This window comes from Nuphar pumila, chromosome 5 (genome assembly GCF_984573655.1).
Source record: "Nuphar pumila chromosome 5, dmNupPumi1.hap1.1, whole genome shotgun sequence".
NCBI lineage: Eukaryota > Viridiplantae > Streptophyta > Magnoliopsida > Nymphaeales > Nymphaeaceae > Nuphar > Nuphar pumila.
The window spans coordinates 88,649,137-89,225,852 of record NC_143253.1 but is presented as its reverse complement, the minus strand read 5'-3'; positions in this window follow the sequence as shown (position 1 = coordinate 89,225,852).

Genomic DNA, 576,716 nt, shown 5'->3' with positions numbered 1-576,716 from the left:
ATTCATATATATAACATATGCATGTATATATACGTATGTATAAGCATATATATCATTTCTCCTATCTTCCCATAATTCATATCTTGGTATATGAACATTTTTTTTAGATATCCATGTGATATATGTCATTTTTCTTCTATTTTCATGTTAATCCAGTTGTTTGCAGGGAACATGAGGAGAATATCATCACTTGAAATTTGTATTTTCAAATTTAAACCTTGTAATAAGTTAGGCCTTAATGAGAATTTATATTTATAGTTTTAGATAGAATGAATGAGCATTGTAAATATCATAAATTACTTGTTCTTCATGCATTTTTCCTTTATTTCTCAAATTCTCACAATGGTGAAACACGAATGGCACGTGCACCATTTCGTAAGAGGTAAATTAATCCTAAGTTGATGATTTACATCAACAGCCACAGTCGGGATGTAAACACGACTTAGGATTTTATCTTTTACGAAATAACACTGGATTCACACTGAATCCGTTTCCAAATTTCATCGTATTTTCCTTAAATATTTTCTCTTTTTATCAGAATTTAACTTAAAATTAACTCAAAATATATACCAATGGCCATAGTCAGGGTATATTGAGAGTTCGTTTTATTTTAAATTCTATAAAAGCACCAAATGTATTCTATTCTTCTCTTGAATTTAAATATAGATTATTATGTAATACATTCAATGACCATAGTCAAGCATGTATTATATCTTCAATCTTATTTTAAATTCATTTAAAGAATGAAATAGCTTTTAAAAATCCAATTCAAAATTTTTTTTATTCATTCATCATTTAGGATAGAATTGCATCATATTTCCGAAATCTCCTCTTCAAAAACTCCAAGTAATGTAAATATTTTCCTCAAATCTATCTTCAATCCTTATCAAATCCAACTCATTCTTTCAATTTTCAAAATTATATTTTTTTTTTCAAATCTCAAAGTTCAATCTAACTTTGATTTCAAATTCATTTCATATTCAAATTCAAATCAGATTTCAAAGTTCAATTTGACTTTGAAATTCCAAATTCATTTATATTCAAAACTCCAAATCAAATCCAAAGTTCAATTTAACTTTGAGATTCTCTTCATCTTCTAAATTTCAAATTCAAACTTCAAATCCAAAGTCTAATTTGACATTGAAATTCATTTGTATATTTCAAGATTCAATTCCTAAATTTCATTTTCGAAATTCAATTCAAAATTGAAAATATGGATTCATCTTCTAAATTCCAGATTCAAGCTTCAAAGTCCAAATTTTGACTTTGAAATTCATTTGCATATTCAAAATTCAAATTCTCAAATCAAGTTTGGAAATTCCAAATCCAAAATCAGATCAACTTGGATCCAGTCTTCTAAATACAATTCTACTTTTGGATCTTAGACTTCAGATCCAAATCTATCTTAGGATCCAGAGTCCAACTCTACATTTGGATCTCAGACTTCAGATCCAAAAATTTCCTTTAGGATCCTGAATCCAATTTTACTTTGGATCTCAGACTTCAGATCCAATTCCATTTCAGGATCCAGAACTCAATTCTACATTGGATCTCAGACCTTAGATCCAAAAATTTTCCTTTAGGATCCAGAATCCAATTTTACTTTGGATCTAAGACTTCAGATCCAATTCCATTTCAGGATCCAGAACTCAATTCTACATTGGATCTCAGACCTTAGATCCAAAAAAAAAAAAATCCTTTAGGATCCAGAATACAATTCTACTTTTGGATCTCAGACTTCAGATCCAAATCCATCTTAGGGTCCAGAGTCCAATTCAACTTTGGATCTCAGACTTCAGATCCAATTTCACTTTGGATCTCAGACTTCAGATCCAAATCCATCTTAAGATCCAGAGCCCAATTTTACATCAGATATCAGATCCCAGATCTTAAATCCATTTTAAGATCCAATTCCATTTTCTTTTGGATCTTAGACTTCAGATCCAAATCCATTCTAGGATCCAGAACCCAATTCTACATTTGGATCTCAGACTTCAGATCCACTCCATTTTAAGATCTAGAACCCGAGTCCATCTTGGATTCTAAACCTCGGATCTCATTCTGTTTAGGATCCTTGATCCAATTCCAATTCTAGATTTCGATTCCATTTTCGGATCTAATCTGAATCTCTTAAATCCATTTCTATTCTTAAATACCATTTGATTTTCTCAGTCCATTCCAATTTCAAACTTCAAAATCTAAATTTAATTCCATCTCAGGCATTCATTCTTCTTCATTTTCTTTCATTTCAAAACTTCAAATCATTCTTTTTCAAAATCAAGATTTATTCTTCCAATCCTGATTTACTTTAAAGACTTAGAACTTCTCTGATCTATCTCAAGTTCTAAAGTTAAATTCAAACATTTCTTCACTCCCTTACCAAATTCATCTCAGAACACTTGGAAATTTTCAAAACATCTTTTCAAAAGAAGCATACATCTTTGCATAGCACAAGCATGATTCTTTGTGCATTTAGAGTTAGAATAAATTCTTAGATAATATTTAGGCAAAGCAAAAGGCATAGATTCGATCCTTGGTTCGATTACCTTTGGTAAAGGCGCCAGGAACGGTCGAACCTCGTACCGACGAGCGAATCCCGTCTCTCCTTTTTCCCGCAATATTTTCAAAACGGAGGCGAGTTAAATTTCTAAATATTTTTCAAATCAAGGTCAAGTGAGACCGCGCAAAAGAGTTCCTCTTCTCTCTTCCTTTCTTTCTTTTCTCTTTCTTTTTCTGCCTTTTATTTTTCTCCCTTCAAAAAGGAGGAAAATGGAGGTTAGAAAGGGGAAAGAGGAGGAAGAGAGAGAAGCCACAAGAGAATAGGAAAATTTTTGCGATGATCACAGTTTTTGGCGACCGTGATGGGACTTCATCTTCGTCCGGTTGGATCTATGCCTTTGCTTTGCTTTAATATCATCTAAGTGTTTATTCTACATATGTCAGCTTTATTTTCCATGCAAACTTTAGGAGCCTAGACTCTCTCCTTACGCTGACATCATTGCATATAGGATCTAAGTATGGTTTGGTAGGACCATATTGAGGAGATTATTCCATGTTCACATTAGACTTAGGTCTTAAATACAACTCTCCTTAATTTTAGGGATTGAATGCAAAACAATGTATGCAAGTGTATGCTTCTGTTCATTTAAATTCTATCTCTTTAGGACTTGCATTAGAGCCTTCTGATTTTATTGCATGTTGATCATATTTTGAAAACATCCCTACCTATATTGTCCCGGTCTTCACGTTGCTGGGCTGTCTCACTGAACCATAGTTCGGGAGAGAGCCTCACAACTATACCACTTATTTGGGTTCGCGCCCCCCTACCACGTACCTAAGGGCCATAGTCCGAGGTATATCGGTAGGTGCTCAAGGATGTTGGGAAGCCCTTATCTTAGAACTGGAGAAATATCTTATATGCCACGTACTTCGAGCTTCGATGTTGGAATCAGATGATCTGAACCATAGAGTTAGGATTAGGGTCCTACAAGCTATTTCAAATATTGCATTTTAGAGTCAGCCTTTAGGGAGTACTGTGTGTGCATCTGTGTTTATGCAGCTATAACTGTGTAATATTTTCCTTATATCCTCCTATATATATCAAACCTTTTTTTCAAAACCCTGGGTACACTATTCAAAATTTCCCTCTATTTTCAAAAACCCCAGGTGCATATCTTCCCTTTACCTATATTCTTTTCTCTTTTGTATGACAAAACTTTTCTTAAAAACCCTGGAAAATCTTTTTCTAGTCCCTTGTTGTAAACACCCCAAATTTTCACCCTCATCCAGTGTTTGTCCATTTCATATGTAATTGCATATCACTGCATACATTTTTGCATATCATTTCATCGTATTGCATGTCATTACATCTCATTTTCGAGATCCAGCACTCCTGTTTTCAAAACATTCAATCCAGATTTGAGTTTTAAAACTTTTCTTTCAAAAACAATTTTAAAACCTAGGTTTTTATTCAACATTCTATCATTTTCCAACCTCCGAGACCTTATATTTTGAAATACTTTCTTAGAAAACGATTTGGATTCATTTCAAACTCAATTTCAATTGATTTTAATTCTCAGATGATGCCCATTTAGGTGGTGTCGCTTCTGGATTCCTACACTTATCAAAAATCTCAAAAACCTTAGAGTTCTAATTGGATCAAGACTCTTTTTCCAAAGTCCAGTCGGATCAGAACTCTACTTTTTACTACCTTTTCTACCTGTTTCGGAGAGAACCTTTCAAAATCTTCTGTTTTGGCCAAAATTTCAGAGTCCTAGTTGGATCAGGACTCTTCTTCAAGAGTCCAGCCGGATCAGGACTCTTCTTCACAGTTTCAATTGGATTGGGACTCTAATCTTTTACAGCTATTTTATTCGTTTTCTATCAAATCTTTTAAAATCTTTCAAAATAAGTCAGAAACTTAGAGTTTCAGTTAAAACAGGACTCTAGTCAGAGAGTCCTAGTTGGATCAGGATTCTGATCCTGATTTCAATTTTGAGAAAATCTTTCAGAAATCTTTCAATCTACCAAAACTATTACACTTTTATCAAAGAATTTCAAAATTCTGAGGTTTTATCTCAGAGTCTTGATCAAATCAAGACTCTACCCCAGAGTCCTGATCGAAGTAAGACTCTATCCAAAATTGATTTTCTCACTTCATTTTCACTAGTTTTCAAAAAGCTTTGCTTAAATTTCATCATTTGCCTACCAGAAAAACCAAAATTTATAGAGTTCTGATCGAATTAGGACTCTTTCTTTGAGTCCTAATCGTATCAGGACTCTGAACCAAAATTCGATTTTATCATGTTTTTAACTGTTTTTCAAAATTCTTTCATTTGTTTTTCAGAAAATACCAAAAATCTAGACTTTCAGTCCGATCAGGACTCTGTCCCAGAGTCCTAGTCCAATCAGGAGTCTGTTTTGAAGACCGCTTCTGCAAATTCCACCAAACAACGGGGCACAATATTGAACATTGTTTCGTCTTTAAGAATATCGTCCAAGATTATATCGACAAGAATTTCTTTGTTAAGGGTGAGAAAGAATACCAGTCGATTGTCTTTGCCAAGTCTCAGCAGAAATCAAGCACTCGGCAAGAGGTACAACATGATGATCGAAATCAGGACCGCAAGATGGCCCCTTTGGATCAAATATTTGAAAGTTTTTTGGAATACATGCTCGCGAAAGATACAGTAAGATCTCCAAAGGCTCACTTCACTATTTCTGCCAATGATAGCAAAAGCAATAAAAAGAATCATGATCATTATTCAGAGGGATCCAAGGGCCAAAAAGGAAAGTTCTCCAACAATGATAAGCCTCTTCAATCTAGTCCTCAGCATAAAGAGAAAGATCAAGAAAAGCCAAAGCACAAGGATTGAAGTACGGATCGAAAGTTCACCCCTTTGGACCAGACACTAGAGAGTGTTTTGGAATACATGCTCGCGAAAGATATGATCCGTTTACCTAAAGCAGCTGATCCCGCAACAAACATGGGCAAATTCAATGAAAGATTATGGAAATTTCATCGGGCAGTAGGGCATGACACTGAGAATTGTTTCGTTCTGAAAAATATCATTCAAGATTGCATCGACAAGAATATCCTTATTGAAGATGAGGAAAATACCAGTCAACCATCTTGAGCAAGTTTTCTAAAAATTGACAATGTCGAGACTATGTCACTTTCATCATTTTGTCATTTTGAAGGGACAATGTAGTCCCAGTTCTTCTATTAATTTGTTATTTCCTTCTTCAATGCATTAATAAATTTGTCAATCTTTCTTATGGCCTGGCGTCATCTTTTATATTCCTCATTTGCAAATGTTTAAATGTCTTCTTATAAGGGGTAACCTTTTTCAAAGTGCCTCTCTGATCAACCAAGAAGCTCATTGTCAGTTTTTACCTCGTTATCCTCAGAGAATTCTCATCAAATATCAACTACTTATCCTTTCATCCAAACTCTCACTCCCCAGTTATACTGGGGCATTATTTTGAAAATTGGCTTCAAAACTTTCTGTATGCAGGCAAGATCAAACAAATCTCTCATTTTGCACACATGTGCACCCATCTACATTCATTTGCATTTGCATGCATTCATTCGCATTCATCTGTATTCATCTACATCAATTTGCATTGAACTCCCCATTCAGGATAAGGGATAAATCCTGAGGCCCCGACAGTCGCCCAAGTTGTCGTAAGGGTGAAGACTGAAAATTTTCCATCAAAATCCATTAGTAATTCTTCAGAATCCAGTGTTTGTGCTGGTAAACTTTCAAAACCCAGTACTCGTACTGGTAATCATTTAAAACCCAGTACTCGTACTGGTAATCATTTAAAACCCAGTGCTCGTACTGGTAACCATTTAAAATCCAGTGCTCGTACTGGTAATCTTTCAAAATCCAGTGCTCATACTGGTACTCTTCCAAAATCTGATGCTCATGCTTGTTAAACTAGTCCCAAATGTCAACTTTATACTTATCAACTTTTCTTTCCTTTAAATGTCTTGAATTGGTCTAAAAGAGTCGAGTTCCGATTCGAATCTTCTTCCAAATCCAATTTAGAATTGGTCTTGAAAATCCAAGTTCCGACTTGAATTTTCTTACAAATCCAATTTGTACAATTTTCTTTCCTCTACATTTTAGAATTGGTCTAGAAGAGTCGAGTTCCGATTAAAATCTTCTCCCAAATCCAATTCAGAATTGGTCTAGAAAATCCAAGTTCCGACTTGAATTTTCTTACAAATCCAATTCGTATAATTTTCTTTCCTCTAGATTCTAGAATTGGTCTAGAAGAGTCGAGTTCCGATTCGAATCTTCTTCCAAATCCAATTCAGAATTGGTCTAGAAAATCCAAGTTCCGACTTGAATTTTCTTAAAAATCCAATTCGTATAATTTTCTTTCCTCTAGATTCTAGAATTGGTCTAGAAGAGTCGAGTTCCGATTCGAATCTTCTTCCAAATCCAATTCAGAATTGGTCTATAAAATCCAAGTTCCGACTTGAATTTTCTTACAAATCCAATTCGTATAATTTTCTTTCCTCTAGATTCTAGAATTGGTCTAGAAGAGTCGAGTTCCAATTCGAATCTTCTTACAAATCAAATTCAGAATTGGTCTATAAAATCCAAGTTCCGACTTGAATTTTCTTACAAATCCAATTCGTATAATTTTTTTTCCTCTAGATTCTAGAATTGGTCTAGTAGTGTCGAGTTCCGATTCGAATCTTCTTCCAAATCCAATTCAGAATTGGTCTAGAAAATCCAAGTTCCGACTTGAATTTTCTTACAAATCCAATTAGTATAATTTTCTTTCCTCTAGATTCTAGAATTGGTCTAGAAGAGTCGAGTTCCGATTCGAATCTTCTTCCAAATCCAATTCAGAATTGGTCTAAAAAAATCAAAGTTCCGACTTGAATTTTCTTACAAATCCAATTCGTACAATTTTCTTTCCTCTACATTTTAGAATTGGTCTAGAAGAGTCGAGTTCCGATTCGAATCTTCTTCCAAATCCAATTCAGAATTGGTCTAAAAAAATCAAAGTTCCGACTTGAATTTTCTTACAAATCCAATTCGTACAATTTTCTTTCCTCTACATTTTAGAATTGGTCTAGAAGAGTCGAGTTCCGATTCAAATCTTCTCCAAAATCCAATTCAGAATTGGTCTAGAAAATCCAAGTTCTGACTTGAATTTTCTTACAAATCCAATTCGTATAATTTTCTTTCCTCTAGATTCTAGAATTGGTCTAGAAGAGTCGAGTTCCGATTCGAATCTTCTCCAAATCAAATTCATAATTGGTCTAGAAAATCCAAGTTCCGACTTGAATTTTCGTACAAATCCAATTCGTATAATTTTCTTTCCTCTAGATTCTAGAATTGGTCTAGAAGAGTCGAGTTCCGATTCGAATCTTCTTCCAAATCCAATTCAGAATTGGTCTAGAAAATCCAAGTTTCGACTTGAATTTTCTTACAAATCCAATTCGTATAATTTTCTTTCCTCTAGATTCTAGAATTGGTCTAGAAGAGTCGAGTTCTGATTCGAATCTTCTTCCAAATCCAATTCAGAATTGGTCTAGAAAAATCAAAGTTCCGACTTGAATTTTCTTACAAATCCAATTCGTATAATTTTCTTTCCTCTAGATTATAGAATTGGTCTAGAAGAGTCGAGTTCCGATTCTAATCTTCTTCCAAATCCTATTCAGAATTGGTCAAGAAAATTAGAGTTCTGACTCGAATTTTCTTTCAAATCCAATTCGCTTAGCTTTCCTTTACAAGTTTGAACTTCTACTCAAACTATCCTGCGAGTTGGTCTAGAAGATCCGAGTTTCGACTCGAATTGTCTTTCAAAATCCAATTCATCTAGTTTTCCTTGAAGAATTGAATTCTGATTCGAATCTTCCCTCAAAAACCCAGTTTAGCACCTGGTCCATTCAAAGCTCACAAGTTGGAATCATTCCTTCTTAAGCTATGATCCTTAGGTTGAATTCCTATGGAATTGATAGTTCGTAGGTCGAACCCCTGCGGAACCAATGTCATTCTTAGGCTGAATCCCTATTGAACCCATGTCGTTCCCAGTGAACCAATGCCGTTCTCAATTGAACCAATGTCGTTCTTAGGCTGAATCCCTATAGAACCCATGTCATTCTCAGTAAACCAATTCACAATTTCGACCTTCGGGTCAATCAATTTCCAATTTTCAATTATCAATTTCCAAATTTCCAATTTCCAATTATCAATTTCCAATTTCCAATTTCCAATTTCCAATTTCCAATTTCAAATATCAAATTTCAAAATTCTAATTTCCAAAATTTGACCCTTTTGAGTCACCCAATACCCAATTTCAATTATTTTCTCTTGTGAGAGACCCTTTTTATTGGGAGAGTTCGAGGGAGCTCGCTCTTTTCGCATGCTATCCATTTCGTTCACTTAGCCCCTTTTCAGGGAGAGTTTGAAGGGACTCGTGTCTTTGTGAACCGTTTGCAAAACAAAATTCCAAATTTCACACAAGGAACCCTTTTTATAGGGAGAGACTCGACGGAGACTTGCTTTCCTTGTGGCCCCATAATTTCAGACTAGGCCATTTCAACATGAAGGACCCTCTTTTCAAGAAGAGTGTGATGAACTCGTTCCTTCATGACCAATTTACCAACCTCACCAATTCCGGCCCCCTTTCCATAAGAGAAGCCTAATGTTAGGAAGTTTTGACGAAAGCTTAATTTCTCTTAGAAAGTTCGTTTTGCAAACACCTCCTCTTCAGGAAAGAGAGGAGTAATTCCCAATTCTAATTTCTGAATCTTCTCCTTTGGGGAAAGGAGAAGAGAATTTTTGTCATGGATGTGTTGCGTTGTGCTTCAAATGCTTGCTTTCACAAAAGGATTTCAAGAAAATTTTGCCAATTTGTCATTAAATATTTGTTGATTTCAAAAATCTTTATTGCACAAAATTATTACTTAAGAATACCTCCACTATTACTTCCGAAAGGGCAATGCTTTCACGAAAAAGGATTCAAAATTCAAAATCTTTTTATTGGCCAACCAAAAGGATGAAGAATAAATCCACGATATGGCCAGCAAAGAGAATTCAATGTTGTTGCAAAGCCATGAGTGATTGATATTGATCGCAGTCAATGGCACATTTTTAAAGACCTTTCTTGAAAAATAAAGCAGTCGAAATATCCTGGGTGATACAGAAAAATCCACTCAATTTTCATATCTCCTCAATCACCTAAGCTGCAATTAAATATCTGCAAAAGGGATCTCTCAATTGTCGTCAAGATGAAGGCGAATTAAGCGAGTCGACCCCCGGGGCCAAAGAAGATTTGGATCATCTCCAAGATGACGGAGTTTGTGACGGATCCTTCCAAGGAAAGTTCAGATCACCGTCGAGATGAAGGCGAGTGTGATGAGCCTACCGACAAACCCTAAAAGATATTTGATTCCAGCTATCATCAAGAGATTCCCAACCAATGAGCCAATAACTATCAAGATAATCCCTGAGAGAAAAGAAGGATCAGAACATCTCTGAGATAAAGGAGTTTGTGACATACTCTTCCCAAGAAAAAAAGAGAGAAAAGTCAGGACATCTCCAAAATGAAGGATGATGTAATTCCCAAAAAATCCAAGAGAGCTCGAATCTGCTAAAAAGAGAGTGCAGAAAGATCATCATGAGAAAAGAATCCCAGGATATCAGACTTCCAAATCTATCAAGAATCTTCTTTAATTTTGTGAAATTCTTTTATCAATATTCTTTCACCAATAGCTCTCGCAATATCAAGAATACTTTTTTTTCCGTCCATATCAAGGAAATTGATAGCTTCCTTGAAAGAAAGTCAATCGCAAGCAATTTGAATTCGAATCTTGATTCTACGGAGTTAAGCTCAGTCGGAGGTAATACTTCAGGTAGAAAAGAGGGAATACTTTCAAAACAATGTGCATCATTTTCAATTATTTTGAATCAACAACAATTTTCAACATTCTGACAATATTTTCTAGTTATCCTGTCATGAAGCGAGAGCTTGAGGTTCATCTTTAGCGCATTCTGACACCATCCCTTTTTAGGACTTGATAACGGGAGTTTTCAAGATTCCTTCCCTTCTTTGGTATAATCTGAGCGCCTGGTTTCTCAGATTCGCACACTTCTCTGTGTCCCCACTGTCCCACCATAGACAGTCCAATTTCGGCTTGAGGTTAAGCCACCAATTTCAGCAAAAGGCAATTTCAAAAGTTAATTAGTCTCAGCAATGAGGCGCCCAAAATCAATCCCTTTTCAAACTTTAGGGACCCCAATTTCCTTCCTTTTGCAAAACCCCTATCAGATTCATTGTGCGGAAATCCGAAGATTCCATCATGATCTCTTCTTTCGAGGATTCCGTCCATTTTGTGCCCAATCAGGTTAAGGGTATAAACCTGGGCCTCCTTTGATGAGGTATTCCATTTTCTGCCCAATCAGGTTAAGGGTGTAAACCTGGGCCTCCTTTGATGAGGTATTCCATTTTCTGCCCGATCAAGTTAAGGGTACAAACCTGAGCCTCCTTTGATGAGGTATTTCATTTTCTGCCCGATCACGTTAAGGGTATAAACCTGAGCCTCCCTTGATGAGGTATTCCATTTTCTGCCCGATCAGGTTAAGGGTACAAACCTGAGCCTCCTTTGATGAGGTATTTCATTTTCTGCCCGATCAGGTTAAGGGTACAAACCTGAGCCTCCTTTGATGAGGTATTCCATTTTCCAACCAATCAGGTCAAGGGTACAAACCTGAGCCTCCTTTGATGAGGTATTCCGTTTTCTTCCCAATCAGGTCAAGGGTCAAAACCTGAGCTTCGTTCCATACGAGGTATTTCTCGTCCCATCCAGGTTAAGGGCAAAACTTGAATCTCATTTCTTTTTGAAATAAAATTTTCTCCTTATTCTCTATTTCATACCTACCACCAGCCTTTGAATTAATTCTTTCATACCTAGTCAGATTTATCTAACTGGGGCATTTTATGGTTCAAATTTGGTATGTTTTCTTTGCCACTAAGCTCGGCTCTATACCGGCTTAGTAGCAAAGAGGGGCATCTGTAAACACCCCAAATTTTCACCCTCATCTAGTGTTTGTCCATTTCATATGTAATTGCATATCACTGCATACATTTTTGCATATCATTTCATCGTATTGCATGTCATTACATGTCATTACATCTCATTTTCGAGATCCAATACTCCTGTTTTTAAAACATTCAATCCAGATTTGAGTTTTAAAACTTTTCTTCCAAAAACAATTTTAAAACCTGGGTTTTTATTCAACATTCTGTCATTTTCCAACCCCCGGGACCTTATATTTTGAAATACTTTCTTAGAAAACGATCTGGATTCATTTCAAACTCAATTTCAGTTGATTTTAATTCTCAGATGAGGCCCATTTAGGAGGTGTCGCTTTTGGATTCCTTCACTTATCAAAAATCTCAAAAACCTTAGAGTCCTAATTGGATCAGGACTCTTTTTCCAGAGTCCAGTCGGATCAGAACTCTACTTTTTACTACCTTTTCTACCTGTTTCGGAGAGAACCTTTCAAAATCTTCTGTTTTGGCCAAAATTTAAGAGTCCTAGTTGGATCAGGACTCTTCTTCAGAGTTTCAATTGGATTGGGACTCTAATCTTTTACAACTATTTTATTCATTTTCAATCAAATCTTTTAAAATCTTTCAAAATAAGTCAAAAACTCAGAGTTTCAGTTAAAACAGGACTCTGTTCAGAGAGTCCTAGTTGGATCAGGACTCTGATCCTGATTTCAATTTTGAGAAAATCTTTCAGAAATCTTTCAATCTACCAAAACTATTACACTTTTATCAAAGAATTTCAAAATTCTGAGGTTTTATCTCAGAGTCTTGATCAAATCAAGACTCTACCCTAGAGTCCTGATCGAAGTAGGACTCTATCCAAAATTGATTTTCTCACTTCATTTTCACTAGTTTTCAAAAAGCTTTGCTTAAATTTCATCATTTGCCTACCAGAAAAACAAAAATTTTTAGAGTTCTGATCGAATTAGGACTCTTTCTTAGAGTCCTAATCGTATCAGGACTCTGAACCAAAATTCGATTTTATCGTGTTTTTAACTGTTTTTCAAAATTCTTTCATTTGTTTTTCAGAAAATACCAAAAATCTAGAGTTTCAGTCCGATCAGGACTCTGTCTCAGAGTCCTAGTCCAGTCAGGAGTCTGTTTTGAAGTTTGTTTTTATTCCATTTTTTTTTATTATTCCATTTGTTTTCAAAAATTAGGTCATTTTGTAGAGTCCAGTTAATCGAGGACTCTAATTTAGAGTTCTGATCGAGTTAGGAGTCTAACTCTGTCTGTATTTTCTGACTTGTTTCACCATTTTCGATGAAATCTTTTCAAAAATTTCGTTATTTGGCTTTTAAAAACCAAAATCACAGAGTCCTAAGAGTTCAGGACTCTAATTCGGAGTTCCAGTTCGCTTGAGACCCTATTTTCAAAGATCTTGAATTTCAAATAATGATTTTAACCCCTTTTCAAAGCCATTTTCAGTGTTTATTTCAAAATTCTTCAAAACTCGATGTGGGCCCACTTAGTTGGCACCATATTCAGAGGAGTTCTGACTCGGTTAGAACCCTATGCCATTTCAAAAATTCTAATTTTAAGTTTACTTTTGAAAATCTTTTGAAAACTTCTTCAATTTCAAGTTCTAAAATCGCTTTTTGAAAAACTCAAGTAGGGCCCACTCGGGGTGGCACCATATTCGAGTAAGTCAGGGCTATACTAGGGTTAGTCAGTGTCTTAGTTAGTGTTAGGGGTTTAGAAGAGTTAATATCATTTTGAAAACCCATTTTGAAGTTTAGTTTTTAAAACTAGTGTTTTTAAAGGTTTTTAAAAAAACCAAATGTGGAAGATGCCAAGTGGCATCACATTTGGACTTTCTAGGGTTTAATTAGGGGTTAATTAGGGATTAATTAGAGTCCCACCTAGGCTACAATTCTCCAAAAAATCGTTGCCCCCTTTATTGGTTTTATTAGAAAGAGCTCTAAAAAAATAAAACTCCTTAATTAACCCTAATTAAGGAGGTTTTGAAAACCTATAAATAGGGGACTTCAAGAAGTCAAAAGGGGCTCTTTTTCTCTCAAATTTTCGTGGCTTCTCTCTCCTCTCCAGCACCTCTACCTTCCTCCATTGCAGCTGCAGCCCCAAGGTGAGTTTATTTAATATTATTTTATTAGGTTTTTATGATTTTTCAATAGATTTCACCATGTAAACTCTTGTGTTCATGGATTTAACCATGGATTTCATAAAAGAACCCCAAAATCGACCCAAGAAGATGATCTAACTCAGTTTTAGGGTGATTTCAAGGATTCTAATCCATTAGAATCGATGAGAGGTACGTTTTTCATGTTCTTAACCGACGAAACGTGAGATTTACCCGTTAAATGGGTTAATTCCATGATTTCAAAGGTGAAAGCAAATTCCAGCCATGGATTCCCTGTATTTTATTTATTTATTTGTTTATTCATGTTTATTACACATTTTTCAGCATAGAAATAATTTTTATTTTACTGTTTTATGGTTTATTTTATTGTTTTTCATTAGTTAATGCATATTTTCTCAAGTTTCTTAGATTTCTGTGTGTTTTTTAGTTTAGAACAGAAAAGAGCATGCTGTTTTGGATTGAAATATGTGCTGTTAATTTCTGATTTTTTTATATGTGATGCATGCATATGTGATTGATCTACTGTAAGAAAATCAGAGATTTTGGACTTCAGAAACTCTATCAGAAAAATCAGACATTAAGTCGAGTGTTTAAAACTTTATAGTCGTTGTTAAAATCAAGAGGGTAACTTGTTGTGATGATATTTTTCTCATCCTATATCCCATTTTAGATATTTAAAGTGCTATGGATTCACATTAATTAGGTCTGTCTACTGTGAAATTTTCAGAATTTTTTATCACTTTGTAGTATTTTTCCTCTGTCAGAGACTTTGATTTTCAATTTAAAACTCGTTAGGGTTTACCAAAACCCTAATCAGACTTGTGTTGTTTATAAATCCCAAACCACAGATCCGATTCATGATCTGTAAAAAGTGAGTATTGTTATTTTTCTGTCAACGATTCACTATAAAAATATCAGATATTTTGAATAAGTGCTTCTATTTATTCTGGAATTTTCGATTGAAAGTATCAGTTAGGACCAAAGTTAAAATCAATATATTCAAGTCCAGATTGTCGGATGGGTATCTCCCTGGTTTTAAAAGATTTTTCATATCTGTAAAAAAGAAAAGTTCTGTTTTCCTGTCTATTTAGTCTCTGTAAAATTTCATAGATTTTCATGGAGGTTTGACCCCTGGTTCCGGTCTTGGACTGAGACTAGTTGGTGAACTAGGTCAAAAATAGCATATTTTTAGGGTTTGATGCTATTTTTGGATTAATTTAATGCCAAAAAAAATATTTTTATAATTCTAATTTGATATTAGGGTTATCACAAGTGCAGGTACCAATTTTGATGATTTTTAGAATCTGTTTGATGCTGGAATGGTTTGAATTGCAAAACAGGGAACCCGAAGAATTCCAAAACACTGCAAAAATCACAAAATTTGTGATATTCTTGGATTTTCGTGCATAAGCATATATTTTTAGGGTTTAATCATATTCATAATCATATTAGGATGCTTTAGGTTTAATTTGATGCTCATTTGATTTCATTTAGTACATAAAACCTAAGTTTTACCAAAATATTTTCTAAAAACCCTGATTTCAAGGCCATAGTCTTGCTATCGGGGGCAATTTGGTCATTTGACCTCAATTTCGAAATCCCTAACCCTAATTTTCATATTTGTAATCATGTCACATCATATTTGGTTTGATTTATTCTCATTTGTATTTCAAAACTTGCATTTTACCAAATATATTTCTAAAAACCCTAATTTCAAGGCCATAGTCTTGTTATTAGGGGTATTTTGGTCATTTTGACCCCTATTTCGAAATTTCATATCTTAGCTTTCTTATTTATTCAATCTTATTTCATATTTTATCAATTTTGATTTAAGGGAATCATGGCAAAAAGGCTTATATCTAGCAAAATCCAGTAATTTCTAGATATTACTGGATAAACCTAGAAAAGCCAACATATCATCACTAACAAAGTTTTCTAGTTTTGCAGGTACATTGAAGACTTTATTTTTCATGTATTTAAATTTCAATAGTGATGTAAACTAAATTAAACTTTGGAATAAGAATTTAGATTTCCTGCTTAGCTTAGGCAGCATTGCATATAGTTTATTTTTTTCAAATAATGTTAATGTGTGATGGATGATGATTCATGCATATTCAAACTCGCTATGGTCTACACGAATGGCACATACACTAGCTTTTATGAAGTTTATAAACTTGGTGGAATTTGTATTTATGGCCATAGTCAGAATACGAATGATACCTAGATTTATGATCTTCACATTAGCCACATTCAGCCTACACTCTTAGGCTAATTTCAAAATGCACTGCATTTCTCAAAAATACAAAGAGTTTTTCCCAATTCCTCAAAATCATATTCATTCATTTCATGAATTTAACAATTCCAATTCCAATTCAAATTCCAAGTCAAAGGAATCAAATTCTTCAAAATTTTCTAAATCTTATTCAAAAATCGATTTTCTCAAAATATGGATTTTCCAATGATATTTCAAGTATTTCCCAAGTTCCAAATTTGATTTTCCAAGTTATATATTCAATTTCAAAGTTTGAATTCAAAAAAATCAAGTTTTCCAAAGTTATTTCACATTTCTCAAAATCGATTTTCACAAAACCTCTAGATTCTTCAGAAATCGATTTTCACTTTCTCAAATACAGTATCTCAACCTTGATTCATGATTTTCAAAGAGTTTATTTTTCAATTATTTTCAATATTCAAAGCAAACATCATGTTTTCAAATATGCATTTTCAGAAAATTCATAGCACATGCTTGATTCTATGTGCATTTAGAAATTAAAATATGGTTTAGACAAGTTGAATAGAGCAGAGTATAAGATTGATCCTTGGTTCGATTACCACTGTTAAAGGTGGCAGGAACGGTCGAACCTCGTACCGACAGGCGAGTCCCATTCTTCGGAATTATCCTGCATTTTAAAAACGGAGGCGAGTTATTTTCAAAATCTCTTTCAAAGGTCAGTTTGACTCGCAAAAGTTAAAAATTTTGCGATGATAACAGGTTTGGCGACCGTGATGGGACCTGTCTTTGCCTGATCAATCTAATGCTCTACTTAGTTCAAATTGTCAAAATCGATTTCCATGGAATGTCAGCTTTTATTTCATGATATCATGTGAACCTAGGAGCCTAGACTTGAACCTAGCTGACATGGATTGCATATAGACTAAGTATGGTTTGGTAGGACCATATTGAGGAGAATTATTCATGCTCACATAGACTTAGGTCTAATACAACCCTCCTCAATCTAGGTTTGATTGAAAACAATGTTTGTTTCTTCAAATATTTCAAAATCTCTATCTCTTTAGGACTTAGAGCCTTCTGATTTGATTGCATGTGATCATATTTTCAAAAACCACCCCACCTATATTGTCCCGGTCTTCACGTTGCTGGGCTCTCTTCCAGAACCATAGTTTGGGACAGAGCCTCACAACTGGGCCACCTATTTAGGTGAAACCCCCCCTGCCACGTACCAAGGGCCATAGTCTAACGTATATCGGCAGGTGCTCAAGTATGTTGGAAAACTTAAACCTAGAACCGGAGAAATTGATTTTATGCCACGTACATCGAGCCTTGGCTTGAGTATATAGGCATAACTGGATTGGATACAGTTGATCTGAACCTTAGAGTTAGGATTAAGATCCTACAACCATTTCAAAATTTGTGCATCTAGAGTCAGCTTTTAGGGAATGTTGTATGTGCATACTTGTTTGTGCAAGATGTAATTGAATAGTCATTTCCTTTTTATTTTCCATATTTTCCCAATTTTCTAAAATACTGGACGATTTTCTCAAAATTCCCCAATCTATGTCCATGTACTGTCCCTGTTTTAAACCTTGGATGATTTTCCAAATACTTCATTTTCCATTTATTTCTTCATATTTCATCAAACCCTGGATGATTTTGCAAATTTCCCTTAATTTTCTTCAAAACTCCAGGTGATTTCCCATCTTTCCTGTCTTCTGGATATCGAATTTCCTGCTTTATTTTTATCCTGCCTGCATTTTCCTCAAATTTCCTGTATTTTCCCAAGTCTTATTCCAATTTTCCATGTTTTCCAGTCTGATGGCATCCAGTCAGCTTGATTCAGTCTTCCCTGAGGGTCACATCTCCTACGAGGTGCGACAAAGTCTTCCCGAGCATCGAGTCCTCAGCACCGGATCCTTCTTTCCCCGGTGGTACTATTTATGGTTCAAGAATTTCTCTCGTATGTTTTCGGACCACTTGGACAATTGTGGGTTAGAACTGGCGTCCGCAGTGGGAAAGCAGACAGTCAACGACAATTTGATCCATGCACTAGCAGAACGGTGGAATCCGAGCACTTCTACCTTCTGGTTCCCATGGGGAGAGATGACAGTACTGATAGATGAATTTTCAAAGATTATGGGATTGCCCGAGCCAGTCGGTCAACCTGGAGATCCACTGGAGAAACAATTTTTGATTAAGGGTCTGGACCCTAAAGATGCTTTAGCTCGCATGACAGGGCGCAAGTCTTGGCCATTGATCGAAGAAGATGGAAACGAATATGTGGACCTGCTCGAAATCTACAGACAATATGGGGCATTTATGGAAGTCAGTTCGTTGTCTCGAACAACTCGAGAAAGAATTCAGCATGCGATGGTTCTGTGCACGGTGGGATTAGCTTTCTTTCCCGACGGACGGAATTATATGGATATCAGAATAGTTCAGCTTTTAAGGAGGTGGGGAAGTCGACAGACCAGCCGCCTCTCGATTGCCATGGCCCCACTCGCCTTTCTGTACCAAGGGTTGACTCGTTTCGCACTCGGAGAGTCGATCCTAGTCGAAGGGTGCACCTATGCCTTACAGTCTTGGTTCCTCCGGCATGTGCCCGTCCAAGCCAGTTAATTCAGATACAATGGAAAAAAGCTTTTGCCAGTTGCGCGATACCGGTTCTTGATCGACAACCTTCAGGAGGAAGAAGTCGTATGGGATTACTTTGATCATCAGGAAGCGCCTCCAACATATACCTACGCTTATGGCAAACGGTTCAAGCTACTTGGCCCGTTCTTCTGCGCATACTATCATCCAGAGCGGTGCGTCAGGCAGTTCTCTCAGAGGCAGAAGCGCGTAGAGATTCGTCCACTAGCAGGGGTCTGCCAGAATTCGACCTCGCATCAGATCAATGGTCCGGAGCATACCATTCTGCCAGACATGGCTGGGATTCCTTTGTTAATCTTACAATTTTTTCTGGCCCTTGTGTGTCTTCTGATTATCCAGAGTGGTAGAAAATTGTCTGTCCCCCTCCCCTCTGTCAAGTGTATTATTAAAATCATATTTTCAATAAAGTTCCTTTATTCTTCATTTCACTTTGGTTTGACGACCTCGCCTAGGTAACAAGGCATATTCTCAGTTGTTTATTTTGCAAAGAATAGCAGCGCAATTGTCGTAAACTCCAGCGACGACTCAATCCCTAGTAATGGGATATTATTTCAATTGTCTACCAAAATTCTTAACAAATATTTTCCTCTAACCAAATTTCCTTCAAAAGCCTAATCATCAGTTCTACCTTGCAGAGAGCATCAGCAACATTCAGGAGAACATTTGTGATACTTGATGGTTTATACAAGATCCGGAAAGAAAACCTCATCAATCGAAGGTGTGGCATACTCGATCGCTTCAGAAGAGGAAATGGACTGACCTCGATCAGCTAGAAGTTAGGGTCAGCAAGCAAAGGATGATGTTGATCCCCAGATATATGCTATGTTCAAAGAGATGATGACCAAAATGTCGACAGAACAAGCTGAAGCTAGTACAGAAAAGATCCAGGTCAAGCAGAGGGCAAAAGGCCGGTCAGCCAAGAAAGTTTTAAAACTATCCAAGAAACATATCCAACACGAGGATACATCTGATGAATCAGAATCAGCAGTTGGCACTGATGAAGAGTATGAAGTCTGGCAAGCACTTAAAAGATCCTCTCATAGACAAGGGACAACCTATAAATTGAAAGATCAAGCAATGGATGATCCAGTCCAAATACAGCTAAAGGAAATGGCCAAGATGATTAAAGATTTGCAAGCTCATGACAAGGGAAAGAAGGTCTTCAGGAACAAAGATTTCCATGATGGCATCACCTCCGTCAGGAATAATCAAGATTCAGAAAAGAAGACAAAACACATCTTCATCGTTGATGTCAATCGCAGTGATGGCAAAAATAACAAAGGCAATCATACAAGTCAGAAAGAGAAATCTTTAAAGCAGAGTGAAAAATTGAGTTAATAGAAAGAGAAGAAAAAGCATGACGGTTGGCGTTACGATCGCGAATTCACTCCTCTAGATCAGCCCCTCGAAGAGGTCCTTGAATACATGCTGAGCAAAAGAATGGTTAAGCTTCCAAGAATTGCTAATCCTCTGGTCACCCTAGGGAAATGGAAAGACCGCTTCTGCAAATTCCACCAAACAACGGGGCACGATATTGAACATTGTTTCGTCTTTAAGAATATCGTCCAAGATTATATCGACAAGAATTTCTTTGTTAAGGGTGAGAAAGAATACCAGTCGATTGTCTTTGCCAAGTCTCAGCAGAAATCAAGCACTCGGCAAGAGGTACAACATGATGATCGAAATCAGGACCGCAAGATGGCCCCTTTGGATCAAATATTTGAAAGTTTTTTGGAATACATGCTCGCGAAAGATACAGTAAGTTCTCCAAAGGCTCACTTCACTATTTATGCCAATGATAGCAAAAGCAATAAAAAGAATCATGATCATTATTCAGAGGGATCCAAGGGCCAAAAAGGAAAGTTCTCCAACAATGATAAGCCTCTTTAATCTAGTCCTCAGCATAAAGAGAAAGATCAAGAAAAGCCAAAGCGCAAGGATTGGAGTACGGATCAAAAGTTCACCCCTTTGGACCAGACACTAGAGAGTGTTTTGGAATACATGCTCGCGAAAGATATGATCCGTTTACCTAAAGCAGCTGATCCCGCAACAATCATGGGCAAATTCAAAGAAAGATTTTGCAAATTTCATTAGGCAGTAGGGCATGACACTGAGAATTGTTTCGTTCTGAAAAATATCATTCAAGATTGCATCGACAAGAATATCCTTATTGAAGATGAGGAAAATACCAGTCGACCATCCTGAGTAAGTTTTCTAAAAATTGACAATGTCGAGACTATGTCACTTTCATCATTTTGTCATTTTGAAGGGACAATGTAGTCCCAGTTCTTCTATCAATTTGTTATTTCCTTCTTCAATGCATTAATAAATTTGTCAATCTTTCTTATGGCCTGGCGTCATCTTTTATATTCCTCATTTGCAAATGTTTAAATGTCTTCTTATAAGGGGTAACCTTTTTCAAAGTGCCTCTCTGATCAACCAAGAAGCTCATTGTCAGTTTTTACCTCGTTATCCTCAGAGAATTCTCATCAAATATCAACTACTTATCCTTTCATCCAAACTCTCACTCCCCAGTTATACTGGGGCATTATTTTGAAAATTGGCTTCAAAACTTTCTGTATGCAGGCAGGATCAAACAAATCTCTCATTTTGCACACGTGCACCCATCTACATTCATTTGCATTTGCATGCATTCATTCGCATTCATCTGTATTCATCTACATCAATTTGCATTGAACTCCCCATTCAGGATACGGGATAAATCCTGAGGCCCCGACAGTCGCCCAAGTTGTCGTAAGGGTGAAGACTGAAAATTTTCCATCAAAATCCATTAGTAATTCTTCAGAATCCAGTGTTCGTGCTGGTAAACTTTCAAAACCCAGTACTCGTACTGGTAATCATTTAAAACCCAGTGCTCGTACTGGTAACCATTTAAAATCCAGTGCTCGTACTGGTAATCTTTCAAAATCCAGTGCTCATACTGGTACTCTTCCAAAATCTGATGCTCGTGCTAGTTGAACTAGTGCCAAATGTCATCTTTATACTTATCAACTTTTCTTTCCTTTAAATGTCTTGAATTGGTCTACAAGAGTTGAGTTCTGATTCGAATCTTCTTCTAAATCCAATTCAGAATTGGTCTAGAAAATCCAAGTTCCGACTTGAATTTTCTTACAAATCCAATTCGTATAATTTTCTTTCCTCTAGATTCTAGAATTGGTCTAGAAGAGTCGAGTTCCGATTCGAATCTTCTTCCAAATCCAATTCAGAATTGGTCTAGAAAATCCAAGTTCCGACTTGAATTTTTTTACAAATCCAATTCGTATAGTTTTATTTCCTCTAGATTCTAGAATTGGTCTAGAAGAGTCGAGTTCCGATTCGAATCTGCTTCCAAATCCAATTCAGAATTGGTCTAGAAAAATCAAAGTTCCGACTTGAATTTTCTTATAAATCCAATTCGTATAATTTTCTTTCCTCTAGATTATAGAATTGGTCTAGAAGAGTCGAGTTCCGATTCGAATCTTCTTCCAAATCCAATTCAGAATTGGTCTAGAAAATCAGAGTTCCGACTCGAATTTTCTTTCAAATCCAATTCGCTTAGCTTTCCTTTACAAGTTTGAACTTCTACTCAAACTATCCTGCGAGTTGGTCTAGAAGATCCGAGTTTCGACTCGAATTGTCTTTCAAAATCCAATTCATCTAGTTTTCCTTGAAGAATTGAATTCTGATTCGAATCTTCCCTCAAAAACCCAGTTTAGCACCTGGTCCATTCAAAGCTCACAAGTTGGAATCATTCCTTCTTAAGCTATGATCCTTAGGTTGAATTCCTATGGAATTGATAGTTCGTAGGTCGAACCCCTGCGGAACCAATGTCGTTCTTAGGCTGAATCCCTATTGAACCCATGTCATTCCTAGTGAACCAATGCCGTTCTCAATTGAACCAATGTCGTTCTTAGGCTGAATCCCTATAGAACCCATGTCATTCTCAGTAAACCAATTCACAATTTTGTCCTTCGGGTCAATCAATTTCCAATTTTCAATTTTCATTTATCAATTTCCAAATTTCCAATTTCCAATTTCCAATTATCAATTTCCAATTTCCAATTTCCAATTTTCAATTTCCAATTTCCAATTTCCAATTTCCAATTTCCAATTTCCAATTTCCAATTTCCAATTTCAAATATCAAATTTCAAAATTTGACCCTTTTGAGTCACCCAATACCCAATTTCAATTATTTTCTCTTACGAGAGACCCTTTTTATAGGGAGAGTTCGAGGGAGCTCGCTCTTTTCGCATGCTATCCAATTCGTTCACTTAGCCCCTTTTCAGGGAGAGTTTGAAGGGACTCGTGTCTTTGTGAACCGTTTGCAAAACAAAATTCCAAATTTCACATAAGGAACCCTTTTTATAGGGAGAGACTCGACGGAGACTTGCTTTCCTTGTGGCCCCATAATTTCAGACTAGGCCATTTCATCATGAAGGACCCTCTTTTCAGGGAGAGTGTGATGAACTCGTTCCTTCATGACCAATTTACCAACCTCACCAATTCCGGCCCCCTTTCCATAAGAGAAGCCTAATGTTAGGAAGTTTTGACGAAAGCTTAATTTCTCTTAGAAAGTTCGTTTTGCAAACACCTCCTCTTCAGGGAAGAGAGGAGTAATTCCCAATTCTAATTTCTGAATCTTCTCCTTTGGGGAAAGGAGAAGAGAATTTTTGTCATGGATGTGTTGCGTTGTGCTTCAAATGCTCGCTTTTACAAAAGGATTTCAAGAAAATTTTGCCAATTTGTCATTAAATATTTGTTGATTTCAAAAATCTTTATTGCACAAAATTATTACTTCAGAATACCTCAACTATTACTTCCGAAAGGGCAATGCTTTCACGAAAAAGGATTCAAAGTTCAAAATCTTTTTATTGGCCAACCAAAAGGATGAAGAATAAATCCACGATATGGCCAGCAAAGAGAATTCAATGTTATTGCAAAGCCATGAGTGATTGATATTGATCGCAGTCAATGGCACATTTTTAAAGACCTTTCTTGAAAAATAAAGCAGTCGAAATATCCTGGGTGATACAGAAAAGCCACTCAATTTTCATATCTCCTCAATCACCTAAGCTGCAATTAAATATCTGCAAAAGGGATCTCTCAATTGTCATCAAGATGAAGGCGAATTAAGCGAGTCGACCCCCGGGGCGAAAGAAGATTTGGATCATCTCCAAGATGACGGAGTTTGTGACGGATCCTTCCAGGAAAAGTTCAGATCACCGTCGAGATGAAGGCGAGTGTGATGAGCCTACCGACAAACCCTAAAAGATATTTGATTCCAGCTATCATCAAGAGATTCTCAACCAATGAGCCAATAACTATCAAGATAATCCCTGAGAGAAAAGAAGGATCGGAACATCTCTGAGATGAAGGAGTTTGTGACGTACCCTTCCCAAGAAAAAAAAAGAGAAAAGTCAGGACATCTCCCAAATGAAGGATGATGTAATTCCCAAAAAATCCAAGAGAGCTCGAATCTGCTAAAAAGAGAGTGCAGAAAGATCATCATGAGAAAAGAATCCCAGGATATCAGACTTTCAAATCTATCAAGAATCTTCTTTAATTTTGTGAAATTCTTTTATCAATATTCTTTCACCAATAGCTCTCGCAATATCAAGAATACTTTCTTTTCCGTCCATATCAAGGAAATTGATAGCTTCCTTGAAAGAAAGTCAATCGCAAGCAATTTGAATTCGAATCTTGATTCTACGGAGTTAAGCTCAGTCGGAGGTAATACTTCAGGTAGAAAAGAGGGAATACTTTCAAAACAATGTGCATCATTTTCAATTATTTTGAATCAACAATAATTTTCAACATTCCGACAATATTTTCTAGTTATCCTGACATGAAGCGAGAGCTTGAGGTTCATCTTTGGCGCATTCTGACACCATCCCTTTTTAGGACTTGATAACAGGAGTTTTCAAGATTCCTTCCCTTCTTCGGTATAATCTGAGCGCCTGGGTTCTCAGATTCGCACACTTCTCTGTGTCCCCACTGTCCCACCATAGACAGTCCAATTTCGGCTTGAGGTTAAGCCACCAATTTCAGCAAAAGGCAATTTCAAAAGTTAATTAGTCTCAGCAATGAGGCGCCCAAAATCAATCCCTTTTCAAACTTTAGGGACTCCAATTTCCTTTCTTTTGCAAAACCCTTATCAGATTCATTGTGCGGAAATCCGAAGGTTCCATCATGATCTCTTCTTTCGAGGATTCCGTCCATTTTGTGCCCAATCAGGTTAAGGGTATAAACCTGGGCCTCCTTTGATGAGGTATTCCATTTTCTGCCCAATCAGGTTAAGGGTGTAAACCTGGGCCTCCTTTGATGAGGTATTCCATTTTCTGCCCGATCAAGTTAAGGGTACAAACCTGCGCCTCCTTTGATGAGGTATTTCATTTTGTGCCCGATCAGGTTAAGGGTATAAACCTGAGCCTCCCTTGATGAGGTATTTCATTTTCTGCCCGATCATGTTAAGGGTACAAACCTGAGCCTCCTTTGATGAGGTATTCCATTTTCTGCCCGATCAGGTTAAGGGTACAAACCTGAGCCTCCTTTGATGAGGTATTCCATTTTCCACCCAATCAGGTCAAGGGTACAAACCTGAGCCTCCTTTGATGAGGTATTCCATTTTCTTCCCAATCAGGTCAAGGGTCAAAACCTGAGCTTCGTTCCATACGAGGTATTTCTCGTCCCATCCAGGTTAAGGGCAAAACCTGAATCTCATTTCTTTTTGAAATAAAATTTTCTCCTTATTCTCTATTTCATATCTACCACCAGTCTTTGAATTAATTCTTTCATACCCAGTCAGATTTATCTAACTGGGGCATTTTATGGTTCAAATTTGGTATGTTTTCTTTGCCACTAAGCTCGGCTCTATACCGGCTTAGTAGCAAAGAGGGGCATCTGTAAACACCCCAAATTTTTACCCTCATCCAGTGTTTGTCCATTTCATATGTAATTGCATATCACTGCGTACATTTTTTCATATCATTTCATCGTATTACATGTCATTACATCTCATTTTCGAGATCCAGCACTCCTGTTTTCAAAACATTCAATCCAAATTTGAGTTTTAAAACTTTTCTTTCAAAAACAATTTTAAAACCTGAGTTTTTATTCAATATTCTGTCATTTTCCAACCCCCGGGACCTTATATTTTGAAATACTTTCTTAGAAAACGATCTGGATTCATTTCAAACTCAATTTCAATTGATTTTAATTCTCAGATGAGGCCCATTTAGGTGGTGTCGCTTTTGGATTCCTTCACTTATCAAAAATCTCAAAAACCTTAGAGTCCTGATTGGATCAGGACTCTTTTTCTAGAGTCCAGTCGGATCAGAACTCTACTTTTTACTACCTTTTCTACCTGTTTCGGAGAGAACCTTTCAAAATCTTTTGTTTTGGCCAAAATTTCAGAGTCCTAGTTGGATCAGGACTCTTCTTCAAGAGTCCAGTCGGATCAGGACTCTTCTTCAGAGTTTCAATTGGATTGGGACTCTAATCTTTTACAGCTATTTTATTCATTTTCAATCAAATCTTTTAAAATCTTTCAAAATAAGTCAAAAACTCAAAGTTTCAGTTAAAACAGGACTCTGTTCAAAGAGTCCTAGTTGGATTAGGACTCTGATCCTGATTTCAATTTTGAGAAAATCTTTCAGAAATCTTTCAATCTACCAAAACTATTACACTTTTATCAAAGAATTTCAAAATTCTGAGGTTTTATCTCAGAGTCTTGATCAAATCAAGACTCTACCCCAGAGTCCTGATCGAAGTAGGACTCTATCCAAAATTGATTTTTTCACTTCATTTTCACTAGTTTTCAAAAAGCTTTGCTTAAATTTCATCATTTTCCTACCAGAAAAACCAAAATTCTTAGAGTTCTGATCGAATTAGGACTCTTTCTTAAAGTCCTAATTGTATCAGGACTCTGAACCAAAATTCGATTTTATCGTGTTTTTAACTGTTTTTCAAAATTCTTTCATTTGTTTTTCAGAAAATACCAAAAATCTAGAGTTTCAGTCCGATCAGGACTCTGTCCTAGAGTCCTAGTCCAGTCAGGAGTCTTTTTTGGAGTTTTTTTTTATTCTATTTTTTTTTATTATTCCATTTGTTTTAAAAAATTAGGTCATTTTATACATACCAGTTAATCCAGGACTCTAATTTAGAGTTCTGATCGAGTTAGGAGTCTAACTCTGACTGTATTTTCTGCCTTGTTTCACCATTTTCGATGAAATCTTTTCAAAATTTTCTTTATTTGGCTTTTAAAAACCAAAATCACAGAGTCCTAAGAGTTCAGGACTCTAATTCGGAGTTCCAGTTCGCTTGAGACCCTATTTTCAAAGATCTTGAATTTCAAATACTGATTTTAACCCCTTTTCAAAGCCATTTTCAGTGTTTATTTCAAAATTCTTCAAAACTCGATGTGGGCCCACTCAGTTGGCACCATATCTAGAGGAATTCTGACTCGGTTAGAACCCTATGCCATTTCAAAAATTCTAATTTTAAGTTTACTTTTGAAAATCTTTTGAAAACTCCTTCAATTTCAAGTTCTAAAATCGCTTTTTGAAAAACTCAAGTAGGGCCCACTCGGGGTGGCGCCATATTCAAGTAAGTCAGGGATAGACTAGGGTTAGTCAGTGTCTTAGTTAGTGTTAGGGGTTTAGAAGAGTTAATATCATTTTGAAAACCCATTTTGAAGTTTAGTTTTTAAAACCAGTGTTTTTAAACGTTTTTAAAAAAACCAAATGTGGAAGATGCCAAGTGGCATCACATTTGGACTTTCTAGGGTTTAATTAGGGGTTAATTAGGGATTAATTAGAGTCCCACCTAGGCTATAATTCTCCAAAAAATCGTTGCCCCCTTTATTGGATTTATTAGAAAGAGCTCTAAAAAAATAAAACTCCTTAATTAACCCTAATTAAGGAGGTTTTGAAAACCTATAAATAGGGGACTTCAAGAGGTCAAAAGGGGCTCTTTCTCTCTCAAATTTTCGTGGCTTCTCTCTCCTCTCCAGCACCTCTACCTTCCTCCATTGCAGCTGCAGCCCCAAGGTGAGTTTATTTAATATTATTTTATTAGTTTTTTATGATTTTTCAATAGATTTCACCATGTAAACTCTTGTGTTCATGGATTTAACCATGGATTTCATCAAAGAACCCCAAAATCGACCCAAGAAGATGATCTAACTCAGTTTTAGGGTGATTTCAAGGATTCTAATTCATTAGAATCGATGAGAGGTACGTTTTTCATGTTCTTAACCGACGAAACGTGAGATTTACCCGTTAAATGGGTTAATTCCATGATTTCAAAGGTGAAAGCAAATTCCAGCCATGGATTCCCTGTATTTTATTTATTTATTTATTTATTCATGTTTATTACACATTTTCCAGCATAGAAATAATTTTTATTTTACTGTTTTATGGTTTATTTTATTGTTTTTCATTAGTTAATGCATATTTTCTCAAGTTTCTTAGATTTCTGTGTGTTTTTTAGTTTAGAACAGAAAAGTGCATGCTGTTTCAGATTGAAATATGTGCTGTTAATTTCTGATTTTTTTATATGTGATGCATGCATATGTGATTGATCTACTGTAAAAAAATCAGAGATTTTGGACTTTAGGAACTCTGTCAGAAAAATCAGACATCAAGTCGGGTGTTTAAAACTTTAAAATCGTTGTTAAAATCAAGAGGGTAAATTGTTGTGATGATATTTTTCTCATCCTATATCCGATTTTAGATATGTAAAGTGGTATGGATTCACATTAATTAGGTGTGTCTACTGTGAAAGTTTCAGAATTTGTTATCACTATTTAGTATTTTTCCTCTGTCAGAGACTTTGATTTTCAATTTAAAACTCGTTAGGGTTTTCCAAAACCCTAATCAGACTTGTGTTGTTTATAAATCCCAAGCCAATTCGTTAGGGTTTTCCAAAACCCTAATCAGACTTGTGTTGTTTATAAACCCTAATCAGACTTTGGGAAATTGAAATCCTAGGAATTTTCGTACAAATCCAATTCGTATAATTTTCTTTCCTCTAGATTCTAGAATTGGTCTAGAAGAGTCGAGTTCCGATTCGAATCTTCTTCCAAATCCAATTCAGAATTGGTCTAGAAAATCCAAGTTTCGACTTGAATTTTCTTACAAATCCAATTCGTATAATTTTCTTTCCTCTAGATTCTAGAATTGGTCTAGAAGAGTCGAGTTCTGATTCGAATCTTCTTCCAAATCCAATTCAGAATTGGTCTAGAAAAATCAAAGTTCCGACTTGAATTTTCTTACAAATCCAATTCGTATAATTTTCTTTCCTCTAGATTATAGAATTGGTCTAGAAGAGTCGAGTTCCGATTCTAATCTTCTTCCAAATCCTATTCAGAATTGGTCAAGAAAATTAGAGTTCCGACTCGAATTTTCTTTCAAATCCAATTCGCTTAGCTTTCCTTTACAAGTTTGAACTTCTACTCAAACTATCCTGCGAGTTGGTCTAGAAGATCCGAGTTTCGACTCGAATTGTCTTTCAAAATCCAATTCATCTAGTTTTCCTTGAAGAATTGAATTCTGATTCGAATCTTCCCTCAAAAACCCAGTTTAGCACCTGGTCCATTCAAAGCTCACAAGTTGGAATCATTCCTTCTTAAGCTATGATCCTTAGGTTGAATTCCTATGGAATTGATAGTTCGTAGGTCGAACCCCTGCGGAACCAATGTCGTTCTTAGGCTGAATCCCTATTGAACCCATGTCGTTCCCAGTGAACCAATGCCGTTCTCAATTGAACCAATGTCGTTCTTAGGCTGAATCCCTATCGAACCCATGTCATTCTCAGTAAACCAATTCACAATTTCGACCTTCGGGTCAATCAATTTCCAATTTTCAATTATCAATTTCCAAATTTCCAATTTCCAATTATCAATTTCCAATTTCCAATTTCCAATTTCCAGTTTCCAATTTCCAATTTCCAATTTCAAATATCAAATTTCAAAATTCTAATTTCCAAAATTTGACCCTTTTGAGTCACCCAATACCCAATTTCAATTATTTTCTCTTGTGAGAGACCCTTTTTATTGGGAGAGTTCGAGGGAGCTCGCTCTTTTCGCATGCTATCCATTTCGTTCACTTAGCCCCTTTTCAGGGAGAGTTTGAAGGGACTCGTGTCTTTGTGAACCGTTTGCAAAACAAAATTCCAAATTTCACACAAGGAACCCTTTTTATAGGGAGAGACTCGACGGAGACTTGCTTTCCTTGTGGCCCCATAATTTCAGACTAGGCCATTTCAACATGAAGGACCCTCTTTTCAAGAAGAGTGTGAAGAACTCGTTCCTTCATGACCAATTTACCAACCTCACCAATTCCGGCCCCCTTTCCATAAGAGAAGCCTAATGTTAGGAAGTTTTGACGAAAGCTTAATTTCTCTTAGAAAGTTCGTTTTGCAAACACCTCCTCTTCAGGAAAGAGAGGAGTAATTCCCAATTCTAATTTCTGAATCTTCTCCTTTGGGGAAAGGAGAAGAGAATTTTTGTCATGGATGTGTTGCGTTGTGCTTCAAATGCTTGCTTTCACAAAAGGATTTCAAGAAAATTTTGCCAATTTGTCATTAAATATTTGTTGATTTCAAAAATCTTTATTGCACAAAATTATTACTTAAGAATACCTCCACTATTACTTCCGAAAGGGCAATGCTTTCACGAAAAAGGATTCAAAATTCAAAATCTTTTTATTGGCCAACCAAAAGGATGAAGAATAAATCCACGATATGGCCAGCAAAGAGAATTCAATGTTGTTGCAAAGCCATGAGTGATTGATATTGATCGCAGTCAATGGCACATTTTTAAAGACCTTTCTTGAAAAATAAAGTAGTCGAAATATCCTGGGTGATACAGAAAAATCCACTCAATTTTCATATCTCCTCAATCACCTAAGCTGCAATTAAATATCTGCAAAAGGGATCTCTCAATTGTCGTCAAGATGAAGGCGAATTAAGCGAGTCGACCCCCGGGGCCAAAGAAGATTTGGATCATCTCCAAGATGACGGAGTTTGTGACGGATCCTTCCAAGGAAAGTTCAGATCACCGTCGAGATGAAGGCGAGTGTGATGAGCCTACCGACAAACCCTAAAAGATATTTGATTCCAGCTATCATCAAGAGATTCCCAACCAATGAGCCAATAACTATCAAGATAATCCCTGAGAGAAAAGAAGGATCAGAACATCTCTGAGATAAAGGAGTTTGTGACATACTCTTCCCAAGAAAAAAAGAGAGAAAAGTCAGGACATCTCCAAAATGAAGGATGATGTAATTCCCAAAAAATCCAAGAGAGCTCGAATCTGCTAAAAAGAGAGTGCAGAAAGATCATCATGAGAAAAGAATCCCAGGATATCAGACTTCCAAATCTATCAAGAATCTTCTTTAATTTTGTGAAATTCTTTTATCAATATTCTTTCACCAATAGCTCTCGCAATATCAAGAATACTTTTTTTTCCGTCCATATCAAGGAAATTGATAGCTTCCTTGAAAGAAAGTCAATCGCAAGCAATTTGAATTCGAATCTTGATTCTACGGAGTTAAGCTCAGTCGGAGGTAATACTTCAGGTAGAAAAGAGGGAATACTTTCAAAACAATGTGCATCATTTTCAATTATTTTGAATCAACAACAATTTTTAACATTCTGACAATATTTTCTAGTTATCCTGTCATGAAGCGAGAGCTTGAGGTTCATCTTTAGCGCATTCTGACACCATCCCTTTTTAGGACTTGATAACGGGAGTTTTCAAGATTCCTTCCCTTCTTCGGTATAATCTGAGCGCCTGGGTTCTCAGATTCGCACACTTCTCTGTGTCCCCACTGTCCCACCATAGACAGTCCAATTTCGGCTTGAGGTTAAGCCACCAATTTCAGCAAAAGGCAATTTCAAAAGTTAATTAGTCTCAGCAATGAGGCACCCAAAATCAATCCCTTTTCAAAATTTAGGGACCCCAATTTCCTTCCTTTTGCAAAACCCCTATCAGATTCATTGTGCGGAAATCCGAAGATTCCATCATGATCTCTTCTTTCGAGGATTCCGTCCATTTTGTGCCCAATCAGGTTAAGGGTATAAACCTGGGCCTCCTTTGATGAGGTATTCCATTTTCTGCCCAATCAGGTTAAGGGTGTAAACCTGGGCCTCCTTTGATGAGGTATTCCATTTTCTGCCCGATCAAGTTAAGGGTACAAACCTGAGCCTCCTTTGATGAGGTATTTCATTTTCTGCCCGATCACGTTAAGGGTATAAACCTGAGCCTCCCTTGATGAGGTATTCCATTTTCTGCCCGATCAGGTTAAGGGTACAAACCTGAGCCTCCTTTGATGAGGTATTTCATTTTCTGCCCGATCAGGTTAAGGGTACAAACCTGAGCCTCTTTTGATGAGGTATTCCATTTTCCACCCAATCAGGTCAAGGGTACAAACCTGAGCCTCCTTTGATGAGGTATTCCATTTTCTTCCCAATCAGGTCAAGGGTCAAAACCTGAGCTTCGTTCCATACGAGGTATTTCTCGTCCCATCCAGGTTAAGGGCAAAACCTGAATCTCATTTCTTTTTGAAATAAAATTTTCTCCTTATTCTCTATTTCATACCTACCACCAGCCTTTGAATTAATTCTTTCATACCTAGTCAGATTTATCTAACTGGGGCATTTTATGGTTCAAATTTGGTATGTTTTCTTTGCCACTAAGCTCGGCTCTATACCGGCTTAGTAGCAAAGAGGGGCATCTGTAAACACCCCAAATTTTCACCCTCATCTAGTGTTTGTCCATTTCATATGTAATTGCATATCACTGCATACATTTTTGCATATCATTTCATCGTATTGCATGTCATTACATGTCATTACATCTCATTTTCGAGATCCAACACTTCTGTTTTTAAAACATTCAATCCAGATTTGAGTTTTAAAACTTTTCTTCCAAAAACAATTTTAAAACCTGGGTTTTTATTCAACATTCTGTCATTTTCCAACCCCCGGGACCTTATATTTTGAAATACTTTCTTAGAAAACGATCTGGATTCATTTCAAACTCAATTTCAGTTGATTTTAATTCTCAGATGAGGCCCATTTAGGAGGTGTCGCTTTTGGATTCCTTCACTTATCAAAAATCTCAAAAACCTTAGAGTCCTAATTGGATCAGGACTCTTTTTCCAGAGTCCAGTCGGATCAGAACTCTACTTTTTACTACCTTTTCTACCTGTTTCGGAGAGAACCTTTCAAAATCTTCTGTTTTGGCCAAAATTTAAGAGTCCTAGTTGGATCAGGACTCTTCTTCAGAGTTTCAATTGGATTGGGACTCTAATCTTTTACAACTATTTTATTCATTTTCAATCAAATCTTTTAAAATCTTTCAAAATAAGTCAAAAACTCAGAGTTTCAGTTAAAACAGGACTCTGTTCAGAGAGTCCTAGTTGGATCAGGACTCTGATCCTGATTTCAATTTTGAGAAAATCTTTCAGAAATCTTTCAATCTACCAAAACTATTACACTTTTATCAAAGAATTTCAAAATTCTGAGGTTTTATCTCAGAGTCTTGATCAAATCAAGACTCTACCCTAGAGTCCTGATCGAAGTAGGACTCTATCCAAAATTGATTTTCTCACTTCATTTTCACTAGTTTTCAAAAAGCTTTGCTTAAATTTCATCATTTGCCTACCAGAAAAACAAAAATTTTTAGAGTTCTGATCGAATTAGGACTCTTTCTTAGAGTCCTAATCGTATCAGGACTCTGAACCAAAATTCGATTTTATCGTGTTTTTAACTGTTTTTCAAAATTCTTTCATTTGTTTTTCAGAAAATACCAAAAATCTAGAGTTTCAGTCCGATCAGGACTCTGTCCCAGAGTCCTAGTCCAGTCAAGAGTCTGTTTTGAAGTTTGTTTTTATTCCATTTTTTTTTATTATTCCATTTGTTTTCAAAAATTAGGTCATTTTGTAGAGTCCAGTTAATCGAGGACTCTAATTTAGAGTTCTGATCGAGTTAGGAGTCTAACTCTGACTGTATTTTCTGACTTGTTTCACCATTTTCGATGAAATCTTTTCAAAAATTTCGTTATTTGGCTTTTAAAAACCAAAATCACAGAGTCCTAAGAGTTCAGGACTCTAATTCGGAGTTCCAGTTCGCTTGAGACCCTATTTTCAAAGATCTTGAATTTCAAATAATGATTTTAACCCCTTTTCAAAGCCATTTTCAGTGTTTATTTCAAAATTCTTCAAAACTCGATGTGGGCCCACTTAGTTGGCACCATATTTAGAGGAGTTCTGACTCGGTTAGAACCCTATGCCATTTCAAAAATTCTAATTTTAAGTTTACTTTTGAAAATCTTTTGAAAACTTCTTCAATTTCAAGTTCTAAAATCGCTTTTTGAAAAACTCAAGTAGGGCCCACTCGGGGTGGCGCCATATTCGAGTAAGTCAGGGCTATACTAGGGTTAGTCAGTGTCTTAGTTAGTGTTAGGGGTTTAGAATAGTTAATATCATTTTGAAAACCCATTTTGAAGTTTAGTTTTTAAAACTAGTGTTTTTAAAGGTTTTTAAAAAAACCAAATGTGGAAGATGCCAAGTGGCATCACATTTGGACTTTCTAGGGTTTAATTAGGGGTTAATTAGGGATTAATTAGAGTCCCACCTAGGCTACAATTCTCCAAAAAATCGTTGCCCCCTTTATTGGTTTTATTAGAAAGAGCTCTAAAAAAATAAAACTCCTTAATTAACCCTAATTAAGGAGGTTTTGAAAACCTATAAATAGGGGACTTCAAGAAGTCAAAAGGGGCTCTTTTTCTCTCAAATTTTCGTGGCTTCTCTCTCCTCTCCAGCACCTCTACCTTCCTCCATTGCAGCTGCAGCCCCAAGGTGAGTTTATTTAATATTATTTTATTAGGTTTTTATGATTTTTCAATAGATTTCACCATGTAAACTCTTGTGTTCATGGATTTAACCATGGATTTCATAAAAGAACCCCAAAATCGACCCAAGAAGATGATCTAACTCAGTTTTAGGGTGATTTCAAGGATTCTAATCCATTAGAATCGATGAGAGGTACGTTTTTCATGTTCTTAACCGACGAAACGTGAGATTTACCCGTTAAATGGGTTAATTCCATGATTTCAAAGGTGAAAGCAAATTCCAGCCATGGATTCCCTGTATTTTATTTATTTATTTGTTTATTCATGTTTATTACACGTTTTTCAGCATAGAAATAATTTTTATTTTACTGTTTTATGGTTTATTTTATTGTTTTTCATTAGTTAATGCATATTTTCTCAAGTTTCTTAGATTTCTGTGTGTTTTTTAGTTTAGAACAGAAAAGAGCATGTTGTTTTGGATTGAAATATGTGCTGTTAATTTCTGATTTTTTTATATGTGATGCATGCATATGTGATTGATCTACTGTAAGAAAATCAGAGATTTTGGACTTCAGAAACTCTATCAGAAAAATCAGACATTAAGTCGAGTGTTTAAAACTTTATAGTCGTTGTTAAAATCAAGAGGGTAACTTGTTGTGATGATATTTTTCTCATCCTATATCCCATTTTAGATATTTAAAGTGCTATGGATTCACATTAATTAGGTCTGTCTACTGTGAAATTTTCAGAATTTTTTATCACTTTGTAGTATTTTTCCTCTGTCAGAGACTTTGATTTTCAATTTAAAACTCGTTAGGGTTTACCAAAACCCTAATCAGACTTGTGTTGTTTATAAATCCCAAACCACAGATCCGATTCATGATCTGTAAAAAGTGAGTATTGTTATTTTTCTGTCAATGATTCACTATGAAAATATCAGATATTTTGAATAAGTGCTTCTATTTATTCTGGAATTTTCGATTGAAAGTATCAGTTAGGACCAAAGTTAAAATCAATATATTCAAGTCCAGATTGTCGGATGGGTATCTCCCTGGTTTTAAAAGATTTTTCATATCTGTAAAAAAGAAAAGTTCTGTTTTTCTGTCTATTTAGTCTCTGTAAAATTTCATAGATTTTCATGGAGGTTTGACCCCTGGTTCTGGTCTTGGACTGAGACTGGTTGGTGAACTAGGTCAAAAATAGCATATTTTTAGGGTTTGATGCTATTTTTGGATTAATTTAATGCCAAAAAAAATATTTTTATAATTCTAATTTGATATTAGGGTTATCACAAGTGCAGGTACCAATTTTGATGATTTTTAGAATCCGTTTGATGCTGTAATGGTTTGAATTGCAAAACAGGGAACCCGAAGAATTCCAAAACACTGCAAAAATCACAAAATTTGTGATATTCTTGGATTTTCGTGCATAAGCATATATTTTTAGGGTTTAATCATATTCATAATCATATTAGGATGCTTTAGGTTTAATTTGATGCTCATTTGATTTCATTTAGTACATAAAACCTAAGTTTTACCAAAATATTTTCTAAAAACCCTGATTTCAAGGCCATAGTCTTGCTATCGGGGGCAATTTGGTCATTTGACCTCAATTTCGAAATCCCTAACCCTAATTTTCATATTTGTAATCATGTCACATCATATTTGGTTTGATTTATTCTCATTTGTATTTCAAAACTTGCATTTTACCAAATATATTTCTAAAAACCCTAATTTCAAGGCCATAGTCTTGTTATTAGGGGTATTTTGGTCATTTTGACCCCTATTTCGAAATTTCATATCTTAGCTTTCTTATTTATTCAATCTTATTTCATATTTTATCAATTTTGATTTAAGGGAATCATGGCAAAAAGGCTTATATCTAGCAAAATCCAGTAATTTCTAGATATTACTGGATAAACCTAGAAAAGCCAACATATCATCACTAACAAAGTTTTCTAGTTTTGCAGGTACATTGAAGACTTTATTTTTCATGTATTTAAATTTCAATAGTGATGTAAACTAAATTAAACTTTGGAATAAGAATTTAGATTTCCTGCTTAGCTTAGGCAGCATTGCATATAGTTTATTTTTTTCAAATAATGTTAATGTGTGATGGATGATGATTCATGCATATTCAAACTCGCTATGGTCTACACGAATGGCACATACACTAGCTTTTATGAAGTTTATAAACTTGGTGGAATTTGTATTTATGGCCATAGTCAGAATACGAATGATACCTAGATTTATGATCTTCACATTAGCCACATTCAGCCTACACTCTTAGGCTAATTTCAAAATGCACTGCATTTCTCAAAAATACAAAGAGTTTTTCCCAATTCCTCAAAATCATATTCATTCATTTCATGAATTTAACAATTCCAATTCCAATTCAAATTCCAAGTCAAAGGAATCAAATTCTTCAAAATTTTCTAAATCTTATTCAAAAATCGATTTTCTCAAAATATGGATTTTCCAATGATATTTCAAGTATTTCCCAAGTTCCAAATTTGATTTTCCAAGTTATATATTCAATTTCAAAGTTTGAATTCAAAAAAATCAAGTTTTCCAAAGTTATTTCACATTTCTCAAAATCGATTTTCACAAAACCTCTAGATTCTTCAGAAATCGATTTTCACTTTCTCAAATACAGTATCTCAACCTTGATTCATGATTTTCAAAGAGTTTATTTTTCAATTATTTTCAATATTCAAAGCAAACATCATGTTTTCAAATATGCATTTTCAGAAAATTCATAGCACATGCCTGATTCTATGTGCATTTAGAAATTAAAATATGGTTTAGACAAGTTGAATAGAGCAGAGTATAAGATTGATCCTTGGTTCGATTACCACTGTTAAAGGTGGCAGGAACGGTCGAACCTCGTACTGACAGGCGAGTCCCATTCTTCGGAATTATCTTGCATTTTAAAAACGGAGGCGAGTTATTTTCAAAATCTCTTTCAAAGGTCAGTTTGACTCGCAAAAGTTAAAAATTTTGCGATGATAACAGGTTTGGCGACCGTGATGGGACCTGTCTTTGCCTGATCAATCTAATGCTCTACTTAGTTCAAATTGTCAAAATCGATTTCCATGGAATGTCAGCTTTTATTTCATGATATCATGTGAACCTAGGAGCCTAGACTTGAACCTAGCTGACATGGATTGCATATAGACTAAGTATGGTTTGGTAGGACCATATTGAGGAGAATTATTCATGCTCACATAGACTTAGGTCTAATACAACCCTCCTCAATCTAGGTTTGATTGAAAACAATGTTTGTTTCTTCAAATATTTCAAAATCTCTATCTCTTTAGGACTTAGAGCCTTCTGATTTGATTGCATGTGATCATATTTTCAAAAACCACCCCACCTATATTGTCCCGGTCTTCACGTTGCTGGGCTCTCTTCCAGAACCATAGTTTGGGACAGAGCCTCACAACTGGGCCACCTATTTAGGTGAAACCCCCCCTGCCACGTACCAAGGGCCATAGTCTAACGTATATCGGCAGGTGCTCAAGTATGTTGGAAAACTTAAACCTAGAACCGGAGAAATTGATTTTATGCCACGTACATCGAGCCTTGGCTTGAGTATATAGGCATATCTGGATTGGATACAGTTGATCTGAACCTTAGAGTTAGGATTAAGATCCTATAACCATTTCAAAATTTGTGCATCTAGAGTCAGCTTTTAGGGAATGTTGTATGTGCATACTTGTTTGTGCAAGATGTAATTGAATAGTCATTTCCTTTTTATTTTCCATATTTTCCCAATTTTCTAAAATACTGGACGATTTTCTAAAAATTCCCCAATCTATGTCCATGTACTGTCCCTGTTTTAAACCTTGGATGATTTTCCAAATACTTCATTTTCCATTTATTTCTTCATATTTCATCAAACCCTGGATGATTTTCCAAATTTCCCTTAATTTCCTTCAAAACTCCAGGTGATTTCCCATCTTTCCTGTCTTCTGGATATCGAATTTCCTGCTTTATTTTTATCCTGCCTGCATTTTCCTCAAATTTCCTGTATTTTCCCAAGTCTTATTCCAATTTTCCATGTTTTCCAGTCTGATGGCATCCAGTCAGCTTGATTCAGTCTTCCCTGAGGGTCACATCTCCTACGAGGTGCGACAAAGTCTTCCCGAGCATCGAGTCCTCAGCACCGGATCCTTCTTTCCCCGGTGGTACTATTTATGGTTCAAGAATTTCTCTCATATGTTTCCGGACCACTTGGACGATTGTGGGTTAGAACTGGCGTCCGCAGTGGGAAAGCAGACAGTCAACGACAATTTGATCCATGCACTAGCAGAACGGTGGAATCCGAGCACTTCTACCTTCTGGTTCCCATGGGGAGAGATGACAGTACTGATAGATGAATTTTCAAAGATTATGGGATTGCCCGAGCCAGTCGGTCAACCTGGAGATCCACTGGAGAAACAATTTTTGATTAAGGGTCTGGACCCTAAAGATGCTTTAGCTCGCATGACAGGGCGCAAGTCTTGGCCATTGATCGAAGAAGATGGAAACGAATATGTGGACCTGCTCGAAATCTACAGACAATATGGGGCATTTATGGAAGTCAGTTCGTTGTCTCGAACAACTCGAGAAAGAATTCAGTATGCGATGGTTCTGTGCACGGTGGGATTAGCTTTCTTTCCCGACGGACGGAATTATATGGATATCAGAATAGTTCAGCTTTTAAGGAGGTGGGGAAGTCGACAGACCAGCCGCCTCTCGATTGCCATGGCCCCACTCGCCTTTCTGTACCAAGGGTTGAATCGTTTCGCACTCGGAGAGTCGATCCTAGTCGAAGGGTGCACCTATGCCTTACAGTCTTGGTTCCTCCGGCATGTGCCCGTCCAAGCCAGTTAATTCAGATACAATGGAAAAAAGCTTTTGCCAGTTGCGCGATACCGGTTCTTGATCGACAACCTTCAGGAGGAAGAAGTCGTATGGGATTACTTTGATCGTCAGGAAGCGCCTCCCACATATACCTACGCTTATGGCAAACGGTTCAAGCTACTTGGCCCGTTCTTCTGCGCATACTATCATCCAGAGCGGTGCGTCAGGCAGTTCTCTCAGAGGCAGAAGCGCGTAGAGATTCGTCCACTAGCAGGGGTCTGCCAGAATTCGACCTCGCATCAGATCAATGGTCCGGAGCATACCATTCTGCCAGACATGGCTGGGATTCCTTTGTTAATCTTACAATTTTTTCTGGCCCTTGTGTGTCTTCTGATTATCCAGAGTGGTAGAAAATTGTCTGTCCCCCTCCCCTCTGTCAAGTGTATTATTAAAATCATATTTTCAATAAAGTTCCTTTATTCTTCATTTCACTTTGGTTTGACGACCTCGCCTAGGTAACAAGGCATATTCTCAGTTGTTTATTTTGCAAAGAATAGCAGCGCAATTGTCGTAAACTCCAGCGACGACTCAATCCCTAGTAATGGGATATTATTTCAATTGTCTACCAAAATTCTTAACAAATATTTTCCTCTAACCAAATTTCCTTCAAAAGCCTAATCATCAGTTCTACCTTGCAGAGAGCATCAGCAACATTCAGGAGAACATTTGTGATACTTGATGGTTTATACAAGATCCGGAAAGAAAACCTCATCAATCGAAGGTGTGGCATACTCGATCGCTTCAGAAGAGGAAATGGACTGACCTCGATCAGCTAGAAGTCAGGGTCAGCAAGCAAAGGATGATGTTGATCCCCAGATATATGCTATGTTCAAAGAGATGATGACCAAAATGTCGACAGAACAAGCTGAAGCTAGTACAGAAAAGATCCAGGTCAAGCAGAGGGCAAAAGGCCGGTCAGCCAAGAAAGTTTTAAAACTATCCAAGAAACATATCCAACACGAGGATACATCTGATGAATCAGAATCAGCAGTTGGCACTGATGAAGAGTATGAAGTCTGGCAAGCACTTAAAAGATCCTCTCATAGACAAGGGACAACCTATAAATTGAAAGATCAAGCAATGGATGATCCAGTCCAAATACAGCTAAAGGAAATGGCCAAGATGATTAAAGATTTGCAAGCTCATGACAAGGGAAAGAAGGTCTTCAGGAACAAAGATTTCCATGATGGCATCACCTCCGTCAGGAATAATCAAGATTCAGAAAAGAAGACAAAACACATCTTCATCGTTGATGTCAATCGCAGTGATGGCAAAAATAACAAAGGCAATCATACAAGTCAGAAAGAGAAATCTTTAAAGCAGAGTGAAAAATTGAGTTAATAGAAAGAGAAGAAAAAGCATGACGGTTGGCGTTACGATCGCGAATTCACTCCTCTAGATCAGCCCCTCGAAGAGGTCCTTGAATACATGCTGAGCAAAAGAATGGTTAAGCTTCCAAGAATTGCTAATCCTCTGGTCGCCCTAGGGAAATGGAAAGACCGCTTCTGCAAATTCCACCAAACAACGGGGCACGATATTGAACATTGTTTCGTCTTTAAGAATATCGTCCAAGATTATATCGACAAGAATTTCTTTGTTAAGGGTGAGAAAGAATACCAGTCGATTGTCTTTGCCAAGTCTCAGCAGAAATCAAGCACTCGGCAAGAGGTACAACATGATGATCGAAATCAGGACCGCAAGATGGCCCCTTTGGATCAAATATTTGAAAGTTTTTTGGAATACATGCTCGCGAAAGATACAGTAAGTTCTCCAAAGGCTCACTTCACTATTTATGCCAATGATAGCAAAAGCAATAAAAAGAATCATGATCATTATTCAGAGGGATCCAAGGGCCAAAAAGGAAAGTTCTCCAACAATGATAAGCCTCTTTAATCTAGTCCTCAGCATAAAGAGAAAGATCAAGAAAAGCCAAAGCGCAAGGATTGGAGTACGGATCAAAAGTTCACCCCTTTGGACCAGACACTAGAGAGTGTTTTGGAATACATGCTCGCGAAAGATATGATCCGTTTACCTAAAGCAGCTGATCCCGCAACAATCATGGGCAAATTCAAAGAAAGATTTTGCAAATTTCATTAGGCAGTAGGGCATGACACTGAGAATTGTTTCGTTCTGAAAAATATCATTCAAGATTGCATCGACAAGAATATCCTTATTGAAGATGAGGAAAATACCAGTCGACCATCCTGAGTAAGTTTTCTAAAAATTGACAATGTCGAGACTATGTCACTTTCATCATTTTGTCATTTTGAAGGGACAATGTAGTCCCAGTTCTTCTATCAATTTGTTATTTCCTTCTTCAATGCATTAATAAATTTGTCAATCTTTCTTATGGCCTGGCGTCATCTTTTATATTCCTCATTTGCAAATGTTTAAATGTCTTCTTATAAGGGGTAACCTTTTTCAAAGTGCCTCTCTGATCAACCAAGAAGCTCATTGTCAGTTTTTACCTCGTTATCCTCAGAGAATTCTCATCAAATATCAACTACTTATCCTTTCATCCAAACTCTCACTCCCCAGTTATACTGGGGCATTATTTTGAAAATTGGCTTCAAAACTTTCTGTATGCAGGCAGGATCAAACAAATCTCTCATTTTGCACACGTGCACCCATCTACATTCATTTGCATTTGCATGCATTCATTCGCATTCATCTGTATTCATCTACATCAATTTGCATTGAACTCCCCATTCAGGATAAGGGATAAATCCTGAGGCCCCGACAGTCGCCCAAGTTGTCGTAAGGGTGAAGACTGAAAATTTTCCATCAAAATCCATTAGTAATTCTTCAGAATCCAGTGTTCGTGCTGGTAAACTTTCAAAACCCAGTACTCGTACTGGTAATCATTTAAAACCCAGTGCTCGTACTGGTAACCATTTAAAATCCAGTGCTCGTACTGGTAATCTTTCAAAATCCAGTGCTCATACTGGTACTCTTCCAAAATCTGATGCTCGTGCTAGTTGAACTAGTCCCAAATGTCATCTTTATACTTATCAACTTTTCTTTCCTTTAAATGTCTTGAATTGGTCTACAAGAGTTGAGTTCTGATTCGAATCTTCTTCTAAATCCAATTCAGAATTGGTCTAGAAAATCCAAGTTCCGACTTGAATTTTCTTACAAATCCAATTCGTATAATTTTCTTTCCTCTAGATTCTAGAATTGGTCTAGAAGAGTCGAGTTCCGATTCGAATCTTCTTCCAAATCCAATTCAGAATTGGTCTAGAAAATCCAAGTTCCGACTTGAATTTTTTTACAAATCCAATTCGTATATTTTTATTTCCTCTAGATTCTAGAATTGGTCTAGAAGAGTCGAGTTCCGATTCGAATCTGCTTCCAAATCCAATTCAGAATTGGTCTACAAAAATCAAAGTTCCGACTTGAATTTTCTTATAAATCCAATTCGTATAATTTTCTTTCCTCTAGATTATAGAATTGGTCTAGAAGAGTCGAGTTCCGATTCGAATCTTCTTCCAAATCCAATTCAGAATTGGTCTAGAAAATCAGAGTTCCGACTCGAATTTTCTTTCAAATCCAATTCGCTTAGCTTTCCTTTACAAGTTTGAACTTCTACTCAAACTATCCTGCGAGTTGGTCTAGAAGATCCGAGTTCCGACTCGAATTTTCTTTCAAAATCCAATTCATCTAGTTTTCCTTGAAGAATTGAATTCTGATTCGAATCTTCCCTCAAAAACCCAGTTTAGCACCTGGTCTATTCAAGGCTCACAAGTTGGAATCATTCCTTCTTAAGCTATGATCCTTAGGTTGAATTCCTATGGAATTGATAGTTCGTAGGTCGAACCCCTGCGGAACCAATGTCGTTCTTAGGCTGAATCCCTATTGAACCCATGTCATTCCTAGTGAACCAATGCCGTTCTCAATTGAACCAATGTCGTTCTTAGGCTGAATCCCTATAGAACCCATGTCATTCTCAGTAAACCAATTCACAATTTCGACCTTCGGGTCAATCAATTTCCAATTTTCAATTTTCATTTATCAATTTCCAAATTTCCAATTTCCAATTTCCAATTATCAATTTCCAATTTCCAATTTTCAATTTCCAATTTCCAATTTCCAATTTCCAATTTCCAATTTCCAATTTCAAATATCAAATTTTAAAATTCTAATTTCCAAAATTTGACCCTTTTGAGTCACCCAATACCCAATTTCAATTATTTTCTCTTACGAGAGACCCTTTTTATAGGGAGAGTTCGAGGGAGCTCGCACTTTTCGCATGCTATCCAATTCGTTCACTTAGCCCCTTTTCAGGGAGAGTTTGAAGGGACTCGTGTCTTTGTGAACCGTTTGCAAAACAAAATTCCAAATTTCACATAAGGAACCCTTTTTATAGGGAGAGACTCGACGGAGACTTGCTTTCCTTGTGGCCCCATAATTTCAGACTAGGCCATTTCATCATGAAGGACCCTCTTTTCAGGGAGAGTGTGATGAACTCGTTCCTTCATGACCAATTTACCAACCTCACCAATTCCGGCCCCCTTTCCATAAGAGAAGCCTAATGTTAGGAAGTTTTGACGAAAGCTTAATTTCTCTTAGAAAGTTCGTTTTGCAAACACCTCCTCTTCAGGGAAGAGAGGAGTAATTCCCAATTCTAATTTCTGAATCTTCTCCTTTGGGGAAAGGAGAAGAGAATTTTTGTCATGGATGTGTTGCGTTGTGCTTCAAATGCTCGCTTTTACAAAAGGATTTCAAGAAAATTTTGCCAATTTGTCATTAAATATTTGTTGATTTCAAAAATCTTTATTGCACAAAATTATTACTTCAGAATACCTCCACTATTACTTCCGAAAGGGCAATGCTTTCACGAAAAAGGATTCAATGTTCAAAATCTTTTTATTGGCCAACCAAAAGGATGAAGAATAAATCCACGATATGGCCAGCAAAGAGAATTCAATGTTATTGCAAAGCCATGAGTGATTGATATTGATCGCAGTCAATGGCACATTTTTAAAGACCTTTCTTGAAAAATAAAGCAGTCGAAATATCCTGGGTGATACAGAAAAATCCACTCAATTTTCATATCTCCTCAATCACCTAAGCTGCAATTAAATATCTGCAAAAGGGATCTCTCAATTGTCATCAAGATGAAGGCGAATTAAGCGAGTCGACCCCCGGGGCGAAAGAAGATTTGGATCATCTCAAAGATGACGGAGTTTGTGACGGATCCTTCCAGGAAAAGTTCAGATCACCGTCGAGATGAAGGCGAGTGTGATGAGCCTACCGACAAACCCTAAAAGATATTTGATTCCAGCTATCATCAAGAGATTCTCAACCAATGAGCCAATAACTATCAAGATAATCCCTGAGAGAAAAGAAGGATCGGAACATCTCTGAGATGAAGGAGTTTGTGACGTACCCTTCCCAAGAAAAAAAGAGAGAAAAGTCAGGACATCTCCCAAATGAAGGATGATGTAATTCCCAAAAAATCCAAGAGAGCTCGAATCTGCTAAAAAGAGAGTGCAGAAAGATCATCATGAGAAAAGAATCCCAGGATATCAGACTTTCAAATCTATCAAGAATCTTCTTTAATTTTGTGAAATTCTTTTATCAATATTCTTTCACCAATAGCTCTCGCAATATCAAGAATACTTTCTTTTCCGTCCATATCAAGGAAATTGATAGCTTCCTTGAAAGAAAGTCAATCGCAAGCAATTTGAATTCGAATCTTGATTCTACGGAGTTAAGCTCAGTCGGAGGTAATACTTCAGGTAGAAAAGAGGGAATACTTTCAAAACAATGTGCATCATTTTCAATTATTTTGAATCAACAATAATTTTCAACATTCCGACAATATTTTCTAGTTATCCTGACATGAAGCGAGAGCTTGAGGTTCATCTTTGGCGCATTCTGACACCATCCCTTTTTAGGACTTGATAACGGGAGTTTTCAAGATTCCTTCCCTTCTTCGGTATAATCTGAGCGCTTGGGTTCTCAGATTCGCACACTTCTCTGTGTCCCCACTGTCCCACCATAGACAGTCCAATTTCGGCTTGAGGTTAAGCCACCAATTTCAGCAAAAGGCAATTTCAAAAGTTAATTAGTCTCAGCAATGAGGCGCCCAAAATCAATCCCTTTTCAAACTTTAGGGACTCCAATTTCCTTTCTTTTGCAAAACCCTTATCAGATTCATTGTGCGGAAATCCGAAGGTTCCATCATGATCTCTTCTTTCGAGGATTCCGTCCATTTTGTGCCCAATCAGGTTAAGGGTATAAACCTGGGCCTCCTTTGATGAGGTATTCCATTTTCTGCCCAATCAGGTTAAGGGTGTAAACCTGGGCCTCCTTTGATGAGGTATTCCATTTTCTGCCCGATCAAGTTAAGGGTACAAACCTGCGCCTCCTTTGATGAGGTATTTCATTTTGTGCCCGATCAGGTTAAGGGTATAAACCTGAGCCTCCCTTGATGAGGTATTTCATTTTCTGCCCGATCATGTTAAGGGTACAAACCTGAGCCTCCTTTGATGATGTATTCCATTTTCTGCCTGATCAGGTTAAGGGTACAAACCTGAGCCTCCTTTGATGAGGTATTCCATTTTCCACCCAATCAGGTCAAGGGTACAAACCTGAGCCTCCTTTGATGAGGTATTCCATTTTCTTCCCAATCAGGTCAAGGGTCAAAACCTGAGCTTCGTTCCATACGAGTTATTTCTCGTCCCATCCAGGTTAAGGGCAAAACTTGAATCTCATTTCTTTTTGAAATAAAATTTTCTCCTTATTCTCTATTTCATATCTACCACCAGTCTTTGAATTAATTCTTTCATACCCAGTCAGATTTATCTAACTGGGGCATTTTATGGTTCAAATTTGGTATGTTTTCTTTGCCACTAAGCTCGGCTCTATACCGGCTTAGTAGCAAAGAGGGGCATCTGTAAACACCCCAAATTTTCACCCTCATCCAGTGTTTGTCCATTTCATATGTAATTGCATATCACTGCGTACATTTTTTCATATCATTTCATCGTATTGCATGTCATTACATCTCATTTTCGAGATCCAGCACTCCTGTTTTCAAAACATTCAATCCAAATTTGAGTTTTAAAACTTTTCTTTCAAAAACAATTTTAAAACCTGAGTTTTTATTCAACATTCTGTCATTTTCCAACCCCCGGGACCTTATATTTTGAAATACTTTCTTAGAAAACGATCTGGATTCATTTCAAACTCAATTTCAATTGATTTTAATTCTCAGATGAGGCCCATTTAGTTGGTGTCGCTTTTGGATTCCTTCACTTATCAAAAATCTCAAAAACCTTAGAGTCCTGATTGGATCAGGACTCTTTTTCTAGAGTCCAGTCGGATCAGAACTCTACTTTTTACTACCTTTTCTACCTGTTTCGGAGAGAACCTTTCAAAATCTTTTGTTTTGGCCAAAATTTCAGAGTCCTAGTTGGATCAGGACTCTTCTTCAAAAGTCCAGTCGGATCAGGACTCTTCTTCAAAGTTTCAATTGGATTGGGACTCTAATCTTTTACAGCTATTTTATTCATTTTCAATCAAATCTTTTAAAATCTTTCAAAAGAAGTCAAAAACTCAAAGTTTCAGTTAAAACAGGACTCTGTTCAAAGAGTCCTAGTTGGATTAGGACTCTGATCCTGATTTCAATTTTGAGAAAATCTTTCAGAAATCTTTCAATCTACCAAAACTATTACACTTTTATCAAAGAATTTCAAAATTCTGAGGTTTTATCTCAGAGTCTTGATCAAATCAAGACTCTACCCCAGAGTCCTAATCGAAGTAGGACTCTATCCAAAATTGATTTTTTCACTTCATTTTCACTAGTTTTCAAAAAGCTTTGCTTAAATTTCATCATTTGCCTACCAGAAAAACCAAAATTCTTAGAGTTCTGATCGAATTAGGACTCTTTCTTAGAGTCCTAATTGTATCAGGACTCTGAACCAAAATTCGATTTTATCGTGTTTTTAACTGTTTTTCAAAATTCTTTCATTTGTTTTTCAGAAAATACCAAAAATCTAGAGTTTCAGTCCGATCAGGACTCTGTCCTAGAGTCCTAGTCCAGTCAGGAGTCTGTTTTGGAGTTTTTTTTTATTCTATTTTTTTTTATTATTCCATTTGTTTTAAAAAATTAGGTCATTTTATACAGTCCAGTTAATCCAGGACTCTAATTTAGAGTTCTGATCGAGTTAGGAGTCTAACTCTGACTGTATTTTCTGCCTTGTTTCACCATTTTCGATGAAATCTTTTCAAAAATTTCTTTATTTGGCTTTTAAAAACCAAAATCACAGAGTCCTAAGAGTTCAGGACTCTAATTCGGAGTTCCAGTTCGCTTGAGACCCTATTTTCAAAGATCTTGAATTTCAAATACTGATTTTAACCCCTTTTCAAAGCCATTTTCAGTGTTTATTTCAAAATTCTTCAAAACTCGATGTGGGCCCACTCAGTTGGCACCATATCCAGAGGAATTCTGACTCGGTTAGAACCCTATGCCATTTCAAAAATTCTAATTTTAAGTTTACTTTTGAAAATCTTTTGAAAACTCCTTCAATTTCAAGTTCTAAAATCGCTTTTTGAAAATCTCAAGTAGGGCCCACTCGGGGTGGCGCCATATTCAAGTAAGTCAGGGATAGACTAGGGTTAGTCAGTGTCTTAGTTAGTGTTAGGGGTTTAGAAGAGTTAATATCATTTTGAAAACCCATTTTGAAGTTTAGTTTTTAAAACTAGTGTTTTTAAACGTTTTTAAAAAAACCAAATGTGGAAGATGCCAAGTGGCATCACATTTGGACTTTCTAGGGTTTAATTAGGGGTTCATTAGGGATTAATTAGAGTCCCACCTAGGCTATAATTCTCCAAAAAATCGTTGCCCCCTTTATTGGATTTATTAGAAAGAGCTCTAAAAAAATAAAACTCCTTAATTAACCCTAATTAAGGAGGTTTTTAAAACCTATAAATAGGGGACTTCAAGAGGTCAAAAGGGGCTCTTTCTCTCTCAAATTTTCGTGGCTTCTCTCTCCTCTCCAGCACCTCTACCTTCCTCTATTGCAGCTGCAGCCCCAAGGTGAGTTTATTTAATATTATTTTATTAGTTTTTTATGATTTTTCAATAGATTTCACCATGTAAACTCTTGTGTTCATGGATTTAACCATGGATTTCATCAAAGAACCCCAAAATCGACCCAAGAAGATGATCTAACTCAGTTTTAGGGTGATTTCAAGGATTCTAATTCATTAGAATCGATGAGAGGTACGTTTTTCATGTTCTTAACCGACGAAACGTGAGATTTACCCGTTAAATGGGTTAATTCCATGATTTCAAAGGTGAAAGCAAATTCCAGCCATGGATTCCCTGTATTTTATTTATTTATTTATTTATTCATGTTTATTACACGTTTTCCAGCATAGAAATAATTTTTATTTTACTGTTTTATGGTTTATTTTATTGTTTTTCATTAGTTAATGCATATTTTCTCAAGTTTCTTAGATTTCTGTGTGTTTTTTAGTTTAGAACAGAAAAGTGCATGCTGTTTCAGATTGAAATATGTGCTGTTAATTTCTGATTTTTTTATATGTGATGCATGCATATGTGATTGATCTACTGTAAAAAAATCAGAGATTTTGGACTTTAGGAACTCTGTTAGAAAAATCAGACATCAAGTCGGGTGTTTAAAACTTTAAAATCGTTGTTAAAATCAAGAGGGTAACTTGTTGTGATGATATTTTTCTCATCCTATATCCGATTTTAGATATGTAAAGTGCTATGGATTCACATTAATTAGGTGTGTCTACTGTGAAAGTTTCAGAATTTGTTATCACTATTTAGTATTTTTTCTCTGTCAGAGACTTTGATTTTCAATTTAAAACTCGTTAGGGTTTTCCAAAACCCTAATCAGACTTGTGTTGTTTATAAATCCCAAGCCAATTCGTTAGGGTTTTCCAAAACCCTAATCAGACTTGTGTTGTTTATAAACCCTAATCAGACTTTGGGAAATTTAAATCCTAGGAATTTTCGTACAAATCCAATTCGTATAATTTTCTTTCCTCTAGATTCTAGAATTGGTCTAGAAGAGTCGAGTTCCGATTCGAATCTTCTTCCAAATCCAATTCAGAATTGGTCTAGAAAATCCAAGTTTCGACTTGAATTTTCTTACAAATCCAATTCGTATAATTTTCTTTCCTCTAGATTCTAGAATTGGTCTAGAAGAGTCGAGTTCTGATTCGAATCTTCTTCCAAATCCAATTCAGAATTGGTCTAGAAAAATCAAAGTTCCGACTTGAATTTTCTTACAAATCCAATTCGTATAATTTTCTTTCCTCTAGATTATAGAATTGGTCTAGAAGAGTCGAGTTCCGATTCTAATCTTCTTCCAAATCCTATTCAGAATTGGTCAAGAAAATTAGAGTTCCGACTCGAATTTTCTTTCAAATCCAATTCGCTTAGCTTTCCTTTACAAGTTTGAACTTCTACTCAAACTATCCTGCGAGTTGGTCTAGAAGATCCGAGTTTCGACTCGAATTGTCTTTCAAAATCCAATTCATCTAGTTTTCCTTGAAGAATTGAATTCTGATTCGAATCTTCCCTCAAAAACCCAGTTTAGCACCTGGTCCATTCAAAGCTCACAAGTTGGAATCATTCCTTCTTAAGCTATGATCCTTAGGTTGAATTCCTATGGAATTGATAGTTCGTAGGTCGAACCCCTGCGGAACCAATGTCGTTCTTAGGCTGAATCCCTATTGAACCCATGTCGTTCCCAGTGAACCAATGCCGTTCTCAATTGAACCAATGTCGTTCTTAGGCTGAATCCCTATCGAACCCATGTCATTCTCAGTAAACCAATTCACAATTTCGACCTTCGGGTCAATCAATTTCCAATTTTCAATTATCAATTTCCAAATTTCCAATTTCCAATTATCAATTTCCAATTTCCAATTTCCAATTTCCAATTTCAAATATCAAATTTCAAAATTCTAATTTCCAAAATTTGACCCTTTTGAGTCACCCAATACCCAATTTCAATTATTTTCTCTTGTGAGAGACCCTTTTTATTGGGAGAGTTCGAGGGAGCTCGCTCTTTTCGCATGCTATCCATTTCGTTCACTTAGCCCCTTTTTAGGGAGAGTTTGAAGGGACTCGTGTCTTTGTGAACCGTTTGCAAAACAAAATTCCAAATTTCACACAAGGAACCCTTTTTATAGGGAGAGACTCGACGGAGACTTGCTTTCCTTGTGGCCCCATAATTTCAGACTAGGCCATTTCAACATGAAGGACCCTCTTTTCAAGAAGAGTGTGATGAACTCGTTCCTTCATGACCAATTTACCAACCTCACCAATTCCGGCCCCCTTTCCATAAGAGAAGCCTAATGTTAGGAAGTTTTGACGAAAGCTTAATTTCTCTTAGAAAGTTCGTTTTGCAAACACCTCTTCAGGAAAGAGAGGAGTAATTCCCAATTCTAATTTCTGAATCTTCTCCTTTGGGGAAAGGAGAAGAGAATTTTTGTCATGGATGTGTTGCGTTGTGCTTCAAATGCTTGCTTTCACAAAAGGATTTCAAGAAAATTTTGCCAATTTGTCATTAAATATTTGTTGATTTCAAAAATCTTTATTGCACAAAATTATTACTTAAGAATACCTCCACTATTACTTCCGAAAGGGCAATGCTTTCACGAAAAAGGATTCAAAATTCAAAATCTTTTTATTGGCCAACCAAAAGGATGAAGAATAAATCCACGATATGGCCAGCAAAGAGAATTCAATGTTGTTGCAAAGCCATGAGTGATTGATATTGATCGCAGTCAATGGCACATTTTTAAAGACCTTTCTTGAAAAATAAAGCAGTCGAAATATCCTGGGTGATACAGAAAAATCCACTCAATTTTCATATCTCCTCAATCACCTAAGCTGCAATTAAATATCTGCAAAAGGGATCTCTCAATTGTCGTCAAGATGAAGGCGAATTAAGCGAGTCGACCCCCGGGGCCAAAGAAGATTTGGATCATCTCCAAGATGACGGAGTTTGTGACGGATCCTTCCAAGGAAAGTTCAGATCACCGTCGAGATGAAGGCGAGTGTGATGAGCCTACCGACAAACCCTAAAAGATATTTGATTCCAGCTATCATCAAGAGATTCCCAACCAATGAGCCAATAACTATCAAGATAATCCCTGAGAGAAAAGAAGGATCAGAACATCTCTGAGATAAAGGAGTTTGTGACATACTCTTCCCAAGAAAAAAAGAGAGAAAAGTCAGGACATCTCCAAAATGAAGGATGATGTAATTCCCAAAAAATCCAAGAGAGCTCGAATCTGCTAAAAAGAGAGTGCAGAAAGATCATCATGAGAAAAGAATCCCAGGATATCAGACTTCCAAATCTATCAAGAATCTTCTTTAATTTTGTGAAATTCTTTTATCAATATTCTTTCACCAATAGCTCTCGCAATATCAAGAATACTTTTTTTTCCGTCCATATCAAGGAAATTGATAGCTTCCTTGAAAGAAAGTCAATCGCAAGCAATTTGAATTCGAATCTTGATTCTACGGAGTTAAGCTCAGTCGGAGGTAATACTTCAGGTAGAAAAGAGGGAATACTTTCAAAACAATGTGCATCATTTTCAATTATTTTGAATCAACAACAATTTTCAACATTCTGACAATATTTTCTAGTTATCCTGTCATGAAGTGAGAGCTTGAGGTTCATCTTTAGCGCATTCTGACACCATCCCTTTTTAGGACTTGATAACGGGAGTTTTCAAGATTCCTTCCCTTCTTCGGTATAATCTGAGCGCCTGGGTTCTCAGATTCGCACACTTCTCTGTGTCCCCACTGTCCCACCATAGACAGTCCAATTTCGGCTTGAGGTTAAGCCACCAATTTCAGCAAAAGGCAATTTCAAAAGTTAATTAGTCTCAGCAATGAGGCGCCCAAAATCAATCCCTTTTCAAACTTTAGGGACCCCAATTTCCTTCCTTTTGCAAAACCCCTATCAGATTCATTGTGCGGAAATCCGAAGATTCCATCATGATCTCTTCTTTCGAGGATTCCGTCCATTTTGTGCCCAATCAGGTTAAGGGTATAAACCTGGGCCTCCTTTGATGAGGTATTCCATTTTCTGCCCAATCAGGTTAAGGGTGTAAACCTGGGCCTCCTTTGATGAGGTATTCTATTTTCTGCCCGATCAAGTTAAAGGTACAAACCTGAGCCTCCTTTGATGAGGTATTTCATTTTCTGCCCGATCACGTTAAGGGTATAAACCTGAGCCTCCCTTGATGAGGTATTCCATTTTCTGCCCGATCAGGTTAAGGGTACAAACCTGAGCCTCCTTTGATGAGGTATTTCATTTTCTGCCCGATCAGGTTAAGGGTACAAACCTGAGCCTCCTTTGATGAGGTATTCCATTTTCCACCCAATCAGGTCAAGGGTACAAACCTGAGCCTCCTTTGATGAGGTATTCCATTTTCTTCCCAATCAGGTCAAGGGTCAAAACCTGAGCTTCGTTCCATACGAGGTATTTCTCGTCCCATCCAGGTTAAGGGCAAAACCTGAATCTCATTTCTTTTTGAAATAAAATTTTCTCCTTATTCTCTATTTCATACCTACCACCAGCCTTTGAATTAATTCTTTCATACCTAGTCAGATTTATCTAACTGGGGCATTTTATGGTTCAAATTTGGTATGTTTTCTTTGCCACTAAGCTCGGCTCTATACCGGCTTAGTAGCAAAGAGGGGCATCTGTAAACACCCCAAATTTTCACCCTCATCTAGTGTTTGTCCATTTCATATGTAATTGCATATCACTGCATACATTTTTGCATATCATTTCATCGTATTGCATGTCATTACATGTCATTACATCTCATTTTCGAGATCCAACACTCCTGTTTTTAAAACATTCAATCCAGATTTGAGTTTTAAAACTTTTCTTCCAAAAACAATTTTAAAACCTGGGTTTTTATTCAACATTCTGTCATTTTCCAACCCCCGGGACCTTATATTTTGAAATACTTTCTTAGAAAACGATCTGGATTCATTTCAAACTCAATTTCAGTTGATTTTAATTCTCAGATGAGGCCCATTTAGGAGGTGTCGCTTTTGGATTCCTTCACTTATCAAAAATCTCAAAAACCTTAGAGTCCTAATTGGATCAGGACTCTTTTTCCAGAGTCCAGTCGTATCAGAACTCTACTTTTTACTACCTTTTCTACCTGTTTCGGAGAGAACCTTTCAAAATCTTCTGTTTTGGCCAAAATTTAAGAGTCCTAGTTGGATCAGGACTCTTCTTCAGAGTTTCAATTGGATTGGGACTCTAATCTTTTACAACTATTTTATTCATTTTCAATCAAATCTTTTAAAATCTTTCAAAATAAGTCAAAAACTCAGAGTTTCAGTTAAAACAGGACTCTGTTCAGAGAGTCCTAGTTGGATCAGGACTCTGATCCTGATTTCAATTTTGAGAAAATCTTTCAGAAATCTTTCAATCTACCAAAACTATTACACTTTTATCAAAGAATTTCAAAATTCTGAGGTTTTATCTCAGAGTCTTGATCAAATCAAGACTCTACCCTAGAGTCCTGATCGAAGTAGGACTCTATCCAAAATTGATTTTCTCACTTCATTTTCACTAGTTTTCAAAAAGCTTTGCTTAAATTTCATCATTTGCCTACCAGAAAAACAAAAATTTTTAGAGTTCTGATCGAATTAGGACTCTTTCTTAGAGTCCTAATCGTATCAGGACTCTGAACCAAAATTCGATTTTATCGTGTTTTTAACTGTTTTTCAAAATTCTTTCATTTGTTTTTCAGAAAATACCAAAAATCTAGAGTTTCAGTCCGATCAGGACTCTGTCCCAGAGTCCTAGTCCAGTCAGGAGTCTGTTTTGAAGTTTGTTTTTATTCCATTTTTTTTTATTATTCCATTTGTTTTCAAAAATTAGGTCATTTTGTAGAGTCCAGTTAATCGAGGACTCTAATTTAGAGTTCTGATCGAGTTAGGAGTCTAACTCTGACTGTATTTTCTGACTTGTTTCACCATTTTCGATGAAATCTTTTCAAAAATTTCGTTATTTGGCTTTTAAAAACCAAAATCACAGAGTCCTAAGAGTTCAGGACTCTAATTCGGAGTTCCAGTTCGCTTGAGACCCTATTTTCAAAGATCTTGAATTTCAAATAATGATTTTAACCCCTTTTCAAAGCCATTTTCAATGTTTATTTCAAAATTCTTCAAAACTCGATGTGGGCCCACTTAGTTGGCACCATATTCAGAGGAGTTCTGACTCGGTTAGAACCCTATGCCATTTCAAAAATTCTAATTTTAAGTTTACTTTTGAAAATCTTTTGAAAACTTCTTCAATTTCAAGTTCTAAAATCGCTTTTTGAAAAACTCAAGTAGGGCCCACTCGGGGTGGCGCCATATTCGAGTAAGTCAGGGCTATACTAGGGTTAGTCAGTGTCTTAGTTAGTGTTAGGGGTTTAGAAGAGTTAATATCATTTTGAAAACCCATTTTGAAGTTTAGTTTTTAAAACTAGTGTTTTTAAAGGTTTTTAAAAAAACCAAATGTGGAAGATGCCAAGTGGCATCACATTTGGACTTTCTAGGGTTTAATTAGGGGTTAATTTGGGATTAATTAGAGTCCCACCTAGGCTACAATTCTCCAAAAAATCGTTGCCCCCTTTATTGGTTTTATTAGAAAGAGCTCTAAAAAAATAAAACTCCTTAATTAACCCTAATTAAGGAGGTTTTGAAAACCTATAAATAGGGGACTTCAAGAAGTCAAAAGGGGCTCTTTTTCTCTCAAATTTTCGTGGCTTCTCTCTCCTCTCCAGCACCTCTACCTTCCTCCATTGCAGCTGCAGCCCCAAGGTGAGTTTATTTAATATTATTTTATTAGGTTTTTATGATTTTTCAATAGATTTCACCATGTAAACTCTTGTGTTCATGGATTTAACCATGGATTTCATAAAAGAACCCCAAAATCGACCCAAGAAGATGATCTAACTCAGTTTTAGGGTGATTTCAAGGATTCTAATCCATTAGAATCGATGAGAGGTACGTTTTTCATGTTCTTAACCGACGAAACGTGAGATTTACCCGTTAAATGGGTTAATTCCATGATTTCAAAGGTGAAAGCAAATTCCAGCCATGGATTCCCTGTATTTTATTTATTTATTTGTTTATTCATGTTTATTACACGTTTTTCAGCATAGAAATAATTTTTATTTTACTGTTTTATGGTTTATTTTATTGTTTTTCATTAGTTAATGCATATTTTCTCAAGTTTCTTAGATTTCTGTGTGTTTTTTAGTTTAGAACAGAAAAGAGCATGTTGTTTTGGATTGAAATATGTGCTGTTAATTTCTGATTTTTTTATATGTGATGCATGCATATGTGATTGATCTACTGTAAGAAAATCAGAGATTTTGGACTTCAGAAACTCTATCAGAAAAATCAGACATTAAGTCGAGTGTTTAAAACTTTATAGTCGTTGTTAAAATCAAGAGGGTAACTTGTTGTGATGATATTTTTCTCATCCTATATCCCATTTTAGATATTTAAAATGCTATGGATTCACATTAATTAGGTCTGTCTACTGTGAAATTTTCAGAATTTTTTATCACTTTGTAGTATTTTTCCTCTGTCAGAGACTTTGATTTTCAATTTAAAACTCGTTAGGGTTTACCAAAACCCTAATCAGACTTGTGTTGTTTATAAATCCCAAACCACAGATCCGATTCATGATCTGTAAAAAGTGAGTATTGTTATTTTTCTGTCAACGATTCACTATGAAAATATCAGATATTTTGAATAAGTGCTTCTATTTATTCTGGAATTTTCGATTGAAAGTATCAGTTAGGACCAAAGTTAAAATCAATATATTCAAGTCCAGATTGTCGGATGGGTATCTCCCTGGTTTTAAAAGATTTTTCATATCTGTAAAAAGGAAAAGTTCTGTTTTTCTGTCTATTTAGTCTCTGTAAAATTTCATAGATTTTCATGGAGGTTTGACCCCTGGTTTCGGTCTTGGACTGAGACTGGTTGGTGAACTAGGTCAAAAATAGCATATTTTTAGGGTTTGATGCTATTTTTGGATTAATTTAATGCCAAAAAAAATATTTTTATAATTCTAATTTGATATTAGGGTTATCACAAGTGCAGGTACCAATTTTGATGATTTTTAGAATCCGTTTGATGCTGGAATGGTTTGAATTGCAAAACAGGGAACCCGAAGAATTCCAAAACACTGCAAAAATCACAAAATTTGTGATATTCTTGGATTTTCGTGCATAAGCATATATTTTTAGGGTTTAATCATATTCATAATCATATTAGGATGCTTTAGGTTTAATTTGATGCTCATTTGATTTCATTTAGTACATAAAACCTAAGTTTTACCAAAATATTTTCTAAAAACCCTGATTTCAAGGCCATAGTCTTGCTATCGGGGGCAATTTGGTCATTTGACCTCAATTTCGAAATCCCTAACCCTAATTTTCATATTTGTAATCATGTCACATCATATTTGGTTTGATTTATTCTCATTTGTATTTCAAAACTTGCATTTTACCAAATATATTTCTAAAAACCCTAATTTCAAGGCCATAGTCTTGTTATTAGGGGTATTTTGGTCATTTTGACCCCTATTTCGAAATTTCATATCTTAGCTTTCTTATTTATTCAATCTTATTTCATATTTTATCAATTTTGATTTAAGGGAATCATGGCAAAAAGGCTTATATCTAGCAAAATCCAGTAATTTCTAGATATTACTGGATAAACCTAGAAAAGCCAACATATCATCACTAACAAAGTTTTCTAGTTTTGCAGGTACATTGAAGACTTTATTTTTCATGTATTTAAATTTCAATAGTGATGTAAACTAAATTAAACTTTGGAATAAGAATTTAGATTTCCTGCTTAGCTTAGGCAGCATTGCATATAGTTTATTTTTTTCAAATAATGTTAATGTGTGATGGATGATGATTCATGCATATTCAAACTCGCTATGGTCTACACGAATGGCACATACACTAGCTTTTATGAAGTTTATAAACTTGGTGGAATTTGTATTTATGGCCATAGTCAGAATACGAATGATACCTAGATTTATGATCTTCACATTAGCCACATTCAGCCTACACTCTTAGGCTAATTTCAAAATGCACTGCATTTCTCAAAAATACAAAGAGTTTTTCCCAATTCCTCAAAATCATATTCATTCATTTCATGAATTTAACAATTCCAATTCCAATTCAAATTCCAAGTCAAAGGAATCAAATTCTTCAAAATTTTCTAAATCTTATTCAAAAATCGATTTTCTCAAAATATGGATTTTCCAATGATATTTCAAGTATTTCCCAAGTTCCAAATTTGATTTTCCAAGTTATATATTCAATTTCAAAGTTTGAATTCAAAAAAATCAAGTTTTCCAAAGTTATTTCACATTTCTCAAAATCGATTTTCACAAAACCTCTAGATTCTTCAGAAATCGATTTTCACTTTCTCAAATACAGTATCTCAACCTTGATTCATGATTTTCAAAGAGTTTATTTTTCAATTATTTTCAATATTCAAAGCAAACATCATGTTTTCAAATATGCATTTTCAGAAAATTCATAGCACATGCCTGATTCTATGTGCATTTAGAAATTAAAATATGGTTTAGACAAGTTGAATAGAGCAGAGTATAAGATTGATCCTTGGTTCGATTACCACTGTTAAAGGTGGCAGGAACGGTCGAACCTCGTACCGACAGGCGAGTCCCATTCTTCGGAATTATCCTGCATTTTAAAAACGGAGGCGAGTTATTTTCAAAATCTCTTTCAAAGGTCAGTTTGACTCGCAAAAGTTAAAAATTTTGCGATGATAACAGGTTTGGCGACCGTGATGGGACCTGTCTTTGCCTGATCAATCTAATGCTCTACTTAGTTCAAATTGTCAAAATCGATTTCCATGGAATGTCAGCTTTTATTTCATGATATCATGTGAACCTAGGAGCCTAGACTTGAACCTAGCTGACATGGATTGCATATAGACTAAGTATGGTTTGGTAGGACCATATTGAGGAGAATTATTCATGCTCACATAGACTTAGGTCTAATACAACCCTCCTCAATCTAGGTTTGATTGAAAACAATGTTTGTTTCTTCAAATATTTCAAAATCTCTATCTCTTTAGGACTTAGAGCCTTCTGATTTGATTGCATGTGATCATATTTTCAAAAACCACCCCACCTATATTGTCCCGGTCTTCACGTTGCTGGGCTCTCTTCCAGAACCATAGTTTGGGACAGAGCCTCACAACTGGGCCACCTATTTAGGTGAAACCCCCCTGCCACGTACCAAGGGCCATAGTCTAACGTATATCGGCAGGTGCTCAAGTATGTTGGAAAACTTAAACCTAGAACCGGAGAAATTGATTTTATGCCACGTACATCGAGCCTTGGCTTGAGTATATAGGCATAACTGGATTGGATACAGTTGATCTGAACCTTAGAGTTAGGATTAAGATCCTACAACCATTTCAAAATTTGTGCATCTAGAGTCAGCTTTTAGGGAATGTTGTATGTGCATACTTGTTTGTGCAAGATGTAATTGAATAGTCATTTCCTTTTTATTTTCCATATTTTCCCAATTTTCTAAAATACTGGACGATTTTCTAAAAATTCCCCAATCTATGTCCATGTACTGTCCCTGTTTTAAACCTTGGATGATTTTCCAAATACTTCATTTTCCATTTATTTCTTCATATTTCATCAAACCCTGGATGATTTTCCAAATTTCCCTTAATTTCCTTCAAAACTCCAGGTGATTTCCCATCTTTCCTGTCTTCTGGATATCGAATTTCCTGCTTTATTTTTATCCTGCCTGCATTTTCCTCAAATTTCCTGTATTTTCCCAAGTCTTATTCCAATTTTCCATGTTTTCCAGTCTGATGGCATCCAGTCAGCTTGATTCAGTCTTCCCTGAGGGTCACATCTCCTACGAGGTGCGACAAAGTCTTCCCGAGCATCGAGTCCTCAGCACCGGATCCTTCTTTCCCCGGTGGTACTATTTATGGTTCAAGAATTTCTCTCGTATGTTTCCGGACCACTTGGACGATTGTGGGTTAGAACTGGCGTCCGCAGTGGGAAAGCAGACAGTCAACGACAATTTGATCCATGCACTAGCAGAACGGTGGAATCCGAGCACTTCTACCTTCTGGTTCCCATGGGGAGAGATGACAGTACTGATAGATGAATTTTCAAAGATTATGGGATTGCCCGAGCCAGTCGGTCAACCTGGAGATCCACTGGAGAAACAATTTTTGATTAAGGGTCTGGACCCTAAAGATGCTTTAGCTCGCATGACAGGGCGCAAGTCTTGGCCATTGATCGAAGAAGATGGAAACGAATATGTGGACCTGCTCGAAATCTACAGACAATATGGGGCATTTATGGAAGTCAGTTCGTTGTCTCGAACAACTCGAGAAAGAATTCAGCATGCGATGGTTCTGTGCACGGTGGGATTAGCTTTCTTTCCCGACGGACGGAATTATATGGATATCAGAATAGTTCAGCTTTTAAGGAGGTGGGGAAGTCGACAGACCAGCCGCCTCTCGATTGCCATGGCCCCACTCGCCTTTCTGTACCAAGGGTTGACTCGTTTCGCACTCGGAGAGTCGATCCTAGTCGAAGGGTGCACCTATGCCTTACAGTCTTGGTTCCTCCGGCATGTGCCCGTCCAAGCCAGTTAATTCAGATACAATGGAAAAAAGCTTTTGCCAGTTGCGCGATACCGGTTCTTGATCGACAACCTTCAGGAGGAAGAAGTCGTATGGGATTACTTTGATCGTCAGGAAGCGCCTCCCACATATACCTACGCTTATGGCAAACGGTTCAAGCTACTTGGCCCGTTCTTCTGCGCATACTATCATCCAGAGCGGTGCGTCAGGCAGTTCTCTCAGAGGCAGAAGCGCGTAGAGATTCGTCCACTAGCAGGGGTCTGCCAGAATTCGACCTCGCATCAGATCAATGGTCTGGAGCATACCATTCTGCCAGACATGGCTGGGATTCCTTTGTTAATCTTACAATTTTTTCTGGCCCTTGTGTGTCTTCTGATTATCCAGAGTGGTAGAAAATTGTCTGTCCCCCTCCCCTCTGTCAAGTGTATTATTAAAATCATATTTTCAATAAAGTTCCTTTATTCTTCATTTCACTTTGGTTTGACGACCTCGCCTAGGTAACAAGGCATATTCTCAGTTGTTTATTTTGCAAAGAATAGCAGCGCAATTGTCGTAAACTCCAGCGACGACTCAATCCCTAGTAATGGGATATTATTTCAATTGTCTACCAAAATTCTTAACAAATATTTTCCTCTAACCAAATTTCCTTCAAAAGCCTAATCATCAGTTCTACCTTGCAGAGAGCATCAGCAACATTCAGGAGAACATTTGTGATACTTGATGGTTTATACAAGATCCGGAAAGAAAACCTCATCAATCGAAGGTGTGGCATACTCGATCGCTTCAGAAGAGGAAATGGACTGACCTCGATCAGCTAGAAGTCAGGGTCAGCAAGCAAAGGATGATGTTGATCCCCAGATATATGCTATGTTCAAAGAGATGATGACCAAAATGTCGACAGAACAAGCTGAAGCTAGTACAGAAAAGATCCAGGTCAAGCAGAGGGCAAAAGGCCGGTCAGCCAAGAAAGTTTTAAAACTATCCAAGAAACATATCCAACACGAGGATACATCTGATGAATCAGAATCAGCAGTTGGCACTGATGAAGAGTATGAAGTCTGGCAAGCACTTAAAAGATCCTCTCATAGACAAGGGACAACCTATAAATTGAAAGATCAAGCAATGGATGATCCAGTCCAAATACAGCTAAAGGAAATGGCCAAGATGATTAAAGATTTGCAAGCTCATGACAAGGGAAAGAAGGTCTTCAGGAACAAAGATTTCCATGATGGCATCACCTCCGTCAGGAATAATCAAGATTCAGAAAAGAAGACAAAACACATCTTCATCGTTGATGTCAATCGCAGTGATGGCAAAAATAACAAAGGCAATCATACAAGTCAGAAAGAGAAATCTTTAAAGCAGAGTGAAAAATTGAGTTAATAGAAAGAGAAGAAAAAGCATGACGGTTGGGGTTACGATCGCGAATTCACTCCTCTAGATCAGCCCCTCGAAGAGGTCCTTGAATACATGCTGAGCAAAAGAATGGTTAAGCTTCCAAGAATTGCTAATCCTCTGGTCGCCCTAGGGAAATGAAAAGACCGCTTCTGCAAATTCCACCAAACAACGGGGCACGATATTGAACATTGTTTCGTCTTTAAGAATATCGTCCAAGATTATATCGACAAGAATTTCTTTGTTAAGGGTGAGAAAGAATACCAGTCGATTGTCTTTGCCAAGTCTCAGCAGAAATCAAGCACTCGGCAAGAGGTACAACATGATGATCGAAATCAGGACCGCAAGATGGCCCCTTTGGATCAAATATTTGAAAGTTTTTTGGAATACATGCTCGCGAAAGATACAGTAAGTTCTCCAAAGGCTCACTTCACTATTTCTGCCAATGATAGCAAAAGCAATAAAAAGAATCATGATCATTATTCAGAGGGATCCAAGGGCCAAAAAGGAAAGTTCTCCAACAATGATAAGCCTCTTTAATCTAGTCCTCAGCATAAAGAGAAAGATCAAGAAAAGCCAAAGCGCAAGGATTGGAGTACGGATCAAAAGTTCACCCCTTTGGACCAGACACTAGAGAGTGTTTTGGAATACATGCTCGCGAAAGATATGATCCGTTTACCTAAAGCAGCTGATCCCGCAACAATCATGGGCAAATTCAAAGAAAGATTTTGCAAATTTCATTAGGCAGTAGGGCATGACACTGAGAATTGTTTCGTTCTGAAAAATATCATTCAAGATTGCATCGACAAGAATATCCTTATTGAAGATGAGGAAAATACCAGTCGACCATCCTGAGTAAGTTTTCTAAAAATTGACAATGTCGAGACTATGTCACTTTCATCATTTTGTCATTTTGAAGGGACAATGTAGTCCCAGTTCTTCTATCAATTTGTTATTTCCTTCTTCAATGCATTAATAAATTTGTCAATCTTTCTTATGGCCTGGCGTCATCTTTTATATTCCTCATTTGCAAATGTTTAAATGTCTTCTTATAAGGGGTAACCTTTTTCAAAGTGCCTCTCTGATCAACCAAGAAGCTCATTGTCAGTTTTTACCTCGTTATCCTCAGAGAATTCTCATCAAATATCAACTACTTATCCTTTCATCCAAACTCTCACTCCCCAGTTATACTGGGGCATTATTTTGAAAATTGGCTTCAAAACTTTCTGTATGCAGGCAGGATCAAACAAATCTCTCATTTTGCACACGTGCACCCATCTACATTCATTTGCATTTGCATGCATTCATTCGCATTCATCTGTATTCATCTACATCAATTTGCATTGAACTCCCCATTCAGGATAAGGGATAAATCCTGAGGCCCCGACAGTCGCCCAAGTTGTCGTAAGGGTGAAGACTGAAAATTTTCCATCAAAATCCATTAGTAATTCTTCAGAATCCAGTGTTCGTGCTGGTAAACTTTCAAAACCCAGTACTCGTACTGGTAATCATTTAAAACCCAGTGCTCGTACTGGTAACCATTTAAAATCCAGTGCTCGTACTGGTAATCTTTCAAAATCCAGTGCTCATACTGGTACTCTTCCAAAATCTGATGCTCGTGCTAGTTGAACTAGTCCCAAATGTCATCTTTATACTTATCAACTTTTCTTTCCTTTAAATGTCTTGAATTGGTCTACAAGAGTTGAGTTCTGATTCGAATCTTCTTCTAAATCCAATTCAGAATTGGTCTAGAAAATCCAAGTTCCGACTTGAATTTTCTTACAAATCCAATTCGTATAATTTTCTTTCCTCTAGATTCTAGAATTGGTCTAGAAGAGTCGAGTTCCGATTCGAATCTTCTTCCAAATCCAATTCAGAATTGGTCTAGAAAATCCAAGTTCCGACTTGAATTTTTTTACAAATCCAATTCGTATATTTTTATTTCCTCTAGATTCTAGAATTGGTCTAGAAGAGTCGAGTTCCGATTCGAATCTGCTTCCAAATCAAATTCAGAATTGGTCTAGAAAAATCAAAGTTCCGACTTGAATTTTCTTATAAATCCAATTCGTATAATTTTCTTTCCTCTAGATTATAGAATTGGTCTAGAAGAGTCGAGTTCCGATTCGAATCTTCTTCCAAATCCAATTCAGAATTGGTCTAGAAAATCAGAGTTCCGACTCGAATTTTCTTTCAAATCCAATTCGCTTAGCTTTCCTTTACAAGTTTGAACTTCTACTCAAACTATCCTGCGAGTTGGTCTAGAAGATCCGAGTTCCGACTCGAATTTTCTTTCAAAATCCAATTCATCTAGTTTTCCTTGAAGAATTGAATTCTGATTCGAATCTTCCCTCAAAAACCCAGTTTAGCACCTGGTCTATTCAAGGCTCACAAGTTGGAATCATTCCTTCTTAAGCTATGATCCTTAGGTTGAATTCCTATGGAATTGATAGTTCGTAGGTCGAACCCCTGCGGAACCAATGTCGTTCTTAGGCTGAATCCCTATTGAACCCATGTCATTCCTAGTGAACCAATGCCGTTCTCAATTGAACCAATGTCGTTCTTAGGCTGAATCCCTATAGAACCCATGTCATTCTCAGTAAACCAATTCACAATTTCGACCTTCGGGTCAATCAATTTCCAATTTTCAATTTTCATTTATCAATTTCCAAATTTCCAATTTCCAATTTCCAATTATCAATTTCCAATTTCCAATTTTCAATTTCCAATTTCCAATTTCCAATTTCCAATTTCCAATTTCCAATTTCCAATTTCAAATATCAAATTTTAAAATTCTAATTTCCAAAATTTGACCCTTTTGAGTCACCCAATACCCAATTTCAATTATTTTCTCTTACGAGAGACCCTTTTTATAGGGAGAGTTCGAGGGAGCTCGCTCTTTTCGCATGCTATCCAATTCGTTCACTTAGCCCCTTTTCAGGGAGAGTTTGAAGGGACTCGTGTCTTTGTGAACCGTTTGCAAAACAAAATTCCAAATTTCACATAAGGAACCCTTTTTATAGGGAGAGACTCGACGGAGACTTGCTTTCCTTGTGGCCCCATAATTTCAGACTAGGCCATTTCATCATGAAGGACCCTCTTTTCAGGGAGAGTGTGATGAACTCGTTCCTTCATGACCAATTTACCAACCTCACCAATTTCGGCCCCCTTTCCATAAGAGAAGCCTAATGTTAGGAAGTTTTGACGAAAGCTTAATTTCTCTTAGAAAGTTCGTTTTGCAAACACCTCCTCTTCAGGGAAGAGAGGAGTAATTCCCAATTCTAATTTCTGAATCTTCTCCTTTGGGGAAAGGAGAAGAGAATTTTTGTCATGGATGTGTTGCGTTGTGCTTCAAATGCTCGCTTTTACAAAAGGATTTCAAGAAAATTTTGCCAATTTGTCATTAAATATTTGTTGATTTCAAAAATCTTTATTGCACAAAATTATTACTTCAGAATACCTCCACTATTACTTCCGAAAGGGCAATGCTTTCACGAAAAAGGATTCAAAGTTCAAAATCTTTTTATTGGCCAACCAAAAGGATGAAGAATAAATCCACGATATGGCCAGCAAAGAGAATTCAATGTTATTGCAAAGCCATGAGTGATTGATATTGATCGCAGTCAATGGCACATTTTTAAAGACCTTTCTTGAAAAATAAAGCAGTCGAAATATCCTGGGTGATACAGAAAAATCCACTCAATTTTCATATCTCCTCAATCACCTAAGCTGCAAATAAATATCTGCAAAAGGGATCTCTCAATTGTCATCAAGATGAAGGCGAATTAAGCGAGTCGACCCCCGGGGCGAAAGAAGATTTGGATCATCTCCAAGATGACGGAGTTTGTGACGGATCCTTCCAGGAAAAGTTCAGATCACCGTCGAGATGAAGGCGAGTGTGATGAGCCTACCGACAAACCCTAAAAGATATTTGATTCCAGCTATCATCAAGAGATTCTCAACCAATGAGCCAATAACTATCAAGATAATCCCTGAGAGAAAAGAAGGATCGGAACATCTCTGAGATGAAGGAGTTTGTGACGTACCCTTCCCAAGAAAAAAATAGAGAAAAGTCAGGACATCTCCCAAATGAAGGATGATGTAATTCCCAAAAAATCCAAGAGAGCTCGAATCTGCTAAAAAGAGAGTGCAGAAAGATCATCATGAGAAAAGAATCCCAGGATATCAGACTTTCAAATCTATCAAGAATCTTCTTTAATTTTGTGAAATTCATTTATCAATATTCTTTCACCAATAGCTCTCGCAATATCAAGAATACTTTCTTTTCCGTCCATATCAAGGAAATTGATAGCTTCCTTGAAAGAAAGTCAATCGCAAGCAATTTGAATTCGAATCTTGATTCTACGGAGTTAAGCTCAGTCGGAGGTAATACTTCAGGTAGAAAAGAGGGAATACTTTCAAAACAATGTGCATCATTTTCAATTATTTTGAATCAACAATAATTTTCAACATTCCGACAATATTTTCTAGTTATCCTGACATGAAGCGAGAGCTTGAGGTTCATCTTTGGCGCATTCTGACACCATCCCTTTTTAGGACTTGATAACGGGAGTTTTCAAGATTCCTTCCCTTCTTCGGTATAATCTGAGCGCCTGGGTTCTCAGATTCGCACACTTCTCTGTGTCCCCACTGTCCCACCATAGACAGTCCAATTTCGGCTTGAGGTTAAGCCACCAATTTCAGCAAAAGGCAATTTCAAAAGTTAATTAGTCTCAGCAATGAGGCGCCCAAAATCAATCCCTTTTCAAACTTTAGGGACTCCAATTTCCTTTCTTTTGCAAAACCCTTATCAGATTCATTGTGCGGAAATCCGAAGGTTCCATCATGATCTCTTCTTTCGAGGATTCCGTCCATTTTGTGCCCAATCAGGTTAAGGGTATAAACCTGGGCCTCCTTTGATGAGGTATTCCATTTTCTGCCCAATCAGGTTAAGGGTGTAAACCTGGGCCTCCTTTGATGAGGTATTCCATTTTCTGCCCGATCAAGTTAAGGGTACAAACCTGCGCCTCCTTTGATGAGGTATTTCATTTTGTGCCCGATCAGGTTAAGGGTATAAACCTGAGCCCCCCTTGATGAGTTATTTCATTTTCTGCCCGATCATGTTAAGGGTACAAACCTGAGCCTCCTTTGATGAGGTATTCCATTTTCTGCCCGATCAGGTTAAGGGTACAAACCTGAGCCTCCTTTGATGAGGTATTCCATTTTCCACCCAATCAGGTCAAGGGTACAAACCTGAGCCTCCTTTGATGAGGTATTCCATTTTCTTCCCAATCAGGTCAAGGGTCAAAACCTGAGCTTCGTTCCATACGAGGTATTTCTCGTCCCATCCAGGTTAAGGGCAAAACCTGAATCTCATTTCTTTTTGAAATAAAATTTTCTCCTTATTCTCTATTTCATATCTACCACCAGTCTTTGAATTAATTCTTTCATACCCAGTCAGATTTATCTAACTGGGGCATTTTATGGTTCAAATTTGGTATGTTTTCTTTGCCACTAAGCTCGGCTCTATACCGGCTTAGTAGCAAAGAGGGGCATCTGTAAACACCCCAAATTTTCACCCTCATCCAGTGTTTGTCCATTTCATATGTAATTGCATATCACTGCGTACATTTTTTTATATCATTTCATCGTATTGCATGTCATTACATCTCATTTTTGAGATCCAGCACACCTGTTTTCAAAACATTCAATCCAAATTTGAGTTTTAAAACTTTTCTTTCAAAAACAATTTTAAAACCTGAGTTTTTATTCAACATTCTGTCATTTTCCAACCCCCGGGACCTTATATTTTGAAATACTTTCTTAGAAAACGATCTGGATTCATTTCAAACTCAATTTCAATTGATTTTAATTCTCAGATGAGGCCCATTTAGGTGGTGTCGCTTTTGGATTCCTTCACTTATCAAAAATCTCAAAAATCTTAGAGTCCTGATTGGATCAGGACTCTTTTTCTAGAGTCCAGTCGGATCAGAACTCTACTTTTTACTACCTTTTCTACCTGTTTCGGAGAGAACCTTTCAAAATCTTTTGTTTTGGCCAAAATTTCAGAGTCCTAGTTGGATCAGGACTCTTCTTCAAGAGTCCAGTCGGATCAGGACTCTTCTTCAAAGTTTCAATTGGATTGGGACTCTAATCTTTTACAGCTATTTTATTCATTTTCAATCAAATCTTTTAAAATCTTTCAAAATAAGTCAAAAACTCAAAGTTTCAGTTAAAACAGGACTCTGTTCAAAGAGTCCTAGTTGGATTAGGACTCTGATCCTGATTTCAATTTTGAGAAAATCTTTCAGAAATCTTTCAATCTACCAAAACTATTACACTTTTATCAAAGAATTTCAAAATTCTGAGGTTTTATCTCAGAGTCTTGATCAAATCAAGACTCTACCCCAGAGTCCTGATCGAAGTAGGACTCTATCCAAAATTGATTTTTTCACTTCATTTTCACTAGTTTTCAAAAAGCTTTGCTTAAATTTCATCATTTGCCTACCAGAAAAACCAAAATTCTTAGAGTTCTGATCGAATTAGGACTCTTTCTTAGAGTCCTAATTGTATCAGGACTCTGAACCAAAATTCGATTTTATCGTGTTTTTAACTGTTTTTCAAAATTCTTTCATTTGTTTTTCAGAAAATACCAAAAATCTAGAGTTTCAGTCCGATCAGGACTCTGTCCTAGAGTCCTAGTCCAGTCAGGAGTCTGTTTTGGAGTTTTTTTTATTCTATTTTTTTTTATTATTCCATTTGTTTTAAAAAATTAGGTCATTTTATACAGTCTAGTTAATCCAGGACTCTAATTTAGAGTTCTGATCGAGTTAGGAGTCTAACTCTGACTGTATTTTCTGCCTTGTTTCACCATTTTCGATGAAATCTTTTCAAAAAATTCTTTATTTGGCTTTTAAAAACCAAAATCACAGAGTCCTAAGAGTTCAGGACTCTAATTCGGAGTTCCAGTTCGCTTGAGACCCTATTTTCAAAGATCTTGAATTTCAAATACTGATTTTAACCCCTTTTCAAAGCCATTTTCAGTGTTTATTTCAAAATTCTTCAAAACTCGATGTGGGCCCACTCAGTTGGCACCATATCCAGAGGAATTCTGACTCGGTTAGAACCCTATGCCATTTCAAAAATTCTAATTTTAAGTTTACTTTTGAAAATCTTTTGAAAACTCCTTCAATTTCAAGTTCTAAAATCGCTTTTTGAAAAACTCAAGTAGGGCCCACTCGGGGTGGCGCCATATTCAAGTAAGTCAGGGATAGACTAGGGTTAGTCAGTGTCTTAGTTAGTGTTAGGGGTTTAGAAGAGTTAATATCATTTTGAAAACCCATTTTGAAGTTTAGTTTTTAAAACCAGTGTTTTTAAACGTTTTTAAAAAAACCAAATGTGGAAGATGCCAAGTGGCATCACATTTGGACTTTCTAGGGTTTAATTAGGGGTTAATTAGGGATTAATTAGAGTCCCACCTAGGCTATAATTCTCCAAAAAATCGTTGCCCCCTTTATTGGATTTATTAGAAAGAGCTCTAAAAAAATAAAACTCCTTAATTAACCCTAATTAAGGAGGTTTTGAAAACCTATAAATAGGGGACTTCAAGAGGTCAAAAGGGGCTCTTTCTCTCTCAAATTTTCGTGGCTTCTCTCTCCTCTCCAGCACCTCTACCTTCCTCCATTGCAGCTGCAGCCCCAAGGTGAGTTTATTTAATATTATTTTATTAGTTTTTTATGATTTTTCAATAGATTTCACCATGTAAACTCTTGTGTTCATGGATTTAACCATGGATTTCATAAAAGAACCCCAAAATCGACCCAAGAAGATGATCTAACTCAGTTTTAGGGTGATTTCAAGGATTCTAATCCATTAGAATCGATGAGAGGTACGTTTTTCATGTTCTTAACCGACGAAACGTGAGATTTACCCGTTAAATGGGTTAATTCCATGATTTCAAAGGTGAAAGCAAATTCCAGCCATGGATTCCCTGTATTTTATTTATTTATTTGTTTATTCATGTTTATTACACGTTTTTCAGCATAGAAATAATTTTTATTTTACTGTTTTATGGTTTATTTTATTGTTTTTCATTAGTTAATGCATATTTTCTCAAGTTTCTTAGATTTCTGTGTGTTTTTTAGTTTAGAACAGAAAAGTGCATGCTGTTTCAGATTGAAATATGTGCTGTTAATTTCTGATTTTTTTATATGTGATGCATGCATATGTGATTGATCTACTGTAAAAAAATCAGAGATTTTGGACTTTAGGAACTCTGTCAGAAAAATCAGACATCAAGTCGGGTGTTTAAAACTTTAAAATCGTTGTTAAAATCAAGAGGGTAACTTGTTGTGATGATATTTTTCTCATCCTATATCCGATTTTAGATATGTAAAGTGCTATGGATTCACATTAATTAGGTGTGTCTACTGTGAAAGTTTCAGAATTTGTTATCACTATTTAGTATTTTTTCTCTGTCAGAGACTTTGATTTTCAATTTAAAACTCGTTAGGGTTTTCCAAAACCCTAATCAGACTTGTGTTGTTTATAAATCCCAAGCCACAAATCTGATTCAAGGCCATAGTCTTGTTATTAGGGGTATTTTGGTCATTTTGACCCTAATTTCGAAATTTCATATCTTAGCTTCCTTATTTATTCAATATTTTTCATATTTTATCAATTTTGATTTAAGGGAATCATGGCAAAAAGGCTTATATCTAGCAAAATCCAGTAATTTCTAGATATTACTAGATAAACCTAGAAAAGCCAACATATCATCACTAACAAAGTTTTCTAGTTTTGCAGGTACATTGTGAAAGTGCACTAGGATCGAGGCAACGAGCACTAGAGGGGGGGTGAATAGTGCTTTTAAAACTTTCTGCGGAATATTGAAGGATTTTGCAAATCTCAAAGCAAACACACAAAGAACACAAGATTTTATCCTGGTTCGGTCAAACCCGACCTACATCTAGTCCCCAAGCAAAACCCGCTTGAGATTTTCCACTATCAACCTTGTAAACTACAAGATCACACAGACCATAACCGGTCCCACTTTCAGTAACAATCCCACTGAAAGCAAACAACTCCTTTACACCAAGGAGTCCTTTTTACACAAAAGAAATAAGAACTTACAATACAACCTATGAGCCTTCCTTTTGAATGCAAATGAGATGCAATTGGCTTTTGAGGTTGTTGAAACACTCTACTCACGAATTCACTATCTCTCAAAGTGATTTGAGTGAAAAACTGAAGTGAAAATATCACGTGAGTGAGAAAACAAATACTTGAATTAATAGGAGTGAAAAGCAAGATTCAAATCGATTGAATTTGTTGTGTTTGAGTGTAAAATGCACTCATTTATAGTTAAAAGATTTCATACGTTGAGAGTATGAAAGGGTGTCAAAACTGTTCATTTCGAATGATCAAAACGTTTGAAAAATGAAAAGACACGCCTTTTTGAAGTTTCAGGAAAACGGCAAAATTAGTCGACTGAAACATCAGTTAGTCAACTAATAGTTAGTTATTAGTAGACTGATAGTTATCATCGGTCGACTGATCTGTTAATCGAGCCGTTTGAAAATCTGAATTTTTGAAACTTAGTCGACTTGAGAAAAGTTAGTCGACTGATAATATCATCAGTAGACTGAAAAAACTTTTAGTCGACTGCTGCTAAAATCTTATGAAAAACAAACATTCTGTTCGGTCGACTGATAAAAAGCATTAGTCGACTGCTGCTAAATTTTCAGAAAACACATATTCTGTTCAATCGACTGATAAAACCATTAGTCGACTGCTGCTAATTTTCCAGAAAACAGACATTCTGTCCAGTCGACTGATAAAACCTTCGGTCGACTAATTTGACAAGAATAACTTTTTAGAAAATGTGGCGCGAAAGGATTAGTCGACTGATAAGTCTATTGGTCGACTAATAAACATGAAAATTTAAGAAAAGAGTTTTCTAAAAAGATTTTCAAAAGAGTTTCTTTTAGAAAAGTTTTTCTAAAGACTTTTAAGGTGAAATGCAACCTAATTATGCAACCTAAGTAAGGCTCTTACAAGAATCTAAGACTTTTAATGAATTAAACATTTGCACACTAGTCTTCAAGGATTCTTCACTGAATTATTCAATTTCTTCATAGCCTTAGCTGAAATGCAGTTGATTCTACTTGCTCATCATCAAAACCTTGTACTTGAAGTATCATGTATGGCTTCATTGTCGTAACAATCTCCCCCTTTTTGATGATGACAAACTTAATCAAAGATGAAGCATTTAGATGCATAGATGGAGATTTTACTCCCCCTATCAATATGCTGCAAAACATTAAAAGTTAGCACATTTAAAGCACATATATCACATATAGATTGGTTTGCATTTCCATTCATCATTTCTTCATGCATTTAGAAATACATTCATTCAAAGCTTTCTTTTTCTCTTAATTTTGCATTTCTCATGCAAGATCTCCTGTAATGTAATTGCTATCATCTTTTTCTCAAGATCTCCTTGCAATTTCAAAGTAATGCTATCTTTATCTTTTTCTCCCCCTTTGTCAGAATCAAAAAAAGTAAGGGCAAAAATAGCATAAGCAGAAATAGAGATAAGTTTAAAATATTACAACCCATAAAGTATGTTTTTCAAAGATCAAAGATCAGAAAAGAGAGTTTAGCAAATCCTTAATGGCAGTTACATCCTTCTGAATTGAAGCAAGTTGTTGAGTCACATCTTCACGAAAGGTGTGTTGATGCAGCTCCAACGCTTCCAGTCTCTGCATAACTTCATCATGGTCTTGATTTGTCGAAAAATTCTTTCTTTTTACATGAGATGAAGGTGTCGCAGAAGGTGAAGGTTCAGAAATGGATGGTTCATTAGGATCAGATGGTTCAGTTTGATCAATATTTAAGGGAGGCAGATATTTAATTTTCATTCTTTTAAAAATTGTTTGATCAAACAACTCTTTTTGCTCAATGTACTTTTCATTTGTTAAAGGAACTTTAAAATGTCTAAAAATACGGGTTAAAAGACAACCATAAGGAAGAAATGGTTTTTGTTTCCACAAGTTTGTAAAATACACATTGGCCCAGTTGACAGAAATATTTCCAAATAAAACATAAAGAGCCGTAGATAGATCTGTGGAATAATAATCAAAAGAACCAGTTTTGGGTAGAACATTGTGGGCAAGGATTCGTCCAGCAATGCGTGCACGAGTTTGAAGATTAGTATTTTTGAAAGGAGGGCAGTGAGGTGCTTCTGGAAGAAGAATTTGTTCAAAAACTCTTTCATCATTCAATTCAATAGTGTTGAAAAGAGTGTCTGAAGGTGAAATTTCAAGAATTTCTCCAAGCAATTTCGAATCAAACTCGATTTCAACATCACGAACAAGAGAAGACAAAACTCCAGTTTCATGATTCATTTGTAAATTTGTGTAAAACAAGTGAATGAGAAAAGGATAGTGAAGGGTATCTGCACAAGCATAAAAAAGATGTGAAATACCAGGAAATAATTCTCTTATTTTGTAACGAGAAAACAAGTGAAATAGAACATTTTGGCCTGGTAAAATAGGTAGTGCAGAAATTGATCCAAAAGTGTCATAGAGAAGAGGGTTGCGAAGTAATCTTAGTGAAAAACCATGTCTTGAAGTAGGTGTAGGAGGAGGAGAACCTAAACCTTTTGCAGATGCAGACTTCGTGCGAGGCATGGTTACCAAAATGTCGGCTTCCAAATAACGTCCGGCAAGGGAAAAAAAACTTTCCGGCGTTCAAAAACAAAGGACGATGCGGTGGCTGACGATGAGGAGAGGTCGGCCAAAAGGGGATTCCGGCAATGCACTGTCACGGCAAGAGAGTTCCGGCGTGTTTTTGAAGATGCGCCAGTCACTACTGTTATCGTCGCGAAATTTTTCCCCCGTCTTCCCTTCCTTGCGGAAGAGAGAGAGAGAAAATGCTTCTGCGCTTCAAACTTGACCGGATTTTGGAAATTGCTTTTGAAATACTCGCCTCCATTTTTTAAAATTGTGAGAAAATCCATGGGATGGGGCTCGACCTGTCGGTACGAGGTTCGACCGTTCATGCCGCCTTTAACAGGGGTAATCGAACCAAGGACCAAAACTATGCTTGACTTAGTTAAATCATCAAAATCGTGTTCTATCCTAGATGCACAAAGAATTCAGGCATGTGCTATGAGATTTTGGAAAATGCAAGTTAGAAAACATGATGTATGCTTAGAAAACATTTGGAGTTGGAAAGAATCTCTCAGGAAAAGGGGTCAATTTCTCAGGAAACTCAGATAAAAAGGGTTTTTGAAAACATGAGAAAGCTTATAAAGATGTGACAAAATCAGGAATAGTTGAAAATCCTGGGAAAATGGAAGTGATTCTTGAAAAAAAGGTGAACCTTTGAAAAGGGAAATACTTCTTAGGAAAACTTGGACTTTGAGAGTTTTCTTAGGAAAATAATGGAAAATTTATAGGAAAACTCATTGGGGAAGGAAATTCAAAACTTGGGAAATTGAAATCCTAGGAATTTTTACCCTTGAAATACTTGGAAATCGATTTTGATCTTGGAGAAAGATTGGAAAACTCTTTTGAATCTCTTAAGAAAATATCATTTTCCAGGGAAAACTGTGGAAAAACTTGTCTTTGGAAAACCGATTTTGAAAAATCCTTAGAGTTTCTTGAGAAATCGATTTCTTGAGAATGAAGTTTTCTTGAGAAAATCTTGAGAAAATCAATGATTTCATGATGCAAATGACATGAGTGAATGAATGCACTTTGAAAAGATTTTCTAAGAGATTTGTTGAAAAAATATGCATTAAGTCAAGATAAATCCTTCACATATTCTGACTGTGGCCATGAATATGTTCAGAATTTAGTTGATTCGATACACATGATTTTGAAAACTTTGGAAATATGATGTGCATTTTAAGATAGCCTAAGAGTGTAGGCTCAATGTGACTAGTAGAAAGATGACGGATCTGGGTCTCGTCCATATTCCGACTAGGGCCGTAAATATGGATCCCACCGAGTCCATCAACTCCGTAAGAGTTGGTGCACGTGCCATTCGTGAACATCCATAGTGCTTTTGAAATAAAATGCATGAATCATATAAGCAGGGTATTGCATAATTCAAACTATATGATATGCATCCTAGTCTAAGCATAAATTAACTCTCTTATTCCAAAATTTACATTGTTACATCATTAAATAAAGGAAATAAAAGAAATTTGCAGACTTCAGCTCCTTCTTTTGATTGTTCCTGCCAAACTTGAAATAGGGTTAGCTCAGATATGTGGGTTTTTCCAAGATTTTCCAATAATATTATGAAATTATTGGATTTAATTGGATCTAAACCCTATTCTCATGCTTCCTTGATATTTGAAATGATGTAAATGCAGGAAATTCAGTAGAAAACAGTTTGAAATTCGGAATTGGGGTCAAAATGACCAAAATACCCTTAAAATTAAAGTTACACCTTTAAAATCAAGGTTTTTGAAGGAAAACTTGATAAAACTGAGATTTCGAAATTCAAATTGAATCAAATGATGATGAAATGCAGTAAGAGACATGATGACATACTGATAAACACACTAAGGCTGTAAAATCAGAATTTGGCATTTTGCAATTTATCCAAAATAACGAATTTCGCTTGTTTTCACTTGGATCTGGGTCCTGCGGGACCCTGTTTTGGTATTATGGCTAATCCGAACCTCAAATGGATTCCAAATTGCACCAAATTCGGTATGAAGCATCTACTGACTCTGATAAACAACCTAAAATGCTAAAAATCACAAAATGATATGATTTAAATGCTAAAATTCGAAGAAAGTCCTAAAATGGTGGATTTTGCCTATTTATCCAAACCAAATGCAATGCCTAATATGATAATGCAAGATTTACACCATGGAAACTTCTGATATTTTGCAGACTGCTAAAAGACCCAAAATGGAACATTTTTGGTTTTTACATCCTTGGGATTTGAGCCATGGTGAGTTCGGCAACAGGGATTTAGTTCTGACAGAGGTAAAAATCATCCCAATCTGATGTAAAATGCCAAAAAAATATAAAAAAGCCATGGAAATTTATGAAATTAATCAAAGTTATGCATGACACCTACATGAACAACTTGCTTGTTTATGACTTCAGCTTTTTATCAACGGAAACACAGATAACAATATAACTATTTCTGCCTAAACTAACAGAACAGACAAATGTAGCAAAACAAGGGACTGACAAAAAAAATCCGAAGCAGGTAGCAACACTATTCTAAAAATCACAGGCTTTTAGATGAAAACAGAGGACACCTCGGACATAACTTTCACTTTTTACAGTTTTGGATTTGGAGCAACACACAAAGAGAAACCATAGCCCTAAGTCGATCCAAAATCTCAGAGGCCCAAATTAGGCTCTGACATGTGTCCCGAACTCTCGGATTTTGTCAGACATTAAAAAAAATCAGAAAAATATTAAAAAATCTTATTAAAAACTAGACATTCTCCCGAGTTCAGAACATTTTTCGGATCAAAAATCGGATCTTCCATGATGGATATCTCGAGTTTACAAGTCGGCAAATGATTTTCAAAACGCATCCCGGGTAACAAAACCCGACTTGTCATTTTGAATGTTTACCGCAGTAAACAAATTCAAATGCCTCCGAATTTTTGGCACAATTTCAGGGACACCTCAGAGCGCATTCCGTGATGTTTTTGGGATTTTTAATAAAAAATAAATGCATGAAATGACGTGTGGACTGACTGACAAAAACAGAGACCTACTGAAAATGAGCAGAGTTGAAATAAATGCTAAACTAATCCTAATTAATTCATGAAATATGCTAAATGAATGAAATAAAATGCAAATTAAACCTAGCTAAATGCATGAAGGTTAAAATCATCAAGGAAGCATAATTAAACATTTTATATATGTCGTTTTATGAGAATAGCTCAATCCATCTCTCGGATGAGCTCTTTCTTCAAACGACTCCCGAATCGAATTATGGAATCAAATCAAGGGAAAAAGAAGTGCACCTTGCTTCGTTACGCAGCGTAGAAGCTCTTGAGAGGGGCGGCTATCATGAGCTTACTTCGTCCTTCGCTCCGCGCTTCGGCTGGTTCACCAAAGTTGACCTATGCTTGAATCAAATTGGCCACTGCACGAACTTTACTCCACCTTCTCCAATGAGCCAAAGGGGGCACGATTTCCAAAGTTCAAAATCTGATTTTAGGGAGGCTAGGTCGGATTTTCAAGTTCACAAAAATGGTCTCCAAAGATGCTCTCTTCTCCTGGGCGTGGAGCCTTGTTTTTATAAATTTTTTGAAGAAACTTGAAATTCAAACAGGCTCAATCTGAGCCCTCCATGTGGCGCCATCTCAGGGGGTGCTATCTGGGGGTTTGAAATTCGAATTTGGCTTTTGCAGGGAGCCCTCAGGTGGTGCCACCTCATGAGGCTATTTTGATTTTTGAGAAAAATAAAAAAAATGGAAATTTTGTGGGTGAGACACCTCAGCAGGGGAATTTGGAATTTTTCAAAAGCTTGCTTGATTTTCTCTGCAGGAAACTCCCAGATGGCGCCACCTCAGAGGGTTCTCTCTTGGAATTTGAAATTCAAACTCACCTTTTGTAGGGAGTCCTCAGGTGGTGCCACCTCATGGTGGGCTACCTTTATTAAAAATAAAATAAAAATAAAAAAAATGGAGCCAAGTGGAATCCTGGAATGGCGCCACCTCAAAAGGAGTTCTGAGGTGTAAAGTTGGAACAGTAGGGGCATGCCATGTGGCGCCACCTCTGGGGAGTTCAAATGTTTGAAATTTTGCTTTTTTTCTGCAGGAAATGAGAGGCTGACATGTGGCAGACAAGTGTCAGTTGTCTGGAGAGGCCTTCTCAAATGGCGCCACCTCAGGGGGAAGTTTGAAATTCAAATGGAGGTTGGCCCTGGAGGAATGGAGAGTGGACATGTGGCAGACAAGTGTCAGTTGTCTGGAGAGGCCTTCTCAAATGGCGCCACCTCAGGGGGAAGTTTGAAATTCAAATGGAGGTTGGCCCTGGAGGAATGGAGAGTGGACATGTGGCGCCACCTCAGGGTGGCTCCTACAATGCCATGTGGCAAGAGGGAGGAAAAGGAGGGAAAGGACATGTGGCGCCACCTCAGGCTATCTGGAAAAATCAGAGCTCAGGATTTTCGCCACCTAGTGCCTTGTTTGAATTTTGAATGGTTTGCTTTTTCTGAAGAAGGCCAGGAGTGACATGTGTCCCCTACTTTTCTGAGAACAGTAGGGAGAAGACATGTGTCCTCTACTTTTTCTGAAGGAGTGAGAAGGAGATATGTGTCACCTGCTTTTTCTGAAAGAAGCAGAGAATGACACGTGGCAGAGGGGAGAGAAGGAGGGCCAAGCCATGTGGCGCCATCTCAGACAACCTGAAAAAGGTAGAAGTTCAGGATCTGCGCCACCTATGAGGAGATTTGAATGTTTAAATTCTAGCTTTTCTGAAGAGAGCAGGAAATGACACATGGCATTTGCTTTTTCTGAGGAAGTGAGAGCTTGACATGTGTCCTCTGCAGGAGACACACTCCAGATGGCGCCACCTCAGAGGAGACAAGCTTACTTTTTCTGGAGGAATCTAGGAGTGACACGTGTCTCCTACTTTTCTGAGAAAAGTAGGGAGAGACATGTGTCAGGCTACTTTTCTAGGAGTAAGAGGTTGACACGTGTCCCCTGTAGGAGACACACTTCAAGTGGGGCCACCTCAGAGGAGACAAGCTCCACTTTTCTAGACAGGACAACCTATGACACTTGGCATCTCCTGGTAATCTTGGAATGACACATGACGCAGGATGGATAGTGTGACACATGGCAGATAAATGGGATGACATGTGGCGGCTTCTGAAGGTAGCCCCACACTGACATGTGGCAGAAGAGGGAAGGTGACATGTGGCACCAACTCTAGGTGAACCCTATGCTGACACATGCCATGTAAATGGGAGGAGAGAGAAAGGACAAGTGGCACCAATCCAGGGGACAAGGCTCCTATATTTTTGGGTTTTTTAAAATTCAAATTTTTCAAAAGAAAAGCTTGTGTGACACCACCTCAGTGTGGGTCCCACATTGCTTCTTTATTGAAATAAGGATAAAACCACAACTTCTTTTTGGAATTTTCATAAAATCTGGACTAATGGGCAAAACAGGAATTTTGGAAAGAGTTGGCCCTTGTAGGGTGATTTTGTAAAAGAAAGATATTTGAAATTGTCAAAAAGGGCAAAATCTGAGGTGAAGTGACTGAAATCCACATTAAAAACTATCCAGATCGTCTTCTTGAGGAAATATTTTGAAATTCAGACTCCTAGGGGTAAAATGGGAAGAATTGATAATTTTGAAGACCCAGGGTTTTGAAATCAATTTTGAAAAGAGTTGAAATTCTAATCTGGATTGAAAATTTTGAAATCAAGAGTTCTGGACCTCGAAATGACATGCTGTGCAGTGCAATGATTTGAAATGCTCATGCAATGATATGCAATGTCATGTCTTATGAAATGCAATCTTGAACCAAGACTTGGAGCTGTCTGTCTCCTGTCAGGAATAAATTTTTGAACATCTGAGTTAAAATTAGAGAAATTTTGAGAGTTTCAAATGAAATTTGGACTTTTGCAAGTTCTGAGCTCAGAAAATGACCATTTTGCCCACTAGCGATCTTAGAGGTTGAATGATGATGCTTAGTGAAAATATCAGGGGGATGAGTGAAAATTTGGGGTGTTTACAACTACAAGAGGATTCCGGCGTTTGAAGATCACGGCCACAAGATTCCGGCATCTCCCTGTTACGGTAAGAAAATCCTGGCGATGATGGAGTCGAACGGCACTCCGAGGGTTTTTCGGAAGAGAGAGAGAGAGGCAAAAGAGAAAGAGGGGTTTTTGGTTTAAAGGGTTTCGTTGTTTTTTTTTTTAAAAAAAAAATGAAAAAGTACGAAGTGAAACGAAGCCTCTTTTTAAAAAAAAAAACGGATTTTAAAACAAATCCAAGGGGTGTCGGGTCCCTTCACTTAAATTTTTTTTTTTTAAAACTTAGTCGACTAAAACTTTATCGATCGACTTAAAAAAAGTGTGACTTATTCTAAAAAATATCATCAGTCGACTAGAAATATATCGTTGACTAATATGATGCGATACATTCCAAAATATAAAAACACCAGTTGACTAGAATTTTATCGGTCGACTAATATAGTGCGATTTTGAGATTTTGTTCAAAAATCAACATTTTTTAAAATCAAAAAATGAGCAAATACCTAGTTCTCTCCTAATTATCATAAAATCTTCATTTTTAAGAGGTTTAGTGAAGATATCGACATGTTGTTCTTTAGTGGAAATAAAATTTAACGAAATATCTCCTTTTAACACTTGATCTCTTAAAAAATTATGTCTAACTTCAATATGCTTAGTTCTTGAGTGCTGAATAGGATTTTTCGAAAGATTTATAGCACTAGTGTTATCACAATAAATAGTTGTTGTGGAGTAATTCAAACCAAAATCTTTTAAGGTCTGTTTCATCCAAAGTACTTGTGAACATGCTAAACTAGCCGCTATATATTATGCTTCAGTTGTTGAGAGTGATACTGAATTTTGCTTTTTACTAAACCAAGAGACTAAGAAATTTCCTAAGAAATGACAAGTTCCACTAGTACTCTTTCGATCAGATTTACTTCCTGCAAAATCTGCATCACTATATGAAACTAAATCAAAGGAAAATGATTTTGGGTAAAACAAACCGAAATCTGAAGTATCTTTCAAATAACGAAGAATTTGTTTTACTGCAGTTAAATGAGATTCCTTTGGATTAGCTTGAAATCTTGCACACATACAAACACTAAACATAATATCAGGTCGACTAGCAGTTAAGTATAATAGAGATCCGATCATACCTCTGTAGAGCTTAGTATCTACACTTTTACCATTTTCATCTTTATCAAGAGAAGTAGTTGTACTCATAGGATTCCTTCTTGATTTCGATGAGTCCATCCCAAATCTCTTGAGAAGTTCTTTTGTATACTTAGCCTGATTGATGAAGATTCCTTCTTCAGTTTGCTTTATTTGAAGTCCAAGAAACTAGTTTAATTCGCCCATCAAGCTCATTTCAAACTCTTCCTGCATAGCTTTAGCAAATTCTTTACAAAGAGAATCATTAGTAGAACCAAATATTATGTCATCAACATAAATTTGCACAATAAGAATATCTGAATTAAAATGTTTAATAAATAAAGTGGAGTCTACCCGACCAATGGAAAAACCAGATTGTTCTAGAAAATTTCGTAGTCTTTCATACCACGCTCTTGGTGCTTGTTTGAGTCCATATAGAGCTCTTTTCAATTTGTAGACCTTTTCTGGATATTTCTCATTTTCAAAGCCTAGGGGTTGCTCTACATAAACTTCTTCATTGATGTGTCCATTTAAGAATGCACTCTTAACATCAATTTGATATAACTTGAAGTTCATATAACTAGCAAAAGCAAGCATCATACGAATTGACTCTAATCGAGCCACTGGTGCATAGGTTTCATCAAAATCTATACCTTCTTCTTGATTATAGCCTTGTGCCACTAGCCTTGCTTTGTTACGAATGACTTCACCATTTTCATCCAGCTTATTTTGGAAGACCCATCTTGTTCCAATTACTGGATGATCCTTTGGTCTATCAACTAGATCCCAAACACCATTCCTAGTAAATTGGTTAAGTTCTTCAGACATGGCTAAAAGCCAAAATTCATCATCACATGCCTCATTGATATTCTTTGGTTCTAATTTAGATATGAAAGAAACATTCGCAATATATTTTTCTAACTGCCTTCGAGTTTGGACACCACTCTTTATTTCACCAATAACTTGTTCATGTGGATGATTAGGAACTTCTTTCCAAACCGGTTGAAGAGAAATATTTTCTTGAGAAGTACTCTCTATCAAGGGTTCTTCTTGAAGTATTGCTTCTTCTTCTTCGCTTAGAGGAATAACCTGCTCACAATTCTCATCAAATGCAACATGTAAAGATTCTTCAATACAAGATGTTCTTTTATTGAAAATACGATATGCTTTACTTCTAGAAGAATATCCAAGAAATATTGATTCATCTGATTTTGAATCAAACTTATCAAGATTATCTTTGGTATTTAACAAGAAACATTTACTACCAAAAATTTTGAAATATGAGATCTTTGGTATACGATCATAATACAATTCAAAACATGTTTTATGTAAAATTGGTCGAATAAGAACACGATTTAAGACATAACATGCTGTATTAATTGCTTCAGCCCAAAAATATTTTGGTAAATTTTTATCTTGAAGCATAGTTCTAGCACATTCTTGCAAAGTTCTATCCTTTCTTTCAACAACTCCATTTTGTGGAGCCGCTCTAGGAAAAACAAAGTTGTGAGAGATACCATGTAAATCACAAAACTTTAGAAAAGATTCATTTTCAAATTCACCACCATGATCACTACGAATTTTAATAATAGATGTAGATTTTTCATTTGTAATTCTTCTACAAAGTTTAGAAAATTCTGAAAAAGCATCATTTTTGTTTTTTAGAAAAATCACCCATGTAAACCGAGAATAATCATCTACTATAACAAAAGCATACTTGCTACCATTCAAACTTTGAATTCTAGATGGTCCAAATAGATCTAAATGTAAAAGTTCAAGAGGACGTTTTGTTGAAACTATATCTTTAGCTTTAAAAGAACTCTTGATTTGTTTACCCCTTTGACAAGCATCACATAAGTGATCCTTTTTATATGGTATTCTAGGTAGGCCTCTTACAAGATCATTCTTGGATAATTTTGAAATAATTTTAAAATTAACATGTCCAAGTCTCTTGTGCCATAACCATTGAATTTCATTTGAAACAATAAGACATTTTTCATTAAAAGAGGGTAATTCATCTAGATATAGTTCATACACATTGTTTCTTCTTTTACCTTTAAAAATGATCTTTTTAGATTGAAAATCAGAAATTAAGCATAAATTATTTTCAAAAGAAACATGAAAACCTTTATCACATAATTGACTAATAGATATTAAATTATGCTTTAAACCATCCACTAAAAGAATATTTTCTATCAAGGGAAATTTTGGATTACCAATATTACCAATACCTATCACTTTTCCCTTGTTATTGTCACCAAAGGTGACGGTTCCTCCATCCTTATTTTGGAGGGTGGAAAATAACTCCGGCCTTCCAGTCATATGTTTGGAACAGCCGCTGTCCAATATCCATTTGCTTCTTATGTTGTGTACCTACAACAAAATCAGAAGACAGAGCATTTGACCCCTTTTTATTTTCGGGTCTATGAGAGTTAGTCTTAGGAACCCATATCCATTTGGATTTTGGTTTCCTTTGATAATAAATATTCTTTCTATAAAAGGATTTAGAATAAACATTTCTAGAATAATCATTTCTAGATGCATTTCTATTAGAACTAGAAAGTTTAGTTTTATGAACAAAAGGTTGAGAATAATGTCTTTGATTTTTCACCACAAGGTTTGGTCTATTTTGAGTATCAAAGAAGCTATATCCCAATCCGGTTTTATTAACCAAGCATCTTTGAGAACCAAGAAGTTTTTCTAGATTCTCTTGACCATTTGAGAAATTGGTCACTATAGAAAGAAGATCTTTTGACTTTTCTTTAAGACTAAATATTTCATTTTGTAAGAGATTGGTTCTAACTCCAATTTCTTTTATCTCAAGTGCTTGGCAAGAATTTTCCTTCTTGAGATCTTCTATTTCTTGAAGTAACACTTTATTTTGAGAGTCAAGAGTTAAATTTTCAGTTTTTAACTCTTTATTTTTAGAACTAAGACTCTTAAATTTAGCATATAAATCATTAAATGCTTCAAATAACTCATCATAGTCAAATTGACTTACAGAATCTTCTTGTGCTACAAAACACATGTTGGCGACTTCTTCATTTGATTCTTCATCGAAAGAGGAGTCACTATCATCCCAATATGCTTGAAATGCCTTTTTCTTCTTGAATTGGTCCTTGGGCTTGAATTTGAGAAGAGGACAATCTTTCTTGATATGTCCTGCCTTTTTGCAGTTAAAGCACTTTACTTCATTGGGAATGGAAGAATCTGCTTTCTTTGCCTTTCTTTGAAATCTTCCCTTTTTGATGAATCTTCTGAATTGCCTTGTGATGAGGGCAATATCTTCATCTTCATCTTCTTCAGAATCTTCTGAGTCAGAAGTAGCCTTAAAAGCAAGAGATTTCTTTTTAGGCTCTTCTTCTTGTCTGTCTTGAAGTTGGACCTCATATGCCATTAGGTTACCAACTAAGTCTTCAAGAGTGAGAGTATTGAGATCATTTGCTTCTTCAATAGCAGTGGTTTTTCTCTCCCATTCAGGAGTTAAACACCTTAGAATTTTTCTGACTAAATCCACTTGTGAATATTCTTTTCCAAGGGATTTCAAAGTGTTAGTTATATTGGTCATTCTAGTTACCATGTCCGATATAGATTCATTTTGCTTCATTTTGAACAATTCAAATTTATGAACTAAAGAAGCAATTTTAGATTCCTTTACCTTTGACGTACCTTCATGTGTTACGAGAAGAGTATGCCAGATTTCATTAGCTGTAGAGCATTGAGAGATGCGATTGAACTCTACCTTATCAACGCCACAATATAAGGCATTCATTGCCTTGGCATTAAGTGAAGCAGTCTTCTTTTCATCATCGGTCCATCGGCTGAAATCAGTTGATGGAGTTTGGTACTTTTCTGAAACAACTCTCCAGATATCAAGATCCATGAATTGCAGGAATATTGTCATTCTTACTTTTCAGTATCCATAGTTTGTTCCATCGATGAGAGGAGGACGAACAGAGGAGCTTCCTTCTTTGTGCTGAGATGTTGTAGTTGCCATGCTAGATGATGGTCAAATCAAAGTAATAGCAAATCTGTGCTCTGATACCAAATGAAAGTGCACTAGGATCGAGGCAACAAGCACTAGAGGGGGGTGAATAGTGCTTTTAAAACTTTCTACGGAATATTGAAGGATTTTGCAAATCTCAAAGCAAACACACAAAGAACACAAGATGTTATCCTGGTTCAGTCAAACCCGACCTACATCCAGTCCCCAAGCAAAACCCGCTTGAGATTTTCCACTATCAACCTTGTAAACTACTAGATCACACAGACCATAACCGGTCCTACTTTCAGTAACAATCCCACTGAAAGCAAACAACTCCTTTACACCAAGGAGTCCTTCTTTTTACACAAAAGAAATAAGAACTTACAATACAACCTATGAGCCTTCCTTTTGAATGCAAATGAGATGCAATTGGCTTTTGAGGTTGTTGAAACACTCTACTCACGAATTCACTATCTCTCAAAGTGATTTGAGTGAAAAACTGAAGTGAAAATATCACGTGAGTGAGAAAACAAATACTTGAATGAATAGGAGTGAAAAGCAAGATTCAAATCGATTGAATTTGTTGTGTTTGAGTGTAAAATGCACTCATATTTATAGTTAAAAGATTTCATACGTTGAGAATATGAAAGGGTGTCAAAACGGTCCATTTCGAACGATCAAAACGTTTGAAAAATGAAAAGACACTCCTTTTTTAAGTTTCAGGAAAACGGCAAAATTAGTCGACTGAAACATCAGTTAGTCAACTAATAGTTAGTTATTAGTAGACTGACAGTTATCGTCGGTCGACTGATCTGTTAATCGAGCCGTTTGAAAATCTGAATTTTTGAAACTTAGTCGACTTGAGAAAAGTTAGTCGACTGATAATATCATCAGTAGACTAAAAAACCTTTTAGTCGACTGCTGCTAAAATCTTTTGAAAAACAAACATTCAGTTCAGTCGACTGATAAAAAGCATTAGTCGACTGCTGCTAAATTTTCAGAAAACACATGTTCTGTTCAGTCGACTGATAAAACCATTAGTCGACTGCTGCTAATTTTCCAGAAAACAGACATTCTGTCCAGTCGACTGATAAAACCTTCGGTCGACTAATTTGACAAGAATAACTTTTTAGAAAATATGGCGCGAAAGGATTAGTCTACTGATAAGTCTATTGGTCGACTAATAAACATGAAAATTTAAGAAAAGAGTTTTCTAAAAAGATTTTCAAAAGAGTTTCTTTTAGAAAAGTTTTTCTAAAGACTTTTAAGGTGAAATGCAACCTAATTATGCAACCTAAGTAAGGCTCTTACAAGAATCTAAGACTTTTAATGAATTAAACATTTGCACACTAGTCTTCAAGGATTCTTCACTGAATTATTCAATTTCTTCATAGCCTTAGCTGAAATGCAGTTGATTCTACTTGCTCATCATCAAAACCTTGTACTTGAAGTATCATGTATGGCTTCATTGTCGTAACACATTAAAGACTTTATTTTTCATGTATTTAAATTTCAATAGTGATGTAAACTAAATTAAACTTTGGAATAAGAATTTACATTTCTTGCTTAGCTTAGGCAGCATTGCATATAGTTTATTTTTTTTAAATAATGTTAATGTGTGATGGATGATGATTCATGCATATTCAAACTCGCTATGGTCTACACGAATGGCACATACACTAGATTTTATGAAGTTTATAAACTTGGTGGAATTTATATTTATGGCCATAGTCAGAATACGAATGATACCTAGATTTATGATCTTCACATTAGCCACATTCAGCCTACACTCTTAGGCTAATTTCAAAATGCACTGCATTTCTCAAAAATACAAAGAGTTTTTCCCAATTCCTCAAAATCATATTCATTCATTTCATGAATTTTCCAATTCCAATTCCAATTCAAATTCCAAGTTAAAGGAATCAAATTCTTCCTAATTTTCTAAATGTTATTCAAAAATCGATTTTCTCAAAATATGGATTTGCCAATAATATTTCAAGTATTTCCCAAGTTCCAAATTTGATTTTCCAAGTTATATATTCAATTTCAAAGTTTGAATTCAAAGAAATCAAGTTTTCCAAAGTTATTTCACATTTCTCAAAATCGATTTTCACAAAACCTCTAGATTCTTGAGAAATTGATTTTCACTTTCTCAAATACAGTATCTCAACCTTGATTCATGATTTTCAAAGAGTTTATTTTTCAATTATTTTCAATATTCAAAGCAAACATCATGTTTTCAAATATGCATTTTCAGAAAATTCATAGCACATGCCTGATTCTATGTGCATTTAGAAATTAGAATATGGTTTAGACAAGTTGAATAGAGCAGAGTATAAGATTGATCCTTGGTTCGATTACCTCTGTTAAAGGTGGCAGGAACGGTCGAACCTCGTACCGATAGGCGAGTCCTATTCTTCGGAATTATCCCGCATTTTAAAAACGGAGGCGAGTTATTTTCAAAATCTCTTTCAAAGGTCAGTTTGACTCGCAAAAGTTAGAATTTTTGTGATGATAACACTTGTTCTTTCCAAAAAATTTCCAGGATTTATGTATGTCTTCTTCTTTCATCAAAAGTCTATTTGTAAGTCCTGCATTCTATCTGACTCTTTCCCTCTCTTGCCTCAGTATCATTCTGATGGCATCCAAATCTCCCAATGCTATCTTTCCCAGGGATCATGTCTTCTATCAAATAAGGGATGGAACCCCAGATCATCGAGTCATCCAGTCTCGTACCTTCTTCCCTCGGTGGTACTATTCCTGGTTCGCCACCTTCTCGCGTATGTTCCCAGACCACTTGGATGATTGTGGATTGGAAATGGCATCGGCAGTTGGCAAACGAATCATCAACAGCAGTCGGATTTAAGCTATGGCAGAACGGTGGAATCCGCGTACTTGCATATTCTGGTTTCCATGGGGAGAGATGACTTTGCTAATGGATGAGTTTAGTAACATCATGGGGTTGCCAGAGCCAGCTGGTCAGCCAGACGACCCAGTCGAGCAGCAATTTTTGATCAATGTCAAAGGGATAGATGTTCGAGAAGCATTGGCCAGAGCTACAGGGAGCAGATCCTGGCTTCTCACGGAGATTAACGGAACTCAGTTCATCGATCTTCGAACTCTATCGCAAGTATGAAGCCTATGAAGAAGGCGATACCTTGTCTCGAGCAGCGAAAGAAAGAATTCAGCATGCCATGGTCCTATGCACAGTGGGACTGGCGTTCTTTCAGGATGGTCAGAATTTCATCGATGTCAGAGTTGCCCAACTCTTTCGAAGATGGGGAAGCAAGTAGACGCGTCAGCTTTCGGTGTCCATGGCAGCTCTAGCTTTTATCTACAGAGGCTTAGCTCGTTTTGCCCTCGGAGAAACCATTTTGGTGGAAGGATGCACGTATGCCTTGCAGTCATGGTTCCTGCGACATGTGCCGTCAAATGCCAGTTCTTTCAGATTCAGCAATAAGAAGCCAAAGTCAGTCATTCAGTGCCGAGCTTTGATCGAGAAATTGCATCAGGAGGAGATCGTTTGGGACTTCTTCGACAGAAGAGAGACTGTTCCTCGATACATCTATGCTCGTGACAAAGCGCTACAAATTGCTCGGCCCTTTCTTCTGTGTCGACTATCAGCCAGAGAGATGTCTCTGACAGTTTTCGCAGCGGCAGATTCGTGTCAACACCCGCTTCCCGATGGGCCGCATGCCAGAGTTCGATCTACGGTCAGATCAGTGGTCTGGAGCATACCACGTCGCCAAATACACTTGGGACTCTTTCATTCCTTTGTCTATATTTCCTAGTCCTAATGTATCATCAGAGTATCGAGAATGGTGACAAACTGTCTGCCCACCTTCTCTTTGTATTTAAATTTTGTCATCAATGAAAATGCAAACTTTTGTTCTGATAAAGAGCTTTTTATGGCCAAATTTTATTTTTGTGACGATCCTCAGGACAACCTCATTCCCAGTGATGAGACTTTTCTCTTATATTCTTCTTTGATTATCTCTCATCATGATGGACGACCTCGCCTAGGTCATAAGGCGCATTTTCGTTGCCGTAAAATTGTGACATAATTATTGCAAAATTTGTAATGACCTAATCCCTGGTAATGGGATAACTTGTTTAAATCGTCTATCAATTCCTTCTTTCATGTCTTTTTCTCAAAAGATCGCATTTTCAAAAATTCCTCCAGACTCTAACCGTTCTTCTACTTCTACAGAAATCATCTGGCATTATTGAAAATGGTGCAAACCATAGCTGGAAAAGAGACTGCTCCTCAGCACAGCGACAGTAAAGTCGAGGCAGTCAGCTCTCCTAAGTCAGTCAGAGGGCAGAATCGAAATCAGGCTGATGATATAGACCCCGCGATGTATAACCTGTTCAAAAGGATGATGACCAAGATAATGTCAGAGCAGGCAGAAGCCAGTCAGAAGGAGGTTGCTCCGAAAAGCAAGCCAAAGAAGAAGGCTGTGAAAAGGCCAATCAGAATCATCAAGAAGAAAGTCTAGCCCGACACCACTTCTGAAGAAACAGAGTCAGTAGAAGAGGAATCAGAAGAGGAAGAGCAGTTTGTTTATCATCAGAATCCTCCGCCGCAGTTTGTAAAGACCGCTGCAGAGCCCAAATCAATCAACAAGCCCATCCCGGTTAATGACCCGATGCAAGAGCAGATGAAAGAAATGAATCGGGCTATCAAGGATATTCAGGCCAAAAGCAAGGGCAAGCAGACCTACTCCGGTGAAGATTTTTACCATGGCCTGGACGGGGATGACAATCTGGAAAACCTCCTTGGCAAGTTCCTTAAATTTGAGGGAACAAGCAACCCTAAGTCTCATTTGGCCACTTTCTATGCCGAATGCGGTCGTTTCAGGAAAGATAACCAGGCATTATTCATTTGCTTTCCGCATAGTCTAGAAGGGGTAGCAGCCAGGTGGTATGCATACCACATTAATCCTATCGAACTACAAGAGTTCGATAAAGTCGTAAATTTGTTCATTGAGCGCTTTATGTTCAATGTTGAAGCGTCACCAACCCTCAATCATCTGTACAATTTAAAACAGATGGAGAATGAAAAAACCAGTGAATTCATCTACAGGTGGAGAAGCACTTGTAACAGAATGAAGATTCCCATCCCAGAGGAGCACGCCCTACAGATTATTCTGAATAATTTTGCCCAGCCTCTGAGGAACCTCATTTCAAATTCGCCCGCCAAATCATTCATCAAGCTAATTGAGAGAGCGGAATGACTAGAGACCGGCCTGAACAATGGCCTATACGAAGGATATCCTTTTGTCAGAGGGAATCCTGATCAGAAGAAAAAGGCGCATGTCGCCTATGCTACAGAATTCTCAGGTCAAGGCAGTGGCAGCTCCAACAACAAGAAGAGCAAGAAAAATCGTAACAAGAACTCAGGCCACTCCAAGGTCGAAAGGACAAACTCTGCAGCCCAGATGGAGAAGTTCGTCAAACCACAGCCTGTTCAGTCAGTACCTCAGCAAGAAGCAAAACAGTCAGAAAAGCCAAAACACGAGGGTTGGACTTATGACCGAGAATTCACAGCTCTGGAACAATCCCGTGAAGTCATCTTAGAATATATGATGTCTAAGGGAATGATTAAACTCCTCAAAGTGGCGGATCCCCCGGTCACTATGGGAAAATGGACGGATAAATTCTGCAAGTTTCACCGGGCTGTCGGACATGACACAGAACACTGTTTTGTCCTTAAAAACATCATCCAGGACTGCATTGACAAGAACCTGTTAATCGAGTATGAAGAAGAATAATCGAAAATCCTGTCCAAACCATTTCCCAAACATTCAGCTTCAGTCATCACAGAACAAACATTTTCTCTGCAAGGTAGCATCCGACCATGTTCTAGTCAAAACATTCAGGATCAGCATCAGGTACTGGTCCTTTGTCAAGCGCAGTCTTCCGCCAAGAGGGTGGATATCACTGCATTTTCCAGCAAACAGGAATCAACAAAAACAACGGCAGAAATTGCCAAAATAGTCCCCAGAGTCCCAAAGCGCTTTATCAAGGCAGCTTCAAAGAAAGAGGAGGCTTCAGGGTCAGTTCAGAAATCGATTATTGCTTTATCCAACATTTCTATCCTGGATCTGACCCACGCTTCACCTGAGCATCAGCAAGTGTTAGAAGATCTGCTCAGAAAAATTAAAGTCAAGCCCAGCACAACACCGCAGGATATGGCCCAGGTCGTCAACCAAGCAATGACGAATGCACCGATTACATTCTCGGATGAGGATTTGCCAAAACCTCATTCCTTTCACAACAACGCACTTTACATAGTGGTGCAAACCAGGGGCATGACAGTCCCCCATGTGCTCATCGATGGAGGCAGCAGCCTCAATATCTGTCCTAAGATGACGGCCAAGGCTTTGGGACAGAAGGAAGAAGAATATACACCAGATCCCATAACAATCTACGGATTCGACAACCACGGGCAGACGGCCAAAGGGAAGATATTCCTCAAAATTTTCATCAATTATTCGATGCACACCATGCTCTTCCACGTAGTCAATGTGCCACCTACGTACAACCTGTTGCTTGGACGCACTTGGATTCACAATGCCAATGTTGTTCCATCAACCTTGCATCAATGTATCAAGTGGTCGAAGGGAGGCATGATCACCACGGTCCTAGGAGAGGATCCAAAAGAGCGACTCTAGCAGCCGATGATTCCCCGTCCTACTTTCATGGCCGACATCCCGAGCATCAGGGAAGTCGATGAAATCAATTTAAGTGAAAGCTTGGACATGTTAAAGCTGAAAGAAATCCAGCCGACAGAAAATGTGACAGCAGTAATCCAGTGGCAGGGACCTCGCTTCTTCAAATTGGGTGGGCGCCTTGATTGCACTTCCCTTAAAGATCACCCTCTTTTCCCTCAATTCTCAAAAGCTAAGAGAGGATTTGATCTTCTGATGAAGCACGGTTATCAGCCCTTCAGGGGCCTGGGCAAGAATGAAGACGGCATTCTGGAACCAATCGTCCCCGCTCAGCATATCGAAGGTACATATTTGGGTTTCACAGGTCAATGATCCGGCAAAAAGACCGTTTTCATCAAAGAAGCACAATGAAGACAATGCCAGTGTTTTCTGCTTTTTCTTTCCCGTTTGAGTCATCTTGTAAGGGGCAAAAGATCCGCCCCAGTTTTCTTTCTTTTCTTCCGTCGTCTGTAAATATCAGAATTACTTAAATCAATGAAATTTTGATTCCTATTTCTCATCTTGGTGTGCACAAATTCTTGCTTATATCTCTTTTCCATAATTGTCATTCTTTGTTTTCTTACAAAAGGCTATTTCCAAAAACCTTTTATCCTTTTCTTAAAAACCTTCCTTGCGCTAACAGGATTGTCGGGATCATGGCTCCTAAGTCGCTCAAGAAGCTCATCATCAATACCAATTTTTATCAAAATAAATCCAAACCGGCCAGAATCTGCAAGGCAAAAGCAGGGGCAGAAGTCAGCAAAGCGACAAAGCAGATTAAAGAGTTGGCAGAATTCGACTCGACAATTCAAGATTTGCCAGTATTCAGAAGCAGGATGAACTATCACCATTGGTTTAAGACCCAATAGAGGATGTCAACATCGGTTCAGAAGATGACCCAAAAATCCTCAAGATTGGTTCCAGCTTGAGTTCGAATGAGAAGGAAAGGCTCGTCCACTTCCTCAAGCAGCATCAGGAAGTCTTCGCTTGGACTTATGAGGATATGCCAGGCTTAGACTCCAAGTTAGTCGAGTATCGCCTTATGTTGAAGCCAGATTGCAAACCAATCAAGCAGAAATTGAGAAAGATGGATCCTCGAGTGGCACCACAAGTTAAAGAAGGACTTAAAGAATTATTAAAAGCAGGATTTATTCGGACCATTGAATATCCAGACTGGTTGGCGAACATTGTGGCAGTTCCAAAAAAGAATGGCAAAGTCCGGATTTGCATTGACTTTAGAGATCTGAACAAAGCCACCCCAAAAGATGATTATCCACTCCCCAACATCGATCTTCTTATCGATCGCACGGCAGGCCATGCCATGTTCTCCTTTATGGATGGATACTCAGGCTATAATCAGATCAAATTGGTCGCTCGGGACCAATCCAAAACTTCTTTTACCATGCCTTGGGGTACATTTTGCTATACGGTCATGCCATTCGGGCTCTAGAATGCTGGGGCAACCTATCAGAGAGCAATGGCAGTTATCTTTCATGACCATATGCACAAGAATATGGATGCCTATGTGGATGATATTTTGGTCAAGTTCAAAGAAAGAGAAGATCACCTTGATGCTCTCAGCCAAGTCTTTGAAAGACTTATTCTCTACAAATTAAGACTCAATCCACAGAAATGCGTCTTCGGAGTGGAGTCAGGCAAGTTGCTTGGCTACATGATCAGTAAGAAAGGCATAGAAGTAGATCCTGCCAAAGCAAAGGCAATCATTGATATGCCACCTCCCACTAATCTTAAAGAACTGCGAAATCTTCAGGGTCACATTCAGTCTATTCGACGTTTTATCTCAAATTTGGCCATGAGGTGCGAACCCTTCAATCACTTGCTGAGAAAAGAAGTAAAGTTTGAGTGGGGACCAGAATGTCAACTCTCATTTGAGCGCATCAAGCAGTATCTTCTCAATCCACCAGTCCTGAAGCCACCAGAACTGGGAAAGCCGCTTCTCTTATATATCTTCGTCAACCATAATGCTTGCGGAAGATTTCTTGCACAGTACGAGGAAGGCAGTCGAATAGAGCATGCCATCTACTACATCAGTAAGACTTTCATTGATTATGAGAAGAGATACTCTCAGATGGAAAGGACATGTCTACCCTTAGTGTGGATGTGTCAGAAGCTGAGACATTATCTAATGGCCTCAGAGATCAAAATTATGTCGAGACTTAACCCTCTCAAGTATATCCTTGAGCAACCTTTCCTTACTGGACGGATTGCAAAATGGCAAGTCCTCCTGATGCAATATGATTTGGAATATGTTTATCAGAAGTTAGTCAAAGGTCAATCCATCGCAGATCAGTTGGCAGATTTCCCGTTGACAGAAGAGATCAAAGCCGAAGATGATTTTTCTGATGACCGCATCTGTAGTGTTCAGGAATCCCCAGTTTGGACTCTATTCTTTGACGAAGCTAGAAACATGTCCGGTATAGGGATTGGGATTTTGCTAATCACTCCTGAAAAGGAGATGCTCCCTTATTCTATTAAACGCAACTTCCAATGTACTCATAATATGGCCGAATATGAAACTCTAATACAAGGCCTCAAGATTTTGCAAGACTTTGGTGTCAAGAGAGTTCACGCCTTCGGTGACTCGTTGCTTGTTGTCAGTCAAGTTAATGCTGAATGGCAAGTCAAGGATTCAAAGTTAATCCCTTATCAAAAGATTGCCTTAGCTCTCATAGGCAACTTTGAAGAATTTCAGCTTAATCATGTCCAGAGGAATTACAATCACATAGCTGATGGCCTAGCTTGTTTAGGCTCTATTCTGTCTTTTAAAGACAGTGAATCCTGTCGTTCATTCGAAAGTGGCAGACTTGATCAACCTGCCTACGTTCCAGCTGAACAAGTGAACCAAGCCACTCAGAAAGAAAAGCCTTGGTACCAAGATATCAAAAGCTTTATTGAAACTGGCAAATTCCCAGCAGAATTGCCAAGAAAGGAGCAACACGCGGTTCAGCGCATGTCAGCCCGATATTTTATCCTTGCCAATATTCTCTACCGTCGTGGGTTCAGTTCTGAGTACGCCAGATGCTTAGATAAAGATGAAGCCATGGCAATTATCTGAGAGGCACACGAAGGAATTTATGGTGGTCACGTCGGCTACCAAACACTCGTCAAGCAAATTATTCGGGCGGGATATTATTGGAAAACCATGCAGCATGATTGCCATCAATTTGTAAGGAAGTGCGTCAAGTGTCAAATGCACGCACCTTCCATTCATGCGTCAGCCGCATACTTGCAATCCGTGGTCTCTCCTTGTCCCTTTTCAATGTGGGCCTTCGACGTAGTTGGTCCAATCACTCCTTCAGCTTCTAATGGCCACCGATATTTCCTCGCGGCTACAGAATACTTCACCAAATGGGTCGAAGTCATAACCCTGCGAACAGTAGAAGGCCGACATGTGGTCTAGTTTATCCCTAAGAATCTTCTTTGCCGTTTTGGCGTCCCACATGATATTGTATCAGACAATGGCAGCCATTTCAAGAATGAGAAGATGAAGACTTTCTGCTCAAAGTCCAGGATTCATCACCACTTCTCATCTCCTTATTATCCTCAAGGAAATGGCCAGGCAGAAGCCACCAACAAAATTTTGATCTGCATTCTGGAAAGGACAGTGAAAACAGGCTGCGATTGGCACGAGAAGATGCACGATGCACTTTGGGCATACCGAACCACCATTCGGACTCCAACCAATGCCACTCCTTCAGAGCTCGTCTATGGGACCGAGGTGGTGTTACCTCTCCACGTTCAGAAGCCTGCACTCAAGTTTGCATCGCTCATCGAGCTCTCGCTTGATCAGTATCAGCAGCAGAGGTTGGTACAACTGGATCTATTAGATGAGAAAAGGCTCAAGGCAGCGGAACACGCTCAGGCCTATCGTCAGAGGATAACTCGGCACTACGCCAAATCAGTTATTGAGAGAAGATTCCGAGTCAATGATCTTGTGCTCAGATCAACAGCTCATCTCAAGCATTGGCCGAATGGCAAGTGGTCACCCAATTGGGAAGGCCCTTATGTGGTTAAAGAGGCGCTGCCCCGCAATTCCTATCGTTTGATCAACGCAGATGGAGTGGAGCTGCCAGATCCTATTAATGCTTTACATTTGAAAAGATTTTATACTTGAATTGTTCATCATGGCCTTTTGTACTCTTCAAAAGTCTTTCAATAAAGCAAGAATCTTCTATTAAATTCTCCCATCCTTCCCCCTGATACTGGGGCATTTTATTTTTGATCTATATTTATCTTCCTTCATCATAATACAGGCAGGATCAGACAAATCCTTTCCTAAAAATCTTACCAACTCTTTGCTAACGTTGGTTATCTTTATTAAATTGTGTTCATTTCATTCTTTTTATCTAATCAAATTTTATCAGTTTATTGTCAACTTTATCAATTTGTCAAGTTTCATTAAGGTTTATCAAATTTTATTCCTTTATCTTTAAAAAAACCCTTCAGGTTAAGGGATAAGCCTGATGCCTCTTTCCCATGGGGTACTCTTTTATTTATTTTTCCCCCTCAGGTTAAGGGAAAAAACTGACCCTCGTTGCCCGAGGTGTTCCCATTCAGGGTAAGGGATAATCTTGATACCCCTCATAGGAGCATCGCTGCTACCCGTGAGAATTTTTTTTCAAAATAAATTTTCAAAATAAATTTTCAATAAATCTCTTTAAATTCTTCTCCATTTTTTTTTTATTCTTCTTCAAGTTAAGGGATAAGTTTGAATTATTTCCCATAAATTCTTTAATTCACCTCCAGTTTTGTTCTATGTTCCCTTAGGATGGGGGAAAATCCTGAAGCCATCATAAATAAATTCAGATCTTAGGCCACCTTGGTTCAAGGATCTCGAAGGAATCTTTTTCATCGTCGAAATCTATTCATGCTTTTGTCAATCCTTCAAATTCCGACTCCTGGGTTGGAATCATTTCCTTCCCATCTGAGTTCTGACTCAAGATTTCATTTTTCCATTTTTGTTTTTCTCTTTCTTAAAAAAACTGGGTTCCGACTCGGATTTTCTTTTTTTTCTTAATTTTGAAGTCTTAAGTTCCGACTTGAACTTCCTTTTGAATTCAATGCTCGTGTTGGACAAATCATTGTTTTGAGAATTCGAGTTTCCAAACTCAATTCTCATTTCATTTTCTTATATTTAAAAACCGGGTTCCGAATCGGATTTTCCTTTTTGTATATTCTTACTTTTGAAGTCTCAAGTTCCGACTTGAACTACCTTTTGAATCCAATGCTCGTGTTGGACAAATCATTGTTTTGAGAATTCGAGTTTCCAAACTCAATTCTCATTTCATTTTCTTATATTTAAAATCCGGGTTCCGACTCGGATTTTCCTTTTTGTATATTCTTATTTTTGAAGTCTCAAGTTCCGACTTGAACTTCCTTTTGAATCCAATGCTCGTGTTGGACAAATCGTTGTTTTGAAAATTCTAGTTTTCAAACTCGATTCTCACTCATTTCTTGTGTTTGGAAAAAAACCGAGTCCCGACTTGGATTTTTCGCTTTTGTATATCCTTATTTTCTCTTGAATTTCCCCCTGTCGATCTAATACTCGTATTTTGGATCGGAGTTCTTCTTGAATTTCCCCTTCAGGGTAAGAAATAACCCTGAAACACCGGCAACCATTCTCGCTTAATTCTCGAATATCTTCGAATGTCGGTCTCATTTTTCAATCCTCCTTTTGAAAAACCCAGTGCTTGTACTGGTGTGCATTTTCAAAAACCTAACGCTCATACGGGGGCATTTCTTTGAAATCCAATGCTTGTGCTGGTACACCTAGCGCTCGTGCTAGTTGTTTGGCTGACTGATCAGTTAGCCCTCCAGGTTCAGTCTTTGTACTAACCAATCATCATTACTCAAGCTCTAAATTCTCAATTTTGACCTTCGGGTCATCATTTTATCAAAAAATCAATCATTTTTCTCTTGCAAAGGACCCTCTTCAGGGAGAGTTCGAGGGAGCTCGTTCTTTTCGCATGCAACCATCTTTCGTTCGCAAGAACCCTTTTTACAGGGAGAGTTTGAAGGGACTCGTTTTCTTCGCGAACAGTTTGCAAAACAACAACCAACTTTACACAAAAGAACCCTTTTTCTAGGGAGAGCTTCGACGGAAGCTCGTTTCTTTTTGTGGCCCCCATTTTTCTCATCTTTGGCCAACCCCTTCACAGAGGACCCTCTTCTAGGGAAAGTGTGATGGACTCGTTCCTCTGTGATACTTTCTCAACTTTGTTTTTTTTCGGCCGCCTTTCCATGAGAGAAGCCTAGAGATAGGGAGTTTTGACGAAAACTTAATTTCTCTTCGAAAGTTCCGTTTTGCAAACACCTCCTCTTTGAGAAAGAGAGGAGTATTTTCAACCTCCCATTTAGGTAAGGGCTTAAGCCTGAGTCTCTCTTTTTGGGGAAAAAGAGAGGAGAATCTTGTCACAGACGTGTCAATTCGATATCAAGCGATCTCTTTCATCAAGGATTTTAAGAATATTTTGCCAATTTGTTATCAAGTCATTGTTGATCTCAAAATTTTCATCATATAAAGAACTACCTCAAACTACCTTTAGTATTATTTCCAAAAGAGCGAGACTCTTGCAAAATAAGAACTAGATTCAAGTTTTTCCTGTTGGTCAACCAAGATGATGAAGGAAAATCTTCGATATGACCAGTAAAGGAAAATTCAATGATGTTGAAAAGCCATAAGTGAACTGATATTGATCATAGCTATGACACATTCTTAAAGATCATTCTTCTAACAGTAAGACAGTGGAAATATTCTGGGCAGTAAGAAAAAGACTTACCCAATCCATATATTCTCAGTCGCCTAAGCTGCAATCAAATATCTGCAAAAGGGATCTCTCAATTGTCGTCAAGATGAAGGCGAATTAAGCGAGTAGACCTCCGGGGCCAAAGAAGATTTGAAACATCTCCAAGATGACGGAGTTTGTGACGGATCCTTCCAGGGAAAGTTCGGATCACCGTCAAGATGAAGGCGGATGCGATGAACCTACCGACAAACCCTAAAAGATATTTGATTTCTGCTATCATTTAGAGATTTCAACTCAAGAACCATCGATGTCATAATTCCTGAAAAAGAAAATGAAGGATCGGAACATCTCCAAGATGAAGGAGTTTGTGACGTACCCTTCCCCGAAAAAGAGAGAAAAGTCAGGATATCTTCAAAATGAAGGATGATGTAAAAACCCAAGAAAGCTCCATGACTCAAGAAAGTGCAAAAAGATCATCATGAGAAATGCCCAAGATATCAAATTGCCTGAAACTGCCAGGAATCATCTTTATCTATGTGAAATTCTTCTATCAATATCTTTCCATTCAATTGCTTTTATGAAGCTAAGAATATTTCCTCTCTTTTCATATCAAGGAAATTGATATCTTCCTTGAAGAAACTCAACAACAACAAATTTGAATTCTGATTCTTGATTCTACAAGAGTTAGCCTAATTGGAGTTAATACTCTAGATAGAAAGAGGTGATGTTTTCACATATAAGCGCAATTCAATCATTCTGAATCCACTACAATTTTTGGCATCTTATTGGCAATATTTTCTCGCTATCCCAACATGAAGTGTGAACTTGATGATCGTTTTGACGTATCCTGACATCATCCCTCCTTAGGACTGAAAAGTCCTTTCCTTCAGCCTGATCTGAGCGCTCTCAGATCTGCACACTTCCCTGTGCTCCCCACTGTCCCGCCATAGACAGTACCCGCTCAGGATAAGGGTTAAACCTGAACTTTTTGCAAAAGGTCTGTTATTGTCAAAAGCTATTTTAAGTCTTAGCAATGAGGCACCCAAAAACAACCCCTTTTCAAGCTTTAGGGACCCCCATTTTCATCCTTTTGCAAAAACCCCTCTCGGACTTGTTGTGCAAAGTCTAGAGGTCCCATCACAGTTTTCCTCCTCTTCGAGGATCCTGCATCCATTCAGGCTAAAGATTAAACCTGTTACCTCGCTCCTCGAGGTATCACCCAAACCTCCTGCGAGAGGTCGTCTGTTTTTAGAAAGCTGATTTAGTCTCAGCAATGAGACGCCCCAGATCATCCCCTTTTCAAGCTTTAGGGAATCTCTTATTTTTCTCTTCTCGCAAACTCCTTCTGGATTTGTTCATCCAAATTCCGAAGGTCCGATCATGGTCTCTTCATCCGAGGATTCTGTATGGTCGTCCCTTTCAGGTTAAGGGTTAAGCCTGAACCTCGTTTTGTGAGGTATCTTCTGTTCAGGTTAGGGTTAACCCTGAGTCCCGTTTTGACTAGATATCCTTTCTAGTCCCATCACGGTTTCTTCATCCAAAGATTCTGTATCATCCCCCACTCAGGTGAAGGATTAAATCCTAAATCTTCTTCTGATGATATATCCCTTCCTGTCCCATCATGGCGTTCTCGTTCGAGGGTTCTGTATGGTCACCCCTTTCAGGATAAGGATGAAACCTGAACCTCGCTCCATGAGGTACCTTCCTTTCAGGTTTGGGTTAAACCTGAGCCTTGTTTCGACGAGGTAATCTTCCTCGTCCCATCATGGTTCTCCCCACAAAGGAATCCATGCTCTTTGTACATCCATCCAGGAAAGGATCATGCTTAAGTTTCATCTCGCGAGGCATTTCTCTCAAAAATGTCCCATCGGGGTCTGCTAATATTCCTTTCCCCATCCAAATTATCTTGATCTATCTTCGTCCCATCCAGATTAAGGGTTAAAACCTGAGTCATTCTAAAAGGTTGATCATGTCTCACTCATAATACTTGATCAAAATTCTTATCTTTCACCACCTTGGGATCTTTTACCCAAAGTCCCATCGCGATTTCCTCATTTATATCATTCAGTCATATCATTGTCGAGAATTTCATCCCCACACAACAGTTCAGGATAAGGTTTTAAGCCTGAAAAGCCATGTTTTTGAAATAATTCTTCCACACCCAGCTCAGATCGGCTGACTGGGGCATTTTTCAAAATTTGGAGTGTTGTCTTTGCCACTAAGCTCGGCTTTCAACAGGCTTAGTAGCAAAGAGAGGCATCTGTGAACACCCCAAATTTTTCAAAATATTATAAATATCCCCTTTTTGACCTTTGCACCCATTTTCTAGGTAATTGAGTCACTTTTAAATCTAAATTCCATTTTATTTCTCAAAATTTTGTTGAAATTAAATTCATTTTACATATCTGACTCAATTTCGGATCTGGATCCAGATAAAAATCTAAATCTGATCTTCGTTATCCAGTTTTTAAATCAAATTCCCAAAATTTCCAAAATAACTTTTTGAAAAGCTCAAACAGTTCGTCAGGTATCCGTTTGGATTCATCGAGTTGTGTTTCTCAATTCGAGGTTTAAATCTCGAATATTTTCTCAAAACTTGGGTCCAAACCCATTTTCTGAAGAAATTTTCCCAAGATAGCCTTGAAAACCCTCTTTTGTAAATATTTCTCAAAAAAATACAAAAAATATATATATACAAAAAAAAAGTAGTTTTAAATCTTTGATTTTAGAGTTTTATTCTAAAAATACAAAAAATTATAGAAAATGTCAAGAAAAGGATAAAAAAAATAATAAAAAAATATAGAAAAAGAAGAACACAAAAAATTAACCTTTTGAAAGCACCTCGTTGAAAATCATTTTTTTGCGAAAGCACCATTTTTGCAAAGTTTGTTAGGGAGCCCCCTCTGTGTAAAAAACTTGAAAAATAAGGGACACCTTTTGAATTTTTTTTTAGGGTTTCGGTGAAGACTCTTGGAGAAAGAAGGTTACGAAGGCGCCTCCCCCCCATCCAGAACCTTCCTCCTTCCATTCTCTCGGGCCTTCCCCTCTCCTCAGCCGACCCTTGATTGCCAGCCTCCACGAGCTCCTCCATGGCCCTCTTTCTCTCCTCCTTCGTCCATCACGAAAAAATCTCCATTCTCATTGGCCTCAGCCCTCCATCACCAACGGTTTCAAACCCTCTCACAATCTCAAACCTCTTTTTGCCACCAAAACCCTTAACCGTAGGCAGCTACCCTTCGGAAGCCTCCATGGCTACAAACAGCATCGCACACCCCCATGTGCATTCCTCTATCGCCAGAACCTTCTTTCACATTCTTCATCCGTCCATCCACCTTGGTCCAAACTCTCAAAACCCTTGATGGCCAACGATCTGGCATGCTTCTTTTCTCCACCTTCGATTGCCAACGACGCACAACCTTCTCACCTCAGCCATCGATCTTCAACTGAAGGATGCTCCTTCTCGAACCTTCGTTTTCCTCTATAAGAGGAGTGACGCAAAGGAAGAAAAGGGGAGGAGGGATTTATCAGCGTCTCCTTGTGTCATTTAACAATCCATTACGCCACCTCTTGGATTACTGGTTTGCATCCTCTGCCCTCCCTCGGATTTCCTCTGGTTGGACGAAGAAGATCAAGCTCTCAGTGGTCGCTATAGTGCCTGCAAGCGTAAAAGAAGACATATACCTATTATAATACGACTGAAGGAGCATTGTCTATCTCCTGACCGGATTTCTACAGCACCCTGGTGAATACCCTTTTCCCCTTTGTTTTCTCTAAACTTCCCTTGGGATGTCTCCTGTTTTAGTCTGCACAAACGCACCACGGATGGAACGGGGTCGCCTATAGCCATCTTGAACCCATCCCCGTGCAATAACCATTGATATTTCTAATTCCTACATATCTCTCCTCGACAATTTACTTTTGCATCTCCCTTGTTTGGTTGTTCTTCATAGGCGTTTGCATAATTTACCATTTCTTTTGTTTGTTGTTTTATTTTATTTTCTTATCTCCTGTTTTGGTTTAATCGCATCATCAACATCACCATAGGCAATCTTCATCAGATCGATTGTCCATTTTGTTGATCTGTACATCCGTCGAATTCGTCGGTATACCTTAGCTTAGCGGCGACAGCGATCCTGAATATCATTTCGACGTGGGCAGCATTCCCTTTGTAATTAATTTTTTTTTTCTCTTTTTTTTATCCGTCCGTGCTTTAGCTAGGTTCTTCTTTTATTTATCATTCATAATGAAGCTCTATGCTTGGTCATGGCAAGAGCTACAAAACCTCATCTCTTGAGTTTCAGTATATTTGTTTATGCTTTGCTGTAACATAAACACAGGTCCTGAATCTCATTATAACATGTTATAAATTAAACTTTCAACTCATCTCAGCGTATGTGTAGGCTATGAGATAGCATAAATATGTACTTTCCCCTTGCAGATCCTGTACTTGCTTTTGATCTAGCATGTGTATGTGTTCTCCCTTGAGCCTCATTGCTATATATACATTCTCTCACATCCAATTTACGGTACCTGCCATCCCTTTTCGTTTCTTCATCACCCGATATTATTTGGATTTAATTAGTTTCACAAATTGCCATATGTCTGATTTATGTTTCTTATTTGATTTGGTTTACGTTCTTTGTTTTGTTACATTGTCTTTCATTCATTTTTTTTTTATTAGCAGCATCATCAGTTGATTCTTTTCAATTCATTTGTGTGTCTTTAAATACTTTCTGCATTAATCAGGTTCAACATGACACTGAGACTGACATCATCTTGTTTAGATCATATTTATGTGAATACAACATCCCCTGTAGTCGCATTGTCGCACAAGCCTAAATCCTCCTTCTAATATTCATATGCATAGGTGGTTCAATGATCTTCGGTATGTTCATTATCATATCCATCTCCAAATTGTGTCGTGAGTCTTGTTTTAGCATCCCATATCTATCAAGTTATATTTTAAGTTGTGCTTCATCTCTTTAGTTTGCTATGGAAAATGTAGCATCATCTCATCTAATTCGATCTCTCGTTAACCCTCCACATTTTCATTCATAATCCTACATTCAAATATAAGCTTACCTGTATTCATGCTATAATATTTTGTAAAAGTTCCATATCGATGGGAGTGCACTCTTCACGTTGAACTAAAAAGGATCCACATCAGGTGCCATTTCTGAATGATCCCATTGCTATCAGAACTCATAGTTATGCTTTGTATGTATTCGTAGATCCCACATACAATATCGTCAGGCCAGTTTTTTTTTTTTTTTTCCTTTTCGGGTATGGTGTCTCCATTGATTCTTGGGGTAAATCATATTCACCACAAAGGGGATCTTTGCAAGATGCTGAGTACCATCCAAGATACATGTATCGTGCTTTATTGTCTCATTTTGAAAAGTTGTTAATCAAGTTTGTTGCTGCAGAGGCCATCGGTAGCTCTCCTTTCGTTTCACTGAATTGCATACACCCATCTGCCAGCACCACTCTTCATCTCACTACTGTGTGGCACCAAGTAACAATCTGAGATACAGGTATTGCTGTTTCATTGCCTCATTTGAGATTTTTTTATTTATTTATCAAGTTGTTGCTGTAAATGCCACTGTTAGCTCTTTTATTTTAATATTAGTATAGCGTGTTCTGTCTCCTTCTCTACACATATAGAAGAATTTTTTTTTAGCCTGCTTGCTAATTCGCCTTGCGGCACTAGATGCCCCTTTTTTTCAGTTAGCTTGATGGTTTTAATTCGTTATTGCAATATCATCCTAGCATCCACTTACCCCACGCCCTGTGCATAGCTAGGGTATGTTAGCTGCAATATCAATTCCATATCCACTTCACGCAGTAAATGTATTTCTTCCACCAGCACAATATCCATTGATGTTTCAGCACTCGCTGTTCTTTTCCATCACATTCACAATAACTACCATCCACGCCTTTCGCCTATCCCCATAGCAGTTTGCATTTTCCTACCTATGACACTATTCACCATCACTACCCACCTTACAGTCTCCTGCACTATATACCCTTATCACACTATCCTATAGCACTCCACCCACTATACAGCCTCTAGACAACAACCTATACCACATCCTCATACTGCTCCATGAATGCTTAGCTAGCAAAATTGGCAAGGAATAAGGTGATTGCGATCTGTGGTGATGAGAGGATAAAGCAGCGTATGTATTCTTATTGCTGCTTGGACTGTGCTCAGATATATGATGTTGTGAGATACATGATACAATGCATAAAAAAAAAATAAAAGATGAACTGGACAATAGAAATACAATCCAAGAATACCTTTGTCCCAATTGTAAGTGAAGGTATTTGGTTTTGGATGCACTACTGTAAGACCCACAATTTTTTAGAAAATATCTGAATAAAATTCATGAGGCATTTACTGGTAAAAATAACATTTTTTCTCAAAATGCGAAACGAATCAATTCCTGCGAGCCAGTTATACTTAGGATATTCGTCGATTCGCGAATATATGCTCAAACACTCTGGAAGCCATAACTTCCTATCTGAACGAAATCAAAGGATTCTTGCGAGCCAACTTTCTTAGTTACGTCAATACGAAGGGAATGGCGTACTCAGAATTTTTCGGAAAAAAATCACCGAAAACCCAAAATTCTTGCGGGACCCACGGAAATATTGGTGGGACCGACAGAAATGTTTCTCAGAAAATGTTCTAGAATATTCTAGCACCTTCCAGCTCCTTCCAGCACCTTCCATGGAAGGGATTCTAAAAAAAGACCAAGGGTAAAGAGGGGATTCTGAAACTTGTGGCCCAAGTTTCAGAACCTATAAATAGAGGAGCCCCCCTCTCTTTAAAAATCGCCAACCCCTCTCTCTCTCCTCCTTTTCCAAACCTCCCCTACCTAGCCTAGCCCACCTGACCTGGTCTGAGCCTGCCTGACTTAGCCTGAGCCTGCTTGACCTGGTCTGAGCCTCCCTGACCTGGTCCTAACCCACCGAACCTAGGTCTGAACCTACTTGACCTAAGTCTGAACCCAGTTGACTTGACTTGAACCTGGTTTGGTTCAAACTCAAAGTCCAAGTCATTTTTCGTCCGAAGTTCGAAGTTGATCCTTTTTCGAAGTCGAGCCTCGTTCGAAGCGTTTGAAGCAATCGGAGTCGTTTCTTCCTCAAATTGAAGTAAGTTCGCTTCATTAAACCATCTCTCTCAAGTATTTGATTGTTTGTATATAGCATATACTTTCTGAAGTAGTATCTTGCTTTAGTTCTTGGTTGATCCCTCTAGGACGCTTCGGTGTTCACGCGCTCGCCTCGTAACTATCGTCGGATATATATGTTCGAATGCGCAGTATATGCGTTCTTCAAAAATGGTATCTCGCCCTAGTTCTTGGTTGAGCCCTCTAGGACACTTCGGTGTTCACTCACTCGCCTCGTAACTATCGTTGGATACAGATCTAGGTGTATATCTGCTGATTCTGCCGACGCGTCTTATATCGCACAGGCTATGTAATTTACCTTTGTCGTCGCGTCGTATGATGCCAAGGCTCCCTGTTTTCTGCACTTCTGATTACTGCACTTCCGATTATGCATTTACTTACGCCGTCGCGTCGAACGATGCCAAGGCTCCTGTTTTCTGCAATGTATTTACTTACGCCGTCGCGTCGAACGATGCCAAGACTTCTGTTTTGTTATATATGTAGAATATTTCGTTCAGTTACACACCCTGAACAATAGTATATGCATTTCTTTATGCCGCCGTTGTATAAAGCACAGGCTTCTGCTTATACTACATATATAGCGCATAAATGAGCGTTCAAATGGAGATCAAACTCCAAATTGCCATTGCGATTCCCTGACCGCTCCTCGTTCAAGATTCTACTTGACGAATGAAGCCCCTATGGGAAAGGCTTCACTTTTTGGCAAAATGCTCTTTACGTAAAGACTAAGTCAATTACGTATGGCCTGGCTATGGCCCAGGGTTCCTGCAACCTTGATGGATGCAAAGTACGCACAACGGTGCGCATCCATTTCTCGAATTAAGCGTGGCGATTTCCTACCAAAGAGGGGAGATGTCGCTGAAATGGATAAAAGAAACGCACGCTTTTCTCCGTAAAAGAGAGGAAGTGCTGCTGAAATTTCTGAAGAAGCTAAGAATAGCTCAGAAAGAACGTAGCAGGATACTCTGACATATAGCAGACTGCTACCCGGTTCATGTATTGCCTTCTACAAACGTAGAAGGGTTCGTCGCACCGCTGCCGATAGAGCAGGGGAGGTGCTGACAAAATGGTTGGCAGAAGAGCTGCCGGAACCAGTTGAATGACATAATGATGTCCGTTGATGGAACGATGCCAGATCGGCTCGTATCCTTGTGCCTACAAGGGCACCTTGCACGTAAGGGCCGCTGAGCCGGAGTAGAGGTTGCGCCTTGGCTAGGTTTGTACTCGTCGCGTAAAAATACGCCGAGTAGCCGATCTATTTAGATCGAGTCATATGCATGCTCATTCAGAACGGTTACGTAACCAGACTCGTAAGGGCCGAAGAGCCAGAGTGTGTTGTTTCCACCCAAAGAGGTGTAATACCCAAAATTTTTAATGATTTATAAATTCTGAAGAAAATTCAAGTTTTAATTTTTATTTATTCTGAATGTGAATTATAGTGGTTAGTATTGTTCAAAGTAAAGATCTGAATATATATTTAAAATCCTGATAAAATTTTGTTGAGGCTTGTTCAAAAATCAGAATTCAGGGACATTCTAGTCATTAATCAAATTGTCAAAGGGTAGCTTAGTAATTTGCCAATTCAGTGGCATTTTTCGGTAAAATACCCAACTATATAAGGTCAAAATAGTAATCTTTCTTTTAGGATATTTTCAGGGAATTAATAAAATTGTTAGGGACGAAAATGGTAATTTACCATTTTCAATGGCAGGCTATGTAATTTATTGAACTACAGAAGGACACTCAAGTAATTCTAAATCTCCTATGGCATTTCTGAAAGATGGAATTGAGCCAAGGTTAACTTGGGTATTAAAAAGTAGCAAATTGAATAAAATATATTAATTTATAATATTTTAATCTCAGACCATGGTTTTAGAAAAACCACTGGCCCAAAACCATGGACAGGCCATGGTTTTCCAAAACCATGGGAGGACAAGTGTCACTCCTCAGTGAGGAGGTGACACTAAGCCTCTCTCTCTCTTTGACACTTGTCAGAAGAATGACAAGTGTCATTCAAAAATTAATTTTTTAATTACTTTGGTGACAAATGTCACCAAAGTGGGCCCCACAAGGGGGGGGCGACCTCCCTTCTCTCTCCTATAAATACCCCTCACCCCCTCTCTCTCTACTCAAGTTCAAAACCCTCCCTTCTCTCTCTAAGCTCTCTCTCTCCTACTTTCTCTCTCTACCTTTGATTTTCTCTCTCTAACTTTTAAACCAAAACCTCCGTAGAATCTCAGATTTTTTCTGAGAAACCTCTTCTAGCCCTTTTCCTCTTTCTTTTAGCAAAGTCCGTTCTTCTGCAAGAAGCTCCGTTAGATCAGAAACAGCCTCAGAAGCACTACCTGCAGGAGTTCTGCTAAACTTAGCAGAAAAGTCAGATTTGGATAGCGGAAGCGCTGCTCAAATCAACTAAACAAGGTTAGTATTCAAGAACCATCTTCTGAATTCAAATTCTCCTTCTAAACCCCAATTCTACTTTGTGTGGATTTAAATTTTGACAATTTTGTCAAAATTTAATCCAACCCAGCCTCTACGCAAGGGAAGTTCTGTTCAAATTTTTCTAAATATTTTTAAGTATTCCAAACTACTTTAGCAGTAGTTCTGGCAAAATTTTATAAAAGACTTTTGAAAAATTAAGTTTTTATAGCAGGAGTTCTGTCAAAATGATTTAAAGATTTTTGAAAAAAGTAGAATTAGTATAGCAGTAATTCTGACCAAATTTTTAAATAATTTCTAAAGATTAATTATTTTAATCAGAATTTTGGCAAAAGCTTTTCAGATAGTTTAGAAATTTTTAGTAGAAGATATATCAAAATTTTTATAATTATTTCAGAAAAAAATTGATTTTTATAAAAGAAATTTTGTTAAAATTTTTCAAAAATCCTTTTAAATATTTAAATCAAAATTTTTGAAAAACCTTTATAAAAATATTTGTGACGCAAAGTCATGTTCGAATTCTTACAACTCGAATTCAAGTTCAAACCTTTTTTCGAACATTTGAGTTATTACAGAGGAAACTCTGTGAAAATTCTTATAAAAGTTTTAAAGTCAATTACAAATAAATTTTTTTAGATTTTTAATAATTTCTTCAAAAGATACTTCTTTAAATCATAGGGCAAATACTACTCAAAATTTGATATAAAAATATTAACTAATATAATGAATTCTATCAGATTAAATCAAAGCACGGGCGCTTTATCCTATCGAAATCCAAGTAAGTTATTCTATCAAAATCTTATAATTTTATATTAGACATGCTTTTGATTCATGTTTTTGATTCATGCATGATTATCTAAATTTGATTTATGATCAAATGCATATTTCAATATCTGCATATTTCAATTTCAAATCTTATGATTTTAAATCGAATACTATGGTTAAGACATTGATGATATTGATAAATAGAAGAATTTTGTATAGCATGTTGATTTTTGAAAGATTTTATTGCTGCATGAGTCATGTCTACACAAACTTAATTCTCGCCTTCACAGGCGAATGCTCGTTGTGATAGAGCAAAATTCTGGATGGGTTGGATACATATGAACCGTGTTTATTTGAAAGGAATGATTTGGCTATTGAGCCTAGTTTTTGAAAAGATGAAAAGTCCTATAAAAGAATCCTTCAAGCCCATCTAGGTTTAGCCTACCCTGGAAGGGGTAGTGGTACAACCAGGAGTGACATTGTGAAGATGATAATTGTTGGGAGCGATAGATTCCCTGGACCTCCTGTCACTCGGGTTGAGGAGGTCGAGACAACGGGTCTCAAGGCTGCCGCATGCCAGTGGATGCATCCAACTCTCCTTGTTTGCTCGCCATTGCTGAGAATCTTCCCGGTCGTTGACCGCTCGCATGGGAGCCCGTTTCACTCAGGTATCCGGGTAATCCACAATAGAATAATATACCCCCGGAATACTTAGTTTGAGATCGGAGTACTCTCCACCGTACCAGGAGGGCGTTAATATCGAAACAATGACCTCTTTCTTTCACAGAATTTGATCTGAGATTATGCATTATTTTAAATTGTTTTTAATTGCCTTATTTTGCATAATTGTTCTTGAATAAATGCATTTTGATTTGTAAATTATTGAAATCATGCTTAATATTTGAATTGTATGGTTTTGATTAATGACTTACTTGGCTATCATAAGTCTAACCCTGTTTTATGGGGATTTCAGGTTCAAATATGGAATAGGAAATCTTACAATGGATGTTGGACAAGTGTGGCATCGAAGAATCCAGATTCCCAAGATCCTGAGATTAATTTAGGATTTATTTTAAATTTAATCCTAAATGTTTTCATTTTTTAACCTTATGAAAAGACTATGTATATAATGTTGATATAAATTATTGTTGTTTTTGTTGTTAATTGGAATGTGACGTGCCTGAGGTTTAGGAAACCGAAAATCAAAAATTATTTCCGCTGTTTAAAAAAAAAAAAAAAAAATCTGCATTTTTAAAGGTTTTAAAACCCCGGGGCGTTACAGTTGGTATCAGAGCAGAGTTTTGGGAAATCTGGTTCGAGATCCACCTTGTTCATACATTACACTGTAAGTATGTACTTTAGATTTTTATTTTATTATTATTGTTAAATCATTATTCTTCTTATAGATGACTCCTCAAGATCTGGTCAATATCATTAAAGAACTTGTCAAGGATGTTCAAAAGCTAGAAGAATCACAGACAGTACAAAAACGGCTGGTGGATAATTTAGAAAATCAAGTTCTAAGTCTTACAAAAGAAAAAGAAAACTTAGAAAAATGTCATAGGTGTTTACAGACCCATTTATCACAACCTTGCCCACTGGAATTGGAAGAATGTTTATTTTGTGGAGAAGTTGGGCATATAGAAAAAGAATGCCAAGTGAAGACGGGTTGCATTAAAAGACAGCAAGCCGCTAAAAACCTACCAGATCAACAATCCCGTGTGGATATTCTTGCTCCTCCTCCTCCAATGGAACCTATTGTCATTTCATCCGACTCAACCATAATACCTGCTCCTGCACCCACTTTAACTCCTTTGGACTTTGTATTTTCACTCCAACCTCCTGATCCTATATATACCCCAAGGGAACCTACGGATGACCTTAGCTTATATTTAGGAAATCCAGATAAACAAGTTTATAATATAGATCCAAATATTGCAGGGCCTTCTTATCCACTAGAGCGGATTTGAAACAAGAGGAATTATTTGGGAAAATTCCTCAAGCTTCCATAGGATATCTTTTGTTTACTTTTGTTAAATATGTAAATTCTTGTAAATATGGGTTTTGATGTATATATATGTTCATATGAATAAATGTTCTTTCTACTTTAATCTAAGTCTGATCATTATTTATCAAGGATGCCTCGTCAAACATCAAAGAAGCAACCCAAGGAGCAGAATGGTCAACAAGAATTCATTATGGAAACATTAAATAATTTGGCAGCTGTTATAAGAGATCAGAATCAGAATAGGCAAGACTCAGCTACATCTTCAAAATCCTATCAAAACCATAATGAAGTATCTTATGAGAAGTTTCTCAAATTAGATCCACCTATATTTTCAGGAAAGATGGATCCAGAAGCTGCAGAGGTTTGGATCCGAGAAATAGAAAAGATTTTTCGTGTTCTGACCGTACCTGAAGATCGTAAGGTGAACTATGCAGCATACAGATTAAAAGGAGATGCAGAAAGATGGTGGGCATCCACCTTAGAAATTAAATTTAGCAATGGATCTGTTACTTGGGAGCAATTTGTTGAAGTTTTCTATGCTGCATATTTCCCCAAGCATTAAAGAAGCCGTAAAATGAGGGAATTCCTTGAATTACTACAAGGAGGACTCTCTTTATCTGAATACATTACTAAATTCAGAAATTTAGAGAAGTATTGCCCAAATGTCTATAATACGGAAGACGAGAGGGCAATGAAATTTACTAGAGGATTGAAACCAGTTCTACGAACCAAAGTCCTCACTAGTAGGCCAGAAACTTTAGACAAGGCGGTGGAAATAGCTACATTGATACAAGAAGATTGGGAAGAAATACAGAAGAATCAATCTGGCAGAACGGTTTCTCAATTCAGAGGCCAAAGGAGTTGGCCTAAAAGAAATTTTGAAGGAAGAAGGTTCATCCCTCCAGCAAAGAGGCCACGACAGCAGTTTCAAGTCAATCAACCACAATTACCAGCTACACAACTACCAGCTAGATCGTGTCAGAATTGCTATCGATCCCATCCAGGACAACCCTGCCCCCGAACAACTGGTGGTTGTTTATATTGTGGTAAGTCTGGCCATTTCATTAAAGACTGCTATAAAAAGGAAATGGATGATCATGCTCGAGGCCTTATTAGACCTCGCCCTCAGCAACAACCCCAGTATCCGTACCAGCAACAACAACAACAGCAACAACAACAACAACGACCGCAGAATAAAAAAGTACCAGGTCGCGTTTATACCGCCAATGTTGATCAACTACCTAAGGGTGACCTGATTCAAGGTACTTTATCTATAGCTGGACATGCTGCTTTTACTCTATTTGATTGCGGTTCAACTCATTCTTTTATTTCCAAGAAATTTACTACTTTACTTAATATGCCTATCAAGTCTTTGAACTGTGCTCTGGAAGTGGTCAACCCAGTAGGATGTAAATCTTTTTGTGGGTTATACTTGCCGAATCTAGAAGTATATATTGAAGGACAGAATTTACCTGCTGACCCAATTCTATTAGACATGTCAGATTTTGATATTATATTGGGTATGGATTGGCTACATCAACATCATGCAAGAATATTTTGTCAGGAAGGAAAAATTACTTTTTCTCAACCAGGTATTCCTAAGGTAGAATTTAGATTATCCAATTCTACTCCTAAAAATCGAGTTATTTCTTCTTTAAAGGCCCAGAAATATTTGAGGAATGGATGTACAGCCTTTCTAGTCAGCATTACTCTTGCCAGACCAGCAGAAATTTCTCTTGAAAGTCTGGATATTGTTCATGAATTTTCAGATGTTTTTCCTGATGAATTACCAGGACTTCCTCCACATAGAGAGATAGAATTCGGTATTGAGTTAATGCCAGGAACTGCACCAATTTCTAAAGCTCCTTATAGGATGGCTCCAGCAGAACTCACAGAATTAAAAAAACAATTATTGGAATTAATGGAGCTGGGATTTATTAGACCAAGTATGTCTCCCTGGGGTGCACCAGTATTATTTGTAAAGAAGAAAGATGGGTCATTAAGATTATGTATAGATTACAGACTTCTTAATCAAGTTACCATAAAGAATAAATATCCGTTGCCACGAATTGAAGATTTATTTGATCAATTACAGAAGGCTAAGGTATTTTCAAAGATTGATCTTAGATCTGGATATCATCAACTTAGAATCAAGGAAGAAGACATTTCTAAGACAGCCTTTCGGACAAGGTATGGACATTATGAATTCACTGTCATGCCTTTTGGACTTACAAATGCACCAGCAGCCTTTATGGATCTTATGAACCGTGTGTTCAGACCGTTTGTAGATACATTTGTGATTATTTTTATTGATGATATTTTAATTTATTCTGAAAATAAGGAACAACACCAGGAACATTTAAGGATTATTTTGGATACTTTGAGGAAAAATCAGTTATATGCCAAATTTTCTAAGTGCGAATTTTGGCTGGAAAAAGTTATGTTTTTGGGTCATGTAATTTCAAAAGATGGAATCTCAGTAGATCCTGCTAAAGTGGAAGCAGTATTAGAATGGAAACAACCTAAGAATATTACAGATATTCGAAGTTTTCTTGGACTTGCTGGATACTACCGAAGATTTATTCAAGATTTTTCCCGTATAGCATCACCACTGACTAGACTTCTGAAGAAGGGTGTTAAATTTGATTGGGACATTAAATGTGAAGAAAGTTTCCAAATTTTGAAAGAAAAGCTCACTACATCTCCAGTGCTTACTTTACCCTCGGGACATGGTGGATTTGAGGTATATGCAGATGCTTCTGGTACTGGTCTAGGTTGTGTATTGATGCAACACGGAAAAGTTATTGCTTATGCATCAAGACAGTTGAAAAATCATGAGAAGAATTATCCAACCCATGACTTAGAACTTGCGGCAGTTGTTTTTGCACTAAAGATCTGGAGACATTATTTATATGGAGAACAATTTGAAGTATTCAGTGATCACAAGAGCCTCAAATATTTGTTCTCGCAGAAAGAATTGAATATGAGACAGCGACGTTGGCTAGAATTTATTAAAGACTATGAGTTCACACTTTCTTATCATCCTGGAAAGGCGAATATTGTAGCTGATGCTCTTAGTCGCAAAACTAGAGACACTTTGGCAAGTCTCATAGACAAAGAATGGAAACTTATTGAAGATTTCATTAATTGGAAACCCTTTGCAACTAATACAGGAAGGATTTTATTATCAAACTTAATTGTTCGACCAGAAATCCTCATCCGAATTATTTCTGAACAAAGTAAGGATTCTCAACATGAAGAATTTTTAGCTCGAGCCCAACAGGAAGATGATGTTTCTTTTCGACTTAAAGAAGATGGGAGTATTTTGATGAATGCTCGAATATGGGTACCAAATAACCCTGAATTGAGAAATGAAATCCTTGAAGAAGCCCATAAAAGCAAGTATACTATCCACCCAGGAAGTACAAAGATGTTCAAAGATTTGCAAAGAAAGTACTGGTGGACTGGTATGAAGAGAGATGTGGCAAATTATGTTTCAAAGTGTTTGATTTGCCAACAAGTTAAGGCAGAACATCAGAAGCCAGGTGGAATGATGCAACAAATTGAAATTCCACAATGGAAATGGGAAGAAATTACTATGGATTTCATAGTGGGTTTACCAAAAACTCGAAAACAGCACGATGCAATTTGGGTTATTATTGACCGATTAACTAAATCAGCTCACTTTCTACCTATTCGTATAAGTCAATCTTTGGAAAGTTTGGCAGATTTATACATTCAAGAGATTGTAAGACTACATGGAATACCATTTTCAATTATCTCTGATCGTGATCCCAGGTTTACTTCTCGATTCTGGAACCAACTTCAGCAGGCTTTGGGAACAAAGTTAAAGTTCAGTTCTGCATTTCATCCCCAAACTGATGGACAATCAGAGCGTACTATTCAAACTCTGGAAGATATGTTACGCGCCTGTATGCTACAATGGAAAGGAGATTGGGATATTCATATTATGCTAGCTGAATTCGCTTATAATAATAGTTATCATACCAGTATTGGAATGGCGCCATACGAAGCTTTATATGGAAGACCTTGTCGATCGCCACTCTATTGGAATGAAATTGGTGAACGAAAGTTAGAGTCACCAATGATACTACAACATTATACTCAGCAAGTAAATTTGATCCGAGACAGACTACGCGCTGCCCAGAGCCGACAAAAAGGATATGCTGATCAAAGACGGAAAGAACTCGCTTTTAAAGTTGATGATATGGTCTTCGTCAAAGTATCTCCAACCAAAAGTGTGTTCAGATTTGGAAAGAAGGGAAAGTTAAGTCCGAGATTTGTAGGACCTTTTAAGATTCTAGAACGAATCGGTGAAACTGCTTATAGAATCGAATTGCCTCCTCAGTATGCACAGATTCATAATGTATTTCATGTTTCAATGCTGCGAAAATATGTTTATGATCCATCTCATATTATCCAACATCAAGATATAGCAATTCGAGAAGACATGACTGTTGAGGAAAAGCCTATAGAAATTATGGATAGAAGAGATCAAATTTTGAGAACAAAGATTATTCCTCTGGTTAAAGTCAGATGGCAGCATCACGGAATTGAAGAATGTACTTGGGAACCTGAAAATAGCATCAGAGAGAAGTATCCAAAATTGTTTGTTTCAATTGTACATAAATTTCGAGGACGAAATTTTTCTTTTAGGGGGGTAGAATGTAATACCCAAAATTTTTAATGATTTATAAATTCTGAAGAAAATTCAAGTTTTAATTTTTATTTATTCTGAATGTGAATTATAGTGGTTAGTATTGTTCAAAGTAAAGATCTGAATATATATTTAAAATCCTGATAAAATTTTGTTGAGGCTTGTTCAAAAATCAGAATTCAGGGACATTCTAGTCATTAATCAAATTGTCAAAGGGTAGCTTAGTAATTTGCCAATTCAGTGGCATTTTTCGGTAAAATACCCAACTATATAAGGTCAAAATAGTAATCTTTCTTTTAGGATATTTTCAGGGAATTAATAAAATTGTTAGGGACGAAAATGGTAATTTACCATTTTCAATGGCAGGCTATGTAATTTATTGAACTACAGAAGGACACTCAAGTAATTCTAAATCTCCTATGGCATTTCTGAAAGATGGAATTGAGCCAAGGTTAACTTGGGTATTAAAAGTAGCAAATTGAATAAAATATATTAATTTATAATATTTTAATCTCAGACCATGGTTTTAGAAAAACCACTGGCCCAAAACCATGGACAGGCCATGGTTTTCCAAAACCATGGGAGGACAAGTGTCACTCCTCAGTGAGGAGGTGACACTAAGCCTCTCTCTCTCTTTGACACTTGTCAGAAGAATGACAAGTGTCATTCAAAAATTAATTTTTTAATTACTTTGGTGACAAATGTCACCAAAGTGGGCCCCACAAGGGGGGGGGCGACCTCCCTTCTCTCTCCTATAAATACCCCTCACCCCCTCTCTCTCTACTCAAGTTCAAAACCCTCCCTTCTCTCTCTAAGCTCTCTCTCTCCTACTTTCTCTCTCTACCTTTGATTTTCTCTCTCTAACTTTTAAACCAAAACCTCCGTAGAATCTCAGATTTTTTCTGAGAAACCTCTTCTAGCCCTTTTCCTCTTTCTTTTAGCAAAGTCCGTTCTTCTGCAAGAAGCTCCGTTAGATCAGAAACAGCCTCAGAAGCACTACCTGCAGGAGTTCTGCTAAACTTAGCAGAAAAGTCAGATTTGGATAGCGGAAGCGCTGCTCAAATCAACTAAACAAGGTTAGTATTCAAGAACCATCTTCTGAATTCAAATTCTCCTTCTAAACCCCAATTCTACTTTGTGTGGATTTAAATTTTGACAATTTTGTCAAAATTTAATCCAACCCAGCCTCTACGCAAGGGAAGTTCTGTTCAAATTTTTCTAAATATTTTTAAGTATTCCAAACTACTTTAGCAGTAGTTCTGGCAAAATTTTATAAAAGACTTTTGAAAAATTAAGTTTTTATAGCAGGAGTTCTGTCAAAATGATTTAAAGATTTTTGAAAAAAGTAGAATTAGTATAGCAGTAATTCTGACCAAATTTTTAAATAATTTCTAAAGATTAATTATTTTAATCAGAATTTTGGCAAAAGCTTTTCAGATAGTTTAGAAATTTTTAGTAGAAGATATATCAAAATTTTTATAATTATTTCAGAAAAAAATTGATTTTTATAAAAGAAATTTTGTTAAAATTTTTCAAAAATCCTTTTAAATATTTAAATCAAAATTTTTGAAAAACCTTTATAAAAATATTTGTGACGCAAAGTCATGTTCGAATTCTTACAACTCGAATTCAAGTTCAAACCTTTTTTCGAACATTTGAGTTATTACAGAGGAAACTCTGTGAAAATTCTTATAAAAGTTTTAAAGTCAATTACAAATAAATTTTTTTAGATTTTTAATAATTTCTTCAAAAGATACTTCTTTAAATCATAGGGCAAATACTACTCAAAATTTGATATAAAAATATTAACTAATATAATGAATTCTATCAGATTAAATCAAAGCACGGGCGCTTTATCCTATCGAAATCCAAGTAAGTTATTCTATCAAAATCTTATAATTTTATATTAGACATGCTTTTGATTCATGTTTTTGATTCATGCATGATTATCTAAATTTGATTTATGATCAAATGCATATTTCAATATCTGCATATTTCAATTTCAAATCTTATGATTTTAAATCGAATACTATGGTTAAGACATTGATGATATTGATAAATAGAAGAATTTTGTATAGCATGTTGATTTTTGAAAGATTTTATTGCTGCATGAGTCATGTCTACACAAACTTAATTCTCGCCTTCACAGGCGAATGCTCGTTGTGATAGAGCAAAATTCTGGATGGGCTGGATACATATGAACCGTGTTTATTTGAAAGGAATGATTTGGCTATTGAGCCTAGTTTTTGAAAAGATGAAAAGTCCTATAAAAGAATCCTTCAAGCCCATCTAGGTTTAGCCTACCCTGGAAGGGGTAGTGGTACAACCAGGAGTGACATTGTGAAGATGATAATTGTTGGGAGCGATAGATTCCCTGGACCTCCTGTCACTCGGGTTGAGGAGGTCGAGACAACGGGTCTCAAGGCTGCCGCATGCCAGTGGATGCATCCAACTCTCCTTGTTTGCTCGCCATTGCTGAGAATCTTCCCGGTCGTTGACCGCTCGCATGGGAGCCCGTTTCACTCAGGTATCCGGGTAATCCACAATAGAATAATATACCCCCGGAATACTTAGTTTGAGATCGGAGTACTCTCCACCGTACCAGGAGGGCGTTAATATCGAAACAATGACCTCTTTCTTTCACAGAATTTGATCTGAGATTATGCATTATTTTAAATTGTTTTTAATTGCCTTATTTTGCATAATTGTTCTTGAATAAATGCATTTTGATTTGTAAATTATTGAAATCATGCTTAATATTTGAATTGTATGGTTTTGATTAATGACTTACTTGGCTATCATAAGTCTAACCCTGTTTTATGGGGATTTCAGGTTCAAATATGGAATAGGAAATCTTACAATGGATGTTGGACAAGTGTGGCATCGAAGAATCCAGATTCCCAAGATCCTGAGATTAATTTAGGATTTATTTTAAATTTAATCCTAAATGTTTTCATTTTTGAACCTTGTGAAAAGACTATGTATATAATGTTGATATAAATTATTGTTGTTTTTGTTGTTAATTGGAATGTGACGTGCCTGAGGTTTAGGAAACCGAAAATCAAAAATTATTTCCGCTGTTTAAAAAAAAAAAAAAAAAAAAAATCTGCATTTTTAAAGGTTTTAAAACCCCGGGGCGTTACAAGAGGTGTGATGCTCGCAGTGGCCGAAGTGCCAAGAGCGGTGTTCTGCATGCATATGAATAAGACTTAAGGTCGCACATACCCCGCGGTTGAAAATCGTGTTAGGGGTACCCCCTCAGTAATGACTGTGTTGGGGCAGACTGAATGGGGTCGGGTACATACTCCCGTAGTGCTGAAAGCACGGGCTGCCTAAATGGCATGCAGATTCTGTCCAAGTAATTGTAAGACTGGCAGACCCCTTCAGGAATTATGCTCACTGTGGAATGACAGTGATGGTACAGCCTTGAGTGACATGTATGTTACTTTGGACCTGATAGAGTCCACTATGGCCTCAGTCACTCATGGGTTTTGGGGTCGTGGTTATCCTTAAGATCTAAGGATTGAACCCAACTACTGCAAGTAGAGGATGCATCCGAATATGGGCCTAGTAGGATTCTCTCAGTTGAAACACACTGCCCTACTATGGATAGGGTCAACAGGCCTCTGGGGTATCTAAAATACATAGAATAATCAACCCTCAGAACGTCGCGTTGATGCTCGGACAATAGCTCTACCTGCGTACCAAAGGCGGGAGCGGTTAATTATCGAAACAATGCATTAGTTCTAGGTACAGCGATGCTTTGAATGTATGAGTGGATGACGTGTTGAGTCAGTCCTGCATAACCTTTGTGAAGGTGTCATGTTCGGTATACTACTGGACCGACTGGGCAAAGACCCGTGTTGTATCCGCACGACTAAGCGAAGCTCGAGGAGTTGTCCTTAGATGCGTGGGATACGGATGTGCCAAGTATGAAGACTTGAGCTAAACATCACTTTGAGACCCGAAAGAGGTCATGGCTAAGTCGTGGAGACTTAAGCGGTTATTCAAATCACAGCCCTGAAGAGGCTTGCTCTAAGTCATGAAGACTTGAGCGGATGTTCAACTCATAGCCCTAAGGAGGCTCCTGCTATATACGCTAAGTCTTGGAGGCTTGAGCGTGGTTATTGCGCATTGCGACCTTGAGTGGTCATTATTGTACTTGAGTTGAATGGTTACATGATTGCATGCTTACCAGACCATCAGTGGTTCTGACCCCGTTTAATGGGGATTTCAGGTGTTGGACCTGCGTGGCGATATGTGGAGCAAGGCGGCATCGAGTTCCAGGGTTTCTCTAGACAGATTTTGTACTGCTTCCTTTTATTGAACCTATACTGCTTTTCTAAGCAGTAGTGATGTAATAAACATGTGGTTTTGGATAAAATGGAACACTTTGGTGGTCAATGAGTTGCTTGGCCACATACCTGCAACGTGCTTGGAGTTTTCTAAAACCGACGACTCATTATCGTCTTATTCCGCTGCGAAAAGCTTTTCTAAGTTCCGCTGCAAAGAAAAAAAAAAAAGAAATTCATGAAAATTTTAACTTAGCTTTGTTTTGGAAATCCGGGGCGTTACAGAATTGGTATCAGAGCAAGAGTCTGAGAAACCTGGTTCGAGATCCGTCTTGTCCACCATATCGCACTGTAAGTATATTTTGTACTTCTTGTTCTGATCTGGGTGCATCTTTGTATAGATGGATACTCACGACTCCCGAGGATACTGCTATCGTTGCGGGATCATGCACGATGAGTGGGTATGCCCATATGAAGTCCAAGACTGCCAGTATTGTGGCGAAGAAGGGCATTTCGCCAACGAATGCCAAATGAAACATACCATCGATATGGGTCGGCGGGGATCGCTTGGTCTTAGGGATGAAACCACGCGTGTTAGTAGGCCACATTACTCCAGTAGAGGGAGTAGCCGTACTCCAGCAACTTCTGATGAACTACCGTCTCTGGTAGGATTTGACTTGAACTTCCTTGAGGGATTTGGTCAATCGCAAGGCTATCAATAGGCATCATGTACGCCTAGCTTGCACAGTTGGGAGGAGGGATACAACAACTCCTTCTATAATCCCATCATGATTTTAGATTCCTCGAATCAAAGTACTATTATATGGGGGAACAGAGCGGCTTCACCAACGCCGAGTCTGAATGGCCAGGAAGAGGGATACAACCCCTATCATCCCGTTATGGTATCGGATTCCCCGAGCCATGATGCCACTGAATGGGCAAGTGGACCGGCATCACTGATCTACCCACAAGAGTCGCTTGAGAGCGCGGAAGTCCCGCCCAAGCCAAAACTAGTAGTGCCTGCATCAAGGCAATGTGGAAGTAAACGATACTTCGGGTTCTTTGGGTCAAGAAAGAAATCCAGTTCCTAGAAGAGACTGGTCGTATTTTGGAGTCAATAGACTCATGTACATAGTTTCTCAACGCCTAAAAGTCTGCCAGTGCAGCATGACATTTTGTCTAAGGCGATGCTTGTGTAAATGTGATGTATATTAAGTAAATGAAACTTTGCTTCGATATATACATTGAGAAACTAAAAACAAGTGCTTGTGTGTGCATAGATAAATGGCTCCTACGACGAGGAGAACCATGCCAAGCGAGGAGTCTCATACGCAAGGATTCCTGTTGGAAACACTCAACAACCTGGTTACAGCCATCCGTGAAACGAGGCCAGAACCAGTCGCACCACGAAACGAGCACCTGGGAGGAGTGACTTATGAGAAGTTCCTCAAGCTTGATCCGCCAGTTTTCATTGGCAGAGCCGATCCGGAGCTCACAGAGAGTTGGATCGAAGAGACAGAACGTGCCTTCTCGGTACTGGGAGTACCAGAAGAGAAAAAGACCAACTTTGGCACGTATCGGTTAAAAGACAATGCACGGAAGTGGTAGGATACCACTAAACTTATCCAGTTCTCACAAGTCGAAGTCATTCCTTGGACTGACTTTTGGAGGGCTTTTATGGATAACTACTTTTCATTGCATTCCAGAAACAAGAAAAAGTTGGAGTTTCTGGAGTTGGAATAGGGCGGTATTAGTCTAATGAACTACACCACCAAATTTCAGAATCTAGAGCGCTACTGCTCTCAATTGTTCGAAACAGACCAAGAAAGGGCCGACAAATATGTGAATGGTCTGCGCGAAGGGCTGCGATCTCGAGTGATAACAAGCATGCCTTCGACTTTTCAGGCTGCAGTAGTAGCAGCTTTAAAAATCCAAGAGGATTGGGCACGATCTAAAGTGATTATAGCAAAGAAGGGTTGCGATCTCGAGTGATAACAAGCATGCCTTCGACTTTTCAGGCTGCAGTAGTAGCAGCTTCAAAAATCCAAGAGGATTGGGCACGATCTAAAGTGATTATAGCAAAGAAGCCCATAGCGAATGGTGGGAATCGTAAAAGGACGTTCCCAAGTGGCCAGGGTTCACGACAACCCTTTCAAAAGAATAAGTTCCAAGGAGGGAACAACACTCAACAAGTCGTGAGGCCAAGGCTGAACACAACTCCGAATGGTCAGCAGTCCAACTTCGGCTGCCCAAGGTGTCGTGTGAACCACCCCGGAAAGCCATGTCCTCGTGACATGGGTGGTTGCTTATATTGTGGCAAGATGGGCCACTTTATAAGAGATTGCGCCAAGAAGGCTGCAGATGAACAGAGGAGTAATGCCGGATCTGCCGGATCCTCTCGACCAGCACCACAGCGTTCACAGTTCCAACGACCGCCCCCTAGGATCGAACAAAGGCCTGCTGCGGGTCGTGTATATGCTGTAACGACTGAACAAGTCGAAAATGGTGACCTGATTGAAGGCACCGTACCTGTTAATGGACATGCAACTTACGTCTTGTTTGATTGTGGTGCTACTCATACGTTTATCTCTGACGATTTCACCGAACAACTCCACACCTCGGTGCAACCGATTGATAAAATGATCGAAGTGTATAACCCATTGGGTTCACGCACCAAATGTATCCGGTGTGTGAAAAATTTGGATATTGAGATAGCAGGGCAACACTTGCCTACTGACGCCATCCTGATCGATATGATACAGTACGATGTCATTCTGGGAATGAATTGGTTGGCTCAGAATAATGCCAAGATTCTGTGCCGCGAGGGCAAAGTGATTCTATCTCGACCCGGATTGCCTAAGATGGAATACCGGTTATCCAAACCAGTTCCACAGAAAAAGCTCATATCAGCACTTAAGGTACAAAAATACCTTAGGAAGGGTTGTGTGGCCTTCCTGTTGAGTTTCTCGGTGGAAAAATCTAACGACCAACCCCTTGAGAGTTTGAAAGTGGTGTGGGAGTTTCCCGATGTGTTTCCTGAAGAATTGCCAGGACTTCCGCCACTTTGTGAGGTTGAATTTGGAATTCAATCCTTACCTGGAATAGTGCCGATATCCAAAGCCTCGTATCGTATGGAACCAGCTGAACTCAGTGAGTTGAAGTGTCAGTTGGAGGAACTGATGGAACAAGGGTTCATCCGACCAAGTATGTCACCATGGGGAGCCCCGGTGCTGTTTGTAAAGAAGAAGGATGGATCCCTTCGGTTATGCATCGATTATCGGATGCTTAACCAGGCAACTATTAAAAATAAGTACCCGTTGCCTCGAATTGAGGACTTATTCGATCAGCTCAGAACAGCGAGGGTGTTCTCCAAGATCGACCTCAGGTCTGGGTACCATCAGCTCAGAGTAAAGGAAGAGGATATACCCAAGACGGCCTTCAGAACGAGATACAGCCATTATGAGTTCGTAGTAATGCCCTTCGGACTTACTAATGCGCCTGCTGCCTTTATGGATCTAATGAACCGGATATTCAGACCATATTTGGATAGCTTTGTCATCGTCTTTATTGATGACATCCTCGTATATTCTGAGAACAAGGAACACCACATGGAGCACTTAAAAATCGTCTTGAAAACCCTTCAAGATAACCAACTCTATGCTAAGTTTTCAAAATATGAATTCTGGCTAGATAAAGTGATGTTCCTTGGTCATGTGATCTCAAAAGATGGAATCGCAGTGGATCCTGCGAAGGTGGAAGCTGTGATGGACTGGAAGCAGCCAGAAAATATCACTGAGGTCCGTAGCTTCCTTGGACTTGCCGGATATTATCGGAAGTTCATACAAGACTTCTCCCAAATCGCCATATCGATGACAAAATTACTTAAAAAGGGAGTCAAGTTTGAATGGACTGACCAGTGTAAGGAGTGCTTTGAGGTTCTCAAACAGAGGCTTACCACTGCCCCTGTCCTTACCTTACCTTCTGGTCAGGGAGGCTTCGTTGCTTATACCGATGCCTCGGGAACAGGTCTGGGTTGTGTGTTGATGCAGCATGGAAAAGTAATCGCTTATGCGTCACGACAGTTGAGAGTCCATGAGAAAAATTATCCAACCCACGATCTTGAGCTTGCCGCGGTGGTGTTCGCACTTAAAATTTGGCGACACTACCTATATGGAGAGAAATCTGAGGTCATGTTGGACCATAAGAGCCTAAAATACCTCTTTTCTCAAAAAGAACTTAATATGCGGCAACAGCGATGGCTGGAATACCTCAAAGACTATGAATTCATGCTTTTCTATCACCCTGGAAAGGCGAATGTTGTAGCAGATGCCCTTAGTCGCAAGACTGTTGGCACTCTGGCCAGCCTAACCGGACAATGGAAGTTGATGGAGGATTTCGTCAGTTGGAAGCCATTTCTGGCCGACCCAGGAAAGATTCGATTGTCATGTTTGACGATCCACATTGAGTTCCTCGATCGCATCGTAGCCGAACAGTTCAAGGATCCCTAGTACTTGGAATTGAAAGCTCGTGCTGAAAAAGATGACACTTTCTTCCATTTGAAAGAAGATGGAGGAATATGGATGGAAGAAAGGATTTGGGTTCCAAATAACCCTGAGCTAAGACAGGAAGTACTCCAGGAGGCCCATAGTAGCAAATATACTATCCACCCTGGGGGTACGAAGATGTTCCGAGATTTACAGAGAAAGTACTGGTGGAGGGGTATGAAGCGTGATGTGGCTACGTTTGTCTCGAAGTGTTTGATCTGTCAGCAAGTTAAGATCGAACATCAACGCCCTGGTGGAAAGATGCAACGGATCGAGATTTCGGAATGGAAATGGGAAGGAATTACGATGGATTTCATCGTTGGATTGCCTCGATCCAAGAGACAACACGATTCGATATGGGTGATCATGGACAGACTCACCAAGTCTGCTCACTTTCTGCCAATCAACACTCGATACTCAACTGAATGATTGGCAGAGATCTACCTTCGGGAAATCGTTAGACTCCATGGAGTGCCGATTTCGATCATATCTGATCGTGACCCGAAGTTCACTTCTCACTTTTGGGAGCAGCTTCAGAGAGCCCTTGGGACGAAACTCAAGTTCAGTACAGCATTCCATCCCCAAACAGATGGACAATCAGAACGAACCATACAGACTCTTAAAGATATGCTAAGAGCCTGTATGCTGGAATGGAAAGGTGATTGAGATTCCCAACTAGCGTTGGCTGAATTTGCTTATAATAATAGCCACCACGCTAGCATTGGGATGGCACCATATGAAGCCTTGTACGGGCGACCCTGTCGATCACCAATCCATTGGGGTGAAGTGGGTGAGCGAACCTTGGACTCGCCCATTGTGTTGCAGCATTATATTGAGCAAGTCCACATGATCAGAAAGAAGCTACTGACTGCTCAGAGTCGACAGAAGAGCTACGTCGATCAGCGGCGTAGGGAACTCACTTTTGCGGTTGGAGATAAGGTTTTTATCAAGGTCTCCCCAACCAAGAGTGTGTTTCGTTTTGGAAAGAAGGGGAAGCTCAGCCCCAGATTCGTTGGTCCCTTCGAATTTTTGAGCCGAATCGGAGAGACTGCCTACCGAGTAGCATTGCCACCACAATACGCGCAAATACATGTTGTATTTCACATATCAATGCTTCGTAAATACGTTCATGATCCTTCTCACGTCATTCAACATGAAGATATTGACATTCGAGAAGATATGACGGTAGAAGAAAGGCCAGTGGAGATCATAGACCGACGGGAGCAAGTGCTAAGAACGAAGGTCATTCCACTTGTTAAAGTGAGGTGGCAGCATCATGGAGAAGAGGATTGCACTTGGGAGCTCGAATCGGATATGCGGGATAAATATCCTGAACTCTTCACCTTGTACTCTTAACTGAATTTTGCGGACGAAATTCCTTTAAGGGGGTAATGAAGTAAGACCCACAATTTTTCAGAAAATATCTGAATAAAATTCATGAGGCATTTACTGGTAAAAATAGCATTTTTTCTCAAAATGCGAAACAAATCAATTCCTGCGAGCCAGTTATACTTAGGATATTCGTCGATTCACGAATATATGCTCAAACACTCTGGAAGCCATAACTTCCTATCTGAACGAAATCAAAGGATTCCTGCGAGCCAACTTTCTTAGTTACGTCAATACGAAGGGAATGGCGTACTCAGAATTTTTCGGAAAAAAATCATCGAAAACCCGAGATTCTTGCGGGACCCACAGAAATATTGGTGGGACACATAGAAATGTTTCTCAGAAAATGTTCTAGAATATTCTAGAATATTCTAGCACCTTCCAGCATCTTCCAGGACCTTCCAGCTCCTTCCAGCACCTTCCATGGAAGGGATTCTCAGAAAAGCCCAAGGGTAAAGAGGGGATTCTGAAACTTGGGGCTCAAGTTTCAGAACCTATAAATAGAGGAGCCCCCCTCTCTTTAAAAATCGCCAACCCCTCTCTCTCTCCTCCTTTTCCAAACCTCCCCTACCTAGCCTAGCCCACCTGACCTGGTCTGAGCCTGCCTGACTTAGCCTGAGCCTGCTTGACCTGGTCTGAGCCTGCCTGACCTGGTCCTAACCCACCCGACCTAGGTCTGAACCTACTTGACCTAAGTCTGAACCCAGTTGACTTGACTTGAACCTGGTTTGGTTCAAAGTCAAAGTCCAAGTCCTTTTTTGTCAGAAGTTCGAAGTTGATCCTTTTTCGAAGTCGAGCCTCGTTCGAAGCGTTTGAAGCAATCAGAGTCGTTTCTTCCTCAAATTGAAGTAAGTTCACTTCATTAAACCATCTCTCTCAAGTATTTGATTGTTTGTATATAGCATATACTTTCTGAAGTAGTATCTTGCTTTAGTTCTTGGTTGAGCCCTCTAGGACGCTTCGGTGTTCGCCGCTCGCCTCGTAACTATCGTCGGATATATATGTTCGAATGCGCAGTATATGCGTTCTTCAAAAATGGTATATCGCCCTAGTTCTTGGTTGAGCCCTCTAGGACACTTCGGTGTTCACTCACTCGCCTCGTAACTATCGTTGGATACAGATCTAGATGTATATCTGTTGATTCTGCCGACGCGTCTTATATCGCATAGGCTATGTAATTTACCTTTGCCATCGCGTCGTATGATGCCAAGGTTCCCTGTTTTCTGCACTTCCGATTATGCATTTACTTACGCCGTCGCGTCGAACGATTCCAAGGCTCCTGCTTTCTGCAATGTATTTACTTACGCCGTCGCGTCGAACGTTGCCAAGGCTTCTGTTTTGTTATATATGTAGAATATTTCGTTCAGTTACACACCCTGAACAATAGTATATGCATTTCTTTACGCCACCGCTGTATAAAGCACAGGCTTCTGCTTGTACTACATATATAGCGCATAAATGAGCGTTCAAATGGAGATCAAACTCCAAATCGCCAATGTGATTCCCTGACCGCTTCTCGTTCAAGATTCTGCTTGACGAATGAAGCCCCTATTCTAAAGGCTTCACTTTTTGGCAAAATGCTCTTTACGTAAAGACTAAGTCAATTACGTATGGCCTGGCTATGGCCCAGGGTTCCTGCAACCTTGATGGATGCAAAGTACGCACAACGGTGCGTATCCATTTCTTGAATTAAGCGTGGCGATTTCCTACCAAAGAGGGGAGATGCCGCTGAAATGGATAAAAGAAACACACGCTTTTCTCCGTAAAAGAGAGGAAGTGCTGCTGAAATTTCTGAAGAAGCTAAGAATAGCTCAGAAAGAACGTAGCAGGATACTCTGACATATAGCAGAGTGCTACCCGGTTCATGTATTGCCTTCTACAAACATAGAAGGGTTCGTCGCACCGCTGCCGATAGAGCAGGGGAGGTGCTGACAAAATGGTTGGCAGAAGAGCTGCCAGAACCAGTTGAACGACATAATGATGTGCGTTGATGGAACGATGCCAGATCAGCTCGTATCCTTGTGCCTACAAGGGCACCTTGCTCGTAAGGGCCGCTGAGTCGGAGTAGAGGCTGCGCCTTGGCTAGGTTTGTACTCGTCGCGTAAAAATACGCCGAGTAGCCGATCTATTTAGATCGAGTCATATGCATGCTTATTGAGAACGGTTACGCAACCAGACTCGTAAGGGTCGAAGAGCCAGAGTGTGTTGTTTCCACCCAAAGAGGTGTGATGCTCGCGGTGGCCGAAGTGCCAAGAGCGGTGTTCTGCATGCATATGAATAAGACTTAAGGTCGCACATACCCCGCGGTTGAAAATCGTGTTAGGGATACCCCCTCAGTAATGACTGTGTTGGGGCAGACTGAATAGGGTCGGGTACATACTCCCGTAGTGCTGAAAGCACGGGCTGCCTAAATAGCATGCAGATTCTGTCCAAGTAATTGTAAGACTGGCAGACCCCTTCAGGAATTATGCTCACTGTGGAATGACAGTGATGGTACATCCTTGAGTGACATGTATTTTACTTTGGACCTGATAGAGTCCACGATGGCCTCAGTCACTCATGGGTTTTGGGTTCGTGGTTATCCTTAAGATCTAAGGATTGAACCCAACTACTGCAAGTAGAGGATGCATCCGAATATGGGCCTAGTAGGATTCTCTCAGTTGAAACACACTGCCCTACTATGGATAGGGTCAACAGGCCAATGGGGTATCTAAAATACATAGAATAATCAACCCCCAGAACGTCGCGTTGATGCTCGGACAATAGCTCTACCTGCGTACCAAAGGCGGGAGCGGTTAATTATCAAAACAATGCATTAGTTCTAGGTACAACGATGCTTTGAATGTATGAGTGGATGACGTGTTGAATCAGTCCTGCATAACCTTTGTGAAGGTGTCATGTTCGGTATACTACTGGACCGACTGGGCAAAGACCCGTGTTGTATCCGCACGACTAAGCGAAGCTCGAGGAGTTGTCCTTAGATGCGTGGGATACGGATGTGCCAAGTATGAAGACTTGAGCTAAACATCACTTTGAGACCCGAAAGAGGTCATGGCTAAGTCGTGGAGACTTAAGCGGTTATTCAAATCACAGCCCTGAAGAGGCTTGCTCTAAGTCATGAAGACTTGAGCGGATGTTCAACTCATAGCCCTGAGGAGGCTCCTGCTATATACGCTAAGTCTTGGAGGCTTGAGCGTCGTTATTGCGCATTGCGACCCTGAGTGGTCATTATTGTACTTGAGTTGAATGGTTACATGATTGCATGCTTACCAGACCATCAGTGGTTCTGACCCCGTTTAATGGGGATTTCAGGTGTTGGACCTGCGTGGCGATATGTGGAGCAAGGCGGCATCGAGTTCCAGGGTTTCTCTAGACAGATTTTGTACTGCTTCCTTTTATTGAACCTATACTGCTTTTCTAAGCAGTAGTGTTGTAATAAACATGTGGTTTTGGATAAAATGGAACACTTTGGTGGTCAATGAGTTGCTTGGCCACATACCTGCAACGTGCTCAGAGTTTTCTAAAACCGACGACTCATTATCGTCTTATTCCGCTGCTAAAAGCTTTTCTAAGTTCTGCTGCAAGGAAGAAAAAAAAAAGAAATTCATGAAAATTTTAACTTATCTTTGTTTTGGAAATCCAGGGCGTTACAACTACTATTACTAAACCCAAGTGATGAATACTTTTACTGTGGAAATTGCAATGACAAACTTGTTGCTGAAAACTAAGGATATGCTTCAAAAGATTGAAGTGCAGCTAAAAGCCGTTGATGGATCAATGGGGAAGGGTGAAAGAATTGCCAGCTTCTTATTTTGGTAGCCTCCAAGAACAGGAAGCTCACGTAATTGCAGCCAGACCTGTCAACGATTGATTCTATTGCTAGTGATTCCTCTGGGTCTCCTCAACCATATGTGCATGATGAAATACAAGTACCATTTGTTGGCAAAACAAGTATGACAGTCCCCCTCTCAGGCATAGAAGTCAAGGAAGAAGATTCCAAGTCTGTAGATGCTGTCACAGGAATGAAGACTTTACCCCCTCCCTAGATGATCATGCAAGGAAGGCATCTCACAAAAGCATAACATGATTTGGTTAAGTAGGAAAGAAAGATGAATGGTTTATCAGGATCAAATGACCCATCTGAAGATAAAGAGCCTGGACATTATGGAAAGTACGCTGTACAGAATTTATAGGAAGCATATCTCAAAGCCTACTACAGTGCACTTCTTGAAGAAACAACAAAGGGCAGCAACAACAAATAGTGCCACTGCACCTAGCACTGTGAGTACTATGTCTGAGCCATTATCTGCTGCAACATTAGCTCCTTTGCTACCTACCCCCAATATTGTAGCTCCACATTCCCTTACCTCTTCATCCCAGCCCTACTCCACTTGAGTCCACCAATCACCTGCATACCCTGCCATGTGAATATAACTACAATTACCTCCTGATAGCTATGTTGTCTGGACAGTTGTGGCTATATTCCTGCACAACACCCTGTAGCATTGGTGTTTAGTGTTTGCAGTACACCCGATGCTCATAGCAGCACCCACTATGTGCAATGCATCACTGCTGCCATACGACCTCCCTGTTATCATAACAACAGATTAATGCCCATTCAATGTTATAAAAGACACTTCATCATTTGACCCACTGTTTGGCACCCAGTCACGGTATGTCTGTCAGTTGCATTATAGCCATCAGCCGTGTTCATCCCACACCCATGGCACTCACCCTCACAACATCTCTTCTCACCTGTATATCAAATCCAACATATTTAACTACACTCATTACTGGTTACTTGTGCACAACATACATGCATTTCATTACCATCCATTCCACATCAATATTATACTTATATCTATATATATATAAGTATATACATATATATATATGTATGTATAAGTATATATATATGTATATTAGTATATCTACGTACCTACATACGTATATATGCACATTAATAGGCTATCCCTTCCATACCTTAGATCATCTATGTTGTTTTATTGAATATTAAGCACAAAGTGTGTATATGAGTGTCCCATTACTTGCATTTCTGAAATCAATATGATATGTACAAATTTTCTCTCATGCCATATATATCTATATATATATATATATATATATTCATATATATAACATATGCATGTATATATACGTATGTATAAGCATATATATCATTTCTCCTATCTTCCCATCATTCATATCTTGGTATATGAACATTTTTTTAAGATATCCATGTGATATATGTCATTTTTCTTCTATTTTCATGTTAATCCAGTTGTTTGCAGGGAACATGAGGAGAATATCATCACTTGAAATTTGTATTTTCAAATTTAAACCTTGTAATAAGTTAGGCTTTAATGAGAATTTATATTTCTAGTTTTAGATAGAATGAATGAGCATTGTAAATATCATGAATTACTTGTTCTTCATGCATTTTTCCTTTATTTCTCAAATTCTCACAATGGTGAAACACGAATGGCACGTGCACCATTTCGTAAGAGGTAAATTAATCCTAAGTTGATGATTTACATCAAGGGCCATAGTCGGGATGTAAACAAGACTTAGGATTTTATCTTTTAAGAAATAACACTGGATCCACACTGAATCCGTTTCCAAATTTCATCATATTTTCCTTAAATATTTTCTCCTTTTATCAGAATTTAACTTAAAATTAACTCAAAATATATACCAACGGCCATAGTCAGGGTATATTGAGAGTTTGTTTTATTTTAAATTCTATAAAAGTACCAAATGTATTTTATTCTTCTCTTGAATTTAAATATAGATTATTATGTAATACATTCAATGACCATAGTCAAGGATGTATTATATCTTCAATCTTATTTTAAATTCATTTAAATAATGAAATAACTTTTAAAAATCCAATTCAAATTTTTTTTTATTCATTTATCATTTAGGATAGAATTGCATCATATTTCCGAAATCTCCTCTTCAAAAACTCCAAGTAATGTAAATATTTTCCTCAAATCTATCCTCAATCCTTATCAAATCCAACTCATTCTTTCAATTTTCAAAATTCTATTTTTTTTTCAAATCTCAAAGTTCAATCTAACTTTGATTTCAAATTCATTTCATATTCAAATTCAAATCAGATTTTAAAGTTTAATTTGACTTTGAAATTCCAAATTCATTTATATTCAAAACTCCAAATCAAATCCAAAGTTTAATTTAACTTTGAGATTCTCTTCATCTTCTAAATTTCAAATTCAAACTTCAAATCCAAAGTCTAACTTTACTTTTAAATTCATTTGTATATTTCAAGATTCAATTCCTAAATTTCATTTTCTAAATTCAATTCAAAATTGGAAATATGGATTCATCTTCTAAATTCTAGATTCAAGCTTCAAAGTCCAAATTTTGACTTTGAAATTCGTTTGCATATTCAAAATTCAAATTCTCAAATCAAGTTTGGAAATTCCAAATCCAAAATCATATCAACTTGGATCTAGTCTTCTAAATACAATTCTACTTTTGGATCTCAGACTTCAGATCCAAATCTATCTTAGGATCCAGAGTCCAACTCTACATTTGGATCTCAGACTTCAAATCCAAAAATTTCCTTTAGGATCCATTATCCAATTTTACTTTGGATCTCAGACTTCAGATCCAATTCCATTTCAGGATCCAGAACTCAATTCTACATTGGATCTCAGACCTTAGATCCAAAAAATTTCCTTTAGGATCGAGAATCCAATTTTACTTTGGATCTCAGACTTCAGATCCAATTCCATTTCAGGATCCAGAACTCAATTCTACATTGGATCTCAGACCTTAGATCCAAAAAAAAAAAAATTTCCTTTAGGATCCAGAATACAATTCTACTTCTGGATCTCAGACTTCAGATCCAAATCCATCTTAGGGTCCAGAGTCCAATTCAACTTTGGATCTCAGACTTCAGATCCAATTTTACTTTGGATCTCAGACTTCAGATCCAAATCCATCTTAGGATCCAGAGCCCAATTTTACATCGGATCTCAGATCCCAGATCTTAAATCCATTTTAAGATCCAATTCCATTTTCTTTTGGATCTTAGACTTCAAATCCAAATCCATTCTAGGATCCAGAACCCAATTCTACATTTGGATCTCAGACTTCAGATCCACTCCATTTTAAGATCTAGAACCCGAGTCCATCTTGGATTCTAAACCTCGGATCTCATTCTGTTTAGGATCCGGAATCCAATTCCAATTCCATTTTCGGATCTAATCTGAATCTCTTAAATCCATTTCTATTCTTAAATACCATTTGATTTTCTTAGTCCATTCCAATTTCAAACTTCAAAATCTAAATTCAATTTCATCTCAGGTATTCATTCTTCTTCATTTCCTTTCATTTCAAAACTTCAAATCATTCTTTTTCAAAATCAAGATTTATTCTTCCAATCCTGATTTACTTTAAAGACTTAGAACTTCTCTGATCTATCTCAAGTTCTAAAGTTAAATTCAAACATTTCTTCACTCCCTTACCAAATTCATCTCAGAACACTTGGAAATTTTCAAAACATCTTTTCAAAAGAAGCATACATCTTTGCATAGCACAAGCATGATTCTTTGTGCATTTAGAGTTAGAATAAATTCTTAGATAATATTTAGGCAAAACAAAAGGCATAGATTCGATCCTTGGTTCGATTACCTCTGGTAAAGGCGCCAGTAACGGTCGAACCTCGTACCGACGAGCGAATCCCGTCTCTCCATTTTCCCGCAATATTTTCAAAACTGAGGCGAGTTAAATTTTTAAATATTTTTCAAATCAAGGTCAAGTGAGACCGCGCAAAAGAGTTCCTCTTCTCTCTTCCTTTCTTTCTGCCTTTTATTTTTCTCCCTTTAAAAAGGAGGAAAATGGAGGTTAGAAAGGGGAAAGAGGAGGAAGAGAGAGAAGCCACAAGAGAATAGGAAAAATTTTGCGATGATCACACAGTCCCATTGTGTTGGGACTGGGTTTAGCCGAAAACCCAAAAAGAAAGAATGCACAAAAAAAGAACAAGAAAAGAGAATGAAAAGGAGGCTGACGGGTTGGGTGTAAGCTGGGCGAGCCCAGCTCGGTCCAGCACACCCCTATGATGAGGATGCCATGAAAATAATCAGCAAACAAAAGAAACCATGGCATAACAGCATTATCATGGAAAATGAACAACTAACATGTATAGGAGAAACAAGAACAAAGACGCCAAAGTAGGAATAAAAAAGGAAATCTATTTCCAATGCATGCAGTACAAAAGCTTATGAAAACAATGAAAATTCAATAATGAAAACTGCTTTTCTAACTAATCCGTCACTTGGGCTTGCATGCATTGATGCAATGCGCCGATGGCTTCATGTAAATTCGTAATCGACAAGATGGTGAGTCTTCACCTTAACTTGTTGGAGAAGATGAAGGATGATGCAGCAACTCTCCACGCCCAGGTGGTTCCCATGGTTCGGAGGGAGGAAACAAGAGGAGAAGATGGAGGTTTTGAGAGAGAGAAGAGAGAGAGAGTAAGTTAAGAAAAATCGCCCATTAGAGAGGGACCCGTTTTTTTTTTAGTTTTATAGAATGTGCTTTAGGGATGGACGACTGGGGTTGTTCCTTCCAAGATGAAGGGCGCAGCAGCTCCATGCCCCCCAACAACCAATGCATATAGAGCTTTCCAAAAGATTTTAGAAAACTTTCTAGAATGCCACTATTAAAAGCCTTTAGAACTTTAAACAAATACAATGGGGCGCCCTTGGTTGCCACCCAACTACACCTATTGATTTTGAGGGTTTGAATCTTTTTAAAAACCTTTCAAATTTGCCATGGGGCGCCAGCCCCATGGCTCTTTTTGAAATGACTCCCCTCATGATGGAGCTTAGGCTTCATCATGAGGTTTCTTGAAAAGATGAGTGGCCAATGAAAGCCTTCTTTTAAATACCATGCAAAAGTATTTCAAAATCGCCATCTGTGAACACCCCAAAATTTTCAAAATCTTTTAAATATTCCCCTTTTTTACCCTAAATTCATCTTTGAGCAAATGAGTCATTTTAAATCTAAATTCCCGTTCATTTCTCAGACCTTACTGAAATTAACTTCAGTTTATATGTTTAAATTGATTTTGGATCTGGATCCATTGTCCAGATCCAAATCTGAGTCTCCTTCCTCAAATTTTAAATTAAAATTATAGAAAATACCAAAAATAGCCTTTAAAGAGCCCGAACAGTCCATTCGACATCCGTTCGGATCCCTCACATTGTATTTCTGGATTCGAGTATCAATACTCGGACATTTTCTCAAAACTCGGGTCTGAACCCTCTTTTTTGAAGAATTTTTTTTCCAAAATGGTCTGAAATTCTCAGGAAAATACTTTTGTAAATATTCTTTGTAGAAAAATACAAAAAAAAATAGGGTTTAGTCTTTGTTTCTCAGATTTTCATTCCAAAAATACAAAAAAATAAAAATACTCAGAAAAGAACAAAAAATAAATCAAAAATAAATGAAGAAAATTGCAAAATGGTTTTTAGAAACCCGTTTTAGAGAAATTTTTTTAAAGAAGCCTTTCCGTGGAAAAAAACTTATTTTCGTTTAAAAGTCGAGTTAGGGTTTTTGAAAACCCCAACTCTCGCCATCTTCCTTCCTTCACCTCAGCCGCCTCTCTCTCTCTCCTCCATGGCCCGACCTTCCTTCTCCAAAACCCTTCGATCCCTCATCCCCGCAGGGGAACCACTGATCTTCAACTTCCCCGTCGCCTCTCTCAGTCGCCGCCCATCTTCAACAAACCCACCGAAATCCCCCTCCTTCGTTCATCTCCAAGCGACGGCTTCTCAAACCTTCCTCTCCCTCCTTCAAAAGGGGATTCAAGAAACCCTAAAAATCCACCGCTTCTTCACCCCCGCACCCACTTCTTCACGCAGCATTCGTCTTCTACCCCTCCACATTCGGACCTGTCTTCAGCCCACCATTACCCCGTTCTCCTTCATGTATCCACCGCCTTCTCCCTCTCTCACTCTGGAACCTCCAAGGAAAAACCCCATGACCATCCTCGACCCTCAATCGCCAACAACCTCCAGCTTCTAACCATCCTTGGCTTTCCATCGCCGGCGGATTGGAGATTCCAGAATCTCCCCCCCCCCCCCCTCTCTATAAAGGGGATGCAAAGGGCAGGGAAAAAGGGGGATCAGTGACTCGCACCACGCTGCTTTTGATCATCGCTCATCAAACTGAGACATCCTTTGCCAGAAGACGATCTCCACCATCGGCCAAGCCCACCGAACATCGTTCAATCAATCCTCAATCTCATCTCTCGGCGCCTCTTCAGCCTCTGGATTCCTGAACAGTCTCACTATCGTACCCAGCATCCTCCCGTCCGTAGGGTGTTCAGCTGCTCGAGGGAGTCTGATCATTGGTGTTTATCATTTTCCGGTAAGTGACTACTACCTGGAATTCCAGTCAGCGATATATTAGTTGAAGCATGGTCTACTAAGATTTGAAATCGTTTACCAAGTTTTCAAGGTATTGTCTGCTAAAATTGGAGATGGTTCTGACCTATCAGAATGTCAGTGGACCTGCAAATCAAATGGATATTCGTATCATCTGAATGTAGATATAGAATATCTGAACGTCGCTTGGATTCTAAAATATCACCATTATTTTGGGATAAATGCCCCTCTCACTGATAGTCATATTATCAAATTAGTCTGATGCCTAAATGATGGGATTTTAAGTTTTTGATCAGATGTTATCCTTTTATCCGCCAAGTAGTCACAGCTGATAGACCTTCCAAGTGCTAAATTGAACATCATACTTTGCTTGTTTAAAGATGGTAAATGAGTTAGTATGGTCTGTGTTAATAGGTTGAATAGTAAACATGAAGTATAGAAGGTATTAGTGATCTAGTGCCAATATTAACTAAACAGTCCATGCTTAGTAGCCATGTCGATATGCATCAATAGTTAAACATGAGCAAGTGTGAATCTTTATTGGCAGTCAATATCACTGTGCTGTCAGCCTTGTTAGTCTTCTGTGTGGGTAATAGAAATCATGGATATTAATGATGCTTGTAGAACCAATGAATAGCAGCATGTCGGATTTGTATCGATTGAGCTCCCCTTGAATTGGAGGTCGAATCGGATTCCATCCATTGATCGATAGTACCCTGCTGACTTGTTGGTATTTAGGATTTAATATCCCTTTGATGTTGCCCAATAGTCTGGTGTCCTTTAAGAATCTGGCTATGAATTCCAAAATAACTAGATACCACCACCGTTTGAGGCCCAAAACTATTCAATATAAAGTGTTATCCCAGTGACAAATAGTATCATCATAGAATAGTCTTCATTTTATGATAACAATATTGCCACCATTTCTAACAAAATATCTGGCCACCTATGTATCTGTACAATCACCATTTTTTTTGTTGCTGCTATTCCAACCATTGTCACATTGTATCCCTGTTAGCTGCACTGTTGCATATCACTACTGTCATACGTTGCTTATAGCAGCATCTCTTACCCATCATATTTGCAGTTTCCAACTTCCCGCTTCCAGTCAATACCATCCCCTGCATATTAATGTTATCACTGTAGTTGCATAGCCAGCATCTCTTTCACTGTTCATCATCCTTCAGCCCACAGATGCCCTCCCTCACTTAGCCTAAACTGACCTCCTTCTACTTATCAGCCATATACTTGTCCTATTTACTGCAAATGCAACTGTACCAGCACTCACTCTCTCTCCCTATATATATAAATATACCTATATATATGTATATATATGGGTACATATGTGTATATATATGTATATACTTATATACGTATATGTGTTGTCTTCATATGTACATCTTTATGCATGGTTACACAGATTCACCCTTATATGTATATACTTAGTCCCACGCATCTCACCTGCACTCTTCCTTTAGATATATGAGTATTCACCATCTTGTATAAGAAGTGTTGTTTTCTTTCCATATGTATTTTTTTTTATGCTAACTCAGTTTTGCAGGAAATATGTGGATAAATTCATCATTGGGGGCTGTAAACTTGATTTTATGTATTGAAATAGTTAGATCTTAAATGAGAATTTATGTTTCATGTTTTAGATAGAATGGATGAGCATTATAAACATCATGAATTGCCTGTTTTCATGTATCTTTTCCTTTATTTCTCAAATGCTCACAAATGGTGAAACACGAATGGCACGTGCACCATTTCGTAAGAGGTAATTAATCTTAAGTTGACGATTTACATCAATGACCATAGTCAGGATATAAACAAAACTTAGGATATTTATCTTTTATAAAATAACATTGGATCCACACTGGATCCTCTTCAATAATCATCATATTTTTAAATATTTCCTTCTTTTATTAGAGTTTAACTTAAAATCAACTCAAAATATATACCAATGGCCATAGTCAGGGTATATTGAGAGTTAATTTCATTTTAAACTCTATAAAAGCACCAAAATGTGTTTCATTCTTCACCTGAATTTAAATATAGATTATTATATAATACATTCAATGACCATAGTCAAGAATGTATTATATCTTCAATCTTGTTTTGATTCATTTAAAGAATGGAATAGCTTTTCAATTCCAATTTCAAATTCTTTAAATTCATTCATCATTTAGGATAGGACTGCATCATATTTTCAAAATTCCTTTTTCAAAAACTCCAAGTGATGTAAATATCTTCTTCAATCAATCTTCAATTCTTGTAAAAAAATCAATTCATCTATTCACTTTCAATTCTATTTCACTTTCAATCTCAAAAGTTCAATTTAACTTTGAGATGTATATTCAAAAATTTCAATTCAAATCAGATTTCAAAGTTCAATTTGACTTTGAAATTCCAAATTCAATTTACATTCAAAACTCCAAATCAAATCCAAAGTTCAATTTAACTTTGAAAATCATCTGTATATTCAAGATTCAATTTCTAAAATTCCTTTTCCCAAATTCAAATCAGACTTAGAAATTCTTGATTCATCTTCTAGATTTAACTCCAAATCCATTTTTGGATCCAGGATTCAACACTCATATTGGATCTCAGACTTCAGATCCAATTCCTTTTTAGGATCCAAACACCAATTTCACCTTGGATCTTAGACTTCAGATCCAAATCCATCTTAGGATCCAGAACCCAATTCTACATTTGGATCTCAGACTTCAGATCCACTCCATTTTTAGGATCCAGAACCCAAGTCCATCTTGCATTTCAAATCTCGGATCCCATTCTGTTTAAGATCCGGAATCCAATTCCAATTCTAGATTCTAATTCCATTTTCGGATCCAATCTGAATCTCTTAAATCCCTTTCTATTCTTAAATATCATTTTGAGTTTCCCAGGTTCATTCTAAGAGTCAAATTCAATATCACTTCCAAGAAATTTCATCTTCTCCTATATCCATGATTAAATTCAAAATCCATTTCTGACTTTGAAACTTCATTTCCTTTCATTTCAAAGCTTCAAATCATTCTTTCTCAAAATCAAGATTTATTCCTCCAACTCTAAATTACTTCAAAGACTTAGAACTTCTCTGATCTATCTCAAGTTCTAAGTTAAATTCAATTATTTATAAATCATTTCTTCATTCTATTATCAAGTCTATCTCAGAAAAACTTGGGGATTTTCAAAAACATCTTTCAAAAGAAAATACATCCTTGCATGGCACAAGTATGATTCTTTGTGCATTTAGATCTTTAGGATAAATTCTTAGATTATATTTAGGCAAAGCAAAAAGGCATAGATTCGATCCTTGGTTCGATTACCCCTGGTAAAGGCGCCAGAAACGGTCGAACCTCGTACCGACGAGCGAATTCCGTCTCTCCATTTTTTTCCCGCAAATTTTCAAAACGGAGGCGAGTTAAATTTTTAAATATTTTCAAATCAAGGTCAAGTGAGACCGCGCAAAAGAGTTCCTCTTCTCTTTTTCTTTCTTTCTTTTCTCTTCTCTCTTCTTTTTCTGTCTTTTATTCTTCTCCCTTCAAAAAGGAGGAAAATAGAGGCTGGAAAAGGAAAAGAGGGGGAAGAGAGAGAAACCACCAGAGAGGAAAAATTTTGCGATGATCACAGTTTTGGCGACCGTGATGGGACCTCGTCTTCGTCCGGTTGAATCCATGCCTTTGCTTTGCTTTTATATAATCTAAATCTTTATTCTAACATATGTCAGCTACATTTCCATGCAAACCTTAGGAGCCTAGACTCTGTCCTAAGCTGACATTATTTTCATATAGGATCTAAGTAGGGTTTGGTAGGACCATATTGAGGAGATTATCCATGTTCACATTAGACTTATGTCTTAAATACAACTCTCCTCAATTTTTAGGGATTGAATGCAAAACAATGTATGCAAGTGTATGCTTCTTTTCATTTAAATCTATCTCTTTAGGACTTGCATTAGAGCCTTCTGATTTTATTGCATGTTGATCATATTTTGAAAACATCCCTACCTATATTGTCCTGGTCTTCACGTTGCTGGGCTGTCTCACTGAACCATTGTTCGGGAGAGAGCCTCACAACTGGACCACTTATTTGGGCTCGCGCCCCCCTACCACGTACCTAAGGGCCATAGTCCGAGGTATATCGGTAGGTGCTCAAGGATGTTGGGAAGCCATTACCTTAGAACCAGAGAAATATCTTATATGCCACGTACTTCGAGCTTCGGCTTGAGTATATCGGCATACCTTGATTGGAAACAGATGATATAAATCTTAGAGTTAGGATTAAGGTCCTACTTGCCATTTCAAATATTGCATATAGAGTCAGCTTTAGGGAGTGTTGTTTGTACATCTTTTTCTTGTATATCTGTGATTGTATGATATTTTATATCTTCCATACATTCTTCAAAACCCTAGGTATATATTATTCAAAATTTTCTCTTTTTAAACCCAGGTGTATCTTCCCTTTATTCTTCTGATTTCTTCAAATTCTTTGATCCTGCCTGCAATTCTTCAAATTTTTCTTTAAATATCCTCTTTCAAATTCTTTTGTGATAAAATAAATTTTTGTCATGATATGTCCCTTTCAAAATTAAATATTTGTTTATCCTTTTTAGAAAAACAATGTAGTTGTCACAAATTTTTGGATGACAACCCAATCCCTCGTAATGGGATATTTTCATTATCAGACTTTGATTTCCTCCAAAAAAAATTTTAAATATCCCATTCTTACCTTCAGAGAGGACATTGACATTTCGTCATGGTTCGGACAAGGACTAGAAAGGAAACAGTGCCACAGCAAAGTGACAGTGAAGGAGAGGAAATGGACTCCATAAGGTCATCCAAGCAGCACGACCAAGAAGCAGAAAGCAATGTTGATTCAGCTACATATAAATTGTTTCAGAAAGTGATGGCCAAAATGATGTCTAAACAGGCTGAGGAAAACCCTGAGAAAATATCTTCTAAAAGCAAAGCCAAGGGAAAAAGGCAGCAAGAAGCAAGTTCAGTATGACAGCACTTCAGAGTCAGCAGAGGAGGACTAAGAGGAAGAGCAGCCGACATATTTACACAATCCCTTGTATCGGCCCAAGAAAGTCAATAAGGGGCACGAGTCAGCAAGCAAAGCCAAAGGTCAGATCCCAGCAGAAAATCTGATGCAGGAGAAAATGAGAGAAATGACTCGTGCAATCAAAGACTTACAAACCCAGGACAAAGGCAAAAAGGTCTACACCGGTGCAGATTTTTATGACGGCCTAGAAGGAGATGATAACTGGGAAGATCTTCCTCGTAAATTCATAAAGTTTGATGGGACCGGCAACCCCAAGGCTCATCTGGCTACATTTTTCGCCGAGTGCAACCAATTCAGGAAGAACAATAGAGCCTTATTCCTATGCTTTCCACGCAGTCTGGAGGGAATTGCAGCAAGATGGTATGCCGACCACATCAACCCGATTGAACTGCGAGAATTCGACAAAGTCATCAACTTGTTCATTGAAAGGTTTCTCTTCAATACTGAGGCTCTGCCTACCCTCAACAATCTTTTCAACCTAAAGCAAAATGACAATGAGAAGGCAAAAGATTTCATTCATAGATGGAGATCCACCTGCAACAGGATGAAGGATCCGATATCAGAGGGGCATGCACTCTCAATAATTTTGAACAATTTCTCTCAACCTCTGAAGGGTCTGATCTCTACTTCTCCGTCTAAATCTTTCATCAAGTTAATAGAGCGAGTCGAATGGCTTGAAATGGGATTAGAGAATGGAACCTATCAGGGCATCACCTTGGCAGGAGGCAGTCAGGATGTGAAAAAGAAAACCAACTTTACCTTCTCTACCAGTTCCTCCAACAACAATGGCAAAAACAAAAGAGGTGGCAGAAAGAACCACACTGGCGGGTCAGGCAGAGATGACTGCTCCAGTCAAAAGAGTGGGATCAACAGGCAGAATGGCAGCCCTCTTTCGAGCATCCAGTTAGAATCAAAGCCTCAAGGAAAACCAAAGCACGATGGTTGGGGATATGACCGTGAGTTTACACCCTTAGAGCAAACACTTGAGGAAGTTCTTGAGTATATGACAACAAAAGAGATGGTTAAACTTCCCAAGGTAGCAGATCCGCCTGTGACTATGGGAAGGTTCAAGGATCAGTTCTGCAAATTCCATCGAGCGATGGGGCATGACATCGAGCACTGCTTTGTTTTCAAAAACATCGTCCAAGACTGCATTGACAAAAAGCTGCTGGTGGAAGATTAAGAAGAAGAGTAGCCACCCGTCCTGGCCTAACTTTTTGAACCATGTCAATATTTTTCTGCTTTCTCTCTTTTCCAGTCACCTAATAGGGGCAACTCAGTCCCAGTCTTTTGTGACCTTTGGTCAACAAACTTGTAAATATTTCAGTCGTTGTTATCAATATTTCCTATCAATGAAATGTCAGTTTCCTTCATATCCGTGGATATCAAATACTTCTATTCTTCGCCACGATGGGGCATGTATTTTATTTCTCCTATTCTTTTTAAATAAGGGACAATCCCAAAACATCATCATGAGAGAAATGATATTACTTATGAGGATTTTCAAAATCAGAAAAATCTTGAGAATTTCTGCAAAATCTTTGCCTTGTTCACCAAAAAATTCAATACTTTGGCCCAAATCTTCTTCAAAATAAACTATCATATTAATTTTTCTCAAAATGAGTTTTTAAATCATTATCTTCAAAATTAACCCTCATGATGATCTCTCATGATGATTCCTTTTTAAAGGGATCAGATCTCGCACTGATCATTTTTACAGTGGACTTTCTTCCCAAAAATGTTGTCTCACTTATCTTTTAAATAAAACATTTTTCTTTCCAGATCCCATATGCAGACAGGATCAGAAAAACTCCTTTTTCTCTTAAATCTTATAAATTTTCCGTTAAATTGATATTTATATCAATTTCATTCATTTTATTCATATTTTTATCAAGTTTATATCAATTTTATCAAGTTTTTATCAAGTTTATCGATATTTCCTCAATTCCATTAAAATTTTATCAAATCTCTACCCTTTCAGGTTAAGGGATAAACCTGATGCCTCTTTCCCATGAGGTATTTCCTTTTATTCTTTTCCCCCTCAGGTTAAGGGATAAACCTGACCCTCGTTGTCCGAGGTGTTCCCATTCAGGATAAGGGAAAATCCTGAGACCCCTCGCAGGAGCAATAATGCTACCTACGAGAATTCTTTTGTAAATACAAGTTTCGTCAACCTTTATTGATTTTCTAAATTTATATCAATTTCTCTTCACTTTCTTAAATTCTATTCTTTTCCCATTCAGGATAAGGGATAATCCTGAGATCACTCATAGGGGCAACCATGCTACCTATGAGAATTCTTTTTACAAAAATAAATCAATTTCCTCAAATGTTCTACATTTTTTTCAAAGTTCTATATCCTTCCATCCTCTCAAAGTTTATTCTTTCTATATTCCCCGTTCAGAATAAAGGGTTTAAATCCTGAAAATTGGACCGCATATTTGGTCCATCTAAATCATAGATCATAAATTCTAAATCTTGTCATATCCCTTCTAAATTCAAGTTTCAAGTTATCTCGTCACAAAAATATTCTTTTCCCTTTCAGGTTAAGAGATAAAACATGAATCATTCTTTTCTTAAATTTTCATCAAATGTATATTCTATTTCCCCTTCAGGATAAGGGATAATCCTGAAACCCCTCGTAGGAGCAATAACGCTACCTATGAGGATTCTTTTGTAAATACAAGTTTTATCAATCTTTATTGATTTTCTAGATTTATATCAATTTCCCTTCACTAAATTTGTCTTTCCCATTCAGGATAAGAGATAATCCTGAGACCTCTCGTAGGGGCAATAATGTTACCTATGAGAATGCTTTTTGCAAATACAAGTCTCATCAAATTAATTTTCTAAAATTATTTTCTTAAATTCTATTCTCTCCCCTTTCAGGTTAAGGGATAAAACGTGAACCTTGACATTCGAGGTATTCTTTCTTAGGATAAGGGATAATCCTGAGATCGCTCATAGGAGCAACAAATGCTGCTTGTGAGAATTCTTTTACAAAGTAAATAAATTTCCTCAAAATTTTCTCCAGTTGTTTATCAATATTTCATCAAATTTTTATTTTTCCTTCTATCTGTTTAAATTTTATTCTTTTTCCCGTTCAGGACAAGGGGTTAATCCTGAAAATTGGACCGCATACAGCCAAATGTGCTGATCCATCTAAATCCTAAATCATAAATCATAAATCTTATCATATCTCTTCTAAATTCAAGTCTCAAGTATATCCTCAAAAATCTCCCTATTCCCTTTCAGGTTAAGGGATAAACCTGAATCACTGTCTATTATATCCTAAATTCTCATCAAATGTCTATCAATTCATCAAACGTCTGTCATTATCAAGCCCTCGGGTTACCATTTTACCATTTTCAAGCCTTCGGGTCACAATTTCATCAAATCTTTTTCTCATTTCCAAACCTTCGGGTTACAATCTCATCAAAGTCTATCACTATCAAGCCTTCGGGTTACAATTTCATCAATGTATATCCTTGTCAAGCCTTCGGGTTACAAATTCATCAATGTATATCAAGTTTCAAAGCCTTCGGGTTACAATTTCATCAAATATCCATCATTCTCAAACCTTCGGGTCACAACTCTATCAATGCCAATCATTCTTCCAAAAAATCCTGCTTTCGAGCTGGTCGGTCAAACAAATACTGCTTTCGAGCTGGTCGGGCAAACAAATCCTGCTTTCGAGCTGGTCGGGCAAACAAATCCTGCTTTCGAGCTGATCGGGCAAACAAATCCTGCTTTCGAGCTGGTCGGTCAAACAAATCCTGCTTTCGAGCTGGTCGGGCAAACAAATCCTGCTTTCGAGCTGGTCGGTCAATAAAATCCTGCTTTCGAGCTGGTCGGTCAATCAAATCCTGCTTTCGAGCTGGTCGAGCAAACAAATCCTGCTTTCGAGCTGGTCGGTCAAACAAATCCTGCTTTCGAGCTGGTCGGGCAAACAAATCCTGCTTTCGAGCTGGTTGGGCAATCAAATCCTACTTTCGAGCTGGTACTTCCAAAAAATCCCGCTTTCGAGCTGGTCGGTCAAACAAATCCTGCTTTCGAGCTGGTCGGTCAAACAAATCCTGCTTTCGAGCTGGTCGGGCAATCAAATCCTGCTTTCGAGCTGGTACTTCCAAAAAATCTTGCTTTCGAGCTGGTCAGGCAATCAAATCCTGCTTTCGAGCTGGTACTTCCAAAAAATCCTGCTTTCAAGCTGGTCGGTCAAACAAATCCTGCTTTCGAGCTGGTCGGTCAAACAAATTCTGCTTTTGAGCTGGTTGGGCAATCAAAATCCTGCTTTCGAGTTGGTCGGTCAAACAAATCCTGCTTTTGAGATGGTACTTCCATCAAAATCCTGCTTTCGAGCTGGTCGGTCAATCAAATCCTGCTTTCGAGCTGGTCGGGCAATAAAATCCTACTTTCGAGGTGGTCGATCAAAAACAAAATTCTAAATATTCCTTCCCAAGTTTCAACTTAAGGTCGCATCAAAATTTATATTGAGTGATTATTTCACAGAGGATGCTCGAAAACCTTGCCAATTTTCTAAAAATATGTGTTGATTCCAATATTCTGACTACACCAAAAGAATCACTTCTGATTACCTCTAGTATTTCTTTCCAAAAGGGTGAAACCTTTTGTGGAAAAGAGGTAAAATTCAAATCTTTTTCCTGTTGATCAACCAAAAGGATGAAAGAAATATCCTTGGAATGATTAGTGAAATAAATATTCAATGATGATAAAAAGTTAGAAACGAATTGATATTGATCATGGCTATGGCGCATGTTTAAAGATGATTTTCTGGCAATCAAACAGTGGAAATATCCTGAGCTACAAAAAAACCCACTTAATCCATATCTTCTCATTTTAAAGTTGCAATCAAATATCTGCAAAAAGGGATCTCTCAATTGTCGTCAAGATGAAGGCGAATTAAGCGAGTAGACCCCCGGGGCCAAAGAAGATTTGGATCATCTACCGAGATGAAGGAGTTTGTGAAGGATCCTTCTAGGGAAAGTTCAGATCACCGTCGAGATGAAGGCAAGTGTGATAGACCTACCGACAAACCCTAAATGATATTTGATTTCTGCTATCATCTAAAAAGACCTTTGAGCCAATATCGTCATATATAATCCCTGAGAAAATGAAGGATCGGAGCATCTCCGAGATGAAGGAGTTTGTGACGTACCCTTCCCTGAAAAAGAGAGAAAAGTCAGGAACATCCAAAATGAAGGATGATGTAAAAGCCCGAAAAGCCCAATGACTCAAAAAGAGTGCAAGAAGATCATCATGGAAAAACACCTAGATATCAAACTGCCTAAATTGCCAGAAGTCATATTTTCTTATGCATAAATTCTTTTATCAATATCTCTTCACTACTGACTTTTATGAAATTGAGAATATTTCTTCTCTTCTCATATCAGGAAAATGGATAACTTCCTTGAAGAAAATCATCAGCGCTAAAAAACTTTGAATTTGACTCTTAAAAACCAAGGAGTTAACCTCGTTGGAGGAAATACTCTAGGTAAAAAGAGGGAATATCTTCTGCACACATGTGCACATTTTCGAGCGTTGAAGTCAACTATAAATTTATCTTATTGGCAAAATTTTCTAGATATTCTAAGAATGAAATAAATATTCAATATCCATTTTGGTGCAACCTAACGTTGTTTTCCAAAAGAGTTACCCCACTTAGATGAAGTATCTCTCCTGTCCCATCACGGTTTTGAGAAATTTCGTATGGTCGTTCCCACTCAGGTTAAGGGTCAAAACCTGTATTTTCTGCAAGAGGTCATTAAATTCAAAAGCTGATTTAGTCTCAGCAATGAGACATCCAAAATTATCCCTGTTTCAAGCTTTAGGGAACCCCACTTCCATCCTCCTTTCGCAAACCCCTTTCGGATTTGTTCGTCCAAACTCTGAAGGTCCCATCATGGCCTCTTCACTCAAGGAGTCCGTATGGTCGTCCCCTTCAGGTTAAGGGTTAAGCCTGAATCTCGTGCATCGAGGTACCTTCCTTTTCCAGATTTGGGTTAAACCTGAGTCTCGTTTCAACGAGGTGTTTTCCTCCTGTCCCGTCATGGTTCTTCCCATCGAGGAATCCGTGCTTTGTATATTCATCTAGGATAGGATCCTACTTGCGCTTCATCTCACGAGGCATTTTCCAAAATGTCCCATCAGGGTCCTCACATATTCCTTTCTTCATTCAGGTTATCTTGAGATATCTTCGTCCCATCCAGGTTAAGCTTAGGCTAAACCTGAGTCATTCCACAAGATTGATCTTGTCTCACCCATAAGACGTGATCAAAAATCTTATCTTCCATCATTTCGGGATCTTTGCCCAAAGACCCATCACGATTTCCTCATTTCTGTCATTTAGTCATGTCATTTTCGAGGATTTCGTCTCCCCCAAGCCATTCAAGGATAAAAGTTTTAAAACCTGAAGAACCATGCCTTTCAAATAAATTCTTCCACACCCAGTTCAGATCTGCTGACTAGGTCATTTTTAAAATTTGGAGTGTTTTCTTTGCCACTAAGCTCGGATTTCAACCGGCTTAGTAGCAAAGAGGGGCATCTGTGAACACCCCAAATTTTTCAAAATCTTTTAAATATTCTCCTTTTTGACCCTAAATTCATCTTTGAGCAAATGAGTCATTTTAAATCTAAATTCCCGTTCATTTCTCAGGCCTTACTGAAATTAACTTCAGTTTATATGTTTAAATTGATTTCGGATCTGGATCCATTGTCCAGATCCAAATCTGAGTCTCCTTCCTCAAATTTTAAATTAAAATTATAGAAAATACCAAAAATAGCTTTTAAATAGCCCGGACAGTCCATTCGACATCCGTTCGGATCCCTCACATTGTATTTCTCGATTCGAGTATCAATACTCAAACATTTTCTCTAAACTCGGGTCTGAACCCTCTTTTTTGAAGAAATTTTTTTCCGAAATGGTCTGAAATTCTCAGGAAAATACTTTTGTAAATATTCTTTGTAGAAAAATACAAAAAAAATTAGGGTTTAGTCTTTGTTTCTCAGATTTTCATTCCAAAAATAAAAAAAAATAAAAATACTCAGAAAAAAAAAATCAAAAATAAATGAAGAAAATTGCAAAATGGTTTTTAGAAACCCGTTTTAGAGAAAACTTTTTAAAGAAGCCTTTCCGTGGAAAAAAACTTATTTTCGTTTAAAAGTCGAGTTAGGGTTTTTGAAAACCCCAACTCTCGCCATCTTCCTTCCTTCACCTCAGCCGCCTCTCTCTCTCTCCTCCATGGCCCGACCTTCCTTCTCCAAAACCCTTCGATCCCTCATCCCCGCAGGGGAACCACTGATCTTCAACTTCCCCATCGCCTCTCTCAGTCGCCGCCCATCTTCAACAAACCCACCGAAATCCCCCTCCTTCGTTCATCTCCAACGGACGGCTTCTCAAACCTTCCTCTCCCTCCTTCAAAAGGGGATTCAAGAAACACTAAAAATCCACCGCTTCTTCACCCCCGCACCCTCTTCTTCATGCAGCATTCGTCTTCTACCCCTCCACATTCGGACCCGTCTTCAGCCCACCATTACCCCGTTCTCCTTCATGTATCCACCGCCTTCTCCCTCTCTCACTTTGGAACCTCCAAGGAAAAACCCCATGACCATCCTCGACCCTCAATTGCCAACAACCTCCAGCTTCTAACCATCCTTGGCTTTCCATCGCCGGCGGATTGGAGATTCCAGAACCTTCCCCCCCCCCCCCCTCTCTATAAAGGGGATGCAAAGGGGAGGGAAAAAGGGGGATCGGTGACTCGCATGTTCTCCACACTGCTTTTGATCATCGCTCATCAAACCGAGACATCCTTTGCCAGAAGACGATCTCCACCATCGGCCAAGCCCACCGAACATCGTTCAATCAATCCTCAATCTCATCTCTCGGTGCCTCTTTAGCCTCTGGATTCCTGAACAGTCTCACTATCGTACCCAACATCCTCCCATCCGTAGGCTGTTCAGCTGCTCGAGGGAGTCTGATCATCGGTGTTTATCATTTTTCGGTAAGTGACTACTACCTGGAATTCTAGTCAGCGATATATTAGTTGAAGCATGGTCTACTAAGATTTGAAATCGTTTACCAAGTTTTCAAGGTATTGTCTGCTAAAATTGGAGATGGTTCTGACCTATCAGAATGTCAGTGGACCTGCAAATCAAATGGATATTCGTATCATCTGAATGTAGATATAGAATATCTGAACGTCACTTGGATTCTAACATATCACCATTGTTTTGGGATAAATGCCCCTCTCACTGATAGTCATATTATCAAATTAATCTGATGCCTAAATGATGGGATTTTAAGTTTTTGATCAGATGTAATCCTTTTATCCGCCAAGTAGTCACAGCTGATAGACCTTCCAAGTGCTAAATTGAACAACATACTTTGCTTGTTTAAAGATGGTAAATGAGTTAGTATGGTCTGTGTTAATAGGTTGAATAGTAAACATGAAGTATAGAAGGTATTAGTGATCTAGTGCCAATATTAACTAAACAGTCCAAACAGTCCATGCTTAGTAGTCATGTCGATATGTATCAATAGTTAAACATCAGCAAGTGTGAATCTTTATTAGCAGTCAATATCACTGTGCTGTCAGCCTTGTTAGTCTTCTGTGTGGGTAATAGAAATCATGGATATTAATGATGCTTGTAGAACCAATGAATAGCAGCATGTCGGATTTGTATCGATTGAGTTCCCCTTGAATTGGAGGGATCGAACCTGTGAATCTTTGCTTTACTGGATCTAGTCAGATTTTCTCTACATGTCCAGGCATGAACCAACAAGCCATGATTTCCCGAATCGGATTCCATCCATTGATCGATAGTACCCTGCTGACTTGTTGGTATTTAGGATCTAATATCCCTTTGATATTGCCCAATAGTCTGGTGTCCTTTAAGAATCTGGCTATGAATTCCAAAATAACTAGATACCACCACCGTTTGAGGCCCAAAACTATTCAATATAAAGTGTTATCCCAGTGACAAATAGTATCATCATAGAATAGTCTTCATTTTATGATAACAATATTGCCACTATTTCTAACAAAATATCTGGCCACCTATGTATCTGTACAATCACCATTTTTTTTGTTGCTGCTATTCCAACCATTGTCACATTGTATCTTTGTTAGCTGCACTGTTGCATATCACTACTATCATACGTTGCTTATAGCAGCATCTCTTACCCATCATATTTGTAGTTTCCAACTTCCCGCTTCCAATCAATACCATCCCCTGCATATTAATGTTATCACTGTAGTTGCATAGCCAGCATCTCTTTCACTGTTCATCATCCTTCAGCCCACGGATGCACTCCCTCACTTAGCCTAAACCGACCTCCCTCTACTTATCAGCCATATACTTGTCCTATTTCCTGCAAATGCAACTGTACCAGCACTCACTCACTCTCCCTATATATATAAATATACCTATATATATGTATATATATGGGTACATATGTGTATAGATATATGTATATACTTATATACGTATATGTGTTGTCTTCATATGTACATCTTTATGCATGGTTACACAGATTCACCCTTATATGTATATACTTAGTCCCACGCATCTCACATGCACTCTTCCTTTAGATATATGAGTATTCACCATCCTGTATAGGAAGTGTTGTTTTCCTTCCATATGTATTTTTTTTATGCTAACTCGGTTTTTCAGGAAATATGTGGATAAATTCATTATTGGGGGTTGTAAACTTGATTTTATGTATTGAAATAGTTAGATCTTAAATGAGCATTTACGTTTCATGTTTTAGATAGAATGGATGAGCATTATAAACATCATGAATTGCCTGTTTTCATGTATCTTTTCCTTTATTTCTCAAATGCTCACAAATGGTGAAACACGAATGGCACGTGCACCATTTCGTAAGAGGTAATTAATCTTAAGTTGACGATTTACATCAATGGCCATAGTCAGAATGTAAATAAAACTTAGGATTTTTATCTTTTATAAAATAACATTGGATCCACACTAGATCCTCTTCAAAAATCATCATATTTTTAAATATTTCCTTCTTTTATTAGAGTTTAACTTAAAATCAACTCAAAATATATACCAATGGCCATAGTCAGGGTATATTGAGAGTTAATTTCATTTTAAACTCTATAAAAGCACAAAAATGTGTTTCATTCTTCACCTGAATTTAAATATAGATTATTATATAATATATTCAATGACCATAGTCAAGAATGTATTGTATCTTCAATCTTGTTTTGATTCATTTAAAGAATGGAATAGCTTTTCAAATCCAATTTCAAATTCTTTAAATTCATTCATCATTTAGGATAGGACTGCATCATATTTTCAAAATTCCTTTTTCAAAAACTCCAAGTGATGTAAATATCTTCTTCAATCAATCTTCAATTCTTGTAAAAAAATCAATTCATCTGTTCACTTTCAATTTTATTTCACTTTCAATCTCAAAAGTTCAATTTAACTTTGAGATGTATATTCAAAAATTTCAATTCAAATCAGATTTCAAAGTTCAATTTGACTTTGAAATTCCAAATTCAATTTACATTCAAAACTCCAAATCAAATCCAAAGTTCAATTTAACTTCGAAAATCATCTGTATATTCAAGATTCAATTTCTAAAATTCCTTTTCCCAAATTCAAATCAGACTTAAAAATTCTTGATTCATCTTCTAGATTTAACTCCAAATCCATTTTTGGATCCAGGATTCAACACTCATATTGGATCTCAGACTTCAGATCCAATTCCTCTTTAGGATCCAAACACCAATTTCACCTTGGATCTTAGACTTCAGATCCAAATCCATCTTAGGATCCAGAACCCAATTCTACATTTGGATCTTAGACTTCAGATCCACTCCATATTTAGGATCCAGAACCCAAGTCCATCTTGCATTTCAAATCTCGGATCCCATTCTGTTTAAGATCCGGAATCCAATTCCAATTCTAGATTCTAATTCCATTTTCGGATCCAATCTGAATCTCTTAAATCCATTTCTATTCTTAAATATCATTTTGAGTTTCCCAGGTTCATTCTATGATTCAAATTCAATATCACTTCCAAGAAATTTCATCTTCTCCTATATCCATGATTAAATTCAAAATCCATTTCTGACTTTGAAACTTCATTTCCTTTCATTTCAAAGCTTCAAATCATTCTTTCTCAAAATCAAGATTTATTCCTCCAACTCTAAATTACTTCAAAGACTTAGAACTTCTCTGATCTATCTCAAGTTCTAAGTTAAATTCAATTATTTATAAATCATTTCTTCATTCTATTATCAAGTCTATCTCAGAAAAACTTGGGGATTTTCAAAAACATCTTTCAAAAGAAAATACATCCTTGCATGGCACAAGTATGATTCTTTGTGCATTTAGATCTTTAGGATAAATTCTTAGATTATATTTAGGCAAAGCAAAAAGGCATAGATTCGATCCTTGGTTTGATTACCCCTGGTAAAGGCGCCAGGAACGGTCGAACCTCGTACCGACGAGCAAATCTCGTCTCTCCATTTTTTTCCCGCAAATTTTCAAAACGGAGGCGAGTTAAATTTCTAAATATTTTCAAATCAAGGTCAAGTGAGACCGCGCAAAAGAGTTCCTCTTCTCTTTTTCTTTCTTTCTTTTCTCTTCTCTCTTCTTTTTCTGTCTTTTATTCTTCTCCCTTCAAAAAGGAGGAAAATAGAGGCTGGAAAAGGAAAAGAGGGGGAAGAGAGAGAAACCACCAGAGAGAAAAAATTCTGCGATGATCACACCATCCAGCTGGTCAATCCTTGATCAGCTGGTCAACTATGGACATGGATGTCCACTATAGGGTCGTCCAAGGGTTTTGGATCCACTAGATGCTCCGGATCCAAGTCCCAAAACCGCATGTTATGTATATCATAAAAAAACGCCTATTTAATGTATTAAAATAATAATTTAATTTCAACAATTTATTTTGTTCTCTTTATGACCTTAGTTATCGTAGAATGGTCAATGCCTCTTAAGGAAATTACCTCCCATTTGCTCGAATTAAGTGTTTTAAAATTCGGGTCCAATAGTAGATCAAAACTCAAAATTCACATGCACTGACGAGGTTTCTTCGTCATTCAGATCCCAAATTCGGGGTGTATCACTACAACCCTATTTCAAACTTACCCTAAAAGTTTCGAAAATTAATTTGCCCTAGATTTTTCGAAATCGCTCTTTTTACATAAAATTATGCAATTTTACCCGATTCTCAAATTAAGCAAATCATCAGAAATTGCCAAAACATAAAAAATCATCGATTCCTATATAATTACACCACATACTTCAAAATTAGAGTCGTAGATCTTACATCCTCCCCTCCTTAAAAGGAATTCGTCCTCGAAATCTCCCTTAGGAGGTTACAAAAAGTTCTGCATAAGTCTCTCTCATGCTTGCTTCTGGTTCCCATGTGCATTCTTCAATGACATGGTGCTGCCATCGTACCTTAACTAACAAAATAATCTTGGTATGCAAAACTTGATCTTGTTGATCAACAATCTTGATAAGCCTTTCTAATAAAGTCAGATCTTCCTGTACGTCCACATCTTCATAATGAATGACATGAGATGGGTCAGGAATGTATTTCCTGAGCATCGACACGTGAAAAACATTGTGGATGTGGGCATACTGGAGAGGCAATTCGACACGATATGCCACCTCGCCAATCCGCGTCATGATCTCGAATGGTCCAACGTACCTCAGACTCAACTTCCCTTTTTTCCCAAAACGAAATACGCTCTTAGTCGGTGAAACTCTGACAAAAACCATCTCTCCAATATCAAAAGACAATTTGTGACGTCTCTTATTGGCATAACTCTTCTGTCTATCTTGCGCTGCCTTTAAACATTCACGAATTTTTTGCACCTGCTGCGTGTAGTGCTGAAGAACAATAGGCGATTCGCTCGATCTATCGCTGATGTCATCCCAATAAGATGGCGACCGACAAGGTCTACCATACAATGCTTCATACGGGGACATCCCGATACTAGCGTGGTAAGTATTGTTATACGTGAACTCTACCAAACATAGGTGTGAATCCCATTCACCCTTCCAATCAAGCATACAAGCTCGCAACATATCTTCCAACGTTTGAATCGTTCGCTCGGACTATCCATCCGTCTGAGGATGAAAGGCTGTACTAAACTTCAACTTCGTCCCCAAAGCAGATTGCAACTGACCCCACAGTCATGAAGTGAATCTGGGATCACGATCAGAAATAATAGACCTCGGTACACCGTGAAGTCGAACGATCTCTCTAATGTACAAGTCAGCTAGGCTCTCAAGAGACTGACTGACCTTGATTGGCAAGAAATGGGCAGACTTGGTGAGTCTGTCCATGACTACCCATATCGCATCGTGTTTACGCCTAGACAGTGGCAATCCTACCACAAAATCCATCGTAACATTCTCCCATTTCCATTGAGGAATCTCAATCCTCTGCAAGGTACCACCGGGACGCTGATGTTCCGCTTTAACTTGCTGACACGTCAGGCATCTCGCAACATAAGCCGCTATCTCGCGCTTCATACCACTCCACCAATACTTCCGTTGTAAGTCCTTGAACATCTTTGTTCCTCCGGGATGAATCGTATATCTTGACATATGAGCTTCGTCAAGAATTTCTCTCTTCAGCTCAGGGTTGTTCGGAACCCAACGGCGATCTCTCATACGAACGCTGCCATCTCTAGACACTCTGAAAGAAGAATCTGCTCACTCGGCCAAGGCTAGAAACTTGCCATACTTGTCGTCAAGCTTCTAGCTTCTACGATCTTTGGCAAAAACTCAGATTGAATGGTTAGACCAGACAATCTGATCGAACCACCACCAATAGGAAAAGGTTTCCAAGCAACAAAATTTTCGATAAGCTTCTGGCTCCACACAAGACTAGTTAGAACGCCACTCGCTTTGCGGCTAAGCGCATCTGCCACAACGTTCGCCTTACTAGGATGATAAGACAACGTGAAATTGTAGTCCTTGATGAACTCAAGTCATCGTCGCTGCCTCATATTCAACTCATTCTGAGAGAACAGATACTTGAGGCTCTTGTGGTCCGAAAAGACCTCAAATGATTCCCCATATAGGTAATGTCGCCATGATTTCAAAGCAAACACGACTGCTGCCAACTCTAAATCGTGTGTCAGATAGTTTCGCTCGTGAGTCTTCAACTGTCTAGAAGCATAGGCAATTACTCGGCCATGCTGCATAAGCACGCAACCTAAACTGGTACCAGAGGCGTCTATGTAAACCACAAAGCCACCTCTGCCAGAGGGTAAAGCCAATACCAGCGAGGTTGTCAACTTCATCTTCAGGATCTGGAAACTGTTCTCACAGGCACTGTTCCACACGAACTTAATACCTTTACGCAACAACTTCGTCAAAGGTAAAGCAATCCTCGAGAAGCCTTGGATAAAACATCGATAATAACTGGCCAGTCCAAGAAAACTATGAATCTCAGACACATTCCGGGGTTGCTTCCAACCCAAAATTGCTTCAACTTTTGCTATATCAACGGATACTTCGTCCTTCGATATCACATGGCCAAGAAACATGATGTGCTCGAGCCAAAACTCACACTTAGAGAATTTGGCGAACAACTGATGCTCGCGAAGAGTACTCAACACAATTCGTAGATGCTCTCGATGCTGCTCTGGACTCTCCGAATAGACCAAGATGTCGTCGATAAATACTATCACGAACGAGTCCATATATGGACGAAAAATCTGGTTCATCAAATCCATGAATGCTGCTGGAGCATTCGTGAGGCAAAAAGGCATCACCAAGAACTCATACAACCCATATCTCGTCCGGAAAGCTGACTTCGCAATATCATCCTCTCGGATACGAAGTTGATGGTAACTCGATCTGAGATCGATCTTCGAGAAGACCTTTGCCTTCTGCAAGTGATCGAAAAGATCTTCGATCCTCAGCAACAGATACTTGTTCTTAATTGTCGCTTGGTTGAGCATTCGATAATCGATGCATAACCTCAGGGATCCATCCTTCTTCCGTATAAACAGTACTGGTGCTCCCCAAGGTGAAGCACTAGGCCGAATAAAACCCTGATCAAGGAGTTCTTCCAACTGACGCTTCAACTCTTCAAGTTCCGCTGGAGCCATACAATATGGTGCCTTGAAAATCGGTGTCGTTTCAGGCATCAATTCGATACAGAACTCGATCTCTCGCCTCGGAGGTAACCCAGGTAGCTCCTCCGGAAATACATCAGAAAAATCTCGGACCACGTCCAAGTCATCGATCAAAACCAACTCGTGTTCAACTGGGGCAATACTGACTAAGAATGCAGTACCCCTGTTTCGCAGATACTTCTGAGCCTTGAAAGAAGAAATCATGTGGCTATCGCGCAAAGGTCGAGGAAGCATGATCTCCAAAACAGGACGATCTGGCTGAGAAAGAACGATTTTGCCTTCCCGACAAAAGACTTGAGCATGGTACTCAAAAAGCCAATCCATGCCCAAAATCATGTCGTACTCTGTCATGTCTAACAGGATAACGTCAGGTGACAGGTTTTGCCCTGCCACTGACACTGCGATGTTTGGCATATACAAGTCACAAAAAGACTGCTCTCCAGTCGGAGTGCAAACCTCCAACAGAAAAATCAAAGGCTCAACTGACAAAGGCATGGTACGAGCAAATCTAGCTGCTATAAACGAATGAGTAGCTCCACAATCAAACAAAGTAAATGCTTCATGACCGGCTACTGAGATCGTACCTTGAACCAACTCCGCCTTGGTCACCTGCTCGACTGTTGCCGCGTATGCTCTACCGGCAATGACCTTCTGGTTTGTTGTCTTTGGTGGATATGACTGCTGCTGCTTGTGTGTCACTGGCTGTTGTTGCGGCGCCGGCTAGGAAGTACTTGGCGTATTCCTGCGCTGGTCGTCTGCTTGCTTCTTCCTACAATCCTTGATGTAATGACCCATCTTCCTGCAATATAAGCATCCGCCTGTGTCCCGTGGGCAAGGTCGCCTTGGATGATCTGTAGTATATTTCGGGCAACTGGCCATGGTAAGCTGCTTCTGCTGCGGTTGCTGGCGTTGTTGGTGCTGGGGTCTATGGTTCTAATACTAATTCTGGCGGGTGTTGCTGTTGTTGTTGTTTCGCTACTTCTTCAACTGGGGATGAAACCTCCTTCCATCCTGATTCCTTTGGAAATGTCTCTTCCTTGGCCAACTCCTTTGGCCAAGATTCTGCTGCTGCTGACGCGATGCGGGAGTCTTTTGCGATTTTGTCTAGTCATGTTCAAGCAAGGAGGTCGTCTCTAAAGCCTCATTGACCATCATAGGTGCACGTGTGTACACCTTTGTCCTTAAGACTGGCTTCAGACCTCGAGCAAATTTAAGAGCTCGCTCCTTTTCTGTCGTATATAAGTGCGAACAAAACCTCTCCAAGGTTCGAAAACGCGTGACATAATCAAAGAGAGAAGAACTACCCTGTTGGAGGTCAAAAAACTCCTGCATTTTCCGGCTCCTCTCGTGAGTTGGAAAATAGGCTGCGTAGAACGTTTCCACAAATTGCTCCCAATCAATTGGCTGGTTGTCAAACTTTATCTCCCAGGTGGTCCCCACCACCTTTCCGCATCCTTCTTGAGACAATATGTCCCAAAATCTACTTTCCGATCATCACCAACTTGTAACACCCGGAAGATACGCTCTATTTCTCTGATCTAATCCTCGGCTGCTTCTGGCGACGACTTCCCATCAAACGAGGGAGGGTTCAAGCTCATAAACTGCTTATATGGGACTGTTGTAACAGGAATCTGGGCAGGTGTTCCCTATCCCTAGGTGGCCTGCTGGAGGTGCTCGCCCATGTTTCTCATGGTCTCTGCTTGTCGTCCTACAACCTCTGTAAGGTTGTTCAGAGTCTTCATCAGGTCGTCACATCTGGCGCACCACGCCATCTAAATACGCAACAATCTATACATAAGCAACCAACGACTACACGGAGATAGGAAAATTTCTATTTCATTAATAAAGAAAACTGAAACATTACATAAGCACCCTTCATCAAGATAGGGTTAAACAAGCACTGCCAACGATTTAAGCATGACAAAAGCAAAAACGAAACACAGACTCAGTGTTTCCAACATCTAAGCATCACAATTTTACGACTTGCTAGTGTAGAAGTCTCTGTAGTCATTCCGACTACCATAGCGCCTCGGCCTAACACGTGGAAGAGAAACAACATTCCTCAGCGGCGTGTCAGAGATCTCCTAGACTTTCTTCAGAATCGGCAACACGTACTCCGAAGAAACAACATAGGGGTAGGACTTGGGAGAATATTCGGGAGAATCGATCGCTCCTCGCCTTTCTCCCTCCTGGCTATCCACTTTCAGAACCAAAGGTCTACAGACCGAAGAAACATCCTCGATGTCTTCCGCATTGCTCTTCCAGAGCTCATCCCTCTGCTTTGTCTGGCATTCCTCTTTGACATGCCCACGAAGACTACAGTAGAGGCACTCAGCCAACTCACAGGGACAGATCTGTCCCGCGGGATCTTCCAAACACCTTGCACATGGAGGTGCCAACATGTGCACATTACGTGCCAAATGTCGCACAACTCCACTTAGGGTCTCTTCGCCACGAGTCAGGTTTTAAAGAGCCTCCAAAATCTTGTCGTAGGTCGGGTTTGTCGACATCTATTACATACACAGAACCACAAACACAAACCATCTAAAAAAAATGGGAAATGAAGGAAATAATGAAGTTAAACTTATACTTACAGTGTGATGGATGATGCACGATGAAGCTCTGACCACACACTAAACATCGCTCTGATAATAAACACTGTGGAAAAAAGCTAATTTTTTTTTTTTAAGTTTAAGCAGGAAATCATTGGAAAGCAAGCGTGGGAAAACAACAAAGCCGCAAGTCTGGGCGGCCGCCACAGATAAGGAACAGTGTAACCAGACAGAGTAACTACGAAGTAAAGAGGGGAAACACCCCAATAGTCTTAAAGAGTTTACAGATAATAAGTACAAAAGGTAAAAAATAGGGAATATATCCCTTCAACAACAAAAAACCCAAAAACCACCAGGTACAAGAACTGCAGGTCAAGTGTGTGGGTCCTCTGAACCTCCACCGTGTATCATCGCATCCGCACTATACTTGTTCGTCACCTACATCCCCATAAAACGGGGTCAATCCTCTTGCGAGGTGGTGAAGAAACAACCACAAGCAAATGTATATATATATATATATCACGTACACAGGAAAGCATAAAATAAGCTGACAAGTGTAAGTGTCTGTGTCAGGTAGGTGTAAAGTGACAAGTACTAGCCAAACAGCTATAGTAACAGGAAAAATAAGTAGCTAAAGCAACGAACTGAAACGTAAGTGAACTGAGCAGCAAGTAACCAAAGTAACACTGAAGCGACTGTAGCAACTCAAGTAAGTCTACAACACAAGTAAAGCAACATCTACTGTAAGTCAGCTGTTTGGTTAGTTCTTAAGTTCTTTTGCTTACTCATTCGGGTACGCGAAGGAAACCTCACATTCTCTGAAACATGCACCCGACGTCTGTTATTTACATTCTAGTGTGGTAACCGGGGAAGCTACAGACCGAGTCAACCTTATGCGAGCAGCACATGGCTCTGAGAAAAGACTCGCATAGGCAATGATTGCAATCCATACTACTGCAGTAGTGAGGCCCTAAGAAGGTAACCTCGACCTCCCTGACTCTGAGTGACTGGAGGCCAAAGGAACGCTACAGCTTCTGTCAAAACACGTGTCATAGTAATGACAAATCACTCAGGGTTGTACCATCCACCCTCTCCCAAGGTGAACCATTTTGTGAATGTGGCGAAGCAGGTTTATCTTTCTTAAGGCTCAAGTTCAATCATACCTCACAACGAGGAATCTGCCTCGTGGTCTCCGTAGGGTACGCAAAATGAGGACTTGGCCTGCCCATCCACGTGCTCAGCCTCACACAGCCAACGGAGCACACTGCTCGTGAAAACAGTCAAATCACCATATTATTTCATTTTATGTTTAGGGTATAACACACAAGAGTCCACTCCACACAAAGGCCACTGCCCGAAGACTCCAACTGAGCCCACAATGAATCATTTCAACATTCATACCCTATGGTGTTCAATTTCTATCTTTTTATCACATAAGGTAAGTGCACCTGATGCGCTCACCAATGCCTCAAGCAATGTATCTCCTTAGGGTACGTGCTACTCACAACCGTGTCAGAATGTGCCAAGTGCAAAGTGTAAAAGTAAAACAAGTTCTATCTTTTGCACAAATATAAACATAGAGGCATTGCAAGATATTAAACTGCACTATATTAAGTATTGCATTATCAACATTTTCATACTCAAGGGTCGAAATTGAATTTAACCCATCATTCTGTCTAATGGGAATAACATTGGTTTTTTCCAAGGTGAATCGTTGCTCTTGTACGGAAGATGCAACTGCGACTCAAAGGACCATTACACGTGGTTTAACACACTTACATATTTATGGTGAAATCGGAGATATTTCCTTCTTATGGGAACAACATTAGCTATATCCACGGTATGGGGAGCCGCGCCTGCAGTCCCGAAACAAACCGTTTGTCAAAATGAACGTAGGACAACACTAAACGATTCAAAATGTAACATCATCAAGAGGAAATGCTTGGGCGGGACACAAGTGTGTCGCATGTCCATTTGGTCATGCTGAAACAGTCATCATGTATTCTAGTATCCCGGTGTGTACAAACCTATACCTATGTACATATGTACATATATACATTCACACTCAAGTATGTATAGATAACCTATATATATATATATATATATATATATATATATATATATATATATATATATATATATATATATATATATATATATATATATATATATATCGAACTCGATAAAACCCAAGGCATGTAAAGTTTTGCCAAAACCCTAACCGAATGCACGGAGGGTGCGGGGCAAAGCAATTACTAGTTGAACCAAATGTGGTTCAGCTTGAAGTAGCCACGGACTGGTTTTGATAGGAAGGCATTGACGGCCATCATGGTGGCTCTACGAGGCTACAAGGGTGCCAAAGTGGAGGCCACACGCTTGCTGCCCAAAAACCCAAACCAACAGATGGTCTGGTCCCACGGACCAGACTGTCATACAACCTAACCTAATCTGATCAATCTTGTAGATCATTCCAAAATCATTACAGGAAATCGGTTGTGACTAATCCAAGCCCCGACAAGGGTCAACCGAATGTCTCATGAAAAGGTGCACTCTCTGCAGTGTCAAAGTATCGGGTCCCTAGGACCAAACAACAACTACAACGGATTAGGGTCTGAACCGATTGGGTTCCAACCCGAACCTAAGGTGGTTCAGCCAAAAAGGGGTTCTCGTGAGTGTCCAACATCAGTTGGCTGACACCCGGCTCCAACTAGGTAGAGCCGTGGCTGGCACTAAGTGCTAGCCGGCCTGCCAAGGAGTCCAGGTCTGAACCATGGTTCAGACCAGCACTCACTGGTGCTAACCAGGTAATAAGAGAGGCACACCACCCACGGTGTGCATGCCCAGCTCCAGCCAAGTGGAAACTGGCTGGGCTAGGTTCGCCCAACTCGGGTCAACCGGCTATGGGGCAGGTCTAGACCCTCGTTTCAGATCCGCACCCTGACCCATGCCATCTAGCACTATGCGTAGCACGGACATGTAAGGAAATGCAACTAACTGTATAATATAATTATTACTATATATTATTTATTATTAATATATATATATATATTTTTTGAAAACTACTGCTACTGGGCGCGAGGGCCACCGCACAGCACCTGCTCCATTCTTAGAGCGAAATGGAGAGAAAAGAAAAATGGGGGTTTGGTCCACTAGACCAGACAGAGTCACGCTTGCCAACGTGAACCAGAGCACAAGGGCTCGGTTCACAGCAGCTAAGAGGGTGTGCTGGGGATGCCTAAGGCCGGCCCAGCTGCTCTAGTCCGAGTCTCAAAAGGGAAAACCAAAAACGAAAAAAAAATAAGAACAACATCATAACTAAAAGAAATACCAGAGGTTAACACCTTAACCATCGACAGCCTGTGCTTTGCACGTCTCAAAGAAAGTGGTCACATAGTGACCGAGGCTCAAGGGCTAGGCTGCAACACCAGTCCCATTGTGCTGGGACTGGGTTTAGCCGAAAACCCAAAAAGAAAGAATGCACAAAAAAAAGAACAAGAAAAGAGAAGGAAAAGGGGGCTGGCAGGTTGGGTGTAAGCTGGGCGAGCCCAGGTCGGTCCAGCACACCCTTATGATGAGGATGCCATGAAAATTATCAGCAAACAAAAGAAACCATTACATAACAGCATTATCATGGAAAATGAACAACTAACATGTATAGGAGAAACAAGAACAAAGACGCCAATGTAGGAATAAAAAAGGAAATCTATTTCCAAGGCATGCAGTACAAAAGCTTATGAAAACAATGAAAATTCAATAATCAAAACTGCTTTTCTAACTAATCTGTCACTTGGGCTTGCATGCATTGATGCAAGGCGCCAATGGCTTCATGTAAATCCGTAATCGACAAGAAGGTGAGTCTTCACCTTAACTTCTTGGAGAAGATGAAGGATGATGCAGCAACTCTCCACGCCCAGGTGGTTCCCATGGTTTGGAGGGAGGAAACAAGAGGAGAAGAAGGAGGTTTTGAGAGGGAGAAGAGAGAGAGAGAGAGTAAGTTAAGAAAAATCGCCCATTAGAGAGGGACCCATTTTTTTTTGAGTTTTATAGAATGTGCTTTAGGGATGGACAGCTGGGGTTGTTCCTTCTAAGATGGAGGGCTGGGGAGCTCCACGCCCCCAACAACCAATGCATGTAGAGCTTTCCAAAAGATTTTAGAAAACTTTCTAGAATGCCACTATTAAAAGCCTTTAGAACTTTAAACAATTACAATGGGGCGCCCATGGTTGCCACCCAACTCCACCTATCGATTTTGAGGGTTTGAATCTTTTTAAAAACCTTTCAAATTTGCCATGGGGCGCCAGCCCCATGGCTCTTTTTGAAATGACGCCCCTCATGTTAGAGCCTAGGCTTCATCATGAGGTTTCTTGAAAAGATGAGTGGCCAATGAAGGCCTTCTTTTAAATACCATGCAAAAGTATTTCAAAATCGCCATCCAGCTGGTCAATCCTTGATCAGCTGGTCAACTATGGACATGGATGTCCACTATAGGGTCGTCCAAGGGTTTTGGATCCACTAGATGTTGCGGATCCAAGTCCCAAAACCGCATGTTATGTATATCATAAAGAAACGCCTATTTAGTGCATTAAAATAATAATTTAATTTCAACAATTTATTTTGTTCTCTTTATGACCTTAATTATCGTAGAATGGTCAATGCCTCTTAAGGAAATTACCTCCCATTTGCTCGAATTAAGCGTTTTAAGATTCAGGTCCAATCGTAGATCAAAACTCGAAATTCACATGCACTGACGAGGTTCCTTTGTCATTCAGATCCCAAATTTGGGGTGTATCACTACAATCCTATTCCAAACTTATCGTAAAAGTTTCGGAAATTAATTTGCCCTAGATTTCCCAAAATTGCTCTTTTTACATAAAATTACGCAATTTTACCCGATTTTCAAATTAAGCAAATCATCAGAAATTGCCAAAACATAAAAATTCATCGATTCCCATATAATTACACCACATACATCAAAATTAGAGTCGTGGATCTTACAATGCATATATGTCATGAAACAAAAAAAAAACTCTAATTCATGATGGATATTGATCCCACCGTTCAAAGCAGATCTAATTATATGGTAAACCAAAGGAAGGGCTCCAGACATCATGGTAGGAACTTCGCAGGATGCTAATGTTCAGCCTTTCCTCCTCTTGGCTTGAGTTTGGCTTAATTGTAGGACACCAGATCAGTATACAGGATATCAATACATAATGAATTCTGGGGTGCCATACACCATTGATAAGGCAAAAGCACTATAGAAGTTCACATTACCAATACTCTTCTGGAATCAGCCAGAGGATTGACCTTCTGAAAGCTATTGCAGCAGTGTTCAACTGTAAGAAAACAAAATGAAGGTGAAGCTGTTCGATGAATGCCATGCACTAATCTCCTTGATAACCATCACTCCTCGTATGGTGTCTTATATACATCTTAGGCCGATTCGACCCATGACATTCCCACCTTATTATTGATATTACCTCACAACTCACATAAAGTAAAGTATATGTCCGGTTACCTTCAAGATAACAACCCAAATTACAGGTAACTAACAATATATGTAATGAAGACAGCATGAACCATGGATCAAAAGAGAATAGTGAAATCGATGTATCACAAATGATTAAACGAAACATAATGAGAGAATAGTAAAAAAAAAGAAGAAAACACAGGTTGATTATCAGACTGACATAAGAAAATTAACAGGAAAAATATATGAAGATCGAACCACATATGGGGACCCAGGAACTGGGTGGCAAAGAAAATCAAATGCAAGGTGCCTTTATACAATGAGCCTTCTATTACAATCAGATTTGAACTCCCTTTGCAGAGTATCGAGTTGATACAGGGGTTCTTGTGGCAGATCTTTCCATGAATCACACTTGATTCATGGTGAGATCTAGGTGTGTCGTGTGACGCATTTACAGGAAATGCAAGGACACAAAATGAAAGAAAAAAAAGAATAAAGAAAACTTATATGGCTCGTCAGATAATGAAACACAGGATAAAAGAGACTTTACAGAATCAGAGCATGGTGCATGGGTCTTGTTATGCATGAAATTAATGAAAACAAAGAATGTATATGCATGAATCAAGAGGATTTATGGGAAGGGAAAACTCAAAATGAAAGGAAAATAATATATGCCATAATCCATATGAAAATACATCAGATCTGAATGATAAAGAAAATAACTAAATCATAAAATTGGAAGAGAATGTTGGAACGTAGCTTGTTCCCTTTGATTTCGCACATTGGTGGTCTGAGGTTCGCTATGAGCAACGCAGTACCACGAGAAGTGCTCTCGATGGGGTAATGAACAGGGAAAAAAAATTGTAAATATCAGAAATCAGTAAGTAAAGGGACTTACCGTGACCTAAGGTTCAGGATCGACTAGACTCCGAGTTGTTACTGCAACCTCTATTCTCCTCAGTCGACTACGCAGAAGTGGAAGAAGATAGTGGAAAGGAAGAAGAAAAAGGGAGCCATGGAAGGTTGGTTTGCGTTGATAGATTAAAAGAGAACTCGATGCCGTGGGGTGGAGAATGGATGCTTCCTCGATCATGGATGGAGGCCTTCCTCTTAAAGAAACAGTGGAGGGTTCGAGAATGGGCAGGTGGTTGAAGATGGAAGGTGGAAATGAGGGGAGGTTGTTTGAGGATCGACGATGGTGGGGAGAGAAGGGATGCGCGGGAAGGAGTCCGTTGTGGATTTTTTTCTTTTTCAAAAGAAGGGTCCCTTTTAAGAAAGTTTTTTATAAAATGGTTTTCAAAATGAGGTTTTAGCAAACTTCAATTTTAAAAGCTTAAACTCATTTGTTTTTCTCGTAATTTTTCTAATTTATTTGGTTTTTGTGTTATTTTTCATTTTTTTGCATTTTTAGAATAAAATCTTAAAGTTGTATGAGAAAACAAAGATTAAAAACTATTTTTTTTGTATTTTTGCAAAATATTTACAAAAGGGAGTTTTTCTGAGAACTCAAGGTGATTTTTGGGAAAAATTCTTCAGAAAATGGGTTTATATCCGAATTTTTAGGAAACATTTGAGGTTTACAACCTCAAACTGAGAAATATAGGGCTGTGGATCCAAGAGGATGTCGGATGAACTGCCCGAGCCATTCAAAACCATTTTTGGTATTTTTGTAATCTTAATTTGGAAATCGGATAACGAGGCTCAGATTTGGGTTTAAAACACTAGGTTCGGCTCCGAAATCGAGTTTGAATGGAATTCAATCCAGAAAATCTGAAGAATAACTGAATTTTAGTTTTGATTTTCTCAGAAGATGGAGTCAGGGGCAAAAAGGTCATTTTTACCAAACTTTGGAAAATTTGGGGTGTTCATAGATGCCCCTTTTTGCTACTAAGTCGGTTGAAAGTCGAGCTTAGTGGCAAAGATAACACTCCAAATTTTGAAAATGCCCCAGTCAGCAGATCTGAAGTGGGTGTGGAAGAATTATTTTGAAAAATATGTCTCTTCAGGCTTAAAACCTTATCCTGAATGGTTTTTGGGAGACGAAATCCTAAAAAATGACATGACTGAATAATAGAGGATGAGGAAATCATGATGGGACTTTTGGGCGAAGATCCCAAAATGATGAAAGATAAGAATTTTGATCAAGACTCATGGGTGAGACCAGATCAACCTTTTGGAATGAGTCATGTTTAGCCCTTAGTTTGGATGGGACGAAGATATATCAAGATAATTGGGATGGGGAAAGATTTATATGTGAACCTCAATGAGACATTTTTGAGAGAAATGCCTCATGAGATGGAACTCAAGTATGATCCTTTCCTGGGTGGATATACAGAGCATGAACTCCTTCGTGAGAGAAAGCCATGATGGGAATGGGAGGATTACCTCGTCCCAACGAGGCTCAGGTTTAACCCAAACCTAAACGGACAGGTACCTCTTGGGACGAGGTTCAGGCTTCACCCTTATCCTGAAAGGGACGACCATACAGAATCCTCGAACGAGGAAGCCGTGATGGGACAATGAGATGCATCGCCAAAGTGAGATTCAGGTTTAACCCTTGACCTGAGTGGGGAAATCGTACGAATACCTCGAATGAAGAAACCGTGGCGGAACTAGAAAGGATATCCAGTCAAAATGAGACTCAGATTTAACCATAACCTGAATGGAAGGATACCTTGCGGAGCGGGGTTCAGGTTTAACCCTTAACCTGAAAGGGATGACCATACGGACTCCTCGGATGAAGATACTATGATGGGACCTTTAGAGTTTGGACGAACAAATTCGAAAGGGGTTGCGAGAAGAGAAAAACAAGGAATTCCCTAAAGCTTGAAAAGGGGATGATCTGGGGTGTCTCATTACTGAGACTAAATCAGCTTTCTAAAAGCAGACGACCTCTCGCAGAAGGTTTAGGTGATACCTCGAAGAGTGAGGTAACAAGTTTAATCCTTAGCCTAAATGAATATAGAATCCTCAAAGAGCGGGGAAACTATGATGGAACCTCTAGACTTTGCACAACAAGTCCAAGAGGGGTTTGCAAAAGGATGAAAATGGGGGTCCTTAAAGCTTGAAAAGGGGTTGTTCTTGGGTGCCTCATTGCTGAGACTGAAAATAGCTTTTGACAATAACAAACCTTTTGCAGAAAGTTCACATTTAGCCCTTATCCTGAGAGGGAACTGTCTATAGCGGGACAGTGGGGAACACAGAGAAGTGTGCAAATCTGAGAGCTCTCAGATCAGACGGAAGGAAAGGACTTTTCAGTCCTAAGGAGGGATGACGGTAGGATACGTCAAAACGATCATCAAGTTCACACTTCATGTTGGGATAACTAGAAAATATTGCCAATGAGATGTCAAAATTTGTAGTTGATTCAGAGTGATTGAATTGTGCATATATGTCAAAATATCACCTCTTTCTATCTAGAGTATTAACTCCAATGGGGCTAACTCTTGTAGAATCAAGAATCTCATTCAAAATTTGTTGTTGTTGGTGATTCTTCAAGGAAGATATCAATTTACTGGATATGAAAAAAGAGGAAACATTTTTAGCTTCATAAAAGCAATTGAGTGAAAAATATATTGATGAAAGAATTTCATATAGAAAAACATGATTCCTGGCAGTTTCGGGCAGTTTGATATCCTGGGGATTTCTCATTATGATCTTGTACACTCTTTTGAGTCATGGAGCTTTCTTGGGCTTTTACATCATCCTTCATTTTGGAGATGTCCTAACTTTTCTCTCTTTTTCGGAGAAGGGTACGTCAAAAACTCCTTCATCCTTGAGATGCTCTGATCCTTCTGTTTCTTTCTCAGGAATTAGGCTTCATGATATTGGCTCATTGGTAAAAAAAAAAGTCTCTGAATGATAGCAGAAATCAAATATCTTTTAGCGTTTGTTGGGAGGCTCATCGCAGTCGCCTTCATCTTGACGATGCTCAAAACGTTCCCTAGAAGGATCCATCACAAACTCTTTCATCTCGGAGATGATCCAGATCTTCTTTGGCCCCGAGGGTCTAGCTCGCCTATTTGTCTTCATCTTGACGACAATTGAGAGATCCCTTTTGCGAATATTTGATTGCAGCTTTAAATGACTGAGGATATATGGATTGGGTAGGTTCTTTTTTACTACCCAGGATATTTCCACTGTTTTACTGCCAAAAGGACGATCTTTTAAGAATGTGACATAGCTATGATCAATATCAATTCGCTCATGGCTTTTCAACATCATTGAATTTTTCCTTTTCCGATCATATCGACGATTTTTCTTCATCCTCTTGGTGGACCAACAGAAAAAGCTTGAATTCAGTTCTTATTTCTTAAAAGTCTTGCTCTTTTGAAAATAATACTAAAGGTAGTTTGAGGTAATTCTTTTATGTGATTAAAAACTTTGAGATCAACAATGACTTTTGATAGCAAATTGGCAAAGTATTCTAGAAATCCTTGATGAAAGAAATCGCTTGATATCGAATCGACACGTCCGTAACAAAATTCTTCTCTCTTTTTCCCCAAAAAGAGAGACTCAGGCTTAGCCCTTACCTGAGTGGAAAGTTGGAAATACTCCTCTCTTCCCCAAAAAGGAGGTGTTTGCAAAATGGAACTTTCTAAGAGAAATTAAATTTTTGTCAAAACTCCCTATCTCTAGGCTTCTCTTATGGAAAGGTGGCCGAAAAACAAAGTTGAGAAAGTATCACAGAGGAACGAGTCCATCACACTCTCCCTAGAAGAGGGTCCTCTGTGAATGGGTTGGCCAAAGATGAGAAAAATGGGGGCCACAAAAGAAACGAGCTTCCGTCAAAGCTCTCCCTGGAAAAAGGGTTCTCTTGTGTAAAGTTGGTTGTTGTTTTGCAAACTGTTCACAAAGAAAACGAGCCCCTTCAAACTCTCCCTGAAAGTGGGTTCTTGCAAACAAAAGATGGTTGTATGCGAAAGGAACGAGCTTTCTCAAACTCTCTCTGAAGAGGGTCCTTCGCAAGAGAAGAAGATTTGAATTTTTGACAAAATGATAACCCGAAGGTTGAAATTGAGAATTTAGAGCTTGAATTGATGATTGGTTAGTACAAAGACTGAATCGGGAGGGTTAACTGATCAGTCAGCCAAACACTAGCACGAGCGCTAGATGTACCAGCATGAGCACTGGATTTGGAAATGTACCAGCACGAGCACTGGGTTTTGAAAAACACACCAGCACGAGTACTGGATTTCAAAAAATGCCCCAGTACAAGCGCTGAATTTCAAAAATGCACAACAGTACGAGCACTGGGTTTTGAAAAGTGCATACCAGCATGAGCAGTGGTTTTTCAAAAAATGCACCAGTACGAGCACCAGTTTTTCAATGGAGAATCTGAGGAAGAGACCGACATTTGAAGATACTTGAGAATTAAGCGAGAATGATTGTCGGCATTTCAGGATTATCCCTTATCCTGAAGGAGAAGTTCAGGTTTGTCTTTTAACCTGAAAGAGAAAGGCAAGGAGAATTTTGGTCCAATACGAGCATTGGATCAACAGGGGAAATTCGAGTCGGAACTCGAGAAAATAAGAATATACAAAAAGCAAAAATCTGAGTCGGAACCTGGTTTTTCAAAATAAAAGAATGAGTGAGAATCGAGTTTGAGAACTCGCATTCTCGATGCAGCAACTGGTTCTAATACGAGCATTGGATCCAGAAGGAAGTCTCAGTCGGAACCCGGAACTTCAGAAATAAGAATATACAAAAGGGAAAATCCGAGTCGGAACCCGGTTTTTTAAAATAAAAGAATGAATTAGAATCGAGTTTGAGAACTCAAATTCTTGACGTGGCGATTGGTTCCAATACGAGTATTGGATCCAAAAGGAAGTTCGAGTCGGAACCCGAAACTTTAGAAATAAAAATATACAAAAGGAAAGATCCGAGTCGGAACCCGATTTTTTTTAAAAATAAAAGAATGAATGAGAATCGAGTTTTGGAAACTCCAATTCTTGACGCAATGATTGATTCCAACATGAGCGTTGGATCCAAAAGGAAGTCCGAGTCGGAACTCGAAGCTTCAGAAATAAGCATAAAAGAGGAAAACCCGAGTCGGAACTTGGATCTTTTTAAAATAAAGAATAAAATAAAAGCAAAACCTGAGTCGGAACTCAGACGAGAAGGAAATAACTCCTACCCAAGAGTCGGTTTTTAGAAGGATTGACAAAAAGCATGAATAGATTCTGACGATGAGGATAAGAAATTTATTCAAGGTCCTCGACCCAAGATGGCCTAAGATCTGAATTTTATCTAGGACAGTTTTCAGGATTATCCTTGATGCTGAAGAGAATTTGACAAAATCAGAAAAGATTGAGAAGGATCGACAAAGGATAATAAATTGAGAAAAGAGAATAATTAATGAAATGGACAAAAAAAATGAAAAAGGATTGATAGAAATAGACAGAATTTTGAGAAAAGTTGATAAAAAGATTTTAGGGCTATCCCTTGTCTTGAAAGGAAACAAAGGGCCTCGCGGGACGAGACTCAGGTTTTATCCCTTAACCTGAAAGGGGAATACCTCATTGAAACGAGGCATCAGGTTTATCCCTTAACCTGAAGGGGTTTAACGAATAAGAAAATACCTCATTGAAAAGAGGCATCAGGTTTATCCATTAACCTGAAGGGATTTAACGAATAAGAAAATACCTCATTGAAAAGAGGCATCAGGTTTATCCCATAACCTGAAAGGGTTTAACGAATAAGAAAATACCTCATTGAAAAGAGGCATCAGGTTTATCCCTTAACCTGAAAGGGTTTAAAAACAAAGGAATAAATTTTTTAATAAAATTGATAAAACTTGACAAAATTGATAAAATTGACAATAAATTGATAAAATTGACAATAAATTGATAAAAATTTGATTAGATTTGAAAATGAAATGAATGCAATTTAATAAAGATAACAAGATTAACAGAAAAATTGATAAGATTTTTAGAAAAAGATTTGTCTGATCCTGCCTACATATGATGAAGGAAGTATAGATCAAAAATAAAAATGCCCCAGTATCACGGAGAAGAATGTGAGAATTCAATAGAAGATTATTGCTTTATTGAAAAAGACTTTTGAAGAGTACAAAAGGCTAGGATGAACAATTCAAGTGTAAAATCTCTTCAAATGCAGAGCATTGATAGGATCTGGCAGTTCCACCCCATTTGCGTTGATCAGACAATAGGAATTGCGAGGCAGTGCTTCCTTAACCACATAAGGGCCTTCCCAATTGGGTGACCACTTGCCCTGTGGCCGGTGCTTGAGATGAGCTGTTGATATGAGCACAAGATCATTGACTCGAAATCTTCTCTCAATGACTGATTTGGCGTAGTGTTGAGCTATCCTCAGATGATAGACTTGAGCATGTTCTGTTGCGTTGAGCCTCTTTTCATCTAACAGATCAAGTTGTACCAACCTCTGCTGCTGATATTGATCAAGCGGAGTTCAATGAGTGACGCGAAATTGAGTGCGGGCTTCTGAATGTGGAGAGGTAATACTACCTCGGTTCCATAAACAAGCTCTGAAGGCGTAGCGTTGGTTGGGGTCCGAATGGTGGTTTGGTATGCCCAGAGCGCATCATGCATCTTCTCATGCCAAACACGACCTGTTTCCACAGTTCTTTCCAGAATGCGGATCAAAATCTTGTTGGTGGCCTCTGCCTGGCCATTTCCTTGAGGATAGTAAGGAGCTGAGAAATGATGATGAATTCTGATCTTCGAGCAGAGGGTTTTCATCCTCTCATTCTTGAAGTGGCTGCCATTGTCTGACATAATATCATGTGGGATGCTGAAGCAGCAAAGAAGATTTTTATGGATAAAAGAAACCACATGTCAGCCTTCTACTATTCGCAAAGTTACAACTTCGACCCATTTGGTGAAGTATTCTGTAGCTGCGAGGAAATATCGGTGGCCATTAGAAGCTGAATGAGTGATTGGACCCACTACGTCGAAGGCCCACATCGAAAAAGGCCAGGGAAAAACCACAGATTGCAAGTATGCGGCTGGCATATGAATGGAAGGTGCGTGTATTTGGCACTTGATGTACTTCCTTACAAAATGATGACAATCCCGCTGCATGGTTTTCCAATAATACCCTGCTTGGATAATCTGCTTGACGAGTGTTTGGTAGCCGACGTGACCACCACAAATTCCTTCGTGTGCCTCTTGGACAACTTCCATGGCTTCATCCTTATCTAAGCATCTGGCATACTCAGAACTGAACCCACGGTGATAAAGAGTATTGGCAAGGATGAAATAACGGGCTGACATGCGCTGAATCGCGTGTTGCTCCCTTCTTGGCATTTCCGATGGAAATTCACCAGTTTCGATGAAATTTTTGATGTCTTGAAACCAAGGCTTCTCCTTCTAAGTGGCTTGATTTACTTGCTCAGCTAAAATGTAGGCAGGTTGATCAAGTATGTTGATCTCGAAGGAACGACATGATTTACTTTCTTTGAAAGACAAAATGGAACCCATACAGGCTAGGCCATCCGCTATGTGGTTGTATTCCCTCTTGACATGATTGAACTGGAATTCTTCAAAATTGCCTATGAGAGCTAAGGCAATTTTTTGTTAAGGAATCAACTTTGAATCTTTCACTTGCCATTCAGCATTGATTTGGCTAACAACAAGCAATGAGTCGCCAAAGGCACTCTCTTGACATTGAAATCTTGCAAAATTTTGAGGCCTTGTATCAAAGCTTCATACTCAGCCATGTTGTGAGTACACTGAAAGTTGAGTTTAAGGGAATAAGGGATCATCTCCTTTTCGGGAGTGATTAATAAGATCCCAAGCCCTATACCAGACATGTTTCTGGCTCCATCAAAGAATAGAGTCCAAACTGGGGACTCCTGAATACTGCAGATGAGGTCATCGGGAAAATCATCTTTTGCTTTGACCTCTTCTGTCAATGGGAAATCTGTCAACTGATCTGCGATGGACTGACCCTTGACTAACTTCTGAGATACATATTCCAAATCGTATTGCATTAGGAGAACTTGACATTTTGCAATTCGTCCAGTAAGGAAAGGCTGCTCAAGGATGTACTTGAGAGGATTAAGCCTTGACAGAATTTTGATTTCTAAGGCCAATAGATAATGCCTCAACTTCTGACACATCCATACCAAGGCTAGACACGTCTTTTCCATCTGAGAGTATATTTTCTCATAATCGATGAAGGTCTTGCTTATGTAGTAGATGGCATGCTCTATCCGGTTGCCTTTCTCGTACTGCGCGAGAAATCCGCCACAAGCATTCTGATTGACGGAAATATATAAGAGAAGTGGCTTTCCAAGTTCTGTTGGCTTCAGAATTGGTGGATTGAGGAGATATTGCTTGATGTGCTCGAACGAGAGCTGACATTCTGGTCTCTGTTATCGTCGCGAAATTTTTCCCCCGCCTTCCCTTCCTTGCGGAAGAGAAAAAGAGAGAAATGCTTTCGCGATTCAAACTTTGACCGGATTTTGGAAATTGTTTTGAAATACTCGCCTCCGTTTTGAAAATTGCGGGAAAATCCATGGGATGGGGCTCGACCTGTCGGTACGAGGTTCGACCGTTCCTGCCGCCTTTAACAGGGGTAATCGAACCAAGGACCAAAACTATGCTTGACTTAGTTAAATCATCAAAGTTATGTTCTATCCTAGATGCACAGAGAATTCAGGCATGTGCTATGAGATTTTGGAAAATGCAAGTTGGAAACATGATGTATGCTTGAGAAAACTTTGGAGTTGAAAACATTTCTCAAGAAAGAGGTCAATTTCTCAGGAAACTCTGATGAAAAGACTTGAAATCTCGAGAAAGTTTATAAAGGGAAAATCATGAATGATTGGAAGTCCTGAGAAATGTAAGTAGTTCTTAGGAAAAGTGTGAACATTTGAGAAGGGAAACACTTCTTAGGAAAACTTGGACTTTGAGAGTTTTCTTAGGAAAATGATGGAAATTCATTGGAAATCCCTTGTAGAAAAGGAAAATTAAAACTTGGGAAGTTGAAAACCTGAGAATCTTAACCCTGAAATACTTGGAAATCGATTTTGACTTGGAGAAAGATTGGAAAATTCTTTTGAAGCTCTTAAGAAAATAACATTTTCCAGGGAAAACTGTGGAAAAACTTGTCTTTGGAAAACCGATTTTGAAAAATCCTTAGAATTTCTTGAGAAATCGATTTCTTGAGAATGAAGTTTTCTTGAGAAAATCTTGAGAAAATCAATGATTTTATGATGCAAATGACATAAGTGAATGAATGCACTTTGAAAAGATTTTCTAAGAGATTTATTGGAAAAATATGCATTAAGTCAAGATAAATCCTTCACATATCCTGACTGTGGCCATGAATATGTTCAGAATTTAGTTGATTTGATGCACATGATTTTGAAAACTTTGGAAATATGATGTGCATTTTAAGATAGCCTAAGAGTGTAGGCTCAATGTGACTAGTAGAAAGATGAGGGATCTGGGTCTCGTCCATATTCCGACTAGGGCCGTAAATATGGATTCCACCGAGTTCATCAACTCCCTAAGAGTTGGTGCACGTGCCATTCGTGAACATTCATAGTGCTTTTGAAATAATAATGCATGAATCATATAAGCAGGATATTTGCATAAATTCAAACTATATGATATGCATCCTAGTCTAAGCAGGAAATTAACTCTCTTATTCCAAAATTTACATTATTACATCACTAAATAAAGGAAATAAAAGAAATTTTCAGACTTCAGCTCCTTCTTTGGAATGTCCCTGCCAAACTTGAAATAAAGTTAGCTCAAATATGTGGGTTTTTCCAAGATTTTCCAATAATATTATGAAATTATTGGATTTAATTGGATATAAACCCTATTCTCATGCTTCCTTGATGTTTTGAAATGATGTAAATGCAGAGAATTCAGTGGAAAACAGTTTGAAATTCGGAATTGGTGGTCAAAATGACCAAAATACCCCTAATTATAAAGTTATACCTTTAAAATCAGGGTTTTTTTGAAGGAAAACTTGGTAAAATTGAGATTTTGAAGTTCAAATTGAATCAAATGATGATGAAATGCAGTAAGAGATATGATGACATGCTGCTAGACACATTAAGACTGTAAAATCAGAATTTGGTATTTTGCAATTTATCAAAAATAATGATTTTCGCTTGTTTTTCGCTTGGATCCGGGTCCTGCGGGACCCTGTTTTGGTATTATGGCTAATCCGAACCTCAAATGGATTCCAAATTGCACCAAATTCGGTATGAAGCATCTACTTACTCTGATAAACAGCCTAGAACGCTAAAAATCACGAAATGATATGATTTAAATGCTACAATTCAAAGAAAGTCTTAAAATGGTGGATTTTGCCTATGGATCCGAACCAAATGCAATGCTTAACATGATAATGCAAGATTTACACCATGAAAACTTCTGATATTTTGCAGACTGCTAAAAGACCCTAAATGGAACATTTTTGGTTTTTACAGCCTCGGGATTTGAGCCATGGTGAGTTCAATAACAGGGATTTAGTTCTGACAGAGGTAAAAATCACCCTAATCTGATGTAAAATGCCAAACAAATATAAAACAGCCATGGAAATTTATTAAAATAATCATAGCTATGCACGACACCTACATGAACAACTTTCATATTTATGACTTCGGCATTTGATCAACAGAAACACAGAGAAAAATATAACTATTCATGCCTAAACTAACAGAACAGACAAATATAGCAAAACAGAAGACTGACAAAAAAAATCCGAAGCAGGTATCAACACTATTCTAAAAATCACAGGCTTTTAGATGAAAATAGAGGACATCTCTAACACAATTTTCACTTTTTATAGTTTTGGATTTGGAGCAACACACAAAGAGAAACCATAGCCCTAAGTCGATCCAAGATCTTAGAGGCATAAATCAGGCTCTGACACGTGTCCCGAACTCTCGGATTTTTGTCAGACATTAAAAAAATCATATTAAAAACTAGACATTTTCCCGAATTCATCACATTTTTCGGATCGAAAATCGGATCTCCCATGAGGGATATCTCGATTTTAAACGTCGGCAAATGATTTTCAAAACGCATCCCGGGTAAAAAAAACCCGACTTGCCATTTTGAATGTTTACCGCAGTAAACAAATTCAAATGCCTCCGAATTTTTGGCAAAATTTCAGGGACACCTTAGGGCACATTACGTGATGTTTTTGGGATTTTTAATAAAACATAAATGCATGAAATGACGTGTGGACTGACTGACAAAAACAGAGACCTACTAAAAATAAGCAGAATTGAAATAAATGCTAAATTAATCCTAATTAATTCATAAAACGTGCTAAATTAATGAAATAAAATGCAAATTAAATCTAGCTAAATGCATGAATGTTAAAAATCATCAAAGAAGCATAATTGAGTATTTTTATATATGTCGTTTTATGAGAATAGCTCCATCCATCTCTCGGATGAGCTCTTTCTTCAAACGACTCCCGAATCGAATTATGGAATCAAATCAAGGGGAAAAGAGGTGCACCTTGCTTCGTTACGCAGCGTAGAAGCTCTTGAAAGAGACGGCTATCACGAGCTTCGTTCGTCCTTCACTTCGGGCTTCGAATGATCCACCAAGTTTGAAAGCGCAAGCACGGAAGAAACCGAAAGGGGGAGAAACAACCGGAAAACCCTGGGCGGTCACTACAGGTGCAAAACAACATTTAAATGAAACAACTTTTATTAAATTCATTTTAATCTTTACAGATTATACATATCAATCCCATATACAAAACCAAATCGCCAGGATCCAACAGGCGAGGTTCAGAAGTGTGGGTTCAGAGTCCACTGCAGCACACCGAGCTCCATCGCACGCCTAAGTAAACCTGTATCCCCATAAAACGGGGCCAGTACTCTTTCGAGCTGGTGAGACAAACCAACTCATATTATACCATATGTGGAACAATCGAAAACAAGTTATTTATACAAGACATAGTATGATTATCTACCATGATTGAGCAATGACAACATGAACAAGTATAAGGCAGTGATAACTACACATGGAGCAATATTGACAATTACTGGCGATAACATGGCATGCATCAAGGAACATAATTTAACAATGTATTATCATTTATAACAATGTATGCATCACAGAACATAAAGTACTATTGTATCAATATGAAAGACTGTAACTAGCATGAGTCAGTGCAAGTAGGCAAAACATGAGTGATTATCTACGACTACTCATGTCACAGTTCATATCGAATAGTAAGGTATGCATCACAGAACATAAAGTACTAACAATAGGCTGTGCTTATTCAAGTAAATGTGACATCGTGAACTGTTCACCCGTATCAGTGCATGTATGTGTAATGTATCATAAGCACGAGAACTAGCTAAATGATGATAACAAACGTTACTCATCAAGATGAGACAGTTAGAAGCATTTGTCACGTAAGGTGTGACACACAAGCAGTGCCAAGGTTCACAACCCATACATTGCAACCATAAGCGAGCTCATCTCGCTAACCATTCGCCAAGGATTTCAAGGTCGCGTAAGTCATGCACCACTGCAATATTGTAAACACCCCAAATTTTCACTCACCTCCCCGACATTTCCACCAAACATCATCATCCAACCTTTGAAATTGCCGAAGGGAAAAATGGTCATTTTTTTATCCCGAACCTTACAAAAGTATAAATCGCATCTGCAACTCTCAAAATCTCTCTATTTTAGCTCATATGTTCAAATTTCTACTCTTGACAGGAGGCGGGAATCTCCAAAGCCCGGTTCAGGAGTACATTTTATAAGACATGTCATTGCATAGCATTGCATGAACATTTCATATCACTGCACTGCACAACATGTCATTTCGAGGTCCAGAACTCTCAATTTCAAAATTTTCAATCCAGATTTGAATTTCAACTATTTTTAAAAATCAATTTCAAAACCCTGGGCCTTCAAAATTATCAATTCTTCCCATTTTACCCCCAGGACTCTGAATTTCAAAATATTTTACCAGGAAAACAATTTGGATAATTTTCAATAAATTTCATCTCAGATTTTGCCCTTTTTTCAAACAATTTCAAATATATTCCTTTTACAAAATCGCCCTATAGGGGCCAACTCTTTTCAAAATTTCTGTTTTGCCAATTAGTCTAGATTTTATGAAAATTCCAAAAAAAGGATTTACTGTCTTGTCCTTATTTCAATAAAGAAGCAATGTGAGACCCACACTGAGGTGGTGTCACATGGGCTTTTCTTTTGAAAAACCTGAATTTTGAAAAACCCAAAAATATAGGAGCCTTGTCCCTGGATTGGCGCCACTTGTCTTTTCTCTCTCCTCCCATTTATCTGCCAAGTGTCAGCGTGGGGTTCACCTAGGGGTGGCGCCACATGTCACCTTCTCTCTCCTGCCATCCTTTGACACATGTCAGTGTGGGGCCACCTTAAGAAGCCGCCACATGTCATTAGACATCCTCTTCATTCCATGCCACGTGTCAGTATCCACCATCTTCACCCTATGCCATGTGTCATTCCAAAGTCACCATGAAACGCCAAGTGTCATGTGTTGTCCTGTTTATAAAAAGTAAAGTTTGTCTCCACTGAGGTGGCGCCAATTGAAGTGTGTCTCCCACAGAGGACACGTGTCAATCTCTGCTTCTTTCAGAAAAAGTAGGATGCCACATGTCTCCCCCTACTTTTCTCAGAAAAGTAGGTGACACGTGTCATTTCTAGCTTCCTTCAGAAAAAGTAGAGGACACATGTCACTCCTGACCTTCTTCAGAAAAAGCTATTATTCAAACAAGGTCTAGGTGGCGCAAATCCTGAATTTTGCCTTTTCCATCTGGTCTATGAGGGCGCCATGTGTCCCTTTCCCTCCTTTTCCTCCCTCCTGTCACATGGCACTGTAGGAGCCACCCTGAGGTGGCGCCACATGGCCACCCCCCCTTCTTCCAGAGCAGAACCTCATTTGAATTTCAAATATCTTCCCTGAGGTGGCACCATCTGAAGAACCTTCCCCAGCAAGTTGACACTTGTCAGGTATGGAACCATCCTGGACTGCCACATGTCCAGATCTCCTTTCATCAGAAAGGGTAGAGTTCAGACTCCTAAAAAATGGTGCCACATGGCATGCTCCTACTGCTTCCAACTTTAAACCTCAAACTCCCTTTTGAGGTGGCGCCATTCCAGAACCCCACTTGGCTTCATTTTTTGTATTTATTTTATTTCTTTTATAAAAGTAGCCCCTTGAGGTGGCGCCATAGGAGAACCTTCAGAAAAGTAGAAGCATGAATTTCAAACCCCAGATAACACCCTCTGAGGTGGCAAAATTTGGGAGCCTCCTGCAGAGAAAATCAAGCTACCATTTTGAAAATTTTCAAACTCCTCTGCTGAGGTGTCTCACCCACAAAATTCCCATTTTTATTTTCTCAAAAAAATCAAAATTGCATGCCCTGAGATGGTGCCACATGGAGAGCCCAGATTGAGCCTGTTTGAAATTCAAAATTTTCAAAAAAGGGCTACAAGTACAAGGACTCACGTCTAGCTTAGAGAGTCCATTTTTTTTTAAACTTTGAACTTCAACCTAGATCCCCTTCAGAACTCAACAGTATTTCTCTGAATTCACGCCCCCCTTGGGCTCAGTGGAGAAGGTGCAGTGAAGCACCGACCTTGCTCGTGTCGTGGCCAATTTGATCTAAGCGTTGGTCGATTTTCATGAACCATCTGAAGCCCGGATCGAAGGACGAAAGAAGTCGGTGGTAGCCATCCATTTCGAGAGTTTCAAAGCTGCATAAAACGCAAGGTGCACCTCCTTTCCTCTTGATTTCATAATATCATGATTTGATTCATGTTGTCGCTTGAAGAAAGAGCTCATCTGAGGGATGGATTGAGCTATTCTCTTAAAACGACATATATCAACAAAATATAATTATGCTTCCTTGATGATTTCTAGCATTCATGCATTTAGTTAAATTTAATTTATATTTTATTTCGTTAATATAGCATGTTTTATAAGTTAATCAGGTTTAATTCAGTGTTTATTTTCATTCTGCTCAGTTTCAGTAATTCTCTATTTTTGTCAGTCAGTCCACACGTCATTTCATGCATTTATTTTTCCTTAAAAATGCTAGAAAAATCATGGTATGCGCCCTTAGGTGTCCCTAACAATCCGCAGAAAATTTGAAAGGAATTGAATTTGTTTACTGCAGTAAACATTCAAAATGGTAAGTCGGGTTTCGTTACCCGGGATGCATTTTAAAAACTTACTTCCGAATTGTAAAATCGAGATCTCTCTCATGTGAGATCCGATTTTCGATCCGAAAGATGTTCTGAACTCAGGGTGATGTCTAGTTTTTAACCGGATTTTATCCGAGTTTTTCTGATTTTTTTGATATCTGAAAAAAATCCAAGAGTTCGGGACACGTGTCAGAGCTTGATTTGAGCCTCTGAGACCTTGGATCGAATTAAGTCGATGGATTCTCCCTAGGTAATGCTTTAAATCCGAATCTGTAAAAAATGAATGTCAGGTTCGTGATGTCCTCTGTTGAATCTAAAAGCTTATAATTTTTAGAACAGTTTTAATATCTGTTTCGGAATTTTCTTGGCAGTCTTCTGTTTTGTGATATTCATATGTTCTGTTGCTTTAGGCATGAAAAGTTGTATTTTTATCTATGTTTATGTTGATCAAATGCCGAGGTCATAAACATTAAAGTTGTCCCTGTAGGTGTAGTGAGTTACTCAGTTAAATATTAGAAATTTTCATGGTTGTTTTCTATTTTCTTAGCATTTTATATTAGATTAGGTCGATTTTACCTCCGTCAGAACCAAATTCTCGTTACCGAACTCACCGTAGTTCAAATCCTGAGGCTGTAAAAACCAAAAATGTTCAATTTCAGGTCCTTTAGCAGTCTGTAAAATATCAGATGTTTTTATGGTGTAATTTTTGCATCATCATATTAAGTATTGCATTTGGTTCGGGTCCGTAGGCGAAATTCATCCATTTTAGGATTTTCTTTAAATTCTAGTATTTAAACCAGGTCATTTCGTGAGTTTTAGAATTCTAGGCTATTTATCAGAATAGGTAGATGCTCCATACCGAATTTGACAGCATTTGGAATTCATTTGAGGCTCGGTTTAGCCATATCATCAAAATAGGGCCCCGCGGGACCCTCATCCAAGCGAAAATCAAGCGAAATTCGTTATTTTTTATGAATAGTAGCATGTCAAAATTCTGATTTTATAGTTTTAATGTGTTTAGCAGCATGTCATCATGTTCCATATTGCACTTCATCATCATTTGTTTCAATTCAAATTTCAAAATCTCAATTTTACCGAGTTTTCCTTCAAAAAAACCTTGATTTTAAATGTATAACCTCAATATTAGGGGTATTTTGGTCATTTTGACCATAATTTCGAATTTCAAACTATTTTTTACCAAATTTCTTGCATTTACATCATTTCAAATATCAAGGAAGCATGAAAATAGGGTTTATATCCAATTAAGTCCAATAATTTCATAATATTATTGGAAATCTTGGAAAAACCCACATATTTGAGCTAACCCCATTTCAAGCTTGGCAGGGACATTCAAAGGATGGAGTTGAAGTCTGCAATTTCCTTTTATTTCATTGATTTAGTGATGTAATAATGTAATTTTTGGAATAAGAGATTTAATTTTCTGCTTAGACTAGGATGTATATCATATAGTTTAAATTCCTGCAATATCCTGTTTATGTGATTCATGCATTTTATTTCAAAAGCACTATGGATGTACACAAATGGCACATGCACCAACTCTTAGAGAGTTGATGAACTCGGTGGAGTCCATATTTACGGCCCTAGTCGGAATATGGATGAGACCCAGATCCATCATCTTTCTACTAGTCACACTGAGCCTACACTCTTAGGCTATCTTAAAATGCACATCATATTTCCAATTTTGCAAAACATTGTGCATTAAATCAACTAAACTCTGAACATGTTCATGGCCACAGTCAGAATATGTGAAGGATTTATTTTGACTTAATACACATTTTCTAACAAATTTCTTAGAAAATCTTTCAAAGTGCATTCATTCACTCATATCATTTGCATCATTAAATCATTGGTTTTCTCATGATTTTCTTAAGAAAATTTCATTCTCAAAAAATCGATTTCTCAAGAAACTCTGAGAATTTTTCAAAATCGGTTTTCCCAAGGCAAGTTTTCACAGTTTTCCATGGAAATCAGTTTCTCAAGAAACTTCTAAAATTTCTGAAGTTGGATTTCCAAAATCAAAGTTTTCCCTCGATTTTCCCTGGAAAATGTTATTTTCTTAAGATTTTCAAAAAGAGTTTTCCAATTAAAAATCGATTTCCAAGTGTTTCAAGGCTAAGATTCTCAGGATTTCAGTTTCTCGAGTTTCAATTCTCCCTCTCCAAAGAATTTTCCCATGAATTTCAATCATTTTCCAAAGAAAGTTTTCAAAACTTGAAGCTTTTTCTGACAAGCATTTTCCCTTCAAATGTTTACCCTTTTCTCAAGAATTCTTTCCATTTTCTCAGGATTTTCATCCATTCATGATTTTCCCACATCTTTATGAACTTTCTCGTGATTTCAAAACCCCTTTCATCTGAGTTTCCTGAGAAATTGACTTTTCCTTAGAAATATCTTTCAACTCCAAATGTTTTCTGAGCATAGATCATGTTTTTCCAGCTTACATTTTCCAAAATCTCATAGCACATGCCTGAATTCTCTGTGCATTTAGGATAGAACACAATTTCGATGATTTAACTATGTCAAGCACAATTTTGGTCCTTGGTTTGATTACCCCTGTTAAAGGCGGCAGGAACGGTCGAACCTCGTACCGACAGGTCGAGCCCCATCCCATGGATTTTCCCGCAATTTTCAAAACGGAGGCGAGTATTTCAAAACAAATTTCCAAAATCCGGTCAAGTTTGAATCGCGAAAGTGTTTCCCTCTCTCTTCCGCAAGGAAGGGAAGACGGGAAAATTTTTGCGACGATAACAAATATCCATAGGCTAAATCGCACGAGTCTCGCACAACTGCAATATCCATAGACTAAATTGCATATGTCTCGCACGACTGCAATATCCATAGTGCACTTCAAGGCATAGCAAGCACGATTATGCCCACGTTCCTTAGGTGACAAACATCCAAGATTCACTAACATGAGTTAGCGATTGCATTCATTATGCATGCCAGCTATGTACTAAAGTGTGCACCAACTACGCTAAGTAGCATCATCATGATAAAATACATTGATCCACACACATACATCGCATAAGTCAAAACACTTAGTGCACTCGTTGGGATATTGAATCCCGCTCCAAACACAATTGCAGCCCTTTTTGGCTGCAGCTCGGAGGTCTGCTAACAAGACTAAAAGTACAATGACAAGAATGAAAATTTACATATAAAGTTTGCCTTGGTTGACGAGCACAATCCATTTGCGATACGACAAGTCAAATCCATCACGTTGTTGGGGTATTGGACCCCGTGCCGTGAAGACATACATGCAGCCGCCTGAGCTGCAGTCTGAGTGCTAATGAGGCAAAACTACCCTAAACACCGTATAGGTGCTGCTGCCATGCGAGTCCAAAAAGGCTCACTGGTCTGGACAACGGTCCAGACCCCAAACAACTGGACCATGGGGTCCGAAACAAATGGCATCAAGTTTGGAATTTGGTCCAGACTTGCTCCAACTCAAGGGTCCATGAGAAACGCCCTGATCCAAGTTGGGTTCAGGTGCAGCGGGCCAAGCACAAGTAAGGAACAGACTTGTGCCTGCGCCAAAGGGGCCAAAAAGCCCACGACAAGTCTGGTCCAGATTTGGTTCAGGTGCAGCGGCTAAGACTTGGGCCTGCTGCAGGCCCCGAGTTCACGCAAGAAGATCAAAGGCATGGTCTGGACAGAGGCGTCCAGACCTGCCATGGGTGCAAGATGCACCAAAATCGAGGTGGTGCAGGGCGCTACAGCCTACACCAGCCAAGAAAAGCCAGCGCCTAAGGCGTCAGCGCTGGGCTCATGGCGCCACCGCACCCAGGACACCCGAGTGGCCTGAGCTCAAACGAAGCTAGTCTGAGCCTATGCTCAGACCCTGGAAAAAAACTAGCATCAAGTCTAAACCCTCTCGGTTCAGACTAGCAAACCGCGAGAATGAGAGGGAAGAATGGAGGGTCTGGGCTAAGGAGAGTCAACTGAAATGCACATAGCGTCCAGAAAATTCTGGACGCCCAATCTGAAAGGGAGAAGGGGTAACAAGGAGGGGCTCAGCCTGACCTACCCCAGTCTAGCAGCATCCAAACCCCAAGGGGCTGACCCAGCTGGGTATGGCATGCTGGTCAAAGAGGGGTCGGTCATAAGGCTTCCCAGCCAACCATATACATCTTGGTAGAACACCCTGGTTGACACAAAATAATCTGACAAACAAGCTGAGAAACAGGAAAAACCGAGGTGCATGCAATGGAAACATCAAGGTATAATGCATGCAAGTAGTTATGTAAAATCCACGTTTCGAAATGAACCTACTCTTACCTTACACAGCAAAAATGCATGTAAACATGGTGAGTCGAAAGCTATAATCAAAATACATACAAGCTAGCTCAAGGGAAAATCGACAAAATGGAAAACCCACAAAGCTCTCAAGTGAAAACCCCTGACTATGCGGAAAACCAATGCATTAAGATATGCTTAATCGAATAACTACTCTCTTGCATGTATATAATAGAAACCCACAAAATGCAAGAACATATCAACTCATTCATTCGAGATCCACCATTGGAATAGAGAGGAAGGTGTCTCACCTTCGCGGCTTTACAATGGAGAGGAAGGAGATGAAGGTGCTGCCACGGTTTGGAGTCTCCCCACAAAACACACACACACGTCTAGGGGAAGAAGAAGGGGAGAAGAGCAAGGGAGGAGAGAGAGAAGGTTTCAAGAAAATCGCCCAAAGGGTTTTTTTCTCTCTCTTATTTGAAACCTTAAATATGTAGGGTTAAAAGAACGAATGACTAGGATTAATCCAGCCTAGATGGACAGCTGGGGTGCTCCACGCCCCCCATGGCCAGCCCATGCCCAATGCATGTTATGCATTTGAAGTTTCTAAAATGGTTTGCAAATATGCCATTGAAGACGGTTTCAAAAGGGCTTTAAAACTTGTAAAATTTACTTGGGCTGCCACTCAACCCAACCAATCAGATTTAGCTATTTGAAACACTTGGAAACAATTACAAAAACACCATGGGGAACCAACCCCATGGTCCCCTTTATTGGAAAATGCCTTTCATGATGAGCTTCAAGGCTCATCATGAGTTTCAAAAGAAGAAAAGGGCCAATCGTGGCCTATATTTCAAAATTCACGAAATTCTTTACAAAAGTACCACCCAGCTGGTCAAACCTTGACCAGCTGGTCAACCATAGACAAAATTGTCCCCCTAGAGGGGCGCACATAGGGTTTGGGTCCTCTAGTTGACCCGGATCCAAGATCAAAAATCGCCAATCCAATATATTTCAAAACAACACTTAATTAATGCATTAAAACGCTAAATAAATCTCACTAAATCTTTTAGTGCTGTATATAACCTCAATTACTATGAAATGCATGGAGCCTTATAAGGAAATTCTCATCCAATTGCGAGAATTAAGCATATCATGATTCAGGTCCAAACTTGGGTCAATACTCGTAATTCACATGCACTGACGATGTTTTTACGTCGTATAAGTCCCAAATTTGGGGACAAACCTTAAAAATATAATATAATTTAACCCTTAAATTCTTAGAGGCTAATTCATCCAGAATTAGACACTTCTTACTTGCACCATATATTTACGCGATTTTCAGGTCGCGCATACAAGGCAGAAATACAAAGCATAGTCAAATCTCATTAAATCACGTGATACACCTCACAAGTACACACAAGCATGCATTCCTACTTAATTCAAACAATAAAGCACTCAGAAATTCTGCGGGTCTTACATGTCTCCACAGTTCTTTCTAGAATGCGGATCAAAATCTTGTTGGTGGCCTCTGCCTGGCCATTCTCTTGGGGATAATAAGGAGCTGAGAAGTGATGATGAATCTTGAACTTCGAGCAGAAGGTCTTCATCCTCTCATTCTTGAAGTGACTGTCATTGTCTGACACAATATCATGCGGGACGCCGAAGCGGCAAAGAAGATTCTTATGAATGAAAGAAACCGCGTGCCGGCCTTCCACTGTTTGCAGAGTTACAACTTCGACCCATTTGGTGAAGTATCCTGTAGCTGCGAGGAAATACCTGTGGCCATTAGAAGCCGAAGGGGTGATTGGACCCACCACGTCGAAGGCTGTGAACACCCCAAAATTTTCAAAATGTTGTAAATATTCCCTCTTTGCCCCTGACCCTATTTTCTGAGAAATTGAGTGAGTTTAAAATCTAAATTCTAGTTATTTCTCAGAATTTATTGAAATTAAGTTCATTTTTTTACTAGGGATTGAGTCGTCGTTGGGATTACGACAATTGCATTGTCATTCCTTTGCAAAGAAAATAAACAACTGAAAATTATGCCTTGTTACCTAGGCGAGGTCGTTAAACCAAGAATTAAAGAATTTGCAAGTTTTTTTTTATTGAAAGGAAAACATGATTGTATTAATAATAAACTTGGGAAAGAGGAGGCAGACAAACAATTTGCCACCACTCTTTATAACTAGCAGAGACACGAGGACCGGGAAAAAGTGGAAGAGTAACAAAAGAGTCCCTGCCATATCTGGCAGAATGGTATGTTCTGGACCACTGTGCTGATGTAAGGTCGAACTTTGGCACGATTCCTGATAGCAGTCGCATCTCTATGTGCTTCTGTCTCTGAGAAAACTGTCGAACACACCGCTCCGAATGATAATAAGCACAGAAAAATGGACCAAGCAACTTGAATCTCTTGCCATATGCATAGGTGTATCTGGGAGGCGATAATTCTCGATCAAAATAGTCCCATACCACTTCTTTTTCCTGCAGATAATCGATCATGAATCGGTACCACGCAACTGGAAAAAGTTCCTTGCCGTTGTATCTGAACGAACTAGCTCTGGTCGGCACATGCTGAAGGAACCAAGACTGAAGAGCATAGGTACATCCCTCCACTAGGATGGACTCTCCAAGTGTGAAGCGGGTCAGTCCACTGTATAGAAAAGCAAGCGCGACCATGGCTATCGAAAGACGGCTGGTCTGTCGACTTCCCCATCTCCTCAGAAGCTGAACTATTCTGACATCCACATAGTTCTGTCTGTCTAGAAAGAAAGCAAGTCCCACAGTGCACAAAACCATCGCATGCTGAATTCTCTCTCGAGCTGTTCTGGACAGCGAGCTGACTTCTGCGAATTCTCCATACTGTCGGTAGATCTCGATCAGGCTCAAGTACTCATTCCTGTTTTCTTCAATCAGTGGCCAAGACTTGCATCTTGTCATGCGAGCTACAATATCTTTGGGGTCCAGACCCTTGACATTGATCAGAAACTTCTGCTCTAACGGATCTCCAGGCTGACCGGCTGGCTCAGGCAGTCCCATGATCTCTGAAAACTCATCCATCAGTAGTGTCATCTCGCCCCACGAAAACCAGAACGTGCAGGTACGCGGATTCCATCGCTCTGCCAGCGCATGGATCAAATTGTCGTTGACTGTCAACTTTCCCACTGCAGATGCCAGTTCCAACCCGCAATCACTCAAGTGGTTCGGAAACATACGAGAGAAGTTTTTGAACCAGACATAGTACCACCGGGGGAAGAAGGGTCCGGTGCTGAGAGCTCGATGCTCAGGAAGACTTTGTCGCACCTTGTAGGAGATGTGACGCTCAGGAAAAATGGAGTCGAGCTTACAGGATTCCATTGGACTGAAAGATAGGAAAAATGGAATTTAGACATTGGAAAAATACAAGAATTTTGAAAATTGCAGGCAGGATAAAAAGCTAGAAATTCGAAGTCCAGAGGAATGAAAGAATGGATAATAAACTGGAGTTTTGAAGAAAAGGTGGATAATTTGAAAAAATCGTCCAGGGTTTTTGAGAAAAAGGAGATATTTCATAAAAGATGAAAAATAAGGTATTTTGGAAAATTGTTCGGTATTTTGGAAAAATTGGTAAAAATATGAAAAAATAAGGTGAAAATGAATATCATATATTCAATTACAAACAATTATGCACATACAGTAATCCCTAAGAAGCCAACTCTAAATGCATTGATTTTGAAAGAGCTTTAGGACCCTAATCCTGACTCTAGGCTCAGATCAACTGTGTCCAATCATGCTATACCGATATACTCGAGCCGAGGCTCGATGTACGTGGCATAAAACTCATCTCCGGGTCTAGGCTTGTGTTTTCCCAACATCCTCGAGCGTCTGCCGATATACGTTGGACTATGGCTCTTGGTACGTGGGAGGGGGGCGTTAGCCCAAATAAGTGGCCCAGTTTTGAGGCTTTGTCCCGAACTATGGTTCTGAAAGAGAGCCTAGCAACGTGAAGACCGGGTAGACATAGGTGGGGTGGTTTTTGAAATATGATCACATGCGAGCAAACAGAGGGCTTTAAATCCTAAAGAGATAGAATTTAGATTTTTTTTTGAAGAAGCAAACATTGTTTTCATACAAGCCCTAGATTGAGGAGTGTTGTATTTCAGACGTAAGTCTATGTGAGCATGCATAATTCTCCTCAATATGGTCCTACCAAACCATGCCTAGTCTACATGCAATCCATGTCAGTTGGGTTCAAGTCTAGGCTCCTAGGTTCACATGATATCAGAAATTAAAGCTGACATTCCATAGAACATAATTTTGATAATTGAGCTAAGTTAAAGCATATAATTGATCAGGCGAAGACAGGTCCCATCACGGTCGCCAAACCTGTTATCATCGCAAAATTTTTCCCCTCTCTTGCGAGAGAGAAACAAATTTCGCGAGTCAAACTCGACCAAAGTTTTGAAAATGCTTTTTGAAAATTAACTTGCCTCCGTTTTGGAAATTTGCGGGAAAATTCCGTGGAATGGGATCAGCCTGTCGGTACGAGGTTCAACCGTTCCTGGCGCCTTTACCAGGGGTAATTGAACCAAGGACCAATTATGTGCTTTAACTCGACTCAAATAACTAAATTATGCTCTATTTTTCCTAGAATGCACAAAGAATCAGGCTTGTGTTATGAAATTTTGAAAATAATGCAAGTTTGAGAAAATATGATGTTTGCTTTGGAAAATTGAAATATGCTTGAAAATTGATTGGAAAAGTATTTGAAAATTGAATTCTTGAGAAAATCATTGAATTTCATTGGAAATCAGAAATTTGCATTGGAAAGTGATTTCTCAAGAAAATTTGAACTTTAGAAAATTGATTTTGAAATTTAGAATTGCTTTTATGAGGAAATGGATTTGAAAATTCTGAGAAAATCAGGAAGTTCATTGGAAACGAGATTTCTGAAAGGGAAAATGAATTCTCAGGAAAACGGGAGTTCTGAAAAAATGGATTTATGAAAACTTGGGATTTTGAAATTTGAGAATGTTAAAACATAGGAAAATCTTGATTTGAACTTGGGAAATACTTTGAAATCTCATTTGAAAATTTAGAATTCTGGGAAAATCTAATCCTGAGAAAGACTTGGTAAATCCTTGAGAAAAATGATTTTTTCTGAAATTGAAATTGGAAAATGAATTTGAAAATAATGCAATTTGAATGATATGAGGGAATGAATATGAATTTGAAAAGGGAATTTCATTGAGGAATTGGGAAATCCTTTTAAAACTTTGAGAAATGCAGTGCATTTTGAAGTTAGCCTAAGAGTGTAGGCTGAATGTGGCTGATATAAAGATCATAAATCTTGGTTTTCTTTGTATTTTGACTATGGTCATAAATACGGATCCCACCGAGTTTATAAACTCCATAAATGCTTGTGCACGTGCCATTCGTGTAAACCATAGTGGATTTGAAATAAATGCACATGGAATTTTGTGTAAACCCAGTTCTACTTTGGATCTCAGATTTCAGATTCAAAAAATTCATTCTAGGATCCAGATTCCAATTCTACTTTGGATCTCAGATTTCATATCCAAAGTCCATTTTAGGATCCAGAACCCAATTCTACCTTGGATCTCAGACTTCAGATCCAAATTTCATCTTGGATTCCAAATCTTGGATTCCAAATCTTGGATCCAATTCCATTTAAAATTTCAGAATCCAATTTCATCTTGGATCTCAGACTTCAGATCCAATTCCATCTAGGATATAGTGTCCAATTCCATTTTAAATTCAGAATTCAACTTTATCATTTGGATCTCAAATCTCAAATCAAATTCTCATTCAGGATTCTAAATCCAGAATTCAATTTTTGATCTCAATTTAAAATCCAGACTTTGGATTCAAAATTCCATCTTGAAATCCAACTTTCAAATCAATACCATTTCTCAATTCTATTTAGATTTTCCACATTTCATTTTGATTTCAAACCTTAAAGTTAGAATTCAATTCCATTTCATTTATATTTTAATTCAAAGTCCATTTATGACTTTGAAATTTCCTTTCTTCTCCTTTTTATCTCAAATTTCAAAAATCATCTCTTTTTAATATACAGATTCATTCTTCCCAAACTTTGACTATTTCCAAAAACTTAGAACTTTAAAACTTAAATACGGATCCCACCGAGATATTGGAATTTTGCAGAAATTAAACTATATGCAATGCAGCCCTATTCTAAGTAGAAAAGTAACTCTTATTCCAAATATTACATTGATTTTTACATTGAATTGAAATAAAAGAAATAAAAGCTAAATCTTCTTCTTGAATGTTCCTGCAAAACTAGAAAACAAGGTTAGCACAAAAATGTAGGTTTTTTATGAATTTATCCGAAAATATGGAAAATTATCAGATATTATTCACATATGAACCCAAAATCATACCCCCTTTGATATAAACATGATAAATAATGAATAAATTTCGAAAATAAACTTGAAAATTCGAAATTGGGGTCAGAATGACCAAAATACCCCTGATGACCTTGAAATCAGGGTTTTCTGAAAGAATTTTTGTAAATTTTGGAATTTTGAAAATCAAATGAAAAAAATCAAACATAATATGATAAAATATGATAACATGCATGAAATTTTGGAGAATTAGAAATTGAAATTTCAAAATTTAGGTCAAAATGACCAAAATACCCCCGATAACAAGACTATGGCCTTGAAACCAGGGTTTTCTGAAATAAATTTTTCAAAAATGAAAAGTGTGAAATGCAAATGACATTGAAATTAACCCTAATATAATTATATATGCTCATGTATATGATAAAAACCTTAAAATGACGAAAATATCATAAAATATCAAATTTAACGTGATTTTCGTCTGATTTTCGCTTCTGAACTTAAAGATAAACTAACACATGGAGCAAATTAACTTGAAATTAAGCCAAATTTGGAATGGACACATAAAATGTCCATAAAAACAGAATGAAGCTCGAAAATTTAATTTTTTTGTATTTTTAAATATGGAAATTCAAGTAAAAACCTTAAATTTTGTGATTTTTGCCTAAAATGTTGATTCTAAAGGGGATTTAGGATATCAAACTTCCATAAAATTTTTCCAAATTTTATGGAGTGACATAGGACAGTAAGAAAAGGATTTTTTTCCTTTTACACTGTCGGGTTTTGACCTATGGTCGGAGCTGTGCCACTCCGGCAAGTCGGATCAGAATCCGGCGACTCTAGTAAATGAAGAAAACAGACAGGTTTCGGTAAAAAATGTGGGAAACATAATAAACTGTTGGGAAAAAGTCTAAAATTGTGGGAAAATGTCTCTGACAAACAGATAAAAATTTTGTCTTTTTACATAACTGGGATTCGGGTTACAGTTTGGAAAAGGTAACGCTGTTATCAGAGACCTAAATCTCTAGAATTTCGGGATATTGAAATCTGTCAGACAGAAAATAAAATTTTGGGAAAAATAATGAAACAGTTTCAAAATTTCCAAAATTTTGGAAAATGACAGGAAAACATGTTAGGAATAACGTTTATGTTAAAAGTTTTTGCAAACGAGCTACAGATTGGGCGCACTTGATGCACTAGGGTCTGTCTATACCCTGATGAAGGAAAATCAAGATTTTTCCAAAGAGCTGGGAAATTCGATTTTTTACAGAGGTTAAAACTAACTGGAAAAACCTCAAAATTTCCAGATCATCAGTAGATTCGATTATGAATCCACTTTGATTTTTGGAGAGCAATCCGGATCTCCCACAAGAGTGGTACCGGATGTTCTTGTCTGCTAAAGCGCAAACTGGGAGTTCAAAAAGACAGAAAACCAGATTTAGGGTTTGATTTTTAAAATGAAGTTTCAAAACCCGAATCAATCTGAGTTTTTTATGAGAAATCAGAAACAGATGCACGTTCTTAACATGAAATTATAAGAATTTTACAATGCGAATCAGTACATGAAATAAAGACCGGACTGAACACCTGAATAAAAATGCTATAACTAATATGCAAGTACTAATAAAACTAAGTAAAATACCTATAAAATGGTAAAACTGATTAAATAAAATACCTAAAACGTGTGATTTATATGAAAACCATGCTTAAAATAAAGAAGATCAAGGAGATACGAAGTTGGTTGATGTTGGCTATTGACGAGAAGGACCCAATCCATTCATCAGATGGATCACCTCTCTTACAACCTTGAATATGGTAAATCAAGATTCCACAACCATGAGATATTCCTTTTGATCATATAAATCCAATTTCAAAACTGGCTTTGCAATAGAATCATAAAAAATTTACGAAGGTAAGGGATTTTACCTTGGGAAGTGTCTTTGCTTGGATCGACTAAAGGAAAAGACGGTAGGTGTGGCTGCACCAAGGTTGAAGATGATGGTGATGAAGGTGGGTGCTAGGAAGCTGAAGCTGAAGATGATGGTGATGCTGCTACACTTGGAAGGACTGGAGATGGCTGAACCGTCTAGGAGGAGTGGCTGGAGGAAGGAGGTCCGGCTGGTGAAGGTGGTGATCCAAGGTTGGAGGTGAAGGCTGGACCCGGTGGAAGGTGGTTGGAACTTGAGATGGCTGAACCTGTTGGCCCAAGAGGGCTGGGCATATGGTGCCTTCGTTGGAGATGATTTCCACCAAGAGAGGGGTTGTAGCTGTAGTTGATGGCTGCAGCTGGAGGAAAAGGATGGGCAGCTGCTGAGAGAGAACAAGAGACTTGGGAAAAGGGAGAGTTAATGTGGGATAGAGAGAGAGAGAGGGGCGTGTGATCCTCCCAAAAATGGCAAGCCGTGTGTTATTTTCTAATGTGGGAGAGAGAGAGAGAGGGGCGTGAGATCCTCCCAAAAAATCCAAATCTTTCCCTAAGTTTTGGGTGGTTAATGAAAAGGGAGCCAAAGGGTTTACGTGAAGATGGATGGACCAAAAAGGGAAGAAAGAAAAGGAGGGAAGAAGAAAGGAAAGAAAGAAGAAGAAGAAAAGGAAGAAAAAGAAAAAGAAAAGGAAAGAAAGGAAGAAGAAGAAGGAAAGAAAAGGGGAGAAAGAAAAGGAAAGAAAAGATGGGCTGGAGATTTTGGCGACCACCTTGTGGGTCCCACCTCCAAAAAAATGCAAAATAAAAATAAAAATAAAAATAAAACAAACAAATAAAAAAATTGAAGAGAGATACATTTTTTTAATAAAAGGAAATGTAAATGAATGGGCCATCTCAGAGCGGATCAAAATTCCACTTCTGAAATTCATTTTGACGATTAGAGGGGTAAAATAGTCTTTTCAGAAAATTTCCAGACGAAACGAGCTATTTTTGGCAGTTTTTAAAACAAGCTCGGATTTTGAAGTTCAATACCCCGTTGCGAAGCAAATCTAGTGTAGAATTTAAAAAATTGATTTTGAAAGAAATCCAGATTGTTTTTCTCGAGAAAATACTTCCAAATTTATTTCTAGACGAAACGGGCTATTTTTGGCAGTTTTTGAAACGAGCTCAGATTTTGAAGTTCAATACCCCGTTGCGAAGCAAATCCAGTGTAGAATTCAAAATTTTGAGTTTGAAATAAATCCAGATTATTTTTCTTGAGAAAATATTTCCAAATTTAGACTCCCGGCGGTAAAAATGTCAATTTTGAAAACCCGGGGTTTGAAATTGATTTCTGAAAACTTTTAAAACTCAATCTGGATTGAAATTTATAAAACTGGAGTTCTGGACTTCAAAAATGGAATGAAATGTGATGAAATGTTATGAAATGCTGAGAAATGATATGAAATGATGAGAAATGACATGCGAAATGCAGACCCTAAATGAAGAATTTTGGATGTTAGACCCCGATTGACACTTGTACCAGTTCAAAAACTGTTAAAATTGACAAAATTTGCAAAAATGGTTGAAGAAATGATTTTCGAGCTCTGCCAAGCTAGAGTGACACTATAAATTAGGGTTTGAGCTGGATTAACCTGAAATAAACTGGATTGAGCTGGGTTTTAGAGCTTTAGAACTCAAATGAACTGACTAGGCACTTACTCAACCGACCTTTCCGACTAAATTTTCAAGAAAAGATGTCATTTTTAGAGAAATGGTACGGAATGGTCACTGGAGTGAAGTGAATTAGGGATCTGAGCTGGCTTTGAGCTAGAACATAGGTCAGTAATACTGACATGAACTAAAATTGAAGCTTGAACACTAGCTCAATTGGCTGAACTCAGCTCAATTGCAGCTGAAAGAGCTGAAATGGACTAAAATGGGCTCCTGGACACTTGAAAATGGTTTTAAAATGGAACTGGAGTGCTTGAACTCCTGGTGAGCTCAAGTTAGACTCTGAGGAATATGACTGACTGTGAATGACTGACTCAGAGACAATTGGCTTGGATTTGAGCAAAAAATGAGCTCATTTTTGAAGAAATGATCCCATTTTGGTAGGAATTATCAGAAATGAAACTGGTCTGTTCATTGTGAGCTCAGATGAGCTTGAAATGTCTGATATTTTAAATGTTCTGATCTAACCAATGAGATTGATTGACTCCGACTGACTGAGGTCTGGGATGACCTACGGGTAAAATGGTAATTTTCTTAATGAAAGTTGGTAAAATGCTGATTTTCTGAAACTGACTTGGGGTTTGACTCCTACACTGACCTAATATGGTTGGCACTGCACGAGGAGGGTTGTTTGAGAATGGATGAGGAAAATTTGGGGTGTTTACAGATGTCCCTCTTTGCTACTAAGCCGGCTTGAAGACGAGCTTAGTGGCAAAGAAAAACACATCAAATTTGGGCTATAAAAATGCCCCAGTTAGAAGGATCTGACTGGATATGAATAAATTAATCCATGGTGAAAATGGTAGATATGAAATGGAGAATGAAGAAGAAAGAATTTACTTCAAAAGAAGTGAGATTCAAGTTTTGCCCTTAACCTGGATGGGACGGGAAATACTTCGTGTAGAAACGAAGCTCAGGTTTAACCCTTAACCTGACCGGGAAATGAAATACCTCATCAAAATGAGGCTCAGGTTTAACCCTTAACCTGATTGGGCGGAAAATGAAATGGATTCCTCGAAGGAAGAAACCATGATGGAACCTTCGGATTTCCGCACAATGAATCTGATAGGGGTTTTGCAAAAGGATGAAATTGGGGTCCCTAAAGCTTGAAAAGGGGTTTGATTTTGGGTGCCTCATTGCTGAGACTAAATCCCTTTTGAAATTGATGACCTTTTGCGAGAAAATGATTGGTGGCTTAACCTCAAGCCAAAATTGGACTGTCTATGGTGGGACAGTGTGCGAATCTGAGAGCCCATGCGCTAGGATTATACCAACAGAAGGGAAGGAACCTTGAAAACTCTCGTTATCAAGTCCTTAAAAGGGATAACAACTGATGTCAGGATGCGTCAAAGATGAACCTCAAGCTCTCGCTTCACGCCAGGATGACTAGAAAATATTGACAAAATGTTGAAAATTGTTGTTGATTCAAAATAATTGAAAATGATGCACATTGTTTTGAAAATATTCCCTCTTTTCTACCTGAAGTATTACCTTCGACTGAGCTTAACTCCGTCGAATTAAGATTCGAATTTAAATTGCTTGCGATTGACTTTCTTTCAAGGAAGCTATCAATTTCCTTGATATGAACAAAAAAGAGAGTATTCTTGATATTATGAAAGCAATTGGTGAAAGAATATTGATAGTAGAATTTCACAAATTTTAAAGAAGATCCTTTGGCAGATTCGTCAGTCTGATATCCTGGGATTCTTTTCTTATGATGATCTTTCTGCCCACTTTTTTTTTTGGCAGAATTGGAGCTCTCTGGGGTTTTTGGGGATTTTATTACATCATCCTTCATTTTGGAGATGTCCTGACTTTTCTCTCTTTTTTTTTTTGGAAGGGTACGTCACAAACTCCTTCATCTTGGAGATGTTCCGATCCTTCTGTTTCTCTCGGGGATTATATCGACGGTTATTGGCTTATTGATTGAAAATCTCTTGATGATAGCGGAAATTAAATATCTTTTAGGGTTTGTCGGGAGGCTCATCGCAATCGCCTTCATCTTGACGGTGCTCTGAACTTTCTTTGGAAGGATCCGTCACAAACTCCGTCATCTTGGAGATGATTTAAATCTTCTTTGGCCTCGGGGTCCTACTCGCCTAATTTGCCTTCATCTTGACGACAATTGAGAGATCCCTTTTGCAGATATTTAATTGCAGCTTAGGTGATTGAGGAGATATAGGGATTTAATGGATTTTTCTGTATCACTCAGGATATTTTGACTGCTTTATTTTCTAAGAATGATCTTTAAAAATGTGCCATTGACTGCGATCAATACCGATCACTTATGGCTTTGCAACAACATTGAATTTCCTTTTGCTGGCCATATCGAGGATTTATTCTTCATCCTTTTGGTTGGCCAATAGAAAGAATTTGAATTTTGAATCCTTTTTCACGAAAGCTTTGACCTTTCGGAAATAATACTGAAGGTATTATGAGGTAATGTTTTTGTGCAATAATTTTTTTTTGAAATCAACAAGTATTTAATGACAAATTGGCAAAATTTTCTTGAAATTCTTTGTGAAAACAAGCATTTGAAGCACAACGCTACACATCCATGACATAAATTTTCTTCTCCTTTCCCCAAAAAAGAAGATTTATAAATTAGAAATAGGAATTACTCCTCTCTTTCTTGAAGAGGAGGTGTTTGCAAAATGAACTTTCTAAGATAAATCAAGCTTTCGTCAAAACTTCCTAATATTAGACTTCTCTTATGGAAAGGAGGCCGATAATGGTGAGGTCGATGAATTGGTCATGAAGGAGTGAGTCCATCACACTCTCCCTGAAAAGAGGGTCCTTCACGATGAAATGGCCTAGTACGAAATTGTGATCACAAGGAAAGCGAACTTCCGTCGAAGCTCTCCCTGAACTAAGGGTTCCTTGTATGAAATTGGAATTTTGTTTTGCAAACGGTTCACAAAGACACGAGTCCCTTCAAACTCTCCCTGAAAAGAAGCTAGGTGAACAAAGGATAACATGCGAAAAGAATGAGCTCCCTTAAACTCTCCCTGTAAAAAGGGGTCTCTCGTAAGAGGAAATGACTAAAATTGGTATTGGGTGACTAAAAGGGTCAAAATTGGAAATTGAAATTTTGAAATTTTGAAATTTGAAATTTGATATTTAAAATTTGATATTTGAAATTGGAAATTGGAAATTGGAAGTTGGAAATTGGAAATTGATTGACCCGAAGGTCGAAATTGGAAATTTGGAAATTGATTGACCCGAAGGTCGAAATTGGAAATTTGGAATTTGAAAATAGGAAATTGAGTGACCTGAAAATCAAAATTAGAGATTTGGAAATTTGGTGGCCCGAGGGCCGAATTAATAATTGGATGGCCTGAGGGCCGACATTGGTGATTGGATGGCCTGAGGGCCGATATTGAAATTTGATTGACTCGAAGGTCAAAGTTGGGATTGGAAATTGAAAAATTGGAAATTGGATGACCTGGAAGTCGAAATTGAGAATTGGTTTACTGGGAACAATATGTGTTCAATAGGAATTCAGCCTAAGAACGACATTGGTTCTGTTGAGAACGACATTGGTTCACTGGGAACGACACTGGTTCAATAGGGATTCAGCCTAAGAACTATCAATTCCATAGGAATTTAACCTTGGGATCACATCGGTTCCGCAGGGATTCGACCTACGAACTATCAATTCCATAGGGATTTAACCTAAAGAACATAGTTTAAGAAGGAAGGATTCAACTTGTGAGCTTTGAATGGACCAGATGCTAAACTGGGTTTTAAGGAAAGATTCAAATCAGAATTCAAATCTTCAAGGCAAAACTAAATGAATTGGGTTTTGAAAGAAAATTTGAGTCGGAACTCTAATTTTCTAGACCAATTCAGAAGGAAAAGAAAATTCAGGTCGGAACTCTAATCTTTGAAGGAAAACTAGATCCATTGGAAGTAAAGAAAATTCGAGTCGGAACTCGAATCCTGAAGGAAAACTAGACCGGTTAGAAGGAAAGGAAATTCGAGTCAGAACTCGAATCTCGAAGGAAAACTAGACTAATTAGAAGGAAAGAAAATTCGAGTCAGAACTCGAATCCCGAAGGAGAACTAGACCGGTTAGACGGAAAGGAAATTCGAGTTGGAACTCGAATCTCGAAGAAAAACTAGACTAATTAGAAGGAAAGAAAAATCGAGTCGGAACTCGAATCCCGAAGAAAAACTAGACTAGCATGGATTAGGTTTGAAAACATTAACCAGTAAACCAGATTTAGAAAGTTTGACCAATAAAAATTGGATTTTGAAAGTTCGACCAATAACAATTGGATTTTGAAAGATGTACTAGTGTGAATACCGGATTTTGGAAATGAACCAGTATAAGTACTGGATTTTGAAAATGGATCAGTACGACTACTATTTTTGGAAGAATTACTAGCACGAACACTAGATTTTGAAGATTTACCAGCACAAACACTAGATTTAGAAAATTTTACCAGTACGAACACTGGTTTTTGAAAATCTTACCAGCATGAACACTAGATTTTGAAAATTTACCAGCACGAACACTGGATTTTGAAAATTTACTAGCACGAACACTAGATTTAAAAAATTTTACCAACACGAACATTGGTATTTGAAAATCTTACCCAACTAATTCTGTTGAGAGATTTTCAATCTTCATTCTCACGATGACTTAGACAACTGTCGGGGTCTCAGGATTTATCCCTTATCATGAATGGGTAGTTCAGGTTTATCCCTTAACCTGAAGGGGAAATGAATTTGATGCAAATGAATGTAAATGGATGTGAATGAATGCATGTAAATGCAAATGAATGCAAATGTATGCAAAATGATGCAAATGAATGCACATGCATGCAAAATAAGAAATTTGTTTGATCCTGCCTGCATACAAGATGTTTTGAAGACAATTTTCAAAATAATGCCCCAGTATAACTGGGGAGTGAGAAGTTGGATGAAAGGATAAATAATTGATATTTGAAGAATGCTTTCTGACTTTGGATTGATTCTGAGACTCTGAAGAGGGTCATTCCTCATAAAAGAACATTTTGCAGAGAAGGAGAATAAAAGGTGACATCAAGTTTATGAGGAAAATGGGTAATTTATTCAATCATTGAAGAGAAATAACAAGTTGGTAAGAAAACTGGGACTGTATTGTCCTTTTAAGATGACCAAAAGCAAAATGATTAAAGATGACATAGCCTTGACATTATCAGTTTCTTGGAAAACTTGATCAAGATGGTCAACTGGTATCTTCCTCATTCTCAACAAGGATCTTGTCGATGCGATCTTGAATGATGTTCTTTAGGATGAAACAATTCTCAGTGTCATGCCCTACTGCCCGATGAAATTTACAGAATTTTTCTTTGAATCTGCCCATGACTGTTGCAGGATCAACTACTTTAGGTAAACGGATCATATTTTTTGCGAGCATGTATTCTAAAACACTCTCTAGTGTCTGATCCAGAGGGGTGAACTTTCGATCCTTTCTCCAATCCTTGTGCTTTGACTTTTCTTGACCTTTCTCTTTATGCTGAGGACTAGATTGAAGAGGCTTATCATTGTTGGAGAGCTTTCCTTTTTGGCCCTTAGATCCCTCTGAATAGTTATCATGATTGCAATCATCGGCAGAAAGAGTAAAGTGAGCCTCTGGAGATCCGACTATATCTTTTGTGAGCATGTATTCCAGGAAACTCTCGAGTATTTGATCCAATGGGGCCATCTTGCGGTCCTGGTTCTGACCGTCATGCTCTATATTTTGCTGATTGCTTGACTTCTGTTGAGACTTGGCCGAGATAGTTGACCAATATTCTTTCTCATTCTCAACGAAGAAATTCTTGTCGATATAATCTTGGACAATGTTCTTGAAGACAAAACAGTGGTCGGTATCATGCCCTACTGCCCGATGGAATTTTCAGAACTGGTCCATAAATCTTCCCATGATTGTGGGAGGATTTGTGACTTTTGGGAGTTTTACCAATTCTTTGGCCAACATATATTTAAGGATTTCATCAAGAGACTGGTCGAGAGGAGTAAACTGGCGATCGTAACCCCAGCCGTCCTGCTTTATCTTTTCTTTCTGTTGACTCAATTTTCCACTCTGCTTTGAAGATTTCTCTTTCTGACTTGTATGATTGCCTTTGCAATCTTTGCAATCATCGCGGTTGACATTAACGAAGAAGGCGGAGTTCATCTTCTTTTTTGGATCTTGATTATTCTTGACAGGAGTGATGCCTTCGTAGAGGTTTTTTGCTCGCGAAGACCTTCTTGCCCTTGTCACGGTCTTGCAATTTTTTAATCACCTCAGCCATTTTCTTCAACTGCACTTGGACTAGATCATCCATTGCTTGACTCTTTAATTTATAGGCTATCCCTTGTCTATGAGGGGATCTTTGAAATGCTTGCTGAGCTTCATATTCTTCATCAGTGTTGTAAGACCCGCAATTTTTTCAGTATCTTTCTGAAGAAATTCACGAGGCATTTTCAAGTAAAAATAACATCTGAACCCGAAATACAAATCAGATCGATTTGTACGAACCAGTTATACTTGAGATATTCGTCGCTTTGCGAATATATGCTCAAACACTCTGGAAGCCATAACCTCTTAACTAAACAAAAACAAAGGATTTCCTCGAGCCAACTTTCTTAGTTACGTCAATACGAAGAGAATGGCGTACTCAGAATTTTTCGGAAAAAAATCACCGAAAACCCGAAATTCTTGCGGGACCCACGGAAATATTGGTGGGACCCACAGAAATATTCCTCAGAAAATATCTTGTGGGACCCACAAAATATCCTATGGAAATATCTAGTGGGCCCCACCTCAAAAGGAACCTCCTGGAATTAAAATAAAGCTCAGGGGCAAAAGGGGGATAAAAATTCCCAAGAGGAGGTGGGCTTGGGCTATAAATAGCCCTCCCCACTCTCTCTCTTCTCATAATTTCGACCCCCCCTCTCTCTCTTGCCTCCTCTCTCTCTCCTAAACCTCCCCTAGTGAGCCCAAGTGAGTCTGAGCCCACCTGACCTGGCCTGAACCCACCTGACCTGGTCTGAGCCTGCCTGACCTGGTCCTAGCTCACCTGACCTGGGTCTGAACCCACTTGACCTAGTCCAAACCTAGTTGACTTGACTTGAACCTAGTTGGGTTTAAAGTCAAAGTCAAAGTCCGTTTTGGTCCAGATTCCGGTTTGGATTTCTGAACCCAGACTTAGCCTACTTGAGCTGAGTTCGAACCTGCTGAACCCAGTTGACTTGGATCGAACCCTGTTTGGTTCAAACCACTTAGGTTGAGTAGCTTGACCTGCTCTACCTCTTTCTCAACTAAGTCAGCTTCATCTGACTTAGTCTGACCTCTCGAAGGAAGGCTCGAAGCCAAAGAAGCAACCCGGAGCCGTTTCTTCCACGATTTGAAGTAAGTTCGCTTCGTTGATCCATCTCTCTCAAGTATTTGACTGTTTGTATATAGAATATACTTTCTGAAGTAGTATCTTGCTTTAGTTCTTGGTTGAGCCCTCTAGGACACTTCGGTGTTCACGCGCTCGCCTCGTAACTATCGTCGGATATATATGTTCGAATACGCAGTATATGCGTTCTTCAAAATAGTATCTCACCCTAGTTCTTGGTTGAGCCCTCTAGGACACTTCGGTGTTCACTCGCTCGCCTCGTAACTATCGTTGGATACAGATCTAGGTGTATATCTGCTGATACTGCCGACGCGTCTTATATCGCACAGGCCATGTAATTTACCTTTGCCGTCGCGTCGTATGATGCCAAGGCTCCCTGCTTTCTGTACTTCCGATTACTGCACTTCCGATTATGCATTTACTTACGCCGTCGCGTCGAACGATGCCAAGGCTCCTGCTTTCTGCAATGTATTTACTTACGCCGTCGCGTCGAACGATGCCAAGGCTTCTGCTTTGTTATATATGTAGAATATTTCGTTCAGTTACACACCCTGAACAATAGTATATGCATTTCTTTACGCCGCCGCTGTATAAAGCACAGGCTTCTGCTTATATTACATATATGGCGCGTAAGTGAGCGTTCAAACGGAGATCAACTCCAAAATCGCCCATGCGATTCCCTTACCGCTCCTCGTACAAGATTCTGCTTGACGAATGAAGCCCCTATTGGAAAGGCTTCGCCTTTTGGCAAAATGCTCTTTACGTAAAGACTAAATCAATTACGTATGGCCTAGCTATGGCCCAAGGTTCCTGCAACCTTGATGGATGCAAAGTACGCACAACGGTGCGCATCCATTTCCCGAGTTAAGCGTAGCGATTTCCCACCAAAGAGGGGAGATGCCGCTGAAATGGATAAAAGAAACGCACGCTTTCTCCGTAAAAGAGAGGAAGTGCTGCTGAAATTCCTGAAGGAGCTAAGAATGGCTCAGAAAGAACGTAGCAGAAGTGCTACCCAGTTATGAAACGCCTTCTACAATGTAGAAAGGTTCGTCGCACCACTGCCGGTAGAACAGAGAAGGCGTTGACAGAATGGTTGGCAGAAGAGCTGCCAAAACCAGTTAAGTGGCACAATGATGTCCTTTGTTGGAACGATGTCAGAATGACTCGTCTCCCTGACACCTGCAAGGGCATCATACTTGTAAGAGCCGTTGCGCCAAAGTAGTGGTAGCGCCTTGACGAGGTCCTGAGCTCGTTGCGTAAAAATACGCCGAGTAGCCGATCCGTAGAGATCGAGTCATGTGCATGCTCATTGAGAATTATCAGACAACCAGACTCGTAAGGGCCGCTGAGCCGGAGTGTGTTGTTTCCACCGAAAGAGGTGAAGTGCTCGTCAAGGCCGAAGTGCTGAGAGCAGAGTTAAGCATGCATATGAATAAAACCTTTGTTCCACGGTGAAAACCGTGTGGTTGATTGGGGTCGGGTACATACTTCTCAAAGGCTGCCCTATAGGCATGCAATGTTCGTCAAGTAATTGTAAGACCGGCAGGCCCCTTTCAGAATTTCTCACCGAGGAAGACGGTGATGGCGCGGCCTTGAGTGACATATATTTCACCCGAACCTGATAGAGTTCATTGATGGCCTTCGTCACTCAGAGGTATGGAGGTCGTGGTTATTCTTAAATATCTAAGGATTGAACCCAACTACTGCAGTAGCAGAATGCATTCGGATACCTAGTAAGGATCTCTTCCGGTATGTTGTACCGTCCTACTAGGGGGATGGGGTCAACAGGCCTCTGGGGTATCTAAAATACATAGAATAATCAACCTCCAGATCGTCGCGTTGTCGCCCAGATATGAGTCCCCTAAGCCCAGGGGGAGGTGCAATTATCGAAACAAAGCATTAGCTTAGGTACAGCGCTACTTTGAATGTATGAGTGGATGACGTTGTTGAGTCAGTCCTGCATAACCTTTGTGAAGGTGTCATGGTCGGTATACTACTGGACCGATTGGGAAAGAACCCCATTGATATCCGTACGACTAAGTGAAGCTCGGAGAGCTGTCCTTAGATTCGTAGGATACGGATGTGCCAAGCATAAAGGCTTGAGCTAGACATCCATTCGTGACTCTGAGGAAGTCAAGGCTAAGTCGTAGAGACTTGAGAGGTTATTCTAACTCACAGCCCTGAAGAGGCTTATGCGAAGTCATGACGACTTGCGTGGATGTTCAACTCATAGCCCTGATGAGGCTTGTGCGATATACGCTAAGTCATGGAGGCTTGAGCGTCGTATTACGAACTGCGACCCTGAGTGGTCTATGCATTTACTTGAGTTGAATAGATAGGTGTTTGCCTACTTACCAGACCATCAGTGGTTCTGACCCCGTTTAATGGGGATTTCAGGTGTTGAACCTGCGTGGCGATATGCGGAGCAAGGCGGCATCAAGTTCCAGGGTTTCTCTAGACAGAGTTGTACTGCTTCCTTTTTATTGAACCTACACTGCTTTTCTAAGCAGTAGTGTTGTAATAAACATGAGTTTTCGATAAAATGGAACACCTTGGTGGTCAATGAATTGCTTGGCCACATACCTGCAACGTGCTCGGAGTTTTCTAAAACCGACGACTCATTATCGTCTTATTCCGCTGCTAAAAGCTTTTCTAAGTTCCGCTGCAAAGAAAAAAAAAAAAAAATCCATGAAAATTTTAACTTAGCTTTGTTTTGGAAATCCGGGGCGTTACAACTGTCCTCTACTGATTTCCCTTCATTTGTTGTATCAGCATCCTGAATAGGCTTCTTAGACAACTTCAAAACCCTTTTGACTACCTGGCCCTTTGCCTTCTGCTTGACTTGGGTCTTCTTTGCACTAGCTTCAGCTTGTTCTGCCAGCATCTTGCTCATCATCTTTTTAACATGGCATATATCTGAGGATCCATGTCATCCTCAACCTGCTGCCCTTGATTTTTGCCCAAGCGCGGGGAATCCATCTCTTCGTCCGAGGCTGTTGAATATGTGATGTCTTTGACTTGTGCAGTTTTCTTCCCTGACCTTGTCTGAACCATCGAATATCACGAATCCTCTCTGCAAAGCAAAATTGATGATTAGGCTTTTGAAAGAGATTTTGATTGGAAGAGAATATTTGCTAAGAATTTTGCTAGACAATTGAAAGAATATCCCATTACTAGGGATTGAGTCGTCGTTGGGATTACGACAATTGCGTTGTCATTCCTTTGCAAAGAAAATAAACAACTGAAAATTATGCCTTGTTACCTAGGCGAGGTCGTTAAACCAAGAATTAAAGAATTTGCAAGTTTTTTATTTATTGAAAGGAAAACATGATTGTATCAATAATAAACTTGGGAAAGAGGGGACAGACAGACAATTTGCCACCACTCTTTATAACTAGCAGAGAGACGAGGACCGGAAAAAAGTGGAAGAGTAACAAAAGAGTCCCAGCCATATCTGACAGAATGGTATGTTCCGGACCACTATGCTGATGTAAGGTCGAACTCTGGCATGACTCCTGATAGCAGCCACATCTCTATGTGCTTCTGTCTATGAGAAAACTGTCGAACACACCGCTTCGGATGATAGTAAGCACAGAAGAATGGGCCAAGCAACATGAATCTCTTGCCATATGCATAAGTGTATCTGGGAGGCGATAATTCTCAATCAAAATAGTCCCATACCACTTCTTCTTTCTGCAGATAATCGATCATGAATCGGTACCGCGCAACTGGAAGAAGTTCCTTGCCGTTGTATCTGAATGAACTAGCTCTGGTCGGCACATGCTGAAGGAACCAAGACTGAAGAGCATAGGTACATCCCTCGACTAGGATGGACTTTCCAAGTGTGAAGCGGGTCAGTCCTCTGTATAGAAAAGCAAGCGCGACCATGGCTATCGAAAGACGGTTGGTCTGTCGACTTCCCCATCTCCTCAGAAGCTGAGCTATTCTGACATCCACATAGTTCTGTCTGTCTGGAAAGAAAGCAAGTCCCACAGTGCACAAAACCATCGCATGCTAAATTCTCTCTCGAGCTGTTCTGGACAGCGAGCTGACTTCTGCGAATTCTCCATACTGTCGGTAGATCTCGATCAGGCTCACGTACTCATTCCCGTTTTCTTCAATCAGTGGCCAAGACTTGCATCGTGTCATGCGAGCTACGATACCTTTGGGGTCCAGACCCTTGACATTGATCAGAAACTGCTGCTCTAACGGATCTTCAGGTTGTCCGGCTGGCTCAGGCAGTCCCATGATCTCTGAAAACTCATCCATCAGTAGTGTCATCTCGCCCTACGGAAACCAGAACGTGCAGGTACGCGGATTCCATCGCTCTGCCAGCGCATGGATCAAATTGTCGTTGACTGTCAACTTTCCCATTGCAGATGCCAGTTCCAACCCGCAATCACTCAAGTGGTTCAGAAACATACGAGAGATGTTTTTGAACCAGACATAGTACCACCGGGGGAAGAAGGGTCCGGTGTTGAGAGCTCGATGCTCAGGAAGACTTTGTCGCACCTCGTAGGAGATGTGACTCTCAGGAAAAATGGAGTCGAGCTGACTGGATGCCATTGGACTGAAAGATAGGAAAATTAGAATTTAGACAGTGGAAAAATACAAGAATTTTGAAAATTGCAGGCAGGATAAAAAGCTAGAAATTTGAAGTCCAGAGGAACGAAAGAATGGAAAATAACCTGGAGTTTTAAAGAAAAGGTGGATAATTTGAAAAAATCGTCCAGGGTTTTTGAGAAAAAGGAGATATTTCATAAAAGATGAAAAATGAGGTATTTTGGAAAATTGTTCGGTATTTTGAAAAAATTGGGAAAAATATGAGAAAATAAGGCGAAAATTAATATCATACATTCAATTACAAACAATTATGCACATACAACAATCCCTAAGAAGCCAACTCTAAATGCATTGATTTTGAAAGAGCTTTAGGACCCTAATCCTTACTCTAGGCTCAGATCAACTGTGTTCAATCATGCTATGCCGATATACTCGAGCCGAGGCTCGATGTACATGGCATAAAACTCATCTCCGGGTCTAGGCTTGTGTTTTCCCAACATCCTTGAGCACCTACTGATATACGTTGGACTATGGCCCTTGGTACGTGGCAGGGGGGCGTTAGCCCAAATAAGTGGTCCAGTTGTGAGGCTCTGTCCCGAACTATGGTTCTGGAAGAGAGCCCAGGAACGTGAAGACCAGGTAGACATAGGTGGGGTGGTTTTTGAAATATGATCACATGCAAGCAAACAGAGGGCTCTAAATCCTAAAGAGATAGAATTTTGATTTTTTTTTTGAAGAAGCAAACATTGTTTTCATACAAGCCCTAGATTGAGGAGTGTTGTATTTCAGACCTAAATCTATGTGAGCATGCATAATTCTCCTCAATATGGTCCTACCAAACCATGACTAGTCTACATGCAATCCATCTCAGCTGGGTTCAAGTCTAGGCTCCTAGGTTCACATGATATTAGAAATTAAAGCTGACATTCCATAGAACATAATTTTGATAATTGAGCTAAGTTAAAGCATATAATTGATCAGGTGAAGATAGGGCCCATCACGGTCGCCAAACCTGTTATCATCGCAAAATTTTTCCACTCCCTTGCGAGAGAGAAACGAATTTCGTGAGTCAAACTCGACCAAAGTTTTGAAAATGGTTTTTGAAAATTAACTTGCCTCCGTTTTGGAAATTTGCAGGAAAATTCCGTGGAATGGGATCCGCCTGTCGGTACGAGGTTCAACCGTTCATGGCGCCTTTACCAGGGGTAATTGAACCAAGGACCAATTATGTGCTTTAACTCGACTCAAATATCTAAATTATGCTCTATTTTTCCTAGAATGCACAAAGAATCAGACTTGTGCTATGAAATTTTGAAAATAATATAAGTTTGAGAAAATATGATGTTTGCTTTGGAAAATTGAAATATGCTTGAAAATTGATTGAAAAAGTATTTGAAAATTGAATTCTTGAGAAAATCATTGAATTTCATTGGAAATCAGAAATTTGCATTGGAAAGTGATTTCTCAAGAAAATTTGAACTTTAGAAAATTGATTTTGAAATTTAGAATTGCTTTTCTAAGGAAATGGATTTGAAAATTCTGAGAAAATCAGGAAGTTCATTGGAAAAGGGATTTTTGAAAGGGAAAATGAATTCTCAGGAAAACGGGAATTCTAAGAAAATGGATTTCTGAAAACTTGGGATTTTGAAATTTGAGAATGTTAAAACATAAGAAAATCTTGATTTGAACTTGGAAAATACTTTGAAATCTCATTTGAAAATTTAGAATTCTGGGAAAATCTAATCCTGAGAAAGACTTGGTAAATCCTTGAGAAAATTGATTTTTTCTGAAATTGAAATTGGAAAATGAATTTGAAAATAATGCAATTTGAATGATATGAAGGAATGAATATGAATTTGAAAAGGGAATTTCATTGAGGAATTGGGAAATCCTTTTAAAACTTTGAGAAATGCAGTGCATTTTGATGTTAGCCTAAGAGTGTAGGCTGAATGTGGCTGATATAAAGATCATAAATCTTGGTTTTCTTCGTATTCTGACTATGGCCATAAATACGAATCCCACTGAGTTTATAAACTCCATAAATGCTTGTGCACGCGTCATTCGTGTAAACCATAGTGGATTTTAAATAAATGCACATGATTCATACATCAGATATTGGAATTTTGCATAAATTAAACTATATGCAATGCAACCCTATTCTAAGCAGAAAAGTAACTCTTATTCCAAATATTACATTGATTTTTACATTGAATTGAAATAAAAGAAATAAAAGCTAAATCTTCTTCTTGAATGTTCCTGCAAAACTAGAAAACAAGGTTAGCACAAAAATGTAGGTTTTTCTGAATTTATCCGAAAATATGGGAAATTATCAGATATTATTCAGATATAAACCCAAAATCATACCCTCTTTGATATAAACATGATAAATAATTAATAAATTTTGAAAATAAACATGAAAATTCGAAATTGAGGTCAAAATGACCAAAATACCCCTGATGACCTTGAAATCAAGGTTTTCTGAAAGAATTTTTGTAAATTTTGGAATTTTGAAAATCAAATGAAATAAATCAAACATAATATGATAAAATATGATAATATGCATGAAATTTTGGAGAATTAGAAATTGAAATTTCAAAATTTAGGTCAAAATGACCAAAATACCCCCGATGACAAGACTATGGCCTTGAAACCAGGGTTTTCTGAAATAAATTTTGCAAAAATGAAAAATGTGAAATGCAAATGACATTGAAATTAACCCTAATATAATTATATATGCTCATGTATATGATAAAAACCTTAAAATGACGAAAATATCATAAAATATCAAATTTAACCTGATTTTCGCCTGATTTTCGCTTCTCAACTTAAAGATAAACTAACACATGGAGCAAATGAACTTGGAATTAAACCAAATTTGGCATGGACATCTAAAATATCCCTAAAAACATAATGGATCTCGAAAATCTAATTTGTTTGTATTTTTAAATATGGAAATTCAAGTAAAAACCCTAAATTTTGTGATTTTTGCCTAAAATGTTGATTCTAAAGGAGATTTAGGATATCAAACTTCCATAAAAAATTTCCAAATTTTATGGGGTGACAGAGGACAGTAAGGCAAGGATTATTTTATTTTACACTTTCTGGTTTTGACCTATGGTCTGAGCTGTGTTACTCCGGCAAGTCGGATTGGAATTCGGCGACTCTAGTAAATGAAGAAAACAGACAGGTTTCGGTAAACAATGTGGGAAAAATAGTAAACAGATGGTAAAAAGTCTGAAATTGTGGGAAAATTTCCCTGACAAATAGATGGAAATTTTGTTTTTTTACTTAACTGGGATTCGGGTTACAGTTTGGAAAGGGTCACGCTGTTATCAGAGACCTAAATCTCTGGAATTTCGGGATATTGAAATCTGTCAGACAGAAGAAAAAAAATTTAGGAGAAATAATGAAATAGTTTCAAAATTTCTTAAATTTTGGGAAATGACAGTAAAACATGTTAGAAATAACTTTTGTGTTTAAAGTTTTTGCAAACGAGCTACAGATTGGGCGGACTTGATGCATTAGGGTTTGTCTATACCCTGATGAAGGAAAATTGAGATTTTCCCAAAGAGCTGGGAAATCCGATTTTTTACAGAGGTCAAAACTAACTGGAAAAACCTCAAAATTTTCAGATCATCAGTAGATTCAATTATGAATCCACTTTGATTTTTGGAGAGCAATCCGGATCTCCCACAAGAGTGGTACTGGAGGTTCTTGTCTGCTAAAGCGCAAACTGGAAGTTCAAAAAGACAGAAAACCCGATTTAGGATTTGATTTTTAAAATGAAGTTTCATAACCCCAATCAATCTGGGTTTTTTATGAGAAATCAGAAACAGATGCACGTTCTTAACATGAAATTATCAGAATTTTACAATGTGAATCAGTACATGAAATAAAGACCGGACTGAACACCTGAATAAAAATGCTATAACTAATATGCAAGTACTAATAAAACTAAGTAAAATACCTATAAAATGGTAAAATTAATTAAACAAAATACTTAAAACGTGTGATTTATATGAAAACCATGCTTAAAATAAAAAAGATCAAGGAGATACGAAGTTGGTTGATGTTGGCTATTGACGAGAAGGACCCAATCCATTCATCGGATGGATCACCTCTCTTACAACCTTGAATATGGTAAATCAAGATTCCACGACCATGAGATATTCCTTTTGATCATATAAATCCAATTTCAAAACTGGCTTTGCAATAGAATCATAAAAAATTTACGAAGGTAAGGGATTTTACCTTGGGAAGGGTCTTTGCTTGGATCGACTAAAGGAAAAGACGGTAGGTGTGGCTGCACCAAGGTTGAAGATGATGGTGATGAAGGTGGGTGCTAGGAAGCTGAAGCTGAAGATGATGGTGATGCTGCTACACTTGGAAGGACTGGAGATGGCTGAACCGTCTAGGAGGAGTGGCTGGAGGAAGGAGGTCCGGCTGGTGAAGGTGGTGATCCAAGGTTGGAGGTGAAGGCTGGACCCGGTGGAAGGTGGTTGGAACTTGAGATGGCTGAACCTGTTGGCCCAAGAGGGCTAGGCATATGGTGCCTTCGTTGGAGATGATTTCCACCAAGAGAGGGGCTGTAGCTGTAGTTGATGGCTGCAGCTGGAGGAAAAGGATGGGCAGCTGCTGAGAGAGAACCAGAGACTTGGGAAAATGGAGAGTTAATGTGTGTGTGTGTGTGAGAGAGAGAGAGAGGCGTGAGATCCTCCCAAAAATGGTCAGCCGTGTGTTATTTTCTAAGTTGATAACTTAGGAAAAAATCCAAATCTTTCCCTAAGTTTTGGGTGGTTAATGAAAAGGGAGCCAAAGGGTTTACGTGAAGAAGAAAGGCCAACAGGAGGGAAGAAGGAAAGAAAAGGAAGAAGACGAAAGGAACGAAAAGGAAGAAGAAGAAAGGAACGAAAGAAGAAGAAGAAAAAGAAGAAAAAGAAAAAGAAAATGAAAGAAAGGAAGAAGAAGAAGGAAAAAAAAGGGGAGAAAGAAAAGGAAAGAAAAGAAGGGTTGAAGATTTGGGCGACCACCTTGTGGGTCCCACCTCAAAAAAAAAAATGCAAAATAAAAATAAAAATGAAAATAAAAATAAAACAAACAAATAAAAAAAATTTGAAGAGAGACACATTTTTTTTAATAAAAGGAAATGTAAATGAATGGGCCATCTCAGAGCGGGTCCAAATTCCACTTTTGAAATCCATTTTGACGATTAGAGGGGTAAAATAGTCTTTTCAGAAAATTTCCAGACGAAACGAGCTATTTTTTGCAGTTTTTAAAACAAGCTCGGATTTTGAAGTTCAATACCCCGTTGCGAAGCAAATCCAATGTAGAATTTAAAAATTTGATTTTGAAAGAAATCTAGATTGTTTTTCTCGAGAAAATACTTCCAAATTTATTTCTAGACGAAACAGGCTATTTTTGGCAGTTTTTGAAACGAGCTCGGATTTTGAAGTTCAATACCCCGTTGCGAAGCAAATCCAGTGTAGAATTCAAAAATTTGAGTTTGAAATAAATCTAGATTATTTTTCTTGAGAAAATATTTCCAAATTTAGACTCCCAGAGGTAAAAATGTCAATTTTGAAAACCCGGGGTTTGAAATTGATTTCTGAAAACTTTTAAAACTCAATCTGGATTGAAATTTATAAAACTGGAGTTCTGGACTTTCGAAAATGGAATGAAATGTGATGAAATGATATGAAATGCTGAGAAATGACATGCGAAATGCAGACCCTGAATGAAGAACTTTGGATGTTAGACCCCGATTGACACTTGTACCAGTTCAAAAAGTGTTAAAACTGACAAAATTTGCAAAAATGGTTGAAGTAATGATTTTCGAGCTCTGCCAAGCTAGAGTGACACTGGAAATTAGGGTTTGAGCTGGATTAACCTGAAATAAACTGGATTGAGCTGGGTTTTAGAGCTTTAGAACTCAAATGAACTGACCAGACACTGACTCAATCGACCATTCCGACTAAATTTTCAAGAAAAGATGTCATTTTTAAAGAAATGGTACGGAATGGTCATTGGAGTGAAGCGAATTAGGGATCTGAGCTGACTTTGAGCTAGAACATAGGTCACTAATACTGACATGAACTAAAATCGAAGCTTGAACACTAGCTCAATTGGCTGAACTCAGCTCAATTTCAGCTGAAAGAGCTGAAATGGACTAAAATGGGCTTCTGGACACTTGGAAATGATTTTGAAATGGAACTGGAGCACTTGAACTCTTGGTGAGCTCAAGTTAGACTCTAGGGAATATGACTGACTGTGAATGACTGACTCAGAGACAATTGGCTTGGATTTGAGCAAGAAATGAGCTCATTTATGAAGAAATGATCCCATTTTGGCAGGAATTATCAGAAATGAAACTGGTTTGTTCATTGTGAGCTTAGATGAGCTTGAAATGTCTGATATTTTAAATGTTCTGAACTGACCAATGAGCTCGATTGACTTCGACTGACTGAGGTTTGGGATGACCTAGGGGTAAAATGATAATTTTCCTAATGAAAGTTGGTAAAATGTTGATTTTCTGAAACTGACTCGGAGTTTGACTCATACACTGACCTAATAGGGTTGGCACTGCATGAGGAGGGTTGTTTGAGATTGGATGAGGAAAATTTGGGGTGTTTACACCTGTGGCAAGCATCGACCTATGCATACTGTGCAAAATTAACAAGAATGGTAATATCCTAACATCTCGATATCCAGCTTGCATTGTCATTTCCCGTTTATTTTGATGTTAGTCTTAACTCGTTTTGAATCCTGGAGTTCGTTTTTCTTTTTTCTTTTATTGTGTTGCTTTCGTTTTGATCCATCCTGAACATCAATAGATAAAAGTCAGTTACTGTGAATCAAAGAAACGATCATTGCCTCATATTCTGTAATGCTTCATTAAACATGAAGTGTAGCTCACAAACGTAGCCTTAATGTTTGTAGCTCAAGCAAGAATCTGGATGTCTTGTTTCATAAGATGTCAGTTATTTTTTTTTATGGGGATGGGGTTCCGTGCTTGGTCCTAGAGTACATACTATCATTCGTATGAAATAGTGGATTAAGAAAAATTTTGTTTGGTGTAATCGAGCATGTAGACAGTTATAGGAAACTGATCGGGTCAGTTTGCTCTTTTTACATGTTTAGCTTTTTGAGTTTTAAGCATTAAATAGCCATTTCTTTCTTTTTTTCTTATGGCTAAAAAAAAAGAAGAGAGAATCAAGACAACTGTGGGATATCATTAGCATAAGCCCAGTGACTGGTTGTTATATACTGGGACTTGCGAAAATTTTAAGTGTGTGCCCTCCAGAATCAAAGCCATGCGATAGGCTCAATCAGAGAAAGGGATGCCCTATGAGGTGAATTCTTGAAAGTAATTTTCAAATCCTTGAACATCGGTGGAGGACTTCTTCTGAATTAGCATCACATCAATAAATGTCTCAGCAAAACCCTTATTGTGCTGAACATCATAATCGTCCCCATCTTGCTCATCCATGGTAAGGGGTGATATTTCCATTCTGTGATTCCTCTTGGTAAAAGATAACTTAAAAATATAGAGGTATATTTTGGGGTTGGGTCTGATTATATGGCTTTATTACTAACTTCCTTTTTCACAATAGATCTGTTTTTTGGTAGATTTGATATATAGTCTTGTTGGGGTATCCTTCTGCTTTGCCTCTGACGAAGGTAGATCCATTCTTTGCATGCCAATGTTTCGTTTCTGATATCGTATGTTCGCCCTCATTTATTCATCCCTTATCATATATCTTTTCACACTGTACTGAGTTAATAGGTATTTTAGTATGTTTATGAAATTCAGTTTCAGCTAGTTTATCACCATGCTTATGAGTCTTGCTTTGTTTATTTTTTTTTCCTTTTTTTTTAATATAGCACAGCTAATAACACCACTCTGATTTCTGCGCATCCGTGGTTCACTATCTCTGTCCATCATGGATCCCATCAAGGATAAAATAGGTTGTTTGCGCCAATATGTTACGCCAACACTTAGCCATCTATTCCACTATTTATCATTTTGTTCAGTATAGAGCAGCTTGCAGAGACCGATTCATTGTGAATCGATCCACTGCTGGAAGTGATTGGCTACGTTGTCTGGCAAGTGGTGGTTGTCTGGCATAGGTTAGGCCAGTCTTAACTGATACTTATGAAAAGTAATTCCACTTAATTGTTTTCAAGTCCCATAATATTGCCATTTGGTATTCACAAATTGTATATATAACAACTCCAAGTTCTTTGTATGTTGATTATTTCTGATGATAATGACACTGTGGCTTTATGACAGATCCATAGTTTGAGGGGCATTGAAAAGACTGATATCGGTTGTCATTTCCTCAGTTTGTATCCTCCTGTGTGAGCATTAATCCAATTAAGATTTCTGTTATCTCTTCAATTTGCAATTTTTCATGTATATTTCTTTAAAATATCTGATCATCATCAGATTTATGTTATTTCAAAATCTGCATGTCATTTCTCTCTTGTGTACATCTCTACATTGTTAAAAAAAATAAAAAAAACATAGGGGTCATTTCTGTTGAAACAAGTCACAGCCGTGGGCCAGAACTTAGGGACAAGGAGACAGGTTTGCCAAAAAAAAATCTGAGACCGGTGCAAATACCTTGCTGTATTAAATGACAAAAACGCAAAATTTGAACCAATGGTTTGGTGGGCAACAAGAGTCAATTTTTTTTTCCAGACCTACAATCAGGCCATATCCGAGCCTTGATCTATCTGATGGTAGGGTATCTAACCGATGTCAACTGAGTAAAGAATGGTGGTTGAATCCTGATATTATCTCATAGGTGATAACTTTGTTTCTCCAGCATTAGACTTTGAAAATGATTAAGCCACATGATATATTTCTAGTTGACCCTCATATGACAACATTTAGGTTAATGGTAGTACTACCACCGTATCTTTTGGTGGCAGCTCTATGATGACACTTGTAGAAGGCAGGCGCCAGGAGACTTTGATCCACTGGCTGAAACGAAGAATTCACATTTATCAGTAGATGTCTTTACATTACTTTTATGCACAACTCAATACATAGATCTACCTAAGCTAGTTGTGAACTTTATTCAGATTCGTGCTTAAATGCCTTTTGTGTATTGTTTTTGTTCATCCACCACATGATGTCTAACAAATAGGTCAGGGAGCAATTTGTGCTCTCCCCTGTATTTTTATTATTTTTCCCTCCTTCTCTTACTGCATGAGCACATTCACCAGCATCTTGTAACATTACCTGTGTTCACTTTATTTGCAGTTTCACCTTCATTGCATATTACCCACCTCATCACTTTCACCGTGACTACATCTCTTCATTAAACATTCCCCATTTTTGTATGATACACATGTATATTGGGGAAAAGTGAAAATGTTCATTTAGTTTTCCTTGTTTGGAAATTCTTTCGCCCTTGGTGTTATATGTTGTGTCTTTTTGAAGGAAAATTTTCAAGGCATCAAATATTGCCAATGGTTGTGCCACTATTCATCACCACCCATGAATGCATTCTTCATTTTGCTGTTTATGGTTCTGTTTTGCAAGAGGATGTTAGGTGTACTGTTCCACATCCATGGGAACCATTGTCCTTGGTAAGTTTTATTGAGAACTTTGGTATACATGTTATTATATCTGCCACCATTGGCGGTAGAGATGTATATATATATAACATGTATATACACATATATATACATATATACATACATATGTGAACACATTAATAGTTACCCTTCTTTGGATCATCAATGCAGTTTCATCGGGTATTAAGCACAAAGTAGGTATATGAATATCTCATTACTTACCTCTTTGAAATCAATGAGATATGCACAATGTCTCTTCTATTTCCATACTAATCAAGTGTTTTGCAGGAAATATGTGGAAAATGTCATTACTTGGGATTTGTATTTTTCAATTTCAAGTATTGTAATAAGTTAGATCTTAATGAGAATTTACATTTCCTGTTCTAGATTAGAATGAATGAGCATATAAATATCATTTATTGCATCATTTTCCTTCATTTCAAAGCTTCACAAATTGGAACACGAATGACACGTACATCATTTTATAAAAGGTAATTAATCCTAAGTTGATGATTTACATCAATGGCCATAGTCAGGATGTGAACAAAACTTAGGATTTTCATCTTTTATAGAATAACACTGGATCCACACTGGATCCTTTCTAAAAAATCATCATATTTTCCTAAATATTTTCCTCTTTTATCAGAGTTTAGTTTAAAATTAATTCAATACATATATCAATGGCCATAGTCAGGATATATTAAGAGTTAATTTCATTCTAAACTCTATAAAAGCACCGAAATATGTTTCATTCTTCACCTGAATTTAAATGTGATTATTATATAATACATTCAATGACCATAGTCAGGAGTGTATTATATCATTAATCTTATTTACATTCATTTAAAGAATGAAATATGATTTTTAGAATCCAATTTCAAGATTCTTTAAATTCATTCATCATTTAAGATAGAACAACATCATATTTTCTAAATTCTTTTCCAAAATCCAAGTGATCTCAAATATCTTTCTTCAATCTCTATTTTAATTCATTCTTCAAATTTCAGAGATTTAAAAATTTCGATTTCAAAGTCCAATTTGACTTTGAAATTGCAAATTTAATGTTATATCCAAAATTCCATTTCCAAATTTAAGTCCAATTTCAAGGTTCTATTTAACTTTGAGATTTCTGATTCATCTTCTGATTCAAAATCAATTCTACCTTCTTATCTTCAAATTCTAAATCAAATTTTGAGATTGATTATGAATCTCAAAATTCAATTCCTTTCTAAAGTCTTAAACTCAATCTGGGTTTTCCAAAACCCAAATCCATCTTCAGAAGACCCATTTGGACTTTCAAAATACAAATCCAAAGTTAAAACCCAATCCCATCTTGGATCCAGTTCCATCTTTAGGATCCAGAATCCAACTCCATCTTCGATCTCAGACTTCAGATCCAAATTCCATTTAGGATCCAGAACCCCACTTCATCTTGGATCTCAGACTTCAAATCCAATTCTATTTTAGGATTTAGAATCCAGTTCAATTTGGATCTCAGACTTCAGATCCAAAATCTGATTTAGGTTCCAGATTCTGAATCCAATCCAACCTTGAATCTCATGGCTTCAGATCCAAATCCAATTTAGGTTCTAGATTCTAGATCCAATTCAATCTTGGATCTCAGACTCTGGATCCAATCCCACTTAGAATTCCATAACCTAGATCCGACCCTATCTCGGATCTCAAATCTTAGATCCAACTTCATCTCAGATCTTAGACTTTGGATCCAATTTCATTTAGAATTCCAGAACTCGGATCCAACCCTAACTCGAATCTCAGATCTCAGATCCAATTCTATCTTTGGATATCAAATTTCAAATCCAAATTCCATTCCAAATTTCGGATCCAATTCAATTTTGGATCTCAGACTTCAGATCCAAATTCCATCTTGGATTCTAGATCTTGGATCTAATTCCATTTAAAACCCAGAATTCAACTTTATCATTGGATCTCAGGTTTTAGATTAAATTCCCATTTAGGATTCTAAATCCGAAATTCAATTTCATCTTGGGTTTCAACTCTATTTAGGATCCAGACTTTGGATTCAAATTCCATCTTGAATTTCAGATTTCAAATCAAATTCTATTCCCAATTCTAACTTTCAAATCCAATTCCATTTCATTCCAGATTTCAAAATCCAAGGTTATCTTGATTCTCAAAATTCCAAATACCAATTCAGTTTCTCAATTCTATTTGGATTTCTCAAATCCCATCCTGATTTCAAATTTCGGAATAGGAATTCAATTCCACTTCAAAATATTCATTTCCTCTCCTAAATCCAAGTTCAAATTCAAAGTCCATTTTTTATTTTGAAGCTTCATTTCCCTTTTCACTCATCTTCAAAATCATTCTTTTCAAATTCAAAGATTTATTTTCCCAACTCTGATCATTTCAAAGACTTAGAACTTCAAGATATCTTTCCTGATCTATCTCAAGTTCTAAGTTAGATTCTACCATTCAGAAACCATTTCTTCACTCTATTATCAAATTCATCTCAGAAACACTTGGAGATTTTCAAACCATTTTTCAAAAAGAGCATACATCCTTGCATTGCACAAGCATGATTCTTTATGCATTTCTCTATATTTAGAATAAATTCTTAGATAATATTAAGGCGAAACAAAAGGCATAAATTCGATCCTTGGTTCAATTACCCCTGGTAAAGGAGCCAGGAACGGTCGAACCTCGTACCGACGAGCGAGCCCCGTTTCCCAATTTTTCCCGCAATATTTTCAAAATGGAGGCGAGTTAATTTTCTAAATATTTTTAAATCATGGTCAAGTGAGACCTTCGCAAAAGAGTTCTTCTCTCTTCTTTCCTTTCTTTTCTCTTCTCTTTTCTGTCTTTTATTTTCTCCTTTCAAAAAGGAGAAAATAGAGGCTGGAAAGGAAAAAGAGAAGGAAGGGAGAGAAATACCAAGAGAGGAAAAATTTTGCGATGATCACAGTTTTGGCGACCGTGATGGGACCCGTCTTCGTTCGATCGAATTGTGCCTTTTGCTTTGCTTTCATATTATCTAAGTCTTTATTCTATAAATGCCAGCTTCATTTCCATGCAAACCTTAGGAGCCTAGACTCTGTCCTAAGCTGACATCATTGCATATAGGATTTAAGTATGGTTTGGTAGGACCATATCTAGGAGATTATTCCATGTTCACATTAGACTTAGGTCTGAAATACAACTCTCCTCAATTCTAGGGATTGAATGCAAACAATGTATGCAAGTGTATGCTTCTCTTCATTTAAATTCTATCTCTTTAGGACTTGCATTAGAGCTTTCTGGTTTTATTGCATGTTGAACATGTTTTTGAAAACATCCCTACCTATATTGTCCCGGTCTTCACGTTGCTGGGCTGTCTCACTGAACCATAGTTCGGGAGAGAGCCTCACAACTGGACCACTTATTTGGGTTCGCGCCCCCCTACCAGGTACCTAAGGGCCATAGTCTGAGGTATATCGGTAGGCGCTCAAGGATGTTGGAAAGCCTTTTACCTTAGAACTGAAGAATTATTTTTATGTCACGTACTTCGAGCTTCGGCTTAAGTATATCAACATACCTTGATTGGAATCAGATGATATGAACCATAGAGTTAGGATTAAAGTCCTACAAGTCATTTCAAATATTGCATTTAGAGTCAGCTTTTAGGGAGTGTTGTGTGTGCATCCTTGTTTGTGCAGCTCTGATTGTGCGATGTTTCCTTGTATTCTCCTATATATATCAGACTTTTTTCAAAACCCTAGGTGTATTATTCAAAATTTCCCCTTATTTTCACAAACCCCAGGTATATATTTTTCCTTTACCTACATTCTTTTCTCTTTTGTGTTAAATTTTCTTTAAAAACCCTGGAAATCCTCTTTTCTAAAATCCCTCAATCTTTCAAAAATTTCCAGGATTTATACCTATCATCTTCTTTCATCAAGAGTCTATTCGTAAGTCCTGCATTCTATCTAAATTCTCTTCTTCTTTGCCTCAGTATCAATCCAATGGCGTCCAATTCCCTGAACGAGGTCTTTCCCAGAGATCATGTCTTCTATCAAATGAGGAGTGGAACCCCGGATCATCGGGTTATCTAGTCTCATCCCTTCTTCCCTCGGTGGCATTATTCTTGGTTTGCCACCTTCTCACATATGTTCCCAGACCACTTGGATGATTGTGGATTGGAGATGGCATCAGCAGTGGGTAAGCGAACCATCAACGACAGTTTGATTCAAGTAATGGCAGAACGATGGAATCCATGTTCCTGTACCTTTTGGTTTCCATGGGGAGAGATGACTCTGCTGATGGATGAATTCAGTGACATCATGGGATTGCCAGAGCCAGCTGGTCAGCCAAATGATCCGGTCGAGCAACAGTTCCTGATCAATGTCAAAGGGATAGACATTCGAAAAGCATTAGCCAAAGCAACAGGGAGCCGATCTTGGCCTCTCACTGAGATCAACAGAAGTCAGTTCATTGACCTGTTCGGACTCTATTGCAAGTATGGAGCCTACGAGAAAGTTGACACCTTGTCCCGAGCAACGAAAGAAAGAATTCAACATGCCATGGTCCTATGCACAGTAGGATTAGCATTCTTCCAAGAGGGTTAGAATTTCATTGATGTCAGAGTTGCCTAACTCTTTCGAAGATGGGGAAGCAAGCAGACCCATCAGCTTTCAGTGTCTATGGCAGCTCTAGCCTTTCTCTACAAAGGCTTAGCTCGTTTCGCCCTTGGAGAGACCATTCTGGTAGAAGGGTGCACGTACGCCCTGCAGTCGTGGTTCCTGCGACACATGCCATCAAAAGCCAGTTCCTTCAGGTTCAGCAGCAAGAAACTGAAGTTTGTTGTTCAGTATCGAACTTTGATTGAAAGTCTGCATCAGGAAGAGATCCTTTGGGATTACTTCAACAGGCAAGAGTCAGTTCCTCGCTACACTTATGTTCGTAGCAAGCATTACAGGCTGCTTGGTCCTTTCTTTTGTGTCGACTATCAGCCAGAGAGGTGTCTCAGACAGTTCTCGCAGTGGCAGGTTCGTGTCAATACTCGCTTCCTGACAGCCCACATGCCAGAGTTTGATCTACAGTAGTATGAGTGGTCTGGGGCATACCATGTAACCAAATACACTTGGGACTCCTTCATTCCTTTGTCTGTATTTCTTGGTCTTAATGTATCTTCGAAATATCAAGAGTGGTGGCAAACTGTCTGCCCACATTCTCTTTGTATTTAAATTTTGTCATCAATAAAAATGCAACTTTGTGCTCTGTTAAAAAGCTCTTTGTGGCCAAAATTTTATTCTTTTATTTTATTTTATGTGGTCACGATTCTTATGACGACCTCATCCCTAGTGATGAGACTTTTCCTTATATTCTTCTTCAAATTATCTCTTATCATGATGGACGACCTCGCCTAGGTAACAAGGCATATTTTTTCCATTATCACAAAATGGTGACACAATTATCACAAAATTTGTGATGACCCGATCCCTGGTAATGGGATAACCATTTTATTTGTCTATCAATTCTTCCTTCCTTGTCTTTTTCTCAAAAGGTCGTGTTTTCAAAAGTTCTTTCGCGCTCTAACCATTCCCTTATCCTGCAGAAATCATTGACATTGACAAAATGGTTCAGACAAGAGCTGGAAAAGAAAAGTTCTTCAACACAGCGATAGCGAAATTGAAGCAATGGACTCTCTGTAAACACCCCAAATTTTCACTCACCTTCTTGACATCGCCCTCAATCGACACATTTCAGTTCTCCAGAATCAATGAAAGGCAAAACGATCATTTTTTGAGTTTAGATCTTGCAGAAAGTCTAAAATTTCATTCTTGAGCCTCAAAATTTCTATATTTAGGTTCAGAGACATCTTCAAATTGCAAAATTTCAAAATCCTTTTTCTAGACAAAAAGCTAAAATTTCCAAGTCTGAGCTCAGAGTGACATTTCATAGAACATGTCTTTGCATAGCATTGCATCATTTCATTGCACAACATGTCATTTTGAGATCCAGAACTCCTGATTTTCAAAATTGTCCATCCAGATTTGATTTTTAAACTTTTTCAAATTGATTTTTAAAACCCTGGGTATTCAAAATTACCAAATTTTTCCATTTTACCCCCAGGACTTCGAATTACAAAAATTTTCTCAAGAAAAATAATCTGGATATTTGGATATTGATTTTAAAGATTTTATCTCAAAACTTTTTTGCAAAAGATTTTAAATCTCTTTACAAATTTTTTTACATTTATCCATATTTTTGCCCTGAAAACCCAATTTTTCCAAATTCTTGAAAACAAATAATGTTTTATCTCATATCTTCAAATAAATGGAGCGGGACCCGCCTTTGAACTAGCATCATACTCAGACTCTCAGGTAAGTTGTTTATTCTCAAGCGGGACCCACTCGAAGATCATACCAATTTGCAAATTTTTCTTAATTTCTCAATATTTATTTATTTATTTTTAGTTAGCAGGCCCACACACATGTGGCATCCCATTTGAAAATAAAAGACTTGAAAAAAAACAAAATAAAACTTTATTTTCAAAAGGGTTTTAAAAGTGGATTGAGGTGGCATTTCCATAAAAGCCTCTCATTTATTTCAACATTCATTTTTTTTTATTTTTTTTATTGAATTGTTTAAATAAATTTTCTTTTTTAAGAAGGATGCAGCCTTAAATGGCACAGCCAAATTTCCTTAAAGAAATAAATGTAATTTTACCTAAAACCTAGGTAAATGAAACAAAAAAATTTGAAAATCATAAGGTGCGCCCCTCTTAAAACGGTTATTTCAAAAATTTTCAAAAAGGAGGTAACTAACCTCATGAATGGGGTTGAGTTTTCTTTTTTTTTGAAAGGGTATTCAATTTCTTTAAAGAGAGGGGGCCATGGATCGATGAAAGGGGGGAGGAATTTTGATTTGTGGTTTTCTTTTTGATTTTGCAGAAGAGGATATTCAACGTGGAGCTCTCCTCCACCTCTAACAGCAGTTGCCTTCCACCTTCTTCATTCCAGCCACAACAGGACCTCCATCAACGTTTTCCCCTTCTTCATTCCAGCCACAGCAGGAAGCCCAGCCAGCCAGCGCATACCTTCTTCATTCCAGCCACAACAGGACCTCCATCAACGTTTTCCCCTTCTTCATTCCAGCCACAGCAGGAAGCCCAGCCAGCCAGCGCCTACCTTCTTCATTCCAGCCACAATAGGACCTCCATCAACGTTTTCCCCTTCTTCATTCCAGCCACAGCAGGAAGCCCATCCAGCCCGCGCCTACCTTCTTCATTCCATCCACAACAGAACCTCCATCAACGTTTTCCCCTTCTTTATTCCAGCCACAGCAGGAAGCGTAGCCAGCCAGCACCTACCTTCTTCATTCCAGCTACAAAGGACCTCCGCCTTTCTGCCATCTACAAGTCCTGTGGTGCGTGGATTCACAAGTGTGCCTTCCTATTATCATCTGATTTTTTTTTTTTGCTTGTTATCATTTCAATCCAATCCTTAGTTTATCCATAGTGGTGGTTTGACAGCACCATAAATGGGGCCTTTCATATATAGCTTAGTATTTATTTTGTGATTTGCATTTTTGAATACAAAAAAAAAAAAAGGTTTGCTAAGGCTATGGCTGGATATCACCATCTCAGTTACAATATCATGCTTTGTTTAGCTTAATTGCTAAATTTCTGTTTGATGAAGCTGTCTGAATTATAAGATTATACTTTGTTGTTAAAATTTCTGTTTGATGAGACTGTGTCTGAAACATCATTCGAAATCAGTGGTTTTCCTTCAAAAACCGTGAGAAATAGGTTATAAATCATTGATAATCAGTCTTTTTGACTGTGTGATCTTGGTGTTCGTTTTCAATGAAAATGAACATCTGATTTTCAAACCTATTCCTGTTTGCCAACTATATTTGAATGTCTTAGCAATTGGCTGTGTGAATGGTTTATGAAAATCATTTCCTGCAATTGGCTGTGTGAATGGTTTATGAAAATCATTTTCTGCAATTGGTTTTGTGAATGGCTGTGTGAAAATCAACTATTTTGGCTGTGTGAATGGTTTATGAAAATCATTTTCTGCAATTGGTTTTGTGAATGGCTCATTGAAAATCATTTTCTGCAACTAGCTGTGTGAATGGTTTATGAAAATCATTTCCTGCAATTGGCTTTGTGAATGGCTGGGTGAAAATCAACTATTTTTGCTGTGTGAATGGCTCATTGAAAATCATTTCCTGCAACTGGTTGTGTGAATGGTTTATGAAAATCATTTCCTGCAATTGGTTTTTGTGAATGGCTGGGTGAAAACTAACTATTTTGGGTTGTGTGTGGCTCATGAAGATCATTTCCTGCAATTGGCTGTGTGAATGGTTTATGAAAATCATTTCCTGCAATTGGTTTGGTGAATGGCAGTGTGAAAATCAACTATTTTGGCTGTGTGAATGGTTTATGAAAATCATTTCCTGCAATTGGTTTTGTGAATGGCTCATTGAAAATCATTTCCTGCAACTGGCTGTGTGAATGGTTTATGAAAATCATTTCGTGCAATTGGCTTTGTGAATGGCTGGGTGAAAATCAACAGTTTTGGCTGTGTGAATGGCTCATTGAAAATCATTTCCTGCAACTGGCTGTGTGAATGGTTTATGAAAATCATTTCCTGCAATTGGTTTTGTGAATGGCTGGGTGAAAACTAACTATTTTGGGCTGTGTGAATGGCTCATGAAGATCATTTCCTGCAATTGGCTGTGTGAATGGTTTATGAAAATCATTTCCTGCAATTGGTTTTGTGAATGGCTGTGTGAAAATCAACTATTTTGGTTGTGTGAATGGCATATGGAAATCATTTCCTTCACGTATCCATTTTTCTGTTGCAGGTGTGCAGTCTTGATAATTAGTCATATTCATGAACGAATATATCCATATCTGTTCATGATCTATATACCATCTTTGGCATGCTTTGTTATTGGTATATGGGGAAGCTCCATACACATTTTTATTGAAAAATACATTATAATTTGAGAAATACGACTGTGTGAAATCACCTACAGAAATAGTATATACCTGTATTTTCTGATTTTACCCATTATATGAAATTTTCCTTTATATGTATATTTTCTTATTATAGGTATATATATATCGATATGTATGTATATCTACCGATATGTATACGTATATATGTATATATGTATATATGTATATATATACATATATATATACTTATATATATATATATATATATATATATATATATATATATATATATCCCTTCATGTGCACTTGTTATCACATATATTTTTCTTTTCTTTTACTTTTTGTGAATATATCTTCATTACCATATATCATATATCATAAATTCAAATATTTCTATATCTACATATATATCTTCGTTGTACATAGTATATATACCAATTTTCTTGGCTATCTTGTACTAATTCTCAATTTTGCAGGAAAGTCTGGAGGAGGCTGATTCTTTTTCATTATGTATTTTTATTTCATTTATTTTGACTCACGTTAGAAATGTAATAATCAAACTTGGAATAATATTTACTTTTATCGCTTAGATTAGGATGCATCTCATATAGTTTGATTTCTGTATTATCCTAATTCTATGATGCATATATCTAAATTTTCAAAATTCATCGTGGATGAACACGAATGGCACGTGCACCAACTCTTAGAGAGTTGATGAACTCGGTGGAGTCCATATTTACGGCCCTAGTTGGAATATGGACGAGACCCAGATCCATCATCTTTCTACCAGTCACATTGAGCCTACACTCTTAGGCTATTTTAAAAAATGACATCATATTTCCAATTTTTCAAAATATGGTGAATTAACTCAAGTAAACTCTGAACATATTCATGGCCACAGTCAAAATATGTGAAGGATTTACTTTGGCTTAATCCACATCTTTCCAACAAATTTTTCAGAAATCTTTTCAAAAATGCATTCATTCATTCAAATCATCTGCATCATCTGTTTTTTTTCTCATGTTTTTCTCAAGTAATTTTCACTTCATGGAATCGATTTCTCAAGAAACTATGATGATATTCGAAGTTGGATTTCCCAAATCAAAGTTTTCCCGTGATTTTCTCTGAAAATTTTATTTTCTTAAGATTCTTTTCAAAAGGAAATTTTCATCTTTCTCAAGAATCCAAGTTGATTTTAAGACATTTCAAAAGATAAGATTCTCAGGAATCCAATTTCCTAAGTTTTGAATTTCCTTCTCCAAAGAATTTTTCTATAAATTTTCTATCATTTTCTTAAGAAAATTCTCAAAGTCTGAGTTTTTCCGATAAGTGCTTTCCTTTTCAAATGTTCATCTTTTCTCAAGAATTCCTTCAGTTTTCCTGAGATTCTCATTTCTTCATGATTTTCCAAATATTTATAAACTTTCTCAACATTTTCCTGAAATTCTCATTTCTTCATGGTTTTCCAAGTCTTTGTAAACTTTCTCAAAATTTTCCTGAAATTCCCATTTCTTCATGTTTTTTCAAGTCTTTATAAATTTTCTCAAGATTTTCTCGAGATTCTCACTTCTTCAAGATTTCCCAAATCTTTATAAACTTTCTCGAGATTTCAAACCTTCTTCGTCTGAGTTTCCTGAGAGATTGATTTCCATCTTTTTCCTGAGAAATACTTTTCAACTTCAAATGTTTTCTAAGCATACATCATATTTTCCAATTTTACATTTTCCAAAAATCTCATAGCACATGCCTGAATTCTCTGTGCATTTAGGATAGAACATAATTTCGATAATTTCGCTAAGTCAAGCACAATTTTGGTCCTTGGTTCGATTACCCCTGTTAAAGGCGGCAGGAACGGTCGAACCTCGTACCGACAGGTCGAGCCCCATCCTGATGTCTTCTTTTAAATCGTTGTAATTTTGAAAAGATTTTTATATGAAAAACATGTGAAAACCAGACATCAAATAATAAAAACCGGTTCTCACTAGTGGATGAGACCGGGTCGAACTCAGGGAACGGGAATATATCGTATTCAAGTACATAAATCTAAACTATTCTTTATTGCCGAATTATTGAAATGTAAAATGTTCAGAAAAGGTAAAAACAACTAACTATTACAACAAATGAATACCCTTCGCAGAGGGCGTAAAGTGCAATATTTACAAACCCAATTAAATGCCTAATTCTAAACTAAAAAGTAAAAATTCTTCTATTCTTGCACTTCGTGTCACGTAATCTCTTCAGCTCCACTCCCTTGCAATCCTGCACAAATCAAATGAAACACGAGCAGTACCAGAAAAAGAAGAAATAGAATATACTAACTAAATGCTAAGAATACGAAAGAAATCATTAAAAAAATCTAAATGACAATTTTAAATGCAAATGATATATTTTTTATTTTTATTAATTCAAACTAACTAATTGGAAAGTAATTGACAATGCTAATTATCTTTCTTAACTAAACTATTTTTAATATCAAAATGACTAACAACTAAGTAATCTAACAATGAGTGAATCAATTAACTAAGTAATCTACTATCAACACACTAAGTCATCTAAGTATTAAGTAATATCTAAAAAAAATCAGCAAAGCATTATCATCCGATAATTCGATATCTCAAACCAGATCCGGATATCCGATCAAACCAATTTAGCAACACGGCTATCAGTAAGAGTAACACTTGTCGGAAAATAGTAACAACCGATTAAAACTGCAGAAATTCAATTGACATTCAGGCAGTTGATATTCCAATTCAGATATTCAGATATTCACTCGATGAAATCTAAACAATCACTCAGATTCCAAACAATTGATTGCTGGAAAAATTAGTAAACTGCAATTTGATCAATCGATCAGATTTCAAAGTATTATCCTCTAATGATGTTGATTCTCCTATGCAAAGTGCAATGGATTCAATCAGATGCAAATCATTAACAAAATTCTGATTAGCTGGAATTGCTTCAGTCCTCTGATTTAATTCAATCGACTTTCAAAACAATAATCACTGAAAAACATTAACAGTCATAGCAATCAACAATATTCTGATCGGATGGAAATAATAATCCAGAAATCCGATCAATTTTCACAACAGCGGCAATATAAGTTTCGGCGAATGGACAGAGAGCTCAGACAGGAAACGTTGGATTCCTGGTTTTCACAGTGAATGTGAAGGGAATTCTGCTGAAGTAGAATGAGATTCCCACCAGAAGAGGATTTTTGTTTGCTTTTAAACTCCTACCGGATAACAGATGGATTCCGGCCAGCTGAAGGGAACGATCTGTAATTTCACAGGGAATTCCGGCAGGATTACAGCGGAAGAAGGCTCCACCGGAAGAAGCAATGGTGATTCTAGCAGAGCTTACAGATCTGCAACCTCTCAGCAGGCTAAAGATGAATTCTGGCGACTGAAAGTAAATTCCGGCGGCTGAAAGTAATCTCCGGCAACGGCTCATACAAAACACGCTTCAATCATCGGGAGTCCAATGACATTCGATCGGATGATCGATTAAGAATTAGCAGACTCAATTCCATTAAATCAAAACTCTACATGATTTTTGATCAATTAATCAATCGGATTCTTATATTCGATCGCCGGAAAAATTGAGAATCGATCCAGATGATCGATCAAGATTCTGTAGAAAATTTTGAATTCCGGCGGTAGATTTCAGGTCAGTTCCTGTAGAAAATTTTGAATTCACCGATTGCTGAAACAATTTTTTTGTTTTTACTGTTGTAAAACTGATGTTTTATCAAGATTTCAACTCTAAGAAAACCGAAAAAGCTACAGGTTGATCGATTAAAAAAAAACACGTTTGATGTTTTAACATTTTTTTTATTTTTATTTTTATTTTTATTGAAACAGAAAAAAAATAATACGATCTACACTTAAAATCTATTCTAACAATTACTGAAACAAAAACAAGAAGTTAACTCAAATTTCTTTAATCATGAGTTATGAATGCTTAACAGAAATTAAAATGAAAATTTCAGAAAAAGAAAAAGAAGAAGAAGAAGAAGAGGAAGAGGAAGAGGAAGAAGAAGAAGAACTTACCGGAGGGATTAGAAAAGAGTTGGAATCCTCCTATATGCCATTACCGTAGCTGGATGCCTCCACCGGATTGAGAAAGAAGAGAGATCAAGGGAGAAGGAGAAAAAGGAGGAAAGAAACAAGGTGAAGGGGAAGGGTTAGAAGAGAAGGCAAAAGCATAAAAGAGAAGACAAGCCTCTCTTCCCCCTACGTATGGTATTTATAATTTTGAAAGTTTTTCCATAAGTCCATCTTATTTCAAAGAATTCCATTTCAAAACCTCTCTTCAAAAAGTTATTTACAAAGCAACTCAAAATGACTATGTTTTAGAAAATACAAAAACTAAGTCTATTCTAAATCTAATTTTTTTTTATGATTTTCAAAAACTAAACAACTACAATTATGACAAACACTAAAATAGGCATTAAAATGTAAAATAACACTATTTTTTCATGCATTTTCTATTCTTATATTATTTTAGCATATTTACTCGAAACTAACATAAAATTGGGTTTTTAAATCATTTTCTCATGAAATCATGCATATTTTTATATGAAATATCCCTAAAATATATGCATGATCAAATACCCCCATGCTTATGTTTTGCTAGTCCTCGAGCAAACCAGAAAAATGCAAGAAATCAAACTATCACCTAACTCACTTTCGTAGGAATCACGGTTGCATTTAGCTCATGCAACAAGCCCTTTCAACCCCTGGGTTACCCCAGTGGACGAGTAAGGTCTCGTGAGGGTTTGCAGTGATGCTACCCACAAACATCTCTGTCATGTATGCAAAATATTACACATCCTCACAATCAGTAGGTAATCAAAGACTTTATTTTCACAAATATTTCCTGTTATTTCAAAATCAAAATATAATTAGAATCTTTTATATACCACCACAGAAAAAGAATTTCTTTCACTTTCTAAATATCACAATTATTTATGTTTTATTCTTAGAAAATCCAATAAAAACATATTATTATTTACTTATCCTCACTCATATGTTTTCTGCATAGGTTTTCTCAATCACACTTCTAAGCACTGAACTTCTCTCTCTTTTTCAGCTCTTTTCTCTTTTTTTTTTTTTTTTTCTTTTCACGTTTTTTTTTTCTTTTTACGCACTTATTTTTCTCATATAGCTTGCGTGTGGTCTGCTTTTATGCCTTGTGCAATGTCAATATCTTCTATACTTTTTCAATACATCCCAAAAGATATCAACTAAGACATAAAAGTGACTTCCTTCATTCACCTTTATAACATGAGAGTCAAATATTTCAACTTGTATCTGTTCTCAGTTACTTAGGATCACGAAGTTTTCCACTCTCCTTTTCGAAAATGGAATTAAAAGTTTCAACTTACATCTAAGTTCCATCTACTAAGGATTGTGAAATTATCCAAACAACCTAATGCATGCTTTTTCTCACTTTTTGAGCTCATTTTTATGCTTTTGTTCATTTGCTTAGTTTTTCAAAAATAAAACTGTGCATATTCATATTTATGATTCAAAATAAACTCTAACATGTATCTATCATCATTTCCTCGAAATCCACATAAACAACCATAATTTTTAGATCTATGTCAGAAAAAATTTTCGTGGGGCTTAAAAATCCTCTAAAAACATCAGATTTGAAATAACATTCATATAAGTTCAAACTCTTTCTTTAAAAATCTACTTTTTATGATAGATGTGTAAACATGTGCAAGAACGTAAACAGAAATATCAAGGTGTGCATTCTACACCCTCCCCCATGCTTATATGACACTGTCCCAGTGGCACTCCCCCATGCTTGAATGAAACTAAGTGAATGCACATGAGAAAAATAAATGAGGGAAAGAGTAGAATAACCTGACATGAATTAAAAATGCACATTCTATGAATGTAATGAATGCAATGTATACATGACAAAACCTGAAACTCATGAAAAAAATAGAAAACGGAAAATAAAACCAAATAAAATCTTCAAATCCTAACAAATATAAAACTGTACAGAATATGGGTTGCCTCCCATAAAGCGCTAATTTTCACGTCCCCAGCCAGACGAATCCCTGGAAAAATCCTTCATCGTCCATGAGATCAATGGACATGAAGTCAGACTCAATCGGGCTCTCTATGAAAAATAATGTCATCAGTGACATTGCGCACTATGTTCCCGTCCTGTTTACCTCTAAATGGCTCAAAGTGCCCGATCCAACTCAACTCACCTATCTGATTTTCACGTAATTCTAGGTGATCCTCTTCTAGTGATTCCTTATCCTCCTCATGAGGTGGATTACTCAATAACCAAGCATATTCTGCTTCTACGAGGTCTTGAATGACATCAACCTCGAAAGAAGCCTCCTCAACAGTAGGCCCCATAGCAGCACGAAAAATGTTTAGCCGTATCTTCCTATTTCCGAATGACACATCCATCGCACCAGTGCGGCAATTGATGCACGCATTGGCGGTAGCTAGGAAGGGGCGACCGAGAATAATAGGAGTCTGCTGTGGACTATCAACTCCCTCCATATCTAATATCACGAAGTCGACAGGGAAATAACAATCCTCCACCTTGACTAAAACATCTTCAAGTATCCCTCTTGGGATCTTGATAGATCTATCTGCGAGCTGAAGAGTCATAGGTGTAGGTTTCATCTCTTTCAAACCAAATTGGTCATAAAAGAAACCGGGCAAGATGTTAACACTTGCCCCAAGGTCGAGCAATGCACGCCCAACAGTGATGTTTCCTATGACGCAAGAGATGATAGAAGTCCCTGGGTCCTTGAGCTTAGGTGGGGTTTGATGTTGCAATACTGCGCTCACCTGCCCAGTTAAATAAATCTTTTTCTGCACATGGGACTTCGACTTCCTTTTCTGCGTACAAAGTTCTTTGAGGAACTTTGCATATGCAGGGACCTGTTGAATAGCATCTAGTAAGGGGAGGTTTATCTGAACGTGCTTGAATATCTCAAGCATCTCTTGCATGTTCACTCCGGACTTACCTAATGCTCTCGGCCTTTCTAACGCCTCAGGAAAGGGGGCTTTGGGAATGTAGGATGGTGAAGGCTCAGATGGAAGAACCTTCTCGCTTTCCTGAGGTAAGTTATTAGGGATAGACTGCTTCTCGCTTATCTTCTCTCTTTCTTCTGCAGCCTCCCTCGCTTGGTACTGCTTCCCACTCCTAAGGGTTACTACTTGAGCTTGCTCTTTATGTGCATCAGTCATATGCAGGCTACGCATGGGTTCCTTTCCCTTAGGGTTGACAATAGGCTGACTAGGCAACGTCCCCTCACTTCGCCTGCTAAGTGCTTCGGCAAGCTGCCCCATTTGAGTCTCTAATTTTGCAATAGACTGGGTATGTGAGCTCAGAGCTTGCAAAGGCTCATGAGACTGGGGTTGAGTATAAACAGGTTGGACTGGGGGATAACTGGATCTTTGAAATCCAGGCACATAACCGCCTTGACTTGGTTGACTATGGGAAGGGTTGGGGGGTTGGATCTGTGAGTTGCGCCATGAGAAATTGGGATGATTTCGCCAGCCCGGGTTATAAGTGTTGGAAAATGGATTAGATACGGGACTAGCGAAGTTTTGAGCCATCTGAGCTTGCTCTTGGACAAACTCAGGATATTGTGGCGCAACTGGGCACTCGAAGACATGGTGTGCAGGACTCGCACACAATGCGCACACCTGCATGGCAAGGGAGGGACCCAACAAAAACTGATCTAATTTCTGGGACAGTTGGTCTACCTTGTTGCTCAACTCAAGGTTCATCCCTAACTCGAAAATACCTGCCTTCTTAATGCTATCCTGTGCAGGTGCAGCCCTATCAAATCGTGAGGCTGTCGCATGGTGCATCGAATTCTCACTTAATGTCTCAAACAGTGACCATGCTTCATCCTCACTTTTGAGCATAAATGTGCCCCCACACGCGGCATCCACCATTTGACGGTTCTTCTCAGTAAGACCGTCATAAAAATATTGCACCAGTTGCCAGCGAAGCACCTGGTGGTGGGGACACTTGCGGAGAAGATCTTTCAATCTCTCCCATGACTCATGAAACTGTTCTCCCTCAATTTGGGAAAAACTGGTTATCGCTTTACGAAACTGGTTCATTTTACCAATTGGGAAATATTTTTTTAAAAATTCTCTTTGCATATGTTCCCAAGTGGTAATTCGAATAATATCTAATGATTTTAACCAACTCTTCGCTTTGTCCTTTAGAGAGAAGGGGAACAGGGTCAACCTCATCGCGTCATCTCCAAAGTTGTTGATTCGCACTGTCGAGCAAATCTCTAAAAATTCATCTAGATGACGATATGGGTCTTCATTACTAAGGCCATAAAACGAGGGTAACATTTGGATCACACTGGCCTTTATCTCAAAATGGTTTGCTCCTACATCAGGTCTTGTGATGCAGGAGGCGGGAGTGTAAGTGTTGGGCATGAAATACTCCCTCAAAGGACGAGTAATCTGCTGATTATCAGTCATGGTTGCAGATCTCTGGGCTCTCCTAATAAGGGACTCGGGGTCCTCAATCGGCTCTACCAACTCAGGGTCAAGTGAGCGTCGCCCTTGCATACACCTCGTAGTAGACCGGTGTAGCTCACGTCCTAACTTTGGATTTTCTACCTAACTAACTCACTAAGCGGCCAAACCACGTAAACCACAAAGCGAGTAAACTAAAAACGACAAAAACTAAACAATCACCACGCAAGTAAACATAACAGAGATGATGCAAAGAAATATAAAATCTATGTGTACGGTACCAATCGTACACAGTCACCTCTAAGGGGGTCCTAGTAGGTGGGCTGTGCAGAAAAGTAAGCTCTTCTCTAAGCTATGCACATACGTGGTTCTAAACCTAAATGCAACACAAACACTAGGCAATAAAGCGAATACTAATATTACGCCGTTCCCCGGCAACGGTGCCAAAAATTTGATGTCTTCTTTTAAATCGTTGTAATTTTGAAAAGATTTTTATATGAAAAACATGTGAAAACCAAACATCAAATAATAAAAACCGGTTCTCACTAATGGATGAGACCGGGTCGAACTCAGGGAACGGAAATATATCGTATTCAAGTACACAAATCTAAACTATTCTTTATTGCCGAATTATTGAAATGTAAAATGTTCAGAAAAGGTAAAAACAACTAACTATTACAACAAATGAATACCCTTCGCAGAGGGCGTAAAGTGCAATATTTACAAACCCAATTAAATGCCTAATTCTAAACTAAAAAGTAAAAATTCTTCTATTCTTGCACTTCGTGTCACGTAATCTCTTCAGCTCCACTCCCTTGCAATCCTGCACAAATCAAATGAAACACAAGCAGTACCAGAAAAAGAAGAAATAGAATATACTAACTAAATGCTAAGAATACGAAAGAAATCATTAAAGAAATCTAAATGACAATTTTAAATGCAAATGATATATTTTTTATTTTTATTAATTCAAACTAACTAATTGGAAAGTAATTGACAATGCTAATTATCTTTCTTAACTAAACTATTTTTAATATCAAAATGACTAACAACTAAGTAATCTAACAATGAGTGAATCAATTAACTAAGTAATCTACTATCAACACACAAAGTAATCTAAGTATTAAGTAATATCTAAAAAAAAATCAGCAAAGCATTATCATCCGATAATTCGATATCTCAAACCAGATCCGGATATCCGATCAAACCAATTTAGCAACACGGCTATCAGTAAGAGTAACACTTGTCGGAAAATAGTAACAACCGATTAAAACTGCAGAAATTCAATTGACATTCAGGCAGTTGATATTCCAATTCAGATATTCAGATATTCACTCGATGAAATCTAAACAATCACTCAGATTCCAAACAATTGATTGCTGGAAAAATTAGTAAACTGCAATTTGATCAATCGATCAGATTTCAAAGTATTATCCTCTAATGATGTTGATTCTCCTATGCAAAGTGCAATGGATTCAATCAGATGCAAATCATTAACAAAATTCTGATTAGCTGGAATTGCTTCAGTCCTCTGATTTAATTCAATCGACTTTCAAAACAATAATCGCTGAAAAACATTAACAGTCATAGCAATCAACAATATTCTGATCGGATGGAAATAATAATCCAGAAATCCGATCAATTTTCACAACAGCGGCAATATAAGTTTCGGCGAATGAACAGAGAGCTCAGACAGGAAACGTTGGATTCCTGGTTTTCACAGTGAATGTGAAGGGAATTCTGCTGAAGTAGAATGAGATTCCCACCAGAAGAGGATTTTTGTTTGCTTTTAAACTCCTACCGGATAACAGATGGATTCCGGCCAGCTGAAGGAAACGATCTGTAATTTCACAGGGAATTCCGGCAGGATTACAGCAGAAGAAGGCTCCACCGGAAGAAGCAATGGTGATTCTAGCAGAGCTTACAGATCTGCAACCTCTCAGCAGGCTAAAGATGAATTCTGGCGACTGAAAGTAAATTCTGGCGGCTGAAAGTAATCTCCGGCAACGGCTCATACAAAACACGCTTCAATCATCGGGAGTCCAATGACATTCGATCGGATGATCGATTAAGAATTAGCAGACTCAATTCCATTAAATCAAAACTCTACATGATTTTTGATCAATTAATCAATCAGATTCTTATATTCGATCGCCGGAAAAATTGAGAATCGATCCAGATGATCGATCAAGATTCTGTAGAAAATTTTGAATTCCGGCGGTAGATTTCAGGTCAGTTCCTGTAGAAAATTTTGAATTCACCGATTGCTGAAACAATTTTTTCATTTTTACTGTTGTAAAACTGATGTTTTATCAAGATTTCAACTCTAAGAAAACCGAAAAAGCTACAGGTTGATCGATTAAAAAAAAACACGTTTGATGTTTTAACATTTTTTTTATTTTTATTTTTATTTTTATTGAAACAGAAAAAAAATAATACGATCTACACTTAAAATCTATTCTAACAATTACTGAAACAAAAACAAGAAGTTAACTCAAATTTCTTTAATCATGAGTTATGAATGCTTAACAGAAATTAAAATGAAAATTTCAGAAAAAGAAAAAGAAGAAGAAGAAGAAGAGGAAGAGGAAGAGGAAGAAGAAGAAGAACTTACCGGAGGGATTAGAAAAGAGTTGGAATCCTCCTATATGCCATTACCGTAGCTGGATGCCTCCACCGGATTGAGAAAGAAGAGAGATCAAGGGAGAAGGAGAAGAAGGAGGAAAGAAACAAGGTGAAGGGGAAGGGTTAGAAGAGAAGGCAAAAGCATAAAAGAGAAGACAAGCCTCTCTTCCCCCTACGTATGGTATTTATAATTTTGAAAGTTTTTCCATAAGTCCATCTTATTTCAAAGAATTCCATTTCAAAACCTCTCTTCAAAAAGTTATTTACAAAGCAACTCAAAATGACTATGTTTTAGAAAATACAAAAACTAAGTCTATTCTAAATCTAATTTTTTTTTATGATTTTCAAAAACTAAACAACTACAATTATGACAAACACTAAAATAGGCATTAAAATGTAAAATAACACTATTTTTTCATGCATTTTCTATTCTTATATTATTTTAGCATATTTACTCGAAACTAACATAAAATTTGGTTTTTAAATCATTTTCTCATGAAATCATGCATATTTTTATATGAAATATCCCTAAAATATATGCATGATCAAATCCCATGGATTTTCCCGCAATTTTCAAAACGAAGGCGAGTATTTCAAAACAATTTTCAAAATCCAGTCAAGTTTGAATCGCGAAAGCATTTTCCTCTCTCTTCAGCAAGGAAGGGAAGACGAGAAAATTTTTGCAACGATAACAGGTTTGGCGACCGAGATGGGACCTGTCCTTGTTTGACTTAATTGTGCTTGACTTAGTTCAATTATCGAAATTATGTTCACAAAATGTCAGCTCTTTACTTTTGCTATCATGCTAGCCTAGGAGCCTAGATTCTGACCTAGCTGACATTGACTGCATATAGCTTAGGCATGGTTTGGTAGGACCAGATTGAGGAGATATTTTCATGTTCACATAAACTTAGGTCTGATTACAACTCTCCTCAATTTAGGATCTGAATGCAAACAATGTATGCTTCTTCAAAGATTTTTAAAAATCTATCTCTCTAGGACTTAGAGCCCTCTATTTCTTGCATGTGATCATTTTTTAAAATCTCAATTACCTATCATTACCCGGTCTTCACGTTGCTGGGCTCTCTTCCAGAACCCTAGTTCGGGACAGAGCCTCACAACTGGGCCAATTATTTGGGTTAACACCCCCCTACCACGTACCGCGAGCCACAGTCCGAAGTATATCGGTAGGCGCTCAAGGATATTGGAAAACCTTACCTTAAAACCGGAGTTGAAATTATATGCTACGTACCTCAGATTTCGGTTTGGGTATATCGGCATAACTGGATTGGACAAAGATGATCTGAACTTAGAGTTAGGATTAAGGTCCTACAACTATTTTTCAAAATGATGCATCTAGAGTCAGCCTTTTAGGGAGTGTTGTATGTGCATAAATGTTTGTGCAGGATGTGATTGTTCGTATATTACCTCTATTTTCTTACATTTTCCCAAAATATTTTCAAATATCCATATTTCTCATCTTTTCCCTTTATTTTCTCAAACCCTGGAAGATTTTCCCAAATATCAAATTTCTTTCAAAACTCCAGGTGATTTTTCCTTCTTCCGTTCTTCCGGATCTCGAATTTCCAGTTGCATTTTCATCCTGCCTGCAATCAATCATTTTGTCTATTTGCAAAATTCTTTATCTTATTTTCCTCGTGCATACCTTGATTATTGCGGTGGAAATTGTTTACTCACTTGCCTTCTCCTTATTCTAAATCCGTTTGCAGATTTTTTTCCAAGAGATATCTCTTTCCTTCAAAATGGTGTTTTTCCTCGTGGTTGACGACCTCGCCTAGGTAACAAGGCACATTTTTCGTTGTTATTTCTCTTACAAAGAATGACAACACAATTGTCGTGATTTCAGCGGCGACTCCATCCCTAGTAATGGGATATTCTTCCAATTGTTTACCATATCATCAATAATCATTTTCCTCCCAATCCAAAATTCCCTCAAAGTCTAATAAACACTTTATCATGCAGAGAGCATCCACAGCATTTGATGGTTCAAACAAGGTCAGGAAGAAGAACCACATCACCACAGTACTCCTCAGGCTCAGAAGAAGAGATGGGCTCCCCGCGACCCATCAGAAGTCAAGAACAGCAGCAAGAGGAAGATGGCATAGATCCTCAGATGTACGCGATGTTTCAGAAAATGATGAAGAGGATGATAAGTGAACAAGCTAGCACCAGCTCAGACAAAAATCCATTCAGTCAGAAAATTAGAGATCGTATGGCCAAGAAATCAACCAAGGAGCATGTTCAAGATACATCGAACGAAGAAGAATTAGCAGATAATACCAAGGAAGAATGCGCGATCATTCATGGAGCAACTCGCAAACCAAAGGGCCAAGCAATAGAAAAACCGCTTCAAGCACAATTAAAAGAAATGACCAAGATAGTCAAAGATCTACAGGTTTGGGATAAAGGCAAGAAAGTCTTCACTAGCGAGGACTTCTATGATGGCTTAGAAGGAGACGAAGATCTTGAAAATCTACCTCGTAAATTCATCAAGTTCGATGGTTCTGGCGACCCGAAAGCCCATCTTGCCACATGTAAACACCCCAAATTTTCACCCTTATCCAGTGCTTACATTTCATGTGTCATTGCTTATCATTGCATGAATTCAGCATATCATTGCATTGCATAGCATAGCATTGCATGTCATTACATCTCATCTTCGAGATCCAACACTCCTGTTTTCAAAATATTCAATCCAGATTTGAGTTTTAAAACTTTTCTTTCAAAATTCAATTTTAAAACCTGGGTTTTTAATCAACATTGTGTCATTTGCAAACCCCCAGGACCTTATATTTTGAAGTATTTTCTCAGAAAACAATCTGGATTCATTTCAAACTCAATTTCAATTGATTTCAATTCTCAGATAAGACCCATTTAGGTGGTGTCACTTCTAGATTCCTTCATTTATCAAAAATCTCAAAAATGTTAGAGTCCTAATTGGATCAGGACAATTTTTCCAGAGTCCTAGTAGGATCAAAACTCTTCTTTTCACTACCTTTTTACCAGTTTTTGAAGAAAACCTTTCAAAATCTTCTGTTTTGGCCAAAATCTCAGAGTCCTAGTTGGATCAGGACTCTTCTTCAAGAGTCTAGTCGGATCAGGACTCTTCTTTAGAGTTTCAATTGGATTGGGACTCTAATCTTTTACAGCTATTTTATCTATTTCAATCAAATCTTTCAAAATCTTTCAAAAAGAGTCAGAAACTCAGAGTTTTAGTCAAAACAGGACTCTGTTCAGAGAGTTCTAGTTGGATCAGGACTCTGATCCTGATTTCAATTTTGAGAGAATCTTTCAGAAATCTTTTAATCTACCAAAACTATTATACTTTTATCAAAGAATTTCAAAATTCTGAGGTTTTATCTCAGAGTCCTGATCAAATCAGGACTCTACCCCAAAGTCCTGATCGAAGTAGGACTCTATCCAAAATTGATTTTCTCGCTTCATTTTCACTGGTTTTCAAAAGCTTTGCTTAAATTTCATCATTTGCTTACCAAGAAAACCGAAATTCTTAGAGTTCTGATCGAATCAGGACTCTTTCTCAGAGTCCTAATCAGATCAGGACTCTGAACCAAACTTCAATTTCATCATGTTTTTAACTGTTTTTCAAAATTCTCTCATTTGTTTTTTCAGAAAATCCAAAAATCTGAGAGTCTTAGTTCAATCAGGACTTTGTCCCCAGAGTCTTAGTTGAATCAGAACTCTGGTTTATTTCAATATTTGTTATTGTTTTCGCTGTTTTGACAAGTTCTTTCATTTGTTTTTCAGAAAATACCAAAAAATCTAGAGTTTCAGTCCGATCAGGACTCTGTCCTAGAGTCCTAGTCCAGTCAGGAGTCTGTTTTGAAGTTTGTTTTTACTCCATTTTTTATTTATTTCCATTTGTTTTCAAAAATTAGGTCATTTTGTAGAGTCTAGTTAATTCAAGACTCTATTTCAGAGTTCTGATCGAGTTAGAAGTCTAACCCTGATTGTATTTTCTGACTTGTTTCACCATTTTCGATGAAATCTTTTCAAAAATTCCTTTATTTGGCTTTTAAAAACCAAAATCACAGAGTTCTAAAAATCCAGGACTCTAGCCTAGAGTTCCAGTTCGCTTAGAACTCTATTTTCAAAACTTTGAATTTCAAATATTGATTTTAACCTTTTTTTAAAGCCATTTTCAGTATTTATTTCAAATTTTTAAAACTCTGATGTGGGGTCCACTCAGTTGGCGCCATATCCAGAGGAGTTCTGACCCAGTTGGAACTCTGTGCCATTTCAAAACTTTTAATTTCATGTCTACTTTTGAATCTCTTTTGAAAACTCCTTCAATTTCAAGTTTTAAAATCGCTTTTTGAAAAAAACTCAAGTAGGGCCCACTCGGGGTGGTGCCATATTCGAGTAAGTCAGGGCTAGACTAGGGTTAGTTAGTGTTAGAGGTTTAGAAGGGTCAAAAGTTATTTTAAAAACTCATTTTGAAGTTTGGATTTTAAAACTAGTGTTTTTAAAGGTTTTTAAAGAACTTTAAAAACCCAAATGTGGAAAATGCCAAGTGGCATCACATTTGGGGATTTTTTAGGATTAGCTAGGGGTTAATTAGGCATTATTTAGGATAATTTAGGCTAGGGGTATATAGGTCATTCCACCCCAAAATCGCCCCCCCCTTTAGAAGTCCAAAAATTTCAAAATTGCTAATTTTCAAAACCTAAAAAGTTTCTATAAATTGAGACCCATAGGGGGTCGATTTTTCCAGCCACCTTTAGAGCAAGTCTTGGAGCTCCTCTCTCCTCTCCAGCCTTTCCTCCATTGCTGCAACTCCAAGGTGAGAAATTTTATTAATTTCTTTAGTTTTATTTAATATTTTTCATGATTTAATGCTAGTTTAACCATTGGTACCATCTATTTCATGGATTCAACCATGATTCAACCTCAAGAACCATCAAGAACGGTCCAAGAAGATGATCTAACACTGTTTTTAGTATTTTCCAGGGATTCTAATCCATTTGAATTGATTTTAGCACTATTCTTTTTATTATTAACCAATAAAACATGTGATTTACCCTTTTTATGGGTTAAATCCATGTCTTTAAAGGTAAAATCAAATTCCAGTCATTGATTCCTTGATTTTATTTTATTTATTTATGTTTATTTTACGTTTTCCAGTATAGAAATAATTTGTATTTACTGTTTTATGGTTTGTTTTATTGTTTTTCATTAGTTAATGCATATTTTCTCAAGTTTCTTAGATTTCTGTGTGTTTTTAGTTTAGAACAGAAAAGAGCATGCTGTTTCGGATTGAAATATGTGTTTTTAATTTTTGATTTTTTTTTTATGTGATGCATGCTTATCTAAAGGAACTACTGTAAAAAAATCAAAGGTTTTGGACCTCGGGAACCCGGTCAGAAAAACCATACATCAAATCGGGTTTTTAAATCTTTAAAATCATTGTTAAAATCAAGAAGGTAACTTGCTGTGATGATATTTTTCTCATCTTATATCCGATTTTAGATCTGTAAACTGCCATGGATTCATATTGATTGGATCTAGCTACTGTGAAATTTTCAGAATTTTTTATTACAGTTTAGTATTTTTCCTTTGTCAGAAACTCTGATTTTCAATTTAAAACTCGTTAGGGTTTACCAAAACCCTAATCAGACTTGTGTTGTTTATAAATCCCAAACTACAGATCCGATTCATGATCTGTAAAAAGTGAGTATTGTTATTTTTATGTCAAATATTCACTGTTAAAATCTCAGATATTTTGAAAGAGTTATGCTATTTATCCCAGAATTTGCAATTGAAAGTATCAGTCAGGACCAAAGTTAAAATCAATAAATTCAAGTCCAGATTGTCGGATGGGTATCTCCCTGGTTTTAAAGGATTTTTCAGATCTTTAAATAAGAAAAGTTCTGTTTTTCTGTCTATTTGTTCTCTGTAAAATTTCATAGATTTCCATGGAGGTTTGACCCCTGGTTCGGGTCTTGGACTGAGACTGGTTGGTGAACTAGGTCAAAAATAGCATATTTTTAGGGTTTGATGCTATTTTCGGATTAATTTAATGCCAAAAAATTATTTTTATAATTCTAATTTGATATTAGGGTTATACCAAGTGCAGATACCAATTTGTAGGATTTTTAGAATCTGTTTGATGTTTGAATGGCTTGAATTGCAAAACAGGGCACCCGAAGAATTCCAAAACACTGCAAAAATCACAAAATTTGTGATATTCTTGGATTTTCGTGCATAAGCATATATTTTTAGGGTTTAGCTATGTTTTAAATCATATTAGGGTGTCTCATATTTAATTTTGTGGTAATTTGATTTCATTTAGTCCTTAAAACCCTGATTTCAAGGCCATAGTCTTGCTATCGGGGGCAATTTGGTCATTTGACCTCAATTTCGAAATCCCTAACCCTAATTTTCATATTTTTAATCATGTCACATCATATTTGGTTTGATTTATTCTCATTTGTATTTCAAAACTTGCATTTTACCAAATATATTTCTGAAAACCCTAATTTCAAGGCCATAGTCTTGCTATTAGGGGTATTTTGGTCATTTTGACCCCAATTTCAAAATTTCATATCTTATCTTCCTTATTTATTCAATCTTATTTCATGTTTTATCAATTTTGATTTAAGGGAATCATGGCAAAAAGGCTTATATCTAGCAAAATCTAGTAATTTCTAGATATTACTGGATAAACCTAGAAAAGCCAACATATATTCACTAACCAAGCTTTCTAGTTTTGCAGGTACATTGAAGATTTTATTTTTCATGTATTTAAATTTCAATAGTGATGTAAATTAAATGTAAACTTTGTAATAAGAATTTAAATTCCTGCATAGATTAGGATTTGCATTGCATATAGTTTATCTTTTTTAATAATGTTAATGTGTGATGGATGATGATTCATGCATATTCAAACTCACTATGGTCTACACGAATGGCACATACACTAGCTTTTATGAAGTTTATAAACTTGGTGGAATTCGTATTTATGGCCATAGTCAGAATATGAATGATACCCAGATTTATGATCTTCACATTAGCCACATTCAACCTACACTCTTAGGCTAACTTCAAAATGCACTGCATTTCTTAAAAATGCAAAAAGTATTTCTCAATTCCTCAAATCCATATTCATTCATTTCATGCATTTGCCAATTTCAATTCAAATCTCAATTCAAAGAAGTTCATTTTCTCAAAATTTTCTAAGTCTATTTCAAAAATCGATTTTCTCAAAATATTGATTTGCCAATGATATTTCAAGTATTTCCCAAGTTCCAAATTCGATTTTCTAAGTTATATTTTCAATTTCAAAGCTTGAATTCAAAGAAATCAAGTTTTTCAAAGTTATTTCACATTTCTCAAAATCGATTTTCACTTTCTCAAATACAGTATCTCAACCTTGATTCATGATTTTCAAAGAGTTTATTTTCCAATTATTTTCAATATTCAAAGCAAACATCATGTTTTCAAATATGCATTTCCAAAAAATTCATAACACATGCCTGATTCTATGTGCATTTAGAAATTAGAATATGGTTTAGACAAGTTGAATAGAGCAGAGTATAAGATTGATCCTTGGTTCGATTACCCCTGTTAAAGGTGTCAGGAACGGTCGAACCTCGTACCGACAGGCGAGTCCCATTCTTCGGAATTATCCCGCATTTTAAAAACGGAGGCGTCTTATTTTCAAAATCTTTTTCAAAGGTCATTTTGATTCGCAAAAAGTGAAAAATTTTGCCTTGATAACAGGTTTGGCGACCGTGATGGGACCTGTCTTCGCCTGATCAATTTAATGTTCTACTTAGTTCAAGTTGTCAAAATCGATTTCCATGGAATGCCAGCTTTTAATTTATGCTATCATGTGAACCTAGGAGCCTAGGATTGAACCCAGCTGACATGGACTGCATGTAGACCAGGTATGGTTTGGTAGGACCATATTGAGGAGGAAATTTTCATGCTCACACAGACTTAGGTCTAATACAACACTCCTCAAGTTAGGAATTGTATGAAAACAATGTTTGCTTCTTCAAATATTTCAAAATTCTATCTCTTTAGGACTTAGAGCCTTCTGTTTGATTGCATGTGCTCATGTTTTTCAAAAATCACCCTACCTATATTGTCCCGGTCTTCACGTTGCTGGGCTCTCTTCCAGAACCATAGTTCGGGACAGAGCCTCACAACTGTGCCACTTATTTGGGTTAACACCCCCCTGCCACGTACCAAGGGCCATAGTCCAACGTATATCGACAGGTGCTCAAGGATGTTGGAAAACTTGAACCTAGAACCAGAGAAATTGATTTTATGCCACGTACATCGAGCCTTGGCTTGAGTATATAGTCATAACTGGATTGGATACAGATAATCTGAGCCTTAGAGTTAGGATTAAGGTCCTACAGCTATTTCAAAATTTGTGCATCTAGAGTCAACTTTTAGGGAATGCTGTATGTGCATACTTGTTTGTGCAGAATGTGATTGAATATGTTATAGTCATTTCCTTTTTATTTTCCATATTTTCCCAATTTTCTAAAATACTGGACGATTTTCTCAAAATTCCCCCAATCTATGTCCATGTACTGTCCATGTTTTAAACCTTGGACGATTTTCCAAATTTCCCTTAATTTCCTTCAAAACTCCAGGTGATTTCCCATCTTTCCTGTCTTCTGAATCTCGAATTTCCTACTTTATTTTTATCCTGCCTGCATTTCCCTCAAATTTCCTGTATTTTCCCAAGTCTTATTCCAATTTTCCATGTTTTCCAGTCTGATGGCATCCAGTCAGCTTGATTCAGTCTTCCCTGAGGGTCACATCTCCTACGAGGTGCGACAAAGTCTTCCCGAGCATCGAGTCCTCAGCACCAGATCCTTCTTTCCCCGGTGGTACTACTCATGGTTCAAGAACTTCTCTCGTATGTTTCCGGACCACTTGGATGATTGTGGGCTAGAACTGGCATCCGCGGTGGGAAAGCAGACAGTCAACGGCAATTTGATCCATGCACTAGCAGAGCGGTGGAATCCGAGCACTTCTACCTTTTGGTTCCCGTGGGGCGAGATGACGGTGCTGATAGAGGAATTTTCAGAGATTATGGGATTACCCGAGCCAGTCGGTCAGCCTGAAGACCCATTGGAGAAACAGTTTCTGATTAATGTTAAGGGTCTAGACCCTAAGGATGCCTTAGCTCGCATGACAGGACGTAAGTCATGGCCCTTGATCGAGGAGGATGGAAATGAATATGTGGACCTGCTCGAAATCTACAAACAATATGGAACATTTGCAGAGGTCAGCTCATTGTCCAGGACAGCTCGAGAGAGAATCCAGCATGCGATGGTTCTGTGCACGGTGGGATTAGCCTTCTTTCCTGATGGGCGGAATTATATAGATATCAGAATAGTTCAGCTTCTAAGGAGATGGGGAAGTCGACAAACCAGCCACCTCTCCATAGCCATGGCCGCACTCGCCTTTCTATACCGAGGGTTGGCTCGTTTCGCACTCGGAGAATCAATTCTAGTCGAAGGGTGCACCTACGCGTTGCAATCTTGGTTCCTCTGGCATGTACCAGCCCGAGCCAGTTCATTCAGATACAATGGTAAAAAGCTTATGCCAGTTGCGCGATACCGATTCTTGATCGATAATCTTCAGGAGGAAGAGGTCGTATGGGACTACTTTGATCGTCAAGAATCACCTCCTAGATACACTTATGCATACGGCAAGCGGTTCAGGCTACTTGGTTCATTCTTCTGCGCATACTACCATCCAAAGCGGTGTGTCAGGCAGTTCTCTCAGAGACAAAAACGTGTAGAGATTCGTCCACTATCGGGGGTCTTGCCAGAGTTCGATCTCACATCAGATCAGTGGTCCGGAGCATACCATTCTGCCAGACATGGCTGGGATTCCTTTATTACTCTTACTATTTTTCCTGGTCCTCGAGTGTCCTCTGATTATCAGGAGTGGTGGAAAATTGTCCGTCCCCCTCCCCTTTGTCGAGTCTATTATTAATAAAATCATGTCTTTTTTTTTCTTCAATAAAATTCCTTTAAATTTCATCCTATCTTGGTTTGACGACCTTGCCTAGGTAACAAGGCATATTTTTCAGTTGTTTATTTTTGCAAAGGAATAGCAGCGCAATTGTCGTAATCCCAGCGACGACTCAATCCCTAGTAATGGGATACTCTTTCAATTGTCTACCAAAATTCTCAATAAATATTTTCCTCCAAACCGAATTTCCTTCAAAATCCTAATCATCAGTTCTGCCTTGCAGAGAGCGTTAGCAATCTCCAGAGAGCGTTAGTAATCTCCAGAGAGTTGTCGTGACATTCAATGGTTCATACAAGGTTTGGAAAGAAAACCGCAGCAGTTGAAGGCGTTGCGTACTCAGTCACTTCAGAAGAAGAAATGGACTCCCCCCGATCAGCCAAAAGTCAAGGACAGCAGGTGGAGGATGACGTGGATCCCCAGATGTACATCATGTTCAAGAAAATGATGACCAAGATGCTGGCAGAGCAAGCTGAAGCCAGTACTGTGCAGACTCAGACCAAGCAGAAGGATAGGAGTCACGCGGCCAGAAATGTGAAGATTAGAAAAAGCAGAATCGTCATGAGGTAATGTCTGATGAGTCAGAATCAGCAGATGATACTGATAAAGAATATGAAAACAAGCAAGAATTCAGAAGGTCGACTCAGGGGCAGGGGTCGGCCTACAAATCCAAGAATCAGTCTGTTGACGACTCTACGCAGTCACAACTCAAAGATGTGATGAAAATAGTTAAGGATTTTCAAACTCGTGACAAGGGCAAAAGAGTCTTTACAAGTGAAGACTTCTATGATGGACCGGATGGGGATGATGATCTTGATAATCTCCCCAAGAAATTTATCAAGTTTGATGGTTCGGGTGACCCAAAAGCACATCTCGCCCTATTCTTCGCAGAATATTCCAGGTTCAAGAGGAACAATTGTGCCTTATTTCTCTGCTTTCCTCGCAGTTTGGAAGGTGTCGCAGCAAAGTGGTACTCAGAGCACATTAATCTGATAGAACTGAAAGAATTCGACAAAGTGGTCAATTTATTTATTAAGCGCTTTCTATTCAATGCTGAAGCACTCCCGACTCTCAGTCATCTCTACAGTCTGAGGCAGAAGGAAAACGAGAAGGCCAGGGATTTCATACATAGATGGAGATCCGCTTGCAATAAGATGTGTGAGCCAATAGCAGAAAGACACGCACTATCTTTGATCCTGAGCAACTTCTCGCAACCCCTGAGGGGACTAATTTCTACATCTCCATCGAAGAGTTTCATAGAACTGACAGAACGAGCCGAATGACTCGAGTTGAGTATGGAGAACGGATCTTATGAGGGTTTTATGTTTACAAAGAATAACAGTCAACAAGAATCAAAGAAGAAAGCCCATTTTACCTACTCTGCCAATAACAGTAAGAATCAGAACAAAGGAAATGAAAAAGATCACAGTTATGCTTCAGGAGGGTCAAATCCCAATAAAAGTGATCAGAAAGGCAAGTCGATTACTCAATATGATAAGCAGCCACAGCAGACCTCGAACAGAGATCAAGACCACAAGAAAAGCCGAAGCGGAAAGGATGGAGTTATAACCGCAAGTTTACTCCTCTAGACCAGTCCCTCGAGACGGTATTAGAATATATGCTCGGCAGTGATATGATTAAGCTTCCAAGGGTAGCTGACCCGCCAGTGGTTATGGGAAAAATGAAAGACAGATTCTGCAAGTTCCACCGAACTGTGGGACATGATACCGAGAACTATTTCATTCTCAAAAACATCATACAAGATTATATTGACAAAAATCTGTTGGTAGAAGGGGCTGAGGATGAGAAAATGGAGATTCTAAAACAGCCTTTCTTGCAACACTCAACAACAATGATATTTGATCATCCCTTTCAGCCATAAGGTCATATCCGACCATGCCCTAGCAGCGATATCAAGGTACAACATCAGGTATTAGTGTTGCATAAGGCCCAGTCCAGTTCCCAAAAGATGGACCTCGTTTCAGCATTCAGTAAGTTGAAAGTTTCAAGAGAGCCCGCTGGGGTATCTCCAGAGGTAGCCAAAAGAATGCCATGGTTACCCAAGAGCCTTGTCAAATCTACTTCGGAAAAAGGGAGAAAATCAGAAGAAAAGGTCGATACAGTGCAAAGACCAATCACTGCCCTCTCTAATATCCCTATCCTTGAGTTGGCACGTGCCTCTCCTAAGCATCAGCAAGTTCTGAATGATTTAGTGCAAAAAATCAAGGTCAAGCCAGGCACCACACCTGAAGACATGGCTCAGATCGTTAATCAGGCCATGACCAATGCTCCCATAACCTTCTCAGATGAGGATCTGCCAAAACCTCACGCATTTCATAACAATGTCGTGTACATTGTAGTGCGAACTCGGGGAATGACTGTACCCCACGTGCTTGTAGATGGAGGCAGTAGCCTCAACATTTGTCATGAAATGACTGCCAAGGCTCTGGGTATAAAAGAAGAAGAGTATACACCGGATCCGATCACTATTTATGGGTTCGATAATCATGGACAGACAGCAAAGGGAAAGATCTTCTTGGAAATATTTATCAACTACTCTGTTCATACAGTGCTTTTCCATGTCGTTAACGTGCCGCCAACGTATAATCTTCTACTGGGAAGAACATGGATTTATAATGCCGACGCCGTACCATCCACTCTACATCAGTGCATCAAATGGTCTAAAGGTGGCATGATAACTACTGTTTTGGGAGAAGATCCTGAAGAGAGGCTACCTCAGCCTATGATCCCTAGGCCAACTTATACTGCTGATATCCACAGCATTAGGGAAAGTGAAGAGGTCGTTCTCAGTGAAAGCCTTGAAATGCTAAAGTTAGAAGCAGCATCAGAGACAAATCACACAGCAGCGATGGTCCAATGGCAAGGACCACATTTCTTTAAGATCGGAGGTCGTCTCGATTACAGTACTTTCAAAGACCATCCTCTTTTCCTGCAGTTTGTTAGAACCAAGAAAGGATTTGACCTGTTACTGAAGCATGGTTATCATCCTTTCAAAGGATTGGGCAAGAACGGAGATGGCCGGCTAGAGCCAGTGATCCCTGATCATCATCCGCGCAGGGCAGGACTAGGATTCATGGGCAAAAGATCTCACAAAAATACTGTCTTCATTAAAGGGATCCATTAAAAAATTTCTACCATCTGTCTTTTCTATTTCATTCATTTGATTTCTGCAGTTTGTAGGGACAATGTCCCATTTCAGCTCATTTTAAATGTCCTTATTTCATTCCAAGTCTTCAATAAAGTTATCAATTTTCTCGACTATCTGGATGTCATCTTTCTCTTATTCCTCTGTAATTTGTCTTCAAAATTCATTATTCTTATCTTTTTTATTCTCATACAATTTATGTCATAGTGAATGAACTTTTTCTAAAAGCTATTTTTTTTCAAAAATTTCAGAATGTATTCTCAACCGATAAAAAGATTAGTCATCAATCCTTCAATCCTATCGAAACTGGCAAAGATACATCAGGTCCGGGCAAGAGCAGAGGAGAGTAAGGTCACAAAGCAGTAAGAAGAAATGACAGAATTTGATTCGTCGCTTCCAGAGTTGCCAGAGTTTGCAGCGATTCAGAAACAAGATGAACCATCGACCCTAGTCCAGGATCCGACTGAGGACATCAATATTGGTTCAGAAGATAGTCTGAAAATTCTCAAGATCGGCACCAGCCTAAGTACAAATGAGAAGGAAAGGCTCATTGGCTTTCTCAAGCAGTACCAAGAAGTGTTCGCATGGACTTATGAAGATATGCCAGGTTTAGATCCTAAATTGGTGGAACATCGACTCGTTCTGAAGCCTGATGCGAAACCTGTTAAGCAGAAGTTAAGAAAAATGGATCCTCGAATCGAGCAACAGGTCAAAGAAGGACTTGAGGACTTGATTAAAGCAGGATTCATTCGAGCAATAGATTATCCGGACTGGTTGGGGAATATCGTTGCAGTTCCCAAGAAAAATGGCAAAGTGCGAATTTGTATTGACTTTCGCGATCTAAATAAAGCTACTCCGAAGGATGACTATCCACTCCCAAATATTGATCTCCTAGTTGATAGCACGGCTGGGCATGCCATGTTCTCCTTCATGGACGGATACTCCGGATATAATCAGATCAAGTTGGCCGCTCGTGATCAATCCAAAACATCCTTCACTACGCCGTTGGGGCACTTTCTGTTATACAGTCATGCCGTTTGGGCTCAAGAATGCTGGGGCAACCTATCAGCGTGCAATGGCTGCCATTTTCATGATCAGATGCACAAGACTATGGATGCATATGTTGATGACATCCTGGTCAAATCCAAAGAAGAAGAAGATCATATCGATGCTTTAAGTCAAGTCTTCAAGCGACTCCTTCTTTACAAAATGAGACTCAATCCTCAGAAATGTGTCTTTGGGGTTGAATCAGGCAAATTGCTAGGCTTCTTGGTCAGCAAAAAGGGTATAGAAATGGATCCCGCTAAAGCAAAGGCCATCATTGACATGCCACCTCCAACTACTCTTAAGGAATTGCGTAGTCTTCAGGGACGTATGCAATCAATTCAGAGATTCATATCCAACCTTGCCATGAGATGTGAACCTTTCAATCATCTACTCAGAAAAGGAGTGAAATTTGAGTGGGGACCAGAGTGTCAGCAATCGTTTGAACGTATCAAGAAATATCTTCTTAATCCGCCCGTTCTGAAGCCACCAGAATTGGGAAAGCCTCTCTTGCTATATGTTTCAGTTAACCAAGCCGCTTGTGGTGGATTCTTGGCACAGTATAAGGAAGGCAGTTTGATTGAACATGCCATCTATTATGTAAGCAAGACCTTCATTGATTACGAGAAGAAATATTCTCAGATAGAAAAGACATGCCTAGCACTAGTATGGATGTGTCAGAAGTTGAGACATTACTTGTTAGCATCAGAAGTCAAGATTCTCTCAAAACTTAATCCTCTCAAGTATATTCTCGAACAACCATTTCTCAGTGGACGGATTGCTAAGTGGCAAGTCCTGTTAATGCAGTATGATCTGGGGTATGTTTCTCAGCAATCTATCAAAGGTCAAGCAATTGCAGACCAATTGGCAGATTTTCCTTTAGCAGAAGATGTTAAAATCGAGGATAGTTTTCCCGATGAGCGGATCTGTAATGTTCAACAATCCCCAGTTTGGAATCTATTTTTTGATGGATCCAAGAACATGGCCGGCATAGGGATCGGAATCTTGCTAATCACACCAGAGAAAGAGATGATCCCCTTTTCTCTGAAACTGAATTTTCAATGTACCCATAATATGGCTGAGTATGAAGCTTTAATACGAGGTATGAGAATTTTGCAAGACTTCAATGTTAAGAGGGTACACGCTTTCGGTGATTCATTGCTCGTGGTTAGCCAAGTCAAAGTTGAATGGCAGGTAAAAGATCAGAAGTTGCTCCCTTACCAAAAGATCGTTTTAGCCCTTATCAACAATTTCGAGGAATTTCGGCTTTTCCATATCAAAAGAGATTTTAATCAAATAGCTGATGGTTTGGCCAGTTTGGGCTCCATTATGTTTTTCAGAAATGGAGAATCCTGTCGCTCTTTTGAAATTGGTAGACTTGACCAACCTGCCTTCGTTCCAGTAATGCAACTCAACCATGCAGAACAGAAAAAGAAGCCTTGGTACCAAGATATTAAAAACTTTATTGAAACTGGTGAGCTTCCACCAGAACTATCAAAGGAGCAAAAAGCAATTCAGCATATGTCCGCCCGCTATTTTATCTTTGCCAATGTTCTTTATCGTCGTGGGTTCAGTTCTGAGTATTCCAGGTGCTTAGACGAAGAAGAAGCCAAAGAAATCATACGAGAAGCGCATGAAGGTATTTGCGGTGGTCATGTCGGCTACCAAACCCTTGCTAAACAAATCATTCAGGCAAGATACTATTGGAGAACCATGCAGCAAGACTGCTATCGTTTTGTGAAGAAGTGCGTTCAGTGCCAGATACACGCACCTTCCATTCATGCGCCAGCCACGTACTTGCAATCAGTCGTGTCTCCATGGCCATTTTCTATGTGGGCCTTCGACGTTGTAGGACCCATCTCTCCTTCAGCTTCTAATGGTCATAAATATTTCCTTGCCGCAACAGAGTATTTCACCAAATGGGTTGAAGCCGTCACTCTGCGTACAGTGGAAGGTCGACATGTAGTTTCGTTCATTCATAAGAACATTCTTTGTCGTTTCGGTATATCGCACGACATCGTGTCAGATAATGGTACTCATTTCAAGAATGAGAGAATGAAGATCTTTTGTTCAAAATTCAGAATTCATCATCATTTTTCAGCTCCTTATTATCCACAAGAAAATGGTCAGGCAGAAGCAACAAACAAGAGTTTGATTCGCATCTTGGAAAGAAACGTTGAGACGGGTCGTGATTGACATGAGAAAATCCATGATGCACTTTGGGCATATCGAACTACCATTCGAACCCCAACTAATGCGACTCCTTCAGAACTTGTTTATGGGACTGAGGTGGTGTTACCTCTTCATGTTCAGAAGCCCGCCCTTAAGTTCGCATCTCTTTTAGAGTTACCACTCGATCAGTATCAGCAACAGAGATTGGTACAGTTAGATTTACTCGATGAGAAAAGACTCAAAGCAGCAGAGCACGCTCAGTCTTATCGTCAGAGGATAGTCAAGCAATATGCCAAGTTAGTCATCGAAAGGAGATTCCAAGTTAATGACTTGGTCCTTAGATCAACGGCTCATCTCAAGCATCGTCCACATGGCAAATGGTCACCAAACTGAGAAGGTCCCTACGTGGTGAAAGAAGCGTTGCCCCGTAATTCATATCGTCTGATTAATGCAAACGGGGTAGAACTATCCGACCCCATTAATGCTCGACATCTGAAGAAATTCTATACCTAGAAAATCTCTATTCTATCTTTTGTATTCTTCAAAAATTCCTTTCAATAAATGATCAATTATTCTTTTGTCAAAATATCTCTCTTCCCCAGAATATACTGGGGCATTCTTGTTAAAGTTGCCTTTTATCCAAAACAATCTGTGTGCAGGCAGGATCTAATAAATCTCTCATTTTGCACGCATGTGCACTCAGTTGCATCCATTTTCATTTGCATGCATTCATTCGCATTCATCTCCACCAATTTGCATTGAATTTCCCATTCAGGATAAGGGATAAATCCTGAGACCCCGGCAAGTCGTCCAAGTCATCGTCAATTGATGACCCTTCCAAAACCCAGTGCTCGTACTGGTAATTCTTCAAAACCCAGTGCTCGTACTGGTAATCTTTTAAAACCCAGTACTCGTACTGATAATCTTTTAAAAAAAAAACCTAGTGCTCGTACTGGTAACCTTTTAAAACCCAGTGTTCGTACTGGTAATCTTCCAAAATCCAGTGCTCGTACTGGTACTCTTCCAAAATCTGATGCTCGTACTAGTTGAACTAGTCCCAAATGTCATCTTTATACTTATCAACTTTTCTTTCCTTTAAATGTCTTGAATTGGTCTAGAAGATTCGGGTTCCGATTCGAATCTTCTTCCAAATCCAATTCAGAATTGGTCTAGAAAATCCAAGTCCCGACTTGAATTTTCTTACAAATCCAATTCGTATAATTTTCTTTTCTCTAGATTCTAGAATTGGTCTAGAAGAGTCGAGTTCCAATTCGAATCTTCTTCCAAATCCAATTCAGAATTGGTCTAGAAAATCCAAGTCCCGACTTGAATTTTCTTACAAATCCAATTCGTATAATTTTCTTTCCTCTAGATTCTAGAATTGGTCTAGAAGAGTCGAGTTCCGATTCGAATCTTCTTCCAAATCCAATTCAGAATTGGTCTAGAAAATCCAAGTCCCGACTTGAATTTTTTTACAAATCCAATTCGTATAATTTTCTTTCCTCTAGATTCTAGAATTGGTCTAGAAGAGTCGAGTTTCGATTCAAATCTTCTTCCAAATCCAATTCAGAATTGGTCTAGAAAATCCAAGTCCCGACTTTAATTTTCTTACAAATCCAATTCATATAATTTTCTTTCCTCTAGATTCTAGAATTGGTCTAGAAGAGTCGAGTTCTGATTCGAATCTTCTTCCAAATCCAATTCAGAATTGGTCTAGAAATCCAAGTCCCGACTTGAATTTTCTTACAAATCCAATTCGTATAATTTTCTTTCCTCTAGATTCTAGAATTGGTCTAGAAGAGTCGAGTTTCGATTCGAATCTTCTTCCAAATCCAATTCAGAATTGGTCTAGAAAATCAGAGTTCCGACTCGAATTGTCTTTCAAAATCCAATTCATCTAGTCTTTCCTTGAAGATTTGAATTTCGATTCGAACCTTCAAACCGAACCCAGTCTTACACCGGTCCGGTTAAATCCAATTTTCAAAATTGGTCCTTTTATGAAATCCAATCTCGCCTTGGTTGCTTTACCAAATCTCGTATTGGAATCTTTTAAAATCCAGTGCTCGTACTGGTAATCTTTTTAAATCCAGCGCTCGTACTGGTCAATCTTTTGAAATTCAATGCTTGTATAAGTGATCTTCCAAAATCCAGTGCTCGTATTGGTAATCCTTTAAAAACCAGTACTCGTACTGGTATTTTAATTCAGTCTTCATACTGGTCGCAACATGACTCTCACATTGAGGTTCAGACTCGATGTTAATCTTCAAACCTGCGAACCAAACAATCTGTATCAGACCCTTGGGTCGTTCCATTCTATTAATCTGACATTCGGGTTGCCGATTTTGTCAGACCTCTAGTCATTCGTGTTATCAAGCAGTTCTTTGAGTTATCAAAAGCTATCAAAATCAATCGTCAAGTATTTCTCTTGCGAGGAACCCTTTTTCCAGGGAGAGTTCGAGGGAGCTCGTTTCTTTTCGCATGTCTTTATTGTTCGTTCGTTGAACCCCTTTTTCTAGGGAGAGTTTGAAGGGACTCGTACTTCACGAACAGTTTGCAAAACAATCTTTATTGTCACACAAGGAACCATTTTTCCAGGGAGAGTTTCGACGGAAGCTCGTCCTCCTTGTAACCCTAAATGTCTTTTGTTAGGCCACCCCCGTCGTCGAGGACCCTTTTTCCATGGAGAGTGTGTGGGACTCGTTCCTCTATGATATCCTTTCAATCTTTGTTAGCGCCTCCCTTTCCATAAGAGAAGCCTAGAAATAGGGAGTTTTGACGAAAACTCTATTTCTCTTCGAAAGTTCGTTTTGCAAACACCTCCTCTTCAGGGAAGAGAAGAGTATCTTTTGTTACCCGTTCAGGTAAGGGTCAAGCCTGAGTCTCTCCTTTGGGGAAAGGAGAGGAGAATCTAGCCACGGATGTGTCATTTAGATCTCAAGTGATTTCTTTCACCAAGGATTTCAGGAATATTTTGCCAATTTGTCATGAAAAATAGTTGTTGATCTCAAAATCTTTACTACATAAAATTGTACCTCAGAATACCTTTAGTATTACTTCCGAAAGGGCAAAGCTTTTGTGAAAAAAAGATTCAAAATTCAAAATCTTTCTATTGGCCAAGCAAAAGGATGAAGAATAAATCCGCGATATGGCCAGCAAAGAAAATTCAATGTTGCTGCAAAGCCATAAGTGATTGATATTGATCGCAGTCAATGGCACACTTTTAAATATCATTCTTGGAAAATAAGCAGTCGAAATATCCTGGGTGATACAGAAAAATCCACTCAATCTCCATATCTCCTCAATCATCTAAGCTGCAATTAAATATCTGCAAAAGGGATCTCTCAATTGTCGTCAAGATGAAGACGAATTATGCGAGTCGACCCCCGGGGCCAAAGAAGATTTGGATCATCTCCAAGATGACGGAGTTTGTGACGGATCCTTTCAGGAAAAGTTCAGATCACCGTCGAGATGAAGGCGAGTGTGATGAGCCTACCGACAAACCCTAAAAGATATTTAATTCCAGCTATCATCAAGAGATTTCCAACCAATGTGCCAATAACCGTCAATATAATCCCTGAGAGAAAAGAAGGATCAGAACATCTCTGAGATGAAGGAGTTTGTGACGTACCCTTCCAAAAAAAAAAAGGGAGAGAGACAAGTCAGGACATCTCCAAAATGAAGGATGATGTAATTCCCGGAAAATCCAAGAGAGCTCCAATCTGCTAAAAAAAAAAAAAGAGTGCAGAAAGATCATCATGAGAAAAGAATCTCAGGATATCAGACTGCCGAATCTATCAAGAATCTTCTTTAATTTTGTGAAATTCTTTTATCAATATCCTTTCGCTAATAGCTCTCGCAATATCAAGAATACGTTCTTTTCCGTCCATATCAAGGAAATTGATAGCCTCCTTGAAGGAAAGTCAATTGCAAGTAATTTGAATTCGAATCTTGATTCTACGGAGTTAAGCCCAGTCGGAGGTAATACTTCAGGTAGAAAAGAGGGAATATTTTTCATATATATATGTGCTTATCATTCTTGAATTAACTACAATTTTTTATCTTATTGACAATCTTTTTAAGTTATCCTGACATGAAGTAAGAACTTGATGTTTATCTTGATGTATCCAGGAGTTGTTGTTATCCCTTTTAGGATCGGATGATGGGAGTTGTCCAAGATCCTTCCCTTCTTGTTTTGATCTGAGCGCCTGGGCTCTTAGATTAGCACACTTCCCTGTGCTCCCCACTGTCTCACCATAGGCAGTTCCCATTCAGGTTAAGGGTTAAACCTGAATTTTTTGCAAAAAGGTCATCTGTCTTAAAAGCCATTCAGTCTCAGCGATGAGACGTCCAAGATCAATCCCTTTTCAAGCTTTAGGGAACCCCCTTTCTTCCTTTTGCAAACCCCTCTCGGATTTATTGTGCAAAATTTGAAGGTCCCATCATGGTTTCTTCATTCGAGGACTCCGTATATTGTCCCCTTTCAGGTTAAGGGTTAAGCCTGAGCCTCGTTTTTCCACGAGGTATCGTCCCCTTTCAGGTTAAGGGTTAAGCCTGAGCCTCGTTTTTCCACGAGGTATCGTCCCCTTTCAGGTTAAGGGTTAAGCCTGAGCCTCGTTTTTCCATGAGGTATCGTCCCCTTTCAGGTCAAGGGGTTAAACCTGAGCCTTATTCTGATGAGGTATTTCATTTGTCGTCCCATCCAGGTTAAGGGCTAAACCTGAGCCTCATTTCGATGAGGTGAACCTTCTTCTTTATTCTTTATGCTATATCTACCACCATCATTTGAACTAATTCTTTCATACCCAGTCAAATCTATCTAACTGGGGCATTTTTATAGTCTGAATTGGGTGTGTTTTTCTTTGCCACTAAGCTCGGCTTACAACCGGCTTAGTAGCAAAGAGGGGCATCTGTAAACACCCCAAATTTTCACCCTTATCCAGTGCTTACATTTCATGTGTCATTGCTTATCATTGCATGAATTCAGCATATCATTGCATTGCATAGCATAGCATTGCATGTCATTACATCTCATCTTCGAGATCCAACACTCCTGTTTTCAAAATATTCATTCCAGATTTGAGTTTTAAAACTTTTCTTTAAAATTCAATTTTAAAACCTGGGTTTTTAATCAACATTGTGTCATTTGCCAACCCCCAAGACCTTATATTTTGAAGTATTTTCTCAAAAAACAATCTGGATTCATTTCAAACTCAATTTCAATTCTCAGATGAGACCCATTTAGGTGGTGTCGCTTCTGGATTCCTTCATTTATCAAAAATCTTAAAAATGTTAGAGTCCTAATTGGATCAGGACAATTTTTTCAGAGTCCTAGTAGGATCAAAACTCTACTTTTCACTACCTTTTTACCTGTTTTTGAAGAAAACCTTTCAAAATCTTCTGTTTTGGCTAAAATCTCAGAGTCCTAGTTGGATCAGGACTCTTCTTCAAGAGTCTAGTCGGATCAGGACTCTTCTTTAGAGTTTCAATTGGATTGGGACTCTAATCTTTTACAGCTATTTTATCTATTTCAATCAAATCTTTCAAAAAGAGTCAGAAACTTAGAGTTTTAGTCAAAACAGGATTCTGTTCAGAGAGTTCTAGTTGGATCAGGACTCTGATCCTGATTTCAATTTTGAGAGAATCTTTCAGAAATCTTTCAATCTACCAAAACTATTACACTTTTATCAAAGAATTTCAAAATTCTGAGGTTTTATCTCAGAGTCTTGATCAAATCAGGACTCTACCCCAGAGTCCTGATCGAAGTAGGACTCTATCCAAAATTGATTTTCTCGCTTTATTTTCACTGGTTTTCAAAAGCTTTGCTTAAATTTCATCATTTGCTTACCAGGAAAACCGAAATTCTTAGAGTTCTGATCGAATCAGGACTCTTTCTCAGAGTCCTAATCAGATCAGGACTCTGAACCAAACTTCAATTTCATCCTGTTTTTAACTGTTTTTCAAAATTCTCTCATTTGTTTTCTCAGAAAATCCAAAAAACTGAGAGTCCTAGTTCAATCAGGACTTTGTCCCCAGAGTCTCAGTTGAATCAGAACTCTGGTTTATTTCAATATTTGTTATTGTTTTCGCTGTTTTGACAAGTTCTTTCATTTGTTTTTTAGAAAATACCAAAAAATCTAGAGTTTCAGTCCGATCAGGACTCTGTCCTAGAGTCCTAGTCCAGTCAGGAGTCTGCTTTGAAGTTTGTTTTTACTCCATTTTTTATTTATTTCTATTTGTTTTCAAAAATTAGGTCATTTTGTAGAGTCCAGTTAATCCAAGACTCTATTTCAGAGTTCTGATCGAGTTAGAAGTCTAACCCTGATTGTATTTTCTGACTTGTTTCACCATTTTCGATGAAATCTTTTCAAAAATTCCTTTATTTGGCTTTTAAAAACTAAAATCACAGAGTGCTAAAAATCCAGGACTCTAGCCTAGAGTTCCAGTTCACTTAGAACTCTATTTTCAAAACTTTGAATTTCAAATATTGATTTTAACCTTTTTTTAAAGCCATTTTCAGTATTTATTTCAAATTTTTAAAACTCTGATGTGGGGTCCACTCAGTTGGCACCATATCCAGAGGAGTTCTGACCCAATTGGAACTCTGTTCCATTTCAAAACTTTTAATTTCAAGTCTACTTTTGAATCTCTTTTGAATCTCTTTTGAAAACTCCTTCAATTTCAAGTTTTAAAATCGCTTTTTGAAAAAAACTCAAGTAGGGCCCACTCTGGGTGGTGCCATATTCGAGTAAGTCAGGGCTAGACTAGAGTTAGTCAGTGTCTTGGTTAGTGTTAGAGGTTTAGAAGGGTCAAAAGTTATTTTAAAAACTCATTTTGAAGTTTGGATTTTAAAACTAGTGTTTTTAAAGGTTTTTAAAGGTTTTTAAAGAACTTTAAAAACCCAAATGTGGAAAATGCCAAGTGGCATCACATTTGGGGATTTTTTAGAATTAGCTAGGGGTTAATTAGGTATTATTTAGGATAATTTAGTCTAGGAGTATATAGGTCATTCCACACCAAAATCGCCCCCCCCCCCCCTTTAGAAGTCCAAAAATTTCAAAATTGCTAATTTTCAAAACCTAAAAAGTTTCTATAAATTGAGACCCATAGGGGGTCAATTTTTTCAGCCACCTTTAGAGCAAGTCTTGGAGCTCCTCTCTCCTCTCCAGCCTTTCCTCCATTGCTGCAACTCCAAGGTGAAAATTTTTATTAATTTCTTTAGTTTTATTTAATATTTTTCATGATTTAATGCTAGTTTAACCATTGGTACCTTCTATTTCATGGATTCAACCTTGATTCAACCTCAAGAACCATCAAGAACGGTCCAAGAAGATGATCTAACACTGTTTTTAGTGTTTTCCAGGGATTCTAATCCATTAGAATTGATTTTATCACTATTTTTTTTATTATTAACCAATAAAACATGTGATTTACCCTTTTTATGGGTTAAATCCATGTCTTTAAAGGTAAAATCAAATTCCAGTCATTGATTCCTTGATTTTATTTTATTTATTTGTTTATTTATGTTTATTTTACGTTTTCCAGTATAGAAATAATTTTTATTTACTGTTTTATGGTTTGTTTTATTGTTTTTCATTAGTTAATGCATATTTTCTCAAGTTTCTTAGATTTCTGTGTGTTTTTAGTTTAGAAAAGAAAAGAGCATGCTGTTTCGGATTGAAATATGTATTTTTAATTTCTGATTTTTTTATATGTGATGCATGCATATCTAAAGGAACTACTATAAAAAAATCAGAGGTTTTGGACCTCGGGAACCCTGTCAGAAAAACCAGACATCAAATCGGGTTTTTAAATCTTTAAAATCGTTGTTAAAATCAAGAAGGTAACTTGCTGTGATGATATTTTTCTCATCTTATATCTGATTTTAGATCTGTAAAGTGCCATGGATTCATATTGATTAGATATAGCTACTATGAAAGTTTCAGAATTTTTTATAACTGTTTAGTATTTTTCCTCTGTCAGAAACTCTGATTTTCAATTTAAAACTCGTTAGGGTTTACCAAAACCCTAATCAGACTTGTGTTGTTTATAAATCCCAAACTACAGATCCGATTCATGATCTATAAAAAGTGAGTATTGTTATTTTTCTGTCAGCTGTTTACTGTTAAAATCTCAGATATTTTGAAAGAGTTGTGCTATTTATCCCGGAATTTTTAATTGAAAGTATCAGTCAGGACCAAAGTTAAAATCAATATATTCAAGTCCGGATTGTCGGATGGGTATCTCCCTGGTTTTAAAGGCTTTTTCAGATCTGTAAAAAGGAAAAGTTTTGTTTTTCTGTCTATTTGTTCTTTGTAAAATTTCATAGATTTCCATGGAGGTTTGACCCCTGGTTAGGGTCTTGGACTGAGACTGGTTGGTGAACTAGGTCAAAAATAGCATATTTTTAGGGTTTGATGCTATTTTTGGATTAATTTAATACCAAAAAATTATTTTTATAATTCTAATTTGATATTAGGGTTATACCAAGTGCAGATACCAATTTTTAGGATTTTTAGAATCTGTTTGATGTTTGAATGGCTTGAATTGCAAAACAGGGCACCCGAAGAATTCCAAAACACTACAAAAATCACAAAATTTGTGATATTCTTGGATTTTCGTGCATAAGCATATATGTTTAGGGTTTAGCTATGTTTTAAATCATATTAGGGTGTCTCATATTTAATTTTGTGGTAATTTGATTTCATTTAGTCCTTAAAACCCTGATTTCAAGGCCATAGTCTTGCTATCGGGGGCAATTTGGTCATTTGACCTCAATTTCGAAATCCCTAACCCTAATTTTCATATTTTTAATCATGTCACATCATATTTGGTTTGATTTATTCTCATTTGTATTTCAAAACTTGCATTTTACCAAATATATTTCTGAAAACCCTAATTTCAAGGCCATAGTCTTGCTATTAGGGGTATTTTGATCATTTTGACCCCAATTTCAAAATTTCATATCTTATCTTCCTTATTTATTCAATCTTATTTCATGTTTTATCAATTTTGATTTAAGGGAATCATGGCAAAAAGGCTTATATCTAGCAAAATCCAGTAATTTCTAGATATTACTGGATAAACCTAGAAAAGCCAACATATATTCACTAACCAAGCTTTCTAGTTTTGCAGGTACATTGAAGATTTTATTTTTCATGTATTTAAATTTCAATAGTGATGTAAATTAAATGTAAACTTTGTAATAAGAATTTAAATTCCTGCATAGATTAGGATTTGCATTGCATGTAGTTTATCTTTTTTAATAATGTTAATGTGTGATGGATGATGATTCATGCATATTCAAACTCACTATGGTCTACACGAATGGCACATACACTAGCTTTTATGAAGTTTATAAACTTGGTGGAATTCGTATTTATGGCCATAGTCAGAATATGAATGGTACCCAGATTTATGATCTTCACATTAGCCACATTCAACCTACACTCTTAGGCTAACTTCAAAATGCACTGCATTTCTTAAAAATGCAAAAAGTATTTCTCAATTCCTCAAATCCATATTCATTCATTTCATGCATTTGCCAATTTCAATTCAAATCTCAATTCAAAGAAGTTCATTTTCTCAAAATTTTCTAAGTCTATTTCAAAAATCGATTTTCTCAAAATATTGATTTGCTAATGATATTTCAAGTATTTCCCAAGTTCCAAATTCGATTTTCTAAGTTATATTTTCAATTTCAAAGTTTGAATTCAAAGAAATCAAGTTTTTCAAAGTTATTTCACATTTCTCAAAATCGATTTTCACTTTCTCAAATACAGTATCTCAACCTTGATTCATGATTTTCAAAGAGTTTATTTTCCAATTATTTTCAATATTCAAAGCAAACATCATGTTTTCAAATATGCATTTTCAAAAAATTCATAGCACATGCCTGATTCTATGTGCATTTAAAAATTAGAATATGGTTTAGACAAGTTGAATAGAGCAGAGTATAAGATTGATCCTTGGTTCGATTACCCCTGTTAAACGTGGCAGGAACGGTCGAACCTCGTACCGACAGGCGAGTCCCATTCTTCGGAATTATCCCGCATTTTAAAAACGGAGGCGAGTTATTTTCAAAATCTTTTTCAAAGGTTAGTTTGATTCGCAAAAAGTTAAAAATTTTGCGATGATAACACCACATTCTTTGCTGAGTGCTCAAGGTTCAAGAGAGATAACAGAGCATTATTTCTATGTTTTCCCCGCAGCCTGAAAGGAGTTGCGGCCAAATGGTACGCGGAACATATCAATCCTATAGAGCTGAAAGAGTTCGACAAAGTTGTAAATTTGTTCGTTGAACGATTCTTGTTCAATACTGAAGCGCTACCAACGCTAAATCACCTCTGTAATCTGAAGTAGGGAGATAATGAAAAAGCCAGGGACTTCATTCGCAGATGGAGAGAGACCTGCAACAAAATGAGGGATCCTATATCAGAAAGCCATGCTTTATCGCTGATCCTTAATAATTTTTCGCAACCTCTGAGAGGATTAATATCTACCTCACCCTCTAAGTCTTTCATTGAACTCATTGAACGAGCAGAATGGCTTGAGATGGGAATAGAGAACGGGGTCTATGAAGGCATTACCATTGCAAGAAACAGTCAAGATGCCAAAAAGAAGGCTCACTTCACTTTTGCAGCTAAGTCTTTCAGTAATAGCAAAGGCAACTAGAATGATCATGGCAACAGTTTGAAGAGAATCAAAAGGCAAAAAGGGAAGGACATCAACAATGATAAACCTCTCTAATCCAGCCCTCAGCATCAAAAGAAAGATCAGGAAAAATCAAAGCGCAAGGACTGGAGAACTGATCGAGAATTCACCCCTTTGGATCAGACACTCGAGAGTATCCTCGAGTATATGCTTCAGAAAGACCTTGTTTGGTTGCCTAAAGCCAATGATCCTCCAGCAATTATGGGCAGATTCAAAGAACAATTTTGCAAATTTTATCGAGCAATAGGGTACAATACAGAAAACTGCTTCGTTCTTAAGAACATTGTTCAAGACTGCATTGACAAGAAGCTCCTCGTTGAAGATGAAAAGGAGGACTAGTCATCCTGACTAAGCTTTTTCCACAATCATTCCAGAAGATGACAATGCCAACAATTTCCCATTTCTCATCTTGCTTTTTTAAAAAGAATAATGTAATCCCATTCTCTTTCCTTGATTTTAAAGCATCAATAAAGTCATCGAATTTTTCAATAGCTTGGCGCCATCTTATTTGCTTCTTCTTCCTTTTCAAAATGTCTCTCTTGTGAGGAATGATCTTGAGGACGTCTATCAGTCAAGAAGCTTGTCAATTATCCTTTTGTTATTCAAAATTTTCCTCCCTAGTCACACTAGGGCATTTTTTTTGAAAATTTATCTTTACCTCAAAACATCCTGTATGCAGGCAGGATAAACCAATCTCTCATTTTGCATATATATGCACTCATTTGCATTAATTTTGCATTCATTTGCATCAATTTGCCTTCAATCATATTCATTTGCATTTCATGTGCATATGCATTACATTTGAATTAACTATGCACCCAATTTCCATTCCCCTTCAGGTTAAGGGATAAACCTGAATCATTTTCTATAATTCTTCAATTTCGACCCTCGGGTCATCCAAATCTTCGATTTCGACCTCCAGGTCATCCAATTTCCAATTTTCAAATTACACAAATTCTCAATTTCGACTGCCAGGTCATCCAATTTCTATCCCCATTCAGGATAAGGGGATAATCCTGAAACCATTCATAGAAGCGATTCAACTCTATAATGGTCCTTGTTCTTCATTAAACTGATAGTGTTCTAAGTGAATTGATAGTCGTTCTTCACTGAACTGATAGTGTTCCCAGCGAACTGATAGTCATTATGCATTGAACTGATAGCATTCCCAAGTGAACTGATAGTCGTTCTTCAGTGAACTGATAGTGTTCCAAGTGAACTGATAGTCGTTCTTCAGTGAACTGATAGTGTTCCAAGTGAACTGATAGTCGTTCTTCATTGAACTGATAGTGTTCCAAGCGAACTGATAGTCGTTCTTCATTGAACTGATAGTGTTCCAAGTGAACTGATAGTCGTTCTTCATTGAACTGATAGTCTTTCAAATGAACCGATAGTCGTTATTAATTAAACTGATATTATTCCCACCGATGGTCGTTCTTATTTGAACTGATATAGTTCCTAGCGAACCGATGGCCGTTCTCCCTTGAACTGATATAGTTCCCAGCAAACCGATGATCGTTCTTAATTGAACTGATATTATTCCTAAAGATGGTCGTTCTTAATGGAACTGATATTATTTGTCGTCTCCTTTGAAAAGGAGATGATAATTTTCGTCACGGATGTGTTGAGCCGGACCTCAAATACTCTCTTTCACCAAGGATTTCAAGAAAATTTCGTCAATTTGTCAATCAAATTATTTGTTGATTTCAGAATTTTTATTGCATAAATATTTACCTCATTTCACCTTCAGCATTACTCCCAAGAGAGTGAAGCTTTTGCGAAAAGAGATTCAAACTTTAAATTCTTTCTATTGGCCAACCAAAAAGATGAAGGATAAATCCTCAATATGGCCAGAAAAGAAATTTCAATTGAAAAGCCATAGATGATTGATATTGATCGCAGTCAATGACATAATTTTAAAGACCATTCTTATGAAAATGAGGCAGTGGAAATATCTTGAGCGTTAGAAAAGAGAGAATTCATCCAAGCCCTGTCTCCTCAAAATCACCTAAGTTGCAATTAAATATCTGCAAAAGGGATCTCTCACTTGTCATCAAGATGAAGGCGAATTAAGCGAGTAGACCTCCGGGGCCAAAGAAGATTTGATACATCTCCAAGATGACGGAGTTTGTGACGGATCCTTCCAGGGAAAGTTCAAAGCATTGTCGAGATGAAGGCAGATGCGATGAACCTCCCGACAATCCCCAAAAGATATTTAATTTCCGCTATCATCCAAAGATCTCTAACCCATGAGCCAATATCATCAAAGAAGGATCGAAACATCTCCAAGTTGAAGGAGTTTGTGACGTACCCTTCCCAAAAGAGAGCAAGAGAGGAAAGAGAGAGAGAGAAAAAGTCAGAACATCTCCAAAATGAAGGTGAATGTAGCAAAAACCCAAGAGAGCCAAAAGAGTGCAGCAAGATTATCATGAGAGAAGCTCCCAGGATATCAAACTGTCAAATTTATCAAGAATCCTCTTTAAATTTGTGAAATTCTATTATCAATATTCTTTCATCAACTGTTTTCATAATATCAAATTCTCTTTCTTATTCATATCAAGGAAATTGATAACCTCCTGAAAGAAGGTCAATCGCAAGCAATTTGGGCGCTAAATCTTGATTCTACGAAGTGAATCTCGTTTGGAGGTAATGCTTCAGATAGAAAGGAAGGAATATCTTTGCAACAATGAGCATCATTTTCAAATACTTTGAATCAACAACAAAATTCTCAACATTTTGATAATATTTTCTAGCTATCCTGTCGTGAAGTGAGAGCTTGATGTCCGTTTTTGATACATTCTCACACCAATTTTAAATCCCTCTTAAGGACTTGATTCCTTTCCTTCTTTGAGAGCATGAATTCTCAAATTCGCACAATTCCCTGTGTCCCCACTGTCCAATCATAGACAGTCCCATTTCGGTTCGAGGTCGAGCCACCAATCATTTTCTCGCAAAATGCAATTTCAAAAGCTATTTAGTCTCAGCAATGAGATGCCCAAAATCAACCCCTTTTTCAAGCTTTAGGGACCCCATTTTCCTTCCTTTTGCAAAATCCCTGTCGGATTCATTGTGCAAAATCCGAAGGTTCCATCATACCAACTCATGTTCCGCCCGATCAGGATAAGGGTACAAACCTGAGCCTCCTTTGATGAGGTTTTCCATTTTCCGCCCGATCAGGTTAAGGGTATAAACCTGAGTCTCATTTCTATGAGATATTTCAATCCCCAATCAGGTTAAGGGTCAAACCTGAGCTTCGTTCCATGCGAGGTATTTCTGTCCCATCCAGGTTAAGGGCAAAAACCTGAACTTTGCTCTCTCAGAGCAAATCTATTTTTTCTTTATTCTCCATTTCATATCTATCATATTCCTCGGGCTTAATTTCTTTATACCCAGTTAGATCCTTCTAACTGGGGCATTTTTTTTTGTTATATAGCCCAAATTTGGAGTGTTTTTCTTTGCCACTAAGCTCGACCACAAGCCGGCTTAGTAGCAAAGAGGGGCATCTATAAACACCCCAAATTTTCACTCACCTTCTTGACATCGCCCTCAATCGACACATTTCAGTTCTCCGGAATCAATGAAGGGCAAAATGGTCATTTTCTGAGTTTAGATCTTGCAGAAAGTCTAAAATTTCATTCTTGAGCCTCAAAATTTATATATTTAGGTTCAGAGACATCTTCAAATTGCAAAATTTCAAAATCCTTTTTCTAGACAAAAAACTAAAATTTCCAAGTCCGAGCTTAGAGTGACATTTCATAGAACATGTCTTTGCATAGCATTGCATCATTTCATTGCACAACATGTCATTTTGAGATCCAGAACTCCTGATTTTCAAAATTGTCCATCCAGATTTGATTTTTAAACTTTTTCAAATTGATTTTTAAAATCCTAGGTATTCAAAATTACCAAATTTTCCCATTTTACCCCCAGGACTTCGAATTACAAAAATTTTCTCAAGAAAAATAATTTGGATATTTGGATATTGATTTTAAAGATTTTATCTCAAAACTTTTTGCAAAAGATTTTAAATCTCTTTACAAATTTTTTTACATTTATCCATATTTTTGCCCAGAAAACCCAATTTTTCCAAATTCTTGAAAACAAATAATGTTTTATCTCGTATCTTCAAATAAATGGAGCGGGACCCGCCTTTGAACTAGCATCATACTCAGACTCTCAGGTAAGTTGTATATTCTCAAGTGGGACCCACCCGAAGATCATACCAATTTGCAAATTTTTCTTAATTTCTTAATATTTATTTATTTATTTTTAGTTAGCAGGCCCACACACATGTGGCATCCCATTTGAAAATAAAAGACTTAAAAAAAAACAAAATAAAACTTTATTTTCAAAAGGGTTTTAAAAGTGGATTGAGGTGGCATTTCCATAAAAGCCTCTCATTTATTTCAACATTCATTTTTTTTTATTTTTTTTTATTTTTTTTTATTGAATTATTTAAATAAATTTTCTTTTTTAAGAAGGATGCAGCCTTAAATGGCATAGCCAAATTTCCTTAAAGAAATAAATGTAATTTTACCTAAAACCTAGGTAAATGAAACAAAAAAAATTGAAAATCATAAGGTGCGCCCCTCTTAAAACGGTTATTTCAAAAATTTTCAAAAAGGAGGTAACGAACCTCATGAATGGGGCTGCGTTTTCTTTTTTTTTGAAAGGGTATTCAATTTCTTTAAAGAGGGGGGGCCATTGATCGATGAAAGGGGGGAGGAATTTAATTTGTGGTTTTCTTTTTGATTTTGCAGAAGAGGATATTCAACGTGGAGCTCACCTCCACCTCCAACAGCAGCTGCCTTCCACCTTCTTCATTCCAGCCACAACAGGAACTCCATCAACGTTTTCCCCTTCTTCATTCCAGCCACAGCAGGAAGCCCAGCCAGCCACCGCCTACCTTCTTCATTCCAGCCACAACAGGACCTCCATCAACGTTTTCCCCTTCTTCATTCCAGCCACAGCAAGAAGCCCAGCCAGCCAGCGCCTACCTTCTTCATTCCAGCCACAACAGGACCTCCATCAACGTTTTCCCCTTCTTCATTCCAGCCACAGCAGGAAGCCCAGCCAGCCAGCACCTACCTTCTTCATTCCAGCCACAACAAGACCTCCATCAACGTTTTCCCCTTCTTCATTTCAGCCACAACAGGAAGCCCAGCCAGCCAGCACCTACCTTCTTCATTCCAGCTACAAAGGACCTCCCCCTTTCTGCCATCTACAAGTCCTGTGGTGCGTGGATTCACAAGCGTGCCTTCCTATTATCATCTGAATTTTTTTTTTTTGCTTGTTATCATTTCAATCCAATCCTTAGTTTATCCATAGTGGTGGTTTGACAGCACCATAAATGGGGCCTTTCATATATAGCTTAGTATTTATTTTGTGATTTGAATTTTTGAATGCTAAAAAAAAAAAATTCTGTTTGCTAAGGCTATGGCTGGATATCACCATCTGAGTCACAATATCATGCTTTGTTTAGCTTAATTGCTAAATTTCTGTTTGATGAAGCTGTCTGAATTATAAGATTATACTTTGTTGTTAAAATTTCTGTTTGATGAGACTGTGTCTGAAACATCATTTGAAATCAGTGGTTTTCCTTCAAAAACCGTGAGAAATTGGTTAGAAATCATTGATAATCAGTCTTTTTGACTCTGTGATCTTGGTGTTCATTTTCAATGAAAATGAACATTTGATTTTCAAACCTATTCCTGTTTGCCAACTATTTTTGAATGTCTTAGCAATTGGCTGTGTGAATGGTTTATGAAAATCATTTCCTGCAATTGGCTGTGTGAATGGTTTATGAAAATCATTTCTTGCAATTGGTTTTGTGAATGGCTGTGTGAAAATCAACTATTTTGGCTGTGTGAATGGTTTATGAAAATCATTTCCTGCAACTGGTTTTGTGAATGGCTCATTGAAAATCATTTCCTGCAACTGACTGTGTGAATGGTTTATGAAAATCATTTCCTGCAATTGGCTTTGTGAATGGCTGGGTGAAAATTAACTATTTTGGCTGTGTGAATGGCTCATTGAAAATCATTTTCTGCAACTGGCTGTGTGAATGGTTTATGAAAATCATTTCCTGTAATTGGTTTTGTGAATGGCTGGGTGAAAACTAACTATTTTGGGTTGTGTGAATGGCTCATGAAGATCATTTCCTGCAATTGGCTGTGTGAATGGTTTATGAAAATCATTTCCTGCAATTGGTTTTGTGAATGGCTGTGTGAAAATCAACTATTTTGGCTGTGTGAATGGTTTATGAAAATCATTTCCTGCAATTGGTTTTGTGAATGGCTCATTGAAAATCATTTCCTGCAACTGACTGTGTGAATGGTTTATGAAAATCATTTCCTGCAATTGGCTTTGTGAATGGCTGGGTGAAAATCAACTATTTTGGTTGTGTGAATGGCTTATTGAAAATCATTTTCTGCAACTGGCTGTGTGAATAGTTTATGAAAATCATTTCCTGCAATTGGTTTTGTGAATGGCTGGGTGAAAACTAACTATTTTGGGCTGTGTGACTGGCTCATGAAGATCATTTCCTGCAATTGGCTATGTGAATGGTTTATGAAAATCATTTCCTACAATTGGTTTTGTAAATGGCTGTGTGAAAATCAACTATTTTGGTTGTGTGAATGGCTTATGGAAATCATTTCCTTCACGTATCCATTTTTCTGCTGCAGGTGTGCAGTCTTGATAATTAGTCACATTCATGAACGAATATATCCATATCCGTTCATGATCTATATACCATCTTTGGCATGCTTTGTTATTGGTATATGGGGAAGCTCCATACTCATTTTTATTGAAAAATACATTATAATTTGAGAAATATGGCTGTGTGAAATCACCTACAGAAACTGTATATACCTGTATTTTCTAATTTTACCCATTATATGGAATTTTCCTTTATATGTATATTTTCTTATTATAGGTATATATATTTATATCGATATGTATGTATATCTACCTATATGTATATGTATATATGTATATATATATATGTATATATGTATATGTATATATATATACATATATATATATACATATATATATATACATATATATATACTTATATATATATATATATATATATATCCCTTCATGTGCACTTGTTATCACATATATTTTTCTTTTCTTTTACTTTTTGTAAATATATCTTCATTACCATATATCATTTATCATAAATTCAAATATTTCTATATCTACATATATATCTTCATTGTACATAGTATATATACCCATTTTCTTGGTTATCTTGTACTAATTCTCAATTTTGCAGGAAAGTCTGGAGGAGGCTGATTCTTTTTCATTATGTATTTTTATTTCATTTATTTTGACTCACGTCAAAAATGTAATAATCAAACTTGGAATAATATTTACTTTTATCGCTTAGATTAGGATGCATCTCATATAGTTTGATTTCTGTATTATCCTGATTCTATGATGCATATATCTAAATTTTCAAAATTCACCGTGGATGAACACGAATGGCACGTGCACCAACTCTTAAAGAGTTGATAAACTCGGTGGAGTCCATATTTATGGCCCTAGTCGGAATATGGACAAGACCCAGATCCATCGTCTTTCTACTAGTCACATTGAGACTACACTCTTAGGCTATTTTAAAAAATGCACATCATATTTCCAATTTTTCAAAATATGGTGAATTAACTCAAGTAAACTCTGAAGATATTCATGGCCACAGTCAGAATATGTGAAGGATTTACTTTGGCTTAATCCACATTTTTCCAACAAATTTTTCAGAAATCTTTTCAAAAATGCATTCATTCATTCCAATCATCTGCATCATCTGTTTTTTTTCTCATGATTTTCTCAAGTAATTTTCACTTCATAGAATCGATTTCTCAAGAAACTATGATGATATTCGAAGTTGGATTTCCCAAATCAAAGTTTTCCCATGATTTTCTCTGAAAATGTTATTTTCTTAAGAGTCTTTTCAAAAGGAATTTTTCATCTTTCTCAAGAATCCAAGTTGATTTTTAGACATTTTAAAAGATAAGATTCTCAGGAATCCAATTTCCTAAGTTTTGAATTTCCTTCTCCAAAGAATTTTTTTATAAATTTTCTATCATTTTCTTAAGAAAATTCTCAAAGTCTGAGTTTTTCTGATAAGTGCTTTCCTTTTCAAATATTCATCTTTTCTCAAGAATTCCTTCAGTTTTCCTGAGATTCTCATTTCTTCATGATTTTCCAAATCTTTATAAACTTTCTCAACATTTTCCTGAAATTCTCATTTCTTCATGGTTTTCCAAGTCTTTATAAACTTTCTCAAAATTTTCCTGAAATTCTCATTTCTTCATGGTTTTCCAAGTCCTTATAATTTTTCTCAAGATTTTCTCGAGATTCTCACTTCTTCAAGATTTCCCAAATCTTTATAAACTTTCTCGAGATTTCAAACCTTCTTCGTCTGAGTTTCTTGAGAGATTGATTTCCATCTTTTTCCTGAGAAATACTTTTCAACTTCAAATGTTTTCTAAGCATACATCATATTTTCCAATTTTACATTTTCCAAAAATCTCATAGCACATGCCTGAATTCTCTGTGCATTTAGGATAAAACATAATTTCGATAATTTCGCTAAGTCAAGCACAATTTTGGTCCTTGGTTCGATTACCCCTGTTAAAGGCGGCAGGAACGGTCGAACCTCGTACCGACAGGTCGAGCCCCATCCCATGGATTTTCCCGCAATTTTCAAAACGGAGGTGAGTATTTCAAAACAATTTCCCAAATCCGGTCAAGTTTGAATTGCGAAAGCATTTTCCTCTCTCTTCCGCAAGGAAGGGAAGACAGGAAAAATTTTGCGACGATAACACTCTCCCAAGTCAGTCAGAGGGCAGGGTCAGAGAAAAGGCGATGACATCGATCCTACTATGTACAGTCTGTTTCAAAAGATGATGGCTAGGATGATGTCAGAACAAGTTGAGGCCAGGCAGAAGAAGGTTGTTCCGAAGAGCAAACCAAAGAAGAAAGCTGTGAAAAAACCAATCAGGATTGTCAGAAAGAAGGTCCAGCCTGACACCACTTCTGAGGAATCAGAATCAGCCGAAGAAGAATCAGAAGAGATAAAAAATAAGACAATTTTCTCGACGATCACATCTGCAGTATTCAAGAGTCCCCAGTTTGGACCCTTTTCTTTGATGGAGCCAGAAACATGTCTGGTATAGGGATTGGGATCTTGTTGATCACTCTCGAAAAGGAGATGATCCCTTATTCCCTCAAGCCCAATTTCCAATGTACTCACAATATGGCCGAGTATGAAGCTCTAATACAAGGCCTCAAAATTTTGCAAGACTTCAATGTCAAGAGAGTACAAGCCTTCAACGATTCATTGCTTGTTGTTAGCCAAGTTAATGATGAATGGCAAGTGAAGGATTCAAAGCTGATTCCCTATCAGAAGATCGCCTTGGATCTCATAGGCAACTTTGAAGAATTTCAGCTCAACCATGTCAAAAGGGAATACAATCACATAGCAGATGACCTAGCCTGTCTAGGTTTCATTTTATCTTTCAAAGACAATGAATCCTGTTGTTCCTTCGAGATTGGCAGACTTACAAAGAACGCAACTTGATAGAACACATCATTTATTATGTGAGTAAGACTTTCATAGACTGTGAAAAGAAATACTCTCAAATAGAGAAGACTTGCCTAGCCCTGGTATGGATGTGTCAGAAGCTAAGACACTACCTGCTGACATCAGAAGTCAAAATCTTGTCCAAACTCAACCATCTCAAATACATCCTAGAGCAACCTTTTCTTAGTGGATGAGTCACCAAATGGCAAGTCTTACTGATGCAGTATGACTTAGAATATGTCTCACAACAATCAATCAAAGGGCAAGCAATCATAGATCAATTGGCAGACTTTCCTCTGCCAGAAGAAGTGAAAGCCAAATATGACTTCCTTGATGATCAAATATGCAATATCCAGCAATGTCCAGTCTGGAATTTATTTTTTGATTGTTCCAAGAATATGGCTGGAATAGGCATTGGGATCTTATTAATCACTCTTGAGAAAGAGATGATTCCATTTTCTCTCAAGTTGGATTTCCAATGCACCCACAATATGGCTGAGTATGAAGCCCTGATCCAAGGACTAAAGATTCTACTAGACTTCAATGTCAAGAGAGTGGATGCCTACAACGACTCATTACTTGTTGTCAATCAAGTCTGAGCCGAATGGCAAGTCAAAGATCAAAAGCTATTTTCCTATCAGAAAATCATTTCAGCTCTTGTCAGCAAGTTTGAAGAATTTCAACTCTTTCATATCAAGAGAGATTTTAATCAGGTGGCTGATAGCCTAGCCAACCTAGGCTCCATTATGGCATTCAAAAATAGAGAATCTTGCCGCTCTTTCGAAATTGGCAGACTTGACAAACATGCCTTCCTTCCAGCAGAACAAGTAAACCAGGTAGAGCAAAAGAAGAAGCCTTGGTATTACAATATCAAAACTTTCATAGAAACTAGCGAATTTCCTCCAGAACTCTCAAAGAAAGAACAACGAGCGATCCAGCGCATGTCTACTCGATATTTCATTCTGGCTGATGTCTTCTATCATCGCGAATTCAGTTCAGAGTATTCTAGATGCTTAGACGAAGACCAAGCCAAAGAAGTCATGCGAGAAGCACACAAAGGCATTTGTGGTGGCCACGTCAGCTGCCAAACCCTTGTCAAACAAATCATACGAGCCGATTACTATTAGAAGATTATGCAGCAAGACTGTTATCATTTTATGAAAAAGTGTGTCCAATGCCAGATACATGCACCTTCTATTCATGCTCCAGCAACATATTTGCAATATGTTGTTTCTCCATGGCCATTTTCTATGTGGGCCTTTGATGTCGTAGGTCCCATCACTCCCTTTGCTTCAAATGGCCATAAATATTTCCTTGCTGCAACAGAATATTTCACCAAGTGGGTAGAAGCTATCACCCTTCGCATAATAGAAGGTCAACACGTGGTCTCTTTTATTCACAAGAGCATCCTTTGTCGTTTCGGCATCCCACATGACATCGTGTGAGATAATGGCATCCATTTCAAAAATGAAAAAATGAAGACATTCTGCTCAAAGTTCAAAATCTATCATCATTTTTCTGCTCCATATTACCCTCAAGGGAATGGTCAGGCAGAAGCTACCAACAAGATTCTAATTCGTATCTTGGAGCGAACTGCAGAAACAGGCCTTGACTGACGTGAGAAGATCCACGATGCACTATGGGTCTACCGGACCACCATTTGCACCCCAACAAATGCTACTCCATCAGAATTGGTCTATGGAACAAAAGTAGTATTGCCGCTACATGTTCAGAAGCCCGTTTTGAAATTTGCATCACTTCTAGAACTACCTCTTGATCAATACCACCAGCAGCGATTAATTCAGCTAGACTTGCTCGATGAGAGAAGACTAAAAGCAACAGAGCATGCTCAATCCTATCGCCAGAGAATAGCCAGGCAGTACGCGAAGTCTGTCATCGAGAGGAGATTCAAAGTCAATGATCTAGTGCTTCGATCCATAGCTTATCTCAAACATCATCCCGGCAGGAAATGGTCGCCAAATTGGCAAGGCCCCTACGTCGTTAAAGAAGCATTACCCCGCAACTCATATCGGCTCATTAATGCTGATGGGGTAGAATTACCAGATCCCATTAATGCTTGACACTTGAAAAAGTTCTATACTTGAAGCATCTATTCTTCCCTTGTAATGTTCATATTTTCTTCAATAAGGATCAAACTTTCTTTTCCCAGTTACACTGGGGCATTTTTAAATTTTCGTTCTGTATGTAGGCAGGATAAACAAATCTCTCATTTTACACACTTGTGCATTCATGTGCATCAATTTGCATTCAACTGCATTAATATAAATTTGTTCAGTAGTGGGATTTCGACAAACAGTCCCATCACAATTCCTAATTGTTATTCAAAATTGAAAAACAAACATTAGTACTGAACCAAAATCCAGTGCTCGAACTGGTATTATTTCAAAAAAACCAGTGCTCGAACTGGTATATTTTCAAAATCCAACTTTCAAGTGGGTCTATATTTTCCTTTGAAAAACCGAGTTTCGGCTCGGGTTTTCCTTCAAATTATTTTTCCTTTGAAGATCTGAGTTCCGACTCGGGTTTTCCTTTAAATTATTTTTTTTCTTTGAAGATCCGAGTTTCGACTCGGGTTTTCCTTTAAATTATTTTTCCTTTGGAGCTCCTAGTTCTGACTCGGGTCTTTTCTCAAATTATCTCTCCTTTGTTGATCCGGGTTCCGACTCGTGATCTCTTTATCTTATTCGAGCTCTTCATTCTCCTTGTTGATCCGGGTTTCAACTCGTGATCTCTTTACCTTATTCAAGCTCTGACCCGAGCCATTTATTCTCCCATGTTGATCCAAGTCATTTCGATCCTCAGGGTCAGTCAATTTCTCAATATTGACCTTTTGCCCACCAATTTCCAATCTAAATCTTCAGATCATTTAATTCTTCAATTTTGACCTCCAAGTCACCCAATTTCTATTTTTTTAAATTCAATTTCCAATTTCGAGCTTCGGGTTACTCAATTCTCAATTTTGACCGTCAGGTCATCCAATTTCGACCTGCGGGTCACTCAATTTCCAATTTTGACCTCCAGGTCATTCAATTTCCAATTTCGACCTTCAGGTCATTCAAATTCTCAATTTTGACCTCCGGGTCACACAACTTCGACCTTTGGGTCAATCAATTCTCAATTTTGACCATTAGGTCATCCAATTTCAAACATTCGGGTTACCAAGCCTATTTCAATCATTTTCGACCTACGGGTCACATTTGCTAATCTAGGTCGTATTCCTTTCACCTATTGGCACAATATCCAAATTTCAATCATTTTCTCTTGCGAGAGACCCCTTTAGGGAGAGTTCGAGGGAGCTCGTTCTTTTCGCATGCTACCCAATTTGTTCACCTAGCCCCTTTTAAGGGAGAGTTTGAAGGGACTCGTGTCTTTGTGAACCGTTTGCAAAACAATTTCCAATTTCACACAAGAAACCCTTTTAAAGGGAGAGGCTCGACGGAGACTCGCTTTTTTTATGGCCCCCCAATTTTCATACTAGGCCATTTGTCATCATGAAAAACCCTCTTTTCAGGGAGAGTGTGATGGACTCGCTCCTTCATGACGCAATTTTCTAACCTCACTATTATCGGCCCCCTTTCCATAAGAGAAGCCTAATATTAGGGAGCTTTGACGAAAGCTTAATTTCTCTTCGAAAGTTTATTTTGCAAACACCTCCTCTTCAGGGAAGAGAGAAGTAATTTCCATTTCCCATTCAGGTAAGAGCTAAGCCTGAGTCTGCTCCTTTGGGGAAAGGAGAGGATAATTTTCGTCACGGATGGGTTAAGCCGGACCTCAAATGCTCTTCTTTCACCAAGGATTTCAAGAAAATTTTGTCAATTTGTCAATCAATTACTTGTTGATTTCAAATCTTCATTGCACAAATCTTTACCTCAGTTTACCTTCAGCATTACTTCCAAAAGAGTGAAGCTTTTGCGAAGAGAGATTCCAAAATCCAAATTCTTTCAATTGGCCAACCAAAAGGATGAATGATAAGTCCTTGATATGGCCAGCAAAGAAAATTCAATGTTATTGCAAAGCCATAAATGATTGATATTGATTGTAGTTATGACACATCTCTAAAGACTATTCTTGGAAAAATGAGGCAGTGGAAATATCCTGAGCGCTAGAAAAATAGAGAATTCACCCAAGCCCTGTCTCCTCAAATCACCTAAGCTGCAATTAAATATCCCCAAAAGGTCTCTTAATTGTCGTCAAGATGAAGGCGAATTAAGCGAGTAGACCCCCGGGGCCAAAGAAGATTTGAAACATCTCGAAGATGACGGAGTTTGTGACGGATCCTTTCAGGGAAAGTCCAAAGCACTGTCGAGATGATGGCAGATGTGATGAACCTCCCGACAATCTCCAAAAGATATTTAATTTCAGCTATCACTCAAAGATCTCCAACCCATGAGCTAATATCATCAACATGACCCCTAGAGTAAAGAAGGATCGAAACATCTCCAAGTTGAAGGAGTTTGTGATGTACCCTTTCAAAAAGAGAGAGAGAGAGGAAAAAGAAAGAAAGAAAAGTCAAGACATCTCCAAAATGAAGGAGAATGTAACCGAAACCCAAGAGAGCCAAAAGAGTGCAGAAAGATTATCATGAGAGAAGCTCCCAAGATATCAAACTGCCAAATCTATCAAGAATCTTCTTTAAATTTGTGAAATTCTATTATCAATATTCTTTCATCAATTGCTTTCATAATAATAAATTCTCTCTTTCCTGTTCATATCCAGGAAATTGATAGCTTCCTTAAAGAAGGTCAATCACAAGTAATTTGGATTCCTAATCTTGATTCTACCAAGTGAATCTCGTTTGGAGGTAATGCTTCAGGTAGAAAAGAAGGAATATTTTTGCAACAATGTACCTCATTTTCAAATACTTTGAATCAACAACAGAATTCTCAACATTTTGACAATATTTTCTAGCTATCCTGACGTGAAGTGAGATCTTAATGTTCATTTTTTATACATCCTGACACCATTTTCAATTCCTTTTTAAGGACTTGATTACGGGAGTTTTCAAGATTCCTTCCCTTCTTTTTATAATCTGAGCGCCTAGGCTCTCAGATTCGCACACTTCCCTGTGTCCCTACAGTCCAACAACAGACATTCCCATTTCGGTTCGAGGTCAAACCACCAATCATTTTATCGCAAAACATATTTAATCTCAGAAATGAGACGCCCAAGATCAACCCCTTTTCAAGCTTTAGGGACCCCATTTTCCTTCTTTTTGAAAAAACCCTGTCGGATTTATTGTGCAAAATCCGAAGGTTCCATCATGGTTTCTTCCTTCGAGGATTCCATCCATTTTCCGCCCGATCAGGATAAGGGTACAAACCTCAGCCTCATTCAATGAGGTATTCCATTTTCTGCCCAATCAGGTTAAGGGTACAAACTTGAGCCTCATTTTGATGAGATATTTCATTCCCTAATCAGGTTAAGGGTACAAACCTGAGCCTCATTTTGATGAGGTATTTCGTTCCCCAACCAGGTCGAAGGATCAAACCTGAGCCTTTTCCCATGCAAAGCATTTTCTGTCCCATCCAGGTTAAGGGCAAAAACCTGAACTCCACCGCCACAGAGCGAATCTTTCCTCTTCGTTCTCCATTTCATATCTACCATCTTCACCGGGCTAGTATCTATATACCCAGTCAGATCCTTCTAACTGGGGCATTTTATATAGACCAAATTTGGTGTGTTTTTCTTTGCCACTAAGCTCGGCCACAAGCCGGCTTAGTAGCAAAGAGGGGCATCTGTAAACACCTTAAATTTTCACTCACCTTCCTGACATCTCCACCAATCATCACATTTTGGTTCTCTGAGATCACTGAAGGGCAAAATAGTCATTTTGTGAGATTGGACCTTGCAGAAAGTCCAAAATTCATTCTCAATTCTCAAAATTTCTCTATTTAGTCTCAGAAATGTCTTCAAACTGCAAATTTTCAAAATCCTATTCTTGACAAAAAGCTAAAATTTTCAATTCCTGATTCAAAGTAGTATTTCATGAGACATGTCTTTGCATATCATCACATGAGCATTCCATATCATTTCATTGCACAACATGTCATTTTGAGATCCAGAACTCCTGATTTTCAAAATTATCAACCTAGATTTGAGTTTTAAATATTTCAAAAGTGATTTCAAATCCCTGGGTCTTCAAAATTGCCAATTATTCCCATTTTACCTCCAGGACTCTGAATTACAAAAGTTTTCTCGAGAAAACAATCTGGATAGTTTTGACATTGATTTTAAAATTTCGTCAGTTGAAAAGAAGGGGATGCAACTTTAAATTTAGAAGATTTTATTTCAAAACTTTTGCAAAAGGGCTCTGAATTTCTTTATAAAATCTTTGCATCTTTTATTTTGCCCTGAAGGACCTTTTTTTTTTTTAGTTTTTTAAAGCAAGCCAATTTTTACTTCGTATTTTTTAACTAGCCTACTATTATAAAATCCCAAAAAGAAATTATTTTTTTGCTTTTATTTCAAGCCTTGAAGTGGCATCACACTCAAATTTTCAGATATTTCTCTTATTTTCAAGAAGGGTCCACCCTGAGGTGGCACCAATTTATAAAACCATTTCTTCAATTTTCAATTCTATTTATTTTAATAAAATAATCAGTGGGCCCACACATAGGTGGCGCCTCACTAAAATTCCCTGCAAAGAAAATCAAAACAAAAGAAATTTTTTATTTTAAAAAAGAAATGTCTTAAACCGGTTGAGGTGGCATCACTTTAAAAAAAACAAGACTCGTTTTACTCACCCTCTTTCTTTTTACCCTTTTTAACCCAAAAAGGAGCCACTGTGGAAACCCTCATTTTTTACCTAAGCTTTGAACTCAAAATTTTCCTTCTGAAAAGAACGCCGTCCTCTTCTCAAAGATTGACGAATTTCAAAAATTTTCAAAATTTTGTTTGAAGATTTTCAAATGCTTTCAAAATTTAGTTTGGAAGATTTCAAAACAACCGATTTTTCTGTAAAACCTCTTGAAAATTCTTTAAAAGGGAACCCCGTTGGGAGCAGAGGGGGATTAATTTTGGGGATTTCGGCTTCCTCTCTCTCTGAATACCTTTGTTTCCCCCATTGTTCTCAGGCTATCTTTTCAAAACCCTCTGAAAGGATCTCGATTGGGGGGGTCCGTTCTGCATCTCGATCTCCCTCCTTCCCTTGACAACGGAGTGCTTCCGCCATCCTTCAGAAGAACACTCGAAAGGCAACCAGGAAGGGCGTGGTTGGAGCTTTCTCATCTACCTCTAGAGGCTCAATTCATCTCTAAAGATAGCATTCATCTCAGTCTCTACCGAATCAAGGTAAAGATCCAATTTTTACATCTGCATCTACAGAAATCAAGTATCGTGTTCATGCCATAAACACTGCAAACCCATTGCAGTAGTTGAGGCGGTTAGCATCCTTGTTTAAGGCATCAAGAATCAATAATGCCTCGCAATGGCATTATCGATTCAGTTGGAGGTCATGTTTTGAATCAAATAGTCATTTTTCCTAAAGTTTTATCCAATTTACTTTAGCAACATGAGCATCATAGAATAACACTTTCATGGCAACTCCCAATTTTCAAATTCCGATCCAAGTTATTTTATAGTGCATATCATTAGTTTCATTTATTATTTGTGAAAAGCGTATTGCAAGAAATATCGATTTCATTAGGATCTTCACTAAAATATAATTCCTTTGATCTTTCATTCATACATAGTATCCCATTTATTCTAACCTTTTTTCAAATTTCATCATTTTCCATAAACCTCCACCCTTTTTTTTTCTGCTTAGTGTTAACATCAGAGGTTTTGTATCTCATTGGTTTCCAAATGTTCATATGAACTTCATAAGGAAGTTTGCATATCATCATGTCAACGATATCTGAAAAGAGGTATCATACAACAAAACAGTGCTCTTAACCAGGGCACTACATACAAACTCAGTGTCAATCTCGATGTTATTTCTTATAATCTCATATCAGTATCGTTGCTATTAGATCTTCCTATTTCATTTTGCAGAACATCATTTAATAGATTACTATTTGATTTGGATTCGTTGCATTGCTATTTACAGGGCATATTATTAATCATTCATTTGATCGCCCGCCCCCTTTATTTTTTTTTATTATCTTGGTAACTTCTTTTTGCTTACATGCATCTGCGTTTCCCTATTGCTGCAGTTCCTTTGTGTTGATAATGAACCCATCAGGTGGGTCTTGTGTTATTACTATCTAATTTGCATCAGCCAGAGGGTAGGTTTTGTTGATATTGAGATTACAGGGATGATGGAGATTAACTTGATGACACTCAAGTTGAACTTTAGTAGGATTCAATAATGGTTTCTACATTACCTATATGTCTTTACCATCAGAGAAAAGTATATATCAGAGAAAAACATAGATCAACTTGCAGGGAATGACCTATAGCCGATGGTCCATTGGAGTGATGTTTCTTCGTCACTTATACATTCTTCTGCAATCACAAATTTCGTCATTGTCTGCCATCAGCTTAAGCATGGTTTCTGTACTTATGGAAGTTCATTTTTTTGTTATATACTCTGCATCTAATGGCCCAACTCCATCTCATTTCTCTGCATGTTTGTTGTAATCGCAAAATTTTTGTACTTTTGCAGATCAAACTGACCTTTGAAAAAGATTTTGAAAATAACTCGCCTCCGTTTTTAAAATGCAGGATAATTCCGAAGAATGGGACTCGTCTGTCGGTACGAGATTCAACCGTTCCTGGCGCCTTTACCAGGGGTAATTGAACCAAGGATCAATCAAATGCTTTGCTTTGTTCAACTTGTCTAAACCATATTCTAATTCCTAAATGCATAAAGAATCAGGCATGTGCTATGAATTTCTAAAAATGCACATTTGAAAACATGATGTTTGCTTCAAAGATTGGAAAATATTTGGAAGATTCTTGGAAAATAAACTCTTTGAAAATTGTGAATTATTTTTGAGATGCTGTATTTGAGAAAGTGAAAATCGATTTCTGAAGTATTCAAGAGATTTTTGTGAAAATCGATTTGGAGAAATGTGAAATAACTGTGAAAAACTTGATTTCTTTGAATTCAAATTTTGAGATTGAAAATATAACTTAGAAAATCAAATTTGAAACTTGGAAAATACTTGAAATATCATGGGCAAATCCATATATTGAGAAAATCGATTTTTGAATAAGACTTAGAGGATTTTGAGAAAATGAACTTCTTTGAATTGAGATTTTAATTGGAATTGGGAAATGCATGAAATGAATGACTATGGATTTGAGGAATACTTTTTTGTATTTTGAGAAATGCTGTGCATTTTGAAGTTAGCCTAAGAGTGTAGGCTGAATGTGGCTAATGTGAAGATCATAAATCTAAGTATCATTCGTATTCTGACTATGGCCATAAATACAAATTCCACCAAGTTTATAAACTTCATAAAAGCTAGTGCATGTGCCATTCGTGTAGACCATGGTGAGTTTGAATATGCATGAATCATCATCCATCACACATTGAAATTATAAAAATAAACTATATGCAATGCAACCTAAGCTAAGCAAGAAATGTAAATTCTTATTCCAAAGTTTAATTACAAATTACATCACTATTGAAATTTAAATACATGAAAAATAAAGTCTTCAATATACCTGCAAAACTAGAAAACTTGTTAGTGAATATGTGTTGGCTTTTCTATGTTTATCCAGTAACATCTAGAAATTACTGGATTTTGCTAGATATAAGCCTTTTTGCCATGATTCCCTTAAATCAAAATTGATAAAATATGAAATAAGATTGAATAAATAAGGAAGATAAGATATGAAATTTCGAAATTGGGGTCAAAATGACCAAAATACCCCTAATAACAAGACTATGGCCTTGAAATTAGGGTTTTTAGAAATATATTTGGTAAAATGCAAGTTTTGAAATACAAATGAGAATAAATCAAACTAAATATGCTATGACATGATTAAAAATATGAAAATTAGGGTTAGGAATTTCGAAATTGAGGTCAAATGACCAAATTGCCCCCGATAGCAAGACTATGGCCTTGAAATTAGGGTTTTCTGAAATAGATTTTGGTAAAAAACTTAGGTTTTAAGGACTAAATGAAATCAAATGAGCATCAAATTAGACCTAGAGCATCCTAATATGATTATGAATATGATTAAACCCTAAAAATACATGCTTATACACGAAAATCCAATAATATCACAAAAAATTTAATTTTTGCAGTGTTTTGGATCTTTCAGGTATCCTGTTTTGCAATTTTATTAATTCAGACATCAAATGGATTCCAAAATCCATAAAAATTGGTACCTGCACTTGTTATAACCCTAGGTTTGACTTAGAATTATAAAAATAATTTTTTGACATTAAATTAACCCGAAAATTGCATCAAACCTTAAACATATGCTATTTTTGACCTAATTTATCAACCAGTTTCAATCCAAGACCCGAACCAGGGGTCAGATCTCCATGAAAATTTTTGAAATTTTACAGAGACTATTACAGATCGGAAAAAGCATATCCGGTTAGGGAGAAACCCTTCCGGCAATCTGAGCTAAAATATATCACTTTCAACAGGGATTAAAACGGCTACTTCAGATTGAAAATACAGACATAAATAGCAATCCTAAACAAAAATCTTTGAAATTTTAGTGGTGAACCGTAGATAGAAGAATAGCAATACTCACTTTTTACAGATCATGAATCGGATCTGTGGTTTGGGATTTATGACTAACACAAGTCTGATTAGTGTTTTGGTAAACCCTAACGAGTTCTAAATTTAAAAACAGATTCTCTGAAATAGGAAAAATAGTAAACTGTGATAAAAAAATCCGAAAATTTCACAGCAGACAGATCTACTCAATGTGAATCCATAGCACTTTACAGATCTAAAATCGGATATAAGATGAGAGAAATATCATAACAGCAAGTTACCTTCTTGATTTTAACCACGATTTTAAAGCTTTAAAAACCCGATTTGATGTCTGATTTTTTTTACAGGGTTCCCAAGATCTGAAACCTCTTATTTTTCTACAGTAACTCAATAACTCATGCATGCATCACATATAAAAAAATCAGAAATAAAAAATAAGTACTTCAATCCGAAATAACATTATCTTTACTGTTCTAAACCTAAAACACACAGAAATTTAAGAAACTTGAAAAACCATGCATTAACTAATGTAAATCCATAAAATAAACCATAAAACAGTAAATAAAATTATTTCTATGCTATATAACGTAAAACAAACATGAATAAACCATGAAAATAAAATAAAAACAGGGAATCACTGGCTGGAATTCAATATCACCTTTAAAACATAGATTTAACCCATTAAAAGGGTAAATCATGTATTTTATTGGTTAATAATGTAAAGAATCATATTAGAATTAATTCTAATAGATTAAAATCCCTGTAAAATACACCAAACAAGGTTAGATCACCTTCTTGGACCGTTCTTGCTGGTTCTTGATGGTTCTTGAGGTGAAACCATGGTTGAATCCATGAAATATGAGGTATTAATGGCTAAATTCATGTTTAAATTAACAAAAGTATTAAATAAACTAAAGAATTTAAAAGAAATAAATACCTTGGAGTTGCAGCAATGGAGGAAGAGAGAAACTCCAAGAATCCCAAGGAGAGCAAGTTGGGAAAATCGACCCCCCTTATGCTCCTTTTTATAATAAAAAATTAGGTTAAAAATTAAAAGAAATTGAAATTTTTTGGACTCTCTAGGGGGGGGGGGCAATTTTTGGGTGGAAAGACCTAACTACCCCTAACCTAACTTATCTAAACTAATGCCTAATTAACCCCTAGACTTTCCTAAAAAATCCCCAAATGTAATGCCACTTGGCATTTTCTACATTTGGTTTTTTTTAAAACACCTTTAAAAACCTTTAAAAACACTAGTTTTAAAAACTAACTTTCAAAATGAGTTTTTCAAAATGGTTTTGACTCTTCTAAACCTCTAACATTAACCAAGACATCAACTAACCCTAGTCTAGCCCTGACTGACTCGAATATGGCGCCACCCCGAGTGGGCCCTACTTGAGTTTTTTTCTTTTTTTTTTTCAAAAAGCGATTTTAAACTTGAAATTGAAGGAGTTTTCAAAAGGATTTTCAAAAGCAAACTTGAAATTCAAAGTTTTGAAATGGCATAGGGTTCTAACTGAGTCAGAACTCCTCTGGATATGGTGCCAACTGAGTGGGCCCACATCAAATTTTGGAAATTTTAAAATAAACACTGAAAATGGCTTTGAAAAAGGGTTAAAATCGACATTTGAAATTCAAGATCTTTGAAAATTGGGTCTCAAGCGAACTGAAACTCCGAGTTAGAGTCTTGAACTCTTAGGACTCTGAGATTTTAAATTTTAGAATTCAAATGAAAGAATTTTCGAAAGATTTTATCGAGAAATGATGAAATAAGTCAGAAAACACAGTCAGGGTTAGACTCCTAACTCGATCGAACTCTAAAATAGAGTCCTGAACTAACTGGACTCTGTAAAATGACCTAAATTTTGAAAACAAATGGAAATAAATGAAAATGGAAGTAAACAGACTTCAAAACAGATTTTTGACTGGATTTGGACTCTGGGACAGAGTCTTAATCGGACTGAAACTTTCAAAAATTTGAGAAATTTGATGAACAGAGAAATTCAGAAGCAACCCCATCTCAATGGGTCTCATCTGAGAATTGAAATCGATTGAAATTTAAATTTAACATGAATCCAGATCGTTTTCTAAGAAAGTATTTCAAAATATAAGGTCCCTGGGGTTGGAAAATGACAAAATGTTGAATAAAAACACAGGTTTTAAAATTGTTTTTGAAAGAAAAGTTTTAAAACTCAAATCTGGATTGAATGTTTTGAAAACTGGAGTGCTGAATCTCAAGAATGAGATGCAATGCTATGCAATGCAATGAGATGGTATGCCGAATGCATGCAATGATATGCAATGACATATGAAATGGACAAACACTGGATGAGGGTGAAAATTTGGGGTGTTTACAGATGCCCCTCTTTGCTGCTAAGCCGGTTGAAAGCCGAGCTTAGTGGCAAAGAAAACACACCAAATTTGGATTATAAAAATGCCCCAGTTAGATGAATCTGACTGGGTATGAAAGAATTAATTCAAATGATGATATTAGATATGAAATGGAGAATAAGGAGAAAATTTTACTTCAAAAGGAAATGAGATTCAGGTTTTGCCCTTAACCTGGATGGGACGGGAAATACCTCGTATGGAACGAAGCTCAGGCTTAACCCTTAACCTGATTGGGAAATGAAAATGGAATACCTCATCAAAGGAGGCTCAGGTTTGTACCCTTAACCTCATTGGGCAGAAAATGGACGAAATCCTCGAAAGAAGAGACCGTGATGGAACCTTCGGATTTCCGCACAATGAATCTGATAGGGTTTTTGCAAAAGGAAGGAAATTGGGGTCCCTAAAGTTTAAAAAGGGATTTGATTTTGGTCGCCTCATTGTTGAGACTAATTAACTTTTGAAATTGCCTTTTGCTGGAATTGGTGGCTTAACCTCAAGCCGAAATTGGACTGTCTATGGTGGGACAGTGGGGACACAAGGAAATGTGCAAATCTGAGAGCTCAGGCGCTCAAATTATACAATAGAAGGGAAGGAATCTTGAAAACTCCCGTAATCAAGTCCTAAAAAGGGATGGTGTCAGGATGCGCCAAAGATAAACCTCAAGCTCTCGCTTCATGCCAGGATAGCTAGAAAATATTGTCAAAATGTTGAAAATTGTTGTTGATTCAAAATAATTGAAAGTGATGCACATTGTTTTGAAAGTATTCCCTCTTTTCTACCTGAAGTATTACCTCCGACTGGGCTTAACTCCGTAGAATCAAGATTCGAATTCAAATTGCTTGCGATTGGCTTTCTTTCAAGGAAGCTATCAATTTCCTTGATATGGACGGGAAAGAAAGCATTCTTGATATTGCGAGAGCTATTGGTGAAAGAATATTGATAAAAGAATTTCACAAAATTAAAGAAGATTCTTGATAGATTCGGCAGTCTGATATCCTGGGATTCTTTTCTCATGATGATCTTTCTGCACTCTTTTTTTTTTTAGCAGATTGGAGCTCTTTTGGATTTTTCAGGAATTACATCATCCTTCATTTTGGAGATGTCCTGACTTTTCTCTCTTTTTTTTTTCTTGGGAAGGGTACGTCACAAACTCCTTCATCTCAGAGATGTTCCGATCCTTATTTTCTCTCAGGGATTATCTTGATAGTTATTGGCTCATTGGTTGGGAATCTCTTGATGATAGCTGGAATCAAATATCTTTTAGGGTTTGTCGGTAGGCTCATCACACTCGCCTTCATCTCGACGGTGATCTGAACTTTCCCTGGAAGGATCCGTCACAAACTCCGTCATCTTGGAGATGATCCAAATCTTCTTTGGCCCCGGGGGTCGACTCGCTTAATTCGCCTTCATCTTGACGACAATTGAGAGATCCCTTTTGCAGATATTTAATTGCAGCTTAGGTGATTGAGGAGATATGAAAATTGAGTGGATTTTTCTGTATCACACAGGATATTTCGACTGCTTTATTTTTCAAGAATGGTCTTTAAAAATGTGCCATTGACTGCGATCAATATCAATCACTCATGGCTTTGCATCAACATTGAATTCTCTTTGTTGGCCATATCGCGGATTTATTCTTCATCCTTTTGGTTGGCCAATAGAAAGATTTTGAACTTTGAATCCTTTTTCGCGAAAGCTTTGTCCTTTCGGAAGTAATACTGAGGGTATTCTGAGGTAATAATTTTGTGCAATAAAGATTTTTGAAATCAACAAATATTTAATGACAAATTGGCAAAATTTTCTTGAAATCCTTTTGTGAAAGCGAGCATTTGAAGAACAACGCAACACATCCATGACATAAATTCTCTTCTCCTTTCCCCAAAGGAGAAGATTCAGAAATTGGAATTTGGAATTACTCCTCTCTTCCCTGAAGAGGAGGTGTTTGCAAAACGAAGTTTCGAAGAGAAATTAAGCTTTTGTCAAAACTTCCTAATATTAGGCTTCTCTTATGGAAAGGGGGCCGAAATTGGTGAGGTTGGTAAATTGGTCATGAAGGAACGAGTTCATCACACTCTCCCTGAAAAGAGGGTCCTTCATGATGAAATGGTCTAGTCTGAAATTATGGTTACAAGGAAAACGAACTTCCGTCGTAGCTCTCCCTGACCTAAGGGTTCCTTGTATGAAATTGGAATTTTGTTTTGCAAACGGTTCACAAAGGCACGAGTCCCTTCAAACTCTCCCTAAAAGGGGGCTAAGTGAACGAATTGGATAGCATGCGAAAAGAGCAAGCTCCCTCGAACTCTCCCTATACAAAGGGTCTCTCGCAAGATAAATTTTTTTGGAATTGGGTATTGGGTGACCAAAAGGTCGAAATTTGGAATTTTGAATTTTGAATTTTTGAAATTGGAATTTTGATATTTGAAATTAGAAATTGGAAGTTTGGAATTTGATATTCGGAAATTGGAAATTAGAAATTGGGAATTTTGGAATTTGGAAATTGATATTTGGAAATTGGAAATTAGAAATTTGGAATTTTGGAATTTGGAAATTGATATTTGGAAATTGGAAATTAGAAATTTTGAATTTTGGAATTTGGAAATTGATATTTGGAAATTGGAAATTAGAAATTTGGGATTTTGGAATTTGGAAATTGGAAATGAGAAATTTGGAAATTGGATGAGTGATCAGCACGAAGACTGAACTCAAGAGGTCGACTGACATGACCATTCAGTGGAACACTAACGCGAGTGCTCGATTTTGAAAGGATACCGGTATGCATACCGGTTTAAAACTGTACCAGTTTGGATACTGGATTTTGGTTCAGTTCTGGTGATTGTCTTTCAATTTTGAATCGTTAGGAATTGTGATGGGATTGATAGTTGAAATCTCAATACTGACCAGATCGTTATTAATGCGATTGAATGCAAATGAATGCAAATTGATGCACATGAATGCACAAGTGCGTGAAATGAGAGATTTTTTTATCCTGCCTGCATACAGGATACTTGTAGATAAAAACAAAATTTTAAAATGCCCCAGTGTAACTGGAAAAAAGAATTTTGATCATTATTGAAGAAAATTTGGAAGAATTACAAAGAATAGGAAATTGTTCAATTATAGAATTTTTTCAAATGTCGAGCATTGATGGGATCTCGTAATTCTATTCCATCAGCATTGATGAGCCGATATGAATTGCGAGGTAGTGCCTCTTTGACAACATAAGGACCCTCCCAATTTGGCGACCATTTGCCACCCGGGCGGTGCCTGAGATAAGCTGTTGATCTGAGCACTAGATCATTGATCCAAAATTTTCTCTCAATGACAAATTTTGCATATTGTCGGGCTATCCTTTGGCGATAGGATTGAGCATGCTCTGTTGCTCTGAGCCTTCTTTCATCGAGCAAATCAAGTTGTACCAGTCGCTGTTGCTGATACTGATCAAGAGGTAATTCTAGAAGTGATGCAAATTTCAGAGCAGGTTTCTGAACATGTAGAGGTAGTACTACTTCAGTTCCGTAGACAAGTTCTGACGGAGTAGCATTCGTTGGAGTTCGAATGGTGGTTCTGTATGCCCATAATGCATCATGAATCTTTTCATGCCAGTCACGGCCCGTTTCTAAAGTTCGTTCCAGGATTCGAATCAGAATCTTGTTGGTGGCCTCTGCCTGACCATTCCCTTGAGGATAATAAGGAGCGGAGAAATGATGATGAATTTTGAACTTTGAGCAGAATGTCCTTATTCTCTCATTCTTGAAATGACTGCCATTATCCGACACAATATCATGCGGTATACCGAAACGACAAAGGATATTCTTATGGATGAAAGAAACCACGTGTCGACCTTCTATTGTGCGTAGAGTGACTGCTTCTACCCACTTAGTAAAATATTCTGTTGCGGCAAAGAAATATTTATGACCATTAGAAGCTGAAGGAGTGATGGGGCCTACAACATCGAAAGCCCACATGGAAAATGGCCATGGCGAGACGACAGATTGCAAGTATGTCGCCGGCGCATGAATGGAAGGCGCATGCATTTGACATTGAACGCACTTCTTTACAAAACGATAGCAATCTTGTTGCATAGTTCTCCAATAATATCCTGCTCGGATGATTTGTTTGACGAGAGTCTGATAGCCAACATGACCACCGCAAATGCCTTCATGTGCTTCTTGCACAACTTCTTCGGCTTCTTTTTCGTCCAAACATCTGGAATACTCAGAATTGAATCCACGACGATAAAGGACGTCGGCAAGAATAAAATATCAAGCAGACATGCGTTGAATTGCTCGCTGCTCTCTCTTTGATAATTCTGGAGAAAATTTGCCAGTTTTAATGAAATTCTTGATATCATGATACCAAGGCTTCTTCTTCTGCTCAGCCTGGTTTATCTGCTCTACTGGGACGAAAGCGGGTTGATCAAGTCTGCAAATTTCAAATGAGCGACAAGATTCTCCACTCCTGAAAGACATGATGGATCCCAGATTAGCTAAATTGTCTGCAACTTGATTGAAATCTCTCTTGATATGGAAAAGTTGGAATTCTTCGAATTTGTTGGCAAGAGCTGAGACAATCTTCTGGTAAGGAAATAATTTCTGATCTTTCACTTGCCATTCGGCTAGGACTTGATTGACGACGAGCAAGGAGTCGCCATAAGCATGCACTCTTTCGATATTGAAGTCCTGTAGAATTTTCAGACCTTGTATCAAAGCTTCATACTCGGCCATATTGTGAGTGCATTGAAAATCCAGTTTAAGAGAAAATATAATCATCTCTTTCTCTGGTGTGATTAGCAGAATTCCGATTCCTATGCCTGCCATATTCTTGGAACCGTCGAAGAATAAATTCCAAATTGGGGATTGTTAAATATTGCAGATCCGCTCATCGGGGAAATCATCCTCAGCTTTAACATCCTCTGCTAGAGGAAAATCTGCTAATTGGTCTGCAATTGCTTGGGCTTTGATAGATTGCTGAGAGACATATTCCAAGTCGTATTGCATTAATAGGACTTGCCATTTGGCTATTCGTTCGCTGAGAAATGGTTGTTCAAGAACGTACTTGAGAGGATTTAATTTAGATAGAATCTTGACTTCAGACGCCAATAGATAATGTCTCAATTTCTGACACATCCATACCAGAGCTAAACACGTCTTCTCTATCTGAGAGTATTTCTTCTCGTAATCAATAAAGGTCTTGCTCACATAGTAAATGGCATGTTCTATCAAGCTGCCTTCTTTGTATTGCGCTAAGAATCCGCCGCAAGCAACTCGATTAACTGAAATGTATAGTAGTAGGGGTTTCCCTAATTCTGGCGGCTTTAAAACAGGAGGATTGAGAAGATATTTCTTGATGTGTTCGAACGACTGCTGACACTCTGGTCCCCATTCGAACCTCACTCCTTTTCTGAGCAAATGATTGAAAGGCTCACATCTCATGGCCAAATTAGAAATGAATCGCCGAATTGATTGCATGCGTCCTTGAAGGCTACGCAATTCTTTGAGATTAGTCGGGGGCGGCATGTCAATGATAGCTTTGGCCTTAGCGGGATCCATTTCTATCCCCTTCTTGCTGACCAAGAAGCCTAGCAACTTGCCTGATTCGACTCCAAAGACACATTTTTGTGGATTGAGTCTTAGCTTGTAAAGAATGAGTCACTTGAAAACTTGATTGAGAGCTTCGATGTGATCTTCCACTTCTTTGGATTTCACCAGAATATCATCGACATATGCATCCATAGTCTTGTGCATCTGATCATGGAAAATAACGGCCATAGCGCGCTGATAAGTGGCTTCAGCATTCTTGAGCCCAAAAGGCATAACCGTGTAACAGAAAGTGCCCCATGGCGTGGTAAAGGATGTTTTGGATTGGTTACGAGCGGCCAACTTGATTTGATTATATCCGAAGTATCCGTCCATAAAGGAAAACATAGCATGCCCGGCTGTGCTATCGACTAGGAGATCAATGTTTGGGAGCGGATAGTCATCCTTCGGAGTGGCTTTATTGAGATCACGGAAGTCGATACAGATTCGCACTTTACCATTCTTCTTAGGAACTGCTACGATATTCGCCAACCAATCCGGGTAATCAATTGCTCGAATGAATCCTACTTTAAGCAGATCATCAAGTCCTTCCTTGACCTGTTGCTCGATTCGAGGATCCATTTTTCTCAACTTCTGCTTGACTGGTTTCGCCTCAGGCTTCAGAACGAGGCGATGTTCTACCAATTTCGGATCTAAACCTGGCATATCCTCATAAGTCCATGCGAATACTTCTTCATGCTCCTTGAGGAAATTAGTGAGGCTTTCTTTCTCTCCTGGACTCAAACCACTGCCAATCTTTAGAATTCTAGGATCGTCTTCTGATCCGATATTGATATCCTCAGTCGGATCTTGAACTAAGGATGATGGCTCATCTTGCTTCTGAACCGATGCAAATTCTGGCAGTTCTTGAAGAGCTGAATCGTACTCTGCGGATTCTTCTGACTGCTTTGCAGTCTGACTATATTCTGTTCTTATTCTGACCTGATGAATTATTGCTGATTTCGAACAGGCTTTTGGATTAAAGACGAGCTTCTTGATAGATCGAGAAGACATTCTGAAAATTGGAGGATAAATTGATTTAGGGAAATTGCTCATCATGAAATAAATTGCTTTTATTGAAAATAATTGGAAAGATAAAAAAGCAAAATGATTTCAATTTTGTGAAGATTTAATATTGAGAAGTAAAGAGACAAATGGCACCAAGATAGACAAAGGAAACTTGCAACTTTATTGAAAGATAGAATTAATCAAAATGACAACGATGAGAATGAAATGGGATATCATCCCGACAAAAGAATAGAAAAGGAAAGACAAATGAATTCTTCTAATGCGTTCCCTTAATGAAAACAATGCCTTTCCGAGATCTTCGGCCATTAAAGCCCAATCTGGTCCTTTTAGGGCAATGCTGAGGAATCACTGGTTCAAGACAACCATCTTCATTTTTGCCTAGGCCTTGAAAAGGCTGGTAGCCGTGCTTCACTAGTAAATCAAATCCCTTTTTAGCTTTCATAAATTGGGAGAATAGAGGATGACCCTTAAGTGCGCTATAATCAATTCGTCCTCCAATCTTGAAGAACTGTGGGCCTCCCCATCGGGTCGCAGCCACTGTATGCTCGGGTTGCTCTGCCGTCTGTATTATTCCTGAATCCTCTTCGAAGCTGACCTCTTCAATACCCCTAATGCTAGGGATATCAGTAGTGAAAGAGGGCTTGGGAACCATGGGCTGTGCTAGCCTTTGCTCCGGATCTTCGCCTAAGACTGGCGTGATCATACCACCTTTTGACCACTTGATGTACTGATGCAGAGTAGACGGTACTGCATTTGTGTTGTGGATCCATGGTCTCCTGAGAAGTAGATTATAAGTGGGCGGCACATTAACCACGTGAAAGAGAATTGAATGGACCGAGTAGTCAATGAAGATCTCCAGGAAGATTTTTCCTTTCGCTGTTTGGCCATGATTGTCGAACCCATAAATGGTGATTGGATCTAGAATGTATTCTTCTTTTTTAATGCCCAAAGCTTTGGCGGTCATTTCCGAACATATATTGAGGCTGCTGCCTCCATCGATCAGCACACGAGGAACTGTCATCCCTTTGGTTCGAACCACAACATACAAGGCATTGTTGTGAAATACATGAGGTTTAGGGAGATCCTCCTCGGAGAAAGTAACTGGAGCATTAGTCATGGCCTGATTGACTATGTGGGCCATGTCTTCCAGAGTTATGCTTGGTTTCACCTTGATTTTCTGCAACAGATTATTTAATACTTGCGGATGTTTAGCGGAAGCTTGGGTTGAGTCCAAAATTGAGACATTGGATAATGCTGTAATAGGCTTTAGAGTGGATGTCCCGCTTTTCTTTGGGGTGGACTTAATGAGATGCTTAGGGAGCCATGGCATACTTCTGGCTACCTCGGGAGATACCCCAGTGGGCTTTTCAGATACTTTCATTTTGCCAAAGGCTGAGATGAGATCCATCTTCTGAGCCTTGGATTGAGCCTATTGCAATACCAGGACCTGATGCCGAGCTTGCATATCATTTTTAGAGCACGACCTGATATGCTCCTATGGTTGAAACGACTGTTCGGTGATGACTACTGTAGAATGACGAGGAAATGGCTCTTTTAGAATATCTATATTTTCATCTTCCGCACCTTCTACCAGAAGATTTTTATCAATAAGGTCCTGAACAATGTTCTTCAGAACGAAGCAATTCTCAGTGTTGTGCCCCAGTGTTCGATGAAATTTGCAGAATTGGTCTTTGAATTTTCCCATAGGAGCGGAAGGATCGACCAGCCTGGGCAATTTGACCATCTCCTTGGTCAACAGGTACTTGAGCACAGTCTCGAGTGATTGATCTAATGGAGTGAACTTCCTCTCATAGCTCAATCCTTCGTGCTTCACTTTCTCTCGGGGTTTTGGTCCCTGCTCTAGCTGAAGCGGCTTGCTGAATTAAGGGATCGACTTTCCTTTCTGGTCATTCTTGTTTGAACCTCCTGCCCCATAACAGAAGTCTCTATTCTGCCCCTTGCGATGATTCTGTTTATCATTTCTGGCAGAGTGGGCGAAATGAGTCTTCTTTTTTTACTCATTCTGATTATTGTTCTTAGCAAAAGTGAAGCCTTCATAAAAACCATTTTCCATGCTTAACTCGAGCCATTCGGCCCGCTCTGTTAACTCAATAAATGATCTGGATGGCGCATTAGAGATGAGGCCTTTTAGAGGCTGCAAAAAATTGCTTAGAATCAAGGACAAAGCATGCCCTTCTGATATGGGTGAAAGTGCACTAGGATCGAGGCAACGAGTTAAGCATGGAAAATGGTCCATATCAGCTATTGATGAACTGGGGGTGGAGGTGGAGGGTCCATATCAGCTATTGTTGTCGAACTTCGAGGGGAATGTAAAATCCTCTCTAGGTTGTCAACAAATGGATGTAATGGTGTTCCTAGACCTCGTCGCCCCTGCATACACTGGTACTAAGACCAGATGTAAGCATATGACCTAAATCTAGAACTAAGACTAAGACATGTATTAAAATGTAAATAACACAAATCAAGGCACTAATATGAAAGTGCACTAGGATCGAGAAAACGAGCACTAGAGGGGGGGTGAATAGTGCTTTTAAAAATTTCTGCGGAATATTGAATGATTTTGCAAATCTCAAAGCAAACACACAAAGAACACAAGATTTTATCCTGGTTCGGTCAAACCCGACCTACATCCAGTCCCCAAGCAAAACCCGCTTGAGATTTTCCACTATCAACCTTGTAAACTACAAGATCACACAGACCATAATCGGTCCCACTTTCAGTAACAATCCTACTGAAAGCAAACAAGTCCTTTACACCAAGGAGTCCTTCTTTTTACACAAAAGAAATAACAACTTACAATACAACCTATGAGCCTTCCTTTTGAATGCAAATGAGATGCAATTGGCTTTTGAGGTTGTTGAAACACTCTACTCACGAATTCACTATCTCTCAAAGTGATTTGAGTGAAAAACTGAAGTGAAAATATCACGTGAGTGAGAAAACAAATACTTGAATGAATAGGAGTGAAAAGCAAGAAGTAATTCAATATAATTCTATTGAATTTTATTATATTTTTGAGTGTAGAATGCACTCATATTTATAGTTAAAAGATTTCATATGTTGAGAGTATGAAAGGGTGTCAAAACTGTTCATTTCGAACGATCAAAACGTTTGAAAAATGAAAAGACACGCCTTTTTGAAGTTTCAGGAAAATGATAAAATTAGTCGACTGAAACATCAGTTAGTCGACTAATAGTTAGTTATTAGTAGACTGACAGTTATCGTCGATCGACTGATCTGTTAATCGAGCCGTTTGAAAATCGGAACTTTTGAAACTTAGTCGACTTAAGAAAAGTTAGTCGACTGATAATATCATCAGTAGACTGAAAAACCTTTTAGTCGACTGCTGCTAAAAACTTTTGAAAAACAAACATTCTGTTTGGTCGACTGCTGCTAAATTTTTCAGAAAACACATGTTCTGTTCAGTCGACTGATAAAACCATTAGTCGACTGCTGCTAATTTTCCAGAAAACAGACATTCGGTCCAGTCGACTGATAAAATCTTTGGTCGACTAATTTGACAAGAATGACTTTTTAGAAAATATCTCGCGAAAGGATTAGTCGACTGATAAGTCTATTGGTCAACTAATAAACATAAAAATTTAAGAAAAGAGTTTTCTAAAAAGATTTTCAAAAGAGTTTCTTTTAGAAAAGTTTTTCTAAAGACTTTTAAGGTGAAATACAACCTAAATATGCACTCTAAGTAAGGCTCTTACAAGAATCTAAGACTTTTAATGAATTAAACATTTGCACACTAGTCTTCAAGGATTCTTCACCGAATTCTTCAATTTCTTTATAGCCTTAGCTGAAATGCAGTTGATTCTACTTGCTCATCATCAAAACCTTGTACTTGAAGTATCATGTATGGCTTCATTGTCGTAACAATCTCCCCCTTTTTGATGATGACAAACTTAATCAAAGATGAAGCATTTAGATGCATAGATGGAGATTTTACTCCCCCTATCAATATGCTGCAAAACATTAAAAGTTAGCACATTTAAAGCACATATATCACATATTGATTGGTTTGCATTTCCATTCATCAATTCTTCATGTATTTAGAAATACATTCATTCAAAGCTTTCTTTTTCTCTTAATTTTTCATTTCTCATGCAAGATCTCCTGTAATGTAATTGCTATCATCTTTTTCTCAAGATCTCCCTGCAATTTCAAAGTAATGCTATCTTTATCTTTTTCTCCCCCTTTGTCAGAATCAAAAAGAGTAAGGGCAAAAATAGCATAAGCAGAAATAGACATAAGTTTAAAATATTACAACCCATAAAGTATGCTTTTCAAAGATCAAAGATCAGAAAAGAGAGTTTAGCAAATCCTTAATGGCAGTTACATCCTTCTGAATTGAAGCAAGTTGTTGAGTCACATCTTCACGAAAGGTGTGTTGATGCAGCTCCAAAGCTTCCAGTCTCTGCATAACTTCATCATGGTCTTGATTTGTTGAAAATTTCTTTCTTTTTGCATGAGATGAAGGTGTCGCAGAAGGTGAAGGTTCAGAAATAGATGGTTCATTAGGATCAGATGGTTCAGTTTGATCAACATTTAAGGGAGGCAGATATTTAATTTTCATTCTTTTAAAAATTGTTTGATCAAAGAACTCTTTTTGCTCAATATACTTTTCATTTGTTAAAGGAACTTTAAAATGTCTAAAAATATGGGTTAAAAGACAACCATAAGGAAGAAATGGTTTTTGTTTCCACAAGTTTGTAAAATACACATTGGCCCAGTTGACAGAAATATTTCCAAATAAAACATAAAGAGTCGTAGATAGATCTGTGGAATAATAATCAAAAGAACCAGTTTTGGGTAGAACATTGTGGGCAAGGATTCGTCCAGCAATGCGTGCACGAGTTTGAAGATTAGTATTTTTGAAAGGAGGGCAGTGAGGTGCTTCTGGAAGAAGAATTTGTTTAAAAACTCTTTCATCATTCAATTCAATAGTGTTGAAAAGAGTGTCTGAAGGTGGAATTTCAAGAATTTCTCCAAGCAATTTCGAATCAAACTCGATTTCAACATCACAAACAAGAGAAGACAAAACTCCAGTTTCATGATTCATTTGTAAATTCGTGTAAAACAAGTGAATAAGAAAAGGATAGTGAAGGGTGTCTGCACAAGCATCAAAAAGATGTGAAATACTAGGAAATAATTCTCTTATATTGTAACTAAAACTTTATCGGTCGACTAAAAAAAAGTGCGACTTATTCTAAAAATATCATCAGTCGACTAGAAATATATCGGTCGACTAATATGGTGCGATACATTCCAAAATATAAAACACCAGTCGACTAGAATTTTATCGGTCGACTAATATAGAGCGATTTTGAGATTTTGTTCAAAAATCAGCATTTTTATAAATCCAAAAGCGAGCAAATACCTAGTTCTCTCCTAATTCTCATAAAATCTTCATTTTTAAGAGGTTTAGTGAAGATATCGGCATGTTGTTCTTTAGTGGAAATAAAATTTAACGAAATATCTCCTTTTAACACATGATCTCTTAAAAAATGATGTCTAACTTCAATATGCTTAGTTCTTGAGTGCTGAATAGGATTTTTTGAAAGATTTATAGCACTAGTGTTATCACAATAAATAGTTGTTGTGGAGTAATTCAAACCAAAATCTTTTAAGGTTTGTTTCATCCAAAGTACTTGTGAACATGCTAAACTAGCCGCTATATATTCAGCTTCAGTTGTTGAGAGTGATACTGAATTTTGCTTTTTACTAAACCAAGAGACTAAGGAATTTCCCAAGAAATGACAAGTTCCACTAGTACTCTTGCGATCAGATTTACTTCCTGCAAAATCTGCATCACTATATGAAACTAAATCAAAGGAAGATGATTTTGGGTAAAACAAACCAAAATCTGAAGTATCTTTCAAATAACGAAGAATTTGTTTTACTGCAGTTAAATGAGATTCCTTTGGATTAGCTTGAAATCTTGCACACATACAAACACTAAACATAATATCAGGTCGACTAGCAGTTAAGTATAATAGAGATCCGATCATACCTCTGTAGAGCTTAGTATCTACACTTTTACCATTTTCATCTTTATCAAGAGAAGTAGTTGTACTCATAGGATTCCTTCTTGATTTCGATGAGTCCATCCCAAATCTCTTGAGAAGTTCTTTTGTATACTTAGCCTGATTGATGAAGATTCCTTCTTCAGTTTGCTTTATTTGAAGTCCAAGGAAGTAGTTTAATTCGCCCATCAAGCTCATTTCAAACTCTTCCTGCATAGCCTTAGCAAATTCTTTACAAAGAGAATCATTAGTAGAACCAAATATTATGTCATCAACATAAATTTGCACAATAAGAATATCTGAATTAAAATGTTTAATAAATAAAGTGGAGTCTACCCGACCAATGGAAAAACCAGATTGTTCTAGAAAATTTCGTAGTCTTTCATACCACGCTCTTGGTGCTTGTTTAAGTCCATACAGAGCTCTTTTCAATTTGTAGACCTTTTCTAGATATTTCTCATTTTCAAAGCCTGGAGGTTGCTCTACATAAATTCTTCATTGATGTGTCCATTTAAGAATGCACTCTTAACATCAATTTGATATAACTTGAAGTTCATGTAACTAGCAAAAGCAAGCATCATACGAATTGACTCTAATCGAGCCACTGGTGCATAGGTTTCATCAAAATCTATGCCTTCTTCTTGATTATAGCCTTGTGCCACTAGCCTTGCTTTGTTACGAATGACTTCACCATTTTCATCCAGCTTATTTCAGAAGACCCATCTTGTTCCAATTACTGGATGATCCTTTGGTCTATCAACTAGATCCCAAACATCATTCCTAGTAAATTGGTTAAGTTTTTCAGACATGGCCAAAAGACAAAATTCATCAACACAAGCCTCATTGATATTCTTTGGTTCTAATTTAGATATGAAAGCAACATTTGCAATATATTTTTCTAACTACCTTCTAGTTTGGACACCACTCTTTATTTCACCAATAACTTGTTCATGTGGATGATTAGGAACTTTTTTCCAAACCGGTTGAAGAGGAATATTTTCTTGAGAAGTACTCTCTATCAAGGGTTCTTCTTGAAGTGTTGCTTCTTCTTCTTCTTCTCTTAGAGGAATAACCTGCTCACAATTCTCATCAAATGCAACATGTAGAGATTCTTCAATACAAGATGTTCTTTTATTGAAAATACGATATGCTTTACTTCTAGAAGAATATCCAAGAAATATTGATTCATCTGATTTTGAATCAAACTTATCAAGATTATCTTTGGTATTTAACAAGAAACATTTACTACCAAAAATTTTGAAATATGAGATCTTTGGTATACGATCATAATACAATTCAAAACATGTTTTATGAAAAATTGGTCGAATAAGAACACGATTTAAGACATAACATGCTGTATTAATTGCTTCAGCCCAAAAATATTTTGGTAAATTTTTATCTTGAAGCATGGTTCTAGCACATTCTTGCAAAGTTCTATTCTTTCTTTCAACAACTCTATTTTGTGGAGTCGCTCTAGGAAAAGCAAAGTTGTGAGATATACCATGTAAATCACAAAACTTTAGAAAAGATTCATTTTCAAATTCACCACCATGATCACTACAAATTTTAATAATAGATGTAGATTTTTCATTTGTAATTCTTCTACAAAGTTTAGAAAATTCTGAAAAAGCATCATTTTTGCTTTTTAGAAAAATCACCCATGTAAACCGAGAATAATCATCTACTATAACAAAAGCATACTTGCTACCATTCAAACTTTGAATTCTAGATGGTCCAAATAGATCTAAATGTAAAAGTTCAAGAGGACGTTTTGTTGAAACTATATCTTTAGCTTTAAAAGAACTCTTGATTTGTTTACCCCTTTGACAAGCATCACATAAGTGATCCCTTTTATATGGTATTCTAGGTAGGCCTCTTACAAGATCATTCTTGGATAATTTTGAAATAATTTTAAAGTTAACATGTCCAAGTCTCTTGTGCCATAACCATTGAATTTCATTTGAAACAATAAGACATTTTTCATTAAAAGAGGGTAATTCATCTAGATATAGTTCATACACATTGTTTCTTCTTTTACCTTTAAAAATGATCTTTTTAGATTGAAAATCAGAAAATAAGCATAAATCATTTTCAAAAGAAACATGAAAACCTTTATCACATAATTGACTAATAGATATTAAATTATGCATTAAACCATCCACTAAAAGAACATTTTCTATCAAGGGAAATTTTGGATTACCAATATTACCAATACCTATCACTTTTCCCTTGTTATTGTCACCAAAGTTGACGGTTCCTCCATCCTTATTTTGGAGGGTGGAAAATAACTCCGGCCTTCCAGTCATATGTTTGGAACAACCGCTGTCCAATATCCATTTGCTCCTTATGTTGTGTACCTACAACAAAATCAGAAAACAGCGCATTTGACCCTTTTCTATTTTTGGGTTCATGAGAGTTAGTCTTAGGAACCCATATCCATTTGGATTTTGGTTTCCTTTGATAATAAATATTCTTTCTATAAAAGAATTTAGAATAAACATTTCTAGAATAATCATTTCTAGATGCATTTCTATTAGAACTAGAAAGTTTAGTTTTATGAACAAAAGATTGAGAATAATGTCTTTGATTTTTCACCACATAGTTTGGTCTATTTTGAGTACCAAAGAAGCTATATCCCAATCCGGTTTTATTAACCGAGCATCTTTGAGAACCAAGAAGTTTTTCTAGATTCTTTTGACCATTTGTGAATTTGGTCACTATAAAAAGAAGATCATTTGACTTTTCTTTAAGACTAAATATTTCATTTTGTAAGAGATTGGTTCTAACTCCAATTTCTTTTATCTCAAGTGCTTGGCAAGAATTTTCCTTCTTGAGATCTTCTATTTCTTGAAGTAACACTTTATTTTGAGAGTCAAGAGTTAAATTTTCAGTTTTTAACTCTTTATTTTTAAAACTAAGACTCTTAAATTTAGCATATAAATCATTAAATGCTTCAAATAACTCATCATAGTCAAATTGACTTACTGAATCTTCTTGTGCTACAAAACACATGTTGGCGACTTCTTCATTTGATTCTTCATCGGAAGAGGAGTCACTATCATCCCAACAGGCTTGAAATGCCTTTTTCTTCTTGAATTGGTCCTTGGGCTTGAATTTGAGAAGAGGACAATCTTTCTTGATATGTCCTGCCTTTTTGCAGTTAAAGCACTTTACTTCATTGGGAATGGAAGAATCTGCTTTCTTTGCCTTTCTTTGAAATTTTCCCTTTTTGATGAATCTTCTGAATTGCCTTGTGATGAGGGCAATATCTTCATCTTCATCTTCTTCAGAATCTTCTGAGTCAGAAGTAGCCTTAAAAGCAAGAGACTTCTTTTTAGGCTCTTCTTCTTGTCTGTCTTGAAGTTGGACCTCATATGCCATTAGGTTACCAACTAAGTCTTCAAGAGTGAGAGTATTGAGATCATTTGCTTCTTCAATAGCAGTGGTTTTTCTCTCCCATTCAGGAGTTAAACACCTTAGAATTTTTCTGACTAAATCCACTTGTGAATATTCTTTTCCAAGGGATTTCAAAGTGTTAGTTATATCGGTCATTCTAGTTACCATGTCCGATATAGATTCATTTTGCTTTATTTTGAACAATTCAAATTTATGAACTAAAGAAGCAATTTTAGATTCCTTTATCTTTGACGTACCTTTGTGTGTTACGAGAAGAGTATGCCAGATTTCATTAGCTGTAGAGCATTGAGAGATGCGATTGAACTCTACCTTGTCAACGCCACAATATAAGGCATTCATTGCCTTGGCATTAAGTGAAGCAGTCTTCTTTTCATCATCGGTCCATCGGCTGAAATCAGTTGATGGAGTTTGGTACTTTTCTGAAACAACTCTTCAGATATCGAGATCCATGGATTGCAGGAATATTGTCATTCTTACTTTCCAGTATCCATAGTTTGTTCCGTCGAAGAGAGGAGGACGAACAGAGGAACTTCCTTCTTTGTGCTGAGATGTTGTAGTTGTCATGCTAGATGATGGTCAAATCAAAGTCATAGCAAACCTATGCTCTGATACCAAATGAAAGTGCACTAGGATCGAGGCAACGAGCACTAGAGGGGGGGGTGAATAGTGCTTTTAAAACTTTCTGCGGAATATTGAAGGATTTTGCAAATCTCAAAGCAAACACACAAAGAACACAAGATTTTATCCTGGTTCGGTCAAACCCGACCTACATCCAGTCCCCAAGCAAAACCCGCTTGAGATTTTCCACTATCATTCTTGTAAACTACAAGATCACACAGACCATAACCGGTTCCACTTTCAGTAACAATCCCACTGAAAGCAAACAACTCCTTTACACAAAGGAGTCCTTTTTTTTACACAAAAGAAATAACAACTTACAATACAACCTATGAGCGTTCCTTTTGAATGCAAATGAAATGCAATTGGCTTTTGAGGTTGTTGAAACACTCTACTCATGAATTCACTATCTCTCAAAGTGATTTGAGTGAAAAACTGAAGTGAAAATATCACGTGAGTGAGAAAACAAATACTTGAATGAATAGGAGTGAAAAGCAAAAAGTAATTCAATATAATTCTATTGAATTTTATTACAATTTTGAGTGTAGAATGCACTCATATTTATAGTTAAAAGATTCCATACGTTGAGAGTATGAAAGGGTGTCAAAACTGTCCATTTCAAACGATCAAAACGTTTGAAAAATGAAAAGACACGCCTTTTTGAAGTTTCAGGAAAACGGCAAAATTAGTCGACTGAAACATCAGTTAGTCGACTAATAGTTAGTTATTAGTAGACTGACAGTTATCGTCGGTCGACTGATCTGTTAATCGAGCCGTTTGAAAATCTGAACTTTTGAAACTTAGTCGACTTAAGAAAAGTTAGTCGACTGATAATATCATCAGTAGACAGAAAAACCTTTTAGTCGACTGCTGCTAAAAACTTCTGAAAAACAAACATTCTGTTCGGTCGACTGATAAAAAGCATTAGTCGACTGCTGCTAAATTTTTCAGAAAATACATGTTCTGTTCAGTCGACTGATAAAACCATTAGTCGACTGCTGCTAATTTTCCAGAAAACAGACATTCTGTCCAGTCGACTGATAAAATCTTCGGTCGACTAATTTGACAAGAATGACTTTTTAGAAAATATGGCGCAAAAGGATTAGTCGACTGATAAGTCTATTGGTCGACTAATAAACATGAAAATTTAAGAAAAGAGTTTTCTAAAAAGATTTTCAAAAGAGTTTCTTTTAGAAAAGTTTTTCTAAAGACTTTTAAGGTGAAATGCAACCTAAATATGCACTCTAAGTAAGGCTCTTACAAGAATCTAAGACTTTTAATGAATTAAACATTTGCACACTAGTCTTCAAGGATTCTTCACCGAATTCTTCAATTTCTTCATAGCCTTAGCTGAAATGCAGTTGATTCTACTTGCTCATCATCAAAACCTTGTACTTGAAGTATCATGTATGGCTTCATTGTCGTAACAATGGGGTCTTTCATCTTATTGCAAGCTGACCACCAGCGGTGGATAAAATCTCGGGCCTTTTCATTTTCTCTCTGTTTCAGGCCACAAAGGTGGCTGAGGGTCGGGAGCGCCTCAGCATTGAACAGAAAGCGCTCAATGAACATATTCACCACCTTATCTAATTCTTTCAGCTCTATGGGGTTGATGTGCTCCGAGTACCATTTAGCTGCCATTCCCTCCAGACTGCGAGTGAAGCAAAGGAAGAGTGCCCGATTGTCACGCTTGAATCGTGAACATTCAGCGAAAAACATGGCGATGTGAGCTTTACGGTCGTCAGAACCATCAAACTTGATAAATTTTCTGGGGAGATTATCCAGATTGTCGTCTCCATCTAAACCATCATAGAAGTCTTCGCTCGTGAAGACTTTCTTTCCCTTGTCGCGGGCCTGCAGATCTTTGACCATTCTGATCATATCTTTTAATTGTGACTGGGTAGGGTCGTCAACAGACTGATTTTTGGATTTGTAAGCCGACCCCTGGCCCTGAGTCGACCTTTTGAATTCATGTTTATTTTCACATTCCTTGTCAGCATCATCAGCTGATTCTGACTCATCAGATACTTCCTCATGACGACTCTGCTTTTTGCTGATTTTCGCATTTCTGGCTGCATGACCCTTATCTTTCTGTTTTGTCTGAATTTGCTCAATACTGGCTTCAGTTTGCTCTGCCAGCATCTTGCTCATCATTTTCTTGAACATGACGTACATCTTAGGATCTACGTCGTCCTCAACCTGCTGTCCTTGACTACGGGGCGAGTCCATCTCTTCTTCTGAAGCTACTGAGTACGCGACGCCTTCAACTGATGTGGTTTTCTTTCCGGACCTTGTATGAACCATTGAATGTCACGACAATTCTCTGAAGATTGCTAACGCTCTCTGCAGGGCAGAATTGATGGTTAGGCTTTTGAAGGAAATTTGGTTTGGAGGAAAATATTTATTGAGAATTTTGGTAGACAATTGAAAGAGCATCCCATTACTAGGGATTGAGTCGTCGCTGGGATTACGACAATTGCGTTGCTATTCTTTGCAACATAAATAACTGGAAATATGCCTTGTTACCTAGGTGAGGTCGTCAAACCAAGATGAGATATAGAATAAAAGAATTTGATTGAGGGAAAAAACATGATTTTATCAATAATAAACTTGACAGAGGGGAGGGGGACAAACAATTTTCCACCACTCCGGATAATCAGACGACACTCGAGGACCAGGAAAAATAGTGAGAGTAACAAAGGAATCCCAGCCATGTCTGGCAGAATGGTATGCTCCGGACCACTGATCTGATGAAAGGTCGAATTCTGGCAGAACCCCTGATAGTGGATGAATCTCTACGTGCTTCTACCTCTGAGAGAACTGCCTAACGCACCGCTCTGGATGATAGTATGCGCAGAAGAACGGGCCAAGTAGTCTGAACCGCTTGCCATAAGCGTAAGTATATCTGGGAGGTGATTCCTGACGATCAATGTAGTCCCATACGACTTCTTCCTCCTGAAGGTTGCCGATCAGGAACCAGTATCGCGCAACTGGAAGAAGCTTCTCTCCATTGTATCTGAATGAACTGGCTCGGGCTGGCACATGCCGGAGGAACAAAGATTGCAATGCGTAGGTGCACCCTTCGACTAGAATTGATTCTCCGAGTGTGAAACGGGTCAACCCTCGGTATAGAAAGGCGAGTGCGGCCATGGCTATCAAGAGGCGGCTGGTCTGTCGACTTCCCCATCACCTCATAAGCTGAACTATTCTGATATCCATGTAATTCCGTCCATCGGGAAAGAAAGCTAATCCCACCGTGCACAGAACCATCGCGTGCTGAATTCTCTCTCGAGCTGTCCTGGACAACGAGCTGACTTCCACAAATGTCCCATACTGTCTGTAGATTTCGAGCAGGTCCACATATTCATTTCCATCTTCTTCAATCAGAGGCCAAGACTTGTGTCTCGTCATGCGAGCTAAGGCATCTTTAGGGTCCAGACCTTTGACATTAATCAAAAACTGTTTCTCCAATGGATCTCCAGGCTGACCGGCTGGCTTGGGCAATCCCATGATTTCTGAAAATTCATCCATCAATATTGTCATTTCGCCCCACGGAAACCAGAAGGTAGAAGTGCTCGGATTCCACCGTTCTGCTAGTGCATGGATTAAGTTGCCGTTGACTGTCTGCTTTCCCACTGCGGACGCCAATTCTAGCCCACAATCGTCCAAGTGGTCCGGAAACATATGAGAGAAATTCTTGAACCATAAATAGTACCACCGGGGAAAGAAGGATCCGGTGCTGAGGACTCGATGCTCGGGAAGACTTTGTCGCATCTCGTAGGAGATGTGACCCTCAAGGAAGACTGAATCAAGCTGACTGGATGCCATAGGACTGGAAATCATGGAAAATTGGAATAAGACTTGGGAAAATATAGGAAATTTGAGGAAAATGCAGGCAGGATAAAAATAAAGTAGGAAATTCGAGATCCAGAAGACAAGAAAGATGGGAAATCACCTGGAGTTTTGAAGGAAATTAAGGGAAATTTGGAAAATCATCCAGGGTTTGATGAAATATGATGAAATAAATGGAAAATGAAGTATTTGGAAAATCGTCCAAGGTTTACAACATGGACAGTACATGGACATAGATTGGGGGAATTTTGAGAAAATCGTCCAGTATTTTAGAAAATTGGGAAAATATGGAAAATAAAAAGAAAATAACACATTCAATCACATTCTGCATAAACAAGTATGCACATACAGCATTCCCTAAAAGCTGACTCTAGATGCACAAATTTTAAAATAGATGTACGACCTTAATCCTAACTCTAAGGTTCAGATCAACTGTATCCAATCCAGTTATGCCTATATACTCAAGCCAAGGCTCGATGTACGTGGCATAAAATCAATTTCTCCGGTTCTAGGTTCAAGTTTTCCAACATCCTTGAGCACCTGCCGATATACGTTGGACTATGGCCCTTGGTATGTGGCAGGGGGGTTTTCACCCAAATAGGTGGCCCAGTTGTGAGGCTCTGTCCCGAACTATGGTTCTGGAAGAGAGCCCAGCAACGTGAAGACCGGGACAATATTGGTAGGGTGGTTTTTGAAAACATGAGCACATGCAATCAAATCAGAAGGCTCTAAAACCTAAAGAGATAGAATTTTGAAATATTTGAAGAAGCAAACATTGTTTTCATACAATTCCTAAATTGAGGAGTGTTGTATTAGACCTAAGTCTATGTGAGCATGAATAATTCTCCTCAATATGGTCCTACCAAACCATACCTAGTCTATATGCATTCCATGTCAGCTGGGTTCAAGCCTAGGCTCCTAGGTTCACATGATATCATAAAGCAAAGCTGACATTCCATGGAAATCGATTTTGACAATTTGAACTAAGTAGAGCATTAGATTGATCAGGAAAAGACAGGTCCCATCTCGATCGCCAAACCTGTTGTCATCGCAAAATTTTTGTACTTTTGCAAATCAAACTGACCTTTGAAGAAGATTTTGAAAATAACTCGCCTCCGTTTTTAAAATGCAGGATAATTCCGAAGAATGGGACTCGCCTGTCGGTACGAGATTCAACCGTTCCTGGCGCCTTTACCAGGGGTAATTGAACCAAGGATCAATCAAATGCTTTGCTTTGTTCAACTTGTCTAAACCATATTCTAATTCCTAAATGCACAAAGAATCAGGCATGTGCTATGAATTTCTAAAAATGCACATTTGAAAACATGATGTTTGCTTCAAAGATTGGAAAATATTTGGAAGATTCTTGAAAAATAAACTCTTTGAAAATTGTGAATTATTTTTGAGATGCTGTATTTGAGAAAGTGAAAATCGATTTCTGAAGTATTCAAGAGATTTTTGTGAAAATCGATTTGGAGAAATGTGAAATAACTTTGAAAAACTTGATTTCTTTGAATTCAAACTTTGAGATTGAAAATATAACTTAGAAAATCAAATTTGGAACTTGGAAAATACTTGAAATATCATGGGCAAATCCATATTTTGAGAAAATCGATTTTTGAATAAGACTTAGAGGATTTTGAGAAAATGAACTTCTTTGAATTGAGATTTTAATTGGAATTGGCAAATGCATGAAATGAATGAATATGGATTTGAGGAATACTTTTTTGTATTTTGAGAAATGCAGTGCATTTTGAAGTTAGCCTAAGAGTGTAGGCTGAATGTGGCTAATGTGAAGATCATAAATCTAAGTATCATTCGTATTCTGACTATGACCATAAATACAAATTCCACCAAGTTTATAAACTTCATAAAAGCTAGTACATGTGTCATTCGTGTAGACCATGGTGAGTTTGAATATGCATGAATCATCATCCATCACACATTGAAATTATAAAAATAAACTATATGCAATGCAACCTAAGCTAAGCAGGAAATGTAAATTCTTATTCCAAAGTTTAATTACAAATTACATCACTATTGAAATTTAAATACATGAAAAATAAAGTCTTCAATATACCTGCAAAACTAGAAAACTTGTTAGTGAATATATGTTGGCTTTTCTAGGTTTATCCAGTAATATCTAGAAATTACTGGATTTTGCTAGATATAAGCCTTTTTTGACATGATTCTCTTAAATCAAAATTGATAAAATATGAAATAAGATTGAATAAATAAGGAAGATAAGATATGAAATTTCGAAATTGGGGTCAAAATGACCAAAATACCCCTAATAACAAGACTATGGCCTTGAAATTAGGGTTTTTAGAAATATATTTGGTAAAATGCAAGTTTTGAAATACAAATGAGAATAAATCAAACTAAATATGACATGACATGATTAAAAATATGAAAATTAGGGTTAGGAATTTCGAAATTGAGGTCAAATGACCAAATTGCCTCCAATAGCAAGACTATGGCCTTGAAATCAGGGTTTTCTGAAATAGATTTTGGTAAAAAACTTAAGTTTTAAGGACTAAATGAAATCAAATGAGCATCAAATTAGACCTAAAGCATCCTAATATGATTATGAATATGATTAAACCCTAAAAATATATGCTTATACACGAAAATCCAATAATATCACAAAAAATATGATTTTTGTAGTGTTTTGGATCTTTCAGGTATCCTGTTTTGCAATTTTATTAATTCAGATATCAAATGGATTCCAAAATCCATACAAATTGGTACCTGCACTTGTTATAACCCTAGTTTTGACTTAGAATTATAAAAATAATTTTTTGACATTAAATTAACCCGAAAATTGCATCAAACACTAAAAATATGCTATTTTTGACCTAATTTATCAACCAGTTTCAATCCAAGACCCGAACCAGGGGTCAGATCTCCATGAAAATTTATGAAATTTTACAGAGACTAACTATAAAGAAAAACAAAGATTTCCCAATTTACAGATCAAAAAAATCATCTTCGGTTAGGGAGAAACCCTTCCGGCAATCTGAGCTAAATTATATCACTTTTAACAGGGATTAAAACGGCTACTTCAGATTGAAAATACAAACATAAATAGAAATCCTAAACAAAAATCTCTGAAATTTTATTGGTGAACAGTAGAGAGAAGAATAGCAATACTCATTTTTTACAGATCATGAATCGGATCTGTGGTTTGGGATTTATGACTAACACAAGTCTGATTAGGGTTTTGGTAAACCCTAACGAGTTCTAAATTTAAAAACAGATTCTCTGAAAGGGGAAAAATACTAAACAGTAATAAAAAAATCCGAACATTTCACAGCAGACATATCTACTCAATGTGAATCCATATCACTTTACAGATCTAAAATCGGATATAAGATGAGAGAAATATCATAACAGCAAGTTACCTTCTTGATTTTAACCACGATTTTAAAGCTTTAAAAACCCGATTTGATGTCTGATTTTTTTGACAGGGTTTCCGAGATCCAAAACCTCTGATTTTTCTACAGTAACTCAATAACTCATGCATGCATCACATATAAAAAAATCAGAAATAAAAAATAAGTACTTCAATCCGAAATAACATTATCTTTACTGTTCTAAACCTAAAACACACAGAAATTTAAGAAACTTGAAAAACCATGCATTAACTAATGTAAATCCATAAAATAAACCATAAAACAGTAAATAAAATTATTTCTATGCTATATAACGTAAAACAAACATGAATAAACCATGAAAATAAAATAAAAATAGGGAATCACTGGCTGAAATTCAATATCACCTTTAAAACATAGATTTAACCCATTAAAAGGGTAAATCATGTATTTTATTGGTTAATAATGTAAAGAATCATATTAAAATTATATCTAATGGATTAAAATCCCTGTAAAATACACCAAACAAGGTTAGATCACCTTCTTGGACCGTTCTTGCTGGTTCTTGCTGGTTCTTGATGGTTCTTGAGGTGAAACCATGGTTGAATCCATGAAATAGGAGGTATTAGTGGCTAAATTCATGTTTAAATTAACAAAAGTATTAAATAAACTAAAGAATTTAAAAGAAATAAATACCTTGGAGTTGCAGCAATGGAGGAAGGGCTGGAGAGGAGAGATAAGCTCCAAGAATCCCAAGGAGAGCAAGTTGGGAAAATCGACCCCCCTTATGCTCATTTTTATAATAAAAAATTAGGTTAAAAATTAAAAGAAATTGAAAATTTTTGGACTCTCTAAGGGGGGGGCGATTTTTGGGTAGAAAGACCTAACTACCCCTAACCTAACTTATCTAAACTAATGCCTAATTAACCCCTAGACTTTCCTAAAAAATCCCCAAATATAATGCCACTTGGCATTTTCTACATTTGGTTTTTTTTAAAACACCTTTAAAAACCTTTAAAAACACTAATTTTAAAAACTAACTTTCAAAATGAGTTTTTCAAAATGGTTTTGACTCTTCTAAACCTCTAACATTAACCAAGACATCAACTAACCCTAGTCTAGCCCTGACTGACTCGAATATGGCGCCACCCCGAGTGGGCCCTACTTGAGTTTTTTTCTTTTTTTTTTTCAAAAAGCGATTTTAAACTTGAAATTGAAGGAGTTTTCAAAAGGATTTTCAAAAGAAAACTTGAAATTCAAAGTTTTGAAATGGCATAGGGTTCTAACTAAGTCAGAACTCCTCTGAATATGGTGCCAACTGAGTGGGCCCACATCAAATTTTGGAAATTTTGAAATAAACACTGAAAATGGCTTTGAAAAAGGGTTAAAATCGACATTTGAAATTCAAGATCTTTGAAAATAGGGTCTCAAGCGAACTGGAACTCCGAGTTAGAGTCCTGAACTCTTAGGACTCTGAGATTTTAAATTTTAGAATTCAAATGAAAGAATTTTTGAAAGATTTTAACGAGAAATGATGAAATAAGTCAAAAAACACAGTCAGGGTTAGACTCCTAACTCGATCGAACTCTAAAATAGAGTCCTGAACTAACTGGACTCTGTAAAATGACCTAAATTTTGAAAACAAATGGAAATAAATGAAAATGGAAGTAAACAGACTTCAAAACAGATTTTTGACTGGATTTGGACTTTGGGACAGAGTCTTAATCGGACTGAAACTTTCAAAAATTTGAGAAATTTGATGAATAGAGAAATTCAGAAGCGACCCCATCTCAATGGGTCTCATCTGAGAATTGAAATCGATTGAAATTTGAATTTAACATGAATCCGGATCGTTTTCTAAGAAAGTATTTCAAAATATAAGGTCCCGGGGGTTGGAAAATGACAAAATGTTGAATAAAAACCCAGGTTTTAAAATTGTTTTTGAAAGAAAAGTTTTAAAACTCAAATCTGGATTGAATGTTTTGAAAACTGGAGTGTTGGATCTCAAGAATGAGATGCAATGCTATGCAATGCAATGAGATGGTATGCCGAATGCATGCAATGATATGCAATGACATATGAAATGGACAAACACTGGATGAGGGTGAAAATTTGGGGTGTTTACAATGTTATCAGTAAGATAGTTTATAAGTTGTTTGCATTCAATTCATCAATTTGGTGACTGCAAATGAGTTACCTACTTACCTGTCCCTGTTATGCATAATGATACAAAGTCCTTAGATTCAAATTTGATATTAAATGGCCATAGTTGTATGTGTAATATTCTATATATCTCTCATTAGTAGTATGACTGATTCTGCAAATAATGATTGTTACCTTGTGTTAATACTCAGTTACAATAGCTATTCTCTATGTATTTTACTTATGGCAATCCATTTCTTGCCATTACAGTTTTTTTTTTCTCTTTTCTTAGCGTGTATTAGTATGTTAATAGACTAACATCTCCTCCTGTGTACCCCACGGCTGTTGTCCATCATATTCAGGCATCTTACACTAAATACATTATTGGTATCTATGCATATTATCATGCGTATCACACTACCCTGTTGCGTTGATGTACAACACCTGTTATCTATATTTGTTTTTCATTTATAATATCATTTTCTCATCATCTGTCGCATAATCACTAAGCATTCATCATTGTATTGTTAACTTTGCACTTACTCTATTCCCTGCTATGTGTTTGGCTCATCATGTCTGTGTGATATCTATTGTAATGTTGCCCGTTTACATTTATCCCATCATTCGTATATATGATTATCAAAAGAAATGCTTCTCTTCATTATATGCATAAAAAAAATCATTATCTAATATCATCATTTTTTGCGTAAGTGTTTTCCTATTATCTGAAACATTGTATCAAGGTGCATTGTATATATGGTTGATCTTTTGGAAGTGGTATTTTTAAAACAATATTTTCAAATAAAGCTTTGGAAAATCGTCAACCAAAAGTAAATAACCGACTTTCCACGAAGTGGTAAGTACGGGTCGCATCCACAGGGAACGGGAGTTACTCAACTATTTCTAAGAAATTTAATTCATTAATCACAAATATCAGTTCACAAATACAATGCGAAAATAAATACAATTTAAAACTACAACTAATGAGAAAAGCTCTTCAGTCTTCTGTTGCACGCCAAGGGTATTTCTGTCTTTTCACCAATTATCAAATCTTTGCAATTGGACAAGAAACCCTGGAAAATGATTATGCTTTTCAACCTAAAAACACAGGAAAACAAAGAATTAGTAACTAGTTCTAATAAAGCAAGCTAGAAATGAAATTAAACCTAATTTTCATGAAATTAATAAAACAAATCCTAATTACGAGAAAATAATCAAATAAAATATCTAACTAATTCTAAAATCAACTAACCTAAGTATAACAATGCTGAATGATGCAGATGCAGCACTTAAAATGCAGGAAATACTGAAAATAGTATGAAAATGCCGAAAAGAATGAAATTACCAATATGCTCCTAACTAGTGTAAAATAGACTTCTGACCGCTCTTCGGAAAATTACTGTTTGATAAGGCAAACGAAGTCTGATTTTCTCGAAATTTGTTCTATTCTATAACTAACATATTCAAGAATCTGACAGTTTTTACAGAATTAAAAAATGATATCTGGAATGTCAGATATAAGCGTTTCAAAACTGGGAAAAATCAGGATATCGCATGTCCCGAAATTTTTAAATCCGAAAAAGCGGTTTTTACAAAACGCTTAAAAATCAAACCAAACCAACTCGGATCAAACTGAAATTTGATCCAAAGATAGTTAACACACCAATAAAGTGAATAGAAAAATAATATTTGGAAAACTCGAATTTTTTGCACATGAAATAACGACAGTGCGATAGGGAAAAAATCGAGTTTTGATTTCAGTACACTATTCACTTTACAAGTCTATTTTAAACACTAAAAATGCAATTTAAACCTAATGCAATCCTAAATGGTACTGAATGACAGTTAACATGCAGCTAATGAATGCAATTATGCTAAATGAAATATAAATGAAATATGATATGCAATTTATGACTAAAACTAAATGAACTAATAATGCAATTGCAATTAATGTACTTAAAAGTGCACTTAACTATATGAATGAGTAAATAAAATTAATACAAACTAAATGTAAATGAACTACTTGAATTACTAACATCACAAACAATTAGCAAACACACCTTAAACAAACAATACTAAACTCTAACTAGAGCGATTAAGTGAATAACTAAACTATCATATACTAAATCTAATATGAATTAATACTAAGGTCAACTATCCAATTAAACTAATGAGGTACGATGGAGGGTTTGACTAGGACTAGGTTCAACTAGGTTGACTCGACTAGGCTTAGACTAAGGGCATGACTCACCTAATTGGTTCAACTAGCTTGACTAAGTCAAGTTAAATATCTAAATTAAAACTATAAAAATCAAATCCTAATTAATTACTCCTAATAAGTACCACGACTAACCCTAAACCTTCAACGCCCAATCTATTAACTCTAATTAAAACTTAGTTAACTAAGAACCTAATTCCTAGCTAAGGTTAACATACTTACTAACTTAATTAAGACTAGGTCTAGGCTACGTTAATAAAGCAAGAGGGATAAAGAAGAATAATTTCAAGTGAATTTGGACATTGAGTCTATCAAAAAAACGTTTAATTTAAAAGAATTTCCTTTCCTTAATTATTGTACCAATTAAATGGAAAAAAACAATAAAAGGTAGGAAATCGTCCAATTTCAAAGAGAGTTGTTGTCTTTCCTTAAAATCTTTCCAAAATAACTTGGAAAGTCAATGAAACCATCCAACTCAATAAAGCCACACGTTTTGTCTTTCTCAAAATGGTTAGAATCCAATTAAATGCTCTTTCTCAAAACCGATGACACCTCTTTTAGAAACTTAATTGGATTTCAAAAGAAATTTCCAAAACAAGACAAATAACTCTCCCATACCTTGGCTGGACAATTAAACTTAATTTCTTTAAATGAACCACACAAATTTGAAAGATCTCAAGGTTGCCCAAAATAAATTTCAAACTACAATTACTCCACTACCCCTCTACCAAAAATTTAATATGTTGAGAAGCTCTGTTTTGATGTCACATAATATGATACACTGTCTCATTTGATTCTATATAATATGATAATATGCCTTCTTGAAAAATGTTATATTATGACTGGATATGTTTTGCCATAAATCTAACGAGTATTTGATGCAAGGATATCTCACCCAAAAAGGATGGAGTCCTCCTGTTCAAGTACAACTATGGTGCAATCATACTCCTTGAAGAAAAGCTTGATGAGCCATGCATTACTAAAGAGCATCCAAAAAGTTCGGCTACCTCAAGATTGAAGATTGTATTTTTCTTCTTTAGAGTCATACGTAACAGAACCTTCAGAAGCATGCATATTGCATAGTACATAACCATTCATAAAATCCATATTTCATAAAAGTATACGATAGTTTCAAAAAGCTCTTTTTTGAAAACAAATCATTGTACCTTCTTACAACCCTTCATGAAAAAGGTATTTTGACATGACTTCAAAATGTAATAATTGTACCTTATATCATATACAAGACAACTTGAAAAGTAATGTTTTTAAAGGAAGGAAAAAGACAAAACATGAAATCGGCTACACCAAGAAAAACAAATATAATACTAATTGAAAAGACTCTAGTTACCTTCTTTAAAGAAATGATTTCAAATATAGGAAAAAGACAAAACATGAAATCGGCTACACCAAGAAAAACAAATATAATAAAGTTTTTGAAATGACTCTAGTTACCTTTTTATAAACCCATAGAATGTCGACTTACTTGAAGTCATCATTCTCTTTGTACAAGCATTAAATACCTCCTGTAAAAAATCCTTGTTAAATATCCTTCTCAAGAATGTCAACCTTCTTGTAGTCCTCATTCTCTCTGAAGACTTTGAAAAACACAACATAAAGAAAACACTTGACATGACCATGTACAAATAAATATCTCAAAGCACTCATTGTACTTACACTCATTTAAAGTAAAGAAGTACTTATGTACCTCAAAATCATTAATTAGAATAAAGACAAAACTACAATCCAACGTTCAATGTACTATTGTAAGAAATAGACTTTTTACATAAAATATGTATTACCTAAAATATTACAACGACTAGTGTACCCCATACTTCACTGTTTATGGAAAAAGGCATTCTCGAATTTCTCTAAAGATGTTTTTGAAAATGACATGACATTTCACATCTCAAAAAGGCTACGATTTCAAAAAGCAACGACTACTTTTTCAAAAGCTATATAAACACACTCAAATAAACTATTCAACATGGAATGGAATAGACGTGTGAGCTTACAACGAGAAAAATTCCTATTCAATATTTGAAAAAGAGATCCTTGAAAAAGAAAGATAAAAAGAAAAGTAAAAAAAGAGAAAAAGTCAAGTCCAGCTCTTTGACAAAGAGCATCCTCTGAGTGACAAATAGAATATTCTGAGAATCCTTCATTCGTGCATTCATATCATTCTGAAGGTTCTATAGGAAGTATTGTAACTCTGTTATTCACTGTTTTCCTTCTTTGTTGAAAGAAGTAGACCTCTGTGAAAGAGGGTGTTGCCCTTCTCTGTTGAGAGAAGAAGACCTCTGTGAAAGAGGGTGTTGTCCTTCTCTGTTGAGGGAAGAAGACCTCTGTGGAAGAGGGTGTGCCCCTTCTCTGTTGAGAGAAGAAGACCTCTGAGGAAGAGGGTGTTGTACTATTTATTCGGTGACTCGGATGTTATAGTGGAAAGCTCAAGTGGTTTGCTTGGGGACTGGATGTAGGTCTGGGTACTGACCGAACCAGTATAAATTCTGTGTTTTATGTGTTGTGCATTATTGCCTGATTATTTTATTTTATCGATCTTTATCGTATTTCACTATTCACCCCCCCTCTAGTGGAATTTCATTTGGTATCAGAGCAGGTTTGCTGGTTTCGACGTAACAAGTCTTCCAGCACAAATGGCATGTACCTCCTATGCTCGTGATATTGAAGGTCAACACGCATCTCGTCCACCTTTCTTCAATGGCTCCAACTATGGATACTGGAAGTGCAGAATGACTATATTTCTCAAATCCATAGATTTTGCTGTATGGAAAATTGTTGAGCATCCATACACATCTCCATCCGCAGACTATAGCTTATGGTCTAATGAAGAAAAGAAAATGGCAAACCTAAATGCAAAGGCTATGAATGCCTTATATTGTGCCATTGATCAGAACGAATTCAATAGAATATCTATATGTGAATCTGCATATGATATTTGGCATTCTTTGGAAGTTATTCATGAAGGAACCAACAAAGTGAAAGAAACCAAAATGTCATCTCTTGTTAGAAAATATGAGTTGTTCAAAATGAACAAAGATGAACCCATCACAGAGATGTTTACCAGATTCACCAACATCACCAACGATATGAAATCTCTGGGTGTAACATATTCCCAGACTGAAAAGGTGAAGAAAATCTTGAGATCTCTCACAACTGATTGGAAGAAAAAGACTACAGCTATTGAAGAAGCTCAAGATTTATCTAAGCTTACTTTGGACGACTTAATAGGCAATCTTATGGCCTATGAAGTCCACATGAAAGAAAGAAGGGAAGAAGAGCAACCAATAAAGAAAACTTTGGCTTTCCCAGCTCTATCTGAGAATGAAGACTCAGATAAAGAATCCGAAATTGCGCTACTAACCAGAAAATTCCAGCGCTTCATGAGAAGGAACCGACTTCCAAACAAGCACAAGGAAAGAAAAGATCCTAAGGAAGATCCCATGTGCTATCAGTGTAACAAGCCAGGTCACTTGAGACGTGACTGTCCCCTTCTCAAAATAAAGTCCAAGACTGAGGAACCTAAGAAGAGGTTCTTCAAGAAAAAGGCTCTGCATGCTCAATGGGATGATTCAGAACCATCCAGCAGTAAAGAGTCAAGTGATGATGAAGCCGAAACTGCAAATATGTGCTTCATGGCAAACGAAAGTTCTGTAAGTGAAATCTCTAATTTTTCCTTTGAAGAACTTCTAGATGCTTTTCAAGAACTATTTGAAGAATCTAGAAAATTGAGTTTCAAAAATAAAGATTTAAAATCTGAAAATCTAAAGCTTTCTCAAAAGAATGAAAAACTCAGTAGTGAAAATTCTGAGTTGAAAAAGAAAAACCTTATGCTTATGTCTGAAATCTCTTCTACTAGCTCCAAAACTAAAAATCTGCAAGTAGAAATTTCAGAGCTAAAAAGTAAAACTGAGAACCTCATGAAAACGGTTTTCAAGTTTACTAAAGGTAAAGAGAAGTTGGATAAACTCTTATCCTCTCAGAAAGTCTCTTTCTACAAGAATGGTATTGGCTACTCTCATTTCAACAAGCCTTCTTGTATGAATCAAAAGACCACATTTGTAAAAAATTTGTCTGAACTAAACAAGGAGTATTATACTTTTTAACTCCTCTAAGGTTGTAGACAAACCCAAATCCAAATGGATATGGGTTCCAAAGTCTAACAAAAAGGGACCCGATTGGGTACCAAAAAGAAATTTTACTTAATGATTTGCAGGCTCCAAACAAGAAGAACAGATGGATACTAGATAGTGGATGTTCAAAGCACATGACAGGACATCCAGACCTTTTTGCTGTTCTTCATCATAAAGAAGGAGGAACCGTCACCTTTGGAGATAACAACAAAGATTTGATAATTGGCATTGGTAATATTGGTAACATAGATAAACCTCTTATCAAAGACGTTCTCCTTGTTAAAGGCTTAAAACATAACCTACTAAGTATCAGTCAAATGTGTGACACAGGTTATAATGTTAGCTTTAATCATGATGCATGCCTAATAGCAGACACCAACGAAAACATCATCTTAAAAGGTATAAGAAAGAATAATATATATGAACTATACCTAGAAAACATCACAGAACATTGCCTTATAGCTAATAATGACTCTCAACATTTATGGCACATGAGAATGGGTCATATAAATTCTAAGTATATGTCTAAATTAGCTAAAAATAAGTTAGTACGTGGGTTACCCAAAATTTCTTTTAAAAAAGATTACTTTTGTGATGCATGTCAATTAGGAAAATTGTCAAAATCATCTTTCAAATCAAAAAATATCATTTCAAGTAAAAGACCTTTAGAGCTTCTCCACCTGGATCTTTTTGGTCCTTCTAGAGTAGCTAGTCATAATCACAATAAATATGTTTTTGTTATTGTAGATGACTACTCCAGATTTACTTGGGTAATATTTTTGAAAAACAAAAGTGACACGTTTTGTCAATTTGAAATCTTATGTAAAAAATTACAAAACGAAAAATCTTGTTCTATTGTTAAAATCCATAGTGACCATGGAGGAGAATTTGAAAATGAACTTTTTGAAAATTTTTGTAACTTGCATGGTATTTCTCATAACTTTGCCTTTCCTAGAGCTGCACCTCAAAATGGTGTAGTAGAAAGAAAGAATAAAACCCTTCAGGAATCTGCTAGAACTATGCTCCAACACAATAATCTTGCTAAATCTTTTTGGGCAGAAGCTGTTAATACTGCATGCTACATAACAAATAGAGTTCTCATTAGACCCTTATTAAATAAAACTCCCTATGAACTATTCTATGACAGAACTCCAAGAATAGACTATTTCAAAGTCTTTGGATGTAAATGCTTTATCCTAAACACAAAAGATAGCCTGAATAAATTTGATGCAAAATCCGTTGAAGGCATATTCTTAGGATATTCAAGTCATAGTAAAGCATACAGAGTTTTCAATAAGAGTTATAATACTATTGAAGAATCTATGCATGTTAGTTTTTGTGAATCTATTGATCAATCTGTTTATAAGCAAACTAATGATGATGATGTTGAAAGTACAAATTTATTCTTAGATAACACAGCTAAGTCTAATGAAGATGATCATCAAAGAACATTTGTCGATATCAAAGATCATCCTCAAAAGCAGATTTTGGGAGACCTGACAAAAGGGGTTCAAACTAGAGCTCAGCTAGAACGGATTACAAATATGACATTCATTTCTCAACTTGAACCAAAGAAGATTGATGAAGCCATCATTGATGAGTTCTGGATGCTAGCCATGACTGAAGAATTGAATCAATTCCAAAGAAATGATGTTTGGGATCTTGTACCAAGACCAAAGGACCATCAGATCATTGGAACAAGATGGATCTTCAGAAACAAGCTGGATGAAACAGGTAATGTTATAAGGAACAAAGCTAGACTAGTAGCTCAAGGATACAACCAGGAAGAAGGTATTGATTTTGATGAAACATTTGCTCCTGTTGCTAGACTTGAATCTATTAGAATGTTTTTAGCATATGCAAGCTATATGGATTTCAAATTATATCAAATGGATGTTAAAAGTGCCTTTTTAAATGGTTTTATAAATGAAGAAGTTTATGTAAAACAACCTCCAGGATTTGAAAATGAATAATATCCAGATCATGTTTTTAAACTAAAACGTGCTTTATATGGTCTAAAACAAGAACCTCGTGCTTGGTATGATAGACTTAAAACCTTTTTATTAAAAACTGGTTTTTCTGTAGGCAAAGCAGACTCGACATTATTTGTGAAAATAGTGAATAATCATACCCTAATTTTTCAAATATATGTAGACGATATCATCTTTGAATCTACTAACAACACTCTCTGTGAAGAATTTTCTAAGTCCATGCAGAAAGAATTCGAGATGAGTATGATGGGAGAACTCACCTACTTTCTTGGACTGCATATTATGCAAACCAAGGATGGAGTTTTCATCAATCAATCTAAGTATGCTCGTGAACTTCTGAAGAGGTTCAACATGAACTCAACTGCTTCAAAATCTACTCCTATGAGCACTACTACTGTTTTGGACAAAGATGAAGATGGTAAGTCTGTTGATACAAAGGTATACCGAGGTATGATAGGATCACTTCTCTATTTAACTGCTAGCCGTCCAGATATTATGTTCAGTGTTTGCTTGTGTGCTAGATTTCAGTCAAATCCAAAAGAATCACATCTTAAAGCTGTAAAAAGAATAATGAGATATTTAAAAGACACAATTGATTTTGGATTATTCTATTCAAAATCCTCTACATTTGATCTAATCTCATACAGCAATGCTGACTTTGCTGGAAGTAAATCTGACAGAAAAAGCACAAGTGGAACATGTCATATGCTAGGGCACTCTCTAGTATCATGGTTCAGTAAGAAACAAAACTGTGTATCCTTATCAACTACTGAAGCCGAATACATTGCTGCTAGCCTAGCCTGTACACAAGTTATCTGGATGAAACAAACCTTAAAAGATTTTGGTCTAAATTTTGAAAATACCACTATTTTCTGTGATAATACTAGTGCTATAAACTTATCTAAGAATCCTATTTTACACTCACGAACTAAGCACATTCAAATAAGACACCACTTCTTGAGAGAACAAGTCTTAAACAACATAATTAAACTCGAATTCATACCCACTAATCAACAGTTAGCAGACATATTCACTAAACCATTAAAACATGAAGACTTCACACGTATTAGAAGAGAACTAGAAATATGCAAACTAAGTGACTTGTAAATTAATCACACTTATTAAGAGTATTGCTTTTGATAAAATCTTATTTTAAAAGTTTCTTATTATCGATTTTTTTGTGTTTGTTTTACTATTCAAAGTCAAACTATGTTTTCATATTTTCGTATACTCACAATACTCATAGAAATTCATTCATCATAACACATTCTTTATGTCTTTCAACATGTCATCTTTCAAGTACACTCTCATAATGTCTTCTTGTCCTATCTCCTTTTACATATATCCATAAAAACCATTTACTTTAAGTAAAAAGTTATCATGACTTAGATCACATCACTCATTTCATTACACCTTTTATATCTTTTGTCTTTTTGTGACAACCTCTAATACAAAAAGCTAGCCGACCTCCAAACATGACTCCTCATTATTATTCTTAATAAATTTTATTCATGTGATATATTTTCTTTTTTTGTTTTTTTGACCTCTTATCAATGTACGTATCTAAAATCTTAAGACATCTTATGAAAAAAAAAAAATTCAAAGTGATTATTATTTTTGTATCACCTCTTAAGTGGTTATATTTCACGTAAACTTTTACTATATCATCGGTTATTTCATAGCTTAAGTATAATCTATTATCATCCGGTCATCCTTCACATCCTTTATGAAATCATATTCTAAACAACGTGTTCTCTATTGTTTTTAATACTACTAGTACCACCTTTTTATTTCCTCTTTCTCTCTTTATCTCATATGAAGTGACTTTCCATCCGTGACCATGACTCTCTCTTATATTGTATATCTCTCTAAAATCGAGACTCATTAAAGTCTTGTCTTCAAGCAAAACTTTATTTATTCTAAATCTACTTTATGTCATATCTAAATCAAGTGAATGTTGTCCTTTATAACCTTTCTCTTTTCTCTACATATCCGTATCATCTTTTTATGTCTTTCACTCTCCTTTCACGCTTATCAATATATATACTTCTTAAATAAAAACTATTATTGCCTCTCACTCATACCCCATGGGTTGTCCTATTCTAAACTCTCCATTCACGAATTAAGAATACTTCCACATAAAGTAAAAAGTTGCTTGTTTTATTAGGCCATTATTTTTAAAACCATTCACTCTTTTTAGTTCAACATGACACCCCATACTCTATTAATGGCTTCTCTCACTAGTCGATAAACTCACCCATAGTAAAATCTATATATATACTAATTATTTTAAAACTATGTCCTTCTCAACCTAATATAATACACTATCTTCAAACATTGATTTGATTTGTCATTCACAAGTCTCTTAACTTACTACTCAAGGATTTCCTTATTTGACTAAAATCTAAAAATCACTCACTTCCAATGTCATTCAAAACCTATCAAAATTATTTTCATTCCTCTATTTAATGGATTGGTTCAGCACACACCAATTCCACTCGTATCTATCTATCATCCTACAAACTATTACCCACTTCAAACTCGCCCTTCTTAGTCCTCCTTTTTTTTTACAAACTCTTGCAATGGCCTCTTCCTCCTCCAACAATGTGATTACTTCAGCAGATCTAAGGTATTCAGATCTGTTTCACGATTATAACTTACTATGCTCTCGCCCCATTCATGAAGGTAAATTGGTTAACTTCGACGATTTCATGCTATTTGACTTAGACAACTATCTCCCTGAACTCAAACCTCTACTAGGATCTTCGTCCCAAGCTGCCTACTTTCCTGAACTAGTTCGACTTTTCTATACAAACTTTTCCACTGATCATGAACAGACTACAATCACCAGTAAAGTCTGAGGAAAGCTGATGTTCTTTCATGCTTCCTCACTAGGTAGAATTCTAAATCTGCCTTCCACCGGCACCGACCTCAACACCATAGTACCTATCGAACGATCGGTACTTCAAAAAATTCTTCTCTGTACCAACTGCTACCAACTTCCATGGCACATGAGGAATCTCTAACCTCATGCTCAATTACTTGCCCAGATTCTTCTCCACAACATCTATCCCAAGCTTCCCCGCAAGGAATTAGTTCCACGAAAAATCTCTCTCCTTATCTATGCAATATTTTCCTCTACTCCGATAAACTGGTCCTCCATTCTTTTCGACCTTTTCATTCGTTACCAGAAATTCAAGCCTCTTCTTTTCGGGTGTTTTATAACTCCCATCCTAAAATACTTCAAAGTACCCCTTCACAACGAAGTCATCCTCCGTCCCTCTCAGGTCCTCGATGCTACCACCTTCAATCTAAGGTCCCTGCACATGCCCGGCTCTGATGAAGAAGATCCAACATCCACCTTTGATTACTTCTCTGCAATGATGGATATCGAGCGCTCTCAGGATCGTATCCTTCGCAATCAAGCCCTGTTGCAGCAGACTCGTCAAGCTCACCAGCAGAATCGTGCCGACCGAACACATCAACCTACTCCACCTTCGGGATAAACTTATTCTTATTGGACTGTAATAACTTTAATTTATGGTCTGTAATAACTCTCTTACTCTGATCCCTTCCTTTTTGTCTATGACAAAGGAGGAGAAAAACCTGTCTCCATTATTGGAGAAACATACTCGTATTCAACATTTTTCAATATGTTTATGAGTATTATTTCTATGCATAATGTCTTTTTGACAGGGGGAGCATATTTTGTCATCATCAAAAAGGGGGAGAATGTTGAGAAACTCTGTTTTGATGTCACATAATATGATACACTGTCTCATTTGATTCTATATAATATGATAATATGCCTTCTTGAAAAATGTTATATTATGACTGGATATGTTTTGCCATAAATCTAACGAGTATTTGATGCAAGGATATCTCACCCAAAAAGGATGGAGTCCTCCTGTTCAAGTACAACTATGGTGCAATCATACTCCTTGAAGAAAAGCTTGATGAGCCATGCATTACTAAAGAGCATCCAAAAAGTTCGGCTACCTCAAGATTGAAGATTGTATTTTTCTTCTTTAGAGTCATACGTAACAGAACCTTCAGAAGCATGCATATTGCATAGTACATAACCATTCATAAAATCCATATTTCATAAAAGTATACGATAGTTTCAAAAAGCTCCTTTTTGAAAACAAATCATTGTACCTTCTTACAACCCTTCATGAAAAAGGTATTTTGACATGACTTCAAAATGTAATAATTGTACCTTATATCATATACAAGACAACTTGAAAAGTAATGTTTTTAAAGGAAGGAAAAAGACAAAACATGAAATCGGCTACACCAAGAAAAACAAATATAATACTAATTGAAAAGACTCTAGTTACCTTCTTTAAAGAAATGATTTCAAATATAGGAAAAAGACAAAACATGAAATCGGCTACACCAAGAAAAACAAATATAATAAAGTTTTTGAAATGACTCTAGTTACCTTTTTATAAACCCATAAAATGTCGACTTACTTGAAGTCATCATTCTCTTTGTACAAGCATTAAATACCTCCTGTAAAGAATCCTTGTTAAATATCCTTCTCAAGAATGTCGACCTTCTTGTAGTCCTCATTCTCTCTGAAGACTTTGAAAAACACAACATAAAGAAAACACTTGACATGACCATGTACAAATAAATATCTCAAAGCACTCATTATACTTACACTCATTTAAAGTAAAGAAGTACTTATGTACCTCAAAATCATTAATTAGAATAAAGACAAAACTACAATCCAACGTTCAATGTACTATTGTAAGAAATAGACTTTTTACATAAAATATGTATTACCTAAAATATTACAACGACTAGTGTACCCCATACTTCACTGTTTATGGAAAAAGGCATTCTCGAATTTCTCTAAAGATGTTTTTGAAAATGACATGACATTTCACATCTCAAAAAGGCTACGATTTCAAAAAGCAACGACTACTTTTTCAAAAGCTATATAAACACACTCAAATAAACTATTCAACATGGAATGGAATAGACGTGTGAGCTTACAACGAGAAAAATTCCTATTCAATATTTGAAAAAGAGATCCTTGAAAAAGAAAGATAAAAAGAAAAGTAAAAAAAGAGAAAAAGTCAAGTCCAGCTCTTTGACAAAGAGCATCCTCTGAGTGACAAATAGAATATTCTGAGAATCCTTCATTCGTGCATTCATATCATTCTGAAGGTTCTATAGGAAGTATTGTAACTCTGTTATTCACTGTTTTCCTTCTTTGTTGAAAGAAGTAGACCTCTGTGAAAGAGGGTGTTGCCCTTCTCTGTTGAGAGAAGAAGACCTCTGTGAAAGAGGGTGTTGTCCTTCTCTGTTGAGGGAAGAAGACCTCTGTGGAAGAGGGTGTGCCCCTTCTCTGTTGAGAGAAGAAGACCTCTGAGGAAGAGGGTGTTGTACTATTTATTCGGTGACTCGGATGTTATAGTGGAAAGCTCAAGTGGTTTGCTTGGGGACTGGATGTAGGTCTGGGTACTGACCGAACCAGTATAAATTCTGTGTTTTATGTGTTGTGCCTTATTGCCTAATTATTTTATTTTATCGATCTTTATCGTATTTCACTATTCACCCCCCCCCCTCTAGTGGAATTTCATGATATACTCTATATACGAAAAGCAAATCCTATCTAAATTAATTAAATCCATATCTCACTAATGTAAAGAAAGGTTAGAATTGGAAAAACACCACTATCTAGAATTAAGGAAAGATACTCTAATTTAAAACTTACCAAAACATGTAAAAACGTCTATAACAAATCAATTCCTAATACAATGAATCTAGACACACTAAAGACTTCCTAAATATACAAAACACTTACCAAAATTCTAACAAACTACCAAAATTAGCCTAGAGCTCGACTGGAGCTCTAATGGCTGCCGCCCCTCCTTGGGGAAGACAACTAACTAAAATATCCAAAAATCAAAATAACAAAAGAACAAGTAAGCTAACACTATCATGCAAATCATACACCTAATTTAATCTATAACTAGAACTAACATTCCAAACTAATAAAAGTCTAAACAATTTATTTAATATGCTGGAAATAAAACTAACATAAATCAACCAATTATCTAAACGACTAACCTAATACACTAAGCAAGGGAAATCAAAAGATACTAACTCTATTTCTAATGCAATATCTAACTTTAATAAACATGAACTAACAATTTATACTATGGGAAGAACTAAACTATCTATCAAACATCCAGCCTGCTGAATAATCACTATAATCAAGAACACAAGAACACTCGATTTTTTTTTTATTTTTCTCAATAACACTAAAACACGCAAAACACTAAAACATTAAAACAAGATTCAGAACAATCCTAAAATGAAAACATTAAGCAACACAACCTTCACAAAACTGTGAAACTAACAAGACACAGGCCGACACACACCCAACCAACTGAAATCACACGCACTCACCTCACTTCAACTTTTCATTCACCGAAATTTTCAAAAACATGCACACGACATACCTAGAATCAAAACAACATAATTCTTTAACACAAACAAATCTCGATCACCCAGGACACATACGAATAATACTCAGATTACACGAAAGACCCACATAAAAAATTGCAGCACTAAACTTATTGAAACACCAAGATCAACTAGAATTAATCTAGCCGATTTTTTTTTCTTTTTAATTAAAATAACAACCAAACAAAACAAACGATTAAACTAAATCAAAATAAAACTTTTTAAAATGATTTTTCTGTAAAAAGAACACAACAAAACACGCTGAACAGAATGGAAAAATCGGCTAGAAGGGGATCTAGCTGATTTTCACGTTTTGGGTAAAAATGAGAGAAAAATACAAATCGAACGCAAAAACAATGAAATAAAACCTAATCTATCGTGCTGGTCTGTGCACGAGATCTATACTAGGGATGAATTAAGAAAAATACAGTAAACACACAGAAAATAAAACACAAAAACAATCACACACGTTTTAGGCTTTATCTAGAAGAAAGGAGAGTTGAAGACCTACCTCAAGGGCGATCCGACGATCGTGGGGAAGAAGAGAGCGGACAATGGCCTTGGTTTGACGTCCCGAACGGTTCAAGAATGCTGGAATATCACCACGAACAGGATTTCCACAGCTGCAACACATTGGAGATCCACCAAAGATGGAACGGGTGCCGATTCGCGATCGGAGGGCTCAGAAAACCGAATGGAGGTAGGGCCGGCTCATCTTGTTGGGGTGTTGTGCACTTCCAAGTAAGATTAATGGTCTCCACCTCTGCTACACCTGCAAAAATACAGAAAATGGTGAGAAAACGCAGCAAGGATGCTAAAGAAATGATTAGAAATGGAACTGGAGAAAGACTAATGCTTGGAAACCACGCAAAAACCCAATCTTCGATGGAAAATGGGATGAAATGAAGGGTTGGAAGAGGCTGGAGTAGATTCACTGCAAGAAGCATCAATCCCAATGCCAAAGACGCATAGAGTTATTCTAAAAAGTATATTTATACTTTTTGGAATTTTCAAAAACAAGGTTATAAAAAATATTTCACTAGGCACCACTTTCTGAGGGGTTTTCTGCAAAACTTTTTGAAATGGATATGGATATGCGTGTGGGTTGGATTTTGGGCTATCTAAAGGTTGATCCAAGATCCAAATAGCCTAATTGGGTCGGATATGGATCCGATCTACCTCGAAATTCATGCCCAAACACTGAAATAGCCATAACTCTCTTATTTTAACTCCCATTTCTCTGAAATTCGAACCACAACCCCTTACTATCAAAATGCATCTAAACATGGGTTTAAAACCTTAATATCACTAAAAAATGCATGAATAACTTGTTAACATGATGTGCATTTCATGCATCATCAATATACATTTTCATCATTCAGCTTAAATACTACATTTAAGTATATATACTATATCATGCACTTAGATAGTTGTAAGACCCACAAATTTTTCAGAAAATATCTGAATAAATTCATGAGGCATTTACCGGTAAAAATAACATTTTTTCTCAGAATGCAAAACGATTCAATTCCTGCGAGCCAGTTATACTTAGGATATTCGTTGATTCGCGAATATATGCTCAAAAGCTCTGGAAGCCATAACTTCCTACCTGAACGAAATCAAAAGATTTCCTCGAGCCAACTTTCTTAGTTACGTCAATACGAATAGAATGACGTACTCAGAATTTTTCGGAAAAAAATCGCCAAAAACCCAAAATTTTTGCGGGACCCACGGAAATATTAGTGGGACCCACAGAAATATTTCTCAGAAAAATATTCTAGAATGTTTCAGCACCTTCTAGGACCTTCCAGAGCCTTCCAGCATGTTTCAGCACCTTCCATGGAAGGGATTCTCAGAAAAGCCAGGGGCATTTGGGTAAATGGGATTGCTTAGCCCCTAAACAACCTCCCCTATAAATAGAGGACCCCCCCACTCCTTTAGAAAATCGCCAACCCCTCTCTCTCTCTCCTCCTCTTTCTCTCTCTAGAACCTCCCCTACCTAGCCCACTTGGTCTGAGCCTGCCTGATCTGGTCTTATCCTGCCTGACCTGGTCCTAACCCACCTGACCTAGGTTTGAACCCACCTGACCTAGCTCAAACCCAGTTGACTTGACTTACACCTGGTTTGGTTCAAAGTTAAAGTCCAAGTCCTTTTTCGTCCGAAGTCTGGAGTTGATCTTTTTCGAAGTCGAGCCTCGTTCGAAGCATCGAAGCACCCCAGAGTCGTTTCTTCCTCAAATCGAAGTAAGTTCGCTTCGTTGATCCATCTCTCTCAAGTATTTGATTGTTTGTATATAGTATATACTTTTTGAAGTAGTATCTTGCTTTAGTTCTTGATTAAGCCCTTTTTGGACACTTCGGTGTTCACCCGCTCGTCTCATAACTATCGTCAGATATATATATTCAAATACGCAGTATATGCATTCTTCAAAATGGTATCTCTCCTTAGTTCTTGGTTGAGCCCTTCAGAACACTTCGGTGTTCACTCGCTCGCCTCGTAACTATCGCTGGATGCGGATCTAGGTGTATATCTGTTGATTCTGCCGACGCGGCCTATATCGCACAGGCTATGTAATTTACCTTTGCTGTCGCATCGTATGATGCCAAGGCTCATGCTTTATGCAATTTCCGATTACTGCACTTCCGATTATGCATTTACTTACGTCGTCGTGTTGAATGACACCAAGGCTCCTATTTTCTGCAAATATATATAGAGAATATTTCGTTCAGTTACACTCCCTGAACAATAGTATATGCATTTCCTTACGCCGCCGATGTATAAAGCATAGGTTTCTGCTTATACTAAATATATGGCGCGTAAATGAGCATGCAAATGGAGACCAACTCCAAATCGCCAATGTGATTCCCTTACCGCTTCTCGTTCAAGATTCTGCTTGACGAATGAAGCCCCTATTGAAAAGGCTTCGCTTTTTGGCAAAATGCTCTTTACGTAAAGACTAAGTCAATTACGTATGGCCTGACTATGGCCCAGGGTTCCTGCAACCTTGATGGATGCACGGTACGCACAACGATGCATATCTATTTCCCGAGTTAAGCGTAGTGATTTCTCACCAAAGAGGGTAGATGTCGCTGAAATGGATAAAAGAAATGCATGCTTTCTCCGTTAAAGAGGGGAAGTGCTGCTGAAATTTCTAAAGAAGCCAAGAATGGCTCAGAAAGAACGTAGCAGGATACTCTGTCATACATCAGAGTGCTACCCAGTTCATGGAATGCCTTCTACAACGTAGAAGGGTTCGTCGCACCGCTGTCGATAGAGCAGTGGAGGTGCTGATGAAATGGTTGGCAGAAGAGCTGCCGGAACCAGGTGAACGACATAATGATGTTTGTTGATGGAACGATGCCAGAATGGCTCATATCCCTGTGCCTGCAAGGTCACCTTACTCGTAAGGGCCGCTGAGCCGGAGTAGAGGTTGCGTCTTGGCTAGGTTTGGACTCGTTGTGTAAAAATACGCCGAGTAGCCAATCTATTTAGATCGAGTCATATGCATGCTCATTGAGAAAGATTACGCAACCAGACTCGTAAGGGCCGAAGAGCAAGAGTGTGTTGTTTCCACCCAAAGAGGTGTGATGCTCATGGTGGCGGCAGTGCCAAGAGCGGTGTTCTGCATGCATATGAATAAGACTTAAGGTCGCACTTACCCCGCGGTTGAAAATCGTGTTAGGGGTACCCCCTCAATTAATGATTGTGTTGGGGCGGACTGAATGGGGTCAGGTACATACTCTCGTAGTGCTGAGGCACCGGCTGCCTGAATGGCATGCTTATATCTGTCCAAGTAATTATAAGACTGTCAGACCCCTTCAGAAATTATGCTCACTGTGGAATGACAGTGATGGTACAACCTTGAGTGACACGTATTTTACTTTGGACCTGATAGAGTCCACGATAGCCTCAGTCACTCATGGGTTTTGGGGTCGTGGTTATCCTTAAGATCTAAGGATTGAACTCAACTACTGCAAGTAGAGGATGCATCCGAATATGAGCCTAGTAGGGTTCTCTCAATTGAAACACACTGCCCTACTATGGATAGAGTCAACAGGTGTGATCATCGCAAAATTTTTCCTCTCGTAATATTCTCTCTCTTCCTTCTCTTTTCCTTTCCAACCTCTTATTTTCCTCCTTTTGAAGGGAGAAAGATAAAAGATGGAAAGAAAGAGAGAAGAGAAAAGAAAGAAGAGAAGAGAAGAGGAGGAGAGGAACTCTTTTGCGGGTCTCACTTGACCTTAATTTAGAAAATTTTTGAAATTACTCGCCTCCGTTTTTGAAATATTTGCGGGAAAACTGGGAGACGGGATCCGCTCGTCGGTACAAGGTTCGACCGTTCCTGGCGCCTTTACCAGGGGTAATCGAACCAAGGGTCGAATTTATGCCTTTTCGCTTTGCTAAGAAATTATCTAAGTATTTATCCTAAGTCTAGATGCACAAAGAACCATGCTTGTGCAAATGCAAAGATGTATGCTCTTTTTGAAATATTTTTGAAGAATTCCCAAGTGTTTTTGAGATGAATCTGATAAAGTGAAGAAATGATTTTAACTTAGAACTTAGGATTAAAGATCTAAGTTTTTGGAAATAATCAAGAGTTTGGGAAAATAAATGAGAAAGAATGACTTGGAGCTTTGAAATGAAAAGAAATGAAGTTTCAAAGTCAGAAATGGACTTTGAATTTAGGAGTTTGAACTTGGATGAATACTTGGAATGGAATTGTATTCTGACTTTGAAGTTTTGAATTTAGAAGGAAATATGGGAAATCTAAAGGAATTGAGAAATGAGATTGATTTGGAATTCAAGATAGAATTTGAACCCAAAGTTTTGAATCCTAAATAAAGTTCAAAATCGAATTCTGGATTTAGAACCTAAAAATAGAAATTAGATTTAAAAAAATGAAAATGGAATTGGATTGGAATCAAGATGAAATTTGGATCTGAAATTTTGAATGGAATTGGATTCAAGATTCGGAATCCAAGATGAAATTTGGATCTGAAGTTCAAGATCCAAAGTAAAGTTAGGTTCTAGATCCTAAATGGATTTCGGATCTTCAATTTGAGATTTAAGATGAAGTTGGATTTTTGGATTCTAAAATGGAATTGGATCTGAAGTCTGAGATCCAAAGTAGGATTGGATTCTGGATCCTAAATTAGATTTGGATCTAAAGTCTGAGATCCAAAGTGAATTGGGCTCTGGATCCTAGAATGGAACTGGATCTGAAGTCTGAGATACAAAGTAGAATTGGATTCTGGATCTTAGGATGAATTTGGATCTGAAGTCTAAGATCCAAAGTAGAGTTGGTTCTGGATCCTTAATAGAATTTGGGATCTGTAATCTCAGATCCAAAGTGGAATGAGGATCTGGATTTTAAATCAAATTTGGATCTGTAATTGGAGATCCAAAGCGGAATGAGGATCTGCTTGGAAATCTGGATCCAAGTTGAGACTAGGATTTAACTTTGGATTTGGGTTTTGAAAAAGTCCAAATAGGACTTTTAAAGATGGATCCGGGTTTTGAAAACCCAGATTGAAACTTGGGAAGGTTTGGATTTTGAGATTGAGAGTCAATCCCAACTTGAAGAAAACTTGATTTTGAATCAGAAGATGAATCAGAAATTTTAAAGTTAAATTGAACTTTTAAATTGGATTTTGAATTGAGTTGGAATTTTGGAATTTCAAAATTGATTTGAGAATTTGAATTTATAGATGAACTTCAAAGTCAACTTTGAAATTGAATCTTGAATTTGGAATGAATCAAGAATATAAAGATTGAATTTTGAAATTTCAAAGTCAAATTGGACTTTGAACTTGGAATTTAAATCTTTGAACTAAGATAGAAGAATGAATTAAACTATAGACTTAAGAAAGATATTCGAGATCACTTGGGGTTTTGAAAGAGAATTTTGAAAATATGATGCAATTCTATCCTATATGATGAATGAATTTAAAGAGTTTGAAATTGGAATTTGAAAAGCTATTTCATTCTTTAAATGAATTAAGAATGAGATTGAAGATATAATATATCCCTCACTATGGTCATTGGATATATTATATAATAATCACATTTAAATTCAAGTGAAGAATAAAATACATTTTGGTGCTTTTATAGAATTTAAAATGAAATTAACTCTCAATATACCCTGACTATGGCCATTGGTATATATTTTGAGTTAATTTTAAGTTAAATTCTGATAAAAGAAGAAAATTTTAAAAAAATATGATGAATTTTGAAAAATGGATCCAGTGTGGATCCAATGTTATTTCGTAAAAGATAAAAATCCTAAGTTTTGTCCACACCCTGACTATGGCCATTGATGTGGATCATCAACTTAGTATTAATTTACCTCTTACGAAATGGTGCACGTGCCATTCGTGTTTCACCATTTGTGAATTTTGAAAATAAAAGAGTAAAATGACATGGAGCAAGCAATTAAAAGATGTGTATGCTCATTCATTCTAATCTAGAGCTGGAAATATAAATTCTAATTAAGGCCTATCTTATTACATTATTTGAAACGAATCTAAAAATGTCGAGGTTTCTAAGCCAAAGAAGAAATTCTGCAAAACAGGAATTAACCTAAGCAAGAGGCAAGCATATCACAAGAGATATCATAATGGAAGCTTAAGACAGCATGATGGAATATACCTAAATGATATGCATATATATACTATTTGATATGATGCAATTAGACACATTGAAATGATATGCAAAGGAAAAATGACATTGTGCATATGCAGCGGATATGGAGGTTGATGAATACGGGAAGAAGGGTTTTGCACATGATATGGATACAGCAGTATGCATGAGACATGCCGGAATGATGGTGCTGTAAAGGGGATGCATCCTAGATCAATGCCACTAATGTCAATATACATATACTAAAGCTGACTTTAATAAAATAATGAATACATTATGTGACACCCAAAACCCAACCAGAACAAGTAAATGACCTGTACCTGATTACCACAGCTTAATCGTAACTTGGTTCCTGCAAAAGAATCATCAAGATTGGATAATATATGGTACAACAACTTAATTTCTGAATGTTGTTCAACACCCTACTCAAATTCAAGGCAGTAATGGAATCTTGATAAAAAAATGGTTTCCAACCCTCGAATTCTATACCAGCAAGATCTTGTTCCTGCAAATGGATTCTAAAAGCGGACTCCATTCTAGGATTTGAATTCCCACTCAGGCAACCACACTATCAGGTGCCTAGCTTATTATACTTAATCACAGATTGCAGCACCCCTGAAAGACAAGAATATGACTGTCATGATATATTATGCCATGTGATCATGAAGGTAAAAAAAAGGTAAAGTATTTATACAATGAATTCATAATATGTGCACAAGTGTTGGAATGTGTTGTAGCTGTAACAGTAAAGGGAGTATATGCCCACAGGGGTTTGAGGTGATGCAATGGCTGGTATGTCAAGGCTGTGATGACAGCACGCACCATGGAAACAAGTCAGCCTTCACAGGACTAAGTACAACAGTTCTTGTACAACTCATTAAACATCATAGCTAATGCTACAAAACTTGGGAAATTACATGCAAAACTTGCCAATGCATCAGACACAGTAGCTAATTTTGCTTTAGAGAGAGAACCTTTCACTTTTTATATTGAACTGTCTTTAGAAAAAATACCTTCCTGCTTTAGAGAGGAGCCAGCAACTACTCTTTGTTGATTATGGAATTAAGTGCCCAAAGAACTAAAATGTAGATTCGCTGCCCAGCTTTGGGCAATTCAGACTTGAGAAAATTTGTCAGCAGAAAAATCAGGAATCCTTATTAGCTTTTAGCATAATAAAGAACTAAAAACTGCTTACATAGTTTAAGTGCTGACCAAGCAGCCATTGCAGCATTCTTTGGAGCTTGTTTCTTAGTCTTAGCAGGGTCTCCTGTAAATCTCATGCCGGCAAGCTCAACTGTGCAGGTAAAGACTAGCATGTGGCCTGGTCCAGATCGCACAGTGGTATAAACTGGTAGATTTAAACCAGCTCTCTGTGTTGTTTCTTGGAGCAAATTCTTGTATACTTCAGTCTCATCCTGATATCAAATTTACTTGGAGGATCAAACAAACTGAAGAAAGATCAGGACACTCGTGACATCCGCAGTTTTGTCAATAAGATGAACAGAACACCATCCCAGCTGCAGATATCAAGACGATCTTCGCTAGTACTCGAGGCCGAGCTATGCATAGATTATGATTTGGGCAACCTGGAATCAAACCTCTCAACACAGAAACCATGAGTTTGAGGGTTGCTTGTATCTCAGCCTCGAACAATTTACTGTAGAAAACTATGTTCGTGTTTTCGACTCATCGTATTGAGTATAATGGAGCACAATCAAATCAGTTTTTGAATAGGCACAACTTAATATGCATCAAAATCAGACAATGTCCACCAAGATTACAGAGATAGTTATGTTTTATTTATGCATATGAAAATGCATACTCCCATGGAGTTTAACCTTCGGCATGGAAAAGATCTTACAGGAAAGTTATGACTTGGACGGTATTGATGATACCATGGCTCATACCTCGACAAATGCCCCCTTCATGAATCTAAGTATTATTCGTATTCTGACTATGGCCATAAATACAAATTCCACCAAGTTTATAAACTTCATAGAAGCTAGTGCATGTGCCATTCGTGTAGACCATGGTGAATTTGTAAACATATGCATGAATCATCATCCATCACACATTAAAATTATAAAAATAAACTATATGCAATGCAACCTAAGCTAAGCAGGAAATGTAAATTCTTATTCCAAAGTTTAATTACAAGTTACATCACTATTGAAATTTAAATACATGAAAAAATAAAGTCTTCAATGTACCTGCAAAACTAGAAAACTTTGTTAGTGAAAATATGTTGGCTTTTCTAGATTTATCCAGTAATATCTAGAAATTACTGGATTTTGCTAGATATAAGCCTTTTTGCCATGATTCCCTTAAATCAAAATTGATAAAGTATGAAATAAAATTGAAAAAATAAGGAAGATAAGATATGAAATTTCGAAATTGGTGTCAAAATGACCAAAATACCCCTAATAACAAGACTATGGCCTTGAAATTAGGGTTTTTAGAAATATATTTGGTAAAGTGCAAGTTTTGAAATACAAATAATGATAAATTAACTCAAATATGATATGACATGATTAAAAATATGAAAATTAGAGTTAGGAATTTCGAAATTGAGGTCAAATGACCAAATTTCCCCTGATAGCAAGACTATGACCTTGAAATCAGGGTTTTCTGAAATAGATTTTGGTAAAAACTTAGGTTTTATGCACTAAATGAAATCAAATGAGCATCAAATTAAACCTAAAGCATCCTAATATGATTATGAACATGATTAAACCCTAAAAATATATGCTTATACACGAAAATCCAATAATATCACAAAAACTGTGATTTTAGCAGTGTTTTTGGATCTTTCAGGAACCCGGTTTTGCCATTTGCTTAATTCAGCCATCAAATGGATTCCAAAATCCATAAAAATTGGTACCTGCACTTGTTATAACCCTAATGTCGAATTGGAATTATAAAAATAATTTTTTGACATTGAATTAATCCGAAAATTGCATTAAACCCTAAAAATATGCTATTTTGACCTAATTCACCAACCAGTTTCAATCCAAGACCTGAACCAGGGGTCAAATCTCCATGGAAATTTATGAAATTTTACATAGACTAACTAAGAAGAAAAATAGAGATTTCCCAATTTACAGATCAAAAACATCATCTCTGGTTAGGGAGAAACCCTTCCGGCAATCGAAGCTAAAATATATCACTTTTAACAGGGATTAAAACGGCTACTTCAGATTGAAAATACAAATATAAATAGCAATCCTAAACAAAAATCTCTGAAATTTTAGTGGTGAACATTATACAGAAAAATAATAATACTCACTTTTTACAGATCATGAATCGGATCTGTGGTTTGGGATTTATGACTAACACAAGTCTGATTAGGGTTTTGGTAAACCCTAATGCTTTTTAAATTTAAAAACAGATTCTCTGAAAGGGGAATAATACTAAACAGTAATCAAAAAATCCGAAAATTTCACAACGGACATATCCATTCAATGTGAATCCATATCACTTTACAGATCTAAAATCGGATATAAGATGAGAGAAATATCATCACAGCAAGTTACCTTCTTGATTTTAACTACGATTTTAAAGCTTTAAAAACCCGATTTGATGTCTGATTTATTTGACAGGGTTCCCGAGATCCAAAACCTCTGATTTTTCTACAGTAACTCAATAACTCATGCATGCATCACATATAAAAAAATCAGAAATAAACAATGAGAACTTCAATCCGAAATAACATTATCTTTACTGTTCTAAACCTAAAACACACAGTAATTTAAGAAACTTGAAAAACCATGCATTAACTAATGTAAATCAATAAAATAAACCATAAAACAGTAAATAAAAATTATTTCTATGCTATAGAACGTAAAACAAACATGAATAAACCATGAAAATAAAATAAAAATAGGGAATCAATGGCTGGAATTTGATATCACCTTTAAAACATAGATTTAACCCATTAAAAGGGGTAAATCATATATTTTATTGGTTAATAATGTAAAGAATCATATTAAAATCAATTCTAATGGATTAAAATTCCTGTAAATCATCCAAAACAGGGTTAGATCACCTTCTTGGATTGTTCTTGCTGATTCTTGATGGTTCTTGAGGTGAAACCATGGTTGATCTTCCATAAGGAGGGGTATCTAAGCCTAGATCTAGGTTTAAATCATTAAAAACACTAAATAAAATATTAAAAATTGAAGAAATTATTTACCTTGGAGTTGCAGCAATGGAGGAAGGCTGGAGAGGAGAGAGAAGCTCCAAGAATCCAATAGGAGAGCAAGTTGGAAAAATCGACCCCCCTATGGCCTTCTATTTATAAAAAAAAATTTAGGTTAAAAATCAAATGTTTTAAAAAAATTGGACTCTTCTAAGGGGGGCGATTTTGGGGTGTAAAGACTATCCTACCCCTGGCCTAAATTATCCTATTTAATACCTAATTAACCCCTAGACTCTCCTAAAAAATCCCCAAATGTAATGCCACTTGGCATTTTCTACATTTGGCTTTTTAAAACACCTTTAAAAACACTAGTTTTAAAAACTAACTTTCAAAATGAGTTTTTCAAAATGGTTTTGACTCTTCTAAACCTCTAACACTAACCAAGACATCAACTAACCCTAGTCTAGCCCTGACTTACTTGAATATGGCGCCACCCCGAGTGGGCCCTACTTGAGTTTTTCAAAAAGCGATTTTAAAACTTGAAATTGAAGGAGTTTTCATAAGGAATTTCAAAAGCAATTTTAAAATTAGAATTTTTGAAATGGCATAGGGTTCTAACTGAGTTAGAATTCCTCTGGATATGGTGCCAACTGAGTGGGCCCACATCGAGTTTTGGAAATTTTGAAATAAACACTGAAAATGGCTTTGAAAAAGGGTTAAAATCGACATTTGAAATTCAAGATCTTTGAAAATAGGGTCTCAAGCGAACTGGAACTCCGAGTTAGAGTCTTGAACTCTTAGGACTCTGAGATTTTAAATTTTAGAATTCAAATGTAAAAATTTTTGAAAGATTTTTATCAAGAAATGATGAAATAAGTCGGAAAACACAGTCAGGGTTAGACACCTAACTCGACCGAACTCTAAAATAGAGTCCTGAACTAACTGGAATCTGTAAAATGACCTAAATTTCGAAAACAAACGAAAAAGACTGAAGATGGAAGTAAAACAGACTTCAAAACAGACTCCTGACCGGATCAGGACTCTGAGACAGAGTCCTGATCGGACTGAAACTTTCAAAATTTTGAGGAATTTGATGAATAGAGGAATTCAAAAGCGACACCACCTCAATGGGTCTCATCTGGGAATTGAAATCGATTAAAATTTGAATTTGAAGTGAATCCAGATTGTTTTCTGAGAAAATATTTCGAAATATAAAGTCCTGGGGTTGGAAAATGACAGAATGTTGAATAAAAACCCAGGTTTTGAAATTGATTTTGGAAGAAAAGTTTCAAATTCAAATCTGGATTGAATGTTTTGAAATAGGAGTGCTGGATCTCGAAAATGAGATGTAATGACATGTAATGCCATGCAATGCTATGCAATGCAATGAAATGGTATGCCGAATGCATGCAATGATATGCAATGACACATGAAATGGACAAACACTGGATGATGGTCAAAATTTGGGGTGTTTGCACTAGCTTATTATACTTAATCACAGATTGCAGCACCCCTGAAAGACAAGAATATGACTGTCATGATATATTATGCCATGTGATCATGAAGGTAAAAAAAAGGTAAAGTATTTATACAATGAATTCATAATATGTGCACAAGTGTTGGAATGTGTTGTAGCTGTAACAGTAAAGGGAGTATATGCCCACAGGGGTTTGAGGTGATGCAATGGCTGGTATGTCAAGGCTGTGATGACAGCACGCACCATGGAAACAAGTCAGCCTTCACAGGACTAAGTACAGCAGTTCTTGTACAACTCATTAAACATCATAGCTAATGCTACAAAACTTGGGAAATTACATGCAAAACTTGCCAATGCATCAGACACAGTAGCTAATTTTGCTTTAGAGAGAGAACCTTTCACTTTTTATATTGAACTGTCTTTAGAAAAAATACCTTCCTGCTTTAGAGAGGAGCCAGCAACTACTCTTTGTTGATTATGGAATTAAGTGCCCAAAGAACTAAAATGTAGATTCGCTGCCCAGCTTTGGGCAATTCAGACTTGAGAAAATTTGTCAACAGAAAAATCAGGAATCCTTATTAGCTTTTAGCATAATAAAGAACTAAAAACTGCTTACATAGTTTAAGTGCTGACCAAGCAGCCATTGCAGCATTCTTTGGAGCTTGTTTCTTAGTCTTAGCAGGGTCTCCTGTAAATCTCATGCCGGCAAGCTCAACTGTGCAGGTAAAGACTAGCATGTGGCCTGGTCCAGATCGCACAGTGGTATAAACTGGTAGATTTAAACCAGCTCTCTGTGTTGTTTCTTGGAGCAAATTCTTGTATACTTCAGTCTCATCCTGATATCAAATTTACTTGGAGGATCAAACAAACTGAAGAAAGATCAGGACACTCGTGACATCCGCAGTTTTGTCAATAAGATGAACAGAACACCATCCCAGCTGCAGATATCAAGACGATCTTCGCTAGTACTCGAGGCCGAGCTATGCATAGATTATGATTTGGGCAACCTGGAATCAAACCTCTCAACACAGAAACCATGAGTTTGAGGGTTGCTTGTATCTCAGCCTCGAACAATTTACTGTAGAAAACTATGTTCGTGTTTTCGACTCATCGTATTGAGGATAATGGAGCACAATCAAATCAGTTTTTGAATAGGCACAACTTAATATGCATCAAAATTAGACAATGTCCACCAAGATTACAGAGATAGTTATGTTTTATTTATGTATATGAAAATGCATACTCCCATGGAGTTTAACCTTCGGCATGGAAAAGATCTTACAGGTAAGTTATGACTTGGACGGTATTGATGATGCCATGGCTCATACCTGGACAGATGCCCCCTTTATGATACCACAGGCAATCTAGCAAACTCAAAGGTAAGACAAGCGTGGAGAAGCAAGGCTGAACAGGGGAAGCAAGATAATGCCCTCATCCAGATATAAAGATATAAAGAACTGCACTAGTAGTTTCAATAAGCATGGAATAATATCAACGTGAAGGGAAAGAATGATCATCAATCATCATTAAAACAAGAAATTGAATCTGCAAGAAATCAGAAATTGAAATAAAAGAGAAAATGGAGTCTGAATACAGGAAAATACTGAGTCAATCGACATTCAAATTACTTAAATTAAAAAAAAAGAGAAAAGAACAAAATAAAATAAAATAAAAAGAAAAGCAAATGTTGGAATCAGACATTCCTTTTTGCTGTAGCATCTGATGGGTCGACATTCGCATAAGCAACTCGACACCATCAGTGATGCATCAATGGCAACTATATATATAAAAAAAAAATGAGTGAACCGAGAGGAAGATTGGAAAAGAAGGAAAAATTTTACCCGATTTGCAGAAGTCCTGAAGAGAAGGGGGAGCTGATGAAAGCTTGAGGATGCCTAAGCCTTGCACTGTGAAATAGTCGGCTCCTTCTTTAGAGATTCAGAGGAGAGATATTGATCTCAGCAGAGTTTCTGATTTGCAGAAACTTTGAAGGAGGAAGGAGGAAAAACGCCAAAGGAGAGACAAAGGATCAATGAAGCTTCGAGAGGATGAGCCGTGGAGAGGTGAAGAGCCCGATCGTGAAGGAGAAGAAAGTGGAGAGGCAGAAGATGGATGCAGAGAGGAAAGAGAAGGTGCAACGGGGAAGGGTGATAACAGATGATTTTAGGGTTCCCTGCGTGATCTTTTTAAAGGGAGGGAAGGTGCTTCGAGAAGGGCTGAGCGGTTAGGGATCGACGGGGGGATAGGGGCGCGATGGAGGTTTTGGAGATGAAGGGTTTAGGGAAGGGTTTCGGTGAGAAGAAGATGCAGTAGGGTTTCTCGTTTTTTTTTTTTCTTTCTTACGAAGGATTTTAACAAAACCCTAAAAGAAAAGATTTTACCGAGGAGCCCCTTTGATTTTTAAGATTTTACAAAGAGGGGGGGGGCTCCCGAGGTTTTCAGCAAAATTTGTTTTCAAAAGGCTCAAAATCTTTTGTTTTTCTCAAAAAATTTTCCAAATTTTTGGTTTTTGAGTTATCTTTCTATTTTCTTGTATTTTTAGAATAAAATCCTAAAGTTTTACGAGAAACCAAAGATTAAACTAATTTTTTTGTGTTTTTGCAAAAAAAAAAAAATTATTTACAAAAGGAACTTTTCTGAGAATTTAAAAACTATTTTGAGAAAATTTCTTCAGAAATGAGTTTTGATCCGAATTTTGAGGAAATATGGATTTGAAGTGCTGGATTCGGATCCGGAGTTGATTTTGAATATATCAATATGAATTTTAATTCAGAGAATCTGAAGAAATGACTTGATTTTCTCAGAAAACGAGGTTAGGGGCAAAAGTGTCATCTTTACAAAATTTTGAAAAATTTGGGGTGTTCACAGATGCCCCTCTTTGCTACTAAGCCGGTTTGAGAGCCGAGCTTAGTGGCAAAGATAACACTCCAAATTTTGAAAATGCCCCAGTCAGCAGGTCTGAACTGGGTGTGGAAGAATTATTTTGAAAATATGGTTTTTCAGGCCTAACTCCGCCTGTGTAGTTATACACTGCCGGTCCCAAGCCCGGATAAAGGAGGAGGGTTGCGGTAGGCCTGTGACAGCCAGCATAAAAACTGTCATATCCTATGAAAATAAACCAATATGAGAATTTCGTTGGGGCGTTCCCTACTGAGCGACGCGCTGTACTCTCTAGGCCCGGAGGCAGTGATAAATGTGCAAGGGTTGCTAGGTTGTCGCCCAGAAGCGATGCGTCACACCGCCGCCCGGGTGTGGTGTCAAATAGGCAAGGGTTCCCTCACTTTGTTGGACGGGTGGGGGTAAAGAAGTTAGTCCAAGACCATAAAATTAGGTTAGCCACTTGGAACATAGGGTCTTTAACTGGTAAGTTGGTAGAGTTAGTAGATGTTATGTGTAGGAGAAAGATTGATATTTTATGTCTTCAAGAGACCAAATGGGTAGGTGAGAAAGCTAAAGTGATAGAACCTTGGGGATATAAGATTTGGTATACAGGAATAAATAGGAATAGGAATGGAGTAGGGATTGTTATGAGTCGTCAGTTTATAGATAATGTAGTTGAGGTCCGTAGGAAGGGTGATAGAATTTTACTTATTAAATTAGTATTAGGTACGGATATTATTAATATTATTAGTGTTTATGCACCTCAAGTAGGTTTAGATGATTCCATTAAGCATCAATTTTGGGAAGATTTAGATGGAGTAGTACAAGAGACATCTTATGGAGAAAAGCTTTTCATCGGCGGTGACCTTAATGGACATGTAGGCATTAGTAGGGATGGATTTGAGAATATCCATGGAGGCTATGGTATAGGAGAAAGAAATGAAAGTGGAGAAAGGATTTTAGATTTTTGTTTGTCCTATGATATGATCTTAGCAAACACTTGGTTTAGGAAGAGGGAGTCTCACCTAGTAACATTTAAAAGTGGGGTTAATACGAGTCAGATAGATTTTTTCCTACTTAGAAAGAGAGATAGGGGTTGTTGCATCGATTGTAAGGTTATACCAGGAGAAAGTGTAGCTACACAACATAGAGTCTTAATTTTAGATCTTAGAATTAGACAATGCCGCAAAAGGGATAGACATAGGATAGATCCTAGAATTAAGTGGTGGGCACTGAAAGGAGCTAAACAAGGAATGTTTGTAGAGCAGGTAGTTAAGGAAGTTGATTGGTGTCTCGAGGAGGATTCAGAATCAATGTGGAATAAGATAGCGGGTGGTATGAGAAAAGTAGCTAAGGAGGTATTGGGTGAGTCTAAAGGCGGTGCACCACTAGGTAAGGATACATCATGGTGGAACGAGGATGTCAAATTAGCTATTAAGGTTAAAAGAGAGTGTTATAGAAATCTAAGTAAGAGTCGTGATAATGAGAATTTGGAGAAGTATATGATAGCAAAGAAGGAAGCTAAAAAAGTTGTTCGAAACGCGAGTGCTAAGGTATATAAGGAGGTTTATGACAAGTTGGATACCAAAGAAGGCGAGAAGGATATTTATAGGCTTGCAAAGATGAGAGATAGGAAATCGAAGGATTTGGGTATGGTTAGATGTATCAAAGATGAAACGCAAAGGGTTTTAGTCAAAGATGAGGAGATTAAGGAGAGATGGAAAAATTATTTTGATAAGCTATTTAATGATAGTCATGCTCAAGATCTTGGAGACTTCTCCATTCCTTTTCATGAGATAAATCGTGACTTCATGCGCAAGATTCAAAAGAAAGAAATTGCAGAGGCTTTGAAGAAAATGAAATCAAGAAGGGCAGTTGGCCCAGATGGTATACCTATCGAGGCTTGGAAATGCTTGGGAGAGAAAGGTTTAGAATGGTTGACAAATCTTTTTAACTTGATTTGGCGAACAAATAAGATGCCTAATGAGTGGAGGAAGAGTACTTTGGTGCCTTTATATAAGAATAAGGGTGATATACAAGATTGCACAAACTATCGTGGTATAAAACTCATGAGTCATACTATGAAACTTTGGGAGAGGGTGATTGAGTCTAGGTTGAGGAAGGTTGTCATGATATCGGAGAATCAATTTGGTTTTATGCCTGGAAGATCAACTATGGAAGCTATAAATCTTCTTAGACAACTTATTGAAAGATATAGAGAGAGGAACAAAGATTTGCATATGGTTTTTATTGATTTAGAGAAGGCATACGATAGAGTACCTAGGGACGTTCTCTGGTGGACAATGATGAAGAAAGGTGTTTCTCTCAAGTACATTAGTATAATTAAAGATATGTATGAAGGAGTAGTAACCAATGTCCGCACTTGTGGAGGGGTGACAACCAATTTTCCGATAACGGTTGGGTTACATCAAGGATCTGCTTTAAGCCCTTTCCTATTTGCGATAGTGATGGATGAGCTTACGAGATCAATTCAAGAAAATGTACCGTGGTGTATGTTGTTTGCTGATGATATTGTTTTGATTGATGAGTCTAGAGCTGGGGTTAATGCTAAGTTAGAATTATGGAGACAGACATTGGAAGCTAGAGGTTTTAAGTTGAGTAAGAGTAAGACTGAATATATGGAATGTCGGTTTAGTAAGCAACGAAGTAGTGATGGGAGTGTAGTGAAGCTTGGTGAGCAAGATATACCGGTGAATGATTATTTCAAATATTTGGGATCCATCATTCAAAAGTATGGAGAAATTGATGGAGATGTAAATCATAGGATAAAGGTTGGGTGGATGAAATGGAAAAGTGCTACTGGAGTGCTGTGCGATCGTAGAATGCCATTGCGGTTGAAGGGAAAGTTTTATAGGACGACTATTAGACCCGCTTTACTATATGGTACGGAATGTTGGGCTGCCAAGAGACATCATATTCAAAAAATGAGTGTAGCTGAGATGCGGATGCTTAGATGGATGTGGAAATACAATAAAAGATAAGATTCGGAACGAAGAGATACGTAAGAAGGTAGGTGTTGCACCCATTGAAAATAAGATGCGAGAGAATCGTTTACGGTGGTTTGGACATATTCGGCGAAGGCCTAATGATGCTCCAGTTAGAAGGTTGGAGAAATGGGAAAATATATTAGTTAAAAGAGGTCGGGGTAGGCCTAGGAAGACTTGGATGGAGATGATAGGAAAGGATATGAATGCTTTGAACCTCACCGAGGACATGGCGTTGGATAGAAATGATTAGAGGAAAAGGATTCATGTGGAAGACCCAAAATGAATTTCTTTTTTGGTTCATATCGCTGACCCCAATTGTTTTGGGATGAAGGCGTAGTTGTTGTTGTGTTGTTGTTGTTGGTTTTTCAGGCTTAAAACCTTATCCTGAATGGTTTTGGGGATGAAATCCTCGAAATGATATGATTGAGTAAAAGATGAGGAAATTGTGATGGGACTTTAGATGGAAATTCTGAAATGGTGGGAAATGAAAATTTTGATCAGGTCTCATGGGTGAGACAAGATACTCTTATCGGAATGATTCAGGTTTTGCCCTTAACCTGGATGGGACGAAAATATATCATGATGAATTTCAAACGAGGAAAGGAATACATGAGGACCTTGATGGGACATTTTGAGAAATGCCTCGTGAATTGAAGCTCAAGTGGGATTCTATCCTCGATGGATATACACAGCATGGATTCCTCGATGGGAAGAACCATGATGTGATTGGAAGAAAACATCTCGTCAAAATGAGGAATCTCATTGGAATGTGACTCAGGTTTAACCCAAACCTGCAAGGAAGATACCTCGCGAAGCGAGGTTCCGGGTTGACTCTTAATCTGGATAGGAAATCTACCATACGGGTTTCTCAAAATGGAGAAAGCATGATGGGACCTTCGGAATTTGAACGAACAAATCCAAAGGGGTTTTTGCGAAAGGAGGAAATATAGGGTTCCCTAAAGCTTTGAAAAGGGAGAAGAAATTGGGCGTCTCATTGCTGAGACTGAAATGGCTTTTTGAAATCAAATGATCTTTCGCAAATGGTTCAGGTTTGACCCTTATCCTGAGTGGGGGACACCATACGGAATATCCTTGACTGAAGAAACCGCGATGGGACAGGAAGAGATGCTTCAACTGAATGAGGCAACTCTTCTGGTAGATATAAACAACACTAGGTTGCATCAAAATGGATATTGAATGTTTATTTTATTCTTGGAATAACTAAAAAATTTTGCCAATTATAGCCGATTTAAACGCTTTGAAATGTGCACGTATGTGCAAAAGATATTCCCTCTTTTACCTAGAGTATTTCCCCCAAATGAGGTTAACTCCTCAGTTCTAAGAGTCAAATTCAAAATTTTAACGCTGGTGATTTTCTTTAAGAAAGTTATCCATTTCCTTGATATGAGAATAGAAGAAATATTCTCAATTTCATAAAAGCAAGTAATGAAAAGATATTGACAAAAGAATTTTGCATGAGAAAAGATGGCTTCTGGCAACTTTGGCAGTTTGATATCTGGGTGTTTTCCCACGATGATCTTTTTGCACTCTTTTTGAGTCATTGCACTTTCTCGGGTTTTTACATCATCCTTCATTCGGATGGGTCCTGACTTTTCTCTCTTTTTTGCAGGGAAGGGCACGTCACAAACTCCTTCATCTTGGAGATGCTCTGATCCTTCTTTTATCTCAGGGATTCTATTGATGATGTCGGCTCAAAAGGTCTTTAGATAATAGCTGGAATCAAATATCTTTTAGGGTTTGTCGGTAGGTTCATCACACTCGCCTTCATCTTAACGGTGATCTGAACTTTCTATGGAAGGATCTGTCACAAACTCCGTCATCTTGGAGATGTTTCGAATCTTCTTTGGCCTCGGGGGTCCACTCGCTTAATTCGCCTTCATCTTGACGACAATTGAGAGATCCCTTTTGCGGATATTTGATTGCAACTTTTAAACGAAAATGAGAAGATATGGGTTGAGTGGATTCTTTTTATAGCTCAAGATATTTCCACTGCCTGATTGCCAGAAAGTCATTTTTAAAACATGCGCCATATCTACGATCAATATCAATTCGCTTCTGGATTTTCAACATCATTGAAGATTTCTTTCATTGATCATATAGAGGACATTTCTTACATCCTTTTGGTTGATCAACAGGAAAAGATTTGAATTTTACCTCTTTTTCGCAAAGAGTTTCACCTTCTTGGAAGGAAATACAGGAGGTAATCTAAGGGAATTCTTTTTGTGTAGCAAGAATATTGGAGTCAACAACTGTTTTTAGCAAATTGGCATAATGTTCCAGAATTCTTTTGTGAAATAATCACTCAATATAGATTTTGATGCATCCTTTAGCTGAATTTTTGGAGTTAATAACATGAAAATACTGGCTTTATCACACAACATTGGCTCAACAGGGACTCAACCTAAGAGCCGTAAAGAATACAGGATCCGTAGGGATTCATCCTACAGATTGAAATTTTTGGGACAAAAATGAATTTTAATTTAATAGGAATTTCAACCCAAGAATTTTGTAAAAGAATTTGTGACTAATAAGAATTTATCTATAAACTGTATTTTCGAAAGAATGAATATGGTTCAATAGGATTTCAGCCTAAGAACAACAAAAGAAATATGGATCAGTAGGAATTCAACCTTCAAATTGGAAAAAATGAATGTTAGTTTAAGAGGATTTCAACAAAAGAATATAGATCAGTAGGAATTCAGCCTACAAAAAATGAATTTTGTTTAATAGGAAAAAGAATATAGGTCAGTAGGACTTTATCCTTTAGATTGATTCTTTTGAAAAAAAGTGAATTTTTGGTTTAATAGGAATTCAACCTAAGAACCGCCAAAGAATACACATTAGTAGGAATTCAAACTACAGTTTTACTTTTTGAAGAATAAATGTGGTTCGATAGGAATTCAGCCTAAGAACCGTAAAAGAACATGGGTTAGTAGGAATTCAATCTTCAGATTAAAATTTGGAAAAATGAATTCCGGTTTAATAGGAGTGCAACCTAAGAACTGCAAAAGGAATATGGATTGGTAGGAATTCATCCTACAGACTGAAATTTTGGATAGAAATGAATTTTGGTTCAGTAGGGATTTGACCTAAGAACCTGCCAAAAATATGGATCAGTAGGATTTCAACCTACAGATTTACTTTTTAAAAGATGAATTTGGCTCAATAGGAATTCGACCCAAGGACTGCGGAAGAATAGAGATTAGTAGGAATTCAACCTACACATTGACTTATGAATGATCTGAAGGGGATTAAAAATGAGAACTGCAAACTAGTAGGAGTTGGACCTAAAGATCTCGGATCAGTAGGAGTTCAGCCTAAAGATCGATGAAAGTAATGGTCTTAAAGGATTTCAACCTAAGGACTGCGAATCAGTAGGACTTCAACCTAAAGCTCGCTGATCAGTAGGAGTTCAGCCTAAAGATCGATGGAAGGAATGGTCCTAAAGGATTGCAACCTAAGAACTGCGAATCGGTAGGACTTCAACCTAAAGTTCGCTGATCAGTAGGGGTTCAGCCTAAAGATCGAAAGAAATGGTCCTAAAGGATTTCAACCTAAGGACTGCGAATCAGTAGGACTTCAACCTAAAGCTCGCTGATCAGTAGGAGTTCAGCCTAAAGATCGATGGAAGGAATGGTCCTAAAGGATTTCAACCTAAGAACTGCGAATCGATAAGACTTCAACCTAAAGTTCGCTGATCAGTAGGGGTTCAGCCTAAAGATCGAAAGAAATGGTCCTAAAGGATTTCAACCTAAGGACTGCGAATCAGTAAGACTTCAACCTAAAGCTCGCTGATCAGTAGGGGTTCAGCCTAAAGATCGAAAGAAAAGGTCCTAAAGGATTTCAACCTAAGGACTGCGAAGCAGTAGGTGTTTAGCCTAAAACTCGTTGATCAGTAGGGGTTCAGCCTAAAGATCGAAAGAAATGGTCCTAAAGGATTTCAACCTAAGGACTGCGAATCAGTAGGACTTCAACCTAAAGTTCGCTGATGAGTAGGGGTTCAGCCTAAAGATCGATGGAGTTAAGAAGGAATTTTGGTTCGAGAAAGGATTTAACCTATGAGTCATATTGGTTTGACAGGGGTTCAACCTACGAGCTTTTGATTCTATAGGAATTCAATCCTAAAGAAAGGATTCAACTTGTGGATTGAAACAGACCTGCATAGTTAAGCTGTATGTGGCCTGGCTTTTAGGATTAATCCCTTATCCTGAATGGGGCAGAAATAAAATTTTAGCAAGAATTGATAAAAGGTATGATAAAGGAATCAACCAAGCTTGAAAATTTGATAAAGAAAAAGATTTGGCAGAGATTAATGAAGCTCTAAAAGAAGAGGAAAGACATTCAAGACTATCCCTTGTTTTGAAGAAATAAAGACCTCGTAGGATGAGGTTTCAGGTTTATCCCTTATCCTGAAAGGGGGAAAAAGAAAAGAAGGAAAAAGAAATACCTCATGGGAAAGAGGCATCAGGTTTATCCCTTAACCTGAAAGGGCAAGATTTTGAAATAAGAATTTGATAAAAGAATTAATAAAAATGAATGGATAAAATAAAATTTGATAAAGATGAATAAAACTGATAAGACTGAAAAGAAGATTTGATAAATGAAAATTTGAAAGAGTTGAGAAAGATTTGATCCTGCTTGTATGTGGGATCTTCAAAATGAGAGAAGAATATAAGAAAATCATTTTTGGAAAGAAAGATTATCTGCGAGAGTTGATCTTTTGAAAGGGGATCATTCATGAGAGATCATCATGAGGGTTAATTTTTTTTTTTTTTGAAGCAATGATTTGAAAACTAATTTTTTAGAAAATATGACCAACACGAGGGTTGATATTTGAATGTAATGATTTGAAATCAATTTTTAGAAAATATGATCAACACAAGGGTTGATTTTTGAATGTATTATTCGAAATTAATCTTTTTAGAAAATATGATCAGCACAAGGGTTGATCTTTGAATGTAATGAAATCAATTTTTTGAAAAATGAGATCAACACAAGGGATTGATCTTTGAATGAAATGAAATCATTTTTTTTGGAAAATGAGATCAAAATGAAATCAAATTTTTGGAAAATGAGATCAATACAAGGGATTGATCTTTGAATGTAATGATTTGAAAACCAAATTTTTAGAAAATATGATCAATGCAAGGGTTGATCTATGAAATGCAATGGCTTAAAAGACCAATTTTGGAAGATATGATCAACACAAGGGTTGATTTTTAAAATGCAATAATTCAAAATCAATATGATTAATACAGGGGTCGATCTTTGAAATGCAATGATTCAAAATCAATATGATCAACACAAGGGTTGATTTTTTTGAAATGCAATAATTCGAAATCAATTTTTAGAAAATATGATCAACACAAGGGTTGATCTTTGAAATGCAATATTTTGAAATCAATTTATAGAAAAAAATATGATCAACACGAGGGTTGACGTTTGAAAAAAATAGGTTGTAATAAAATATTTGAACTAGAATTTTCATGATTTTTAAAAAACCCTCATAAGTAATATCATTTCTCTCATGAATGATGTCAGGATTGTCCCGCGTTTTTTAAAAGAATAGGAATTTGATGGTAAAAGAATATTTTAAAGTGTAAGTAAAAATTTAAACAATAAAAGATGCCCCAGTATTGCGAAAAGAAATAAGAATTGAACCTCAAAGATAGGAAGGAAATTGACATTTCATTTATAAGAAAAATTGACAGCAAAGACTGAAGTATTTACAGGTATTTTTGACCAAAAGGTCACAAAAGACTCGGGCTGAATTGCCCTTACATGATGGTTTGGTAAAGAAAAGGGAGGACAATAGAAAAAGTCTCTAGTGTCATTGGCTTTTTGAATGATCCGAAAAAGGCTATGTCTGGATGGCGGGCTGCTCTTCAGTTTTCTCCTCTATCAGAAGGTGTTTATCGATGCAGTCCTGGATGATATTTTTCAGAACAAAGCAGTGCTCTGTATCGTGCCCCACTGCTCGATGATACTTGCAGAACTACGATATTCACCAACCAATCCGGGTAATCAATTGCTCGAATGAATCCTGCTTTAAGCATATCCTCAAGTCCTTCCTTGACCTGTTGCTCGATTCGAGGATCCATTTTTCTCAACTTCTGCTTGATTGGTTTCGCCTCAGGCTTCAAAATGAGGCGATGTTCCACCAATTTCAGATCTAAACCTGGCATATCCTCATAAGTCCATGCGAATACTTCTTCATGCTGCTTGAGGAAATTAGTGAGTCTTTCTTTCTCTCCTGGGCTCAAACCACTGCCAATCTTGAGAATTCTAGGATCATCTTCTGATCCGATATTGATATCCTCAGTCAGGTCTTGAACTAAGGATGATGGCTCATCTTGCTTCTGAACCGATGCAAATTTTGGTAGTTCTTGAAGAGCTGAATCAAACTCTGCGGATTCTTCTGACTGCTTTGCAGTCTGACTACATTTTGTTCTTATTCTGACCTGATGAATTATTGCTAATTTCGAACAGGCTTTTGGATTAAAGACGAGCTTCTTGATAGATCGAGAAGACATTCTGAAAATTGGAGGATAAATTGATTTAGGGAAATTGCTCATCATGAAATAAATGGATTTTATTGAAAATAATTGGAAAGATAAAAGAGCAAAATGATTTCAATTTTGTGAAGATTTAATACTGAGGAGTAAAGAGACAAATGGCACCAAGATAGACAAAGGAAACTGGCAACTTTATTGAAAAATATATAATTAATCAAAATGACAATGATGAAAATGAAATGGGATATCATCCCGACAAAAGAATAGAAAAGGAAAGACAAAGGAATTCTTCTAACGCACTCCCTTAATGAAAACAGTCCCTTTTTGAGATCTTCGGCCATTAAAGCCCAATCCGGCCCTTTTAGGGCAGTGCTGAGGAATCACTGGTTCAAGACGACCATCTTCATTTTTGCCTAGGCCTTGAAAAGGCTGGTAGCCGTGCTTCACTAGTAAATCAAATCCCTTCTTAGCTTTCATAAATTGGGAGAATAGCGGATGATCCTTAAGTGTGCTGTAATCAATTCGTCCCTCAATCTTGAAGAACTGTGGGCCTCCCTATCGGGTCGCAACCACTATATGCTCGGGTTGCTCTGTCATCTGTATTATTCCTGAATCCTCTTCGAAGCTGACATCTTCAATACCCCTAATGCTAGGGATATCAGTAGTGAAAGAGGGCCTGGGAACCATGGGTTGTGCCAGCCTCTGCTCAGGATCCTCGCCCAGGACTGTCGTGATCATACCACCTTTTGACCACTTGATGCACTGATGCAGAGTAGACGGTACTGCGTTTGTGTTGTGGATCCATGGTTTCCCGAGAAGCAGATTATAAGTGGGCGGCACATTGACTACGTGAAAGAGAATTGAATGGACCGAGTAGTCAATGAAGATCTCTAGGAATATTTTTCCTTTCGCTGTTTGGCCATGATTGTCGAACCCATAAATGGTGATTGGATCTGGAATGTATTCTTCTTCTTTTATGCCCAAAGCTTTGGCGGTCATTTCCGGACATATATTGAGGCTGCTGCCTCCATCGATCAGCACATGAGGAACTGTCATCCCTCTGGTTCGAACCACAACATACAAGGCGTTGTTATGGAACACATGAGGCTTAGGGAGATCCTCATCGGAGAAAGTAACTGGAGCATTAGTCATGGCCTGGTTGACTATGTGGGCCATGTCTTCCGGAGTTATGCTTGGTTTCACCTTGATTTTCTACAACAGATTATTTAATACTTGCTGATGTTTAGCGGAAGCTTGGGTTAAGTCCAAAATTGAGACATTGGATAATGCTGTAATAGGCTTTAGAGTGGATGTCTCGCTTTTCTTTGGGTTGGACTTAATGAGATGCTTAGGGAGCCATGGAATACTTCTGGCTACCTCGGGAGATATCCCAGCGGGCTTGTCAGATACTTTCAATTTGCCGAAAGCTGAAATAAGGTCCATCTTCTGGGCCTTGGACCGAGCCTGCTGCAATACCAGGACTTGATGCTGAGCTTGCATGTCATTTTCAGAGTACGGCCTGATATGCTCCTGTGGTTGAAACGACTGTTCGGTGATGACTACTATAGAATGACGAGGAAATGACTCTTTTAGAATATCTATATTTTCATCTTCCGCACCTTCTACCAGAAGATTTTTATCAATAAGGTCCTGAACAATATTCTTCAGAACGAAGCAATTCTCAGTGTTGTGCCCCACTGTTCGATGAAATTTGCAGAATTGGTCTTTGAATTTTCCCATAGGAGCGGAAGGGTCGACCAGCCTGGGCAATTTGACCATCTCCTTGGTCAACAGGTACTCGAGCACAGTCTCGAGTGATTGATCTAATGGAGTGAACTTCTTCTCATAGCTCCATCCTTCATGCTTCACTTTCTCTCGGGGTTTTGGTCCCTGCTCTAGTTGAAGCGGCTTGCTGAATTGCGGGATCGGCTTCCCTTTCTGATCATTCCTGTTTGAACCTCCTGCCCCATAACAGAAGTCTCTATTCTGCCCCTTGCGATGATTCCATTTATTATTACTGACAGAATTAGTGAAGTGAGTCTTCTTCTTTGACTCGTTCTGGCCGCTGTTCTTGGTGAAAGTGAAACCTTCGTAGAAACCATTCTCCATACTCAATTCGAGCCACTCGGCTCGCTCTGTTAATTCAATAAAGGTTCTGGACGGTGCGGTGGAGATGAGGCCTTTCAGCGATTGTGAGAAGTTACTCAGAATTAGGGACAAAGCGTGCCCCTCTGATATGGGATCTCTCATTTTATTACAAGCCGACCTCCAGCGGTGGATGAAGTCTCTAGCTTTTTCATTTTCTCTCTGTTTTAGGCCGCAGAGATGACTGAGGGTCGGGAGCGCCTCGGCATTAAAGAGGAATCGCTCGATGAACATATTCACCACCTTATCAAATTCTTTCAGCTCTATGGGGTTGATGTGCTCCGAGTACCATTTAGCTGCCATTCCCTCCAGACTGCGAGGGAAGCAAAGGAAGAGTGCCCGGTTGTCACGCTTGAATCGTGAAGATTCAGCGAAAAACATGGCGAGATGAGCCTTAGGGTCGCCAAAACCATCAAACTTGATAAATTTTCTGGGGAGATTATTCAGATTGTCGTCCCCATCTAAACCATCATAGAAGTCTTCGCTGGTGAAGACTTTCTTGCCCTTGTCGCGGGCCTGCAGATCTTTGACCATTCTCATCATATCTTTTAATTGTGACTGGGTAGGGTCGGCAACAGACTGATTTTTGGATTTGTAAGCCGACCCCTGACCCTGAGTCGACCTTTTGAATTCATATTTATTTTCACATTCCTTGTCAGCATCGTCAGCTGATTCTGACTCATCAGATATTTCCTCGTGACGACTCTGCTTTTTGCTGATCTTCACATTCTTGACGGCATGACCCTTATCTTTCTGTTTGATCTGAATTTGCTCAGTACTGGCCTCGGCTTGCTCTGCCAGCATCTTGGTCATCATTTTTTTGAACATGACGTACATTTGGGGATCGATGCCATCATCTGCCTACTGACCCTGACTCTGGATTGATCGAGGTGAGTTTATCTCTTCTTCTGAAGCTACTGAGTACGCGACGCCTTCAACTGATGTGGTTTTCTTTCTGGATCTTGTATGAACCATCGGGTATCACAAATGTTCTCTTGGATAATGCTGATACTCTCTGCAAGGTAGAACTGATGGTTAGGCTTCTTAAGGAAATTTGGTTTGGAGGAAAATATTTGTTGAGAATTTTGGTAGACAATTGAAATAATATCCCATTAATAGGGATTGAGTCGTCGCTGGGATTACGACAATTGTGTTGCTATTCTTTGCAAGATAAACAACTGAAAATATGCCTTGTTACCTAGGCGAGGTCGTCAAACCAAAGTGAAATGAAGATTAAAGGAACTTTATTGAAAATATGATTTTAATAATACACTTGACAGAGGGGAGAGGGGCAGACAATTTTCCACCACTCTACAAAATCAGAAGACACACGAGGACCAGGAAAAATAGTAAGATTGACAAAGGAATCCCAGCCATGTCTGGCAGAATGGTATGCTCCGGACCACTGATCTGATGCGAGGTCGAATTATGGCAGAACCCCTGCTAGTGGACGAATCTCTACGCGCTTCTGCCTCTAAGAGAACTGCCTGACACACCGCTCGGGATGATAGTATGCGCAGAAGAACGGGCCAAGTAGTCTGAACTGCTTGTCGTAAGCATAAGTGTATCTGGGAGGTGATTCCTGACGATCAAAGTAGTCCCATACGACTTCTTCCTCCTGAAGGTTGTCGATCAAGAACCGGTATCGCGCAACTGGAAGAAGCTTCTCTCCATTGAATCTGAAGGAACTGGCTCGGGTTGGTACATGCCGGAGGAACCAAGACTGCAAGGCATAGGTGCACCCTTCGACTAGAATTGATTCTCCGAGTGCGAAACGAGTCAACCCTCGGTATAGAAAGGCTAGTGCGGCCATGGCTATCGAGAGGCGGCTGGTCTGTCAACTTCCCCATCTCCTTAGAAGCTGAACTATTCTGATATCCATGTAATTCCGTCCATCTGGAAAGAAAGCTAATCCTACCGTGCACAGAACCATCGCGTGCTGAATTCTTTCTCGAGCTGTCCTGGACAACGAGCTGACTTCTGCAAATGTTCCATACTGTCTATAGATTTCGAGCAGGTCCACATATTCGTTTCCATCTTCTTCAATCAGAGGCCAAGACTTGCGTCCCGTCATGCGAGCTAAGGCATCTTTTGGGTCCAGACCCTTGACATTAATCAAAAACTGTTTCTCCAATGGATCTCCAGGCTGACCGGCTAGCTCGGACAATCCCATAATCTCTGAAAATTCATCCATCAGTATTGTCATCTCGCCCCATGGGAACCAGAAGGTAGAAGTGCTCGGATTCCACCATTCTGCTAGTGCATGGATTAAGTTGCCGTTGACTGTCTGCTTTCCCACTGCGGACGCCAGTTCTAACCCACAATCATCCAAGTGGTTCGGAAACATACGAGAGAAATTTTTGAACCATAAATAGTACCACCGGGGAAAGAAGGATCTGGTGCTGAGGACTCGATGTTCAGGAAGACTTTGTCGCACCTCGTAGGAGATGTGACCCTCAGGGAAGACTGAATCAAGCTGACTGGATGCCATCAGACTGGAAAACATGGAAGGTTGGAATAAGACTTGGAAAAATACAGGAAATTTGAGGAAAATGTAGGCAGGATAAAAATAAAGTAGGAATTTGAGATCCAGAAGAAAGGAAAGATGGGAAATCACCTGGAGTTTTGAAGGAAATTAAGGGAAATTTGGAAAATCGTCCAGGGTTTGATGAAATATGAAGAAATAAATGGAAAATGAAGTATTTGGAAAATCGTCCAAAGTTTAAAACATGGACAGTACATGGACATAGATTGGGGAATTTTGAGAAAATCGTCTAGTATTTTTAGAAAATTGGGGAAAATATGGAAAATAAAAAGGAAATAACATATTCAATCAAATTTTGCATAAACAAGTATGCACAAACAGCATTCCCTAAAAGCTGACTCTAGATGCACAAATTTTGAAATGGCTGTGGAACCTTAATCCTAACTCTAAGGCTCAGATCATCTGTATCCAATCCAGTTATGCCTATATACTCAAGCCAAGGCTCAATGTACGTGGCATAAAATCAATTTCTCCGGTTCTAGGTTCAAGTTTTCCAACAACCTTGAGCACCTGCCGATATACGTTGGACTATGGCCCTTGGTACGTGGCAGGGGAGTTTTCACCCAAATAAGTGGCCCAGTTGTGAGGCTCTGTCCCGAACTATGGTTCTGAAAGAGAGCCCAGCAACGTGAAGACCGGGACAATATAGGTGGGGGTGGTTTTTGAAAACATGAGCACATGCAAGAAAATAGAGGGCTCTAAGTCCTAAAGAGATAGAATTTTGAAATATTTGAAGAAGCAAACATTGTTTTCAATCAAACCTAGATTGAGGAGGGTTGTATTAGACCTAAGTCTATGTGAGCATGAATAATTCTCCTCAATATGGTCCTACCAAACCATACCTAGTCTACATGCAATCCATGTCAGCTGGGTTCAAGTCTAGGCTCCTAGGTTCACATGATATCATAAAGCAAAGCTGACATTCCATGGAAATCGATTTTGACAATTTAAACTAAGTAGAGCATTAGATTGATCAGGCAAAGACAGGTCCCATCACGGTCGCCAAACCTGTTATCATCGCAAAATTTTACTTTACTTTTTGCAAATCAAACTGACCTTTGAAAAAGATTTTTGAAAATAACTCGCCTCCGTTTTTAAAATGCGGGAAAATTCCGTAGAATGGGACTCGCCTGTCAGTACGAGGTTCAACCGTTCCTGCCACCTTTAACAGGGGTAATTGAACCAAGGATCAATCTTATGCTCTACTCTATTCAACTTGTCTAAATCATATTCTAATTTCTAAATGCACATAGAATCAGGCATGTGCTATGAATTTTCAGAAAATGCACATTTCGAAAACATGATGTTTGCTTTGAATGATTGAAATATTTAGAAAATGTAAATCTTGGAAAATCGTGAATTGGGATTTGAAATGTACTTCTGAGAGAAATAAAATCGATTTTGAGGAATCCTTGACATTTGGTGAAAATCGATTCTGAGAGATTTGCTTTCTCTGAATTCAAACTTGGAAATTGAAATTCTAACTTAGAAAATTTGAATTTGGAACTTGGGAAATACTTGAAATATCATTGGCAAATCCATATTCTTTTGAATAAGACTTAGAAAAATTCTAACTTCAAACTTTGAAATTGACTGCATAACTTTGGAAAATTGAGTTTATGAACTTGAGAAACACTTGAAATATTCTTTGAAATTCAATGCTTTTGGGAAAATCGATTTTGCTATAAGACTTGGGAGATTTTGAGAAAATGAACTTCTTTGAATTGAGATTTGAATTGAAATTGGAAAATGCATGAAATGAATGAATATGGATTTGAGGAATTGAGAAATACTTTTTGTATTTTTGAGAAATGCAGTGCATTTTTGAAGTTAGCCTAAGAGTGTAGGCTGAATGTGGCTAATGTGAAGATCATAAATCTAAGTATTATTCGTATTCTGACTGTGGCCATAAATACAAATTCCACCAAGTTTATAAACTTCATAGAAGCTAGTGCATGTGCCATTCGTGTAGACCATGGTGAATTTGTAAACATATGCATGAATCATCATCCATCACACATTAAAATTATAAAAATAAACTATATGCAATGCAACCTAAGCTAAGCAGGAAATGTAAATTCTTATTCCAAAGTTTAATTACAAGTTACATCACTATTGAAATTTAAATACATGAAAAAATAAAGTCTTCAATGTACCTGCAAAACTAGAAAACTTTGTTAGTGAAAATATGTTGGCTTTTCTAGATTTATCCAGTAATATCTAGAAATTACTGGATTTTGCTAGATATAAGCCTTTTTGCCATGATTCCCTTAAATCAAAATTGATAAAGTATGAAATAAAATTGAAAAAATAAGGAAGATAAGAGATGAAATTTCGAAATTGGTGTCAAAATGACCAAAATACCCCTGATAACAAGACTATTGCCTTGAAATTAGGGTTTTTAGAAATATATTTGGTAAAGTGCAAGTTTTGAAATACAAATAATGATAAATTAACTCAAATATGATATGACATGATTAAAAATATGAAAATTAGAGTTAGGAATTTCGAAATTGAGGTCAAATGACCAAATTGCCCCTGATAGCAATACTATGGCCTTGAAATCAGGGTTTTCTGAAATAGATTTTGGTAAAAACTTAGGTTTTATGCACTAAATGAAATCAAATGAGCATCAAATTAAACCTAAAGCATCCTAATATGATTATGAACATGATTAAACCCTAAAAATATATGCTTATACACGAAAATCCAATAATATCACAAAAACTGTGATTTTAGCAGTGTTTTTGGATCTTTCAGGAACCCGGTTTTGCCATTTGCTTAATTCAGCCATCAAATGGATTTCAAAATCCATAAAAATTGGTACCTGCACTTGTTATAACCCTAATGTCGAATTGGAATTATAAAAATAAATTTTCGACATTGAATTAATCTGAAAATTGCATTAAACCCTAAAAATATGCTATTTTGACCTAATTCACCAACCAGTTTCAATCCAAGACCTGAACCAGGGGTCAAATCTCCATGGAAATTTATGAAATTTTACATAGACTAACTAAGACAAAAAAATAAAGATTTCCCAATTTACAGATAAAAAACATCATCTCTGGTTAGGGAGAAACCCTTCCGGCAATCGAAGCTAAAATATATCACTTTTAACAGGGATTAAAACGGCTACTTCAGATTGAAAATACAAACATGAATAGCAATCCTAAACAAAAATCTCTGAAATTTTAGTGGTGAACATTATACAGAAAAATAATAATACTCACTTTTTACAGATCATGAATCGGATCTGTGGTTTGGGATTTATGACTAACACAAGTCTGATTAGGGTTTTGGTAAACCCTAATGCGTTTTAAATTTAAAAACAGATTCTCTGAAAGGGGAATAATACTAAACAGTAATCAAAAAATCCAAAAATTTCACAGCAGACATATCTATTCAATGTGAATCCATAGCATGTTACAGATATAAAATCGGATATAAGATGAAAGAAATATCATCACAGCAAGTTACCTTCTTGATTTTAACCACGATTTTAAAGCTTTAAAAACCCGATTTGATGTCTGATTTTTTTGACAGGGTTCCCGAGATCCAAAACCTCTGATTTTTCTACAGTAACTCAATAACTCATGCATGCATCATATATAAAAAATCAGAAATAAACAATGAGAACTTCAATCCGAAATAACATTATCTTTACTGTTCTAAACCTAAAACACACAGAAATTTAAGAAACTTGAAAAACCATGCATTAACTAATGTAAATCAATAAAATAAACCATAAAACAGTAAATAAAAATTATTTCTATGCGATAGAACGTAAAACAAACATGAATAAACCATGAAAATAAAATAAAAATAGGGAATCAATGGCTGGAATTTGATATCACCTTTAAAACATAGATTTAACCCATTAAAAGGGGTAAATCATATATTTTATTGGTTAATAATGTAAAGAATCATATTAAAATCAATTCTAATGGATTAAAATCTCTGTAAATCATCCAAAACAGGGTTAGATCACCTTCTTGGATTGTTCTTGCTGATTCTTGATGGTTCATGAGGTGAAACCATGGTTGATCTTCCGTAAGGAGGGGTATCTAAGCCTAGATCTAGGTTTAAATCATTAAAAACACTAAATAAAATATTAAAAATTGAAGAAATTATTTACCTTGGAGTTGCAGCAATGGAGGAAGGCTAGAGAGGAGAGAGAAGCTCCAAGAATCCAATAGGAGAGCAAGTTGGAAAAATCGACCCCCCTATGGCCTTCTATTTATAAAAAAAAATTTAGGTTAAAAATCAAATGTTTTTAAAAAATTGGACTCTTCTAAGGGGGGCGATTTTGGGGTGTAAAGACTATCCTACCCCTGGCCTAAATTATCCTATTTAATACCTAATTAACCCCTAGACTCTCCTAAAAAATCCCCAAATGTAATGCCACTTGGCATTTTCTACATTTGGCTTTTTAAAACACCTTTAAAAACCTTTAAAAACACTAGTTTTAAAAACTAACTTTCAAAATGAGTTTTTCAAAATGGTTTTGACTCTTCTAAACCTCTAACACTAACCAAGACATCAACTAACCCTAGTCTATCCCTGACTTACTCGAATATGGCGCCACCCCGAGTGGGCCCTACTTGAGTTTTTCAAAAAGCGATTTTAAAACTTGAAATTGAAGGAGTTTTCAAAAGGAATTTCAAAAGCAATTTTAAAATTAGAATTTTTTAAATGGTATAGGGTTCTAACTGAGTTAGAATTCCTCTGGATATGGTGCCAACTGAGTGGGCCCACATCGAGTTTTGGAAATTTTGAAATAAACACTGAAAATGGCTTTGAAAAAGGGTTAAAATCGACATTTGAAATTCAAGATCTTTGAAAATAGGGTCTCAAGCGAACTGGAACTCCGAGTTAGAGTCTTGTTCTCTTAGGACTCTGAGATTTTAAATTTTAGAATTCAAATGTAAAAATTTTTGAAAGATTTTTATCAAGAAATAATGAAATAAGTCGGAAAACACAGTCAGGGTTAGACTCCTAACTCGACTGAACTCTAAAATAGAGTCCTGAACTAACTGGAATCTGTAAAATGACCTAAATTTCGAAAACAAACGAAAAAGACTGAAGATGGAAGTAAAACAGACTTCAAAACAGACTCCTGACCGGATCAGGACTCTGAGACAGAGTCCTGATCGGACTGAAACTTTCAAAATTTTGAGGAATTTGATGAATAGAGGAATTCAGAAGCGACACCACCTCAATGGGTCTCATCTGGGAATTGAAATCGATTAAAATTTGAATTTGAAGTGAATCCAGATTGTTTTCTTAGAAAATAGTTCGAAATATAAAGTCCTGGGGTTGGAAAATGACAGAATGTTGAATAAAAACCCAGGTTTTGAAATTGATTTTGGAAGAAAACTTTCAAATTCAAATCTGGATTGAATGTTTTGAAATAGGAGTGCTGGATCTCGAAAATGAGATGTAATGACATGTAATGCCATGCAATGCTATGCAATGCAATGAAATGGTATGCCGAATGCATGCAATGATATGCAATGACACATGAAATGGACAAACACTGGATGATGGTCAAAATTTGGGGTGTTTACACTAGCTTATTATACTTAATCACAGATTGCAGCACCCCTAAAAGACAAGAATATGACTGTCATGATATATTATGCCATGTGATCATGAAGGTAAAAAAAAGGTAAAGTATTTATACAATGAATTCATAATATGTGCACAAGTGTTGGAATGTGCTGTAGCTGTAACAGTAAAGGGAGTATATGCCCACAGGGGTTTGAGGTGATGCAATGGCTGGTATGGCAAGGCTGTGATGACAGCACGCACCATGGAAACAAGTCAGCCTTCACAGGACTAAGTACAGCAGTTCTTGTACAACTCATTAAACATCATAGCTAATGCTACAAAACTTGGGAAATTACATGCAAAACTTGCCAATGCATCAGACACAGTAGCTAATTTTGCTTTAGAGAGAGAACCTTTCACTTTTTATATTGAACTGTCTTTAGAAAAAATACCTTCCTGCTTTAGAGAGGAGCCAACAACTACTCTTTGTTGATTATGGGATTAAGTGCCCAAAGAACTAAAATGTAGATTCGCTGCCCAGCTTTGGGCAATTCAGACTTGAGAAAATTTGTCAGCAGAAAAATCAGGAATCCTTATTAGCTTTTAGCATAATAAAGAACTAAAAACTGCTTACATAGTTTAAGTGCTGATCAAGCAGCCATTGCAGCATTCTTTGGAGCTTGTTTCTTAGTCTTAGCAGGGTCTTCTGTAAATCTCATGCTGGCAACCTCAACTGTGCAGGTAAAGACTAGCATGTGGCCTGGTCCAGATCGCATAGTGGTATAAACTGGTAGATTTAAACCAACTTTGTGTGCTGTTTCTTGGAGCAAATTCTTGTATACTTCAGTCTCATCCTGATATCAAATTTACTTGGAGGATCGAACAAACTGAAGAAAGATCAGGACACTCATCCCAGCTGCAGATATCAAGACGATCTTCGCTAGTACTCGAGGCCCTGCTATGCATAGATTATGATTTGGGCAACCTGGAATCAAACCTCTCAACACAGAAACCATGAGTTTAAGGGTTGCTTGTATCTCAGCCTCGAACAATTTACTGTAGAAAACTATGTTCGTGTTTTTGACTCATCGTATTGAGGATAATGGAGCACAATCAAATCAGTTTTTGAATAGGCACAACTTAATATGCATCAAAATTAGACAATGTCCACCAAGATTACATAGATAGTTATGTTTTATTTATGCATATGAAAATGCATACTCCCATGGAGTTTAACCTTCAGCATGGAAAAGATCTTACAGATAAGTTATGACTTGGACGGTATTGATGATGCCATGGCTCATACCTGGACAGATGCCTCCTTCATGATACCACAGGCAATCTAGCAAACTCAAAGGTAAGACAAGCGTGGAGAAGCAAGGCTGAACAGGGGAAGCAAGATAATGCCCTCATCCAGATATAAAGATATAAAGAATTGCACTAGTAGTTTCAATAAGCATGGAATAATATCAACGTGAAGGGAAAGAATGATCATCAATCATCATTAAAACAAGAAATTGAATCTGCAAGAAATCAGAAATTGAAATAAAAGAGAAAATGGAGTCTGAATACAGGAAAATACTGAGTCAATCGACATTCAAATTACTTAAATTAAAAAAAAAAAGAGAAAAGAACAAAATAAAATAAAAAAAAAAGCAAATGTTGGAATCAGACATTCCTTTTTGCTATAGCATCTGATGGGTCGACATTTGCATAAGCAACTCGACACCATCAGTGATGCATCAATGGCAACTATATATATAAAAAAAAATGAGTGAACCGAGAGGAAGATTGGAAAAGAAGGAAAAATTTTACCCGATTTGCAGAAGTCCTGAAGAGAAGGGGGAGCTGATGAAAGCTTGAGGATGCCTAAGCCTTGCCCTGTGAAATAGTCGGATCCTTCTTTGGAGGTTCAGAGGAGAGATATTGATCTCAGCAGAGTTTCTGATTTGCAGAAACTTTGAAGGAGGAAGGAGGAAAAACGCCAAAGGAGAGACAAAGGATCAATGAAGCTTCGAGAGGATGAGCCGTGGAGAGGTGAAGAGCCCGATCATGAAGGAAAAGAAAGTGGAGAGGTAGAAGATGGATGCAGAGAGGAAAGAGAAGGTGCAACGGGGAAGGGTGATAACGGATGATTTTAGGGTTCCCTACGTGATCTTTTTAAAGGGAGGGAAGGTGCTTCGAGAAGGGCCGAGCGGTTAAGGATCGACGGGGGGATAGGGGCGCGATGGAGGTTTTGGAGATGAAGGGTTTAGGGAAGGGTTTTGGTGAGAAGAAGATGCAGCAGGGTTTCTCGTTTTTTTTTTTCTTTCTTACGAAGGATTTTAACAAAACCCTAAAAGAAAAGATTTTACCGAGGAGCCCCTTTGATTTTTAAGATTTTACAAAGAGGGGGGGGGGGGGCTCCCGAGGTTTTCAGCAAAAATTGTTTTCAAAAGGCTCAAAATCTTTTGTTTTTCTCAAAAAATTTTCCAAATTTTTGATTTTTGAGTTGTCTTTCTATTTTCTTTTATTTTTAGAATAAAATCCTAAAGTTTTATGAGAAACCAAAGATTAAACTAATTTTTTTGTGTTTTTGCAAAAAAAAAAAAAATTATTTACAAAAGGAACTTTTCTGAGAATTTAAAAACTATTTTGAGAAAATTTCTTCAGAAATGGGTTTTGATCCGGATTTTGAGGAAATATGGATTTGAAGTGCAGGATTCGGATCCGGAGTTGATTTTGAATATATCAATATGAATTTTAATTCAGAGAATCTGAAGAAATGACTTGATTTTCTCAGAAAACGAGGTTAGGGGCAAAAGGGTCATCTTTACAAAATTTTGAAAAATTTGGGGTGTTCACAGATGCCCCTCTTTGCTACTAAGCCGGTTTGAGAGCCGAGCTTAGTGGCAAAGATAACACTCCAAATTTTGAAAATGCCCCAGTCAGCAGGTCTGAACTGGGTGTGGAAGAATTATTTTGAAAATATGGTTTTTCAGGCTTAAAACCTTATCCTGAATGGTTTTGGGGATGAAATCCTCGAAATGATATGATTGCGTAAAAGATGAGGAAATCGTGATGGGACTTTAGATGGAAATTCTGAAATGGTGGGAAATGAAAATTTTGATCAGGTCTCATGGGTGAGACAAGATACTCTTATCGGAATGATTCAGGTTTAGCCCTTAACCTGGATGGGACAAAAATATATCAGGATGAATTTCAAACGAGGAAAGGAATACATGAGGACCTTCATGGGACATTTTGAGAAATGCCTCGTGAATTGAATCTCAAGTGGGATTCTATCCTCGATGGATATACAAAGCATGGATTCCTCGATGGGAAGAACCATGATGTGATTGGAAGAAAACATCTCGTCAAAACGAGGAATCTCATTGGAATGTGACTCAGGTTTAACCCAAACCTGCAAGGAAGATACCTCGCGAAGCGAGGTTCCGGGTTGACTGTTAATCTGGATAGGAAATCTACCATACGGGTTTCTCAAAATGGAGAAAGCATGATGGGACCTTCGGAATTTGAGCGAACAAATCCAAAGGGGTTTTTGCGAAAGGAGGAAATATAGGGTTCCCTAAAGCTTTGAAAAGGGAGAAGAAATTGGGCGTCTCATTGCTGAGACTGAAATGCCTTTTTGAAATCAAATGATCTTTCGCAAATGGTTCAGGTTTGACCCTTATCCTGAGTGGGGGACACCATATGGAATATCCTTGACTGAAGAAACCGCGATGGGACAGGAAGAGATGCTTCAACTGAATGAGGCAACTCTTCTGGTAGATATAAACAACACTAGGTTGCATCAAAATGGATATTGAATGTTTATTTTATTCTTGGAATAACTAGAAAATTTTGCCAATTATAGCCGATTTAAACGCTTTGAAATGTGCACATATGTGCAAAAGATATTCCCTCTTTTACCTAGAGTATTTCCCCCAAATGAGGTTAACTCTTCAGTTCTAAGAGTCAAATTCAAAATTTTAACGCTGGTGATTTTCTTTAAGGAAGTTATCCATTTCCTTGATATGAGAATAGAAGAAATATTCTCAATTTCATAAAAGCAAGTAATGAAAAGATATTGACAAAAGAATTTTGCATGAGAAAAGATGGCTTCTGGCAACTTTGGCAGTTTGATATCTGGGTGTTTTCCCACGATGATCTTTTTGCACTCTTTTTGAGTCATTGCACTTTCTCGGGTTTTTACATCATCCTTCATTCGGGTGGGTCCTGACTTTTCTCTCTTTTTTTCAGGGAAGGGCACGTCACAAACTCCTTTATCTTGGAGATGCTTCGATCCTTCTTTTATCTCAGGGATTCTATTGATGATGTCGGCTCAAAAGGTCTTTAGATAATAGCTGGAATCAAATATCTTTTAGGGTTTGTCGGTAGGTTCATCATACTCGCCTTCATCTTAACGGTGATCTGAACTTTCTCTGGAAGGATCCATCACAAACTCCGTCATCTTGGAGATGTTTCGAATCTTCTTTGGCCCCGAGGGTCCACTCGTTTAATTCGCCTTCATCTTGACGACAATTGAGAGATCCCTTTTGCGGATATTTGATTGCAACTTTTAAACGAAAATGAGAAGATATGGGTTGAGTGGATTCTTTTTATAGCTCAAGATATTTCCACTGCCTGATTGCCAGAAAGTCATTTTTAAAACATGCGCCATAGCTACGATCAATATCAATTCGCTTCTGGCTTTTCAACATCATTGAAGATTTCTTTCATTGATCATATCGAGGACATTTCTTACATCCTTTTGGTTGATCAACAGGAAAAGATTTGAATTTTACCTCTTTTTTGCAAAGAGTTTCACCTTCTTGGAAGGAAATACAGGAGGTAATCTAAGGGAATTCTTTTTGTGTAGCAAGAATATTGGAGTCAACAACTGTTTTTAGCAAATTGGCATAATGTTCCAGAATTCTTTTGTGAAATAATCACTCAATATAGATTTTGATGCATCCTTTAGCTGAAATTTTGGAGGAAATAACATGAAAATACTGGCTTTATCACACAACATTGGCTCAACAGGGACTCAACCTAAGAGCCGTAAAGAATACAGGATCCGTAGGGATTCATCCTATAGATTGAAATTTTTTGGACAAAAATGAATTTTAATTTAATAGGAATTTCAACCCAAGAATTTTGTAAAAGAATTTGTGACTAATAAGAATTTATCTATAGACTGTATTTTCGAAAGAATGAATATGGTTCAATAGGATTTCAGCCTAAGAACAACAAAAGAAATATGGATCAGTAGGAATTCAACCTTCAAATTGGAAAAAATGAATGTTGGTTTAAGAGGATTTCAACAAAAGAATATAGATCAGTATGAATTCAGCCTACAAAAAATGAATTTTGTTTAATAGGAAAAAAAATATAGGTCAGTAGGACTTTATCCTTTAGATTGATTCTTTTGAAAAAAAGTGAATTTTTGGTTTAATAGGAATTCAACCTAAGAACCGCCAAAGAATACACATTAGTAGGAATTCAAACTACAGTTTTACCTTTTGAAGAATAAATGTGGTTCGATAGGAATTTAGCCTAAGAACCGTAAAAGAACATGGGTTAGTAGGAATTCAATCTTCTGATTAAAATTTGGAAAAATGAATTCCGGTTTAATAGGAGTGCAACCTAAGAACTGCAAAAAGAATATGGATTGGTAGGAATTCATCCTACAGACTGAAATTTTGGATAGAAATGAATTTTGGTTTAGTAGGGATTTGACCTAAGAACCTGCCAAAAATATGGATCAGTAGGATTTCAACCTACAGATTTACTTTTTAAAAGATGAATTTGGCTCAATCGGAATTCGACCCAAGGACTGCGGAAGAATAGAGATTAGTAGGAATTCAACCTACAGATTGACTTATGAATGATCTGAAGGGGATTAAAAATGAGAACTGCGAATTAGTAGGAGTTCGACCTAAAGATCTCGGAACAGTAGGAGTTCAGCCTAAAGATCGATGAAAGTAATGGTCTTAAAGGATTTCAACCTAAGGACTGCGAATCAGTAGGACTTCAACCTAAAGCTCGCTGATCAGTAGGAGTTCAGCCTAAAGATCGATGGAAGGAATGGTCCTAAAGGATTTCAACCTAAGAACTGCGAATCGGTAGGACTTCAACCTAAAGTTCGCTGATCAGTAGGGGTTCAGCCTAAAGATCGAAAGAAATGGTCCTAAAGGATTTCAACCTAAGGACTGCGAATCAGTAGGACTTCAACCTAAAGCTCACTGATCAGTAGGAGTTCAGCCTAAAGATCGATGGAAGGAATGGTCCTAAAGGATTTCAACCTAAGAACTGCGAATCGATAGGACTTCAACCTAAAGTTCGCTGATCAGTAGGGGTTCAACCTAAAGATCGAAAGAAATAGTCGTAAAGGATTTCAACCTAAGGACTGCGAATCAGTAGGACTTCAACCTAAAGCTCGCTGATCAGTAGGGGTTCAGCCTAAAGATTGAAAGAAAAGGTCCTAAAGGATTTCAACCTAAGGACTGCAAAGCAGTAGGTGTTCAGCCTAAAACTCGCTGATCAGTAGGGGTTCAGCTTAAAGATCGAAAGAAATGGTCCTAAAGGCTTTCAACCTAAGGACTGCGAATCAGTAGGACTTCAACCTAAAGTTCGCTGATGAGTAGGGGTTCAGCCTAAAGATCGATGGAGTTAAGAAGGAATTTTGGTTCGAGAAAGGATTTAACCTATGAGTCATATTGGTTTGACAGGGGTTCAACCTACGAGCTTTTGATTCTATAGGAATTCAATCCTAAAGAAAGGATTCAACTTGTGGATTGAAATAGACCATCATAGTTAAGCTGTATGTGGCCTGGCTTTCAGGATTAATCCCTTATCCTGAATGGGGCAGAAATAAAATTTTAGCAAGAATTGATAAAAGGTATGATAAAGGAATCAACGAAGCTTGAAAATTTGATAAAGAAAAAGATTTGGCAGAGATTAATGAAGCTCTAAAAGAAGAGGAAAGACATTCAAGACTATCCCTTGTTTTGAAGAAATAAAGACCTCGTAGGATGAGGTTTCAGGTTTATCCCTTATCCTGAAAGGGGGAAAAAGAAAAGAAGGAAAAAGAAATACCTCATGGGAAAGAGGCGTCAGGTTTATCCCTTAACCTGAAAGGGCAAGATTTTGAAATAAGAATTTGATAAAAGAATTAATAAAAATGAATGGATAAAATAAAATTTGATAAAGATGAATAAAACTGATAAGACTGAAAAGAAGATTTGATAAATGAAAATTTGAAAGAGTTGAGAAAGATTTGATCCTGCCTGTATATGGGATCTTCAAAATGAGAGAAGAATATAAGAAAATCATTTTTGGAAAGAAAGATTATCTGCGAGAGTTGATCTTTTGAAAAGGGATCATTCATGAGAGATCATCATGAGGGTTAATTTTTTTTTTTTTTTGAAGCAATGATTTGAAAACTAATTTTTTAGAAAATATGACCAACATGAGAGTTGATATTTGAATGTAATGATTTGAAATCAATTTTTAGAAAATATGATCAACACAAGGGTTGATTTTTGAATGTATTATTCGAAATTAATCTTTTTAGAAAATATGATCAGCACAAGGGTTGATATTTGAATGTAATGAAATCAATTTTTTGAAAAATGAGATCAACACAAGGGATTGATCTTTGAATGAAATGAAATCAATTTTTTTGGAAAATGAGATCAAAATGAAATCAAATTTTTGGAAAATGAGATCAATACAAGGGATTGATCTTTGAATGTAATGATTTGAAAACCCAATTTTTAGAAAATATGATCAATGCAAGGGTTGATCTATGAAATGCAATGGCTTAAAAGACCAATTTTGGAAGATATGATCAACACAAGGGTTGATTTTTTTGAAATGCAATAATTCGAAATCAATTTTCAGAAAATATGATCAACACAAGGGTTGATCTTTGAAATGCAATGTTTTGAAATCAATTTATAGAAAAAAATATGATCAACACGAGGGTTGACCTTTGAAAAAAATAGGTTGTAATAAAATATTTGAACTAGAATTTTCATGATTTTTGAAAAACCCTCATAAGTAATATCATTTCCTCATGAATGATGTCAGGATTGTCCCGCGTTTTTTAAAAGAATAGGAATTTGATGGTAAAAGAATATTTTAAAGTGTAAGTGAAATTTTAAACAATAAAAGATGCCCCAGTATTGCGAAAAGAAATAAGAATTGAACCTCAAAGATAGGAAGGAAATTGACATTTCATTTATAAGCAAAATTGACAGCAAAGACTGAAATATTTACAGGTATTTTTGACCAAAAGGTCACAAAAGACTCGGGCTGACTTGCCCTTACATGATGGTTTGGTAAAGAAAAGGGAGGACAATAGAAAAAGACTCTAGTGTCATTGGCTTTTTGAATGATCCGAAAAAGGCTATGTCTGGATGGCGGGCTGCTCTTCAGTTTTCTCCTCTATCAAAATGTGTTTATCGATGCAGTCCTGGACGATATTTTTCAGAACGAAGCAGTGCTCTGTATCGTGCCCCACTGCTCGATGATACTTACAGAACTGTTCTTTGAAGCTGTCCAAGACTACTGAAGGATCGCCAGCTTTTGGCAGACGAATCATATTCTTTGTGAGCATATATTCCAAAACCTCATCGAGTGTCTGCTCCAAAGGGGTGAATTCGCGGTCAGGACCCCAATCCTTGCGCTTTGGTTTTTCCTGATTCTTTTCTCGCTGCTGAGAATTATGTTGGGAAGGCTTATTGTTGTTGGAAGACCTTCCTTTTTGACCCCTGAATCCTTCTGAATTGCTAACATGATCATCCTTGTTACCCTTGTTGTCAGATGAGGGACCAGCGGAAAGAGTGAAATGGGCTTTCTGCTTTGCATCTTGATTGCCCCTTGCCAGAGTGGTGCCATCATAGACTCCGTTATTTATTCCCATCTTGAGCCATTCAGCTCGCTCAGTCAACTCAATAAATGACTTGGAAGGGTATGGGAAAATGAGACTTTTCAAGAGTTGAGAGAAGTTATTGAGGATGAGTTGAAGGGCATGTTCTTCTGAGACGGGGGTTCTTATCTTGTTGCAGGTATCTCTCCACCTACGGATGAAATCTATGGCCTTTTCGTTGTCATCCTGCCTCAAATTGCATAAGTGATTGAGGGTTGGCGATGCCTCAGTATTGAACATGAATCTCTCTACAAACAGGTTGACAACTTTATCAAAATCACGCAGCTCGATGGGGTTGATGTGCTCCGCATACCACTTAGCTGCTATGCTCTCCAAACTGCGAGGAAAGCACAAGAAGAGGGCCCGATTGTCTTCACTGAACCTGGCACATTCGGCGAAGAACATTGCGAGATGGGCCTTTGGGTTGCCGGACCCATCGAACTTAATAAACTTTCGAGGGAGATCTTCCAAGCTGTTGTCCCCATCTAAACCAAGGTAGAAGTCTTGTCTGGTATATACCCTTTTTCCTTTATCTCGAATCTGCAGATCTTTGACCATCTTAGTCAATACTTGAACTGAATCTTCTGTCGGGACCCCATTTTTAGGTTTGTTGACTGAGTCAGGTTCTTCTGCCACTTTCTTGGGCTGTCGCAGATGTTTTGGGATGAACACAAACTATTCTTCTTCGGAATCCTCTTCTGCTGATTCTGTGCCCTCAGAGGTGCTGTCCTGTTGGACCCTCTTCTTGTTGATCCTGACATGCTTCTTCACTGGCTTTCTCTTGGTCTTGCTCTTAGAGGATGTCTTCTTTGAACTTGCCCCTCCTTACTCAGACATCATCTTTGCCATCATTTTTTGAAAGATCTTATACATCGCCGGGTCAACATCATCTTCCTCTGATTTATGTTTTCGAGACAATCTGGAAGAGTTTATTTCTTCCACTTCGCTGTCATTGTGCTGCTGAGCTACCCTTCTTCTCGCTCTCATTTGAACCATGATGAAACGTTGACGTTTTCACTGTGAATAAATGGAGGGTTTTTAGAAAAAGACTTAGGAAGGAAATTTTAATGAAGGATGAAATCACAATTTGACAATGAAAATATCCCATTACGAGGGATCGGGTTGTCACCAAAATTTGCGACAACCGCATTGTTTTTCCGAAAAAAAGGATAAACAAGTAAAAAAGTTTAATTTTGAAAAGGACATCTCCTGACAAAGATGTTTTATTGTAAATGAGGGTAAGGAATAGAATATAGAAAAGGGTTTCAAAATTTTGAAGAATTGCAGGCAGGAAAAAAGAATTAGAAGAAATTAAGAGAAGAAAAAGGAAAATACACCTAGGTTTTAAAATAAAGAGGAAATTTTGAATAATGTATACCCAGGGTTTTGAAAGATATAGGGAATATCATACAATCATAGATATACAAACAAGGATACACAAACAACACTCCCTAGAGGCAGACTCTAAATGCAATATTTTGAAATGGCTTGTAGGACCTTAATCCTAACTCTAGGGTTCAGATCATCTGATTCCAATCAAGATACGCCGATATACTCAAGCCGAAGCTCGAAGTACGTGGCATAGAAACATTCCTCCGGTTCTAAGGCAATGGCTTCCCAACATCCTTGAGCACCTACCGATATACCTCGGACTAGGGCCCTTAGGTACGTGGTAGGGGGGCGCGAACCAAAATAAGTGGCCCAGTTGTGAGGCTCTCTCCCGAACTATGGTTCAGTGAGACAGCCCAGCAACGTGAAGACCGGGACAATATAGGTAAGGAGGTTTTCAAAATATGCTCAACATGCAAGAAATCAGATGGCTCTAATGCAAGTCCTAAAGAGATAGATTAAAATGAAGAGAAGCATACACTTGCATACATTGTTTTGCATTCAATCCCTAAAATTGAGGAGAGTTTGTATTTCAGACCTAAGTCTAATGTGAGCATGGAATAATCTCCTCAATATGGTCCTATCAAACCATACTTAAATCCTATATGCAATGATATTAGCTTTAGGGTAGAGTCTAGGCTCCTAAGGTTTGCATGGAAATGAAGCTGACATATGTAGAATAAAGACTTAGATAATATCAAAGCAAAAGAAAAGGCATTAAATTCGACCGGACGGAGACGAGTCCCATCACGGTCGCCAAACCTGTGATCATCACAAAATTTTTCCTCTCGTAATATTCTCTCTCTTCCTTCTCTTTTCTTTTCCAACCTCTTATTTTCCTCCTTTTTGAATGGAGAAAGATAAAAGATGGAAAGAAAGAGAGAAGAGAAAAGAAAGAAGAGAAGAGAAGAGAAGAGGAGGAGAGGAACTCTTTTGCGGGTCTCACCTGACCTTAATTTAGAAAATTTTTGAAATAACTCGCCTCCATTTTTGAAATATTTGCTGGAAAACTGGGAGACGGGATCTGCTCGTCGGTACGAGGTTCGACCGTTCCAGGCGCCTTTACCAGGGGTAATCGAACCAAGGGTCGAATTTATGCCTTTTCGCTTTGCTAAGAAATTATCTAAGTATTTATCCTAAGTCTAGATGCACAAAGAACCATGCTTGTGCAAATGCAAAGATGTATGCTCTTTTTGAAATATTTTTGAAGAATTCCCAAGTGTTTCTGAGATGAATCTGATAAACTGAAGAAATGATTTTAACTTAAAACTTAGGATTAAAGCTCTAAGTTTTTGGAAATAATCAAGAGTTTGGGAAAATAAATGAGAAAGAATGACTTGGAGCTTTGAAATGAAAAGAAATGAAGTTTCAAAGTCAGAAATGGACTTTGAATTTAGGAGTTTGAACTTGGATGAATAATTGGAATGGAATTGTATTCTGACTTTGAAGTTTTGAATTTAGAAGGAAATATGGGAAATCTAAAGGAATTGAGAAATGGGATTGATTTGGAATTCAAGATGGAATTTGAACCCAAAGTTTTGAATCCTAAATAAAGTTCAAAATCGAATTCTGGATTTAGAACCTAAAAATAGAAATTAGATTTGAAAAAATGAAAATGGAATTGGATTGGAATCAAGATGAAATTTGGATCTGAAATTTTGAATGGAATTGGATTCAAGATTTAGAATCCAAGATGAAATTTGGATCTGAAGTTTAAGATCCAAAGTAAAGTTGTGTTCTGGATCCTAAATGGATTTCGGATCTTCAATTTGAGATTTAAGATGAAGTTGGATTTTTGGATCCTAAAATGGATTTGGATCTGAAGTCTGAGATCCAAAGTAGGATTGGATTCTGGATCCTAAAATAGATTTGGATCTAAAGTCTGAGATCCAAAGTGAATTGGGCTCTGGATCCTAGAATGGAACTGGATCTGAAGTCTGAGATCCAAAGTAGAATTGGATTCTGGATCTTAGGATGAATTTGGATCTGAAGTCTGAGATCCAAAGTAGAGTTGGTTCTGGATCCTAAATAGAATTTGGGATCTGTAATCTGAGATCCAAAGTGGAATGAGGATCTGGATTTTAAATGAAATTTGGATCTGTAATTGGAGATCCAAAGCGGAATGAGGATCTGCTTGGAAATCTGGATCCAAGTTGAGACTAGGATTTAACTTTGGATTTGGGTTTTGAAAAAGTCCAAATAGGACTTTTAAAGATGGATCCGGGTTTTGAAAACCCAGATTGAAACTTGGGAAGGTTTGGATTTTGAGATTGAGAGTCAATCTCAACTTGAAGAAAACTTGATTTTGAATAAGAAGATGAATCAGAAATTTCAAAGTTAAATTGAACTTTGAAATTGGATTTTGAATTGAGTTGGAATTTTAGAATTTTGGAATTTCAAAATTGATTTGAGAATTTGAATTTATAGATGAACTTCAAAGTCAACTTTGAATTTGAAGCTTGAATTTGGAATGAATCAAGAATATAAAGATTGAATTTTGAAATTTCAAAGTCAAATTGGACTTTGAACTTGGAATTTAAATCTTTGAACTAAGATAGAAGAATGAATTAAACTATAGACTTAAGAAAGATATTCGAGATCACTTGGGGTTTTGAAAGAGAATTTTGAAAATATGATACAATTCTATCCTAAATGATGAATGAATTTAAAGAGTTTGAAATTGGAATTTGAAAAGCTATTCCATTCTTTAAATGAATTAAGAATGAGATTGAAGATATAATATATCCCTGACTATGGTCATTGGATATATTATAAAATAATCACATTTAAATTCAAGTGAAGAATAAAATACATTTTGGTGCTTTTATAGAATTTAAAATGAAATTAACTCTCAATATACCCTGACTATGGCCATTGGTATATATTTTGAGTTAATTTTAAGTTAAATTCTGATAAAGAAGAAAATTTTAAAAAAATATGATGAATTTTGAAAAATGGATCCAGTGTGGATCCAATGTTATTTCGTAAAAGATAAAAATCCTAAGTTTTGTCCACACCCTGACTATGGCCATTGATGTGGATCATCAACTTAGTATTAATTTACCTCTTACGAAATGGTGCACGTGCCATTCGTGTTTCACTATTTGTGAATTTTGAAAATAAAAGAGTAAAATGACATGGAGCAAGCAATTAAAAGATGTGTATGCTCATTCATTCTAATCTAGAGCTGGAAATATAAATTCTCATTAAGGCCTATCTTATTACATTATTTGAATCAAATCTAAAAATGTCGAGGTTTCTAAGCCAAAGAAGAAATTCTGCAAAACAGGAATTAACCTAAGCAAGAGGCAAGCATATCACAAGAGATATCATAATGGAAGCTTAAGACAGCATGATGGAATATACCTAAATGACATGCATATATATACTATTTGATATGATGCAATTACACACATTGAACTGATATGCAAAGGAAAAATGACATTGTGCATATGCACCGGATATGGAGGTTGATGAATATGGGAAGAAGGGTTTTGCACATGATATGGATACAGCAGTATGTATGAGACATGCCAGAATGATGGTGCTGTAAAGGGGATGCATCCTAGATCAATGCCACTAATGTCAATATACATATACTAAAGCTAACTTTAATAAAATAATGAATACATTATGTGACACCCAAAACCCAACCAGAACAAGTAAATGACCTGTACCTGATTACCATAGCTTAATGGTAACTTGGTTCCTGCAAAAGAATCATCAAGATTGGATAATATATGGTACAACAACTTAATTTCTGAATGTTGTTCAACACCCTACTCAAATTCAAGGCAGAAATGGAATCTTGATAAAAAAATGGTTTCCAACCCTCGAATTCTATACCAGCAAGATCTTGTTCCTGCAAATGGATTCTAAAAGCGGACTCCATTCTAGGATTTGAATTCCCACTCAGGCAACCACACTATTAGGTGCCTAGCTTATTATACTTAATCACAGATTGCAGCACCCCTGAAAGACAAGAATATGACTGTCATGATATATTATGCCATGTGATCATGAAGGTAAAAAAAAGGTAAAGTATTTATACAATGAATTCATAATATGTGCACAAGTGTTGGAATGTGTTGTAGCTGTAACAGTAAAGGGAGTATATGCCCACAGGGGTTTGAGGTGATGCAATGGCTGGTATGGCAAGGCTGTGATGACAACACGCACCATGGAAACAAGTCAGCCTTCACAGGACTAAGTACAACAGTTCTTGTACAACTCATTAAACATCATAGCTAATGCTACAAAACTTGGGAAATTACATGCAAAACTTGCCAATGCATCAGACACAGTAGCTAATTTTGCTTTAGAGAGAGAACCTTTCACTTTTTATATTGAACTGTCTTTAGAAAAAATACCTTCCTGCTTTAGAGAGGAGCCAGCAACTACTCTTTGTTGATTATGGAATTAAGTGCCCAAAGAACTAAAATGTAGATTCGCTGCCCAGCTTTGGGCAATTCAGACTTGAGAAAATTTGTCAGCAGAAAAATCAGGAATCCTTATTAGCTTTTAGCATAATAAAGAACTAAAAACTGCTTACATAGTTTAAGTGCTGACCAAACAGCCATTGCAGCATTCTTTGGAGCTTGTTTCTTAGTCTTAGCAGGGTCTCCTGTAAATCTCATGCCGGCAAGCTCAACTGTGCAGGTAAAGACTAGCATGTGGCCTGGTCCAGATCGCACAGTGGTATAAACTAGTAGATTTAAACCAGCTCTGTGTGTTGTTTCGTGGAGCAAATTCTTGTATACTTCAGTCTCATCCTGATATCAAATTTACTTGGAGGATCGAACAAACTGAAGATAGATCAGGACACTCGTGACATCCACAGTTTTGTCAATAAGATAAACAGAACACCATCCCAGCTGCAGATATCAAGACGATCTTTGCTAGTACTCGAGGCCCTGCTATGCATAGATTATGATTTGGGCAACCTGGAATCAAACCTCTCAACACAGAAACCATGAGTTTGAGGGTTGCTTATATCTCAGCCTCGAACAATTTACTGTAGAAAACTATGTTCGTGTTTTCGACTCATCGTATTGAGGATAATGGAGCACAATCAAATCAGTTTTTGAATAGGCACAACTTAATATGCATCAAAATCAGACAATGTCCACCAAGATTACAGAGATAGTTATGTTTTATTTATGCATATGAAAATGCATACTCCCATGGAGTTTAACCTTCGGCATGGAAAAGATCTTACAGGTAAGTTATGACTTGGACGGTATTGATGATGCCATGGCTCATACATGGACAGATGCCCCCTTCATGATACCACAGGCAATCTAGCAAACTCAAAGGTAAGACAAGCGTGGAGAAGCAAGGCTGAACAGGGGAAGCAAGATAATGCCCTCATCCAGATATAAATATATAAAGAACTGCACTAGTAGTTTCAATAAGCATGGAATAATATCAATGTGAAGGGAAAGAATGATCATCAATCATCATTAAAACAAGAAATTGAATCTGCATGAAATCAGAAATTGAAATAAAAGAGAAAATGGAGTCTGAATACAGGAAAATACTGAGTCAATCGACATTCAAATTACTTAAATTAAAAAAAAGAGAAAAGAACAAAATAAAATAAAATAAAAAGAAAAGCAAATGTTGGAATTAGACATTCCTTTTTGCTGTAGCATCTGATGGGTCGACATTCGCATAAGCAACTCGACACCATCAGTGATGCATCAATGGCAACTATATATATAAAAAAAAACGAGTGAACCGAGAGGAAGATTGGAAAAGAAGGAAAAATTTTACCTGATTTGCAGAAGTTCTGAAGAGAAGGGGGAGCTGATGAAAGCTTGAGGATGCCTAAGCCTTGCCTTGTGAAATAGTCGGCTCCAGCAGAGTTTCTGATTTGCAGAAACTTTGAAGGAGGAAGGAGGAAAAACGCCAAAGGAGAGACAAAGGATCAATGAAGCTTCGAGAGGATGAGCCGTGGAGAGGTGAAGAGCCCGATCGTGAAGGAGAAGAAAGTGGAGAGGCAGAAGATGGATGCAGAGAGGAAAGAGAAGGTGCAACGGGGAAGGGTGATAACGGATGATTTTAGGGTTCCCTGCGTGATCTTTTTAAAGGTAGGGAAGGTGCTTCGAGAAGGGCCAAGCGGTTAGGGATCGACGGGGGGATAGGGGTGCGATGGAGGTTTTGGAGATGAAGGGTTTAGGGAAGGGTTTCGGTGAGATGAAGATGCAGCAGGGTTTCTCTGTTTTTTTTTTCTTTCTTACGAAGGATTTTAACAAAACCCTAAAAGAAAAGATTTTACTGAGGAGCCCCTTTGATTTTTAAGATTTTACAAAGAGGGGGGGGGGGGGGGGGCTCCCGAGGTTTTCAGCAAAATTTGTTTTCAAAAGGCTCAAAATCTTTTGTTTTTCTCAAAAAATTTTCCAAATTTTTGGTTTTTGAGTTATCTTTCTATTTTCTTGTATTTTTAGAATAAAATCCTAAAGTTTTACGAGAAACCAAAGATTAAACTAATTTTTTGGTGTTTTTGCAAAAAAAAATTTTTATTTACAAAAGGAACTTTTCTGAGAATTTAAAAACTATTTTGAGAAAATTTCTTCAGAAATGGGTTTTGATCCGGATTTTGAGGAAATATGGATTTGAAGTGCTGGATTCGGATCCGGAGTTGATTTTGAATATATCAATATGAATTTTAATTCAGAGAATCTAAAGAAATGACTTGATTTTCTCAGAAAACGAGGTTAGGGGCAAAAGGGTCATCTTTACAAAATTTTGAAAAATTTGGGGTGTTCACAACAGGCCTCTGGGGTATCTAAAAAACATAGAATAATCAACCCCCAGAACGTCGAGTTAATGCCCGGACAATTGCTTCGCCTGCGTACCATGGGTGGAAGAGGTTAATTATCGAAACAATGCATTAGCTTAGGTTCAGCCATGCTTGAATGTATGAGTGAATGGAGGTTGTTGAGTCAGTCCTACATAACCTTTGTGAAGTTGTCATGATCGGTATACGATTGGACCGACTGGGCAAAGACCCGTGTTATATCCGTACGACTAAGCGAAGCTCGATGAGCTGTCCTTAGATGCGTGGGATACAGATGTGCTAAGTATGAAGACTTGAGCTAGACATCCCTTTGAGACCCGGAAGAGGTCAAGGCTAAGTCATGGAGACTTAAGCGGTTATTCGAATCACAGCCCTGAAGGGGCTTGCTCTAAGTTATGAAGACTTAAGCAGATGTTCAACTCATAGCTCTGAGGAGGCTCTTGTGATATTCGCTAAGTCTTGGAGGCTTCAGCGTCGTTATTGCGAACTGCAACCCTGAGTGGTCATCATATGTACTTGAGTTGAATGGATATGTGATTGCATGCTCACCAGACCATTAGTGGTTCTGACCCCGTTTAATGGGGGTTTCAGGTGTTGTACCTACGTGGCGATATGCGGAGCAAGGCGACATCGAGTTCCAGGGTTTCTCTAGATAGAGTTGTACTGCTTCCTTTTATTGAACCTACATTGTTTTTCCAAGCAGTAGTGTTGTAATAAACATGAGGTTTTCGATAAAATGGAACACTTCGGTGGTCAATGAGTTGGTTTGCCACATACCTGCAACATGCTTGGAGTTTTCTAAAACTGACGACTCATTATCGTCTGATTACGCTGCTAAAAGCTTTTCTAAGTTCCGCTGCAAAGAAAAAAAGAAGAAGAAGAGAAATTCATGAAAATTTTAACTTAGCTTTGTTTTGGAAATTTGGGGCATTATAGAATTGGTATCAGAGCATGTGTCTGAGAAACCTGGTTCAAGATCCGTCATGTTCACGATATCGCACTGTAAGTATATTTTATACTTTTTGTTCTGATCTGAGTGCATCTTTGTATAGATGGCAACTCATGACTCGCGCGCTTATTGCTATCGTTGCAAGTTCATGCACGATGAGTGGATATGCCCGTTTGAAGTCCAAGACTGCTAGTTTTGTGGCGAAGATGGGCATTCCACCAACCAATGCCAAAGGAAATATACCGCCGATATGGGTCGGCGGGCAGCAAAGGGTCTTAAGGATGAGACTTCGCGTGTCAGTGGACTGCATCACTCTAGTGTTGGGAGCAACCATACCCCAACAACTTCTGATGGATCACCAAGGCTGAGAGATTTTGATTTGAACTTCCTTGCGGAAGTCAATCACTCGCCAAGCTACCATCCGACATCACATACGCCGAGTTTGAATGGCAGGAATGAAAGAGGAGATTTCTTTCATTCGCCGATCATAATTTCAGACTCCCAAAGTCTTGATATTGCCGACTGGGAGAGTGGACCAGCTTCCCTCATCTATCCCCAATATTTGCTTGATAGTGCGGAAGTGTCGCCCAAGCCAAAGTTAGTTGTGCTTGCACCAAAGCCATGTGGGAATATATGGACTTTTATAAGTTCGTTTTCATCAAAGAAATCCAGGTCCTAAAGAGACTGGTAATGTTTTGGAGTCAATGGACTCATGTATATAGTTTCTCAACGCCTAAAGTCTGCCAGTGCGGCATGACATTTTGTTTAAGGCGATGCGTGTGTAAATGAATGTATATAAGTAAATAAAGCTTTTACTTTCTCATATACATCGAGAAACTAAAAACAAGTGCTTGTGTGTGAATAGATAAATGGCTCCTACCACGAGGAGAACCATCTCAAGCGAGGAGTCCCATACGCAAGGATTCCTTTTGAAGACGCTCAACAACTTGGTTACAGCCATCCGTGAAACGAGGCCAGAACGAGTCGCACCACAAAACGAGAACCTTGGAGGAGTGACTTATGAGAAGTTCCTCAAGCTTGACCCACCGGTTTTCATTGGCAAAACCGATCCATAGCTCGCGGAGAGTTGGATCGAAGAGACAAAACGTGCCTTCTTGGAATTGGGAGTACCAAAAGAGAAAAAGATAAATTTTGGCACGTACCGATTGAAAGATAATGCACGGAAGTGGTGGGATACCACTAAGCTTATCCAGTTCACACAAACCGAAGTCATTTCTTGGACTGACTTTCGGAGAACTTTCATGGATAATTATTTTTGTTGCATTCCAGAAACAAGAAAAAGATGGAGTTTCTGGAGTTGGAACAGAGCGGTATGAGTCTGATGGACTATACCACCAAATTTCAGAATCTAGAGCACTACTGCTCTCGATTGTTCGAAACAGACCAAGAAAGGGCTAACAAATATGTGAATGGTCTGCGTGAAGGGCTGCGATCTCGAGTGATAACGAGCATGCCTTCGACTTTTCAGGCTGCAGTAGCAGCAGCTTCAAAAATCCAAGAGGATTGGGCGCGATCTAAAGTGATCGTAGCAAAGAAAGCCATAGTAAATGGTGGAAATCGTAAGAGGACGTTCTCAAGTGGCCAGAGTTCACGACAACCCTTTCAAAAGAAGAAGTTCCAAGGAGGGAACAACACTCAACAAATCATGAGGCCAAGACAGAACACGACTCCGAATGGTCAGCAGTCCAACTTTAGCTGCCCAAAGTGTCGTGTGAACCACCCCGGAAAGCCATGTCCTCGTGACATTGGTGGTTGCCTTTATTGTGGCAAGATTGGCCACTTTATAAGGGATTGCACCAAGAAGGCTGCAAATGAACAGAGGAGTAGTGTCGGATCTGCCGGACCCTCTCGACCAGCACCACAACGTTCACAGTTCCAACGACCTCCACCTATGGTAGAACAAAGGCCTGTTGTAGGTCGTGTATATGCTGTAACGACTGAACAAGTCAAAAATGGTGACCTGATTGAAGGCACCATACATGTTAATGGACATGCAACTTACGTCTTGTTTGATTGTGGTGCTACTCATACCTTTATCTCCAATGATTTCACCGAACAACTCCATGCCTTGATGCAACCGGTCGATAAAATGATCGAAGTGTATAACCCGTTGGGTTCACGCACCAAATGTATCCGGTGTGTGAAAAGCTTGGATATTGAGATAGCAGGGCAACACTTGCCTATTGATGCCATCCTGATCGATATGATACAATACGATGTCATTCTGGGAATGAACTAATTGGCTCAGAATAATGCCAAGATTGTGTGCCGCAAGGGCAGAGTGATTCTATGTTGACCCGGATTGCCTAAGATGAAATACCAGTTATCCAAACCAGTTTCACAAAAAAGGCTCATATCAGCACTTAAGGTACAAAAATACCTTAGGAAAGGTTGTGTGGCCTTCCTGTTGAGTCTTTCAGTGGAAAAATTCAACGACCAGCCCCTTGAGACTTTGGAAGTGGTGCGGGAGTTTCCCGATGTGTTTTCTGAGGAATCGCCAGGACTTCCACCATTTTGTGAGGTTGAATTTGGAATTCAATTCTTACCTGAAACAACGCCAATATCCAAAGCCCCGTATCGAATGGCGTCAGCTGAACTCAGTGAGCTGAAATGTCAGTTGGAAGAACTGATGGAACAAGGGTTCATCCGTCCGAGTGTATCACTGTGGGGAGCCCCGATGATGTTTGTAAAGAAGAAGGATGGATCCCTTCGGTTATGCATCGATTATCGGATGCTTAACCAGGCAATAATTAAAAATAAGTACCCGTTGCCTCGGATTGAGGACTTATTCAATCAGCTCAGAACAACGAGAGTGTTCTCCAAGATCGACCTCAGGTCTGGGTATCATCAGCTCAGAGTGATGTCTTTTTGTAATTGTTGTAAATTTTGAAAAGATTTTTATATGAAAAACATGTGAAAACCAGACATCAAATAATAAAAACCGGTTCTCACTAGTGGATGAGACCGGGTCGAACTCAGGGAACGGGAATATGTTGTATTCAAATACACAAGTCTAAACTATTCTTTATTGCCGAATTATTGAAATGTAAAGTGTTCAAGAAAAGTAAAAAAAACAACTAACTATTACAACAAATGAATACCCTTCGCAGAGGGCGTAAAGTGCAATATTTACAAACCCACTTAAATTCCTAAATCTAAACTAAAAAGTAAAAAGACTTTATTCTTCGTACTTCGTGTCACGTAATCGCTTCCGCTCCACTCCTGTGTTATCCTGCACAATTCAAAGGAACACGAGCAGTACCAGAGCTAGAACATGAAAGAAATGATAAAAGACATCTAAATGACTAACTACAATTGAACACTAATTCTAATTAAATCTACTCACAACTAACTAATTAGAAAACAATTAACTAACAATTACTTAACTAATAACTAATGCTTACTCAACAAAAGCAAGAAAATAAACTGAATTTACACTAAACATGAAATCAAAAGAGACTTAAACAAAACATGAATTTATAATGAATTGAAAGCAAACTGAAATAGGAAAGACAGGAAAATTAAAATTTCAGAAACAATAGTTAAAAGAATTAAAAGAAGACAGGACAAATGTAAAAAAAACAAAAACAAAACAAAGTTGAATGTAAAAACAAAACAGGAAATTAGAAAAAAAACAGAAAAGAGAAAATTACTGAAAGACTAAAACATGAACTTGGAGATTTGTAAAACAGGAAGTGCTGAATGAAGAAAAGGAAACGAAATATTTCAGAAAACAAAATATGAAATGAATAATGAAGAACATGAAAAACTGAATAATGCACGAGAAATGAATGTAAAGACACGAAATGACTAAAAACAAAACAGAAAATAAGGAAATGATTGAACTCTATATTAAAACTAAAACTGTATATCAGGAAAACATAACAAACAATTAACCAATCTATATTGCAGGTAACCAACAGAAATTTAGTGAAAACAATAGACATTCAGTAAACTAAAAAAAAACAAAACTCAGTAAGATGCATAATAGAAATTTTTGAAAAACAACAATGCAGATGAAAGTTATGAAACTAACAGAACTAATGCAATGATAGCAAACAGGAAATTAATACAGAGAATTATGATAATATGAAACATGAATTAAAAAAAACAGATAGGAAATGATTTAAAGACAAAATAGAAAATAAGGAAATGAAATAACGAATGTGAAAATTCAATTGTAACACAAAAATCAAACAGACAATCACACGAAAGAATGTAAAACGGAATGTGCCAAACTAAAAAAAAATCAAAAATTCAATAAAAGTAAACACGATATTAACTAATACAAAAGAGTACTTAATGAATGAAAAACAAACAACCGAAAGAAGAAGAAAAACAAAACAGGAAAATGAATGTGAATTACATTTTAATTTTTTTTCTGAAACAAGACACAACAAATAGATGATCGATTGAACAGACATAAAAAAAAACAAAGAAGAAGAAGAAGAACTGAAGAAGAATCCGATCAGAAGAAGAAGAAAAGAAAGATCTGAAGGAGAAGAAGAAGAATCGGAGGAAGAAGAGGAAGAAGAAGAAGAACTGGAGGAGAAGAAGAAGAATCGGAGGAAGAAGAAGAAGAACTGGAGGAGAAGAAGAAGAATCAGAGGAAGAAGAGGAAGAAGAAGAAGAACTGGAGGAGACGAACACTCAGCACTCACCGTGAACCTGAGGGAAGAGGTGTTGGCGACCTCCACCACCGCCGCCGTCGCCGGACTGAAGCTCCACCACCATCATCGGCTGAGGAAGATGAGAAAAATAGGGAGAAGGGGAAGAAAGAGGTAAGAAATGGCCCAGTGTTGGTGGAGGAGGGTGAGAAAAGAGGGAAAGAGAGGGAAAGAGGGGAAAGAGGAAGGTTTGGGCGTGAATCGAGGAGGCGCCCGATTTTTTTCTGCTTTTGGGGTTTTAAAAACAACATACCGGTTTGAACCGGTTTGTAACAGATGCAAACCGGTTCAAGCCGGTTTGTTTATTTATTTATTTTTGAAATTCAAACCGGTTCAGCCGGTTTATTTATTATTTTCTCAATTTTTTTCCAAGAAACCCAAACCGTGTAAACGGGTTGGTTATTTTATATTTTTTTTTTAAAAAAAAAACAAAAACTATGTAAACTAGTTTATTATAAAGTTTTCAAAAATCAAAACTTATTTATAAAGAAACTAAAAAAACTATTCTACTAATTTTTCTTTTCTAAACAAAACAAACACTTAAAATGAAAAAATATTTTTCTATATTATTTTTTTTTTTCATTTTTAATTGCAAACTAAAACTAAACTACTTATAACGAAAACTAAAATATGTATAAAAATGTAAAAATAAAACTATTTTTCATGCATTTTCTATTTTTAAATCATTTTAGCACATTTACTCAAAAACTAACATAAAATTGGGTTTTTGAAACATTATTTCATAAAATCATGCATATTTAAATGTTAATAAACCCTGAATTATATGCATGATCACAGAGTTAAAGAAGAAGATATACCTAAGACAACCTTCAGAACGAGATATGGCCATTATGAGTTCGTGGTAATGCCATTTGGACTCACTAATGTGTCTGTTGCCTTTATGGATCTAATGAACCAGATATTTAGACCATATTTGGATAGCTTTGTCATTGTCTTCATCGATGACATTCTCGTATATTCAAAGAACGAGGAACAACATAAGGAGCACTTGAGGATCGTCTTGAAAACACTTCAAGATAATCAGCTTTATGCCAAGTTTTCAAAATGTGAATTCTGGCTAGGCAAAGTGATGTTCCTTGGCCATGTGATCTCAAAAGATGGAATCGCAGTAGATCCTGCGAAGGTGGAAGCTGTGATGGACTGGAAGCAGCCAGAAAATATCACTGAGGTCCGTAGCTTCCTTGGACTTGTCGGATATTACCAAAAGTTCATACAAGACTTCTCCTGAATCGCCGTACCGATGACGAAATTGTTGAAAAAGGGAGTCAAGTTCGAATGGACTAACCAGTGTAAGGAGTGCTTTGAGGTTTTCAAACAGAGACTTACCACTGCCCCTATCCTTACCTTACCTTCTGGTCAGGGAGGCTTCGTTGCTTATACCGATGCCTCGAGAACAGGTTTGGGTTGCGTATTGATGCAGAACGACAAAGTAATCGCCTATGTGTCACGACAGTTGAGAGTTCATGAGAAGAACTATCTAACCCACGATCTTGAGCTTGCCGCGGTGGTGTTCACCCTTAAAATCTGGTGACACTACCTGTATGGAGAGAAATTTGAGGTCATGTTGGACCATAAAAGCCTAAAATACCTCTTTTCTAAAAAAGAACTCAATATGCGGCAACAGCGATGGCTGGAATTCCTTAAAGACTATGAATTCATGCATTCCTATCACCTTGGAAAGGTGAATATCGTAGCAGATGCCCTTAGTCGCAAGACTGTTGGCACTCTGGCCAGCTTAACCAGACAATGGAAGTTGATGGAGGATTTTGTCAGCTGGAAGCCATTTTTGGCTGATCCATGAAAGATTCGATTGTCATGGCTGACGATCCATATCAAGATCCTCGATCGCGTCGTAGCCGAACAGTTCAAGGACCCCTAGTACTTGGGATTAAAAGCTCATGCTGAAAAGGATGATACTTTCTTCCATTTAAAAGAAGATGGAAGAATATGGATGGAAGAAAGGATTTGGGTTCCAAATAACCTTGAGCTAAGACAGGAAAGGCTCATAGTAGTAAGTACACTATCCACCCTGGAGGTACAAAAATGTTCTGGGACTTGCAGAGAAAGTACTGGTGGAGGGGTATGAAACGTGATGTGGCTATGTTTGTCTCAAAATGTTTGATCTGCCAGCAAGTTAAAATCGAACATCAACGACCTGGTGGAAAAATGCAACTGATCGAGATTCTGGAATGGAAATGGGAAGGCATTACTATGGATTTCATTGTTGGATTGCCTTGATCCAAGAGACAACATGATTCAATTTGGGTGATTGTGGACAGACTCACCAAGTCTGCTCACTTTCTACCAATCAACACTCGGTATTCAACAAGAACGATTGGCAGAAATTTACGTTTGGGAAATTGTCAGACTCCATGGAGTGCCGATATCGATCATATATGATCGTGACCCGAAGTTCACCTCTCACTTCTTGGAGCGGCTTCAGAAAGCCCTGGGGACGAAACTCAAGTTCAGTACAATATTCTATCCCCAAATAGATGGGCAATCAGAACGAACCATACAGACTCTTGAAGATATGCTAAGAGCCTGTATGCTGGAATGGAAGGGTGATTGGGTTTTCCATCTAGCATTGGCTGAATTTGCTTATAACAATAGCCACCACACTAGCATTGAGATGGCACCGTATGAAGCCTTGTATAAGCGACCCTGTCGATCACCAATCCATTGGGGAGAAGTGGGTGAGCGAACCTTGGACTCGCCTATTGTGTTGCAGCACTATACTGAGTAGGTCCACATGATCAGAAAGAAGTTACTGACTGCTCAGAGCCGATAGAAGAGCTACGCAGATCAACGACGTAGGGAGCTCACTTTTGTGGTTGGAGATAAGGTTTTTATCAAGGTCTCTCCAACCAAGAGTGTGTTTCGTTTTGGAAAGAAGGGGAAGCTCAACCCTAGATTCGTTGGTCCCTTCAAAATTTTGAACCGGATCAGAGAGACTGCATACCGATTAGCATTGCCATCGCAATACGCACAAATACATGATGTATTTCACGTATCAATGCTTAGAAAGTACGTTCATGATCCTTCTCACGTCATTCAACATGAAGATATTGACATACGAGAAGACATGACGGTAGAGGAAAGGCCAGTAGAGATCATGGACAGAAGGGAGAAAGTACTAAGAACGAAGGTCATTCCACTTGTAAAAGTGAGGTGGCAACATCGAGGAATCGATGATTGCACTTGGAAGCCCGAATATGATATGCGGGATAAATATCTTGAACTCTTCACTTTGTAATCTTAGCTGAATTTCGCGGACAAAATTCCTTTAAGGGGGTAATGATGTAAGACCCGTAAATTTTTCAGAAAAAATCTAAATAAATTCATGAGGCATTTACCGGTAAAAATAACATTTTTTCTCAAGATGCGAAATGAATCAATTTCTGCGAGCCAGTTATACTTAGGATATTCGTCGATTCGCAAATATATGCTCAAACACTCTCGAAGCCATAACTTCCTACCTGAACGAAATCAAAAGATTTCCTCGAGCCAACTTTCTTAGTTACGTCAATACGAAGAGAATGGCGTACTCAGAATTTTTCGAAAAAAAAATGCCAAAAACCTGAAATTTTTGCAGAACCAACGGAAATATTGGTGGGACCCACAGAAATATTTTTCAGAAAAATATTCTAGAATGTTCCAGCACCTTCCATGGAAGGGTTTCTCAGAAAAGCTAGGGGCATTTGGGTAAATGAGGTTTCTTAGCCCCTAAGCAACCTCCCCTATAAATAGAGGACCCCCCCTCCTTTAGAAAATCGCCAACCTCTCTCTCCTCCTCTTTCTCTCTCTAGAACCTCCCCTACCTAGCCCACTTGGTCTGAGCCTGCCTGACTTAGCCTAAGCCTGCCTGATATGGTATTAGCCTACCTGACCTGGTCCTAACCCACCTGACCTAGGTCTGAACCCACCTGACCTAGCTCAAACCCAGTTCACTTGACTTGAACCTTGTTTGGTTCAAAGTCAAAGTCTAAGTCATTTTTCGTCCGAAGTCCGAAGTTGATCATTTTCGAAGTCGAGCCTCGTTTGAAGCATCGAAGCACCCCAAAGTCATTTCTTCCTCAAATCGAAGTAATTTCGCTTCGTTGATCCATCTCTCTCAAGTATTTGATTATTTGTATATAGTATATACTTTCTGAAGTAGTATCTTGCTTTAGTTCTTGATTGAGCCCTTTTTGGACACTTCGGTGTTCACCCGCTCGTCTCGTAACTATCATCGGATATATATATTCAAATACGTAGTATATGCGTTCTTCAAAATGGTATCTCGCCTTAGTTCTTGGTTGAGCCCTTCAGAACACTTCGGTGTTCACCCACTGTAAACACTCCAAATTTTCACTCACCTTCCTGACATCTCCACCAATTATCACATTTCAGTTCTCCGGAAGCAATGAAGGACATAATGGTCATTTTTTGAGATTGAACCATACAGAAAGTCTAAAACTTCATTCTTGAGCCTCAAAATTTCTATATGTGTTCAAAAACATCTTCAAATTGCAAGACTTTCAAAATTCTACTCTTGACAAAAAGCTAGAATTTCCCATTTTTTATTCAGAATAGTATTTCTTGAAACATGTCTTTGCATAGCATTGCGTGAACATTTCATATCATTTCACTGCACAACATGTCATTTCGAGGTCCAGAAACTCTTGATTTCAAAATTCTCAATCCAGATTCAAGTTTTAACTTTTTTCAAAATTGATTTCAAAACCCTGGGTTTCAAAATTGCCAACCTTTCCCATTTTACCCCCAGGACTTTGAATTACAAAAGTTTTCTCAGGAAACAATCTGGATATTGATTTTAAAGATTTTATCTAAAAACGTTTTGCAAAAAGACTTTTACAAAAATTTTTACATTTACTTTATACATATTTTTGCCCTGAAAACCCATTTTCTTCCAAATTCTTGAAAAAAAGACAAAGTTTTATCTCGTATTATAAAAAGTCCCAAAAGAAGTTATTTCTTCTGTTTTTTTATTTTCAAATAAAGGGAGTGAGACCCACCCGGAGATGGCACCAATTTGCAAATTCCTCTTTTTAATTTCTTAATGTTATTTATTTTTTTATAGTTAGTGGGCCCACACACATGTGGCACCCCACTTGAAAATAAAAGATTTGCCAAAACAAAATAAAACTTTATTTTTCAAAAGGATTTTAAAAGTGGGTTGAGGTGGCATTTCCCTAAAAGCCTCTCATTTATTTCACTATTCATTTTTATTTCTTTTTATTTATTTGCTTGCATAAGATTTTTATTTTCAAAAGGAAGCAGCCTTAAATGGCACCACAGCCGAGCATTCCAAAAAAAAAAAATCATTTTACCTAAAACTTAGGCAATGAACCATTTTTTTTTTTAAATCATAAGATTCGCCCCTTTTGAAAACGGCGGATTTTCAAAACATTGAAATTTCAGTTTCAAATTTTTTCAAAAGATGTAATGGAACCTCTTAAAGGAAGTTGCAATTTTTTTTTTTTGAAAGGAGGCTCAAAATTCTTTAAAAGGGAAAGGTTTTGGATGGAAAAGAGGGAGGGACGATTAAAAATTTTCTTTTTTTTGATCTTATCGCAGATCTCCATCCAGCGTGAAGAAGCATTTCCAGTCCTTCGACTCTTAGCTGAGGGGTGGCGTTTCCTAGAGTGTAAAAGACCCAGCCGATTGCTTTCCCCTTTCCTTCAGCCCACCAGCAGGAGACCCAGCCGATTGCTTTCCCCTTTCCTTCAGCCCACAAGCAGAAGACCCAGCCGATTGCTTTCCCCTTTCCTTCAGCCCACCAGCAGAAGATCCAGCTGGAGATCCAGTTGCTGCCCCTTTCCTTCAGCTCATCAGCAAGGAATCGATCCCTGCTTGTTGGATATAAAAGACATTCGGTGTAGAGAACACAACAATGTTTTCCCCATTTTTTTTTAGCCCAGCAGCAGAAGACCGATCTTCATCTGCTCTCTGCAGGTCATTTGGAACAAAGAAATTACAAGGTAACTGATAGCTGAGTTTTTTTTTTATCCTCATTTCGTTATATTCCACTAAATAAAATCTGTTGTAAACTGGAGTTGATGTAAGATGAAGGATAATGTAAATTTTTGTTTTCAGCATGAGAGGCCTTTCCTATATATATCTCCTATGGTTTAATCCTCAATGACGATAACTCCATACACAATGATCTGGGGTTTTCGTTTCTGTTATTTAAATTCACTTACGTTAGCTTCTTATGCCTACCCCTTTGCACGTACTTCCTATTACTTATCTTGTTTTCTACTATGTTACCCAAGATCTGTAAAATATGAGATTCTATGGTGTTGTTCCTTGTATAGATATGTTCATGGGTATGCTTGTATCTTATACATCTATCACTACCTTATAATTTCAGCTAATCAGTTCTTTCCTTGATATATCTACTGGCAGTTTTATCCAGCCTACACTGTTTTTTTTTTCTCTTTATATAACATGTTGTATTCAGTTTATAGCTTCATTAGGTTCCAGTTTTATGTAATTGAATTTAGCATTGGTAGAGCTGATCTTATAAATCTAAGTAGCATAAGTTCAGGTGGTGTGATTAGTTGTATTATAAGAGATCATTTAAAAATTTGTAGGTGAAAATGTTAGTTCCTGTATTTAGTATATTCCAGAATTTTTTTTTTTTTTTTACTACATGCAACTTATCTATTGTTATAGTCTTATCTTCTTTATTCAATTTCCTGTATGTCTTTGCATATTGATAGCAGATTCATGAATGTATTTTGCTTACATCTTCTTATAAGTCCTTCTCATTTGCTATTTCTTCTTAGCCTCTGTAAACCCACGTATCCTACTTTTGTCCAACAGAGTAGATGTAAAACCTATAATGTATCTCTGTGAATGGTGTCACCCAGGGCCTCTTTACCATGGTAGTCATTATGAGTATACATCTGCTGAGGTTGTTTAGTACACGCAGTTGATCCCCTGTCGCATCCAGATTTATGTTAATATCAGTCCAATGATTAAGAGTTAGCTACTAAACAGGAAAATCAATTTCTCTTTCTTATTTCTGAGTTTTAGCAAATGGGTTTTGGTCATCAAATGGCTCAAAACCAGTTAGTCGACAGTAGGTCTGAAAATTAATTGGGTTCAATGAAATTTGACTATTACCTATTTGTGTAAGTTCCAAGAGATGAATAGCAGCCAGTTTTGCAGGAAATAATGGGTGATCAACAACCCATTTGAGTGAGGTTTATCAGCATACCATTTGAACTGGTATTTCCCTATTACATATGGGAATTCAAGTATTATGTATATTTCCCTTTATAAGCATATATATCTATATATGTAAATATATCTATATATATACATATATACATGTGTATCTATATATATTTATATACCTATATGTATATAGGGACCTCTTCCTATACATTTGTTTTTCATGCATATGCATTTAGGTAGATGTTTTCTCCTGTAAATACACCTTCATTACCACATTTCATTTAGTATAAATTTAAGTATTTAGATATATATATATATATATTTCTCATTTAAGTTTAGGCCTGGTACGTATATATTATCATAGGCATTTCAATCATGTTCTAGTCATTATATTGTATATTTCAGTATAATCCAAATGTAATTCTTTAGGCATTGCCCTTAGTATAACATGTGTAAATTTCTCTCTTGTATGCCGTATTTCTCATACTAATTCTCATTTTGCAGGAAAATCTGGAGGATATGGTTTCTTTTGGAGCTATCAAACATTTAGTTATATTTTTTTTACTTTTTGTGAGCAATGTAACAATCAAATGTAAACTTTGGAATAATATTTATTTTTCTGCTTAGATTAAGATGCATCTCATATAGTTTGAATTCCTGCAATATCCTGCTTCTATTAATCATGCATTTTATTTTGAAAATCGCTTTGGATGGACACGAATGGCACATGCACCAACTCTTAGAGAGTTGATGAATTCGGTGGAGTACATATTTACGGCCCTAGTCGGAATATGGATGAGACCCAGATTCATCATCTTTCTACCAGTCACATTGAGCCTACACTCTTAGGCTATCTTAAAATTTGCACATCATATTTCCAATTTTCCAAAATGTTGTGAATTAAACCAATTAAACTCTGAACATATAAATGGCCACAGTCAGAATATGTGAAGAATTTACTTTGGCTTAATACACAATTTTCCAACAAATCTCTCAGAAAATCTTTCCAGATATCTTTTCCAAAGTGCATTCATACCTTCAAATCATCTACATCATGGCATCATTTGCTTTTCTCATGATTTTCTCGAGAAAATTTCACTTCATGGAAATTGATTCCTCAAGAAACTATGAAGATTTTTGAAGTTGGATTTCCCAAGTCAAAGTTTTCCCGTGATTTTTCCTGAAAATATCATTTTCTTAAGATTCATTTTAAAAAAGAATTTCTCATCTTTCTCAGGAATCAAAATCGATTTTCAGATATTTCAAGGACAATATTCTCAAGATTTCAATTTCCTGAGTTTTGATTTTCCGTCTCCAAAGAATTTTCCAATGAATTCCAATCGTTTTCCAAAGAAAATTTTCAAAGTCAGAGTTTTCTTGACAAATATTTTTTCTTTTCAAATGTTCCTCTTTTCTCGAGAATTCTCTCCATTTTCTCTGAATTTTCTCACATCTTCATAAACTTTCTGGTGATTTCCAAATACTTTCATGTAAGTTTCCTGAGAGGTTGATTTCCATCTTTTTCTGAGAAATGCTTTTCAACTCCAAATGTTTTCTAAGCATACATCATAGTTTTCCAACTTATATTTTACAAAATTTTATAGCACATGCTTGAATTCTCTGTGCATTTAGGATAGAACACGATTTTGATAATTTAGCTAAGTCAAGCACAATTTTGGTCCTTGGTTCGATTACCCCTGTTAAAGGCGGCAGGAACGGTCGAACCTTGTACCGACAAGTCGAGCCCCATCCCATGGGTTTTCCCGCTATTTTCAAAATGAAGGTGAGTATTTCAAAACATTTTCCAAAATCCTGTCAAGTTTGAATCGCAAAAGCATTTTCCTCTCTCCCTCGCAAGGGAAGGGAAGGGAAAGATTTTGCAACGATAACAGGTTTGGCGACCGTGATGGGACCTGTCCTTGTCTGACCAAAATTGTGCTTGACTTAGTTCAATTATCGAAACTGTGTTCACAAAATGTTAGCTCTTTTACTTTTTGATATCATGCAAACCTAGGAGCCTAGATTTTGACCTAGCTGACATTGACTGCATATAGCTTAGGCATGGTTTGGTAGGATCAGATTGAGGAGATATTTTCATGTTCACATAGACTTAGGTCTAAATACCACTCTCCTTAATTTAGGATCTGGATGCAAACAATGTATGCTTCTTCAAAGATTTTCAAAATCTATCTCTCTAGGACTTAGAGCCCTCTATTTCTTGCATGTGGTCATTTTTTCATACCTCCCTTACCTATCATTACCCGGTCTTCATATTGCTGGGCTCTCTTCCAGAACCCTAGTTTGGGACAGAGCTTCACAACTGGGTCACTTATTTGGGTTGACGCCCCCCTACCACGTACCGCGGGCCACAGTCCAAAGTATATTGGTAGGTGCTCAAGAATGTTGGAAAACCTTACCTTAGAACTGAAGTTGAAATTATAAGGCACGTACTTCGGGTCTCAACTCGAGTATATCGGCATAACTGGATTGGACAAAGATGATCTGAACTTAGAGTTAGGATTAAGGTGCTACAACTGTTTTCAAAATGATGCATCTAGAGTCAGCCTTTTAGGGAGTGCTGTATGTGCATAAATGTTTGTGCAGGATGTGATTGTTTGTATGCTACCTTTATTTTTCTCATATTTTCCCCAAAATTATTTTCAAATATCCATATTCTCATCTTTTTCCTTTATTTCCGCAAACCCTGGATGATTTTCTCAAATATCCAATTTCTTTCAAAACTCCAGGCAATTTTCCATTCTCCCGTTCTACTGGATCTCGAATTTTCAGGTGCATTTTATATCCTGCCTGCAAATTTTTCAAAATTTCCATAATTTTCTTAAGTCTGATTCCGAGTCTTTCTCTGTTTTCAGTCCGATGGCATCCAGTCAGTTCGATCCTATCTTTCCTGAAGGTCACATCTCCTACGAGGTGCAACAAGGTCGTCTCGAACATCGATCCCTTAGCACCGAAACTTTCATTCCCCGGTGGTATTACTCATGGCTCAAAAGCTTTTCTCGCATGTTCCTGGACCATTTGAGCGAGTGCGGATTAGAATTAGTGTCAGCAGTCGGAAAGCAGACCATCAATGGCAACTTGATCCACGCAATGGCAGAGCGATGGAACCCATGGACATGCACCTTCTGGTTCCCATGGGAAGAGATGACCATTTTAATGGATGAATTTTCAGAAATTATGGGATTACCAAAACCAGCCGGTCAACCAGAAGATCCATTGGAGCATCAATTCCTGATCAATGTCAAGGGTTTGGACCCCTGAGACTCCTTAGCTCGTATGACAGGCCGCCGATCCTGGCCCCTGATCCAGTTGGATGGAAATGAATATGTCAATCTGCTCGAGTTATACCATCAATACGGGACCTTCGTTGAAGTCAGCTCACTATCAAGGACAACCAGAGAAAGGATACAAAATGCAATCGTTCTATGCACTGTAGGATTAACCCTCTTCCCAGATGGACAAAACTACATGGACATCAGAATAATCCAGCTTATGAGGAGATGAGGAAGCCGTCAAACCAACCGTCTCTCCATAGCCATGGCAGCGCTCGCTTTCCTGTATCTGGGGTTGATTCGTTTCTCACTTGGAGAATCTATCTTAGTTGAAGGATGCATTTACGCACTTCAATCTTGGTTCTTCCAGCATGTTCCAGCCCAAGCAAATTCTTTCAGATACAATGGTCAAAAACTTCTTCCTGTGGCGCAATATCGGTCCATGATCGACAGCATTCAAGAAGATGACGTAGTCTAGGACTATTTTGATCGCCAACTATCGGTCCAGATATACGTATGCTTATGGCAAGCAATTCAAATTGCTGGGACCATTCTTCCGCACTTACTACCAACCAGAGCGATGTGTTCAGCAGTTCTCCCAAAGACAACAGTACATTGAAGCTCGATTGCTATCAGGAGCTATGGCAGAATTTGATCTCACTTTCGCGCAATGGTCCGGGGCATATCATTCTGCCTGCTACGACTGAGATTCCTTTGTTTCTCTTAAAATCTTTCTTGATCCTAGAGTGTCTGCCAACTATCATGAATGGTGGCAAATTGTTTGTCCTCCACCTCTTTGTCAAGATCAATAAAAGTTCAAAATTCATCATTCCAATAAAAATTTTCTCTCTCTATTATGGTTTGACGACCTTGCCTAGGTAACAAGGCATATTTTCGTTGTTCATTTCTCTTGCAAAAAGAATGACAACACAATTGTCGTGATTCCTGCGATGACTTAATCCCTAGTAATGGGATATCTTTTTCAAATTGTCTACCATATTTTCAACAAATATTTCTTCAAAAAATCAATTCTTTTAGAATCTAATTTGGTCTTTGCTCTGCAGAGAGCATCCATAGAATTTGATGGTTAGGACAAGGTCAGGAAGAAGAACCACATCACCACAACACTCCTCAGCCTCAGAAGGAGAAATGGATCCCCCCGGGAGTCAAGATCAGCAACAAGAGGATGATGGCATAGACCCGCAAATGTATGCCATGTTCCAGAAGATGATGAACAACATGATGAATGAGCAGCCTGGGACATGCTCAGAAAAGAATCCATTTAGAGAGAAGTTCCACGGGCACAAGAATAAGAAGAATTCCAAGAAGCAGGTTCAGCCAGAGGAAATTTCAGATGAATCAGATTCAACGGAAGACACTGAGGAAGAATATGAGGTGCCTCCGACAGTTCAGAAACATGGTCGAGAACAAAGAAGAAACCGCAAACCAAAGAGTCAGGTCACAGAAGAGCCCTTGCAGACACAGTTCAGAGAAATGGCCAGAGTGGTTAAATATCTGCAAGCCCGCGACAAGGGCAACAAAGTCTTTACTAGTGAAGATTTTTATAATGGCCTAGAAGGGGATGATGATCTAAAGAACCTTCCCAAAAAATTCATCAAGTTCGACGGTTCTGGCAACCCGAAAGCTCATCTCGCCACATTCTTTGCTGAGTGCTTAAGGTTCAAGAGGGTCAACAGAGCACTATTCCTATGTTTTCCTCGCAGTTTGGAAGGAGTTGCAGCCAAATGGTATGCTGAACATATAAATCCCATCGAGCTCAAGGAGTTCGATAAAGTGGTGAGTTTGTTTATCAAACACATCTTGTTCAACACAGAGGCACTCCCAACATTAAGCCATCTCTGCAATTTAAGGCAGAATGAGAACGAAAAAGCAGGGGACTTTATTCATAGATGGAGGTCAGCCTACAATAAAATGAGGGATCACATATCAGAAAGGCACGCCTTGTCATTGATCCTCAACAACTTTTCTCAACCACTGAGAGGATTAATCTCTACCGCACCATCCTGTACTTTCATTAAGCTAACTGAACGAGCTGAATGGCTCGAGCTGAGTGTGGAGAATGGAGTCTATGAAGGCTTCACATTTTCCAAAAATAACCCCCAAGGTGAGCAGAAGAAGAAAGCTCACTTCACCTACTCTGCCGACAACAGCAACAACAATCGTTATAAAGGGCAGAAGAAAGATTATTGCTACGGTGCAGGCAATGCAAACAATAAAGGTGATCAGAAAATGAAGCCTGCTCCTCAATACAACAAGCTTTCTCAGCAGGATCAAGGGTTGAAACTGCGTGAAAAAGTTAAATATGAAGGATGGAGTTACGACCGAAAATTTACTCCTCTCGACCAATCACTCGAAGATGTGCTTGAGTACATGTTGTCGAAAGAGATGGTCAAGTTGCCTAGACTGGCTGATCCCCCTGTGCCTATGGGGAAGTGGAAAGACCAATTTTGCAAGTTCCATAGGACAGTTTGACACAACACTGAAAACTGCTTCGTTCTCAAGAACATTGTGCAAGATCTTATTGACAAAAATTTGTTGGTGGAAAGAGAAGAAGAAGAGAAAATGGATATTCTTAACCAGCCATTTCCGACACACACCACAACAATGATATCTGAACAACCATTCCTACCTCTTGAGCACATTGTGAACACCCCAAATTTTTTAAAATCTTTTAAATATCCCCTTTTTTCCCCTGATTTCATTTTATGAGCAATTGAGTCACTGTCAAACCTAAATTCCAGCAAGTTTCCCAAAGTTTTACTAAAATTAAATTCATTTTACATGTTTAAATTGATTTCGGATCCGGATCCATTGTCCAGATCCAAACCTGAGTCTCGTTGTCCAACTTTTGAATTAAAATTACAGAAAATACCAAAAATAATTTTTAAATGGCTCGGACAGTCCATTCGATATATATATAAGTCGTTGAAAACTTTCCTTTTTAAAACATTTTCTAAAAAGGGGGGGGGTGGGCTCTTTGAAAATCTCTTAAAAACCAAAGTTCATTTATTTTTTTTACGAAAACCTGAGGGTTTCGAGAACCCTCTCGAACCCTCTCTCGAGCCATCGTCCTCTCTAGCCCAAAACCCTCTCGAACCCTCAACGACATCCCCCATGTGCAACCCCTCCATCATTCTCCAGAAGCTTCCCAATTACATCTTCTCGCTCCACCTCCATCATCTCATCCTCTGCCCTCCTCTCTCTCCTCCGCCCATCTGCAACATAAATCTCCATTCCTCAACCCTCCATCACCGAATGACCTCTATCCTCCGCCCATCCCCAGCCTTCGATCGCCAACGGTAGTAGATTCCAGAGATTCCCCCCCTCTCTATAAAAGGGATGCAAGGGGGCGGAGAAGGGGGAGGATCATTTTTTGGATGGTTCACATGTTCCCCACGCCTCTTTAGATCGATCCCCCCTTTTGGTTCTTCCCCTTTGCGCAAATCAACTGAGCTCCCACTTTTCCTCCTCTGTTCACACTCATTGAACCGAACCATCAGAGCAAAGACATCTTGGTAAGAACCTCCGCCTCCCATTTCCTCCAATTATTTCGAATTTTATTCTCCTTTTTTTCTTTTCTTCTTCCTTTCTCAGTTTTTTTTTTTCTTTCCCGTTTTATTGTTTTACTAGAGCACTATTGTGACGTCGGGTTTGCATATAGCATATGCCGATACACACTCTTTGTGTGAAATCCAAAGGAATCTTCGGGTTCGGACATTTCCTTTCCGTAGTTATGAATTTTCCTCAGCATTTTTTTTTTATTATCATGTATTTATCTATCAATTTTCATTTCTTTTTATATCTACCATCCGTATTCCTTTGAAGCCATTGTTTGCATCATCCGGGAGTTGAAGGGACCAACCATTCTCTTTGCTTTGTGATGTGTTTCTTTTAGGAAGGTATTTCTGCAAATTGTGATTCAGGCATACTGTTCATCTAGATGATCTGCGTTTTCCGGAGTGGCATTTTTTTTTTCTTTCTCTATAAGTATGTGTCGATGCTCTGTTGTAACATGAATACACGCTTCCCCCTTTTTTTTTCTTTCTCTATTATGTCGTCCACTCTGTATACCTCTCTTCACTAGCACTGTGTCGTAAGTAATGGTTGAAGAGACTTGTGTGTGAGTTTTGAAATCACATTGGCATCATTCACCATTCAGTAATCACGTTTCATCTGTAACTTTTTTTTTTTTAGTACATTTTATTTGCTCTATGGCATGTGCATTCTCCCCTCCTTCAAGAGGTCGGCATCCAAATAATGCAACCATGTCTGAGAAAATCAGCACCTCTTTGCTTATATCTTGGAATCACACTAGTGTCGCCACCTGCTGGGGATCCAAATCTTGTTGGTTCAAGCTCCAAATACGGTACTAGACATCAAAACAATTGAACACTTGTGCCTGCAAAGTTAATGAAGGGATCTGAATACTGATATTTAAACAATGGATAATAGATTTTGAGATCTCATCCATGAATATGTCCTAACTTAGTAGACCGAGTGGCTAGCCTTTCAGTTTAGTGTTTTTTTGAAATCCTTTCTGATATGTGGTTGATTGCATTCACCATCATTATTTTCTATCTCTGTACTGATTTTTATTTTGTCTAGCATGAGCCTGTTGCCTTTTTTTTGGTTACGAGGCAGTATCGTCAACCCTGCACGAAAATTTTGATACCTATCATGATACATTCTCTGTTGTTAAAAAAAATGGACCAGATTCTGGTTCATTTCTCAGAGGCAAGATTCTAGTTCTATCACATGTGGTGTTATCATAAAGTTTGGGTTGCGAATCCAGTTTATCCTGCCTAAATATCTTGTGTTTTATCGCGATCGGTTCTGCATTGAACTCAATCATGATAGGGCATCCAGGAGGTACGATCTGATCTTTCGTGTATCTTCATAATTTTGGCTTTCTGCTGTAAAAAGTTTGTCGTAAAGAGGAGCCTTCAAAGTTTATCAATGCTGGGCATGAAGAGCTGATTCTGCATAAAAGGTATTAATGGAATGGCCTCTTATCATAAGATTTGAAGAATATGCCAACATCATGGTGGTTCAATCCCCCAAACGAGAGGACCTCCTTACTACAGTTACCTGATTATGCTTGGGTTGTATGACCCACAAAAATTGTTAACCTCATCTATATTGTCATGAGTTGTGTTTCGGTTCTAGAGACTCAAGAGGCAAAATGTCTTGACCTTTGATAATGTGATGGAAAATGTTTTCACTTCAAATTCTTCAACGAATGCTGATTGAGACAGGGTGTTGTTTGGAAGTAGTTGTCGTACGACTATTTCTTGTAATTTAACAAAACCACACAAGGTAGTTGATGGAATAATTGGTTTTGGTCAAGATGATCTATCCAGAAGTTCTCGACTTATGTCATAAGACCCAGCTCCCCATGCTTTCTCTCATCGATTAGGAGGCTCAGGTGATGGTGAGGGTATGTTTGTTCTTAGAAATATCTTAGATCCAGGGATTTTTTTGTGCAATCAATCCCCCATGACAACCTGAACCCAGGAAGTATTTCGGTGAGTGGGCAAACATTGCTTATTGACCCATTAGTTTTTTTTTTTTTTACAGCGGGTGATAGTGGAAACATAATTGACTCTGGAACACTGGCATACCTTGCAGAGTAAGCTCATAATCCTTTTGTTAATACTGTCGTTTCTTATATTTCAGGAAGCATTCAGTCGGTTAATGCAAGCAAGAACCAGCATTTCTTAGCTATGACCAGGTTTGATCCCTGCCCTTCACATAAATGATATACAGGCGCACACCCACACACGTGTACATGTATTCGTTCTTGCAGCCACCTGAGAAACTTTCATTTTCATCACCTCACCGTCAGCCTCCTGCATTTTTTTTTCCCTGTTTCATGCACATAGCATCAAAATCATTACATTAGAGAATGTTCGTTATCATTAGCCCCTTGTTTCTGGATGTTACATTATATGCTTCATTCGCACGGCAGCAACAACATGATGTCAGGTTTAGATTCAATGAAGCATGAACTATGTTGCATCATTTTCATCCGATCCAGTGTTGTGTTTGTTATAAGTCAATTGTTTGAAATAGTTATTTACAGTATCCCTTTCATTTATGCTTTTCTCTGTTTACTTTCTCAGCATTGTTTATTTAAATTTGGCCTTAACATCCACTATTATTCGTTCCTGTTTTATCTAGCATTTCTTTTCCAGCATATATACATCGCTGTAGTTGATTTTCCTTCTCTTTTTAGCATCGTAAAACCTTGCCCTTCCTTTCACAGACTTGTTATGTATGCTAAAACCATTCATTCTCACTGTATATATCTTGTTTTCTGATCTGTAAGTCCAAATTTTATGTCATTGTTCCCTATACTTGTAACAGCATAATATGAGATTCCATCTGCTCCCATCCGCTACTGAGTCATGTAAAAAGGGATCCAGATCGACTGATCTGGCTATACCTATTATGTTTTGAAAATGAAGGGCGAATCTATTGCTGAAAATGCTTACATCTCATAATAATGAATTCCTTGTGCATCAGTTTAATCCTACTGTTGCCATCACTCAACGGGAATTAACTCATAGCTCGTAGTTTATATTGAAGCATTTATTGTTTATCATTATTTTATTATTTACATATTGCCTACATATTGTATTTCAATATATAAGTCACGTGTCATCTTCCTCAATCGCTATGATTCCCTTGTATAGTCACCTTGCCATACTGCCATTGCCTCCACTTGCTTGCTGTAATAATGCATTAATCACCCCTGTATCTCACCATCGTCACTGCTACAGCCGAGCACTTGAGGTAAGTTTCCTGTAGGATGTATTTTGTCAAATATTTTTATGTTGCAAATGCATTCTTCAAAGCATACTTTGTTAGCATTCCACCTTCCTACTGCAATCCCAGCACAACATCAACCACATTCTGTGGCATGCATTCTGCACCGGTCATACAACCACGTGCATTCATCATCTACAGCAGTATTTGGTACTGCTGTAGTCACCTGTACATCTATAACAGTGCCCATGCACTGCTATGACCGTCTTTGGCTACCCATTTCATATATACAACATTTTTTGTATACATTATGCCTATCACACTTGTTACTTTTACAGCAGCATTGCACTTACATTTTCACATATAGTTCCATTACTCCATCACAGCCTACACACTCTTACAACACCTTCTTTAACACAACCTCCACTGCCTATTGTTGTGATTCATTACTGTTATCGTCGCAAAATTTTTCCCATCTTCCCTTCCTTGCGGGAGAGAGAGGAAAATACTTTCGCGATTCAAACTTGACCGAATTTCGGAAAATGTTTAGAAATACTCGCCTGCGTTTTGAAAATTGCGGGAAAATTCATGGGATGGGGCTCGATCTGTCGGTACGAGGTTCGACCGTTCCTGCAGCCTTTAACAGGGGTAATCGAACCAAGGACCAAAATTGTGCTTGACTTAGTGAAATTATCGAAATTGTGTTCTATCCTAAATGTATAGAGAATTCAGACATGTGCTATGAGATTTTGTAAAATATAAATTGGAAAACTATGATGTATGCTTGGAAAACATTTGGAGTTGAAAGATATTTCTCAGGGAAAGTCAATTTCTCAGGAAACTCAGATGAAAGGGGTTTTGAAATCACGAGAAAGTTCATAAAGGTGTGGGAAAATCATGAATGGATGAAAATCCTGAGAAAATGTAAGTAATTCTTAGGAAAATGATGAACATTTGAAGGGAAAATGCTGATTAGGGAAATTCTAGCTTCGAAAAGTTTCATAGGAAAATGGGCAAAATTCATTGGACAACTCTTTAGAGAAGGAAAATTGAAACTCGAGAAATTGAAATCCTAAGAATCTTAGCCTTGAAAATTGTTTTTTGATTCTTGAGAAAGATTGGGAAACTCCTTTTGAAAATCTTAAAAAAATAATATTTTCCAGGGAAAACTGTGGAAAAACTTGACTTGGAAAGACCAATTTTGAAAAATCCTCAGAGATTCTTGAGAAATCGATTTTCTTGAGAATGAAGTTTTCTTGAGAAAATCCTGAGAAAAGTAGATGGTGCCATGATGTAGATGATTTGCATGAATGAATGCACTTTGAAAAGATTTTCTGAGGAATTTGTTGGAAAAATGTGTATTAAGTCAAAATAAATCCTTCACATATTCTGACTGTGGCCATGAATATGTTCAGAGTTTATTTGATTTAATTCACAATGTTTTACAAAATTGGAAATATGATGTGCAATTTGGAAGGTAGCCTAAGAGTCTAGACTCAATGTGACTTGTAGAAAGATGATGGATCTGGGTCTCATCCATATTCCAACTAGGGCTGTAAATATGGACTCCACCGAGTTCATCAACTCTCTAAGAGTTGGTGCGCAAGCCATTCGTGTTCATCCATAGTGAATTTTGAAAATTGAGATATATGAATCATAGCATCAGGATATTACTGAAATCAAACTATATGAGATACAACCTAATCTAAGCAGTAAAAGTAAATATTATTCCAAGTTTGATTATTACATCTCTGACATAAATCAAAATAAATGAAATACATAGTGTAGAAAGAATCAACATCCTCCAAATTTTCCTGCAAAATGAGAGTTAGTACCAGATAACCAAGAAAATGGGTATATATATAATATATACAATGAAGATATATATATATATATATATATATATGTCAAAATGCTAAAATTGGTACAAATGACATGTAACAATGGAGGTGTATTTATATGAGAAAATGGATACATGGATGCTCATATATGGAAATAAGTGTACATGAAGATATATATATATATAGGTATATATATGTATATATATATATATACATATATATATATACATATATACGTATACATATAGGTAGATATATAGATATATATATACATATAATGAGAAAATATACATATTAATAGAAATTTCATATAATGGGTAAAATCAGAAAATACAGGTATATACAGTTTCTGTAGGTGATTTCACAATGCCATAATTCCCAAATTATAATATAATTTCTAGTAAAAAATGGGTATGGAGCTTCTCTATATATCAATAATGAAGCGTGCAAAAGATGGCATAGAGATCATGAACGGATATGGATATATCCGTTCATGAACATAGCCGATTATCAAGACTGCATACCTGCAGAAGATGGTAAATACAACACATACGTAATGTGCAGGAAATGCACTGTGGGAACAATGGGCTGTTTTCAAGAAAATTGTGACAAGGTTGTGAAGGGTGATAAGTGGATGGCACAAGGAGAACATTGACGGCGGCTAAAAAATTTTTTTTTTTTGATAGGAAGTAATGAGAGAAATTATTGATTTACAAATGTATAGAAATAGTGTACAGAAGATTCCTACAGGGAGTAATATTCCTGCTTATAATGAATAGTTATGCTGACAGAAACTGTCTTCCCCTTTTATGCCTACTGATTCAAAAAGAAAAAAAAAACGTTTACACAGCAAAAATCCCATATGATACAGCTAAAACAAAAAGAATCAGCATCATATGACGTAGCTAAAACAAATATGATACCGCTAAAATAAAAGGAATCGGCTAAAACAAATATGATACAACTAAAACAAAAGGAATCATTTAAAACAAATATGATATAGCTAAAACAAAAGGAATCAGCTAAAACAAATATGATACAGCTAAAACAAAAGGAATCAGCTAAAACAAATATGATACAGCTAAAACAAAAGGAATCAGCATCATATGTCAATGGCATAATCATGCCCTGCTACCAGCCGCATAGATTTGTCATTCTAGGCCATGATTGACGTCTTCGGTCTCACATCTTCACTAGGTAGAAAGATAATTTCAACCAGGCTAGTGAAAGCCCGGATGCACATTATAACCTGTAGTTATGCATAACAGAACTCAAGGCACGATAAGTTCAGAAGGAGATGTGCCAACGCTGAGGCAAAAAAATGAACTCTTAAGTTTGACAGACAACATTATGCAAGTGAAAGACAATAAACCGAAAATGAAGCAAAACAATCTTGAATGTGTAAGAAATATTGTGCCGGAGTGAAGGGCACGATTTGTTGTACGATAGACCCTTGTAGGTATTGTTTGAAGTGATGAAATACACCCACCTTATCGAAATCATATGCTTACACAAATGTTAATAAAGTGCAGAATACTCAGGTAATTTTGCCGTTAAAATAGTGCATGCATGAGGCAATAAGGCAGTGGAAAAGCCATCGGTTTACACATAAAACAGAAAAAGGTAAAAGATTTTAACAAAGGGGATGTCATGTACGAGCAAAGAAAATTATTGATTTAGCCTAATTCTGATAACATTGACATTTTACTATGGTAGAAATCTTCAAAAAACAGTTATGATATGCTTAATATGATGGGGTAAACAGAGGTCTGAAAGTAGTAAATCTAAACCAAAACTAATCACACGAGCATCAGATAAAGCCTGCCATTCAAATGATTCATTAAAACTACGCTTTTCACATTGAACTGAGAATATCATTGAGAGACATTCTCACTTCCTGACTCATGGGTTACACTAAAACATAAACCGCATCAACTGTTTGAAATGGGTTTACCGCACATAGGGTATGAACTGGGCATGGGATTCCCGTAGATGCAAGGTAGAACGACGAGAGGAGTCTTTACCTTGGTTGAATGGAGATTGAAAGGAGAAGAACACTCCTTCTAGAGGATACGCTTACAACCAGCGTTTTGGGGGATGTCAGCACTAATGGATCTGCTGGATCCTCTGCGACTGGAGGGCTAAAGAAGGCGATGGCAACCTGTGGAGATGCCCTGCGGCGGATGGGTTGAAGAAGAATGGGCGACCTGCTGCTTGAAGGCAGTGTAAAGGAGTTGATGGTGGCTGGAGGAAAGGCAATCGGCTGGGTGAAGAAGATGGTGAAAGGAGTAAGAGCTGGAATCGCAAGTGGGTCGACCTTCTGCTAGTCGAAAGGGGAAGTAGGAAAAAAAAAAGGTGAAAAGCTCTGGGATCGCCCCTCTTTTGCTGGACCTCCCTCCTTTCTTTAATAGCCGATGCCTCAAAACCCCTCCTTTTTCTCCCCTTTAGCCGATCTTGATAACTTTTGAAACAAACTTTTTAAAAAAATTTGAAATCCTTTTGAGAAAGGGGGCTCGCCGATTTGAGAGGGGGCAACTCCTATTCTTAAGTTGATATTTGAAACTTAGGTAAACATGGGATTTTGGGTAGGGTTTCACGGTGGCTCCTTTTTGGGGCTGAAAAGTAATAAAAATAAAGTAAAAAAAACGGATTTTGTTTTGGTGGTGCCACCTCAACTGAAAAATTCTTTCTCTTGGCAAAGAGTCTTAGTGGGGTGCCACCTACGTGGGCCCACTAATTATTTTATCAAAAATTAAATCTAATAATAATAAAAAAAAGTTTTATAAATCGGTGCCACTTCCAGATGGGCACTATTTTGAAAATAAGGGAAATTTTTTAGAATTTGAGTGTGACACCACCTCGAGGTGGGTCCCACGTCATTTATTTGAAATAAAAGCCAAGTGAGATTTTTTTTGGAATTTTCATAATAGTAGGCTAAGTTCAAAAAACACGAAACAAAATTTGGCTTGATTTCAAAACTTGGAAGAAAATGGTTCTTCAGGGCGAAATTTTTGAAAGAAGTAGAGAAATTCGAAGCCTTTTTGTAAAAGTTTGAAATAAGATCTTATGAATTTTGAAATTGTGTCCCCCTCTTTCCAACTGGCGAAATTTTGAAATGTCAAAACCATCCAGATTGTTTTCTTGAGAAAACTTTTCGTAATTCGGGGTCCTGGGGGTAAAATGGGAAGAATTGATAATTTTAAAAACCCAGGGTTTTAAAATCAATTTTGAAAAGTTTAAAAATCAAATCTGGATTGACAATTTTGAAAATCAGAAGTTCCGGATCTCAAAATGACATGCTGTGCAGTGAAATGATATGAAATGTTCATGCGATGTTATGCAAAGACAGGCTCTACAAGATTGCCACTCTGGATTTGAATTTGAAAATTCTGACTTCTGGTTAAGCATGAGATTTTGAAGATTTGCAGTTTGAAGATGTCTCTGAGTCTAAATAGAGAAGTTTTGAGACTCGAGAATGGAATTTAGGACTTTCTGCAAGGTTCAATCTTGGAAAATGACCATTTTGCCCTTCATCAGTTTCAGAGAACCGAAATGTGATGATTGGTGTAGATGTCAGGAAGGTGAGTGAAAATTTGGGGTGTTTACAGATGCCCCTCTTTGCTACTAAGCCGGCTTGTGGCCGAGCTTAGTGGCAAGAAAAACACACCAAATTTGGGCTATATAAATAGCTCCAGTTAGAAGGATCTGACTGAGTATGAGGAAATTAGCCCGAGGAAGATGGTAGATATGAAATGGAGAATAAAGATAAAATATTTGTTCTGTGAGAGTGAAGTTTAGGTTTTTGCCCTTAACCTGGATGGGACAAAAAATGCTTCGTATGGAACGAAGCTCAGGTTTGACCCTTAACCTGATTGGGGAATGAAATATCTCATGGAAATGAGATTCAGGTTTGTACCCTTAACCTGATCGGGTGGAAAATGAAATACCTCATCAAAGGAGGCTCAGGTTTGTACCCTTAACCTGATCGAGCGGAAAATGGAATCTCGTCGAAGAGGAACGAGGTGATGGAAATGGGATTGTAAGAGGCGATTTTAGAAGATGATCAAAACGATCCGGTGAATTTTTCATCATTGTGAAATATGAATAAGGTAAGGAGTAAGACGACTCTTTCGACAATGCGAAAGATGGATATGGCAATCTTTTGATAAGGTAACTCTTTTGGCAATGCGAAAGACAAACAAGGCAAACTCTTTCAGGGAAGAGTAAGGCAACTCTTTTGACAACGCAAAAGATGAATAAGGCAAATTTTTTCCAACGAAGAATAAGGCAACTCTTTCAGCAACGTGAAAGACAGACGCAGGCGATCCAAAGGAACAAGGTGATTCTTTCGACAACGCGAAAGATGACAAAGGCAATCTAAAGGAACAAGGCGATTCTTTCGACAATGCGAAAGATGATAAAAGGCAATCCAAAGGAACAAGGCGATTCTTTCGACAACGCGAAAGATGACAAAGGTAATCCAAAGGAATAAGGCGATTCTTTCGACAACGCGAGAGATGACAAAGGCAATCCGAAGGAACAAGGCGATTCTTTCGACAACGCGAAAGATGACAAAGGCAATTCAAAGGAATAAGGCGATTCTTTCGACAATGCGAAAGATGACAAAAGCAATCCAAAGGAACAAGGCGATTCTTTCGACAATGCGAAAGATGACAAAAGGCAATCCAAAGGAACAAGGCGATTCTTTTGACAACGCGAAAGATGACAAAGGTAATCCAAAGGAACAAGGCGATTTTTTCGACCACACGAAAGATGACAAAAGGCAATCCAAAGGAACAAGGCGATTCTTTCGACAATGAGAAAGATGACAAAAGTAATCCAAAGGAACAAGGCGATTCTTTCGACAACGCGAAAGATGACAAAGGTAATCCAAAGGAATAAGGCGATTCTTTCAACAATGCGAAAGATGACAAAGGCAATCCAAAGGAACAAGGTGATTCTTTCGACAATGCGAAAGATGATAAAGGCAATCCAAAGGAATAAGGCGATTCTTTCGACAATGCGAAAGATGACAAAGGCAATCCAAAGGAACAAGGTGATTCTTTCGACAATGCGAAAGATGATAAAGGCAATCTAGAGGAGCAAGGTGATTCTTTTGACACCGCGAAAGATGACAAAAGGCAATCCAAAGGAGTAAGGCGATTCTTTCGACAACGCGAAAGACGATAAAGGTAATCCATTCGGAGAGAAGGCTAATCTTTTAACAACGTGAAAGATGATAAAGGCTATCATTTCGAAGAGAAGGCTAATCTTTCAACAACGTGAAAGATGACAAAGGAAAGTCCCTCGAAGGGGTCAAGATGCATCAATATGGACATCAAGCTCTCACTTAACGTCAGGATAGCTAGAAAATATTGTGAAAATGTTGAAAATTTATTATTGATTCAAAGTAATTGAAAATGATGCTCATTGTTGTGAAAATATTCCTTCTCTTCTACCTAAAGTATTACCTCCAAACAAGATTGACTTCATAGAATCAAGATTTTGAATCCAAATTGCTTGTGATTGACCTTCTTCAAAGAAGTTATCAATTTCCTTGACATGAACAGAAAAGTGAGAATTTAATATTATGAAAGCAATTGATGAAAGGATATTGATAATAGAATTTCACAAATTTAAAGAAGATTCTTGATATATTTGGCAATTTGATATCCTGGGAGCTTCTCTCATGATAATCTTTCTGCACTCTTTTGGCTCTCTTGGATTTTTGCTACATTCTCCTTCATTTTGGAGATGTTCTGACTTTTTCTCTCTTTCTTTTTCCTCTCTTGCTCTCTTTTGGGAAGGGTACGTCACAAACTCCTTCAACTTGGAGATGTTTCGATCCTTCTTTGACGATATTGGCTCATGGGTTAGAAATCTTTGGATGATAGCTGAAATTAAATATCTTTTAGGGATTGTCGAGAGGTTCATCACATCTGCCTTCATCTCAACGGTGCTTTGGACTTTCCCTGGAAGGATCCGTCACAAACTCTGTCATCTTGGAGATGTTTCAAATCTTCTTTGGCTTCGGAGGTCTACTCGCTTAATTCGCCTTCATCTTGGCGACAAGTGAGAGATCCATTTTGCGAATATTTAATTGCAGCTTAGATGATTTTGAGGAGACAAGGCTTGGATAAATGCTCTCTTTTCTAGCACTCAGGATATTTCCACTGCCTCATTTTCAAAAGAATGGTCTTTAAAAATGTGTCATTGACTGCGATCAATATCAATCATCTATGGCTTTGCAATAACGTTGAATCTTCTTTTCTGGCCATATCGAGGATTTATCCTTCATCCTTTTGGTTGGCCAATAAAAAGAATTTGAATTCTGAATCCTTTTTCACAAAAGCTTTGCCTTTTTGGAAGTGATACTGAAGGTAAACTGAGGTAAAAATTTGTGCAATAAAATTCTGAAATCAACAGGTAATTGATAGACAAATTGACAAAGTGTTCTTGAAATCCTTAGTAAAAGAGATCGCTTGACATCCCTGAGCTGGTGCTCAATTTCGAAGGTAAATCCAATACGAAGTTGGAATTTTGAAGGTAAGCCTAACTCAAAAGCTGGTTTTGAAATACCATCCGAATCAGGACTCAGTTTTTACAAGGAAAGTTGAAATATTCGAGTTGAAAACTCGAGCCTCCGAAGGAAAGCTAGGAAGTTTGGTTTCTAATGAGATAAAGTTCGGGTCGAAACCCAAATCTTCAAAGGAAAAACTAGGCCAATTCAGATTTTTGAGGCGAACTCAAATATTCAGAGGAAAGTTCGAGTCGGGGCTCAAATCTCAAAGGAAAACTGGGAAGTTCAGATTTTGAAGGAAAGAAAACTTGAGTTAAAACTCAAATCTTCGAAGGAAAACAAGAAAGTTTGAGTCAGGGCTCGAATCTCAAAAGGTAACTGGAAAGTTTAGGTCTTGAAGGAAAGAAAACTTGAGTTAAAACTTAAATCTTCAAAAAAAAGCTGGAAAGTTCGAGTCAAGGCCCGAATCTTAAAGGAAAATCTTTAATCAAAAGATTGGTTTTTGAAAATCGATAGTGCGAGAGCTGGGATTGAAAGTTTTGAGAATGGCCAGTTCAAGGACTGGATTATTTGACTTGCAATGAAAAAGACCATCATATTTAGATGTATGTGGTCTGATTTTCAGCATTAACCCCTTATCCTGAACGGGGATATGAATAGAAATTGGAAAATCATGGAAAATGATTCAGGTTTATCCCTTAACCTGAAGGGGAAGAAAATGGATGCAGAATTAATGCAAAATGAAATGCAAATGCACATGAAATGTAAATGAATGCAAAATTAATGCAAGTGGGTGCATATACATGCAAAATGAGAGATTGGTTTATCCTGCCTGCATACAGGATGTTTTGAGGTAATAATAGATTTTTCAAAAAAAATGCCCCAGTGTAACTAGGGAGGAAAATTTTGAATACAAAGAAGGATAATCGAGGAATAAGGTGACATGATTCTTGATTGAGAGACATTCTCAAGGTCATTCCTCACAAGAGACATATTGTGAAAAGAAAAGAGACGCAAATAAAATGGTGCCAAACTATTGGCAAATTTAATAATTTTATTGATGCTTAAAATCGAGGAAAGGAAACAGAATTATATTATCCCTTTGAAATGATAAAAGCAAAATGAGAAGTGAGAAAGTGTTTGCACATGGGATCTTTAAAGTAAAAGGAAAATGTTATTTTGCAAGTGAGAAATCATTTTGGGAAGAAAATCAACTGCCAGGTTGATTTTGAAGAATGATCAGCGTGAGAACTGATCTTTAAAAGGAGAATCAACACGAGGGTTGATTTTGAAGAGAGACCATCATGAGGGTTGATTTTGAAAACGAATTGGTTTAACAATAATTTCGGAAAAGAAAATCAACACAGGGGTTGATTTTAAAGATAATGGTTCAAAATTAAATTTTGGAAGTTAAGATCAACACGAGGGTTGATTTCGAAAATGAATTGGTTTGACACTAATTTTGGAAAAGAGAATCAACACAAGGGTTGATTTGGTTCAAACCAATTTAAGAAAAGAAGATCACGATGGTTGATTTTTGAAAAAGATTGGACCGAAATATTAAACTTTTGGGTGATCATAACGAAGATGTTTGTAGAAAATTTTCAAAACATTTCACGATTTTTGAAAAACCCTCATAGGTAATTTCATTTCTCTCATGAATGATGTTGGGATTGCCCCTCATCTTGAAAAGAATGGGCATAAAAGATTCTTTTAAAATGAAAACAGGCGACCTAATGGGGCAAAAGGAAGAAGTATTGGATGAAGAAAATTGACATTTTATTGATAAGCAGAACTGATAACAAAAAGATTGCATATTTATAAGCACTCGACCAAAAGGTTGCAAAAACTGGGCGGACTTGCCCCTACGAGGTGACTGGCAAAACGAAAGGAAGAAAACAGGAAACTTTAGCATCATCAATTTTCTGAATGATCTGGGAAGGGCTTGGTTAGGATGGCCAACTCGTCTTCTTCTTCTTCTTCAGCAAAGAGGTTCTTTTCAATGCAATCCTGAACAATATTTTTGAAGACAAAACAATGATCGATGTCATGCCCCACTGCCCGATGGAACTTGCAAAACTGATTCCTGAACCTTCCCATGATAGTGGGAGGAGTTGTGGCCTTTGGGAGCTTCACTAATCCCTTGGTCAACATGAATTCAAGGGCTTCTTCGAGTGTTTGTTTGAGAGGAGTGAACATACGATCATTACTCTAACCTTCACGCTTTATCTTTTCCTTTTGTGGAAAGTTGGGCTGAGATAGCTTGCTATTCTGTCTTTCCTCTCGATCCTCATGGTTGCCCTTACTACCTTTGTTATCATTGCGGCTGATGTTGGCGAAGGAGGTGAAATTTGCCTTTTTCTTTGGATCTAGATTGTTCTTGACGAGGGTGATACCATCGTAGACACCGTTATCCAATCCCATCTCGAGCCACTCGGCTCGTTCAGTAAGTTCAATGAAAGACTTGGAAGACGAGGTGGAGATAAGACTTCTCAAAGGTTGTGAGAAGTTGTTGATGATCAGTGATAAAGCATGTCTCTCTGATATAGGATCCCTCATTTTGTTGCAGGTCTCTCTCCATCTGCGAACGAAGCCCTTGGCTTTTTCACTATCTCCCTGCTTCAGATTACAGAGGTGATTTAACGTTGGTAGTGCTTCAGTATTGAACAGAAATCGCTCGATGAATAGATTGACCACCTTATCGAATTCTCGCAGCTCGATTGGATTGAATGGAGGCAAAATTGAAGATTTGAAGAAGTGAAGTTTGAAATTGAAAATGTAATTGAATGGAGAGAATTAATTTGAAAATAAGAAATTGTATAAATTTGGGAATGAAATTAGAAAAGGATAACTTTGAAATGAAATCTGATTTTGAAAAAACATTTTAAAATTCACTTGGAAATTTGAAAAATGGTTTCAAAGAGGTGGAAAATGCTGATGCAATTCTATCTTGAATGATGAATGCATTAAAAGAAATTTGAAATTAGGTTTTGAAAAGCATATTTCATTCTTTAAGTGAATTGAAATAAAATTGAAGATATAACACATTTCTGACTATGGCCATAAAATGTATTATATAATAATCGTATTTAAATTCATTTGAAGAATAAAATACATTTTGGTGTCTTTATAGAGTTTGAAATAAAATTAACTCTCAATATATCCTGACTATGGCCATTGATATATGTTTTGTGTCAATTTTAAATTAAACCCTGATAAAGGAAGAAAATTGTAACGCCTCGGATTTCCAAAACAAAGCTAAGTTAAAATTTTCATGAATTTCTTTTTTTTTTCTTTGCAGCGGAACTTAGAAAAGCTTTTAGCAGCGGAATAAGACGATAATGAGTCGTCGGTTTTAGAAAACTCCGAGCACGTTGCAGGTATGTGGCCAAGCAACTCATTGACCACCAAAGTGTTCCATTTTATCGAAAGCACATGTTTATTACAACACTACTGCTTAGAAAAGCAATGAAGGTTCAATAAAAAGGAAGCAGTACAACTCTGTCTAGAGAAACCTTGGAACTCGATGCCGCCTTGCTCCGCATATCGCCACGCAGGTTCAACACCTGAAATCCCTATTAAACGGGGTCAGAACCACTGATGGTCTGGTAAGTAGGCAAACACCTATCTATTCAACTCAAGTAAATGCATAGACCACTCAGGGTCGCAGTTCGTAATACGACGCTCAAGCCTCCATGACTTAGCGTATATCGCAAAAGCCTCATCAGGGCTATGAGTTGAACATCCACGCAAGTCTTCATGACTTCGCATAAGCCTCTTCAGGGTTGTGAGTTAGAATAACCTCTTAAGTCTCTATGACATAGCCTTGACTTCCTCAGAGTCACGAATGGATGTCTAGCTCAAGCCTTTATGCTTGGCACATCCGTATCCTACGAATCTAAGGACAGCTCTCCGAGCTTCACTTAGTCGTATGGATATCAATGGGGTTCTTTCCCAATCGGTACAGTAGTATACCGACCATGATACATTCACAAAGGTTATGCAGGACTGACTCAACAACGTCATCCACTCATACATTCAAAGTAGCGCTGTACCTAAGCTAATGCTTTGTTTCGATAATTGCACCTCCCCCTGGGCTTAGGGGACTCATATCTGGGCGACAACGCGATGATCTGGGGGTTGATTATTCTATGTATTTTAGATACCTCAGAGGCCTGTTGACCCCATCCCCCTAGTAGGACGGTACAGCATACCGGAAGAGATCCTTACTAGGTATCCGAATGCATTCTGCTACTGCAGTAGTTGGGTTCAATCCTTAGATATTTAAGGATAACCACGACCTCCATACCTCTGAGTGACGAAGGCCATCAATGAACTCTATCAGGTTCGGGTGAAATATATGTCACTCAAGGCTGCGCCATCAACGTCTTCCTCGGTGAGAAATTCTGAAAGGGGCCTGCCAGTCTTACAATTACTTGACGAACATTGCATGCCTATAGGGCAGCCTTTGAGAAGTATGTACCCGACCCCAATCAACTACACGGTTTTCACCATGGAACAAAGGTTTTATTCATATGCATGCTTAACTCTGCTCTCGGCACTTCGGCCTTGACGAGCACTTCACCTTTTTCGGTGGAAACAACACACTCCGGCTCAGCGGCCCTTACGAGTCTGGTTGTCTGATAATTCTCAATGAGCATGCACATGACTTGATCTCTACGGATCGGCTACTCGACGTATTTTTACGCAACGAGTTCAGGACCTTGTCAAGGCGCTACCACTACTTTGGCGCAACGGCTCTTACAAGTATGGTGCCCTTGCAGGTGCCAGGGAGACGAGTCATTCTGACATCGTTCCAACAAAGGACATCATTGTGCCACTTAACTGGTTCTAGCAGCTCTTCTGCCAACCATTCTGTCAACACCTTCTCTGCTCTACCGGCAGTGGTGCGACGAACCTTTCTACATCGTAGAAGGCGTTCTATAACTAGGTAGCACTTCTGCTACGTTCTTTCTGAGCCATTCTTTAGCTCCTTCAGGAATTTCAGCAGCACTTCCTCTCTTTAACGGAGAAAGCGTGTGTTTTCTTTTATCCATTTCAGCGGCATCTCCCCTCTTTGGTGGGAAATCGCTACGCTTAACTCGGGAAATGGATGCGCACCGTTGTGCGTACTTTGCATCCATCAAGGTTGCAGGAACCTTGGGCCATAGCCAGGCCATACGTAATTGATTTAGTCTTTACGTAAAGAGCATTTTTCCAAAAGGCGAAGCCTTTCCAATAGGGGCTTCATTCGTCAAGAAGAATCTTGAACGAGGAGCGGTCAGGGAATCACATTGGCGATTTGGAGTTGATCTTCATTTGAACGCTCATTTATGCGCCATATATGTAGTATAAGCAGAAGCGTGTGCTTTATACAGCGGCGGCGTAAAGAAATGCATATACTATTGTTCAGAGTGTGTAACTGAACGAAATATTCTACATATATAACAAAACAGGAGCCTTGGCATCGTTCGACGCGACGGCGTAAGTAAATACATTGCAGAAAGTAGGAGCCTGGCATCGTTCGACGCGACGGTGTAAGTAAATGCATAATCGGAAGTGCAGTAATCGGAAGTGCAGAAACACGGAGCCTTGGCATCATACGACGCGACGGCAAAGGTAAATTACATAGCCTGTGCAATATAGGACGCGTCGGCAGAATCAACAGATATACACCTAGATCTGTATCCAACGATAGTTACGAGGCGAGCGAGTGAACACCGAAGTGTCCTAGAGGGCTCAACCAAGAACTAGGACGAGATACTATTTTTGAAAAACGCATATACTACGTATTCGAACATATATATATCCGACGATAGTTACGAGGCGAGCGCGTGAACACCGAAGCGTCCTAGAGGGCTCAACCAAGAACTAAAGCAAGATACTACTTCAGAAAGTATATGCTATATACAAACAATCAAATACTTGAGAGAGATGGTTTAATGAAGCGAACTTACTTCAATTTACAGAAGAAACGGCTCTGGTTGCTTCAAATGCTTCGAACGAGGCTCGACTTCGAAAAAGGATCAACTTCGAACTTCGGACGAAAAAGGACTTGGACTTTGACTTTGAACCAAACCAAGTTCAAGTCAAGTCAACTGGGTTTGGACTTAGGTCAAGTAGGTTCAGACCTAGGTCAGGTGGGTTAGGACCAGGTCAGGTGGGCTCAGACCAGGTCAAGTAAGCTCAGGCTAAGTCAGGCAGGCTCAGACCAGGTCAGGTGGGCTAGGCTAGGTAGGGGAGGTTTGGGAAAAGGAGGAGAGAGAGAGGGGTTGGCGATTTTTAGAGAGAGGAGGGCTCCTCTATTTATAGGAAGTGAAACTTGGGCCCAAAGTTTCACTTTTACCCTTATACCCCTTGGCTTTTCAGAAATCCCTTCTATGGAAGGTGCTGGATGGAGCTAGAAGGCTCTGGAAGGTGCTGGAATATTCTAGAATCTTCTATGGAAGTTGAACATCCACGCAAGTCTTCATGACTTCGCATAAGCCTCTTCAGGGCTGTGAGTTAGAATAACCTCTTAAGTCTCTACGACTTAGCCTTGACTTCCTCAGAGTCACGAATGGATGTCTAGCTCAAGCCTTTATGCTTGGCACATCCGTATCCTACGAATCTAAGGACAGCTCTCCGAGCTTCACTTAGTCGTATGGATATCAATGGGGTTCTTTCCCAATCGGTACAGTAGTATACCGACCATGACACCTTCACAAAGGTTATGCAGGACTGACTCAACAACGTCATCGACTCATACATTCAAAGTAGCGCTGTACCTAAGCTAATGCTTTGTTTCGATAATTGCACCTCCCCCTGGGCTTAGGGGACTCATATCTGGGCGACAACGCGACGATCTGGGGGTTTATTATTCTATGTATTTTAGATACCCCAGAGGCCTGTTGACCCCATCCCCCTAGTAGGACGGTACAGCATACCGGAAGAGATCCTTACTAGGTATCCGAATGCATTCTGCTACTGCAGTAGTTGGGTTCAATCCTTAGATATTTAAGGATAACCACGACCTCCATACCTCTGAGTGACGAAGGCCATCAATGAACTCTATCAGGTTCGGGTGAAATATATGTCACTCAAGGCTGCGCCATCACCGTCTTCCTCGGTGAGAAATTCTGAAAGGGGCCTGCCGGTCTTACAATTACTTGACGAACATTGCATGCCTATAGGGCAGCCTTTGAGAAGTATGTACCCGACACCAATCAACCACACGGTTTTCACCGTGGAACAAAGGTTTTATTCATATGCATGCTTAACTCTGCTCTCGGCACTTCGGCCTTGACGAGCACTTCACCTCTTTCGGTGGAAACAACACACTCCAGCTCAGCGGCCCTTACGAGTCTGGTTGTCTGATAATTCTCAATGAGCATGCACATGACTCGATCTCTACGGATCGGCTACTCGACGTATTTTTACGCAACGAGTTCAGGACCTTGTCAAGGCGCTACCACTACTTTGGCGCAACGACTCTTACAAGTATGGTGCCCTTGCAGGTGCCAGGGAGACGAGTCATTCTGACATCGTTCCAACAAAGGACATCATTGTGCCACTTAACTGGTTCTGGCAGCTCTTCTGCCAACCATTCTGTCAACACCTTCTCTGCTCTACCGGTAGTGGTGCGACGAACCTTTCTACATCGTAGAAGGCGTTCCATAACTAGGTAACACTTTTGCTACGTTCTTTCTGAGTCATTCTTTAGCTCCTTCAAGAATTTCAGCAGCACTTCCTCTCTTTAACAGAGAAAGCGTGTGTTTTCTTTTATCCATTTCAGCGGCATCTCCCCTTTTTGGTGGGAAATCGCTACGCTTAACTCGAGAAATGGATGCGCACCGTTGTGCGTACTTTGCATCCATCAAGGTTGCAGGAACCTTGTGCCATAGCCAGGCCATACGTAATTGATTTAGTCTTTACGTAAAGAGCATTTTTCCAAAAGGCGAAGCCTTTCCAATAGGGGCTTCATTCGTCAAGCAGAATCTTGAACGAGGAGCGGTCAGGGAATCGCATTGGCGATTTGGAGTTGATCTCCATTTGAACGCTCATTTATGCGCCATATATGTAGTATAAGCAGAAGCCTGTGCTTTATACAGCGGCGGCGTAAAGAAATGCATATACTATTGTTCAGGGTGTGTAACTGAACGAAATATTCTACATATATAACAAAATAGGAGCCTTGGCATCGTTCGACGCGACGGCGTAAGTAAATACATTGCAGAAAGCAGGAGCCTTGGCATCGTTCGACGCGACGGCGTAAGTAAATGCATAATCGGAAGTGTAGTAATCGGAAGTGCAGAAACAGGGAGCCTTGGCATCATACGACGCGACGGCAAAGGTAAATTACATAGCCTGTGCGATATAGGACGCGTCGGCAGAATCAGCAGATATACACCTAGATCTGTATCCAACGATAGTTACGAGACGAGCAAGTGAACACCGAAGTGTCCTAGAGGGCTCAACCAAGAACTAGGACGAGATACTATTTTTGAAGAACGCATATACTGCGTATTCGAACATATATATTTCCGACGATAGTTACGAGGCGAGCGCGTGAACACCGAACCGTCCTAGAGGGCTCAACCAAGAACTAAAGCAAGATACTACTTCAGAAAGTATATGCTATATACAAACAATCAAATACTTGAGAGAGATGGTTTAATGAAGCGAACTTACTTCAATTTGCAGAAGAAACGGCTCCGGTTGCTTCAAATGCTTCGAACGAGGCTCGACTTCGAAAAAGGATCAACTTCGAACTTCGGACGAAAAAGGACTTGGACTTTGACTTTGAACCAAACCAGGTTCAAGTAAAGTCAACTGGGTTTGGACTTAGGTCAAGTAGGTTCAGACCTAGGTCAGGTGGGTTAGGACCAGGTCAGGTGGGCTCAGACCAGGTCAAGTAAGCTCAGGCTAAGTCAGGCAGGCTCAGACCAGGTCAGGTGGGCTAGGCTAGGTAGGGGAGGTTTGGGAAAAGGAGGAGAGAGAGAGGGGTTGGCGATTTTTATAGAGAGGGGGGCTCCTCTATTTATAGGAAGTGAAACTTGGGCCCCAAGTTTCACTTTTACCCTTATACCCCTTGGCTTTTCAGAAATCCCTTCTATGGAAGGTGCTGGAAGGAGCTGGAAGGCTCTGGAAGGTGCTGGAATATTCTAGAATCTTCTAGAATATTTTCTGAGAAATATTTCTGTGGGTCCCACCCATATTTTTGTGGGTCTCGCAAGAATTTCGGGTTTTCGGTGATTTTTTTCCGAAAAATTCTAAGTACGCCATTATCTTCGTATTGATGCCACTAAGAAAGTTGGCTCGCAGGAATCCTTTGATTTTGTTCAAATAGGAAGTTATGGCTTCCAGAGTGTTTGATCATATATTCGCGATTCGACGAATATCCTAAGTGTAACTGGCTCGCAGGAATTGATTCGTTTCGCATTCTGAGAAAAATGTCATTTTTAGCGGTAATTGCCTCATGAATTTTATTCAGATATTTTCTGAAAAATTGCGGGTCTTACAAAAATATTTATAAAAAACATGATGATTTTTTAAAGAGATCTAGTGTGGACCCAATGTTATTCCATAAAAGATGAAAACCCTAAGTTTTGTTCACATTTTGACTATGGCCATAAATGCAAATCATCAACTTAGAATTTAATCACCTTCTATTAGAATGGTGCTTGTACCATTCGTGTTTCACCATAGTGTTATTGAAAATAAAAATAAAAATAAAAATGCAACACATTGATTATGACAAATGAAAAGTTAAACTACATGCTCATTCATTCTAAACTAAGCATAAAGTAAACTTCTCATTAATTGATTTATTACAACCTTTGAATGGATACAACGATTAAAAAAAAAGACAACAAAACAGAAAATCCTGCAAAATGAGCAAACTTGTTAGAAATAAGTGTAGGATTTTATGGATTTTCCCTCAATTATTGAAAAATTGAATAATACATCCAAAATTAGCCTTTTATGCCACAGAGATAAAGGAAAATAAAAAAAAAATAAACACACATGATGCATGATTTTGTGAAAGCATTTGAAAAACATTTTTGGATAGATGGGAGTCTTAAACAATTTGATTTCAACTCAAAATGATTACATAGATTCACAACACAGCAAGGAAGCATTTCCTTTTTACAGAATATCAAAATCATTCCTGAAACTAGGGTTATGATCAAAATATCAGAGCATTAATTTTAGAAACAAGAAATTGCGTTTTAATAGACAGGTTTCAGTAAACTGGATGTTACAGAGGCTAAACAGATCCGATCTCTCCCAAATTTGAGGGAAAAGTTTTTCAATTCAATCAAGAAACCAACTCAATTTACAGAATTGAAAAATCAATTTTGGTTCGAAAATGGCGACTTCGGGAAGTCACTGTTTCCAAACAGGAAATGAACCTGTTACAGAATTTGAAATTTTGTAACCAGTCTCAGTTTTCAATAGGTTTGAAATATAAAATAATCATAGAAAGTTATAAAACTTTCCAAATATAAACTAAACACATAGAGGAAGAAAACCCTTTTTACGGATTTGGAAAATGATCTAGCGTTGGGGAGATACGACTCTTACAAAATGAACTAAAAACAGTGTCACTCAAATAAGGCAGACTGATAGGGATCAAAATCTGGGCCATTTAAATGACACAGGGTGACAGGGTTGTGGTTTCCGACCTAAAACAGGTATGAAAACACCATAGAAATCACTGAAATTTGGTATGAACAAATTAGATTCAATTTAGAAAACAACCCTTTTTACAGATTGAAAAGATCATCTTTGGTTTGGGAAAAATCACTCCCGCAAGTTGATCTTGATTCTGCTAAAATCGTGACGATGCAAAATAACAGGTTCTGAATCTCGATTTTTAAAGTAGGTCAAACAAACTCAGAATGATCTGATTTTTGGTGGAGAGCATGAAGACATACGTATGAAGTTGCAGTAAAAAATTCAGATTAAAATGAACTCTGGTTATATACAAATCGATAGATATAAAATGCACAAGAATTCAAAGTATAATCTAGAAAAAAAACTGAACATGATGAAAGCAAACTGCACATCCGTAGATGTTCAAAGATGAGATCTAATGCCTTCAAACATGAATGCATTCATGGATGATGAAAAATTAAGACAAAAAATGTATTAAAAGAAAACAAAAATGGCTGAGGCACAAATCTAACTTGTTGTAGCCCATTTGGAAGAAGGATTTGATCTAAAAAGATCAAATCACTTCGATTCTTTTTGCTCAATCAAAATATGTCAAACAAATATTAAAATGCAGCAAATAGGAAGATGAACACTCAGATTTTAATCTATTAATCATGTTATGACAAGAAATTTTAAGGAGATAAAAGAGAAATACTCACCTTGGCTGAAGGGATATGAAAGAAATGGTTGAAAAGCTTCTCCAAACTTCATAAACTCAAAGTGAAGAGGAGAGATGAGAGAGAGAGAGAGCTGACCACCAATTGATCAATGTCTGAAATCGCTGAATCGCTGACCTCCTCCTTCTTCCTTCCTTTCTCTTCTTATTTTTCTTTTTCCTTCTTTTCCTGCAGCTTTTCTGCTCATTTTCCTCCTTTTTTGCTCATTTTCTTCCTTCTTTTATGCTTCTTTTCCTCCTTCTTTCCTCCTGTTTTTCTTCCTCTGTTTCCTCCTCCTTTTCTTCCCATTTTTCTGGAGGGTCTTGGGCTGAGGCAGCGACTTTCCAAAATGTATTTATTTATTTATTTTTTCTTTTATGATTTTAATAGGTTTAAAAATATAAAAAGGAGGATTTTGAAAATAACGGATTTCAATTGGATCCAAGATCCAATTTGATTTTTGAATCCAAATTGAGTTAAAACCGGATCCAGATTGAATTTTAAGAAATTTTGCAAAAGTATTGAATCTTGGATTTGAAATTCAGGAATTGTCTCTGTATTGGAGATAAAAATTAGATTTTGAAACTGGAGCTAGATCTGTTTTGGTATTTTGGAATTGGATTATGAATTGGATCCAAGGTATTTTCAAAAGATTTTTGCAAAAAAATGGACTTGAATTTCAAATTTAAGAATTAATCTTTAAAATTAGGACAAAATTGAATTTTGAAAAAGATCTAGATTTGAGGTTTTGAATAAAAATAAGATTGTGATATTGGATCAAACCTGGAACCAGATCTTAGATATTAGATCAAAACTTAAAAAATAAAGTTGGATCTCAGATAGCAGATGAACTCAAGATCACAAATTGATTCAAATATACTCCTGAACGAATCATGAATTCAAAAGGGGTTTGGCATCTATAAAAGGGGCGATCTGAAATGGATTTGAAAAATTTTGGGTGTTTACAGATGTCCCTCTTTGCTACTAAGACAGTTGAAAGCCGAGCTTAGTGGCAAAGAAACACTCCAAATTTTGAAAAATGCCCCAGTCAGCAATTCTGAACTGGGTGTGGAAGAATTTTATTTTGAAAAACATGATTTCTCAGGTTTAAAACCTTATCCTGAATGGCTTTGAAGAGACAAAATCCTCGAAAGATGATATGACTGAATAATAGGAATGAGGAAATCGTGATGGGACTTTGGGTGAAGATCCCTTAATGGTAAAAATATGAATTTTGATCTTATCTCGTGAGTAAGACGATCAGCTTTTGGAATGAATCAGGTTTAGCCCTTAACCTGGATGGGACGAAGATATGAATTTCAGGTTCTACCCTTACCTGAATGGGAAAGGAGTACATGAGGATTCTGACGGGACATTTTTTTGAAAAATGCCTTGGTGAGATGACGCTCAAGTATAATTCTTTCCGGATGAATATTATTTAGATTTTGGAAATCTCAACCAGTTGTATAAATTGGATTTTTAAAATCCCGACCAGTTATAAGAAACTGGATTTTGAAATCCCGACCAGTGAAAACACTGGATTTTGAAAATCCTGACCAGTTATGAGAAACTGGATTTTGAAATCCCGACCAGTGAAAACACTTGATTTTGAAAATCCCGATCAGTTATGAGAAACTGGATTTCGAAATCCCTATCATGGTGGGAATGGAAGAAATACCTTGTCTAAATGAGATAATTCTGTTGATTCTTTCCTGGATATAGACATCGCTAGGTTGCATCAAAAACAGATATTAAATATTTATTTCATTCTTGGATGACTAGAAGGTTTTGCCAATAAGATAAAATTTGTAGTTGATTCAAATACTTCAGAATATGCACGTGTGTGCAAAAGATATTCCCTAGAGTATTCCTTTCAAATGAGGTTAACTCCCTAGTTTCCAGAGTCGAATTCAAATTTTAATGCTATTGAGTTTCTTCAAGGAAGTTATCCATTTCCCTGATATGAGAAGAGAAGAGACATTCTTAACTTCATAAAAGCAATCAGTGAAAAGATATTGATGCAGAAATTTCGCATAAGAAAAAAGTGATTTCTGGCAATTTTGGCAGTTTGATATCTGGGTGTTTTCCCATGATGATCTTTTTGACACTCTTTTTGAGACATTGAGCTTTTTTGGGTTTTTGGCAAGGAGTTTATTACATCATCCTTCATTTTGGAGATGTCCTGACTTTTCTCTCTTTTTCGGGGAAGGGTACGTCACAAACTCCTTCATCTTGGAGATGCTCCGATCCTTCTTTTATCTCAAGAATTATATTGGTGATATTGGCTCATTGGTTAAAAATCTTGAGATGATAGCAGAAATCAAATATCTTTTAGGGTTTGTCGGGAGGTTCATCACATTCGCCTTCATCTTGAAGGTGATCTGAACTTTCCCTAGAAGGATCCGTCACAAACTCCTTCATCTTGGAGATGATCCAAATCTTCTTTGGCCCCGGGGGTCTAAACTCATCCACCAGTCTTCAACTTGATGATGATTGAGAGATCCCTTTTGCAGATATTTGATTGCAGCTTAAATGAATAAGGAGATATGGACTGAGTGGATTCTTTTATCGCTCAGGAGGTTTCCACTGCCTGACTGCCAGAAAGTCGTCTTTAAACATGCGTCATAGCCATGATCAATATCAATTTGCTTCTGGCTTTTCAACATCATTGAATATTTCTTTCGCTAATCATACCAAAGATATTTCTTTTATCCTTTTGGTCGATCAACAGAGAAAAGATTTGAATTTTATCATTTTTCGCAAAAGTTTCACCCTTTTGAAAAGAATACTAGAGGTAATCTAAGGTGATTCTTTTGTGTAATAAGATACTGGAATCAACAAATATTTTTAGCAAATCGGCAAAGTTTTCGAGAGTCCCTTATGAAACAACTACTTGATATCCATTTTGATGGGACCTTGAGTTAAAACTTTAAAATGCATGACGTGAAAGTCAGATTTTTTGGAAATCTCGACCAGTAAGAACTGAATTTTTTGATAATCCTGACCAGTTATGAGAAGCTGGATTTTGAAAATCCCAACCAATTATAAGAAACTGGATTTTGAAAATCCTGACCAGTTATGAGAAACTGGATTTTGATAATCCCAACCAGTGAAAAGTACTGGATTTTTGAAATACATGACCAGCGAGCCGCTGGATCCTTTGAAAATACATGACCAGCGAGCTGCTGGATCCTTTGAAAAGACATGACTAGCGAGTTGCTGGATCTTTTGAAAATACATGACCAGCGAGTTGCTGGATCCTTTGAAAATACATGACCAACGAGCTGCTGGATCCTTTGAAAAGACATGACCAGCGAGTTGCTGGATCTTTTGAAAATACATGACCAGCGAGTTGCTGGATCCTTTGAAAATACATGACCGGCGAGTTGCTGGATCCTTTGAAAATACATGACCAACAAGTTGCTGGATCCTTTGAAAATACATGACCGGCGAGTTGCTGGATCCTTTGAAAATACATGACCGGCGAGTTGCTGGATCCTTTGAAAATACATGACCCGCGAGTTGCTGGATCCTTTGAAAATACATGACCAGCGAGTTGTTGGATCCTTTGAAAATACATGACCGGCGAGTTGCTGGATCCTTTGAAAATACATGACCAACGAGTTGCTGGATCCTTCGAAAACACATGACCAGCGAGTTGCTGGATCTTTTGAAAATACATGACCAATGAGTTGCTGGATTCCTTTGAAAAGACATGACCAGCGAGTTGTTGGATCCTTTGAAAATACATGACCAGCAAGCTGCTGGATCCTTTGAAAATACATGACCAGCGAGTTGCTGGATCCTTTGAAAATACATGACCAGCGAGTTGTTGGATCCTTTGAAAATACATGACCAGCAAGTTGCTGGATCCTTTGGAAATAAATGAAATTTTTGGGAAGTTCAAGACAGACCTTTAAATTTTGTAGAAGGAAAGACTTTAATCAGAAGATTGGATTTTGAAAGTCCCCTAGTGTGAGGATTGGGTTTTGCAAATGAGCTCGATTTTCAAACTGAATTTAGCAAATAGAGATTTTTGATGAAAAATTCTAGATTGTTTAGACCCTCATAGTTTACTATATGTGGGTCATTTTCAGGATTTATCCTCTTATACTGAATGGGTAATAAAAGAATTTTTGAGATAATTGATAGAGGAATTGATTTGATTTTGCCTACATATAGAAACTTTGAAGTAAAAAATAAAATGCCCCGATGTTTATGGCGAAGAATGTTAGGACAACAGAAGATCATTATTATTGAAAAAGGCTCTTTGAGGAATACAAAGGCTAGAATGAACATTTTAAGTATAAAATTTCTTCAAATGTAGGGCATTGACAGGATCTGGCAATTTCACCCCATCTGCGTTGATCAGGTGATATGCATTGCGAGACAATGCTTTTTTGACCACATAGGGGCCATCCCAATTGGGTGACCACTTGCCTTGCGGGCGTTGCTTGATGTGAGTTGTTGATCTGAGTACAAGGTCATTAACTTGAAACCTTCTTTCGATGACTGACTTGGCATATTGTCGCGCTATCCTTTGTCGATAAGCTTGAGCATGCTCTGCTGCCTTGAGTCTCCTTTCATTCAACAGGTCAAGTTGTATCAACCTCTGTGGCTGATATTAATCAAGTGACAATTCTATAAGTGAAGCAAATTTGAGGGCATACTTCTAGACATGGAGAGGTAAAACCACCTCAGTCCCATAAACAAGCTATGAAGGAGTGGCATTGGTCGGAGTCCGAATAGTAGTTCGGTATGCCCAAAGGGCATCATGAATTTTCTCATGCCAATCACGACCTGTTTCCACAGTTCTCTCCAAAATGCGAATTAAAATCTTATTAGTGGCCTTTGCCTGACCATTCCCTTGAGGATAGTAGGGAGCTAAGAAATAATGACAAATTCTGAATTTGGAACAGAAGGTTTTCATCCTCTGATTTTTTAAATGACTTCCATTGTCTGAAACAATGTCATGTGGTATGCCGAAGCGACAAAGAATATTCTTATGAATGAAAGAAACCACATGGCGCCTTCTATTGTGCGTAGAGTAACAACTTCAACCCATTTGGTGAAATACTCTGTAACAGCCAGAAAATACTTATGGCCATTGGAAGCAGAAGGAGTAATTGGGCCTACGACGTCGAAAGCCCACATAGAAAATGGCCAAGGAGAAACAACTGATTGTAGATATGTGGCCGGTGCATGAATGGAAGGTGCGTGCATTTGGCACTTGACTCACTTCTTCACGAATCGATGGCAGTCCTGTTGCATGGTCTTCCAGTAATACCCTGCCCGGATGATCTGTTTGACGAGAGTTTGATAGCCAACATGGCCATCACAAATCCCTTCATGCGCCTCTTGGATAATTTCCATAGCTTCATCTTTGTCTAAGCATCTGGCATACTCAGAACTGAACCCACGACGGTAGAGAACATTGGCAAGGATGAAATAACGGGCAGACATGCGTTGAATTGTGCATTGCTCCCTTTTTGACATTTCTAGTGAAAATTCACCAGTTTCAATAAAATTTTTGATATCTTGATACCAAGGCTTCTCTTTCTGATTGACCTGGTTTACTTGCATAGTTGAAATGAAAGCAGGTTGCTCAAGCCTACCAATTTCGAAAGAACGACATGATTCACTGCCCTTAAAGGATAAAGTGAAGCCCAGGCTGGTGTGAACACCCCAAATTTTTCAAAATCTTTTAAATATTTCCTTTTTTACCCTAAATTCATCTTTGAGCAAATGAGTCATTTTAAATCTAAATTTCAGTTCATTTCTCAAGTTTTACTGAAATTAAATTCATTTTATATATCTGACTCAATTTCGGATCCGGATCCTGATAAAAGATTTAAATCTGAGCCTCGTTGTCCAATGTTTAAAATCAAATTCTCGAAATTTCCAAAATAACCTTTTTAAAAGGCTCAGGCAGTTCGTCTGATATCCGTTTGGATCCGTCAAATTGTTATTTCTCAATTCGAGGTTTAAAACCCGAATATTTTCTTAAAACTTGGGTCCAAAACCTTTTTATTTGAAGAAATTTTCTTAAAATAACTCTTAAAATTCTCAGAAAAATTTCCTTTTGTAAATATTTTTGCAAAAACACAAAAAAAATAGTTTTAATCTTTGCTTTCTCACAAACTTTAGGATTTTACTCTAAAAATACCCTGAAAAAGTGAGGAAAGTCAGGACATCTCCAAAATGAAGGATGATGTAAAAAACCCAAGAAAGCCCCATGACTCAAGAGAGTGCAAAAAGATCATCATGGGAAATGCCCAGGATATCAGATTGCTCGAAATTGCCAAGAATAATCTTTTTCTATGTGAAATCCTTTTATCAATATCTCTTCACTCAATTGCTTTTATGAAGCTAAGAATATTCCCTCTCTTTTCATATCAAGGAAATTGATATCTTCCTTAAAGAAGCTCAACAACAACAAATTTGAATTTGACTCTTGATTCTACAGAGTTAGCCCAATTGGAGCTAATACTCTAGGTAGAAAGAGGTGATATTTTCATGCACAATTCAATCATTTTTAGATCAACTACAATTTTTGGCATCTTATTGGCAATACTTTCTCATTATCCCAAAATGAAATGTGAACTTGATATTCGTTTTGACGTATCCCTCCTTAGGACTGAAAAGTCCTTTTCTTCCGTCTGATCTGAGCGCTCTCAGATCCGCACACTTCCCTGTGTTCCCCACTGTCCCACCATAGACAGTTCCCGCTCAGGATAAGGGTTAAACCTGAACTTTTTGCAAAAGGTCTGTTATTGTCAAAAGCTATTTTCAGTCTCAGCAATGAGGCGCCCAAGAACAACCCCTTTTTAAGCTTTAGGGACCCCCATTTTTCATCCTTTTGCAAAACCCCTCTTGGACTTGTTGTGCAAAGTCTATAGGTCCCATCACAGTTTCTCCGCTCCTCGAGGATCCTGTATCCATTCACGCTAAGGATTAAACCCGTTACCTCGCTCCTCGAGGTATCACCCAAACCTTCTGCGAGAGGTCGTCTGTTTTTAGAAAGCTGATTTAGTCTCAGCAATGAGACGCCCCAGATCATCCCCTTTCAAGCTTTAGGGAATCTCTTATTTTTCTCTTCTCGCAAACCCCTCCTGGATTTGTTCGTCCAAATTCCGAAGGTCCCATCATGGTTTCTTCATCCAAGGATTCTGTATGGTCGTTCCTTTCAGGTTAAAAGATAAGCCTGAACCTCGCTCTGCGAGGTGTCCTTCCATTCAGGTCATGGTTAAACCTGAGTCTCATTTCGACTGGATATTCTTTCTAGTCCCACCACGGTTTCTTCATTTGAGGACTTCGTGCGGCTCCCCCCACTCAGGTCAAGGGTAAAACCTGAATCTCGCTTTGGTAGTGCATTCGTTGTCCCATCACGGTTTCTTCGTTCGAGGATTCTGTGTGGTCGACCCCTTCAGGTTAAGGGTTAAGCCAGAAATCTCATTCTACGAGATATCTTCCTTTCAGGTTTGGGTTAAACCTGAACCTCGTTTCGACGAGGTGTTAATCCTCCCATCCCATCATGGTTTTTTTTTTCCCACAAGGAAATCCATACTCTTTTTATATCCATCCAGGAAAGGACCAATGCTTGAAATTTCATCTCACGAGGCATTTTTCTCAGAAATGTCCCATCGAGGTCCACTTATTTTCCTTTCCCCATCCCAAATTTTCTCGATATATCTTCGTCCCATCCAGGTTAAGGGCTAAACCGGACTCATTCCAAAAGATTGATCTCGCCTCACTCATGTGACTTGATCAAAATCCTTCACCATTTTCGGGACTTTCACTCAAAGCCTCCTTACGATCTCCTCATTTCTATTATTCAGTCATATCATTTTTGAGGATTTCGTCTCCCCCAAGCCATTCAAGTATAAAGTTTTAAACCTGAAAAGCCATGTCTTTCAAATAAATCCTTCCACACCCAGCTCAGATCTGCTGACTGGGGCATTTTTTTTCAAAATTTGGAGTGTTTCTTTGCCACTAAGCTCGGCTTTCAACCGGCTTAGTAGCAAAGAGGGGCATCTGTGAACACCCCAAAATTTTCAAAATCTTTTAAATATTCCCTTTTTTACCCTAAATTCATCTTTGAGCAAATGAGTCATTTTAAATCTAAATTCTAGTTCATTTCTCAAGTTTTACTAAAATTAAATTCATTTTATATATCTGACTCAATTTCGGATCCGAATCCAGATAAAAGATTTAAATCTGAGCCTCGTTGTCCAATGTTTAAAATCAAATTCTCGAAATTTCCAAAATAACCTTTTTAAAAGGCTCAGACAGTTCGTCCGATATCCGTTTGGATCCGTCAAATTGTTATTTCTCAATTTGAGGTTTAAAACCCGAACATTTTCTCAAAACTTGGGTCCAAAACCTTTTTTTTAAAGAAATTTTCTCAAAATAGCTCTTAAAATTCTCAGAAAAATTTTCTTTTGTAAATATTTTTGCAAAAACACAAAAAAATCAGTTGTAATCTTTGCTTTCTCACAAACTTTAGGATTTTACTCTAAAAATACAAAAATAGAAAAAAAAAACAACATAAAAAACCAAAAAATTTTGAGAAAATGTGGAGCTCTAACCCACTTCGAAGCTTTTTGCTAAAAACTCCTCTTTACAAACCACTTTTTGAAAAGTCATTGAAAAGGGACCCTCTTTTTGAAAAAGAGGAAAGTTCACAACAACCGCGGGTTCGCGAGCTTCCCCTCTCCACCCTTGATCGTCACGGAGCATCCCTCCTCCATTCATCCTCAACCAACCTCCACCCTCTGGAGCCTTCCACTCCTCCTTTAAGAAGAGCTCTCCAGGATCCCCTTGGGCATCGAGTTCCTTTGGCATCCATCCATTATCGACACCCATTCTTCATCCCATCTGCTTCAGGAGATCGATTTTTTTCTATTAATTCTGATCGGTCTCCTATTCTTCCATACACCTTTTTCCACGCATCTGCTCTCTTCTTCTCCTCTTCCTGGAGTTTCTCCTCTGGTCGGCGAAGGGATCTTCAGTCCAGCAAGAAAAGCAGAAAAACTCCCTGGAGCTACGGGTGGGCGACAGTTCTTCTTTCCATTCGATTTCCTGTAAGAGATCTTTCCTTTCTTTTTACTGCATTATCGTGTGTATTCGCAACTTTATATAGGTTTCATGTCCCTCTTATTTTATTTTTCGATGAAATCTCTCCTTTTAGTTTCATTCTTCTGCAAATTATATCATCATAAGGCATCAGAGGTGTGATCGATCTGCATATAGCAGAATCGATCTGCCTCTTGCTATAGTAAAGGAGGAAATCCCTCTGACATTTCCTCTCTGCCCTTGTCGTGATTTTAGAAATATTTTTTTTTGGGGTCTGTTTGTATTTGGTTTCTCATTTCGATAAGATCCAATGTTCATTGTCTCTCTTCTTACTGTAAATTTCTCGTTATGATTTTCATTACCTACAGTCATTTGTCTCTGATTAATATGTATAGTCGAATCTCTGGTGTTCTCCTCTGATTCAGGCTCTCCTTCTATCTCCCATTATTTTATTATTGGAGCTCTGTTGATTTCGTGGTAACTTACATACATATAAGTTGGAGTTTTGCCTATGGTGCATTGCGATATTTTGTTTCTTCTCGATCCATTAGCCTTATCATCTTATATAGTTGCTCTGTAGTATACATTCATGATTTGGGAAGATTAATCTCCTGTTGGTGTGGCCTACCTGGAATCCCTCACACCGATCGAGAGGGTTTGCATTCACAACAACACCACCAGCCGGTAATCTGTGATGTCCAGCGATGATATCCCCGGTTCACCTGGATAGTGAAAATCATGATCATTAGATCCGCAACGTTCTCTTTGACAATTGGCAGCTTCGAATGTATGTTCATATTGGGTCTGATGACCCCTCTTTGGCGTCATCACCATGATTGTAAAGCCGCATTATCTGTCCATCCAATCTTCTTTTATTATCTCCAGTATAACTTAGTTTCAAATTCCATGTAATATAGTGTTGATTTATTGCTTTTTGTGTTAGACTCTGGTCTGCTCTGTGTTATGTTTCACAACATTCACTCATTTTTTTTTTTAGAATCCCTGAGTTTGGCACTACCACCGCATGTATTCATCACCTAATATCCCTACCATGCCCCATTCTATGGGTTTTATTTATTGCATAAAGTCAAGTGCTAGGTTGGATCGCTGATTAGAGTACCATCACAGAGCTCAATGGATGATTTGGTATGCTCACTTACCTGAGTAGTAATCGAAGTAAGCTGAGGGACAGTAACTCAGGTTACATCGTTGTTTTCTTGCTCATTTCTTTTTCTCCTAATAAATGATTGCAACGTAACATCTATCGGCAAGATGAAGATCAACATTCTTTCAGTTGTTTATGGGTTGGTGTCTAACATGATTTTGGTGAAATCCTTGCAGGTGATAAATCGTGATACAGGGGTGAGTGATGTTATTTTTTAAACTATGATATAATTAGTAAAGATTTGTTCATTGTAATACATATTCCTGCAATACCATGAATTTTTTTTTCTCTCCTCTGTAAACTATGGAATTGTTTCCTGTAAAAACCTATACTGTTAAGAATCCATCCCCTGTTAAAATCCATAATGTGCTTCCCATTCCAATTAATTAGGATCCCGGAAATTTGGATCTGATAAAGATAGAAAAGAAGTTGGGTTTGTTTATTCTGGACCCATTTCTTCAACCATCAAGAAATTGAAACTCTTCTTCCTCTCCACATGCTACTTGTCAGTATCACTGGGCCCTGTGAAAACTTTCTTAACTACACCAGGGATAAACGTGATTCTAGAGGGAGTTGTTGCTTCCACCACTGCCGCACTCCACTGGTTTGTGAACCCTTAGTGGATGCCTGGTTCAGGTACATTGGAGGTTGAGAGGATGTCGTGATTGGCGACCAACGATCCTAGGATAATAAGGTTTATTGATGTCAAACCACCAGATACCTAACGGCTCTTTGTGACTTTCAAGGTCAATGGTAAGTATTACTTCATCAATGAAGAGCACTGTCGAAGCAAGGCTCTCTTAGCAGGGTTGACACTCAAGGGACCAATGCACGAATCAGCTTTCAAGAAACTTGTGATTAAATACTATGTGTGCATTACCCTCCTTGTTGCATGCAACAAGAGTTGGTCTTCCATGAACAAGTCTGAGATACGAATGATTGAGGTAGATCAATTTTTTTTTTTTACAGGGTAAAATCATTTTGTCACACTTCCATTTATAAATAGTTTGTTTGGTTTAATCCTTGCTCTGCTGCCAGATTGTTTTTATATAAACTGTGCCATACCCACTTCCCCAGCCTGTATTTACAGGCCATCAGCCTAGCTGCTGTAGCCATTTTTTTTTTTACCTTCATAACAGTAGCTATCATAAGCCATGCTCATATCATTACCTGTTACCCCTGGCTGTGGCGTTACCTGTGCATATGTTCATCACTTGCTGAATTCTCCACCATTACACCCCTTTATCACTAAAGACATCATTAGCTATATCCTACCTGTGTACCACGTAGGATATCCCCTGTATTACAGCTTATAGCAGTTAAGAACCCATTTCCTATGTGAATTTTCTACCAGCATCATCTCCTAACCACCATCTCTGATACAACACTCTCACTGTTATCCCACTTGTGGAAGCTCAATACACACAATACACACCCATACTTCCATGCTTTCATTTCCTATAGCCCTGTGTTATATCCAGCTTCTCGCTTCACAGCATAGCTCCTATTACTACAACACTATTTAATGCTCGCATATCTCTTTCCAGCATACCCATGCTGTTATCAATTCCAGTTATAAAACAATATCTCTGTCATGTCTCGCTTGAATCCCCTACAATTCCTCTTCTCGGCCGATTATTCTGTCATTCAGGATCCTGGAGCCATCTTGGAGCAATCAGTTATCTCCTTGCAAGCTTCGTAAGTTATCTTACAGCTAATCTGCTTCTGACTTCAATCTCATCATCTGTACATCCTAAAAAAAAAAAAAACCTCTACTTCAAGAATAACAAATCAGTTGACTGAATTCAAGAAAGATCTGATAATCGTTGGCATCTGTTGACAATCTTTTGGTAATATTGCCTGATATTCAATCTTTTCCTTCTTCAGATTACACACTTCTTCTTCCTATGTGTTAGCGATTGGATGTGCAAACTCTCGGGCCTTCACTATGATTAGGATTATCTAGCTGGTGCTTGAGGAATTTATCCTTGAAAAGCTTCAACATATCCTTTCAGCTTCATTCTCATATCCAACCCCCCCAGCATCACTATTTCACATGTTATATTCCCTGTATATACATCATAATATCTGTTGTCAGCCCATTTAGCAGTATCCAGCAGTCTCCTAGATGGCTCCTTTGCATCTCCACGGAACCATATCATGTATTCATGACAGTCCATAGCTTACCTTCTCAATACTGCTGTAGTCCTCCAAGCATACATGGAGCCTCTCCCATTAAACATTTACACCTTCCCATAGAAGTTTAAGGTCCTCCAAAACCTTCTCATTTCATACAAATAGTATCATATGCATCACAAAAGCTTAGTTTCTCGTGCATCTTAGTGTCCATTCCACCATTTGTATATAACATGATGTCTCTTTACACATGAATCTTTCAGCTAACTTGGATTTTGCAGGGAATGTGTGGAGGATGTCATTACTTGGAGTTGAAAATGCAATTTTATATATTGTAATAAGATAGGACTTAATGAGAATTTACATTTTCTTGTTTTAGGTAGAATGAATGAGCATTATAAAATCACAAATTGTCTGTTTTCATGTATCTTTTCCTTTATTTCTCAAATTCTCACAAATGGTGAAACACGAATGGCACGTGCACCATTTCGTAAGAGGTAATTGATCCTAAGTCGATGATCCACATCAATGGCCATAGTCAGGGTGTGGACAAAACTTAGGATTTTTATCTTTTACGAAAAAACACTGGATCCACACTGGATCCGTTTTCAAAATTCATCATATTTTCCTTAAATATTTTCTTCTTTTACCAAAATTTAACTTAAAATTAATTCAAAATATATACCAATGGCCATAGTCAGGGTATATTGAGAGTTAATTTCATTTTAAATTCTATAAAAGCACCAAATGTGTTCCATTCTTCACCTGAATTTAAATATAGATTATTATATAATACATTCAATGACCATAGTCAATGATGTATTATATCTTCAATCTTATTTTAATTCATTTAAAGAATGGAATAGCTTTTTAAAATCCAATTTCAAAAATTTAAATTCATTCATCATTTAGGATAGAATTGCATCATATTTTTAAAATTCTTTTTCATAAATCCAAGTGATTCTTTCCTTTATTTCTCAGATCAAATCCTATTCATAAATTCAAATTCAACTCTATTTCTCAAAAGGATTCAAGAATTCAATTTCAAGGTCCCATTTAACTTTGAAACTTCAGAATCAGCTTATATCCAAAATTCAAATTCTAAATTCAAAGTCCAAATTGATTTTGGAATTCACTTGTATATCCAGAATTCCAAAATCTAAATAAAATTTCAAATTTTAAATTAACTTTGAAACTTCTGATTCATCTTCAAAACCAAGTTTTCAAAATTCAAAATCAAAAGTTGAGATTGATTATGAATCTCAAAAGCTTGACCCTTCCTGAATTTTAAATTCAATCTGGGTTTTCAAAACCCAGATCCATTTTCAAAAGTCTCATTTGGACTTTTAAAAACCAAAAATCCATTCTAGGATCCAGAATCCAAAATTTTACCTTGGATCTTAGACTTCAGATCCAAAATTTCCTTTAGGATCTAGAATCCAAATTTCACCTTGGATCTCAAATTTCAGATCCAAATCCCTTTTAGGATCCGGAATCCAACCACATTTTGGATCTCAGACTTCCAATCCTAATTCCATCTTAGGGTTCAGAATCCAATTCTACATTGGATCTCAGACTTCAGATCCAATTCCATTTTAGGATCCAGAATTCAATAATACTTTTTGGATCCCATCTTCAGATCCAAAATTTCCTTTAGGATCCAGAATCCAGTTTCACCTTATATCTCAGATTTCAGATCAAATTCCATTTTTAGGATCCAGAATCCAATTCCACCTTGGATCTCAGACTTTAGATCTAAAATCCATTTTAGGATTCAGAACCCAATTTCATCTTGGATCTCAGACTGCAGATCCAAATCCATTTTAGGATCCAGAATCCACTTCCACTTTGGATTTCAGACTTCAGATCCAAATCCATTTTAGGATCCAAAATTCAATGCCATCTTGGATCTCAGATCCAAAATCTATTTCCAAATTCGGATCCAATTCAGATTTCAGATTCAAAGATCCAGACTTTTGGTTCGAATCCCATCTTGAAATCCATGTTTCAAATCAAGTTCTATTTTCAATTCAAACTTTTAAAGCCAATTTCATTTCATTTCCAGATTTCAAAGCTAAATCCACTTACAGATCATGTCTAGATTTCTTAAATTCATTTCTATACCATTTGGATTTCCCAGATTTTAAATTTTAAATTCAATTCCACTTTCAATCTTATCTCTTTTCCTAAATCCAAGTTCAAAGTCTATCTTCTAAAAAACCTTGAGAATTTCCTTTCCTTTCCCTTTATCTCAGCTTTAAATTATTCTCTTTCCAAAGTCAAGATTTATTCTTTCAACTCTAAAGACTTAGAACTTCTCTGATCTATCTCAAGTTCTAAAGTTAGATTCAATCATTTCTTCACTCCTTTACCAAGTTCATCCCAGATAACTTAGAAAATTTTCAAAACATCTTTCAAAAGAGCATACATCCTTGCATTGCACAAGCATGATTCTTTGTGCATTTAGATCTTTAGGATAAATTCTTAGATGATATTTAGGCAAAGCAAAAGGCATAGATTCGATCCTTGGTTCGATTACCCCTGGTAAAGGCACCAGGAACGGTCGAACCTCGTACCAACGAGCGAATCCCGTCTCTCCATTTTTCTCGCAAATTTTCATAACGGAGGTGAGTTAAATTTCTAAATATTTTTCAAATCAAGGTCAAGTGAGACCGCGCAAAAGAGTTCCTCTTCTCTCTTTCTTTCTTTCTTTCTTTTCTCTTCTCTCTTTCTTTTCTTTCTTTTATTTTTCTCCCTTCAAAAAGGAAGAAAATAGGAGTTAGAAAGGAAAAGAGAAGGAAGAGAGAGAAAACCATAAAGAAAGGAAAAATTTTGCGATGATCACAGTTTTGGCGACCGTGATGGGACTCGTCTTCGTCTGGTCGAATTATGCCTTTGCTTTGCTTTAATATTTTCTAAGTCTTTATTCTTCTATGTAAGCTTCATTTCCATGCAAACCTTATGAGCCTAGACTCTGTCCTAAGCTGACATCATTGCATATAGGATCTAAGTATGGTTTGGTAGGACCATATTTAGGAGATTATTCCATGTTCACATTAGACTTAGGTCTTAAATACAACTCTCCTCAATTCTAGGGATTGAATGCAAACAATGTATGCAAGTGTATGCTTCTCTTTATTTTAAATCTATTTCTTTAGGACTTGCATTAGAGCCATCTAATTTCTTGCATGTTGAGCATATTTTGAAAACCCCCTTTACCTATATTGTCCCGGTCTTCATGTTGCTGGGCTGTCTCACTGAACCATAGTTCGGGAGAGAGCCTCACAACTGGACCACTTATTTGGGTTCGCACCCCCCTACCACGTACCTAAGGGCCATAGTCTGAGGTATATCGGTAGGCGCTCAAGGATGATGGGAAGCCCTTACCTTAGAATCGGAGAAATATCTTATATGCCACGTACTTCGAGCTTCAGCTTAAGTATATCGGCATACCTTGATTGGAATCAGATGATCTGAACCATAGAGTTAGGATTAAGGTCCTACAAGCTATTTCAAATATTGCATTTAGAGTCAGCCTGTAGGGAGTGTTGTGTGTGCATCCTTGTTTGTGCAGTTATGATTTATTTTCTTGTATTCTCCTGTATATATCAAAGCCTTCTTTAAAACCCTGGGTGTACTATTCAAAATTTCCCTCTATTTTTCAACAACCCCAGGTGCATATTTTTTCTTTACCTACATTCTTTTCTCTTTTGTGTGTCAAAAATTTTCTTAAAAACCCTGGAAAGTCTTTTTATAAGTCCCTTGATCTTTCAAAAATTTCCAGGATTTATGTCTATCCTCTGCTTTCATCAAAGTCTGTCCGTAAGTCCTACAGTCTATATAATTCTCTCCTTCTCTTGCCTCAGTATCATTCCGATGGCATCCGAATCTCCCGATGCTATCTTTCCCAGGGATCATATCTTCTGTCAAATAAGGGATGGAACCCCAGATCATCGTGTTATCCAGTCTCGTAACTTCTTCCCTCTATGGTATTATTCCTGGTTCGCCACCTTCTCGCGTATGTTCCTGGACCACTTAGATGATTGTGGATTGGAGATGGCATCGACAGTTGGAAAGCAAACCATCAACGGCAGTCTGATTCGAGATATGGCAGAACGGTGGAATCCGCATATGTGAACACCCCAAATTTTTCAAAATCTTCTTAAATATTCCCTTTTTGCCCTTATATTCATTTTTTTTGAGTAAATGAGTCATTTTAAATCTAAATTCCAGTTCATTTCTCTAGTTTTATTGAAATTAAATTCATTTCATATATTTAAATTGATTTCGGATCTGGATCTATTGTCCAGATCTAAATCTGAGTCTTTTTGTTCAAATTTTAAATTTCAATTACAGAAAATACCAAAAATAGTTTTCAAATAGCTCGGACAGTCCATCCGACAACCATTTGGATCCATCACGTTGCGTTTCTCGATTCAAATATCAAAACTCGAACATTTTCTCAAAACCTGGGTCCAAACCCGTTTTTTTGAAGAAATTTTCCAGAAATGATCTGAAATTCTCAGAAAAATACTTTTGTAAATATTTCTCAGAAAAATATAAAAAAAATTAGTGTTTAGTCTTTGTTTTTTTCGTAAAATCTTAGATTTTTATTCCAAAAATACAAAAAAATGAAAATAACATAAAAACCAAAAAAATTGGAAAAATTACAAGAAAAATGAATGAGTTTTAAAGTCAATTTTATTAAAAAACTCATTTTGAAACCATTTTTACGAAAAATCTTGTTGAAGGAGCCTCTTTTTGGAAAATCCAAACTTTTTTTTACAAACAGACCCTTTACAAACCCTCTCTCTCTCGCAAACCCTTCCCCCAAAACCTTCTTCACGAGCTCCTCCATCTCCCGATATCCCTCTATCAACCGTTGCCTTCTTCCTCGACCACCCATCACCAAACCCTCTATGGCCGACCCCCATGTGCATCCCTCTCTCGCCTTCTCCCCTTCTCTTTCACCCTCCCGAAACGTCCTTCCCCATCTTCGGCCCTTCATCTCCAAACCGCCTTCCATCGCCCTTCATCTTCAACCGCCTTCCTTCCCAAACCTTCCGCCTCCTCCTTCAAAAGGGACTCAGGAGAACCCTAAAACAGATCGTCTTCACCTCTGCCCTTCCCTGTACATAGTTTCCTCCTTCACTATCCGTTATCACCTCCCCATTTCCCTTCATCAGCAATACTGCTTCTTCACCCCTCGATTCGCCTCTTCCTCTTATCTCTTCTCTCAGCTTTCGCTTTCCCGATTCCCTTATCCGGCTGAAGGAAGTCGACTGTTCTAAAACATCTGCAGCCACAGGTAAGTAAATTCCTGCTTTGATCCCTTTCAAAAACTCTTTTCCTTTTCATAGCATTGCTTTATTTTGTTTGTTTTGTTTTCCTTTGATCTTTGTTTTCCTCTTACATTTCCCTTTTTTTTATTATCATAATGCAAGATGGTGGGATCGACCTGCATATAACAGGATCGACCCCCCCCTTTGTTGTTGCTATATCAATTGGGCAATCTGACTCCAACACTCATTTCGTTCTTTCCTTTTTCCTTTATGTTTAAGCAATTTGAATATTAATCGATTCAGCATTCTTTTATTTTAACTTTTGATCTAGATTTTCTATTGATAATACCAATTTCTCTGTTGAACCCATTCCCTTTACGCTTTCCATTTTACTTACTTTTGTATTCTGGTTCACGGTTGATTTTGGTTTTTCTTGCACTTACTTTAGTTTCCATTTTATAATTAATTTTCATTTTCCTGTTGCTGAGGGGCTTATCTCTTAACATTTAGACTTTACTGCTTTCTGTTTTGAGTGTCTGCTGAATATATCATATTCAATGGCTTGTTAACTCCATCACTTGTACCCTCTGGTCCTGAATTCCTATTGTCCTCTACACCACAGTATTTAGATTCTTCTTCTTTTTCGTCATTAAGGTTATAATATACAGCCTATCACGTCACATGTTTTGCTCCATCCTGTAGGATTCCAATTTTAATTTTGATTGATAGGTTTTACTTGACTTCTGCAGTTTGGTTTTGATTTTCAGCTTCACCAAATATGGTTCAGCATTTCCACTTTGTTCTTGCATTTCCCTTTTCACGTTATTAGCAATTTCATTCTATTTCGTTGTGACTATACATTCATTTTTTTTTTTTTATACTTCCGATGTATTTCATCTTACCTGGTATAACTCTTTCACAATATTGCTGTATTGGGGTGATCTTCTATATTATTGCATTTCCTATTTTCGGATGTGGTCAATAGCATCATTAGTCTCTCTGCGCGGGATCTAACCCTGTATTTCTATCCTTTTGTTCACCCTATTGATAAGATTGTGAAGATTACTTACCCTTTTGAAACAGTTTGATTTGTCCTCCAGCAGCCAAAAAAAAAAATCCATCTGAGATTATGAACTCAAAAGTGTGAAAATGTAAATGATATCAAATTTTCTCTGGAGTTAACAATATGGGTTCTGTTTTATTCAAATATTTGCTATCTGCACATGGTCAAGCTAGAGGTTATGGAGAAGTTCTTGGTCTGTTCTACCAGGTAAGGCCTTCATGACAGTTGCATCCCTTTCATTGGCACATGGGGTGTGTGTGGTTAAATCATAGGTGTTTAACCAATTTTTTTTTTTTGTTATTTGTGCGTTTTGTTGGGCAAATGTAACTATATACACATTGATTTGACCTAGCTGTAAGCAAAATTTTATTATGTGTGCTCATTGTGGAAATTTGCTTCCTACAGAAAAGGAACTTTGGAATCACGACATTTGTAGGAAATAATGTCTCGTAGAATGATTGATCACAGAGTATGAGGGGCTCTTTCGTGAATGCTTCTGAATCATATAAAAAAAAAGAATGTCGGTTGAGTCTCACAGTAACCCTCATTCCAAGTTCAGCTGTGAATCCTGCTTTATTAAATCAAGACCCTAAGCTTTGATGTGAGTTTCAATGACTTTCCTACAAGAGATGGTGTCTGATCTGTCCTCCAGACTACTTCTCTTGGCTGTGCATTACATGCATTTGTCAATGGTGAGTTTCAAGCACCTAAGCTTTGATGTGAGTTTCAAAAAACCTCTTCAAATTAAATCTTGTGCTTTCTAAGAAATTGTTGATATTCCCTCATAATCACCTACTGATATATGCTTTGATTATAACCTGTGTTAACCCTGTTGAAACAAATTCAGGGGCTACATCTGTAGAATTCAAGACATGAAAGCCATTTTGTTTAGCAGTTACCTTGAAAATTTTGAAAATATCAGTCTACTCAGTTACATGATTACCCATTTGTCTTAAAAGTTTCTGATGCTGGGAATATCCTAGGTTCATGATTATACAACTATCATTCATGTGCAAGTGACGGACTGATGAAATTTGGTAAAAAAAAGAAAAAGAAAAAGAAAAGGGTGTTGTTTGGTTTTCCATCAATCTCTCATGACTTAGGTGACATTGACAACAATCGTTTGGATAATGGACACGAAAATAGCTTCAACCACTTCAAGGTGGTGTTGTCTCTAGCTCATCCAGGTGGTGGTTCCTGTCAACTATTCAGCCATCATGGATCTATTGCCCTGCGGTTTGCGTTCATAAAAAAAAAATATAGAGGTTAGTACTCCACCATGATACCCAACATATGTACATTGAATCATCGGATTCTGAAGAACAGGTAAAATTGTTGTAATCGTCATCCTATCTTCTGTAAGTTGTTGTAGCATAACATTTCCTTTTCTTGCATTGCTATAGAATAATGCCCTTTACTCTTCCCTGCGTAACCCCTACTTATCCATATCTCCAGCATTTTCAATAATTGCATTCACCCACCTTACTGTGTTCATTATGCTTCATGTTGTTGCACCTCTCATTTTTACAGCATCTATTTACAAGAGTATGACAGATGTATGGTTTTGCACATAAAAGATGACCATGATTCATCCTTTCTTAATGATCTCCTTTGAAGACCAAAGGCTCTACCTACGCTGATGTGAGTACCTTTATGACAATTCAAAATCTGCTGAAGGTAACTAAGTTATTATGTGTCTGGATAGTTGATTAGGGGTCATCCTGTGATGAAAGTGATCGGTTCGAAGATAAGCCTGCTGAAAGCTCAAAATCACTGATGTTCTTTATCAGTATTGCCTTTGAATCATTGAAATCACATTTTATATCTCATTTGGCTCATTTGCTACATGTTTTGTATTTTGGTCATCAGGGCATCTCCGCATCACATTTCAGCTTCTGCATTTCATTGGGCATGTCAAATTCATTTCTAAGATTGAAAGGAGCCGATATAAAGGGGAGAAATTGTGGTTCACTGAAGGTGTTTCATGGCTACAAAAATCTGCTCATAATGAACCCATTCAATACAAGAATTGTTGGCGCCAATACTGCAATCACAAGGTTTAGCCACCTATGCCATTCAGCCAACAGAGAGATCACCTCTTTAGATCTCACTACCCTCTGAATCCAAGGGTAATGACTGTAAATTTTTACATGATGCTATCCCCTGACAAAATCCCAGATTTTCACAACACCTTCTAGCTGTATAGCAGCACCCTGCTGTTATTATCCACAACATATATTGCCGCCCACTTGCATGTGCTGCCAACTATTCCAGCACAGTTCTGCGATGAATGTGGAACTCCCTATTTACAAGTGACCTCCAAATCTTGCTCAGAATGTGGTGTTAAGCACCTTGGTATTTAATTGATGTATAGGCTTTATTGTTCTATTCGGAAATATGTGTTGTGATGTGCATACATTCTCTATTTATTTGATATGGAGTTGATGGCCACGTATTTTTAAGATTGATTTAATACCAATGAATTCTTGTGCTGATCACATTGCTTGCCCACCACAAGAGAAAAGGAGAAGCTTGCAAATTTAAATCTCATCCCAGGACCAGCTGGTGTTTTGAATAACATCCTGTTGATGGCATCATAGAAGGTCAGTAAGTCTAACAATGCAGTGATTTATATGCCTCATCTTCATAACAGGGTAAAAGGAAAATTTTCACAGAACCTATGCAATAACAAGTAATAATGTAGGGATTTACTCAGGTAACTGCTCTCTATTGCTTTCTTCTTTTCTTTTGCATATACCTTGGCATACAATTCTCCGTTAATCTTAGTATATCACGTATGAATAACTTCCCACCAAGAACGAGGTGTCGAATTTTTGTTAGTATAAAGGTACATTATATCAATTGTCTTCTAGATTCAACATGATACTTGGCAAACAGTTTTCTGTATGATAACCTGGAGTTCTCTATATCTTTCTTCTCCATTCAAGAAATTGAATCTCAACCCAATTCAAAATTTTGCAATAATTAGATTGTAATGAAAAATTTATATTTCTTATATTAGATTAGAATACATGAACATATATGTGTCTTGAAAATTGCTCTTTTCGTATCATTTTCCTTTTTATTTTCAAATTCTCACAAATGGTGAAACACGAATGGCACGTGCACCATTTCATAAGAGGTAATTGATCCTAAGTCGATGATCCACATCAATGGCCATAGTCAGGGTGAGGACAAAACTTAGGATTTTTATCTTTTAAGAAATAACATTGGGTCCACACTGGATCCATTTTCAAAATTCATCATATTTCCTTAAATATTTTCTCCTTTTATTAGAATTTAACTTAAAATTGACTCAAAATATATACCAATGGCCATAGTCAGGGTATATTGAGAGTTAATTTCATTTTAAATTCTATAAAAGCACCAAATGTATTTTATTCTTCTCTTGAATTTAAATATAGATTATTATATAATATATTCAATGACCATAGTCAAGGATGTATTATATCTTCAATCTTGTTTTAATTCATTTAAAGAATGAAATAGCTTTTCAAAATCCAATTTCAAATTCTTCAAATTCATTCATCATTTAGGATAGAATTACATCATACTTTCAAAATTTCATTTTTCAAAAACTCAAAGTAAATGTAAATATCTTCCTCAATCTATCTTCAATCCTTATCAAATCTGATTCATCCTTTCATTTTTTCAAAATTCTATTTTCAAATCTCAAAGTTCAATTTAACTTTGAGATTTCATATTCAGATTCAAATCAGATGTTAAAAATCAAAATTGACTTTGACATTCCAAAATTCATTCAAAACTCCAATCCAATCTCCAAGTTCAATTTAACTTTGAGATTTTTTGATTCATCTTCTAAAATTCAAATCCAAGGTCTAATTTGACTTTGAAATTCATTTATATATTCAAATATTCAATTTCTAAAATTCATTTTCCAAGTTCAAATTAAACTTGGAAGTTCTTGATTCATCTTCTGAATTTAACTCCAAATCCACTTTTGGATCCAGGATTCAACACTCATATTGGATCTCAGACTTCAAATCCAATTCCTCTTTTTGATCCAGGATTCAACACTCATATTTGATCATAGACTTCAGATCCAATTTCCTTATAGGATCCAGAATTCAATTTCACATTGGATCTCAGACTTCAGATCCAAATCCATCTTAAGATCCAGAGCCCAACTCTACATTTGGATCTAAGATTTCAGATCCACTCCATTCTAGGATCTAGAATCCAACTCTGCGTTGGATCACAGACTTCAGATCCAATTCCATCTTAGGATCCAGAACCTGATTCCACCTTTTGGATCTCAGACTTCAGGTCCAAATCCACTTTAGGGTCCAAACTCAAATTCTACTTTGGATCTCAGACTTCAGATCCAAATCCATCTTATGATCCAGAATCCAATTTTACATTGGACCTCAGATCTCAGATCTTAAATCCATTTTAAGGATCCAATTCTATTTCAAAATCTAGATTTCAAATCCAAGTCCATTTTCAGATCTCATTTGAACTCCCTAAATCCATTTTCTATTTTAAATACCATTTGATTTTTCTCAGATCCATTCTAAGATTCAAAATTCAATATCACTTCCAAAAATTTATCTTCTTCTCCTAAATCCATGATTAAATTCAAAGTCCATTTCTGACTTTGAAACTTCATTTCCTTTCATTTCGAAGCTTCAAATCATTCTTTCTCAAAATCAAGATTTATTTTCCCAACTCTGATTTACTTCAAAAACTTAGAACTCCTTTGATCTATCTCAAGTTCTAAGTCAAATTTAATCAATTCCTCACTCCTTATTGAAAGTGCACTAGGATCGAGGCAACGAGCACTAGAGGGGGGTGAATAGTGCTTTTAAAAAACTTTCTGCGGAATATTGAAGGATTTTGCAAATCTCAAAGCAAACACACAAAGAACACAAGATTTTATCCTGGTTCGGTCAAACCCGACCTACATCCAGTCCCCAAGCAAAACCCGCTTGAGATTTTTCACTATCAACCTTGTAAACTACAAGATCACACAGACCATAACCGGTCCCACTTTCAGTAACAACCTAACTGAAAGCAAACAACTCCTTTACACCAAGGAGTCCTTTTTACAGAAAAGAAATAAGAACTTACAATACAACCTATGAGCCTTCCTTTTGAATGCAAATGAGATGCAATTGGCTTTTGAGGTTGTTGAAACACTCTACTCACGAATTCACTATCTCTCAAAGTGATTTGAGTGAAAAACTGAAGTGAAAATATAACGTGAGTGAGAAAATCAATACTTGACTGAATAAAAGTGAAAAGCAAAATTCAAATCGATTGAATTGTTATTTTTTAGTGTAAAATGCACTCATATTTATAGTTAAAAGATTCCATACGTTGAGAGTATGAAAGGGTGTCAAAAACAATCTATTTCGAACGATCAAAACGTTTGAAAAATGAAAAGACACGCCTTTTTGAAGTTTCAGGAAAACGGCAAAATTAGTCGACTGAAACATCAGTTAGTCGACTAATAGTTAGTTATTAGTAGACTGACAGTTATCGCCGGTCGACTGATCTGTTAATCGAGCCGTTTGAAAATCTGAACTTTTGAAACTTAGTCGACTTAAGAAAAGTTAGTCGACTGATAATATCATCAGTTGACTGAAAAACCTTTTAGTCGACTGCTGCTAAAAACTTCTGAAAAACAAACATTCTGTTCGGTCGACTGATAAAAAGCATTAGTCGACTGCTACTAAATTTTTCAGAAAACACATGTTCTGTTCAGTCGACTGCTGCTAATTTTCCAGAAAACAGACATTCTGTCCAGTCGACTGATAAAACCTTCGGTCGACTAATTTGACACGAATGACTTTTTAAAAAATATGGCGCGAAAGGATTAGTCGACTGATAAGTCTATTGGTCGACTAATAAACATGAAAATTTAAGAAAAGACTTTTCTAAAAAGATTTTCAAAAGAGTTTCTTTTAGAGAAGTTTTTCTAAAGACTTTTAAGATGAAATGCAACCTAAATATGCACTCTAAGTAAGGCGCTTACAAGAATCTAAGACTTTTAATGAATTAAACATTTGCACACTAGTCTTCAAGGATTCTTCACTGAATTCTTCAATTTCTTCATAGCCTTAGCAGAAATGCAGTTGATTCCACTTGCTCATCATCAAAACCTTGTACTTGAAGTATCATGTATGGCTTCATTGTCGTAACAATCTCCCCCTTTTTGATGATGACAAACTTAATCAAAGATGAAGCATTTAGATGCATAGATGGAGATTTTACTCCCCCTATCAATATGCTGCAAAACATTAAAAGTTAGCACATTTAAAGCACATATATCACATATTGATTGGTTTGCATTTCCATTCATCATTTCTTCATGTATTTAGAAATACATTCATTCAAAGCTTTCTTTTTCTCTTAATTTTGCATTTCTCATACACGATCTCCTGTAATGTAATTGCTATCATCTTTTTCTCAAGATCTCCCTGCAATTTCAAAGTAATGCTATCTTTATCTTTTTCTCCCTCTTTGTCAGAATCAAAAAGAGTAAGGGCAAAAATAGCATAAGCAAAAATAGAGATAAGTTTAAAATATTACAACCCATAAAGTATGTTTTTCAAAGATCAAAGATCAGAAAAGAGAGTTTAGCAAATCCTTAATGGCAGTTACATCCTCCTGAATTGAAGCAAGTTGTTGAGTCACATCTTCACAAAAGGTGTGTTGATGTAGCTCCAAAGCTTCCAGTCTCTGCATAACTTCATCATGGTCTTGATTTGTCGAAAATTTCTTTCTTTTTGCATGAGATGAAGGTGTCGCAGAAGGTGAAGGTTCAGAAATAGATGGTTTATTAGGATCAGATGGTTCAGTTTGATCAACATTTAAGGGAGGCAGATATTTAATTTTCATTCTTTTAAAAATTGTTTGATCAAAGAACTCTTTTTGCTCAATGTACTTTTCATTTGTTAAAGGAACTTTAAAATGTCTAAAAATACGGGTTAAAAGACAACCATAAGGAAGAAATGGTTTTTGTTTCCACAAGTTTGTAAAATACACATTGGCCCAGTTGACAGAAATATTTCCAAATAAAACATAAAGAGCCGTAGATAGATCTATGGAATAATAATCAAAAGAACCAGTTTTGGGTAGAACATTGTGGGCAAGGATTCGTCCAGCAATGCGTGCACGAGTTTGAAGATTAGTATTTTTGAAAGGAGGGCAGTGAGGTGCTTCTGGAAGAAGAATTTGTTCAAAAACTCTTTCATTATTCATTTCAATAGTGTTGAAAAGAGTGTCTGAAGATGGAATTTCAAGAATTTCTCCAAGTAATTTCGAATCAAACTCGATTTCAACATCACAAACAAGAGAAGATAAAATTCCAGTTTCATGGTTCATTTGTAAATTTGTGTAAAAGAAGTGAATGAGAAAAGGATAGTGAAGTGTATCTGCACAAGCATCAAAAAGATGTGAAATACCAGGAAATAATTCTCTTATTTTGTAACAAGAAAACAAGTGAAATAGAACATTTCGGCCTGGTAAAATAGGTAGTTCAGAAATTGATCCAAAAGTGTCATAGAGAAGAGGGTTACGAAGTAATCTTAGTGAAAAACCATGTCTTGAAGTAGGTGTAGGAGGAGGAGAACCTAAACCTTTTGCAGATGCAGACTTCGTGCGAGGCAGGGTTACCAAAATGTCAGCTTCCAAATGACGTCCGGCAAAGGGAAAAAGCTTTCCGGCGTTAAAAAACAAAGGACGATGCGGTGGATGACGGTGATGAGAGGTCGGCCAAAAGGGGATTCCGGTAATGCACTGTCACGGCAAGAGAGTTCCGGAGTGTTTTGAAGATGCGATAGTCGCTGCAAGAGGATTCCGACGTTTGAAGATCACGGCCAGAAGATTCCGGCATCTCCCTGTTATGGTAAGAAACTCCCGGCGATGATGGAGTCGAACGGTACTCCGAGGGTTTTTCGGAAGAGAGAGAGGCAAAAGAGAAAGAGGGGTTTTTGGTTTAAGGGTTTCGTTTTTTTTAAAAACAAAAAGGTACGAAGTGAAACGATGCCTCTTTTGTTTTAAAAAAAAACGGGTTTTAAAACAAATCCAAGGGGTGTCGGGTCCCTTCACTAAAATTTTTTTTTAAAACAAAAATTTAGTCGACTGAAACTTTATCGGTCGACTAAAAAATGCGACTTATTCTAAAAAATATCATCAGTCGACTAGAAATATATCGGTCGACTAATATGGTGCGATATATTCCAAAATATAAAACACCAGTCGACTAAAATTTTATCGGTCGACTAATATAGTGCGATTTTGAGATTTTGTTCAAAAATCAACATTTTTATAAATCCAAAAATGAGCAAATACTTAGTTCTCTCCTAATTCTCATAAAATCTTCATTTTTAAGAGGTTTAGTGAAGATATCAGCATGTTGTTCTTTAGTGGAAATAAAATTTAACGAAAATCTCCTTTTAACACATGATCTCTTAAAAAATGATGTCTAACTTCAATATGCTTAGTTCTTGAGTGCTGAATAGGATTTTTCGAAAGATTTATAGCACTAGTGTTATCACAATAAATAGTTGTTGTGGAGTAATTCAAACCAAAATCTTTTAAGGTCTGTTTCATCCAAAGTACTTGTGAACATGCTAAACTAGCCGCTATATATTCAACTTCAGTTGTTGAGAGTGATACTGAATTTTGCTTTTTACTAAACCAAGAGACTAAGGAATTTCCCAAGAAATGACAAGTTCCACTAGTACTCTTGCGATCAGATTTACTTCCTGCAAAATCTGCATCACTATATGAAACTAAATCAAAGGAAGATGATTTTGGGTAAAACAAACCAAAATCTGAAGTATCTTTCAAATATCAAAGAATTTGTTTTACTGCAGTTAAATGAGATTCCTTTGGATTAGCTTGAAATCTTGCACACATATAAACACTAAACATAATATCAGGTCGACAAGCAATTAAGTATAATAGAGATCCGATCATACATCTGTAGAGCTTAGTATCTACACTTTTACCATTTTCATCTTTATCAAGAGAAGTAGTTGTACTCATAGGATTCCTTCTTGATTTCGATGAGTCCATCCCAAATCTCTTGAGAAGTTCTTTTGTATACTTAGCCTGATTGATGAAGATTCCTTCTTCAGTTTGCTTTATTTGAAGTCCAAGGAAGTAGTTTAATTCGCCCATCAAGCTCATTTCAAACTCTTCCTGCATAGCCTTAGCAAATTCTTTACAAAGAGAATCATTAGTAGAACCAAATATTATGTCATCAACATAAATTTGCACAATAAGAATATCTGAATTAAAATGTTTAATAAATAAAGTGGAGTCTACCCGACCAATGAAAATACCAGATTGTTCTAAAAAATTTCGTAGTCTTTCATACCACGCTCTTGGTGCTTGTTTGAGTCCATACAAAGCTCTTTTCAATTTGAAGACCTTTTCTGGATATTTCTCATTTTCAAAACCTGGGGGTTGCTTTACATAAACTTCTTCATTGATGTGTCCATTTAAGAATGCACTCTTAACATCAATTTGATGTAACTTGAAGTTCATGTAACTAGCAAAAGCAAGCATCATACGAATTGACTCTAATCGAGCCACAGGTGCATAGGTTTCATCAAAATCTATGCCTTCTTCTTGATTATAGTCTTGTGCCACTAGCCTTGCTTTGTTACGAATGACTTCACCATTTTCATCCAGCTTATTTCGGAAGACCCATCTTGTTCCAATTACTGGATGATCCTTTGGTCTATCAACTAGATCCCAAACATCATTCCTAGTAAATTGGTTAAGTTCTTCAGACATGGATAAAAGCCAAAATTCATCATCACATGCCTCATTGATATTCTTTGGTTCTAATTTAGATATGAAAGCAACATTTGCAATATATTTTTCTAACTGCCTTCTAGTTTGGACACCACTCTTTATTTCACCAATAACTTGTTCATGTGGATGATTAGGAACTTCTTTCCAAACCGGTTGAAGAGGAATATTTTCTTGAGAAGTACTCTCTATCAAGGGTTCTTCTTGAAGTGTTGCTTCTTCTTCTTCGCTTAGAGGAATAACCTGCTCACAATTCTCATCAAATGCAACATGTAAAGATTCTTCAATACAAGATGTTCTTTTATTGAAAATACGATATGCTTTACTTCTAGAAGAATATCCAAGAAATATTGATTCATCTGATTTTGAATCAAACTTATCAAGATTATCTTTGGTATTTAACAAGAAACATTTACTACCAAAAATTTTGAAATATGAGATCTTTGGTATACGATCATAATACAATTCAAAACATGTTTTATGTAAAATTGGTCGAATAAGAACACGATTTAAGACATAACATGCTGTATTAATTGCTTCAGCCCAAAAATATTTTGGTAAATTTTTATCTTGAAGCATGGTTCTAGCACATTCTTGCAAAGTTCTATTCTTTCTTTCACAACTCCATTTTGTGGAGCCGCTCTAGGAAAAGCAAAGTTGTGAGATATACCATGTAAATCACAAAACTTTAGAAAAGATTCATTTTCAAATTCACCACCATGATCACTACGAATTTTGATAATAGATATAGATTTTTCATTTGTAATTCTTCAACAAAGTTTAGAAAATTCTGAAAAAGCATCATTTTTGCTTTTTAGAAAAATCACCTATGTAAACCAAGAATAATCATCTACTATAACAAAAGCATACTTGCTACCATTCAAACTTTGAATTCTAGATGGTCCAAATAGATCTAAATGTAAAAGTTCAAGAGGACATTTTGTTGAAACTATATCTTTAGCTTTAAAAGAACTCTTAATTTGTTTACCCCTTTGACAAGCATCACATAAGTGATCCTTTTTATATGGTATTCTAGGTAGGCCTCTTACAAGATCATTCTTGGATAATTTTGAAATAATTTTAAAATTAACATGTCCAAGTCTCTTGTGCCATAACCATTGAATTTCATTTGAAACAATAAGACATTTTTCATTAAAAGAGGGTAATTCATCTAGATATAGTTCATACACATTGTTTCTTCTTTTACCTTTAAAAATGATCTTTTTAGATTGAAAATCAGAAATTAAGCATAAATCATTTTCAAAAGAAACATGAAAACCTTTATCACATAATTGACTAATAGATATTAAATTATGCATTAAACCATCCACTAAAAGAACATTTTCTATCAAGGAAAATTTTGGATTACCAATATTACCAATACCTATCACTTTTCCCTTGTTATTGTCACCAAAGGTGACGGTTCCTCCATCCTTATTTTGGAGGGTGGAAAATAACTCTGGCCTTCCAGTCATATGTTTGGAACAACCGCTGTCCAATATTCATTTGCTCCTTATGTTGTGTACCTACAACAAAATCAGAAAACAGAGCATTTGACCCCTTTCTATTTTTGGGTCCATGAGAGTTAGTCTTAGGAACCCATATCCATTTGGATTTTGGTTTCCTTTGATAATAAATATTCTTTCTATAATCATTTCTAGAATAATCATTTCTAGATGCATTTCTATTAGAACTAGAAAATTTAGTTTTATGAACAAAAGGTTGAGAATAATGTCTTTGATTTTTCACCACATAGTTTGGTCTATTTTGAGTATCAAAGAAGCTATATCCCAATCCGGTTTTATTAACCGAGCATCTTTGAGAACCAAGAAGTTTTTCTAGATTCTCTTGACCATTTGTGAATTTGGTCACTATAGAAAGAAGATCATTTGACTTTTCTTTAAGACTAGATATTTCCTTTTGTAAGAGATGGGTTCTAACTCCAATTTCTTTTATCTCAAGTGCTTGGCAAGAATTTTCCTTCTTGAGATCTTCTATTTCTTGAAGTAACACTTTATTTTGAGAGTCAAGAGTTAAATTTTCAGTTTTTAACTCTTTATTTTTAGAACTAAGACTCTTAAATTTAGCATATAAATCATTAAATGCTTCAAATAACTCATCATAGTCAAATTGACTCACCGAATCTTCTTGTGCTACAAAACACATGATGGCGACTTCTTCATTTGATTCTTCATCGGAGGAGGAGTCACTATCATCCCAACATGCTTGAAATGCCTTTTTATTCTTGAATTGGTCCTTGGGCTTGAATTTGAGAAGAGGACAATCTTTCTTGATATGTCCTGCCTTTTTGCAGTTAAAGCACTTTACTTCATTGGGAATGGAAGAATCTACTTTCTTTGCCTTTCTTTGAAATCTTTCCTTTTTGATGAATCTTCTGAATTGCCTTATGATGAGGGCAATATCTTCATCTTCATCTTCTTCAGAATCTTCTGAGTCAGAAGTAGCCTTAAAAGCAAGAGATTTCTTTTTAGGCTCTTCTTCTTGTCTGTCTTGAAGTTGGACCTCATATGCCATTAGGTTACCAACTAAGTCTTCAAGAGTGAGAGTATTGAGATCATTTGCTTCTTCAATAGCAGTGGTTTTTCTCTCCCATTCAGGAGTTAAACATCTTAGAATTTTTTTGACTAAATCCATTTGTGAGTATTCTTTTCCAAGGGATTTCAAAGTGTTAGTTATATCGGTCATTCTAGTTACCATGTCCGATATAGATTCATTTTGCTTTATTTTGAACAATTCAAATTTATGAACTAAAGAAGCAATTTTAGATTCCTTTTCCTTAGACGTAACCTTCGTGTGTTACGAGAAGAGTATGCCAGATTTCATTAGCTGTAGAGCATTGAGAGATGCGATTGAACTCTACCTTGTCAACGCTACAATACAGCGCATTCATAGCTTTGACATTCAGTGAAGCAGTCTTCTTTTCATCATCGGTCCATCGACTGAAATCAGTTGATGGAGTTTGGTACTTTTCTGAAACAACTCTCCAGATATCGAGATCCATGGATTGCAGGAATATTGTCATTCTTACTTTCCAGTATCCATAGTTTGTTCCGTCGAAGAGAGGAGGACGAACAGAGGAGCTTCCTTCTTTGTGCTGAGATGTTGTAGTTGCCAAGCTAGATGATGGTCAAATCAAAGTAATAGCAAACCTGTGCTTTGATACCAAATGAAAGTGCATTAGGATCGAGGCAACGATCACTAGAGGGGGGGTGAATAGTGCTTTTAAAAAACTTTCTGCGGAATATTGAAGGATTTTGCAAATCTCAAAGCAAACACACAAAAAACACAAGATTTTATCCTGGTTCGGTCAAACCCGACCTACATCCAGTCCCCAAGCAAAACCCGCTTGAGATTTTCCACTATCAACCTTGTAAACTACAAGATCACACAGACCATAACCGGTCTCACTTTCAGTAACAACCCAACTGAAAGCAAACAACTCCTTTACACCAAGGAGTCCTTCTTTTTACAGAAAAGAAATAAGAACTTACAATACAACCTATGAGCCTTCCTTTTGAATGCAAATGAGATGCAATTGGCTTTTGAGGTTGTTGAAACACTCTACTCACGAATTCACTATCTCTCAAAGTGATTTGAGTGAAAAACTGAAGTGAAAATATCACGTGAGTGAGAAAATCAATACTTGACTGAATAAAAGTGAAAAGCAAAATTCAAATCGATTGAATTGCTGTTTTTTAGTGTAAAATGCACTCATATTTATAGTTAAAAGATTTCATACGTTGAGAGTATGAAAGGGTGTAAAAAACGGTCCATTTCGAACGATCAAAACGTTTGAAAAATGAAAAGACACGCCTTTTTGAAGTTTCAGGAAAACGGCAAAATTAGTCGACTGAAACATCAGTTAGTCGACTAATAGTTAGTTATTAGTAGACTGACAGTTATCGTCGGTCGACTGATCTGTTAATCGAGCCGTTTGAAAATCTGAACTTTTGAAACTTAGTCGACTTAAGAAAAGTTAGTCGACTGATAATATCATCAGTTGACTGAAAAACCTTTTAGTTGACTGCTGCTAAAAACTTCTGAAAAACAAACATTCTGTTCGGTTGACTGATAAAAAGCATTAGTCGACTGCTGCTAAATTTTTCAGAAAACACATGTTCTGTTCAATCGACTGAAAAACCATTAGTCGACTGCTGCTAATTTTCCAGAAAACAAACATTCTGTCCAGTCGACTGATAAAACCTTCGGTCGACTAATTTGACATGAATGACTTTTTAGAAAATATGGCGCGAAAGGATTAGTCGACTGATAAGTCTATTGGTCGACTAATAAACATGAAAATTTAAGAAAAGACTTTTCTAAAAAGATTTCCAAAAGAGTTTCTTTTAGAAAAGTTTTTCTAAAGACTTTTAAGATGAAATGCAACCTAAATATGCACTCTAAGTAAGGCTCTTACAAGAATCTAAGACTTTTAATGAATTAAACATTTGCACACTAGTCTTCAAGGATTCTTCACTGAATTCTTCAATTTCTTCATAGCCTTAGCTGAAATGCAGTTGATTCCACTTGCTCATCATCAAAACCTTGTACTTGAAGTATCATGTATGGCTTCATTGTCGTAACACTTTTACCAAGATCATCTCAGAATACTTGGAAATTTCCAAAACATTCTTTTCAAAAAGAGCATACATCTTTGCATTGCACAAGCATGATTCTTTGTGCATTTAGAGTTAGAATAAGTTTCTTAGATTATATTTAGGCAAAGCAAAAGGCATAGATTCGATCCTTGGTTCGATTACCCCTGGTAAAGGCGCCAGGAACGGTCGAACCTCGTACCGACGAGCGAATCCCGTCTCTCCATTTTTCCCGCAATATTTTCAAAAACGGAGGCGAGTTAAATTTCTAAATATTTTTCAAATAAAGGTCAAGTGAAAACCCGCAAAAGAGTTCCTCTTCTCTCTCTCTGTCTTTTCTCTTCTCTTCTCTCTTTCTTTTCTTTCTTTTATTCTTCTCCCTTCAAATAGGAGGAAAATAGGGGTTGGAAAAGGAAAAGAGAAGGAAGAGAGAGAAACCACAAGAGAATAGGAAAAATTTTGCGATGATCACAGTTTTGGTGACCGAGATGGGACTCGTCTTCGTCCGGTTGGATCTATGCCTTTGCTTTGCTTTTATATAATCTAAGTCTTTATTCTAACATATGTCAGCTACATTTCCATGCAAACCTTAGGAGCCTAGACTCTGTCCTAAGCTGACATCATTGCATATAGGATCTAAGTATGGTTTGGTAGGACCATATTGAGGAGATTATTCCATGTTCACATTAGACTTAGGTTTTAAATACAACCCTCCTCAATTTTTAGGGATTAAATGCAAAACAATGTATGCAAGTGTATGCTTCTTTTTATTTAAATCTATCTCTTTAGGACTTGCATTAGAACCTTCTGGTTTTATCTGCATGTTGAACATGTTTTCAAAAACCTCCTTACCTATATTGTCCCGGTCTTCATGTTGCTGGGTTGTCTCACTGAACAATAGTTCGGGAGAGAGCCTCACAACTGAAACACTTATTTGGGTTCGCGCCCCCCTACCACGTACCTAAGGGCCATAGTCCGAGGTATATCGGTAGGTACTCAAGGATGTTGGGAAGCCTTTACCTTAGAACCGGAGTAAATACTTTATATGCCACGTACTTCGAGCTTCGGCTTGAGTATATCGGCGTACCTTGATTGGAATCAGATGATATAAATCTTAGAGTTAGGATTAAGGTCCTATCAGCCATTTCAAATATTGCATATAGAGTCAGCTTTAGAGAGTGTTGTTTGTATATCCTTGCTTGTATATCTGTGATTGTGTGATATTTTATATCTTCCTTATATTTTCCAAAACCCTGGGTATATGTTTCAAAATGTCTTCTTTATTTTTAAAACCCAGGTGTATTTTTCTTTATCCTTTTCTTCTTCTTCTTCTAAAAATTCTTCCAAAATCTTCTGATCCTGCCTGCAAGTTCTTCAAAAGTTTAAATCCTTACCATTTATTCTCAAAATTCCATTTTTCCTTTTATTTTTCTTCTGTTTTTATTCTTGTTTATATTTTCATAAAAATCTCTTTCCATCAAGAGATATCCTTTTCAAAAATAATATTTTCTTTTCATATTTTTCAGTTGGTTACTCTCCCTCGTAGAGTAAACGACGCAATTGTCACAAATTTGGTGGCGACTCAATCCCTAGTAATGGGATACAATTAAATTTTTAACCTAAATCCTTCCTCTTTGTCAAAATATCTCCAAAAAGTTTCTTTGGTCTAAAAACCTCCACTTTTCCTCCACAGAGAGTTCTGATATTTCAAAAATGGTCACTACAAGAGGGGGAAAAGAAACAGTTCCTCAACTCAGCGACAGTGAGGCAGAGGAGATAAGCTCTCCTAAATCAGTCAGGGGACAGAGTCAGAGCAAGAAGGATGACATCGACCCCGTTGTGTATGACATGTTCCAAAGGATGATGGCAAGGATGATGTCAGAGCAAGCCGAGGCTAAGCTGAAAGAGGCAGTTCCTAAAAGCAAGATGAGGAAGAAGCCTGTAAAGAAGCAAGTCAGAATCATCAGAAAGAAGGTGCAGCCATATACTACTTCTGAGGAATCAGAGTCAGTCGAGGAAGAATCGGAAGAGGAAGAGCAGATTGTCTACAAGCATAATCCACCGAGACAGTCTGTAAAGATAGTTGCAGAAGAGCCCGAATCTGTCAACAAGCCCAAGTTTGGGGCTCCAGCAGAGGACCTGATGAGCAAGCAGATGAAGGAAATGAATCGAGCTATTAAGGATATTCAAGCCAAGGGTAAGGGCAAGCAGACCTACACCGGCGAAGATTTCTATGATGGTCTAGATGGGGACGATAACTTGGAGAATCTTCCCCGTAAGTTTATCAAATTTGACGGGACTGGCAACCCTAAAGCCCACCTGGCCACATTTTATGCAGAGTGCAGTCGTTTCAGAAAAGACAACAGAGCGTTGTTTATTTGCTTCCCCCGCAGTCTAGAGGGTGTAGCAGCCAGATGGTATGCTGATCATGTGAATCCTATCGAACTACGAGAGTTCGATAAGGTAGTAAATCTGCTCATCGAGCGCTTCTTATTCAACACTGAAGCCTCACCTACATTAAATCATCTTTACAACCTGAAGCAAGGAGAGAATGAAAGAGCAGGTGATTTCATTCACAGGTGGAGAAGCACCTGCAATAAAATGAAGGTACCCATTCCTGAGGAGCACGCATTGCAGGTGATCCTCAATAATTTCTCTCAGCCCATAAGGAGCCTCATCGCCACTTCCCCGGCGAAATCCTTCATCAAGTTAATTGAGCGAGCTGAATGGCTCGAAGCAGGAATAGAAAGCGGACTGTACGAGGGCACGCCTCTGGTCAAGAATGTCCAAGACCAAAAGAAGAAGGCGCAGTTTGCTCATTCAGTTGATGCCTCCTGCAACAACCTTGGCAGCAGCAGCAAAGGAAACAAGAACAACGGTGGCAGCGGTCCTAGAGTAGATCAGAGCAAGGGACAGAAGGAGAGATCCTTTAAAAACAATGATAAGCCACTTCCAATTGGCATCCAGCAGAAAGGGGATCTTCAAGAGAAGCCCAAGTACATCAAGTGGGAGAAAGATCGAGTCTTCACTCCTTTAGATCAAACTATGGAAGTAATTCTGGACTACCTTTTAAAGCATGGGATGATCAAACTCCCTAAAATAGCGGATCCTCCCGTAATCTTGGGAAAATTCAAAGATCAGTTCTGCAAGTTCCATAGAGCAACGGGGCATGACACAGAGCACTGCTTCGTCCTCAAGCACATGATACAAGACTGCATTGATAGAAGTATTCTGATAGAGGACGAGGAAGAAAAGCAGCCAGCAGTCCTGACAGAACCATTCCCGGACCACTCAAAGAATTGATAAAGCCAAAGTTTTGTTTGCTTTCGTCTCTTTTTTTCAGTTGTCCTGTAGGGGCTAGTCAGCCCAGTCTTCTATGAGTCTTTTTCCTTTTCAAGTTCTTGTAAATATTCAGTTGTTATCAAACCTTTGCTTATCAAATGAAATGTCAATTTCCTTTATATCTTTTATATCCAATGCTTCTTTTCTCTTTGCCATACTGGGGCATTTTAATTCCCGTTCTTTTTCAGAATGCAGGGCAATCCTGAAATCATTCATGAGAGAAATGATATTACCTATGAGGGCTTTTTTAAAAATCATGAAATTTTAAAAAATCTTCGTTATGACCAAGGAGTTCAAATATTCCTTGGTCTAACCTTTGACAAAAAAATCAACCCTCGTGTTGATCATGTCTTTAAAAATAAGTTTTTCAAACCATTATATTGAAAGATCAACCCTTGTGTTGGTCTTATCTTCCAAAATGAAATTTAAACTTTTATATTCAAAGATCAATCCTTGTGTTGATCTTATCTCTCAAAATGGAGTTTAAATCTTTATATTCAAAGATCAACCTTTGTGTTGGTCTTATCTTTCAAAATGGATTTCAAATCTTTATAGACCAACCTTTATCTTTCAAAGTGGGTTTCAAAGCCTTTTTCAAAGATCAATCCTTGTATCGATCTTATCTTCCAAAATGGATTTCAAATCTTTTTCAAAAGATCAACCCTTGCGTTGATCTTATCCTCCAAAATTGATCTCAAAACTTTTCAAAGATCAACCCTGGCGTTGTTCTTATAAAATGGGTTATAAATCATCATATTCAAAGATCAATCATTGCATTGGTCTTATCTTCCAAAAATGGGTTTTAAATCATTATATTCAAAGATCGACCCTGTGTTGGTCTTATCTTCCAAGATGGGTTTTCAAGCATTACCTTCAATGATCAACCCTTGTGTTGATCTTATTATCAATTTCGAACTGTTATTTTTTAGAAATCAGATCTATTGTTGATCTTCTTCTTCAAAATTAAGTATTCAAAACCATTGCCTTCAAAAATTAACCCTCATGATGATCTCTCATGTTTGGTTTAAAGGATCAGATCTCGCGCTGATCATTCTTCTTGTGGTGGATTTTCTTCCCCCAAAATGATTTCTCATTTATCTTTTAAATAAACATTTTCCTTCCAAGATCCCATATGCCGGCAGGATCAGAAAAACTCTTTTTTCTCAAATCTTGTAAATCTTCAGTTAATTTTGATATCTTTATCAGTTTCATTCATTTTATTCATATTCTTATCAAGTTTACATCAATTTTATCAAGTTTTATCAAGTTTATCAAATATTTTCTCAAAATTCCATTAAATTTTATCAATTCTCAACCCTTTCAGGTTAAGGGATAAACGTGATGCCTCTTTCCCATGAGGTATTTTCTAAATATTCTTTGTAGCCCCTTTCAGGTTAAGGGATAAACCTGACCCTCGTTGTCCGAGGTGTTCCCGCTCAGGTTAAGGGATAAACCTGACCCTCGTTGTCCGAGGTGCTCCCATTCAGGATAAGGGAAAATCCTGAGACCCCTTGTAGGAGCAACAACGCTACCTATGAGGATTCTTTTGTAAATACAAGTTTTGTTAATCTTTATTGATTTTCTAGATTTATATCAATTTTCCTTCGCTAAATTTTCTTAAATTCTATTCTTGTTCCCATTCAGGATAAGGGATAATCCTGAAACCCCTCGTAGGAGCAATAACGCTACCTATGAGGATTCTTTTGTAAATACAAGTTTTGTCAATCTTTGTTGATTTTCTAGATTTATATCAATTTCCCTACATTAAATCTCTTTAAATTTTATTCTTTTCTCATTCAGGATAAGGGAAAATCCTGAAACACCTCGTAGGAGCAATAATGCTACCTACGAGAATTCTTTTATAAATGCAAGTTTTGTCAACCTTTATTGCTTTTCCAAATTTATATCAGTTTCTCTTTACCTTCTTAAATTCTATTATTTTTCCCATTCAGGATAAGGGAAAATCCTGAAACGCCTCGTAGGAGCAATAATGCTACCTACGAGAATTCTTTTGTAAATACAAGTTTTGTCAACCTTTATTGATTTTCTAAATTTATATCAATTTCTCTTCACCTTCTTAAATTCTATTCTTTTTCCCATTCAGGATAAGGGATAATCCTGAAACCCCTCATAGGAGCGATAACGCTACCTATGAGGATTCCTTTTGTAAATACAAGTTTTGTCAATTTTTGTTGATTTTCTAGATTTATATCAATTTCCCTACATTAAATCTCTTTAAATTCTATTCTTTTCCACATTCAAGATAAGGGATAATCCTGAGATCACTCATAGGGGCAACCATGCTACCTGTGAGAATTCTTTTTACAAAAATAAATCAATTTCCTCAAATATTCTACATTTTTTTCAAAGTTCTATATCCTTTTGTCTTCCCAAAGTTTATTCTTTTTATATCCCCCGTCACATACCTGGTCCATCTAAATCATAGATCATAAATTTTAAATCTTGCCATATCCTTTCTAAATTCAAGTTATTTCTTCACAAAATCTTCTATTTTTCTTTCAGGTTAAGGGATAAACCTGAATCATTCTTTTCCTAAATTCTCATTTCCCCTTCAGGATAAGGGATAATCCTGAAAACCCGGCCTTTCTTCTTACTTTGATCTCTAAATATCTTAAATAGGCCAAATCTCCTTCCCGACTCTCAGTTGGAAAACCTAGTGTTCGCACTGGTTATTTTGCTAAATTTTCAAATCTAAAGATCAAGTTCAGTCCTCGTGCTGTTTGTTCCTCAGAAAATCTCAATCTTAGATCAAATCATTAAATGAAATGTCCCAGCTACTTCGCTGGTCGTTAAATGATTAAATAAAATGACCCAGCTACTTCGCTGGTCATTAAATGATTAAATGAAATGTCCCAGCTACTTCGTTGGTCGTTAAATGATTAAATGAAATGTCCCAGCTACTTCGCTGGTCGTTAAATGATTTAATGAAATGTCTCAGCTACTTCGCTGGTCGTTAAATGATTAAATGAAATGTTCCAGCTACTTCGCTGGTCGCTAAATGAAATGTTCCAACTCCTTCGTTGGTCGCTAAATGAAATGTTCCAGCTACTTCGCTGGTCGCTAAATGAAATGTTCCAGCTACTTTGCCGGTTGCTAAATGAAATGTTCCAGCTACTTCGCTGGTCGCTAAATGAAATGTCCCAGCTACTTCGCTGGTCGCTAAATGAAATGTCCCAGCTACTTCGCTGGTCGCTAAATGAAATGTTCCAGCTACTTCGCTGGTCGCTAAATGAAATGTTCCAGCTACTTCGCTGGTCGCTAAATGAAATGTTCCAGCTACTTCGCTGGTCGCTAAATGAAATGTTCCAACTCCTTCGTTGGTCGCTAAATGAAATGTTCCAGCTACTTCGCTGGTCGCTAAATGAAATGTTCCAGCTACTTCGCTGGTCGCTAAATGAAATGTTCCAGCTACTTCGCTGGTCGCTAAATGAAATGTCCCAGCTACTTCGCTGGTCGCTAAATGAAATGTCCCAGCTACTTCGCTGGTCGTTAAATGAAATGTTCCAGCTACTTCGCTGGTCGCTAAATGAAATGTCCCAGCTACTTCGCTGGTCGCTAAATGAAATGTCTCAGCTACTTCGCTGGTCATTAAATGAAAGGTTCCAGCTACTTCGCTAGTCGTTAAATGAAAGGTCCCAGTTTTTTACTGGTCATTAAATGAAAGGTTCCATCTCCTTCGCTGGTCGTTAAATGAAAGGTTCCAGTTTTACTGATCAGAATGTCCAAAATCATAAATTGCAACTAAAGGTCGCATCAAAATCTATATTGAGTAAATATTTCACATAGAAGTCATGAAAACTTTGCCAATTTGCTAAAGATATTTGTTGATTCCAAATAAATCTTACTGCACAAAAGAATTACCTCAGATTACTTCTAGTATTTTCTCCATAAAAGGTGAAACTCTTTGCGAAAAAGAGGTAAAATTCAAATCTTTTTCGTGTTGATTAACCAAAAGGATGAAAGAAATATCCTCGGTATGATTAGTGAAATAAATATTCGATGACATTGAAAAGCCGGAAGCGAATTGATATTGATCATAGCTATGATACATGTTTAAAGACGATTTCCTGGCAATTAAACAGTGGAAATATCCTGAGCCATAAAAGACTCCACTTAATTCATATCACCTTATCCAGTTAAAAGCTGCAATCAAATATCGGCAAAAGGGATCTCTCAATTGTCGTCAAGATGAAGGCGAATTAAGCGAGTAGACCCCCGGGGCCAAAGAAGATTTGGATCATCTACCGAGATGAAGGAGTTTGTGAAGGATCCTTCTAGGGAAAGTTCAGATCACCGTCGAGATGAAGGCGAGTGTGATGGACCTACCGACAAACCCTAAATGATATTTGATTTCAGCTATCATCTAAAAACCTTTGAGCCAATATCATATATAATCCTTGAGAAAAAGAAGGATCGGAGCATCTCCGAGATGAAGGAGTTTGTGACGTACCTTTCCCCAAAAAAAGAGAGAAAAGTCAGGACACATCCAAATAAAGGATGGTGTAAAAGCCCGAAAAAGCCCAATGACTCAAAAGGAGTGCAAAAAGATTATCATGAGAAAACACTCAGATATCAAACTGCCTAAATTGTCAGAAGTCATCCTTTCTTATGCAAAATATTTGTTATCAATATCTTTTCTTTGCTTGCTTTTATGAAATTGATAATATTTCTTCTCTTCTCATATCAAGGAAATTGATAGCTTCCTTGAAGAAAATCATCAGCGTTAAAATTTTGAATTTGACTCTTAAGACCGAGAAGTTAACCTCGTTAGAGGAAATACTCTAGGTAAAAGAGGGAATATCTTTGCACACATGTACACATTTTCAAGCGTTGAAATCAACTATAAATTTATCTTATTGGCAAAATTTTCTAGATATTCTAAGAATGAAATAAGTGGTCAATATCCATTTTGATGCAACCTAGCATTGTTTATATCTTCCAGAAGAGTTACCCCATTCAGTTGAAGTATCTCTCCTGTCCCATCACGGTTTCAAGAAATCCGCATGGTTGTTCCCATCCAGGTTAAGGGCCAAACCTGAGTCATTTCAAAAGATTGATCCTGTCTCGCCCATGAGACTTGATTTAAATTCTTACCTTTTATCTTTTCGGGATCTTCACCCAAAGTCCCATCACGATTTCCTCCTCTATATTATTCAGTCATATCACTTTCAAGGATTTCGTCTTCCAAAAGTCATTCAAGGATAAAGATTTAAATCTGAAAAACCATGTCTTTTAAATCAAATTCTTCCACACCTAGTTCAGATCTGTTGACTGGGGCATTTTCAAAATTTAGAGTGTTTTCTTTGCCACTAAGCTCGGCTTTCAAACGGCTTAATAGCAAAGAGGGGCATCTGTGAACACCCCAAATTTTTTAAAATCTTCTTAAATATTCCCTTTTTGCCCCTAAATTCATTTTTTTGAGTAAATGAGTCATTTTAAATCTAAATTCCAGTTCATTTCTCTAGTTTTATTGAAATTAAATTCATTTCATATATTTAAATTGATTTCGGATCTGGATCTATTGTCCAGATCTAAATCTGAGTCTTTTTGTTCAAATTTTAAATTAAAATTACAGAAAATACCAAAAATAGTTTTCAAATAGCTCGGACAGTCCATCCGACATCCGTTTGGATCCATCACGTTGCGTTTCTCGATTCAAATATCAAAACTCGAACATTTTCTCAAAACCTGGGTCCAAACCCCTTTTTTTTGAAGAAATTTTCCCGAAATGATCTGAAATTCTCAGAAAAATACTTTTGTAAATATTTCTCAGAAAAATATAAAAAAAATTAGTGTTTAGTCTTTGTTTTTTTCGTAAAATCTTAGATTTTTATTCCAAAAATACAAAAAAATGAAAATAACATAAAAACCAAAAAAATTGGAAAAATTACAAGAAAAATGAATGAGTTTTAAAGTCAATTTTATTAAAAAACTCATTTTGAAACCATTTTTACGAAAAATCTTGTTGAAGGAGCCTCTTTTTGGAAAATCCAAACTTTTTTTTACAAACAGACCCTTTACAAACCCTCTCTCTCTCGCAAACCCTTCCCTCAAAACCTTCTTCACGAGCTCCTCCATCTCCCGATATCCCTCTATCAACCGTTGCCTTCTTCCTCGACCACCCATCACCAAACCCTCTATGGCCGACCCCCATGTGCATCCCTCTCTCGCCTTCTCCCCTTCTCTTTCACCCTCCCGAAACGTCCTTCCCCATCTTCGGCCCTTCATCTCCAAACCGCCTTCCATCACCCTTCATCTTCAACCGCCTTCCTTCCTGAACCTTCCGCCTCCTCCTTCAAAAGGGACTCAGGAGAACCCTAAAACGGATCGTCTTCACCTCTCCCCTTCCCTGTACATAGTTTCCTCCTTCACTATCCGTTATCACCTCCCCATTTCCCTTCTTCAGCAATACTGCTTCTTCACCCCTCGATTCCCCTCTTCCTCTTATCTCTTCTCTCAGCTTTCTCTTTCCCGATTCCCTTATCCAGCTGAAGGAAGTCGACTGTTCTAAAACATCTGCAGCCACAGGTAAGTAAATTCCTGCTTTGATTCCTTTCAAAAACTCTTTTCCTTTTCATAGCATTGCTTTATTTTGTTTGTTTTGTTTTCCTTTGATCTTTGTTTTCCTCTTACATTTCCCTTTTTTTTATTATCATAATGCAAGATGGTGGGATCGACCTGCATATAACAGGATCGACCCCCCCCTTTGTTGTTGCTATATCAATTGGGCAATCCGACTCCAACACTCATTTCATTCTTTCCTTTTTCCTTTATGTTTAAGCAATTTGAATATTAATCGATTCAGCATTCTTTTATTGTAACTTTTGATCTAAATTTTCTATTGATAATACCAATTTCTCTGTTGAACCCATTCTTTTTACGCTTTCCATTTTACTTACTTTTGTATTCTGGCTCACGGTTGATTTTGGTTTTTCTTGCACTTACTTTAGTTTCCATTTTATAATTAATTTTCATTTTCCTGTTGCTGAGGGGCTTATCTCTTAACATTTAGACTTTACTGCTTTCTGTTTTGAGTGTCTGCTGAATATATCATATTCAATGGCTTGTTAACTCCATCACTTGTACCCTCTGGTCCTGAATTCCTATTGTCCTCTACACCACAGTATTTAGATTCTTCTTCTTTTTCGTCATTAAGGTTATAATATACAGCCTATCACGTCACATGTTTTGCTCCATCCTGTAGGATTCCAATTTTTATTTTGATTGATAGGTTTTACTTGACTTCTGCAGTTTGGTTTTGATTTTCAGCTTCACCAAATATGGTTCAACATTTCCACTTTGTTCTTGCATTTCCCTTTTCACGTTATTAGCAATTTCATTCTATTTCGTTGTGACTATACATTCATTTTTTTTTTTTTTTTATACTTCCGATGTATTTCATCTTACCTGGTATAACTCTTTCACAATATTGCTGTATTTGGGTGATCTTCTATATTATTGCATTTCCTATTTTCGGATGTGGTCAATAGCATCATTAGTCTCTCTGCGCGGGATCTAACCCTGTATTTGTATCCTTTTGTTCACCCTATTGATAAGATTGTGAAGATTAGTTACCCTTTTGAAATAGTTTGATTTGTCCTCCAGCAGCCAAAAAAAAAAAATCCAACTGAGATTATGAACTCAAAAGTGTGAAAATGTAACTGATATCAAATTTTCTCTGGAGTTAACAATATGGGTTCTGTTTTATTCAAATATTTGCTATCTGCACATGGTCAAGCTAGAGGTTATGGAGAAGTTCTTGGTCTGTTCTACCAGATAAGGCCTTCACGACAGTTGCATCCCTTTCATTGGCACATCGGGTGTGTGTGGTTAAATCACAGGTGTTTAACCAATTTTTTTTTTTTGTTATTTGTGCGTTTTGTTGGGCAAATGTAACTATATACACATTGATTCGACCTAGCTGTAAGCAAAATTTTATTATGTGTGCTCATTATGGAAATTTGCTTCCTGCAGAAAAGGAACTTTGGAATCACGACATTTGTAGGAAATAATGTCTTGTAGAATGATTGATCACAGAGTATGAGGGGCTCTTTCGTGAATGCTTCTGAATCATATAAAAAAAAAGAATGTCGGTTGAGTCTCACAGTAACCCTCATTCCAAGTTGAGCTGTGAATCCTGCTTTATTAAATCAAGCCCCTAAGCTTTTATGTGAGTTTCAATGACTTGCCTACAAGAGATGGCGTCTGATCTGTCCTCCAGACTACTTCTCTTGGCTGTGCATTACATGCATTTGTCAATGGTGAGTTTCAAGCACCTAAGCTTTGATGTGAGTTTCAAAAAACCTCTTCAAATTAAATCTTGTGCTTTCTAAGAAATTGTTGATATTCCCTCATAATCACCTACTGATATATGCTTTGATTATAACATGTGTTAACCCTGTTGAAACAAATTCAGGGGCTACATCTGTAGAATTCAAGACATGAAAGCCATTTTGTTTAGCAGTTACCTTGAAAATTTTGAAAATATCAGTCTACTCAGTTACATGATTACCCATTTGTCTTCAAAGTTTCTGATGCTGGGAATATCCTAGGTTCATGATTATACAACTATCATTCATCTGCAAGTGACGGACTGATGAAATTTGGTAAAAAAAAGAAAAAGAAAAAGAAAAGGGTGTTGTTTGGTTTTCCATCAATCTCTCATGACTTAGGTGACATTGACAACAATCATTTGGATAATGGACACGAAAATAGCTTCAACCACTTCAAGGTGGTGTTGTCTCTAGCTCATCCAGGTGGTGGTTCCTGTCAACTATTCAGCCATCATGGATCTGTTGCCCTGCGGTTTGCGTTCATAAAAAAAAATATAGAGGTTAGTACTCCACCATGATACCCAGCATATGTACATTGAATCATCGGATTCTGCAGAACAGGTAAAATTGTTGTAATCGTCATCCTGTCTTCTGTAAGTTGTTGTAGCATAACATTTCCTTTTCTTGCATTGCTGTAGAATAACGCCCTTTACTCTTCCCTGCGTAACCCCTACTTATCCATATCTCCAGCATTTTCAATACTTGCATTCACCCACCTTACTGTGTTCATTATGCTTCATTTGTTGCACCTCTCATTTTTACAGCATCTATTTACAAGAGTATGACAGATGTATGGTTTTGCACATAAACGATGACCATGATTCATCCTTTCTTAATGATCTCCTTTGAAGACCAAAGGCTCTACCTGTGCTGATGTGAGTACCTTTATGACAATTCAAAATCTGCTGAAGGTAACTAAGTTATTATGTGTCTGGATAGTTGATTAGGGGTCATCCTGTGATGAAAGTGACCGGTTCAAAGATAAGCCTGCTGAAAGCTCAAAATCACTGATGTTCTTTATCAGTATTGCCTTTGAATCATTGAAATCACATTTTATATCTCATTTGGCTCATTTGCTACATGTTTTGTATTTTGGTCATCAGGGCATCTCCGCATCACATTTCAGCTTCTGCATTTCATTGGGCATGTCAAATTCATTTCTAAGATTGAAAGGAGCCGATATAAAGGGGAGAAATTGTGGTTCACTGAAGGTGTTTCATGGCTACAAAAATCTGCTCATAATGAACCCATTCAATACAAGAATTGTTGGCGCCAATACTGCAATCACAAGGTTTAGCCACCTATGCCATTCAGCCAACAGAGAGATCACCTCTTTAGATCTCACTACCCTCTGAATCCAAGGGTAATGACTGTAAATTTTTACATGATGCTATCCCCTGACAAAATCCCAGATTTTCACAACACCTTCTAGCTGTATAGCAGCACCCTGCTGTTATTATCCACAACATATATTGCCGCCCACTTGCATGTGCTGCCAACTATTCCAGCACAGTTCTGCGATGAATGTGGAACTCCCTATTTACAAGTGACCTCCAAATCTTGCTCAGAATGTGGTGTTAAGCACCTTGGTATTTAATTGATGTATAGGCTTTATTGTTCTATTCGGAAATATGTGTTGTGATGTGCATACATTCTCTATTTATTTGATATGGAGTTGATGGCCACGTATTTTTAAGATTGATTTAATACCAATGAATTCTTGTGCTGATCACATTGCTTGCCCACCACAAGAGAAAAGGAGAAGCTTGCAAATTTAAATCTCATCCCAGGACCAGCTGGTGTTTTGAATAACATCCTGTTGATGGCAGCATAGAAGGTCAGTAAGTCTAACAATGCAGTGATTTATATGCCTCATCTAAATAACAGTGTAAAAGGAAAATTTTCACAGAACCTATGCAATGACAAGTAATAATGTAGGGATTTACTCAGGTAACTGCTCTCTATTGCTTTCTTCTTTTCTTTTGCATATACCTTGGCATACAATTCTCCGTTAATCTTAGTATATCACGTATGAATAACTTCCCACCAAGAACGAGGTGTCGAATTTTTGTTAGTATAAAGGTACATTATATCAATTGTCTTCTAGATTCAACATGATACTTGGCAAACAGTTTTCTGTATGATAACCTGGAGTTCTCTATATCTTTTTTCTCCATTCAAGAAATTGAATCTCAACCCAATTCAAAATTTTGCAATAATTAGATTGTAATGAAAAATTTATATTTCTTATATTAGATTAGAATACTGAACATATATGTGTCTTGAAAATTGCTCTTTTCGTATCATTTTCCTTTTTATTTTCAAATTCTCACAAATGGTGAAACACGAATGGCACGTGCACTATTTCATAAGAGGTAATTGATCCTAAGTCGATGATCCACATCAATGGCCATAGTCAGGGTGAGGACAAAACTTAGGATTTTTATCTTTTAAGAAATAACATTGGGTCCACACTGGATCCATTTTCAAAATTCATCATATTTCCTTAAATATTTTCTCCTTTTATTAGAATTTAACTTAAAATTGACTCAAAATATATACCAATGGCCATAGTCAGGGTATATTGAGAGTTAATTTCATTTTAAATTCTATAAAAGCACCAAATGTATTTTATTCTTCTCTTGAATTTAAATATAGATTATTATATAATATATTCAATGACCATAGTCAAGGATGTATTATATCTTCAATCTTGTTTTAATTCATTTAAAGAATGAAATAGCTTTTCAAAATCCAATTTCAAATTCTTCAAATTCATTCATCATTTAGGATAGAATTACATCATACTTTCAAAATTTCATTTTTCAAAAACTCAAAGTAAATGTAAATATCTTCCTCAATCTATCTTCAATCCTTATCAAATCTGATTCATCCTTTCATTTTTTCAAAATTCTATTTTCAAATCTCAAAGTTCAATTTAACTTTGAGATTTCATATTCAGATTCAAATCAGATGTTAAAAATCAAAATTGACTTTGACATTCCAAAATTCATTCAAAACTCCAATCCAATCTCCAAGTTCAATTTAACTTTGAGATTTTTTGATTCATCTTTTAAAATTCAAATCCAAGGTCTAATTTGACTTTGAAATTCATTTATATATTCAAATATTCAATTTCTAAAATTCATTTTCCAAGTTCAAATTAAACTTGGAAGTTCTTGATTCATCTTCTGAATTTAACTCCAAATCCACTTTTGGATCCAGGATTCAACACTCATATTGGATCTCAGACTTCAAATCCAATTCCTCTTTTTGATCCAGGATTCAACACTCATATTTGATCATAGACTTCAGATCCAATTTCCTTATAGGATCCAGAATTCAATTTCACATTGGATCTCAGACTTCAGATCCAAATCCATCTTAAGATCCAGAGCCCAACTCTACATTTGGATCTAAGATTTCAGATCCACTCCATTCTAGGATCTAGAATCCAACTCTGCGTTGGATCACAGACTTCATATCCAATTCCATCTTAGGATCCAGAACCTGATTCCACCTTTTGGATCTCAGACTTCAGGTCCAAATCCACTTTAGGGTCCAAACTCAAATTCTACTTTGGATCTCAGACTTCAGATCCAAATCCATCTTATGATCCAGAATCCAATTTTACATTGGACCTCAGATCTCAGATCTTAAATCCATTTTAAGGATCCAATTCTATTTCAAAATCTAGATTTCAAATCCAAGTCCATTTTCAGATCTCATTTGAACTCCCTAAATCCATTTTCTATTTTAAATACCATTTGATTTTTCTCAGATCCATTCTAAGATTCAAAATTCAATATCACTTCCAAAAATTTATCTTCTTCTCCTAAATCCATGATTAAATTCAAAGTCCATTTCTGACCTTGAAACTTCATTTCCTTTCATTTCGAAGCTTCAAATCATTCTTTCTCAAAATCAAGATTTATTTTCCCAACTCTGATTTACTTCAAAAACTTAGAACTCCTTTGATATATCTCAAGTTCTAAGTCAAATTTAATCAATTCCTCACTCCTTATTGAAAGTGCACTAGGATCGAGGCAACGAGCACTAGAGGGGGGTGAATAGTGCTTTTAAAAAACTTTCTGCGGAATATTGAAGGATTTTGCAAATCTCAAAGCAAACACACAAAGAACACAAGATTTTATCCTGGTTCGGTCAAACCCGACCTACATCCAGTCCCCAAGCAAAACCCGCTTGAGATTTTTCACTATCAACCTTGTAAACTACAAGATCACACAGACCATAACCGGTCCCACTTTCAGTAACAACCTAACTGAAAGCAAACAACTCCTTTACACCAAGGAGTCCTTTTTACAGAAAAGAAATAAGAACTTACAATACAACCTATGAGCCTTCCTTTTGAATGCAAATGAGATGCAATTGGCTTTTGAGGTTGTTGAAACACTCTACTCACGAATTCACTATCTCTCAAAGTGATTTGAGTGAAAAACTGAAGTGAAAATATAACGTGAGTGAGAAAATCAATACTTGACTGAATAAAAGTGAAAAGCAAAATTCAAATCGATTGAATTGTTATTTTTTAGTGTAAAATGCACTCATATTTATAGTTAAAAGATTCCATACGTTGAGAGTATGAAAGGGTGTCAAAAACAATCTATTTCGAACGATCAAAACGTTTGAAAAATGAAAAGACACGCCTTTTTGAAGTTTCAGGAAAACGGCAAAATTAGTCGACTGAAACATCAGTTAGTCGACTAATAGTTAGTTATTAGTAGACTGACAGTTATCGCCGGTCGACTGATCTGTTAATCGAGCCGTTTGAAAATCTGAACTTTTGAAACTTAGTCGACTTAAGAAAAGTTAGTCGACTGATAATATCATCAGTTGACTGAAAAACCTTTTAGTCGACTGCTGCTAAAAACTTCTGAAAAACAAACATTCTGTTCGGTCGACTGATAAAAAGCATTAGTCGACTGCTACTAAATTTTTCAGAAAACACATGTTCTGTTCAGTCGACTGCTGCTAATTTTCCAGAAAACAGACATTCTGTCCAGTCGACTGATAAAACCTTCGGTCGACTAATTTGACACGAATGACTTTTTAAAAAATATGGCGCGAAAGGATTAGTCGACTGATAAGTCTATTGGTCGACTAATAAACATGAAAATTTAAGAAAAGACTTTTCTAAAAAGATTTTCAAAAGAGTTTCTTTTAGAGAAGTTTTTCTAAAGACTTTTAAGATGAAATGCAACCTAAATATGCACTCTAAGTAAGGCGCTTACAAGAATCTAAGACTTTTAATGAATTAAACATTTGCACACTAGTCTTCAAGGATTCTTCACTGAATTCTTCAATTTCTTCATAGCCTTAGCAGAAATGCAGTTGATTCCACTTGCTCATCATCAAAACCTTGTACTTGAAGTATCATGTATGGCTTCATTGTCGTAACAATCTCCCCCTTTTTGATGATGACAAACTTAATCAAAGATGAAGCATTTAGATGCATAGATGGAGATTTTACTCCCCCTATCAATATGCTGCAAAACATTAAAAGTTAGCACATTTAAAGCACATATATCACATATTGATTGGTTTGCATTTCCATTCATCATTTCTTCATGTATTTAGAAATACATTCATTCAAAGCTTTCTTTTTCTCTTAATTTTGCATTTCTCATACACGATCTCCTGTAATGTAATTGCTATCATCTTTTTCTCAAGATCTCCCTGCAATTTCAAAGTAATGCTATCTTTATCTTTTTCTCCCTCTTTGTCAGAATCAAAAAGAGTAAGGGCAAAAATAGCATAAGCAAAAATAGAGATAAGTTTAAAATATTACAACCCATAAAGTATGTTTTTCAAAGATCAAAGATCAGAAAAGAGAGTTTAGCAAATCCTTAATGGCAGTTACATCCTCCTGAATTGAAGCAAGTTGTTGAGTCACATCTTCACAAAAGGTGTGTTGATGTAGCTCCAAAGCTTCCAGTCTCTGCATAACTTCATCATGGTCTTGATTTGTCGAAAATTTCTTTCTTTTTGCATGAGATGAAGGTGTCACAGAAGGTGAAGGTTCAGAAATAGATGGTTTATTAGGATCAGATGGTTCAGTTTGATCAACATTTAAGGGAGGCAGATATTTAATTTTCATTCTTTTAAAAATTGTTTGATCAAAGAACTCTTTTTGCTCAATGTACTTTTCATTTGTTAAAGGAACTTTAAAATGTCTAAAAATACGGGTTAAAAGACAACCATAAGGAAGAAATGGTTTTTGTTTCCACAAGTTTGTAAAATACACATTGGCCCAGTTGACAGAAATATTTCCAAATAAAACATAAAGAGCCGTAGATAGATCTATGGAATAATAATCAAAAGAACCAGTTTTGGGTAGAACATTGTGGGCAAGGATTCGTCCAGCAATGCGTGCACGAGTTTGAAGATTAGTATTTTTGAAAGGAGGGCAGTGAGGTGCTTCTGGAAGAAGAATTTGTTCAAAAACTCTTTCATCATTCATTTCAATAGTGTTGAAAAGAGTGTCTGAAGATGGAATTTCAAGAATTTCTCCAAGTAATTTCGAATCAAACTCGATTTCAACATCACAAACAAGAGAAGATAAAATTCCAGTTTCATGGTTCATTTGTAAATTTGTGTAAAAGAAGTGAATGAGAAAAGGATAGTGAAGTGTATCTGCACAAGCATCAAAAAGATGTGAAATACCAGGAAATAATTCTCTTATTTTGTAACAAGAAAACAAGTGAAATAGAACATTTCGGCCTGGTAAAATAGGTAGTTCAGAAATTGATCCAAAAGTGTCATAGAGAAGAGGGTTACGAAGTAATCTTAGTGAAAAACCATGTCTTGAAGTAGGTGTAGGAGGAGGAGAACCTAAACCTTTTGCAGATGCAGACTTCGTGCGAGGCAGGGTTACCAAAATGTCAGCTTCCAAATGACGTCCGGCAAAGGGAAAAAGCTTTCCGGCGTTAAAAAACAAAGGACGATGCGGTGGATGACGGTGAGGAGAGGTCGGCCAAAAGGGGATTCCGGTAATGCACTGTCACGGCAAGAGAGTTCCGGAGTGTTTTGAAGATGCGATAGTCGCTGCAAGAGGATTCCGACGTTTGAAGATCACGGCCAGAAGATTCCGGCATCTCCCTGTTATGGTAAGAAACTCCCGGCGATGATGGAGTCGAACGGTACTCCGAGGGTTTTTCGGAAGAGAGAGAGGCAAAAGAGAAAGAGGGGTTTTTGGTTTAAGGGTTTCGTTTTTTTTAAAAACAAAAAGGTACGAAGTGAAACGATGCCTCTTTTGTTTTAAAAAAAAACGGGTTTTAAAACAAATCCAAGGGGTGTCGGGTCCCTTCACTAAAATTTTTTAAAACAAAAAAAAAGCGTGCTGAAAGCTCAAAATCACTGATGTTCTTTATCAGTATTGCCTCTGAATCATTGAAATCACATTTTATATCTCATTTGGCTCATTTGCTACATGTTTTGTATTTTGGTCATCAAGGCATCTGCGCATCACATTTCAGCTTCTGCATTTCATTGGGCATGTCAAATTCATTTCTCAAGATTGAAAGGAGCCGATATAAAGGGGAGAAATTGTGGTTCACTGAAGGTGTTTCATGGCTACAAAAATCTGCTCATAATGAACCCATTCAATACAAGAATTGCTGGCGCCAATACTGCAATCACAAGGTTTAGCCACCTATGCCATTCAGCCAACAGAGAGATCACCTCTTTAGATCTCACTACCCTCTGAATCCAAGGGTAATGACTGCAAATTTTCACATGATGGTATCCCCTGACAAAATCCCAGATTTTCACAACACCTTCCCACTGTATAGCAGCACCCTGCTGTTATTATCCACAACATATATTGCCGCCCACTTGCATGTGCTGCCAACTATTCCAGCACAGTTCTGCAATGAATGTGGAACTCCCTATTTACAAGTGACCTCCAAATCTTGCTCAGAATGTGGTGTTAAGCACCTTGGTATTTAATTGATGTATAGGCTTTATTGTTCTATTCGGAAATATGTGTTGTGATGTGCATACATTCTCTATTTATTTGATATGGAGTTGATGACCACGTATTTTTAAGATTGATTTAATACCAATAAATTCTTGTGCTGATCACATTGCTTGCCCACCACAAGAGAAAAGGAGAAGCTTGCTCATTGAAATCTCATCCCAGGACCAGCTGGTGTTTTGAATAACATCCTGTTGATGGCATCATAGAAGGTCAGTAAGTCTAACAATGCAGTGATTTATATGCCTCATCTTCATAACAGGGTAAAAGGAAAATTTTCACAGAACCTATGCAATAACAAGTAATAATGTAGGGATTTACTCAGGTAACTGCTCTCTATTGCTTACTTCTTTTCTTTTGCATATACCTTGGCATACAATTCTCCGTTAATCTTAGTATATCACGTATGAATAACTTCCCACCAAGAACGAGGTGTCAAATTTTTGTTAGTATAAAGGTACATTATATCAATTGTCTTCTAGATTCAACATGGTACTTGGCAAACTATTTTCTGTATGATAACCTGGAGTTCTCTATATCTTTCTTCTCCATTCAAGAAATTGAATCTCAACCCAATTCAAAATTTTGCAATAATTAGATTGTAATGAAAAATTTATATTTCTTATATTAGATTAGAATACATGAACATATATATGTCTTGAAAATTGCTCTTTTCGTATCATTTTCCCTTTTATTTTCAAATTCTCACAAATGGTGAAACACGAATGGCACGTGCACCATTTCATAAGAGGTAATTGATCCTAAGTCGATGATCCACATCAATGGCCATAGTTAGGGTGTGGACAAAACTTAGGATTTTTATCTTTTAAGAAATAACATTGGGTCCACACTGGATCCATTTTCAAAATTCATCATATTTCCTTAAATATTTTCTCCTTTTATTAGAATTTAACTTAAAATTGACTCAAAATATATACCAATGGCCATAGTCAGGGTATATTGAGAGTTAATTTCATTTTAAATTCTATAAAAGTACCAAATGTATTTTATTCTTCTCTTGAATTTAAATATAGATTATTATATAATATATTCAATGATCATAGTCAAGGATGTATTAAATTTTCAATCTTGTTTTAATTTATTTAAAGAATGGAATAGCTTTTCAAAATCCAATTTCACATTCTTCAAATTCATTCATCATTTAGGATAGAATTACATCATACTTTCAAAAATTCATTTTTCAAAAACTCCAAGTAAATGTAAATATCTTCCTCAATCTATCTTCAATCCTTATCAAATCTGATTCATCCTTTCATTTTTTCAAAATTCTATTTTCAAATCTCAAAGTTCAATTTAACTTTGAGATTTCATATTCAGATTCAAATCAGATTTTAAAAATCAAAATTGACTTTGACATTCCAAAATTCATTCAAAACTCCAATCCAATCTCCAAGTTCAATTTAACTTTGAGATTTTTTTATTCATCTTCTAAAATTCAAATCCAAGGTCTAATTTGACTTTGAAATTCATTTATATATTCAAATATTCAATTTCTAAAATTCATTTTCCAAGTTCAAATTAAACTTGGAAGTTCTTGATTCATCTTCTGAATTTAACTCCAAATCCACTTTTGGATCCAGGATTCAACACTCATATTGGATCTCAGACTTCAGATCCAATTCCTCTTTTGGATCCAGGATTCAACACTCATATTTGATCATAGACTTCAGATCCAATTTCCTTATAGGATCCAGAATTCAATTTCACATTGGATCTCAGACTTCAGATCCAAATCCATCTTAAGATCCAGAGCCCAACTCTACATTTGGATCTGAGATTTCAGATCCACTCCATTCTAGGATCTAGAATCCAACTCTGCGTTGGATCACAGACTTCAGATCCAATTCTATCTTAGGATCCAGAACCTGATTCCACCTTTTGGATCTCAGACTTAAGGTCCAAATCCACTTTAGGGTCCAAACTCAAATTCTACTTTGGATCTCAGACTTCATATCCAAATCCATCTTATGATCCAGAATCCAATTTTACATCGGACCTCAGATCTCAGATCTTAAATCCATTTTAAGGATCCAATTCCATTTCAAAATCTAGATTTCAAATCCAAGTCCATTTTTAGATCTCATTTGAACTCCCTAAATCCATTTTCTATTTTAAATACCATTTGATTTTTCTCAGATCCATTCTAAGATTCAAAATTCAATATCACTTCCAAAAATTTATCTTCTTCTCCTAAATCCATGATTAAATTCAAAGTCCATTTCTGACTTTTAAACTTCATTTCCTTTCAGTTCGAAGCTTCAAATCATTCTTTCTCAAAATCAAGATTTATTTTCCCAACTCTGATTTACTTCAAAAACTTAGAACTCCTCTGATCTATCTCAAGTTCTAAGTCAAATTTAATCAATTCCTCACTCCTTTTACCAAGATCATCTCAGAATACTTGGAAATTTCCAAAACTATCTTTTCAAAAAGAGCATACATCTTTGCATTGCACAAGCATGATTCTTTGTACATTTAGAGTTAGAATAAATTTCTTAGATTATATTTAGGCAAAGCAAAAGGCATAGATTCGATCCTTGGTTCGATTACCCCTGGTAAAGGCGCCAGGAACGGTCGAACCTCGTACCGACGAGCGAATCCCGTCTCTCCATTTTTCCTGCAATATTTTCAAAAACGGAGGCGAGTTAAATTTCTAAATATTTTTCAAATAAAGGTCAAGTGAAAACCCGCAAAAGAGTTTCTCTTCTCTCTCTCTTTCTTTTCTCTTCTCTTCTCTCTTTCTTTTCTTTCTTTTATTCTTCTCCCTTCAAATAGAAGGAAAATAGGGGTTGGAAAAGGAAAAGAGAAGGAAGAGAGAGAAACCACAAGAGAATAGGAAAATTTTTGTGATGATCACAGTTTTGGCGACCGTGATGGGACTCGTCTTCGTCCGGTTGGATCTATGCCTTTGCTTTGCTTTTATATAATCTAAGTCTTTATTCTAACATATGTCAGCTACATTTCCATGCAAACCTTAGGAGCCTAGACTCTGTCCTCAGCTGACATCATTGCATATAGGATCTAAGTATGGTTTGGTAGGACCATATTGAGGAGATTATTCCATGTTCACATTAGACTTAGGTTTTAAATACAACCCTCCTCAATTTTTAGGTATTGAATGCAAAACAATGTATGCAAGTGTATGCTTCTTTTTATTTAAATCTATCTCTTTAGGACTTGCATTAGAACTTTCTGGTTTTATCTGCATGTTGAACATGTTTTCAAAAACCTCCTTACCTATATTGTCCCGGTCTTCACGTTGCTGGGCTGTCTCACTGAACCATAGTTCGGGAGAGAGCCTCACAACTGAACCACTTATTTGGGTTCGCGCCCCCCTACCACGTACCTAAGGGCCATAGTCCGAGGTATATCGGTAGGTGCTCAAGGATGTTGGGAAGCCTTTACCTTAGAACCGGAGTAAATACTTTATATGCCACGTACTTCGAGCTTCGGCTTGAGTATATCGGCGTACCTTGATTGAAATCAGATGATATAAATCTTAGAGTTAGGATTAAGGTCCTATCAGCCATTTCAAATATTGCATATACAGTCAGCTTTAGGGAGTGTTGTTTGTATATCCTTGCTTGTATATCTGTGATTGTGTGATATTTTATATCTTCCTTATATTTTCCAAAACCCTGGGTATATGTTTCAAAATGTCCTCTTTATTTTTAAAACCCAGGTGTATTTTTCTTTATCCTTTTCTTCTTCTTCTTCTAAAAATTCTTCCAAAATCTTCTGATCCTGCCTGCAAGTTCTTCAAAAGTTTAAATCCTTATCATTTATTCTCAAAATTCCATTTTTCCTTTTTATTTTCTTTTATTTTTATTCTTGTTTATATTTTCATAAAAATCTCTTTCCATCAAGAGATATCCTTTTCAAAAATAATATTTTCTTTTCATATTTTTCAGTTGGTTACTCTCCCTCGTAGAGTAAACAACGCAATTGTCACAAATTTGGTGGCGACTCAATCCCTAGTAATGGGATACAATTAAATTTTTAACCTAAATCCTTCCTCTTTGTCAAAATATCTCCAAAAAGTTTCTTTGGTCTAAAAACCTCCACTTTTCCTCCACAGAGAGTTCTGATATTTCAAAAATGGTCACTACAAGAGGGGGAAAAGAAACAGTTCCTCAACTCAGCGACAATGAGGCGGAGGAGATAAGCTCTCCTAAATCAGTCAGGGGACAGAGTCAGAGCAAGAAGGATGACATCGACCCCGCTATGTATGACATGTTCCAAAGGATGATGGCAAGGATGATGTCAGAGCAAGCCGAGGCTAAGCTGAAAGAGGCAGTTCCTAAAAGCAAGCTGAGGAAGAAGCCTGTAAAGAAGCAAGTAAGAATCATCAGAAAGAAGGTGCAGCCAGATACTACTTCTGAGGAATCAGAGTCAGTCGAGGAAGAATCGGAAGAGGAAGAGCAGATTGTCTACAAGCAGAATCCTCCGAGATAGTCTGTAAAGATAGTTGTGGAAGAGCCTGAATCTGTCAACAAGCCCAAGTTTGGGGCTCCAGCAGAGGACCTGATGAGCAAGCAGATGAAGGAAATGAATCAAGCTATTAAGGATATTCAAGCCAAGGGTAAGGGCAAGCAGACCTACACCGGCGAAGATTTCTATGATGGTCTAGATGGGGACGATAACTTGGAGAATCTTCCCCGTAAGTTTCTCAAATTTGACGGGACTGGCAACCCTAAAGCCCACCTGGCCACATTTTATGCAGAGTGCAGTCGTTTCAGAAAAGACAACAGAGCGTTGTTTATTTGCTTCCCCCGCAGTCTAGAGGGTGTAGCAGCCAGATGGTATGCTGATCATGTGAATCCTATCGAACTACGAGAGTTCGATAAGGTAGTAAATTTGTTCATCGAGCACTTCTTATTCAACACTGAAGCCTCACCTACATTAAATCATCTTTACAACCTGAAGCAAGAAGAGAATGAAAGAGCAGGTGATTTCATTCACAGGTGGATTTGATCATCGCAAAATTTTTCCTCTCTCGTTGGTTTCTCTCTCTTCCTTCTCTTTTTTTTTTCTAACCTCTATTTTCCTCCTTTTTGAAGGGAGAAAAATAAAAGAGAGACAAGAAAGAGAGAAGAGGAAAGAAAGAAAGAAAGAGAGAGAGCAAAACCAGAAAGAAAACTTAAACCGAAAATCAAGGAGCAAAAGAACAACTAATTAATGCTAACAAAACGAAATTAAAGGGAAAGGAACAAAATAAAAAAAAAAAAGGGGGAAATCAACTATAACTAGAACAGGGGATTGAAAGTAAATTGGGAATCCCACGCAGTCTGAAAATTGGGATAAAATGGTAGAAATACAAATGAATCGTCAAGGTAAAAAGACAATCAATATAAAAAAAAAGAATAAATAAAAAGAAACAAGAAATCAGAATCAGAAAAGAAATCTCAATGCAAACTGCAATCAAGATGGAGAGAAAAGAAAAAAAAAAGAACATAGATCAGGATAAACTAAAACAAAGATTCATAAATAAATAGGAAAGAGAATGTTGGAACACAAGTGTTCCATTTCTGTTGCACGTATATAGGTCGATCTTGTTGCAAACAGATCGATTCTATATGTGTGTTCTGATAAAGAAAGAAAGGAAAATCAAAAAATAAGGTAGAAGAAGAAAACAAAATTAGAAAAGAAAAGGAAAGGGATTGTCACTTACCTTGGCCTTGGCGTGAAAGTTGTTTGGCTTCCTTCAGCTGATCGGAAGAGGAAGACTCGGGAATCCAGAGAAGAGAGAGCATGCGGGGGTGAAGAAGCGGTGACCTTAGTGTTCTCTGTGTGTCTCTATTTAAAGAGGAAGAAGGAGTTTTCGAGAGGTGAAATCGGTTGAAGATGGAGGGCGAACGACTTAGATGGTGGTTAGCGATGGGCGAATCAGAGGGAAGGAGGAGAGAATGGAGGCGGCTGATGGGGACTGAGGGTGAGAGAAGCGAGAGTTAGGGTTTTCAAAACCCTAACTCGATTTTTTTTTTTTTAAACATCGAGAATCAGATTTTTCCAAAAAAGGCCTCTTTAAAAAGTTTTCTCTAAAACGGGTTTCTAAAAACTATTTTGCAATTTTCTTTATTTATTTTTTATTTTTTTGGTTCTTTTCCGAGTATTTTTATTTTTTTGTATTTTGGGACATACAAAATCCTAAAACATACGGCAAAACAAGGATTTAAACTAATTTTTTTGTATTTTTGAGAAATATTTACAAAAAGAAGGTTTTCAAGGCTATTTTGAGGAAATTTCTTCAGAAAATGGGTTTGGACCCAGGTTTTGAGAAAATGTTTGAGTTTTAAACCTCGAATAGAGAAATACAACGCAATAGATCCAAACGGATGTCGGATGGACTATCTGAGCTATTTAAAAACTATTTTTGGTATTTTCTTAAAAATTGGACAATGAGACTCAATTTTGGATCTGGACAATGGATCCAGATCCGAAATCAATTTAAACATATAAAATGAATTTAATTTTAGTAAAACTTGAAAAATGAACTGAGATTTAGATTTAAAAATGACTCATTTGCTCAAAAACTGAATTTAGGGGCAAGAAGGGAATATTTAAAAGATTTTGAAAAATTTGGGGTGTTCACATATGCCCCTCTTTGCTACTAAGCCGGTTGAAAGCCGAGCTTAGTGGCAAAGAAAACACTCCAAATTTTTAAAAAATGCCCCAGTCAGCAGATCTGAACTGGGTGTGGAAGAATTATGGCTTTTCAGGCTTAAAGCCTTTTTCTGAATGGCTTGGGGGGACGAAATCCTCGACAATGATATGACTAAGTGATAGAGATGAGGAAATCGTGATGGGACTTTGGGCGAAGATCCCGAAATGGTGAAAGATAAGAATTTTGATCAAGTCTCATGGGTGAGACAAGATCTACCTTTGGAATGACTCAGGTTTAGCCCTTAACCTGGATGGGACGAAGATATATCAAGGTGAATTGAATGGGGAAAGGAATATATGATGACCTTGATGGGACATTTTTGAAAAAAATGCCTCATGAGATGAAACTCAAGTAGGATTTTATTCCGGATGGATATACAAATCATGGATTCCTCGATGGGAAGAACCATGATGAGACTTGGAAGGAAACACCTCGTCGAAACGAGGGAGACTCGTTGAAACGAGATTCAGGTTTAACCAAAACCTGAAGAAGGAGGATACCTCGTGATATGAGGTTCAGGCTTAACCCTTAACCTGAAGGGGACGACCATATGGAATCTTCGAGTGAAGAGACCATGATGGGACATTCAGAGTTTGGACGAACAAATCCGAAGGGGGTTTGCGAAAGGAGAAAGGAAATGGGGTTCCCTAAAGCTCGAAAAAGGGATGAACTTGGGCGTCTCATTGTTGAGACTGAATAAGCTTTTGAATTTAATGACCTCTCACAGGGAGTACAGGTTTTGACCCTTAACCTGAGTGGGAACGACCATACGGAATTTCTCAAAACCGTGATGGGACAGGAGAGATACTTCAACTGAATGGGGTAACTCTTTTGGAAGATATAAACAACGCTAGGTTGCATCAAAATGGATATCGAATATTTACTTCATTCTTAGAATATCTAGAAAATTTTGCCAATAAGATAAATTTATAGTTGACTTCAACGCTTGAAAATGTGCACATGTGTGCAAAGATATTTCCTTTTTTACCCAGAGTATTTCCTCCAACGAGGTTAACTCCTCGGTTTTAAGAGTTAAATTCAAAATTTTAGCACTGATGATTTTCTTCAAGGAAGCTATCCATTTCCTTGACATCAGAAGAGAAGAAATATTCTCAATTTCATAAAAGCAAGTAAAGAAAAGATATTGATAACAGATATTTTGCATAAGAAAGGATGACTTCTGGCAATTTAGGCAGTTTGATATCTGAGTGTTGATCTTTTGCACTCTTTTTGAGTCATTGGGCTTTTTCGGGTTCTTTACATCATCCTTCATTTTGGAGATGTCCTGACTTTTCTCTATTCTTCAGTGAAGGGTACGTCACAAACTCCTTCATCTTGGAGATGCTCTGATCCTTCTTTTCTTTCTCAGGTATTATATATGATATTGGCTCAAAAGGTATTTAGATGATAGCTGAAATCAAATATCATTTAGGGTTTGTCGGTAGGTCCATCACATCCGCCTTCATCTCGACGGTGATCCGAACTTTCCCTGGAAGGATCCGTCACAAACTCCGTCATCTTGGAGATGTTTCAAATCTTCTTTGGCCCCGGGGGTCTACTCGCTTAATTCGCCTTCATCTTGACGACAATTGAGAGATCCCTTTTGCCGATATTTGATTGCAGCTTTAAACTGGATAAGGTGATATGGATTAAGTGGATTCTTTTATGGCTCAGGATATTTCCACTGTCTAATTGCCAGGAAATCATTTTTAAACATGCATCATAGCTATGATCAATATCAATTCGCTTCCGGCTTTTCAATGTCATCGAATATTTATTTCACTAATCATACCGAGGATATTTCTTTCATCCTTTTGGTTGATCAACAGGGAAAAGATTTGAATTTTACCTCTTTTCCACATAAGGTTTCACCCTTTTAGAAAGAAATACTAGAGGTAATCAGAGGTGATTCTTTTGGTGTAGTCAGAATATTGGAATCAACACATATTTTTAGAAAATTGGCAAGGTTTTCGAGCATCCTTTGTGAAATAATCACTCAATATAAATTTTGATGCGACCTTAAGTTGAAACTTGGGAAGAAATATTTAGAATTTTGTTTTTGGTCGACCAGCTCGAAAGCAGGATTTTATTGCCCGACCAGCTCGAAAGCAGGATTTGATTGACCGACCTGCTCGAAAGCAGGATTTGTTGGAAGTACCAGCTCGAAAGCAGGATTTGATTGCCCGACCAGCTCGAAAGCAGGATTTGATTGCCCGACCAGCTCGAAAGCAGGATTTGTTGGAAGTACCAGCTCGAAAGCAGGATTTGATTGCCCAACCAGCTCGAAAGCAGGATTTGTTTGACTGACCAGCTCGAAAGCAGGATTTGTTTACCCGACCAGCTCGAAAGCAGGATTCGTTTGACCGACCAGCTCGAAAGCAGGATTTGTTTGACCGACCAGCTCGAAAGCAGGATTTGTTTGACTGACCAGCTCGAAAGCAGGATTTGTTTGCCCGACCAGCTCGAAAGCAGGATTTGTTTGCCCGACCAGCTCGAAAGCAGGATTTGTTTGACCGACCAGCTCGAAAGCAGAATTTTGATATGGTAAGAATGACTGACATTGATAAAGTTGTGACCCGAAGGTTTGATAATGACAGATATTGATGAAATTGTAACCCGAAGGCTTGGAAATGATAGATTTTGCTGAACTTGTAACCCGAAGGCTTGAAAAGGATAGATATTGATGAAATTGTAACCCGAAGGCTTGACATGTATAGACATTGATGAGGTTGTAACCCGAAGGCTTGAAAATGAGAAAATATTGATGAAGTTGTGACCCAAAGGCTTGAAAATGATATACTTTAATGAAATTGTGACCCGAAGGCTTGAAGATGATATAATTTGATGAAATTGTGACCCGAAGGCTTGAAGATGATAGACATTGATGAAATTGATAGACATTTGATGAGAATTTAGAAAAAAATGATTCAGGTTTATCCCTTAACCCGAAAGGAAAAAGAATAGAATTTAAGGAAAATAAATGAAGAGAAATTGATAAAAATTTAGAAAAATCAATAAAGGTTGGCGAAGCTTGTATTTACAAAAGAATCCTCATAGGCAGCGTTATTACTCCTATGAGGGGTTTCAGGATTTTCCCTTATCCTGAGTGGGAAAAAGAATAAAAGGAAAATTTAAACGAAGAGAGATTGAATTTAGAAAATCAAATAAAGATTGATAAAACTTGTATTTACAAAAGAATCCTCATAGGTAGCGTTATCACTCCTACGAGGGGTTTCAGGATCATCCCTTATCCTGAGTGGGAAAAAGAATACCTCGAATGTTGAGGTTCAGGTTTATCCCTTAACCTGAAAGGGGGAAAGAATAAAATTTACAAAAATGGAGAAGATTTTAAGGAATTTATTTAGAATTTATTTTGGAAAAGAATTCTCACAGGTAGCATTGGCGCTCCTATGAGGGGTATCAGAATTATCCCTTATCCTGAATGGGAACACCTCGGACAATGAGGGTCAGGTTTATCCCTTAACCTGAAAGGAAAAAAACACCTCGGACAACGAGGGTCAGGTTTATCCCTTAACCTGAAAGGGTAAAGAAGATAAAAGAAAAGGAATACCTCTTTGAGAAGAGGCATCAGGTTTTAACCCTTATCCTAAAGGGGTATAAGATTTGGGAAAATATTAATAGAATTGAGGAAAAATTGATGAAACTTGATGAAACTTGATAAGACTTGATAAAAATTGATGTAAACTTGAATAAAATATGAATAAAATGAGTGAAACTGATAAAGATAACAAGATTTAACTGAAAATTTATAAGATTTGAGAAAAGGAGTTTTTCTGATCCTGCCTGCATATGGGATCTTGAAAAAAATTAAAAGATATGTGAGAAATTATTTTTGAGAAGGAAATCCACCGCAAGAAGAATGATTAGTGCGATGACTGATCCTTTAAATCAAACATGAGAGATCATCATGAGGGTTAATTTTTGAAGGCAATGATTTGAAATCTATTTTTTTGGAAAAAAAAGATGAACAACAGATTTGATTTCTAAAAATAATAGTTCGAAATTGATAGTAAGATCAATACAAGGGTTGATCTTTAAATATAATGATTTGAAACCCATTTTGGAAGATAAGACCAACACAAGGGTTGATCTTTGGATATAATGCTTAAAAACCAATCTTGGAAGATAAGATCAACACAGGGGTTGATCTTTAAATATGATGATTTGAAACCCATTTTGGAAGATAAGACCAACACCAGGGTTGATCTTTCAATGCAATGGTTCGAAAAACTCGTTTTTGAAAATACGATCAACACGAGGATTGATCTTTCAATGCAATGGTTCCAAACCTATTTTGAAAACATGATCAGCAGAAGGTTTGATTTTTGATAAAGGTTAGACCAAAGAATATTTGAACTCTTGGGTCATCATAACGAAGACTTTCAAAATTTCATGATTTTTGAAAAACCCTTATAGGTAATATCATTTCTCTCATGAATGATGTCAGGATTGTCCCACATTTTGAAAAGAATAGAAATTTAAATGCCCCAGTATGGCAAAAGAATGAAGTATTTGAATATCAAAGATATAAAGAAAAATTGACATTTCATTGATAAGCAAAGGTTCTATAACAAAACCAAATATTTACAAGAACTCTGAAAGGAAAAGATTCATAAAAGACTGGGCTGACTTGCCCCTAGAGGGTGACTGAAAAGAGAGAAAGCAAAAGATATTGGCATGGTTCGGGAAGCTAAGCATGGACGGGTAGCTACTCTTCTTCTTGATCTTCCACCAGCTGCTTTTTATCGATGCAGTCTTGGACGATGTTTTTGAAAACAAAGCAGTGCTCGATGTCATGACCCATCGCCCGATGGAACTTGCAGAACTGATCCTTGAACCTTCCCATAGTCACAGGAGGATCTTCTACCTTGGGAAGTTTTATCATCTTCTTTGTTGTCATGTACTCAAGAACTTGCTCAAGTGATTGCTCCAAGGGGGTAAATTCACGATCATATCCCCAGCCATCGTGTTTTGGTTTCCCTTGGGGTTTTGATTCCAATTGAATGCTCGAGGGAGGGCTGTCATTCTGCCTGCTGACCCTATTCTCTTGACTGGAGCCATCATCTCTACCTGATCCGCTGGTGTGGTTCTTTCTGCCACCTCTTTTGCTTTTGTCATTATTGTTGTTAGAGGAACTGGTAGAGAAGGTGAAGTTAGTTTTCTTTTTCACATCCTGACTACCTCCTGCCAAGGTGATGCCGACATAGGTTTCATTCTCTAATCCCATTTCAAGCCATTCGACTCGCTCTATTAACTCGATGAAGGATTTAGAGGGGGAAGTAGAGATCAGACCCTTCAGAGGTTGAGAGAAATTGTTCAAAATTATTGAGAGTGCATGCCCCTCTGATATTGAATCCTTCATCCTGTTGCAGGTGGATCTCCATCTATGAATGAAATCTTTTGCCTTCTCATTGTTATTTTGCTTTAGATTGAAAAGATGGTTGAGGGTAGGTGGAGCCTCAGTATTGAAGAGGAACCTTTCAATGAACAGGTTGATGACTTTGTCAAAGTCGCGCAGCTCGATCGGGTTGATGTGGTCGGCATACCATCTTGCTACAACTCCCTCCAGACTGCGTGGAAAGCATAGGAATAGAGCCCTATTGTTCTTTCTGAATCGGTTGCGCTCGGCGAAAAATGTAGCCAGATGAGCCTTGGGGTTGCCGGTCCCATCAAACTTTATGAATTTACGAGGAAGGTCTTCCCAATTGTCATCCCCTTCTAAGCCGTCATAAAAGTCTGCACCAGTGTAGACCTTTTTGCCTTTGTCCTGGGCCTGTAAGTCTTTGATTGCACGAGTCATTTCTCTCATTTGCTCCTGCATCGGATCTTTTGCTGGGATCTGACCTTTGGCTTTGCTTGCTGACTGGTGCCCCTCATTGACTTTCTTGGGTCGATTCAAGGGATTGTGAAAATATGTGGGCTGATCTTCCTCTAAGTCCTCCTCTGCTGACTCTGAAGTGCTGTCATACTGAACTTGCTTCTTGCTGCCTTTTCCCTTGGCTTTGCTTTTAGAAGATATTTTCTCAGGGTTTTCCTCAGTCTGTTTAGACATCATTTTGGCCATCACTTTCTGAAACAATTTGTATGTAGCTGTATCAACATTGCTTTCTGCTTCTTGGCCGTGCTGCTTGGATGACCTGATGGAGTTCATTTCTTCTCCTTCACTGTCGCTTTGCTGGGGCACTGTTTCCTTTTCAGTCCTTGCCCGAACCATGATGAAATGTCAATGTCCTCTCTGTAGGTAAGAATGGGATATTTAGGAAATCTTTGAGGAAAATTATGATAAAGGAAGAAATCAAAGTCTGATGATGAAAATATCCCATTACGAGGGATCGGGTTGTCACCAAAAATTCGTGACAACCACATTGTTTTTCTAAGAATGAATAAATACTTAATTTTGAAAGGGGACATATCCTGAAAAAAGTTTATTTTATCACAAAGGAATTTGAAAGAGGATATTTAAAGAAAAATTTGAAGAATTGCAGGCAGGATCAAAAGAATTTGAAGAAATCAGAAGAATAAAGGGAAGATACACCTGGGTTTAAAAAGAGAAAGTTTTTGAATAATATATACCCAGGGTTTTGAAGAATATAGGGAAAATATCATACAATCACAGATATACAAACAAGAATATACAAACAACACTCCCTAAAGCTGACTCTATATGCAATATTTGAAATGACAAATAGGATCTTAATCCTAACTCTATGATTTAGATCATCTGATTCCAATCAAGGTACGCCGATATACTCAAGCCGAAGCTCGAAGTACGTGGCATATAAGATATCTCTTCGGTTCTAAGGTAAAAGCTTCCCAACATCCTTGAGCACCTACCGATATACCTCGGACTATGGCCCTTAGTTACGTGGTAGGGGGGTGCGAACCCAAATAAGTGGTCCAGTTGTAAGGCTCTCTCCCGAACTATGGTTCAGTGAGACAACCCAGCAATGTGAAGACCGGGACAATATAGGTATGGATGTTTTCAAAATATGATCAACATGCAATAAAATCAGAAGGCTCTAATGCAAGTCCTAAAGAGATAGATTTAAAAAGAGAAGCATACACTTGCATACATTGTTTGCATTCAATCCCTAAAATTGAGGAGAGTTGTATTTAAGACCTAAGTCTAATGTGAACATGGATAATCTCCTCAATATGGTCCTACCAAACCATACTTAGATCCTATATGCAATGATGTCAGCTTTAGGACAAAATCTAGGCTCCTAAGGTTTGCATGGAAATGTAGCTGACATAAGTTAGAATAAAGACTTAGATTATATAAAAGCAAAGTAAAGGCATAGATCCAACCGGACGAAGACGAGTCCCATCTCGGTCGCCAAATCTGTGATCATCGCAAAATTTTTTCTCTCTCGTTGGTTTCTCTCTCTTCCTTCTCTTTTCCTTTTCTAACCTCTATTTTCCTCCTTTTTGAAGAGAGAAAAGTAAAAGAGAGACAAGAAAGAGAGAAGAGGAAAGAAAGAAAGAAAGAGAGAGCAAAACTAGAAAGATGAACTGAGAAATACAACGCAATAGATCCAAACGGATGTCGGATGGACTATCTGAGCTATTTAAAAACTATTTTTGATATTTTCTTAAAAATTAGACAATGAGACTCAATTTTGGATCTGGACAATGGATCCAGATCCGAAATCAATTTAAACATATAAAATGAATTTAATTTTAGTAAAACTTGAAAAATGAACTGAGATTTAGATTTAAAAATGACTCATTTGCTTAAAAAATGAATTTAGGGGCAAGAAGGGAATATTTAAAAGATTTTGAAAATTTTGGGGTGTTCACAGTGGAGAAGCACCTGCAATAAAATAAAGGTACCCATTCCTGAGGAGCACGCATTGTAGGTGATCCTAAATAATTTCTCTCAGCCCATAAGGAGCCTCATCGCCACTTCCCCGGCGAAATCCTTCATCAAGTTAATTGAGCGAGCTGAATGGCTCGAAGCATGAATAGAAAGCGGACTATACGAGGGCACGCCTCTGGTCAAGAATGTCCAAGACCAAAAGAAGAAGGCACAGTTTGCTCATTCAGGTGATGCCTCCTGCAACAACCTTGGCAGCAGTAGCAAAGAAAACAAGAACAACGGTGGCAGCGGTCCGAGAGTAGATCAGAGCAAGGGACAGAAGGAGAGATCCTTTAAAAACAATGATAAGCCACTTCCAATTGGCATCCAGCAGAAAGGGGATCTTCAAGAGAAGCCCAAGTACATCAAGTGGGAGAAAGATCGAGTCTTCACTCCTTTAGATCAAACTATGGAAGTAATTCTGGATTACCTTTTAAAGCATGGGATGATCAAACTCCCTAAAATAGCGGATCCTCCCGTAATCTTGGGAAAATTTAAAGATCAGTTCTGCAAGTTCCATAGAGCAACGGGGCATGACACAGAGCACTGCTTCGTCCTCAAGCACATGATACAAGACTGCATTGATAGAAGTATTCTGATAGAGGACGAGGAAGAAAAGCAGCCAACAGTCCTGACAGAACCATTCCCGGACCACTCAAAGAATTGATAAAGCCAAAGTTTTGTTTGCTTTCGTCTCTTTTTTTCAGTTGTCCTGTAGGGGCTAGTCAGCCCAGTCTTCTATGAGTCTTTTTCCTTTTCAAGTTCTTGTAAATATTCAGTTGTTATCAAACCTTTGCTTATCAAATGAAATGTCAATTTCCTTTATATCTTTTATATCCAATGCTTCTTTTCTCTTTGCCATACTGGGGCATTTTAATTCCCGTTCTTTTTCAGAATGCAGGGCAATCCTGAAATCATTCATGAGAGAAATGATATTACCTATGAGGGCTTTTTCAAAAATCATGAAATTTTAAAAAATCTTCATTATGACCAAGGAGTTCAAATATTCCTTGGTCTAACCTTTGACAAAAAAATCAACCCTCGTGTTGATCATGTCTTCAAAAATAAGTTTTTCAAACCATTATATTGAAAGATCAACCCTTGTGTTGGTCTTATCTTCCAAAATGAAATTTAAACTTTTATATTCAAAGATCAATCCTTGTGTTGATCTTATCTCTCAAAATGGAGTTTAAATCTTTATATTCAAAGATCAACCTTTGTGTTGGTCTTATCTTTCAAAATGGATTTCAAATCTTTATAGACCAACCTTTATCTTTCAAAGTGGGTTTCAAAGCCTTTTTCAAAGATCAATCCTTGTATCGATCTTATCTTCCAAAATGGATTTCAAATCTTTTCAAAAGATCAACCCTTGCGTTGGTCTTATCCTCCAAAATTGATCTCAAAACTTTTCAAAGATCAACCCTGGCGTTGTTCTTATAAAATGGGTTATAAATCATCATATTCAAAGATCAATCATTGCATTGGTCTTATCTTCCAAAAATGGGTTTTAAATCATTATATTCAAAGATCGACCCTGTGTTGGTCTTATCTTCCAAGATGGGTTTTCAAGCATTACCTTCAATGATCAACCCTTGTGTTGATCTTATTATCAATTTCGAACTGTTATTTTTTAGAAATCAGATCTATTGTTGATCTTCTTCTTCAAAATTAGGTATTCAAAAGCATTGCCTTCGAAAATTAACCCTCATGATGATCTCTCATGTTTGGTTTAAAGGATCAGATCTCGCGCTGATCATTCTTCTTGTGGTGGATTTTCTTCCCCCAAAATGATTTCTCATTTATCTTTTAAATAAACATTTTCCTTCCAAGATCCCATATGCAGGCAGGATCAGAAAAACTCCTTTTTCTCAAATCTTGTAAATCTTCAGTTAATTTTGATATCTTTATCAGTTTCATTCATTTTATTCATATTCTTATCAAGTTTACATCAATTTTATCAAGTTTTATCAAGTTTATCAAATATTTTCTCAAAATTCCATTAAATTTTATCAATTCTCAACCCTTTCAGGTTAAGGGATAAACCTGATGCCTCTTTCCCATGAGGTATTTTCTAAATATTCTTTGTAGCCCCTTTCAGGTTAAGGGATAAACCTGACCCTCGTTGTCCGAGGTGTTCCCGCTCAGGTTAAGGGATAAACCTGACCCTCGTTGTCCGAGGTGCTCCCATTCAGGATAAGGGAAAATCCTGAGACCCCTTGTTGGAGCAACAACACTACCTATGAGGATTCTTTTGTAAATACAAGTTTTGTTAATCTTTATTGATTTTCTAGATTTATATCAATTTTCCTTAGCTAAATTTTCTTAAATTCTATTCTTGTTCCCATTCAGGATAAGGGATAATCCTGAAACCCCTCGTAGGAGCAATAACGCTACCTATGAGGATTCTTTTGTAAATACAAGTTTTGTCAATCTTTTTTGATTTTCTAGATTTATATCAATTTCCCTACATTAAATCTCTTTAAATTTTATTCTTTTCCCATTCAGGATAAGGGAAAATCCTGAAACACCTCGTAGGAGCAATAATGCTACCTACGAGAATTCTTTTATAAATGCAAGTTTTGTCAACCTTTATTGTTTTTCCAAATTTATATCAGTTTCTCTTTACCTTCTTAAATTCTATTATTTTTCCCATTCAGGATAAGGGAAAATCCTGAAACCCCTCGTAGGAGCAATAATGCTACCTACGAGAATTCTTTTGTAAATACAAGTTTTGTCAACCTTTATTGATTTTCTAAATTTATATCAATTTCTCTTCACCTTCTTAAATTCTATTCTTTTTCCCATTCAGGATAAGGGATAATCCTGAAACCCTTCATAGGAGCGATAACGCTACCTATAAGGATTCCTTTTGTAAATACAAGTTTTGTCAATTTTTGTTGATTTTCTAGATTTATATCAATTTCCCTACATTAAATCTCTTTAAATTCTATTTTTTTCCTCATTCAAGATAAGGGATAATCTTGAGATCACTCATAGGGGCAACCATGCTACCTGTGAGAATTCTTTTTACAAAAATAAATCAATTTCCTCAAATATTCTACATTTTTTTCAAAGTTCTATATCCTTTTGTCTTCCCAAAGTTTATTCTTTTTATATCCCCCGTCACATACCTGGTCCATCTAAATCATAGATCATAAATTTTAAATCTTGCCATATCCTTTCTAAATTCAAGTTATTTCTTCACAAAATCTTCTATTTTCCTTTCAGGTTAAGGGATAAACCTGAATCATTCTTTTCCTAAATTCTCATTTCCCCTTCAGGATAAGGGATAATCCTGAAAACCCGGCCTTTCTTCTTACTTCGATCTCTAAATATCTTAAATAGGCCAAATCTCCTTCCCGACTCTCAGTTGGAAAACCTAGTGTTCGCACTAGTTATTTTGCTAAATTTTCAAATCTAAAGATCAAGTTCAGTCCTCGTGCTGTTTGTTCCTCAGAAAGTCTCAATCTTAGATCAAATCATTAAATCAAAGGTCATTAAATGAAATGTCCCAGCTACTTCGCTGGTCGTTACATGATTAAATAAAATGACCCAGCTACTTCGCTGGTCATTAAATGATTAAATGAAATGTCCCAGCTACTTCACTGGTCGTTAAATGATTAAATGAAATGTCCCAGCTACTTCGCTGGTCGTTAAATGATTAAATGAAATATCCCAGCTACTTCGCTGGTCGTTAAATGATTTAATGAAATGTCCCAGCTACTTCGCTGGTCGTTAAATGATTAAATGAAATATCCCAGCTACTTCGCTGGTCGTTAAATGATTTAATGAAATGTCCCAGCTACTTCGCTGGTCGTTAAATGATTAAATGAAATGTTCCAGCTACTTCGCTGGTCGCTAAATGAAATGTTCCAACTCCTTCGTTGGTCGCTAAATGAAATGTTCCAGCTACTTCGCTGGTCGCTAAATGAAATGTTCCAGCTACTTCGCCGGTCGCTAAATGAAATGTTCCAGCTACTTCGCTGGTCGCTAAATGAAATGTCCCAGCTACTTCGCTGGTCGCTAAATGAAATGTCCAAGCTACTTCGCTGGTCGCTAAATGAAATGTTCCAGCTACTTCGCTGGTCGCTAAATGAAATGTTCCAGCTACTTCGCTGGTCGCTAAATGAAATGTTCCAGCTACTTCGCTGGTCGCTAAATGAAATGTTCCAACTCCTTCGTTGGTCGCTAAATGAAATGTTCCAGCTACTTCGCTGGTCGCTAAATGAAATGTTCCAGCTACTTCGCTGGTCGCTAAATGAAATGTTCCAGCTACTTCGCTGGTCGCTAAATGAAATGTCCCAGCTACTTCGCTGGTCGCTAAACGAAATGTCCCAGCTACTTCGCTGGTCGTTAAATGAAATGTTCTAGCTACTTCGTTGGTCGCTAAATGAAATGTCCCAGCTACTTCGCTGGTCGCTAAATGAAATGTCCCAGCTACTTCGCTGGTCATTAAATGAAAGGTTCCAGCTACTTCGCTGGTCGTTAAATGAAAGGTCCCAGTTTTTTACTGGTCATTAAATGAAAGGTTCCATCTCCTTCGCTGGTCGTTAAATGAAAGGTTCCAGTTTTACTGATCAGAATGTCCAAAATCATAAATTGCAACTAAAGGTCGCATCAAAATCTATATTGAGTAAATATTTCACATAGAAGTCATGAAAACTTTGCCAATTTGCTAAAGATATTTGTTGATTCCAAATAATTCTTACTGCACAAAAGAATTATCTCAGATTACTTCTAGTATTTTCTCCATAAAAGGTGAAACTCTTTGCGAAAAAGAGGTAAAATTCAAATCTTTTTCGTGTTGATCAACCAAAAGGATGAAAGAAATATCCTCGGTATGATTAGTGAAATAAATATTCGATGACATTGAAAAGTCGGAAGCGAATTGATATTGATCATAGCTATGATACATGTTTAAAGACGATTTCCTGGCAATTAAACAGTGGAAATATCCTGAGCGATAAAAGACTCCACTTAATTCATATCACCTTATCCAGTTAAAAGCTGCAATCAAATATCGGCAAAAGGGATCTCTCAATTGTCGTCAAGATGAAGGCGAATTAAGCGAGTAGACCCCCGGGGCCAAAGAAGATTTGGATCATCTACCGAGATGAAGGAGTTTGTGAAGGATCCTTCCAGGGAAAGTTCAGATCACCGTCGAGATGAAGGCGAGTGTGATGGACCTACCGACAAACCCTAAATGATATTTGATTTCAGCTATCATCTAAAAACGATTTCCTGGCAATTAAACAGTGGAAATATCCTGAGCCATAAAAGACTCCACTTAATTCATATCACCTTATCCAGTTAAAAGTTGCAATCAAATATCGGCAAAAGGTATCTCTCAATTGTCGTCAAGATGAAGGCGAATTAAGCGAGTAGAGCCCCGGGGCCAAAGAAGATTTGGATCATCTACCGAGATGAAGGAGTTTGTGAAGGATCCTTCCAGGGAAACTTCAGATCACCGTCGAGATGAAGGCGAGTGTGATGGACCTACTGACAAACCCTAAATGATATTTGATTTCAGCTATCATCTAAAAACCTTTGAGCCAATATCATATATAATCCTTGAGAAAAAGAAGGATTGGAGCATCTCCGAGATGAAGGAGTTTGTGACGTACCCTTCCCCCAAAAAAGAGAGAAAAGTCAGGACACATCCAAATGAAGGATGGTGTAAAAGCTCGAAAAAGCCCAATGACTCAAAAGGAGTGCAAAACGATTATCATGAGAAAACACTCAGATATCAAACTGCCTAAATTGCCAGAAGTCATCCTTTCTTATGCAAAATATCTGTTATCAATATCTTTTCTTTGCTTGCTTTTATGAAATTGATAATATTTCTTCTCTTCTCATATCAAGGAAATTGATAGCTTCCTTGAAGAAAATCATCAGCGTTAAAATTTTGAATTTGACTCTTAAGACCGAGAAGTTAACCTCGTTGGAGGAAATACTCTAGGTAAAAGAGGGAATATCTTTGCACACATGTACACATTTTCAAGTGTTGAAATCAACTATAAATTTATCTTATTGGCAAAATTTTCTAGATATTCTAAGAATGAAATAAGTAGTCAATATCCATTTTGATGCAACCTAGCATTGTTCATATCTTCCAGAAGAGTTACCCCATTTAGTTGAAGTATCTATCCTGTCCCATCACGGTTTCAAGAAATCCGCATGGTTGTTCCCATCCAGGTTAAGGGCCAAACCTGAGTCATTTCAAAAGATTGATCTTGTCTCGCCTATGAGACTTGATTTAAATTCTTACCTTTTATCTTTTCGGGATCTTCACCCAAAGTCCCATCACGATTTCCTCCTCTATATTATTCAGTCATATCACTTTCAAGGATTTCGTCTTCCAAAAGCCATTCAAGGATAAAGATTTAAATCTGAAAAACCATGTCTTTTAAATCAAATTCTTCCACACCCAATTCAGATCTGCTGACTGGGGCATTTTCAAAATTTAGAGTGTTTTCTTTGCCACTAAGCTCGACTTTCAACCGGCTTAGTAGCAAAGAGGGGCATCTGTGAACACCCCAAATTTTTCAAAATCTTCTTCAATATTCCCTTTTTGCCCCTAAATTCTTTTTTTTTGAGTAAATGAGTCATTTTAAATCTAAATTCCAGTTCATTTCTCTAGTTTTATTGAAATTAAATTCATTTCATATATTTAAATTGATTTCGGATCTGGATCTATTGTCCAGATCTAAATCTGAGTCTTTTTGTTCAAATTTTAAATTAAAATTACAGAAAATACCAAAAATAGTTTTCAAATAGCTCGGACAGTCCATCCGACATCCGTTTGGATCCATCACGTTGCGTTTCTCGATTCAAATATCAAAACTCGAACATTTTCTCAAAACCTGGGTCCAAACCCCTTTTTTTTGAAGAAATTTTCCCGAAATGATCTGAAATTCTCAGAAAAATACTTTTATAAATATTTCTCAGAAAAATATAAAAAAAATTAGTGTTTAGTCTTTGTTTTTTTCGTAAAATCTTAGATTTTTATTCCAAAAATACAAAAAAATGAAAATAACATAAAAACCAAAAAAAATGGAAAAATTACAAGAAAAATGAATGAGTTTTAAAGTCAATTTTGCTAAAAAACTCATTTTGAAACCATTTTTACGAAAAATCTTGTTGAAGGAGCCTCTTTTTGGAAAATCCAAACTTTTTTTTACAAACAGACCCTTTACAAACCCTCTCTCTCTCGCAAACCCTTCCCCCAAAACCTTCTTCACGAGCTCCTCCATCTCCCGATCTCCCTCCATCTGCCGTTGCCTTCTTCCTCGACCACCCATCACCAAACCCTCTATGGCCGACCCCCATGTGCATCCCTCTCTCGCCTTCTCCCCTTCTCTTTCACCCTCCCGAAACGTCCTTCCCCATCTTCGGCCCTTCATCTCCAAACCGCCTTCCATCGCCCTTCATCTTCAACCGCCTTCCTTCCCGAACCTTCCGCCTCCTTCTTCAAAAGGGACTCAGGAGAACCCTAAAACGGATCGTCTTCACCTCTCCCCTTCCCTGTACATAGTTTCCTCCTTCACTATCCGTTATCACCTCCCCATTTCCCTTCTTCAGCAATACTGCTTCTTTACCCCTCGATTCCCCTCTTCCTCTTATCTCTTCTCTCAGTTTTCTCTTTCCCGATTCCCTTATCCGGCTGAAGGAAGTCGACTGTTCTAAAACATCTGCAGCCACAGGTAAGTAAATTCCTGCTTTGATCCCTTTCAAAAACTCTTTTCCTTTTCATAGCATTGCTTTATTTTGTTTGTTTTGTTTTCCTTTGATCTTTGTTTTCCTCTTACATTTCCCTTTTTTTTATTATCATAATGCAAGATGGTGGGATCGACCTGCATATAACAGGATCGACCCCCCCCTTTGTTGTTGCTATATCAATTGGGCAATCCGACTCCAACACTCATTTCGTTCTTTCCTTTTTCCTTTATGTTTAAGCAATTTGAATATTAATCGATTCAGCATTCTTTTATTTTAACTTTTGATCTAGATTTTCTATTGATAATACCAATTTCTCTGTTGAACCCATTCCCTTTACGCTTTCCATTTTACTTACTTTTGTATTCTGGCTCACGGTTGATTTTGGTTTTTCTTGCACTTACTTTAGTTTCCATTTTATAATTAATTTTCATTTTCCTGTTGCTGAGGGGCTTATCTCTTAACATTTAGACTTTACTGCTTTCTGTTTTGAGTGTCTGCTGAATATATCATATTCAATGGCTTGTTAACTCCATCACTTGTACCCTGTGGTCCTGAATTCCTATTGTTCTCTACACCACAGTATTTATATTCTTCTTCTTTTTCGTCATTAAGGTTATAATATACAGTTTATCACGTCACATGTTTTGCTCCATCCTGTAGGATTCCAATTTTTATTTTGATTGATAGGTTTTACTTGACTTCTGCAGTTTGGTTTTGATTTTCAGCTTCACCAAATATGGTTCAGCATTTCCACTTTGTTCTTGCATTTCCCTTTTCACGTTATTAGCAATTTCATTCTATTTCATTGTGACTATACATTCATTTTTTTTTTTTTATACTTCCGATGTATTTCATCTTACATGGTATAACTCTTTCACAATATTGCTGTATTTGGGTGATCTTCTATATTATTGCATTTCCTATTTTCGGATGTGGTCAATAGCATCATTAGTCTCTCTGCGCGGGATCTAACCCTGTATTTGTATCCTTTTGTTCACCCTATTGATAAGATTGGGAAGATTAGTTACCCTTTTGAAACAGTTTGATTTGTCCTCCAGCAGCCAAAAAAAAAAATCCATCTGAGATTATGAACTCAAAAGTGTGAAAATGTAACTGATATCAAATTTTCTCTGGAGTTAACAATATGGGTTCTATTTTATTCAAATATTTGCTATCTGCACATGGTCAAGCTAGAGGTTATGGAGAAGTTCTTGGTCTGTTCTACCAGGTAAGGCCTTCACGACAGTTGCATCCCTTTCATTGGCACATGGGGTGTGTGTGGTTAAATCACAGGTGTTTAACCAATTTTTTTTTTTTGTTATTTGTGCGTTTTGTTGGGCAAATGTAACTATATACACATTGATTCGACCTAGCTGTAGCAAAATTTTATTATGTGTTCTCATTGTGGAAATTTGCTTCTGGCAGAAAAGGAACTTTGGAATCATGACATTTGTAGGAAATAATGTCTCGTAGAATGATTGATCACAGAGTATGAGGGGCTTTTTCGTGAATGCTTATGAATCATATAAAAAAAAGAATGTCGGTTGAGTCTCACAGTAACCCTCATTCCAAGTTCAGCTGTGAATCCTGCTTTATTAAATCAAGCCCCTAAGCTTTGATGTGAGTTTCAATGACTTGCCTACAAGAGATGGCGTCTGATCTGTCCTCCAGACTACTTCTCTTGGCTGTGCATTACATTCATTTGTCAATGGTGAGTTTCAAGCACCTAAGCTGTGATGTGAGTTTCAAAAAACCTCTTCAAATTAAATCTTGTGCTTTCTAAGAAATTGTTGATATTCCCTCATAATCACCTACTGATATATGCTTTGATTATAACCTGTGTTAACCCTGTTGAAACAAATTCAGGGGCTACATCTGTAGAATTCAAGACATGAAAGCCATTTTGTTTAGCAGTTACCTTGAAAATTTTGAAAATATCAGTCTACTCAGTTACATGATTACCCATTTGTCTTCAAAGTTTCTGATGCTGGGAATATCCTAGGTTCATGATTATACAACTATCATTCATCTGCAAGTGACGGACTGATGAAATTTGGTAAAAAAAAGAAAAAGAAAAAGAAAAGGGTGTTGTTTGGTTTTCCATCAATCTCTCATGACTTAGGTGACATTGACAACAATCATTTGGATAATGGTCACGAAAATAGCTTCAACCACTTCAAGGTGGTGTTGTCTCTAGCTCATCCAGGTGGTGGTTCCTGTCAACTATTCAGCCATCATGGATCTGTTGCCCTGCGGTTTGCGTTCATAAAAAAAAACTATAGAGGTTAGTACTCCACCATGATACCCAGCATATGTACATTGAATCATCGGATTCTGCAGAACAGGTAAAATTGTTGTAATCGTCATCTTGTCTTCTGTAAGTTGTTGTAGCATAACATTTCTTTTTCTTGCATTGCTGTAGAATAATGCCCTTTACTCTTCCCTGCGTAACCCCTACTTATCCATATCTCCAGCATTTTCAATACTTGCATTCACCCACCTTACTGTGTTCATTATGCTTCATGTTGTTGCACCTCTCATTTTTACAGCATCTATTTACAAGAGTATGACAGATGTATGGTTTTGCACATAAAAGATGACCATGATTCATCCTTTCTTAATGATCTCCTTTGAAGACCAAAGGCTCTACCTGCGCTGATGTGAGTACCTTTATGACAATTCAAAATCTACTGAAGGTAACTAAGTTATTATGTGTCTGGATAGTTGATTAGGGATCATCCTGTGATGAAAGTGACCGGTTCGAAGATAAGCCTGCTGAAAGCTCAAAATCACTGATGTTCTTTATCAGTATTGCCTCTGAATCATTGAAATCACATTTTATATCTCATTTGGCTCATTTGCTACATGTTTTGTATTTTGGTCATCAGGGCATCTGCGCATCACATTTCAGCTTCTGCATTTCATTGGGCATGTCAAATTCATTTCTCAAGATTGAAAGGAGCCGATATAAAGGGGAGAAATTGTGGTTCACTGAAGGTGTTTCATGGCTACAAAAATCTGCTCATAATGAACCCATTCAATACAAGAATTGCTGGCGCCAATACTGCAATCACAAGGTTTAGCCACCTATGCCATTCAGCCAACAGAGAGATCACCTCTTTAGATCTCACTACCCTCTGAATCCAAGGGTAATGATTGCAAATTTTCACATGATGCTATCCCCTGACAAAATCCCAGATTTTCACAACACCTTCCCGCTGTATAGCAGCACCCTGCTGTTATTATCCACAACATATATTGCCGCCCACTTGCATGTGCTGCCAACTATTCCAGCACAGTTCTACGATGAATGTGGAACTCCTTATTTACAATTGACCTCCAAATCTTGCTCAGAATGTGGTGTTAAGCACCTTGGTATTTAATTGATGTATAGGCTTTATTGTTCTATTCGGAAATATGTGTTGTGATGTGCATACATTCTCTATTTATTTGATATGGAGTTGATGGCCACGTATTTTTAAGATTGATTTAATACCAATGAATTATTGTGCTGATCACATTGCTTGCCCACCACAAGAGAAAAGGAGAAGCTTGCTCATTGAAATCTCATCCCAGGACCAGCTGGTGTTTTGAATAACATCCTGTTGATGGCATCATAGAAGGTCAGTAAGTCTAACAATGCAGTGATTTATATGCCTCATCTTCATAACAGGGTAAAAGGAAAATTTTCACAAAACCTATGCAATAACAAGTAATAATGTAGGGATTTACTCAGGTAACTGCTCTCTATTGCTTTCTTCTTTTCTTTTGCATATACCTTGGCATACAATTCTCTGTTAATCTTAGTATATCACGTATGAATAACTTCCCACCAAGAACGAGGTGTCGAATTTTTGTTAGTATAAAGGTACATTATATCAATTGTCTTCTAGATTCAACATGGTACTTGGCAAACTGTTTTCTGTATGATAACCTGGAGTTCTCTATATCTTTCTTCTCCATTCAAGAAATTGAATCTCAACCCAATTCAAAACTTTGCAATAATTAGATTGTAATGAAAAATTTATATTTCTTATATTAGATTAGAATACATGAACATATATATGTCTTGAAAATTGCTCTTTTCGTATCATTTTCCCTTTTATTTTCAAATTCTCACAAATGGTGAAACACGAATGGCACGTGCACCATTTCATAAGAGGTAATTGATCCTAAGTCGATGATCCACATCAATGGCCATAGTCAGGGTGTAGACAAAACTTAGGATTTTTAACTTTTAAGAAATAACATTGGGTCCACACTGGATCCATTTTCAAAATTCATCATATTTCCTTAAATATTTTCTCCTTTTATTAGAATTTAACTTAAAATTGACTCAAAATATATACCAATGGCCATAGTCAGGGTATATTGAGAGTTAATTTCATTTTAAATTCTATAAAAGAACAGAATGTATTTTATTCTTCTCTTGAATTTAAATATAGATTATTATATAATATATTCAATGACCATAGTCAAGGATGTATTATATCTTCAATCTTGTTTTAATTCATTTAAAGAATGGAATAGCTTTTCAAAATCCAATTTCAAATTCTTCAAATTCATTCATCATTTAGGATAGAATTAAATCTATCTTCAATCCTTATCAAATCTGATTCATCCTTTCATTTTTTCAAAATTCTATTTTCAAATCTCAAAGTTCAATTTAACTTTGAGATTTCATATTCAGATTCAAATCAGATTTTAAAAATCAAAATTGACTTTGACATTCCAAAATTCATTCAAAACTCCAATCCAATCTCCAAGTTCAATTTAACTTTGAGATTTTTTGATTCATCTTCTAAAATTCAAATCCAAGGTCTAATTTGACTTTGAAATTCATTTATATATTCAAATATTCAATTTCTAAAATTCATTTTCCAAGTTCAAATTAAACTTGGAAGTTCTTGATTCATCTTCTGAATTTAACTCCAAATCCACTTTTGGATCCAGGATTCAACACTCATATTGGATCTCAGACTTCAGATCCAATTCCTCTTTTGGATCCAGGATTCAACACTCATATTTGATCATAGACTTCAGATCCAATTTCCTTATAGGATCCAGAATTCAATTTCACATTGGATCTCAGACTTCAGATCCAAATCCATCTTAAGATCCAGAGCCCAACTCTACATTTGGATCTCAGATTTCAGATCCACTCCATTCTAGGATCTAGAATCCAACTCTGCGTTGGATCACAGACTTCAGATCCAATTCCATCTTAGGATCCAGAACCTGATTCCACCTTTTGGATCTCAGACTTCAGGTTCAAATCCACTTTAGGGTCCAAACTCAAATTCTACTTTGGATCTCAGACTTCAGATCCAAATCCATCTTATGATCCAGAATCCAATTTTACATTGGACCTCAGATCTCAGATCTTAAATCCATTTTAAGGATCCAATTCCATTTCAAAATCTAGATTTCAAATCCAAGTCCATTTTCAGATCTCATTTGAACTCCCTAAATCCATTTTCTATTTTAAATACCATTTGATTTTTCTCAGATCCATTCTAAGATTCAAAATTCAGTATCACTTCCAAAAATTTATCTTCTTCTCCTAAATCTATGATTAAATTCAAAGTCCATTTCTGACTTTGAAACTTCATTTCCTTTCATTTCGAAGCTTCAAATCATTCTTTCTCAAAATCAAGATTTATTTTCCCAACTCTGATTTACTTCAAAAACTTAGAACTCCTCTGATCTATCTCAAGTTCTAAGTCAAATTTAATCAATTCCTCACTCCTTTTACCAAGATCATCTCAGAATACTTGGAAATTTCCAAAACATTCTTTTCAAAAAGAGCATACATCTTTGCATTGCACAAGCATGATTCTTTGTGCATTTAGAGTTAGAATAACTTTCTTAGATTATATTTAGGCAAAGCAAAAGGCATAGATTCGATCCTTGGTTCGATTACCCCTGGTAAAGGCGCCAGGAACGGTCGAACCTCGTACCGACGAGCGAATCCCGTCTCTCCATTTTTCCCGCAATATTTTCAAAAACGGAGGCGAGTTAAATTTCTAAATATTTTTCAAATAAAGGTCAAGTGAAAACCCACAAAAGAGTTCATCTTCTCTCTCTCTTTCTTTTCTCTTCTCTTCTCTCTTTCTTTTCTTTCTTTTATTCTTCTCCCTTCAAATAGGAGGAAAAAAGGGGTTGGAAAAGGAAAAGAGAAGGAAGAGAGAGAAACCATAAGAGAATAGGAAAAATTTTGCGATGATCACAGCGTACCTACACATTTTGGTTTTCATGGGGAGAGATGACTTTGCTAATGGATGAGTTCAGTGACATCATGGGGTTGCCAGAACCAGCTGGTCAGCCAGACGACCCGGTCGAGTAGCAGTTCTTGATCAATGTCAAAGGGATAGATGTTCGAGAAGCATTGGTCAGAGCTACAGGGAGCAGATCTTGGCCTCTCGCAGAGATCAACGGAAGTCAGTTCATCGATCTGTTCAGACTCTATCACAAGTATGGGGCCTATGAAGAAGTCGATACCTTGTCTCGAGCAGCGAAAGAAAGAATTCATCATGCCATGGTCCTATGCACAGTGGGACTAGCGTTCTTTCAGGATGGTCAGAATTTCATCAATGTCAGAGTCGCCCTACTCTTTCGAAGATGGGGAAGCAAGCAGACCCTTCAGCTTTCGGTGTCCATGGCAGCTCTAGCCTTTCTCTACAGAGGCTTAGCTCGTTTCGCCCTCGGAGAAACCATTTTGGTAGAAGGATGCACGTATGCCTTGCAGTCATGGTTCCTGCGACATGTTCCATCAAAGGCCAACTCCTTCAGGTTCAACAGCAAGAAGCCGAAATCTATTGATCAGTATCGAACATTGATCGAGAGTCTGCACCAGGAAGAGATCCTCTGGGACTATTTTGACAGACGAGAATCAGTCCCTCGCTACACTTATGCTCGTGATAAGCGCTACAGATTGCTCGGCCCTTTCTTCTGCGTCGACTATCAGCCAGAGAGGTGTCTTCGACAGTTCTCGCAGCGGCAGATTTGTGTCAACACCCGCTTCTCAACGGGCCACATGCCAGAGTTCGATCTACGGTCAGATCAGTGGTCTGGGGCATACCACGTCACCAAATACACTTGGGACTCTTTCATCCCGTTGTCTATGTTTCCTGGTCCTAATGTATCTTCGGAATATCGAGAATGGTGGCAAACTGTCTGCCTGCCTTCTCTTTGTATTTAGATTTTGTTATCAATAAAAATGCAACTTTTGTTCTGATAAAAAGCTTTTTTATGGCCAAGGTTTTATTTTGTTGTATATAGTCACGATTCTCGTGACAAAATTCATCCCCGGTGATGAGACCTCTTTTCTATATTCTTTCTTTGATTATCTCTCATCATGATGGACGACCTCGCCTAGGTCATAAGGTGCATTTTTGTTACCGCAAAATGGTGACACAATTATTGCAAAAATTGTGATGACCCAATCCCTGGTAATGGGATAACTTGTTTAAATTGTCTATCAATTTCTTCTTTCATGTCCTTATTTCTCAAAAGGTCGCATTTTCAAAAATTCCTCCAGGCTCTAACCATTCTTCTACCTCTATAGAAATCATCTGGCATTGTCAAAATGGTGCAAACCAGAGCAGGAAAGGAAACTGCCCCTCAGCACAGTGACAGCGAAGACAAGGCAGTCAGCTCTCCTATGTCGGTCAGGGCGCAGAATCAGACCGATGATATAGACCCTGCTATGTACAACTTGTTCAAAAGAATGATAACCAGAATGATGTCAGAACAGGCTGAGGCCAGTCAGAAGGAGGTTGCTCCGAAAAGCAAGCCAAAGAAGAAGGCTATAAAGAAACCAGTCAGGATTATTAGAAAGAAGGTACAGCCTGACACCACTTCTGAAGAAACAGAATCAGCTGAAGAGAGATCAGAAGAAGAAGAACAGTTTGTTTACCATCAGAATCCTCTGCCACAACTTGTAAAAATTACTGCAGAGCCCGAATCAATAAACAAGCCCATTCCAGCTAATGATCCAATGCAAGAGCAGATGAAAGAAATGAATCAGGCCATCAAGGATATTCAGGCAAAAAGCAAAGGCAAGCAGACCTACTCTGGTAAAGATTTTTACCATGGCCTAGATGGGGATGACAATCTGGAAAATCTCCCTCGCAAGTTCCTTAAGTTCGACGGAACAAGCAACCCTAAGGCTCATTTGCCCACTTTTCTATGCTGAATGCGGCCGTTTCAGGAAAGACAACCGGGCATTATTCATCTGCTTTCCTTGCAGCCTAGAAGGGGTAGCAGCCAGGTGGTATGCAGACCACATTAATCCTATCGAACTGCGAGAGTTCGATAAAGTTGTCAACTTGTTCATTGAGCGCTTCATGTTCAATGTTGAAGCTTCACCAACCCTCAATCATCTGTACAATCTGAAACAAAATAAGAATGAAAAAGTCAGCGAATTCATCCACAGGTGGAGAAGCACCTCTAACAGAATGAAGGTTCCTATCCCCAAAGAGCATGCCTTGCAGATCATTTCGAATAACTTTGCTCAGCCTCTGAGAAACCTCATTTCTACATCGCCCGCCAAATCATTTATCAAACTAATTGAGAGAGCCGAATGGCTCGAGACTGGCCTGGACAATGGTCTTTACGAAGGATATCCTTTTGTCAGAGGGAATCCTGATCAGAAGAAGAAGGCGCACGTCGCCTACTCTGCAGAATTTTCGAATCAGGGCAGTGGCAGCTCCAATAACAAGAAGGGCAAGAAAAATCGTAACAAGAACTCAGGGCACTCCAGGGCCGAAAGGACAAACTCTGCAGCCCAGAAGGGGAAGTTTGTCAAGCCACAGCCTGTTCCGTCAGCACCTCAGCCAAAAGCGAAACAGTCAGAAAAGCTGAAACATGAGGGTTGGAGTTATGACCGAGAGTTCACAGCTCTGGAACAGTCCTGCGAAGACATCTTGGAATATATGATGTCTAAGGGAATGATCAAACTCCCCAAGGTGGCAGATCCTCCGATCACTATGGGAAAATGGACGGACAAATTCTGCAAATTCCACCGGACTGTGAGACATGACACAGAGCACTGTTATGTCCTTAAAAATATCATCCAGGACTGTATTGACAAGAACTTATTAATTGAGGACGAAGAAGAACAACCAAAAATTTTGTCCAAACCATTTCCCAAGCATTCAACTTCAGTCATCACAGAACAGGCATTTTCTCTTCAAGGCAGTATCCAGCCTTATGCTAGTCAGGACATTCAGGATCAACATCAGGTCTTGGTCCTTCGTCAAGCGCAGTTTTCCGCCAAGAGGGTGGATGTCACTGCATTCTCCAACAACAAGAAACCAGCAAAAGCAACGACAGAAATTGCCAAGATAATTTCGAGGATCCCGAAGCGCTTTATTAAGGCGGCTTCGAAGAAAGAAGAGGTTCCAGGGTCAATTCAGAAGCCAATCACTGCTCTATCCAACGTTTCTATCCTGGACCTGACCCATGCTTCACCTGAGCATCAGCAAGTGCTAGAAGATCTGCTCAAAAAGATCAAGGTCAAACCCATCACAACGCCACAGGATATGGATCAGATTGTCAATCAAGCAATGACAAATGCGCCAATCACATTTTCAGATGAGGATCTGCCAAAACCTCATTCATTCCACAACAATGCTCTCTACATAGTGGTGCAAACCAGGGGCATGACAGTCCCTCATGTGCTCGTCGATGGAGGCAGCAGCCTCAATATCTGCCCCAAAATGACGGCTAAGGCATTGGGCCTAAAAGAAGAGGAATATACCCCAAATCCGATCACTATCTACGGTTTTGACAACCATGGACAGACAGCCAAGGGGAAGATATTCCTCGAAATCTTCATCAATTACTCAGTGCATACTGTACTCTTCCACGTGGTCAATGTGCCGCCCACGTACAACCTGCTGCTTGGACGCACTTGGATTCACAACGCCAATGTTGTTCCATCAACCTTGCACCAATGTATCAAATGGTCGAAGGAAGGCATTATCACTATGGTCCTAGGAGAGGACCCAGAAGAACGACTCCCGCAACCGATGATTCCCCGTCCTACTTTCACCGCTGACATCCTGAGCATTCGGGAAGTCTATGAAATCAATTTAAGTGAAAGCCTGGACATGTTAAAGCTGAAAGAAATCCAGCCGACAGAGAATGTTGCAACAGTGGTTCAGTGGCAGAGATCTCGCTTCTTCAAGCTAGGTGGGCGCCTTGATTGCACTCCACTCAAAGATCACCCTCTTTTCCCTCAATTCTCAAAAACTAAGAAAGGGTTTGATCTTCTGATGAAGCACGATTATCAGCCCTTGAGGGGCCTGGGGAGGAATGAAGACGGCATTCTGGAGCCGATCGTCCCCGCTTGGCAAGTTGAAGGTACAGGCTTGGGTTTCATGGGTCAATCATCCGACAGGAAGACCACCTTCGTCAAAGGAGCCCAGTAAAGAAGACAATGCCAATGTTTTCTGTTTTTCTTTCACTTTTGAGTCATCTTGTAAGGGGCAAAAGATCTGTCCCGATTTTCTTTCTTTTCTTCAATTGTCTATAAATATCAAAGTTACTTAAATCAATGAAATTTTGATTCCTATTTCTCATCTTGTTGTACACAAATTCTTGCTTATATCCCTTTTCCATAATTGTCATTCTTTGTTTTTATACAAAAGGCTATTTATCCTTTTCTCAAAAACCTTCTTTGCGCTTCAGGATTGCCGGGATCATGGCTCCTAAATCGCTTAAGAAGCTCGTCATCAATACCAATTTTTATCAAAATAAATCCAAACCAGTCAGAATCTGCAAGGCAAAGGCATGGGCAGAAGTCAGCAGAATGACAGAGCAAATCGAAGAGTTGGCAAAATTCGACTCGACGATTCAAGATTCGCAAGAATTTGCCAGTATTCAGAAGCAAGATGGACCATCACCATTGGTTTAAGACCCAACAGAGGATGTCAACATCAGTTCGGAAGATGATCCGAAAATCATCAAGATCGGTTCCAGCTTGAATTTGGATGAGAAGAAAAGGCTCATCTACTTCCTCAAACAACATCAGGAAGTCTTTGCTTGGACTTATGAGGATATGCCAGGCTTAGATCCCAAGCTGGTCGAGCACCGCCTCGTGTTGAAGCCAGATTGCAAGCCAATCAAGCAGAAACTCAGAAAAATGGATCCCCGAGTAGCACCGCAAGTTAAAGAAGGACTTGAAGAATTGTTAAAAGCAGGATTCATTTGGACCATTGAATACCCAGACTGGTTGGCAAACATCGTGGCGGTTCCCAAAAAGAACGGCAAGGTCCGGATTTGTATTGATTTCAGAGATCTAAACAAAGCAACCCCGAAAGATGATTATCCACTTCCCAACATCGATCTCCTGATCAATAGCACGGCAGGCCATGCCATGTTTTCCTTTATGGACGGATATTCAGGCTATAATTAGATCAATATGGTCACTTGTGACCAATCCAAAACTTCCTTCACCATGCCTTGGGGTACATTTTGCTATACAGTCATGCCGTTCGGGCTCAAGAATGCTGGGGCAACCTATCAGAGAGCAATGGCAGTTATCTTTCATGACCAGATGCACAAGAACATGGATGCCTATGTTGATGACATCCTGGTCAAGTCCAAAGAAGGAGAAGATCATCTTGATGCTCTCAGCCAAGTCTTTGAAAGACTTATTCTCTACAAATTAAGACTCAATCCATAGAAATGCGTCTTCGGAGTGGAGTCAGGCAAGCTGCTTGGCTACATGATCAGTAAGAAAGGCATAGAGGTAGACCCTGCCGAGGCAAAGACCATCATTGATATGCCGCCTCCCACTAATCTTAAAGAGCTGCAAAGTCTTCAAGGTCGTATTCAGTCAATTCGACGTTTTATCTCTAATTTGGCCATGAGGTGCGAACCCTTCAATCACTTGTTGAGAAAAAAGTGAAGTTTGAGTATGGAACAGAATGTCAACTCTCATTTGAGCGCATCAAGCAGTATGTTCTCAATCCACCTGTTCTGAAGCCACCAGAACTCGGGAAACCACTCCTTTTATATATTTCCGTCAACCATAATGCTTGCGGCGGATTTCTTGCACAGTACGAGGAAGGCAGCCGGATAGAGCATGCCATCTACTACATCAGCAAGACTTTCATCGATTATGAGAAGAGATATTCTCAGATGGAAAAGACATGTCTAGCCTTAATATGGATGTGTCAGAAGCTTAGACATTATCTGTTGGCATCAGAAATCAAAATTTTGTCAAGACGTAACCCTCTCAAGTACATCCTTGAGCAACCTTTCCTTACTGGACGGATTGCAAAATGGCAAGTCCTCCTGATGCAGTACGATTTGGAATATGTTTCTCAGAAGTCAGTCAAGGGTCAGTCCATCGCAGATCAGCTGGCAGATTTCCCATTGACAGAAGAGATCAAAGCGGAAGATGATTTCCCTGATGATCGCATTTGCAATGTTCAGGAATCCCCAATTTGGACTCTATTCTTTGATGGAGCTAGAAATATGTCTGGTATAGGAATTGGGATCTTGCTAATCACTCCTGAAAAGGAGATGCTCCCTTATTCCCTCAAACTCGACTTCCAGTGTACTCATAATATGGCCGAGTATGAAGCTTTAATACAAGGCCTCAAGATTTTGCAAGACGTTGGTGTCAAGAGGGTACACGCCTTCGACGACTCATTACTTGTTGTCAGTCAAGTTAATGCTGAATGGCAAGTCAAGGATTCAAAGTTAATCCCTTATCAAAAGATTGCCTTAGCTCTCATAGGCAACTTTGAAGAGTTTCAGCTCAACCATGTCAAGAGAGAGTACAATCACATAGCAGATGGCCTAGCCTGTTTAGGCTCTATTCTGTCTTTTAAAGACAATAAGTCCTGTCGTTCCTTCGAGATTGACAGACTTGATCAACCTGCCTACATTCCAGCTGAAAAAGCGAACCAAGCCACTCAGAAAGAAAAGCCTTGGTACCAAGACATCAAAAATTTCATTGAAACTGGTAAATTTCCATCGGAAATGCCAAGAAAAGAGCAACACGCGGTTCAACGCATGTCAGCCCGTTATTTTATCATTGCCAATACTCTCTACCATCGTGGGTTCAGTTCTGAGTACGCCAGATGCTTAGATAAAGATGAAGCCATGGAAATTGTCCGAGAAGCACACAAGGGAATTTGTGGTGGTCACGTCGGCTACCAAACACTCGTCAAGCAAATCATTCGGGCAGGGTATTACTGGAAAACCATGCAGCAGGATTGCCATCAATTTGTGAGGAAGTGCGTCAAGTGTCAAATGCACGCACCTTCCATTCATGCGCCAGCCACATACTTGTAATCCGTGTTCTCTCCTTGGCCCTTTTCGATGTGGGCCTTCGACGTGGTTGGCCCAATCACTTCTTCGGCTTCTAATGGACACCGATACTTCCTCGCAGCTATAGAATACTTCACCAAATGGGTCGAAGTCATAACTTTGCGAACAGTAGAAGGCCGACATGTGGTTTCGATTATCCATAAGAATCTCCATTGTCATTTCGGCATCCCACAAGATATTGTGTGAGATAATGGCAGCCATTTCAAGAATGAGAAGATGAAAACTTTCTGTTCGAAGTTCAGGATTCATCACCATTTCTCAGCTCCCTATTATCCTCAAGAAAATGGCCAGGCTGAGGCCACCAACAAGATTTTGATCCGCATTCTGGAAAGAACAGTGGAAACAGGCCGCGATTGGCACGAGAAGATGCACGATGCACTTTGGGCGTACCGAACCACCATTCGGACTCCTACCAATGCTACTCCTTCAGAACTTGTCTACGGGACCGAGGTAGTATTACCTCTCCACGTTCAGAAGCCCACACTCAAATTTGCATCGCTCATCAAACTTCCGCTTGACTAGTATCAGCAGCAAAGGTTGGTACAACTTGATCTGTTAGATGAGAAAAGGCTGAAAGCAGCAGAGCACGCTCAGGCCTATCGTAAGAGGATAGCTCGGCACTACGCCAAGTCAGTTATTGAGAGAAGATTTCGAGTTAATGATCTGGTGCTCAGATCGACAACTCATCTCAAGCATCGGCCGAAGGGCAAGTGGTCACCCAATTGGGAAGGCCCTTATGTGGTTAAAGAAGCGCTGCCTCGCAATTCCTATCGTCTGATCAACGCAGATGGAGTGGAACTGCCCGATCCTATTAATGCTTTACATTTGAAAAGATTTTACACTTGAATTGTTCATCATAGCCTTTTGTACTCTTCAAAAGTCTCCTTCAATAAAGCAATAATCTTCCGTTAAATTCTCACATTCTTCCCCCAATACTGGGGCATTTTATTTTGATCTGTACTTATCTTCCTTAGTCATATGCAGGCAGGATCAGACTAATCTTCTTCTAAAAATTTTTAGCAATTTTTCTGATAATCTTGTTACCCTTGTTAAAATTACATTGATTTCATTCTTCAATTTAATCAAGTTTCATCAAATTTATTGTCAATTTCGTCAATTTTCGTCAAGTTTTACCAAATCTATTATCAAAATTTTGCTAAATTTTATCAATCTTTATAAACCCTTTCAGGTTAAGGGATAAACCTGATGCCTCTTTTCCCATGAGGTATTCTCTTATTTTTCCACTCAGGTTAAGGGAAAAACCTGACCCTCGTTGTTCGAGGTATTCCCATTCAGGATAAGGGATAATCCTGATACCCCTCATAGGAGCATCGCTGCTGCCCGTGAGAATTCTTTTTCAAAATAAATTTTCAATAAATCTCTTTAAATTCTTCTCCATTTTTATAAAAATTTTATTCTTCTTCAGGTTAAGGGATAAACCTGAATTAAGAAAGTGCACTAGGAACGAGGCAACGAGCACTAGAGGGGGGGTGAATAGTGCTTTTAAAACTTTTTGCGGAATATTGAATGATTTTGCAAATCTCAAAGCAAACACACAAAGAACACAAGATTTTATCCTGGTTCGGTCAAACCCGACCTACATCCAGTCCCCAAGCAAAACCCGCTTGAGATTTTCCACAATCAACCTTGTAAACTACAAGATCACATAGACCATAACCGGTCCCACTTTCAGTAACAATCCTACTGAAAGCAAACAACTCCTTTACACCAAGGAGTCCTTCTTTTTACACAAAAGAAATAACAACTTACAATACAACCTATGAGCCTTCCTTTTGAATGCAAATGAGATGCAATTGGCTTTTGAGGTTGTTGAAACACTCTACTCATGAATTCACAATCTCTTAAAGTGATTTGAGTGAAAAACTGAAGTGAAAATATCACGTGAGTGAGAAAACAAATACATGAATGAATAGGAGTGAAAAGCAAGAAGTAATTCAATATAATTCTATTGAATTTTTTTTTTTGAGTGTAGAATGCACTCATATTTATAGTTAAAATATTCCACACGTTGAGAGTATGAAAGGGTGTCAAAACTGTCCATTTTGAACGATCAAAACGTTTGAAAAATGAAAAGACACGCCTTTTTGAAGTTTCAGGAAAACGGCAAAATTAGTCGACTGAAACATCAGTTAGTCGACTTATAGTTAGTTATTAGTAGACTGACAGTTATCGTCGGTCGACTGATCTGTTAATCGAGCCGTTTGAAAATCTGAACTTTTGAAACTTAGTCGACTTAAGAAAAGTTAGTCGATTGATAATATCATCAGTAGACTGAAAAACCTTTTAGTCGACTACTGCTAAAAACTTCTAAAAAACAAACATTCTGTTCGGTCGACTGATAAAAAGCATTAGTCGACTACTGCTAAATTTTTTAGAAAACACATGTTCTGTTCAGTCGACTGATAAAACCATTAGTCGATTGCTGCTAATTTTCCAGAAAACAGACATTCTGTCCAGTCGACTGATAAAACCTTCGGTCGACTAATTTGACAAAAATGATTTTTTTTTAGAAAATATGGCGCGAAAGGATTAGTCGATTGATAAGTCTATTGGTCGACTAATAAACATGAAAATTTAAGAAAAGAGTTTTCTAAAAAGATTTTCAAAAGAGTTTCTTTTAGAAAAGTTTTTCTAAAGACTTTTAAGGTGAAATGCACTCTAAGTAAGGCTCTTACAAGAATCTAAGACTTTTAATGAATTAAACATTTGCACACTAGTCTTCAAGGATTCTTCACCGAATTCTTCAATTTCTTCATTGCCTTAGCTGAAATGCAGTTGATTCAACTTGCTCATCATCAAAACCTTGTACTTGAAGTATCATGTATGGCTTCATTGTTGTAACAATCTCCCCCTTTTTGATGATGACAAACTTAATCAAAGATGAAGCATTTAGATGCATAGATGGAGATTTTACTCCCCCTATCAATATGCTGCAAAACATTAAAAGTTAGCACATTTAAAGCACATATATCACATATTGATTGGTTTGCATTTTCATTCATCATTTCTTCATGCATTTAGAAATACATTCATTCAAAGCTTTCTTTTTCTCTTAATTTTGCATTTCTCATGTAAGACCTCCTGTAATGTAATTGCTATCATCTTTTTCTCAAGATCTCTCTGCAATTTCAAAGTAATGCTATCTTTATCTTTTTCTCCCCCTTTGTCAGAATCAAAAAGAGTAAGGGCAAAAATAGCATAAGCAAAATAGACTTTTAACTCGTATCTCTATTTTAAAACACGGCAAGAGAGTTCCGGCGTGTTTTGAAGATGCGCCAGTCACTGCAAGAGGATTCCGGCGTTTCAAGATCACGGCCAGAAGATTCCGGCGTCTCCTTGTTACGGTAAGAAAATCCCGACGATGATGGAGTCGAACGACACTCCGAGGGTTTTTCGGAAGAGAGAGAGGCAAGAGAGAAAGAGGGATTTAAGGGTTTCGAAAAGGTACGAATTGAAACGATGCCTCTTTTTTTTTAAAAAAAATGGGTTATTAAACAAATCCAAGGGGTGTCGGGTCCCTTCACTTAAATTTTTTTTTTTTTTTTAAATTTAGTCGACTAAAACTTTATCGGTCGACTAAAAAGTGCGACTTATTCTAAAAATATCATCAGTCGACTAGAAATATATCGATCGACTAATATGGTGCGATACATTCCAAAATATAAAACACCAGTTGACTAAAATTTTATCGGTCGACTAATATAGTGCGATTTTGAGATTTTGTTCAAAAATCAGCATTTTTATAAATCCAAAAACGAGCAAATACCTAGTTCTCTCCTAATTCTCATAAAATCTTCATTTTTAAGAGGTTTAGTGAAGATATCGGCATGTTGTTCTTTAGTGGAAATAAAATTTAATGAAATATCTCCTTTTAACACATGATCTCTTAAAAAATGATGTCTAACTTCAATATGCTTAGTTCTTGAGTGCTGAATAGGATTTTTCGAAAGATTTATAGCACTAGTGTTATCACAATAAATAGTACCAAAATCTTTTAAGGTCTGTTTCATCCAAAGTACTTGTGAACATGCTAAACTAGCCGCTATATATTCAACTTCAGTTGTTGAGAGTGATACTGAATTTTGCTTTTTACTAAACCAAGAGACTAAGGAATTTCCCAAGAAATGACAAGTTCCACTAGTACTCTTGCGATCAGATTTACTTCCTGCAAAATCTGCATCACTATATGAAACTAAATCAAAGAAAGATGATTTTGGGTAAAACAAACCGAAATCTGAAGTATCTTTCAAATAACGAAGAATTTATTTTACTGCAGTTAAATGAGATTCTTTTGGATTAGCTTGAAATCTTGCACACATACAAACACTAAACATAATATCAGGTCGACTAGCAGTTAAGTATAATAGAGATCCGATCATACCTCTGTAGAGCTTAGTATCTACACTTTTACCATTTTCATCTTTATCAAGAGAAGTAGTTGTACTCATAGGATTCCTTCTTGATTTCGATGAGTCCATCCCAAATCTCTTGAGAAGTTCTTTTGTATACTTAGCCTGATTGATGAAGATTCCTTCTTTAGTTTGCTTTATTTGAAGTCCAAGGAAGTAGTTTAATTCGCCCATCAAGCTCATTTCAAACTCTTCCTGCATAGCCTTAGCAAATTCTTTACAAAGAGAATCATTAGTAGAACCAAATATTATGTCATCAACATAAATTTGCACAATAAGAATATCTGAATTAAAATGTTTAATAAATAAAGTGGAGTCTACCCGACCAATGGAAAAACCAAATTGTTCTAGAAAATTTTGTAGTCTTTCATACCACGCTCTTGGTGCTTGTTTGAGTCCATACAGAGCTCTTTTCAATTTGTAGACCTTTTCTGGATATTTCTCATTTTCAAAGCCTAGTGGTTGCTCTACATAAACTTCTTCATTGATGTGTCCATTTAAGAATGCACTCTTAACATCAATTTGATATAACTTGAAGTTCATGTAACTAGCAAAAGCAAGCATCATACGAATTGACACTAATCGAGCCACTGGTGCATAGGTTTCATCAAAATCTATGCCTTCTTCTTGATTATAGCCTTATGCCACTAGCCTTGCTTTGTTACAAATGACTTCACCATTTTCATCCAGCTTATTTCGGAAGACCCATCTTGTTCCAATTACTGGATGATCCTTTGGTCTATCAACTAGATCCCAAACATCATTCCTAGTAAATTGGTTAAGTTCTTCAGACATGGATAAAAGCCAAAATTCATCATCACATGCCTCATTGATATTCTTTGGTTCTAATTTAGATATGAAAGCAACATTTGCAATATATTTTTCTAACTGCCTTCTAGTTTGGACACCACTCTTTATTTCACCAATAACTTGTTCATGTGGATGATTAGGAACTTCTTTCCAAACCGGTTGAAGAGGAATATTTTCTTGAGAAGTACTCTCTATCAAGGGTTCTTCTTGAAGTATTGCTTCTTCTTCTTCGCTTAGAGGAATAACCTGCTCACAATTCTCATCAAATGCAACATGTAAAGATTCTTCAATACAAGATGTTCTTTTATTGAAAATACGATATGCTTTACTTCTAGAAGAATATCCAAGAAATATTGATTCATCTGATTTTGAATCAAACTTATCAAGATTATCTTTGGTATTTAACAAGAAACATTTACTACCAAAAATTTTGAAATATGAGATCTTTGGTATATGATCATAATACAATTCAAAACATGTTTTATGTAAAATTGGTCAAATAAGAACACGATTTAAGATATAACATGTTGTATTAATTGCTTCAGCCCAAAAATATTTTGGTAAATTTTTATCTTGAAGCATGGTTATAGCACATTCTTGCAAAGTTCTATTCTTTCTTTCAACAACTCCATTTTGTGGAGCCGCTCTAGGAAAAGCAAAGTTGTGAGATATACCATGTAAATCACAAAACTTTAGAAAAGATTCATTTTCAAATTCACCACCATGATCACTACGAATTTTGATAATAGATGTAGATTTTTCATTTGTAATTCTTCTACAAAGTTTAGAAAATTCTGAAAAAGCATCATTTTTGCTTTTTAGAAAAATCACCCATGTAAACCGAGAATAATCATCTACTATAACAAAAGCATACTTTCTACCATTCAAACTTTGAATTCTAGATGGTCCAAATAGATCTAAATGTAAAAGTTCAAGAGGACGTTTTGTTGAAACTATATCTTTAGCTTTAAAAGAACTCTTAATTTGTTTACCTCTTTGACAAGCATCACATAAGTGATCCTTTTTATATGGTATTCTAGGTAGGCCTCTTACAAGATCATTCTTGGATAATTTTGAAATAATTTTAAAATTAACATGTCCAAGTCTCTTGTGCCATAACCATTGAATTTCATTTGAAACAATAAGACATTTTTCATTAAAAGAGGGTAATTCATCTAGATATAGTTCATACACATTGTTTCTTCTTTTATCTTTAAAAATAATCTTTTTAGATTGAAAAACAGAAATTAAGCATAAATCATTTTCAAAAGAAACATGAAAATCTTTATCACATAATTGACTAATAGATATTAAATTATGCATTAAACCATCCACTAAAAGAACATTTTCTATCAAGGGAAATTTTGGATTACCAATATTACAAATACCTATCACTTTTCCCTTGTTATTGTCACCAAAGGTGACGGTTCCTCCATCCTTATTTTGGAGGGTGAAAAATAACTCCGGCCTTCCAGTCATATGTTTGGAACAGCCGCTGTCCAATATCCATTTGCTCCTTATGTTGTGTACCTACAACAAAATCAGAAAACAGAGCATTTGACCCCTTTCTATTTTTGGGTCCATGAGAGTTAGTCTTAGGAACCCATATCCATTTGGATTTTGGTTTCCTTTGATAATAAATATTCTTTCTATAAAAGGATTTAGAATAAACATTTCTAGAATAATCATTTCTAGATGCATTTCTATTAGAACTAGAAAGTTTAGTTTTATAAACAAAAGGTTGAGAATAATGTCTTTGATTTTTCACCACATAGTTTGGTCTATTTTGAGTATCAAAGAAGCTATATCCCAATCCGGTTTTATTAACCGAGCATCTTTGAGAACCAAGAAGTTTTTCTAGATTCTTTTGACCATTTGTGAATTTGGTCACTATAGAAAGAAGATCATTTGACTTTTCTTTAAGACTAGATATTTCCTTTTGTAAGAGATTGGTTCTAACTCCAATTTCTTTTATCTCAATTGCTTGGCAAGAATTTTCCTTCTTGAGATCTTCTATTTCTTGAAGTAACACTTTATTTTGAGAGTCAAGAGTTAAATTTTCAGTTTTTAACTCTTTATTTTTAGAACTAAGACTCTTAAATTTAGCATATAAATCATTAAATGCTTCAAATAACTCATCATAGTTAAATTGACTCACCGAATCTTCTTGTGCTACAAAACACATGTTGGCGACTTCTTCATTTGATTCTTCATCGGAAGAGGAGTCACTATCATCCCAACATGCTTGAAATGCCTTTTTCTTCTTGAATTGGTACTTGGGCTTGAATTTGAGAAGAGGACAATCTTTCTTGATATGTCCTGCCTTTTTGCAGTTAAAGCACTTTACTTCATTGGGAATGGAAGAATCTGCTTTCTTTGCCTTTCTTTGAAATCTTCCCTTTTTGATGAATCTTCTGAATTGCCTTGTGATGAGGGCAATATCTTCATCTTCATCTTTTTCAGAATCTTCTGAGTCAGAAGTAGCCTTAAAAGCAAGAGATTTCTTTTTAGCCTCTTCTTCTTGTCTGTCTTGAAGTTAGACCTCATATGTCATTAGGTTACCAACTAAGTCTTCAAGAGTGAGAGTATTGAGATCATTTGCTTCTTCAATAGCAGTGGTTTTTCTCTCCCATTCAGGAGTTAAACACCTTAGATTTTTTCTGACTAAATCCACTTGTGAATATTCTTTTCCAAGGGATTTCAAAGTGTTAGTTATATCGGTCATTCTAGTTACCATGTCCGATATAGATTCATTTTGCTTCATTTTGAACAATTCAAATTTATGAACTAAAGAAGAAATTTTAGATTCCTTTACCTTTGATGTACCTTCGTGAGTTACGAGAAGAGTATGCCAGATTTCATTAGCTGTAGAGCATTGAGAGATGCGATTGAACTCTACCTTGTCAACGCCACAGTACAATGCATTCATGGCTTTCGCATTCAGTGAAGCAGTCTTCTTTTCATCATCGGTCCATCGGCTGAAATCAGTTGATGGAGTTTGGTACTTTTCTGAAACAACTCTCCAGATATCGAGATCCATGGATTGCAGGAATATTGTCATTCTTACTTTCCAGTATCCATAGTTTGTTCCATCGAAGAGAGGAGGACGAACAGAGGAGCTTCCTTCTTTGTGCTGAGATGTTGTAGTTGCCATGATAGATGATGGTCAAATCAAAGTAATAGCAAACCTGTGCTCTGATACCAAATGAAAGTGCACTAGGATCGAGGCAATGAGCACTAGAGGGGGGTGAATAGTGCTTTTAAAACTTTTTGCGGAATATTGAATGATTTTGCAAATCTCAAAGCAAACACACAAAGAACACAAGATTTTATCCTGGTTCGGTCAAACCCAACCTACATCTAGTCCCCAAGCAAAACCCGCTTGAGATTTTCCACAATCAACCTTGTAAACTACAAGATCACACAGACCATAATCGGTCCCACTTTCAGTAACAATCCTACAGAAAGCAAACAACTCCTTTACACCAAGGAGTCCTTCTTTTTACACAAAAGAAATAACAACTTACAATACAACCTATGAGCCTTCCTTTTGAATGCAAATGAGATGCAATTGGCTTTTGAGGTTGTTGAAACACTCTACTCACGAATTCACTATCTCTCAAAGTGATTTGAGTGAAAAACTGAAGTGAAAATATCACGTGAGTGAGAAAACAAATACTTGAATGAATAGGAGTGAAAAGCAAGAAGTAATTCAATATAATTCTATTGATTTTTTTTTTTTTTTTAGTGTAGAATGCACTCATATTTATAGTTAAAATATTCCACACGTTGAGAGTATGAAAGGGTGTCAAAACTGTCCATTTTGAATGATCAAAACGTTTGAAAAATGAAAAGACACGCCTTTTTGAAGTTTCATGAAAACGGCAAAATTAGTCGACTGAAACATCAGTTAGTCGACTAATAGTTAGTTATTAGTAGACTGACAGTTATCGTCGGTCGACTGATCTGTTAATCGAGCCATTTGAAAATCTGAACTTTTGAAACTTAGTCGACTTAAGAAAAGTTAGTCGACTGATAATATCATCAGTAGACTGAAAAACCTTTTAGTCAACTGCTGCTAAAAACTTCTGAAAAACAAACATTATGTTCGGTCGACTGATAAAAAGCATTAGTCGACTGCTGCTAAATTTTTCAGAAAACACATGTTCTGTTCAGTCGACTGATAAAACCATTAGTCGACTGCTGCTAATTTTCCAGAAAACAGACATTCTGTCCAGTCGACTGATAAAACATTCGGTCGACTAATTTGACAAAAATGATTTTTTTTTAGAAAATATGGCGCGAAAGGATTAGTCGACTGATAAGTCTATTGGTCGACTAATAAACATGAAAATTTAAGAAAAGAGTTTTCTAAAAAGATTTTCAAAAGAGTTTCTTTTAGAAAAGTTTTTCTAAAGACTTTTAAGGTGAAATGCAACCTAAATATGCACTCTAAGTAAGGCTCTTACAAGAATCTAAGACTTTTAATGAATTAAACATTTGCACACTAGTCTTCAAGGATTCTTCACCGAATTCTTCAATTTCTTCATTGCCTTAGCTGAAATACAGTTGATTCTACTTGCTCATCATCAAAACCTTGTACTTGAAGTATCATGTATGGCTTCATTGTCGTAACAAATTATTTCCCATAAATTCTTCAATTCACCTCCAATTTTGTTCTATGTTCCCTCAAGATAAGGGAAAATACCGAAGCCATCATAAATAAATTTGGATCTTAGGCCACCTTGGGTCAAGGATCTCGAATAAATCTCTCATCTTCATCATCAAAATCTATTCACGCTTTTGTCAATCCTTCAAGTTCCGACTTCCGGGTTGGAATCATTTCCTTCCCATCTGAGTTCCGACTCAGGATTTCATTTTTTTCCATTTTTATCATTATTTTTCTTAAAAACCGGGTTCCAACTCAGATTTTTCTCTTTATATTCGTATTTTTTGAAGTCTCAAGTTCCGACTTGAACTTCCTTTTGAATTCAATGCTCGTGTTGGACACTTTGTTGTGTTAAGAATTCAAGTTTTCAAACTCAATTCTCACTCATTTCTTATATTTGAAAACTGGGTTCCGACTCGGATTTTCCTTTTTGTATATTCTTATTTTTTAAGTCTCAAGTTCCGAGTTGAACTTCCTTTTGAATCCAATGCTCATGTTGGACAATCATTGTTTTGAGAATTCGAGTTTTCAAACTCAATTCTCATTCATTTTCTTATATTTAAATATCGGGTTTCGACTCAGATTTTTCTTTTTGTTTTTGAAGTCTCAAGTTCCGACTTGAACTTCCTTTTGAATCCAATGCTCGTGTTGGACAAATCGTTGTTTTGAAAATTCGAGTTTTCAAACTCGATTCTCACTCATTTCTTGTGTTTGAAAAAACTGAGTCCCGACTTGGATTTTTCGCTTTTGTATATCCTTATTTTCTCTTGAATTTCCACTGTCGATCTAATACTCGTATTTGGACCGGAGTTCTCCTTGAATTTCCCTTTCAGGGTAAGAGATAATCCTGAAACACTGGCAATCATTCTCGCTTAATTCTCAAGTATCTTCGAATGTCGGTCTCATTTTTCAATTCTCCTTTTGAAAAACCCAGTGCTCATGCTGGTGTGCATTTCAGTGCTCGTACTGGTGTGCATTTTTGAAAACCCAGTGCTCGTGCTGGTACACCTAGCGCTCGTGCTAGTTGTTTGGCTGACTGATCAGTTAGCCCTCCAGGTTCAGTCTTTGTATTAACCAATCATCATTACTCAAGCTCTAAATTCTCAATTTCGAACTTCGGGTCATCATTTTATCAAAAAATCAATCATTTTCTTTTGCGAAAGACCCTCTTCAAGGAGAGTTCGAGGGAGCTCGTTCTTTTTCGCATGCAACCGTCTTTCGTTCGCAAGAACCCTTTTCCAGGGAGAGTTTGAAGGAACTCGTTTTTCTTCACGAACAGTTTGCAAAACAACCACCAACTTTACACAAAAGAACCCTTTTTCTAGGGAGAGCTTTGACGAAAGCTCGTTTCTTTTTGTAGCCCCCATTTTTCTCATCTTTGGCAAACCCCTTCACAGAGGACCCACTTCTAGGGAGAGTGTGATGGACTCGATCCCTATGTGATACTTTCTCAACTTTGTTTTTTGGCCGCCTTTCCATAAGAGAAGCCTAGAGATAAGGAGTTTTGACGAAAACTTAATTTCTCTTCGAAAGTTCCGTTTTGCAAACACCTCCTCTTTCAGGGAAGAGAGGAGTATTTCCAACTTCCCATTCAGGTAAGGGCTAAGCCTGAGTCTCTCTTTTTGGGGAAAAAGAGAGGAGAATTTTGTCATGGACGTGTTGATTCGATATTAAGCGATCTCTTTCATCAAGGATTTTAAGAATATTTTGCCAATTTGTTATCAAGTCATTGTTGATCTCAAAAATTTCATCATATAAAGAACTACCTCAAACTACCTTTAGTATTATTTCCAAAGGAGCAAGACTTTTGCGAAATAAGAACTGAATTCAAACTTTTTCTATTGGTCAACCAAGAGGATGAAGAAAAATCTTCGATATGACCGGCAAAGGAAAATTCGATGATGTTAAAAAGCCATGAGCGAATTGATATTGATCATAGCTATGGCACATTCTTAAAGACCATTCTTTGGCAGTAAGACAATGGAAATATCCTGGGCAGTAAAAAAGAACCTACCCAATCCATATCTCCTCAGTCATTTGAGCTGTAAATCAAATATCCGCAAAAGGGATCTCTCAATTGTCGTCAAGATGAAGATGAATTATGCGAGCTAGATCTCTGGGGCCAAAGAAGATTTGGATCATCTCCGAGATGAAGGAGTTTGTGAAGGATCCTTCCAGGAAAAGTTCAGATCACCATCGAGATGAAGGCGAGTGTGATGGACCTACCGACAAACCCTAAAAGATATTTCATTTCTGCTATCATCTAGAGAATTTAGACCAATGAACCTATATCATCAAGCCTAACTCTTGAGAAAAAAAAGGATCGGAACATCTCCAAGATGAAGGAGTTTGTGACGTACCCTTCCCTTGAAAAAGAGAGAAAAGTCAGGACATCTCCAAAATGAAGGATGATGTAAAAAACCCAAGAAAGCTCCATGACTCAAGAGAGTGCAAAAAGATCATCATGGAAAATGCCCAGGATATCAGATTGCCCAAAATTGCCAAGAATCATCTTTTTCTATGTGAAATTCTTTTATCAATATCTCTTCACTCAATTGCTTTTATGAAGCTAAGAATATTCCCTCTCTTTTCATATCAAGGAAATTGATATCTTCCTTAAAGAAGCTCAACAACAACAAATTTGAATTTGACTCTTGATTCTAAAGAGTTAGCCCAATTGGAGCTAATACTTTAAGTAGAAAGAGGTGATATTTTCATGCACAATTCAATCATTTTTAGATCAACTACAATTTTTGGCATCTTATTGGCAATACTTTCTCATTATCCCAAAATGAAATGTGAACTTGATATTCGTTTTGACGTATCCTGACGTCGTCCCTCCTTAGGACTGAAAAGTCCTTTTCTTTCGTCTGATCTAAGCGCTCTCAGATCTGCACACTTCCCTGTGTTCCCCACTGTCCCACCATAGACAGTTCCCGCTCAGGATAAGGGTTAAACCTGAACTTTTTGCAAAAGGTCTGTTATTGTCAAAAGCTATTTTCAGTCTCAGCAATGAGGCGCCCAAGAACAACCCCTTTTCAAGCTTTAGGGACCCCCATTTTTCATTCTTTTGCAAAACCCCTCTTGGACTTGTTGTGCAAAGTCTAAAGGTTCCATCACAGTTTCCCCGCTCCTCGAGGATCCTGTATTCATTCAGGCTAAGGATTAAACCTGTTACCTCGCTCCTCGAGGTATCACCCAAACCTTCTGCGAGAGGTAGTCTGTTTTTAGAAAGCTGATTTAGTCTCAGCAATGAGACGCCCCAGATCATCCTCTTTCAAGCTTTAGGGAATCTCTTATTTTTCTCTTCTCGCAAACCCCTCCTGGATTTGTTCGTACAAATTTCGAAGGTCCCATCATGGTTTCTTCATCCAAGGATTCCGTATAGTCATCCCTTTCAAGTTAAGGGATAAGCCTGAACCTCGCTCTGCGAGGTGTCCTTCCATTCAGGTCATGGTTAAACCTGAGTCTCATTTCGACTGGATATTCTTTCTAGTCCCATCATGGTTTCTTCATTTGAGGACTTCGTGCGGCTCCCCCCACTCAGGTCAAGGGTAAAACCTGAATCTCGCTTCGGCAGTGCATTCGTTGTCCCATCACAGTTTCTTCGTTCGAGGATTCTGTGTGGTCGACCCTTTCAGGTTAAGGGTTAAGCCTGAAATCTTGTTCTACGAGATATCTTCCTTTTCAGGTTTGGGTTAAACCTGAACCTCGTTTCGACGAGGTGTTAATCCTTCCGTCCCATCATGGTTTTTTTTTTCCCACAAGGAAATACATACTCTTTTTATATCCATCCAGGAAAGGACCAGTGCTTGAAATTTCATCTCACGAGGCATTTCTCTTAGAAATGTCCCATCGAGGTCCACTTATATTCCTTTCCCCATCCCAAATTTTCTCGATATATCTTCATCCCATCCAGGTTAAGGGCTAAACCGGACTCATTCCAAAATATTGATCTCGCCTCACTCGTGTGACTTGATCAAAATCCTTCACCATTTTCGGGACTTTCACTCAAAGTCTCCTCACGATCTCCTCATTTCTATTATTCAATCATATCATTTTCGAGGATTTTGTCTCCCCCAAGCCATTCAAGTATAAAGTTTTAAACCTGAAAAGCCATGTCTTTCAAATAAATCCTTCCACACCCAGCTCAGATCTGCTGACTGAGGCATTTTTTTTTTCAAAATTTGGAGTGTTTCTTTGCCACTAAGCTCGGCTTTCAACCGGCTTAGTAGCAAAGAGGGGCATTTGTGAACACCCCAAATTTTTCAAAATCTTTTAAATATTCCCTTTTTTACCCTAAATTCATCTTTGAGCAAATGAGTCATTTTAAATCTAAATTCCAGTTCATTTCTCACGTTTTACTGAAATTAAATTCATTTCATATATCTGACTCAATTTCGGATCCGGATCCAGATAAAAGATTTAAATCTAAGCCTCGTTGTCCAATGTTTAAAATCAAATTCTCAAAATTTTCAAAATAACCTTTTTAAAAGGCTCAGACAGTTCGTCCGATATCCGTTTGGATCCGTCAAATTGTTATTTCTCAATTCGAGGTTTAAAACCCGAATATTTTCTCTAAACTTGGGTCCAAAACCTTTTTTTTTTTTAAAAAAAATTCTCAAAATAGCTCTTAAAATTCTCAGAAAAAATTCTTTTTGTAAATATTTTTACAAAAACACAAAAAAATCAGTTTTAATCTTTGCTTTCTCACAAACTTTAGGATTTTACTCTAAAAATACAAAAATAGAACAAAAAAAAACACAAAAAACCAAAAAAATTTGAGAAAATGTGGAGCTCCAACCCACTTCGAAGCTTTTTGCTAAAAACTCCTCTTTACAAACCACTTTTTGAAAAGTCATTGAAAAAGGACCCTCTTTTTGAAAAAGAGGAAAGTTCACAACAACCGCGGGTTCGCAAGCTTCCCCTCTCCACCCTCGATCGTCAGGGAGCATCCCTCCTCCATTCATCCTCAACCAACCTCCACCCTCTGAAGCCTTTCACTCCTCCTTTAAGAAGAGCTCTTCAGGATCCCCCTGGGCATCGAGTTCCTTTGGCATCCATCCATTATCGACACCCATTCTTCATCCCATCTGCTTCAGGAGATCGATTTTTTTCTATTAATTTTGATCGGTCTCCTATTCTTCCATACACCTTTTTCCACGCACCTGCTCTCTTCTTCTCCTCTTCCTGGAGTTTCTCCCCTGGTCGGCGAAGGGATCTTCAGTCCAGCAAGAAAAGCAGAAAAACTCCCCGGAGCTGCGTGTGGGCGACAGTTCTTCTTTCCATTCGATTTCCTATAAGAGATCTTTCCTTTCTTTTTATTGCATTATCGTGTGTATTCGCGACTTTATATAGGTTTCCTGTCCCTCTTATTTTATTTTTTGAAGAAATCTCCCCTTTTAGTTTCATTCTTCTGCAAATTATATCATCATAAGGCATCAGAGGCATGATCGATCTGCATATAGCAGAATCGATCTGCCTCTTGCTATAGTAAAGGAGGAAATCCCTCCGACATTTCCTCTCTGCCCTTGTCGTGATTTTAGAATTTTTTTTTTTGGGTCTGTTTGTATTTGGTTTCTCATTTCGATAAGATCCAATGTTCATTGTCTCTCTTCTTACTGTAAATTTATCGTTATGATTTTCATTACCTACAGTCATTTGTCTTCGATTAATATGTATAGTCGAATCTCTAGTGTTCTCCTCTGATTCAGGCTCTCCTTCTATCTCCCATTATTTTATTATTGGAGCTCTGTTGATTTTATGGTAATTTACATACAATTAAGTTGGAGTTTTGCCTATGGTGCATTGCGATATTTTGTTTCTTCTCGATCCATTAGCCTAATCATCTTATATAGTTGCTCTGTAGTATACATTCACGATTTGGGGAAGATTAATCTCCTGTTGGTGTGGCCTACCGGGAATCCATCACACCGATCGAGAGGGTTTGCATTCACAACAACACCACCAGCCGATAATCTGTGATGTCCGGCTCCCTGGTTCACCTGGATCGTAAAAATCATGATCATTAGATCCGCAACATTCTCTTTGACAATTGGCAGCTTCGAATGTATATTCATATTGGGTCTGATGACCCCTCTTTGGCGTCATCACCATGACTGTAAAGCCGCATTATCTGTCCATCCAATCTTCTTTTATTATCTCCAGTATAACTTAGTTTCAAATTCCATGTAATAAAGTGTTGATTTATTGCTTCCTGTGTTAGACTCTGGTCTGCTCTGTGTTATGTTTCACAGCATTCACCCATTTTTTTTTTAGAATCCTTGAGTTTGGCACTACCACCGCATGTATTCATCACCTAATATCCCTACCATGCCCCATTCTGTGGGTTTTATTTATTGCATAAAGTCAAGTGCTAGGTTGGATCGCTGATTAGAGTACCATCACAGAGCTCAATGGATGATTTGGTATGCTCACTTACCTGAGTAGTAATCGAAGTAAGCTGAGGGACAGTAACTCAGGTTACATCATTGTTTTCTTGCTCATTTCTTTTTCTCCTAATAAATGATTGCAACGTAACATCTATCGGCAAGATGAAGATCAACATTCTTTCAGCTGTTTATGGGTTGGTGTCTAACATGATTTTGGTGAAATCCTTGTAGGTGATAAATCGTGATACAGGGGTGAGTGATGTTATTTTTTAAACTATGATATAATTAGTAAATATTTGTTCATTGTAATACATATTCCTGCAATACCATGATTTTTTTTCTCTCTCCTCTGTAAACTATGGAATTGTTTCCTGTAAAAACCTATACTGTTAAGAATCCATCCCCTATTAAAATCCATAATGTGCTTCCCATTCCAATTAATTAGGATCCCGGAAATTTGGATCTGATAAAGATAGAAAAGAAGTTGGGTTTGTTTATTCTGGACCCATTTCTTCAACCATCAAGAAATTGAAACTCTTCTCCCTCTCCACATGCTACTTGTCAGTATCACTGGGCCCTGTGAAAATTTTCTTAACTACACCAGGGATAAACATGATTCTAGAGGGAGTTGTTGCTTCCACCACTGCCGCACTCCACTGGTTTGTGAACCCTTAGTGGATGCCTGGTTCAGGTACATTGGAGGTTGAGAGGATGTCGTGATTGGCGACCAACGATCCTAAGATAATAAGGTTTATTGATGTCAAACCACCGGATACCTAACGGCTCTTTGTGACTTTCAAGGTCAATGGTAAGTATTACTTCATCAATGAAGAGCACTGTCGAAGCAAGGCTCTCTTAGCAGGGTTGACACTCAAGGGACCAATGCACGAATCAGCTTTCAAGAAACTTGTGATTAAATACTATGCGTGCATTACCCTCCTTGTTGCATGCAACAAGAGTTGGTCTTCCATGAACAAGTCTGAGATACGAATGATTGAGGTAGATCAATTTTTTTTTTATAGGGTAAAATCATTTTGTCACACTTCCATTTATAAATAATTTGTTTGGTTTAATCCTTGCTCTGCTGCCAGATTGTTTTTATATAAACTATGCCATACCCACTTCCCCAACCTGTATTTACAGGCCATCAGTCTAGCTGCTGTAGCCATTTTTTTTTTTACCTTCATAATAGTAGCTATCATAAGCCATGCTCATATCATTACCTGTTACCCCTGGCTGTGGCGTTACCTGTGCATATGTTCATCACTTGCTGAATTCTCCACCATTACACCCCTTTATCACTAAAGACATCATTAGCTATATCCTACCTGTGTACCACGTAGGATATCCCCTGTATTACAGCTTATAATAGTTAAGAACCCATTTCCTATGTGAATTTTCTACCAGCATCATCTCCTAACCACCATCTCTGCTACAACACTCTCACTGTTATCCCACTTGTGGAAGCTCAATACACACAATACACACCCATACTTCCATGCTTTCATTTCCTATAGCTTTGTGTTATATCCAGCTTCTCGCTTCACAGCATAGCTCCTATTACTACAACACTATTTAATGCTCGCATATCTCTTTCCAGCATACCCATGCTGTTATCAATTCCAGCTATAAAACAATATCTTTGTCATGTCTCGCTTGAATCCTCTACAATTCCTCTTCTCGGCCGATTATTCTGTCATTCAGGATCCTGGAGCCATCTCGGAGCAATCAGTTATCTCCTTGCAAGCTTCGTAAGTTATCTTACAGCTAATCTGCTTCTGACTTCAATCTCATCATCTGTACATCCTAAAAAAAAAAAAACTCTACTTCAAGAATAACAAATCAGTTGACTGAATTCAAGAAAGATCTGATAATCGTTGGCATCTGTTGACAATCTTTTGGTAATATTGCCTGATATTCAATCTTTTCCTTCTTCAGATTACACACTTCTTCTTCCTATGTGTTAGCAATTGGATGTGCAAACTCGCGGGCCTTCACTATGATTAGGATTATCTAGCTGGTGCTTGAGGAATTTATCCTTGAAAAGCTTCAACATATCCTTTCAGCTTCATTCTCATATCCAACCCCCCCCCAGCATCACTATTTCACATGTTGTATTCCCTGTATATACATCATAATATCTGCTGTCAGCCCATTTAGCAGTATCCAGCAGTCTCCTAGATGGCTCCTTTGCATCTCCACGGAACCATATCATGTATTCATGACAGTCCATAGCTTACCTTCTCAATACTGTTGTAGTCCTCCAAGCATACATGGAGCCTCTCCCATTAAACATTTACACCTTCCCATAGGCATTTAAGGTCCTCTAAAACCTTCTCATTTCATACAAATAGTATCATATGCATCACAAAAGCTTAGTTTCTCGTGCATCTTAGTATCCATTCCACCATTTGTATATAACATGATGTCTCTTTACATATGAATCTTTCAACTAACTTGGATTTTGCAGGGAATGTGTGGAGGATGTCATTACTTGGAGTTGAAAATGCAATTTTATATGTTGTAATAAGATAGGACTTAATGAGAATTTACATTTTCTTGTTTTAGGTAGAATGAATGAGTATTATAAAATCACAAATTGCCTGTTTTCATGCATCTTTTCCTTTATTTCTCAAATTCTCACAAATGGTGAAACACGAATGGCACGTGCACCATTTCGTAAGAGGTAATTGATCCTAAGTCGATGATCCACATCAATGGCCATAGTCAGGGTGTGGACAAAACTTAGGATTTTTATCTTTTACGAAATAACACTGGATCCACACTGGATCCGTTTTCAAAATTCATCATATTTTCCTTAAATATTTTCTTCTTTTATCAAAATTTAACTTAAAATTAATTCAAAATATATACCAATGGCCATAGTCAGGGTATATTGAGAGTTAATTTCATTTTAAATTCTATAAAAGCACCAAATGTGTTTCATTCTTCACCTGAATTTAAATATAGATTATTATATAATACATTCAATGACCATATTCAAGGATGTATTATATCTTCAATCTTATTTTAATTCATTTAAAGAATGGAATAGCTTTTTAAAATCCAATTTCAAAAATTTAAATTCATTCATCATTTAGGATAGAATTGCATCATATTTTTAAAACTCTTTTTCATAAATCCAAGTGATTCTTTCCTTCATTTCTCAGATCAAATCCTATTCATAAATTCAAATTCAACTCTATTTCTCAAAAGAATTCAAGAATTCAATTTCAAGGTCCCATTTGACTTTGAAACTTCAGAATCAGCTTATATCCAAAATTCAAATTCTAAATTCAAAGTCCAAATTGATTTTGGAATTCACTTGTATATCCAGAATTCCAAAATCTAAATGAAATTTCAAAGTTTAAATTAACTTTGAAACTTCTGATTCATCTTTAAAACCAAGTTTTCAAAATTCAAAATCAAAATTTGAGATTGATTATGAATCTCAAAAGCTTGACCCTTCCTGAATTTTAAATTCAATCTGGGTTTTCAAAACCCAGATCTATTTTCAAAAGTCTCATTTGGACTTTCAAAAACCAAAAATCCATTCTAGGATCCAGAATCCAAAATTCTATCTTGGATCTCAGACTTCAGATCCAAAATTTCTTTTAGGATCCAGAATCCAAATTTCACCTTGGATCTCAGATTTCAGATCCAAATCCCTTTTAGGATCCGGAATCCAACCACATTTTGGATCTCAGACTTTCGATCCTAATTCCATCTTAGGGTTCAGAATCCAATTCTACATTGGATCTCAGACTTCAGATCCAATTCTATTTTAGGATCCAGAATTCAATACTACTTTTTGGATCCCATCTTCAGATCCAAAATTTCCTTTAGGATCCAGAATCTAGTTTCACCTTATATCTCAGATTTCAGATCAAATTCCATTTTTAGGATTCAGAATCCAATTCCACCTTGGATCTCAGACTTCAGATCTAAAATCCGTTTTAGGATCCAGAACCCAATTTCATCTTGGATCTCAGACTGCAGATCCAAATCCATTTAGAATCCAGAATCCACTTCCACTTTGGATTTCAGACTTCAGATCCAAATCCATTTTAGGATCCAAAATTTAATGCCATCTTGGATCTCAGATCCAAAATCTATTTCCAAATTCGAATCCAATTCAGATTTCAGATTCAAAGATCCAGACTTTTGATTCGAATCCCATCTTGAAATCCATGTTTCAAATCAAGTTCTATTTTCAATTCAAACTTTCAAAGCCAATTCCATTTCATTTCCAGATTTCAAAGCTAAATCCATTTACAGATCATGTCTAGATTTCTTAAATTCATTTCTATACCATTTGGATTTCCCAGATTCATTCCAAATTTCAAATCTTAAATTCAATTCCACTTTCAATCTTATCTCTTTTCCTAAATCCAAGTTCAAAGTCTATCTTCTAAAAATCCTTGAGAATTTCCTTTCCTTCCCCTATATCTCAGCTTTAAATTATTCTCTTTCCAAAGTCAAGATTTATTCTTTCAACTCTAAAGACTTAGAACTTCTCTGATCTATCTCAAGTTCTAAAGTTAGATTCAATCATTTCTTCACTCCTTTACCAAGTTCATCCCAGATAACTTAGAAAATTTTCAAAACATCTTTCAAAAGAGCATACATCCTTGCATTGCACAAGCATGATTCTTTGTGCATTTAGATCTTTAGGATAAATTCTTAGATGATATTTAGGCAAAGCAAAAGGCAAAGATTCGATCCTTTGTTCGATTACCCTTGGTAAAGGTGTCAGGAATGGTCAAACCTCGTACCGACGAGCGAATCCCGTCTCTCCATTCTTCCCGCAAATTTTCAAAACGGAGGCGAGTTAAATTTCTAAATATTTTTCAAATCAAGGTCAAGTGAGACCGCGCAAAAGAGTTCCTCTTCTCTCTTTCTTTCTTCCTTTTCTCTTTTTTTCTTTTCTTTCTTTTATTTTTCTCCCTTCAAAAAGGAGGAAAATAGGAGTTAGAAAGGAAAAGAGAAGGAAGAGAGAGAAAACCATAAAGAAAGAAAAAATTTTGTGATGATCACAGTTGGCTAGACCATCGGCTATTTGATTGTGCTCCCTCCTGATGTGATTGAGCTGAAATTCTTTAAATGAAAGGTCCCAGTTTTCACTAGTCATTAAATCAAAGGTTTCAGCTCCTTCCTTGGTTGTAAAATGAAAGGTCCCAGTTTTCACTGGTCGTTAAATCAAAAGGTACCAACTCCTTTGCTGGTCGTTAAATGAAAGGTCCTAGTTTTCACTGATCATTAAATCAAAGGTTCTAGCTCCTTCGCTGGTCGTTAAATGAAAGGTCTCAATTTTCACTGGTCGTTAAATCAAAGGTCTTAGCTCTTTCACTGGTCGTTAAATGACAGGTCCCAGTTTTCACTGGTGGTTAAATCAAAGGTCCCAGCTCCTTCGCTGGTCCTTAAATGAAAGGTTCTAGTTTTCACTGGTCGTTAAATCAAAGGTCTCAGCTTCTTCGCTGGTCATTAAATGAAAGGTTCCAGTTTTCACTGGTCGTTAAATCAAAGGTCCCAGCTTCTTCGTTGGTCGTTAAATGAAAGGTTTCAGTTTTCACTGGTCCTTAAATCAAAGGTTTCAGCTATTTGCTGGTCGTTAAATGAAAGGTTCCAGTTTTCATTGGTCGTTAAATCAAAGGTTCCATCTCTTTAGCTGGTCGTTAAATGAAAGGTCCCAGTTTTCACTAGTCATTAAATCAAAGATTCCAGCTCCTTCACTGGTCGTTAAATGAAAGGTTCCAGTTTTCACTGATCGTTAAATCAAAGGTTTTAGCTCCTTCGCTGGTCGTTAAATGAAAGGTCTCAGTTTTCACTGGTCGTTAAACCAAAAGGTCTCAGCTACTTCGCTGGTCGTTAAATGAAAGGTCCCAGTTTTCACTAGTCGTTAAATCAAAGGTCCCAGCTCCTTCGCTGGTCGTTAAATAAAAGGTCCCAGTTTTCACTAGTCGTTAAATCAAAGGTCCGAGCTCCTTCGCTGGTCGTTAAATGAAAGGTCCCAATTTTCACTAGTCATTAAATCAAAGGTTCCAGCTCCTTCGCTGGTCATTAAATAAAAGGTCCAAGTTTTCACTAGCCGTTAAATCAAATGTCCCAGCTCTTTTGCTGGTCATTAAATGAAACGTCCCAGTTTTCACTGGTCGTTAAATCAAAGGTCCCAGCTCCTTCGTTGGTCGTTAAATGAAAGGTCCCAGTTTTCACTAGTCGTTAAATCAAAAATTCCAACTTCCGTTGGTCGTTAAATAAAAGGTGTCAGTTTTCACTAGTCATTAAATCAAAGGTTCCAGCTTCTTCGCTGGTCGTTAAATGAAAGGTCCCAGTTTTCACTAGTCATTAAATCAAAGGTTCCAGCTCCTTCTATGGTCATTAAATGAAAGGTCCCAGCTCCTTTGCTGGTCGTTAAATGAAAGGTCCCAGTTTTCACTGGTCATTATATCAAAGGTTCAAGCTCCTTCGCTGGTCGTTAAATGAAAGGTCCCAGTTTTCACTGGTCATTAAATCAAAGGTTCCATCTCCTTTGCTGGTCATTAAATGAAAGGTCCCAGTTTTCACTGGTCATTAAATCAAAGGTTCCAGCTCCTTCGCTGGTCGTTAAATGAAAGGTCCCAGTTTTCACTGGTCGTTAAATCAAAGGTTCTAGCTCCTTCGCTAGTCGTTAAATAAAAGGTCCCAGTTTTCACTGGTCGTTAAATCGAAGGTTCCAGCTCTTTCGTTGGTCGTTGAATGAAAAGTCCCAGTTTTCACTGGTCGTTAAATCAAAGTTTCCAGCTCCTTCGGTGGTTGTTAAATGAAAGGTCCCAGTTTTCACTGGTCGTTAAATGAAAAGTCTCAGCTCCTTTGCTGGCCGTTAAATATAAGGTCCCAGTTTTTACTGGTCGGAATTTCCAAAATCAAAGATTCAACTCAAGGTCTCACCAAGTTCTATATTGAGCAATTATTTCACAAAGGATTCTCGAAAACTTTGCCAATTTTGCTAAAATATTTGATTCCAATATTCTTATTGCACAAACAGAATCACCTCATATTACCTCTAGTATTCTTTCGAAAAGGGTGAAAAGTTTTTGCGAAAAAGGGATAAAATTCAAATCTTTTTATTGTTGATCAACCCAAAGGATGTAAGAAATATCCTCAGTATGATTAGCAAAAGAAATATTCAATGATGTTGAAAAGCCAGAAGCGAATTGACATTGATCATGGCTATGGCACATGTTTAAAGACGACTATTTGACAATAAGGCAGTAGAAATATCTTGAGCTATAAAAGAGTCTACTCAATCCATATCTCCTCATTCAGTTAAGCTACAATCAAATATCTGCGAAGGGATCTCTCAATTGTCGTCAAGATGAAGATGAATATGCGAGCTAGACCTCCGGGGCCAAAGAAGATTTGGATCATCTCATAGATGAAGAAGTTTGTGATGGTTCCTTCCAGGGAAAGTTCAAATCATGTCAAGATGAAGGCGAATGCGATGAACCTACCGACAAACCCTAAAAGATATTTGATTTCTGCTATCATCTAGAGATTTTTGACCTTTTGAGCCAATACCATCAATATAATTCATGAGACAAAAGAAGGATCAGAACATCTCCAAGATGAAGGAGTTTGTGACGTACCTATCCCCGAAAAAGAGAGAAAAATCAGGACATCTCCAAATGAAGGATGATGTTAAAACCCGAGAAAGTTCAATGACTCAAAAAGAGTGCAAAAGGATCATCATGGGAAAACACCGAGATAAAACACCGAGATATCAAACTGCCAAAATTTTCAGAAGTCATCTTTTCTCATGCAAAATTTTTTTAGCAATATCTTTTCATTACTTGCTTTTATGAAATTAAGGGTATTTCTTCTCTTCTCATATTAAGGAAATGGATAGCTTTCTTGAAGAAAATCATCAGCGCTAAAATTTTGAATTTGACTCTTAAGACCGAAGAGTTAACCTCGTTAGAGGAAATTCTCTAGGTAAAAGAGGGAATATCTTTTGCACATACGTGCACATTTTCAAGCGTTTGAGTCAACTACAATTTTATCTTATTGGCGAAATTTTCTAGCTATTCCAAGAATGAAATAAATATTCAATATCCATTTTGATGCAACCTAGCGTTGTTTATATCTTCCAAAAGAGTTGTCTCATTCAGGAGAGGTATCTCTTTCTGTCCCATCACAGTTTCTTCATTCGATAAATCCGTATGGTCGTACCCACTCAGGTTAAGGGTCAAACCTGTACTTTCTACGAGAGGTCATCGATTTCAAAAGCTGATTTAGTCTCAGTAATGAGGCACCCAAGATCATCCCTTTTCCAAGCTTTAGGGAATCCCTTTTTTTCTCTTTTTTGCAGACCCATTTCGGATTTGTTCGTCCAATTCTGAAGGTCCCATCACGGTTTCTTCATTCAAGGATTCCGTATGGTCATCCCCTTCAAGTAAAGGGTTAAGCCTGAACCTCGCCCCTCAAGGTATTTTCCTTTCTCAGGTTTGGGTTAAACCTGAGTCTCGTTCCAACGAGGTTTCTTATTTTGACGAGGTGTTTTCTTCCAGTCCCATCATGGTTCTTCCCATCGAGGAATCCATGCCTTGTATATCCATCCAGGATAGGATCCTACTTGAGCTTTATCTCACGAGGCATTTTCCAAAAATGTTTCATCAAGGTCCTCATGTATTTCTTTCCTCATTTAATTTATCTTGAGATATCTTCGTCCCATCCAGGTTAAGGGCTAAACCTGACTCATTCCAAGAGCTGATCTTGTCTCACCTTTGAGACTTGATCAAACTTTCATTTCTCACCATTCTCGAGATCTTCACCCAAAAAGTCCCATCACAATTTCCTCATTTCTTGTTATCTAGATATATCATTTTCGAGGATTTTGTCTCCCCAAAGCCATTCAGGATAAAATATTAAGGGCGAGAAGCCTTGTTTTCAAAATAATTCTTCCACACCCAGTTCAGATCTGCTGACTAGGGCATTTTTCAAAATTTGGAGTGTTTTATTTGCCACTAAGCTCGGCTTTCAACCGGCTTAGTAGCAAAGAGGGGCATCTGTGAACACCCCCAAAATTTTCAAAATATTATAAATATTCTCTTTTTGCCCCTAATTCCATTTTTTGAGTAATTAAGTCACTTTTTTCATTCTATTTCTCAAATTTTAGTGAAATTAAATTTATTTTATATATCTGACTCGATTTCGGATTCGGATCCATTATCAAAATCTAAATATGAGCTTCATTATCCAATTTTTAAACCAAATTCTTAAAATTACCAAAATAACTTTTGAAAAGCTCATACAGTTCTTCCGGTATCCGTTTGGATCCATCGCGTTATATTCCTCAATTTGAGGTTCAAAACTCGGATATTTCTTCAAAATCTGGATCTTAACCCGTTTTCTGAAGAAATCAAACCCGAATTCTCAGAAAACCGTTCTTTTGTAAATATTTCCAAATTTTTGCAAAAATAGTTTAGAAATCCCATAGTTTTAGAGTTTTATTTCCAAAAATACAAAAAAATGTAGAAAATGCAAAGAAAAAGAATAAAATATATATATATATATAGAAAAAGAAAAACGAAAAAAATAGCTTTTAAATACCCTTTTTTTGAGAAAGATCGTAAGAGAACCCCTGTTTAAAAATTTTGAAAACATGAAGGGCTAGCTTTTTGAAAATCTCGAATTCAAGAGGGACCTCCTTTGAAAGAAGCTTAACGGCCTCCTGTTATAAAACAGAAGGCGCATCTCCCCTCTTTCCCATCCATTTTCACCCCCACACCATTTCTTCTCCTTCTCGATTTTCTTCCTCCTTCTTCCCTTCCTTCTCTGTATTCCTTCTTCTTTATTCCCCTGGCTTTCCCCCATTCGGCTGAAGGAAGCTGATCGTCTTGACAGCAAGGCTGTGATCGGTCTCTCCTCCCTCTTTCAGGAACCCTGCAATATTAAGGTAAGTCAACATCGTTTATTCATGAGTTTCATTGATTTTCATGGGTTTTAATGCGAGTTTACAATTCAATTTTTTTATATTTTTACCTCAGTTGTCCATTTACATATAATACCTCCATCTACATTTCAATTTATTGCGTTCATTTCTGTTTTACGGTGGATTTTCGGTTTTGTTTAATACTTTTCCTCATATTCCGATGATCGACGATGCCTCACAATGGCATCTTCGATTAATTTGCGTTTTGAATTACAATCTTATCTCTACATTTATCTCATCTTTTCTCCTTTGGATTTCTGTTTTTTTTTCTCCCACTAACGCGCTATTGAGTGTGTTGAGTTGCCTGTGCAACATCAACCTCTCTCTCATGCAATAGCAAGGGGAACAATCTTGTTCCAATATTTCATGTTCCCTGCCTTCCTTTACACCGCGCTGTTTTGCAATTTGTGTCCTGTTGTTATGATTCAACTTACTCTTAATTTTCATTTCACTTGATCTTTATTGCTTTGGTAATATCCGATTGAATTTTCTATATCATTTCTTGTTTTCATCTGAGTTTCATGTGGCTGGTTTCCCTTAATTTCGATTTTATTTAAATACCTGTCCACAATTGTCTTCATCTAACCTCCATGGATTCTTCAATTACCCTAGATACTTCCATCGAGTTGTCAATGTTGCACTTGATCCCTAGACGTTAATAGTATTAGATTGCATCCAGTTTTCCCTATTTATAATCTGTAGTTATATTTTTTTAATTTCATTCTCATTAGTCGATATGTTGGCTCAGAGGTGGGCACTACCAACGACTTATGTCTCCCCCCTCAGAATGCAATTGTTATTTATTTATTGGAAGTCGTTTTTGGATGCAGTCCTTACTGTTAAAGGCTTTAAGGAACGTATAATAAGCTGTGGGTGGGAATATTTACTTCTGTCTCTATGTAGGCTATTGAGGACACCAGTGGATGTCTTCCAGAGTGTTAATAAGAATCAAATGACCCGGTTGGGCTAAGACGATGTTTTTGATTTGCTGTAGAGTACACCATTTGAACTTGATTGACTATAAATTCTTCTTGCACCTACTGTAAATCATCATTTCTTGTTGTCAATACCTGTTGTAATTTGCTCTGATCTCTTATACCATTTTCCATAAAAAAATCTTATTTGCTGTAAATATCTGTTGACCCTTACTGTGAAAATTATCCTTTGTCTTGATGATAAAAGGAGATTCTAGCATAACATAAGAGCGAATGTTATCTGCCTTATCAACAGATCAGACTTGTTGTGAGAACAAATGTGAGTAACCGATATGATCTTCCTTGACTTTGGTCCCCTACATTGCCTTCACCATCTCCCACTTTCCGAATCGGGACCGAGTCTGGTAAAAACTCCATCATTATTATTTGTGAGCCTAGTTGCCAGGGCATGTGCCGCTAAATTATGAACGCTCTTGAAAAGATGATGAAATCCATCAAGATTGCCAAATATGAACAAACAATAGCAGGAGGTATTGTTTCCCATGTTGAGGTTGAACCTGGAGCTTGCTGGATATGAAGGGAGTCATTTGATGACATAGCTTCTGCTAGGGAGATAAATGCTTGGGAATCAGGTACGTCTTCCCTTATATTGCCAAATGGTGCTTCATCTTCGTTCCATGGAGTCAAGAAACCTGTTGAAAGGTAAGTAGTGGTTTGATTCTATTGGTCAATACTCCATAAGTGATGTATTGTCATCCATGTAGTTCCTTGGGGCGTGAATTTGAGGAGGTAAACCTCTGGGATTTCTGGTCATCAAACATGTTGTATGGTGTGGTCAAAAAGAGAGATACAGTTCATTCTTTTTTTTTTTCTTTCTCTCAACTTTCTTGGGGGTGTTAATGATTTTACTGCTGAGGAAACATGGCCTCATGTCAGCAAAAGAGGTGCAAGTGTAGGTCTTAATATTGTTCATGAATGTTCGCCACTTATTGCACCTCGAACAAAAAGTCCACCAATTGGATCTAAGGGGCGACTTATCTTCACAACAGTTGCAGAAGCAACAGTTTGATGTAATAGAATGACTTGCTTCAGCCAAATTTGTCTTTTGGAGGAGTGAATACAGAGTTCCCAGGTTCGGCTGTTGGTCATGAGCTTGATTATTCCCAAAGATCTAATGATCACTCTTTATTCAATGTGGAATGTCCATTTGAACATCAGCTTCAACAAACAACATTTGCTAGAGCTCTAACAACCACAAGCACCTGTATGCACACAGTGAATAGAATCTTTTCATTACCCACACTTTATTTTCTTCCCACAAGGCATACACGACTTCCTATGTCAAAACCTCCAGTTCTCTATTACACTTGCTATGCACTAAACCCCATTTACCTATGTCTCCTTCACTTCCACATTACACATACCCTGTGCACAGTATTATGCCACAGCCCACAGCATCTCATCACTGTTCTAGTTGTTTGTTCACAGCAGCCAACACCCCTTGCTGCCCACCACTTACCATCTACTAAACAACTTCCCCTGTGCTTCCTGTGCATACAGGAGCACGATAGTCCAATGGTTGCTCTAATTCACGGCACCCCCATCACACCCCCTGTATGCTCACAACAGTGGTAAACATTGTTGTGGTTCCCTGTACACCACCAATGCCCAACACCTATCCCTTAGCCCACACCATGTACTTGTTGTCAAAAGTTTTTCGTGCAATGTGTATTGTTATATAGCACACCCCCATTTTGCACCTATGCTTTTCATAAATGGTATATGTCATGATAATTATATTTTGTAAATTTAATATATCTATCGTTGCTTACCACATGTTATACTGCCAACAACTCACCGTCTTCATGCTCACAACCCATTTGTCATCTTCCCGCTGATCACACAGGCATTTGCTTCACTACTCACCATATTACACAATGTGCCAAAACTCTTTTCACGGCAAACCAATGAGTTGTCGTGATTTCTGAAAGTATATGACAGTTCAAAGAATCACTGTGTTTTGTATTTTCACAGCAACTCCAAAGGTTGTTGTGTCATTTTAGATTGCACAACAGTGCAAAGAATTACTGCAACTTGCACCTCCTTCGCAAGAACTTGAATGAGTCGTTGTGGTTTCCTTTCTGTATATTAACTGCTACAGATCACACCTCCTCCATCTTACCTTCTTTTCATTTACTGCAAATTCCACTATTCATTTGCTGCAAAATTTGCCATAGCATCACAACCACTTTATTTCTTCACTTAACATCCCCTTTTCATCTCCACATTTCCCAAAATGTCCCGCCTACTTCTAGCTTCACACTCCCTACATGGCACCAACATCTTCTTTATCATTTGCACTATGTATAGCCACGACCCTCTTCACTAAACCACACTAGCTTGACTTTTGGAATGCTATTTTTAAAAGATATTTTTCAATAAAAACAAGGGAAAATCGTCAACCAAAGATATAAAAACCGACTTTCCACCGAAGTGGTGAGTACGGGTCGAATCCACAGGGAACGGGATACATTCTGAATTAAATCTAAAATAACACTTTATTAATATAACAAAGTTTACAACTATGTCAATATTACAATTTAAATTAAATAACAATCTAAACTATGAAAATAAACTAAAGAAGGAAGCTAAGTCTTCTACAGATCTCCAGGGGCAAAATTGTCTTTTCTCCACATATGCAGTTGCACTTCATCTTTGAAATACACCTGTAAACCTGTTCTAACTTATCAACCTACACAATGAAAACAAAAAGTCAGTAAACTAATAAAAATTAATTTTTATATTACATCTCCACTTATTGTTAAACTAATTCTATAATTAAACTATAGTTAAATAAACATAGAAAACTAAAATTACACTGTCTAACTAAACTAACTAAAAAAATGCATGCTAACTACTCTAACTAGTGTTAATTCACTAACTACAATACTAGAAAACACTAAAACTACAATAAATCAAACAATTAACTAAATGACTGTTTTGTCCCTAAAGAATGCAAAAGTGGCCTCTAACAGCTTTTCGCAAATCAATGATTTGAGGGGTCAAACGAATTTCCAAATTCCTGAAATCACTTCTATTCTGTAACTGACAGATTCAAGAATCTGACACATTATACAGATTTGAAAAATACGTTCTGGATCTCCAGATATAAGCGTTTCAAAATCAGAATAATCTTAGAAATCGCAGGACCCAAAATTTAAAATCCCGAAAAAGCTATTTTCACAAAATGCTTAAAACGCAGACCAAATCAACTCAGATCGAGCTGAATTTTGGTCTGCAGACAGTAAACACACGGTTGTGGAGAATAGAAAAATAATTTTCAGAAAACTCTAGAAAAATCTACATAAAATAACGAATGCACGCTAGGATAAAAATCAGATTTGAAATTCAGTGCACTATTCATTTATTTAAATCCACTAATGACATTAAAACATTAAAAAACACATTAAAATAGTCTTATACTAATCTGCATTACTGCTAAACTACAACAAGGACAACAATTAAGCTAATTATATAAAATCTAAGAAATAAGCTAAACAACGAATATTAAACATAATCTGGACAAACACTAAAGCTAAGCTACTCTAAACTAAGTTATTAGTCTACTTAAACTATCTATATGAATGCATCTAACTACTGTTAATGTATTCTATCTATCCTAAGCTACTAACTAACTAACTACATTATTGTTAATTCTAAAAACTAATTAAAATAAATATTAATCTAATAATACTATAACTAGGGTTAGTCACTAACTCATGTAACTAGGGTTTAATTATCTACTAGGGTACGGTTAGGGTTAGATAGGGTTAACTAAGGTTAAATAACTATCTACGGTTAGATACTAACTAAGGTTAGATACCTAGGGTTAACTATGATTAATTACTAAATAAGGTGAGTTAGGGTGGCAGTTTTAGAATAGGGCTTTTGAATTACACGCCACCCTAAGTTGGCTAACTAGACTGTCTAAAATTGACAACTAAATACATTAAAGATCTAACAACTAATGTCTCATTACTAAAATAGACCTTGCAAGAATTAACACTAAAACCTAACGTAATTAATTTAGATACTAACTAGAATAGAAACTAGCACTAATAAAAATATCACCTACCTAATGGACTTTCCTAAAGACATACCACACAATTTTATTAGACCTAATCTAAGACAATAAATGCTAAAATTAACAATATCCTATCTAGGTTATGTTAGAATAGGAAACTAATCAAGGGCTTACACAAGAGAGATCACGAATTTGGAAAGGCCTCTATCATCCATAATTTTCATTAAGGCTCTAATTAGGAAGACTTAGACTTTCAAAAACCATCCAGCTAGTGGACCCCACACGTCTTAAATTAATTTCCTTAAAAACAAGAAGTCCTTTGCAAAGGCCTTCCCCAAAACACGTTTTGGCAAGAGATTTGAATTTTATAAATATTTCCAAACGTGTAAAGGGAAGGATTCAATAGATTTTGGCTGGATGAAAACCATTAACACCTTCCAAACATAATTCTCACGAATTTGAATGAAAATCAACTCTTCCCAAAAACGTTTTCCAACAATAATGACTTAATTGCCAATTATCTACAAAGCAAATCTAATTACTTGACTAAACTAGTCTACCCTTAACTAAATTAATGGATATACAACTAATGCAAAGACTATGAACTGCCTAAATTACGAATTGAAATATCTACTATATTAAACACTACACCAAAATCGAATTTAACAATTTAATTCTAAAATATTTAAAACTAGTACAATGAACCTAGACATTTTAATTATAATTTCCTAAAACTTAATAACCTACCAAATGAATTCTACAACCTTGCTGGACCTCTAATGGCCACCCTACTGATCATGCATATAATTCAGGGTTAATTAACAATAAAATATGCATGATTTTATAAAATAATGTTTCAAAAACCCAATTTTATGTTAGTTTTTGAGTAAATGTGCTAAAATGATTTAAAAATAGAAAATGCACAAAAAATAGTTCTATTTTACATTTTTATGCATATTTTAGTTTTTGTTATAGTCATAGTAGTTTAGTTTTAGTTTTCAATTAAAAAAAAATAATATAAAAAAATAAAAAATAAAAAAATTAGAGAAAATAGTTTTATATTGTTAATATAATCATTTTAAATGTTTGTTTTTTTAGAAAAGAAAAAATTAGTTAGAAAATTTTTTGAGTTTCTTTATAAAAAAAAAAAATTGTTTGTAACTTTTTGAAATTTTTTCTAATAAACCATAAACCGATTTATACGGTTTTGAATTTAAAAAAAAACTGAAAAAAAATAATAAGCAAACTGGTTGGAACCGGTTTGCATTGTTTTAAAACTGAAAAAAAAAATTCAAACCAGTTCCAGCCGGTTTGGGGTTTTTAAAACCCAAAAGCAAGAAAAAAAAGGGCGCCTCCCCCATTCACGCCCGAACTGCTCCTTCTTTCCCCTCTTTCCCTCTCTTCCCTCTCTTCTCACCTTCTTCCACCATCGTCGGTGCTTCCCTTCCCTACGTTCCCCTTCTTCCTCTTCCTATAATGAAACTCCAGCAGCCGGTGGTGGTGGACTCTTCAGTCCGGTGACGGCTGGTGGTGGATGCCGCCAACCTCTTCCCCGATTTCTCCAGTTACGATAAGCAATTCTTCTTCCAATTCTTCTTCTTCTTCCTCTTCTTCAGCTTCTTCTTCTTATTCTTCTTCCTCCTCTTCTTCTTCTTCCTCTTCTTCAGCTTCTTCTTCTTATTCTTCTTCTTCTTCTTCTTTTTCTGATTCTCTTCTTCTTCTTTTAATTCCGATTCTTCTTAATCTTTTTCTTCAAATCTTCTTTTGATTGTTGCTATGTCTGTAAAACGAAAATAAAAAGAAATACTAGAAAAAAAATGAGAAAATAAAAATAAAAATAGTAGATTATATTCTGCATATTTTGTTTGTTTTCTGTTTTAGGATAGCTATTTGAATTTCTGTTGTTTTTCTTAATATCATTTCTGTTTTCAATTTTTTTATTTCTTCATTCAGTAATTTTCTGTGTTACGAATCATTGAATTTCTGTTTTACAATTGATGTTCCTATTTCTCTGTTTTTATCATTTCCTGTTTTTTACAAGTTATTTCCATTTGGTTTTTCCTTTCGTTTTCCTGTTTTTTTTTTCATTCTCACAATTGCCAATCGCTTGTTTTCATTCTCTGTAATTCCTGTTTTGCATTCTTTCATTCCTTAATTTTTCTGTCAAGCATTGTATTTCTTAGCTTGCATTTCTTATTCAGTCATATTTTTCCTGATTTGTTCATAGTTATTTTCTATTTTTACACTTAAGTAACTTTCTATCATTCATGTTTTGATTTAGTGTATTTCCAATTTCCTCATTTTTATCCTGTGCTTTTCTATTTTTTATTGCATTAATTCTTGTTTTGCATTCATATGGATTTTCTGTTTTTTATATTCATTCACTAGTTCTCTGTCTGCTGCAATTTTTTTTATGTTTCCATGCTTATGTCTTGATTTTCCAGTTTTGATGATTTTTCAGTTTCAACCAATAGTTGTATTGTAGTGTGTTAGCTATATAGCATTTAACATTTTTAAGTTTTCATTGTAGTGGTCTTCATTACATAAGCATTATAAGTTTTCATTAGTCTGCCATTGCATTAGCATTATAAATTTCTTTACATTAGTTGTTTACATATAGTATACGTGTTTTACATAGTTCTATCATATTCTAGATCTTAATTCATTTTTAGATTTACATTGTGCATAGCATACTTGTTAGTATCTTGTACTGCTCGTGTTCCTTTGAATTGTGCAGGATAGCACCAGACTGGAGCGAAAGCGATTACGTGACATGAAGTACGAAGAATAAAGCTTCTTTTTACTTTTTACTTTAGAATTAGGAATTTAATTGGGTTTGTAAATATTGCACTTTACGCCCTCTGCGAAGGGTATTTATTTGTTGTAATAGTTAGTTGTTTTTACCTTTCTTGAATATTTTACATTTCAATAATTCGGCAATAAAGGTTAGTTTAGATTTGTGTACTTAAATATGAAATATTCCCGTTCCCTGAGTTCGACCCGGTCTCATCCACTAGTGAGAACCGGTTTTTATTACTTGATGTCTGGTTTTCACATGTTTTTCATATAAAAAACTTTTCAAAATTACAACGATTTAAAAGAAGACATCAAATTTTTGGCGTCGTTGCCTGGGAACGGCGTAATATTAGTATTCACTTTATTGCCTAGTGTTGGTGTTGCATTTAGGTTTAGAACCACGTATGTGCATATCTTAGAGACGAGCTTACTTTTCTGCACAGCCCACCTATTAGGATTCCCTTAGAGGTGACTGTGTACGATTGGTACCGTACACATAGATTTCATATTTCTTATGCATAATCTCTGTTATGTGTAACTGCGTGGTGTTTGTTTAGTTTTTGTTGTTTTTAAGTTTACTCGCTTTGTGGTTTGCGTGGTTTGGCCGCTTAGTGCGTTAGTTAGGTAGAAAACCCAAAGTTAGGACGTGTGCTACACCAGTCTACTCAAAGGTGTACGCAATGGCTGACGATCATCAATTGATCCATCCTTTGAGGGAGTACTTCATGCCAAATACGTATACTCTCGCCTCCTGCATCACGAGACTTGATGTAGGAGCGAGCCATTTTGAGATTAAGGCCAGTGTGATTCAAATGTTACCTTCGTTTTATGGCCTTAGCAATGAGGACCCATATCGTCATCTCGACGAATTCCTTGAGATTTGCTCGACTGTGCAAATCAATAACTTTGGAGATGATGCTATGCGGTTGACTTTATTTTTGTTCTCTCTCAAAGATAAAGCCAAGCACTGGCTAAAATCTCTTGAGACGGTTCATATTACTACTTGAGAAGGAATGCAAAGAGAATTTTTAAAAAAATATTTCCCAATTGGTAAGACGAACCAGTTTCGTAAAGCTATAACCAGTTTTTCTCAAATTGAGGGAGAACAATTTCACGAGTCTTGGGAGAGATTGAAAGATCTTCTTCGTAAGTGTCCCCATCACCAGGTGCCTCATTGGCAGTTGGTGCAGTATTTTTATGATGGACTTACTGAAAAACATCGTCAAATGGTTGATTCATCCTGTGGGGGCACTTTTATGCTCAAGAGTGAGGACGAGGCATGGTCTCTATTCGAGACCTTGAGTGAAAACACAATGCATCATGTTTTGTCTTCACGGCTCGATAGGACTACATCTCTGTCTAGTGGTCCTAGGAAAGTTGGGATTTCCGAAGTTGAGTCCGAGTTAGAATTGCGTATCAAGGTTGACCAGTTGACTAGGAAGTTAGATCAATTCCCAGCCAATTGCTCGAGAAATCTATTAGAAAGAGTGTGTGAGCTATGTTCTAGCCCTGCACACTGTGTTTCAAATTGTCCGGCAGCGCCATTATATCCTGAATTTGTTCAGGAGCAGGTGAATGCTGCCCAAGGTTTCGCTAGACCCATGCCTGATTCATTTACATCATCATATAACTCAGGTTGGCGAAACCAGTCCATTCCCCTACCCCATCAGCCCTCCCAGACATAGTATAGACACAGTAACCCTTCACAAGGTTACTCGCATCCCATTTTTCCACAGGTTCATCCCCAGTCTAGTCTACCTTCTCTTCAGGAGCCCATTCCAAGTTCATCATTCCAGGAGAAGATGTTAGAGGCCTTTTCTGATATCAAGGCTACTTTTTGCTCCCATACGCAGTCAATAGCCAAGCTAGAGACTCAAATGGGACAGTTAGCTCAGACATTGAGTAGGCAAAGCGAGGGAAACCCATCTAGTAGGCCTGTTGTCTCAAAGGGAGAGGATTCTATGTCATTCGACTTGCAACCCACTACTTTACATCATGAGCAAGTCAAATCTGTTACATCCCTTCATAGCGGGAAGGCGTATCATTTTATTCAGGAATCGACTCATGAGCCCCATATCATTTCTACTGACGAGTCAATTTCCATTATACCTCAATAGAAGGGGCCAGGCATACAACATGCATTATCATCACATATTCATAAAACCCCATTCTCTCAGCCTTTAGGATCACCTATTGTTTTTAGTAAGCAAGAGGTGTAGATGCAGAAGGTGCTTGACCAAGTCAAGCCTGATCATATTCACCACTTGTCTGAAGTTGCATTCATTGATACTCGGTCGGTCCTAGACTCTCATTTATTGACCAGTCTCTCAGATGAGACTAATCTTTGTTCTTCATGTCGAGAGAGATTTCATACTACAGTTAGAGGTAGACGGGATGGAAACACAGTGCGCAGTGTCACATATGACACTCTTTTCTTCATAGAGCCTCATTGAGCGATACTTCATGTTCATTGATCTCATGGACGATGAAGGATTTTTCCAGGGATCCGTCTGGCTGGGGACGTGAAATTTAGCGCTTTATGGGAGGCAACCCATATCTTGTATATTATTAGTTTTGCTTAGAATTTATAGATTTTATTTTGTTTTTACTTTTTTCGTGAGTTTTTCATGTTCTTTTTGTTTCATTCATGAGTTTTGTGTTTTGTCATGTATAATACATTGCATTTATTACATTCATAGAACGTGTATTTTTAATTCATGTCAGGTCATTCTACTCTTTTCCCTCATTTATTTCTCTCATGTGCATTCACTTAATTTCATATAAGCATGGGGGAGTGCCACTGGGACAGTGTCATTCAAGCATGGGGGAGGGTGTAGTTTGCACACCTTGATATTTCTGTTGACGTTCTTGCACATGTTTACACATCTCTCATAAAAAGTAGATTTTTTAAGAAAGAGTTTGAACTTATATGAATGTTATTTCAAATCTGATGTTTTTAGAGGATTTTTAAGCCCCACGAAATTTTTTTCTGACATAGATCTAAAAATTATGGTTGTTTATGCGGATTTCGAAGAAATTATGATAGATACATGTTAGAATTTATTTTGAATCATAAATATGAATATGCACAGTTCTATTTTTGAAAAACTAAGCAAATGAACAAAAGCGTAAAAAATGAGCTCAAAAGAGAAAAAAAATAGCATGCGTTAGGTTGTTTGGATAATTCCACAATCCTTAGTAGAGGGAACTTAGATGTAAATTGAAACTTTTAATTCCATTTTGAAAAGGAGAGTGGAAAACTTCGTGATCCTAAGTAACTGAGAACAAATACAAGTTGAAATGTTTGACTCTCATGTTATAAAGGTGAATGAAGGAAGTCACTTTTCTGTCTTAGTTGATATCTTTTGGTATGTATTAAAAAAGTATAGAAGATATTGACATTGCACAAGGCATAAAAGCAGACCACACACAAGCTATAAGAGAAAAATGAATACGCAAAAAGAAAAAGCGTGAAAAGAAAAGAGAGAAAAGAGCTTAAAAAGAAAGAAAAGTTCAATGCTTAGAAGTGTGATTGAGAAAACCTGTGTAGAAAACATATAAGTGAGGATAAGTAAATAATAATATGTTTTTATTGGATTTTCTAAGAATAAAACATAAATAATTGTGATATTTAGAAAAGTAAAAGAAATTCTTTTCTGTGGTGGTATATAAAAGACTCTAATTATATTTTGATTTTGAAATAACAGGAAATATTTGTGAAAACAAAGTCTTTAATTACCTACTGCTTATGAGGATGTGTAATATTTTGCATACATGACAAAGATGTTTGTGGGTAGCATCACTGCAAACCTTCACGAGACCTTACTCATCCACTGGAGTAACCCAGGGGTTGAAAGGGCTTGTTGCATGAGCTAAATGCAACCGTGATTCTTACGAAAGTGAGTTAGGTGATAGTTTTCATTTCATGCATTTTTCTAGTTTGCTCGAGGACTAGCAAAACATAAGCATGAAGGTATTTGATCATGTATATAATTCAGGGTTAATTAACATTAAAATATGCATGATTTTATAAAATAATGTTTCAAAAACCCAATTTTATGTTAGTTTTCGAGTAAATGTGCTAAAATGATTTCAAAATAGAAAATGCACGAAAAACAGTTCTATTTTACATTTTTATGCATATTTTAGTTTTTGTTATAGTCATAGTAGTTTAGTTTTAGTTTTCAATTAAAAAAAAATAATATAAAAAAATAAAAAATAAAAAATAAAAAAATAGATAAAATAGTTTTATATTGTTAATAAAATCATTTTAAATGTTTGTTTTTTTTAGAAAAGAAAAAATTAGTTAGAATAGTTTTTGAGTTTCTTTATAAAAAAAAAAATTTGTTTGTAACTTTTTGAAATTTTTTCTAATAAACCATAAACTGATTTATACGGTTTTGAATTTAAAAAAAAAACTGAAAAAAATAATAAGCAAACCGGCTGGAACCGGTTTGTATTGTTTTAAAACTGAAAAAAAATTTTAAACCGGTTCCAGCCGGTTTGGGGTTTTTAAAACCCAAAAGCAAGAAAAAAAAGGGCGCCTCCCCCATTCACGCCCGAACTGCTCCTTTCCCCTCTCTTCCCTCTCTTCTCACCTTCTTCCACCATTGTCGGTGCTTCCCTTCCCTACCTTCCCCTTCTCCCTCTTCCTTTAATGAAACTCCAGCAGCCGGTGGTGGTGGACTCTTCAGTCTGGTGACGGCTGGTGGTAGATGCCAACAACCTCTTCCCCGATTTCTCCAGTTACGGTAAGCAATTCTTCTTCCAATTCTTCTTCTTCTTCTTCTTCTTCCTCTTCTTCAGCTTCTTCTTCTTATTCTTCTTCCTCCTCTTCTTCTTCTTCCTCTTCTTCAGCTTCTTCTTCTTATTCTTATTCTTCTTCTTCCAATCTTATTCTTCTTCTTCTTCTTCTTCTTTTTCTGATTCTCTTCTTCTTCTTTTAATTTTGATTCTTCTTATTCTTCTTCTTCAGATCTTCTTTTGATTGTTGCTATGTCTGTAAAATGAAAATAAAAAGAAAAACTAGAAAATAAACGAGAAAATAAAAATAAACATAAAAATAAAAATAGTAGATTATATTCTGCATATTCTGTTTGTTTTCTGTTTTAGGATAGCTATTTGAATTTATGTTGCTTTTCTTAATATCATTTCTGTTTTCAATTTTTTTATTTCTTCATTCAGTAATTTTCTGTGTTACGAATCATTGAATTTCTGTTTTACAATTGATGTTCTTGTTTCTCTGTTTTTATCATTTCCTATTTTTTACAAGTTATTTCCATTTGGTTTTTCCTTTCGTTTTCCTGTTTTTTTTTCATTCTCACAATTGCCAATCGCTTGTTTTCATTCTCTGTAATTCCTGTTTTGCATTCTTTCATTCCTTAATTTTTCTGTCAAGCATTGTATTTCTTAGCTTACATTTCTCATTCAGTCATATTTTTCCTGATTTGTTCATAGTTATTTTCTGTTTTTACACTTAAGTAACTTTCTATCATTCATGTTTTGATTTAGTGTATTTCCAATTTCCTCATTTTTATCGTGTGCTTTTCTATTTTTCATTGCATTAATTCTTGTTTTGCATTCATATGGATTTTCTGTTTTTTATATTCATTCACTAGTTCTCTGTCTGCTGCAGTTTTTTTTATGTTTCCATGCTTATGTCTTGATTTTCCTGTTTTGATGATTTTTCAGTTTCAACCAATAGTTGTATTGTAGTGTGTTAGCTATATAGCATTTAACATTTTTAAGTTTTCATTGTAGTAGTCTTCATTACATCAGCATTATAAGGTTTCATTAGTCTGCCATTGCATTAGCATCATAAATTTCTTTACATTAGTTGTTTACATATAGTATACGTGTTTTACATAGTTCTATCATATTCTAGATCTTAATTCATTTTTAGATTTACATTGTGCATAGCATACTTGTTAGTATCTTGTACTGCTCGTGTTCCTTTGAATTGTGCAGGATAGCACCAGACTGGAGCGGAAGCGATTACGTGACATGAAGTACAAAGAATAAAGCTTCTTTTTACTTTTTACTTTAGAATTAGGAATTTAATTGGGTTTGTAAATATTGCACTTTACGCCCTCTGCGAAGGGTATTCATTTGTTGTAATAGTTAGTTGTTTTTACCTTTCTTGAACATTTTACATTTCAATAATTCGGCAATAAAGGTTAGTTTAGATTTGTGTACTTGAATACGAAATATTCCCGTTCCCTGAGTTCGACCCGGTCTCATCCACTAGTGAGAACCGGTTTTTATTATTTGATGTCTGGTTTTCACATGTTTTTCATATAAAAATCTTTTCAAAATTACAACAATTTAAAAAAAGACATCACCTACCTTTGGAGAAGATGACTACACTAACACACAAACGAAATATCTAATTTAAACTAATACTAAAACGAAAATTACAAATCTAAATTAAACTAAGCTAACATAGGATTATGACTACTGATTTGAACTAAGAACACACAAACTAAACTAACTAATCATGCTGTGAAATAACTAAATAAAACAGAAAAACATTAACACAGAAATTTACTATGATCAACTAATTAAAGCTAAAACAGAAATTAGAACAATTATCTAAATTGATTATCATACTAAAACAACCTAAATCTACAAAGTAACTTGACTAACACATAATCTATCAACTGAATTATATACAGAAAACACGCTACAACATTTTAACATAATCAATTAATTCCAACTACATACTCCCTATTCACAATGACTAATCAAATGACCAAGAAATAAAAAATGACATCAACTATGAAAAGATCTATGTAATCTACTGCTAATAAAAACATATTCAGACCTAACTACTGATGAGAAAACACGAGGAACATGCAGACACACATATCAGAAAATTTAGATCACACGCACACACCCAACAAGCCCAAATCACAATGGCACTCACGCGTAACTCATAAGCAAACCTAAACACCTCTACGTGCTGGTTTATGCACAACCATCTATGCTAAAGTTCAAAACAGTAAAAATACACAACACACACATACAGAAAATAAAATAACCCACAGCACATCACGATACGTTTTAACTAGAAGCAGTGGATGGGAAGATCTAACCTCCAGGGCGATCTAACGACTGAGAGGAAAGGCAGAGCAGACTTTGCTTGACTTCGCAACGCAAGGAACCTCGGTGATGCTGTCTAACATCTCTTTGCTGTCTTCTTTGTAGGAATCCACAAGTGGTGGTGCTCCGGGGTTCAGGGTCGGCCGGCCATGGAAGAGCGGGACCTCCACCATGACGGATACACTCCAGATGCAGCTGCAAAGAAACAACCTCGATGGTTAGTTTCAGCAGAGGGAGAAGAAGGACATGATCTGAAAAAGAGGAGAATGGAAGGGGAAGAATCGGCATCTCCATTGGAGTTGGCATGGCTTCCATGGCCAACTGTGGATGAGGAAGAAGGTGTATGAAGTGGGCGGCTGGGAAGAAGGGGGTTGTGAGCAAGATTCGTGCCCCTAGGGCATGAAAATCAAAGCAAAGACAGTCTACAATGGCTGTCCTTCTCTCTTTTAATGATTTGCATTGTTTTGGGCGTTTTTTCGGAAAGAGTGTTAAAATCAAAATATTCACTGGGCTCCTCTTTCTACAGGGGGTTTTTAGAAAATGGATTATGATAAGACGTGAATGGACTGGCTGGAGTTGATCTACATGTGTTTTGGTCCAGATCCAAGACCCAGATGAGTGGTTTGGATCCTGAATACCTGATTCAACTCTGAGGTTTGACCCGTTACACTATAAATGCCATAATTCCTTTATTTTAAGTCTGATTTCGATGAAATTCAAACCATAGATCTATAACATCATTATGCACCTAAGTGTGGACCTTAAACCTATAGATGATGAATTTATGCAGTAAAAATGTGTTAAGAAAATGTAATATTTATGTATCATCAAATACCCCCATGCTAGAATAATTGCTAGTCTCTAGCAATACACTCTACCCTTGCAATAAAAATATGGACTACCCAAATAACATGAAAGCTCTTATTAAATAAATAAAAAAAAAACTAACTCACTTTCGTAGGAATCACGGTTGCATTTAGCACATGCAACAAGCCCTTTAAACCCCTGGGTTACTGTGACGCCCCAAACCCCGACCTTGTAAAAACCTTAGGTTTTTGAGCAATTTTTTTTTTTGAAAGGATATATAGAGTGGAAAACAACTAGCGGAAGTAAAAGAGGGGAACAGGGGTAAAGCAAAGGCCGCAAGTCTGAGCGAGACACAATGAGAAAATCAAACCACAAGACAAGTAAAGTATTTTTTTTTCATTTCCATAATAGTTACAATGATACAAAAACAAGACTGGGTACAAAAAGGAACAGTCTCATAAAAAGGAGAGGTACAATCCCTCAAAACCCCAAAACCAGAAGAAGCCCAAAATCTACTGCAAAGTGTGGGTCTCAAGGCTCCTGCTGTGCGCCGTCGCATCGCATTGCGTCTACTCGTCACCTGTATCCCCATAAAACGAGGTAAGTACTCTTGCGAGTTGGTGAGACAAACCAACCATACATTATCATTTTTAAGGAAAAGCAAAAAGTAAGCAGCATGATACAAGTATGCTAAGTACCAGACTATAACCAGCATGATGGAACAATTAGAAACGTTTGAATAAAAGTACAAGTGCGTGTCAGGCAGATGCACGTGCCACAAGACTGTAAAACCATAAGTAAGTAACAGTACAACAACTAAAGTAACAAAGCAGAAACTGAACAACAGAAAGTAGCAGCTAAGGTAACAGAGTAGGAACCAACCAACATAGTGTAGCAACTGAACAAAAGTGTATACTGCTCTAGAGTAACAACTACAGTATGTCAGTCTGTTTGGTTAGTTCTTATGTTCATCTTTTTACCTCCTTCGGGTACGCGAAGGAAAACCCTCGAGTTTTGTAAGTCATGCACCCAACGTTTGTTAATCAATTTCTAATGTGGTAACCGGGGATGCTACAGAACGAGAAAACCACCTGTGGGCGACACACAGCCAAGAGAAACCTTTCACAGGAGTAAAGGATTGCAATCCGTGCTACTGCAGTAGCAAAGGTCCCTATAGAGGGCAACCTTGACCTCCCTAACTCCGAGTGACTGGAGGTCAGAGGGCACGTCGGCTCTTCAAAAGAACAAGTCATAGTAACGACACGTCACTCAGGGCTGTACCATTCACCCTCTCCCTGGGTGACCAGATTGTGAATGAGGTGCGTCAGGTTTATCTTATTTAGGCTCAAACTTCAAGTCATACCTCCTCTCGAGGTAGTCGTGCCTCGTGGTCCCCGTGGTGTACGCAAACGAGGACTTGGCCTGCCCATTCACGTGCTCAGCCTCACACAACCACTATAAGCACACCGCTTGTGAAGACGATAATAATATACCATTTTATTTTATGCCTAGGGCGACACGAACATGTGAGTACATTCTCACGAACCCGGGCCATTGCCCGTAGACTCCAACCGAGTCTCCAAACCTCAACAGGTCAAAGGTGTTGAACCCTATAGTGTACTCCATTTTTTCCAAGTGTATGCCATGTTGAGTGCAAAGCACGCCTCCGGTGCAGCGTATATCCATCGATATACGAAAGGGAGCCAGAAAGGAAGGCACTTGACACCTGGGCTAGTGACATACGTGTCAGGACATGCCAACTTGCATGTGCGAAACAGGAAAAAACCACAACGGTAGAACCCTGCCCAAGTATCATGCTGTGAGCATCGATACGTCGACAAGCAGGTAAGGTACCACTAACTACAAGTTCTGAGCGGCACAAGGCTCAAAATACATATACTGTAGTTACAAAGTATGCGAGGAGCGTCCCGAGCCTAGACTACGTATCTCTTCCAAATACGCATACAATTATCATAACGCGGCAAAACTCGCGTAGCGATACCATCCTCAAAGGATCCTCGTAAAACCGACACTCACGAGTGTCAAGAGTTAGAATCCAACTTAATCCCATGCTTATGGGAACAACATTAGCATATCCAGATGTGCAACCACATTCTGCTCGCACAATTGGGGCACGAACAAGACTGAAAGCCTGAAAAGTCTGCAGAACCGGACAAACCCACGTGAGCGTGTGTCACAACACCGCTTGCAAGCTCAACCGCACTGCCACCCCTACGGGGCTGCGGGGTACGAGCAACCGAAGCCTGAAGCAGCAACATACGTTGCTAGCAAGCGACGCATTCCGCTATAAGGCTTGAACATCGCCTATCGCCATGGAAGAGCAAACGTCGCCACGGATGAGTTCCCGTGGAACTCCACTGGGTCGTGCCATCCTTAATGAAAGTGGAAGGGGTCCGGACCCCGTGTCGGAGCCCACCAAGGAACAACCCAAACGGTGAGAAGGTTACCGGGTGCCTTAGCGCCCGGTGCCGATTTGGCGCCAACGGGGCCTAAAGCTCGGAGGGGCTGAACAAGTGGCTAGGCCACGAGGGCCCTGCCACCCTTGTCCATGCCCAGTGGCAGTCCAAGTGGGCTGACAGCCACAGTGGCCTCAGCCCACACTGGCAAACCCGGGTGTGTCAACACCCGGCTAAGCCTAGAGCGCCCACAAGGGTGCTAGTCTTAGCCCAAGGCCCAACGAACCAACCAAGACCACAAGCGAAGTCTGGTCCGCACGTGACCAGGACCAGCTGGGTCACGAAAACCCCTAGTCGGAACCCAGCCGTGGGTTCAGACCAGGGTTTTGGGCCTTAGCCTACAACCTTGAGGGTGCGGCTAACCCAACCACCCAAAACAAGTGGGTTAAACCCACGGATCTGGCCTAGACCCTATTGGTGCAGGCCCAACCGACAAAAAGGGGGCTTTGGCACATGGGAGTGTTCCCCATAGGCACCCCTATTCTGGCCCAAAAGTGGGTCCAGACCTAGGGCACCTGCTGGGTGCGCAACAACCCACAAAGGGCGCCAAGGGGAAAAATGGTGGGGCGCCCACCCGGGTTAGGTGGCGCCACACAAAGGAGGTGGTCTGGACCACTGGGGGTCCAGACCTAGCGAGGCTACCCCAGCAACAAAGGTTGCTGGGGGCAGGCCACGTCTGGTCTGACCCAACCGTGGGCCTGTTATCGTTGCAATTTTTTTTTCCGTCTTCCCTTCCTTGCGGAAGAGAGAGGAAAATGCTTTTGTGATTCAAACTTGACCGGATTTTGGAAATTATTTTTGAAATACTCGCCTCCGTTTTGAAAATTGCGGGAAAATCCATGGGATGGGGCTCGACCTGTCGGTACGAGGTTCGACCGTTCTTGCCGCCTTTAACAGAGGTAATCGAACCAATGACCAAAATTGTGCTTGACTTAGTAAAATTATCGAAATTGTGTTCTATCCTAAATGCACAGAGAATTCAGGCATGTGCTATGAGAATTTTGGAAAATTTAAATTAGAAAATATGATGTATGATTAGAAAACATTTGGAGTTGAACAACATTTCTAAGGAAAAGATGGAAATCAATCTCTCAGAAAAACTCAGACGAAGAAGGTTTGAAAATCTTGGGAAAGTTTATAAAGATTTAGAAAATTTTGAAGAGATGAGAATCTCGGGAAAATCTTGAGAAAGTTTTATAGAGACTTGGAAAACTATGAAGAAATGAGAACCTCGGAAAAATGGAAGGAATTTTTGAGAAAAGATGAACATTTGAAAAGGAAAGCACTTGTTGGGAAAACTCGGACTTTGAGAGTTTTCTTAAGAAAAGGATAGAAAATTTATAGGAAAAATCATTGGAGAAAGAAATTTAGAACTTAGGAAATTGAAATCTTGAGAATTTTATCTTTGAAATATCTGAAAATCAGCTTTTGATTCTTGAGAAAAAAAAAATCCTTTTTTTGAAAAGAGTCTTAAGAAAATAACATTTGTTTAGGGAAAATCACAGGAAAAACTTTGATTTGGAAAATCCAACTCCGAATATCATCATAGTTTCTTGAGAAATCGATTCCATGAAGTGAAAATTTCTTGAGAAAATCATGAGAAAAACAAATGATGCAGATGATTTGAATGAATGAATGCAGTTTGAAAAGATTTCTGAAAAATTTGTTGGAAAAATGTGGATTAAGCCAAAGTAAATCCTTCACATATTTTGACTGTGGCCATGAATATATTCAGGGTTTATTTGAGTTAATTCACAATATTTTGAAAACATTGGAAATATGAGGTGCATTTTCAAGATAGCCTAAGAGTGTAGGCTTAATGTGACTGGTAGAGAGATGATGGATCTGGGTCTCGTCCATATTCCGATTAGGGCCGTAAATATGGACTCCACCGAGTTCATCAACTCTCTAAGAGTTGGTGCACGTGCCATTCGTTTTCATCTACGGTGAATTTTTAAAATTTAGATATATGCATCATAGAATCAGGATATTACTGAAATCAAACTATATGAGATGCAGCCTAATCTAAGCAGTAAAAGTAAATCTTATTCCAAGGTTTACATTGGATTGTTACATTGCTAACATAAAGTAAAAAAAAATGAAATGGAGCCAAGGAATCAGCATCTTCTAGATTTTCCTGCAAAATGAGAGTTAGTACAAGATAACCAAGGAAATGGGTATATATATACTATATACAACAAAGATATACATGTAGATATAAAAATACTTGAATTTATGATGAATGATATATGATAATGAAGATATATTTACAAAAGTAAGAGAAGAAAAATATATGTAATAACAAATACACATGAAGGGATATATATATATATATATAAGTATATATATACATATATATATATATATACATATATATATACATATATACGTATACATATAGGTAGATATACAATAGATATCGATATATATAGACACATATATATACATAAAATGAAAAATATATATATATTAATGGAAATTCCACATAATGGGTAAAATCAGAAAATACAGGTATATACAGTTTCTGTAGGCGATTTTACACAGCCGTATTTCTCAAATTATAATGTATTTTTCAATAAAAATGGACATGGAGCTTCCTTATATATCAATAACGAAGCCTGCCAAAGATGGTATATAGATCATGAACAGATATGGATATATCCGTTCATGAAGATGGCTGTTTATCATGACTGCACTCCTGCAGGAAGAGAGATGGGTGAGGATAACAAAGGTGATCCTATAAGTGATGGCTGTGAAGGCTGTTATGAGTACACACGGGTTGTAAATGAATGAAATGTACTATGACAATGTGCAAGAGGTAATAAATATGAAGGTATTGATGGTAATGCAGAAGCAAAATTGTTAACATATAGGTATGCAAATGGATGTATTACAGATAACATATACAAGAGAAAATTTGTTGTAGCTGAGTAATGATATAAGATGGCAATACGATTTCACAGAGACAGACATATTGCAAGTGTTGGGCATGCAAAACAGTGATAGCGATGACTATATTAGCATGCTGAATGATACAAAAAGTAATAAATGTGAAGCTGCAGGAACTTGCTGGGGCAATCAAATGTAGAGGTATGGACGTGGCAATGGATATACAACAATAAATGAGATGTACAATCAGTTTGAGACGTCCAAAGATGCAATGGTGAATTGGGAAATAAAAAAAAAACTTAATGCCACAAATGTGGGAAAAATCAGAACTCAATAGATGAAGGTACAGGGATGACATAATAATGATATACAGGTGATATAGAATAATAAAAACAGATATGCAGATATTATGCATCGACTCGATGCAGCAGTGTTATATATAGAATATATATTTCAATGCCAATGACATGCCTAGTATAAGATACCTGAATATGCATGGAAGTAACCATGGAGTGTAAAGAGGAAAATGCAGATATACCCTGATACGTGAATCAATAATGAAACTTAGAAAACAGAAAAAAAAAGAAAAAAAAAACTTGAAAAAGAAAAAAAATATTCACGGATTTATGCATAGCAGACTATAACAGATGAAGTCACGGATGAATGTTCACGGCTACTTCATGATGAACAGTAGATTCTGAATTCATGATAAATTCATCAGATGCTTTGGTTTGATGTTCAGATACAAACAGATGATGATTTTTATGATGAATTCACCATGAAACACATAGCCTATATGAATTAAAAGCTGTAAAAGAATTGAAATCAAAGGAACGCTAATACAAAATAGAGGAATTAAAATAGGAAAATGAAATCAAAGAATAATGCACAACTCACATATTCCGATTTTAACTCTGGAAAATAAAACTTCAATGGATTGAAATTAGATTTTACATATTAGAAATAGAAATCAAATGCATGAATGAAAGAACTATAGGCTATGCTAACACTCAGGTGCAAATTATAACAGAATCACAAAAACTAAAATTCGAAGATGCAAAACATGAATTCTAAAACGCAGGATCAAACAAAAAATGAATCTATCATTTTTTTTTTCAAGTAGCCGATTGACTATTCTATTGAGAAATTGAAGGGGGGAAAAGAGGCATGAGAGAAGAAGAAAATGAAGAGGATGAGATGCTGCTTACCGTAACTGGAGGGGTTAGAAGAAAAGGGGAAAGAAATTGTAGATCTGGGCTGAAGAGGAAGCAGAGCTTCTTCACGTTGGATGGAGGAGAATCTCTGCAGAAACCCCAGAAGGAACGGATCAATCGGCCAGCCCCTTTTTCTGCTCGATCTTCTGTTGGCTGGGCTGAAATGGAAGTGAAGATGGCTCTGGTGGTGGTTCTCTTGCGGCTGCTGCTGAAGAAGGATCAGATGGTGGTGGAAGACTTGCGGTTGGTGCTGAAGAAGGATCAGATGGTGATGGAAGACCTGCGGCTGCTGCAAGTGAAAGGGGACTCCACGCTGAGAAGGGAAAGCCAAAGCTTCCTCTCCTCTGCTGTTGGGCTGAATGAAATGGGGAAAGCAAGAACACGTTGAGGATGAAATCCCTGCAGAAATCCAAAAAGAAAAACCGTAAATCCTCCCTCAATTCAATCGGCTACCTCCCTTTTTAAAGATTTTCCTTCTCTTTCCAAAGATCCAGCTTCCTTTCCCCTTTGAAAATACGTTACCTTCGTTCTTTTTTGAAAATTTTGGCAATGTGAAACCGATGCCTCATTAAGTTTGAAAAATTTGCTGTTTAAAAGAGGACGGTTTTATTATTTTCAAAAGTTTTCGGTTCATTTACCTAAGGTTTTAGGTAAAATGAACTTTTTAAGGAAAGTTTAGCTGTGGCGCCGTGTTGGGGCTGTTTCTTTTTTTTAATGAATAGTAAATAAAAAAAATAAAATAAATAAAATTAAATGGGGGATGCCACCTCAGCCAATTTTTTTAAAAAAATTCTTTTTGAAAATAAAGTTTTATTTTGTTTTGCAAATCTTTTATTTTCAAGTGGGGTGCCACATGTGTGTGGGCCCACTAACTAAAATAAATAAATAAATAAATAAATAACATTAAGAAGAATTTGTAAATGGGTTCGATCTTCGGGTGGGTCTCGTTTAAAAATAAGAAATTTACCTGGGAATCTGAGTATGATGCTAGTTCAAAGGCGGGTTTCGCTCCATTTATTTGAAGATACGAGATAAAACATTATTTGTTTTTCAAGAATTTGTAAAAATTGGGTTTTCAGGGCAAAAATATGGATAAATGTAAAAAAAAAAAATTTAAAGAGATATAAAAATCTTTTGCAAAAAGTTTTGAGATAAAATCTTTAAAATCAATATCCAGATTGTTTTTCTTAAGAAAATTTTTGTAATTCAACGTCCTGGGGGTAAAATGGGAAAATTTGGTAATTTTGAATACCCAGGGTTTTAAAAATCAATTTGAAAAAGTTAATCAAATCTGGATGCAAAATTTTGAAAATCAGTAGTTCTGGATCTCAAACTGACATGCTATGCAGTGAAATGATGCAATGCTATGCAAAGACATGTTCTATGAAATGTCACTCTGAGCTTGGACTTGGAAATTCTAACTTTTTGTCCAGAAAGAGGATTTTAAAATTTTGCCATTTGAAGATGTTTCTGAACTTAAATATAGAAATTTTGAGGCTCAAGAATAAAATTTTGGACTTTCTGCAAGGTTCAATCTTGGAAAATGACCATTTTGCCCTTCATGGGTTCCGGAGAACCGAAATGTGGTGATTGAGGGCGATATCAAGAAGGTGAGTGAAAATTTGGGGTGTTTACAGATGCCCCTCTTTGCTACTAAGCCGGCTTATGGTCGAGCTTAGTGGCAAAGAAAACACACCAAATTTGGGCTATATATATAAAAAAAATGCCCCAGTTAGAAGGATCTGACTGGGTATGAAGAAGTTAGCCCACGGAAGATGGTAGATATGAAATGGAGAAATGAAGAGAAAAAACTCACTCTGTGAGAGCGAAGTTCAGGTTTATGCCCTTAACCTGGATGGGACAGGAAATGCTCCGTATGGAACGAAGCTCAGGTTTTAACCCTTGACCTGATTGGGGAATGGGATCTCATTGAAATGAGACTCAGGTTTGTACCCTTAACCTGATCGGGCGGAAGATGAAATACCTCTTTGATTGAGGCTCAGGTTTGTACCCTTATCCTGATCGGGCGGAAAATGGAATACCTCACCAAATGAGGCTCAGGTTTGTACCCTTATCCTGATCGGGCGGAAAAAGAGTTGGTATGATGGAACCTTCGGATTTTGCACAATGAATCCGATAGGGATTTTGCAAAAGGAAGGAAAATGGGGTCCCTAAAGCTTGAAAAGGGATTGATTTTGGGCGTCTCATTGCTGAGACTAAAATCAGCTTTTAAAATTGCCTTTTGCGAGAAATGATTGGTGGTTCGACCTCAAACCGAAATGGGACTGTCTATGGTGGGATAGTGGGGACACAGGGAGGTGTGCAAATCTGAGAGTTCATGCTCTCAAAGAAGGGAAGGAATCAAGTCCTTAAGAGGGATTTAAAATTGGTGTTAGGATGTATCAAAAACGGACATCAAGCTCTCACTTCACGTCAGGATAGCTAGAAAATATTGTCAAAATGTTGGAAATTCTGTTGTTGATTCAAGGTATTTGAAAATGTTGCACATTGTTGCAAAGATATTCCTTCTTTTCTACCTGAAGCATTACCTCCAAACAAGGTTCACTTCGTAGAATCGAGATTGAAAATCCAAATTACTTGCGATTGACCTTCTTCAAGGAAGCTATCAATTTTCTTGATATGAACAAGAAAGAGAATTTGAAATTATGAAAGCAGTTGATGAAAGAATATTGATAATAGAATTTCACTAATTTAAAGAGGATTCTTGATAAATTTGGCAGTTTGATATCCTGGGAGCTTCTCTCATGATAATCTTGCTGCACTCTTTTGGCTCTCTTGGGTGTTTGCTACATTCTCCTTCATTTTGGAGATGTTCCGACTTTTTCTCTCTTTCTTTTTTCACTCTTTCTCTCTTTTGGGAAGGTACGTCACAAACTCCTTCAACTTGGAGATGTTTCGATCCTTCTTTGACGATATTGGCTCATGGGTTGGTAAATCTTTGGATGATAGCTGAAATTAAATATCTTTTGGGGATTGTCGGGAGGTTCATCGCATCTGCCTTCATCTCGATAGTGCTTTGGACTTTCCCTAGAAGGATCCATTCACAAACTCCGTCATCTTGGAGATGTTTCAAATCTTCTTTGGCCCTGGGGGTCTACTCGCCTAATTCGCCTTCATCTTGACGACAGGTGAGAGATCCCTTTTGCGGATATTTAATTGCAGCTTGAGAAGATAGGGCTTAGGTAAATGCTCTCTTTTCTAGCACTCAGGATATTTCCACTGCCTCATTTTCTCAAGAATAGTCTTTAAAGATGTGCCATTGACTGCTATCAATATCAATCATTTATGGCTTTTCAATAACGTTGAATTTTCTTTTCTGGCCATATCAAGGACATATCCTTCATCCTTTTGGTTGGCCAATAGAAAGAATTTGAATTTTGAATCTCTTTTCGCAAAAGCTTCACTCTTTTGGAAGTAATGCTAAAGGTAAATAGACATTTGTGCAATAGAGATTCTGAAATCAACAAATACTTTGATTAACAAAATTTTCTTAAAGTCCTGAGTGAAAGTGAGTATTTGAAAACCAGCACAATACATCCGTGACGAAAATTCTCCTCTCTTTTTCCCCAAAAAGAGAGACTCAGGCTTAGCCCTTACCTGAATGGGAAATGGGAAATACTCCTCTCTTCCCTGAAGAAGAGGTGTTTGCAAAACGAACTTTCGAAGAGAAATTGAGCTTTCGTCAAAGCTCCCTAATATTAGGCTTCTCTTATGGAAAGGGGCCGATAATAGTGAGGTCTTAAAAATCGGGTCATGAAAGGAACGAGTCCATCACACTCTTCCTAAAGAGGGTCCTCCATGACGAAAATGGCCTTGTATGAACTTGGGGGGTTACAAGAAAAGCGAGTCTCCGTCGAGCCTCTCCCTTTAAAAGGGTTCCTTGTGTGAAATTGGAAATTGTTTTGCAAACAGTTCACTAAGACGCGAGTCCCTTCAAACTCTCCCTGAAAAGGAGCTAAGTGAACGAATAGGATAGCATGCGAAAAGAACGAGCTCCCTCGAATTCTCCCTAAAAAGGGTCTCTCGCAAGAGAAATGATTGAAATTGGATATTGAGATTGATTGACCCAAAGGTCGAAATTGAAAATCGAAAAGTTGATTGTTTGGAAATTTGAATGACCCGGAGGTTGAAATAGGATGACCTAAAAGTCGAAATTGAGAATTGGTTGACCGAAAGGTCGAAATTGTGTGACCCGAAGGTCGAAATTGAGAATTGAGTGACCCGAAGGTCGAAAATTAGAAATTAAATGACTTGGAGGTCAAAATTGAGAATTTGGAATTGAGAATTAAGAATTGGAATTGAAATTGGAAATTGCGTGACCCAGTGGTCGGAATTGGAGAATTGCATGATCCAAAGGTTTAAATTGGAAATTAGTGGGCAAAATATCAAATTTGAGCAATTGACAGACCCTGAGGATCGAAATGACTTGGATCAAGAAAGGAGAATGATGAATTCGAGTCAGAGCTCGAATAAAATATAGAGATCACGAGTCAGAACCCGGATCAACAAAAGAAAATGAAGAGCTCGAGTCAGGACTTGAGTAAATAAAGAGATCTCGAGTCGGAACCCGGATCAACAAAAGAAAATAAAGTGCTCGAGTCAGGGCTCGAGTAAATAAAGAGATCTCGAGTTGGAACCCGGATCAACAAAAGAAAAATGAAGAGATTGAGTTAGAGCTCGAATAAGGTAATGAGATCACGAGTCGGAACTCGGATCAACAAAGGAGGATAATTTGAATAAAAACCTGACTCGGAATTTGGTTTTCCAAGACTGACTCAAAAAGTTGAATTTTGAAAATGTACCGGTTTGAACACTGGATTTTTAAAATAATACCAGTTCGATCGCTGGGTTTTGGTTCAGTATTGGTGATTGTCTTTCAATTTTGAATCATTAGGAATTGTGATGGGACTATTTGTTGAAAGTCCAATGCTGACTGAATTGTTGTCAATGCAGTTAAATGCAAATGAATATGAATTGATGCACATGAATGCACAAGTGCGTGAAATGAGGAATTTGTTTATCCTGCCTGCATACAGAACAAAATTTTAAAAATGCCCCAGTGTAACTGGGAAAGAAAGTTGGATCATTATTTGAAGGAAACGGGAAGATTATAAGAGGAGACTAAATGTTTCAAGTGTAGAACTTTTTCAAGTGTCGAGCATTAATGGGATCTGGTAATTCTACCCCATCGGCGTTGATGAGCCGATATGAGTTGCGGGGTAATGCTTCTTTGACGACATATGGGCCTTCCCAATTTGGTGACCATTTACCACCAGGATGATGCTTGAGATTGACTGTGGATCGAAGCACTAACTCATTGACTTTGAATCTTCTTTCGATGACCGACTTTGCGTATTGCCTGGCTATTCTCTGGCGATAGGATTGAGCATGCTCTGTTGCTTTTAGCCTTCTCTCGTCGAGTAAGTCTAGTTGTACCAGTCGCTGCTGCTGGTATTGATTAAGGGGTAATTGCAGAAGTGAAGCAAATTTCAAAGCGGGCTTCTGAACATGTAGTGGCAACACTACTTCTGTTCCGTAGACCAATTCTGATGGAGTAGCATTTGTTGGAGTGTGTGAACACCCCAAATTTTCCAAAAAATCCAAAAATGACCTTTTTGCCCCTAACCTCCGCCCTCTGAATAACCGGGTAAATTCTTAACCAAAAACTCCATTCATTCCTTGGATTCGTTAGAATTTGGACCCAAAATCTTATCTCTGACCCAGTTTTGATCCGAATCGGATCCGAACCCCTCTTGGAGAAAAATTTTAAAAATAAAAACCCGAATTCTCAAAAAATTCTCTTTTGTAAATATTTTTGCAAAAACACAAAAAATTAGTTTTAACCTTTGTTTTCTCACAAACTTTAGGATTTTATTCTAAAAATACAAAAAAGAAATTGAAAAGTAAAACAAAAACCAAAAAAATGGAAAATTTCAAAGAAAAATGAATGAGTTTAAACTTTTTAAAGTCGATTTTGCTAAAAAATCATTTTTAAACCATTTTTTTATGAAAATTTTGTTAAGGGAGCCTCTTTTTGGAAAAACAAAAAAAAGTTTTCACAAATAAACCCTAATCGCCCCCCTCTCGTTCACGCTGGAAACCTCCATCACCGCTCGATCTCCTTCTCCACCTCCCATCACCAACGGATTCACCTCATCCCGCTCATCTTCAACCGAACCTCCTCCTTCTCCCCTATAAAGGAGCCAAACAACGAAAACCCTAGGCATCGCCTTCACCCCTCCACCCTTCTGACTCTGTCTTCTTCCTCTCTTCTTTGATTCCCCTTTCTCTTCTTCCGTTTTATTTTATTCTTCTCATTAATCTCTTCTTCGGATTTATCCCAACCAGTTGAAAGAAGCTGGACCTCCCTACAGCAATAGAAGAAGCAACACCATCGACCGTTCCTGCACTAACAGTGGGATCGCAGGGGACTTCCACAGTAAAGAAAAGGAGAATTCACTCCTTCTCCTGCAATGACAGGCCATCAGGTAAGTTGCCATCTATCTTCCCTCTGGCTAGTCTATTCCATTTTGTTTGGCGGTCTGTTTAAACATTATCACTTAGCTTTCATGGTTTTTCCTCTTATTTTATCTTCCTTCTTCTCTTTCCCCCCCATCGTTGCCGATTTCTTATAGATTTTTCCTGTTCTTGCCCCCATTGGAGCATTCACATAGCCTCGATCTTGCATATAGCAAGCGTCGATCTATGTAAACATGCAACAGTAAAAGGAACTAACAGGTTCCAACAATTTTCTGCATTCCTAATTTATTTATCCTTGTGTGGTTTCTCCTGTTGATTCACGGTTTTATATATTGACTTATCTTTTGAATCTGGGTTTTTCTGTTTCGTATGATGCTCTCCTCTTTTTGATTTCAGATTATTTGTTATCATCCTGTTTATTTATTTATTTATTTATTTTTCTTCTTCTTCTTTGCCTTGAATCAACCTCCCTATTCTTGTTTGTTCTCTTCATTGTATTATTCTCTCTATATTGGCATGTTTTGCTTCAATTTTAAGACTATTATCATTCGTCAGTTTTTTTTTTTCTTTCTTTCTTTCTCTTCATCTAGCATGAATATATTTAGTAATTCTTGTGAAATATTAGACCAATCCAGAATCAGTCCACCAGGAAGCCAGTTGGATCCATCAAGAACTTCGATCTTCGGTTTCGCTATGAGATTTTGTGATCCATCAAAAGAAAAGAAGATGATCGATATTCCTCGTGAATTGCCAATTCTGCTGTAATTTTGTGGCATGTTCTGTTAGAAATCAATCTATGAGAACCGATTCATTGATGCCAGCTTCTTCTTTTTTTTTTTTATTATTTGTCTGTCGATCTTGACATCCTATGCTATTTCGTTACATCACACCAGTGTATTTGATCGTTATATTGCTCATTCTGATTCAGCATTTCCCTTTTAAATTTTGATTTCTGACGATCTCTCCTCTTGATGACTCGATTCCCTGCTTTGTTTGATCGTCATGAATACCTGATCGTGCTTTTGAATTCCACTTTGCAACTAGGAGCCCAATAACAAAATATGCCTGACTTTGGCTGGTTATGTGATCCAACCCAAGCAAAAGGTACTCAGTGATGAATGATGAGGTTGAGAAGGTGCCAACGGACAGCTCCTAATAACATTTTCAGCATCCGACCATCACAGCAAAATTTTGATGATGTCGGTGCTACGGTCTGTTTTTTGCATCTTTTCATTTCAGTAGTTATTGTGTTCCAAAGATGCGCCAGGGATTTTGTTTTGCCCATCTGAAGATAAGCAATTTTGGTTTATCTTGGAGTCGATTGAATCCTCATGCTCCTGCTGCCCTGTTTCGCATATATATAAGCTTACAATGTTAGCTTTGAGTGATTCAATTTCCCATGGATGGGAATTATCACACAGTTTGTAGTATACTCAGACATACGCTGAGACCTCAGTAGCTCCAACCTGGTCGCTGGTTAGCACAAGAGTTACAGGAGAGCTTCTTGTGCCAAAACATAAAATGGAGAAGGGATGAGCATAAACTGGCTCTGGTGATTCCAATCTTCAATTCTAGCTGGAACTTTGCCCTTGAGAAAAGCAACTACAGTTGTCACAGCTCACCAAAAACCCGTTGCTCTGCTCACGGATTTAATGATATAGCAGTCATTTCTGATCCTGAAGATGGTTCATTTTCGGTTTTCCAAAGCAAGTTCATGGAGTTTTCAAATTCTCTTTGGAATTATAACTAGCAAATGTCTTACTTCATATGAACAGGGAAATAAAGAAAGGGCCTGTCTTGATGGCCTTAGCTTAATGTTGCTGAATTTCCCTAGAAACACTTGAGATGCGGGAATTAGAGATCTCTAATGAACGAATGATTCGTTTGTCTGATATGATTTGCTTCAGCTAATGAAACTCGTTTTGCAGGAAATAGAGGCATCAAACTACCTAATGTTTACCACATGTAAGCAAAGGTTGCAGTAAACTAGAAAGCTCTGTGGCTGTTGAAGATCCCTTATAAAATTTGGGAACATGGGGGCTCTGGGTTCCTAAAATCAGTGCCAAAGACAAGGTATGTCTATGCTCTCAAGAATTTTTGTAATTAAATCAGGTCCATAACCATATAGTGTTGAGATTCTTGCATTGATGCAGTTTCTATCTTATGTTGATCACCTTTCTATGTTCACATACATTAATAATATTGCACAGGTTAGTACGGGTATTGATTGTGCATTGCGTTAGCTTGCATATACAATTGTACTGCTGAATGTTAGAAATTATTTAGTTAGGTAATAAACTAATCATTTGTATTTTATGCTGACCATAATATATATGTTAAACACCTCATTATATAACTTCTTCATTCCCTTGCAGTGTTGATATACTCTATATCTGTCCATTGCTTCACGCAAGCATTGCACATCTCCGCTGATGTCAAACATCGCATCACTAATGTATTATGTGATCACCTTCTACTTGCATACATTCCACCTTCCTTTCTCAACAACACTGTTGAAGCATAATGCAGAAGCTCCACCTGTTTACATGCTGTACATTCATTTAGGAACACATGTTGCATCCCTCATAAACTTTTATTCACTTTCACAGCCCACCTAACACCTATATCTGCACTTCCCATTCCTCCACAACCACAGCAGTGCTAATCACTGTTGTAGCTTCCTCGCATCTATAGCAGTGTCAAACACTGCTGTAATAATGGTTTGCATCTATACCAAGCATTTTGGTAATAATCTTAGGCATCCACAGCCATTCTCTGAGCTGCTGTAGCTTCATACTTCCTACAACAACTCGGTGAATTGCTGTGAGTCGCCTCCTTGCCCTCCATAAAGTGCATTATGTCATGTTACATGTATATAGCATATCTTGCACTTTGTCCACTATCCATAGATATAGGTATAGCCTTGGGTAGATAAATATAGACTGTCATTTAGTCTAAAGCATTGTATATGCCTTTCCCATATAGGACTTCATTAGTCCTAGGCAGATAAACACCTCTTTCTCATTTAGCTTAAGGCATTGCATATGCCTTTTCCATATAAATTTCCATCATATCCACATGCATGTTTTCCCCTTAATGTGAGGCTTTCCATAGGAATTTTAGATTTAAGCATGAGAGTAGCATTTTGTGTGTATATCCTCCATTAGAATAGGCATAAGTATGCGCATTTGCATTTTCAATGAAAGATCTTCCATTTCCTTATATATTTACATGGTGCCGATCTAGTTGTTTTGCAGAGGAATGCTTGGAAAAGGTCATTATTTGGAGTTATAAGTTCAATTTCATGCATGGTAATAGTTAGACATTAATGAAAATTTACATTTCCCGCTTTAGATAGAATGAATGAGCATTATAAAAATCATGAATTACTCGTACTTCATGCATTCTTTTCTTTATTTTCCAAAATTCTCCCAAATGGCAAACATAAATGGCACGTGCACCATTTCGTAAGAGGTAATTGATCCTAAGTCGATGATCCACATCAATGGCCATAGTCAGGGTGTGGACAAAACTTAGCATTTTTATCTTTTACAAAATAACACTGGATCCACACCGGATCCATTTTCAAAATTCGTCATATTTTCTTAAAAATATTTTTCTTTTATCAGAATTTAACTTAAAATTAACTCAAAATATATACCAATGGCCATAGTCAGGGTATATTGAGGGTTAATTTCATTTTAAATTCTATAAAAGCACCAAAAGGTATTTTATTTTCATCTGAATCTAGATATGATTATTATATAATACATTCAATGACCATAGTCAGGAGTGTATTATATCATTAGTCTTGTTTAAATTCATTCCAAGAATGAAATATGATTTTTAAATCCAATTTCAAACTTATTCAAATTCATTCATTATGTAGGATAGAATTGCATCATATTTTCAAAAATTTCCTTTTCAAAATTCCAAGTGATTCTCCCTCTTCATTCCTCAGATCAAATCTTATTCAAATCCAATTCTATTCAATATTCAAAAATTCAATTTCAAAGTCCAATTTGACTTTGAAATCCCCAAATCATTTTATATTCAAACTTCAAATTTCCAAAATCAATTCAAAAATTCAAATTCAAAGTTCAATTTAACTTTGAAGTTATCTTCTAATTTTAAAAGTCAACTTCACCTCCTTTATCTTCAATCAAGGTTTGGATTTAAATCTCAAAACTTAAATTTTGGGTTTCTAAAAACCCAGATCCATCTTTAAAGGTCCTATTTGGATTTTTCATAATCCAAATCCAAAGTCAAATCCTAGTCTCAACTTGGATCCAGATTTCCAAGTATAAACTTCATTCCGCCCTGGATCTCCAATTACAGATCCAAATTCCATTTTAGATCCTGATCCTCATTCCACTTTGGATCTCCAATTACAGATCCAAATTCCATTTAGGATCCAGATCCTTATTCCACTTTGGATCTCCAATTACAGATCCAAGTTCTTTTTTAGATCCAGATCCAAATTCCATTTTAGATCCAGATCCTCATTCCATTTTGGATCTCCAATTACAGATCCAAATTCCATTTAGGATCCAGATCCTTATTCCACTTTGGATCTCCAATTACAGATCCAAGTTCCATTTTAGATCCAGATCCTCATTCCACTTTGGATCTCCAATTACAGATCCAAATTCCATTTAGGATCCAGATCCTCATTCCATTGGATCTCAGATTCAGATCCAAATTCTAATTCTTAGAATCCAGAATCCAACTCTATATTTCTTAGACTTCAGATCCAAATCCATCTTAGGGTCCAGAACCCAATTTTACATCAGATCTCAAATCCCAGATCTTAAATCCATTTTAAGATCCAATTCCATTCCCAAATTCTAGATTTCAAATCCAAGTCTATTTCCAGATCTCATTTGAACTCCCTAAATCCATTTCTATTTTAAATACCATTTGATTTTCTCAGATCCATTCTAAAATTCAAATTCAATATCATTTCCCAATTTCATCTTATTCTCCTAAATCCATGATTAAATTCAAAGTCTATTTCTGACTTTGAAACTTTATTTCCTTTCATTTCGAAGCTTTAAATCATTTTTTCTCCAAAATCGAGATTTTTTCTTCCAACTTTGATTTACTTCAAAAACTTAGAACTTCTCTGATCTATCTCAAGTTCTAAAAGTTAGGATTCAAACATTTCTTCCTTCCATTACCAAATTCATCTCAGAATACTTGGAAATTTCTAAATCAATTTTCAAAAGAGCATACATCCTTGCATTGCACAAGTATGATTCTTTGTGCATTTAGAGTTAGGATAAATTCTTAGATTATATTTAGGCAAAGCAAAAGGAATAGATTCGATCCTTGGTTCGATTACCCCTGGTAAAGGCGCCAGGAACGGTCGAACCTCGTACCGACGAGCGAATCCCGTCTCTCCCTTTTCCCACAAATATTTTCAAAAACGGAGGCGAGTAATCTTTTAAATCCTTTTAAATCAAGGTCAAGTGAGACCGCGCAAAATAGTTTCTCTTCTCTTCTTCCTTTTCTCATTTTTTTCTTCTCTCTTTCTTTCTGTCTTTTATTCTCTCCCTTCAAAAGGAGGAAAATAAGAGGTTGGAAAGGAAAAGAGAAGGAAGAGAGAGAATATTACGAGAGGAAAAATTTTGCGATGATCACAGAAGTGGCGACCGTGATGGGACTCGTCTTCGTCCGGTTGAATCTATGCCTTTGCTTTGCTTTTATATAATTTAAGTCTTTATTCTAACATATGTCAACTACATTTTCCATGCAAACCTTAGGAGCTTAGACTCTGTCCTAAGCTGACATCATTTGCATATAGGATCTAAGTATGGTTTGGTAGGACCATATTGAGGAGATTATTCCATGTTCACATTAAACTTAGGTCTGAGATACAACTCTTCTCAATTTTAGGGATTGAATGCAAAACAATGTAAACAAGTGTATGCTTCTCTTTATTTTAATCTATCTCTTTAGGACTTGCATTAGAGACATCTGATTTCTTGCATGTTGAGCATATTTTGAAAACCTCTTTACCTATATTATCCCGGTCTTCACGTTGCTGGGCTGTCTCACTGAACCATAGTTCGGGAGAGAGCCTCACAACTGGACCACTTATTTGGGTTCGCGCCCCCCTACCACGTACCTAAGGGCCATAGTCCGAGGTATATCGGTAGGTGCTCAAGGATGTTGGGAAGCCATTACCTTAGAACCGGAGAAATAATTCTTATGCCACGTACTTCGAGTTTCAGCTTGGGTATATCGGCATACATTGATTGGAATCAGATGATCTAAACCTTAGAGTTAGGATTAAGGTCCTACGAGCCTTTTCAAAATTTACATTTAGAGTCAGCTTCTAGGGAGTGCTATTCTGTGTATCATTGCTTGTATAAATTGATTCTTTTGTAAATAATATCTTGAAAATTCTTATCTTTCAAAACCCTGGATATTTATTTCATAAAAATTCTTTTATTTTCTCAAAATCCAGGATGGTATATTTCTTATTTCCTTATTCTCTCATAAATTTCTTAAACCCTGGACATTCTTTTAAATTCTTTCCCCTATCTTTCAAAAGTCCAGGCGTATTCTTCTTCTTCTGATTTATTCACATTCTTTTGATCCTGCCTGCAAATTTCAAAAATATTCAAGGTCTGGTCATCTTCAAAAATACTCTTCCTCGTATATTTCATCTTCTTCATATAAAACCCTTTTTATCGAGAGATCTCTTTAAAATTCTCTTTCATTACCTCTTCAAAATTTCTTTTGATCTGAACCTTTCATTTATTCATCAGAAAACACCAACAGTTCCAATCATGGTTCAAACGAGAGCAGAAAGAAGGGCAGCACAACAGCGCGATAACAGCGAAGTGGAAGAGATGAACTCTTCCAGATTGTCCCGAAAACATGATTCAGATGAGGATGATGTCGACCCGGCGATGTATAAAATCTTTCAAAAGATGATGGCAAAAATGATGTCCGAACAAGCTGGGGCAGGTTCGAAGAAAACATCCTCTAAAAACAAGGTAAAAAAGAAGCCAGTGAAGAAGCATGTCAGGATCAGCAAGAAGAAGGTTCAGCAAGACAGCACCTCTGAAGAAACAGAGTCAGAAGATGAGGATTCCGAGGAAGAACAGTCTGTGTTCGTCCCGAAACATCTGCGACAGCCCAAGAAAGTGGCAGAAGAACCTGAATCAGTTAACAAACCTAAAGATGGAGTCCCGAAAGAAGATTCAGTTCAAATATTGACAAAGATGGTCAAAGACCTACAGATCCGAGATAAGGGAAAGAGGGTATATACCAGACAGGACTTCTACCTTGGTTTAGATGAGGACAGCAGCTTGGAAGATTTCCCCCAAAAATTTATTAAGTTCGATGGGTCCGGCAACCCAAAGGCCCATCTCGCGATGTTCTTTGCCGAATGTGCCAGATTCAGTGAAGACAATCGGGCCCTTTTTTTGTGCTTTCCTCGCAGTCTAGAAGGCGTAGCAGCTAAATGGTATGCGAAGCACATCAACCCGTCGAGCTGCAAAATTTTGATAAAGTTGTTAATCTGTTCGTGGAAAGATTCATGTTCAACACTAAGGCACTTCCGACCCTCAATCATCTGTATAACCTGAAACAAGGAGATAAGGAAAAAGCCGTAGACTTCATTCGGAGGTGGAGAGATACCTGCAACAAGATGAGAACCCCCATTTCAGAGGAGCACGCACTCCAAGTTATCCTGAACAATTTTTCTCAGCCTCTTAGAAGCCTCATTTCCACTTACCCCTCTAAATCCTTCATAGAGCTTATCGAACGAGCTGAGTGGCTCGAGATGGGGATGGAGAATGGAAATTATGAGGGCATCACTCTCGTCAAGGGCAATCAAGACCTTAAGAAGAAGGTAAATTATACCTTTTCAGCTAACTCTAGGGGCAGTGGCAGCAAAGATAACAAGACCAAGCAGATGGGCCAGCAAAAGGAACCCTTCAAACAGAATGACAAGCCAGTTCAGGCCAAGCAGAAGGAAAAGATAAAACGTGAAGGTTGGGGTTATGACCGTCAATTCTCTGCTCTTGAACATTCCCTTGAGCAAATTCTGGAGTATATGTTGAGCAAAGATATGATTAAACTCCCGAGAGTTGCTGACCCTCCGGTCTCCCTGGGAAAATGGAAGGACAAATTCTGCAAGTTTCACCAGGCAGTGGGGCACGACACCGAGCACTGCTTCATCCTAAAGAGCATCATCCAAGACTGCATTGATAAAAATCTTCTGATAGAGGACGAAGAAGAAGAGCAGCCCGCTGTCCTAACTAAGCCTTTCTCAGATCACTCGAAGAACTGATGATATCAAAGTTTTCTTGTTTTCTTCCTTTTGCTTTTTCCCGTCGTCTTGTAGGGGCAAGTCAGCCCTAGTCTTTTGAGATCCTTTTGGTCACATGCTTGTAAATAGTCAAGTTCTTGTTTTCAGTAGTTACTTATAAATGAAATATCAACTTCCTTCATACCTTTGTGTTCAATTCTTACTTCTTTCGCCCTATTGGGGCATCTTTTGTTAAAAATTACATTTACACTTCAAAATATTCTTTTGCCATTAAAATCCTGTTCTTTTCCACAATACGGGACAAAATCCTGACATCATTCATGAAGAGAAATGATATTACCTATGAGGGTCTTTCAGAAATCATGAAAATTTTAATTCAAATATTTTATTACAACCTTTTTTAAAGATCAACCCTTGTGTTGATCATATTTTTTCTACAAATGGATTTCGAATCATTGCATTTCAAAGATCAACCCTTGTGTTGATCATATTTTCTGAAAATTGATTTCGAATTATGGCATTTCAAAGATCAACCCTTGTGTTGATCATATTTTATGAAAATTAATTCCGAATTATTGCATTTATCAACCCTTGCGTTGATCATATTTCCCCAAAAAATTGACTTCGAATCATTACATTCAAAGATCAACCCCTGGTGTTTGATCACATTTTCTAAAAGGATGGTTTCGAATCATTACATTCAAGGATCAATCCCTGGTGTTGATCTCATTTTCCAAAAATTTGATTTTATTTCATTCAAACATCAACTCTTGTGCTGATCATATTTTCTAAAAAAATTGATTTTGAATCATTACATTCAAATATCAACCCTCGTCTTGATCATATTTTCTACAAATTGATTTCCAAATCATTGCTTCAAAAAAAAATTAACCCTCATGATGATCTCTCATAAATGATCCCCTTTCAAAGATTAGCTCTCGCGGTTAATCCTTTTTTTCAAAAATGATTTCCTCGTAATCTTATTAAAAGATCCCACATGCAGGCAGGATCAAACAAAACTCCTTTTCTTTTCAATCAACTTCTTCTTTTTTGTTTAACAATTTTATCAGTCGTACTAATTTTTTTTTAATTTTGTCAATTTTATTGATCCTTCATTGATTTTGTTAATTTTTCTCATCAAAATTTATATTTTCAAAAGTTACCCTTTCAGGTTAAGGGATAAACCTGATGCCTCTTTCCCATGAGGTATTCCTTTTTTCCTTCTTCATTTCCCATTCAGGATAAGGGATAATCCTGAAACCCCTCATGGGAGCACCAATGCTACCTGTGCGAATTCTTGTTCAAAATAAATTCCTTTAAATTCTTCCCCATTTTTATAAATTTTATTCAAATTCCCACTCAGGTTAAGGGATAAACCTGAATTTTTCTCTCAGGTTAACGGATAAACCTGAACCTCGTCCCGCGAGGTCCTTCTTCCTTCAGGATCAGGGATAATCCTGAAGTCTTTCATCATCTTCCAAGTATCTTTAATTTTCTACCAAGCTTCACCATTCTTTTAGATCTTTGTCAATCTTTGTCAATTCTTTATTTCTGATTCTTTATCAATTTTATTGATTCTTTTTCATTTGTTATCAATTCTTTTAATTCTTTATCAACCTTTTATCAAATTTTGTTGAATTTGTCAATTTTTTTTTCCCTTTCAGGTTAAGGGATAAACCTGAATCATCTTCCATTTTCATCGATTTTCAAATTTTCCTTTTAAAGATTCGGGTTTCGACTCGGGTCTTCATTTTATCTTTTCTTTTGAAGTTTCGAGTTCTGACTCGGGCTTCCCTTTGGTTCTGATTGAACCAATTGTTTTATTTTATCTTTTATCTTTTCCTTTTAAAGATTCGGGTTCCGACTCGGGTCTTCCTTTTATCTTTTTTTTTTTTTTTTTTTTTTCTTTTTGAAGTTTCGGGTTCCGACTCGGGCTTCCCTTTGGTTCTGATTGAACCAATCGTTTTCTTTTATCTTTTATCTTTTTCTTTCAAAGATTCGGGTTCCGACTCAGGTCTTCTTTTTACCTTTTCTTTTGAAGTCTCGAGTTCCGACTCGGACTTCCCTTTGGTTCCAATTGGACCAATCGTTTCCTTTTATCTTTTATCCTTTCCCTTTAAAGATTCGGGTTCCGACTCGGGTCTTCCCTTTCATCTTTTCTTTTGAAGTTCCGAGTTCTGACTTGGACTTCCTTTTGAATCCAATCCTCGCATTGGAAATCCATCACTTTAGAAAACCGAATTTCAACTCGGGTTTTTCTTCTATTATTTTTCATTCGAAGTTCCGAGTTCCGACCCAGACTTCCTTTTGAATCCAATCCTCGCATTGGAAATCCATCATTTTCTTTAGAAAACCGAATTTCAATTCGGGCTTTTCTTCTATTATGTTTCATTCAAAGTTTCGAGTTCCGACTCGGACTTCCTTTTGAATCCAATCCTCGCATTGAAAATCAATCATTCCTTTAGAAAACCGAGTTCCAGCTCGAGTTTTTCATCTATTAATTTCGTTTGAAGTTCCGAGTTCCGACTTGGACTTCCTTTTGAATCCAATCCTCGCATTGGAAAACAATTGGTTCTTTAGAAATTTAAGTTTTCAAAACTCAATTTTCTCTTTTTATCTTTTACCTTGAAAACCTAGGTTCCTGCTCGGGTCCTCCCTTTTTATATATTCCATCTTCTTGAATATCCAAATTGAGTTTTATTCTCTTTAAAATCCCTTCATTCCCATTCAGGATAAGGGATAATGCTGAAACCATTCATAGAAGCAGCGCAACCTTTTATAATGGTCCTTCCAAATCCAGTCTAACACTGGTCCTTCATCAAAATCCTTCATAAAATCCAATTCTCACATTGGTCCTTCCAAATCCAGTCTAACACTGGTCCTTCATCAGAATCCCTCACCAAATCCAATTCTCGTGTTGGTCCTTTAAAACTCCAGTTTTACACTGGTCCTTCCAAAATTCCAATGTTTACATTGGTCCTTCCCAAATACCAATTTTCACAAATTGGTCCTTCGAATTCCAATTGGTCCTTCATTAAATTCCAATGTTTTCATTGGTCCTTCCAAATTCCAATTCTATGAATTGGTCCTTCCAAAATTCCAATGTTTACATTGGTCCTTGCCAAATACCAATTTTTACAAATTGGTCCTTCGAATTCCAATTGGTCCTTCATCAAATTCCAATGTTTTCATTGGTCCTTTCAAATTCCAATTCTATGAATTGGCCCTTCCAAAATTCCAATGTTTACATTGGTCCTTCCAAAATACCAATTTTCACAAATTGGTCCTTCAAAATTCCAGTTTCACGCTGGTCCTTCGAATTCCAATTGGTCCTTCATCAAATTCCAATGTTTTCATTGGTCCTTCCAAAATTCCAATTCTCACAAATTGGTCCTTCCAAAATTCCAATGTTTACATTGGTCCTTCAAAATTCCAATTTGCACAAATTGGTCCTTCAAAATTCCAGTTAGCACTGGACCTTACCAAAATCTTCCTTTACCAAAATCTTTCTTTATCAAAATCCTTCTCAAATTCCAGTTTAGCGCTGGTCCCTTGCCAAAGTCTTTTTATCAAAAGTTCCTTTACCAAATTCTCCTACAAGATTCTTCACCAAAATTCTTTACTTAACCTCATTCTTTAAGTTGGTCTCGTAAAATCCAGTTTTACCGATCAAAATTGCCAAAAAATAAAAAATGTTCAGCCCGAGGTCCTATCAAAATCTATATTGAGTGATTATTTCACAAGGATCCTCGAAAACTCTGCCAATTTA